We start from the raw sequence: 576,716 nt of genomic DNA, 5'->3' as shown, positions 1-576,716 counted from the left end.
AATGAGGAAGGCTGGTGGAAGAGGCCGTGGAATTGGGCTGGGGTTGGCAGCTGGTAATGATGGTGTTGGTGGTGGATCTGATGGTAGTGGCAAGAGCAAAATAGGACCGAATGCAGGAGGTGCTGACCCTGCGTCATCGTCAGGCTACATAAGGCCTCGAACGCTTAGTTTTCTAGGAGTTGGCAAACCGCTTTTAAAGGCAGAGCATCAGGAAAAAGTTTTGTCTTACATTGCTGACTTAGCCTCCAGCTCTATCGCCTCCTCTTCTTCAGTTGTAAAAAGTAAAAGCACTGAGTCGTCATTGGAGGCTCATGTTCATGAACCACACCTTTCCTTTTGTCCTTCACCCCAACCAAGATTGAAGGATGACGCAGGCCATACTACTGATTACTCCATGGAGCTGTTTTCACATACCATGCCTGGATTATCAGGTGAAATGGTGAATTACCCAGGCCAAGATGAATCTGACATGGAGTGCACTGATGCACAGCCGCTGATGGATGATTCTGCTGGTACATTCACTCAGAGCACTACATTGTCCTCGCAGTGTACAGAGCCAGATTTTGACCCTGATGAGACTCAGGTGCCCCTTCCCGCACACTATACCACCATACACGGTGACACAGAGAAAGGTGCACATGACATAGAAGAGGAGGTGATGGATGACCCAGTTGTTGACCCAGATTGGCATCCATTGGGGGAAGAGGGTGCTGCTTCCAATAGCTCAGATGAGGAGCATCCACAGCAGACATCGACATCGCAACAGCTGTTATCTGGCAGGCCCGGAGCACTCCAAAGACAGGTTCCAAACATCAAAAAAGTTGCTGGACAGCTTGTCCAGAGGGTCAAAAGATCACAGCGTGCTAGGCCGCAAAATGTCTGCCAATGTAGGAAGAGTGCAGTGTGGCACTTTTTTGAACAAAATCCTCATGATCAGGCCAAGGTTATCTGTAGGAAGTGCGCAAAGACCTTTAGCCAAGGGAAAAATCTGAAAAATTTGAATACCAGTTGCATGCTTAGACATTTAACCAGCATGCACTTGCAAGCGTGGACACAACACCAAACCTCAAGTGCCACATGTGCAACTGATCACAACGAAGGTAGTCAGCAACGCTACATTGTTTCCCCCACTGTAAGCCCACCGGTTAGCACAGCAGCAAATGTTGAGGTGTCGTTGCAAGACCACAGCAGTCAGGGAATCCCACTGTTATATCAACGAAAAACTGATTCTAGGCCATCAGAAAGAACACCAACTCCATCACCATCATCAACCCTCTCTCAGTCCGCCCTGTCCACCGCTACTTCCACCATATGCAGCTCTCAAGTCCAGCTCACCCTCCCAGACACTATGAGTAGGTCAAGAAAGTACTCAGTCTCTCATCCGCGTACACTGGGTTTGAACGCCCACATTGCCAAACTAATCTCGTTTGAGATGATGCCCTTTCGGTTGGTGGAAAGCACAGCTTTCCGCGAACTCATGGCCTATGCAGTACCACGCTATGACCTACCCAGTCGCCACTTCTTCTCTCGCAAAGCCATCCCAGCCCTCCACCATCATGTGAAAGACCGCATTGTCCATGCACTCAAGCAGTCAGTGAGCGGAAAGGTGCACCTCACAACTGATGCATGGTCCAGTCGGCATGGCCAGGGCCGTTACGTGTCCATCACTGCGCACTGGGTTAATGTGGTGGATGCAGGGTTCACAGGGGACAGCGGTGGTGGGACAGTGCTGCCTAGCCCACGGTATAGGAAACAGTTGGCTGTAGGCGTTCGACCCTCCTCCTCCTCCTCCTCCTCCTCCAGAAGCGAAAGCTCGTCCACAGAGCGCAGTCGTACGAGCACTCCATCTGCAGCTGCCACTGTTGCACACGATGTGTCCCCCTATCGAGCAGCTAGTGGAAAGCGTCAGCAGGCTGTGTTGCAGATGATGTGTTTGGGCGACAGACACACCGCCGAGGTGCTGGCCGAGTACTTGAAGCGACAAACTGAGTCATGGCTGGGCAGTGTACATCTTGAGGCAGGCAAGGTAGTTAGTGATAACGTCCGTAATTTTGTGGCAGCCATAGCCCTTTCAAAACTCAGCCACATACCTTGCTTGGCTCACACCTTGAACCTGGTGGTGCAGTGCTTCCTCAAAAATTATCCGGAGTTAACAGCCCTGCTCCAGAAGGTGCGAAGACTGTGCGCGCACATCCGCCGGTCGCCTGTACACTCCGTTCGTATGCAGAAGCTGCAGCGATTGCTCCACCTTCCCAACCACCGCCTCATTATCGACATTGCAACAAGGTGGAACTCCACCCTGCACATGGTGGAGCGGCTGTGCGAGCAGAGGCAGGCCATAATGCATTTGTGGGAGGATACACGGCCAGGCACTTTGAGAGCAGACATGGAGTTGACAGGCGTGCAGTGGTCAAAGCTGAAAGACCTTTGTAAAGTCCTTCAGTGTTTTGAGGAATGCACACGGCTGGTAAGCGCAGACGACGCCATCCTAAGCATGAGCATCCCACTTATGCGTCTGCTCATGCAAACTTTGACGCACCTTAAGGAGCAGGCGTCTGCAGCCAATGTTGATGAGGAGGAAGAGGAGGAGGGAATCCTTGATGACATTCAGCCATTGTCTGCTCAGGGACCTGTCCTGGACGAGGTGGAGGAAGAAGAGGAGGAGGAGGAGGATGATGGGGATGATTACTTAGGGGAGGAGGATGCATCTCGTGGGGCAAGTGAAAATGTTGGCGTGGCAAGGTCTGGTACAGGGTTTGTGCGTGACTGGAGGGATGTGGATTTGCCAGAAAGTGCTCCTCCACCCAGCACTCGCAGTGCATCATTGACACCGGGAACATTGGCCCACATGTCAGATTATGCCTTGCGGATCCTAAAAAGGGACCCCCGCATTGCCAAAATGATGAACGATGACGACTACTGGTTGGCCAGCATCCTGGATCCACGTTATAAAGGCAAATTACAAAACATCATGCCACAGGAGAACCTTGACCTAATATTGGCCAATAAACAAGCAACTCTGGTAAATCGGTTGCTTGAGGCATTCCCAGCACACAGCAGCGGTGATGGTTCTCACACGAGCCGTACGGGCCGGGGGCAGCTTTGCAGAGGTGTTCGTGGTGCACACAGCAGAAGTGACGTTGGAGACAGGGGTTTCATGACAATGTTGTGGACTGATTTTTCAAATACCGCTCACACAACTGGTAATACTGCATCGATGGAAAGTGACAGGAGACAGCAGTTGTCAACTATGGTTACAAACTACTTTTCCTCCCATATCGATGTTCTCCCACACAGGTCATTCCCCTTTGACTATTGGGCCGCTAAACTGGACACCTGGCCTGAATTGGCCCAATATGCCTTACAGGAGCTCGCTTGCCCAGCTGCAAGTGTGCTATCGGAAAGAGTCTTCAGTGCAGCTGGATCAATCCTGACAGAAAAAAGCACCCGTCTGTCAACCCAAAATGTGGATGATCTAACCTTCATTAAAATGAACCACGCATGGGTTTCCAAGGATTTTGTCCCACCTTCCCCTGATGACACATAGGGTGACAGAAAAATGGCTTGCTTTGGTCCACCTCTTCCTGGTACTTCACCTATTTCGCCTTTTGCATCAGCTGAATGTCCAACATCAACATATGCCACTTTCTAAAACTCCCTAACTGTGCTGCCTCCCCCCCATGGCCGGGGTCACCACCTAGCGCATGACACCGTGCGAGTGCCGTTGCCCTGGACAGGTGGGTAGGCCGACTCTTGGGCGCGGGCACTGGCACAGGGTCCCTCATAGTGCAATCAAGTGTCTCTGACGGTGGTGGTGCACACCCGCCGTCAGACACACCGCTGTACTATGAGGGGCCCAGTGCCAGTACCGACGCCCACGAGTGGGCCCCCCTTGCTTGGGCAGGGCCCCAGCATTTGCAATCGTTACCTCTCCCTGCTCCTCCGCTGTGTAATCAGGGCCGTCAAATCCATACTGTGCCTGACACCGTCTGAGCCTGCCTCCTGAGACATATATTTTGAATGTGTACGCTATCCATACATGTTATCCAGGGATACGGTACCCTTTCTAGCCTTTGTGCAATCACGTGCAATCCATACTGGGCCTAACACCGTCTGAGCCTGCCTCCTGAGACATATATTTTGAATGTGTACGCTATCCATACATGTTATCCGGGGATACGGTACCCTTTCTAACCTTTGTGCAATCACGTGCAATCTATACTGGGCCTAACACCGTCTGAGCCTGCCTCCTGAGACATATATTTTGAATGTGTACGCTATCCATACATGTTATCCGGGGATACGGTACCCTTTCTAACCTTTGTGCAATCATGTGCAATCTATACTGTGCCTGACACCGTCTGAGCCTGCCTCCTGAGACATATATTTTGAATGTGTACGCTATCCATACATGTTATCCAGGGATACGGTACCCTTTCTAACCTTTGTGCAATCACGTGCAATCCATACTGGGCCTAACACCGTCTGAGCCTGCCTCCTGAGACATATATTTTGAATGTGTACGCTATCCATACATGTTATCCGGGGATACGGTACCCTTTCTAACCTTTGTGCAATCACGTGCAATCCATACTGGGCCTAACACTGTCTAAGCCTGCCTCCTGAGACATATATTTTGAATGTGTACGCTATCCATACATGTTATCCGGGGATACGGTACCCTTTCTAACCTTTGTGCAATCACGTGCAATCCATACTGTGCCTGACACCGTCTGAGCCTGCCTCCTGAGACATATATTTTGAATGTGTACGCTATCCATACATGTTATCCAGGGATACGGTACCCTTTCTAACCTTTGTGCAATCACGTGCAATCCATACTGGGCCTGACACCGTCTGAGCCTGCCTCCTGAGACATATATTTTGAATGTGTACGCTATCCATACATGTTATCCAGGGATACGGTACCCTTTCTAACCTTTGTGCAATCACGTGCAATCCATACTGGGCGTGAGAACGGCTGGCGAGCTGTTAAGCAAGCTACAGCACCTGTCCAGACAAGTACAGGGATTCCCTAGCGAGGAGACTTATTTGATTGTTTTCAATGTTGGGACAGCAATTTTTGGGGAGCACTATACTCTGGAGAATGATAGATGGGGCCCACCATACACTGGAACATTCCAAAGGTGGACATCAGACACTGGAGCAGCATTTACAGGGCCCATTATACACTAGAGCATTAGAAATGGGGCCCATTATGTCTGGAGCATTATTTGGGCCCATAAGACAGTGGAGCTTCATCCATGGGGACCAACATATACTGTAGCATTATGTGGAGCTCATCATATACTGTTTCAAACATTATATGGGACCAATGATTCTGTATGGAGAAATAGATGGGCCTCGTCATGAGATGTAAAAAGTGAGGTATTTTTCATTGTACTATACCGCTATTTATCTGCCGTATCGGAGCATGATGAGTTGTGGTATGTGTTAAAGGGGAGCTCTTTCGCCCAGGGCACATGAAAACCTGCAGCCAGCCCTCCCCCCCCACAACTTTAGCCAAATAACCCCCATTTTTCAGTGCGTAACTTGTATTATGAAGTTAATTAAGGTTGACAAGCTTAAGTAAGAAGAATTGATGCTTTTGGCATTCAAATGGGCACTGTAGGTGTGTTTCCTGTCCTCCTCTCACTGCCGACTTTTATTCCCCATTGACTTACATTGGGTTTCGTGTTTCGGGACGACCCCGACTTTTCCCTATAATCGGACGATCTTGCTCGACCCGACTTTTGGAAAAGTCGGGTTTCACGAAACGAAACGCGACCCTAAAAAACCAAAAGTCGCTCAACTCTAATTGGCACAATGCACCCCGGGATATTTTAGAGATTCAATCAATATCCTCAACCAGTTTTCTGTTATGAAACGGCATTCCAACTTTACCTGGCTCAATTGCGATGTAATTTTGCTTTATACTTCTATCCCACAATCAGTTGCTCTACAAGCTCTAGAATTTAATTTATCCAAATATAGCCAGTATAATGCAGATTGTAACACGCTGCCAGTGCCCCTGCATGGTATCTCCTTCCCCCTCCGTGCAGAATTCCGGCTTACACACTGCCCCAGCCCTGCGGCATTGTCTCCCAGCATGTCCCTCCTGCTACTTCCGTTTTTTGTGTGTACATGACCATCCTTCCCTGTTCTTAAAGGGGCAGCGTGTGCATTATGCTAAATGCTGCTGAGATGCATTTAGCATAAGTAGTACACCTGAATCATTAGTTAGTAAGATGTACTGCTAGTGAGTTGTGAGGTCCCCTGGTCCCAGTGCGGCCAGAGCCTGAACGTTATCCACTGGTGCCAATGTGGCCAGTCCTGTGTCCGTAGTCCCCTGGTCACGGGGTGGACAGTCCTGAATCCTTGTCCCCTGGTCTCAGAGTGGCCAGTACCTGAACCTCGTCCCCAGGTCCTGGAGCGGCCAGTACTTGATCCTCGTCTCTTGGCCCTGGAGCAGCCCGTGACTGAACCTCATACCCTGGTCTCGGAGCGGCCAGTGTCTGAAACTCGTTTCCTGGTCCAGGAGTGGCTAGTGCCTGAACCTTTTCCCCTGGTCCTGGAGGGGCCAGTGCCTAAAGCTCATCCCAAAGCAGCCAGGGCCTGAACCCCATCCCCCTATCCCCGAGCAGCCAGTGACTGAACCTTGTCCCTTGATTCTGGAGCAGCCAGTGCCTAAACCCTGTCCGCTGGTCCCAGAGCTGCCAGTTCCTGAACATTGTCCCCTTTTCCCAGTGCGGCCAGTGCTCAAACACTATTCCCCAGTTTATGAGTGGCCTAACCCTGATACTGAATCCTAGACCTGCGTGTCTGAACTAAGCCCTAAAGTAGTGTCAGCATAACTGATCCCTGGGGTCAGCAGCTGCAGTACTGGGTTCTGCCCAGGAGTTGTACCTGGCAGCTACCTGATGCACAAGCCTGACCTCACCACTAGAGGGTCCAGTGAACACCAAGGTAACCGCTTAGTTACACCTCTTCCTGGGTAGGCCCAATCCTGTGGCACAGTGATTTCACAAATTTGTGAGTGCCATGGCTGGGCATAAAAGCCTGCACAGCCCAGTCATGACTGCAACAGCTTGCTTGGCCTTGGGCTCCGCTGATACCCAGGACTCTCTACGTTCAGAGTTGTGTCAGCAGTGAGAGAGTCAGGAAAAAATTTAGTTTGATTTGATGACATTTGATGTCCAACTGGAAGCCCTGACATCTGGACAATCTGAAACTTGCACTCCCTTAATGGAACCCATCCTATCTGATCTGCCTCGGTACTATGGGGATCCGAAGCAGTGCCGTGGATTCCTAGAGCAGTGCATGATGCACTTTGAAGGTTTCAGCCAGCAATTTTCCTCAGATTGGGCCAAAATGGGAATCCTAATGTCCTACCACAGGAGATGCCCTGGAATGCTAATTTCCCTATGGGAGAAAGGGGCTCCTATCAACTCAGACCTGCAGACCTTTCTGTTGGTCTTCAGAACGGTCTTTGATAAGCCGAACCCAGAATCTCCTAAAAAAACTTCCCTTCCCAGTTTCCAGGAGCAAGCCAGATGAGTGACGCATGTGAGGAAGCCATCATGCCTGGCCCTGTCCTTTCAAAGACTTTCCATTCACCTGCCTTGAGGCAGCTACCCATGCAGAATCCGTGAAAGTCAACCATGTTTGGCAGGCTAAGCAGAAGCTGGAACTCAGTCATGAGATGGGATTGCGATATCGCTACGGTTTTATTATTATTTATTTATTTATATAGCACCATTAATTCCATGGTGCTGTACATGACAAAGGGGTTACATACAAAGTTATAGATATCGTTAACAGTAAACAAATTTACAATGACAGACTGGTACAGAGGGGAGTGGACCCTGTCCTTGCAGACTTACATTCTATGGGATAGTTGGGAAGAGACAGAAGGTCGGTGGTGCAGCAGTTCTGGTGGTTTTGAGGCGGCAGCTCGGGCGGTGGTGAGGCAGCAGAATGGTTATTGCAGGCTGTAAGCTTTCCTGAAAAAATGGGTTTTCAGGTTCTGTTTGAAGGATCCGAGGGTGGTGGATAATCGGACGTGTTGAGGCATGGAATTCCAGAGGATAGGGGATATTCGGGAGAAATCTTGGAGGCGGTTGTGTGAGAAACGAATAAGTGTGGAGGAGAGTGGGAGGTCTTGGGAGGATCGAAGATTATTTGAGGGAAAATATTGGGAGATTAGTTCAGATATATAGGGAGGGGATAGGTTGTGGATGGCTTTGTAGGTCAGTGTTAGTAGTTTGAACAGGATTCATTGGTGAATTGGGAGCCAGTGGAGGGATTTGCAGAGGGGAGAGACAGGGGAGTAGTGAGGAGAGAGGTGGATTAGTCGGGCAGCAGAGTTGAGGACAGACTGGAGTTGTGCAAGAGATTTGGCAGGGAGGCCACAGAGGAGAGTGTTGCAGTAGTCAAGACGGGAGATGATGAGGGCATTTACAAGAGTTTTAGTAGATTGAGGGCTGACAAAGGAATGGATTCCACAAATATTTTTGAGTTGGAGGCGACAGGAGGTGGCAAGAGTTTGGACGTGTGGTTTGAAGGACAGGGCACAGTTGAGAGTTACTCCGAGGCAGCAGATTTCAGGTGCGGGAGAGAGCGTGAAGCCGTTTACCATAATAGATAGATCGGGTAGGGAAGATACGTGAGATGGAGGAAAGATGAGTTCAGTTTTATCTACATTGAGATTTAGGAAGTGAGAGGTGAAAAAGGAGGATATGGCTAATAGACACTCCGGGATTCTGGACAGCAGAGGTGACATCTGGGCCAGAGAGGTAGATCTGAGTGACGTCCACATACAGGTGGTACTGGAAGCCATGGGACTTTATGAGTTGTCCTAGGCCAAGAGTTTAGATGGAAAAAAGTAGGGGCTCCAGAACAGAGCAATGGGAGACTCCAACAGAGAGAGGGCTGGATGAGGAAGTAGTGTGGGTTGTGGGAAATGCGGAATGCAGTTGTGAGAAATATCCTGACGGTCTTTGTCCAGTGAAGTTTAAACTCCAAAACCTTGGACCAGTGGGAGAGGCTCGCCTTGGCGGGAGTATTACCTCTCCACAGTGCCTGAAGATCATCCCCTGCTCCCAGAGTAGCCAGTGCCTGAACATTGTCCCCTGGTCCCAGAGTGGCCAGTCCTGTTCCCGAAGTCCCCTGGTTCCAGTGCGGCCAATGCATGAACACTATTCCCCAGTCCGTGAGTGGCCTAACCCTGATCCTGAATCGAGTGAACATCAAGGTAGCCGCTTAGTTATACCCCTTCCTGGCTATGGCCACAACACAGATCTACAATGTTTTATTTTGCAAATTACCCAATTTCTTATAGAACATCATTTTTTTGTTTTTGATCATAAATATTACCGCCAACACAGAGAAGTTTCTATTGGTGCTAAGTTTCAACCTTATTGCCTGATGTGGTCATGTCTTTTTGAGAGGAACAGTTTTTATATACTTCACAGAATCCATTTATTGCATATGTCCAATGATATGGTAGATATATTGACGATCTACTATTTATCTGGAGTGGTGAAGTTTCTGATATTCCTTCTTTTGTTGAATACATGAATACTAATAACTAAAATTACAGTTATTTTAGCTTTACCAAATCCAATACAACGTCGCTTAATTATAAAGATTTTTACAGATGTGGTGCAGGACACTGCAAATGTGCAGATATGCGTGCCCCAACAACACATTTGTAAATCATAACAATACCCAAACTTATTATATAGAGTGTAAGGGGGCACTACCAATAAGAAATATTCACGGAGAAATATTCATCATAAAAGAGGAGGTGCTACAAAGGTAGCAACAGCAAAGTAGTAAAGACAAGGAGTAAAGGACTGCCTAATGTGCACACTCCAAAATTGAGAATTAACACTTTATTAATGTGCACACTCCAAAATTGAGAATTAACACTTTATTAATTATATCGACACCACACACAATTAGATTAAAAACAATTTAAAGCAATGACAAAAACAGTTGGGTCCAAAGCCAAATAACCAATCAACATACTGAAGTATTGGTATATTACAAGCAAACAGTATCTAACATAATGTACAACAATCCTATAATCTTATAATACAACCTTGTACTCTACAATCCGATATGGTGAACAGGGTGTCAGTGTATTGCTTGTGAGGTATGAAGATCAAGGCTGTATGATTTAAAAGAAGCAGGTCTGAGCTAAATGACCAAATGTCCCAAAAACAGCACAAAGGATGAAGCAATAATCACCCACAAAGAACTAGGCAGCAGGTAGGGGGAGATAAATAAACTCCTATAGCTGAATGGAGAAATTATAGCGTAAATGTAGAGCTGCCAACCGGAAAAGAAACATGCAAATGCATGAATGTTGTGACTAGCTGGACTAGCTAGAGTCACAATGAGCGGTATACCTGACAAGAAGCGTGCATCTTGGAAAAGATGCGCCTGAAGTGCGGAGTGCAGTCCTGGGACAGTGAACAGCCAGAGGATCAGTCAAGGGACCCACCCCACGCGTATCGCCGTGTGGCTCGCGGCTTCATTAGGGAAATGAGGGAGAGGTATCAGTGTCGGATATAAGTAGGCATATTAATTAAAATGATGTCTTACCGGTGTTACCCAGCGGTAGGAGCCGGAAGCACGGCGGATGTGACGTGTCTGAGCAGTGTTGGCAGACATCTCTGTCAGTACAAACTAAGGGCTCACACCCTTATGTGAGAAAAAAAAACGGTCCAATTTCGAGACCGAAAAAATGGACGAGTGTCATGCGTATGTAATGCGATTTCCGTGCAAATTTTCCACGGAACATCCGTATGACACGTGTGTGCAATCCATATGCAATGCGATTTTAACATGAGGTTTTACATACAGCAGTTCTCTGTATGTAAAAGCTCATGTTAAAATCATATTGTAAAATACACTGTATTCATCGTTTTAAAACCAAATAATCTTCAAAACATAGACAGACAGATAGATAGATAGATAGATAGATAGATAGATAGATAGATAGATAGATAGATAGATAGATTAAAAGCCGGCAGATGCCACGTACAGTATAGAATAGAATAGGTTAGAATAGATATATACACATAGAATATGTATATATATTGTGAGGTAGTGCTGTCATTTAAGTAGGGGATCACTCACTTGGCAGCCACAAAATCAGATCCGGCACAGGTTTTCCATAAACTCAGAACGGTCGATGCGGTTTATTATACATCATAAACCATGACCAGCAATATATAAATGGCATAGCGTCCATGACAGAGCTTCACTCTGTTAGTGTTAGAGCTGGCAGAACGCACCAAATTATAAAATAATAGTGGGTGCATTCGCAGCCCGGGGTCCACCATGCAGAGGTGGTACACTGCTGCTAGGTAATGGCGGGAGAATAAAGCGGTGTGAAAACAGTCACATGTGGGTTACGTCACCCAATGTGAACAGGAGCGAAATGTTAATTCACAGAGCTGCACAACCGCTGAACGTGGATGCCGGAGCCTGTTTAGCTCAGAGAGCCCGGCTAAAGAGCGCACAGCAAGCGGTCACAGAACTCTACCCCAAGGACACGGGGTTAGAGTCCCTCTAGGCCCACTGAGCGCGCGGCGTCGCTGCCACGAGTGCCGCTATAGACGCTGGCTAATGAGTATGGAGCACGTGCACTGAGGCATGCCGAGTCACCGATGATGACTACTGTCTGACTCAGACTCTGCCCGACCTACACCTAAGCCTGGGCGCTAGCAGGCTAGGCTGCGCAACACATGTGTACCAAGGGTAGGGGTTTCATAATGAGTCAGACACCAGAGACATTCATACGTGCATACACCACTCACTCCTTATAGTCTGAAAATACAGTCTATCCTAGTGCATGGCCGAGCAGCCATGCGAACCTTTTATAGCCGTGAGCGTCCGGGACCCTCCTGGCTTCTCGGATGGACCAATCCGAACAGGAGCAGGACCTTAGCATGTGACCTTCGATCTCCAATGGGAGATCACTTCACGGGCATGCTCAGTGGCCTGACATGAATCTCGCTGCTGAGCAGCCTGCATTGCCATGGCTGTGCCAGAGGTGACAGAAGCAAGCAAACCCACGGAGCTGGTCTGGGCAGAGCGCCGGGACTAACGAGTTTGCTGAGCAACCTCCTCTGCGGCTGGAGAGAAATGGGAGACCGCCGGAAGCAAGACTCGGGATTCCCGCTGTGCAGCGACAGGAACCCGACACCTAACATTGGCCCCCTCCTCTCTGAGCCTCGCTGCGCTCAAATTCCACAATGAGAAGAGGAGCTTGGATGTTCTACACCAGCTCCCAGGTCCGAGCCTCAGGACCATGACCCTTCCAATCCACCAAGTAAAACTTTTTGCCCTGCATCACCTTGCATCCCACGATGGCATTGACCTCAAACTCATATGACGACAGGTCCGATGTCCCGGCAGATGGCTCAGAAAACCGGGACATGTGAACCGGCTTAAAGAGAGACACATGAAACGTGTCGGAGATAGCCAAGTGTGGTGGAAGGGCCAGGCGGTAGACCACAGGGTTGATCTGCTCGAGGACCTTGAAAGGGCCAATATAGCTCAGTGCGAACTTAGCGGATTCAACCCGCAGCCTGATGTTTCGGGCAGAAAGCCACACTAAGTCGCCAGGGGCGAAGGTCAGAGCAGGACGCCTGTGTGCGTCAGCGGAGACGCTCATTCTCTCCTTGGAGGCCCGGATAGCATCCTGCGTGCGATCCTAAATGTCACGTGCCTCCACCGCCCAGTCTGCCACCCTAGAGTCGGTGGATGACACGGGCATGGTCAAGGGAATGCGTGGATGCTGGCCATAATTTAAGAGGAATGGGGTCTGACCGGTGGAATCGGCCACAGCGTTGTTCAAAGCGAACTCCGCCCACGGCAGCAAGGATGCCCAATCATCCTGCCTGGCCGAGACAAAATGTCACAGATATGTCACCAGGGTCTGGTTGGCTCTCTCAACCAACCCGTTCGTCTCGGGATGATAGGCCGAGGAGAGATTTAGCTCAATGCTGAGCAGAGAACAGAGCTCTCTCCAGAACCGAGACGCAAACTGAGGACCCCGGTCGCTGACAATCTTATCCAGCATGCCGTGCAGGCGGAAAACATGTTTAATAAACAACGCTGCAAGGCCCCGTGCAGAAGGTAGCCGTGAGAGTGGTACCAGATGCATCATCTTGGAGAAATGATCGGTGACCACCCAAATGACGGTGCTGCCACTGGACTTGGGCAGACCCACCACAAAGTCCATACCGACCATCTCCCAGGGCCTGTCCGCTACCGGCAGGAGATAGAGTAACCCAGCAGGCCGCTGCCGAGAGGACCGATTCTGGGCGCAAGAGACGCACGCCTGAATGTAGTCCCTGACGTCACGGGCCATATGCGGCCACCAGTACGTCCTCACAAGGAGATCAGAGGTCCATTTGATCCCAAAATGTCCCCCCACCCTGGACGAATGAGCCCAAGAGAGGACCTCAGGTCGCAGATGGGCAGGGACAAAAGTCTTGCCCGGAGGTACCGACTAAACTCTCCGATGGGACTATCAGCCGAGGCTCCTCCTCCGATGACACCATGGAGCGAGAAAGAGTGTCAGCCCGGACGTTCTTCTCCCCGGAGAGAAAATGCAGGGTGAAATGGAATCGGAAGAAGAACAAGAACCATCTGGCCTGGCGAGAATTCAGCCGCTGGGCAGTCTGTAGATAGACCAAATTTTTGTGGTCGGTGAACACCTGGAAAGGGTGGCGAGTCCCTTCCAGGAGGTGTCTCCACTCTGAGAAGGCCAGCTTCATTGCTAGCAACTCCCTGTCCCCGATGGAATAATTCCTCTCCGCCGGTGTGAAGGTCTTAGAGAAGAAGAAGCATGGGTGCTTCCGACGTTGCGAGTCCTTCTGGAACAGGACCACTCCAGCACCGACGGTCTCCGACCACAGTTTGGGGTTTGCACCCTTCTTGGTGAGGGCTACGAAGGGCGCTACCAAAGTTGAGAAATGGGGGATGAATTGGCGATAGCAATTTATGAACCCCATAAAGCGCTGCACCGCTTTGAGAGAATGGGGCTCCTGCCAATCCATCACTGCCTGTAGTTTGTCAGGATCCATGGCCAACCCCTGGGCCGAGATGATATAGCCCAGGAAAGGCAAGGACTCCTGCTCAAACACACATTTTTCCAACTTGGCTTAAAGGGAGTTTGCCCGCAGGAGATCAAAAACTTTGCGAACATCTCTCCGGTGGGAGTCAATATCTGGAGAGTAAATGAGAATATCGTCCAGATAGACTACTACCGAGGTTGTAAGCATCTCCCGGAAGATATCGTTCACAAAGTCTTGGAAGACGGCTGGAGCATTACATAGCCCTAAGGGCATCACCAGGTATTCATAGTGCCCATCTCTGGTGTTAATTGCCGTCTTTCATTCGTCCCCCTCGCGGATGCGAACCAGGTTATAGGCTCCTCGCAGATCAAGCTTAGTAAACACTCTCGCTCCCCGTAGCCTATCGAACAGTTCCAATATCAGGGGTAGAGCATACTTGTTCTTAACGGTTATGGCGTTAAGACCCCTGTAATCGATGCACGGACGCAATTCTCTATTCTTCTTTTGGACAAAAAAGAATCCCGCTCCTGCCGGAGACACTGACTTCTGTTGTGAGTTCATTTTCCCCTTCACTACTGAGGCCCGAGGAACTCCCTCTTCTGGTGAAGAAAGGTAGTGAGCCTGATTGTCAAACACCTGGGGCTGATGATGATGACTGGCTGAGTGGAGTTAATGACTGGATATAAGGCTGCCGACGCCCTTCTGGCCTGCGGGTGATTTCTCTGTGGACTTCTAGGAAACCAGTCTGATTCCTGCTCATCTAAAGCTAAGATTTCTGCTTTGCCTTTTTGCATTAGTGTTTTGTTTTCCTTGCTTTTCTGGATTCTGCCATTCCCTGCTGGGGTTAGCTGAATCTCCTTTTGCCTGTTGCTCTGTCTTCAGAATATTCCTGAGTACTGACATAGCTTTTTTGAAGCCTAGCGTCTTCAGGGCCTTTTTACTGTCAGTTTGTTGGCTCTTATTTTCATAGGGTTTTTCACGGATTGCAGACAGCAGCCTTCCTGTCCTTTCCTATCTAAGCTAGCGTGGGCCCCATCTTTGCTCAGTTTATCTTTCTGTCTGTGTTTTGTTCTTTCTTCTTGCTTCACCGTCATTATATGTGGGGGGCTGCCTTTTACTTTGGGGTCTGCTCTGGTGCAGTTTAGATTTCCCTTTCTGTCTTTAGGCTATGTAGTCCTCCGGCTGTGATCGAGGGGCCTAGGGCATTGTAGGAGCCCCCCACGGCTACTGCTAGTTGTGTTGATAGGTTCAGGGGTCTGCAATCCGATAGCTGCCAACTTCTCTGGTTTTCTGGACTTAGCTAGCATTACTATTTTTGCCTCCTACGGTGACTCAATCATAACAGAATCACCAGCCATACCGCAGATTCTAGGGTACTCAATAGCAGGAAAGAATTGTATAAAAAAAAAAAAAAAAGTGTGTATATTTTTTCCTCTATATCTCTGAGGCCGTAGGGGGAATTTCTTTTTTTCTCTCAATGGAGATAAAGCAATTGTCTGATCGTGTGGAGTAGCTCGCTGCAGAAGTGCGGGGAATTTCCGCCTACCTTGCTCATTCACATGCTGCTGAACCAAAGATTCCTACACCTGATGTATTTTTTGGGGATCGGTCTAAATTTTTGAATTTCAAAAATAATTGAAATTATTTTTTGCCTTGAAGCCTAACTCGTCAGGGAGCGCCGCGCAGCAGGTTAAAATTGTCATCTCTTTGCTGCGTGGCGATCCCCAGGATTGGGCGTTTTCTTTGAAACCAGATGATCCTATTCTGACTAATGTGAATGCATTTTTTCAGGCCTTGGGGTTGTTGTATGACGAACCTAATGCCATTGATCAGGCTGAAAAGACCCTGCTGGCATTGAACCAGGGTCGTGATTCTGCAGAGTTGTACTGTCAAAAGTTCCGAAAGTGGGCGGTACTTACTACCTGGAATGATAGTGCCTTGACTGCTCTCTTTCGGAAGGGGTTGTCAGAAGCCGTAAAAGATACTATGGTGGGATTTCCTGTTCCCTCTGGTCTTGACGATTCTATGTCTTTAGCCATTCAGGTTGATCGGCGTTTACGCGAACGCAGAGCTGCACGAGAGGTGTTGCCACCTGTTGAACAGATGTCTGAACCTATGCAATGTGATAGAGTTTTTTCCAGAGAGCAGCGTCAGGAGTTCAGAAGGCGTAATAAGTTGTGTTTTTTCTGTGGAGATGCCTCGCATATTATTTCTGTCTGTCCTAAACGCGAGAAACGCTTTGCACACACGTTTTCTGTTGGTGGTGTTCAACCTAAGTTTCTTCTGGCTATTACTCTGATCTGCTCCCTGTCCACATTTTCCGCCAAGGCTTTTGTGGATTCGGGAGCAGCTCTAAACCTAATGGACTTGGATTTTGCTAAACGTTGTGGATTTCCGATGACACCTCTGCAGACGCCTATCCCTTTGAGGGGGATTGATGCTATTCCTTTGGCTAAAAATAAACCTCAGTTTTGGACCCAGGTGGTAATGCGGGTCGCCCCAGACCATCAAGAAAATTGCAGGTTTTTGGTGTTACATAATCTGCATGATACTATTGTTCTGGGGTTTCCCTGGTTACAAATTCATAATCCAGTTTTGGATTGGAAATCTGTGTCTGTGGTGAGTTGGGGTTGTCGGTGTGCCTTTAGTGAGGCTCCGGTGTTTTCCACCTCTCCTCAGTCGCATGATGTTCCTGATTATTTGGCGGACTTTTATGATGTATTTAGTGAGAATGAGTCTGCGTCTCTGCCTCCTCATAGGAGTTATGACTGTGCTATTGAACTGAGCCCGGGGTGTAAATTTCCCAAGAGTCGGCTCTTCAATTTATCTGTACCCGAGCACGAGGCTATGCGATCCTATATTAAGGAGGCGTTGGAGAAGGGTCATATTAGACCATCCTCGTCACCCTTAGGTGCCGTTTTTTTTTTTGTAGCCAAAAAGGATGGATCATTAAGACCTTGTATTGATTATCATGCTCTCAACAAAATTACTGTTAAATATCAGTATCCGTTACCCCTGATTTCTGATCTATTCTCCAAAGTTAAAGGTGCTTGCTGGTTTACCAAGCTTGACCTCAGGGGGGCGTATAATCTTATTCGCATTAAGCATGGGGATGAATGGAAGATGGCGTTTAATACTCCGGAGGGACATTTTGAGTACCTGGTGATGCCTTTTGGGCTCACTAATGCCCCTTCTGTCTTCCAGTGCTTCATGAACGATATTTTCCGAGATTTTGTCGATAAATTTTTGATTATCTATCTGGATGATATTTTGATCTTCTCCAAGGATTGGGATTCTCATGTGGAACATATTCGGACTGTGTTCCGGATCTTGAGGGAGAATTCCCTGTATGTCAAAGGATCTAAATGCCTTTTTGGAGTACAGAGGATTTCTTTTATGGGATTTATTTTGTCCCCGTCAACTATTGAAATGGACCCGGCCAAGGTACAGGCCATTTACGATTGGGTTCAGCCCACTTCTTTGAAGGCCCTCCAGAAGTTTTTGGGTTTTGCTAATTTTTATCGGAAATTTATAGCAAAATTTTCTAGTATTGCCAAGCCATTGACTGATTTGACTAAGAAGGGTGCTGATGTGTTAAATTGGTCTCCGGAGGCTGTTTCTTCCTTTCAGGAGCTGAAGCGAAGATTCACCTCCGCCCCGGTTTTGCGGCAACCTGATGTCTCACTTCCGTTCCAGGTAGAGGTGGATGCTTCTGAGATTGGTGCAGGAGCTGTTTTGTCCCAAAAGGATCCTGTAACATCTAAAATGAATCCCTGTGCTTTCTTTTCCCGAAAGTTCTCTCCTTCTGAACGTAACTATGATGTGGGGAATCGGGAACTGTTAGCCATGAAATGGGCATTTGAGGAGTGGAGACATTGGTTGGAGGGAGCTAAGCATCAAGTCGTGGTCCTCACTGACCACAAGGATTATGATTTACCTAGAGTCGGCTAAGCGCTTGAACCCTATACAGGCTAGGTGGGCCTTGTTTTTTACACGTTTTGATTTTGTGGTTTCTTTTCTTCCTGGAACTAAGAATGTCAAGGCTGATGCCCTCTCTAGGAGCTTCTTTGCTGATTCTCCTGTGGTGACCAAGCCTGCTACCATCTTAGGCGAAGGGGTAGTTCTATCTGCCATCTCGCCCGATTTGAGACGTGCACTGGAAGAGTTCCAGGAGGACAAACCTGAGCGTTGTCCCAGTGGAAAGTTGTATGTTCCTGACCAGTGGAAGAAGAGAGTGATGTCTGAAGTTCATTGCCCTGCTTTGGCTGGTAATCCAGGTATTTTTGGTACTAGAGATCTGGTGAGTCGGTCTTTTTGGTGGCCCTCCTTGTCTCGTGATGTCAGGAATTTTGTGCAGTCCTGTGGGACGTGCTCCCGGTCTAAATCGTGTTCTCGCTCTAGTGGGTTGTTGATGCCTTTGCCTGTCCCCAAGAGCCCAAGAGGCCATGGACCCATATTTCAATGGATTTCATCTCTGATATGCCTGTCTCTCAAAGGATGACTGTTATTTGGGTGATTTGTGATAGGTTCTCTAAGATGGTTCATCTTGTACCACTCCCTAAGTTGCCATCTTCCTCTGAATTGGTGCCCCTGTTTTTACAACAGGTGGTTCGCTTGCACGGGATTCCTGAGAACATTGTATCTGACAGAGGAGTCCAGTTTGTGTCTAGATTTTGGAGAACTTTCTGTTCCAAGCTGGGAATTCAGTTGTCCTTCTCCTCTGCTTTTCACCCTCAGACCAATGGGCAGACAGAGAGAACAAACCAGACCTTGGAGTCATATTTGAGATGTTTTATTTCTGCTGATCAGGATGATTGGGTTTCATTTTTGCCCTTGGCCGAATTTGCTTTAAATAATAGAGCTAGTTCTGCCACTTTGATGTCTCCTTTTTTTTGTAACTTTGGGTTTCATCCTCGATTTTCTTCAGGGCAGGTGGAGCCCTCTGCCTGCCCAGGGGTTGACACTGTGGTGGAGAGAATGCACCAGATTTGGGACCAAGTGGTGGATAAGTTATCTCTCTCCCAGGAAAAGGCCCAGCGGTTTTCCAACCGACATAGGACCATTGGTCCCCAATTTAAGGTTGGTGATATGGTGTGGTTATCATCAAAAAATATTGCTATGAAGGTGGCTTCTCCTAAGTTTAAGCCTAGATTTATTGGACCTTACAAGATTTTGGAGATTATTAATCCGGTCTCTTTTCGTTTGGCTCTTCCTGTCACATTTAAAATCCATAATGTGTTCCATAAATCTTTGTTGAAAAGGTTTGTTGAACCTGTTGTTCCGGGGGTTGCACCTCCAGACCCTGTATTGGTTGAAGGTAACATGGAATATGAGTTAGAGAAAGTACTGGATTCCCGTCTGGCTAGACAGAGACTCCAGTATTTGGTTACGTGGAAGGGTTATGGTCAGGAGGATAATTCCTGGGTCTCTGCCTCTGATATTCATGCCAAAAGATTGGTGCGTGCCTTTCATCGGGCTCACCCTGATCGCCGTGGTGGCGTGGTTGAGGGTTCGGTGACCCCTCCTCAAGGGGGAGGTACTGTTGTGAGTTCATTTTCCCCTTCACTACTGAGGCCCGAGGAACTCCCTCTTCTGGTGAAGAAAGGTAGTGAGCCTGATTGTCAAACACCTGGGGCTGATGATGATGACTGGCTGAGTGGAGTTAATGACTGGATATAAGGCTGCCGACGCCCTTCTGGCCTGCGGGTGATTTCTCTGTGGACTTTTAGGAAACCAGTCTGATTCCTGCTCATCTAAAGCTAAGATTTCTGCTTTGCCTTTTTGCATTAGTGTTTTGTTTTCCTTGCTTTTCTGGATTCTGCCATTCCCTGCTGGGGTTAGCTGAATCTCCTTTTGCCTGTTGCTCTGTCTTCAGAATATTCCTGAGTACTGACATAGCTTTTTTGAAGCCTAGCGTCTTCAGGGCCTTTTTACTGTCAGTTTGTTGGCTCTTATTTTCATAGGGTTTTTCACGGATTGCAGACAGCAGCCTTCCTGTCCTTTCCTATCTAAGCTAGCGTGGGCCCCATCTTTGCTCAGTCTATCTTTCTGTCTGTGTTTTGTTCTTTCTTCTTGCTTCACCATCATTATATGTGGGGGGCTGCCTTTTACTTTGGGGTCTGCTCCGGGGCAGTTTAGATTTCCCTTTCTGTCTTTAGGCTATGTAGTCCTCCGGCTGTGATCGAGGGGCCTAGGGCATCGTAGGAACCCCCCACGGCTACTGCTAGTTGTGTTGATAGGTTCAGGGGTCTGCAATCCGATAGCTGCCAACTTCTCTGGTTTTCTGGACTTAGCTAGCATTACTATTTTTGCCTCCTACGGTGACTCAATCATAACAGACTTCCTAATGAATCCTCTTGCCAGATTCTCCCTGATATACTGAGACATGGTTTCTGTCTCTGGGAGAGATAGGGGGTAGACTCGGCCCTGAGGAGGCTCAGCACTGGGCAAGAGGTCAATAGGACAGTCGTAAGGGCGGTGCGGCGGAAGGGCCTCCGCCGCCTTCTTGGAGAAAACGTCTGCATACTGCTGGTACGGCTTGGGAAGCGAGGAGAGATCTGCGGGAACCTCAGAGGTAGCGACCTGTATGCAGTCCCTCAGACACCTACCCTCGCAGGACTTGCTCCAACCGAGGATTTTTCCCGAGGACCACTCTATGTGAGGAGAGTGGGCTCGTAACCAGGGAACCCCTAGGAGGACCTGGTCGATACTTTCAGGCATGACAAGAAGAGACAGCATCTCCTGATGGGAAGGAGACAGTGAGAGTCTCAGTGGAGCCATCTGGTGGGTGATTTGGGACTGGAGTGTCGCACCATTCACCACTCTGATAGTGACTGGTTGAGGTAGCAGGACTAGGGGAATTGTGTGTTGTAGGGCGAAGGCAGATGACATGAAATTGCCCTCCGCTCCAGAGTCCACACAAACCTCCACAACCAGAGTGGAAGAATTAAATTCTAATGCCCCTTTAAACAGGAGCTTGGAGGAGAAAGTCGCTGTGTCTAGTAGGCCCCCTCCAATAACCAGTAGACGGGAGCATTTCCCGGCCACTGTGGGCACTGGTTAGCAAGGTGCTTAGTCTGCCGACAACGGAAACAGACTGAAGGTACCCGTGCGGACCGGGCCCTGGACCCCGTGCGGGACACCTCCATGGCCTCTGGAGGCTCAGGCGGCTGACCGAGAGGTTCCAGCGGTCTAGCAAAGTTTGGAGCCAACCTATATTGTTGGCGGGACTTGGAGCGCTCCAGCCCTCGCTCAGTGAAGCGAATGTTAATTCGGGTGGAGACCGTAATAAGCTCCTCCAAAGTGGGAGGCACCTCCCTGGTGGCCAGGGCATCTTTCACATGATCAGCCAGGCCTCTCCAGAATATAGGTATGAGAACCTTATTTGGCCACTCAAGCTCTGAGGCCAGAGTTCTGAAGAGGATGGCATACTGACTGACCAGAGACGAACCCTGGGTTAGGGCCAGCAACTGAAGTGCGGTGTCGTGCGTGACCCGAGGCCCCAGGAACACCTGCTTCAAAGTGACCAGAAAATGGGTGGCACTCTGTACCAGGGGATCCCCACGCTCCCACAGCGGGGTGGCCCACTCCAAGGACCTGCCCGACAGAAGGGAGATAATAAATCCCACCTTGGCCCGCTCAGAGGGAAATCGCGTGGCAGCAACTCCAGGTGAATGGAGCACTGACTCACGAAACCCCTGCATGAAGCACTATCACCCGAGAACTTTTTGGGCAGGGGAGGCGAGACAAGGTCGGGGAAGGGCTGGCCGTGGAGACATGGGCGACAGCCTCTGTAGCTGCTTGAACAGCGACCGAGGTAACATCCGCAGCTGAGGTCGAATGCTCCAGCGCTGCCAACCTACCCTCCAGCTGCTGGATGTATCTATGCAGTCGTTGTTCGTCCGCCATTATTAGCCAGACCCTGGCGCTAGGATAATGTTAGGGCTGGGGGAACGCACCAAATTATAAAATAATAATGGGTGCTTTCGCAGCCCGGGGTCCACCGTGCAGAGGTGGTACACTGCTGCTAGGTAATGGCGGGAGAATAAAGCGGTGTGAAAACAGTCACACTTGGGTTATGTAACCCAATGTGAACAGGAGCGAACTCTGTTAATTCACAGAGCCGCACAACCGCTGAACGTGGATGCCGGAGCCTGTTTAGCTCAAAGAGCCCAGATAAAGAGCGCACAGCAAGCGGCCACAGAACTCTACCCCAAGGACACGGGGTTAGAGTCCCTCTAGGCCCACTAAGCGCACGGCGTCGCTGCCACGAGCGCCGCTATAGACGCTGGCTAAGGAGTATGGAGCACGTGCACTGAGGCATGCCGAGTCACCGATGATGAATACTGTCTGACTCAGACTCTGCCCTACCTACACCTAAGCTTGGGAGCTAGAAGGCTAGGCTTCACAACACATGCGTACCAAGGGTAGGGGTTTCATAATGAGTCAGTCACCAGAGACATTCATACGTGCATATGTGGCGTCCCTGAGGTTCAGTCGCCACAGAGGTACTGCACCTTCTCCTAAGGTGTAGTGCCCCACCATCCTGGAAAGTTGGGAGCTCCTTTCCGGACTCCAACACCTGCATCCCACACACAGGATAGTTCAGCACTGATCACATTGCGGCTCATGCTTAGAGGGTAGCAGAGCACCTCTGGTGATTCCTTGCTTCGTAACACGAGATGTGCTGGGAGGTGGGTGGAGTTGAGATTCATATAAAAGAGTGGGAAAGTTTAGAATTCAGGGCAGTCTGACAGAAGGTCGGCGGAGTAGGAAGCCACTCAGTGAGGAGTGGGGGATCCCTGGAAGAAGGGATGTAGGAAGGAGTGCTGCAGCTGCCTCAGTGACATGAGCCAGCTGGCAAGGAAAAGTAAGAAAGGTGGAGAGACGTAGGACTGCAACCTAAGCTTCCATAAGAGAGAGAAGGAACAGCGCAGAACGAAGGAGTAGGAGAACAGAGAGGAGTGGGTTGGATAGGAACCCTGCCTATAGGTTCTCAGCGCAAGGCCGGGGCCCGGTCCCCGAGGTTGTATGTACACTTATGGTTCTGCAGCAGACACCGGTGGAGTAGTTGGCTGTAAATGCACTCCTCCCAACCAAGACTTGGGACACAACAGCAACACGGATAGAGAGCCGGGATCCAGGAGAAGGGAGTCCCCGAAGCAGGCTACAGCTGTCTGTCATACAAGTAGAGTTGTTAGGAACATCTGACAGGAGGAACTTCAGGGAACCACGGTACTGGAGTTATTCACACTAAAAGGCGCAATAGAGGAGTCGTTCAGGAAAGGCACATGTTGGCGGAGTGTTGGAGAGGAGAGCCCTGACTTGCCCAGGAGGTGATTGAGTCTCTACCCTGGAGGACACGGCACGGAGGCAGGCACCAGTGTGCACCACGAACTGTGAGTAAAGCTTTGAAACTGCAAGCTCTGGTGTCCTCCATTCATTCGTCACTAACACCGTCGGCACCGCTACATCTGGGTACCAGCATCCACACCGTCCCTCACCTATCCTCATCCATAGCGCCTACACTGCCCTGGGACTACAGCTCCACCTGTGGGGAGCTACACCATCTTTGCTGCATCACACCATCAGTCCCAGTGGATCTGCAAGCAGCGTTGGCTTAACATCTTACTTGCCAAACACCACGGGTGGCGTCACGAACTTTCCATATAAACTACATTACAAACATCACCGCCATTGATATTGGGCGCCAAGTGCCATGGACCGGGTCACCGCTGCTGTGACACATCTCCCCCTGACACCGGCCCTGTATCGAGTACCCCACAGCCCTGGGTGAAGCCTGGGAGGGCGACCCACATACACCACTCACTCCTTATAGTCTGAAAATACAGTCTTTCCTAGCGCATGGCCGAGCGGCCATGCGAACCTTTTATAGTCGCGAGTGTCCGGGACCCTCCTGGCTTCTCGGATGGACCAATCCGAACAGGAGCAGGACCTGAGCACGTGACCTTCGATCTCCAATGGGAAATCACTTCACGGGCATGCTCAGTGGCCCGACATGAGGACTTAGTCTCTGGAGAATCTCGCTGCTGAGCAGCCTGCATTGCCATAGCTGTGCCAGATGTTACAGAAGCAAGCAAACCCACGGAGCTGGTCTGGGCAGAGCGCTGGGACCGACGAGTTTGCTGAGCAACCTCCTCTGCAGCTGGAGAGAAATGGGAGACCGCCGGAAGCAAGGCTCGGTATTCCCGCTGTGCAGCGACAGAAACCCGACGCCTAACAGTTAGCAATGTCCAATACGCAGGCTTTTCAGCCTCACAGTTATATCTCACCCCGTCAGGGTTCTCTCATGGCTGCTTCTCCATACTGCAGACATTCATTCCCTCCAGGGAACTCTCAGGCACTTGCAGCCATTAAACACAGCATCCACACGTGCTGTCAGGCAGGAAGCCCCATCTCAGCGGGACCTTCCACACTGGACCAACCAGGTCCCAGCATTCACCCCCATGTGACCTACCCTGGCCACATTATATGGTCCATAGCCACGCCCACCGGGTCACATGACTCTGACCTCATCACAGGTCCTTCAAGCCTTTACACACTCTTTACAATAGTGCTTTAAACACACCCGCTGGGTGGGTTTGTAGGTAACCAGGTCCGCCCATCTCTCTAGTTACCTGGTTACACATTGAAGCAACACCTCAGCAGTATCACTGCTGATCAACAGATAAGTCTCCATCCCAAAGCCACCCACTTTGATATACATAACGGCCATTCAGTATTCTGCCATTCATCCTTTCTCCTGGGACATCCACACAGCTCCCCCTAGCGGACTCAGTGGTTACTACACTACAATATATATATATATATATATCATTGACACAAATATATATATCTTTATATTTCATTGAGCGCTAGATAGCAGAATAGCCGATAATTCATTTGTCAGCTTCTGTAAAATCATTGCAGAACCTGACATACAGTAAACCCATGCAGAACAGTTAGATTTATATATGTCAAATACTATTAGTAGTATGTGCGTGTAAAATTTGGGACATGTATGTATTTTCTAAAAGAATGTATTCACTGAATAAACTAGCGTGGGCTCCCCTGCAATTTTCTGCACCAAAGAGGGAAAGCCAGAGACTGAGAGCAGATATTAATAGCCTAGAAAGGGACCATGATTATTGGCCCCCTCGGCTAAAAAAATTTTAAAAAATCTGCCCCCAGCCACCCCAGAAAGGGCACATCCGTAAGATGCACCAATTCCGGCACTTAGCCTCTCTCCTCCCACTGCCCTGTACTGGTGGCATATGGTGTAATAAGGGGTTAATGTCACCTTTGTATTGTAAGGGGACATTAATCCTGGCTTAGTAATGGAGAGGTGTCAATAAGACACCTATCCATTGCTGATCCTAAAGTTTGTAAAGGGTTAAGTAAACACACACAAGAAGAATAATGTATTTTAATGAAATGACAGAACACACAGTTTTGCCATCTTTATTCTTCTGCTGATCCAAACGATGCCCTCGATCTCCTGTAAAAAATAAAAAAATTAAAAAAAACAATATACCATACCTGTCCAGCGAACAGTCCCATGGCGTAGTCCATATCTGGGGGTTAAATAGTTACTGCCTGCAAACCACTGAGGAATGAATGAGAAGCTGCCAGCAGCAGCATCAGTGATGTCACTGATGCTGCGCAGCCTCCCAGCCTGACCTGCGATCAACTTGGCAGCATGGGAAAATGAACTGTCACTTACCCATGCTCAAGAGTTCACATCAGGTCTGGCTGGGAGGCTGCGCTGACGTCACTGATGCTGACGCCGGCAGCTTCTCATTCATTTAAGTGGTTTACAGCTGGGGCGGTAGCATTAGCACCGCTCCCAGTTGTAAACTATTTAACACCCAGAAATGGATTACGCCGTGGGACTGTTCGCCGGACAGGTATGGTATATTGTTGTTTTTTTATTTTTTATTTATTACAGGAGACTGAGGGCATCGCTTCGATTAGCAGAAAAATAAAGATGGCAAAATTGTGTGTTCTCTCATTTCATTAAAATACTTCATTCTGCACGTGTGTGTTTATCTAACCCTTTACAAACTTTAAGATTAGTAATGGAGAGGTGTCTTATTGACACCTCTCCATTACTAAGCCAGGATTAATGTCACCTTATAATACAAAGGTGACATTAACCCCTTATTACCCCATATGCCACCACTACAGGGCAGTGGGAAGAGAGAGGCTAAGTGCCGGAATTGGCGCATCTTACAGATGCGCCTTTTCTGGGATGACTGGGGGGCAGATTTTTTTAGCCGGGGGCAATAACCATGGTCCCTTTCTAGGCTATTAATATTTGCCCTCAGTCACTGGCTTTCCCTCTCTGGTGCAGAAAACTGTGTGGGAGCCCACGCCAGTGTTTTAAGTGACTACATTCTTTTAGTAAATACATACAGGTCCCAAATTTTACACACACATACTACTAACAGTATTAAACACTGACATATATAAATCTAACTGTTCTGCATGGGTTTACTGTATGTAAACCATGTCTCCTATCCTGTAAGGTTCTGCAATGAGTTTACAGAAGCCGACAAATGAATTATCGGCTATACTGCTATCTATCTCTCTATATTGTGAGGTAGCGCTGTCATTCACATAGGAGATTCTCGCTTAGCCACCACAAAACCAGATCCGGCACGGGTTTTCCATAAACCATTATAGTCCATGCGGTTTATTATGCAGCATAAACCAAAGCAAGCAACAAAAATTCGTATCAGCATAGCGTCCTTGACAGAGCTTCTCTCTGTCCTCCCTGTGGTCACACAGGTTGGCATACACAGGCTCTTCAGCCTCATAGTGGCTGTTTCTCCATGCTGCAGACATACATTCCCTCCAGGAATCATCAGGCACGTGCAGCCATTACACACAGCCACTCCACATGCTGTTAGCCAGGAGACACATCTCCCAGCAGGACCTTTCACCATGGACCAACCAGGTCCCTGCATTCACCACATGTGACCTACCCTGGCCACCTTGTATGGTCCGTAGCCACGCCCACCAGGTCACATGGCTATGACCTCATCACAGGTCCTTGAACCATTCACACACACTTTGCACTAGCGTTCTTAAACACACCCCCTGGGTGGGTTTGTAGGTAACTGGGTTTGTAGGTAAATGGGCCTGCCCATCTCCCCAGTTACCTGGAGACTTCTCCCTGACACATTGACACAATATGTCAGCATTATCACTATGACCTCAGCACAGGTCCTTGAACCATTCACACACACTTTGCACTAGCATTCTTAAACACACCCCCTGTGTGAGTTTGTATGTAACTGGGCCTGCCCATCTCCCCAGTTACCTGGAGACTTCTCCCTGACACATTGACACAACACGTCAGCAGTATCATTGCTGATCAACACACACATCAGTCTCCATCTCAAGGCCACCCACCTTGAGATACATAATGGTCATTCATGACTCTGCCATTCATCCTCTCTCCTGGGACATCCACACAGCGCCCCCTAGCGGACACGGTGGTCATTACACCACATACCTCCCCCCCTCTGTTCAAACCTGTGGGGTTGAACACACACCATAACCTCAGGATCTTGAGACCGGGCACTCACTACATCTTGCCCCACAAGTCGAGAGAACCGTCTCCATCTGTCATCCGGCCTCATCTCTACGTTAGGCCTCCCCCGCCCCCAGCGGTCAGAATATCGGCTCTGATCTTTGGCCCTCCAGTTACAGTCTGTCTGCGTCATCAGACACTGTTTAGTCATCACATTCCTTTCTCTGTCTGTTCCGTTCCCCGACCAGCTCCCTCGGTTGGTGCAGTCATAAGTCTTAGTTAAGCCTACTGTCTGGCCTGAGTCTGACTCATTCAGCGTTTCACAGGAACTACGGTCTCTCAACATCATCCTGCCAGTTGAACTACCACTTGCTGACATTCTTCGGCCATCTGCCATGTCACTTCTTGAAGGATCCGTTCGGGTCCTTATATCTTGGGTTGAAGGCGGCCGACACCTGGTATTCCGTACCTCTTAATTGATTCGCCGACGGTCCTGTCTCAACTGCTCAATCTCTTGCAGGTACCCGACTCGATACTCCACGAGCATCCGAAAGTCTCTCAGGCTCTCAACGGAGCCAACCACCATGATGGGAATCCTACCCACTTCACTGGATACCTGGTCTTCATCATCAGGAGGAATCCTCACCCTCATCACAGCGGAGATATTGACAAGGTCTTGCATTACCTTCCCGAGTCTTCCAACGATTCTCCCAATCAGAGCTTTGGGTACCGGAACCACATCTTTCCGCAAGCCCAGCCAATCCATAGCCTCCTTCGCTAACTCTAGGCGTCGAGCAGCTTTCATATTACTCTGCCTGACCAGCTGTTTGGCTTGGAGACATTGTAAATGCATCTCTTTCAGGACAACTACCAGGTTTGCTGTATCTTCCCTGGCTGATATTATCACCAACTGCCGAGTCTCAGGTGCCCAGTGCACCTTACACACCTTGACCGCCTCTTTGAAAGCCTCATGCACACCTTCCTCAGCACTGGCTTCTTGCATGTCTTCGGGTACCTCGATTACAGATTTGAAGGTCGTGGTCTTGCTCTCTTCCAGGACAGAAGACTCTGGCTTTACCACGGACACTTCCCTCACTACAGTTGACCTGACCGGGTGACTGTCTTCTTCAGTCCTTAGTTCACAAACTTCACCAGAGTTTACCTCTTCATGACCCTTTGCCACGATTGGTACTAGCAGTTCTGTCTTGTTGTCACTCACGCTCACCCGCGGTAAGTCTTCGTCCAACTTCCTCTCCTGCCGAAGATCTCTTACAGTTTCTTTGAGTTCTTCCATTTCTTCCCTAAGGGTCTTGTTCACACTTTGCCAGGTGGCCAGGTGACCTATGAGTGCAAAAAGTCTTCTTTCTCGAGCTCCTCGACCCTGTGCTCGGCCGTTTGTCTCAAGACTCTTTCTCGTTTAACATGTTCTTCTACCTCTTCTCTGAGGGCCTTATTCAGTCCTTGCCACGTTACCATGTGACCTTTGAGCTCAGAGACTTCTTTTCTAGCTCCTCTTGTCTGTGCTCCCTGTCTCTCTCAGAGCCACAGTCACCCCCAGAGTCTGAGTCACCCCGACCTGCCAAGCAATCTCTCCAGTTACCCATTAACTGTGCGAATACTCCAGCCGTCTTATCGACCAGGTCAACGTCAGTCCTGTCACGAGATGTCAGGTCCATCCGTTGGGCCGACATACCCCTTTTCCCGGTCACTTCTACCTCTGACCTCTCCACGTCAGGAGCCATCACCGTCTTAGTATCAGTTCGCCCAACTGTAGGAATGTCTCCACCCTCCAGGGATATGTCATCAAACCTGACAAAGTCCCGGCCCCACTCCAAGGCATACACTAAGTCTGGTGGTACTCCTGGTGGTACACCTTGGCACTCACTGCCTCCGAGCCCCTCAAACATTACTCTGTCTACCGCATAGTTCACCATGACCCCATGTTTACAGCAAACCTTGACCATTTTCTCGGTCAGACAGAAAGTGAGAGGAGTTCCTACCAGAGTCACCTGACTCTTTGAGTCCAACCGTCCCGAGATTCCTTCCCGATGCAGCATCACAGTACACTTGCGGCCAGTCATCATCCGGAAAGAATATCCCGCTTTCTGGAAACAACATACAGGAACACTGCGATTGCTCTTTTGCCACACCGGTTCCTTTCTGGACCACCACCCCAAATTGGGTCACCGCCCACCTCTGGGACTCCACCTCTTTTTGAGCTACCACCCCGATTTGGGACTCCACCCCCTTTTGGGCTACCATCCCGATTTGGGACTCCACCCCCTTTTGGGCTACCACCCCGATTTGGGCCACTGCCCCCTTTCGGGATTTCCCCATGTCCATTATGCCGGCCTTCTTAGACCACAGTTCACACAATACAGTTTATGTCTCTTACGATACCACACAAGTCCTTGTTGGCACCACCACAGCTCCTGCTGTCACCGAACACTGACACCGCCGGCTGCTGTTCACACACCGTTGCTGGAGTCGTCTTCGTAACCCCGCCGAGTTACCGGAAGCTACTTGTCCTCTTCGTAACTCCGCTGAGTTACTGGAAGCCGCTTGTCCCCTTCGTAACCCCGCCGAGTTACAGGAAGCCGCTTGTCACCTTCTTGACTCCCACTGAGCCACTGCAGGCTGAGTGGAGAAAAGAAAAAAAAACACACCACACAAAACTCACGTGTCCTGTCTGTGTGCTATTCAGGACGTTCTGTCTCCGCCTGAGACCGTCCTCCCAGGGTCTCCCCACACACCGGCCTCACCAGGTCCAGGGGCTCGGCGGGTGCTCTTCAGGACATCCGTCTCCGCCTGAGACTGCCCAACACTCACACCTCACCAGGTCCAAGGTCATACCACGTGCTCCCGGGATCTGATTCTTTCTCCTAGAATCTCCCAACACTGACCCTCCAGGACCTTTCCTCACTGAACCCTCCAGGTACACAGTCTTACTCACTGACCCAGGTCAGTACCACACGAACACCTGTCCGTTACCTGTGTCAGCCACACAGGTCCTAATGTACCTCTTCTCCACAGAGGCACCCTAGCAATCACCAGTCTCTTTCTCCTGGGGAAGCGGCCGCACTGGGCTTACCGATCCGGACAGTGCCTTACTCACTAGGCCGTCCCACGGTTCCAGAACCACAGCCGGACAGTGGCTTCCCCAAATGCAGGACGTCATAGGCTCTGCTCGCACACATGGCCGGTCAGAATATTACACGGCTTTCTCGACCGTAAGCCCTCCTGGCTCAGCGTTGCCCTTAGCCACCGAATTTTGCAGTCCTCTTCCTTTGCTCCCAGCTACAATATTGCCCTTTGCAATCTCCACCAATTGTGAGGTAGCGCTGTCATTCACATAGGCATTCTCGCTTAGCCATCACAAAACCAGATCCGGCACGGGTTTTCCATAAAACCATTATAGTCCATGCGGTTTATTATGCAGCATAAACCAAAGCAAGCAACATAAAGTTCATATCAGCATAGCGTCGCTGACAGAGCTTCTCTCTGTCCTCCCTGTGGTCACACAGGTTGGCATACACAGGCTCTTCAGCCTCATAGTTATCTCACCCACATCAGGTTTTTCTCATGGCTGTTTCTCCATGCTGCAGACATCCATTCCATTCCAGGCACGTGCAGCCATTACACACAGCCACTCCATATGCTGTTAGCAAGGAGACACATCTCCCAGCGGGACCTTTCACCATAGACCAACCAGGTCCCTGCATTCACCACATGTGACCTACCCTGGCCACCTTATATGGTCTGTAGCCACGCCTACTGGGTCACATGGCTATGACCTCATCACAGGTCCTTGAACCATTCACACACACTTTGCACTAGCGTTCTTAAACACACCCCCTGGGTGGGTTTGTAGGTAACTGGGTTTGTAGGTAACTGGGTTTGTAGGTAACTGGGTCCGCCCATCTCCCCAGTTACCTGGAGACTTCTCCCTGACACATTGACACAATATGTCAGCATTATCACTATGACCTCAGCACAGGTCCTTGAACCATTCACACACACTTTGCACTAGCATTCTTAAACACACCCCCTGGGTGAGTTTGTATGTAACTGGGCCTGCCCGTCTCCCCAGTTACCTGGAGACTTCTCCCTGACACATTGACACAATACGTCAGCAGTATCACTGCTGATCAACACACACATCAGCCTCCATCTCAAGGCCACCCACCTTGAGATACATAATGGTCATTCATGACACTGCCATTCATCCTCTCTCCTGGGACATCCACATAGCGCGCCCTAGTGGACACAGTGGTCATTACACCACAATATATATATGTGTGTGTCACTGACATCTATTCTATTACTTCTAAACACGGTTTTTCGGTGATTACTTTGTACCTCCGTTCATGCTCCATCCACACACACAAATGATACACCATTTGAAAGGTGCCCCCTTCAGCAAGAAAATAGCCAAACAAACCACACATCCATGATTTGATCACAGAATATAGTTTAAACATTAATTTTCATAAACCTTCAGTAAGGAAAAATGACCTGCAGGTGGCACCACAGTACCCCAAAGCAACCTACAACAAAGTTGCTTACAGACATCACAAACAAATCCAAACATTTGCCCTGGGAGCTTTCCAGCTTGCCAAACTGCTTGCCCAGCCTATTTTAGCCAAATTGGAGGATTGCACACTTCACTGCAGGTGAGGCACATATACAAACACATTTGTAAACATGCACTGCCTCTTGAATTGCACACTTGCTCAATTCATACTACACCCACACAAACAAATGATACACCATTTGAAAGGTCAAATTACCTGCAGGTGGCAGCACACTACCCCAGAGCAAACTACCACAAAGCTGCTTACAGACATCACAAACAAATCCAAACATTTGCCTTGGGGTCTTTCCAGCTTACTCAAGTGCTTGCTCAGGTACATTGGAGGATTGCACACTTCACTGCAGGTGAGCCGCATATGAAAACACATTTGTATACATGCACTGCTTTTTCACTGATTACTTTGCCCCACCACACAAATGATACACCATTTGAAAGGTAAACTTACTCCCTTCAGCAAGAAAAGAGCCAAACAAACCACACATTCACTATTTGATCACTAAATACAGTTTAAACATTAATTTTCATAAACCTGCAGAAAGACACAATGACCTGCAGGTGGCACCTCAACCGGATGACATTTTTTGGCCTCTACTTATCAAACCAATTTATTGTATTACCAATCTACATATATAGATAGCTGTCTGTGTTCATCATCTCATGAAATACATTTACATTTGACCAGCTTGCTTTTTCTGAAATTGCCTGTGCCCCCGACGACCAATGTGCAAAAATTTCTCACGTGCCAACTAGTATATATATATATATATATATGTATTCTATGTTTATATATCTATACTATCTTTTCTATTCTTAACATGTCAGTGTGATTTTACTGTATGCCGGACATGATTTGCCGGCTTTTCAAAGGACACTGGTGAGTAAAAACCGGACAGCACTCTCATGGTGCGACTGCTGTTCAATTTTTTTCTTGCACCCATTGACTTGCATTGGCGAGTCTCATCCAAGATACGCAGGACATCGCAGCATGCTGATTTTTTTCTCAGTCCGATTTCGGCTGAGAAAAAAATCACAAATGAGATGTTACCCATTGAATAACATTGGTCAGAGAGCAATCCGATTTTTTATTGGATTGCACTAGTCCATATTTCTCGCAAGTGAGTATGAGTCCTTACTGCTCATGCACAATAAAATCCGATACTACGTGGCTTAATGATAAAGGTTTTTACTGATGTGGAGCAGGACGCTGCAAAATGTGCACATATGCGTGCCCCAACAACACATTTGTAAATTATAACAATACCCAAACTTAACAAATTAAAAAATTAAACAATATATTAATTGTAACTCTAAAAACATAGTTTATTGTATTTGGTGAACTATTTGCCAGCTATGATACTTTATATTGGGTGTACAACTTGCAAAATGAAGGTTTGTATTAAAGAGCATTTGAATGATGTTTCCAACATTAATAATTTTACCAACAGAAATATATATCCTCTATGGCTAGACATTTCACCTGTCATCAGAGACAATTACCGTATCTTTTTTCCAGGTTTTCGGTATTCAAAGCAACCACCCCGTTTAGGGGGTAGACCCCTTTAAGTTTTATACCTTGTGATATTATGCGTCACTATTAGGGTTTTCCACTTTAATTTTGTTTAGTTTTTTTAACTGATTATTGTCCTATAGGATTAGTCTGTGCCTGTTTTTTAGGATTTGTGGAAAAAAATTCACATCATGGCCTGAGAAAGAATGCCGCTTGCATTCTAAACACATTGCCTTGTGTTTCCCTGTGTTTGCGTTTGTTCAACATACAATTTTTACATTTGAATAAATTTGGATAACGTTTTACAATTTAATTAGAAGCTGCAGTCTTCTTTTTTCCTACCAGCATTGCATATTATATCTGTCAGTGTTGCACTGACAGAAGCCTCTTTTAGACCATGCTCCTGGCATTGACTAAGTAGGCCACTGTCTCTGGTAGACCCAGAGGTTGTTGTGACAACCTCGGGTTGCCATGACAGCGATTGGACCCTCTTGATTACGTCATGGGGTCTCTGATTGGGAAGGGAGAGGGAGCCCTCTACATCTCCTAGCGTCCTAAATTCTATGGTCTATATTGATCGTGGTATTCAGAGGGCTAAACAGCCAGGGGTAGTGTGGGCTCCTCTCCTAGCAGTGACAGCTGGGGTTTGGCTATCACATAAACCCCTACCAGACCATGACGTATGCAGCAACAGATGAGAACGTTTGGGAAGGGGTGGGTGTTTATCTTACTGATGATTTCCTTTAAAAACCAATTACCTGCCAAAGGTCTTATTCACTAGATAGATGATATATGTTTGATAAAAGAGAACCCAATTAATAGGGCCCTTACCACTGATAAAGCGGAATCCCGGTTACCCCCAGGAAAATGGCATAAGAAGAGGAGCTTGTATAAAGTAATAGTCGAGAAAGGCCTCGTCCTGCCTCTATGGGAGTTACAGAAACAAGTTCTCGTTAGTCAGTCGAGTTCTGCTCATTTCTTGAGTTCCTGACAGATCTACAAGAACTAATGTTTCTCACTCATTCAGTTAAGCTTACAGAAAATAGTTAATGGTTATTTACTCCAAACTACATTTATTAATTTTGTATTCCTCTTTTTACAGTAAATAGATAAGGAAAATTATCTTGATGCTTTTCAGATTTTTTTTTCAGATTGTACTCAACCTCTATGTGCTACAGCTCTATTAATTTATCATTGTCTTTTACTCCAGGAGTCACACTTTATTCATTCGCTGCATCTCCCCTAACTCAAAAAAGGTAACCGTTTATCCAGTCATTAATTTATCACCGGATCACACTTTTGTCTTGCGTTGATACAAAGATGTTGATAAAGTAACTTTAGTGATATGGGAAAAGGAAAATGGCTGTTTTATTAAACGTTTCACCAGGATTCCCAAACACTAAAAATATTTTTCATAGCACAAATTAGAGACCATAGAAGCATTATTGTTTTTATTTTTAATTTCATCTGTACTAACAAATCAGAAAGCTTTATGTGAATTTATAGCATTATATTCTTCTGGAACTACACTGTTTAATACTCTGGGCTTCATTGCAAAATACACTGCTCAAAAAAATAAATGGAACACTAAATATCACATCCTAGATATTATTGAATGAAATATTCCAGTTGCAAATCTTTATTCATTACAAGGCAAGGAAATGATGCTTAGTAGTGTGTGTGGACTCCATGTGACTGTATGACCGCCCTACAATGCCGTCTGGGCATGCTCCTGATGAGAAGGCGGATGTTTTTGAGGGACCTCCTCCCAGACCTGGATTAAAGCATCAGTTAATTCCTAGATAGTCTGCTGTGCAATGTGGCTTTAGTGGATGGAATAAGACATGATGTCCCAGATGTGCTCGATTCGATTCATGTCTGGGGAATCGGCATGCCAGTCCATAGCATCAAAGCCTTCATCATGCATAGTATCAAAGTCTTCCCACTTCAGCCACATTAGGCCTAGCATAGTCATGCATCAAAAGGAACTCAGTACCCACTGCACCTGCATATCCTCTCATAATGGGTATAAGGATCTCATCCCAGTACCTAATGGCAGTCAGGGTACCCCTGGCTAGCACATAGAGGGCTGTACACCCCTCCAAAAAATGCATCCCCACACCATTACCAACCCTCTGCCAAACTGGTCATACTGAAAAATGTTGCAGGCAGCAGAATGTTATCCATGGAGTCTCCAGACTCTGTCATGTTTGTCACATGTGCTTAGTGTGAGCCTGCTATCATCCATGAAGAATACAGTGTGCTAATGTCGAATCTGCCAATCTTGGTGTTCTCTCGCAAATGTTAATCGCCCTGCATGATGTTGGGCTGTAAACACAGCACCTACTTGTGAATGTCAGGCTCTCATACCACTCTCATGGAGTCTGTTTCTGACAGTTTGAGAAGACACATGGATGTTAGTGGCCTGTTGGAGGTCATTTTGCAGGGCTCTGACAGTACTCCTCCTGTTCCTCCTTGCACAAAAGAGGAAGCAGTTCTGCTGCTGGGTTGTTGCCCTCCTATGGCCCCCTCCATGTCCTCTGGGTACTGGCCTGTCTCCTGGTGTCTGCTCCATGCTCTGGACACTGTGCTGACAGACACAGCTACCCTTCTTGCCACAGCTCGCATTGATGTGCCATCCTGGATAAGCTCTACTGCCTGTGCAACGTCTGTGGGTTGTAGACACCATCTCATGCTACTGTACAGTACCCCTAGGGATGAGAGCCATGACAAAATGCAAAAGTGACCAAAACAGCCAAAAAGGATGAGAACAGAGAAATGGTCTGTGATAACCCCCTGCAGAACTACTCCATTATTGGAGTTGTCTTGCTAATTGCAAATTACTTCTACCTGTTGTCTGTTCTATTTGCACAACAGCAGGAGAAATTCATTCACAATCTGTTTTGTTTCATAAATGGACAGGTTGATTTCACAGAAGTGTGATTGACTTGGAGTTACATTGTGTTCTTTAAGTGTTCCCTTTATTTTCTTGAGAAGTGTATATGGAAAACCTGAGTGAAAATGTAATCCATGAAAAAATCTTTTTAAAGGAACCATAAAAATTAAACAAAAACATAAAAAGCACATTTTATCACTACTTACCAGAATTTAGTATTTTTTCTTGATTCTATACATTTATTTATTTTCCCATTCAGGTAAGAAGATGGAACTTCAGCTATTTTGGTTGAGACTTGGAAGGCAGCTTTCTGGACCTGAGCAAGGAGGGAACCATAGAATCATAGAATCGTAGAGTTGGAAGGGACCTCCTGGGCCATCTGGTCCAACCCCCTGCTCATAGCAGGATTCAATAAATCATCCCAGACAGATGTCTGTCCAGTCTCTGTTTGAAGACTTCTATTGGAGGAGAACTCACCACCTCTCGTGGCAGTCTGTTCCACTCATTGATCACTCTAACTGTCAAAAAGTTTTTTCTAATATCTAATCTGTGTCTCCTCCCATTCAGTTTCATCCTATTGCTTCTAGTCTTTCTTTGTGCAAATGAGAATAAAGATGATCCTTCTACAATGTGACAGCCCTTGAGATATTTGTAGACAGCTATTAAGTCTCCTCTCAGTCTTCTCTTTTGCAAGCTAAACATTCCCAAATACGGCAACCTTTCCTCATAAGACAGGATTTGCAGACCGGTCACCATTCTGGTCGCTCCAAAGAGGAGTAGAGGGCAATAATGACTTCACGTGATCTAGACTGTATGCTTCTGTTAGTACATCCTAGAATTGCATTTGCTTTTTTTGCTACTGCATCACACTGACTCATATTCCGTCTGTGATTTATTAGTATACCCATGTCTTTTTCACATATACTGTTGCTTAGCCCTATTCCTCCCATTCTGTATATGCTTTTTTCATTTTTATTGCCCAGATGTAGTATTTTGCATTTTTCCCTGTTAAAAACCATTCTGTTAGTTGCCGCCCACTGCTCCAGTTTATTTATATCTTTTTGAATCCTCTCTCTCTCTTCTCTAGTATTAGCTATCCCTCCTAGCTTTGTGTCATCAGCAAATTTAATCAGTTTACCCTCAATTCCTTCATCTAAATCGTTGATAAAGATGTTGAACAATACAGGGCCCCGGACAGAGCCCTGTGGTACCCCACTTGAGACATTCTTCCAACTGGATGTGCAGCCATTTACAGCCACTCTTTGGGTCACTAAGCCAGTTATGAATCCACCTAACAGTTGCCTTGTCCATTCCATACTTAGTCATTTTTTCAATAAGAATTGTGTGAGATACTTTGTCAAATGCTTTGCTGAAGTCAATATAGGAAGAAGAGAAGTCTGGCTTTCAGGATCGCGCTGTTCCAGTCCAAAGTTCACAAGGAGTTAATCCAAGGACCAAGCAGTGATTATAACTTTCTTTTTATTCCAAAAACTCTACGCTTTTCGTGTACACACTGTACACTTCCTCAGGAGCAAAGTTACCAGGTACAGCGCGATCCTGAAAGCCGGACTTCTCTCCTTCCTATATATGCAATTCTAGTGACCGGCTGATTGCTGCAGTTCATCGGATCCTACCCATTTGTGCTTATGGTTGTTGTGTTCCACACAACTGAACCAGGTGAGTGGATACATATCTGTTGAAACGTTTATATCATTGGATAAGACCCTATTGTGCGCTTCTGTCTCCCCCTTTTTTGCTGAAGTCAAGATATACTATATCTACAGCATTTCCCTGATCCACCCAATCAGTGATTCTGTCATAGAAGGTTAGTCTGACATGACCTATTAGCTACAAACCCATGCTGACTCTGTTTAATCACTTCATTCTTATCTAGGTACTTACATACATGTTGTTTAATAACTTGTTCAAAGATCTTTCCTGGTATAGAAGTCAGACTTCACCGGCCTATAGTTGCCTGGGTCCACCTTCTTCCCCTTTTGGAAGATAGGAACAACATTTGCTCTTCTCCAGTCTTCTGGGACTTCTCCTGCTCTCCAAGAATTTTCAAAGATTATGGAGAGGGGTTCAAAAATTTCTTCTGCTATCTCCTTCAGTACTCTGGGGTGTAATTCATCTGGACCTGGAGACTTGAATTAATTTAGGTTAGCTAAGTGTTTCCTCACTATCTTTCTGTTTATAGATATCCTGGATTCTTCTATTCCCTTAATAGGACAGTGAAGAACAGTTGATGTTACATTTCCTTTCTGAGAGAAAACAGATGCAAAATAGGAATTTAATAGTTTGGCCCTCTCAACATCCTGGCTTACTATTTCATCATTTTCATCCTTTAAAAATCCTATAGTATCTTTGACTTTTCTTTTACTTTTGACATATCCCCAAAATCCTTTATTATTGCTTTTGATGTCTCTTGCAAGCCTCAATTCATTGTCAGCTTTAGTTAATCTGATTTGTGCCCTGCAGGTTCTGCAGACAGCATTATATTCTTCTTTAGATATGCCTCCCTCTTTCCATTTTATAAATCTTTCTTTCTTCCTTTTTAGCATGTGCTTAAGTTCTGTGTTCATCCATCCTGGTTTCCTTAAATGCTTCCTATTCTTCCCTCTTTTGGGAATTGTTAACAATTATGCTTTGAGAATTTCATTTTTCAAGATGTCCCATCTTTCCTGTACATTTTTGTGTTTAAGGATATCCAGCCATTGGATCCCTCCAGTTCTCTTTCTGAGTCCCTTAAAATCTGCCTTTCTGAAATCTAACCTTGACGTCTGAGTCTTCACAGGTCTTTCTCCTCTAGTTATCCAAAATTCTAAAATAGCATGGTCGCTACCTCCTAGGGTCCCATCCACTTTTACCTCCTCATCCATTTCCTCCCTGTTTATAAGGATTAGATCCAAGGTAGCAGTTCCCCTTGTTTTCTCCCCTACCTTTTGGAAGATAAATTTGTCAGCAAGAGAGGATAAGAATTTCCTTGACCTGTTAGTTTTGCCTGAGAGAGATTCCCAACAAATGTCTGGATAGTTGAAATCTCCCATGACAACTATGTCATATTTTTTGGAGAACTTGGCCATTTGATGCATAAAGAGTTCATCCATATCTTCAGCTTGCACAGGCGGCCTGTAGTAAATGCCTACAATGGTGTCCTTTCCATTGTTCTGTCCTTGTATTCTTACCCGAACAGTTTCCACAGAACTCCCAGTCTCTGAAGCTTCAATCTCTGTGCAGATATACGTGTTTCTAACATACAATGCGACACCTCCTCCTCGTTTATCAAATCTGTTTCTAGAAAATAAGTTGTATCTTTCTAGCCTTGTATTCCAATCATGTGTATTGTCCCACCAAGTTTCAGTGATTCCAATGACATGATATTTCTTTTCCTGCGTTAGTAGTTCCAGTTCTCCTTGTTTGTTGCCCATGCTTTGTGCATTAGTATAGAAACAGTTTAGTTTGTGATTGGTTTCTCTTTCTCCAATATTTTTATTATTTAGATTCTTTTGTCTTTGTTCTTTCCTCCCACTTCTAATAGCAGGATCGTCAATAGCATTTGTCAGGTGTATGGCTTTTTCTGGCCTTTTGCTTCCCTTCCCACATTGTTCTAGTTTAAAGCTCTCCTGATGAGTATAGCAAGGCGACTTCCAAATACATAGTTTCCAGTCTTCGTAAGGTGCACCCCATCTCTAGCAAGTAGCCCATCATATAGGTAATTCACTCTGTGATCCAGAAGTCCAAATCCTTGCTGACGGCACCATCGACGTAGCCAGTAACCAGACGTGAAATCATCCTCTTTATCAGATTTCTGCAAGATTGCTTCATATATAACAATAGGCACAGATTCACACACAGGTTAAAGAGCCATATGTATCAACTTAGCATTATGGCTTACTTTTATTATTGATCTGAGACTGCTATCATGTTTCTCATAGATCAAAGTAGACTTTGATTGAGCCATCAGGTGATCAAATGTTTTTGCCTGGTAGAATAGGCCTACAAACCACAATCTCCAAAGCAAGTGTGAACTAAGCCTGAGAGTTTAATATTTACTGTTATTATTTATTAATCTTTTGAATGTTTTACTTGTTACATTTCTATTTACTAACTGCTGCAGAAATTATGTATTATCGAATGACATTTCAGGGCCCCAAAAACCCTTTCTTATCATATTTTTATTTGACAGCTTCCGGGAATATTTGATGTAGAGTTTGTTAGCTCTCAACTGAGAAATTCTGGTATCCTAGAAGCTGTGCAACTGATGAAAGATGGATATCCTATTCGCATCCCACTTAGACAGTTTGTTAACAGGTGAGAACTTTTTATTATTATTATTATTATGCATTTATTTAATTTAGCGCCATTTATTCCATGGAGCTTTACATATGAAAAGGGGAAATATAGACAAGTATAATAAACATGTGTAAGACAAGGGACACATAAGTACATAAGGAGAGGGAACCCTGCCTGCGAGGGCTCACAGTCTACAGGGATGGGTGAGAATACAGTAGGAGAGGGTAGAGCAGGTCTTGCTGTGGTTCAGTAGACCGAGGATCATTGCAGGTTGTAGGCTTGTCGGAACAGGTGGGTCTTCAGGTTCTTCTTGAAGGTTTCTGTTGATGGTGAGAGTCTGATGTGTTGCGGCAGGGAGTTCCAGAGTATGGGGGAAGCACGGGAGAAGTCTTGTATGCGGTTGTGGGAAGAAGAGATAAGGGGGGAGTAGAGAAGGAGATCTTGAGATGATCGAAGGTTGCGTGCGGATAGGTACCTAGAGACCAGGTCACAGATGTATGGAGGAGACAGGTTGTGGATGGCTTTGTATGTCATGGTTAGGGTTTTGATTTGGAGTCTCTGGGCAATAGGAAGCCAATGAAGGGCCTGGCATAGGGGGGAGGCAGGGGAATAGCGGGGAGACAGGTGGATTAGTCGGGCAGCAGAGTGTAGGATGGACTGGAGCAGAGCCAGAGTGCTAGAGGGGAGGCCAGAGAGTAGGAGGTTGCAGTAGTCGAGGCAGGAGATGATAAGAGCATGCACTAGTGTTTTTGTGGTTTCGTGGTTGAGGAATGAGCGGATGCGGGAAATATTTTTGAGTTTGAGGCGGCAGGAGGAGGCGAGGGTTTGGATATGTGATTTGAAAGAGAGCGCAAAGTCGAGGATCACCCCAAGGCACCGAGCGTGCGGGACTGGGGAAAGAGAGCAGCCGTTGACATTGATGAATATGTCTGGTGGAGGGGTAGAGTGAGATGGGGGAAAGATGATGAATTCTGTTTTGTTCATGTTTAGTTTGAGAAAGCGAGCAGAGAAGGCTGAGATAGCAGACAGACATTGTGGGATTTCAGTCAGTAAGGAGGCGAGGTCGGGTCCAGATAGGTAGATCTGCGTGTCATCGGCATAGAGGTGATACTGCAAACCATGGGATTCTATGAGCTGTCCCAGGCCGAAGGTATAGATGGAGAATAGTAGGGGTCCTAGGACAGAGCCTTGGGGAACACCGACAGACAGGGGGCGAGGTGAGGAGGTGGTGTGTGAGAGGGAGACACTAAATGTTCGGTCTGTTAGGTATGATGAGATTCAGGATAGGGCCAGGTCTGTGATGCCAAGAGATGACAGAGTCTGTAGCAGGAGGGAATGGTCTACGGTGTCGAAGGCAGAGGACAGGTCCAGGAGAAGGAGGACAGAGTAGTGTCGCTTGCTCTTGGCGGTTAGTAAGTTGTTAGTGACTTTAGTTAGGGCAGTTTCAGTTGAGTGATGCGGTCGGAAGCCAGATTGTAACCGGTCAAAGAGGGAACAGGAGGAGAGGTGGGAGGTCAGTTCAAGATATACATGCTGTTCCAGTAGTTTTGAGGCGTAAGGGAGAAGAGATATTGGGCGATAGTTAGACACAGAGGATTGGTCAAGGGAGGGCTATTTGAGGATGGGTGTGATTGAGGCATGTTTGAAGGATGAGGGAAAGACACCATTTGTAAGTGAAAGGTTGAAAAGGTGTGTTAGAGATGGGATGAGGACTGTGGCCAAGTTAGGGATGAGGTGAGAAGGGAGCGGGTCGAGGGCACAAGTGGTGAGGTGTGATCTTGACAGAAGGGTGGAGAGCTGATCTTCTGTCATGGTGGAAAAGCTGGCTTTTGCAGAACAGGGCTGAGCGGCTAAGAGGGGCATTGGGGGCTGCGGGCCAAAGTTTTGTGTGATCGTGTCGATCTTCTGCTTAAAGAAGGAGGCAAAGTCTTCAGCAGAAATGAGAGGAGGGGGAGGAGGTGTTGTGGGACGGAGTAGAGAATTGAAAGTGTTGAAGAGCTGTTTAGGGTTGTGAGACAGGGAGGATATGAGAGATGCGAAGTAAGTTTGTTTTGCGGCAGAGAGCGTGGACTTAAAGCTGACAAGGGACTGCTTGTATGCGTTGAAGTGCTCAGTAGAATGGGTTCTCTTCAATCTCCGCTCAGTAGCCCTGGAAACCCGTCTCAGTTCTTTGGTCAGGCTGGTCAGCCAGGGATGCCTGTTGATTGTTCGAGTTTTGCTCTACGTGGGGGGGCAGCCGAATCAAGTGTTGCTGTTATTGTGGTGTTATAAAAAGTGGCAGCAGCATCTGTGTCATGAAGGGAAGCTATGTCTGTAATAGGGAGAAGGGACTCAGAGAGTGATTGTAAATTGAGGTGTTTGAGATTCCTGCAAGGGTGAGCGAGTTTATGGAGTGGGGGTTGCGCAGTAGGAGAGGAGAGGGAAGAGAATGTCAGTAGGTTGTGGTCAGACAGGGGGAGGGGTGAGTTATTGAGATTAGTGAGGGAACAGAGACGAGTGCAGATAAGGTCCAGTGTGTGACCATCTTTGTGAGTGGCCGCAGAGAACCATTGAGTGAGCCGAGGGAAGCCATGAGCGATAGAAGTTTAGATGCAGTCGGGGTGGAAGTGTCAATGGGGATGTTGAAGTCGCCCATGATGATGGTGGGGATGTCAGCAGAAAGGAAATGGAGTAGCCAAGTGGTGAAGTGGTCGAGAAAGGTGGAGATGGCTAGTTCTGGGGGGCAGTAGATGACAGCCAGTTGGAGGTTGGAGGGGGAATAGATGTGGACGGAGTGCACCTCAAACGAGGGAAGAGAAGCAGAGGGTGGCAGAGGAATTGGGGTAAAAGCAGGTATCAGACAGGAGCAAGCCAACTCCTCCACCACGTTTGTTGCTGGGGCGAGGGGTGTGAGAGAGATGGAATCCACCATAGGAAAGCGCAGCTGAAGAGGCTGTGTCAGAGGGAGTGAGCCAGGTTTCAGTGATGGCGAGGAAGGGGAGTTTGTTGGTGATAAAGAGGTCATGGATAAATGATAGCTTGTTGCAGACAGAGCGTGCGTTCCATAGGGCTCCAGGTAAGGGGGTTGAGGGAGTGGGGGCTGGATGAATGGGTATGAGGTTATCATGGTTGCGAGGACATGTAGAGGATCGTGGCAGGGTGGTAGAAGTGAGTGTAGGGATGTGTTGAGGAGGGCCAGGATTTGGGGATACGTCGCCAGCAATAAAGAGTAGTAGACAGAGCATTAGAAGGTGGGAGCAGGATAGGACATGATGTGGCCGTGTGTGTCTGGAGAAAAAGGATTGTATGTGGAGGAACAGTTGTGAGGAGGTTAGGTGGCTGGGAAGAATGGAGGGGCAGATGAATAGTTCATTACTAGGAGGGGGGATTGCAGGAGATAGGGAGAAATAGAGTAGTATGGTGGTGATAGTAAAAAGAAGGCGAAACATTGTTGTGGTGTTATAGGCTGTTACCTTGCAGTCAAATTCCAGTCCAATTCTAGTCTAATTCAGAGTACTCAGAAATCAGTACTTTGAAATAAGGATTTTGAAATTGATGGAGCCGACTACGTCTGGAGCAGACCCATGGTGCTGAATATATGTGCAGCTAAAGACAATCAGGTGTGAGTGAAAGTGGGGTGTGACTGCCCAGGCCAAAAGCACAGAGTTAAGCAGATGTCATAAAAGAGGGAAGGGGTTATACAGACCACTTAGATGTGTGGCAAAAATAACAAGATGGAGTACAATTATGGATACAAGAAGATGGGTAAGCCATGCATACCATATAAAATACAATGCAGCTCACATGGGGCATATAGGAGCATGGGAAAGTGGTGGATATTCAGCAATGCACTTCAACCTATACTCATGGTTTGTTACGGTGAATTTCACTGTATACCAATTATGTTGCCGTTTTTGCTTTTTTTTCCAGATATGGTCAACTTGCAGGAAAGGGAAATATATTATCAGAAGACAGAGAGTATTGTTCTGCAGTACTAACCAAGATATTTGGAGATTCTTCAGCATTATATCAGATTGGGATCTCAAAGGTATGAAGTGCTTCATGTTATCATATATTAGGTACTAGAAACAGTTTAGAGCAAAGGAGGATTACAGAATGAGGTTGGCTTCAATTCCCAGTATATACTGTAAAAATGAGTAGGAAAGACTTTTTAAAGGAAATGTGTAGGGCGGTTTAGATAATCTACAAACCCAAATAGTGCTTCAGTTCTACCCCTTTATATAGAATGTCTGGTATATAAGCAGCATTCAAAAAACTAGTGCAACTCCAATGAGAAAATCAAATTAGTTCCCAAGGTGCTGGGTCATATCCATCCTGTAGTTTTTGTTCCCTCAACTCCTCCCTACCCTTTTCCATGATTTTTGCGCCATTTCACCAGCCTCTTATTAACAATGCAGTTTCTCAGGAGACAGAAGTCCTCCATAGGCTACTAATAGCAAAAAAATATATTGGACGACTATTACTTTACCCTTTTTTCCAAGGGACTCCAGATCACTGAGGGGAGTGAATTGATTTGACCCATGCTTTCCTCCCTCAAAAAACGCATGGGTACGCTTGTATAAAAATCACCACTTAGTTTAGGCATGCCATGTGTTGACTTTGCAGTTAACCTCATAATGTCAGAAGGTGGCGTTTAGCTGCATCTGTCAAAGTATTTATTTTTAGCTCCTCAAGTGAAAGAAGAATGTGAAGTTGAGAGATCTGATGAAGAGAGGGAGGAGGTCTTTGTTATTTCAATGTCATGGGTTTACTGTGACACAGAGGAGCCAGTAGACTGCACTGAGTGATTTTTTGTACTCCTGCACAGATTAGAAGCACTTCACCTTCATATTAAACAGTTCCGGTTTCTGCTAGCTCTGCAAGGGTTAATCTACACGTATTCTGCTGTGAGCTCCTGAGGCTTTTCTGCTTTGATGCTCCCAGCTGTTCAGTGTTTCCCACTCCCCACCACTATATATAGTCTCTGGCAATCAGTCATTGCCAGAGTTAGTTCTATACTGTCTGGTTGGAGCTGGAGGTTTTGGTTGTTTGTGGAGGCGTTTTTGAGTTTTTCTTCAGGAGACTGTTGTGTGGTGATTTGTCTGTGTGCATACCCTCATTTTCTCCTATTTGTTTTTTCCTCCCTTTACTTCCCAGTGTTTCACTCTGTTGTTTGTGAGTGCATGTTTGAATGATTGGTATTTTCATTTACCCCTGTGTGTCTTCCCTTGTTAGACTGGTTTTGTTCATTCATGAACACTACAACTCCCTACTTCCCTTGGTGGATGAGAGGACAGATAAGGGCTGATTAACCCCTTTCCGATGTTGGGCTTAATAGTACACCCACATTGAAATCCCTCCCATTGATGTGGGCTCCGACACTGAGCCCACATCTCTCCCAGCATATGTCAGCTGTTTTGAACAGCTGACATGTGCCTTTAACAGCCATGGGTGGAATCGCGATCCAGCCGTGACTGTTAACCTGTTAATTGCTGCTGTCAATCTCTGGCAGCTGCATTTAACTCGCGCTTCCGGTACATGCCAGAAATCTCACCCATCGGTGACCCCGTCACATGATCGCGGGTCACCAATGGGTTGGCATGACAACCAGAGGTCTTCAGCAGACCTCTATGATTGTCATAGCCAGATTGCTGTGAGCGTCGCCCGGTGGTCGGTATTCATAGCAAGTGAGCATTTCTGCTACATACAGGCGATCTAATCATCTAAGTGGTGAAAAAAAATTCCAAACTTTAAAGAAAAAAAAAGCTGACATATGCCGGGAAAGATGTGGGCTCACCACCGGAGCCCACATCAAAGGGAGGGAGTCCGACATTGGCGTACTATTATGCCTGATGTCGGAAAGGGGTTCTCCAAGCATGAACTAGAATGGAGTCCCTGAAATAATTCAAACTGCACCCTGTCCTAGTCTTTTGTAAGTACAGGCTGCAGACTTGAGACTTACAGCTCCCAAGACCTGTGTCACACGTATGTCAGTTGGTGTCCAGGAGCATGGCTTGAATATGTGATGAAATATGTTTTAACCCACGATGTGTGATGTGTTTTCTGGTGCAACACAATTGGCTTTTTACTCTAATTATCTTTAAAGCGGTTGTTTCATAAATAACATTTATGACCTAATTACAGGATGGGTATTAAATGTATGATGATTGGGTTGTGACTGCTGTGACGCCACTGATCACAAGAATTGTTCTAGCACTGCTTATAGAAGTGAAGGTCACACATGCTCACTGCCATTCTTGTGATCATACATTTATCTATCTATCAATCTATCCTGTGGAAACGTGATAAATGTGTGTGGGACAATAATATTAAATATGAATTAATATTAAACATTAATATTAATGAAATATGACAGTAATTATTATTCTTAAAATATATGTTAATTTGATGATGATGAACCATTATTGTAATTCTCTGTCAGATCTTTCTAAAAGAGCGTGCCCGAGAGATACTACAGAAAAAATGGGAAGATATTCAGAGTTTGGCTGCTCTGACGCTACAGAAAAACCTTAGAGGGTTCCTCAACCGTAAGAATTTCCAAGTCTACCGCCGCAAGATCACTGTTGTTCAGGCTCATGTAAGAGGAAGACAAGCTAGGCAAGTGTTCTAGGTTCTGTTTATGATCAACCATGCCTTGTGCTTCATGAATTTACTGGGTAAAATTATAATTTAACCGCTTCACGACATATGACATATACTTAAGTCATGTGTCGTGTTCCCGACTTTGATGCAGGCATCGGCGCTGAGCCCGCATATGACAGCTGATTTAATCAGCTGTCATGTGCCTTTAAGAGGGTTGTTCAGAGCCCCACCTGCAGCTGTTAACCAGTTAAATCCTGCTGTAAATCTCTGACAGCGGAATTTAACATGCGCCGGCCAGAAGCACGGCATAAATCCTTCCCACCGACGCCCCTGTCACGTGACTGTCTGGGTGCCGTTGGGTCATGACAGTGAAGGGTTTGCTTAAAACCCCCATGCCTGTCATTGTGAATCTCTTGTGAATTTTGGCTTGTGGCCACCGTACAAAAGACAACAATTAATCTGATTGGTAAATGCCGTAGCGAGAAAAATAATCGAAACTCCAGAATTACCTTTTCTTTGTCGGAACATTGCAATAAAATGCAATAAGAGGCGATCAAAACATTGTATCTACCCCAAAATGGTATCAATAAAAACATCAGCTTAGTGCACAAAAAATAAACCCTCGCCCAGCCCCAGATCCAAAAAAAAATGAAAACGCTATGGGTCTTGGAAAATGGTGACAAACACAAAACTTTTTTCATGCAAATTTCGAAAAAACATTTCACCACTAAAATAAAATAAACTCTACATGTTTGGTATCGGTGTACTCACACTGACCAGGGGAATCATATTTCCAGGTCAGTTTTACTATATGGTGAACGTGGTAATAAAAAACTCAAAAAACAGTTGTGAAATTGCCCTTTTTCTGCAATTTTACCGCACTTGAAATTTTTTTTTTCATTTTCCAATGCACTATATGGTATAATCAATGGTGTCATTCAAAAGTACAACTCATCCTGCAAAAAAAGAAAAAAAAAGCCCTCATATCGCTATTTTGACGGAAAAATAAGTTATCTTTGCTCATGCAAGAAAGGGAGGAAAAAACTAAAATCAAAAATGGCCTTGTCATGAAAGGGTTAAACTGCACCTTATACAGAGGCATTTATCAAGTGAGAGCTATTTCTGTACCCTATACATAATTTGAGACTAAAACTACGCCCTAAATTTGTAATCATTGATAAACAAAAATAATTTTTGTACATTTCAAGTGTGAAGATAAATTGTCATCATATAGCTGTTTGTAACATGATGAATGAGCTATAGAGGCTGGATAAAATAGATTCAAAACGATAGAAATGCTGCACAGCAAGTTTAAATGATACGTGTATTTCCATGCATCGGCTAGAGCTAGCCCCACAGACTTTATGAGATAGGTCAAAATGGTTTGATCTATGGCTAGGTTTAAAAATATTAACATAGACAGTCAACAATCTACAGATATGTGCTGAATATTGTTTGGCCAACTGAAAGCAGCTTTCCAGAACATTAAAACTGATGGTATAGCCTTATACATTGCTTACCATTCTAATTATCTTCAAACCAGGCACCAAGACACTGTTCAACACTTTCGGAGCAATGTCAGAGTTATCCAATATGTTATTGAGAACACAATAGGGTCTTCTGGACAGACCGCCAGTATAAGAGCAGAACAGAATTGACCTTGTGAGAGTCCTCTTGTGCCATTAGGTGTAGTGAAATCCATTTCTTAATGGTATGTAATGGGACAGTCATCATTTCTTCCCAATCTGTTTGTTTAATGTCATGAACCCAACTGTCTGTGTGATGCATCCGGATGGGTTGCAAGAGTCTACAATGTCTTGTTCTTTTTGAGTCCTTTGTGCTTGGCAAGCTTAAAGAGCACCTGTCATCTACTCAAAAAATTTAGTTAAATACTTTATACCCTGCTCAAAAAAATAAAGGGAACACTTAAACAACAGAATATAAGTCCAAGTAAATCAAACTTCTGTGAAATCAAACTGCCAACTTAGGAAGCAACACTGACAATCAATTTCACATGCTGTTGTGCAAATGGAATAGACAACAGATGGAAATTATTGGCAATTATCACCCTCAATAAAGAAGTGGTTCTGCAGGTGGGGACCACAGACCACATCTCAGTACCAATGCTTTCTGGCTGATGTTTTGATCACTTTTGAATGTTGGTTGTGCTTTCACACTCGTGGTAGCATGAGACGGACTCTACAACCCACACAAGTGGCTCAGGTAATGCAAGAAGGTTTGCTGTGTCTGTCTGTGTAGTGTCCAGAGGCTGGAGGCGCTACCAGGAGACAGGCCTGTACACCTGGAGACTTGGAGGGGGCCGTAGGAGGGCAACAACCTAGGAGCAGGACCGCTACCTCCGCCTTTGTGCAGGGAGGAACAGGAGGAACACTGCCAGAGACCTGCAAAATGACCTCCAGCAGGCCACAAATGTGCATGTGTCTGCACAAATGGTTAGAAACTGACTCCATGAGGATGATCTGAGGCTCCAACGTCCACAGATGGGGGTTGTGCTCACAGCCCAACATCGTGCAAGACGCTTGGCATTTGGCACAAAACACCAAGATTGGTCAAATTCTCCACTGGCGCCCTGTGCTCTTCACAGATGAAAGCAGGTTCACACTGAGCACATGTGACAAACGTGACAGAGTCTGGAGATGCTGTGGAGAGTGATCTGCTGCCTGCAACATCCTTCAGCATGACTGGTTTGGCAGTGGGTCACTAATGGTGTGGGGTGACATTTCTTTGGAGGGCCACACAGCCCTCCATGTGCTCGCCAGAGGTAGCCTGACTGCCATTAGGTACCGAGACGAGATCCTCAGACCCCTTATGAGACCATATGCCGGTGCGGTTGGCCCTGGGTTCTTCCTAATGCAGGACAATGCCAGACCTCATGTGGCTGGAGTGTGTCAGCAGTTCCTGCAAGATGAAGGCATTGAAGCTATGGACCGGCCCACCCGTTCCCCAGACCTGAATCCGATTAAGCACATCTGGGACATCATGTCTCGCTCCATCCACCAATGTCTCATTGCACCACAGACTGTGCAGGAGTTGGCAGATGCTTTAGTCCAGGTCTGGGAGGAGATCCCTAAGGAGACCATCCACCGCCTCATCAGGAGCATGTCCAGGTGTTGTACAGTAGGGAGGTCATATAGGCACATGGAGGCCACACACAATACTGAGAATCTTTTCCTCGTCATGAGACATTTCCACTGAAGTTGGATCAGCCTGTAATTTGATTTTCCACTTTGATTTGGAGTATCATTCCAAATCCAGACCTCCATGGGATATTAATTTTAATTTACATTGATCATTTTTATGTTTTATTGTTCTCAACGAATTCCACTATGTAATAAATAAAGATTTGCAACTGGAATATTTAATTCAGTGATATCTAGGATGTAGTATTTAGTGTTCCCTTTATTTTTTGAGCAGTGTAAAATCCCTAAGCTCACGTGATTCTGCTGCTCCTTTCTATTTGCATCACTTCATTGCAGAGATATTCATATTTATTGGTTTTGGAACACAATCCGTAAAATTTATAGTCCAACTGGGCGTTTCTTCACAGTCTTATTTCTTCAGTGCACTTTCACTCCTCCCTCCCAGGCCCTGCCAATCACAGCACTAGCAGTCTAGTACTATTGGATGCTGCCGATCTGTGATTGGCAGTGTCTGGGAAGGAAGGGTAGGAGGGCACGCCCCAGAGAAGACTCTGAAGAAACGCCCAATTGAACTGCAAGCAATGATTTTCCATACTGTGCTCCAAAAACAACAACTATATATAGGCAATGGAGTGACGCAGCACAACTAAGAAAAGAATTGCAGATTCAGGAAAGCTCAAGGATTTTTTATAAGGTATTTAACTTCATTTTTTTTTGTGACATGTCCTTTTATGGTGAGCATTGGAAGGCCCTTTAAATGGTCAATATTGACTTTTAGGATTGCTTCTTCCAACAGGTGGCACTAAAGTTTCTGACCTCTTCCTCACTTTTGAGACTACTGAAATATCTGGAGAGCACAGGAAGAATTAGTCCAATATTAGGCTTAGTGGCCAGAGAGAAAATTTCAAGATTTCTAAAAAAAAAAATTTTATATAGTGAAATGGAAAATTTAAAACATCCTTAAAAATGTAAAAAAATACATTTAGCATAAAAACCTGATTTAAACAATAGGTCACTTTACGATGATACATTACTGTTAAATAGACTTTAAACATAACTATAAACATTATTATAATAAAGTTACCAAGGATTGAGATTCTGATTTGGCTTTTATCCTAAGTCATATTACAAGAATCATTAAAGGGTTGATTGTGACTTGTAGGATCGCTACTACCAACAGGTGGCGCTATAGAGTTCAAGTCCTCTTTCTCTCTGAAGAGGCAAATTGCATACAAGGATTGTAAAAACACGTTTCTGCTTTGTTTCGTGACAGCTCCAATCTTTTCCATGGACTGTGTCTTAGGCCGGAGTCACACTTGCCATATGAAAAATCAGTCTCGACCGAGAATCGCAGGAGTGTTCTCCATATGGTGATCCTTGGGCCTCTTTCACACTTCCGTTTTTGACAATCAGTCAAGATCCGCCAATTTTGAAAAAAAACGGATCCGCCATTTTTCTTTGCGGATCCGTTTTTTTCCCCATTGACTTTCATTATTGGCGGATCCTGACTGATTGCCGTCCGTTGCATCCGTTTTTTTGAGGATCCGTCACAATGTTAGTGTCCGTCTCTCTCTCTCTCTCTCGTATGCAATGCGATTCTAACATGAGCTTGTACATACAGCAGTTCTCTGTCATTGCCACATCGTTTTAAAATGAAATATTCTTCAAAACATGTATATACTGTATATATACAGTTGTGGCCAAAAGTATTGACACCCCTGCAATTCTGTCAGATAATACTCAGTTTCTTCCTGAAAATGATTGCAAACACAAATTCTTTGGTATTATTATCTTCATTTAACCCCTTTCACCCCCAAGGGTGGTTTGCACGTTCATGACCGGGCCAATTTTTACAATTCTGACCACTGTCCCTTTATGAGGTCATAACTCTGGAACGCTTCCATGGATCCTGGTGATTCTGACGTGGTTTTCTCGTGACATATTGTACTTCATGATAGTGGTAAAATTTCATTCAAATAACTTGCGTTTATTTGTGAAAAAAATGGAAATTTGGCGAAAATTTTGAAAATTTCACAATTTTCCAACTTTGAATTTTTATGCCCTTAAATCACAGAGATACGGCACACAAAAAACTTGATAACTAACATTTCCCACATGTTTACTTTACATCAGCACAATTTTGGAACCAAAATTTTTTTTTGTTAGGAAGTTATAAGGGTTAAAAATTGACCAGCGATTTCTCATTTTTGCAACACCATTTTATTTTTACGGACCACATCACATTTGAAGCCACTTTTGAGGGGTCTATATGATAGAAAATACCCAAAAGTGACACCATTCAAAAAACTGCACCCCTTAAGGTGCTCAAAACCACATTCAAGAAGTTTATTAACCCTTTAGGTGAGTCACAGGAATTTTTTTGAATATTTAAAAAAAAATGAACATCTAACTTTTTTTCACAAAAAAATACTTCAGGTTCAATTTTTTTTATTTTACCAAGGGTAACAGGAGAAATTGGACTGCAAAAGTTATTGTGCAATTTGTCCTGAGTACGCTGATACCTGATATGTGGGGGGGAACGACTGTTTCGGCGCATGGCAGAGCTCAGAAGGGAAGGAGCGCCGTTTGACTTTTTCAATGCAAAATTGGCTGGAATTCAGATCGGATGCCATGTCGTGATTGGAAAACCCCTGATGTACCAAAACAGTGGAAACCCCCCACAAATGACACCATTTTGGAAACTAGACCCCCAAAGGAACTTATCTAGATGTGTGGTGAGAACTTTGAACCCCCCAGTGCTTCACAGACGTTTATAACGCCGGGCGTGAAAATGAAAAATTCGTATTTTTTCCACAAACATGATCTTTTAGTCACCAATTTTTTTTATTTTCCCAAGGGTACCAGGAGAAATTGGACCCCAAAAGTTGTTGTCCACTTCGTCCTGAGTATGCTGATACCCCATATGTGGGAGAAAACTACTGTATGGGCACATGTCGGGGCTCGGAAGGGAAGTAGTGACGTTTTGGAATGCAGACTTTGATGGAATGGTCTGCGGGTGTCATGTTGCTTTTGGAGAGCCCCTGATGTACCTAAACAGTGGAAACCCCCCACAAATGACCCCATTTTGGAAACTAGACCCCCTAAGGAACTTATCTAGATGTGAGGTGAGCACTTTGAACCCCCAATGGCTTCACAGAAGTTTATAATGCCCGGGCATGAAAATAAAAAAATCGTATTTTTTCCACAAACATGATCAATTAGTCCCCAATTTTTTTATTTTCCCAAGGGTAACAGGAGAAATTGAACCCCAAAAGTTGTTGTCCAATTTGTCCTGAGTACGCTGACACACCATATGTGGGAGAAAACTACTATATGGACACACGTCGGGGCTCGGAAGGGAAGTAGTGACGTTTTGGAATGCAGACTTTGATGGAATGGTCTGCGGGTGTCATGTTGCCTTTGGAGAGCCCCTAATGTACCTAAACAGTGGAAACCCCCCACAAGTGACCCCATTTTGGAAACTAGATGCCCCAAGGAACTTATCTAGATATGTGGTGAGAACTTTGAACCCACAAGGGCTTCACAGAAGTTTATAACGTACAGCGGTACAATTAAAAAATCATATTTTTTCCACAAAAATGATCTTTTCACCCCCAATTTTTATTTCCCCAAGGGTAACAGGACCCTAAAAGTTATTGTGCAATTTGTCCTGAGTACGCTGATACCCCACATGTGGGGGTAAACCGCTATTTGGGCGCATGGCAGAGCTCGGAAGGGAAGCAGCGCCATTTGATGTTTTTGACTGGAATTGAGATCGGACACCATGTCGTGATTGGAAAACCCCTGATGTACCAAAACAGTGGAAACCCCCCACAAATGACACCATTTTGGAAACTAGACCCCCCAAGGAACTTATCTAGGTGTGTGGTGAGCACTTTGAACCCTCCAGTGCTTCACAGAAGTTTATAACGCCCGGGCGTGAAAATAAAAAATTTGTATTTTTTCCACAAACATGATCAATTAGTCCCCAATTTTTTTATTTTCCCAAGGGTAACAGGAGAAATTGAACCCCAAAAGTTGTCCAATTTGTCCTGAGTATGCTGATACCCCATATGTGGGAGAAAACTACTGTATGGACACACGTTGGGGCTCGGAAGGGAAGTAGTGACGTTTTGGAATGCAGACTTTGATGGAATGGTCTGCGGGTGTCATGTTGCCTTTGGAGAGCCCCTAATGTACCTAAACAGTGGAAACCCCCACAAATGACCCCATTTTGGAAAATAGACCCCCTAAGGAACTTATCTAGATGTGTGGTGAGCACTTTGAACCCCCAAGGGCTTCACAGAAGTTTATAATGCCAGGGCATGAAAATAAAAAAAATAGTATTTTTTTCCACAAACATGATCAATTAGTCCCCAATTTTTTTATTTTCCCAAGGGTAACAGGATAAATTGAACCCCAAAAGTTGTTGTCCAATTTGTCCTGAGTACGCTGACACCCCATATGTGGGAGAAAACTACTATATGGGCACACGTCGGGGCTCAGAAGGAAAGTAGTGACGTTTTGGAATGCAGACTTTGATTGAATGATCTGCGGGTGTCTTGTTGCCTTTGGAGAGCCCCTAATGTACCTAAACAGTGGAAACCCCCCACAAATGACCCCATTTTGGAAACTAGACCCCCTAGGGAACTTATCTAGATGTTTGGTGAGCACTTTGGACCCCCAAGGGCTTCACAGAAGTTTATAATGCCCGGGCATGAAAATAAAAAAAATTGTATTTTTTCCACAAACATGATCAATTATTCCCCAATTTTTTTATTTTCCTAAAGGTAACAGGAGAAATTGAACCCCAAAAGTTGTTGTCCAATTTGTCCTGAGTACGCTGACACCCCATATGTGGGAGAAAACTACTGTATGGACACACGTCGGGGCTCGGAAGGGAAGTAGTGACGTTTTGGAATGCAGACTTTGAGGGAATGTTCTGCGGGTGTCATGTTGCCTTTGGAGAGCCCCTAATGTACCTAAACAGTGGAAACCCCCCACAAATGACCCCATTTTGGAAACTAGACCCCCTAAGGAACAAATCTAGATGTGTGGTGAGCACTTTGAACCCCCAAGGGCTTCACAGAAGTTTATAATGCCCGGGCATGAAAATAAAAAAATCGTATTTTTACCACAAACATGATCAATTAGTCCCCAATTTTTTCATTTTCCCAAGGGTAAAAGGAGAAATTGGACCCCAAAAGTTGTTGTCCAATTTGTCATGAGTACGCTGACACCCCATATGTGGGAGAAAACTACTGTATGGACACACGTCGGGGCTCGGAAGGGAAGCAGTGACATTTTGGAATGCAGACTTTGATGGAATGGTCTGCGGTTGTCATGTGCGTTTGGAGAGCCCCTGATGTACCTAAACTATTGAAACTCCCCACAAGTGACCCCATTTTGGACACTAGACCCCCCACGGAACTTATCTAGATGTGTGGTGAGCACTTTGAACCCCCAAGTGCTTCACAGAAGTTTATAACGCTGGGGCATGAAAATAAAAAAATCGTTTTATTCCACAAAAATGATATTTTTGCCCCCAATTTTTTATTTTCCTAAGGGTAACAGGTGAAATTGGACCCCAAAAGTTGTTTTGCAATTTGTCCTGAGTAGGCTGATACCCTACATGTGGGGGTAAAACACTGTTTGGGCGCATGGCAGAGCTTGGAAGGGAAGGAGCACCATTTGACTTTTTCAACTCAGAATTGGCTGGAATTGAGATCAGATGCCATGTTGCATTTGGAGAGCACCTGATGTGCCCAAACAGTGGAAACCCCCAATTCTAACTCCAACCCGAACCCCAACACACCCCTAACCCTAATCTCAGCCCTAACCCTAGCCCTAACCCTAGCCCTAACCCTAGCCCAAGCCCTAGCCTTAACCCTAACCCTAGCCCTGGCCCTAACCCTAGCCCTAACCCTAACCCTAATGGGAAAATGGAAATAAATACATTTTCTTTTAATTTTATTATTTTTCCCTAACTAAGGGGGTGATAACAGGGGGTTTGATTTACTATTTATGGCAGTTTTTATTTTTGGCAGCTGTCATACGCTAAAAGATGCTTTTTATTGTAAAAATAGTTTTTGCATCACCACATATTGAGAGCTATAATTTTTACATATTTTGACCCACCGAGTCATGTGAGGCCTTATTTTTTGCGGGACGAGTTGACGTTTTTATTGGTATCATTTTCGGGCATGTGACATTTTTTGATCGCTTTTTATTCCGATTTTTGGGACGCAGAATGAACAAAAACCAGCGTTTCATGAATTTCTTTTGAGGGGGTGCGTTTACACCGTTCTGCGCGCGGTAAAATTGATAAAGTGGTTTTATTCTTTGGGTCAGTACGGTTACAGCGATACATCATTTAGGTAATTTTTTTATGTTTTGGCGGTTTTATGCAATGAAAACTATTTTATACTAAAAATAATTATTTTTGCATCGCTTTATTCTGCGAGCTATAACTTTTTTATTTTTTCGCTGATAATGCTGTGTGGCAGCTCGTTTTTTGCGGGACAAGATCACGTATTCAGTGGTACCATGGATATTTATATGCATCTTTTTGATCGCGCGTTATTGCACTTTTTGTTTGGCGGTATGATAATAAATCATTATTTTTTGCTTAGTTTTTTATTTTTATTTTTTAAGGGCTTCACTAAAGGGGTTAATTAATGGGACAGTTTTATAGGGTAGGTTGTTACGGACGCGGCAATACCAAATATGTGTACTTTTATTGTTTGTTTTTTTTATTTCCAAAAAATGGATTTATTGGGGGAATATTTTTTTTTTTTTTTCTAATTTATTTGGCGATTTTTTTTTAAACTATTTTAACACTTTTTTTTTTTACTTTATTACATAGTCCCAGGTGGGACATCACTGTCCTGTGACAGATCGCTGATCTGTCACATCACAGATCACTGTGACAGATCAGCGATCTGTCACAGGCACTGCTGCAGACTTCCTCATGCCTGCGCTTTGCAGGCACTGAGGAAGTCAGCTCCCTGCAGGCCCCCGTCGCCTTCTTGGATTCGGGGGCCTGCAGGGAAAGAGCCCCCCGCAGCAGCGCTGCACATTGCGCTGCTGTGGGGGGCTCAGGGAAGCACGGAGGGAGCCCCCTCCCTGCCGATGCTTCCCTTTAACCCCCGGTACACCGCGATCATGTTTGATCACAGTGTGCAACGGGTTAACGTGTCGGGGGCGGTCCGTGACCGCCCCTAACACATTGTGCCGGGTGTCAGCTGTGATAATCAGCTGACACCCGGCCGCGATCAGCGGCGCTCACCACGTGGGCCCCGCTGATCGCAATAGACGTACTATCCCGACCATGGGCATAGGGGCCCGGGTCCCATGGACGGGATAGTACGTCTGATGTCAGAAAAGGGTTAATTTGTCTTAAATGAAAAAACACAAAAGAGAATGAAGCAAAAAGCAAAACATTGATCATTTCACACAAAACTCCAAAAATGGGCCAGAGAAAAGTATTGGCACCCTCAGCCTAATACTTGGTTGCACAACCTTTAGCCAAAATAACTGCGACCAACCGCTTCCGGTAACCATCAATGAGTTTCTTACAATGCTCTGCTGGAAATTTAGACCATTCTTCTTTGGCAAACTGCTCCAGGTCCCTGATATTTGAAGGGTGCCTTCTCCAAACTGCCATTTTTAGATCTCTCCACAGGTGTTCTACGGGATTCAGGTCTGGACTCATTGCTGGCCACCTTAGAAGTCTCCAGTGCTTTCTCTCAAACCATTTTCTAGTGCTTTTTGAAGTGTGTTTTGGGTCATTGTCCTGCTGGAAGACCCATGACCTCTGAGGGAGACCCACCTTTCTCACACTGGGCCCTACATTTTGCTGCAAAATTTGTTGGTAGTCTTCAGACTTCATAATGCCATGCACACGGTCAAGCAGTCCAGTGCCAGAGGCAGCAAAGCAACCCCAAAACATCAGGGAACCTCCGCCATGTTTGACTGTAGAGACCGTGTTTTTTTCTTTGAATGCCTCTTTTTTTTCTCCTGTAAACTCTATGTTGATGCCTTTGCCCAAAAAGCTCTACTTTTGTCTCATCTGACCAGAGAACATTCTTCCAAAACGTTTTAGGCTTTTTCAGATAAGTTTTGGCAAACTCCAGCCTGGCTTTTTTATGTCTCGGGGTAAGAAGTGGGGTCTTCCTGGGTCTCCTACCATACAGTCCCTTTTCATTCAGACGCCGACGGATAGTACGGGTTGACACTGTTGTACCCTCGGACTGCAGGGCTGCTTGAACTTGTTTGGATGTTGAAATCTCTTGTCAATTTTTCTTTTCCGTCCACATCTAGGGAGGTTAGCCACAGTGCCATGGGATTTAAACTTCTTGATGACACTGTGCACGGTAGACACAGGAACATTCAGGTCTTTGGAGATGGACTTGTAGCCTTGAGATTGCTCATGCTTCCTCACAATTTGGTTTCTCAAGTCCTCAGACAGTTCTTTGGTCTTCTTTCTTTTCTCCATGCTCAATGTGGTACACACAAGGACACAGGACAGAGGTTGAGTCAACTTTAATCCATGTCAACTGGCTGCAAGTGTGATTTAGTTATTGCCAACACCTGTTAGGTGCCACAGGTAAGTTACAGGTGCTGTTAATTACACAAATTAGAGAAGCATCACATGATTTTTCGAACAGTGCCAATACTTTTGTCCACCCTCTTTTTTATGTTTGGTGTGGAATTATATCCAATTTGGCTTTAGGATAATTCTTTTTGTGTTTTTTCATTTAAGACAAATTAAATGAAGATAATACCAATGAATTTGTGTTTGCAATCATTTTCAGGAAGAAACTGAGTATTATCTGACAGAATTGCAGGGGTGTCAATATTTTGGCCACAACTGTATATATATATTCTATGTGTATATATCTATTCTTTTCTAACCTGTCAGTGTGATTTTACAGTATAGCGCACTGAATTGTCAGCTTTTCAAAGGACACCGGTGCGTATTTCTCGCAAGTCACATGGATGATCCGCGTGCGATTTTTTTTTCTCGCCCCCATAGACTTACATTGGCGAGTCTCAGCCTATATACGCAGCAAATCACAGCATGCTGCGATTTCACTCGCACGTACAATACGGCCGAGAAAAAAAAATGGTGATGGGAGCTGCCCCACAGATTAACAGTGGTCCGAGTGCTATACGATGTTTTATAGGTCAATAAATGATATATACATATAACACTCATCCGTATTCCCCGCTAGGGTGACTCCGGCCTTATACTGCAAAGCGGCTGATACACTTGAATAGCAGGGAGCTGCAATATCTGACATAGTCCATGGACAAGATTGCTAAAAGTAAAAAAACAAACCCTTCATTTCTACTCCCAGACAACCCTTTTATTGTGTGCTTATCACTTTGTTGTTCTATATCCTATATATAGGCAACGTTACAGGAAACTGAAAAACACACGAGTGCAGTTTGGAGCCGTCCTCCGGATTTCAAGGATTCCTTCCATACACAGGCGGATTTGCCAGGTGAGCGATATATGTATCATGTTCTATATCTCTTTTAGCTTCTCAGACACCTACAATGTGTCTGCGTCCTTGTGAGGCCTAATCCCTCTCTAGGCAGTGTGTTCTCTTGCACCATGACTTATTCATATACACCTAGTTTTATAATCAGTTTATTCTTTTTACTGTTCCCTGAGATCTGTAATGTGCCAAAGTCCATAAGACACTCGAACAATCACAGCCTCCTTAAAGCTCTCTGCGTATCATCTACCTTTCTCCCTCTCTCTCGGTTCTTTCCTTATTGGACTTTGTCCTTCCCTGCCCTCCAGGTGTGTCTCACTGTCACTTGTCTGTCACACTGCGCTGCAGGCTCTGTATGACACCCGCTCTGGAGGGGCTCCTTTTCTATTAACCCGGGGTATGGATATTAATATGAAGAGATAGAGTTTGTACATTGACATTGTGATTGGTGTGACATAGACAGAAGGACCAGCGCCTGTTATTCTTGGCTAAATGAAAGAGACTCTGTGGGATGGTTTTATGTTTTTTCTTCAACAGATCCTGCGTGATTGTGTTATATATATATATATATATATATATATATATATATATATACTGCTCAAAAAATAAAGGGAACACTAAACAATACAGTGTATTGTTTAGTGTTCCCTTTATTTTTTTGAGCAGTATATATATATATATATATATAATTTATTGACCTATGTTCTTATTAAATCAGCCATGCTAAATGTTAATCATGTTTCTCTGTGACTTCTGTTTAGTCTGCGGTCTTTCCTGTTTGCTATGTAACCATCTGTGTAATGTGATAATCTACCTCTTTACCTCTTTGCATATCAGTCGGTATATTAACAAGAACCTTCCTCTCTACAGCTGAAGGCCACAGGTGAGGAGTCCCTTCCCAGCATGGTAAGAAAGCCTTTATTTTGTGTCTAGCTTTGTGTCCATACACATTCAGAATCTTAGGCTCAATTTCCATAACGAGTATTTGGTGCGATTTTTTTTTTTCCGCTGCGCATTTTTGTGCAGAAAAAATGCCTTTTACAGTTCCAACCCAGTGAATGGAATTTATAGAAATCTTATACCCACTGTGCTTTTTTTCTTATTTGCAAATTGAGCTGTGGTGCGATTTTGGAATCCACCATATGTTAATTTCTCTTGCAGTAAAAATGCATTTTATTTTCAGATCGTACTCTTGAATGAGATGAGGAATATCAGTACGTAAAAGACACATATACAGTGTGGGAGCCGGTGTGAGGGGCATTACACAGCTTGGGGGCTAATGTGGGGGTCATTTTACATCTTGGGGGTTAATGTGGGGGCCATTGTACAGCTTGGGGGCTAACGTGGGGGCCATTATACAGCTTGGGGGCTAATTCGGGAGCCATTAGACAGTCGGAGGGCTACTGTGGTATTGTGGAAACCCTAGAGAATCCTTTACATCATATGAGGCGTGCGCTGTAAGGGTACAGAAGTCTGTAGTCACAAAGATTGTAAGACTGCAGAGACCCGTTTTTTGGTGTAGGCGGTGCATTCCCCCCTCCCGCTAGACCCCCCCCAAATAAAACGAAAACAGGCCAGGGATGGGTTGAACATGTCGGTCACAGTTCATTAATTAAATTACACCATGCGGGGAGGGGCAAATTACACTCTGCAACTGGCTCAGTCACCACAGGCCCCGTCTGTAATAGACATGCGAGCCAGCCAATGAGGGTTATGAACCCTTGCCCCTCCCAGCATTTCCTCCTGACCTACACAGGACTCCAAGGCGTGCACTGTAAGGATGCAGAAGTCTGCAGTCACAAAGATTATAATACTGTAGACTTTCATCAGAAGCCTGGACGACCCTTTTAAGTTGCATTTACACAAGATTTATTGCCCAAAAAATCATGATCAAAGTTATTACAAGTCACTCATTGAGTGTTTAAAGGACCTTTTACACCTCCCCCCCGATAAAAACAGCAAGGGATCTTATTGAAGATTAAAGTAGTTGTCCTTTATATTGATGGCTTCATCTTAGGACCCACACCACTCAGTCAACTGTATAGTGGGGTATTGCAAACTCACACTCTTGCAAATAAGAGAGTCGGTTGAAATGGCTGTGGAGTCAACATTTGGTCAACAGCCATCTAATGTGCATGGCAAGCTTTAGGGTATGTGCACACGTTGCATTTTTTAATCATTTTTGTCGCTTTTTTTCCGCAGCGGAAATGCTTAAAAAGCGCATCCCATGCAATCCTATGGGATTCCGCAGTTGCTGTGCCCATGTTGCGGATTTTACCGCTGCAGAATCGCACAGCGGTAAAATCCGCAGCATGTTCATTTATTCCTGCGGAATCGCGGCGATTCCTCCTCCATAGGATTGCATTGAAACGGTCACTTTACGCATGTGGCTATGCCCACCATGCGTAAAGTGAGCGCTTCATGTGCGGATGGTACCCAGGGTCTGGAGGAGAGGAGACTCTCCTCCAGACCCTGGGTACCATATCCCTGTAGAACAGGGGTGGGGAACCCTTTTTCTGCTGAGGGCCATTTGGAATTTTATAACAGCGTTCGGGGGCCGTATAAAATTATTAATAATGATAAGCGAGTATAATCATTGCTCGGGTTTTCCCGAGCATGCTCGGGTGTCCTCCGAGTATTTTGGCGTGCTCAGAGATATAGTTTATGTTGATGCATTTGCATGATTTGCAGCCATCTCCCCAGTGCAGCCGTCTCCCCAGTGCAGCCGTCTCCCCAGTGGAGCCGTCTCCCCAGTGCAGCCGTCTCCCCAGTGCAGCCGTCTCCCCATTGCAGCCATCTCCACAGTGCAGCCATCTCCCCAGTGCACCCGTTTCCCCAGTGCACCCATCTCCTCAGTGTAGCCATCTCCCCAGTGCACCCATCTCCCCAGTGCACCCGTCTCCCCAGTGCACCCATCTCCCCAGTGCACCCATCTCCCCAGTGCAGCCATCTCCCCAGTGCAGCCATCTCCCCAGTGCACCCGTTTCCCCAGTGCAGCCATCTCCCCATTGCAGCCATCTCCTCAGTGCACCCGTTTCCCCAGTGCACCCATCTCCTCAGTGCAGCCGTCTCCCCAGTGCACCCGTCTCCCCAGTGCACCCGTCTCCCCAGTGCAGCCATCTCCCCAGTGCAGCCATTTCCCCAGTGCAGCCATTTCCCCAGTGCAGCCATCTCCCCAGTGCAGCCATCTCTTCAGTGCACCCATTTCCCCAGTGCACCCGTTTCCCCAGTGCACCCGTTTCCCAAGTGCACCCGTTTCCCAAGTGCACCCGTCTCCCCAGTGCACCCGTCTCCCCAGTGCACCCGTCTCCCCAGTGCACCCGTCTCCCCAGTGCAGCCATCTCCCCAGTGCAGCCATTTCCCCAGTGCAGTCATCTCCACAGTGCAGCCGTTTCCCCAGTGCAGCCGTTTCCCCAGTGCAGCCATCTCCCCAGTGCAGCCGTCTCTTCAGTGCAGCCGTCTCCCCAGTGCAGCCATCTCCCCAGTGCAGCCATCTCCCCAGTGCAGCCATCTCCCCAGTGCAGCCATCTCCGCAGTGCACCATTTCCCCTGTGCATCCATCTCCTCAGTGCAGCCATCTCCCCAGTGCAGCCATCTCCTCAGTGCAGCCGTCTTCTCAGTGCAGCCATCTCCCCAGTGCAGCCGTCTCCCCAGTGCAGCCATCTCCCCAGTGCAGCCATCTCCCCAGTGCAGCCATCTCCCCAGTGCAGCCATCTCCGCAGTGCACCATTTCCCCTGTGCATCCATCTCCTCAGTGCAGCCATCTCCCCAGTGCAGCCATCTCCTCAGTGCAGCCGTCTTCTCAGTGCAGCCATCTCCCCAGTGCAGCCATCTCCCCAGTGCAGCCATCTCCCCAGTGCAGGCTCTGCTCATTACCCCCAGCGCAGGTTTCGCTCGCCCCCCCAGCGCTCATTACTCCCAGGCTCATTCTGCCCCCCCCCGCCGCGTCGCCTCCGCCGCCATCGCTCATTCACCATATGGCTCACCTGTGCCGTGGCTTGGTCCATTCCCTGCTGCTGCGGGTATCACTATTTCCTGTTTGTGTGTGTGTGTGTGTGTGTGAGCGCGTGATCACCGGTCATGTTGTACCGTTCATTAAGTCCAACATATAAATCCAGCTCACCAGGCATAGCATTCCAACATCGGAGCACGAGACCGCTGTGTCCAAGCGTCCAATCCAAAGTAATAAAGATAAATGTCCAGCTCCACGATATAGTGAAAATGCAATTCTTTATTCACTTAATCCATACACGTGAGGTTAAAAGCCAGCATGAGGTTGCAAGGCTAGCGTTCACCATACGGCTCACCTGTGCCGTGGCTTGGTCCGTTCCCTGCTGCTGCGGGTATTACTACTTCCTGTTTGTGTGTGAGCGCGTGATCACCGGTCACGTGGTACCGTTCATTAAGGTCATGAATATGGGAGCCACACCTATGAGAGTGGAGTGGCGTCCATATTCATGATCTTAATGAGCGGTACCACATGTGACCGCGCACTCACACAGGACCATCAGAGCTGCAGCTCAGGCACCACTGGAGGAGGTTTGTATGGGGGGGGGCAAATGGCAAATACGGCCCTGCTGAGCACTGATGGGAAAAGCGCGGCACAATACCGCCCGCACCTCTTAAAGGGCCCACAGCCAAAAAATGGGGAAAGTGGCTGCTGGCCGCATAAGATGATATGGCGGGCCGGACGTTTCCCACCCCTGCTGTAGAAAATAGAATAAAAATAAAAAATAGTGATATACTCACATTCTGATGGCCCTCAGAGTCCTTCCCGCCTCTCAACCACGCTGCCAGCATCTTCCGGTCCCAGGGATGCATTGCGCGAATCACCTGAGATGACATTGCGGTCATCTCAGGTGATTCTCGCAATGCATCCCTGGGACCGAAACGTACCGGGAGCGTCGTTGAGGAGATCAGGGGCCGTCAGAAGGTAAGAATAACCATATTTTTTATTTTTTTAATTATTTTTAATGCCGCATAGACAGCATCAATAGCAAAAAGGTGGTCACACTTGTCAAGCCCTATGCTTGACAAATGTGACCAACCTGTCAATCACCTTTCCAAGCGATGCTTCAAATCGCTTGGAAAGCGCAAGCATTTTGCAAGCTAAAAACGCTTGCAAAACGCTTGTGTTTTGCGGGAAAATGCATGCAAATTCCTCATGCGTTTTACCCGCGGCTGGGAGTTGCGGATATGCTGCGGACATTTCCGCAGCATTTTTGCTACGTGGGCACATAGCCTTGGGATATGTATACACAGCGTCTTTTAGCCCACAGCATACCCACATCATGTTTGAAGCAGAAGACGTTTCAGGAAAATGCTGGTGGTGTTCTTCCTGAATTGGCTTTGTTGATGTATTTTTGGATGTCATTCCCAACCAATTTTTTACAGATATGACACAGTGGAGACGTCCAAGCCAGAAGACATCAGAAGAATGGTCAGGTCACTTCTTTTAGCTTCTTTATGGCTTTTGAAGCCTAATGTGGTTAAAAGAAGTTACAAACGATGGACCATGTGCACAGCAAATCATTTTGACATTGTTGTGCAAATGTTCATTCTCTTTGGTGTTATTTTAGCACTTTCTCAGGCAAGTTCCAGGTGAAATCTGCCTAAAAAAGATGTATGCATGAACCCTTATAGGCCTTACAATGCTCCCCAGGCAAAATAAATATGGAAATATGAAGAGGCTGTTTGCAAACATAGCCTTAGAATCCTAGTGAGATATTTACATAATGATTTAACAACAGCCAAAAGCCATAAATGCCAAACTAAAATCATAGCATGCTGATCATTTCAAGAATGTAACTCCAAAAGACTAAGGGCCCTGATTTATTTTTTGCAACTTATTAAATACATTTTTCTTTTTTTGCCTTGTGGTATTCGCTGACATTTTGTGCATCAACTTCTTCAAAATGGGGCAAGTAGTTTGTGTATTCTATCCAAAATCAAAAATGGTCTTTATTTTAGTATTTAATTGTTTTTTACGACTTTCAAGCACCAAAAGCTGAAAACCGTTTGAAAATTCTAAAACATGCAGCAAACTGAAAGCTCATTCAGAAACTTTACTCCGAACAGGGACTGGAGCAAGATGCGCTAAAAAATAAGAGATTTATTAAGAGTCGCATTTTATGAAAATGTCTAAATCATCTGGCTATGCATAGTTGTAAAAAAATAAAAAAGACCGAAACGCGTCGTTCGGATTGACCCTGAGCACCACCCGTTCAGCACGGCGGCTGGTCATGTGACGTCACGCCCCCGGCTCTCTGTGCTTTGCAATGTGTTGTCGGCGGTGCTTCGGCCGGAGCCCACTGTCAGCCTCTGCCCTCTTCAAGCTTTCTGCCTGCACCTTTCACGTGCTTTAACCTCTAGCAACGCATTGGGAGCTTTCTTCCTCAGACCATATGGCATCCTGACTTACCATCTAGCCTTAGTGCCTCACCACCTAACAAGTAAGTGTCTCATATCACCACTACCCACTGACATTGGCAGGCTGTAATTCTTTGTAACATTTCTGTGACGTTTAATTGATCATCCAGCAGCATTTAACCACTATATTTTACAGCCGCACCAGTGGGGGTTACATTTCAACACTCTCTGCTGCAGGAAGTGAGAGGTTAATCTACATAGCGCTTACTTGGCACAGCTATTATCTGCTATTTTAACTCATTGCTATCTGGCAGAGGCAGTGAACAGTCTATCTGGAGGATTTTTTTAGGTACACGTGTTTTTTCTTAGTATGTAATCTTGCTAATTTTCAGTGAGGAAGCGCAGTGAATTTTATTTCTAAAAAATAAAAAAGACTTAAAATAGAAAAATACCTTAAAAAGTGGCCCAAAATGTATAGATGATAAAGCACAAACACAAAAGTCACTAAGAAGGAGAAAATTACTCTAGAAAAGTTGAGAAACACCAATGATAAATCAGAGCATAAGCTCCCGCTATCACGATTTGTTGAGTTTTTGACGCTGTGTATTTTTGTGCATTTCACTGATTTTATAATTCATCCAAGGACTTAATAAAATAGATAGGAGAATCAATGTTAAAGGGATATTCCCATCTTATGCATTTATGGCATAATCATGGGATTTGCCATTAATGTATGGTAGATTCAGGTACCACCAATGGCTTGCAAAAGTATTCACCCTCTTGGCTTTTTACCTATTTTTACCTATTTTAATCTTTGATGATCCCCCAGAGCATCATCAAATCCATTATCAAAATGGAAAGAACATGTTACCAGACTCTCAGCCTGGTCCAGGAGGGCATTAATCTAAGAAGCAGCACAGAGACCAAATGTAACCCTGAAGGGGCTGCAGAGTTCCCAAGCAGAGACTGGAGTATTTGACCATACGACCACAATAAGCCATACACTCCATAGAGGTGGCGTTTAGGGACGAATGGGCAGAAAAAATCCTTTGCTTACACACAAAAATTGTATGAATCATTTTGAGTTTGCCAAATGACATGCGGGAGACACCCCAAATGTATGGAGGAAGGTGCTGTGATCAGATGAGGCCAAAATTGAACTTTTTGGCACCAAGGTAAACGCTATGTTTGGTGCCAAACCAACACAGCTCATCACCGCAAGAACACCATCTCCACAGTGAAGCATGGTGGTGGCATCATCATGCTGTGAAAATGTTTTTTGGCAGCCGGGATAGGGAAAATGGTCCAAGTTGAGGAGAAGATAGATGGTGTGAAATACAGGGATATTCTTGAGCAAAACCTGTTTCAGTCTATCAGTGATTTGAAACGGGACCAAGGTTCACATTACAACAAGACAATGACCCAAAGCATACTGCTAAAACAACACTCAAGTGGTTTAAGGGGAAATATGTAAATGTTTTGGAGTGGCCTAGTCAAAGCCCAGACCTTAATCCAGTTGAGAATCTGTGGTCAGACTTGAAGATTGCTGCTCTTCACCAGAGGAAACCATCTAACGTGAAGAAGCTGGAGCCGTTTTGCCTTGAGAAAGGACCAAAAGTCCCAGTGGCAAGATGTGTAAAGCTCATAGAGACTTATTCAAGTACAGACTTTGGGGGGTGTATAGTTATGCACACTGAAATAATTCAATTATTTTGTTCTATTTCTTGTTTGCTTCACAATACAATGAAAACCAAATGTTCACAGTTGTAGGTATGTTCTTTACATGAACTGATGCATCCCCTCAATAAAAAACAGGGAAATTCCAGGTTGTGAGGTAGCAAAACACAAAAAAATGCCAAGGGGAAGAATACTTTCAGAATCCACTGCATCTACTCTCACTGCTGTCAGTTCATATGTTTAACAACAACTTTGAAACTTCTTAACAGGATGCAGGGTAAATGCCATTAAGTAGCATTTACAATGCACGATTATCATGAACGTTTCCTAGAAACGTTCATTAACAATAGTTGCGCAGTCTAAATAGGCTACCAATCACCTCACAAACATGCAAAACACTCGTTCATTGGGTATGTTGGGAAATAATCTTTTGGTTTGCTCGAAAGATCATCATTTTTGGCAGCAGATTGTCCTGTGTAATTAAGACCTGCATTGCCAAGAACAGTAGCAGCCAATGTGTATTGCATGATCCATTACATTTAAAGCATGGTCTGTCTGGGTAAACAGACAATTAAAGAACCGCTAACCAGAAAACATGTTGCTGGTTGTCAGTCGTTTAACACTTCTCATCGCATGGTGTAAATACACCCTAAGGCTATGTGCACACGCTGTGGATTCACCTGTGGGGTTTTCCGCGCGGATCCGCAGGTAAAACCGCAGGTAAAGTGACCTGCGGTTTTCCTGCAGATTAGCCTGCGGTTTCACACCTCTACTATGTTAAAGGTGTGAAACCGCTGCGGAATCCGCACAAACAATTGACATGCTGCGGTTTGTAAACCGCAGCAAAACCGGGTGGAAAAAAACGCACCATCAGCACAGCGGATTTGATTTGCCATAGGCTAACATGGTACTGTACCATGTCTGCGGAACTGCTGCGTTTCCGCAGGGCCAAAAACGCTGTGGAAACGCAGCAGAATCCGCAACGTGTGCACATAGCCTTAGAAAGCTAAACTAATTTGATTTTGAAACATTTTTTGCATACAGTAAGGGGAAAGTTCCAGATCCCCATTGCAAACTCTACAGCAGAACCCATACATGGCAGTCATACAACTAGTGTCTTCAGTTGTGACTGAGACTTTTTTCTCTCTCATTACCATTTCAGCAAATCGTCCTTTCAGTATATAAAAATCTAGAATATCTAAATATAGAAATCTGCTCCCAACCACCAAGTGCTGTGACTCCCATCCCTTCCTGCATCTCCCCTGGCTCACTCTCCACATTTGATCCCATCACAGAAGACGAAGTCTCCAGACTCCTCTTTTCTTCTCGTCCGACTACATGCACTACCGACCCCATGCCCTCACATCTCCTCCAGTCTCTCTCTCCAGTCGTCACAACCCACCTAACTACAATCTTTAATCTCTCCCTCTCCTCGGGAATTTTCCCATCCTCCTTCAAACACGCCATTGTTACTCCATTACTAAAGAAACCTGCTCTCGACCCATCCTGCACAAACAACTACAGACCAGTCTCCAATCTCCCCTTCATTTACTCCCACCTTACCCGTTACCTCTCCACTCACTCCCTTCTAGACCCTTCACAGTCTGGCTTCCGCCCCTTACATTCGACTGAAACTGCACTCATCAAAGTGACCAATGACCTTCTGACAGCAAAACGTAACGGTGACCACTCTCTGCTCATTCTTCTTGACCTATCTGCAGCTTTCGATACTGTTGACCACCATCTCCTACTCTCTAGGCTCCAGTCACTAGGCATTAAGGACACTGCTCTCTCCTGGTTCTCTTCCTATCTCTCTGACCGCTCCTTCAGTGTTTTGTTTTCTGGCTCCATGTCATCTCCTCTTCCTCTTGCTGTTGGGGTACCTCAGGGCTCAGTCCTTGGTCCCCTTCTTTTCTCTCTCTACACGGCCCCAATTGGACAGACCATCAGCAGATTTGGCTTTCAGTACCATCTTTATGCTGATGACACACAACTATACACATCTTCCCCCGACCTCACCCCCGCTGTACTACAGAACGCCAGTGACTGTCTGTCCGCAGTCTCCAATATCATGTCCACTCTCTATCTGAAACTCAACCTCTCTAAAACTGAACTTCTTCTGCTCCCGCCGTCTACTAACCTCCCTAAATCTGACATTTCCCTCTCCGTGGATGGTACCACAATAACACCCCGGCAGCAGGCACGCTGTCTGGGTGTTTTGAATGACACCAATCTCTCCTTCACATCCCATATACAATCTCTTGCCCGCTCTTGCCGCTTACACCTAAAGAACATCTCTAGAATCCGCCCTTTTCTCACTATGGAAACAACAAAAACCCTCACTGTTGCATTGATCCACTCCCGCCTGGATTACTGCAATGCTCTATTAATTGGCCTCCACGTCACTCGACTATCCCCCCTCCAGTCCATACTTAATGCAGCGGCCAGGATCGTCCATCTGGCTAATCGGTACTTGGACGCATCCGCTCTTCGCCAGTCCTTACATTGGCTGCCCATTCATTATAGGATCCAATTCAAAGTACTTGTTCTCACCCACAAAGCTCTCCACAGTGCGGCACCCCCTTACATTTCTTCCCTCATTTCTGTCTATCGGCCTAGCCGATCACTGCGCTCTGCAAACGACTTTCGACTAACCTCTGCACTAATCCGAACCTCCCACTCCCGACTCCAAGACTTCTCCCGTGCTGCTCCTATCCTCTGGAATGCTCTACCCCAAGAAATCAGGACTATCCACAATTTGCATAGTTTTAGGCGCTCCCTCAAAACACACTTGTTCAGAGCGGCCTATCACGTTCACTGATCAAAGTAATTCTCTGTGTAAGTTTGCTTGTGTAGCCCATTCACTATCTCTATCCATCCTTCACTCCCTCAAGATGGCTGGACCTTCATTGTAAATACACCATTGTAAATACACACCTGTACTTTGTATCTCCCCCACCTCATTGTAGATTGTAAGCTCTCACGAGCAGGGTCGTCTCATTTCGTCTTATTTTGCTTCAATTATTGTATTGTTAACGTTGTTACTTATGACTTGTGTTTTGAAACTGTTAAACTGTAAAGTGCTGCAGAATATTTTGGTGCTATATAAATAAAGATTATTATTATTATTATTATTATTATTAACAATGCAGCAGATTCCAAGAGGTTGGTCAGCCTTCTATAATACAGAGCATAATGATACTGCACAGGCTCAGCACTTACCTTAGAATTCCCTGTGCTCTCATGAGTCACCATTTACTGTATATTATTTTCAATAGGATGTTTGCTGGTTAAAACTTTAGGGATGTCTCTCCTGAGTTTCCTTGTCCTCCTATTTAGATAAAAGGAAAACACTAAATGGCCCACAATAGTGATAGTGAAGTAATATAATAACCAGGTTATCAAACATATAAAGTTTTTAATGTACTTACAAAAGATCCATAAAAAATTGCTTTAAATAGATGCACATGTGGCTCTCTGACTGGAGTTTCGCCAGAAGTAGCTTTGTCTGGGACACTGTACAAAGCCATTTCCAGAGAAACATGAGACAGACAGACATCTACATGTATATCTATTCAATGCATTTTTTTATTGATCTTTTGTAAGTGGAACAAATACTTTGTGTGTGATAGCTTCTATTACTTCATTAGTGTAGGCTGCTTGGAGTTTTTCCTTGATCTGAAATGAAGGAAGTGAAAACTCAGGAAAGAAAACCAGGAACAATTAAATAACTTGGCACTCAACTTCCACCTTATCTTTAGCAGTCGGGTAGGTCATTCCTCTTTTATTATTTTTCACTCTGCTTTCCCATCTGGTTCTTCACATGAATTGCAATATTTTGTCTCGTTTTATGATTATACATGTCACTGTATATACAGTTTGTACAATGTAAATTTTTCGTTATTTGTCAAAGTGAGGACTTATTATTCTTTTTTTCATTGTATTAAATTTCTTATCGCAGACTGATGAAGGCCCATAACAGGCCGAAACGTTTACAGACTGCATAAATAAAAACTTCATCTGTTTAAGGACCCTATAAGTTGAGTGCCAATTTATTTTATTATTTCACTTTGGTCTGGGTAACCTACTTGTGCACCCTACATTAGCGCTACGCTATATTTCACAGAAAACCAGGAACTGCCAGAAGAAAAGTATAATAGAAACACGTCACCACTTCTGGATTTATCACCCACTCCTGGTTTTGGCTTGCAAATACTGAAGGGTAAAACTCACTAAAAATTCTACATGTGCACATGGACTAACAAGTAGAGTTGAACGAATTTGTTTGTATTTGGTTGCCGAATCTGAATTTCCATATTCGTGCCAAATGTATGTTTGATGATCGGTTCCAAACATATTCGGTAATTTCTACTCCCATTCATTCTAGTGACGTTCGGCTGTGTTCAACGAATATTAAAAAAACAATATTCGTTGCCAATCGTATTCGGAACGGAATCCGAACAAATTTGCTCAACTCAACTAATAAGCCATCTACAGCTTCACATTTTATGAATGTGGAATATTATAGCATTGTGGTAACTTTGGTCACTTCTGCAGTGGCGTCTTTTATATGTATGAACTATGGTCATATGCTGCTTTGTAATAATCTGGAATGTGACAGGTTGCTCAGATATGTGAACTAAGCCAAAAACTGTGACCAATCCTACTTTTATGACAGCCACAAATGTCGAGTGTAGGATTAATGTGCCGGAACATGCTTCTTTCATGCATATATGAGAACCAGGAAACTGTAATGCATGACTATGATGCTGTGTCATGTTGTTTGCTTTTACCATTTTGTTTATTATTTATTTAGCGCCATTAATTTTCACAGCATTTTACAGACATTATAATTTTACCAAAGCAATTATATATTAAAATTTCTAAACATTTTTACTTTAGCAAAATGTAATCTACAGACAGGGAAATTGCAATAGTTTGTAGTAAGAATGTTTTTTTAATCCAAAGTTTGTCCAGTAACTACTATATAAAGTAAGAGTTCAATACATAAACATAAATAGAAATTGTGGAGCATTTAATACTCTAATAAGTGCTTTACTTGTTACAATTTTGTAAAATGACTTAAACAGTTAAACAGTACGTGAAAGGCCGGGGTCACACTTGTGAGTGTGATGCAAGAAACTTGCGCGAGTCTCTTGCATCAATACTCGGCACTGCCGCTGGCACACGGGACCGGAGTGTGCGGCTGCACAGAAATACATGCAGCCGCACACTCCGGTCCCAAGTGTCGGTGGCAGTGCCGAGTATTGATGCAAGAGACTCGCCCAAGTTTCTTGCATCACACTCACAAGTGTGACCCCGGCCAAAATAAAATTGGCATAGGCTTTGTCGGGGTGCGTCAAGCACTGTGAGTGAATCTGTTGTTTAGCTCTTATGTACTATTACACCTCATGCACTTTATGGTTTGTCTGATTGTTACTTCTCAGAGGTTGTTTACTACTTTACTGAATAGGAATTTCCCATCTTTTTTCTGCTCTACTTATTATCACTTGCATCGTTATATGACTTGAGTATTTATATTTTGAGGAAGTCTATTGCTTTCATTTTTCATTTACTGGATCATTAAGTCCTGAGTCTGGTTATGCCAATTTTGTATCAAGTACTGTTTTGCTTATTTTAGAAAAGAAAATCGTAACAAAAATCACTTTTTAGAGTATTATAAGCTTCTCATTTGTTATTTATAGGTTTATGTAGTAACTAGCTGTTTCCAGCTAGCTAATGCTCGGCACGCTCATTGCTATCTAATTAACGCTGCTGGTGATTAAACTAAAGTAAATAATGACAACATTCAATAGCGCTTATGCAGGTGCTAACTTAAATTAAAAGGAAGTTAATAACAATAATAATCATCAAAAATCTGAATAATAGTAATGATACATTTTATTCACAGTGTAAAATCGAAAATAACTGGATTCAGTAAGATGTGCGTTTTGGGGGGCGGGATTATGAGCGGTAATGTGGTGGGGGGCGGGATTATGTGCGGTAATGTGGTGGGGGGCGGGATTATGTGTGGTAATGTGTTGGGGGGCAGGATTATGTGTGGTAATGTGGCAGGGGGCCGGGATTATGTGTGGTAATGTGGTGGGGAGGCAGGATTATGTGTGGTGATGTGGTGTGGGGGCGGGATTATGTGTGGTAATGTGGTGGGGGGCGGGATTATGTGCAGTAATGTGGTGGGGGGATTATGTGCGGTAATGTGGTGGGGGGCAGGAATATGCGCACTAATGTGGTTGGGGGCGGGATTATGTGCGGTAATGTGGTGGGGGGGCGGGATTATGTCTGGTAATGTCGTGGGGGGCGGGATTATGTGTGGTAATGTGGTTGGGGGCGGGATTATGTGTGATAATGTGGTGGGGGGCGGGATTATGTGTGGTGATGTGGTGGGGGGTGGGATTATGTGTGGTGATGTGGTGGGGGACGGGATTATGTGTGGTGATGTGGTGGGGGGTGGAATTATGTGTGGTGATGTGGTGGGGGGGCGGGATTGTGGGTGGTGATGTGGTGGGGGGGCGGGATGGTGTGTGGTAATGTGGTGGGGGGCGGGATTATGTGCGGTAATGTGGTGGTGGGGCGGAATTGTGGGTGGTGATGTGGTGGGGGGCGGGATTGTGTGGTGATGTGGTGGGGGGCGGGATTGTGTGTGGTGATGTGGTGGGGGGCGGGATTGTGAGTGGTAATGTAGTGGGGGGCGGGATTGTGTGTGGTAATGTGGTGGGGGGCGGGATTGTGTGTGGTAATGTGGTGGGGGGGCCGGATTGTGTGTGGTAATGTGGTGGGGGGCGGGAATGTGTGTGGTGATGTGGTGGGGGGCGGGATTGTGTGTGGTAATGTGGTGGGGGGGCGGGATTGTGTGTGGTAATGTGGTGGGGGCGGGATGGTGTGTGGTAATGTGGAGGGGGCGGAGCTACTGTGCAGGGGGTGGGATTAGCGAGTAATCACAATGCCTCTTATATATAGATATATATTTCTCCTCATTCAGACGTGTATATATATATTTCTCCTCATACAGACGTGTGTATATATATATATATATATATATATATATTTCTCCTCATACAGACGTGTATATATATATATAGATTTCTCCTCATAAAGACGTGGTAATGTGGTGGGGGGCGGGATTGTGTGTGGTAATGTGGTAGGGGCGGGATTGTGTGTGGTATTGTGGTGGAGACGCAGCTACTGTGCAGGGGGCGGGATTAGCGAGTAATCACGATGCCTCTTATATATATAGATTCTTCTCATACAGACGTGTGTATATATATATATATATATATATTTCTCCTCATACAGACGTGTATATATATATTTCTCCTCATACAGACGTGTGTATATATATATAGATTTCTCCTCATACAGACGTGGTAATGTGGTGGGGGGCGGGATTGTGTGTGGTAATGTGGTGGGGGCGGGATTGTGTGTGGTATTGTGGTGGGGGGAGCTACTGTGCAGGGGGCGGGATTAGCGAGTAATCACGATGCCTCATATATATAGATAATGTTCATGTATACATATCATAGCTTTTAGAACCCTAGAAACTTGGCACTCGAAAATCATGAAATTTGCATTTTATTTATCCACAAATAAAATGCAAATTTCAAGATTTTTGAGTGCCAAGTTTCTTTGCTACATGTTATGGGACGAGTTCCAACTTTTACACTGACCTAAAAATACAAGGAGTACCATATCTATTTTTTATAGATTTTAGAACCCTGTGAAAAATATAGCAGGTATAACTTGTGTGAACCACAAATGCTATTCTTGACTTTATCAAGGGGACACACTTCATAGTAAGGATTTTTTAATCAAACTACTTACCGTAAAGGGAATCTGTCACTCCCTGGGACGCTTTTTAGCTATTACTATGGACATACAGGTGATAGAATGTAGACTGTACAGGTGATAATTCTTCCAAGCTTCGGCGAGTGCAATGTCATGAAGAAAACTCTGCCTCTGGTGTTAATTTGCATACCATCCCCCTCCCATGCACATCGCTGGAATCCCGCACCTGCGCCCTGCATTTGCATGATTATGCGTACCTTTTCCGACTCTCTATGGGCAGTGTCTTCGCCATTCTTTAGCGCAGGTGGTCACTACTACAGTGATTTGCCAGCACCTGCACAGAAGAAAAATGGAGCCAATGCCCACTGCAGGGTGGAAAAGGTAGGTATAATCATGCAAGTGCAGGGCGCAGGCGCGGGATTCCAAAGCCACAACTGCATGTCATGTGGCACTGAAGCATTAAAAGTCTATTTCTCAGCAACAAGACAGCAGCTATGAGGCATACAGGTAGGACTATTTTAGCAATTCTGTAAAATGTATCCCCACAGTAATAGCTTAAAAGCATCCCAAGGGGGTGACAGATTCCCTTTAAATATAGCACAAAAATGATTATATTATGGGGAGAATTGTTTACGCAAAACCTTTGGGTATATTGAAACTGCACTATTATTACTGCTTATTATGTATGGTATGTCCCAATCATGACATCAGAACTGGAAACTACACCCATCATATATTGTTTATCTTCCTTGGATAGTCATATGTTTAGTTTGTGGATGACTCATTGAACATTAAATGCAGCTATAAAATGTTAAGGATAACTATTTAAAGCTTTTCTTCTGTAACTAAAATTCAATGGACAAGGATATGGACATTCATAGCATGGAGTCAGTCTTCTCATGGTGCTCTGAATCTGTACTTTGCCCTAAGTGATAGAATGCTTTTTTTTAATAAATATTTCCCAATGTTTATTATAAAAAAATAATCATTTTACTATCCAGCAACACAGTCACTGTATGTTAATTTGCTTATTTTTTTAAGGACCTGTCAGCATTGGATGTGCCTGCTGAGCTAGCTTCTGTTTTGAACTCTGCCCAGGGTAAGCACAGCATTTTGCTTTACAGCCTCAGATACCTGGCTTCTGGTAGAAGAGAAGGAGAGTGAGCTGCTACATACACAATCTGGATGTTTTTGTTTTATTTTCTTACCTTCAAACTTTTCAGAGATATTCAATTGTTTATTTTATTTCTACCTATACAAAAAAAATTAGAGGGAACCTGTCACATTGCTGTTCATGCAGTCCAATCTCTGGACAGCATGATATAGAGAAAGAGAAGCGGAGCAGAATTATATATAGATTTGTTGCAAAAGATTCAATATTAGTGGTATTTTACTCATTGAAATCACTGGTGACTGCATCCATATGAGTCCACTGGGCAGTCTTACTAAGTGATTGTCAGCTGCCAGGGGTGTACAATAATTTATCTACCTGAAGTAAACTAAATTTTTTGAGAAAATTGAGCTTACTACTTTTCAATGTAATCCCCCTTGACTTAAGCACACTGTAAGATGGCCACCGGACGGGTCCTTGAGAGGAGATATGTGTCATCGCGGTTGGTAGCTTCGGTGATGTGAGCTTGGAAAGCATGCTCCAGCGCATATAGTGCTGAGAGAGTTTTTAGGCCATTGCAGAGCCGGGTATTACGAGCAGTCAAAAGATATGGGTGGGAATAACTGCTCACATATCCCATCACCAGGGGTGTGGTTTGGCAAATAAAATGGAGACTGAATGTCTCATTCAGTGTCTGTGACTGAAGGTGTGGAGGCCTCCAGTGGTTTGTTACAGACACTGACCTGAGCTGGCGGACCCGCAGTGCTATATGATTTGTTTATTTTCTGTTTGTTATCACTTTGTGTCGGAGAAAGCTATCTTTTATTTGCTTGTACTTAAGCAGGTTTAATAAACCTGACTGGACATTTTTTATAAAAACCACTTCCTATGCCTACTTCAAACCACAGCTGAGTGAGTAAAATCTTACAATTGGTGCTAGAAGCATGGGCGCTAATCCCAAGGGGCAGTGTGACTGCCACAGAGATGCCGCATGTCCTGGGTTAAAGCAACTGCAGGAGCGAAAGCTGACAATATGGCAGAGTTGATAAAGCAACATGTGCAGCCTAATCTCCAGCAGCAATAGATATGGCAGCAGCAGCATCAACAGCACCAGTAGCAACAGCAGCAGATGCAGCAGCAGAACAGGCAGCAGATGGAACTCCTAGCCGAGGCAATCCGTGGCAGGGCAACTGCCCCAGTCTCAAATCCAGGTGCTGACTCTCACGTGAGGAAAACAATAAGAAGAGCATTGCAAAAGCTGACCCCGGGTGATAACATTGAGGTGTTCCTGACGGTTTTTGAGAGGTTGGCGGAACGGGAAAATTGCCTTCGGAGCAGTGGGCGGAGGTTCTAGCGCCATATTTAACAGGGGAACCACAGAAGGCCTATTTTGACCTGGCCTTACAGGTTGCAAGAGAGTATGCCAATTTGAAAACTGAGATCTTGGCGTGCTTAGGATTGACTATGACTGTCAGGGCTCAACGGGTGCACCACTGGGCTTATTGCAGTGACAAACCTCCTGGTTCCAAATGTTTGACCTCCTACACCTGGTCCAAAAATGGTTGCTAACTGAATCTTTTTCTCCAGCACAGATGGTGGAGAGGGTCATCATGGAGAGGTTAATATACTTCTTACCAAGGCCCGAGCAATCCTGGGTTGCCCATGGAGATCCCTGTAATGGCGATGACCTAGTGAGCTTGGTGACAAGGTACCAGGCGGTCAAGAGTTCCTTGAGGAAGCAAGGGGTTGTAGCATCTCCATACTGGGGTTCCCAAAGGGGGGCTGATACCCAAAAGAGGGGCGCTAGAGCCACTTTTGGGGAGCGTCCAAGAGCCCAGGAAGCATCTGAATTATTGTCAAAGGCCCCATCCAGTAGTGTAATTTGTTAAAGATGTCATACCCCAGGTCACATAACCACCTGTTGCCACATGACCACTGAGCCAATGGACTGCAGCAAAGGACGGCGCTGTTCATATTTTACATATCCTGTCTGCAGTGCGGTCCCTCAAATGAGAGAGGGCCAGCGGGCATGACCCATGTCAGTGAGTGGAGTCAATTGACTAGCCTGCTGGACTCAGGTAGTTTGATAACCCTAATGAAGGCCTCATTGGCTAATTCCTGGGAAGAAGGTGAGCGTTCGCTGTATCCGTGGCGACCCTAAGAGCTGCACTGTGGCCCGAGTGGTCATAAACACAAACTGTGGCACGGAGTCCCATGAGGTGGGGGTAGTCAAGGAACTATTGCACCCTATTAAAATAGGGTGGGACATTTCATTATTTTAGGACTTGTGGAGAAAGGGAGGACATCTACTTGCCCAGACACCAGCCAAGTCCCTCCTAAAGAAATCTTGTCGCAGGCCGCAGCTGACAGGTTTTCATTTTGTGTGCTTGTTGGCAATGAGGATGAGGCAGCTTCCCCAGAGGCCAACATTCCTGAGTTGGAGATGGAACTGCTTAACTCAGAGATTTAACTATAAAAGGGGCGTTTGATAATGTGACAGTGCTTAATGGTGTTTTCATTCAAGAGCCGGAGGCTGACACTTGATACCCAAATTTTGCTGTGAATGGGGAGTTAATATATTGGGTCACCAAGTTGAGAGGGGAGTTGATAGAGCAGTTACTAGCACCAGGGCCGTACAGACGCACGGTGTTAGATATGGCCCATACCCATGTGCTAGGTGGTCATCTAGCGGTAGAAAAAACTCAGGAACAGATCCTCCAGAGGTTCTACTGGCCCAGTTATCACTATAATATTGTGAATTTCTGTAGATCCTGTCACACCTGCTAGCTGACCTCCACAGTGGTTCACTTCCATAGCCCTTTAGTGCCATTGCCCATCATTGAGGTTCCATTTGATCGCATAACCATGGATCTAGTGGGAACCCTGCTCAAGTTTGCCAGAGGGCACCAGTATATCTTGGTGGTACTGGACTATGCTACATGGTATCCAGAGGCCTTATCACTATGTAACTCCTCCGCCAAGTGTATATCCCAGGAGTTGGGACATATCTTTTCTGGAGCGGGGTTGTCTAAATAGATCCAAAGGACCCCGATTATGTCAAAGGTGATGAAGGAGTTGTGCAAATCCTGCAAATCACACAATTCTGGACCTCAGTCTACTATCCACAGACAGATGGCTTTGTGGAAAGGTTCAATTAAACCTTAAAAACCATGTTGAAGAAGGTTGCAGAGAAGGACAGCCGGGTCTGGGTCTACACTTCTATTCTCCATCAGAGACATCCCACAGTCCTCTACTGGGTTCTCCCCTTTTGAACTTTTGTATGGCCAACACCCCCATGGGCTCTTCGACATAGCAACGGAGACATGGGCAGAGTCTACACCCTACCGGAGTGTATTCGAGCTTGTGGCCCAGATGCAAGAGAAGATTGCCAAGATGATGCCCATCATGAGAGAACACCTCCTCAAAGCACAAGAGTCCCAGTCGAGAATGTACAATAGGTCGGCAAGGGTGAGATATTTCAACCCTGGGGATCGAGTACTGGTGCTGGTACCTATGGTGGAGATCAAATTCCTGGCCAAGTGGCAGGGCCCCTACGAAATAGTTGAAAAGGTTGAAGATGTCAAATATAAAGTCCACCAACCAGGGAGAAGGAAGCCCTGCCAGGTATACCACGTCAACCTGATTAAGCCATGGTGAGATAGAGAGCACATGGAAGCGCCGTGTTTGGTGGCTAAGCCTGAAGCTGGCATGGAAGTTAAGGTGGCAGAGATGCTGTCATGTGCTAAAAGGAAAACACTTACAACAGTTGCTACATCGGAACAGAGACCTGTTCTCAGAACTGCCAGGTTGTATAAAGGTCATAGAGCATGAGGTTCTGACGGAGCCTCATGTCCTAGTCAACTTGTAGCCATATAGGATTGCCATTTGCGTGTGCTTAAGCAGGTTTATGGAGCTAATAAACATGACTGGACTTTTCTTATGAAAGCCGCCTCCTGTGCCTACCTCAAACCACAGAGTGAGTAAAATCCTACAACACTTATTACACTTCGCCTCCAGTGATACCTTCAGAATAAAAAGATACTTCTTGCTGCTGCAGGAACCTTGTCGCTGCCTCTATGACTGCATTATCATCAAGAAATCATTGCCCAAGCAGAAAGTAACAACACACCTGGTAACAACTTCCCATGGTATTTCTCTTTGCCTCACGTAATGCCTTTATTGCTGAAGCATAGTTATCTCCAGTAATTGTTGTCTTGTGTGAAATGAATTCTAGTAATAAAACACTTCTATATCCCCAAAACTGTTGCCATGATCTTTCCATTTGACTACTGGACACAAAATTTCTTTGGAGTTGGTGACTCCTTGTGCTTCCATTGCATTAACTCTTATTTGGTCTCAAGACATAATGATTCGAGAAGTCTGATGGATCTTCTCTAAGCATGTCTAAATTCTCTTGACAAAATTTCTGGTGACTTTTTTTGCTCAGGCTTCAACATTCATGGCACCCAACAAGAAAGGACCTTAGATGTCATAAAAACATTATGAATGATACTGGAAACCGTGCCAACTGAAAAGCCTTATTCATGAACTATAACACTGACTTTGATCTGACAATATTCCAAAATTGTGGGCTCCAATTACAGTTCCTCAGAAGATTTGACATCTTCAATTTATTCCCTATTCCATCTAAACTGCTTGGTCCAAAACTTTACTCATTAGTAGGAAGGCTCATCATTACTATATACATCAATCATTCTTTCATGGATTTCATTAGGTTTCTTTTGTTCCTTTGTAATGAATTTAAACAAGGAACTAATGGAACTAAGCTCCAAATTCCTTACTGTCTTTGTAGAGCCACACCGTACTGCACTTGCCATCCTATCACTTCCAGTGCTTTCATCAGACTGAGCTTTTACTGTGTGTGTTGCATGTCCAGACATACCTCAACAGGCACAGAAAAGCTCAGCTCTCTGACACTGACAGAACATCGTGGGTTAGATAACTTATTGAACATCCCTTGTATCTCTATGTGCACAGCTATACAGGAAAGACTATCAATCAGTAGGACTGCCCACTGTACTTATATTCAGTGGGTGAAAGATTTATTGAACACATCACCAATTTTCTAAGTAAATATGTTTCTAAAGGTGCTCTTGACATGAAATTCTCACTAGATGTCGGTAACTACCCATCCAATCCACACAAAGAAATCAAACCATAAATTTCTGTATATTAAATTATATGTAATAATGTGAAATGACACAGGGAAAAAGGATTGAAAACATGAAGAAAGAGAGGTGCAAAAAGCCATGAAAAATCGACACCAGCTGAAATCTATCAGTAATTAGAAAGTAATCCTGCCATTTAGTGAAAAATAATATCAGCTGGTTCAACTGATGGCCTATAATAAGGTATCCCATTACCAAGGTGCCACACAAGAAACATCTCATGATGGTTAAAACCAGTGAGCTGTATCAAAATCTTCACAACCTTTTTGTTGTAAAATATAGTGATGAAATTTGTTACAGAAGAATTTGTAAACTGATGGCTCCAGTGAGCACTCTTGGGGCCATAATCTGGAAGTGAAAAGAACAGCATTTCCAAATATTTCCATTTTACCAAACTCTATGCAGGCTTTCATATGTCTGGCACTAAGAGGCTTTCATCGGGCCACTCTGCCATTAAGGCCCGACTGGGGGAGAGCTGAAGTGATAGTTGCCGATGTGGAACTTTCTCCCATCTCCCTACTGCATCTGTGGAGCTCAACCACAGTGATCTTGGGGTTCTTCTTTGCTTCTCTCACCAAGGCTCTTCTTCCACAATTGCTCAGTTTGGCTGGATGGCCAGGTCTAGGAAGACTTCAGGTGGTCCCAAACTTCTATTTAAGGATTATGGAGGCCACTGTACTCTTAGGAACCTTGAGTACTGCAGAAAATCTTGTGTAACCATCTGTGCCTTGCCACAGTTCTGTCTCTAAGCTCCTTGGCCAGTACCGTTGACCTCATGATTTTCATTTGGTCTGACATGCACTGTGAGCTGTGAGGTCTTATATAGACAGGTGTGTGCCTTTACAAATCAAGTCCTATCAGTTTAATTAAACACAGCTGGACTCCAATTAAGGAGTGGAAACATTTCCAGGAGGATTACAAGGAAATGGACAGCATGTGACTTAAATATGAGTGTCTGAGCAAAGGGTCTGAAAAGAATACCATGTGATATTTCAATTTTTCTTTTTTATTAAATTTGCAAAAATTTCTACATTTCTGTTTTTGTCAGTCAAGATGGGGTGCAGAGTGTACATTAATGAGAAAAAATGAACTTTTTTAATTTACCAAATGGCTGCAATTAAACAAAGAGTAGAAAATTTTAAGAGGTCTGAATACTTTCCGTACCCACTTGTAATATCCACACGTTATGAAGAATTCAAGGTATTAAACTTTAGATATGTTTTATTCTTCGTCCTCCAGCACACAGCATAACACTTGCATTCCCATGCTACCAGAAGTGAAACTGAAACTTCCCTTCTCATCCCTCTTGTCTCCACCTCCCAAGTCCCATAAGTCTGGCTTGCTTAAAGAGACAGATCTAATTATTATACATTACATCATCCCCTCTTTTTTTTTTTTTTTTTATAAATAATCTATATTACTGATAAATGCAACAACATGAAAACGTCCAAAGAAATCATATGTCCGTTTTGTCTTATTTGTTCAATTCTAAAACCAGAGAAACAAACAACAACAAAAAAAAAAAAAACAAAACTGTAGTTACACTTCTTCAATAAGCCTCGATGGAGCTCTTCTCTCTCGTGTAGGATAACGTCTGGGCTCATTGAGAGAGTTCATTGTTGATGGACCAGCTACCTCTTGTTGGTCCTCTCCACCATCAGATACCAAATCTTCCACCAAAGAGAGTTCATTGTCATCATTCTGCGGTATGACTTTAAAATATGAAGAATTTCGCGTTATGGAGTGTCCATCTCGTTCAGCTGTGATCATGCTGCCTTTCCTTTTGGTAACATAATATTTTGCAGGACCATATACAGGTGAGGTCTTGTTGGTTGGTCTTTGACGTACCACCACGACATCCCCTCTTTCGATGGCACTTGACTGTGTCCTTCGCCTTCTGTCTGCATAACGTTTCATGGCTTGTTTGTTGGAGAAATCTGTGGATCTCACTGAGGAGTCACTCGGTCGGGGATGGCTGGTCACATCAGGGAGACGTATACGCAGGGTTCTGCTGAACATTAAATGAGCTGGAGCAGCATTAGTAGTGGAGTGTGGCGTATTGCGGTAATTACGCATGAATTTGTATAATGACTGTTTCAGTGGGATGTGCTCCAGACTCGCTGCCTTGATACGTTTCCCCAGAGTGCGCATAAAACGTTCCACAATTCCATTGGCTTGCGGCCAGCAAGATGTGATTTTCCTGTGATTTGAATCCCAAGTATTCAGAAAATTGTGTAAACACATGTCCATTGAATGGAGGTCCATTGTCTGTTTTGACCACTTTTGGAATACCATATGCCGAGAAAATGTCGTCCAGCTCTGGTATGACATTATTAGCAGATGTTGAAGAGATAAATGAAATGACAGGGTATCGAGAATATTCATCAATTGTTACGAGAATGTATTGACCATTTGGCAATGGTCCATATATATCGACTGCCACTTCCTCCCAGACAGCAGTGGGTAACGGAGACATTTGTAATGGCTCTAAGTTTGATGATGGAGTGATTAATTGACAAGTAGAACAGCGTCTAATCTTTTCTTCCACCAAGTGATCCATATTTGGGAACCACACTTTTTCTCTGAGTAACTTCTTTGTGCCAACAATTCCTAAATGACCTTCATGTGCTATCTGTATGACTAAGTTACGCAAAGTCTTAGGTACAACTAGTTTGGTACCTCGAAGAATGAGGTGTTCTTCAGTGACTGATAATTCCTCACGTACGTTTGAGAATAGTTTTAACTCTTTCAGGTTAATCTCAGAATCAGGAAATTTTTCTTTTTGAATTTCATGCCACCTTCGATTTTGGATGATTTGTATTAGGGCACAGAGTGTCTTGTCTTTTGTTGTTTCATTTATAAATTGATCAAGAGAAAGTGCTTTTGGCACGGCATGATCTGTAACAAAACGTAGGTATTCTTCAATGGAGGAATGCACAGGTATATCATCATTAGTAGGATGTCTTGAAAGATAATCAGCCGGATTGCTGTATTTTTCAGGTTTGTGAACAATTTTATAGTTGTAGTCCTGTAGACGTAGGCCCCATCGTTCAATTCGTGCAGGCATTTTAGCTCTGGGATTTCCAAAAATTGTAAGAAGTGCTTGATGATCTGTGACAATGGTGAAGGGAGCTCCATAGAGAAATAAGTGAAAGTGTTCACATCCCCAGACAACTGCCAAGCTTTCTTTTTCAGGTTGAGAATATTTTCTTTCAGTGTTTGTTAAGCTCTTACTTGCATAAGAAATGATGTGAGGATTTTGATTGTTATCCTTGTATTGCGCTAGAATAGCACCCAGTCCCACGGGACTGGCGTCCACAATCAGTTCAGTTCGAAGAGCTGGATCAAAATAAGCCATAGTGGTTGTCGAGCAGAGTTCATTTTTAATTGTTTCAAAAGAGGCCTGACAGCCTTGAGACCATTGAAAAATACAACTTTGTTTTGTAAGTTCCCGTAGTGGATTGCTGATTGTTGAAAAATTCGGAATATATCTAGCACAGTAACTTGCCATTCCAAGGAAGGAACGCACTTCACTAGCATCCTGTGGAATTGAGGCTGTTCTGATAGCTTCCACTTTCTTGGGGTCGGGTTGTACTCCTTTTGCCGAGAAGATGTGACCATAGAATTCTAATGAACCCTTGTCAAACTCGCACTTCTCTTTGTTTAAAGTGAGTCCAGCAGAAAGCAGGCATTCGAAGATAGCATATAGAGCACGATTATGCTCAGCTTGAGTTTTACCAAAAACCAATATGTCATCACTGTAATTAAAGGCATTTGGGATGTGTTGAATGACACTCCTTATTGCATCCTGAAAAATTTCTGCTGCTGAGCAGACTCCAAAAGTCAAACTTTTGTATCTTCTGAGGCCCACATGGGTGGAAAATGTGGTCAAATATCGGGATTCTGGACTCAGTTCTAATTGATGATATCCCTTATTGAGGTCGAGCTTTGAAAAGACGGTGGCTCCATTTAATAAATGAATAATGTCATCAATCGTAGGTGAGATATGTCTTTCCCTCTGGATAGCGGTGTTGGGCAGGCGCATGTCAACACACAGTCTCACTTGATCAGGAGTCTTTGGTTTTGGAACTACCACAAGTGGAGAGACCCACGGAGTGGGACCAGTAACAGTTTCAATAACGTCCTCATCCATGAGCAATTGGAGTTCCTTTTCTACCTTCTGTCTCAGGTGAAATGGAATACGCCTGTGAGGCTGGGCTACTGGACGAACATTGTCATCCACATGAAGGTGTACTTGAGAGTCCTTTCGTTTTCCCAAACCACTAAATAGGGAGGGAAAGCTGTTCACCATAGTTTGTACATCCATATCCGCAGGGTCAGTTATGGTATGAATAATCTGGATGAGCCCTAGCTCCAAGGCAGTGTGATAGCTGAGAAGACATCCTCCCAATCCTTGTAATGTGTGGAAAGTGGTTTTCTGCCTATTTTCTTTATATCTAATTTCAGCATCAAATTGTCCCATTATAGCTAGAGGTGTTTTAGATCCATAAGGAAAGATTTTAGTCTCCACTTGTTGTAAGACTGTCCTTGTTTTCAATTGTTCATATGTAGTGCCATCTATGATATCCACTGAAGCTCCTGTATCTATTGTAAAGGTAATGTCAGTGTTGCAGATTGAGAGTGTAACACAGGGAGACTGTACTGAACCAGTGACAGAGGTAGTGAACACATAGTTCTCAGTCGCAGACATTTCTTCTGTGTCCTGATTTATCACTTTTACATCTGCAGATTTTGTCATAGGCAGCAGAGGCTTGTAGTGCGCTGATTTGCAAACAGCTGCAAAATGATTCCCTTTTCCACATTTACTGCAGGTTTGTCCCATAGCTGGACATTTGTTCTGGTGGTGAGGGAAATCCTGTCCACATCTATAACATTTCTTCTGTTTCTGGGCTTGTTTGTCTGGTAAATTTTTCTGTTTGAGATTATGCACATGTAATTTATCCCCATTCTCCATTACGGTAGCCTGATGATCTGCTATTTCTATAGCACGGGCCATTTTGAGCAAATCATGTAGAGAGATATCCTGCTGCAGAGCCTTACGCCTTAGGTTATTAGACGAGCAGGTGACAATTATTTGAGTTAGGATTTCATCATCTACATCTGTAAAGGCACATCCATGTGCTAACTCTTTCAGCCGTGTGACATAAGTGTCTATGGACTCTTCTGGAAGCTGCTTGGCAATCCTGAATTTATATCTTTCATATCTGATGTTCTGTTTGGGGTTGAAATAGCCAGTGAGAGCTTTAGTGCAGTTGCTGTATGTGTCTGTTTCTGCTGCAGGTAACGTACTGTATATGTCATAGACTCCTGTGCCTGCACAATGCAGGAGCAAAGCTCTCTTTCTTTTCTCCTCCTTTATGTCCATGGCTTCTAGGAAATTCTCAAATCTGTTTAGCCATTTTCTCCAGTTATGGGAGAGATTAATGACATCAGTCATATCAAACTGTGGGAATGTGTGCAAGTAGTCAGCCATGATAGAGTCTCTCAGTGGTGCTGGCGTGTGAAGCGGTAAAATAGAGTCCGTACTCACAGCAGTAGGTGATTATATCCCATCCTCGTCGCCAGTTGTAATATCCACACGTTATGAAGAATTCAAGGTATTAAACTTTAGATATGTTTTATTCTTCGTCCTCCAGCACACAGCATAACACTTGCATTCCCATGCTACCAGAAGTGAAACTGAAACTTCCCTTCTCATCCCTCTTGTCTCCACCCTCCAAGTCCCATAAGTCTGGCTTGCTTAAAGAGACAGATCTAATTATTATACATTACACCACTGTATACCCACATATGTGGCTCAGGTCATCATCCACCGGTCAAGGGGAAGGTGGGATGAGTTTAACTCTCATTATTTTAGTATTTAATCAATCTGCATAGTTCGTCCTTTTCAGTTTTGCAGGTCAACAAATTAGCTAGCCTGGTATAATGTGTATTCAACATGTTAACCAACATCTATTGTTCCATGACCCTGTGTCCTTGTTCTCCAGAAAGAACAGACAATAAGTTAAAACAAACATCAACTCAAGTGTCAACATTCAGACAATACAATATGTCAATAGTCCATGATTCTTGACCAAGCAAAGAAAGAAACACTAGTCAACATTCAGACAACAGCCTATGTCTCTTGGCCTACTGAATTTACATCTGGTATAATTGAGAAGAAATGCTGTGTCCTCACAGTATTAAATAAATTTCTGTAAGCGTTTTCAATACTTTTTCCCTGTGTCATTTCTCTTTATTACATATAACTTAACTTATGGACATCTATAGTTTGATTTATTTGCCTGTGTGGATTGGGAGAGTTGTTACTGACATCTGGTGCAAATTCCAAGTCAATAGCACATTTGTAAAAATTTTTTGCTTAGAAAATTGGTGACGTGTTCAGTACTTATTTCACCTGCTGTACATACACCAGAGATTTTAATTAATAAAATACAAGTTACACTGCTCTATGTCAACCTGCCTGCAGATCAGTTACCATTTTCAACATGATAGATTCCCTTTAAGCATAGAGTTGTCTGAAATTGAATTAAAAAAATCAAGATTTGAAACTTGAAATTATGTATAGTAACATAGTAAGATTGAAAAAAGTGTTCTATTTCAGCCAATTTTCCTGCAATGTTTATCCAAAGGATCAGTATAATTAATTAATTTGATCTATGTCACCAACAGTATAGGCAAAATCATATTAATACATTATAATTATGGTGTCTTTAGACAGTAGTACATATGTCTTTGTAGAGTTACATGTGTATTTAAATACAATTTCTTTTTGCATTATCTGTTTCTAAAGTTAGTATCTTATAATATTTTATTATCTCGCAGCAAGGTCCCAGGCAGAAGGGGAAGGGATCACAGAGGTACCTCCACCTCAAGTCAAGACCCAATGTGTCTTGTCACTTCCTCCTGATATAAACAATTATCCATTCTCCATCTTCATTCGCTCCTATTTCAAGGTATGTGCTCTCTTCTTTAAAAACCACTTTCATCAGCTCTTCTTTTCCACTTACCAATGTTTCAATTCCTTGAAAATACAGGATTATAACCTACCACCTCTGGGGCAACCCCTCCAGAATCCTCTTACTCGTTTATCACAAAATGATAATGGAGTTGCACTGGAGCTATATAAACTGGTAAGTGACAAAATAATTTGTATGTGATGTGAAATTGATATAATTCAGCTACTCCACCAGCTAACATTTGTGCACTCTTATCAGGTCTTGCGTTTTGTGGGAAACACCACAATGAACCCTTGGCAGCAGAGGATCATTGGTAATTACATTGTGGAACGCTGCTTGCGCCAGCCTTCACTTACCGATGAGGTGCTCTGTCAAGCAGCAATTCTTACGGTGCAGAACAACAATGAGGAGCAAATTCATAGGGTATGGTTACTTCTATCAAGTCTACTGAGTTGTCTTATTCCTTCACCAACACTAGAGAAACCTCTGCTTAAGTGAGTAGTTCTAATCTTAAACTTGATCATTCGTAATGTCTACCATTTAACTTACTGTAAGATACCTGGAATTCTCACTCTTCCTCAGGTATGTCTCAGATCAAGGTTCTGAAGGCTACAAGGCCATATGCCAGAGCAAGATGCTTAGAGCCAAACAAAAAGATTTAAGTACAGTGCGTTCACATGCACTGACTCTGTTGGAATGGACTGCCAATGAAAGGAAGGGGAAGATGGTAGTGGATATCTATACATATAATGGTGAGTACCACATGATATTCATATACTACATGCTCACATTGGAATAAGTTTGTTTTGAAGTATATATAATGCCAACTGGGAATGTGCAATAATCAAAAACTGTATCTATACAACATCCCAATGCTACCAGTAAGGTATTTATGTTCACTTCATAACTCGCACCGAGATTATTGCAGTTTGTGCATAGTTGCACTCTTGGACTTTGTTAATAAACCCATTAAGCCTATGTCTTATCTACATGTGGCTTCTCACTCATGTAGACAGTATGATAGCTGGGTATTTCTTAACACCTTCATGACTGGAGGTATTTTCGTTTTTGAGTTTTCGTTTATTGCTCCCCTTCTTCCCAGAGCCATAACTTTTTCATTTTTGTGTCAAAATGGCCACGTGAAGGCTTGCTTTTTGTGGGACAAGTTGTACTTTTCAGCGACACCATTGGTTTTAACATATCATGTACTGGAAAATGGGGAAAAAAATTCCAAGTGCGGTTAAATTGCAAAAAAAAGTGCAATTCCACAATGGTTTTTTGACTTGCTTTTTTACTATGTTCACTAAATGCTAAAACTGACCTGCCATTATGATTCTCCAGGTCATTAGGAGTTCATAGACATTAAACATGTCTAGGTTCTTTTTTTATCTAAGTGGTGAAAAAAATTCCAAAGTTTGCTAAAAAAAAAAAAATAACTAGTGCCATTTTGCGATGCCCATAGGGTCACCATTTTTCGTGATCTCGAGTTGGGTGAGGGCTAATTTTTTTGTGCGCCAAGCTGACGTTTTTAATGATATCATTTTGGTGCAGATATATTCTGCTGATTGCCAGTTATTGCATTTTAATGCAATGTTGCGGTGGCCAAAAAAACGTAATTCTGGCGTTTTTACTTTTTTTTTCTAGTTCCGCCATTTAGCGATCAGGTTAATTTTTTATATCGATTGGGCAATTCTGAACGTGGCGGTACCAAATATGTGTATGTTTGATTGTTTTTTATCGTTTTATTTTGAATGGGGTGAAAGGGGGTGATTTGAACTTTTCAATTTTTTTATTTTTTTAATATTTTTAAAAACTTTGTTTTATTTTTGGCATGCTTCAATAGGCTCTATGTGAGACTAGAAGCTGCCATAACCCGATCGCCTCTGCTACATACAGGTGATGATCAGATCGACTGTATGTAGCAGAATTGCTGACTTGCTATGAGCATCGACCACAGGGTGGCGCTCATAGCAGTCCGACAGTGACAACCATAGAGGTCTGCTGGAGACCTCTGGTTGTCATGCCAACCCATCAGTGACCCGCGATCATGTGACGGGGTCACTAATGGGCGGGATTTCCGGCGCGCTTGCCGGAAGTGCGTGTTAAATGATGCTGTCAGATTTGACAGCGGCATTTAAGTAGTTAACAGCTGCGGGTGGATCGCAATTCCACCCGCAGCTGTTAGAGTAATATGTCAGCTGTTCAAAACAGCTGACATGTGCTTGGAAAAATGTGGTCTCACCGTCGGAGCCCACATCAAAGGCAGGGTGTCCGACATCGGCGTACTATTACGCCTATGTTACTTTTCCATTTTAAATAGAAAGTGAAATATTTTAAACTCAAACACATCAAAAGTTAAAAAGTTTGTATTATCATGTGTGAATATGTATTGAACTGCTTAATGAGTAACATAGCCAAAAATAGAAATCTAAATTATGTACTATAGATCTAGCTTATATACTATATATCAACTATGTTTTCTCATAAGTACAGGATGCATTTTTAATTCATTTTTTATGTCATTATTGCTGTCATTATTAATATGAATAAAATTATTAATACTATCATTATCATTACTGGTGTTGTTATTTTTTACATCTTAATCTTTTTTTATTAATTCGGTAAATCTACACAATCCCACTATCCATTGTTGATTTGAACTTAGTCTTAGGATCAAAAAGGGATATGCTGTTTGATGCAACAGAGTTTAATGGTTATATCTCTCAAAGTAATCTCTGCTTTATGGTTTTTGTTAACAATTAGCGAGAACAGAGGCAAAGTCAAAAACAAGAATATGTGGTCAAAGACGGAACCAAAAGCTAAAAGTAATTGGAAACATTTAGCCTGAGTTAGTACCATAGACAATAGACACACCACATAAAAAAAAATATGCCACAACACCACAGTGCAAAGCAAATAGGTTATTAGTTTCTAAAGAAGATTATTGGAGAATCAGATGGAATTGGAAGATTTTCTTAAAACTGCTTAAAGAAGCACTCCTCCTCCCAACATTATTTCTATCTTCTTAATATATTGCCGTTATCATATTATATGGCACTGTGTACTTATAATTGCTCTTTTTGCCCATCTACCCAGTTAATTCTTCTCTTTCCCGCTAGGTCTGTGACATCAGCTGATTAAAAACTGATTAGTTGAATACTTCCAAGCTCTATGTGGAAAGTCTATTTTCCCTGCATGAGTCGCCACTGCAAAAGTCCCTGGCAGGGGGAAGGAGGGAGTAGCTGGGTCAGGAGTTGAAGAGGAAGATGACTCATGCAGAGAAAAGAGACTTCCTGTACATACATAGAGAAGAATTAGCTGAGTAGAAGGGCAAAATGAGCAATTGTAAGGGTGCAGTGATATATAATATGATGATTGCAATACATTAAGAGGATAAAAACTTTGTTGGAAGTGCTTCTTTAAGGCTCGCAAGAAGCACTGACCATCAGATGCAGAACAAAGGACACCTAGAAATAAAGTTCAGTCTACATGTATTACCTGGACGATTGCTCTTATCATGACATCATGAGAATAAATCTAGACAATGCACAACATTATGATTTGGCCGCCACTTATCTAATGTGTATGGTGTCCTTTATGTAACTTGATAATTGACTTTAAATAGGGTTTATCATGATAGTAAAAGTATTTATGTAAAAGATCTGAGAAACACAATAAGCTTTTGAAATACAAATCATTTTTAAAATTGCATTATTTTCCTGATACCATTTGCTAATGATAAATATGTGTTTGTTGAATATAGACATTCCCATTACTGCGATAGGAGATGACCATTGTTGGCAGGTTTAGTACTGTAGTAGAAAACAATTTCCCAAAGCAGCCATGATCATGTTTCATTTTGTATATTGCTTCAGAGGAAAAATATACCGCCGAAGTGGATTCTTGGACAACTGCAGAACAATTGTCTGGCTGGTTGCTACAGTCCAGGTCAGTACACACATCACTAACTGTCCATGAAATATGAATATTCTTCATGTCAAATCAATATAAATGCATTTAATCTGAACTGTGTGTATTTTTTTATATTGTTTTCTAATAAAGAGGTGCTGGTGACAACTCCCGTGGTTGGTCTATATCCGTTCTGGATGGGAATCAGTGGCTTGATCTTTGTGGCAATGATTTAATACTGGATGTGATTGCTGAGGTAGAAGATGGAGTTCCAAGTCAGCCCTTTTCAGCATCTGATTATCCTTTTGGAGATAATGGCACTATCCCAGAACCTCCTCCTAACTTTGCACCACAACTCCCTCCTGGACATCCAGCTTTCAGTGCACCTGGATTTCCTTCATCACCACCACCTCCGCCTCCACCGCCACCAGTTCCTCCACCATTTGATGTGTAAGGATTTTTCTTAAGAGTTATAGAGATAACAGATAATAGGTCAGTCATACAGATCATTGGCAATGGTTTGATGTCAAAATTTATATTAGAGGTCATGATGGTAGTGCAAAAATAATGATGAAAAGTAAAAGCTCGATAATTGAGGCAAAGTTTGTTAATAGCAAAGATCGTCAGTCAACCTTATGGCTTGTGTAAAAAGTTTTTAATATCACACTTGTGGCATTTTTTAATACATATACAGTACTTTCAACATGGTACTGTCATGATCCCAGTGCAGGTTTTTGAGCTGCACGTCAGGGGTTAATGTCTGGAGCTCAGTGCAGGTTTTGACCTGCACACCTGGGGTTAATGATTGTGGCCGCTTTCTGGTTCTGGGAGAGCTTCTTAAACCCCTGGGAAGCTTCAATCCCTGCCAGTTATACTTTTGCCTTTGGCCTAGTGTGCTGACCCCTGTGTGCCTGTTTGTTGTTATAGCTTGTTTATATGGTTCTGACCCGGTTCTGTTTCCCATTGTGAGTTTGCCTGTTGATTTTGTACTGCGTTATTATCTGACTCACTGCCTGTGACCTGACTACTCTCTGCTCGCCCCTCTTGTACCTTTGCAGCTATCTCTGTGTGTGACTCACTGGCTACGTCTTGACTATCCTCCCTGTCTATGCCCCTTGGTAACTTTGTCTCGCAGTTACCCTGCTAGGAGTTATCTTGCAGCTCCTAGCTCTGTTGAGTTTAGGCCATGCCCCTAGCAGTCACGTGCTTCAGGTCCTGCGGCTTTGAAGTACGCATCTACTCGGCTGCTGCCCGCTCCACGGGTATCTTTGAGCACTGTTCGCTTTACTCAGGACACGCGCACTGGTTCAGTGAGCAAGTTCAGTGCGGTGTTCCTGACATTATAACTGGCCTACAATTTTTTTTTCTCTCCTCACTTCTGCAGCATGGACCCAATGTGTGCTTTATCTGAGTAGGTGAAATGCTTGACTCAGTCACTGCAGAAGCTTAGTTTGGAACACCAAGCTCTGGCCCAGTCCCAACGGCAGGTGGAGGACTCAGTTCAGGGGGTGCTTTCCGCAGGCTTCCAGCAGGTGGGGAATAGAGATGTCATTTTAGTCCAACCCGAATCCCCGGTTAAATTGCCAGATACATTTTTTGGTAACAAGGATGATTTCAGGGCATTTAAGGAGGGCTGTAAGCTCTTTTTCTCTTTGAGACCCCGCTTCTCTGGGGATGAGAAACAGAGGGTGGGGGTGGTGATGTCCCTGCTTAGGGGGTCCCCACAAGCCTGGGCATTTTCGCTTTCCTCTTCTGCCCCTGAGAGAATGTCTGTGGATGCGTTTTTTGAAGCCTTAGGGCTTATTTGTGATGAACCTGATAGAGTGCGTTTGGCTGAGGACAAGGTGATGAGTGTCTGTCAGGGGGAGCACTCGGCCGAATGGTTCTGTACTGAATTCAGACGTTGGGCAGCCGAGATTTCCTGGAGTGATGCTGCCCTTCGGGGGCTGTTCCACAGAGGCCTGTGTGAACGTCTGAAGGATGCTTTGGCACTTCATCCTCCGCCTGACTCCCTGAAGGATGCTATGATCCAAGCGGTTCGCATGGATCGCAGGCTGCGGGCTAGAGGCATTATGCAATGGGAAACACCTTTATTCTTCAGTGGAAATGAGACCCGGACTCTTCCTATGGCTATGGAGGTGAGTACTGTCACCTGTGAGGGAAAGGAAAGAAGACGCCGCCGGGAAAAGCAGTTGTGCTTCTATTGTGGGAAATCTGGACATTGGAAGAAGGACTGCCCCTCCTGTCCGTCATCCTCCAAGATGGCGGGAAACGACTAGGTCTGGGTAGTAGTCGAGGAGGCTACCCAGACCTTCAGGTACAATTTTCCTCATGTGCAAAAATGGTGCTGCAGGTGGAACTGGAACTTGGTTATGGTCCTGTTCAGACTACTGCTTTTATTGACTGCGGTTCTGCTGTGAACCTGATTGATACCAAGGTTATGACTCTTAATTAGATAGGGACAGTCAGGCTTCACGATCCTGTTAAACTTGTGGCAATTGACTCGTCTCCTCTTACCCAAGACGGTATCTGTTGCAGGTCTGAACTTTTTTCTCTAAAAGTGGGTTCCACTCATGTGGAAAAACTAAGTTGTCTTGTGCTAGATAACTTGCCTGCAGGACTGGTACTGGGGATGCCTTGGCTTCAACGCCATAATCCTACCATTGATTGGGTTACAGGGGAAATCACTCAATGGGGATGCAATAATAAATGTGGTAACCTGGGACATCTTGATAACGCTGTTAAATCCGTGTCTGTGTTGTCTGTCGGTCTGGAAGGTATTCCGGAGTACCTGAAGGATTTCAAAGACGTTTTTTCTGAAAGTGAGGCTGAGGCGCTGCCACCACATAGACCCTACAATTGTGCCATTGATTTAGTACCCGGAGCCAAGTTACCTAAGGCTCGATTGTTCAATTTGTCTGGGCCTGAGCGCCAAGCCATGAAGGAGTACATAGATGAGAGCCTCCGCAAAGGGCATATCAGGCCTTCTGTGTCACCTGTGGCAGCAGGGTTCTTCTTTGTGAAGATAAAAGATGGTGGTTTGCGGCCGTGCCTCGACTTTCGGGAACTTAACAAGATAACGGTTAGGAATTCTTACCCGCTTCCCCTCATCCCAGACTTATGTAACCAGTTAACTGGGGCCCAATGGTTCTCCAAGTTAGATCTGCGGGGGGCCTACAATCTGATAAGGGTTCGGGAAGGGGACGAGTGGAAAACGGTATTCCTCACATCAGAAGGACTCTTTGAGAACCTGGTAATGCCGTTTGGGTTAACTAATGCAATCGCTATTTTCCAAAATTTCATCAATGTTGTGCTTTCTGATCTGATAGGCCGTTTTGTTATTATTTATTTGGATGATATTTTGGTGTATTCCCCGGACAGTCAATCTCACTTGCAACATCTAAAGACAGTTCTTCAGAGACTCAGGGAGAACCAATTGTTCGCTAAATTGGAAAAATGTTTGTTTTTTGTACAGGAGCTGTCTTTTTTGGGGTTGATTGTGTCCTGTGAGGGGTTTCATATGGATCCTAAGAAGGTGCTGGCGATCGCTGACTGGGTTCAGCCTCGAGATCTCAAGGGGCTCCAGAGCTTCTTAGGATTTGCGAACTATTACCGGAGATTCATTAAAAGTTTCTCACAAGTGGTTAAACCACTCATGGATCTTACCCAGAAGGGCACTGATGTAAAAAATTGGTCTGTACTCGCTAAGGAATCCTTCTCAGCGATTAAGAAATGTTTCTTGTCTGCCCAAGTGTTGGTACAACCTGACCCGTCCAAACCATTCATTGTGGAGGTGGATGCTTCTGAAGTGGGGGTGGGGGCTGTGCTGTCCCAGGGTCCGGCCACCCTTTCCAATCTCAAACCCTGTGCCTTCTTCTCCAAGAAGTTCTCTTCAGCTGAGAAAAACTATGATGTAGGCAATAGGGAACTTCTTGCGGTCAAGCTGGCGTTTGAGGAATGGAGGCACTTTTTGGAAGGGGCGGCTCACCATATCACGGTTGGCACGGATCACAGAAATTTGGCATACCTTGAATCTGCTAAGAGGCTTACTACTAGACAAGCCCGTTGGTCACTTTTTTTTTCACGATTTCAGTTCTCCATTACTTTTCGACCGGGGTCCAAAAATGTTAAAGCGGATGACCTGTCCAGAAGTTTTGATCCAGTGTCTCCCCCTGAGCCGCCGTCCTCCATTCTTCCCCAGGGGTGGTAGTAGCGGGAATCTCAACTGAGTTGGAACAAGAAATTCTATGGGCTCAGGCCCTAGCTCCGGCAACCAGGCCAGGGGATAAACTGTTTGTTCCAGATTCATTGCGGCCTAGACTTCTGCAGGAGTTTCATGAGTCTAGGCTGAGTGCTCATCCAGGTATCACGGCCACTAGAGAGGCAGTAGCCAGGGGTTTTTGGTGGTCTCATTAAGGTCCGATGTCAAGGAAATTGCTTCTGCTTGTGGCATGTGTGCCCGTTCCAAAAGCTCGCATAACCGACCGGCTGGGGAACTCATACCTTTACCGTTTCCTGATAGGCCATGAACTCATCTTTCCATGGATTTTATTACCGGCCTTCCACCTTCCAGGGGCAATACCGTGATCTGGGTGGTGGTGGATAGGTTTTCTAAACAGGCCCATTTCATTCCCTTGACAGCATTACCTTCAGCAGAAACATTGTCAAGGTTGTTTGTGCAGCATGTGGTCCGATTGCATGGGGTACCCCTGAATGTTTGTCTGACAGAGGTGTGCAGTTTGTGGCCAAATTTTGGAGGGCGTTCTGTATGAAATTGGGCATCTCACTCTCCTTCTCGTCGGCATATCACCCGGAGAGTAATGGTCAGACAGAACGCACCAATCAATCCCTGGAACAAATTCTCAGGTGTCTGACCTCCACCAGACAGGAGGATTGGTGTGATGCGTTACCGTTGGCTGAATTTGCTTTTAACAACCGGGTGAGTCAGTCCACCAACATGTCCCTATTCCTGATTAACTATGGGTTTAATCCGCATTTTGGGGAGTTTTCTCGGGTGGATTCCGGTTGTCCAGGGGCAGAGGGGTCCGTTCAACGGTTAAAAAACCTCTGGGCTGAAGTCCAGCGTAATATCTCTCAGGCCCAGGGGAGATACAAATATTTTGCGGACAAAAAGAGAGCCTCGGGAGACATGTTTCAGGTGGGAGAGAAGGTTTGGCTCTCCACACGTAACATCAACTTAAAGGTACCATCAGCTAAGTTGGGACCAAAGTTCATTGGTCCGTACGAGATTATGGAGATAGTCAACCCAGTGGCATATAGGTTGCGTCTCCCCGCCTCCTTAAAATATCTAATGTGTTCCATAAACCTCTTTTGAAACCCGCAGAATCTGTCAAAGAGAACTCTGAGTCTGTTGTTCCTTCAGTGCTGGTGGAGGGTCAATTGGAGTATGAGGTCGGACATATTGTGGACTCTCGGCGGGTGCGCCGCTCTTTGCAGTACCTGGTCCACTGGAAGGGATATGGACCAGAGGAGCGCTCATGGGTCCCTGCTTGCTCGGTACCATGCAGATCGCCTGGTTCGGGCTTTCCATGCCAAGTATCTGGGGAAGCCTGGGGGTCCAGATGCCCCCCGTTGAGAGGGGGGTACTGTCATGATCCCAGTGCAGGTTTTTGAGCTGCACGTCAGGGGTTAATGTCTGGAGCTCAGTGCAGGTTTTGACCTGCACACCTGGGGTTAATGATTGTGGCCTCTTTCTGGTTCTGGGAGAGCTTCTTAAACCCCTGGGAAGCTTCAATCCCTGCCAGTTATACTTTTGCCTTTGGCCTAGTGTGCTGACCCCTGTGTGCCTGTTTGTTGTTATAGCTTGTTTATATGGTTCTGACCCGGTTCTGTTTCCCATTGTGAGTTTGCCTGTTGATTTTGTACTGCGTTATTATCTCTGTGTATGACTCATTGCCTGTGACCTGACTACTCTCTGCTCGCCCCTCTTGTACCTTTGCAGCTATCTCTGTGTGTGACTCACTGGCTACGTCTTGACTATCCTCCCTGTCTATGCCCCTTGGCAACTTTGTCTCGCAGTTACCCTGCTAGGAGTTATCTTGCAGCTCCTAGCTCTGTGGAGTTTAGGCCACGCCCCTAGCAGTCATGTGCTTCAGGTCCTGCGGCTCTGAAGTACGCATCTATTCGGCTGCTGCCCGCTCCACAGGTATCTTTGAGCACTGTTCGCTTCATCCAGGACACGCGCACTGGCTCAGTGAGCAAGTTCAGTGCGGTGTTCCTGACAGGTACTAGGCTAAGTCTCTGTATCATTTATGATTATTCATGGGCATCAGGAAAAGTATTAACAATTACATCCATGTAGATGCGTAAATTCTCATTCCATGTGGCATTCGCAATTTAAATTTTATTATTGTTTTTAAAAACATAAAGCAAGAAGATTCCCCTCCAACAGCAAATTTTGTTAAATATGATTTTGGTAAGCTCAATAATGTTTCTGTTACTTCTGTTGTGGTCTTGTTCTATCAATCTACTTCTTTTTTTTTTAAACTTTTACACCATTATTTTATAATTCAGGTACATTTTGTTATTTTACAGCCTCAATATACCTAAAATGACTCCATATCCTGACAATTGTTGAAATGTATTCTGTGTACTTACATGTTTGGTTTAGAAATACACTTTTCTGCATCATCCTTATCTTCTGGATCCCCTCCAGTAAAGAACTTAGGCCAGGGGTCCCCAACCTGTGGCTCCGGAGACACATGAGTCTCACAGGCTCATGATGTGTGACTTGCTTCTGTCTGCCAGATTTGTGCATTAGCACCAGGTCTAGCAAACAGCTTTGAAGAGCAGGTCTCCAGATGGTGGCCTTTGTGAGTAGAACTGCATAGAAGAACAAATCTGACAGCACATATGCATGGCATTGAGTAATGTATATTGGTGCGTATGACTTTATGCCCTTTAAAGGGAATCTGTCACCTATTTTTTCGACTATCAGCTGCCGACACCGCCGTCAGGGGCTTATCTACAGCATTCTGTAATGCTGTAGATAAGCCCCCGATGTAACCTGAAAGAGAAGAAGTTAGATTACACTCACCCAGGGGCGGTCTAGGTCCAGTTTTGGTCCGATGGGTGTCGTGGTCCGGTCCGGTGCCTCCCATCTTCTAACAGTGACGTCCTCTTCTTTGCTTCCCGTCGCGGTTCCTGCGCAGGCGCACTGCTCTGCCCTGTTGAGGCCATTACAGGATGCTGTACATAAGCCCCTGATGGCAGTGCTGGCAGCTAATAGTCGAAAAAATAGGTGACAGATTCCCTTGAAATATTGGAGTTCTTTATACACTTACCCCTCATACCATATTTGAGTATTTTACTTTTTTTTTTTTAATAAACATCAATTTGCTTACGTGCACCTGTAAGGTTCGACCAGGACCGTAGTCATGGCCGAGGACACCTGGGCATTAGTGTCCTGGCCTCCCCTCACAGGAAAATAACATTCTCTAGTCATCATACCTGTGTCTTCAGGTTCGACTCCTTCAGGATCTTCCCTACGCGCAGGGGACCCTCTCCAGGCGAATTTGCATTAACTGAGACACAGTCCATTTCAAATTTAACAAGAACATTTCTACTGGGTTCTCTACAGAGCACATCCATAGTCTTCATAGCATTAATCACAGATTTCACACTACATTCAGTAGGACACGGTAATACAACATTGTATAAGAGCCGTAATACACTAAATCGTGTAGCAGTACCTTCATAGATTACAAAAATACATACACTAATAACATACGGCACCGGGACAAAAGAGAAGAGCAGAGGCATAAGCAAATGTAATATATTATAACTCCTACACAACATGACATTGCAAAGTCCTCTGTTAAAATCACATCTAATAGTAGTGAAAGTGGTTGCTTTGAAATCTGATATGTTTGGATTACTGATTATTGTCGTTATGTGGTCCCGGCAACTTGCCGGTTGACCACATTAACTATTGGTTGTGATGTAGTAGCTTGAAATTGTGATTTTGTGTCATGTGGCCTCAAATCATCATGTAATGCTAGCCTTATGAGAACATCCAAACTAATGTAACCTTCATCTAGTTAATAAAACTCTCATTCCAACTCATTTATTCCTGTACAGTCTATCAAGATGAATACATTCTTATCCTGAGTTAGAAATACCCATGAATTATTGAAGCTAGGAAAACAAATTTAATTTCTTAAAAATAACGAAGAGAATCATAAAGAAGTTAAGTAGGATGATATGTTAGAGTATATTCGCTCAAGACAAAGTATTCGGATGCGATGTCCATTGTGTAAAATTTTGTTTAGATTTTTAAAATGACTAGATAACTGTTTTTATGTCATTCATGAGAACGTCTATTAAATTCTGGTTACAGAGATGATATGGGAATCCCACCAGCCCCACTTATGCAAGCACCTTCTCTGCCACCTGCCACACGAGACTCTTCGCACATGAATGGAGGTAATCATAAATTGTTGCTAATGGGGATTGAGATCATTTAGTAATAAGATGAGGGCGTGTAGTGTTAGAATATTGACCAGGACCATCACCTTAGTGGGCTGTGCTACATTGAGCACAACACCTCTGTTGAATTGCTAAATGAAGAATGATGTCTGCTCTACATTGCTGTACGTCAATCCAATCAATACAGAAGAGAACATTAGGAATGGGAGAATTATCTGGGCATCACTGGTGATCATTTTCTTTGCATAAACTTTTAGCCCTGCTCTAAAGTTGATGATAAAGACGTTGAGAACCTCCAAATGAATGCCTCACCCAGGAAACCATAGCAGGAGTGCACAACCTGTGACTAGGGACCACATGCGGTGCGCAATGCCATTCTGCGGCTAATTACTTGTGGTTTTCCATTGCGCTTTTTAGTATGTTTTTATATGCGGTTTTATTGCGTTTTGGACCCTGTAGTTTGTGTCTCTTTTAGTTATGCAATGTTTTAAATCTGCTTTGTTTTTTAAAATTTCCAAGTATTTGGCCTTGACAAAAATTTATTGATACAGTTTTGCGAATTTCGTGTGTTTATTACCTATGGATTTGCCGAATCTAATGCAAGTTTACGGGGAAAATCCGCACATAAACTCCATGTACCTGCGAGAGAAATTGACATGTTGCGTATGTCAAACAGGGACCGCAGGTCCGTTTATGCTGAGTAATAAAACATGCAAAGTGGGGGTGAGATTTCTGTAAATTCCCATCCAACTGTGCTGGATCTGTAAGATGATGCAGCGAAAATACGCAGTGTCAAAAGCTCACTAAAAATTCACTGTGGGCACACAGTCTTAGGCCACGTGCACACGTTGAGTATTTGGTGAGTTTTTTACCTCAGTATTTGTAACCAAAACCAGGAGTGGGTGATAAATCCAGAAGTGGTGACGTGTTTCTATTATACTTTTCCCCTGATTGTTCCAGTCTGGTTTGGGCTTACAAATACTTACCGTAGGTAAAAAACTCATCCAATCTTCAACGTGTCCAAGTGGCCTTGGAATTTCCATTCTATTTTAATCTCACTTTTTCTATCAAACTTTGTTGTAGGCATGAGTGGTCCTCCTCAGAGATTTGACAACTATGTGGATCAGCTTTTCTCACCTCTGTTTTCACCAACAGTTAGTAACATTTCTGTTATTATTCTTTGGTTTAACCATATACTGTACACTCACTGGCCACTTTATTAGGTACACCATGCTAGTAAGGGGTTGGACCCCCTTTTGCCTTCAGAACTGCCTCAATTCTTCGTGGCAGAGATTCAACAAGGTGCTGGAAGCATTCCTCAGAGATTTTGGACCATATTGACATGATGGCATCACACAGTTGGCGCAGATTTGTCGGCTGCACATCCCTGATGCGAATCTCCCGTTCCACCACATCCCAAAGATGCTCTATTGGATTGAGATCTGGTGACTGAGGAGGCCATTTGAGTACAGTAAACTCATTGTCATGTTCAAGAAACCAATCTGAGATGATTCGAGCTTTATGACATGGCGCATTATCCTGCTGAAAGTAGCCATCAGATGTTGGGTACATTGTGGTCATAAAGGGATGGACATGGTCAGCAACAATACTCAGGTAGGCTGTGGCGTTGCAACGATGCTCAATTGGTACCAAGGGGCCCAAAGAGTGCCCAGAAAAAATTCCCCACACCATGGCACCACCACCACCAGCCTGAACCGTTGATACAAGGCAGGATGGATCCATGCTTTCATGTTGTTTACGCCAAATTCTGACCCTACCATCCGAATGTCGCAGCAGAAATCGAGACTCATCAGACCAGGCAACGTTTTTCCAATCTTCTACTGTCCAATTTCGATGAGCTTGTGCAAATTGTAGCCTCAGTTTCCTGTTCTTAGCTGAGAGGAGTGGTACCCAGTGTGGTCTTCTGCTGCTGTAGCCCATCTGCCTCAAAGTTCGACGCACTGTGCGTTCAGAGATGCTCTTCTGCCTACCTTGGTTGTAACGGGTGGCAATTTGAGTCACTGTTGCCTTTCTATCAGCTCGAACCAGTCTGCCCATTCTCCTCTGACCTCTGGCATCAACATGGCATTTCCGGCCACAGAACTGCCGCTCACTGGATTTTTTTTCTTTTTCGGACCATTCTCTGTAAACCCTAGAGATGGTTGTGCGTGAAAATCCCAGTAGATCAGCAGTTTCTGAAATTCTCAGACCAGCCCTTCTGGCACCAACAATCATGCCACGTTCAAAGGCACTCAAATCACCTTTCTTCCCCATACTGATGCTCGGTTTGAACTGCAGGAGATTGTCTTGACCATGTCTACATGCCTAAATGCACTGAGTTGCCGCCATGTGATTGGCTGATTAGAAATTAAGTCTTAACACACAGTTGGACAGGTGTACCTAATAAAGTGGCCAGTGAGTGTATATATTTCTATTTAGTCTTGATACTTTCTCTTTATCTCTTTTTTTTGTTTCTTCCAGGAAATGGAGAAATCTGAAAACCTTAGCAGGCGTATGAAAGGTGGTGGAGGCATTGGGCCTACAAGACAAAATGCATTCGGGTCCCCTGGTGAGTGTAGGCATCAAATAGCAACCAAGCAACGTAAAAGCTTAGGTGTGAATGTAAAGTGGCTCAGGGCGGTAGCTGAGGGCAAAGTACTTGTCTTCCACACTCCGGCTTGCTACAGGAAAATGGGTTTTCTGGGTGTGTGTGGTGATGTGGTTGCGACCACCTTCAGGGCACATTCAGACATCTGGTTTTCACGTACGAGTACTATCCATGTTTTTGACAGATAGCACTCATACCTATGATAGTCTATGGGTCCACTCACACATCTGTGATTTTCAAAAATCGCAGAGACATGTCAAATTTTGATCCGTGGGTAGGATCAAAACCGGCAATGTAAGTCAATGGGTTTGTGAAAAAATTGGACCACACACCGATGACATCAGAGTGTGGTCCGAGTTTCACAGACTGTCAGAATGGAAAGTGTGGAGACACTTTTTGTTTTCTATTTCTCCCCATACAAGAGAAATGGATGCCACTCAGATCAAACTCTGATCAAACTCTAGTTAAATTCTAATCAAAGTCTGATCAGAATAATCACACCATTTTCCATACATGGAAAAGTCGGAATTGTAAATGGGCCCTTAGTCCTGCTGCTGAGATTCCAAATGATCACCTGCAGTCTGGGGAAGCACACAGAAGGTGCTCAGTTCTCATTCTGGGATGCTAATGGGGAAACAAAACTACACAGTTCCCATAAAAGTCAAGGACTGTCCATGTAATGGTAGTGATAAGTCCTCCAGCGTAATATTGTTTGCACAGCCATGAGAAGAGAGTCCTGATTGAGGAACCACGACTGACAAGCAATTCACAAAAAAATCACACTCGACTGGATTTTTTACAACTTGATTGTCATAGGCGTGGTAATAAAGCTGTCACAATGTGACCCCAGTCACTTCTTCAGTGCCGTGATGTAGTAGCGGCACTGAGCAAACTTCACTAGTGCAACAACTGTCGTGGCCAAAGATGCCATGAAGCCCTAACCTAATAGTTTAATTGACAACTGTTTTTCTTAAGTCAGACCCCCTAAAATATGTATTGCACAATAAACACAAAACATATACCGAAAATATAATAATATATGGTACTTACCAATGCAAATGTGTTGAAACTGGTCTATAAAAATACATATTGGAAACTCTTACGACTGGTCTGATACCCTTAATTGTCCTTAGCCTATATAGGAATGAATTCAATGCCTCAATATTCTATGCCAATGATGAATGGAATGATGCCTGCCATGGGAAACATGCAAATGATGCCCAGTATGCCAGGTAAGTAAATTATAGACACATAGACTTGGAAATCCCATTTATAATAAGTAGTCTGACTTGGTACATTTTGCACATAGCTACCATTGGTACCACACACATCAGTGTTTTATCACTTCAGAGATAATTATTTGAACATTAAGGGGTAATATCTAGTGATGAGCGAACGCGCTGGGATAAGGTGTTATCCACCATGCTCGGATGCTAACAGAGTGTCTTTGGTATACTCAAATAATGTGTTTTGAGTCCTCGAGGCTGCATGTCTCGCAGCTGTTTGACAGCCACAGCACATTCAGGGATTGCCTAACAAATAGGCAATTTATGCATGTGTTGCGTGTTGTGAACTCATTTTCTGGTCTACCAGTTGTGAGTTCTACTTCCGGGCTCCCTCTGGTGGTAACAGGAGGTAGTGAGGTTGATTTAATTAGTAGAGATCTGCCACCTGATGATGAGGATAACGATTGGATCTCTGGAATCTCAGACTGGATTTAAGACTGCCGACGCCCTATTCTGGTGCTGGTGATTCCTTCTGGCTTTTCAGGTCTTGGTTTTCAGCTTTGTTCCAGTCATCTCAAGCTAAGTGTTTCTGCTAATGTTCACACTTGATTTTGTTGGTCTATTCAGTTTTTTGTGTGGTCAGCCAGCCCCGGCTGGGGCTGTGCTGAATTTCCACTCTTATTTATCTGTATTTGCCAATTTGCTTTTTGTCCCTTATTAGATGGGCCTTGTTTTTCACGCGTTTTAATTTTGTGGTCTCTTTTCTTCTGGGCACAAAGAATGTTAAGGCAGACACCCTTTCTAGGAGTTTCTTTGCTGATTCTCTTAATGTGACCGAGCCTACTACCATCCTAGGTGAGGGGGTAGTTCTTTCTGCCATTTCGCCCGATTTGAGACACGCCCTGGAGGAATTTCAGGATGATAAACCTGAGCGTTGCCCTATGGGAAAATTGTATGTTCCTGACCAGTGGAGAAAGAGAGTGATGTCTGAAGTTCATTGCTCCGCATTGGCTGGTCATCCAGGTATTTTTGGTACCAGAGATTTGGTGAGTCGGTCTTTTTGGTGGCCTGCCTTATCTCATGATGTCAGGAATTTTGTACAATCCTGTGGGATTTGTTCTCGGTCTAAACTCTGTTCTCGTTCTAGTGGGTTACTGATGCCCCTGCCGGTGCCCAAGAGGCCATGGACCCATATCTCAATGGATTTTATTTCTGATCTTCCTGTCTCTCAGAGAATGACTGTTATCTGGGTGATTTGTGATAGATTTTCGAAGTTGGTCCATCTTGTACCACTCCCAAAGTTGCCATCTTCCGCTGAGTTTTTACCCTTGTTTTTACAACAGGTGGTTCGGTTACATGGGATTCCTTAGAACATTGTGTCGGACAGAGTAGTACAATTTGTTTCCAGATTCTGGAAAGCCTTTTGCTCCGATCTGGGAATTCAGTTATCCTTCTCCTCTGCATTTCATCCCCAGACCAATGGGCAGACTGAGAGAACAAACCAGACCTTGGAGTCTTATTCAAGATGTTTTATATCTGCTGATCAGGATGATTGGGTCTCGTTTTTTCCCTTGGCCGAATTCGCACTGAACAATAGAGCTAGTTCTGCCACTTTGATGTCACCCTTTTTCTGTAATTTTGGGTTTCATCCTCGATTCTCTTCAGGGCAAGTGGAATCTTCGTCCTGCCCAGGTGTGGATACTGTGGTTGAGAGAATGCAGCAGATATGGGACCAAGTGGTGAATAAGTTGTCACTCTCTCAGGAAAAGGCCCAGCGATTTTCCAACCGGCATATGACCATTGGTCCCCGGTTTAAAGTGGGTGATATGGTTTGGTTGTCATCTAAGAATATTCCTATGAAGATTGCATCTCCAAAATTTAAGCCAAGATTTATTGGACCTTATAAGATTTTGGAGATTCTTAATCCTGTTTCTTTTCGATTGGCTCTTCCAGTTACGTTCAAGATCCATAACGTATTTCACAAATCACTGTTGAAGAGGTTTGTTGAGCCAGTAGTTCCTATGGCAACACCTCCTGACCATGTATTGGTTAAAGGCAATGTGGAATATGAGGTAGAGAAAATATTGGATTATCGTTTGGTTAGACGGAGACTCCAGTATTTGGTCAAATGGAAGGGTTATGGCCAGGATGATAATTCTTGGGTCTCTGCCTCTGATATTCATGCCAATAGATTGGATCTTGCTTTTCACCGGGCTCATCCTGATCGGCCTGGTGGCGTGGATGAGGGTTCGGTGACCCCTCCTCAAGGGGGGGTACTGTTGTGAACTCATTTTCTGGTCTACCAGTTGTGAGTTCTCCTTCCAGGCTCCCTCTGGTGGTAACATGAGGTAGTGAGGTTGATTTAATTAGTAGAGATCTGCCACCTGATGATGAGGATAACGATTGGATCTCTGGAATCTCAGACTGGATTTAAGACAGCCGACGCCCTATTCTGGTGCTGGTGATTCCTTCTGGCTTTTCAGGTCTTGGTTTTCAGCTCTGTTCCAGTCATCTCAAGCTAAGTGTTTCTGCTAATGTTCACACGTGATTTTGTTGGTCTATTCAGTTTTTTGTGCGGTCAGCCAGCCCCGGCTGGGGCTGTGCTTAATTTCCACTCTTATTTATCTGTATTTGCCAATTTGCTTTTTGTCCCTTATTAGATTGGCCTCTTTTTTGCTCTGTCTCAGAATATTAGTGCTGATATAGAGGGAGAAGTCTAGTGACTTCAGGGTTAATTTTGCTATCAGAAGTGTTGGACATTATTGTTGTAGGGTTTTTTGGGCAGATTGCAGACAGTGTCTTTCCTTTCCTGTCCTTTCTAGTTAGTTTGGGCCCCATCGTTTGTTCAGCCTATTTTCCTGCCTGTGTTTGTGTTTTCATCTTGTTTCACCGTCAATACATGTGTGGGGGCTGTCTATTCTTTTGAGGTCTGCTCTGGGTCAATTAGTTTCCCCTTTTCTTGCTTTAGGCTTATTTAGTCCTCCGGCTGTGATGAGGCGTCTAGATTCATCGAAGGAACGCTCCACGGCTGCTGCTAGTTGTGTGGTTAGGATCAGGGGTCTGCAATCTGCATAGTTACCAACCTCTCTGGTTTTCTGTGACTTAGCTTGTTTAGTTTTCCTCCTCGGTGACCCATTCATAACAGTTGCGGCTGTCGAACAGCCATAAGACATGCAGCCTCGAGGACTCAAAACATATTTTTTTGAACACGCCGAAGACACTCGATTAGCATCCGAAAGTGTTTTCAATTGTATAAAAGAGAAGACATCTGGTACCATTTGATTGGGGGCATCACCAAATTACATGATCAAAATCTACTGCCTCAAGGCAGTCAAAACTATTTCTCAACCCACACCTTTGTCAGACTGTCAAAGAATAATTGGGCATGCGTAAACAAAATAATTGGTGGTGTATGGGAACTTCAGCTCGGCTACATTGCAGTGAATGGTGCTCAGGTGCAATATCTCCCACAACCACTGGTCAGTTGTGGCGCTGTTTTTAAAAGAAAGTGGTCATGTTTTTCCAATCCTATACATCTTTTTTAACTGCTGCATCCGTATTGTATGCATCTTATAAACCCTGTTATATAAACTACTTCAATGTAACTCAGTAGAAGGTCTACATCAGCGATACGTGTCTAATGGTATAATAAACATATCGTGATTCCTACTATACAAAGTTCCTATCAGTACCATTTGTGCAATTAGTTTATAAACAAATATATAGATAATGTAAAATAATATTTGTTATTATAGCCATGATGCCCCAGGCAATGATGCCACAAATGATGCCTCAGGCTATGCCAATGGCCCAACCAATGATGCCTTCAGTGGACCCTGCACAATTGGCTGCACAGCAACAAGCGTTTATTCAGCAACAGGCTCTGCTTTTGGTGAGTACCTTATTCTCTGGTCATTCTGCTGTTTTATATTGGTGGGGCATTTATCATCTTCTTTACATTAGAAAATTGGTGTTAAAAATCACAACTTTTGTTGTTAGTGGTATTTGTGCAAAATGTTACCCTTTTTGTCCTTTTGTGCTGGCCCTGGGCACTTTTGAAAAATGTGTGGGGCTTCGTAAAAGAGAATACGGCCTACCTCGGCAAGGTAAATTTAACTATAATATGCATAAAAATTGGAGTATATTGTGGCTGAAATCTAAGGTAACTTAAAGGGAATCTGTCACCCCATTTTTGCTGTATGAGCTGCGGCCACCGCCATCAGGGGCTTATCTACAGCATTCTGCAATGCTATAGATAAACCCCCGATGTAACCTGAAAGATAAGAAAAACGAGTTAGATTTATTCACCTGGGTGTCCGGTCCAGTCCGATGGGTGTCGCGGTCCGGTCCAGCACCTCCCATCTTCATACAATGACGTCCACCTTCTTACTTCTCCCGCGGCTCCTGCACAGGCGTACTTTATCTTCCCTGTTGAGGGCAGAGTAAAGTACTGCAGTGCGCAGGCGCTGGACCACTCTGACCTTTCCCTGCACTGCAGTACTTTACTCTGCCCTCAACAGAGCAGATAAAGTACGCCTGCGCAGGAGCCGAGGCAGAAGTAAGAAGGAGGACGTCATCGTATGAAGATGGGAGGCGCCTGACCGGACCGTGACACCCATCAGATCGGACCGCGCCCCCCGGTGAGTATAATCTAACTTGTTTTTCTTATCTTTCAGGTTACATCAGGGGCTTATCTAAAGCATTACAGAATGCTGTAGATAAGCCCCTGATGGCGGTGGCCGCAGCTCATACAGCAAAAATGGGGTGACAGATTTCCTTTAAGACTGGCATAGATTTTATTTTCTGGAGCACATACAGCCTATCAATTAACCAAATTTAGTGGGCTTAGGCCTCTTACTAAATTTGGCCCATCTTACTCCAGCGTCTCAAATACCAGTTTTAAAGGGAACCTGTCATGTAAAAAAATTCTATTAACTTTCAGATATAGGGTTAATCTACATACATAGTAACATAGTTTTGAAGGCTGAAGGAAGACCTTATGTCCATCTAGTTCAGCCTATTTTTAGTGCAGCTGTTCTGCAGGTTAATATTGTTCTAAAGCCAATGCGGCTGCTACACTGTAAGCCTAGCTGACGGGAGGAAATGATATTTAATTATCCAGTTAGCCTCGGGCTTTCAGTCCTAGAGGCGTGGCCAGTGCTGCTTCAGTCACCCCTCAGTACATAGTGAGCGGCAGCTGTAACCACGGCAAGCACTGACTGACAGCTGGCTCACTAGTGCATTAGTGCTCAGCTAGCTGTCAGTCAGTGGAGGGCGTAGATACAGCTGCCGCTCACTGTGTACTGAGCAGTGGCTGTGGTTGTATGACTGAAAGCCTGAGGCTGCTGGGAGGAATAAAGTTAATTTCCTCACAGCAGTCAGGTTTTCGGTGCGGCAGCCACACAACTTTAGAACACTGTTAACTTTCACATTAACCCCCAACCACCAAACCTATGGTATAATAGCATTTTGGGACTTAACAGGCTGCTTTTAATAAATTGCCCTTTTGTGCCTGCGGTTAGCTATTCCGGTTAAACAGTTCTGTTCTTTTCTAGGCTCAACAGATGACACTTCAGGCAACAGTGCTGTCTCAGCAGCAACAGCAGCAACAGGATCCATCTCTTAATAACAGACCACGTTCTCCCCCTCCTAAAACAGTTTTTAAGTCCGCACCAAAACCGGTAGTGGCACCAAAACCATCTGCTGCCCCTGTCCCACCTGCTGCCCCACCTGCTGCCCCTGCCCCACCTGCTGCCCCTGCCCCATCTCCAGTCCCTGTCCCACCTCCAGCTCCAAAATCTGCTCCTAACCCACCTCCAGTTCCTTCTCCAAAATCTATACCATCTCCTCAAGAATCCAAGCCACAACCTCAGAAGCCACAAACACCAATCGAGGTAAAACATAATGATAATATAATAGACAGTATGCATAATTATATAAATACATAATAATACATAATTGCTGAAGTCATTGTCCGACATGAAGTGTGATCACATCTAAAAAAGCAAGTTCATGGGTACAATATGTTCATGGGTACAATATGTTCATGGATACAATATGTCCATGGGTACAATACGTGTGAACTCAGCTAACAACTGGACTTGGGTTATATACCAAATTAGCAAGAAAAAGCTTACACAGCAACATATCAGATATTCTTCATTTTGCTAAAAACATATTTTATTAAAGTAAACAACCCCTTATAGCTTCCTGCAGTTAACATAGTAACCAGTTTTTGCTCCAAAATCATCAGTTCTGACAGGTCACTTTTCAGCCTATCACACTAAGAACCTCTCTTTTATTCAGTTGTGCTCAAAAGTTTACATACCCCGGCACAATTTTTGCTTTCTTGGCCTTTTTTCAGAGAATAAGAATGATAACACCAAAACTTTTTCTCCACTCATGGTTAGTGTTTGGGTGAAGTCATTTATTGTCAAACTACTGTGTTTTCTCTTTCTAAATCATAATGACAACCCAAAACATTCAAATGACCCTGATCAAAATTTCACATGGTGATTTTGGCCTGACAACATGCACAGAAGTTGAGACAAATGGGTTTTTAATGGCTACTAAAGGTAACATCCTCACCTGTGACCTGTTTGCTTGTAATCAGTGTGTGCATAAAAGCTGACTGAGTTTCTCGGATCCACACGGACTCTTGCATCTTTCATCCAGCCACTGACGTTACTGGATTGTGAGTTATGGGGAAAGCAAAAGAATTGTCAATGGATCTACGGGAAAAGGTAGTTGAACTGTATAAAACAGGAAAGGGATACAAAAAGATATCCAAGTAATTGATAATGCCAGTCAGCAGCGTTCAAACTGTGATTAACAAATGGAAAATCAGAGGCTTTGTAAAAAACAAAACCGCAGCCAGGTAGACCAACAAAAATTTTGTCCACCACTGACAAGAAAATTGTTCAGGATGCAAAGAAAAACCCACAAATAACATTAGCTGAAATACTGGACTCTCTGAAAACTAGCGGTTTGGCTGTTTCAAGATGAACAATAAGGAGGCACTTGAAGAAAATTGGGCCGCATGATCGAGTCGCCAGAGGAAAGCCATTGCTGCACAAATGTCACAAAATATCTCACCTACAATACGCAAAACAGCACAAAGACAAGCCTCAAAACTTCTGGGACAATGTAATTTTGAGTGATTATTACCAAAATTGAACTATTTGGCCCCAACCATAAACGTTACATTTGGAGAGAGGTCAATAAAGCCTATGATGAAAGGGACATCATTTGTACTGTAAAGCACGGAGGTGGATCGCTGATGTTTTGGAGATGTGTGAGCTACAAATGCATAGGAATTTTGGTCAGAATTGAAGGAAAGATGAATGCAGCATGTTATCAGCAAATACTGGAGGCAAGTTTGCAATCATCAGCCCGGAAGCTGCGCATGGGACGTACTTGGACGTTCCAACAAGACAACAATCCAAAACACAAAGCCAAGTCGACTTGTCATTGGCTACAGCAGAACAAAGTGAGGGTTCTGGAGTGGCCATCTCAGTCTCCTGAACTCAGTATCATTGAGCCACTCTGGGGAGATCTCAAGTGTGCAGTTCAAGCTAGACAGCCCAAGAATTTACAGGAACTCAGTTGCGTAGCGCAACCAGGGGGCAGAGGGTGTGATCACCCCGGGCCCCATTCTCTGAGGGGGCCCACCCGAAGCTATGCTACTGTAACTGTATTGGCCTGCACAGCACACCCATACAGTTACATTCTGTGGCAGAGCAGGTTGAATCAACCTCCTTGCTCTGCTACTCGGCCGCTATGGTGCCCCTGAGCAGGCGGGGGGGCCTGTACCAGCAGTGGGCCCCCCGCCTGTCATCGCAGGTTCAGCTGTATCGAATAGATGCCGATACAGCTGACCGCATTGATGAGAGAAGGAGCATTACACTCCCTCTCCCATCATCCACCTGTCAGCGTCTGCAGACACTGACAGTGGGCGCAATGATTTCACTACCCGGCGCGCTGTCAGGAGATGAGTGGGAGCTAAGAGCAGTGCAGGAACCAGGAGGAAGAGATGTGAGTATTAGATTTATTTTTTTATGGCGGTGCATCATACTATAGAGGCCTGAGGGGGTGCATTATATTGCAGTCTGCCTGGTGGTGCATTATATTACAGTCTGCCTGGGGGTGCATTATATTACTGTCTGTCTAATGGGGGGCTGCCTTATATTGGAGTCTGCCTGGGGGTTCAATATATTACAGTCTGCATATGAGGTGCTGCCTTATATTGGAGTCTGCCTGGGGGTGCATTATATTACAGTCTGCCTATGGGGGGGCTGCCTTATATTGAAGTCTGCCTGGGGGTGCAATATATTAGAGTCCGCCTAGGGGGGGGCTGCCTTATATTACAGCCTGCCTATGGGGGGGCTGCATTATACTATAGAGTCTGCCTATGGGCGGCTGCATTACATTATAGAGTCTGCTTATGAAGGGCTGCATTACACTATAGAGCCTGCCTATGGGGGGGCTGCATTATACTATAGAGTCTGCTTCTGGGGAGCTGCATTATACTATAGAGTCTGCTTATGGAGGGTTGCATTATACAGTACTATTGAGTCAGCCTATGGGGGGCTGTATTAAACTGTAGAGTCCGCCTATGAGGTGGCTGCATTATACTATATAGTCTGCCTATGGAGGGTGCATTTTACTATCTAAGGACTATCTGATGTATTATACTATATAGAGGCAGTGTGGAGATTAGAGTGAGGGGACCATCATACAGTGTTTGTTGGAGTCATCAAACAGTTTGGGGGCTACTAAGGGGTCAGAATATTTACAGTGAGGGGGCATTATACTGTGTATAGGGAGGAGACTCGGGACATTATTAAATGTAAAGTGGGCACTTATTGTTAAAGGGGAACTCAGGTTACCGTGACTGTCAATGGGGCACACATGGCAATATTATTTTCTAGGGGACAAAATGTGGGCACTGTTTTCTATGGCACTTGCACCCAGCATTACTATATTCTAGGGTTAATAATAATAATAAATTTTATTTCTATAGTGCCGACATATTCCACAGCACTTTACATTTCGGAGGGGATTTGTACAGACAATTGACATTACAGCATAACAATAATCACATAGATTATAACAAATACCAAGAGGAATGAGGGCCCTGCTCGCGAGCTTACAGTCTATGAGGAAAGAGGTAGACACAAAAGGTGGGTGGTAACAGTTGCCCTGATTGTATGGACCAGCCATAATGTTAAATGTGTAACAGTACAGACACAGAGGGCTAATGGATGCATAAAGCATGTGGGAACATGATGCGGGGAACCTGGTTATGGTAAAACTTTTGGCTGTGCCACACAGGGATAGATTAGGTTAATATGTTGAGGCGATAGGCCAGTCTGAATAAATGCGCTTTCAGGGCACGCTTAAAATTGTGGGCTAATCGTATTGACCTGGGAAGTGCATTCCAAAGAATTGGCGCAGCACGTGTAAAGTCTTGGAGACGGGAGTGGGAGGTTCTGATTATTGAGGATGCTAACCTCAGGTCATCAGCAGAACGGAGGGAGCGGGTAGGGTGGTATACTGAAACAAGGGAGGAGATGTAGGGTGGTGCTGAGCCATGGAGGGCTTTGTGGGTGAGGGTAATAAGTTTATACTGAATTCTGGAGTGGATGGGTAGCCAGTGAAATGACTGGCACAAGGTAGAGGCATCGGTGTAACGATTGGTGAGGAATATGATCCTGGCTGCAGCATTCAAGACAGATTGGAGAGGAGAGAGTTTGGTAAGAGGGAGACCGATTAGAAGAGAGTTACAATAGTCGAGACGAGAATGAATAAGAAAAACAGTAAGAGTTTTTGCAGAGTCAAAAGTAAGAAAAGGTCGAATTCTAGAATTGTTTTTGAGGTGCAGATGACAAGAGCGAGCCAGTGATCGAATGTGGGGGGCAAATGAAGCTCAGAATCAAGTATGACCCCAAGACTGCGGGCATGTTGCTGGGAAGTAATAGTGGAGCCACACACAGAAATGGCAATGTCGGGTATAGGTACATTAGTAGAGGGAGGAAACACAAGGAGTTCAGTCTTTGACAGGTTCAGTTTCAGATACAGTGAGGACATGATGTTAGACACAGCGCTTAGACAATCGCCGGTGTTTTCTAGAAAGGCTGACGTGATGTCAGGAGAAGAAGCGTATAATTGGGTGTCATCAGCAAAGATATGGTACTGGAAACCAAATCTACTGATTGTTTGACCAATAGGGGCAGTGTACAAGGAGAAGAGGAGGGGGCCTAGAACCGATCCTTGAGGAACCCCAACAGTAAGGGGAAGGTGAGAGGAGGAGGAACCGGCAAAAGATACAGTAAAGGTCAGAGAGATAGGAGGAGAAGCAGGAGAGAACGGTGTCCTTGAGGCCAATGGAACGAAGCATAGTGAGGAGGAGCTGATGATCCACAGTGTTGAATGCTGCAGAGAGATCCAAGAGAATTAGCATGGAGTAATGACCATTTGATTTAGCTGTTAGTAGATCATTAGAGACTTTAGTGAGGGCAGTTTCAGTAGAGTGTAAGGAGCGGAAACCGGATTGGAGAGGGTCGAGAAGAGAGTTATCAGAGAGATAGCGGATAAGACGGGAGTGGACCAGGCGTTCCAGGAGTTTAGAGATGAAGGGAAGATTAGAGACAGGTCTATAGTTAGCGGCACAGTTTTGGTCGAGGGATGGTTTTTTAAGTAGTGGATGTATGATGGCATGCTTAAATGAGGAGGGAAAGATACCAGAAGAGAGAGAGAGGTTAAATATTTTAGTTAGGTGAGGGGTGACAGCAGGGGAAAGGGACTGGAGGAGATGTGACGGAAATGGGTCACTGATGCAAGTGGTTGGGCGAGAAGATGCAAGGAGCCTGCTTACTTCTTCTGTGACTGGTTAAAAATCAGAGAGTGAGCTAGATGCAGTGGGGGAGGGAGGACAGTGCATGGTATGAGGTGATTGGGAGATAATTTCCTGTCGAATCTGATCAATTTTTTCTTTGAAGTAATTGGCCAGATCGTCAGCTCGGAGCTCTGTGGTTGGGGCCTGTACTCTTGGGTTGAGTAGAGAATGAAAAGTGTAAAAGTGATGTTTCGGGTTATTGGACAGTGAGGTGATGAGGGTTGCTTTAGAATTTAGAGGGCACACAGTACCACACAGTAGGTGCAGTAATAGGGACACAGGCGGCAGAGGCTCAGTGTTGGGGTATCAGCAGGATAAGTAGGTTGTGCAGGTTGGGAATTGATGGTGATGGCTGGAATATGAGAAGTGAAATGTGTCTTTGTTGTAATCTCTGCAGCCGAGTCCTGGCTGGAGAAGTTATCATGTCGGTCTGGGACAGATGGAAAAGATGGGAAAAGTGAACGATTCCATCAGAAAGAACATCAGCGGTAAGTCACCATCTCTAACTGTGCAGTAATCTCTTATATGTTTTGTAGGACTGGTATTTACTACTGACCATATAGCAGTAATATCCATGTTCGTCTTTATATAGGGATTATTTTCAGTAACAGCGTGGTTATCTCCTACATCCACTATTAGGCCGGAGTCACACCTGCGAGTGCAATGCGAGGGAGTCTCTCGCCTCAATACCCGGCACTGCCGCCGACACTCAAGACCGGAGTGTGCGGCTGCATGTATTTCTATGCAGCTGAACGCTCCAGTTCCCGAGTCCCGGCGGCAGTGCCGGGTATTGATGCGAAAGACTTGCATGAGTTTCTCACATTTCACTTGCAAGTGTGGCCCCGGCCTTAGGGTGAGTCACGAAGTTGTAATCAAGGTTACAAGGTTAAGGGCCCACTCAGAAGTTTCGCCCACCCCAAACCAAAACCCTATCTATGCTTCTGCATGAACTGGAGGCTTTTTGCCAAGAACAGTGGGCAGCTTTACCATATGAGAAAATAAAGAACCTCATCCACAAGTACCACAAAAGACTTCAAGCTGTCATTAATGTTAGAGGGGGCAATACACGGTACTCAGAAATGTGGTATGTGAACTTTTGATCAGGGTCATTTGGATGTTTTGGGTTGTCAATATGATTTAAAAAGAGAAAACACAGTAGTTTGACCATAAATGGCTTCACTCAACCACTAACAATGAGCAGAGAAAAAGGTTTGGTGTTATCATTCATATTCTCTGAAAAAAGGCCAAGAAAGCAAAAATTATGCCGGGGTATGTAAACTTTTGAGCACAACTGTAAATGTCATATGTAAATTGCTTCTTCAGAGATGGAGCAGACTTGAACTCTAATGCCACCTTTTGCAATCCTAAAAATCAACCTTTTATCTAGCCTTGCCTTATGACTTAGGGCCCCGTCACACATAGTGACTCACCAGCGATCCCGACAACGATATGAACTTGTTGCTAAACAGGCAGCTTCACCAGCGATCAGCACCAGCAATGACAAGCGCGCGTGTCGCTGTGTAGCTTAGATACCAGCACACTGGTGCAGGAAGCTGGTAACCAAGGTAAACAGCGGGTTTCTAAGCGTCGCGCGGTGATTAGAAACCCGCTGTTTACCTTGGTTACCAGCTCCAGCTCGCTGATCGCTGGTCTCCCGCTGGGCAGCACTCATCGCTGCGTGGTGCAGGCGGGAGACCAGCGATCAACGATCAAAAAAATGTCCAGGGCTCTCCACAATGATCAGCGATACCCGGCGGGGGGCTGGTCGCTGCTAGGTGTCACACACAGCGATCTCGCTGGTGAGATCGCTGTTGTGTCACAAAACTTGTGACTCAGCAGCGATCTCGCTAGCGAGATCGCTGTGTGTAACGGGGGCTCTAGAATAAAAGCCAAACCAGAATCTCAATTTGCAGATACTTATTTCGGGGTGTTTCTGCCACACCTCAGTGCAAAGCCTTTGACTGGATTCTAAGAGATAATGTTTCTCCTTGTGAAGAATGGCATTCCTGATATGCCAGTGTAAGGACACTTAATTTCCCAAAGGATAATTGCATGGCCCATAAGTCTTCATACACTGTCACACTTCACAAGAAGAGACTTTACCCCTTATAAAAGTCATGACATTCTGCAGGCATCTTGTAAGGGCAAAACATCAGTAAAGCAAAGTTGAATGTTCATATTTTAGAAGAATTTTTCATCTAGGTATACTGGGATGAAGAAGAGGAATCTGAGTATATTTCCCAAAAGAAAACATTCCAACAGAAGAGGGAATTCTTCCAAAAAATGGGTGTGTAGTACAGTTTAGATGAAGACCAAATGCATTTGGAACATTTCATTCTCACAATTAACATGTTTTAATTGTAAACTTTGATTGTGTAGTACGTGATGGCACTCGAGTGAAGTCACTCAAGCCTCCCTCGAAGATCCTACTTCCAGCTCAAATAATAGAGTCTGAGAGTGAAAGTGATGAGGAACCACCAGAACCTCCAGAACCTGAACCTCAACCAGGTGATTATATTCATTTATTGACAGTGCAAAAATTTACCAATTTGATTAATTTGTCTAACAAAATGCAGTCTTTATGAAAAAAAACAGGATATGTAATATTACAATAGTGCCTAATAAAATAGGCAGATGCATGATTTAACTAAATTGGTTAAGACAGGCTTAATCAATCTTATTTTAATTTGCTAAACATAAAATCACTGTAATTACTTGGAGCCTTTAAGTCTCTGGCAACATAGAAATATAAAATAATATATATAAATATATAAATAATTATATTTTTTACATTTTTTTTTCTTAAAGAAATACCAACACCAAAACCACCACCAATAGTGCCACCTCCTGTAAGTAAAACTACAGAGGCTCCTGAAAAAGAGACTAAGAAACCAGGTGGTGTGATTAAACAGGCTTCAAGACCAAAACCCAGTCAAGAGATAAAAGAAATAATCAAGATGTATCAAAGCCGTCCTCAGGAAGAGCCTAAACCCTATGAACCAGTTAGGTGAGATCCCAATAGAACACTATATGGTCTTCAGGACATGCATTAGTGTTAATTAAATGTCCGTTTTCACATAAGTGTTCTATCTGTGGTTTTAAAAGATATATCACATACCTACAGTGGGTACGGAAAGTATTCAGACCCCTTTAAATTTTCCACTCTTTGTCTCATTGCAGCCATTTGGTAAATTCAAAAGTTCATTTTTTTCTCATTAATGTACAATCTGCACCCCATCTTGACTGAAAAAAACAGAAATGTAGAAATTTTTGAAAATATTTTAAAAATGAAAAACTGAAATATCACATGGTCATAAGTATTCAGTCCCTTGGCTCAGTATTGAGGAGAAGCACGCTTTTGAGCTAGTACAGCCATGAGTCTTCTTGGGAATGATGCAACAAGTTTTTCACACCTGGATTTGGGGATTCTCTGCCATTCTTCCTTGCAGATCCTCTCCAGTTCCGTCAGGTTGGATGGTGAACGTTGGTGGGCAGCCATTTTCAGGTCTCTCCAGAGATGCTCAATAGGGTTTAGGTTAGGGCTCTGACTGGGCCAGTCAAGAATGGTCACAGAGTTTTTCTGAAGCCACTCTTTTGTTATTTTAGCTGTATGCTTAGGGTCTTGTTGGAAGGTGAACTTTCAGCCAAGTCTGAGGTCCAGAGCACTCTGGAAGAGGTTTTCATCCAGGATATCTCTGTAATTGGCCACATTCATGTTTCCTTCAATTGCAACCAGTCGTCCTGTCCCTGTAGCTGAAAAACACCCCAATAGCATAATGATGCCACCACCATGTTTCACTGCTCGGATTGTATTGGACAGGTGATAAGCAGTACCTGGTTTTCTCCACACATACCATTTAGAATTATCACCAAAAAGTTCTATATTCGTCTCATCAGACCAGATAATCTTATTTCTCATATATAAGCCCAAAAGAATATTCATAACAAGACAATGACCCTAAGCACACAGCTAAAATAACAAAAGAGTGGCTTCAGAACAACTCTGTGACCATTCTTGACTGGCCCAGCCAGAACCCTGACCTTAACCCAATTGAGCATCTCTGGAGAGACCTGAAAATGGCTGTCCACCAATGTTCACCATCGAACCTGACGGAACTGGAGAGGATCTGCAAGGAAGAATGGCAGAGAATCCCCAAATCCAGGTGTGAAAAACTTGTTGCATCATTCCCAAGAAGACTCATGGCTGTACTAGCTCAAAAGGGTGCTTCTACTCAATACTGAGCTAAGGGTCTGAATACTTATGACCATGTGATATTTCAGTTTTTCATTTTTAATAAATTTGCAAAAATTTCTACATTTCTGTTTTTTTCAGTCAAGATGGGGTGCAGAGTGTACTTTAATGAGAAGAAAATGAACTTTTTTGAATTTACCAAATGGCTTCAATGAAACAAAGAGTGAAAAATTTAAAGGGGTCTGAATACTTTACGTACCAACTGCATTATAATCTATAGGGTTGTATTTTTTTGCGATCTGCATGTCCGCAAAAACAGCAAGGTGACATGTCTGTTTTTGATCAGAGTCACGGATCAAAATTACCCCTACAAGTCTATGGGTCCATAAAAATTACTGGCAGCACCCAGATGTCAGTAATGTATAGTAGAAGCTGTGCAATTTTTCTACTTTTTCATCATTGAAAATCATTGATGAAATGCTGATAGTAAGAATTGACACTAAACAAACACTGATGAAACTAGGATCCAAAACACTGCTGAAGATCGTTCTGTGTTTTTTCGTACAAGCAAAATTACGGACGTCTGAATGAGGCCTTATAACAAGGATCCTAATGAGTATGAGATCAACCTAATGGACAGGAGCAATGGTGATGTAGATTATGATATACAGATTTTTACCTTTGTTCTCCTGATTTCTTTATTTATCAAATGTCAAATGTTACATTTTTCAGGAGGACAACACAGAACTTCTTAAAGAAAAAAGATCCCAAACAAGAAGCTTTAGAGAGACTTAGAAATGCTGGGCCTCCAAAAGTAAGACTGTGCCTTTTGGTGTAGTGACTCTAAATTGGAAAAATTATAATTTGTTAATGTATATATATATATATATATATATATATATATACACACTCACTGGCCACTTTATTAGGTACACCTGTCCAACTGTGTGTTAAGACTTAATTTCTAATCTGCCAATCACATGGCGGCAACTCAGTGCATTTAGGCATGTAGACATGGTCAAGACAATCTCCTGCAGTTCAAACCGAGCATCAGTATGGGGAAGAAAGGTGATTTGAGTGCCTTTAAACGTGGCATGATTGTTGGTGCCAGAAGGGCTGGTCTGAGTATTTCAGAAACTGCTGATCTACTGGGATTTTCACGCACAACCATCTCTAGGGTTTACAGAGAATGGTCCGAAAAAGAAAAAAAATCCAGTGAGCGGCAGTTCTGTGGCCGGAAATGCCTTGTTGATGCCAGAGGTCAGAGGAGAATGGGCAGACTGGTTCGAGCTGATAGAAAGGCAACAGTGACTCAAATTGCCACCCGTTACAACCAAGGTAGGCAGAAGAGCATCTCTGAACGCACAGTGCGTCGAACTTTGAGGCAGATGGGCTACAGCAGCAGAAGACCACACCGGGTACCACTCCTCTCAGCTAAGAACAGGAAACTGAGGCTACAATTTGCACAAGCTCATCGAAATTGGACAGTAGAAGATTTGAAAAACGTTGCCTGGTCTGATGAGTCTCGATTTCTGCTGCGACATTCGGATGGTAGGGTCAGAATTTGGCGTAAACAACATGAAAGCATGGATCCATCCTGCCTTGTATCAACGGTTCAGGCTGGTGGTGGTGGTGTCATGGTGTGGGGAATTTTTTCTTGGCACTCTTTGGGCCCCTTGGTACCAATTGAGCATCGTTGCAACGCCACAGCCTACCTGAGTATTGTTGCTGACCATGTCCATCCCTTTATGACCACAATGTACCCAACATCTGATGGCTACTTTCAGCAGGATAATGCGCCATGTCATAAAGCTCGAATCATCTCAGATTGGTTTCTTGAACATGACAATGAGTTCACTGTACTCAAATGGCCTCCTCAGTCACCAGATCTCAATCCAATAGAGCATCTTTGGGATGTGGTGGAACGGGAGATTCGCATCAGGGATGTGCAGCCGACAAATCTGCGCCAACTGTGTGATGCCATCATGTCAATATGGTCCAAAATCTCTGAGGAATGCTTCCAGCACCTTGTTGAATCTCTGCCACGAAGAATTGAGGCAGTTCTGAAGGCAAAAGGGGGTCCAACCCGTTACTAGCATGGTGTACCTAATAAAGTGGCCAGTGAGTGTATATATATATTAGTTTTTCCTTTATGTCTCATATTTACTTACGAAATGGCTTTATTATTTCCATGTTTCTGCTTCATTGGAGGAATAGACATGCAAAAGTAACATTAGTAGCAGAACCCGCAAATGACATAGTGATGCTACCCACATGACCCACTGAGTATAATGGGGTCTGAAAGTATTTCTTCACTGTGGCAGTCATATTACAGGACAAAGTTACACTATTTTGTCTACAATTTTTATTGGAATCTACAATGAAGACTCTTCTTGCTGTATAGCCAAATGTGAATGTAGCCAAGATTTAACTTTGCAAAAGCAAATTTGTTTTTTATATATTTATTACCCACAATTGCAGGCTGCTTCCAGAATGACAGCAGAACGGCATTTGTGAAGATGCGCTTTCAGAGTGCCCCAATGAAGAGTCCTAGGAGCCATTCCTTTATAACGAATTACTATACAGTGCACCCAAATATTACTTTTGTTAAACTGTCCACCTTATAGGTGTATTCTCTAGATTGGATCTTATGCCCTATCTATGGTAGGGAATAGATGATAACTTCCCGATCCCTTGGGGTCCGACCACTGGGACCTCCACCATTCCCGAGAACCGGGGCTTTGACGAGCCCCATGTGAATGGAAGTCAATCAGCAGACTGCCACTTCATTCATTCATTCTTATGAAAGTACAGCACTTGCAAGGTTGACAACTTGACTTTTTTTTTTATACTTTGTTTTTATTGAATTCAAAAAATTTTGTCATACATACACACAACACTGTAGATGTTATTCAAAGCACACATATCAAAATCTCTATATTGGAGATTGCATTGGTATACATGACAATAAGACAAAACAAACACAAAACCGGGGAGAGGGAAAAGAGGAAGGGGAAAGGGGGGGAAAAGGTAGCACGGCAGAAACAGGTACAGTTTTTACCCATTAGACACCTAGTATATGTGCCCAATCTTAAGCTCAGGACCCTCCCACACCAAAGTACATCAACACCACCTGGCAGTGTCTCTCCGTAGCGAATCACCCAAGGACATCATTGTACAGATATCTCCCCTAGTAGTAGCTGCTCCTGATACCAGACCGTGGGTCGAAAACAAGTATCAGTGTGATGCAGCAGCAAAAAAGGCAAATGCAATTCTAGGATGTATTAACAGAAGCATACAGTCCAGATCACGTGAAGTCATTATTTCCCTCTACTCCTCTTTGGTCAGACCTCATCTGGAATATTGTGTCCAGTTTTGGGCACCACATTTTAAAAAAGACATCAACAAACTGGAGCAAGTTCAGAAAAGAGCGACCAGAATGGTGACCGGTCTGCAAACCCTGTCTTATGAGGAAAGGTTGCAGGATTTGGGAATGTTTAGTTTGCAAAAGAGAAGACTGAGAGGAGACTTAATAGCTGTCTACAAATATCTAAAGGGCTGTCACATTGTAGAAGGATCAACTTTATTCTCATTTGCACAAGGAAAGACTAGAAGCAATGGGATGAAACTGAATGGGAGGAGACACAGATTAGATATTAGAAAAAACTTTTTGACAGTTAGAGTGATCAATGAGTGGAACAGGCTGCCACGAGAAGTGGTGAGTTCTCCTTCAATGGAAGTCTTCAAACAGAGGCTGGACAGACATCTGACTGGGATGATTTAGCGAATCCTGCTTTGAGCAGGGGGTTGGACCAGATGGCCCAGGAGGTCCCTTCCAACTCTACGATTCTATGATTCTATGATCAATGTCACTCCGGATGTGTTGTGGGAGCATAAAGATAAAGCTTTCCTAAGTTTCAAAAATGGCCTGTACCCTTCCCTCCTTATGCAAATGCAGCACCCGCTAAGGTTGTGGGGCACTCGGTCCGGGCCGGTCAGTTCTTCAGGGGATGTCACGGCAGCGGTGACCCGGTCCGTGGCCCTTGGCATGCAATAAAAATGCTGAGGGAAAGTTTATAGTGGATTTAATGTGACACCACCTGTGGTGTTCGGCAATGGATGGCCGACACTGCTTAAGGAGACCACTGGGGCCGATGGTGACGCAGCTGGGATGGTTCTGCTTCCCACAGGTGGAGCTGGGCCCCAGGGCTACCAGTAAAGTTCTTACAAGGGATCGTAGACCTTGGGGTTCAGGACTGAGGGAGTGGGGAATGACTGAAGACACCAGGGTTGTAGTTTATTTTACCATTACTTGATGATTTGAAATGCAGACTGGGGCACGGATAACAGTTGGTATGGAGATCCGGGCCGCCTGGAAGCAATTTAGGTTCCCCTAAGCCAGATGGGTTTGGAAGCCTTCCTATTGCACTGCCTTCTGAGGTCCTGGCTGCCTATAGCTATGCTTGGGCCTCTGTTCCTCCTTGTCCTTAAGTCCTTGCCCTCATGGCTGGCAGCTTGAGCCTACTACAGGTGTTGCTTCTTCGTGGCGGCTCTGGGCTCTAGAGTGCTGCTATGCCGATGGGTGATTGACGGGACCAGGAGACCTGTAGTCCCCTGCCCTCCAGATTTAGCTGCTGGGCCTTCTGTACCCACGCAGCCACGGACTTCAGCGTCTGGTTTCTAGCACTCAGCTCTGGAGTGAGCTTGGTCACAGCTCCACTCCCCAGGTTCTCTTTCACTTCCCTCCTTCCTCCCTCACTCTCTCTCACAGACTGACTAACCCCACCTCCAGGCCCGAGCTTATAGGGACGCTCTCCTGAAACCAGGTGTTAGAGCTCCCCCTTCTTGTCTGAAGTCAGGAAAAGTGTTGGATGCTGGTGTTACCTGGCAAGGGGAAATCACCCCCTGTGAGGGAGGCAATGCCACTGTGGCAATCGGACTCCTGGGGTGCCACCCAAAGAGACCTCGACTCAGTCCATCTGAAGCAGAAACAACAGCTTTTCTAGAAATATTTTGAAGGGAGGGGCATGGTCATGGATCCATGCCTGCAAAATGGCCTTAGTACCAGCCGCCACCACCAAGCGCAATAGATTCTGGGCCCCTGGAGAGCAGGTGTATGTATTTGGTTTTAAGTATCCAAATATGCCCCATAAGGGTTCATCAGGAGCGAAGTTTGTCAGATGTGTAGCAGTAAATTGCTGTATTCTTTCCCAAAATGGTCTAATGACTGGGCATGCCCACAGGCAGTGAAGCAGGTTGGCTTCTGGGGAGTGACATTTATAACATTTGGAAGTTGTGTAGAGCCCCATTCTATGACCCCTTTGTGGGGTTAGATAGTATCCATGGCAGATTTTCAGTCTCATTTCTAGGAAACGAGCTCAAGGGAGAAATTTATAGGCTTGATCCAGAGCTTTTAAGATGGTGTTGCAGGTTAGGTTGGAGTCTTCAATCTGCCATTTTGGTAATGGAAATTAGGATTGTTCATAATCCAAGGCTACGTGAATGAATTTATAGTTAGTGGCTATTTGGCCAGACTTAAAATTGGGTTTAGTAAACCATCTGAACAGAGATGGTCTCCACTCGTGCTTATATATAACTTTTACCTTGCAAGTATTGGAATGGAGGGAATATGGCTTTGGGATATTTACATTGCAGCTCCTCCATTGAGTACATCCGCCGCTCCTCAAAATGGACTAAATATTTAATAGATGTTATACCCTGAGAGTGCCATTGGTAGAAGACAGGGTGAGAGTGTCCATCATTGAAGTGGGGGTTACTAATCAGTGGGAGGAGGAGAGACATCTGAGGAGAGGGCCGGAACTGTCGGCATAACTTTTGCCATGCCCTCCATGTAGACATTAACAGTGGGTTTGCTCTTACCTCAACCGGCAGTTCAGTATGAGGGAGATGTAGGAGGGCAGGGAGAGCCAGCCCCGTGGCAAGACAGAACTCCAAATTATGTTGGGTATAATAAGACGTCCCCCCCAGCCAATAATCAACCACCACCCGAAACAAGGATGCTAGGTTATAGTGTCTAATATCAAGAAAGTTTATCTCCCCATTCCCGTTCAGTTGCTGGAGCAGTTTAAAAGCTAAGCAAGATTTTTTTACCATCCCAGATAAATGAGCGATATAGATAATTGATCCACTTCTCCTCTTTAGGAGCTAAATAAATTGGGAGAGTATGGAAGAGGTAGAGGAGACGTGGAAACTCTGCCATTTTAATTAAGTTGGCTTTGCCCAGGTATGACAAGTTAAAATCTTTCCATTTGGCTAAAGTAGATTCTAAGTTTTTGAGGTATAATTTAATATTGATTTTGTATAGTTTAGCTGGGTGTGGTTTGTTACCAGTACTCCCAAGTATTTCAATGAGCCATTAGTAAATTGACACGGGAACCCTGATGCCCTTAAAATTTTGAGGGGTCGCGTAACATCATCACCTCTGTTTTATCCCAGTTGATATCGCCTCCCACATCCCCCAACTCCTGTATAAGAGAGTGTAAGACCCATTTTGGGTCAGTTACTACAAGCAGAATATCATCTGCAAACGCCGCGACCCTCAGCTTTCTAGAACCCGCCGTGAGCCCCCAAAAATAGGGATCTGCAAGAGATGACGCAGTAAAGGGTCTATAGAGAGGTTAAATAAGAGGGGTGACAGAGGGTATCCTTGCTTAACTCCCAAAAAAAGGTCAATTGGTGGCGCATTTTTTTTTTCGTATATGTACCTACCTACTGTCAATGTAATGCCTTTATGCATCTGTATCTGTACTTGTTCCTGCCTTGCTGCTGTAATGCTCTGAATTTCCCCATGGTGGGATGATTAAAGGATTATCTTATCGTATCCGTTAACCGACACCCGGTTATTTGCGTTTGTGTGAAGGTATTGGACATATTGCAGAAACTCTCTCTTCTCCCTACCCAAGACCTCGTACAGGAAAGGCCATGCCACTTTGTCAAAGGCCTTTTCAGCATCGAGACTCATCAGCACTGCATGTGGTCCCGATGCATCTCGAGCCAGGACTGTAACCGCCACCACCATACGTATATTTGCCACGCTACTACGATCTTGAGTAAATCTTGTCTTGTCTGAGCCTCACATAGGAGGTCAGGCAGCAACATCTTCAGATGGTTCGCCAAGATCTTCGCTAGGAGTTTATAGTCATGGTTGAGGAGTGAGATTGGGCGGTAAGCTTGTGGCAGTAATGGATCTCTATTAGATTTGGGGGGATGACTATTGTGCGTGAGTTTGTAAGACAACTTGACTTTTTATTTTTTCTGGACAGCTTATCAAAAAATCATGGACATACAATATTGTTTATTGACACAATGGAAAACCATAATAAATCATAATGATCTTAAGTGATACATGTCTGATACAAAGATATCAGCTGAACTCTAAAATAATGATAATTACAGTCAAAATAATCTGTATAAGTTTCTTTAAAAAAATCATGGATGCTTTACATTTTTTTTATGGACAGGGCAAAAAGGTGACCAATTTTTGAAGACTGTATTGGAACATATAGATGGTTGGAAACCCTGACCACTTGGCTATCTGCGGTGGTCCCATTCAAAATGCATGGTGCAGTAGTGTGCATTGCTTCATTCACACAGGGCTCTTCAGATCCTCGGGATTGGTGAGGGACCGATTGGAAAGTTATCCCCTACCCAATTAATATGGGATAATTTCCAAACCTGGAAACATCCTTTAAGTGCTCGCTCACATTTGCGTTGAAATCGGATGAGTACAATCCGATAAAAAAAATCGAATTGCACTCGATCCAATGTTAAATTATAGGGCAGCTCCCTCCTGTGATTATTTTCTCATGCCAAATTGGCATGTGAAAACAATAGCAGCATGCTGAGATTGCATCCGAGAATTGGATGGCATGCAGCCTTACAAGTATATGTGTGCGCCTGAAAGATCGCACAGCACTCAGATATTATCAGAGTGCAGTGCACTTCCCGTGGACGCTGGCAATGGAGGAGATGGAGAAATTACTTTCTCTGTCTCCTCCACACCTGTGCTCCAGTTCTTGCATGTGAGAGGATCAGAGCACAGAATACTGACACACGGCTCCTGCTCGAAGCCGTATGGTAGCCGAGTGTTATTAGCATATCGCATCTGATGCTCTCGCATCGGATGCCATACTCTATTGTGACTTCGGCCTCAGAGTAATAGGTTGAGTGTATATTTTCTTATTAATTTCTGTGCCTCTTTTTATTATCTTGCACAACCCCTTTAATCTTCACATAGTCCTACCTATATAACTACTGTAAAGTGGAGTTAATTCCTTAGGTATGTATCTAACTTCTGTCTACACAATCTAAAAGGTTCCTGGACAGCTTGGGAGAATTAACTGCCTTAACTGCCACCATAATAGATATATTTGCATTTGGCGTTGACATGGTAGTGTCAGGATCTCTGTGCTTGGCCTCACTTTTATGTAGGTGATAAAAACAGAACCAGGTATTATTAGAAAGTCTCATTATTTTTTATTACAAATTAATTGAGCACTGAATTGTTTTTTTCCCAAGGACACTCCAGATTCCCCAACAGCTCCTCCTCCACCACCTCCTCCTCCTCCTGCTGAGAAATCAAGTGGGGAGTCTAGTTCTATTCGAGAAAAGCAAAAGCCACTTTTAGGACTATTCCAATCTGGTTTATTTCCTCCGGCAGTGCAGACTCCCAAGTCCCCAGGTACAGAAATATGTGGCTGCTTTTATTTTTTGCAATCATCCCTGAAATATCTCGTTCTTACACCCATTATGCTTTTTTTTAGTCTTAGTAAGAACTCTTGAAGGTGATCACTCCACTAAATCATCAATCAGCAAACACACTGCTAGTGTGTTCTTCTCATACATCGATGTCAACTGGAAACTTTATGTGCGGAAGGAGGTAAGGTTCGTCAGACCTTTTATCAGTGTGACTGCGGGAAGTATGTCGACCATTAACTGTGTGAAATATAATCTACCAGAAGGCAATGCAGTATAACATTATATGTAATAGGATTAATATTGTATTTATTGTATTATGTAATAATTATTTTTCTCATAGATCTTCTATCCAAAGGAAAAATTTACTCATCCCTACTACTTGAACCTTCTGTGTGAGCAGGTAAAAGAAAAACAAAATCACAAGTTTTAATTTCTACAATGTTTCTAGTAGTTTTAAGATTAAATGTGTTGTCCAATCAAAACAATACAGTTAGCATGGCTGGGCTAATACAACATATGAAATATCTGTCCATATGCCATATTAGCTTTGACCATCGAGAGTCGGAGCACTCTCACAGCTGGGCCATCCATGTATTACCTCAAAAGCCATTCATTAGCCGTGGCTCCCATGTATAAGGAGTGGTGTTTGCTGAGACAACTCACCTTAAATAACTAATAGTGATTATATACATCAGATAGCTGTTGGTCAGATGCTTGATGAACAGCTAAACCTCCCGACTTTCTGTTGTACATGAATGCCCAGCTCAGGTGAGCATTCATGTGTTTTCATCAGGCTAAGAGGAGAGAGCGTTTGTCTGACAGCTTATCTCTCATGAAAACAAATGGATTGGGTCCTGAAATTTAAAGTTGCCATGATGTAGTTCAAAAGAAGATGTCAGTGGACAATTGTAAGAAGAACCCAATACACATCCAATGGTGAGCCATTACCTCCGAAGACAGCATGTATGACTTACCGTCATCTAATGTCTATGGGGCCTTAAATCTTACACATATCTATTTCTCTACCATTATTCTTTTTGGCTTTGTGAAATTTTTCCTAATAATAACTAATATTAATTTTATTTCTATAGCGCCAACATATTCCGCAGCACTTTACATTATAGAGGGGACTTGTACAGACAGTAAAAGAAATTACAGCATAACAATAATCACATAAATCAGCAGATACCATGAGGAATGAGGGCCCTGCTCACAAGTTTACAATCTATGAGGAAATAGGGGAGACACGAAAGGTGGATGGTAACAATTGCTTTCATTGTTCTGACCAGCCATAATGTAATAAATAGGGTGTTCATGTAATGCTGCATGAACTGGTAGCCAACCAGTACGTGTAAAAGTACAGACACAGAGGGCTATTAAATGCATAAAGCATGTGAGAACAGATGATACAAGGGCCCTTGTTATGAAAATTTTTTGAATGGGCAACACAGGGATAGTTAAATAAATGTGTTGAGGCAAGTCTGAAGAAATGCATTTTTGGGCACGCTTAAAACTGTGGGTATTGGGCATTAATCGAATTATCCTGGGTAGTGCATTCCAAAGAATTGGCACAGCACGTGAAAAGTCTTGGAGATGGGAGTGGGAGGTTCTGATTATTGAGGATGTTAATCTTAGGTCCTTAGCAGAACAGAGGGCACAGGTAGGGTGGTAGACTGAGAAGAAGGGGAGGAGATGTAGGGTGGTGCTGAACGATGGAGCACTTTGTGGGTGAGAGTGATAAGTTTAAATTGAACTCTGGAGTAGATGGGTAACCAGTGTAAGGACTGGCACAAGGTAGAGCCATAGATGTAATGGTTGGTGAGGAATATGATCCTGGCTGCAGCATTCAAGACAGATTGGAGAGGGGAGAGTTTGGCAAGAGGGAGACCGATTAATAGAGAGTTATAATAGTCCAGACGAGAATGAATAAGAGAAACAGTAAGAGTTTTTGCAGAGTCAAAAGTAAGAAAAGGTTGAAGTCTAGAAATGTTTTTGAGGTGCAGATAACAAAAGCGAACCAGTGATCGGATGTGGGGGGGTGAATGAAAGCTCAGAATCAAGTATGACCCCAAAACAGCTGGCATGTTGCTGGAGAGTAATGGTGGAACCACACACGGAAATGGCAATTTCAAGTTAAAATTATCTGCAATATACTTTCCAAATGGGGTATAACATCTCTATAAAACTGTCTCTGCCTTTTGTCATCCTAGATAATTAGGGACACTTATTCAGACACTTGTTTTAAAGTAACTCGAGAGGAAAGGAGGAAGATGAGAGATTTCTTAAGTAAGTATGGGAACAGGATCTCGATTTTATTACTTTTGAGGAGAAAAGTTCTAATACAGCTCTATGAGAGAAGCAAAAATAGGATAAGTTTCTTTTTTACTAAAGAATTCTCTGATTACACATGATAGAATCAAATCCAATTTTGGTTCCTTGACAGTCCATAACTTCATTTGTAATATATGCAAGTACAAAGTATGAGTCACAAACCAAAAATATTTTCATATCAGATGAGTTCCAGGTCGGAAGTGATGCCAGTTCAATATTGGACGATTCCATCAAGAAACGTGTTGTCATAGCTGCCCGGGATAACTGGGAGAATTACTTTTCCCGCCTCTTCAGTGTGACTGTGAGTAAATTTCACATAAGGCATTGTATTCCTCCAGTAATAATGCGATTTCATTTGTGTTATTCCTCTACTACCTTCTGGACATCTGTCAAGTCAGCAGTCTTGCCCATGATTGTGGAGCCTACTGAAACAGACTAAGGGACTTTTTTAAATGCTTAGGAAGCCTTTGCAGGTGGTTTTTGTTAATTATTCTAGTTTACTAAGATGATGACTTTTGGGTTTTTAATTCACTGTATAAATAAACTCTTGAAATAGATCACTCTGTTTGTAATGACTCTATATAATATATGAGATTCGCTTTTTGTATTGAAGAACTGAAATAAATTAACTTTTTGATTATATTCTAATTTAGTGAGAGGCGCCTGTAGTTCATCTGCAAGGCTGTGTCATATAGGGGAAACAGAAAAAAAAAAGAAAATGTTCTGATAACCCTTGATGATGAGCCATGCCAAGATTAATAGTGTCTTCTGCTATTTGTAGTTGGATGATGATAGAGACCAGCTTATCATTGGAGTTTCCCACAGAGGTTTTAGGCTTCTGAAGGAAGTGAATGCAACCGGAATCCAACAACGACATCTGAAGACTTTGTGCAGCTACAGGTCAGCTAAAGAATGAGGATACAGAGCAGTTCAGAGATATGACTAGCATAGAATACATTAGCATAAATACTTTCTTGTGTTTAGTTTTGCAGATATTCTTGCAATCGAAAAGTTAGATTTTCGTACTCTGCGCTTTAGTTTGCGAAATGAGGATCTGCAGGTGCACTCTGACAATGCTCAGGCTCTTAAGGCTTTGCTAGAGATCTTCTTGCAAGAGTTGATGAAGGTGAGAAAAGTACAGTGGTAAACCTACCTTATAAAAAATGTACTAATTTTGTTTTGTTTAATTAGGATTCAAACCATGTAGTTGCACTGCGGAGTCATATAACTGATGACAAGAGTCTTCTTCAATTCAAAAAGGGTGACATCATTAAAGTTCTGCCATTGGATGGACAGGAACCAGGTACTTTTGGAGTCCCATCAAATGAGTATGAACCTATTACAATAGCTTGTTTGTAAATATTCTTCATTCTTCTCTATTGTGTAAGCTACATAACATCTACAATTACTGAGAACAAGTATGGTGCTAAATAATAAAAGGAAATGAATATGCATGAGAAGACGCTAACCTCTTGCCCCACTTGTCTTACACAGGTTGGCTGTTCGGTTCTCTTGGGGGTCGTACTGGTCTTTTTCCTTTTCGATATGTACAAGCAGCTGCTGCCCCAGACTACTCCAGTGTGGAGAAGAGAGACAACTGGGAAAATAAAAGTCAGCATCGAGGGCTCCAGAGGACAGTAAGCAAGGAGGTGAGATCAGGAGAGTAACACAAAAAGCTATCTTAGGGCTTGTTCACAGATTGCATTTTTTGCTGTGAAAAAATGTAGTCTTTTACTGTATCATAAAATCTCATGCACATGCTGCTTATATTTTTCCTTGCGGGTTTGTAGCAGTTTTATATCTGAAGCATGTCAATTCTTTCAGCACTTTTGGAGTATTTTCCAGCCCATTAAATGAATGGGGGGAAAAAAACACATCAAAATGCAACAAACTAAGCATTTTTCTAGCCAAAAAATATGGTTTTAGTGCAGATATTTCTGTTCCAAGTAGCGTAATTAATGTGTGCATATACCTTTAAATGTGTTTTTCTCTTTTTGAAGAGTGGATTCCAAATGCTCTAAAATACCTAAAATATCAAAACAGACAAAGCACTCACTTTCCCCAGGTCCTGGGCTGTATAGCCCCTCCTGCTTGGGTCTCGGTGTTTGGGCTGCAATGGTGATGTAACATCTACAGAGCACATCACCATTGTAGTCAGTGAGTTCAGTGACTTGTTCCATCTAACTCAACACAGCCGCTGAGCTCATTGATTATCTACATTGGTTGATTGGGAACCCTATGATTGGCTGGGTGAGTACCTGTTCTATTTGATATTTTAGGTATTTTCACCCCTTAACCCCCAGGCCATTTTCCATTTTAAGTTTTTGTTTTTTGCTCTCCTTCTTCCCAGAGCCATAACTTATTTCTTTTTCTGTCTAAATGGCCATGTGAGGGCTTATTTTTTACAGGACAAGTTGTACTTTTGAACAACATAATTGGTTTTAACATATTGTGTACTGGAAAACGGGAAAAAAATTTCAAGTGCGATGAAATTGCAAAAAAAGTGCAATCCCACAGTTGTTTGGGTTTTTTTGTTTTTTTTTTACCATGTTCACTAAATGCTAAAATAAGGGGAAGAAAAGGAAGAAAAGCCAAAAACAGAGAATTTACCGGTTAAAGGGGTTAAATAAACCATCCCACCTGCAAAGAGGGGGTGTAGATTGAGGGAAAGCAAGCAGGTGGGCAAGTGAATGTAAATGATTGGCTCCGCCATGAAGCACTGAGCTCTTATATTTGATTTGAACAGTCATCCTGTGCTGACGGATTCCCTTAAAACTTTCATTTTTAACTCCCTTTCATGGTATTAAGAAATGGGGTATGTGAACTTTTGATCAGGGTCATTTGGCTTTCTTCTAGCAACTCGACCATGCAGCCCATTTTTCTTCAAGTGCCTCCTTATTGTGCATCTTGAAACAGCCGCACCGCTAGATTTCAGAGAGTCCAGTATTTCAGCTGTTATGTTATTTGTGGATATTTCTTTGCATCCCGAACAATTTTTCTGGCATTTGTCACAGGTCACAGGTGAGGATGTTACATTTAGTAGCCATTCTAAACGCATTTGTGTCATCTTCTGTGCATGTTATCAGGCCAAAATCACCAGGGCATGTAAACTTTTGATCAGGGTCATTTGGATGTTTTGGGTTGTCACTATGATTTAAAAAGAGAAAACACAATAAATGGCTTCACCCAACCACTAACCAAGAGTGGAGAAAAAGTTTTGGTGTTATCATTCACATTTTCATAAAAAAGGCCAAGAAAGCAAAAAGTCTGCCGGGGTATGTAAATTTTTGAGCATAACTGTATATATTGGTTTATGTCACCATTTTGGGGGACCTGTAACTTTTTATTTTTCCATCAATGGACCAGCATGAAGGCTTGTTTTAAAGCGTATCCATTGGTTTAATTTTTATTTCAGAAATCAATAGTACACATGAATATAAGTAGCTGTGTAATATATCTCATCAGAGAAAGCTGCTTCTTTCTCTACAAGAACTGATCAGTTATTATCAAAATTCTCACTTCTGAGGTAAAATCTGTATTCAGTGAAGACAGACTTTCCCATGACTGTTCTCTGCCATGGAGGTGCTGCAGCAGCAGCTGAATTTGCCTTGATACCTCGGTTGTGGATTTCACAACCTCAGAAGTTTTCTGTTTCTTCACCTTATACATCTACCAGATAAGACCCACTTGCGCTTTTTGTCTCCCAGTTTTTGCCCATAATGAGTATTTAGTGTCTTTTTGATACTGAATATTTTTGCGCCTTACAGTTTTTGCAAAGTGAATGGGATTTATTGAGATCTCCACGGTGCTTTTTTACGCTGTGGAAACTAACCTGCACTACGAATAATAAAAAAAAATAATAACTTTTATTTCTATAGCACCAACATATTCCTCAGCAGAGAGGATTTGTACAGACAAAGACATTACAGAGTAGCACATAATTTGACAGATACCAAGAGTAGTGAGGGCCCTGCTTTCAAGCTTCCAATCTATGAGAAAACAGGGGAGACACGAAAGGTAAAGGGTAAAACATGCTTATATCATATGGTCCAACCATCTATATAATAAATAAGGTATTTACATAATATTGCATGAACTGGTCACCAACCAGTATGTATACAAGTACAGATACAAGGGTTATTAAGTGCAAGGAGGGTGTGAACAGATGCTATGAAGGTCCTGATTTGGAAGAAAATTTTGTAAGCGTAAAACAGGAATACAGTAGTTAAAAAGGTGAGATGAGGCAAAAGGCCAGTCTAAAGAAATACTTTATTAGGCCATGTTTAAGACTGTTGGTATTGGGAAATAACAGAATTGTCCAGGGCAGTCCATTCCAGAGAATGGACACAGCACGAGAGAAATCTTGGAGACAGGAGTGGGAGATTCAGATTATTGAGGATGTTAGCCTTAGGTCATTAGTAGAACAGATTTGAAGTCAGTGACCGGTGTCACAGGTAGAGGTCGCTGTTTGTGCTCCCCAGGATGCGCACTGAGGCGTATTGACATCATGAGGGGCATTGCAGTCGCAGGTGTAGCTGTGATTGCAATTGTGAGGCAGTGACCGATGTCACAGGTAGGGGAAAAGCCCCCGTCACACACAGCGAGATCGCTAGTGAGATCGCTGCTGAATCACAAGTTTTGTGACGCAACAGCGATCTCACCAGCGATATTGCTGTGTGTGACAGGTATCAGCCACCACCCCCCCTCGCCGGGTATCGCTGATCGTTCTGAAAAGCCCTGGACACTTTTTTGATCTTTGGTCTCCCGCTGGCCAGCACGCATTGCGTGTGGCAGGCAGGAGACCAGCGATCAGTGAGCTGGAGCTGGTAACCAAGGTAAACAGCGGGTTTCTAAGCTCAGCGCGACACTTAAAAACCCGCATTGTACCTTAGATACCAGCGCGCTGGTGCAGGGAGCTTAGAAACCCGCTGTTTACCTTGGTTACTAGCTCCCTGCACCAGCGCGCTGGTATCTAAGATGCACTGCGGGTAACTAAGCGACGCCCTCGCTTGTTACCCGCGTCGTCGCTGGTCCTCATCGCTGGTGAGATCTGCCTGTTTGGCAGCTCACCAGCAATCATGTAGTGACACACCAGCGATCCTGATAAGGTCATATCATTGTCGGGATCGCTGGTGCGTCGCTATTTGCGATGTGGGCCTCACTGTATGTTCTCCTCAAGTTGTGCACGGAGGCGTATGAGGGCCATAGGAGTGCATGGCAGTCACGGGCGTAGTGGTGGCTGCAATGCAGACTAGAAATAATAAAAATAAGTGTAGTCTTGGACATGCTAGTGTCCAAGGCAGATGTAGGGAAAATGTGCTCTGGGATGTTGTGTTGTAAAACAGACTGCAGGATGGTAGTCGTGCAGTCCGTTTCATTCCAGGACTGGGTTTTACATGTGGCTGAAGGCCACAGGTTTCTTTGTTAAAAGCCCTGCAGTGAAGGGTTTGGGTGTGTCAGGGACAGTCAGTGTCAGTCTGGTGTTTGTAGGAGGACAGAGCAGTCAGCTCTGCAGCGCTCCACCCGTGGGAGGCAACACAGGCCAGCGGAGCCAAACAGCCAGGGGAGCTGAGACGCCTGACACCCACAGCTTGGACAGCAGATACAGTCACCCACGGCAACTGGTCAGAGGAGGACTAGCATGTTTAGTGACTGTAAACTGGAGGATATTGTGGACTGTGTAATGCTGTGAGTAGAACATTGATATGGCAGTGCAATTGCCCACGGCAACTGGTCAAAGGAGGACTAGCGTGTTTAGTGACTGTAAACTGAAGGATGTTGTGTCCTGTGAAAAGCTGGGAGTAGCACAGTAACACGGTGGTGCAGTCGCCCACTGCAACACGCCACAGAAGGACTAGCATGTTTAGTGACTGTAAACTGAAGGATATCGTGTACTGTGAAATGGTGTGAGTAAAGAGACATTAACACAGCGGTGCAGTTGGGTCGCCCTCACAGGGCTGTGGGGTACTCGGTACCGGGCTGGTGTCAGTGGGATGTGTCACAGCAGCAGTGACCCGGTCCGTGGCCCTGGGCGCCCAAATCAATGGTGAATTGTAGTTAATGAATTGGAATAGTTCGTGACACCACCTGTGGTGTTTGGCAAGCAAGATGTTAAGCCATCACTGCGTGCAGATCCTCTGGTGCTGATGGTGCGTTGCAGCATAGATGGTGTAGCTCCCCACAGGTGAAGCTGTAACCCCAGGGCAGTGTATAGGCGCAGGCGGTGTGAGGAATGTTGGTACCCAGATGTAGCAGTGCTGACGGTGTTGGCGCACAAAGGAATGGAGGACACCAGGGCTCGTAGTTCCAAAGCTTTACTCACAGTTCGTGGTACACACTGGTGCCTGCCTCCGTGCTGTGTCCTCCGGGGTAGAGACTCAAGCAACCTCCCGGGCAAGTCAGGATTCTCCTCTCCAACACCCCGCCAACATGTACCTTTATGAACGACGCCTCTATTGCGCCTTGTAGTGTGAAGAGCTCCAGTACCGTGGTACTCTGAAGTTCCTCCTGTCAGATGTTCCTAACAACTCTACTTGTATGACAGACAGCTGTAGTCTCTCTTGGGGACTCCTTTCTCCAGAGTCCTGGCTCTCTATTCAGTTACTGTTGTGCCCCAAGTCTTAGATGGGAGTAGTGCATTTACAGCCAACTACTCCACCGGTGTCTGCTGCAGAACCATAAGTGTCCATACAACCTTGGCGACCTGGTCCCGGCCTCGCACTGAGAACCTATAGGCAGGGTTCCTCTTCCAACCCACAACTCCTCTCTGTTCTCCTACTCCTTCGTTCCGCGCTGTTCCTTCTCTCTCTTATGGAAGCTTAGGTTGCAGTTCTATGTCTTTCTCCTTCTGTTCCTTTCCCATGCCAGCTGGCTCAGCTCACTGAGGCAGCTGCAGCACTCCTTCCTCTCTCTCTCTCAGACCCGTCCTCAGTCTCTCCTGACTGACTGTCCTTCTCCCGCCTGACCTCCCGTCAGACTGACCTGTCATTCTCAACCTTCCCAACCTTTTATATATCTCAACTCCACCCACCTCCCAGCACATCTTGTGTTACGAAGCAAGGACCCACGAAAGGTGCTCTGCTATCCTCTAAGCATGGAGCCGCAATCTGGTCCATTGCTGAACTATCCTGTGTGTGGGTGCAGGTGTTGGAGTGTGGAAAGGAGTTCCCAACTTACCTAGGTGGTGGGGCACTACACCTTAGGAGAAGGAGCAGTACCTCTGTGGCGACTGAGCCTCAGGGGCGCCACACAGTCATCCACGGCAACTGATCAGGGGAGGACTAGCGTGTTTAATGACTGTAATCAAGAGGATATGTGCCTGGCTGCGATCTGGAGGATATCGTGTGCTGTGTTTGTGAATTGGATATTAATGATCTGCATTTATATGAGTTGGAAATTAATATTGTGTGAAGTAAACACATTAAAGAGACTTTTGCTTTGAACTTTGTGGGTCATTGCCTCATCCACTGCATAAGTGTGCTACCGCTGCACTACACTGCACACGACTTCATCAATACATTTTATCACTGCTAAGTAACAGGAAGTATCCTAAACAAAGCTGCTTTATTTAAAACATGACATACCAAAAACAGATAAAATCCATTGCTGAAAAAATGCAATAAAAACACATGTAACATAGTTTTGAAGGCTGAAGGAAGACCTTATGTCCATCTAGTTCAGCCTAGTTTTAGTGCAGCTGTTCTGCATTGTTGATCCTGGGGAAGGCAAAAAACCCACAGAGTAGAAGCCAATTTTCTCCATAGGGAAAAAAATTCCTTCCCCTAAGCTGGGTCAACCATCTACCTATAATATTCTGTTATTCGCAACCTTCTATACTGTTACTCACAAGAAAAGCATCCATTCCTTTCTTAAATTCATTCAGTGAGTTGGCCATCACCACTTCCTCAGGAAGAGAATTCCAGAGCCTCACTGCTCTTACCGTGAAGAACCCTCTTCTAAAAAAGTACTCAAAAATAGACAAAACACAAGTAACCTAATTTAGCTAATAGGTGTAGAAATGTTGCAGAAAATCTTACCATTATTATCTATAAATTTGAGTCATATTTTATTTTTACAGAGCAACCCTGTGATTGAAGCATATGTATCAACAGCAAGCTCTTCACCTTTACCAATTGAGGACAGTCATTACACTATGGTTGAGTTCGCTTTAAAATATTTTCGGGAAGCACAGAGCATGTAAGTAATTTGGAGTCCAGTTGTCCTTCTGTATATTAGGACTGCAATAAATGCAAATACTGCATATAATAATAGTATATAACACATAATCCAGATTCAAGAAAATTTGGAAAAAGGAGTTATACTTTAAAAATCACAATAGTTTATTAAAAAATTATCAAAACATGAAAAATGATTAAAAACATGTTCCTCATGACAACAAGAGTCGCAGTGGTAGTTGCTGTTGCGCTTTAGGTATGCATTTGCATTAATGTTTTCTACACAGCTGAGAGACCTATATACAGTATGTATGCAATGAAGCACTTAACTAGGTCATTTACTCCAAAATGCACTGAGCCTAATTGTCTTGCATATTTACGGTCAGCTCCTCCTTTTACTGCTCTGTATTTAAGACCTTTTTCCCACTTGAGAAATGACTATCATGTGTTTCTTTATCCTAGGTTTTCCATTACAAAGAAATTATTTTATTGATTAAAAATCACTACCGCTGCATCTCTTGTTGTCATGAGGCACCTGTTTTTAAATCATTTTTACATCTGTTTTGATAATTTTTTAATAAAATATTGTGATTTTTCAAGCATAACTACTTTTTCCAAATTTTCTTGAATCTGAATTATGTGTTATATATGTTGATATGGAGTTTTGACCGTGTGGTCAAACTGTTATGGACTAATATGTATGTCATATAAGAATAGTAGTAAGAAGAATACTAAACACCTAAGGCCGTGCGCACACAATAGTTTTGTTGCAGAATTTTAGCGCAATTCATTGCAATTGAGTTTTCTGAAAACGTGTTCACATGCTACAGAAAGTTTGCTTAAATGCTGACCTATTTTTAAAGTCTCTAATATTTTATTTTTCTATCTATATTACATACAGCTCTGGCAAAAATTAAGAGACCACTGCACATTCTATTCCTGTGTCAGTTGAATTCCAACCAGAGTACACCTCATTCTACTTAATGTGCTACTGATTAGGTGATCACCTGAACCAAATCTTATTTAATGAAGGAAAGTATAAAAAAAAATCCTGCTGTGGTGTTCACAATCCTCTTGCAATAGGACAAGCTGGATGGCAAAACAAGTGCTAATAATATCCCAAAAGTAATAGGAATGAAAAAATAACTTTTAGCCATGCCAAAGGAGTTGAAAAGTCTGGAGTGAGGAAAAGAAGGGCTCAATTCTAGCTTTACTAGCAGAGGGATACAGTAAGTGTCATGTTTCCTCCATCCTAAAAATTTCTAAGATGGCAGTCCATTACAACGAGGTCAAGCAGCAGACATTGGGGACAACAATGCTACAGACCGGCAGAGGGCAGAAGCAACTCTCCACTGACCGGGATGACCGTTATCTTATTCCAGTGTCACTCAGTAACCGCAGGATGACATCAAGTGACCTACAAAAGGAATGGCAAATGGCAGCTTGGGTGAAGTGCACGGCAAGAACAGTTTGTAACTGGCTCCTAGAGGCAGGACTCAAGTCATGTAAAGCTAGAAAAAAGCCTTTAATCAATGAGAAGCAAAGGAGAGCCAGGCTGAAGTTTGCCAAAGACCATAAGGATTGAACCATAGAGGACTGGAGTAAGGTAATCTTCTCTGATGAGTCTAATTTTCAGCTTTGCCCAACACCTGGTCATCTAATGGTTAGACGGAGACATGGAGAGGCATACAAGCCACAGTGTCTTGCACCCACTGTGAAATTTGGAGGAGGATCGGTGATGATCTGGGGATGCTTCAGCAAGGCTGGAATAGGGCAGGTTAATCTTTGCGAAGGACGTATGAGTTAAGCCGCATACAAGGTTATCCTGCAAAAACAGTTGATTCCTTCTGCTCAGGCAAAGTTTCCCAACTCTGAGGACTGTTTTTTCCAGCAGGACAATGCACCATGCCACACAGATAGGTCAACCAATGTGTGGATGAAAAACCACCACATCAAATCCCTGTCATGGCCAGCCCAATCTCCAAACCTGAACCCCATTGAAAACCTCTGGAATGTAATCAAGAGGAAGATGGATAGTCACAAGCCATCAAACAAAGAAGAACTGCTTAATTGTTTGTACCGGGAGTGGCATAAGGTCACCCGAAAGCAGTGTGAAAGACTGGTGGAAAGCATTCCAAGACGCATGAAAGGTGTGATTAAAAATCATGGTTATTCCACAAAATATTGATTTCTGAACTCTTCCTGAGATAAAACATTAGTATTGTTGTTTCTAAATGATTATGAACTTGTTTTCTTCGCCTTATGTGAGGTCTGCGAGCACTGCATTTTTTTGTTATTTTGAACATTTCTCATTTGCTGAAAATAAATAAAAAATTTAGTGCTTGGAAATTGGAAGACATGTTGTCAGTTGTTTATAGAATAAAAGAGAAATTTTCATTTTATTCAAAAATATACCTATAAATAGAAAAATCAGACAAACTGAAAATTTTGCAGTGGTCTCTTAATTTTTACCAGCGCTGTATAACATGTAAGGTGAAGGCCCTGTTCCCATCACATTTCAAGCTCTTGCCATATTCACTACACATATTCACAGGACTCCATTGTCAGACATAACCTTGAGGGTATGTTCACACAATGTGTTCATGCTGCTTTTTGTGCAAGGGATTTTCCCAAAAATTGCTCTGGAAATATAAACAGTGTGATTGCATCAAGGTAACATATACCAAATATTCCTTTGGTCCCTGTCTAGCCAGTACATGTCCGTATAGCACAAAAGAGTTTCTGGAATAATTTAGTAAATTATATGTAAGCCTATGGGTGAGAAATGCCATGTAGTACAGTGATGTAGACAGGACCATCTACACGACCTTGATGTTTAGAAGATTTGCCATTATTCTCATCATTTAAACACTGCTACCTATCTGTTGCTGCTGCAGGCTTGGCTGGAAAGGAATGGCTGCAGAAGGGAGGAAAGCGGTTGAGTTGGTGCAACACACAAAGGTAGGACATTAGGTTCCAGTATCTGGTGTAACTTTAAGATCATGGGCTCCAATGCAAATTCTCATGGCTCCCAACGAAAACAGATCTTTAATAGAATCAGTCTTCTCATATGGGACAAAGGGAGCTTTTGGACCCCCTAAGTTCCAAGGCCCGGGTACAACTGCATCCCCTGCACCCACTATACCCCACTATACGTATGCTCCTGTACCAGTGTCAGTAATCTTTCAGCGGAGTTGAAATACGACTGTGTTTTCATTACATTTTCCATTCTGCTCAACATACCGTACTTTTCCTCAATATACTAATAACCATCTAATTTTTCTAATGTTTTTCCTTCCAACACAAATGTTGATTCTCTGTGTTTTACCTTCACCATATTTCACCACAGATACCTACTGTAATTCAAAGCTTCCTACACAACCTTGCTTGCTGACATTACCGTTAACCTCTACTTACTAAACCACTTCAGTTCCCCTCCAACACACCCTAGCATCTTACTCCATAGCGCCTCCCCTAACAACCAGTCCTTGACCCCAAAGTGTTTCCATTACTAACTACCACCTTCCCAGCATGTCATTTGTAGCTCACAAAGTTATCTCCACACGGTCAGTATTTGGTGACTTTTTTACCTCAGTATGTGTAAGCCAAAACCAGGGGTGGAACAATTAGAGGAAAAGAATAATAGAAACACGTCACCACTTCTGGATTTATCACCCACTCCTGGTTATGGCTTAGGCTGAGTTCACATTGCGTTAGGGCAATGCCTTGACGGATCCGTTACATAGCGGCACTAATGCTATGTAACGAGTCCGTTAATGCCACCATTGCCCGCAATGAATGTAACACATCCTAATGCATGCCAAAATCGGCATGCGTTAGCAAGTATGCGTTAATTCATGACGCACCCTCGAACGCTGCATGCATCGTTTTTGGGTGCGTTGGCAGTAACGCACAGCGAACTGACCCGTTCGCTGTGCATAGAACTGTATGGGCTAACGCATGGTAGCGCATGGTACCTTAGCGCTACCATGCGTTAATGCATACCGTTAGCACTAGGTCACTAAATATGTCAAAAATGACATCAGCGTTAGCACATCCATTTAACGGATCCATTAAATGGATGCCCTAACGCAATGTGAACCTAGCCTTACAAATACTGAGGTAAAAAACTCACCAAATACACAACGTGTGCACGTGGCGTTACTCCATCATCACATATCTCCAACACCTATCATCTCCCCTTCCAAATTATACCTTGAAAAACCCAAAACCTGAAAGAATTGAACTCTGCTGTTCAGAAAAATGCCTCTGTGGCCATGTTCACATTACAGAAAATTTTCATGGCAGATTTGGTCACAAATCTACAATGAATCTGCAGATATAATCTGCATGTACTACTTGCAAATTTCATTACGCACTTGGCTTCAGATGTCCACATATTCTATTACTAAGCATTGATTATATATATAAACGCCTTATCATGTCTGTCTGTAACCGAAATCCCGCTGCGCTGATTGGTCGCGGCCGCCAGGCCGCAACCAATCAGCAACAGGCGCAGTCCTCAATTAGCAGGACGCACGCCACCGCTACCGTGCCATCAGGAGATCAGCAGCGCTAGCCGATGTTCGCCCGACGGTTGCCACGGGTCATCTCCGGGCGCACGGGCGTCCGCGGCGATGCAGCCGGAGATGCCCGGCCCTAGCCGGTACCCAGGGTCCGGAGGAGAAGAGACTCCTTCGGACCCTCGGTACCATAAACGCGCAAAAAATAGAATTAAAATAAAAAATAGTGATCTACTCACCTTCCGACGGCCCCCGGGATCTGTCCCTCCTCTCCACGCTGCCGGCATCTTCCGTTCCCAGTACTACTTTGCGCGAAATACCACTGATGACGCTGCGCTCTCGCGAGAGGATGTCAGCAGCGGTCTTTGGCACTAAGCAGTACTGGGAATGGAAGATGCTAGCAGCATGGAGAGGAGAGACAGATTCCGGGGACCATCGGATGGTAAGGCCTGTTTCACACATCAGTTTTTGCTGTCAGTTGCAATCCGCTAAAATGGCAGAAAACGGATCCGTCGGTGGATTGACAGCAAAGTGTGGCACCGGACCGTTGCTTTGACGGATCCGGCGAAGGCTGATTTTTAAAGGAATCCGAGGAGAGAGAGAAAAAAAAAACATTTTTCACGATCCAGGAATGGCATTCAGGGTTAAAAATCTTCCCAGAGAAAAGATTTGGCGGACCATCAACAAAAGAAAACGTTGCAGAGTCCGTCTCATCCGCCCGGGAGACGCTAAAATATTGGCGGATCCGTCAAAAAACGGGTGTGACTGAAGACTGTCAGTCAAGATCCGCCACTAATGTAAGTCTATGGGGGGAAAAAACGGATCCGCCCTTTTTTGGCGGATTTTGTCTGACGGGAAAAAACTGATGTGTGAAACAGGCCTAAGTATATCACATTTTTTATTTTAATCTGCCGCTGGCCATATTCTAGAGTACCCGATGCTTTAGAATCGGGCCAGCAGCTAGTCCTAGAATAAGCATGCTGCTTATTTCATTTTCATGGCTATTTTTTTCTGCAATGTGGGATTTTGAAAAATTCATTTATTTGTATTGTATTGTAAATTGCTGTGGATTTGCTATGTGGAATCCACATCGCAAATCCACACTGTGTGAACTTGCTCTTATACTATCCCGGTCCTTCCTCTAACTACATCTGATGTTCTGTTTTCCATATACAGTCATGGCTGAAAGTGTTGGTAGTCTTGAAATTGTTCCAAAAAATTAAGTAGTTCTATCAGAAAATTATTGCAATAACACGTTTTGAGATACGCATGCTTATTTCCTTTGTGTTTATTGGAACAACACAAAAAAAGCCGAGCAAAAAGACAAATTGGACATAATTTCACACAAATCCCCCAAAATGGTTCAGAAAAAATAATTGACACCCTCAACTTAATATCATGAAGTACAATATGTCACAATAAAACAATGAAAGAATCACTGGGATCTATGGAAGCATTCCAGATTTATTAGCTCATAAAGTGACAGTGATCGGAATTGTAAAAATTGGCCTGGTCATTAACATGCAAACCACCCTTGGGGATATAGGGGTTAAGGGTGCCTTCTCTCAACAGCAATTTTACAATCTCTACACAGATGTTCAATGAGATATAGATCCAAAGTCATTGCGGGCCTCTTCAGAACTCTCCAGCGCTTTGTTTCCATCCATTTCTGAGTGCTTCTTGAAGTATACTTGGGGTCACTGTCCTGCTGGAATACCCATTACCTAGAACACAAACCCACATTTCTGACACTGGACACTACATTACTACCCAAAATCCTTGGGTAATCATAAGATTTCATAATGCCTTGCACACAGTCAAAGCACCCAGTGCCAGAGGCAAAAAATAACTCCAAAACATTTTTGAACGTCCACTGTTGTGAGTTCATTTTCCCCTCCGTCACTGAGGCCTGGTGAACTCCCTATTCTAGTGAAGGAAGGTAGTGAGCCTGATTATCAGACACCTGGGACTAATGAAGACGATTGGCTGAGTGGAGTCACTGACTGGATTTAAGGCAGCCTATGCCCTTTCTGCCCTGCGGGTGATTTCTCTGTGGACTCTTGGACACCAGTCTGATTCCTGCTCTCCTAAAGCTAAGTTTTCTGTTTTGCCTTTTTGCATCTAAGATTTGTTTTTGTTTTTCTTGCTTTTTGGATTCTGCCACTCCCTGCTGGAGTGTGCAGTGTTCCGTGAGCTCTTTCTTCTGAAGGTACCTGAGTGCTGATTTAGTTTTGAAGCTTAGTTGCTTCAGGGCCATTTTTATATCAGCTTGTTGGCTTTTGTCTCTGATAGGGTTTTGGCAGATTGCAGACAGCAGCCTTCCTATCCGTTCCTATCTAGGTAGTTTTGGGCCCCGTCTTTGCTCAGCCTGTCTTTCTGTCTGTGTAAGTGTTTTCATCTTGCTTCACCGTCATTATATGTGGGGGGCTGCCTATTGCTTTGGGGTCTGCTCTGGGGCAGTTAGATTTCCCCTTTCCTTCTTTAGGCCTATGTATCTCTCCGGCTGTGATCGAGGGGTCTAGGTCATCGTAGGAACCCCCCACGGCTACTGCTAGTTGTGTTGATAGGTTCAGGGGTCTGCAATCTGATAGTTGCCAACTTCTCTGATTTTCAGGACTTAGCTAGCATTTCTGTTTTTGCCTCCTACGATGACTCAATCATAACAGTCCACCATATTTGCCTGTAGGTACTGTGTTATTTCCTTTGTAGGCCTCATTCCATTTTTGGTAAACAGCAGAATGATGTACTTTACCAAAAAGATCTCTCTTTTGTCCGCAAGATGCTTTCCCAGAAGGATTTTGACTTACATTGTGGCAAACTGCAGTCTCGCTTTTTTATGCCTGTTTCATTAGTGGGGTTCTCTTGGGTCTCCTGCCATAGCGTTTCATTCATTCAAATGTTCACAGATAGTTTGAGCTGACACTGATGCACCCTGAGCCTGTGCGCACCGTGGACAAAAGAACATCAAGATCTCTGGAGATGGACTTGTAACCTTGAAATTGTTGATATTTTTTAACAATTTTGGTTCTCAAGTCCTCAGACAGTTGTCTGGAGATCTTTTGTTCTCCATGCTTAGTGTGACAGCACACAGTCACACAACGCAAAGGTTGAGTCAATTGTTCCCCTTTTTTAACTGGTTTCAGGTGTGATTTTCATATTGCCCACACCTGTTACTTGACACAGGTGAGTTTCAATGAGCATCATATGCTTGAAACAAAGGTGTTTAACCACAATTTTGGAAAGGTGCCAACAATTTTGTCTTGCTTATTTTGGGAGTTTTGTGTGAAAGTATGACCAATTTGCCTCTTCTCTCTTTTTTTTGTGTTGTTCCAATACACGCAAAGAAAATGTATGTGTGTATAACAAAACATATATAATTGCACTAATTTTCTGGGAGAAATAGTTCATTTTCTGGAACAATTTCAAGGGTGCCAATATACTTTTGGTCTTGACTTCCCAACACACACACACACACACCCACACACACACTATCTTTGTGCTTGCTGCTCCATATGTCATCTGACAATGTCTGACTGCACACTTTATCACTTACTTAACATTACAATCTTTTAATGTCCCAATTTTAATCTGTTTAACAATTTATATATTTTTAGGTTCCAATTCAGGAGTCTTTGATTTTGCTCGCTGATAAAGATCTGAGTGAGCTTGCAACTAATAACTTCATGAGTATGTATCTCAACGCGTGCCAATATCCAGTCTCTATATATAAAAATGAATGTTTGTGTGTGTGTGTGTGTATCATCAACCAATCACGAAGCATCTTTCATTTCACCAGAGCTGATTAAAAGAAGCTGAGCTGTGATTGGTTGCTATGAGCAACAGTTATCCCACTTGACAACACCTCAGCAGACACTGACATGGTGGGAGAAATATAGCATCTTCGGGAACATAAGCTCCCAGCCATTGTCTGCCCCCCTGAAAGGAGCACAGAGCACATGACAGAAATGAATCCCCCTCTTCTGTGCCCATATACCATCACACATCCTCCATCCTATAGGCACATCTTCCTTCTTAAAGGGATCATTGGTATGAAAGTCAGAGCAAATCCATCCAGTGCTTTGGTTTTGACCTCAGGCCTCTCTTAAAGGGATCCCCGGTATGGAAGTTAGGACCGTTCCACTCAGCTCTATGGTTCTGACCCCAGGGTCTCTTAAAGGGATCATTGGTATGGAATTTAGGGCAAATCCACTCTGCGTTTTGGTACTGACCCCAGGCCCTTCTTAAAGGGATCTCCGGTATGGAAGTCAGGGCAAATCCATCCAGCTCTTTAATTCTGACCCCAGGCCTCTCTTAAAGGGATCTCCTGCATGGAAGTTAGGGCAAATCCCTCGGCGCTCTGATTCTGACCCCACGGTTCTATTAAAGGGATCATTGGTATGCAAGTCAGGGCAAATCCACTCAGCGCTCTGGTTCTGATCCCAGGCTCTCTTAAAGGGATCCCCGGTATTGAAGTTAGGGCAAATCCACTCAGCGCTCTGGTTCTGACCCAAGTCCCCTCTTAAAGGGATCCTCGGTACGGAAGTGAGGGAAAATCCACTCTGCGCTTTGGTACTGACCCCAGGCCTCTCTTAAAGGGATCTCCGGTATGGAAGTTAGGGTAAATCCCTCAGCACTCTGATTCTCACCCCAGGCTTCTATTAAAGGGATCATTGGTATGGAAGTCAGGGCAAATCCACTCAGCGCTCTGGTTCTGATGCCAGGCTTTTCTTAAAGGGATCCCCACTATGGAAGTTAGGACCGTTCCACTCAGCGCTCTGGTTTTGACTCCAGGCTGAGGGGATGATGTGGGATATTAGTGTTAGTTGCCCGGTGGCTCTGGCTGATGGGATGATGTGGGATATTAGGAGTAGTAGTCCAGTGGCTCTGGCTGACGGGATGATGTGGTGTATTATGGGTAGTAGTCCGGTAGCTCTGGCTGACAGGATGATGTGGGATATTAGTGGTAGTAGTCCGGTGGCTCTGGCTGATGGGACGATGTGGGATATTGAGTAGTAGTCCGGTAGCTCTGGCTGACGGGATGATGTGGGATATTAGTGGTAGTAGTCCGGTGGCTCTGGCTGACGGGACGATGTGGGATATTATGGGTAGTAGTCCGGTAGCTCTGGCTGACGGGATGATGTGGGATATTATAGTGAATGTGGCTATGCGGAATGGGCGGGGCTCTACGCTCAGCTTTATATATATATATATATATATATATATATATATATAATCATTAGAATTTGTTATAACTAACCGTAGCTAGTTACTATGCCCAGGCAGCGCCGGGCTCTTCAGCTAGTGTATAATAAATGCACACGTCTGGGTCATGCAAAATAAATGTATTATATTGTCGTGCCTGTTTTATATCTTACCCAGCTCTGATGAGATTGATGAGGGACCAGCAGTACAGGGAGCCGGATGATGTGAAGTGTATTTATGAGATTCTGGTGGTAAGAAATGGATAATATAGATGGTTTGGGAGACTGAAAAATGTAGATGTAATAGTAATCATTAATTTTCCTATAGCTCTGCAGAGAAAAACCTCTTCTGAAAGATGAAATTTACTGCCAAATTCTGAAGCAGATTACTGAAAACCCTAAAAGGTGAGTATCCCCTTGCTTACTAATATTATCACAAATGAAAGGTATAAGATTGTTCCTTGCGTGTTAGTAAAATTGTGTCAACTTGTACTTGGAGGATAACAGTGACTGGGAGGATAATATCATATAAATGCATTTAGATGTCATTAATATTCTGGATTGTGTGTTTTCTTACATACAATTATAGTTGTAGTAAAATTATCTTATTATAGAATATTTAATAACCCAGCACCTATGATAATCAGTTCCCTCTGATCTGGATTATTGGACCATCATTGACCATGGTATGTAAAGTGACCTAAGCAAGTAGGCAAACTTCAGGAAGAAAGTCAAACATAAAACGTTAAAACCAGTTATTCTATTATTTCTTAAGTAGATGAGTTTTGCTCTTCTAAAATCAGTTTTACAAGTCTGACATTCATGATTCAAGTACAGACCAATATGTGGGGATCGGTCTCCTGACTCGAATTTAAAATCCTAAGGCTAGGGTCATTCCACTGTACTTTCTCTCATCCGAGAATTCAATCCGATTTTGCTAATTTCACTGATCAGCTCTGATCATAGTGTGATCTGATTTTCTCGGATGTGATCAAGATGGGAAAAAAATGTCTCCATCTTCTCTATTCTGTTAGTCCATGAAAATCGGACCACACTCAGATGTCATCTGTGTGAGGTCCAATTTTTTTGACAGACCCATTGACTTACATGGCCGAGTGTAATCCGATTTACAGACGCAAATGGGATTTTTTTTTTTTTCCTCAGATTCAGTCTGAGGAAAAAAATCGGACATGTGCACAGCCCCATAGGATAACATTGGTCTGAGTACAATCTGATCCAGGCATATATTAGGTTGTTGAGTTCAGGTCAAAAGACCCACATCTGGACAAGATATCACAATCTTAATCAAACTAACAACCAACTAATAAATGGTATAAACTTAGGCTAGACAGTCTATAGATGCACCCAAATTTAGCAGGAAGCATGAGACACTTTCATAAATTTTAAGACTGTCTTATAATTCTGGATCTAAAAGTTATACAGTTTTAGTAAGCTGTAATGTGTGAAAAACTAAAATATTAAGAATTCTGTGCCATAGTTCACCAAACTCTAGGTTATTTTTACTACTGCTCGTTCTCTATACCCATGTAGTGAGAGCTGTAACCGAGGGTGGACACTCTTGAGCCTTATTACTGGATATTTCATGCCTTCGCCAACTTTGCTGCCTTGTGTTACCAAGTATTTGCAAGATACCAACAACGTTTATCAAGGTAATAATGCCACTCTGTTTATCTGAGAACATGTTAATATTCCTTGGTTATGTCTATGTCACTAATAAGGCATAGAATGTAACAACTGTGCACAAGAGTTTTGTTTTTTCATCTGCAGTTTTTTGTACTTTGAATTTTTTTGCTGATGTACAGCTTGGGTTCTTTTCAGATCACATTAGTGATCTACATTAGTGATGAATGAGCATGCTCGCCACTACTCGGTACTCGCCCGAGCATCTCACTGCTCGAGACGCTCGGAGCTCGCCGAGTATTTCCGGGGGTTGCTTGCCGGGAGCTCGGGTCACCGCCCTGCATGTTGGACACTCTTTGAAGAGCTAATGAACATGCAGGAATTGTCTGCGACAAACTGTAATGCCACAGCCATCTTGTTTGTGGCAATACAGTAATTGGCTGGCATCATCAGGCCTTTATCAGACCTGGCACCGCCATGCTCTTCACAGTCTACTCCTGAATCAGGCAGTATAGGGAGAGTTGCTGCTAAGCTAGGGAGAAAATGTGCTTGTGTCTTAGTTAGTGTAGGTATACCACAACATATTAGACACATATCCATCTCAACTAACAGTCCTTCTGAGGACTAATCCAGCTGCATATATATCAGTGCTAGGCAGGCAATCAGTGTATGTGGCAGACTGCAGTGCATATAGCAAGCGGGTCCATTCCAATTCTGTCTGCTGCTGTTTTTACAGATACTGTATTTCTAGACATAGCCCCAGGTATCAGGGGCCAGGAATAATTTTTTGGGGATCTTAATCCTGATTATTTGCTTAAAAAGCAATCCAGAGAACTCAGTTTTTCTGCTCCATTTGCTTGTTGGCACTGCAGAATACAGCCAGATCCTTTCCACATAACAGCGCTAAAAATCCATCTATTTAAAACTGGTTTGTCCGTCACACAGATCACATCTAAAAAGTGTACTCAAAATTCTGCCATTTCCAGCCTCCATTTAAATTTTGTTGCAGTGTGTTAGCGAAGTTATTGACACCAGTTTGCTGGTAAAAATAGTTACCTACAGGCCAGCTATTTAAAACTGTGGTTTGTCCGTCACACCGATAACATATTAGTTCGCTCAAAACTCAGCTATTTGTAGTTAGCGTTTAAAATATTGTCCTCCATTTAAAATGGGCAAGGCACGTGGCAAGGGACAGGGAACTGGACGTGATGGTGCATGCAGAGGTGATGCCAAGTTCATGGGCAAGCTGAAATTGTACCACAACAAACACCCACATCTTCTCGCCTGATCTTCCTGTCCCAATTACTAGGGGACCGCAGCACACCACTATTGAACCCAAATCAGTGTCAAAAGGTAGTTGGTTGGATAGTGGATAATGCTTCCAGTCACTGTGCCACCACGACCCTGTCATCCACATAGTCAAGTCTCAGTAGCCATGAGTCTGGACCGCATATTCCTCACCCTGATCCTCCTTCCTCCCACCATGCTGAGTGCCCGGAGACAACTAATCTCACACTTGGACACTCGGAAGAGCTGTTCACTTTTCCATTTATATTTATTTATCTGGCCTCTCACCTGGTCCACTTGAAGCGGGGCAAGTGAAGATCGCATGTAGTAATGCCCAAATATTTGAGCAGCCAAGGTCACACGAAGGCGATGGTGGGAAAGTATCACAAGAGGTGGACGATGATGAGACACAATTGCCAGAAAGTCAGAAGGAGGACCAAGGTGCAGAAGTGGAAGCTGAGGTGGTGGATGATATAGTAACTGACCCAACCTGGCAGGAGGACATGCAGAGACAGGACAGCAGCACACAGGGGGAGGGAGGTGTAGCACCCCAACAGGCAGGAAGAAGCCGTGTGGTGGCCACAGACAGAAGGCGGGAAACCGTTCCCTGTAACACCAATACGACAGGAGTTGCCATTCCAAATGTCAGGTCTTCCCGAGTCTGGTTGTTTTTTAAAGACTCTGTCGATAATCCTAAAAAGGCCATTTGCACACCTTCCAGGCCAGCATCAGCAGGGGTAGCAAAACTACCAGACTGACCACCACCAGGGTCCAGGAACAGTGTCTGCAGGTCACACCACTGCTTCTTCCGTGTGCAAGCCAATCGCCTGTCCATGGTGCATGCGAAGATGCCTCCTGACCTGCACTTGTCGTTGCACACACTCAACTAGCACCATCATCAAGCACATCCATGTCCTTGTCCCAGCGCAGCGTTCAGTTGTCCATACCCCAGTCCATGGAACGCAAGCACAAATACGCAGTCAACAGCCCACAGGCCACACCACTAAATTGCTCCTGACGAAGGAGCACTTCCGAAAAGCACGTTGGGGCGCATACCGCACCTTAGTTGTTTCTTCGCCCCACCACTAAGGTAATAATTGTTTGGTTGATCTTCTTATTGATTCTTTCTCTGTCCCTGGTGTGTTACCCATGGTAGCGTTACAGCCATGTCAGTGACCTGGGTAATGTAGCACATGACCCTTAGGTGGGCACTTTATATTCAGATTCTGTGCTCTCTATTCAGTATTTCTTTCCAGTAGCATATAGACACTATATATAATCATTATTTTGAGTGATTATTCCTCATTAATGCCATCCGGGAGCATACTGCACTTTAGCACTTTACATATTTGGCACTGTGGTCATTGTGTTTCACTAGTTGTTCACTTTTATGAAGTTTATATATGATAAAAATAGAAATTTGTTATTTTGCACTTGTATACATATGAGTCAGCACTAAGCACTTTATACACTGTGGTCTCATATTATTGTTATATATACTACTAGCTGAAGAGCCCAGAGCTGCCCGGGCATAGTAACTAACTGTGGTTAGTTATAGCAAATTATAATTATCCTCCATCCCATAGTCCCGTGCCCATATACCCATCATACATATCCACGATCCCATAGACCCGTGCCCATATACCCATCATACATATCCTCCATCCCATAGTCGAGTGCCCATATACCCGTCATACATATCCTCCATCCCATAGTCCCATGCCAATATACCTGTCATACATATCCTCCATCCCATAGTCCAGTGCCCATATACCCATCACACATCCTCCATCCCATAGTCAACCATTATGACATCATAATGAGCGGTGGGGCTTGCAACCTATGATGACATCAGCGTCACCATGGCAACCATTCTGACATCATAATGAGGGGCGGGGCTTGATGCACACACACTTTTTCCCCATTACGTAGATAGGGGCAAAATTGTTTGGTGAATTGGAACGCGTGGGGTTAAAATTTCGCCTCTCAACATAGCCTAGGACACTCTCGGGGTCCAGACGTGTGACTCTGCCAAATTTTCTGGCTATAGCTGCGACGGTTCAGATGCCAATCCCGGACATACACACATACATACATACACACACTTGAGCTTTATACAGTTGTGGCCAAAAGTATTGACACCCCTGCAATTTTGTCAGATAATACTCAGTTTCTTCCTGAAAATGATTGCAATCACAAATTCTTTGGTATTATTATCTTCATTTAATTTGTCTTAAATGAAAAAAACACAAAAGAGAATGAGGCAAAAAGCAAAACATTGATCATTTCACACAAAACTCCAAAAATGGGCCAGACAAAAGTATTCGCACCCTCAGCCTAATATTTGGTTGCACAACCTATAGCCAAAATAACTGCGACCAACCACTTCCGGTAACCATCAATGAGTTTCTTACAATGCTGTGCTGGAATTTTAGACAATTCTTCTTTGGCAAACTGCTCCAGGTCCCTGATATTAGAAGGGTGCCTTCTCCAAACTGCCATTTTTAGATCTCTCCACAGGTGTTCTATGAGATTCAGGTCTGGACTCATTGCTGGGCACCTTAGAAGTCTCCAGTGCTTTCTCTCAAACCATTTTCTAGTGCTTTTTGAAGTGTGTTTGGGTCATTGTCCTGCTGGAAGACCCATGACCTCTGAGGGAGATCCAGCTTTCTCACACTGGGCCCTACATTATGCTGCAAAATTTGTTGGTAGTCTTCAGACTTCATAATGCCATGCACACGGTCAAGCAGTCCTGTGCCAGAGGCAGCAAAACAACCCAAAAACATCAAGGAACCTCTGTCATGTTTGACTGTAGTGACCGTGTTTTTTTCTTTGAATGCCTCTTTTTTCTCCTGTAAACTCTATGTTGATGCCTTTGCCCAAAAAGCTCTACTTTTGTCTCATCTGACCAGAGAACATTCTTCCAAAACGTTTTAGGCTTTTTCAGGTAAGTTTTGGCAAACTCCAGCCTGGCTTTTTTATGTCTCGGGGTAAGAAGTGGGGTCTTCCTGGGTCTCCTACCATACAGTCCCTTTTCATTCAGACGCCGACGGATAGTACGGGTTGACACGGTTGTACCCAAGGACTGCAGGGCAGCTTGAACTTGTTTGAATGTTAGTCGAGGTTCTTTATCCAACATCCGCACAATCTTGCGTTGAAATCTCTAGTCAATTTTTCTTTTCCGTCCACATCTAGGGAGGTTAGCCACAGTGCCATGGGCTTTAAACTTCTTGATGACACTGTGCACGGTAGACACAGGAACATTCAGGTCTTTGAAGATGGACTTGTAGCCTTGAGATTGCTCATGCTTCCTCACAATTTGGTTTCTCAAGTCCTCAGACAGTTCTTTGGTCTTATTTCTTTTCTCCATGCTCAATGTGGTACACACAAGGACACAGGTTGAGTCAACTTTAATCCATGTCAACTGGCTGCAAGTGTGATTTAGTTATTGCCAACACCTGTTAGGTGCCACAGGTAAGTTACAGGTGCTGTTAATGACACAAATTAGAGAAGCATCACATGATTTTTTGAATAGTGCCAATACTTTTGTCCACCCTCTTTTTTATGTTTGGTGTGGAATTATATCCAATTTGGCTTTAGGACAATTCTTTTTGTGTTTTTTAATTCAAGACAAATTAAATGAAGATAATAATAACAAAGAATTTGTGTTTGCAATAATTTTCAGGAAGAAACTGAGTATTATCTGACAAAATTTCAGGGGTGTCAATACTTTTGGCCACAACTGTATATTAGATGTGCATTTTAATTATATTTTTTTACTTTAATTTCTGGTTGTAATGTGCTCTCTGTTGACTTTGGTGTTATTTTATTATACTGTGTACTACACACTGTTTGGGATATAGATATGAGACATATAAGAGACTAGCTGTAGAGCCCGGCGCTGCCCGGGCATAGTAACTAACTGTGGTTAGTTATAGCAAATTATAATTATCCTCCATCCCATAGTCCCGTGCCCATATATCATACATATCCACGATCCCATAGGCCCATGCCCATATACCCATCACACAAATCCTCCATCCCATAGTCGAGTGCCCATATAATCTTTATTTTTATATAGCGCTAACATATTCCGCAGCGCTTTACAGTTTGCACACATTATCATCACTGTCCCCGATGGGGCTCACAATCTAAATTCCCTATCAGTATGTCTTTGGAATGTGGGAGGAAACCGGAGTACCCGGAGGAAACCCACGCAAACACGGAGAGAACATACAAACTCCTTGCAGATTTGTCCTTGGTGGGATACCCATCACACATCCTCCATCCCATAGTCCCATGCCCATATACCCATCACACATCCCATATACCCATCATACATATTTGCCATCCCATAGTCGAGTGCCCATATACCCGTCATACAAACACATGAAAAGAAGAAAGTATATGCACACAAATAGGGATCACCACAAAGATATGAAAAAAGTATCAATTTTATTAATGGACACAACAAACAGACACTTTGTGGTTAAAAACAATTAAAAAGTCTGAACAACCAGACATTAATAACAAAACAAAGACAATGGGTCATTTTGATAAATAGTTAAATGCTATGGGTCCCAAGACCAACCATACAGTATAATGCCAGGTATCTGCTAGTTACCATAACCTAGGGTCTATCAAATCAATTGCTATGGCAATCATGACCTTAAATCAAAAAATACCATATTATCAATAACTACTATGGTTACATAGAAATTCTACATATACCATGGACAGAAAATTGAATGCTTATCATGTTGCCAACACAAATAAACATACATTAATAAGTCCCTTTCCCTAGCATGATATCACCTGGTTTCTGAGGATGAACAAGCTACCAGGTAGGTTACATGGGACCCCCAAACCCACGCATATCAACACAGTGATGTGTTTTTCTCAAGGTCAGTGTGATGTTTTGTTGAAGTCCTTTATATACCTATCCAATTAGTAATCCCTCTTACCAGCTGAGTTTCAGAGTGGGGGAGAAAGGTAGATCGGATCTGAGTTTAATGAAACAGCGTCCTGCTCCCATCAGTGTGCAGGAGCTTATATTAAGATCATATATCACATCAATACATTCAAGCACAGGCACCAAAACATAAGGTGACGCATAGTGTGAACAAGGCCACAATTTGATGTGTCAAAAAACAATCTGGACACTGGCACAACATAACAGTAATAATAGACTTTATCTGTGCACTCAATATAATGCGCTAAAAGCGCTACCATAAGGTGACGCATAGTGTGAACAAGGCCACAATTTGATGTGTCAAAAAAATATATAGTCTGGACACTGGCACAACATAACAGTAATAATGAACTTTATCTGTGCACTCAATATAATGCGCTGGAAGCGCTACCATAAGATGACGCATAGTGTGAATAAGGCCACAATTTGATGTGTCAAAAAGTGGTCTAGACACTGGCACAACATGACAGTAAAAATATATCTGTTCACACAACATAACACCCAGACCCAGTAGCCCTTGCTAGAAGCTCCATAGGAATATAGGGAAAATCATATAAAGTCACCAGGTTATTCAAATCAGATATAATTGTGAAGTCTACGTGTTTATATGTTCATAATTTATCTTGATGAAATCAAGCACCCTCCTATATTTTAAATCACTCAGAAACCAGGCTCTGATATCACCCCATATAGATATAGAATAATTTCTCAAGAATATACTTAACAGGGTTACTTAGCTAATCCTGAAGAAGCTACTCGAAATTCTCCTGTAGATGTTGATGACCAACATATTAAGACACAGAGCATTTGAGTCAGACATGAACATGAGTTATTTTAGTATCAAAGGTCCATCCATATGAAGTTCCAATATAATACAAGGACTAGACCACAACTTGTGTACCATCAATAAGAAACATAATCATCACAAGACTAATTATCTTGTGATGATTATGTTTCTTATTGATGGTACACAAGTTGTGGTCTAGTCCTTGTATTATATTGGAACTTCATATGGATGGACCTTTGATACTAAAATAACTCATGTTCATGTCTGACTCAAATGCTCTGTGTCTTAATATGTTGGTCATCAACATCTACAGGAGAATTTCGTGTAGCTTCTTCAGGATTAGCTAAGTAACCCTGTTAAGTATATTCTTGAGAAATTATTCTATATCTATATGGGGTGATATCAGAGCCTGGTTTCTGAGTGATTTAAAATATAGGAGGGTGCTTGATTTCATCAAGATAAATTATGAACATATAAACACGTAGACTTCACAATTATATCTGATATGAATAACCTGGTGACTTTATATGATTTTCCCTATATTCCTATGGAGCTTCTAGCAAGGGCTACTGGGTCTGGGTGTTATGTTGTGTGAACAGATATATTTTTACTGTCATGTTGTGCGAGTGTCTAGACCACTTTTTGACACATTACATTGTGGTTGTATTCACACTATGCATCATCTTATGGTAGCGCTTTTAGCGCATTAAGCTTTGGTGCCCGTGCTTGAATGTACTGATGTGATACATGATTTTTGCTATATCCCCATGATGCTTCCAGCAAGGATTTAATCTGGGCGCCGTGATATTGAGTGAACAGATAAAAGCTTATTATTACTGTCATGTTGTGCCAGCGTCTAGACCTTTTTTTTTTTTTTTTTTTTTTTTTTTGGGGCTTTATTCACACTATGCGTCATCTTATGGTAGCGCTTCCAGCGCATTATATTGAGTGCACAGATAAAGTTCATTATTACTGTTATGTTGTGCCAGTGTCTAGACTATATATTTTTTTGACACATCAAATTGTGGCCTTATTCACACTATGCGTCATCTTATGGTAGCGCTTTTAGCGCATTATATTGAGTGCATAGATAAAGTTTATTATTACTGTTATGTTGTGCCAGTGTCCAGATTGTTTTTTGACACATCAAATTGTGGCCTTGTTCACACTATGCGTCACCTTATGTTTTGGTGCCTGTGCTTGAATGTATTGATGTGATATATGATCTTAATATAAGCTCCTGCACACTGATGGGAGCAGGACGCTGTTTCATTAAACTCAGATCCGATCTACCTTTCTCCCCCACTCTGAAACTCAGCTGGTAAGAGGGATTACTAATTGGATAGGTATATAAAGGACTTCAACAAAACATCACACTGACCTTGAGAAAAACACATCACTGTGTTGATATGCGTGGGTTTGGGGGTCCCATGTAACCTACCTGGTAGCTTGTTCATCCTCAGAAGCCAGGTGATATCATGCTAGGGAAAGGGACTTATTAATGTATGTTTATTTGTGTTGGCAACATGATAAGCATTCAATTTTCTGTCCATGGTATATGTAGAATTTCTATGTAACCATAGTAGTTATTGATAATATGGTATTTTTTGATTTAAGGTCATGATTGTCATAACAATTGATTTGATAGACCCTAGGTTATGGTAACTAGCAGATACCTGGCATTACACTGTATGGTTGGTCTTGGGACCCATAGCATTTAACTATTTATCAAAATGACCCATTGTCTTTGTTTTGTTATTAATGTCTGGTTGTTCAGACTTTTTAATTGTTTTTAACCACAAAGTGTCTGTTTGTGTCCATTAATAAAATTGATACTTTTTTCATATCTTTGTTGTGATCCCTATTTGTGTGCATGTACTTTCTTCTTTTCATGTGTTTTCATGTCAATCCATTTATATGCACTAGGTGATCCCACCTAAATTGATATTGTAGTTTGTGCCCGTTTATTCTATATCTTACCATATACCCATCATACATATCCTCCATCCCATAGTCCCGTGCCCATATACCCATCACACATCCTTCATCTCACAGTCCCGTGCCCATATACCCGTCATACATATCCTCCATCCCATAGTCCCGTTCCCATATACCCATCATATATATCCTCCATCCCATAGTCCAGTGCCCATATACCCATCACACATCCTCCATCCCATAGTCAACCATTATGACATCATAATGAGCGGCGGGGCTTGCAACCTATGATGACATCAGAGTCGCCATGGCAACCATTATGACATCATAAGGAGGGGCGGGGCTTGATACACACACTATTATGTAGGTAGGGGCAAAATTGGTGAATTGGAACGCGCGGGGTTAAAATTTCGCCTCACAACATAGCTTAGGACGCTCTCGGGGTACAGACGTGACTGTGCCAAATTTTGTGGCTGTAGCTGCGCTGGTGCGGATGCCAATCCCGGACATACACACATACGTACACATAGGTCCCAACCCTCCCGATTCCCGCTGGACAGACCCGCTTTCAGGTCCTTATCCCACAGTCCCAGCTGGGAAGCTTTCTATCCCACGATCGCATGACTGCAAAATACAGCAGAGGCCAGCCAGCACAGTGCGGGGATCGCCGCGTCACATCCACAGGGAGCACAGAGCTCACCTCCAGCCCAGCCCCAGGAAGCAAGAACCCGGAACTACAGCTACTGTATATCACCAAGGAGACGCGCCCCCCGTCCTGCAGCAAGTGCCCAGAGAGCGTGTGGTGCTGTGAGGACACGGTCAGGCGCTCAGATACACGGAACACGCGGAGTCTGGGGGGGGGGGGACAGTGGAGTCTCGGGGACAGAGAGGTCTGGAGGGGACAGAGAGGAGTCCGGAGGGGACAGAGAGGTCTGGAGGGGACAGTGGAGTCTGAGGGAGATAGGAGGCCGGAGGGGACAGTGGAGTCTGGGGGAGAGAGAGAAGTCCGGAGGGGACAGAGGACTAGAGGGGTCACATGAGTACAGAGGGGACTGAGGGAGAGAAAGAAGTCCAGAGAGAACTAGAGGGGACAGAGGAGTCTGGGGTGGACAGAGGAGTACAGAGGGGACACAGGAGTCTGGGGTGGACAGAAGAGTACAGAGGGGACACAGAAGTCTGGGGTGAACAGAGGAGTCTGGGGTAGACACAGGAGTTTGGGGTGGACAGAGGAGTACAGAGGGGACACAAGAGTCTGGGGTGGACAGAGGAGTACAGAGAGGACACAGAAGTCTGGGGTGGACAGAGGAGAACAGAGGAGTCTGGGGTAGACACAGGAGTTTGGGGTGGACAGAGGAGTGCAAAGGGGACAGAGGAGTCTGGGGTGGACAGAGGAGTACAGAGGGGACACAGGAGTCTGGGTGGACAGAGGAGTACAGAGGGGACACAGAAGTCTGGGGTGGACAGAGGAGAACAGAGGAGTCTGGGGTAGACACAGGAGTTTGGCGTGGACAGAGGAGCAGAGAGGGGACACAGAAGTCTGGGGTGGACAGAGGAGTACAGAGGGGACACAGGAGTCTGGGGTGGACAGAGGAGTACAAAGGGGACACAGGAGTCTGGGGTGGACAGAGGAGTACAGAGGGGACACAGAAGTCTGGGGTGGACAGAGGAGAACAGAGGAGTCTGGGGTAGACACAGGAGTTTGGCGTGGACAGAGGAGCAGAGAGGGGACACAGAAGTCTGGGGTGGACAGAGGAGTACAGAGGGGACACAGGAGTTTGGGGTGGACAGAGGAGTACAAAGGGGACACAGGAGTCTTGGGTGGACAGAGGAGTACAAAGGGGACACAGGAGTCTTGGGTGGACAGAGGAGTACAGAAAGGACACAGGAGTCTGGGGTGGACAGAGAAGTACAGAGGGGACACAGAAATCTGGGGTGGACAGAGGAGAACAGAGGAGTCTGGGGTAGACACAGGAGTTTGGGGTGGACAGAGGAGTACAAAGGGGGCAGAGGAGTCTGGGGTGGACAGAGGAGTACAGAGGGGACTGTTATGAGCTCATTTTCTCCTTCACCTTTGATGTCCGATGAACTCCCTCTGCTGGTGAAAGGAGGTAGTGAAATTGATTTGGATGGGAAAAACCTGTCATCTGAACAGGTGGAGTGTGATTGGACATCTGGAATCTTTGAGTGGATATAGGGCCGCCGACGCCCTGCTGGGTTGCTGGTGATCCTCTCTGCTCTGAGCTCTGGCCTCCAGTTTAGTCCTGTCTACTAAAGCTAAGTTTTTGCTCTGCTATTGTTCCATGAGATTTTGTCTGGTTTACTTAGTGTTTGTGTTCAGCCAGCCCTGGTTGGGACTGGCTGAACTCCATTTTTGTCTCTGATCAGTTGATCTCTTTGCTCTGCTTTCAGAATATACCTGAGTGCTGATATAGTGATTTTGAAGTCTAGTGACTTCAGGGCCTTTTCTATCAGACGTGTTGGATATTATTTTTGGCAGGGTTTTTGCGTGATTGCAGACAGTTGCTTTTCTTTCCTGTCCTATCTAGTTAGTGAGGGCCCCATCATTTGCTCAGCCTGTCTGTCTGTGTTTGTGTTTTCATCTGTTTTCACCGTCAATACATGTTGGGGGCTGTCTGTTGCTTTGTGGTCTGCTCTGGGGCAGTTTAGATTTCCCCTTTCTTTAGGTTTATTTAGTTCTCCGGCCATGAACGAGGTGTCTAGGACCACCGTAGGAACACCCCACGGCTACTGATAGTTGTTGTGAATAGGATCAGGGGTCTGCAATCCGCTAGCTACCAACCTCTCAGGTTTTCTGGACTTAGCTTGTATTTTTGTTTTTTCCTCCTCCGGTGACTCATTCATAACAGAATCACCAGCCATACCGCAGATTCTAGGGTACTCAATAGCAGGAAAGAATTGTAAAAAAAAAGTGTCAGAATTTTTTTTTTTTATGTATATTTTTTCCTCTTTTTCTCTGGGGCCGTAGGAGGAATTTTCTTAATGGAGATTAAACAATTGTCTGATCGTGTGGAGCAGCTGGCTGCTGAAATGCGGAGAATTTCCGCCTATCTTGCTCATTCACATGCTGCTGAACCAGATTCCTACTCCTGATGTGTTTTTTGGGGATCGGTCTAAATTTTTGAATTTTAAGAATAATTGTAAATTATTTCTTGCCTTGAAGCCTAACTCACCGGGGAGCTCTGCGCAGCAGGTTAAAATTGTCATCTCTTTGCTGCGCGGCGATCCCTAGGATTGGGCGTTTTCTTTGACACCTGATGATCCTATTCTAACTTATGTGGACGCATTTTTTCAAGCCTTGGGGTTGTTGTATGATGAACCTAATGCTATTGATCATGCTGAGAAAGCCCTGTTGGCATTGAGCCAGGGTCACGATTCTGCAGAGTTATACTGTCAAAAATTCCGAAAGTGGGCGGCCCTTACTACCTGGAATGATGGTGCCTTGGCAGATCTCTTTCGGAAGGGTTTGTCAGAAACCGTAAAAGATACTATGGTGGGATTTCCTGTTCCCTCTGGTCTTGACGATTCTATGTCATTAGCCATTCAGGTTGATCGGCGTTTACGTGAACATAAAAGTACACGAGAAATGTTGCCACCTGTTGAACAAATGTCTGAACCTATGCAATGTGATAGAGTTTTGTCTAGGGCGCAACGTCAGGAGTTCAGAAGGCGTAATAAGCTGTGTTTTTTCTGTGGAGATGTGTTATGATTGAGTCACCGTAGGAGGCAAAAACAGAAATGCTAGCTTAGTCCTGAAAACCAGAGAAGTTGGCAACTATCAGATTGCAGACCCCTGAACCTATCAACACAACTAGCAGTAGCCGTGGGGGGTTCCTACGATGACCTAGACCCCTCGATCACAGCCGGAGAGATACATAGGCCTAAAGAAGGAAAGGGGAAATCTAACTGCCCCAGAGCAGACCCCAAAGCAATAGGCAGCCCCCCACATATAATGACGGTGAAGCAAGATGAAAACACTTACACAGACAGAAAGACAGGCTGAGCAAAGACGGGGCCCAAAAACTACCTAGATAGGAATGGATAGGAAGGCTGCTGTCTGCAATCTGCCAAAACCCTATCAGAGACAAAAGCCAACTAGCTGATATAAAAATGGCCCTGAAGCAACTAAGCTTCAAAAACTAAATCAGCACTCAGGTACTTTCAGAAGACAGAGCTCACGGAAAACTGCACACTCCAGCAGGGAGTGGCAGAATCCGAAAAGCAAGAAAAACAAAAACAAGTCTTAGATGCAAAAAGGCAAAACAGAAAACTTAGCTTTAGGAGAGCAGGAATCAGACTGGTGTCCACAGAGAAATCACCCGCAGGGCAGAAAGGGCGTAGGCTGCCTTAAATCCAGTCAGTGACTCCACTCAGCCAATCGTCTTCATTAGTCCCAGGTGCCTGATAATCAGGCTCACTACCTTCCTTCACTAGAATAGGGAGTTCACCAGGCCTCAGTGACGGAGGGGAAAATGAACTCACAACAGAGATGCCTCGCATATGATTTCTGTCTGCCCTAAACGAGAGAAACGTTTTGCACACACATTTGCTGTGGGTGGTGTTCAACCTAAGTTTCTTCTGGCAATTACTCTGATCTGCTCCCTGTCCACATTTTCTGCTAAGGCTTTTGTGGATTCGGGAGCGGCTCTGAACCTGATGGACTTGGATTTTGCTAAACGTTGTGGGTTTCCTATGACACCTCTGCGGACGCCTATCCCTTTGAGGGGTATTGATGCTACTCCTTTGGCGAAGAATAAACCTCAGTTTTGGGCCCAGGTGGTAATGCGGGTCGCCCCAGACCATCAAGAAAATTGCAGATTTTTGGTGTTGCATAATTTGCATGATACCATTGTTCTGGGATTTCCCTGGTTGCAAATCCATAATCCAGTTTTGGATTGGAAATCTGTGTCTGTGGTGAGTTGGGGTTGTCGGTGTGCTCTTGGTGACACTCCTGTTTTCTCCACCTCTCCCCAGTCGCATGATGTTCCTGACTATTTGGCTGATTTTTATGATGTATTTAGTGAGAATAAGTCTGCGTCTTTGCCTCCTCATAGGAGTTATGACTGTGCAATTGAGTTGAGCCCTGGGTGTAAATTTCCCAAGGGTCGACTTTTCAATTTATCTGTACCCGAGCACGAGGCTATGCGATCTTATATTAAGGAGTCGTTGGAGAAGGGTCATATTAGACCATCCTCTTCATCCTTGGGTGCTGTTTTTTTATTCTTGGCCAAGAAAGATGGTTCATTAAGGCCTTGTATTGACTATCGTTCCCTCAACAAAATTACTGTTAAATATCAGTATCCGTTACCCCTGATTTCTGATCTATTCTCCAGAGTTAAAGGTGCTTGCTGGTTTACCAAGCTTGACCTCAGGGGGGGGCGTATAATCTTATTCGCATTAAGCATGGGGATGAATGGAAGACGGCGTTTAATACTCCGGAGGGACATTTTGAGTACCTGGTGATGCCTTTTGGGCTCACTAATGCCCCTTCTGTCTTCCAGTGCTTCATGAATGATATTTTCCGGGACTTTGTGGATACATTTTTGATCATCTATATGGATGATATTTTGATCTTTTCCAGGGATTGGAACTCTCATGTGGAACATGTTCGGACTGTGTTCCAGATTTTGAGGGAGAATTCCCTGTATGTTAAGGGATCGAAATGCCTTTTTGGTGTACAGAGGATTTCATTTTTGGGATCTATTTTGTCTCCGTCAACTATTGAAATGGACCCGGCCAAGATACAGGCCATTTATAATTGGGTTCAGCCCACTTCTTTGAAGGCCCTCCAGAAGTTTTTGGGTTTTGCTAATTTTTATCGTAAATTTATAGCTAATTTTTCTGGTATTGCCAAACCATTGACTGATTTGACTAAGAAGGGTGCTGATGTGCTGAATTGGTCTCCGGAGGCTGTTTCTTCCTTTCAGGAGCTGAAGCGGAGGTTCACTTCTGCTCTGGTTTTGCGGCAACCTGATGTCTCACTCCCGTTTCAGGTAGAGGTGGACGCTTCTGAGATTGGTGCAGGAGCTGTTTTGTCCCAAAAAGATCCGGTAACATCTAAAATGAATCCCTGTGCTTTCTTTTCCCGAAAGTTCTCCCCATCCGAACGCAACAATGATGTGGGGAATCGGGAACTGTTAGCCATGAAATGGGCATTTGAGGAGTGGAGACATTGGTTGGAGGGAGCTAAACATCAAGTCGTGGTCCTTACTCACCACAAGAATTTGATTTACCTTGAGTCGGCCAAACGCTTGAATCCTAGACAGGCTAGGTGGGCCTTGTTTTTCACACGTTTTGATTTTGTGGTCTCTTTTCTTCCGGGCACTAAGAATGTCAAGGCAGACGCCCTCTCTAGGAGTTTCTTTGCTGATTCTCCTATTGTGACCAAGCCTGCTACCATCTTAGGTGAGGGGGTAGTTCTTTCTGCCATCTCGCCCGATTTGAGACGTGCTCTGGAAGAGTTTCAGGAGGACAAACTTGAGCGTTGTCCCATTGGAAAATTATATGCTCCTGACCAGTGGAGGAAGAGAGTTATGTCTGAAGTTCATTGCTCCGCATTGGCTGGTCATCCAGGTATTTTTGGTACTAGAGATTTGGTGAGTCAGTCTTTTTGGTGGCCCGCCTTGTCTCGTGATGTCAGGCATTTTATGCAGTCCTGTGGGACTTGCTCCCGGTCTAAACCTTGTTCTCGCTCTAGTGGGTTGTTGATGCCTTTGCCGGTGCCCAGGAGGCCATGGACCCATATTTCATTGGATTTTATTTCTGATATGCCTGTCTCTCAGAGAATGACTGTTATTTGGGTGATTTGTGATATATTCTCTAAGATGGTCCATCTTGTACCACTCCCTAAGTTGCCATCTTCCTCAGAGTTGGTGCCCTTGTTTTTGCAACAGGTGGTTCGCTTGCATGGGATTCCTGAGAATATTGTGTCTGACAGAGGAGTTCAGTTTGTTTCTTGATTTTGGAGGACTTTTTGTTCCAAGCTGGGAATTCAGTTGTCCTTCTCCTCTGCGTTTCACCCTCAGACCAATGGGCAGACGGTGAGAACAAACCAGACTTTGGAGTCATATTTGAGATGTTTTATTTCTGCTGATCAGGATGATTGGGTTTCATTTTTGCCCTTGGCCGAATTTGCTTTAAATAATAGAGCTAGTTCTGCCACTTTGATGTCACCTTTTTTTTGTAACTTTGGGTTTCATCCTCGATTCACTTCAGGGCAGGTGGAGTCTTCTGCCTGCCCTGGTGTTCACACTGTGGTGGAGAGAATGCACCAGATCTGGGACCAAGTGGTGGATAAGTTGTCTCTCTCCCAGGAAAAGGCCCAGCGGTTTTCCAACCGACATAGGACCATTGGTCCCCGGTTTAAGGTGGGTGATATGGTTTGGTTGTCATCAACGAATATCTCTATGAAGGTGGCTTCTCCAAAGTTTAAACCTAGATTTATTGGACCTTACAAGATTTTGGAGATTCTTAATCCTGTCTCTTTTCGATTGGCTCTTCCTGTTACATTCAAGATCCATAACGTGTTTCATAAGTCTCTGTTAAAGAGGTTTGTTGAGCCAGTAGTTCCTGTGGTGGCACCTCCTGACCCTGTATTGGTTGAAGGTAATGTGGAATATGAGGTTGAGAAGATACTGGATTCTTGTCTGGCTAGACGGAGACTCCAGTATTTGGTTAAGTGGTAGGGTTATGGCCAGGATGATTCTTGGGTCTCTGCATCCGATATTCATGCCGAAAGATTGGTTCGTGCTTTTCATCGGGCCCATCCTGATCGCCCTGGAGGCGTGGATGAGGGTTCGGTGACCCCTCCTCAAGGGGGAGGTACTGTTATGAGCTCATTTTCTCCTTCACCTTTGATGTCCGATGAACTCCCTCTGCTGGTGAAAGGAGGTAGTGAAATTGATTTGGATGGGAAAAACCTGTCATCTGAACAGGTGGAGTGTGATTGGACATCCGGAATCTCTGAGTGGATATAAGGCCGCCGACGCCCTGCTGGGTTGCTGGTGATCCTCTCTGCTCTGAGCTCTGGCCTCCAGTTTAGTCCTGTCTACTAAAGCTAAGTTTTTGCTCTGCTATTGTTCCATGAGATTTTGTCTGGTTTACTTAGTGTTTGTGTTCAGCCAGCCCTGGTTGGGACTGGCTGAACTCCATTTTTGTCTCTGATCAGTTGATCTCTTTGCTCTGTTTTCAGAATATACCTGAGTGCTGATATAGTGATTTTGAAGTCTAGTGACTTCAGTGCCTTTTCTATCAGACGTGTTGGACATTATTTTTGGCAGGGTTTTTGCGTGATTGCAGACAGTTGCTTTTCTTTCCTGTCCTATCTAGTTAGTGAGGGCCCCATCGTTTGCTCAGCCTGTCTGTCTGTCTCTGTTTGTGTTTTCATCTGTTTTCACCGTCAATACATGTTGGGGGCTGTCTATTGCTTTGGGGTCTGCTGTGGGGCAGTTTAGATTTCCCCTTTCTTTCTTTAGGTTTATTTAGTTCTCCGGCTGTGAACGAGGTGTCTAGGACCACCGTAGGAACACCCCACGGCTACTGTTAGTTATTGTGAATAGGATCAGGGGTCTGCAATCTGCTAGCTACCAACCTCTCCGGTTTTCTGGACTTAGCTTGTATTTTTGTTTTTTCCTCCTCCGGTGACTCATTCATAACAGGGGACACAGGAGTAAATGGGTGTGGCTTAAAAATGGGTGTGGCTAGGGGTGTGGCCTAAAATTTGCCACCGCCTTTATCCCTCTTTACCTTCTTCAAAAGTTGGGAGGTATGTGTATGTATGTGGGTGTGTATGTCCAGGATTGGTATCCGCACCATCGCAGCTACAGCCACAAAATTTGGCACAGTCACACGTCTGGACCCCGAGAGTGTCCTAAGCTATGTTGTGAGGTGAAATTTTAACCCCGCGCGTTCCAATTCACCAAACAATTTTGCCCCTATCTACATAATGGGGAAAAAGTGTGTGTGTATCAAGCCCCGTCCCTCATTATGATGTCATAATGGTTGCCATGGCGACTCTGATGTTATCATAGGTTGCAAGCCCCGCCGCTCATTATGATGTCATAATGGTTGACTATGGGATGGAGGATGTGTGGTGGGGTATATGGGCACTGGACTATGGGATGGAGGATATGTATGATGGGTATATGGGCACGGGACTATGGTATGGAGGATATGTATGATGGGTATATGGGCACGGGACTATGGGATGGAGGATGTGTGATGGGTATATGCGCACTGGACTATGGGATGGAGGATATGTATGACAGGTATATGGGCATGGGACTATGGGATGGAGGATATGTATGATGGGTATATGGGCATGGGACTATGAGATGAAGGATGTGTGATGGGTATATGGGCACTCGACTATGGGATGGCAAATATGTATGATGGGTATATGGGCACTCGACTATGGGATGGAGGATATGTATGATGGGTATATGGGCACGGGCCTATGGGATCGTGGATATGTATGATGGGTATATGGGCACGGGACTATGGGATGGAGGATAATTATAACTTGCTATAACTAACCACAGTTAGTTACTATGCCTGGGCAGCGCCGGGCTCTTCAGCTAGTTAATAATAAAGTTTTTTATCAGTATTAGTTTCCACGTCCCACGGTGTATTTCTATCCTTGCGGATTTAGCACTCTTCTTTAAGCTGTAACCAGTGCATATATTCTGCCAATCAGATTCTGCGGACAGATAGTATTTCGGTGGGATTTAATGACTTACTGAATAATCTAAGCATCTTAGGAAAAAAAGATATGCTTCAGTATATTGCAACCTACTTGATGGTTGTCAATAAATGATTGCTAAGTCTAGATGGACGTTGTTATTGTATCGGTGGAAAATTGACCCTGAGCATCAATGTCGGTAGTGGGCACTATATTCCCTAGTCTGACACTGGTGGTAGGCTACGCTTTTCCTTAAAACAGTATGCAGTAACTACATACACCGCTTGGTATACGTTATACAGCAATGAGATCTTATGATTGTCATATCCCATTGTATCCCAATAGAGTAGGATAAGTTGCAGTTCTCTGTCAGAGGTTTACAATGGACTCTGTTAAATTATCCCTACTATAAATGCGAGTCTGCTAGCAGAAATCTGTGACAGACAAGGTCTAATGTGTCAGTCATTCTCTGGCCTAAGCATGATAAAATTGTGTGCAGAGTGTCTGTGTCTATGTATATGTGAGAATCTCTATCTGTATGTATACAGAGATCTCTCGGAGCTGTCAGGAACACCTACGTCACACACTGTTGTACCATGGACGCAAGCACCTTCCACCACGAAAGGAACTGGAGGCGCTCATGGTAACTACTGTTTCTTGGATGTTGATAACATTACAGTTATGTCTTCTTGAAGAGAACAGTGCTCTAGTTCTATCTTGTTATGCTCCTTACAGAATGACCGAATATCCCGCCGAATTCTGATCGTTTTACCAGGGGGGATTGAATATACAACAAAAATCAAGACTTTTACAGTGAGTATTAGCGGACACCGTGATTTATCTTTGGTGCTGGGTCTATCTATACTACTTTGTAGGTAATTCCCTTAGACGAATACATTTTAGCACACAGAAGATGCTATAACTTATTTACAACCCTATGTTTTTATTAAAAGAAGGCAGCTGCAAAAGGAGAAATAACAGCTTTCCTAGAGGTTTGCATGTCACATTTACTAATAAATATGTATCATCATATAAATAGGAATATTTTCTGGTTAGATACCTATGGACAAGGACAACATTATGTTTATTTCAGGGACAGAAATATTTAACAAATAATTGTCTTTTGGGGGAGGGGTTGATTTGGGAAAAGCTCTTAGGCTATGTGCACATGATTTGTTTTTGATGCGCTTTCATTTTCCTCATGCAAATGGTCCAAAAATCCAATGACATCCTCATGCAAGGTAATTCACGAAGTGTTGTGCACATGATTAGTAAATTTCCGTCCATATTTGTAGTGCATTTTTTTCTGGAGCATGTCGATTCTTTTTGCGTTTCAGCAGTATTTTTCACCCATTGACTTGAATAGAGTCAGTCAAATCCGCAGCAAAAACACAGGTATAAAAATGTTTGTCGATTTGTTGAGTTTTTGCTTGCATTTTACTGGCTTCCTATGGTGTTTCCCACGCTGTCATCTGTGTGACAGCGTGGGAAATACCAACGCGATAGTTCTTATCAGCGGTAACGCTACCGCCGGTAAGACCGTCGGTCAGAGCGATGTCAGATCATGCTGGCAGATGTCAGCGTGACCCCGCAACTGTGACTGCTTCCCACGGTAATGCTACCATAGACTGTCGGTCAAAGCGCTGCAGGATCATGCTGTCTGATGTCAGCGTGATCCCGCAGCTGTGACTGCGACTCGCGGTATGTTACCTCCAGTACTGTCAGTCAGTAAGAGCACAGTGGGATCATGCAGACAGATGTCAGCGGGATCCTGCAGCTGTGACAGTTACCCGCAGTCGTGGGCTAATGATACTACTGCGCATGTTTCTACATCTTTTGGCAGGAAAAACGCTGCAGAAAACATGCATTTTTGTACAGCAATGAATGCTTTTTTGAGCTAAAGTTATTTTAAAAAAAGTTTTGTGATGTAATTTCTTGGTTCAGCACCACTTTTCTCATGCTGATGCAGTGGCATCAGAATAATTGGATTAGAGCTTGGTGTCAGCAGCTGTCATTGACGCCTAGCTCTTAGGCTTTGTAATGAAAAGGTGTCAGCCCGACACCATCATTACTAAGACGATAAGTAAGCACAAACACACACAGAAACCTAAACACACATTGTCACCAGCCTAAGTAGGAGCGTTAACAGAATGAACGTACATAGGCTGTAACCAGACAGCAACTGTTAATTTAAAAAATAAAAAAATAAAAAAAATTGCATGGGCTCCCGTGTAATTTTAATATCCAGCAGAGAAAGTTGACAGCTGAGAGCTGTTGTTAATATTCTGGGAAGGAGTCAATAACCATAAAGGTTCAAATATTGGATATTGGCCCCTCCCAAAATAAAAACATCAGCTTTCAGCCACCCCAGAAAAAGCGCATCTATCTATAAGATGTGCCAAATCTGGTGCTTAGCCTCACTCTTCCCACTTGCCCTGTGGCAGTGGCAAGAGGGGTTCATATTTGTGGGGTTGATGTCACCTTTGTATTGTCAGGTGACATCAAGACCACAGGTTAGTAATGGAGAGGTGTCTATAAGTCACCTATCCATTAGTAACCCCATAGTGATATTGTATAAAAACACAAACACCCAGAATAAAGTCCTTTATTTGAAATAATGACACAGACTCCTTTAATAATCTTAATTAAACCATACTCACCGAACATCTAATCCACCAAAGCCAACGTCTCCTCCAACAAAAATAAAATAATAAACCACAATATTCCTCACTTGTCCACCGAGAAGATAATCCATAATGTCCAACGACGATCCTGATCACTTTGAGAGCAGTCCCATCAGTTATGCGACTGCTCTCAAAGAGAGACGGCGATACACTTACAGGAGGTAATCGCTCCTGCAGTATATCACTGAGTTACCGTGAGAGAGGTCATAGGAGTTCATCAGCTGATCAGCTCCGGTCATCTCCCTTACGGCATCACTGCTGCATGGGAAAGTTCTCACGCAGTGGTGCCGTAAGTGAGAGCACCGGAGCAGATCAGCTGATTAACTCCGGTAAACTCTCATGGCAGCTGAGTGATACACTCCCGCAGTGTATCGCCAGCCGGGTAGAGCGGTCACATCTCCAGATGTGACTGTTCTACACATGAGATCACTGTGGGACACTCGGGATTACGTGGACTACGGCGGAAAGGTGAGTAAAACAAAAAAACAGAAAATATTTTCTACAAACTGCACTTCCTTATAACAACAAATCTATAAAATGCGGTACAACAAACATAGCAAATTGTACAGCACCTACCTAAGCAAGTAACAGTCCAGGGTTGTAGTCTTATTTTATTTATTTATTTTACTCATTTATATAGCGCCATTAATTCCACAACGGTTTACAGACATTATTGGTACTGTCCCCTCATTTATATAGCGCCATTAATTACACAGCGCTTTACAGACACTATTGGAACTGGGCTCACAATCTAAATTCCCTATCAGTATGTCTTTGGAAAGTGGGAGAAAACCGGAGTACCGAGAGGAAATGCACGCAAACATGGGGGAGAACATACAAATTCTTTGCAGATGTTGTCTTTGGTGAGATTTAAACCCAGGACTCCAGCACTGCAAGGCTGCAGTGCTAACCACTGTGCCACCATGCCACCCATATAATACAATAATTATCCACTCTTGCGGTAAACCAAGGTTGCCATTATTCCACAGCTGCCTCCCCCATCTGTGTGTGAATGACAAATAGAAAGCACTGGCTAGTCCAAATAAATACTTTAGAACCAGCGGGACTTAAAGAAGCACCCTCGCTATCTTTTTATATAGTAAATGTGTGCGTGTATGCATGTAATGTAACATAGTAACATAGTAACATAGTTTTGAAGGCTGAAGGAAGACCTTATGCCCATCTAGTTCAGCCTCTTTTTAGTGCAGCTCTTCTGCATTGTTGATCCTGGGGAAGGCAAAAAACCCACAGAGTAGAAGCCAATTTTCTCCATAGGGAAAAAAAATTCCTTTCCCTAAGCTGGGTCAACCATCTACCTATAATATTATGTTATTCATAACCTTCTATACTGTTACTCACAAGAAAAGCAACCATTCCTTTCTTAAATTCATTCAGTGAGTTGGCCATCACCACTTCCTCAGGAAGAGAATTCCAGAGCCTCACTGCTCTTACCGTGAAGAACCCTCTTCTATGCTGGTGCAGAAATTGGCTTTCCTCCAAACGAAGAGAATGCCCCCTTGTTCTTGTCACAGTCATTGGTACAAACAGTTCATTGGAGCGATCTCTGTATTGCCCCCTGATATACTTGTACATATATATTAGGTCTCCCCTAAGTCTCTCTTTTCTAGAGTAAATAGACCTAATTTTGATAATCTTTCTGGTTATTGTAGCGAACCAACTCCATTTATCATTTTAGTAGCCCGCCTTTGAACCATTTCAAGTTCAGTAATGTCTTTCTTGAGCACCGGCGTCCAAAATTGCACACAATACTCCAAGTGTGGTCTGACGAGTGATTTGTACAGAGGGAGAATTATGTTTTCATCTCGTGTCCCTAGACCTCTTCTAATGCATCCCATGACCCTATTTGCTTTGGTGGCAGCTGCCTGACACTGGGCACTCCAATTTAGCTTCTTATTGACTAAGATGCCTAAGTCTTTTTCCATGTCTGATTTCCCCAGCAGTTTCCCATTTAGTAAGTAATTGTAGCATCTGTTTCTCCTTCCCATGTGCATAACCTTACACTTATCTGTGTTAAACCTCATTTGCCATTTTTCAGCCTAATTCTCCAATTTACTCAAATCTGTCTGTAGTTGCAAACTGTCCTCCTTTGTGTTAACTACCTTACATAGTTTTGTATCATCTGCAAATACTGATATTTTACTGTGTAAGCCATCCACTAGATCATTAATAAATATATTAAATAGTAGGGGGCCCAATACAGAACCCTGTGGTACCCCACTAGTAACCCTGGCCCAATCTGAGTATGCCCCATTAATAACCACTCTTTGTTTTCTATCACTAAGCCAGCTACCTACCCATCTACACACGTTTTCCCCTAGCCCAAGCTTTCTCATCTTACTTACCAATCTTTTATGTGGGACAGTGTAAAATGCTTTAGAGAAGTCGAGATAAATGACATCCAATGATTCTCCTTGGTCCATTTGAGAGCTTACATCCTCATAGAAGCTGATCAGGTTAGTTTGACAGGAGCGATCCTTCATAAATCCATGTTGATATGGAGTTAAACATTTATTAACATTGAGATATTCCATAATGGTATCCCTTAGAAACCTACCAAAAATTTTACCCACAACAGATGTTAAGCTTACCGGCCTATAGTTTCCAGGTTCCCTTTTACACCCCTTTTTGAATATTGGTACCACATTTGATTGCCGCCAATCAAAAGGAACAGACCCTGTTTCTATAGAGTCTTTAAATATAAGGAATAGAGGTCTGTCTATCACATTACTTAACTCCCTTAATACCCGAGGGTGAATGCCATCAGGGCCTGGTGATTTGTCAATTTTAATCTTACTAAGACGGTTCTGCACTTCTTCCTTGGTTAGGCAGGTAATACTTAATGGGGAGTTTACATTATCAATCTGCATTTCCCCTGGCAAATCCTTTTCCTGTGTGAACACTGTTGAGAAAAAAGTATTTAAAACATTTGCTTTTCCCACATCGCTCGCTAGGATTTCACCCTCATTGTTCTTTAAAGGGCCGACACCATCAATTTTAATCTTTTTACTGTTTATATAATTAAAGAATAGTTTGGAGTTTGTTTTACTTTCCTTAGCAATGAGTCTCTCAGTTTCCACTTTTTTACACATTTTATTTTTTTCTCTAGAACTTTTTAATGCTTCTTCATTGCCTTCTTGTTTTAGCTTCCTAAATGCCTTGTTCTTGTTATTTATTGCCCTTTTTACATCCTTATTTAGCCACATTGGTGTTCTCCTGTTCCTAGTGTGAGTATATTATGACATGTGACATCTCCGCTGTGCTGACTGTCCAGGTCACGCTCAGCTCTGTGTGACCCCTAAGTCTCTTTTACAATGAAAGCCTATGGAGTGTCAGGACGAGGCTCCATAGGTTTTCACTGTAAAATAGACGTCTGGCTCATGTATAGCGCATACAATGAGCCCATTAGCCATAATTGTGGTGAAGTCACTCAGAAGCAGGGAAGAATTGCACTGGACACGAGAGAGCAGCAGTATGGGAGTATACTAATACACTCTCAATGCATGTAAGGGTCGGCCAGGACTGTAGTCGTGGCCAGAGACACTAAAGCATAAAGTGTCCAGACCTTCCCTCAGAAAAATACAATTCACTGTACGGTGTATCTGCTTCTCCAGGTTCGGTTCTCCCTGGGCACTTCCCAAGCGGCGATGGCCCCTCTCCGAGGCAACTCCCAGTAATTGAGACACGGTCCATGGTAGCTTGAGCGGTTTCTTTACTGACAACTTCACACAATATATCCACAGTTGGCACATCATAGATTACGTATTCGTCTTTACTTGCTTCCTCAGCTTTCCCTACTGTGCTGACGCTTCTATACGGCACGTGCCTGGACCGGACCATCTTAGACTGCTTCCCAGCTTCTTCCCGGCCTAACCTCACCATGATGACAATTCCTTCTGCCTGTTTCACCCCAGACTTGAAATCATCTGCCACCTGGTTTAGTTGCCTGTGGAAAAGCATCCGACTCGTCTGTGCTGCTCCCTGTGAAGCTACATCATCCTTCTGTTCCTCACTCCGTCCAACTCCCGCCCTAAGGGCGTCCGCCCAGGCTACGAGTCACCATATCATCTTCTCTACTGCTTTAGCCCACTATACTGATGTCCAATATTCGTGGATTACTTGGACTGTCGCTGCTTAGCATTGCGTGGCTGTCGAGCCGTCCTGGATCTATAGACCATGTGGACACTTCGGGCACCCTGGCCCCGTCTGAACAAACTTCCTTCTCATCTCACCTTACCCCCCAGCAGCCCCTCCTACACTTAACCCTATCCTGCTACGAATGCTAAATACTAAAGTGCCCCCCTCAAGTGTCTGAAGGGTGCACTACGCTTTCCCTATTCTATAAATGGCAAACCTTGCAATACACTAAATATTATCACAACTATGTGCAAATAAAAGCAACAGTGAAAATAGAACATAAATACAAACAATGGTAATACCCAGAAAGGTGTAGCAGTACCATTCCATATGTGTGGTAATACATGTGAATATGTAACAGTACCATTTAGCAATGAGTAATAAAATACAACGATGAACATCTTACTTAACCCTTTTTCACTCATTACATGCATACACACACATTATTGAATAAAAAAGTTAAGGCGCCTGTATGATAACCTTACCAACCTTAGGATTCACACGCAGACTGACTAGGGAACCTTAATTTACCGCAAAAGTGGACACTAATTGTATTATTTGGACTACATTGTTTAGGGAGGCGATGTACAGTAACCTATACAATTTTTTATGTATGATTGTTTGTACTGCATGTTAGACATTTATTGTGACATGGAAGCGCGCTATGTAAAAATGATTTTTGTGATAATTATCTATAAATAGGAATGTGATAAGCAGATACTGTAGCTCTATGTATACAGTGAGGTGGGAGTGCTGGTGTATTTATTTAGTATATAATAAAAAAAGAACACTACTGTACATTTACCTATTACACAACTTACAGGTCAAGATTAGAATATTTCTGTTCCCTCGAACTAGGTTGCAGCTGACCTTGTACCGGAAATCTGTGAGCAGCTGTTAGTCTCAGAACCAAGTGAAATGGAAGAATTTGCTATATTTGCCAATAAAAACAAAGGTATTTCTAGTTGTTTTAGAGATGTATAAAAATGAATAATTAAAAGGAATCTGTCAGCACTAAATGACTGTTCAAGCCAAGCTCAGGAACTCAGCGCACCCTTGGCGTGGTCAAACTGTGCATCAGGTCTTATATCTAACTACACCCTCCTTATACCTTGATTAACACCTGTTGCTTTACCGTAGCTGGAGGAGGCCAGAGATAGATGAAAAAATTAGATAGTAAAATTGCACTGAACTGCTCGGTCTTCCAACGGTCCACTAAGCGCTGGGCTTAGTTTGAACAGTTATTTTGTTCTGACAGACTTCTTTGAAAGAGGCCCAGTTGACTCTCCTCGTAGGTCTGTTTTGCATTTTTTTCTCTGCATTGCTGTTTCTCTGTTATAGGCCGGGGTCACACTTGCGAGAAACTCGCACGAGTCTTGTGTCTCAATACCTGACACTGCCGCCGGCACTCGGGACTGGAGTGTGCGGCTGCATGTATTTCTGTGCAGCTGAGTGCTCCGGTCCGAGTGCCGGGAGCAGTGCCGGGTATTAAGACATGAGACTCATGAGTTTCTCACAAGTGTGACCCCGGCCATAACAGGGATCTTTCAACACAGAAAAAAAACTGAATGCCCACTTAGAAGGGCCAATAATAAGGGAAAAAGGGTTCCAAAGAAAGCTAGTTACCAATTATCGGCCCATGCTTGCAAACACCTGACAAATGAGCAAAATGCTGTTTCGTCAGGCACAATGATTTTTCAGTTAGCTTAGAAATCATTTGCCAGATAATAGAAAATATCAAAAAGGAGCAATCAGCTCATCTGCCAGGTGCATGGCAAAATACTCCAGTAATAGCAATAGTCCAAAAAATGGTTGAAAACAGAACAAATATTAAAAAGGCAGAAAATAAATATCCACTGCGCTCCTAGGCAACATGTTTCTGACCTGCATGGTCCTTTGACAAGCCAAGCTGGGAGAGCAGTGAATATTTCTTTTCTGCCTTTTCAATTTTTGTGCTGTTGTGTATAACCATTTTTGTGCCTTTTATACTACTGAATCAATAAAGCAATTATTTTAAGAAGATGTGAGTGCTGGCTATCGTTTGGACTGTTGCTTAGAAATCATTTTTTTCAGGAGCACATCATCCTGTGAAAACAGGTCGAAGTGCTGCCGATAATAGGATATTCTGTGTGCACAAAAAGGTGGGATTAATGATCATTCTGTGCTCATAATGGTCACGATCAGGCCATGTAATTTTAGCATTAAAGGGAACCTGTCAGCAGGATTGTGCCCAGTAAACTACAGACAGTGTCAGGTCAACGCCGTTATACTGATTAAAATGATACCTTGGTTGATGAAATCCGTCTTGTGGTTGTTTCTTAATCTTTATTTTCAGTTTTGAGTTAATGATATGCTCGTGCCCCAGGGTGGCCTGTGGGGGGTCTTCATGTGGTGTTCTGCTTAGGTATTCATAATGCAGACTGCTGACAGTGACCTGGCCCCTAGTTTACATAATTAATATCTGCACATACTGAAGAAAAAAAATTCCTTCTGCGGCCAGGTGCCAGCCGTGGTACCTGCGCTGCAGCATAATCACATGTTTAGTTTTGTCGATGTCTGAGAGCTGCCACAGCACAGGCCTTGGCGGCGCCATATTGAAGAAGGAAATTTTTTTTTTCTCCAGCTAGATGGCACTGCCAGCGCCTGCAAACTAGCAGCTATCGGATCTCTGTATACACCAATAGCTGCTACTGCACAAGTGCGGCGGGCGCCATTTTCAAATTGATTTTTTTTCTGTACTTGCTCAATAACATCAAGAACAGTGATTACTAAGATACTAAACATGCGATTCTGCTGCAGCGCCAAACAGAAGGGTTTTTTCCTCTTCAGTATGTACAGGTATTCATTATGCAAACTAGGGGGCATATCAGTGAGGGATCAGCGACCTGTGAGAAGCCATACACAATACCTAATCAAAACACCACATGAAGACCCCCCCACACAGGCCCACCCTGGAGCACGAGCATATCATTAACTCAAAACTGAAAATGAGGGTTAAACAACAACCACAAGACGGATTTCATCAACCAAGGTATCATTTTAATTAGTATAACGGCGCCAACCTGACACTGTCTGTAGGTTACTGTGCACAATCCTGCTGACAGGATCCCTTTAAAGAAGATGACTCCTAATTATATATGTAATGTAGTGTAAATGTATTAAAATACATATCGATGGCTATCTTTTCTAGTTTCCAGCATTGTTCTAGTCCTTTTCTGGTGAACGTGATTTAAAATCAGACTACACATCTTACAGGGGTTTATAGGTGGACCGGAAGTTGCTTTCTCATTGTAAGTCTTGAAATCGTATTCTGAGTCTAATAAAAATACATTGGGAAAGCAACTGCCAGTCTACATTGTAGATAATGTGTGCCCTGGAAAAGCTGCAAAGTGGTCACTTAGGCCAGAAGAGGACCCGAGCAACGCTGACAACTGGGCAAGACTGCAATCGCTAAACATTACATACATAAAAGAGGGATTAGGGAAAAAACAAGTTTTGCTCTGACAGCTGAATGATTTACTAAAACAGACATGTTAAGACTAAGAGCTGTCTGATCTTCTTTAAAGGGAATATGTCACTCCGTGGATGAATTTAGACTATTACTATAGACATTCAGGTAATAGAATGGTTAAATTAGTCTTAACTGTATGCCTAATAGCTGCGGTGTAGAAAAGTAGTTTTAATGTTATATGTTAATGAGTTCTTCCAGGCTCCGGGACGTGCATGACCTGGAAGAAATCACTGCCTCCTCTCCATTATAATGGCACCCCCCCCCTCCCATGCACGTCACACTGATCTGTGTCGTGCAGTTGTGGTGCTGTAATCCTGTGCATGTGCTGTCCACTTTCGCGGTTATGTAAATCTTATCCGCCCTTCTATGGGCAGGGTTTTCATCGATCTTCTGTTGAGTCACAGCGCAGTAGCAGAGACTTAGCGGCATCTGCGCAGAAGATTGATGAAGTCTCTTCCAACAGAAAGGCGGATAAGGTTTACGTAACTGCGAAAGTGGACGCCACATGTACCGGATTACAGTGCCACAACTGCACGTCACCAGTCAGTGTGACGTGTATGGGAGAGGGGTGCCATTATAATGAGGAGGAGGCAGGGATTTCTTCCAGGCACCGCATGCCTCAGAGCCTTGAAGAAATCATTAACATAAAACTGCTTTTCTCAACATCTAAACCGTAGATGTGGCATACAGCTAAGACTGGTTAAATCGTTCTATTACCTGTATGCCCATAGTAATAGCTTAAATTCGTCTAGGGGGTTACAGATTCCCCTTAAGCTAAAGAAATGAAAGATAAATGGTGGAACATATATGACTAATTTTGCTCATTACAGGAGAAGTGGTGCGGCCTCTGCGTGCTGGAGACTATATCCATGATTTTCTCCTTGAGGACAACTCTGTGACACTGGAGTTTAGAAGAGTTACATGGAAAGCCACTTTGAAGGGGCGCACTGAATTATATGTGCAAGTACATTTCAGCCAGGTACTATAACACACATTCACTCATTCATGATTCCATGTAATAAACACAATGCCAATGGTTTACAGAACTCTAATACTGGGTTATGCATGCATAAGTTATACATATTAATAATGATCTATTATAACATCTATGTTGTAAACGTATCACCTTTTAGGTGCGTCATGACTACCAGCAAGGAAAAGCCTTGTTACTGAGCCCACAAGATGAGCTTGAGATATACACAGGGAAAGTGGCTGCTATTCTGCATCGGATAAAAGGAATGAGCACTCCACCAGACAAGTGAGTAACCCCATACTATCTATTTAGTATAATTACGATAATGTTCTAGTGTCCAAGGGAGATGATTATGCCGTAGCATGGTAATGTCATGCAACCTCTCAAACCATGCATTTGTATGACTCTATAAGTGGTTTGTGAATGCTATGGGATACGCCTGTTACTGCAGAGACAATAATACATTCTCAATGACATTATGATGCTGTGATTTATGAGGCAGATGTCATTAAGCCTACTCCAATGGAATACTAATCATCCAAGTCAGCTAAAAAGAGGCATTTCCAAAAGGCAGTACCTTAGGGTCTGTAGGAATTGTTCAACTGAACAACTTTTTGATGTCCAAGTGAGGGAACTGAGGAATAGGGTCCTTGAAAGAGGGTGCCCACATTCTAAAAAGGCCTACAAAGAAGCAAAAGGTGGAAACAGATGGGAGTTACTAAATCCCAATCCCAACACACTGATACAGGTGTAGCCAGATTTATAACCACCTACAACAGTGAGGCATCGAAAATGCTGTGAGAAATTCTTAACAAACATTGGCCCATCCTACTCACGGACTCAGATATCGGTACCAAATTGGCTAAACGTCCACAAATTACCTATAAGAAGGGAAGATTATTGAATGACAGGCTGATGCATAGCCACTTTAAAAAGCCCATCACCACCCCTTGGTTATCCAATGGCCTAAAGGGTTGCTTCAAATATGGCCATTGTGTGGCATGTTCCCATATTCAAGTAGGAAACACCTTTACCAGTAATTTAATGGGGAGGAGATACTGAGTGAAGGAATTCATCAATTGTAGTACAAAGGGAGTAATATATAAGGCTACTTGTGATTGTGGCATGGAATATATTGGTAAAATGATCGGAGAATTCAAACAAAGGATAGGTGAATATGTAGGTGATGTCAAACACAAAAGGGACACACCAATGTCACGATATATTAATGGAGGAGATATCAGAACCCTAAGATTTATGGGAATTGAGAAGTTACAGAGACCAATGAGGTGGGGAGGGGGGAATTAGGATAAAATCATACTGCAAAAATGAACAAAGTGGATTTTCAGTTCCAATAATTTTTATTTGGAGAATTTTTACAATAAACGGGAATGGCAAAGTAGGAAGCAATACTCAACAAATAGCTGAGAAGGATTATATTATAACCAAAAATATTAATCAATAAGCACTATCAGTTTAACACTGTAGAAAATAACCAATCTCTAAATAAGAAGAGAATAAGCTATAAGAAGAGTAAAGAGCAAAAAAAAGTGAAAAAAGGAAATTGGGTAAGGATTAAGTTTAGATAAGGAAGGAAAAGGGGAAATTAGGGTACATGGGAAAGGAGAGAAGGTAATGGGAAATAGAAAAGGGATAAAATAATGAAAAGGGAAATAGGGAGCGAAAAGGATAGGATCGGGTAGAGATAACAGGGAAAAGTAAAAAGGGAAAAGGGAAAAGGGGAAGGATAAGAATAGTCCTCTGAGAAGGTATATGTCACTGACAATAAATGACTAAGTTACAAAAAATGGATAAACAACATATAATTGTAATTTACTGGCTAGATAAACTATAACATACTAAAAAGGAATATGGATACTCTGCCTAGAATCATAGAATGTAAGGGGCCTCCAGGGTCATCGTGTCCAACTCCCTGCTCAATGTAGGATTCACTAAACCATCTCAAACATATGTCTGTTCAGCCTCTATTTGAAGATTTCCATTGGAGGAGAACTCACCACCTCTCTTGGCAGCCTGTTCCACTCATTGATCACCCTCACTTTCAAAAAGCCTAGGATTAAATTAAAGTGTTCCAGGTTGATGACTTGGCTTCTTATTTTGGAAACAAGTTATTTCTAAGGGCCAGAGCAGTTTCAAATGACTTATGAATTAAATTTTTTTCTGTTATTTCGTTAATACTAGAAATATTAGCAGTTTTCCATTTGGTCCCTACAAGCAGTTTAGTCACTTCAAAAATATTAAGGGAAATTAATTTGGTATCTTTTGGAAGAGAATCAGTGTCTAGGGAAAGTATGAATAATTGACGAGACATGATTATTTTTTGTTTGCCTATTTTAAATATGAGATCATATATCTCTTTCCAAAGTGGAATTAGTTTTTGGACAAGTCCAAAAGATGTGCACAATATTGCCATTTTTACCACAAGCCCTCCAGAAAAAGTCTCAGTAATCCTGTAAGGCTTTCTTGAGTCTAACGGGAGTCAACTGCCATCTAGAAGTTTATTTTTTTTTTAAATTTTTGTGAATATTGGCATTAGTACTATGTTTGTATGTTAATTTAAAGGCATAGTGCCAATTTTTAGTAGAGAAGTCTTTATTTAAATCTGATTCCCATTATAGAATTGAATTTGATTTAACAAATTCAATATCTGAGTTGAAGAAGGTATAAATACTCTTCAAATTCCAAACTGAATCTAATTGGGTGTTAAGTAGATTGCTAATTAATCTTTGTAAGGTTAGAGAAAGGTTTAACTTGTTTCTAATAAATTTCTTAAATCTAATAAATTACTCCTTCTCTGGTAAATCATATTGGTAAACCATATAAGGATTTTAATGTTTGAAAATGTATTATAGTATCGTTATTTGGACCAGAAATTAAGCAAGAACATTTACAAATTCCCAAATCTGACTATTTTTCACATGGAAAATTTGGGAAACAAAGTGTATTTTCTATATGAGAATGTTCATGCCGAAAGGTCTTAACGAGCAGATCAATCATGGGTGTTTTATTTAAGATATCTACTTTTGCTCTCTGTCTACTATTGAAGTGATTCAACAGGTGCATGTGGAACAAAAAGGTTCCAAAATTGCCGATGAAACCCTTTAATTAATATACAATTTACACGTTGCCACATAATAACTGAGCCCAAAGTGAGGTGATCCCTCTAATGAATAATTAACTCTACAGTCTGTGCATACTATATACCCTGATCTCCATCTGAGGAATCCTACTATTCATATGGCTAAAATATTCCCCTGCTCCCTTGTCTCCCTTCCCCAAAGTATTCTCCCTTGATTAGTTTTGGATATTATAATTATACATATTTGTGAAAGAATTCTGGGGGATTTAAATTAGTCCACTAAAATAGAAGTATAAGTGCCCCCGATTCTTTTAAATTACTCCACTGTGTCATATGGCTGGATACATGATGAATCCCCACTGAGATTGGTAAGACCTATAATTGTGGGGTGGTTTTGATGAATTGAGAGATAGACAAATGACGAGGGATGTTGTAGATCGCCGAGAGAAAGAGAATGTGTCGGTGTTTGTGTTCCAAATCGCGGAAAATAAATTATTGTGTGCACCACACAACCACAAATGACGTTACGGGAGAGCAGGGGTTCTGCGTTCCAAGAAACCGAAAGTGACTTTGGCATGTGTCTCAATGGCTGCAATTGGCGGCTGTTTGCAGAGACATGCGCCGATCACAAATTGAATATGACAGAGTTATTCTACAGTGGTATCTCACACTATGGGCTCGACATTAAGGGATAGGTCCCTAATTACATCCTGTTTGTTAATTGTCCACTGCTTACATACAAGCCCTTGCTTAGTACTCATTTTCTGCAGAATATGACAGAGAGCGGATGGACCTATATTTTATTATGCACTTAGCACTTTAGAAACCTTATGCCTGAATACAAGTCAGTCCACTGAAGAATTTACTTGGATGAAACAAGTTGGGACGTGCAATATGGGAGAGTTAGGGCCTCCATTACAGGGCTAGTTGTGGACTATCCTTGTCAGGGTGGGAGTATTTGGGGGCAGATCTGGCTTGAGCCACTATAGGGTCTTCTTATAGGGCTAGTCCATACTCCATTTCTTTTCCCTGGAGGACAAAACCAGGGAAAGATACATCCCTACCTGGAAGATAAATACAGAATGGGTGAGAGGATTCATTTTTATTTCGATCCATTTTATGCCTTGACGCATACCATGCATTAGCTTTATACTGACTGTATGACATGGTCTGATATTTGCATCTCTTCCTTGATAAGTTGGCTCTGACCTGACCACTGTCTATACATGACCTAACACGATAGTAAAAGTATTTCAGCTAACAAGGGAATGGGATTCATAATCTATTGTCCTATGAACTAATGTGCAATAAGATATTTTGTTTCTCGGAGGTATGTGGCCCATTAGGCAGCAGATAACTAACTGTCGGCTAGTGTCCAACCTACCCCACAATACAAATCCTTCATTTTGATCTTGATCTCTGTACTGCAGGGTAGATCAGGTGATGGATTTCTGAACTTTATTTAAATAAGGAAGAGAGACCTTTAGACTGTTGAAAAGGAGAATTGTTTCTAAGATGAAGTGTCTTTTCTTTTATATAGGTGGCTATCGTGTTTTAGGGTTTGAATTCTAAAGTTATGTTTTGTACATTACTCTCACAATTGCTATACATACTGTCAATGAGGGTCAAACCTTAAATGGGTATTACCATCTGAGACAATCATTGTATATGAAAAGTATGTTTCACGCATATGTGATGGTGGGAGTCCTGGAAATTCAACAAGAACCTATCAAGAAAATGGGGGTCCCCCTCTCCCTGTAAAATTTATTGTGACTTCCTAAAATGGCCAAGTGTTTCACTACTTCTTATATATTCCCAGATAGTCATGTGCATGCATGGACAACTCTTTACATCATTTACAGTTTTTTTAGGCTGCTTCAAAGGGGTCATTCTGCAAATATAATAGTGGCGCCATTAGCACTTACTTGTTCTTCCTCCCATCTATTCACCCACATCCCACATCTCTTTGAAATGGTAAATATGTATATGAGAACCACCCCATACAGACAACCTTTTTAATGACCAAATAGTTGAAGGTGCTTGTATACCTGTGACCTAAAGACTTCGGAGATACTTTATAAGCAAAAAGTTTAGTGTATCATACCAATTGTCAGCCATTGATATCAATGAATGGACTTCATGCTAACGCTTATCTCCCCATTGCACATCAGAAGAGGTAATGGGATAAATAACACTCCATATACTTTGCTAAAGTTTTGTATTAGACACAGCAATTTCTGTGAAATCATAATGGCTGTCTTTAGGCATGTTAGGATACTTGTGGATTTGTTTACTACATGGATTTTTCTGAAGACATTTATACAAAATACTATTAAGTGTACTAAGTAGGTACAAGTATCTTGTGTAGTACTGAATAAAGTAAAATGAAATAAAATATGGTGCTGTCTGGAAACAAAGTGATATATAGAGAGAATGAACTTTATTCATATTTTCTCTTTAATAGACAAGAGTTGCTGGCATACATTCCTTCTTCTGTGCAGAATCGTCTGAATCTGCAGTCTGTACAGCAAGTCCTCATACAGGAGCTAAGATCTTTGGGAAATATGAATGTCCAACAGGCCAAGCTTCTCTTTTTGGGTAAGTAATCTTCACAGAATCGGGCACGCTAAGTACGTGTTGAAAGCAGAAACAAACAAAAAAGAGCTTCCATAGTGTATATAAACCCTTAAAGGATAACTGTCATTATACAATATATATGTGTATATCACTGCAAATAGCTGTCTTTCAGTGAAGGACAAGGTCCTGCGACCCCATCCCAGGGCCAGGGTTGAGGGCAATGTGGGTCAAACAGAGCCACTGGTGTTTACAGGTGGAATATGTACTAATAATACCAGTCTTGCAGCATAAGTGCAGATTTCGATGTTAAAAGTAGAGCAGGACCCTTGGAAACATCATGGAGCAGGACCTTTGGAAACATCACAGTCATGTGACCAAAGGTTCTGTACCCTGCAGGAGTGTAGAATAACTAAACAAGAAGAAACAGGTTGGCAAGTCCTCTATATTGTGTATATTTATACACTTACAGTATGAGTGTGTATGTGCTCTGTGCACATCTATATGTTTATGTGCTGTGTGTGTGTGTGTGTGTGTGTGTGTGTGTATATATATATGTCCTCTGTGTATGCATGTGTGAGTGCTCTGTGTATAAATATGTGTATTTGCTTTGTGTATAAATATGTGTGTGCTCTGTCTATACTTATATGTGTCCTCTTTGTATACTTATGCATGTGCGTGTACTTTGGGTATATTTGCTCTGTACATATGTGTGTGAATGTGCTCTGTGTATACTTGTGTGTGTGCTCTGTGTATACTTATTTGTGTATGTGCTCTATGTTACTTGTGTGTGCTCTGTGTGCGAGGAAGAATGGCAGATTATCCCCAAATCCAGGTGTGAAATACTTGTTGCATCATTCCCAAGAAGACTCATGGCTGTACTAGCTCAAAAGGGTGCTTCTACTCAATACTGAGCAAAGGGTCTGAATACTTATGACCATGTGATATTTCAGTTTTTCTTTTTTAATAAATTTGCAAAAATTTCTACATTTGTTTTTTTTCATCAAGATGGGGTGCAGAGTGTACATTATTAATGAGAAAAATTAACTTTTTTGAATTAACCAAATGACTGCAATGAAACAAGTGAAAAATTTAAAGGGGTCTGAATACTTTCCATACCCACTGTACGTATGTATTTCTGTGTGTGCATATGCTCTTTGTGTAAACAGGAGATGAGATGCTCATAGAATGATAGTGTATGGGAACAGAATGATCGATGTCAACCTGTGTAAAGAAGCAGATAAACAAGTGCCAAGAAACTTTAAAATAATAATATCCTTTGTGGGGAAAAATGCGGCTTATTGTCAAAACCTGCACTAAAGCTCAAGCTTTGCAGATTTTGCTGCAGACTACGTATGGTTCTGCAGTCTAAAATAAAAAAAACAACTCAAGTAGAAAAGTATAAAAAAAATAAACAAACAATGATACTCAAGCTGACTTATCAGCTCCTAGCAGTGTTCTTATGCCAGTCACAGTGCATCTTGCCATTTCACCTTGTGACTGGTACAGTAAATTAGAGGTAATCTATTTTCCATTGGAATAAATGATATTTCTGGAGTCCAGATGCACCATACCTGGTATAGTAACAATGCTAGTAGTGGTAGAAGAAATGAGTATTTTATATGTGAAGCCTGCAGAGAAATTGACATTGGGATCTGCCCATTTGGTGTACATCTGCCGCTGCTGGCTTTCCTACAGATATTTCTGGATTTCCTCTGGGTAGATTCACTGCAAATCCAATACACGTGAACATACCCTAAATATTTGCAGTAGTAAAAATAAAAAAACAATCCAAACTTCTGCAAGTACATGCTAATTAACTAATGATTTTTTCTCATCTCTCTAGAAACGGTATCTGCACTTCCACTCTTTGATCACAGTGTCTTCGTTGTAAAAAGGATCAGTGAGCCGGGCATTCTCACCCCTTGCTATGTGGCTGTCAACCATCAACACCTGATCATACTACAAAATAACAGCCAGGTATGTGCATGTGGTGTGTCTAATATACACTATGTAAGTGAATAAATGGGTTATCCCCCTTCAGTTAAACATCATCCACGGGGCAGTTTGATATAAAAAAAAACAAACGTGTTGTAATCAACATCCCCGGGTCCACCAACGAGTCTCTGCCACTTCTCCTGGTGTGTGATGTCATGCCTACAGTGCAACAGCCAATCTGAGAGCTTGGAGGCTCTGCCAATGTAGATGGAATGCTACACGTAGAGCCGATTAGCTCACTGATTGGCTGCCATTCTGTTGATGTGATGTCAGTACCGCAGCCCAGGCACTGGAAGCAGCAGATGAGACCTAGCACTGTACCCAGGAATGATGAATACAACACATTTTGTTTTTTTTTTATGTGTGGAGTCAAACCTGAAAAACGACGGCCTTGTTGATGCTGGTATTCAACAACTGCCCGCTTCTGCTCACAAATCCTTTCCAACGTCTGCAGTGTAGAGTTCCAACGCGTGGGGATATCACACACCAGTCGGTGAGCCGGAATCTGCAATCGCTGCTGAAGCATGGCAAGGGCAGCTGAAGCTGTAGCTGACTTTCTAAAATGGGCACATAGGCGGCGTATTTTCACCAGCAGATCCGGCAGCTCCAGGTAGCTTTTTATAAAACGTTGAACAACGAGGTTAAACACATGGGCCAGGCATGTTACCTTTGTCAGTTAGCCTCGCCTCAGAGCCGCCACCAGGTTCCTGCCATTGTCACACACAACCTTGCCTGGCTGGAGATTCAGCGGTGTCAGCCACACATCTGCCTGCTCTTTCAGAGCTGTCGACAACTCTTCAGCATTGTGTGGTTTGTCACCTAAGCAAATTGGCTTCAGCACAGCCTGTTGCCGCTTGGCTTTGGCAGTGCTGCAGTGCCTCCAGCTTGTGACTGATATGCACATTTCAGACATGGAGGCTGAAGAGCAGGAGGTGGTGCAGGAGCTGTACACAGTGGGGGCAAACCTGATTGACGTTGGGCCCGCAATCCTTGACGTCGGGAGGACGTGTTCCATCCCAAGGTCTGACTGAGTTTCGGCTTCCACTGTTAACCCAGTGTGCCATGAGCGAGATGTACTGTCCCTGGCCACAAGCACTTGTCCACGTGTCTGTGGTTAGGTGTACTTTCCCAGTAACTGGATTGTTGAGGGCATGGGTAATGTTGTGGGACACGTGCTTGTGTAATGCCGGGATGGCACAGCGGGAGAAATAGTGGTGGCTGTGGACCGAGTACCTTGGTCCAGCTGCCGCCATCAGGTTGCGGAAAGCTTCTGTCTCCACGAGCCTAAAAGGCAACGTTTCGAGCGCAAGCAGATGAGCAATATGAGAATTAAGTACTGTGGCTTGTGGGGCGTTGGCTGCGTATTTCCGTATTTCGGTTTACGTTCCAATGACTGGGGTATGGACAACTGAAGGCTGTGCTGGGACAAGAACGTGGATGTGTTTTATGATGGTGCTATTTGACTGTGGGCAACGGCAGGTGCAGGGCAGGAGGCATCTTCCCATGCACCATGGACAGGGGACTGGCTTGCACGCACAACAATGGAAGAAGCTGTGGTGTCACCAGCAGACAGTGTTCCTGCAGCTTGGGGTTGGGCCTACAAAGTCGGGTGCTTTGCTGCCATGTGCCTGATCATGCTGGTGGTGGTAAGGCTGGTAGTTTTGCTACCTCTGCTGATGCTGGCATGACAGGTGTTGCAAATGGCCTGTTTGGGGTTATCGGCAGAGTCTTTAATAAATAACCAGACTCAGGAAGACCTAACAGTTGGACTGGCAACTTCCGTCATTTTGGTGTTACGGGGAATGGTTGCACACCTTCTGTTTGCAGCCACCACACTGCTTCTTCCTGCCTGAAGTGGTGCAACGCCTACCTCCCCGTTTGCTGCTGTTCTCGCTCGGCATGTCCTCCTGCCAGGTTGGGTCTGTTGCTATATCATCCACCACCTCATCTTCCACTTCCACACCCTGGTCCTCCTCCTGACATTCCGGAAATTGTCTCATCATCGTCCACCTCTTGTGACCGTGGCTGCTCAAATATTTGGCATCGCTACATGGAATATCATCTTGCCCTGTTTCAAGTGAACCGGGCGAGAAGCACGAATCTCCAAATGGAAAACTGAACAGCTCTTCATAATGTCCGAGTGTGGGATCAGTTGTCTCCGGGCACTCAACATGGTGGGAGAAAGGAGGATCAGGGTAAGGAATATGCGGTCCAAATTCACGGCTACTGTGACTTGACCGTGTGGAAGACAGGGTGCTGATGGTGGTGGATAAGTAACTGGCAGTATTATCCGTTATCCAACCAACCTTTTCACACCCTGCTCGGGCTTCAATATTGCTGTTTTGCCACGGTCCCCTAGGACTTCGGACACTAAGGTCCAGCGAGAAGATGTGGGTGTTTTTGCTGGCCCAATTTCAGCTTGCCCACGGCCTCGGCCTGCACCATCAAGTCAACTTCCCCGTCCCTTGCCACGCTCCTTGCCCATTGTAAATGGACTAGAATATTATACACGTTCACTACAAATGGCTGATTTGGGAGGCAACCGTATGCGATACGTGTGCTGGAAAACCACACTTTTACCTATCTGGACTGTAGGTAAAAATGTGTTTTGCCTTATCGGATTTGTGTGTCAGTAAGTACGTTAACAGACTGCAAAAAAAATACAATATGTAGGCCTAAAATGGCCAAATTTTTGGCACTGATAAATGAGGTCTGTTAGGGAGATACCACACCGACAAACGTGTGGCCTGTATTTTTTTATTTTTCGGCTAAATAGTGCTGTATATAAGTACAGTGACAGACAGCAAAAAAAAATTTTTATTTAGGGCTAAAAAGACCAAAATATTTAGCAGACAGATGGATGAGGCGTGTCACAGGTATACCGCAATGTAAAGTATGTGGCCTTTTGGGGGGAGGGGTATTCAGCAAAATAGTGTCAAGAAATTGTGTAAGACACTCAAAAAAAATCTAAACCGTACCACATAAAAAGTAAAGATTTCTCTGCGCACTCAAAAGTGATTTTTGGGACCCCTTTAAAATTGCAGGATTTTCACGCTGTGCTAGGAAAAGGTTCTGGCTGTATTGTGCACTGTCAAAAAGCAAATGGATAAAAAAAAGGGCTCTGGATTGCTTTGCCATAGTAAAAATCTCTATTAACCCTGGCCAAAAATTTTTTTCCAAGCAAATTACACCTGGGGCTAGGTATATACGGTCAATATATCCTACAGGTAGCAGCAGCACCAGAACACAGGAAGGGAATGGACCCTCTTGATGTATGCAATTATATGTATATACACACATACAGTGCCTGCAGGCCTTGCACTGATATGTATAGAGCGACATACACTACCCTGCCTACCTAATACTGGAACCTATATACTCCGGAATTAGTCCTTAAAAGGACTGTTGGTTTAGCTGGATTTGAGTAGTTTAGGATGGTAGAACCCACACTGACTAATAAATCCCCAAATCTGACCCTATCTTGGCAGCAGCTCTCCCTACACTATCTAAATCCGGAGCTGTATGCGCCAAGCAGGGCGGCGTCCTGTCTCTTATACCCCTGATGATGCTGTGCGGCCAGCCAATCACTGCACAACCACAACAAAGATGGCTGCAGCATTTCATTGCCTGGCAGACAATCCCTGCATCTTGATTGGGTCTCTAAAGTCCACCAAAAAAGCTTGGTGGAGACCCAAGTTCCCGCCGAGTAATCCTGGAAATGCTCGGTGCTCGCTGAATACACCGAGTACCGTGATACTCGGGCAAGTAACGAGTAGTGGCGAGCACGTTCGCTCATCACTAGACATGATTTCCTGATATCTCACCTCATAATCTCCATCCACATCATTTAAAAAACAAGCTGATGCCAATGTAAAGGTTTAAAAAAACACACAATTGCTTTGAAATGCATCTGTTTGTATCAGTCTTTACAATAGATCAGTTTTTTGCTTACAATATAAAAACATGTGGCTACAAAAGGGGGATCTGTCAGCAGGATTTCACTCTTCAAAATATGCATATGTGCATGTACGTAGCCCATTCAAAGACAAGTCCGGCAATGCCTTCATATGGCCAGTCCATTCCTCTGTTACTGAGAAAGCTGACAGATTCCTTTTAACCCTTTCCTGACCTGGCAATATTCCCTATTTGCACTTTTGTTTCTACCTCCCCTTTTCGTTGTTTAGTTTTCCGTAGATATAGCTATATGAGTGCTTGTTTCTTGCGGGACGAGTTGTAGTTTCCAATGCGTCATCCATTTTACCTTGTACTGGAGAATGGAAAAAAAAAAAATCACAAATCTGCAATTTTTTTTTTCAGGGGAGATTTTGTTTTTACGCTGCTCGTTATGTGGTAAAAATCAGCTGTCACTATGAGTCTCCAGGTTGTAAAAGGGTGACATCAACCAAACATGCTTTTTTTAAGTGGTAAAAAAAAAAATCTGAAATTTGTTGTGGCAGCCAAATAAACGTAATTCTGGTGTTTCAATATTTTTCTCTTTATGACGTTTACTGATTGTGTTAATTCATTTAATATTTTGATAGATCAGATTTTTACCGACGTGGAGAAACCACTTGTTTGTTTGATTATTACTTTTTTTATTTTGAAAAAGGGAAGTTATTAGTATTTTTATAGTTTATTTTTTTAATGTTTAAAAAAATATATATATTTTTTAATTTTCTCTGTATTTGCTAGATCTTTTAGGTGACTTGAACCATTTGATCAGCCACAAAAATCATGGTCTGTTTTTCAGTAGACCCCCGGCGATCATGGTAACCAATTGGCACCCTGTGATCACATCATGGGGGGTGATGGGCACTTAGAATGGTGCATCCCTCGGGCATCAATTGCTCCAATCACAGCTGTTAGAGACAGATGATGGCTAAATAACGCAGCCATCATCTGCCAGAAAAGATGCAGGCTCAGCTCCAGAGCCTGCATCAAAGATAGGGAGCTGACATTGGAAGTACGAGTAAGGGGTTAAAGGTTACAAACACATGGTGGAAAACAGGCATAATTCGTATTTGAAAAAGATATTGCCAATTATAGATCCTCAAATCAAACAATAGAATAGTGCATGCAGCTGACACTAGAGGGAGTTTATGACATTCCTGCATACATTGTCCTCAATAATAGCACAGCATACGGAGCCCCTAACCTCCATATGTTGGCCACAGTAATAGCAAAGCATGCAGCGCTCCTAACCTCCATACGTTGGGCTCAGTAATAGCAAAGCATGCAGAGCTCCTAAGCTCCATACGTTGGGCTCAGTAATAGCACAGCATGCAGAGCACCTAACCTCCATACGTTGGGCTCAGTAATAGCAAAGCATGCAGAGCTCCTAAGCTCCATACGTTGGGCTCAGTAATAGCACAGCATGCAGAGCACCTAACCTCCATACGTTGGGTTCAGTAATAGCACAGCATGCAGAGCACCTAACCTCCATACGTTGGGCTCAGTAATAGCAAAGCATGCAGAGCTCCTAAGCTCCATACGTTGGGCTCAGTAATAGCACAGCATGCAGAGCACCTAACCTCCATACGTTGGGTTCAGTAATAGCAAAGCATGCAGAGCTCCTAACCTCCATACGTTGGGCTCAGTAATAGCACAGCATGCAGAGCTCCTAACCTCCATACGTTGGGCTCAGTAATAACACAGCATGCAGAGCACCTAACTTCCATACGTTGGGCTCAGTAATAGCAAAGCATGCAGAGCTCCTAACCGCCATACGTTGGGCTCAGTAATAGCAAAGCATGCAGAGCTCCTAACCTCCATACGTTGGGCTCAGCAATCGCAAAGCATGCAGAGCTCCTAACCGCCATACGTTGGGCTCAGTAATAGCACAGCATGCAGAGATCCTAACCTCCATACGTTGGGCTCAGTAATAACACAGCATGCAGAGCACCTAACCTCCATACGTTGGGCTCAGTAATAGCAAAGCATGCAGAGCTCCTAACCGCCATACGTTGGGCTCAGTAATAGCAAAGCATGCAGAGCTCCTAACCTCCATACGTTGGGCTCAGCAATCGCAAAGCATGCAGAGCTCCTAACCGCCATACGTTGGGCTCAGTAATAGCAAAGCATGCAGAGCTCCTAACCTCCATACGTTGGGCTCAGTAATAGCACAGCATGCAGAGCCCCCAACCTCCATACATTGGGCTTAGTAATAGCAAAGCATGCAGAGCACCTAACCTCCATACGTTGGGCTCAGTAATAGCACAGCATGCAGAGCCCCCAACCTCCATACGTTGGGCTTAGTAATAGCAAAGCATGCAGAGCACCTAACCTCCATATGTTGGGCTCAGTAATAGCAAAGCTTGCAGAGCTCCTAACCTCCATACATTGGGCTCAGTAATAGCAAAGAATGTAGAGCTCCTAACCGCCATACGTTGGGCTCAGTAATAGCAAAGCATGCAGAGCTCCTAACCTGTTGTGAGCTCATTTTCTCGTTCACCTTTGATGTCCGATGAATTCCCTCTGCTGGTGAAAAGAGGTGGTGAAACGGATTTGGATGGGAGAAACCTGTCACCTGAACAGGTGGATTGCGATTGGACATCCGGAATCTCTGAGTGGATATATGGCAGCCGACGCCCTGTAGGGTTGCTGGTGATTTCTCTGCTCTGAGCTCTGGCCTCCAGTTCAGTTCCTGTCTTCTAAAGCTAAGTTTTGCTCTGTTATTGTTCTATGAGATTTTGTCTGATTTGCTTAGTTTTATGTTTTGCCAGCCCAGGCTGGGGTTCTGCTGAATTTCCATTTTTGTCCCTGATCGGTTAAATCACTTGTGCTCTGTCTTCAGAATATATCGGAGTGCTGATATAGGGATTTTGAAGTCTAGTGACTTCAGGGCCATTTTTCCTATCAGACGTGTTGGGACATTTTTGGTAGGGTTTTTGCGGATTGCAGCCAGCATCTTTTCTGTCCTTTCCTATCTAGTTAATTGGGCCCCATCGTTTGCTCTGCCTGTCTTTCTGTCTGTGTTTGTGTTTTCATCTGTTTTCACCGACAATACATGTTTGGGGCCGTCTATTGCTTTGGGGTCTGCTCTGGGGCAGTTTAGATTTCCCCTTTCTTTCTTTAGGCTTATTTAGTTCTCCGGCTGTGAAGAGGCGTCTAGGACCACCGTAGGAACGCTCCACGGCTACTGTTAGTTCTTGTGAATAGGATCAAGGGTCTGCAATCCGCTAGCTACCAACCGCTCCGGTTTTCTGGACTTAGCTTGCATTTTTGTTTTTTCCTCCTCCGGTGACTCATTCATAACACTAACCTCCATACGTTGGGCTCAGTAATAGCACAGCATGCAGACAGCTTCTTCCACAACTGGATTACACCCTATATATGTTCTTCATTCCCTTTACTTATCTAATGTAAATTAGTAATGTATGTAATGTATATTATGTACACAGAAACCAAGTTTGACAATTAATCTACAAGACGTACAGAGTATGCGCACCATGCGTCCACTGGATAGCAACACACTTCCGGGAGTGGAGGTGCACTATGGCACAGCTGCTAAACCTCACACATTGTGGATAGAACTCCAGGAGGTGAGTAGATGAACAGCCTTGGAAAATAATTATCATGTAACATAAATTGAGTATGAAAGGAAATGAAAATACCCTACATCCCAGAAATTAATATATTCTGTAAAAAGTGTACAGCCTGTCTACAAGTGAATCAGACACCAGGTTTCTGCCACCTTATCTGAGAGCAGCATAATGTAGAGTCAGAGACATTTGTTCCAGAGATGTGATCTCCTGCTGTTTAAACAGTGATTTTTATCACTAGACCTCCGCCATATTCATGAGCTCCGACACAAAATGGAGGAAAAGTGATTTTCACATTTTGTACTGCTGTGGTTCTGCACACTATTTCCACAGATAACCTTTAAACACCGATGGGCACCAAGACAGATATCTTTGATAAAGGCCAAAAGGGCCGAAACTTTGGCATATACGGTAATTTGTCTCCCATTGGTCAGTCTATTAAAAACAAAATTTGAAAATCACTTTCCCTCCATTTTGTGGGGAAGGTTTTTTTCAGATGTGATTTATACTATTTTCTTTCTGAGCACTTAATTTTGGCAGTGTGGGCCCTTTTTGCTCTATACATATTCATGAGCTCTGTATAACCCCACTCCCACCACTAATTGACAACTTTCTGTGTTCACAGTGCATGGGTAGAAAGCTGCCAGTAAGTGGTGTGAGTGGGGTTATACAGAGTTTAGGATTCATAAAACTGGTATATCTCCAGTCTTTGATTAGCATGCAAACCTTAAGGCTGTGTGCCCACGTAGCGATTTTTAAGCGTTTTTGCCGCGATTTTTGGCGCGAAAACACTGCGAAAATGTTTAAAAATCGTGTACAGAACGCCCCCCATGCATTCCTATGGCATTCCGCACATGCTGTGCTAATGCTGCGCTATTTTCCGCGGTGGAATCGCATCGCGGAAAAAATCGCAGCATGCTCATTCTTTTGTGCGGAATCGCAAAGAATTGCCGCGATTCCGCACCCATAGGAATGCATGAGAATCGCTTACTTCCTGCATGTGGCTATGCCCACCATGCGGGAAGTTAAGCGTCTTATGTGCGGTTGGTACCCACGGTGTGGAGGAGAGGAGACTGTCCTCCAGGCCCTGGGTTCCATACCCCTGTAAAAAAAAGAATAAAAAATAAAAAATTGGGGTATATTTATCTTCCGGTGTCCCGCGCTGCATTCCTGGCCTAAGCGTTCCCAGTAATGCCTTGCGGCAAGGCCCTGTAATGACGTGGTCTCGCGAGATCGCTATAGCAACGCGAGACTACGTCATCACAGGTCTCGCAAGGCATTACTGGGAACGCTGTGGCCCGGGAATGCAGCGCGGGACGCCGGAAGGTAAATATACCGATTTTTTTTATTTTTTTTAGCATTTTAACATCCTATCTTTTACTATTGAGGCCGCATAGGCGGCCTCAATAGTAAAAACCTGGTCACACTTGTCAAACACTATGTTTGACGAGTGTGACCAACCTGTCAATCACTTTCCAAGAGATGCTTCAAATCGCTTGGAAAGTGCTTGAATATGGCATGAGAAAAACGCGGTAAAATCGCGATGAAATCACTCGGGAAAAAAACGCGCAATTTCTGGGAAGGAGTCCGGTTTTTAGTGAGCGTTTTAAAACGCTACGTGGGCACATAGCCTAAAGGGTCTTCCATGCTCAAAAGCATTGCAAAACCTGTAAAAAATAAAGAATCTTCACAATTTCTTGTATTTAAAATTTTGCTCTATTCCTGTGCTGTCACTTGTGGCAATGTTGGAAGGAAAAGACAATTCACGGTTTTGCGCTGTGCTAACCGAAATGAAGATTCTTGATCCAATAATATAAAAAAGCGTTTTGTTTTGTTTTTAACTCCACAATGCGTTTCCATGTTGGACTGGCGTCTTTCTCAAGTGTAAAAACCTACTGTCACAATTGGTTTTTACACTTGAGAAAGGCACCAGTCTGGCGTGGAAACTAGTTGTGGAATAAATATTGCTTTGTTATATATTGGATCAAGGATCTTCATTTCAGTTAGCGCAGCCCAAAACCGTGAATTGTCTTTCCCTTCAAGCAGCCTGGTTGAGGTCATCCACCAGCCAGGGGTCAGTAGCAATCGTTATTGAACTTTCACAGGAGTTGTGCCTACACAACACACTCAGGTGAGCAGATTACATGAATCTAATATATCAATTTTTAAAGGTATCACACTATGGTTCGTTATCTTCATGTAGTAATGTCACCTCCAGATCCTTTCTTGCTGCTAGTCCATTCAAAGCACAGACTAAAGATATTTTTGGTCTGTGCTTGGAACAGATTAGCCAGCAGCTATGCTCTGAGCTCTGAATGGTGATGTCATGGAGGCACAGCCTCTGATTATTAGCAAGTTTTGAGTAACTGAGGATGTGCACAAGAAGGGAGTGAAGACATGGAGAGCACATTGCAGACTCCGCATAGAACAAGAAATCTTATCAGTTTGTGACGTTGGTCAGAAAGGATGGTGCTGGGCATTCCAGAATGTTAGAAGACATTATGATACATTAATACATTGTGTGACGCAATGCTCTCCTTGAGTACACTCAGCCTGTGCATTGCCAGTGTCAGAACATTAAGATTACTTGACCACAGGAGAATTTCCAGATAGCACATACTGGGTGAATTGGGAGGAATAATAGGAAGGAGAAACCGTGTGCATCCATTTATCCATCTTGAGACTATTTAGGAGTCTCAAGATAATCCCTTGTATGTGGAGTTGGTGGTCATTGAGGGTGGGTCTGTGAACTGTGGAACAGACACAGTTCTGCTCCTTGAGAAATGTAGTCTACTGGCACAGAGGGAAAGCCGGCAGAAAGTTCAGGATGTAAACAACAAAAAACTTCACAAGGATGGCTCTAAGGGGCGCTTCAAAATTAAGGTAACAGAGGGATTTGGAGACTCTCTTTTTGTACCTAGAACACCACTTTAACTGGGGGAAATCTGCCAGCATTAAAGATTCTAACCTTTCGATTTTTCTTTCCTCTGCAGGCTAAAGAGCTGTACCATACACTGGCCTTAATCATAGAGACCCATGACACCGCTGCTCACTGAGCACAAAGCCTTTTAATATACAAACCTAAGTTATTTTCTGGCTAATTATTTACCTGATCTGAATGACTGCCTGTAAAGATTACACTAACATAAATGTGCATAAATCTGGGAATGCCCTTGGTGTGCTTCTGTTCGCAGTGGGTCACTGGGCTAGGATCAGTAATGCTACCCTTCAAATTTTACTCTTCAAATCTGACCAAAGGCAATTGCACTGTAATCACCAGATCTATAGCTTTCTGCACAATTTATTTAAAAAAACTTTGATGGCTATAGACAAATAATTCTTATTGCTAATTATATTATCTAATGTTCAGATGTAACGTTTTCCAATTATAAAGCTACAGACCTAAAGACTAGTAATTTACCCCACCAAGAATGAATGGCTGGTGAGGACGACCAGTGCCCAACATATATTTGTGCCGAAAATGGAAGAATCTGCTGTTTGTTTGCAGATAAAAGCCCATCAGAAGAACACTGGTGGAGTGTTTTTTCCCTTGCAGTAATCGCTTTTACTTTTATTACAAATTGAATACATTTTTAATATGTTTCATTAGTAAAAATCCCATTGCTAAATTGCGGTAAATGGTGAATAAAAACGATGCAGTTTTATCCGCAACTTAACTACTACACATGAATAAATCCTAAGGAAAGAAATGGTTTGGCCATTGTAAATGGTCAGCATCCTATATAAATAAATGATAGTCCAGGATCCAATCTGAGGCGCTTACTGAAAAGAATTCTGTAAAGTTGTTAAAGTAAAACATTTCTAATGTCATACACAGCCTGGCGTGCAGCTACCCCCTATTAGATACCGTCAGAATAAAAACAAAATCAACATTGCTGACATTTTGGTTTTATTTATGTGTTTTTTTGCAGCAAAGACTAATGCTGGTATCAATGTATGTTTCTGCAAAGCTCTTCAAAGATATTCTGTAAATTATTAAAGCAATGAAACCGTAGAATTGACTATGGAGCATCATTATAAAAGCCTGAGGAGTATATGATAATAGCAAGCAAAATATATTTCTTAAGATGTTCAGTAGCAATGAGAAGAACAGACACACATTATATTTGCAAGATTTTTCATACAGTGTGGCCTGTATGATCCTATGGATAAATGCAACATAGCAGAGATTCCTATACTTTCACTGAATTTCTAGTGCTATAGGGATAGAAGATCCAAGTTCGAAAACAATTGAATTCAACTGGATAGAAGCTGAGCGGCGTTCCTTGACAATGGCAACTAAACAGTGCACTAAACCGCCCTGTTCCACTCCCTAGTGTGCACCCAAATGCTAGAAAAGCCAATAACAGCTGATCAGCGGAGCAGCCAGTTGTTGAGTTCCCACACATTAAAACACTAAGTGCTCTGAACGCGATAAAACACAAGTCTCTGCTCAGACGTTGTTTCTTTGCCCAGCACCAGACTCTTTAAGCTCACTGTATGATTTCCTTGCCTGACGTTTCACAAGCAAAGAAGCTGGTGCTAGGGGGGAAGACAGGGGCTTGGGAAGTTCTGTCACACCCAGAGCACTTAACACTTAATTTACATGTGAATTATAACTGATTTCTTGCAAGTGCAGCAACAGACAGAAGATATAAAAGTGTAGATGGATTTAGTAGCTTTCAAAAACCTGCATGCCCATAATGGGTCATGATGGGTGTGGTGTGGGAGATTGATTTTAATGACAAATTCCCTTAAATATACATTATTTAAAAATGTTTTAGTACAGATCATAGGTTTCTATAGCCTTTAAAAATTGTACGTAAAATGTATTTTTATATCCATTAGTTATGCAAATTGTCTCTTTAGAGGAGCAGCAACCCCCGACCCCCACCCGAAATACCATGTATGCAAATCGAGATTCTGGTTTCACTTTTATCCTAAGTCATATGGCGAGACTCATTAAAGGGTCAATATTCACTTTTAGGATTGCTACTTACAGTAGGCGGCACTAGAGTTAAAGTCTTCTTCCTCTCAGAAAATGCAATTTACAGGTTATATCCATTAATGCAACTTTTTTAACGACCTTTACAGCCTGCTCTTATATTCAAACTTTTCTCTTGTGGGTTTGTTCTTACCTTTTATTCCTATTGGATGCAACTGAGTACATTGAGTGCTGCTGTCCTCACAAGCTGTCATGTATTATTATTTTATTATTATTTATTTATATAGCACCATTGATTCCATGGTGCTGTACATGAGAAGGGGATACATACAAAGTACAGATATCAAAGTAAAACAATGACAGACTGATACAGAGGGGAGAAGACCCTGCCCATTCGGGCTTACATGCTACAGGATGGTGGGGAAGGAGACAGTAGGTTGATGGGTTGCAGCAGTTCCCGTGTTGGTTGAGGTGATATCTCCGGTAGTGGTGAGAGAGAAGGAGGTCATTGCAGGCTGTAGGCTTTCTTGAAGAGGTTGGTTTTCAGGTTCCATCTGAAGGCTCCAAATGTGGTTGATAGTCGGACATGTTGGGGCAAAGAATTCCAGAGGATGGGGGCAATTCGGGAGAAGTCTTGGAGGCGGTTGGGTGAGCAGCAAAGAAGTGTGGAGGAGAGGTTTTGGGAGGACCGGAGATTACCAGAGGGAAGGTATCGGGAGATTAGTTCAGAGACAAATGGAGGACACAGGTTATAGATGGCCTTGTAGGTCAGTATTAGTAACTTGAACTGGATACGCTGAGGAAATGGGAGCCAGTGAAGAGATTTGCAGAGGGGAGAAGCGGAGGAGTAGCGAGGAGAGAGATGAATTAGTCGAGCAGCAGAGTTAAGGAGGGACTGGAGAGGTGCGAGGGTGTTAGCAAGGAGACCACAGAAAAGGATGTTGCAGTAGTCGAGGCGGGAGATGATGAGGGCATGCACAAGCATTTTAGTAGATTGAGAGTTGAGGACGGATTCTGGAAATATTTTTGAGCTGAAGGCGACAGGAGGTAGAAAGCGCTTGGATGTGCGGTTTGAAGGACAGGGCAGAGTCAAAGGTTACTCCGAGGCAGCGGACTTTCGGTACTGAGGAAAGCATGATGTCATTAATTGTGATAGGTTAGGTAAGGAAGATCTGTGAGATGGAGGAAAGATGATGAGTTCAGATTTGTCCACAATGAGCTTGAGGAAGTGAGAGCAGAAGGAGGATATGGCTGATAAACACTCTGGGATTCTGGACAGCAGAGAGGTGACGTCTGGGCCAGAGAGGTAGATCTGAGTGTCATCAGCATAAAGGTGGTACTGGAATCCGTGGGACTTTGAGTTGACCCAGACCAAGCGTATAGATTAAGAGTAAGGGTCCTAAAACAGAGCCTTGGGGGGCTCCGATAGAGAGAGGGTGGGATTAGGAGGTAGTGTGGGAGTGGGAGACGCTGACTGGAAAGGTATGAGGAGATCCAGGATAGGGCGAGGTCTTTGATGCCAAAGGAGGAGAGGATCTGTAGTAGGAGGCAGTGGTCAACTGTGTTGAATGCAGAGGACAGGTCTAGAAGCAGGAGTATAGAGTATTGTCCGTTTGACTTGGCTGTAAGTAGGTCATTAGTAATTTTGGTCAGGGCTGTCTCAGTGGAGTGATGGGGGCGCAAACCAGATTGTAGATTGTCAAAGAGCAAGTTAGATGATAGGTGGGAGGAAAGTTCAGCGTGGACGTGCTGCTTCAGGAGTTTGGAAGCGAATGGGAGCAGCGATATTGGGCGATAGCTGGACATAGCAGTTGGGTCGAGGGTTGGCTTTTTAAGGATAGGCGTGATTGTGGCATGTTTGAAAGCAGAAGGGAAGGTACCGGACGTTAGTGATAGGTTGAAGAGGTGGGTTAGGGATGGGATAAGTGTGGTGGTGAGGAGGTGGGATGGGATTGAGTGCACAGGTTGTGAGGTGCGATTTGGAGAAGAGACAATTAAGCTCCCCTTCAGTGATGTTGAAGAGGGAGGTTATGGGGTTTGGGCATTGGTCTGGTATACAAAGGGGTTGTGGTGGTTGAATGATGAAGACTTGCCTGTATCAGCAAAGCATTATTCCTGGATAATATCCCCTTTAGGTGCATCCCTTCTAATTCATAGCACAAACTTTCTTTCCCACCTTTTGATAAAGCTCTAAAAAATGTAAAAAAAATTAACATGCACCAGAACGTGTAAAAAAACAAACAAACAAAAAACAACTTGCTGTGCACGTGTTCTATCTTTTGTCAATTCCAAAGAAGTGACTGGTCCACTCTTCTGGTGGATTCTGTTTGAAAAATGCCACTGAGTTATACAAGAAATGAAATTTAAAAAAAAAAAAGACACCTGAAACAAAAACGATGTGAGTAATCTGGCTTCTAATAGACCCTTAAAGCGTAACTAAACTTTCTGCATGTTTGTTCATCTTTAACAGCCACTTTAATTGCCTGCAGGTCGGTGGGGTCTGGGTCCGGAGACCACCCACCTATAACTCAACAGACACCTGAGAAATGTTCAGGACATTGGAGAACACAGCTTCTGCCGGAGCAACTATACAATAGAAAGCACAGGCTTCCATCTGCAGGCAATTAACCCCTTTGAGACTGAACCATTTTTCGTTTTTGCGTTTGTTTTTTTGCTCCCCTCCTTCCCAGCGCCATAACTTTTTTATTTTTCTTTCAATACGGCAATGTGAGGGCTTCATTTTTGCGGGAAAAGTTGTACTTTTGAACCACACCATTGTTTTACCAAATCTTGTACTACAAAACGGGAAAAATATTCCAACTGCGGTGAAATTGCAAAAAAAAGTGCAGCTCCACAATAGTTTTTTGTATTTTTTTATACCATGTTTACCAAATGCTAAAACTGACCTACCATTATGATTCTCCAGGTCTTTACAATTTCATCTGTGAAAAATGAGGATGAATGAACTCATGGAGATCAACATCCAACATTGCGGAGACACCATTACGTTTCTCAACACTGTGATTCTAGAGCAATGCCCCCATCCCTTATGGGAAATATGTAAAAACATGCAAAACACAAGCCGCGGAGACACCATCACATGTTTCTCAACGCAAGCAATGACTAGCCAGGTCTTTCCCTGGGAAGGAACAACCACGGGAAGGGCAGTCTCCAATGAAGGAAGCCACCTATGCCAAAACATGGTATCCATCCAAAGACAGCTGTTTCGGGGTATTGCCCCTCATCAGTGTGGAGTAGGAAACTGGCCAGTAGGAGCAATGCCTAGTAGAAGACTGTGAAAAATGAGGATGAATGAACTCATGGAGATCAACATCCAACACTGCGGAGACACCATCATATGCTTCTCAACGCAGTGATTCTAGAGCAATGCCCCCATCCCTTATGGGAAATATGTAAAAACATGCAAAACACAAGCCGCGGAGATACCATCACTTTTCTCAACGCAAGCAATGACTAGCCGAAACAGCTGTCTGTGGATGGATACCATGTTTTGGCATAGGTGGTTTCCTTCATTGGAGACTGCCCTTACCGTGGTTGTTCCTTCCCGGGGAAAGACCAGGCTAGTCATTGCTTGCGTTGAGAAACATGTGATGGTGTCTCCGCGGCTTGTGTTTTGCATGTTTTTACATATTTCCCATAAGGGATGGGGGCATTGCTCTGGAATCACTGCGTTGAGAAACATGTGATGGTGTCTCCGCAGTGTTGGATGTTGATCTCCATGAGTTCATTCATCCACATTTTTCACAGTCTTCTACTAGGCATTGCTCCTACTGGCCAGTTTCCTACTCCACACTGATGAGGGGCAATACCCCGAAACAGCTGTCTGTGGATGGATACCATGTTTTGGCATAGGTGGTTTCCTTTTTTTACAATTTAATAGACACAAAACATGTCTAGGTTCTTTTTTTATTTACCATATATACTCGTGTATAAGCCGACCCCCCCCCCAATTTTGCCACAAAAAAACGGGAAAACTTATTGACTCATGTATAAGCCGAGGGTGGCGCTGCACAAGGGTTAATGGTGGTCCAAAAAGATGCTCCATAGATAAATACCCCCATAAAATGCTGCACAAGGGTTAATGGTGGTCCAAGAAGATTCTCCAAGGATAAATACCCCCCATATATTGCTGCACAAGGGTTAATGGTGGCCCAAGTAGATGCTCCATACATAAATACGCCCCATATATTGCTGCACAAGGGGTAATGGAGGCCCAAATAGATGCTCCATACATAAATACCTCCCATAATATGCTGCACAAGGGTTAATGGTGACCCAAATAGAAGCGCCATACATAAAATACTCCCCATATGCTGCTGCTATAAAAAAAATGAAGAAAAAAAAAAAAAGACATACTCACCTCTCCGTCGCTGGGGGCCAGGCGCCGGTGTCGCCGCTGGCTCAGGCCCCCTGCACTGGCTATATTTACCGGTCCGCTCAATGTCACAGCCAGAGGACCCAGGAGACAGCGATGGAACGGGGACTGGTAAATATTGCTCTGCTCCCAGTCCTCCCCCATCATACTCACCCCCTTCCTGGCTCACGGTCTCTTCAGCCCGATTCCCGCATGATATAGGCGTCCCAGCTGTTCCTGCATTCAGCGGTCAAGTGGTACCGCTCATTAAATATGCGCATATTCATGAGTTTAATGAGCGGTACCACGTAAACGCTGAATGCAGAAACAGCTGGGATGCCGAGACCATGGGTGAAGCAGGGGCTGGAGACCATGCCAGGAGGGGGTGAGTATGGTCTCTGACACCCCCGCTCCCCCTCACCCGCCGACCCCCGTATATGACTCGCGTATAAGCTGAGGGGGACTTTCAGCCCAAAAAAATTGCTTATTTTTTGCGAGCTGAGCTGACGTTTTTAATGATTCTATTTTGGTGTAGACACAATCTTTTGATCACCTGTTATTGCATTTTATTGCAATGTTGTGGTGACCAAAAAAACGTAATTCTGGCGTTTTGAATTGTTTTCTCTTTACGCAGTTTACTGATCAGGTTAATTCTTTTTATATTGATAGATCAGGCGATTCTGAACGCAGCGATATCAAATATGTGTACGTTTCCTTTTTTGTTATTTTATTTTGAATGGGGCTGAAGGGGGGTGATTTAAACTTTTATTTTTTTTAAAAAAAATTTAACTATTTTTAAAAACTTTTTTTTACTTTTGGTATGTTTCAATCGTCTCCATGGGAGACTAGAATCTGCCATAACTCGATCAGCCCGCATGTAGCAGAATTGCAGGAGATCGGTGGTCGGTGCTCATAGCACTCCGGCATTGACAACCATAGAGGTCTCCAGGAGACCTCTGGTTGTCATGCTAACCAATCGGTGACCCACGATCACGTGACGGGGGTCACCAATGGGCAGCTTTCCAGCGCAATTGCTGGAATCGCATGTTAAATGCCGCTGTTGACAGCGGCATTTAATGGGTTAATAGCCGTGGGTGGATCGTGATTCCACCCACAGCTGTTCCGGGCACGTGTCAGCTGTTCAAAACAGCTGACATGTGCTGGGAGAGATGTGGGCTCACTGCCGGAGCCCACATCAAATGGGGCGCAAATGGGTTAAAATGTCTGCTAAATATAACAAAACATGCAGAAAGTTTAGGCACTATTGATTGTCTAAATTGCTATACGTTATCATCCATACAAAATATAGGTGACGAATCTTAAATTCAAATTATATACACTCAAATTCGTCAGGGGATATTTGATTAATATTGAATTAATTCAATGTGAATCGAATGAGCCCCAATTATCATAAAAAAGCCATTTATTATGCTCTGAAGTCTCCCAACCCATCAGCATCATGAATGGATGGGCCAGGAAGGGGGTGTAAGAAAGCAGGAGGTAAGATCCTGGATCACAGGTATGTGTTACTGAGATGGTTTTTATGTTGACTGGATTTTGGGTCCAGGATTTAGAAGCAAGGAAAAAAGCATGGGTAGGAAAGGTTGTTCCATACTCCTGTCCAGGTCTTACAGGCCTCATAACAGGCAGCTGGGAATAGCTCAGCAGAGTGCATTGTGTTGAATCTGGAGAAAAAACGTTCATGGTGGATAGTCTATGCTAGAAACTGAGAAGTGTCTGAAATACCAAGTTGGTGAGACTGTTTGATTTACTTTGCCTTATGTAGAGAAAGTACTGTTTTCTAAGGCTAGGTTCACATTAGCGCTTGAGTCCGCAGCATGGTGCTGCAGACCTCTTTCCGTAAGCTCCGCCTACTTCCGCATGCGTCCTGCGTTTCAATCTTTAACATTGGGTGCACAGGGACATGAGCACGAGATCTCCATTTGAGCCGCCCCTGGCAGCCATTTCCCGAAGTCCACAGCATAGGAAACCATGGAACTGCGGAGGCTCTGGCCTTTCAAAAAATGTTGGCAGAGACCCCGCAGCACTGGAGACACCCGCAGCGTCGCGCCGCACATCCGAACACCCACTCAGCCCAGCCTGTGGCAACGCTCCACTCTTGACTCCATCAGTTTCCTATTTTTCTCAAAATTTGGGGTGCGTCATAATCCGTTGGGGCTAAAATACCTTATTTTGCAGATTGTAAATTTATTAGCATTTTGCAGTGAGAAATAAGTATTCGATCCCTCTGGCAAACAAGACTTAATACTTGGTGGTAAAACCCTTGGTTGGCAAGCACAGCAGTCAGACTTTTTTTTATAGTTAATGATGAGGTTTGCGCACATGTCAGGAGGAATTTTGGTACACTCGAGTCTCTTTGCAGATCATCTCTAAATCATTAAGATTTTGAGGCAGTCGCTTGGCAACTCGGAGCTTCAACTCCTTCCATAAGTTTTCTATGGGATTAAAATCTGGAGACTGGCTAGGCCACTTCATGACCTTAATGTGCTTCTTTTTGAGCCACTCCTTTGTTGCCTTGGCTGTATGTTTTCGGTCACTGTCTTGCTGGAATAACCAGCCATGACCTATTTTTAATGTCCTGGCGGAGGGAAGGAGGTTGTCACTCAGGATTTTACGGTACATGGCTCCATCCATTCTCCCATTGATGCGGTGAAGTCGTGTGCTCTTAGCAGAGAAACAACCCCAAAACATAATGTTTCTACCTCCATGCTTGAAAGTAGGGACGGTGTTCTTTGGGTCATAGGCAGCATTTCTCTTCCTCCAAACACGGCGAGTTGAGTTAATTCCAAATACCTCAATTTTTGTCTGATGTGACCACAGCACCTACTCCCAATCACTCACAGAATCATCCAGGTGTTCATTGGCAAACATCAGGTGGGCCTGCACATGTGCCTTCTTGAGCAGGGGAACCCTGCGGGCACTGCAGGATTTTAAACCTTTACGGCGTAATGTGTTACCAATGTTTTTCTTAGTGACTGTGGTCCCAGCTGTCTTCAGTTCATTAGCAAGTTCCCCTTTGTGTAGTTTTAGGCTGATCTCTTAACGTCCTCATGATCAAGGATACCTCACAATGTGAGATTTTGCATGGTGCCCCAGATCGATGTCGATTGACAGTCATTTTGTACCATTCCAGCTTTGTGCAGGTCTATGATCTTGTCCCTGACATTCTTGTAAAGCTCTATGGTCTCGCCAATGTTGTAGAGGTTAAAGTCTGGCTGATTAATTGAGCCTGTGGACAGGAGTCTTTTATAAAGGGGACTATGTAAGACAGTTGTCTTTAATCCAGGTAAGGAGTTGATTAGGAGCATCTAACTGGTCTGTAGGAGCCAGAACTCAATGGTTGGTAGGGGATCAAGTACTTATTTCTCACTGCAAAATGCAAGCAAATTTCTATAAATTTATACAATGTGATTTTCTGGATTTTATTTTTAATATTCTATCTCTCAAATGTTAATATTAACCTACCCTTAAAATTATAGACTGTTCATGTGTTTGTCAGTGGGCAAACATACAAAATCAGCAAGGGATAAAATACTTATTTCCCCCACTATATTACCTCAAAGTGACAGGGGTCAGAATTGTAAAAACTGGCATGGTCATTAACATGCAAACCACCTTCAGGGGTAAAGGCGTTAAGTAGAATCTCTTCAATTTCTGGTATATTATTCTGATTAAATGTTTTCACTATGTATTGAGCCTCACTCGCTACCTACTGATTTCTAACATTCACTACATGAAATTCTGAAGAAATAAAGTACTATTCTGTTCCGGCGAACGCTTGTCACATGACCACCAACTTCACAGTGCAAAGAAAGGAAATAATTAAGTCAAATTGGGCGATCTGAGATTGCATGCAGGAAATGAACACCTGCGGTCGTAGATAGCCATTTTCCAGTTCTGTTTATTATACATTGTTGCTTTTGTACAGAGACGTATGCAGAGGCAAAACACCTTGAAATTGTATACAACAATTTCGATAGATAAATTAAAAAAAAAAAAATCATATTTTATTTTAATATTAAATTATAATCTATTTTCTCCATTAATACACAAGGTATTCTCAGCAGAAGGCAACAGGCATTAAATAAAATATTCAAAAAACGATATAATCATAGGATTCTTTCTATGTTTTAGAAGGATAAATCTGTTCAATCAAAGGGTTAAAGTGTAGTTGCTAAAGCATTAGGCAATGGAAAATAGCAGCAGGAACAGATCTCAGGCAGCAGGACTATAGGGTGCCATCAACCCCACTAGTTTGCGCCACTGTATCTGTTACAGTCAGCAGCACATACAGAGAAGTCCACTTAGGAGTTCAGATAACTTCTGTAACTTTGGTTTTTAAAAATTTGAAGCACTTGGGTTAGACTGTGGAGACAAAAGAAAGTGATGCCTCCTTAACACCGGTGATTTGTTATGGAGACATGTCAGGAAGCCTAGAGTTATTGTCTGCAAAGGCATTGATGTCTTACACAATGTAACATGTTTGGGTATGGCTCAGAAAACTGAAAAATAAATTATTTTAAGACAGAGTTCAGACAGCCGTACTAAAACTCGAGCCAGTCAGGCCTGCAAGTTGAAGACTTTGATGGCTTCCTGCCCTCGTCCGCATAGTAGAGAAGAGCAGGAGCTGCCTGCTATTTTACATGCACTAGTCGGGTCCATAAAACGGAACAGAATAGTGCATGTTGAGATTTTCCCCACGCAGACCATGGCCCATAAGGAAAACCGGCCCTGTTCACTGGCGCACTATGTATAATAGGATCAAAATACAAAAAGACAGTACATGTACGTATCTGAATGGGTCCTAAAGGAAAAGATAGAGTACTAAATTGTAATGAGTGGTCAGAGCAGCATGTGTGGCTGTATAATAGGTCTTTAGCCGCGAGGTAGCCTGTAAGTGCATAGATGTCAGCAGGATTGTCATATTCAGGCTTCAGGTGGCAGCTTGCAGCAATTCCTGCCAGTCAGTGTCGCTCTGACAAGTTGCTCGATTCTTAAAAAATGTCTTGATCAGTCGCTGAGCATCTTCTTTTACTAAGGAAAGACAAGAAACAAAATGAGCAATATACTGTATTAGAAAACAATTACAATAATAGCTTTTGACATCCTGAATGCAATCTTATTAGGTGTCATACTCTATAATATAGTTTTCAGGCTGGTGACTTCACAAATCAACTGGAACAGCAAGGGGAGGAACTGAACCCGTGATTGGCATCCGATACATCTAGTCACCCAGGAGATACCACAGTGAAGATGCTCGGAAGTAACATTTTTGTGGGTACTCACCGTAAAATCCTTTTCTCTGAGCCAATCATTGGGGGACACAGACAATGGGTGTTAAGCTACTTGCCACTAGGAGGACACTAAGTGAACACAGAAAAAAGTTAACTCCTCCTCTGCAGTATACACCCTCTCACTGGTTGAGATTTCCTCAGTTCAGTGAAAAAACAGTAGGAGCATTAAACAAATAACAATAACAATGTCAAAACCTAAGAATGCTACAATAAGCTAAACAGGGTGGGTGCTGTGTCCCCCCCCCATGATTGGCTCGGAGAAAAGGATTTTACGGTGAGTACACACAAAAATCCCTATTTCTCCTACGCCTCATTGGGGGACACAGACCGTGGGACGTCCTAAAGCAGTCTCTGGGCGGGGAGCATACAACTGCTAATACCCCATGTACCACTGACTTAACACTGTGGTACTGCCAATTGTAGGATGCGTCTGCCAAGAGCTGCATCCGCAGAGGCCTGAGAATAAATTTGGTAATGTTTTGTAAAGGTATGCAGACTGGACCAAGTCCCAGCCTTGTAGACATGTTCTGCCGTCGCCTGGTGCCGAATGGCCCAAGAAGTGCCCACTGAACGGGTAGAATGCGCCTTAATCCCTGCTGGGACAGGTGTGTTCCTGACACGGTAGGATTCCTGAATAGCCAAACGAATCCACCTGGCTAGCGTGGCTTTTGAAGCGGCTAGACCCTTCCTATGTCCCTCTGGAAGAACGAACAGGGCATCTGACTTGCGGAAGGGAGCCGTCCGCTAGATGTATCGTCTCAGAGCCCTAACCACATCCAGGGTGTGGAGGGCCTTCTCAATGCGATGGACTGGTGCTGGACAGAAGGAAGGCAAAACAATTTCCTCACTGAGATGAAAGGAAGATACGACTTTGGGCAGGAAAGACAGGGATGTCCTGAGAACTGCCTTGTCCTGATGAAAATTCAGGAAAGGAGGACGGCAGGACAGGGCCGCCAATTCTGATACTCGTCTGATTGAACTAATTGCCACTAAAAAGACCACCTTCCAAGAGAGAACAGTTAGTGGTACGTCCTACAGCTTCTTGTAAAGCCCCGAGAACCAAGTTAAGGAGGTCCCATGATTCCAATGTCCTTTTATAGGGAGGCGCCACATGGGAAACTCCCTGAATGAACGACTTCAACTGCAATTTGGTGGCAATTTTGCGTTGGAATAGAACTGACAAAGCTGAAAGCTGGCCCTTGAGCCAACTAAGCGCGAGGCCCGACTTTAATCCGGATTGTAGGAATTCCAATATGGAAGGAATGAAAAACACCAGGGGGGATCGACCATGGTCCTTGCACCACGAGAAGGTGGTTTTCCAGGTGCAGTGATAAATGCGCATGGACACGGGCTTCCTAGCACTAATCATTGTGGAGATCATGTCGTGAGAAAAAACAGCCTGTGCTAAAATCCAGGATTCAACGGCTACACCGTCAAAGACAGGGCACCGGAGATCTGGTGGTAAATCGGGCCCTGTGAGAGTAGATCCATGCGATCTGGAAATCGCCAAGGAACGTCGGCGACTAGTTGTACTAGTTCTGCGTACCATGCCCGGCGCGGCCAATCTGGTGCGACCAGGCTCACTGGTACTCCTTCTGCTGATTTTCTTGATGACCCTTGGGAGCAAGGGAAGAGGGGGGAAAATGTACGGGAGCCGGAAACCGGTGCCACGGCAGAACAAGGGCGTCCGCTCTGATGGCGCATGGATTGCGCGATCGAATCGAGGAACCTTGTTGTTTAAAGTACTGTCACAATTAGCGATGCACCAGCGATCCCGACCAGCGATATGACGCGGTAAGGATCGCTGGTGCATCGCTAAGTGGTCGCTAGTGAGCTGCCACACAGGCAGATCTCACCAGCGAAACAGCAGCGGTCGGGGATCGTTACCTATCAGACGAGGCGATCCTGACGTCCTCCCGCCTGCGTTCACGCGTCGCTCGTCGGCGCAACATGAAGCCCAGCACAAAGCTGACGACGAGAAACGGTCCAGGACGTTCTCGCGTTATCAGCGATAATCAGCAGGGGAGCCGGTCGGAGGTAAGTATCAGACATAGCGATATCGCGAGCAATATCGCTGCTACGTCACAAAAAACAGTGACGTTATAGCGATATTGCTAGCGATATCGCTTAGTGTGACAGGCCCTTTAGTCTTGAGGCCATGAGATCCACATCCGGAGTTCCCCAGTTATGGCAAATCTGCTGAAAGACTTCCGGAGGAAGAGACCACTCTCCTGAGGCAAGGCCTTGGCGACTGAGAAAATCCGCCGCCCAATTGTCTAGCTCTGGGATGTGGATTGCCGACATGGGCGAATGGTTGGTCTCGGCCCAATGGAGGATGTGACTCACTTCGTGCATGGCCATCCTGCTCCGAGTACCCCCCTGATGGCTGATATACACCACAGCCATGGCGTTGTCGGATTGGATACTGATGGGGTGACCTGTGAGGAGATGGTGGAAACTCAGTAGGGCTAATCTGATCGCTCATATCTCCAAGATGTTGATGGGGAGACGTGACTCTTGAATTGCCCAATGACCCTGTGCCGTGTGGTGATGAAAAACCGCACCACAGCCCAGAAGACATGTGTCGGTGGTGACTCTCATGCTGAAACGTATGGAGTGAGAAACTGGTCGAGAAAGAGTCCGCGCTCCCTGTTGTAAGGCTCGTGCCTTTTCTGGAGGGAGAATGACCAACCCGCGGGAAGTGTCCAAGATTATTTCCAAAAAGGAAATCTGCTGGGCCGGTGTTGGGGAAGACTTTTCGAAGTTTATCTTCCAACCCAGGCGAGAAAGCGTACTTACTGTGATATCCACGGATTCCTTGCAGGCTGGAAGGGACGGACCCCTGATTAGCAGGTCGTCCAGATACGAAAATACCACCAGTCCCCGAGCGTGAAGAATGGCCATGACAGCCGCAATGACCTTGGTAAAGACCCTGGGGGCGGTGGCGAGTCCAAAGGGCAAGGCAACGAAATGGGAGTGATCCTCGCGAATTGCAAAACGCAAGAACTGCTGGTGGGACGGGCAAATCGGGATGTGAAGGTAAGCATCTTTGATATCGATGGATGTTAGGAACTCTCCTTTTTCCATGGAGGCGACAACTGATCGGAGGAATTCCATTCGGAATTGCCGTACCTTGACAAACTGATTTAACAGCTTGACGTCCAGTATGGGCCGCATCATTCCGTCCTTCTTTGGAACCACAAAAGGGTTTGAGTAAAAACCCCTGAAACCTTTCATCTTGAAGGACCGGAATGATGACTCCGTCCCTTTGCAGTGCATGAACGGCCCGAAGGAAAGCTGTTGTCTTTGTCCTGGGAGGAGAGGACCAGAAAAAACGTGTCGGAGGAGGGGAAGAAAATTCTATTTTGAATCCGGTGGACACCAGCTCCCTGACCCATTCGTCGTGGACGACCTCGTGCCAGGTGTGACTGAGTGAAAGTAGACAACCGCCTACTTTGTCGGTGTCCGCCGGATACCGCAACAAGTCATTCTGTAGAGGATCTATGGGATCTGGCTCCCCTAGATCTAGATGCCCTTGGCCTGGGCTTCCAAGAGCGGTTAGGACTGTATAAGACCTGGGGACCTCTGTCTACACGCGGGGACCAACCTGATCCGGAAGAGAAGATTGTGGAGGAACAACTGGAATTGTTGCGAAAAGGCCGAAAACGAGTTGGCTGTTGATTCCGAAACAGCCTTTTGTTGGGGAAGGAATTTACTTTTCCCCCCGGTAGTGTCAGAAATGAGCTGGTCCAGTTTCTCTCCAAATAGGCAACCAGTTTGAAAGGGCAGAGAAATCAACGATCTTTTGGAGGTGGAATCCACCCATGAGTCGCGGAGCCATAGGGCTCTTCTAATGGAGACTCTACTAGCGGCAGCCTGAGCAGTGCAATTGGCGGCATCTAAAGAAGCATCCACTACAAAGTCCCTTGCGTGAATTATCTGCCTGGTGACACTGGTTGCCTCCGGAGGAAGATTGCCACCTTGTAAGGCAGTAATTAAGACTTCTGCCCAAGCAACCATTGCCTTAGCCACCAAAGTCACCGCGAAAGATGCTTCAAAAACGAGGTGAACGAGGTAGTAAATTTGACGATTGGAGGAGTTTCTGACTGAAGAGCCCTCAGAAACGGATAGGAGCATTTTAGAAGCAAGACATGTTACAGGAGGGTCCACCGAAGGGGACTGTAACCAATCCTTCATTAGATCTGGAGCAAAGGGGTATTTAGCCTCGGTAGGCTTTTGCCCTGTGAACCGTTTATGTGGCCGGTCCCTATGTTTTTGGACAATGTCCTTAAACTCCGGATGGCTGGCAAATAACCTGCACACACGTTTAGTCTTCTTAAATGAGATAGCGTGTTCCGGAGCGGGAATATTTTCCTCATCCAACTTTAGAATCCTGTTGACTGATTCTATAAGAGAATCAAGCGATTCTTGGTCATTTGGGGGATTCTGAGGGACTGACGTGTCAGACTTGAATTCAGAGTCATATTTACTGCGAATATTAGGAGAGGGAGAGTGAGAGACAGAAGTCGCCGACGCTGAAGTGCGAGCGTGACTAGGAGACACGTCATGGGTCCGCTTTCTAGAGACCTGACTATTCCTTGAACGAGTACGGCCCCTGCTGGTGGACGGACCCCTGGCCGTCGCCAGAGCCCTCCTCGGGCGGTAAAGACGCGTTCTGACTTAAAGAGGATTCCCGGAGGGAGTCTTTAACCTTGGTCAGTGACTCCACAGACCGTGACAGGGACGCAGCCCACTCAGGGGGACTTAACGCAGGGAGCACCGTCGCAGTGGCGGCGGATGGCATTTGAGCACAAGCCTGGTCGCAATCCGTGCATAACGGATTAGTCTGGGCACTGGGCAAGGCGGTCTTGCAGGTGGTACAAGCGGTAAAGAAGGCAGTGTGATTCTTAGTAGAAAACAAAATTCCCAATACATGTTAAACAGCTGGAGAGGTGACGTAAGGTCACATCGCGAACCCAGAAAAAAAGCACCAGCTCAAAAGCATAAATGAAAAGCAGGAGAAAGAAAGAGCCAAAAGGCGTCCTGATAGTTATGAATAAAAAACAATTTTTATTAATGTATAGCTAATAGCAGCAACATGCGTATAAATACAAATACACCAGTGATGAATGCAGAGAAAAAAAACAATGATATGAATCATGACACATGAATGTCAAGATCATGGCAAGCCGAAGAGTGAATGAATAAGCAATGAATATAGTAACAGCCATAGTGGCACAGATTCCACACAGAGCCTTAATGTTAAGCCATAAGAGTAGAAGAAAGGCTCAATGGGGTATATAAAAAGTATCCAGGCTTACCAGGAGGAGGAGGCAGGGACAAACTGAGGATGTGGAGCACCCCGACACGCGTTTCGCGGCAGCGCAGAGCCGCTTTCTCAAGGGGATGTGCTTCTTAGTAGCCCTTTTAGCTTCCTTAGATTGAGACATAGCACCCCTGAAAGGGTTACAGGCAGAGCCTGGGCTGTAGCTGCAGGGAATGTGCAGAAAAGGGGTTAAGCTTTGCTCTGAGCGCAGATGCAACTTACCCACGGTCCTGATGCTGTGTCCCCGGGAGGAATATTGGTGGCTGTGTAGCGTCACCAGGTGCTGTCAGTCAGTGTGTACACCCCCCGCCGCCGTCACAGAGCCTGAGGTGAAAAGGACATGGCCCCCGAGACTAGCAGGGCGCTTCTCCTACAGAGTGAGAATCGCCAAAGATGTGGGCAGCGGCGCTAGCGGTGGGTGGCGCTATGTAAATTGCGGCCTAGTATGCCGAAAAGCCAGGGACTAAATTTCTGGGCCTACCCGCGGTGAGCGCCGGGAGCGGTGTACCGCTGCTGACACTAAATCAGCGCTTCTCCCAGGGACCAGGACCCGACCCCATACCTCCAATCCGGTGCTTGCACAGGCCGCGCTGTCCGGGACATTGCAGCTGCAGATCTCATCCTCCCGGCGATGTAGCAGAGCCGGAGGAGTTCTTAAAGGGGTATACCTCAATCTATCCTCCCATGGGGCTGATTCAGGGCATCCGAAAGCGCTCTTAAAATCTTCACCGTGCACTTCATGCGCTTGCCCTCGTATCCGTGTGGGGAGATCGGGACCGTAAAGGAACCATCGCCCAGAAGAATAAGGTATGCCCCAGTCGTCGCAGGAAAGGGTACGGGGAGGTATACTCCGCATTCTCACCTGTTGTTGGTTCGGGGGAGAGCGGGCTGTTGAAAGGAACCGTCGCCCCCTTCACTCCGTTAATTAAAAAATAAAAATTTACAGAAAATTCAAAAATCGAAAATAAAAACGGTGGGATCTGAAGCAAGACCCAAGTGCCTCCTACAGACACTAAGCAAGAACTGGGGAATTCCCAGCCAGTGAGAGGGTGTATACTGCAGGGGAGGAGTTAACTTTTTTCTGTGTTTACTTAGTGTTCTCCTAGTGTTAAGCAGCATAACACCCACGGTCTGAGTCCCCCAATGAGGCGTAGGAGAAAGAAGGATTTTTGATTCTCACCGTAAAATCTCTTTCTTGGAGCCTTCATTGGGGGACACAGGTTACCATGGGTGTATGCTGCTGTCGCTAGGAGGCTGACACAAGGCAAAAAAAGAAATAGATCCTCCCCAGTAGTATACACCCACTGACAGCAACCAAGTACCTCAGTTAGTGTTAAAGCAGGAGAAGCAACCAAAAACTCGACATATGTACCAACTCAGCAACAAAAGGCACGTAGGCCCAAAAACGATACAAACAGTTAGGAAGGGTGCTGTGTCCCCAATGATGGCTCCAAGAAAGAGATTTTACGGTGAGTACCAAAAATCCTTCTTTCTTTATCGCTTCATTGGTGGACACAGGTTACCATGGGACGTCCCAAAGCAGTCCCCAAGGGTGGGAAACAGAAAACAATGCAAAGAAAAAAAACCTAGGATGGCCAGTGCATAACCGCCGCCTGTAACACCTTCCTTCCCAGGTCTGCATCAGTCGAGACATGGGTATGAAACTTATAAAACGCCGCAAAGTGTACAATGAAGACCAGGTCGCAGCTAACAATCTGTTAAGCCGAAGCCTGGTGACATACTGCCCAGGCAGTTCCCACTGCCCGGGTGGAGTGGGCCTTTAACCTCGGAGGAAGTTGTTAGTCCTGAACGAGGTATGCTTCCAATATTGCCAAAGGAAACAAAACTGGCAATAATGGACCTGGAGGCTGGGAATCCCTTACGACGACCTTCAGAGGGCATTTTGAGGCGAAAGGGAGCAGTCCTTGAGAGATATACTCGGAAAGCTCTGACCAGATCTAACTTGTGAAGAGACTTCTCCAGGGGATGAACCGGAGAGGGACATAGAGAAGGAAGGACATTTTCTTAATTAATGTGAATGGAAGAGATCACCCTATGTAAGAAGGAACGGGCCCGAGAGCTACCGTGTCCTGATGGAGAATCAGGAACGAGGAAAGGCAAGACAAAGCCGCTAAATTAGGCACTCTCCTGATGGACGTAATGGCAACTAAGGCCACTTTTATGACAGGAGAGAAGATGGAAAAAACTTGAATGGGCTGAAAGGGAGTGCACTGGAGAGCACGCAAGGACAAGATTAGGATCCTATGGATCCATCGGTGGACGACAAGGGAGGTGCTAGGTGGGCGACTCCTGGAAGAATGGTCGTTACCTGGGGACGAGAAGCTAAATCTCGTTGAGAAATGATTGAAGAGCAGAAACCTGACCCTTAAGGGTAGTGACCAAATTTTCTCCACACTCCATTGAAAGAAGACCTTCCAGTATCTGTGATAGATAAGTGAGGATGCTGGTTTCCTTGTTCTAATTATGGACTGAATAACCTGATGGAAAAGTTCGGTCACCTTTAAGACTGGGGCCTCAACGGTCATGCCGTTGAAATCAGAGACTGAAAACTCTGGAGGAAGAGGGGGCCCTGTGAAGGAAACATGGATTTTTGTGAGTACTCACCGTAAAATCCTTTTCTCCGAGACGCTCATTGGGGGACACAGAGACTGTGGGGTGTGTGCTACTGCCGTCTGGAGGCTGACACTAGGCATACAAAAAACAAGTTAGCTCCTCCTCCACCGCATACACCCTCGCCCCTATAGCGGGCGGAAACCAGTTTAGTGCAAAAGCAGTAGGAGGACATACAAAAATTAGCCTTAATGCAATAAATCATATGTCTGAAAAAAGGATCACCCTGTCTTAAACAAGAAAATATGTTAAATAATAAGTATGAGCCAACCGGCTATCAGGGTGGGTGCTGTGTCCCCCAATGAGCGTCTCGGAGAAAAGGATTTTACGGTGAGTACTCACAAAAATCCATGTTTCTCCTTCGTCTCATTGGGGGACACAGAGACTGTGGGACGTCCTAAAGCAGTCCCTGGGTGGGATAACACTCACCGATCCAAGCCGCATGCTTTCCTGTTTAAAGGTGTGCCACTGCTGCTTGGAGAATTTTTCTGCCCAGGCTCGCATCTGACGAAGCCTGAGTATGCACACTGTAATGTTTACAAAAAGTGTGCAGGCTGGCCCAGGTTGCTGCCTTGCATACCTGTTCTGCCAAAGCCTGGTGCCGAAGCGCCCACGAGGCGCCCACTGCCCGAGTAGAATGCGCCCTTACTCCAGCTGGAACTGGCGGGCCTCTAATACGGTAAGCCTCCTGAATGGTTAGGCGAATCCATCTGGCTATGGTTGACCGTGAGGCTGCGAGGCCCTTCCTGCGCCCTTCGGGGATCACAAACAACGAATCCGTCTGGCGGAAAGGTGCTGTCCTCGACACGTATCTCCTGAGAGCTCTTACCAGATCCAATGTGTGGAGCGCCTTTTCCACCCTGTGAACTGGCGCTGGACAGAAAGAAGGCAGCACAATGTCCTCATTAATATGGAACGAGGACACCACCTTTGGTAAAAAAGGTGGCGGAGGCCTAAGGACTACCTTGTCCTTAAAAAAGGTCAGGAAAGGGGCTCTACAAGATAACGCTCCCAACTCCGATACTCGCCTAATGGATGTTATGGCTACCAGGAACACAACCTTTCTGGATAGATATGCCAATGAAACATCCTGTAGTGGCTCAAACGGAGCCTCCTGTAGTACCGACAGGACCAGATTAAGATCCCAGGCCTCCAATGGTGCTCTGAAGGGAGGTACTAAATGAACGACCCCCTGCAGGAACGTTCTGACCTGCAAATTGGTAGCGATCTTTCGCTGAAACAGGACCGACAGGGCCGATATCTGTCTTCTAAGGGAACTTGGCGCCAAACCTGCGTCTAGGCCAGACTGAAGGAAAGCCAGTATGTTGGGCACAGAGAAGGACAATGGCGGAACCCCGTGTTCCCGACACCACTGGAAGAAAACCTTCCAAGTGTTATAATAGATCCTTGCCGAGGCTGGCTTTCGGGCCCTTACCATTGTCGCGACTACCTCGCGCCCAAACCCCGCCTGGGTCAGCACCCAAGATTCAATGGCCACGCCGTCAAACGCAGGGCCCCTAAGTTCGGGTGGCAGATCGGTCCCTGGGACAGTAAATCTGGTCGTTCCGGTAGCCGCCATGGTACGTCTGCGATGAGCTGTACCAGATCCGCGTACCATGCCCGTCGGGGCCAATCCAGGGCCAGCAGAATTGCCGGAACCCCCTCTGTCTTGATCTTCCTGATAACCCTGGGGAGAAGTGGCAGCGGCGGGAACAAGTATGTAAGCCGAAATTGGTTCCAGGGTATCACCAATGCGTCCGCTGCGATTGCTTGCGGATCCTGAGACCGGGCGACAAACACGCCCACTTTGGCGTTCTTCCTGGAGGCCATCAAGTCCACGTCTGGTGTTCCCCAGCGCTGGCAAATCTGCTGGAACACCTCGGGATGTAGTGACCACTCCCCGGCCGTGATGTCCTGGCGGCTTAGGAAATCCGCTGCCAATTCTCGACGCCTGGAATGTGAACCGCTGAGATCATCGAGTGGGTCCTCTCGACCCAGCGGAGCACATGTCCCACCTCGCGCATGGTTGCCCTGCTGCGTGTGCCCCCCTGGTGATTCACGTACGCCACTGCCGTGGCGTTGTCCGACTGAATCCGAATCGGGTATCCTGCTAGTACGTGTTGGAACTGCTGCAAAGCCAACCGTATTGCTCGAATCTCCAACAGATTGATAGGGAGACGAGCTTCCTGAGGCGACCACTGCCCCTGTGCCGTGTGGTGGCGGAAGATTGCTCCCCAACCGGAGAGACTCGCATCGGTCGTGATCACTAACCAATGATCCGGAGGAAAGGGCTTTCCCTGCAGAAGCGACCGATCGCGTGTCCACCATCGAAGGGTCCGTCGGACCTGAGAGGACAACCTGCACGGGTGATCGTGTGAGAACGGGCTCCTGTCCCAAACCGCTAACAGGGCATGCTGCAGGGGGCGGAGATGAAACTGAGCAAACGGGATTGCTTCCATCGCTGCCACCATCCTGCCCAGGACCCCCATCCCGAATCGGATAGTATGGAGGCCTGGCTGTTGAAGTCTTCAAGCTCCCTGTCGGAGTGCCCGAGCCTTGTCCTGAGGGAGAGTTACCAATCCCTGGGAGGTATCGAATATCATCCCTAGGAAAACAATCCTCTGGGCCAGCGTGAGGAATGATTTCTTCCTGTTGATCATCCATCCTAGACGAGACAAGGTATCCAGTGTGATGGTGACACTCTCCTCGCACGCTGGACGGGACGGGCCTTTTACCAGAAGGTCGTCCAGGTATGGCAACACCACAATGCCCCGGGAGTGAAGAGTGACCATGGCGACCGCCATCACCTTCGTGAATATTCTGGGGGCCGTGGCCAAACCGAAAGGCAGCGCCACAAACTGGAAGTGCCGTCCCTCGACCGCAAACCGTAGGAATCTCTGATGCGGGGGAAAAATAGGGATGTGTAAATATGCATCCTGAACATCGATTGAGGCCAGGTATTCTCCCTTCTCCATGGAGGATATAACCGACCGGAGGGACTCCATGCGAAAATGCCTGACCCTGATGAACCTGTTTAGTAGCTTTAGGTCCAGAACCGGCCTTACCGCTCCATCCTTTTTGGGCACTGCGAACAGGTTGGAATAAAACCCTTGGGTTCTTTCGCTCCTTGGCACCGGAACGATGACCCCTTTGTGCTGCAGCACTTCGATGGCCCCCCGTAATGCCTCTGCCCGAGACCTTGACTTGGGAAGCTGGGAGGGAAAAAATCGTGTTGGCGGACTTTTTATAAACTCTATCTTGTACCCGGAAGATATCAGCTCCGTCACCCATGCGTCGCGTGCCACCGCAGCCCATATGTGACAGAACCGTTGCAGACGACCGCCAATCCTGCTGTCCTCGGGTACCGCACTTCTCGAGTCATTTTGTAGAGGGCCTCTGGGACCTGGCCCCCCTTGATCTGGGCGGACGCCCTCGCATCCTACCCAGCGGGTTGGTCCTGTAGGTGACCTGACGCTCTTTGTCATGGTTATAGCGCGCAGGAGCGGGGGTACTGGCCGTTGCCGTCCATGCGGGTGCGCGAAATGCCCGAAAACGCGCCTGAGGCTGACGAAATGGCGTCCTTGTCTTCTGTTGTGGGAGAAAACTACTTTTACCCCCTGTTGCGTCCGAAATGAGTCTATCCAATTCTTCCCCAAATAGTCGGTTACCCTGAAAGGGCAGGGAAGTCAAGGATTTTTTAGACACCGAATCAGCCCGCCACAGCCTTAACCACAAGGCTCTCCTAATGGCGATTGCGTTTGCTGCTGCAAGTGCTGCGCTATTAGCTGCATCCAAGGATGCATTAATTAGATAGTCACCCGCCATTGCGATCTGACTTGTTATCTCAGCCACCTCTGCCGGGAACTCCCTATCCTGCAGGATCTCATTTAAAGAGTCCGACCAGGACATCATGGCTTTGGCTACCCATGTTGCTGCAAAGGAAGGGAAGAGTGCTGATCCTGATGCTTCGTATAGAGCGCGCTAATCCCTCTATGAGCCGATCCGTGGGGTCCTTGATGGCCGAACCACTAGGCACTGATAACAGGGATCTCGAGGCCAGGCGGGATACCGGGGGATCCACCGCCGGAGACTCTGCCCATTTTTTACAGAGCTCTGGCGCAAATGGATATCTTGATCCTAGCGTCTTCTGTCCTGAAAAACGCTTGTCTGGCCGTTCCCGGTGCCGCTGCACTATATCCTCGAACTCAGGATGAGTGCTGAACACTCTCCGCGGCTTCCGGGCCTTTTTAAAAGACACCTTATACCCTGCGGTTAGGGTGACCTCATCATCAATACCCAGAGTCTGGTTGACAGCCTCAATGAGACTGTCCACCGTCTCCCGGCACCCTGGGGTGTCCAGGTCCAAGGATTCTTCCACATCCTCTACTGAGCTCTGCTCGCTCCCTGAAAGGGGTGACGGCGAGCGTGATGCCACACTCACAGATGCTGAAGCACCGGAGGGGCCTGGCGACACAGTATGGGTTCCTATGTGCCTGCCTAGAGAGAGTGCGGCCCCTGCAGGCCGGCGGCTCATGTGAGGAGGCAGAACCCTCCCAACCAGGCGAGCCGTCATCTCTACCCCTATCCGGGGCCTGAAGGGTCTCAATTGCCTTTGTTAATGATACCATAGACCGAGAGAGGGATACCGCCCACTCTGGGGGTTCCGGACCCCTGGGCTCTGCTGCGGGGGAGGGCTCTTGGGCGCGTTCGGTGTCACAGGTTTCACATAATTTACTGGTCTGCGCTCGTGGGAATCTAACCCCACAGGAAACGCATGCGGCATAGAAGGATGCGTGCGCTTTACCTTTTCCAGACACACTGCTGGAAAAAGGCCAGAAAAATAAATAGATAAATAGATTCTCATATATATATATATATATATATATTTTTTTTTTTTTTTCCTTTTTCAAGGAGGGCGAATGCGGAGGAGAGGGGAGCCCTATATGCCCTAGCGTGGCCTTCAGGCCGGGGTCACACTTACCCCTCTGTAGTCCTTTTCCCGGCTCCTGCCGTGGGAGGCCCCTCCAGCTGCGTTGGTGGCGGTCTCCGGGGACTGCCGCGCTTTGCGGTAAACTGCGCTTCCTGCGGCCTACCCCGGACTGCCGTCGGGGACTCCATTTTATCCGGCGCCCGCCCTGGCAGGAAATTACGATACCCCCCGCCCCGGATCCTGTAACACCGATACCGGGGACGGGGGGGCGCCGAAGCGACGCCGCCTAAGACGCGGCCGGAGCGCTGCCGCCCACTTCCGCCCGCGGCCTAGGCCGAAGCCGCGGGCTAAATTAATGGCGCTACCCACCTGGGGTCCAAACGCCGGGCCCCAGCGACGTCCTCTCCTCCACCTCCTGTGCAGCCACTGCCCGCTCTGCCCCAGGTATTGGGTGGGGTTTGGGGGGGGTGGTCCACCTGACTCTGCGCCCAGGGCCCTCCGCACCTGCTAGTCTCCTTCTTGGACGGTGCAGGCACCCTAACTCCGTCTGCCCTGTAGGGGCGAGGAGAGGGACCGTCCGCCGCCGTGCAGCACCGCCGTCAAGCGTTGGTGGAGCAGTGGGGGCGCACAGACTAGTCTTGTGCCCGTGTGCAAGCCCATGGTTTCCATACCTAGGGGTGGACAGGGCTAAGTCTGGCATAGTGTCCCACGTCGCGGGAGAGGAGACGTGGAGGGACTCTCGCACGTAGTCGCCCGTTGCTGGTTTGGGGAAATCGGATCCTTTCTATAGGATGCGTTGCCCCTTCTCGTCTTCAAAAAATAACAAACACGAAAAATAGATGTCTGGGGAAAAGTCCCAGAGGTGTCCCTCGGTGCGGGAAAGGATACGCGGAGCGATGCTCAACGCGTGCTCACCCGTTGATGGTTTGGGGAGATCGGACCCTTTCTATAGGATCCGTCGCCCCTATCTCCTCTTCATAGTGAGAACCGAAAAAGAAACCTAGTCTGGAGAAACCAGACTGCGTGTGCCTCCAAAGACACTAAGCAAAAAACGGTGGAGGAGGAGCTAACTTGTTTTTTGTATGCCTAGTGTCAGCCTCCAGACGGCAGTAGCACACACCCCACAGTCTCTGTGTCCCCCAATGAGACGAAGGAGAAAATCTGGATGGTCTAGAAACCTCCAGAGGGCATTGATGAGCATATTCACCAGCTTTGTATACCAGGCCCTTCTTGGGCCATGTGGAACTTCCAGGATTACGGAAGTTCCTTCCGCCTATATCCTTTTTGCGACTCTCGGAATAATGGGGAAAGGCGGAAAAAGATAAGTCAACTGAAAATGTGATCACGGGGTCACTAGTGCATCAAATCCTATGAAAAGCAGATCCCAGGACCTGGCTATGAACGAAGGAAACTTGTGGTTCATCCGAGACGCCAGGATGATAACGTCCGATGAGTCCCATCTCTGGCACATTTGCTTGAAAATGGCGGAAATGAAAGACCACTCGCCCGGTGCGAAACCCTGAAGACTCAGAAAATAGACTGCCTGTGTTTCCACCTCAGTAGTGTGTACGGCTGACATGACGGGAATGAGACACTCCGCCCGTCGCAGAATCCTTGTTACCTCTGCCAACATCTGTTTGTTGCGAATCCCTCCTTGATGTTTTAAGCCACGGCAGTGACGTCGTCCGAGTATATACGGACCTGCTGGCCTGCTAGGAAGGACTGTCAGCGACGAAGAGCAAGAAGAAAAAATTGCTCTAATCTCCAGGAGAATGAAGGGGAGAGCGGATACATAGGAATTCCAGCGACCCTGCGCTGAATGATAAAAAAAAGCGCTCACCAACCGAGGAGACTGGCGTCAGTAGTGAATACCTGAAACAAGAGAGGGTGGAAGGACCTCCCTCGAAGGACTGACGCTAATACCTCCGCCGGATCAGGGACTGCTTCCCTTTAAGAGGCAGTAGAATGGGCCGGTCCAGGGAAGCGGTCCTCTTGTCCCAAGCCGACACGGGGCCAGCTGAAGAGAACGGGTCTGAAACTGGGCAAAGGGAGATGTTTCCATGGCAGTAATTATCTTCCCCAGAACTCTCATACTGTATTGTAGGGAGAGAGAAGCTGGTTGCTTAGAGTGCAGATCCCTTGGCAGAGGAATAAGAACTTCACCTTTGGAAAGAAGACAAGGCTTGTGCCATGTCAAACCTCATTCCCAGAAACACCAGATGCTGGGCTGGAGTGAGGGATAACTTCTCTCTGTTGATGATCTAGCCGAGACAGGCCAGAGTGTCTAAGGTGAACTGAAGACTCTGGTCGCAGCCTCGGCGGGACACCATCTTGAAATGATCCAAACATGAGGATTCGATAGCGTGAAATCTGTAATCAGATGGAAAGATCCGACTTTCTCGGGGAATACGAAAGTATTAGAGGAGAACCCTGAAAAGCAATTGTTCGGGGAAACATGTACGATTAGTCCTGAGTGTAGCAGGGAAGAGACGGCCTGAAGAACCTCTGGCACCTGCTACGGATGTCTTATCAAACGAGACTGAAAGAAACGTCCTTCTGTGAGGGAAGAAAAAAGTTGATTCTTGATTTTGTTTTTTTTGTTTTTTTGAGGATGGATCTGTAATCCACACCTTCAACCAGAGGACGCGGCATACAGAAATGATGTTGCTGTTCTCAACAGTGGAGCAACAGGCTGCATCCAAAGAGGCAGTCAAAGGATATTTGCCAGCAATCTTTTCTGCCAAATCCGCCATCTCATTCAGAGAAGCTGCCGCAAGGATGCCCTGGCGAAGCATTGTTGCCCAGGCGGACATGAACTTTACCACCAGGCGGAGGTAAAGATGAGACAAAGACTCAAATTCCCTCATAGTAGAAAACTTGGGAGGGACATTTTACCCAATTGAGGAAAACTGAGTGCTCCTGAGCAGGTGGCTCGTTCTACATGAGATTCGGGGTTCTGATTAACTGCCATGATACGGCTATTGACCATTCCCTGTGTCTTTGAGACCTGGTCCGAATTGGACTCAGACTGAGAATCCGCATCCGACCCAAAGGCCACCTCCAAGGAGAGGGCCTGGGGAGAGGAGGGCATCCTAAAGGGGAACTGGAAAGAGCCCGCTTCCTGTGCTGTGTACTCAATCTGTCCCTGTGAAGATCATGGTCAGGTGCATACGAATCACCGTGAGAGGCGTTCAGAGCACTGGTGGTGGTAGACAGATGTAAAGGACGATCCAGGACCAGGGACACACACTGTCAGGTCAGAGCCCGACTGTGACGTGGTCACAGCCCACTCCGGAGGGAAGGGTGTGCTCTCATCCCAGGTGTAAGGTCATAGGTGCATAAGAATCACCGTGCAAGGCATTCAGAACACTGGTGGTGGTAGACAGATGTAAAAGACGATCCAGGACAAGGGACTGTGATACACTCTGTCAGGTTATAGAGACCGACTGGGACATGGCAACAGCCCACTCCGGAGGGAGGGGTGTGCTCTCATTCCAGGTGTAATGTCATGGTCAGGTGCATAAGAATCACCGTGAGAGGCGTTCAGAGCACTGGTGGTGGTAGACAGATGTGAAGGATGATCCGGGACCAGGGACTGTGATACAATTTGTCAGGTCAGAGATCGACTGTGACATGGCAACAGCCCACTCCGGATGGAGGGGTGTGCTCTAGTGCCGGGCATTAGAGGGCTTCTGTCAGGCAATTACGGTGGTCGGGGCTGCAGGGCAGGCAGAAAAAAAAACTAAGACTGGCCTGAAGACCATTTCTTTTTTACAGATGGCACAGGCGACTAGGGCTACTGTTGGGGAGAGCCTAGATCATGAGAAGAGACAAAATAACCAGTCTGGGCTGGTCCTACCTGATGACAGAGACGGCGCTGTCACTGCTCAGGATGCAGTGTGCCCCCCAGATCCAGTGCAGAATAGTGATGGTTGTCCGATGTGCCCTTTGGAGCTGGAATTAGATGGTGACAGAAAGTGCACGATTCTTCACAGGCTTTGCAGAGACGCACCATGCGGGGGGCGTGTCCCAGGAGACCGTGAGAGAGGGAAAGAGAAACACACTCTCTCATAAGGCAAAACAAACGCTCTCATTGGAAGGGGGCGTGGCTACACGCAAGGCGCACACTGATTGGCCAAGAGCCTGACAAGTGGGCATGGCTAAGCACAAGGCGAGCACTGATTGGCCGAGGGATCGGTAAGGGGTGTGGCTAAGCACAGGGCGCACACTGATTGGCCAGGGGGCGGTAAGAGGGCGTGGCTACACGGAAGTCCAGAGAAGGCCCAAAGCCGGGGGGCTAAACTAACAGAAGAATCTGGAGATAGCCAACACGTCTCGGCGCAAGCAGTCACAGGACCGCTAACGAAGGCCCTAGTCTGGGTATAAAAAAAAAAAAATTTGGCTGCGCTGACGCGTGCCAGCCAGTATCAGGGAAAATGGGCCCCTGCTATTTGCTGTGGGGGAGTGTACCGGGCAGAGAGCATGAACAGCCGGGGAGGAGAAAAAAACGCGCCAAAGGAACGTGCGCTGCGGGGTGTGGTCAGAATCAAATGAAGAGGAGAAAGATGCCTCCCGTTGGACTAAAAGAGTGCACAAATTAAAACGGGGGCCGATGATTGGCTATGGGAGGACAGGGAAGGGGTGCGGCCAGCAAAAAGAGAGGGAGAGGGAGGGCATAGGAAAAATGGCCGTGGCTGCAGGGAGATCCCTACCACTAACACCGCCCTGCTCCTGAAGGGAAAGTGAACTCCAGGATGACACCTGCCGCTGCGGAGGGAGACATACCTGTGGTGAGTCCCGGTGGGAGACATACCTGTGGAGCGTCCCGGTCCCTCTTCAGCGATGAGGATCACATCAGGAGCCCTTGTGTGGAAGAGGGTTACTGGAATCCGGGATCCTCCTTCCCGCACCGTCCAGACGGTGCAGAAGACGGCATCAACCCTTTACAAGAAGGGGGGAGGCCACCGCTGGTGACCACCATCTTCCTCTAAGCCCTCTCCGAAGAGAGGGGTGCGGAGGGGAAATGGCAAGGACCAACTACCGGAAATACCCTGGTGAACACGTGAGGGTGACAGGGGACAAGATCCTGCCCGCGGGCCTGAGAGTTGCAATGTAGGTGACACCACACTGTTCGCTCAGCTGCATAAATATGGGAAAGCAGGGTGAGAAGTTACACCCTGTTACCCTGAATTTGTGCCTGAAAAACAAAGGGAAAAAATTAATAACACACAACATGACCTGAAAGGAAAAAGGATTAGCTGCGGATCTGGGATCAGATCCAGGTCCGCCTCCTACAGACACTAAGCACAAACTGAGGTACTTGGTTCCTGTCAGTGGGTGTATACTACTGTGGAGGAGCTATTTCCTTTTTTTGCCTAGTGTCAGCCTCCTAGCGACAGCAGCATACACCCATGGTAACCTGTGTCCCCCAATGAAGCAATAAAGAAATTTATCCTAAACTATGATAATGGTTGGAATTATAGGTTGTGCTTCACCACATCCAGCCATACCCTGTATAATATTGGTCGTATAGCCATCCTTTTTTTTTTTATCTACAATTAGATGCACTTCACCTTTTATTAACTCTGTGGACAAAATATAAACTGTTCCATTAATTTACTAATAATACACTTAATAGTAACGAATAAAAATAACAAATGGTCAGCATTTTAAAGAATTATTTGCAGTCAGTGAACGGAAACTTTCTACAGCCAATGGCTGAAAATCAGCCAGTGTCATTTATTTGCTTATATAGGGCTTTTAACAATATTCATGTAAATTTGACTCTTAATGGGAATATGTCAGCAGGTTTTTACTACCTAATCTGTGAGCAGCATGGTGTAGGCAAAGAGACCCTGAATCCAATGATATATCACTTAGATTACTGGGTGTATCCGTTCTAACACAGAGTACTTAGATTTAGCAGTGAAGCAGAGCGGAGAAGGCTAGCCCACAACAGGCTCTGTAAATACATTATCTATGACAGTGTGCTGATCACAGCAGGGGGGCAGAGTTAGACTACCAGGCACTGCTGCTGTAGTCCAGCAATGATAAGTTCCCGTTGCTAAAACAACCATTGCAACAGCACATAGCTTGATAAAAGAGGCATTACTGAAATCTGTGTTTTAACCTCCACTGCACACTATCTAAGATTACATAGCAAAAAACAGCTGACAGATTCCCTTTAAACACAATATCAGCTTTATTTATAACTGACTTAAGGGGGAAGATGATGATTTCCTCACTCCCAATAGCAACTATCACAACTTTTTCAGGGCTACAATTTCAGAATGAACCAATCCCAAGATTAATAAAAGTAAGAATTAAAAGGGGTTCTTCAATTTAGTCATTTATGGCATATACTTAGTAATATTTACAGGTGCTTCTCACAAAATTAGATGATCAAAAAGTTAATTTCAGTTCTTCATTCAAAAAGCAAAACTCTTATATTATATAGAGTCATTACAGAGTGATCTATTTCAAGTGTTTATTTCTGTTAATGTTGATGATTATGGCTTACAGCCAATGAAACATGGATTTTTGTGAGAACTCACCGTAAAATCCTTTTCTCCGAGACGCTCATTGGGGGACACAGAGACTGTGGGTGTATGCTTCTGCTGCTAGGAGAATGACACTAAGTGAAAAAAAGAGGTTAGCTCCTCCTCCGCAGTATACACCCTCGCCCCTATTGCGGGCGGAAATCAGTTTGGTGCCAAAGCAGTAGGAGGACAACAAAATCAGCTTTAATACAGGTACATCATGTCTAACGAAAAACACCACCCCTATATCAAATATGTAAACATATATTAATTTAAACAAAACAAGAGCCAACTGGCTAATAGGGTGGGTGCTGTGTCCCCCAATGAGCGTTTCGGAGATAAGGATTTTACGGTGAGTTCTCACAAAAATCCATGTTTCTCCTTCGCCTCATTGGGGGACACAGAGACTGTGTCACGTCCGCCATGTCTGCCATGTCTGTTTGTCTCAAGAACTCCTGGAGCGATGTGCATGCGCATGTTTTGTCTGCTGTCCTGCATGTTCGCTAGAGCTGTGTGCACACTCACCTCATGTCTGAGCTGCAGGATGCCTGCGTTTCTGCTCTGCCTTCTGTGATCTTCTTGTCTTGTCTAGAGTCCCTGATCATGTGTCCCTGCCTGGATCCTGCACTGTCTGGTTCTGCAATCATCTCGTCATGTCTGGAACGCTGATCATGTGACGTTTTCCTAAAGATCCTGCACTGTCTGGTTCGGTAATCATCTCGTCATGTCTGGAACTCTGATCATGTGACCTGTCTAGGTTTCAGCACTGGATCTGCCGTCGTCTCATCATGTCTGGAACTCTGATCATGTGACTGTGCTCTGTTATCCTGTGGATCTGAACCCGGAAGTGTTTCCCTGGTCCTGACCTGGAAGAGGAGGTGCTATGCCCTATATCAGGCCGCCCCTTCCTTTGCTCAGGGCCTGATTATTGTGTTGCTTCCCTGCAAGGCTCTGGGTCTGTGGGGTTGCTCCCTCTATTCTGTGCCCTTGCACTTTGCTCTGTAGTGCGTCTCTGCACACGCTCCGTGCTCGTATTCCGCCTCTTGTCTTGTGCCATGTCTTGTGTTGTCTCTCGTGCCATGTTTGTCTTTGCCTTGCTTTGCCTTGTAGTCCTTCTGCTGTTCTTTGTCTTAGTCTGTTTTGCTATGTCTCGCCTTAGCTTTGCTTTGACTTGTAGTCCTTCCTGTGTTCTCTGCCTCGCCTGTTTTGCCATGTCTTGCTTTTGCTATGCTTTGACTTGTAGTCCTCCCTGTGTTCTCTGCCTTGCTATTCCTTGCTTTGTGTTCCTCCCTATGGTCTCAGTCTTTGCTTGCTCTGCCTCGCTCTCTCCTATGGTGCTCTGTAGTGCTCCCTGGCACACGCACCATTTCTCCTCTCCTTAGTGCTCGTTTCTTTGTCTAGTCCCAAGGTCTTCCCTTGGCCCGGCTCTGGGCTTCTGCCTACGCTCCGCTGCTAGACTCTGTCCTCGCTCTGACCTGGCTCTGTTTCTGCTTGTTTTCCTTGCCTTGTTCCCTGCCTTGTACTTGCATTGAACCCCGGCGTGGGTTCCCCTTGGCCGTCTCCTGTGCCGTGGTAAGTGCCACGTGTTTGTGTACAGCCGTGTGCACTGGCCAGTGTGGCGTGCCCCCTGCGTGGCTCCTAGCACGCACCCTGCCTTGAACCCTGGCGTCGCTCCTAGCACGCACCCTGCCTTGAACCTGGCGTGGCTCCTAGCACGAAGGTTCCTTTGCCCCCTCCTGTGCCTTAGTCGTGCCTCGTGCTGGCGTTACAGCCGTGTGCATTGGGCAGTGAGGTGTGCGTCCCTGCGTAGCTCCTAGCACGCAGCCCTGCTCTGAACCCTGGCGCGTCTCTACACGCACCCTGTCTTGTGCCTTGGCGTGTCTCAACACGCACTCTGTCTTGTACCTTGGCGTGTCTCTACACGCACTCTGTCTTGTACCTTGGCATGTCTCTACACGCACTCTGTCTTGTACCTTGTACCTTGGCGTGTCTCTACACGCACTCTGCTTTATCCTATGCTTTGGCGTGGCTCTACACACGCACCCTGTCTTGTTTGTGAACCTTGGCATGTCCCCTACACACGCACCTCGCTTTGAACCCTGGCGTGTCCCCTACACATGCACCTAGCCTTGAACCCTGGCGTGTCCCCTACACACGCACCTAGCCTTGGACCCTGGCGTGTCCCCTACACACGCACCTAGCCTTGGACCTTGGCGTGTTCCCTAAACACGCACCCTGCTTGGATATCTGTCGTGCCTCCTTGCCTGAACCCTGGTTTGCCTGCCGGATGCCCGGAACCTGCCGACCGTTGCCAGAGGTCCGGAACCAGATGACTGCGGCCTGATGTCCGGAGCTGACGTCCGCAGCCTGATCCCTGGACCCTGTCGGTTTGCCAGCAGTCCGGAGTCCGATGCCATCATGCCATTACCTGTGCCTAGGCGTGCCATCTGGCACGTACCATGTTATGGACCTTGGCGTGCCCACGCGCGCACCTTGCATGTTTTGCTTGTTTTCTCTGTATGTGATCTTGTGTTATTCTAATGAAGATACCTTGCACCTACGTCTAGTCTCGTCTTGCTTCCTGCTCGTCCTTGTCGTCAGACACTCGTCTAGTGTCCCCTGAGCCGGCCGTCTGGTCCCAGCAGTCGTGGTGGCTCACCCCCTTGGTCTTGCCCCTGACACTCCCTGTATAGGGGGTGGATTCTCACAAGGTCAGCTCGCCCTCGGTGGGTGGGTGCCACGACCCAGAGGGTCCACTCAAAAAATGGGCTCAGCAGGAGCTGAGTCCGTCACAGTCTGTGGGACGTCGACTCACCGATCCAAGCTACAAGCACCTCTTGTTTAAAGGTGCGCCACCGCTGCATGGAGAATCCTTCTATCCAGGCTCGCATCCGCTGAGGCCTGAGTATGGAAATTGTAATGTTTGGCAAATGTGTGCAGGCTGGACAAGGTAGCTGCCTTGCAAACCTGTTCCGTCGAAGCTTAATGCCGAAGCGCCCAAGAGGCGCCTACAGCCCGAGTAGAATGCGCTCCGATTCCTGCTGGAATCGGCGTGCCTCTAATGTGGTAGGACTCCGGAATAGTCAAACGAATCCATCTGGCTGTGGTCGATTTTGAGGCAGCGAGTCCCTTCCTGCACCCTTCGGGGAGCATGAACAGCGTGTCCGTCTGACGAAAGGGCGCCGTCCTCGATACGTACCTCCAGAGGGCTCTTACCAGGTCTAACGTGTGAAGAGCCTTTTCCACACGGTGCACCGATGCTGGACAAAAAGAAGGCAAGACAACATCCTCATTAATGTGAAATGAGGATACGACCTTCGGGAGAAAAGGAGGAGCACCACCTTATCCTTATGGAAAGTGAGGAACTGAGCTCGGCAGGATAGGGCCGCCAGCTCTGAGACCTGCCTGATAGAAGTGATGGCCACCAGGAACACCACTTTCCAGGAAAGGTACCTCAAGGACACATCTTGCAGTGGTTCAAATGGAGCTTCCTGCAGAACACTTAGTACCAGGTTAAGGTCCCAGGCGTCCATAGGGGCCCTATAGGGAGGTACCAAATGGGAGACTCCCTGGATAAAAGTCTTCACCTGCAAATTGGTAGCAATTCTGCGCTGGAACAAAACGGATAAGGCCGATATTTGTCTCCTGAGGGAACTCGGGGCCAAGCCCGAGTCTAGGCCCGACTGGAGAAAAGCCAAGATGTTGGGGATGGAGAATCTCAGCGGAGAAACACTACGGCCTCGACACCAAGCGAAGAACACCTTCCAGGTGTGGTGGTAAACTCGTGCTGAAGCAGGCTTCCGGGCGCTAATCATTGTAGTGACCACCTTGCTCCCGAACCCTGCCTGGGTTAGAATCCAAGATTTAACGGCCACGCTGTCAAACACAGGGCCCCTGAGTTCGGGTGGCAAACCGGCCCTTGAGAAAGTAGATCCGGGCGCTCTGGTAGACGCCAAGGGATGTCGGCGAGTAGCAGCATTAGATCTGCGTACCACGCTCGACGGGGCCAATCTGGGACCAGCAGGATTGCCGGCACCCCTTCCGTCTTGATCTTCTTGACGACTCTCGGAAGTAGTGGCAGCAGGGGAAAGAGATACGGGAGGTGAAACTGGTTCCATGGCAGAACCAACGCATCCACGGCGATTGCCTGCGGGTCCCCGGCCCGAGCGACATATGTGGGCACCTTGGCGTTCACTCTGGACGCCCCTGTCACATCTTCATGGGAAAAAGACGAAGAAAAGGTCTGGAGAAAAACCAGACGTGCCTCCATGGACACTAAGCAAAAAACTGATTTCCGCCCGCAATAGGGGCAAGGGTGTATACTGTGGAGGAGGAGCTAACCTTTTTTTTCACTTAGTGGCAGCCTCCTAGCTGCAGAAGCATACACCCACAGTCTCTGTGTCCCCCAATGAGGCGAAGGAGAAAACCCAAAAGTCATTATCTCAGTAAATTAGAATATTTTATAACACCAGCTTCAAAAATGATTTTAAAATCTGAAATGTTGGCCTACTAAATTGTATGTTCAGAAACTGCACTCAATACTTGGTCGGGGACCTTCTGCATCAATTACTGCATCAATGTGGCATGGCATAGAGGCGATCAGCCTGTGACACTGCTGAGGTGTTATGGAAGCTCAGGTGGCTTTGATAGCAGCCTTCAGCTCATCTGCATTGTTGGATCTGGTGTCTCTCATCTTCCTCTTGACAATATCTATGGGGTTAAGGTCAGCCGAGTTTTGTGGCCAATCAAGCACAGTGATACTGTTGTTTTTAAATCAGATATTGGTACTTTTGTCAGTGTGGACAGGTGCCAAGTCCTGCTGGAGTATGAAATTTCCATCTCCAAAAAGCTTGTCGGCAGAGGGAAGCATGGAGTGCTCTAAAATTTCCTGGTAGACAGCTGCACTGACTTTGGTCTTGATAAAACACAGTGGACCTACACCAGCATATGACATGGCTCCTCAAACCATCACTGATTGTGGAAACTTCACACTAGACCTCAAGCAGCTTGGATTGTGGCCACTCTTTCTCCAGACTCTGGGACCTTGATTTCCAAATGAAATGCAAAATATACTTTCATCTGAAAACAACACCTTGGATCACTAAGCAACAGTCCAGTTCTTTTTCTCCTTGGTCCAGGTAAGGCTACTTTCACACATCAGGTTTTTTCGGAGAGGCAGTATCCGGCCATTTGTTAAAAAACCGGATCTGGCTAAAGCTGCTGCCGGATCCGGTTTTCTCTCATTGAATTGTATTAGCGCTGTATTGTTCCGCATGGCCTTCCGTTGCTTCTGGTTTTTGCCGGATCCCACTAAATGTTTCATTCCGGTATCTGGAAAAAACTTCTCTAGTAATGTTTTTTGTCTGCGGCGAAAAACCGGACAGCTTCGTATCCGGTGCTTCCGGTTTTTTGCTATAATGGAAGCCTATGGCCAGCCCTCAGGAAACAGATATAAACCTGCTAGACAGATCCAGGGGAAAGACAGATCCGTTTCTTCAGTTCTCCAAAATTTACGCCGGATCCGTTTTTTTAACAAATAGCCGGATCCTGCCTATCGGAAAAAGCCTGATGTGTGAAAGTAGCCTAAGACGCTTATGGCGTTGTCTATTGGTCATGAGTAGCTTGACACAAGGAATGCGACACTTGTAGCCCATGTCCTGGATACGTCTGTGTGTGGTAGCTCGTGAAGCAATGACTACAGTAGCAGTCCATTCCTTGTGAATCTCCCTAAATTTTTGAATGGCCTTTTCTTAAGAATCCTTTTAAGGCTGCGGTTATCCCAGTTGCTTGTGCACCTTTTTCTACCACACTTTTTCCTGCCACTCAACTTTCCATTAATATGCTTGGATACATCACTCTGTGAACATCCAGCTTTTTTAGCAATGACCTTTTGTGGCTTACCCTTCTTGTGGAGTGTGTCATTGACTGTCAGCAGTCTTCCCCATGATTGTGGAGCCTACTGAAACAGAATAAGCGACCTTTTTAAAAGTTTTTTTTTGTTAATTATTCTAATTTACTGAGATAATGATTTTGGGTTTTCATTGGCTGTAAGCCATAATCATCATTAACACAAATAAACACTTGAAATAGATCACCCTGTCTGTAATGACTCAATATAATATGAGTTTCATTTTTTGTATTGAAGAACTGACATAAATTAACTTTTTGATGATATTCTAATTTTGTAAGCACCTATATGTCTATTTTACACATCACATCCCTTTCCCAGATTTCAACTTATCAGAATAGAGGTCCCCTTCTGTAATGTTCACAATTCAGAAAGGAAGAAAACATGCTTATGCAAGTTTCAGAAACAGCTGAATGTTTCACTACTCCCATAAAATTACAATGAATGTAGCCGCAGACATACATGTCCGCCTCATCTCCTTACAGAAATGGAGGATTACTATCAGGAGATCCCCTGTTCTGTTGAGATATGCAGGGCCCAGAGATGGCCACACAGTGCACCGTTTGTACTTACTGATCTCTGTTTACACCTGTGCACTACTACTTTTCTTCCTAACATGTAAGGAACCACTGGACACAGAAAAGCATGTCTGTCACTACATGATTGGGGCTAAACAGGATCAGGACTTCATGGGCCACATAATTAAGTAATATCAGATCTCATAAATCAGAGGTCCCCAACATTTCTGACATTGAGAGCCATATTCACACGGACGTAGCATACCAAGATCCAGAGGTTCCCACAATACCTCAATTCAGTATTGTCCCATGAAGCATTCCCAACACACTGTCACATCCAGCTCCAAGCACCTCCTGACTAAGGTAGTATCATCCAGTCTTCAGATTACTATACTTAACTTATCTCCAAACCCCAAACGCCAGAAAATGCATTCAGATTTGCTATTTTGTGCAGGGTTACTCACAAAATTCACCATCTGCAGACCTGTTCTTCATAACTGTTTGCTAGACCTGGGGCTAATGCATCAAGCTGGCAGGCTGCTGTTTGCCACACATCATGGGCTGCGAGCCACAGGGAGGATAGGATAATGGTGTTATTCCATATCTAACCACTCACCCATGGCACATAGGTAGGAGTGGTGTTCTGAATTTTTTTTCTGAGCCTAATAATCCAGGATGCCAGAGATGCTATGAATGGATTAGGCTCATGTGATGTATGCGAGTACAGATATGGTTGAGAATAAAGGTACCAGAATCAAGTTAATAATTTTTCTTCTCTCAGGAACGTGTCCTGTTAATGTGCCATACAGGTAGAAACAAGCGCTACCTGGATCATTTCCCACAATACCTAGCAAACAGATGGAGTTAATCATTTCTAAAGCCTTAGGGTGCTTACTAGTGATGGATGAATGTGCTCGGATAAGGTGTTATCCGAGTATGCTTGGACGCTGATAGAAAAAAATATATATTTTTGAGTACCCCCGCGCCAGTATGTATCGCGGCTGTTCGAAAACTGCGACACATGCTGGGAATGCCTGTTTGTTATGCAATTCCTGCATGTGTTGCAGCTGTCAAGCAGGTGTGAGACATGCTGCCACGGGGACATGAATATAGTATTTGGGCACACAGAAGACACTCGGTTAGCACCTGAGCATACTCAGATATCATCTTATCCGAGCACATTCACCCATCACTAGTGCTTACACACCGTGTTCTGTTTTCCTCTAGGAGCATACATTAAAAAAAACCCCTCTAAACGGGGTCCAGACGCATGCTACGACGGAGCCAATACACTATAATGGTGACGGGCAGAGCGAACGTGAGCTCTACCGTCCACTGTGTATGCCTATTGGAGGCGGACACTCAGACATAGTAGACTGCATCGGTGTCCACCTCCAGTAGTTGTATACTCCTGAGAAAAAGAGCATGGCAGAGCTCACGTTCACTCTGCCGTCACCATTACAGTAGATTGGCCCCATCGGCGCATGTGTCTGGACATCATTTTGTGGAGGATTTTGAACGTAGGCCCAGATGGGGACACAAAACACAATTTGAAAGCTCCCATACTTGACAATACAGTTGTCACCTTTACATATGAATTGAAAGAGTTTTCCTGTTAAATAATAAAAATGAATACACTTCTTTATGATGATGATAAATTACATCTGGATATAGAAGTTTTTAAATTGCTCAGTCTCAGCTTGTTATCTTGTATGCTGAAGTGTCACATGAGCGGCCATCGATGTCCTGACCAACGTGCTGTCAATGCAGCGAGCCAGGATTGGCGAGCCCACTCATAGGACGTATTATGTTACAAAGAATAGAGTTGAGCGAAACGGGTCGAAAAATTTCAAAAGTCGCCGACTTTTGGCAAAGTCGGGTTTCATGAAACGAAACCCGACCCTAGGATGAGGTCGGCCACGAGGTCGGCGACTTACGCGCCAAAGTCGCGTTTCAAAAGTTTGTTTTGCGCTCTTTTTCAGCCAATCAGGATCCACGGACACTGTGGGCAACGTGATGACATAGGCACGGGTCACCACCATCTTTCAGAAGGGCATGCAAGTGATTGGCTTGCTTTGGTGGGCGTCACAGGGGGTATAAAAGGGCGTGCACGCCGACCGCCATCTTACTTCTGCCGATCTCAGTATAGGGAGAGGTTGCTGCTGATTCTGTAGGGAGAGCGTTAGGCAGGGAAGAAGACAAAAAAACTGCTTCTGCTGCTAGCGATTTGGCCTGCACAACACACCAGTCACTGTGTGTGCAGTGCAAGGGGAGGCTATATTGTGGTGTGTCAGTGGTGTTGGTTGTTGGGCTGCCTTCTAAGGCTTCCTGACAGGCTGGCATTGCTGTTTACCCACTGCTCTGCAAACTGCTTTTTTAAAAGCAATCCCAATTTGTTTTTTTTTGTCCTGCTGAGGTACTGAGCGTGCATTTTTTCACACCATACAGCGGTGCACACTCCTCACACAGTACCGTGTAACGGCTGTTATCACAGCCACAGTGAAGCTATCTGTGTCACTCTGTGAGAAGACACGTGTCTGCAGAAATTCAAAATCTCACTTATCCTCTAGTCACTTTGGTCACAGCTGTGCCATCGAGCCTGTCACATAGCGCTCAGATATTCATTGGGCCTCACACAATCCAAAAGTGTCCAGTGTCCACAAGTGTCTGCTGAAATTCAAAATCTCACTTATCCTCTAGTCACTTTGGTCACAGCTGTGCCATCGAGCCTGTCACATAGCGCTCAGATATTCATTGGGCCTCACACAATCCAAAAGTGTCCAGTGTCCACAAGTGTCTGCTGAAATTCAAAATCTCACTTATCCTCTAGTCACTTTGGTCACAGCTGTGCCATCGAGCCTGTCACATAGCGCTCAGATATTCATTGGGCCTCACACAATCCAAAAGTGTCCAGTGTCCACTAGTGTGAGAAGAAATTCAAAATCTCACTTATCCTCTAGTCACTTTGGTCACAGCTGTGCCATCGAGCCTGTCACATAGCGCTCAGATATTCATTGGGCCTCACACAATCCAAAAGTGTCCACTAGTGTGAGAAGAAATTCAAAATCTCACTTATCCTCTAGTCACTTTGGTCACAGCAGTGCCATCGAGCCTGTCACATAGCGCTCAGATATTCATTGGGCCTCACACAATCCAAAAGTGTCCAGTGTCCACTAGTGTGAGAAGAAATTCAAAATCTCACTTATCCTCTAGTCACTTTGGTCACAGCAGTGCCATCGAGCCTGTCACATAGTGCTCAGATATTCATTGGGCCTCACACAATCCAAAAGTGTCCAGTGTCCACTAGTGTGAGAAGAAATTCAAAATCTCACTTATCCTCTAGTCACTTTGGTCACAGCAGTGCCATCGAGCCTGTCACATAGTGCTCAGATATTCATTGGGCCTCACACAATCCAAAAGTGTCCAGTGTCCACAAGTGTCTGCAGAAATTCAAAATCTCACTTATCCTCTAGTCACTTTGGTCACAGCAGTGCCATCGAGCCTGTCACATAGCGCTCAGATATTCATTGGGCCTCACACAATCCAAAAGTGTCCAGTGTCCACAAGTGTCTGCTGAAATTCAAAATCTCACTTATCCTCTAGTCACTTTGGTCACAGCAGTGCCATCGAGGCTGTCACATAGCGCTCAGATATTCATTGGGCCTCACACAATCCAAAAGTGTCCAGTGTCCACTTGTGTGAGAAGAAATTCAAAATCTCACTTATCCTCTAGTCACTTTGGTCACAGCTGTGCCATCGAGCCTGTCACATAGCGCTCAGATATTCATTGGGCCTCACACAATCCAAAAGTGTCCAGTGTCCACTAGTGTGAGAAGAAATTCAAAATATCACTTATCCTCTAGTCACTTTGGTCACAGCTGTGCCATCGAGCCTGTCACATAGCGCTCAGATATTCATTGGGCCTCACACAATCCAAAAGTGTCCAGTGTCCACAAGTGTCTGCAGAAATTCAAAATCTCACTTATCCTCTAGTCACTTTGGTCACAGCAGTGCCATCGAGCCTGTCACATAGCGCTCAGATATTCATTGGGCCTCACACAATCCAAAAGTGTCCAGTGTCCACTAGTGTGAGAAGAAATTCAAAATCTCCCCTGTCCTATAGACAGCTTGTACCTTGTTTTACATTACTATATAGTTTGTTGGATTTTGTCTACATTTTTACCAAAAATGAGGAAGGCTGGTGGAAGAGGCCGTGGAATTGGGCGGGGGTTGCCAGCTGGTAATGATGGTGTTGGTGGTGGATCTGATGGTAGTGGCAAGAGCAAAATAGGACCGAATGCAGGAGGTGTTGAGCCTGCGTCATCGTCTGGCTCCATAAGGCTTCGAAGGCTTAGTTTTCTAGGAGTTGGCAAACCGCTTTTAAAGCCAGAGCATCAGGAAAAAGTTTTGTCTTACATTGCTGACTCAGCCTCCAGCTCTATCGCCTCCTCTTCTTCAGTTGTAAAAAGTAAAAGCACTGAGTCGTCATTGGAGGCTCATGTTCATGAACCACACCTTTCCTTGTGTCCTTCACCCCAACCAAGATTGAAGGATGACGCAGGCCATACTACTGATTACTCCATGGAGCTGTTTTCACATACCATGCCTGGATTATCAAGTGAAATGGTGAATTACCCAGGCCAAGATGAATCTGACATGGAGTGCACTGATGCACAGCCGCTGATGGATGATTCTGCTGGTACATTCACTCAGAGCACTACATTGTCCTCGCAGTGTACAGAGCCAGATTCTGACCCTGATGAGACTCAGGTGCCCCTTCCCGCACACTATACCACCATACACGGTGACACAGAGGAAGGTGGACATGACATAGAAGAGGAGGTGATGGATGACCCAGTTGTTGACCCAGATTGGCATCCATTGGGGGAAGAGGGTGCTGCTTCCAATAGCTCAGATGAGGAGCATCCACAGCAGACATCGACATCGCAACAGCTGTTATCCGGCAGGCCCGGAGCACTCCAAAGACAGGTTCCAAAAATCAAAAGAGTTGCTGGACAGCTTGTCCAGAGGGTCAAAACATCACAGCGTGCTAGGCCGCAAAATGTCTGCCAAAGTAGGAAGAGTGCAGTGTGGCACTTTTTTGAACAAAATCCTCATGATCAGGCCAAGGTTATCTGTAAGAAGTGCGCAAAGACCTTTAGCCGAGGGAAAAATCTGAAAAATCTGAATACCAGTTGCATGCTTAGACATTTAACCAGCATGCACTTGCAAGCGTGGACACAACACCAAACCTCAAGTGCCACATGTGCAACTGATCACAACGAAGGTAGTCAGCAACGCTACATTGTTTCCCCCACTGTAAGCCCACCGGTTAGCACAGCAGCAAATGTTGAGGTGTCGTTGCAAGGCCACAGCAGTCAGGGAATCCCACTGTTATATCAACGAAAGACTGATTCTAGGCCATCAGAAAGAACACCAACTCCATCACCATCATCAACCCTCTCTCAGTCCGCCCTGTCCACCGCTACTTCCACCATATGCAGCTCTCAAGTCCAGCTCACCCTCCCAGACACTATGAGTAGGTCAAGAAAGTACTCAGTCTCTCATCCGCGTACACTGGGTTTGAACGCCCACATTGCCAAACTAATCTCGTCTGAGATGATACCCTTTCGGTTGGTGGAAAGCGCAGCTTTCCGCGAACTCATGGCCTATGCAGTACCACGCTATGACCTACCCAGTCACCACTTCTTCTCTCGCAAAGCCATCCCAGCCCTCCACCATCATGTGAAAGACCGCATTGTCCATGCACTCAAGCAGTCAGTGAGCGGAAAGGTGCACCTCACAACTGATGCATGGTCCAGTCGCCATGGCCAGGGCCGTTACGTGTCCATCACTGCGCACTGGGTTAATGTGGTGGATGCAGGGTCCACAGGGGACAGCGGTGGTGGGACAGTGCTGCCTAGCCCACGGTATAGGAAACAGTTGGCTGTAGGCGTTCGACCCTCCTCCTCCTCCTCAGAAGCGAAAGCTCGTCCACAGAGCGCAGTCGTACGAGCACTCCATCTGCAGCTGCCACTGTTGCACATGAGGTGTCCCCCTATCGAGCAGCTAGTGGAAAGCGTCAGCAGGCTGTGTTGCAGATGATGTGTTTGGGCGACAGACACACCGCCGAGGTGCTGGCCGAGTACTTTCAGCGACAAACTGAGTCATGGCTGGGCAGTGTACATCTTGAGGCAGGCAAGGTAGTTAGTGATAACGGCCGTAATTTTGTGGCAGCCATAGCCCTTTCAAAACTCAGACACATACCTTGCTTGGCTCACACCTTGAACCTGGTGGTGCAGTGCTTCCTCAAAAATTATCCGGAGTTAACAGCCCTGCTCCAGAAGGTGCGAAGACTGTGCGCGCACATCCGCCGGTCGCCTGTACACTCCGTTCGTATGCAGAAGCTGCAGCGATTGCTCCACCTTCCCAACCACCGCCTCATTATCGACATTGCAACAAGGTGGAACTCCACCCTGCACATGGTGGAGCGGCTGTGCGAGCAGAGGCAGGCCATAATGCATTTGTGGGAGGATACACGGCCAGGCACTTTGAGAGCAGACATGGAGTTGACCGGTGTGCAGTGGTCGAAGCTGAAAGACCTCTGTAAAGTCCTTCAGTGTTTTGAGGAATGCACACGGCTGGTAAGTGCAGACGACGCCATCCTAAGCATGAGCATCCCACTTATGCGTCTGCTCATGCAAACTTTGACGCACCTTAAGGAGCAGGCTTCTGCAGCCAATGTTGATGAGGAGGAAGAGGAGGAGGGAATCCTTGATGACATTCAGCCATTGTCTGCTCAGGGACCTCTCCTGGACGAGGTGGAGGAAGAAGAGGAGGAGGAGGATGATGGGGATGATTACTTAGGGGAGGAGGATGCATCTCGTGGGGCAAGTGAAAATGTTGGCGTGGCAAGGTCTGGTACAGGGTTTGTGCGTGACTTGAGGGATGTGGATTTGCCAGAAAGTGCTCCTCCAACCAGCACTCGCAGTGCATCATTGACATCGGGAACATTGGCCCACATGTCAGATTATGCCTTGCAGATCCTAAAAAGGGACCCCCGCATTGCCAAAATGATGAACGATGACGACTACTGGTTGGCCAGCATCCTGGATCCACGCTATAAAGGCAAATTACAAAACCTCATGCCACAGGAGAACCTTGACCTAATATTGGCTAATTAACAAGCAACTCTGGTAAATCGGTTGCTTGAGGCATTCCCAGCACACAGCAGCGGTGATGGTTCTCACACGAGCCGTACGGGCCGGGGTCAGCTTGGCAGAGGTGTTCGTGGTGCACACAGCAGAAGTGGCGTTGGAGACAGGGGTTTCATGACAATGTTGTGGACTGATTTTTCAAGTACAGCTCACACAGCTGGTAATACTGCATCGATGGAAAGTGACAGGAGACAGCAGTTGTCAACTATGGTTACAAACTACTTTTCCTCCCATATCGATGTTCTCCCACACAGGTCATTCCCCTTTGACTATTGGGCCGCTAAACTGGACACCTGGCCTGAATTGGCACAATATGCCTTACAGGAGCTCGCTTGCCCAGCTGCAAGTGTGCTATCGGAAAGAGTCTTCAGTGCAGCTGGATCAATCCTGACAGAAAAAAGGACCCGTCTGTCAACCCAAAATGTGGATGATCTAACCTTCATTAAAATGAACCACGCATGGGTTTCCAAGGATTTTGTCCCACCTTCCCCTGATGACACATAGGGTGACAGAAAAATGGCTTACTTTGGTCCACCTCTTCCTGGGACTTGACCTATTTCACCTTTTGCATCAGCTGAATGTCCAACATCAACATATGCCACTTTCTAAAACTCCCTAACTGTGCTGCCTCCCCCCCCCCATGGCCGGGGTCACCACCTAACGCACGACACCGTGCGAGTGCCGTTGCCCTTGACAGGTGGGTAGGCCGACTCTTGGGCGCGGGCACTGGCACAGGGTCCCTCATAGTGCAATCAAGTGTCTCTGACGTTGGTGGTGCATACCCGCAGTCAGACACACCGCCGTACTATGAGGGGCCCAGTGCCAGTACCGACGCCCACGAGTGGGCCCCCCTTGCTTGGGCAGGGCCCCAGCATTTGCAATCTTTACCTCTCCCTTACTGGGCCTAACACCGTCTGAGCCTGCCTCCTGATGTATAGACATATATTTTGAATGTGTACGCTATCCATACATGTTATCTGGGGATACGGAACCCTTTCTCACCTTTGTGCAATCACGTGCAATCCATACTGGGCCTGACACCGTCTGAGCCTGCCTCCTGATGTATAGACATATATTTTGAATGTGTACGCTATCCATACATGTTATCTGGGGATACGGTACCCTTTCTCACCTTTGTGCAATCACGTGCAATCCATACTGGGCCTAACACCGTCTGAGCCTGCCTCCTGATGTATAGACATATATTTTGAATGTGTACGCTATCCATACATGTTATCTGGGGATACGGTACCCTTTCTCACCTTTGTGCAATCACGTGCAATCCATACTGGGCCTGACACCGTCTGAGCCTGCCCCCTGATGTATAGACATATATTTTGAATGTGGACGCTATCCATACATGTTATCTGGGGATACGGAACCCTTTCTCACCTTTGTGCAATCACGTGCAATCCATACTGGGCCTGACACCGTCTGAGCCTGCCTCCTGATGTATAGACATATATTTTGAATGTGTACGCTATCCATACATGTTATCTGGGGATACGGAACCCTTTCTCACCTTTGTGCAATCACGTGCAATCCATACTGGGCCTGACACCGTCTGAGCCTGCCTCCTGATGTATAGACATATATTTTGAATGTGGACGCTATCCATACATGTTATCTGGGGATACGGTACCCTTTCTCACCTTTGTGCAATCACGTGCAATCCATACTGGGCCTAACACCGTCTGAGCCTGCCTCCTGATGTATAGACATATATTTTGAATGTGTACGCTATCCATACATGTTATCTGGGGATACGGTACCCTTTCTCACCTTTGTGCAATCACGTGCAATCCATACTGGGCCTAACACCGTCTGAGCCTGCCTCCTGATGTATAGACATATATTTTGAATGTGTACAGTATGCTATCCATACATGTTATCCGGGGATACGGTACCCTTTCTCACCTTTGCGCAATCACGTGTAATCCATACTGGGCCTGAGAACGGCTGGCGAGCTGTTAAGCAAGCTACAGCACCTGTGGTTTGCACACGTAAGTTTTTCATTTTTTCAGGAATGACGGTTAGGCCTAATTCCGGAACTGCGGTTGACCTGCACTTACTGGGAAATCATCGTTCGCGGGTAATAATTGTAATCACAGATCCCCATCACTAACGTTGTTCAGCGGGTTATCTGCACCTGTAAGCGACAAACGCTGGCCTTTTCAGTGTAGTGCACATGCAGCCACGGACATGTAAGGGCATGACACACCAGTTATTGGCCAATCTCATGTGCCAGAGCCTCACGTGTCCCTCTAGTAAGCCGGACTCGGACCGCGGGGCATGACGGAGTCTCGTTCGTTAACGGAATTAAGCTTGCAATGTGTGCATCTGTTCTGTAGCTGACATGGTTGAGGTTTCCCAGGTGGAGTCGAATTAAACCGTTGGCTCCACTCCTGGTGGTGCCCTTCTGGACATTCCTTTAAGGTTCAGCTTTGCAACCATACTGCCCACGTAAAACAAACACTTTGCCTTCATGAACGCTGTTTGGAGGGTCATGACTCATGGGAATAACGCCGCCCAATCAGTTAACCTGCTAGAGAGATCCTTCGTTGCTCCCAAGCATGACATTACACTCCCTAGGAGGAAGGTAATGCCACTGTGGCGACCGTACTCCTGGGGGCGACACAAGTGCACTGATGCCCAGCCACTGCTCGATGAATCTGCTGGTACATTGACCCAGACCACTACATTCCCCTCGCACGCTACACGGCCTGAATCTGACCCTGATGAAACTCAGGTTACCCTTCCCATATACAGTTCCATCTTACACGGTGACAAAGAGGAAGCTGCAGATGAAAGTGCAGGTTCGGCCCACCCGCCATCAGACACACCACCGTACTATCAGGGGCCCTGTGCCAGTGCCGTCGCCAACGAGTGGGCCCCCCCTGCTTGCTCAGGATCACAGCACTTGCAAGGTTGAAATACTGTGCAGTGAGATGGAAGATGGGAACGACGAGGAGTCCAGACTAGTACAGGGATTCCCTAGCGAGGAGACTTATTTGTTTTCAATGTTGGGACAGCAATTTTTGGGGAGCACTATACTCTGGAGAATGATAGGTGGGGCCCACCATACACTGGAACATTCCAAAGGTGAACATCAGACACTGGAGCAGCATTTACAGGGCCCATTATACACTAGAGCATTAGAAATGGGGCCCATTATGTTTGGAGCATTATTTGGGCCCATAAGACAGTGGAGCTTCATCCATGGGGACCAACATATACTGTAGCATTATGTGGAGCTCATCATATACTGTTTCAAACATTATATGGGACCAATGATTCTGTATGGAGAAATAGATGGGCCTTGTCAAGAGCTGTAAAAAGTGAAGTATTTTTCATTGTACTATACCGCTATTTCTCTGCCGTATCGGAGCATGATGAGTTGTGGTATGTGTTAAAGGGGCGCTCTTTCGCCCAGGGCACATGAAAACCTGGAGCCAGCCCTCCCCCCCCACAACTGTAGCCAAATAACCCCCATTTTTCAGTGCGTAACTTGTATTATGAAGTTAATTAAGGTTGACAAGCTTAAGTAAGAAGAATTGATGCTTTTGGCATTCAAATGGGCACTGTTGATGTGTTTCCTGTCCTCTCACTGCCGACTTTTATTCCCCATTGACTTACATTGGGTTTCGTGTTTCGGGACGACCCCGACTTTTCCCTATAATCGGACGATCTTGCTCGACCCGACTTTTGGAAAAGTCGGGTTTCACGAAACGAAACGCGACCCTAAAAAACCAAAAGTCGCTCAACTCTAACAAAGAAGACATTGTTGTAGGGGGGACCCAAACAGTCTGAAGAATTTTTAAAGGCGACCTTGTGTGGCGCTGGCATTATTTTGACAGCTTATGTGATCAGTTGTATCCATTTATACAAACCCGGTTTCCAACAAGAGATGCTTTTTTTTTCTTTTTTAACATAAAGTCAGAGTTTAGTCATCTAATGTGGGCACATGACAATGTAGTATCATACCTTCACCACACCACTGAATCTAAACACTCCTGGTTACATATAGGGCATATGGCAGTCTGTTATATAATAAATGGTATCATTACATCCATCAACTGTATTCTGTTAGAAAACTGAGACTTTACCAGTTCTTCGAAGTGGTGCCTTGTTATCCCCAGCTAAGTGGTGGGACAGCTGCCTTGCAAATGCTTTAAATAAGTCCTGCAATAAAAAAGTATATAGACTGGATTAAAAAAATTAATTAGTTGTACAGACATTCCAAGATTTACTGGTACATTAGTGGCATAGACCAACATTTTCTATACACCATGACCCCAGAGCAGCTCAGTATAGTCCGTTTGCATGCTTCTGCCTTCAAAGCTGTCCCATACACATATTGGTCACCTCACAGTGAAGGAGTAATCTGAGACCCTTTCCCCTTCTATCGGATTGGTGAGCATTACTCATAGCGTGTATTGGCAGACAAGCATTCACTGGGAATTTTCATTTGCCTTAAGGGCCTTTCACACATAGCGAGATCGCTAGCGATATCGCTAAAGCGTCACCGATTTTGTGACGCAACAGCGATACCGCTAGCGATCTTGCTTTGTGTGACACGTACCTGCGACCGGCCCCCCTGCTGGATACTGCTGATCGTGCTCGAATGGCCTAGGCCATTTTCTAATCGTTGGCGTCCCGCTGGCCTGCGCGCATCGCTGTGTTCGGCGCAGACGAGCGACGTCGTTGGCGACGCATGGACGCAGGCTGAAGTCGTCATCATCGCTGTGGTGTGACGGGTAACAGCGACCGCCGACGGATCGCTGTATCGCTGCTGCGTCGCTGGTGAGATCTGCCTGTTTGGCAGCTCACTAACGATCATTTAGCGATGCACCAGCGATCCTGACCAGGTCGTATCCTTGTTGGGATCGCTGGTGCATCACTAAATGTAACGGGACCTTAAGAGTAGGGAATGTTGTAAAATCTAGAAATAACCTTTAAACTCTGAATCCCCCATAGCTTCAGCAGCACTGCTGAGGTGCTCTTCCAGTTCTGCAATGAAGGTGTCCCAACCATGGGCCTCAGCGGTGACACTTGCATGTACGGCTCATGGTCGTTAAGGCCAGTGATTGACTGCAGAAGTCACAAGACTGGATGTCATGATTGTCAAACCGTCAGGGATATTAACACATAAGTAACTGTTACCTCTATCTTTCAGAACCATCCCTACTCTGGGAAAGTTATGTAAATTCTAACAAAAAAAACTTGAACTTTAACAATAGAGAGATACTCAAAGGTTAAAGGTCTGTTATTCAGCTTTGGAAGGTACAATCTAAATTTATCGGAAATCAAATTTTAAAACCACGCTTACTTTAGATGCAAACTTTCCATCTCGGAAGAAAGGGGTTAAGTATTTCACCACTATGTCAGCTGTCTCTTTCAGGGTCACCACTTTATTCCCAGGTGGCTTCAGGATTTTGGCCGTGCCTTCTTTATCTTTTTCGCAAAGGTTTGGGTCAAAGGTCACCTTCTTTTTCCCTTGCCCACCACACCCTTTTTCGGCATTGAACAAGATGGAGGATGACTTTTCTTCTATTTTTTGTCTCTTGCATGCTGATTCCATGGATTTCTGCCAGAACAGAATATAAAGAGATAGTAAAACATTTTAAAGGTTTAGATTAGTCCCAATGCTACATGGGATTTCGAGGCAATTTTCAAACATATAAAATTGAGAAACATAATAAAAAAAATCATAATAAATGCCCATATCAATATATTTCCTGAAAGTACATCTCGGAACCATTGTGAAAATGCCACTCTGCATTCATGCCTCTAGGCATCCTAGTTCTGCCTGCTTCTTCCTCCTTCCCTTCATAGGATCAGAAAGTTATATTTTTAATTCTGCAACCTAACTTCAATGAGTGTTGCTCATATTTACAATTTGTGGTTGGTGTCATTTAAAAGTTTTTGGCTTTAAAGATTACACCCTTGCATTCTAATGGAAGCAATCATTTGAAGTTGTGCCGTATTACATAAATCCTTGACGGAAGGCTTAATTCTACATACCTCACAACTTTTGAAGAACCGAAAGAGACAAATTATGCAGCATGCCTAGCGAGTATTGGCAGATTCTGACCACACCCCTAGCCACACCCCAAGTCACGCCCATTTACCTTTCTTTCTCCCCCGACTGCAGGAGTTGTCAGAGGGGAGGTGGCTGAGGCTGCAGGGCGTAGACCCAAATCTGGGACTGTCCCACTATATCTGGGATGACTGGGACTAGAGAGGATCAATTCATGGGATCCTGGTCCAGGTCAATGGTACCGGTCCAGTGAATCGCTTACCATCCGGCGTCCCTGGTGCGGCTTTTGATTAACCAGGGTTGGAGCAGCATCATCTGTATGACAATGCTCCTCTCTAGTTGGAACCTATGAATTTTTTTTTTTGTTTATTCATTCACAGTTGTAGCAGCCAGAACCTTCACATCTTGAAGTAGCTTCAGTATATAATAGCTGGCCTCTTTGTGTCTGTACGGCCATGTAAACTTGTTGCATAAATCCTATCTTTTTTTGTTTTCTGCACTAAACAGTTTTTTCTGATCATAACTATTACACGTTTGCTGCATTTTTTATGCCTTTTCCCCCTTATTTGATGCGTTTTTGATGCAGATATGAAGCAGCAATTTTAAGTGTCTTTTTTTACAGGACAGAAAATATTTGATTCTGCACTTAATGAAGTAACGGCAGTTTTTTACATGCTTTTTTTAGGCTCCACATAGATGACTCTAGAGAGGCTCCACATACAGTGGGGAAAAAAGTACCGTATATGGTCAGGCACCAATTGTGCAAGTTCTCCCACTTAAAAAGATGAGAGAGGCCTGTAATTGACCTCATAGGTAGACCACAACTATGAGAGTCAAAATGAGAAATCAAATCCAGAAAATCATCTTGTCTGATTTGGCAAGATTTATTGGGAGAAAAAAAGCACCAAAACTGCACAGCACAGCAGCTTCTTTAACACATTGTGGGAGCAGTTTTCATGAAATCACATCCACTTTGCTTGGACAGTAAAACACAACAGATTTTCTATGCAAAAAATCCATCTGAAAATTGCAGCAAATCCTCTACATATGAGCAAGGTCTAAATGTACAAGCAAAACTCCACTCCCTGAGCGTCTAAAGATGCTGCTGAAGTGTGTGGTTTTTGGTTCTTTTTTCCTCTATAGGCTTCTATATGGAACTTGACAAAAATGCATATTAAAAAAACCCACACTGTTACATTTATAAGTGCAGACTCAAAGCTTTTCTGTATTATAAAAAGCAGCTTCATGTCTACACCAAAAATGCATCAAATAAGGGTGAACTGATAAAAGGAACGCAAGTAACATGGAATAATCAGAAGAGCTTGTGGTGCGGACACCTGAAAAAAATGCAGAAAAAAAGCAGTAGAAAAAAGGCAGCACTTGCGCTACGTGAGAACACGGCCTCAGCAGTACATTTTTATTACATGGGTTTAATCGACAAAAAAAAATCAATTATGACACTTTTTGCGCCATTTATTGATCCCCGTACAAAATCTGATCACTGTGTTATGCAAGTCGTTACAATTACAGGGCCACAAATATATCCATGTCATTTGCGGATTTGTGATGTTATTTTTTTAAAAAGCACAGTAAAAATGACATTAGGGTAGTTGTTTTTTATTTTATTTTTTTTTATAGGAAGAAAAAATCTCTTTTATTCTAGAATACAGGAACATAGAAATACAGTTCTATGTATAGCTGTGTCTCTATGTACCAAGATTACCTCCTATCTTCATCACTGTGTGCTATAGCTCATAGCTAGAGATGCTGCCTGTGATCATGGAGGGTTTGATTCTCTGGGAGACCAGAGAATAGAATTATTTAATTTATGTGAGCAAAGAGATGCTGGCCCTGCCCCAGGGTAGGAGTTACGGGACCAGGGAAGAGAGGAAGTCGGGACAAAGCCTCGACGTACTAGGACAGCAGATCTGAGCCATCAAATCGAGACAGTCCCGCTGAATCCGGGACGGTTGGGAGCAATGATACTATCACAATACCATTATGGATATTTGATATACATAGTAACTTGCTAATGTGGTAGTGTATTCAGTCAAATTTTTACAATTTCATTAAATCCCCCAACAATCATCATACACCGCTAACCTGTTGCTCGGATTCATTCTTCTCAGGTTCTGAAGTCCTGGATATGCAATGAAGAAAACAGATTGAGCATTAACATTTTCCAAATATCTTCGTATTCATTTGTTTCTTGTACAACTACAACCATGCTTACCTACTATGCTTTGCAGGAAAGTCTGAGACCAACTCAGAAAAACTCTGTGATGGCACCTGGGACTCCTCAGAAGGTTCCTTTCTTTGAAGTGGTGGTAGTATGAAGGCACCCATAGCACACGTTTCTGATGGTTGCAGATCTTCAGCTTTCATGTCTATAGTCGCAGTTGTGTGGGCCCATGTGTCAGCGAGCTTTTTAGTGTTTGAAGACTGTTCTGTAGATATGTCCACAAAAAGATGACTTTTCTCTGATGGTGAGACAATATCCCTTTTTCTGCTAGGATCCAGCTCATCTTCATCAGTTCCAATACTGCTATTGAGTAGACTATCTACAGGGTCAGAGGAGAAGGTTTCATGGATTTCAAAATTGTCACTAAAACAGGTAATGTCAGTCGCTGGACTGTCATTTTTTGCTAAACTATTGTCACTAGTGGTGGATTCAGATTTCTTCTGGAATGAGAAAAACTTGGAAATGTCCTGTGAGTCTTTAGCAGCAGCAGAGGCTAGCTCTTGCTTCTTCTTGCTTTGATATGTCTTCTTATTTGGGCTGTAAACCTTTTTACTGGGACTTTCAATCATTTCAGAAGGTGTACTAGCGCTAGTAGGTTCGTTTAGCTTGGTAGAACCAGGAATGGGCTGTTTGTTCTGTGCATCAACATTGGTTGTGGTAGTCTGCAGTAGACTTGAAGCTGTTTGGAAAAGTGATGGTGCCCCAACTCTCTTACGCTTGAACTGAACACAAATGAATAAGAAATGTAGATTTGTCATTATTGCTATGTATAATGTACAAACAGAGGTGTCATTTAGGTTTTCGGCTGAATGCTCCTACACACCGTGTGCAACTGAGTGGCAGGGACAAATCCATCTTCATATGCGTCCACTTTGGTCTCAATTTTCTCGGTAGAGTTAGAAGATCCAAGTGCCACATATGGCTCTCCTTCCTTGGAAGCCTTATTTATCTCAGCAACCTGAAATGAAAGCGACACAGAATTAACAAGACTTACTCATCCCTCCTATTGATTCTAGATTACCAATATTATAGACATAAACTGAGCTTATAGCTTCACATGGTCTCTAGAGGTGTTTAGGGCGGGAAGGCAATGATAAAGTAGTATTATTACATCCTAAAATGGTGGTACAAAGAGTCTGTGAATGGACAAAAGTGGGGCTCAATTTATTAGGCAATTTATTATGTCCCCACTTGAGGTGATAAATTCTGCTATGATAGCTTGGAGTCTATACAGGATTAAGACCAGAAATTAATATAGGCAATATATCCATATAATCAATGCCACTGCTTGGATTGTATGGTTCCGTATACTATTACTGCTCTTTAGGGCCTTAAAGGGCATAGTGCAATGATATCAGGGAAATTTCTGTACCATAAGGGCATTAGTGCAGTAACATCAGGATAATATCTGTACCAATAACATCAAGTGCAAGAAAGAACAGCACAATATTGGTGACACTATAAGCACAATAACATGCTGATATGAGAAGTTTAGATACACTATGAGAGTGGCAGTGAATATATATGCAACACTATAGAATTTGGGGTGGCATTATATTTACAACCTGATAGCGGTGCATTATCATAAATTGCCACTATTAATGGGAGAGCAGCCTAGATATGAGGGATTGAATTTTAATATAAAAGATTCCCTAATTACTGCATAATCATAAAGCACAAATTATTATATTTATTGATAGATTTAAAAACAGAATAAATCACATAGGTGTGCCTACTTTGAATCTATATCCATAATACGATCCTAGAATTCCACATTAAGGTTATAGTGGGTAGACAATGCATAGCATGTCCCTGACGAAGGACTAGTTCCAAAACGTGCGTCGGGCGGACACGCTGACCCTGACGACCCGGTATAGGACCCTTTCCGCAGGTACTATTAGTGTCCTTTCTTTAGCTCATGATATTTAACTATTTATTAGGTGTCTATCATGGCAGCACTTCTTGAGATACTATGGCCAATAGATATGGGTGCTATACTTTATAACTACTGCTATTGTACGTTTCTGTCAGCTTCTGACTTTTGATATGGGTATATTTCTCATCAGCATGGGGTCAGACGTCCATGCGTTTTATGCCTAGTGTTTGTGCTCACCTTCACCATTCTCTGTGCATACTTGTTAATAAAGATTTATTCATATATTTTAACACATATGGACTTTGGTCGTGTTTGTGGTCCTCACAGACCACTTCCCCCCTCTGTTTGCACATTTATCAGCAACTAGTCCTCATTTAGTCCCTGATTGGCAGTAACTATTTTCTTTCTATTATGAATTTTGCTTCTTTTGCTATTTGGCCAGCATTGCTGCCTTTTATCATCGGCTTGTGGTTTCAATGCATAGCACAGTGGATTGGAAATTTATAGTTTTATTGTAAGAAATAATAAAGATTATATTTTATCATATTAGTCCTCCTTAGTCACTGAATCTACTTAAAATAGTGAACTCCTTGAGTTTTCTAGGTCCTCGTTCTGTGATCAATCTTGGCACAAGATGCCAAACAGATTTTAAGCTTCTTTTGGTAAAGAGCATGTAGAACCTGTGTACCTGTAGTACTGAGGGAAATCATCTGAGTAGCTAATGACATGTATTTGAGAAAATTCTTTTAATTTCATCCACTGTCATTTCTTATACTAGTCTCAGAACCAATGTGTCTTCTGTAATAATGTAAACAATTTGAATAAAAACAACAGAGCCCCTTTAACCCTCACCTTTTTTAATACTCCTGCTTTATACAGGTTAGACATTTTGCTGCTTCGGAAAACCTCATATTCTAGGTCCACGGCAAAAGAAGAGATGTCAACTCTGGGTTGAATATAGATGTGAAAGTGAGAGAGAGCATATAGGCGTCAACTGAATAGTAGAGCATTTTATATAGTGATATACTGTAGCCATGTTGTATTATATTCAAGAGAACAAGTAGAAAAGTTCTAGGTTTAATTACATCATTAAAGGGGTATTCTCATCTCCAAGATCCTATCCCAATGTGTAGTAGGTGTAATAATAATAATAAAAGCAAATACCTCCAATTAGAAATGTAGTGGAGATTTTCTGATTTGCGGTGTCGCTTTCCTCATGTGCAGTCATTGCAGGATCTTAGGTATCCATGGTTACGTCCACTGATGTTCGTAACCAAGGATACCTAAGGTCCTGCAATGACTGCACATGAGGAAATCGACACAGCAAATCAGAAAAACTACACTACATTTCTAATTGGAGGTATGTGCTTATATTATTATTACACCTACTACACATTGGGATAGGATCTTGGAGATGAGAATACCCCTTTAAGTTTACCATACAATGTACTGAAAAATTCCAAAATGAAATTGCAATTGCGCCGTTGTGTTTTGATTTTACTGCCTGCTGCAAACTGGAAAAATGACCTGGAAAAACAATCCTCCAGATCTACCTGAAAAATGACCTGCAAAAACAATCCTCCAGATCTACCGTATATATATACAGTGGGGCAAAAAAGTATTTAGTCAGTCAGCAATAGTGCAAGTTCCACCACTTAAAAAGATTAGAGGCGTCTGTAGTTTACATCATAGGTAGACCTCAACTATGGGAGACAAACTGAGAAAAAAAATCCAGAAAATCACATTGTCTGTTTTTTTTTCATTTTATTTGCATATTATGGTGGAAAATAAGTATTTGGTCAGAAACAAAATTTCATCTCAATACTTTGTGATATATCCTTTGTTGGCAATGACAGAGGTCAAACGTTTTCTGTAAGTCTTCACAAGGTTGCCACACACTGTTGTTGGTATGTTGGCCCATTCCTCCATGCAGATCTCCTCTAGAGCAGTGATGTTTTTGGCTTTTCGCTTGGCAACACGGACTTTCAACTCCCTCCAAAGGTTTTCTATAGGGTTGAGATCTGGAGACTGGCTAGGCCACTCCAGGACCTTGAAATGCTTCTTACGAAGCCACTCCTTCGTTACCCTGGCGGTGTGCTTTGGATCATTGTCATGTTGAAAGACCCAGCCACGTTTCATCTTCAATGCCCTTGCTGATGGAAGGAGGTTTGCACTCAAAATCTCACGATACATGGCCCCATTCATTCTTTCATGTACCCGGATCAGTCGTCCTGGCCCCTTTGCAGAGAAACAGCCCCAAAGCATGATGTTTCCACCACCATGCTTTACAGTAGGTATGGTGTTTGATGGATGCAACTCAGTATTCTTTTTCCTCCAAACACGACAAGTTGTGTTTCTACCAAACAGTTCCAGTTTGGTTTCATCAGACCATAGGACATTCTCCCAAAACTCCTCTGGATCATCCAAATGCTCTCTAGCAAACTTCAGACGGGCCCGGACATGTACAGGCTTAAGCAGTGGGACACGTCTGGCACTGCAGGATCTGAGTCCATGGTGGCGTAGTGTGTTACTTATGGTAGGCCTTGTTACATTGGTCCCAGCTCTCTGCAGTTCATTCACTAGGCCCCCCCGCGTGGTTCTGGGATTTTTGCTCACCGTTCTTGTGATCATTCTGACCCCACGGGGTGGGATTTTGCGTGGAGCACCAGATCGAGGGAGATTATCAGTGGTCTTGTATGTCTTCCATTTTCTAATTATTGCTCCCACTGTTGATTTCTTCACTCCAAGCGGGTTGGTTATTGCAGATTCAGTCTTCCCAGCCTGGTGCAGGGCTACAATTTTGTTTCTGGTGTCCTTTGACAGCTCTTTGGTCTTCACCATAGTGGAGTTTGGAGTCAGACTGTTTGAGGGTGTGCACAGGTGTCTTTTTATACTGATAACAAGTTTAAACAGGTGCCATTACTACAGGTAATGAGTGGAGGAAAGAGGAGACTCTTAAAGAAGAAGTTACAGGTCTGTGAGAGCCAGAAATCTTGATTGCTTGTTTCTGACCAAATACTTATTTTCCACCATAATATGCAAATAAAATGAAAAAAAAACAGACAATGTGATTTTCTGGATTTTTTTTTCTGTTTGTCTCCCATAGTTGAGGTCTACCTATGATGTAAATTACAGACGCCTCTCATCTTTTTAAGTGGTGGAACTTGCACTATTGCTGACTGACTAAATACTTTTTTGCCCCACTGTATATTTATTTTAGTGGTTAAAAAAGCAGCACTTTGTTTAAAAAGATTGGCTTGTGTTGCCATTTTCTGAGTCTCATAACTTTTCTTTTTCTGTCGGTAGAGCAGTATGAAGGTGTGTTTTTTTTTTCTTGGCAAGCTGACATTTAGGTACCATTTTGGGGTATTGATCGCTGCTTATTGCATTCTTTTGAAGGAGTCACGGCAACTTAATTAAAGGGAATCTGTCACCCCATTTTTCGAGTATTAGCTGCCGGCACTGCCATCAGGGGCTTATCTACAGTACTCTGTAATGCTGTAGATAAATCCCCGATGTAACCTGAATGATAAGAAAAAAGCGTTAGATTATACTTACCCAGGGACGGTCCGGGTCCAGTTTTGGTCCAATGGGTGTCACGGTCTGGTGCCTCCCATTTTCTAACGGTGACGTCCTCTTCTTTGCTGCCTGTCGTGGCTCCTGCGCAGGCGCACTGCTCTGCCCTGTTGAGGGCAGAGCAGAGTCCTGCAGTGCGCAGGCGCTGGGAGCGGTCCGGCGCCTGGGCACTGCAGGATTCTGCTCTGCCCTCAACAAGGCAGAGCAGTGCACCTGCACAGGAGCCACGACAGGCAGCAAAGAAGAAGACGTCACCATAAGAAGATGGGAGGCGCCGGACCACAATACCCATCGGACCAAGACCGGACCGCACTCCCCCCCCCACGGGGAGTATAATATAACTCATTTTTCTTATCTTTCAGGTTACATCGGGGGCTTATCTATAGCATTACAGAATGCTGTAGATAAGCCCCTGATGGCGGTGCCGGCAGCTGATACTCGAAAAATGGGGTGAAAGATTCCGTTTAAATGTCAGAATAGCCGTGGGTTTTTTTTGTATGTCATTTATCATACTGAATAAATTATTTTATATTTTGATAGATTTAACTTTTGCAAATGTGGCAATACCAACAATGTATTTATTTCTTTATTTTTATACTGGAAAAACCGGGCGTGATTAGAAACTTTTACGCTTAGGGGTTTTTACTATTATTATAGTTGACTTTGTTTGTGTAATACTTATATATATTTTTGGGTCACCCTAAGGGACTTGTTCCTGCAATCATTTAATCACTTGTACTATATGTGCTGCAGTATGTCAGGGGAACGATCAACACAGGCTTGGCTAAAAAGAAGTACAAAGATGACAACGATGGAGGCCTTCAATGATTTCAGGCTGCCATAGCAACCCATGTGCATGCCAAGTTTTTTTTTTACTACTTACCGTTACCGATAAACATTTTAAACATAAACAATAATTTTATTTTATTAGTTGCTATATTTTTGGACCCATATATTTTTATCTTTCTGTAAATACAACTGTTTTAGGCTAGTTTCACACTAGTGTATTTTACATGCAGCACACGGCGCCGCTAAGCCTCGCCCCCTGCCCGCCCCGTCCGGTCATCTCCTCCTACTATCGCACACGGCCACAAGTGATCTGCGCACCCTATCTTTAGCATAGGGTGCGCAGACCGTGTGCTAGTAGGATTTTTGAGTGCGCTGCGCACTTTTGAAGGTGCGCCGAGCGCGCCAAAATGCAACATGCTGCGTTCGGCGCACACCGGCGCACCTTCAAAAGTGCGCAGCGCACGCACAAATCCTACTAGCGCACGGTCTGTGCACCCTATGCTAAAGATAGGGTGCGCAGATCGCATGTGGCCGTGTGCGATAGTAGGAGATGACCGGGCGGGGCGGGGCTTAGCGGCGCCGTGCGCTGCATGTAAAATACGCTAGTGTGAAACTAGCCTTAGGGTTTATTTTTTGAGGGACAAACGGAAGTTTAACTGTTATCATTGCCTACAACTTGTTGATCACCATTTATTCCATCTTTTAGTACGAAGGATGAATAAAAAAGAATAAATCTGAAATAGTTTTGTATAGATTTATTTTTACAGCATTCACCATGCAGTATAATTAACATGTCTTTAGTTAGATATAATTACAATGATGTCCTAAGTAAATATATTTTCTGGCTTTTGCAGCAGAAAGTTCCTTTTTACAAAAAAAAAATCCTTTTTTTAGGGTGGAGTCATCATATTCTCAGAGCGATAACACTTTTAGTTTTTCCTTCAAGAGGTTGTCCACTACTTTAACATTGACTGCATATCCTAAGAATTGGCCATCAGTGTTCTCTTTAACAGAGCTGTATGAGGACTTGCTTTTTTTTTCCTAACAATGTAATTTTTATTGCTACCATTCTGGGGTGCATACAACTTTTTGATCACTTTTTATTTAAAACATTTTTGTGAGGTGTGATAAACAAAAGGCAATTTAGTCATCCACCAATTGTGCAAGTTCTCCCACTTAAAAAGATGAGAGAGGCCTGTAATTGACATCACAAGTAGACCACAACTATGAGAGTCAAAATGAGAAAACAAATCCAAAAAAATCACCTTGTCTGATTTGGCAAGATTTATTTTTCAAATTATGGTGGACAAGAGGGATTTTTGGTACTCACCGTAAAATCTCTTGGAGCCTTAATTGAGGGACACAAGTAACCATGGGTGTATGCTGCTGTCACTAGGAGGCAGACATTAAGCAAAAAAAGGAAAAAATAGCTCCTCCCACAGCAGTATACACCCACCTACAGGCACCAAATACCTCAGTTGGTGTAAAAGCAGTAGGAGAAGCAACAAGAACTCAACATATGTACCAACCCAACAACAAGGCACGTAGGCTCAAAAAAAAACGTACGAACAATTAGGGTGGGTGCTGTGTCCCCCAATGAAGGCTCCAAGAAAGAGATTTTACAGTGAGCAGCAAAAATCCCTCTTTCTTTATTGCTTCATTGGGGGACACAGGTAACCATGGGACGTCCAAAAGCAGTCCCAAGGGTGGGAACAGAAAGAACGCCAAGAAAATGGACTTAGGTCGGATGGTGAGCAACCGCCGTATGCAGCACCTTCCTACCAAAGTCTGCATCAGACGAGGCATGGGTATGAACCCTGTAAAACCTTGCAAAGGTGTGCAAGGATGACCAGGTCGCGGCCTTGCAAATTTGTAAAGCCGAAGCCTGGTGACGAACAGCCCAGGAAGCCCCCACGGCCCGGGTGGAGTGAGCCCTCACTCCCAAAGGAGGCTGTTTGTCATGAACGTGGTAAGCCTCCAGTATCGCCGAACAAATCCAACGGGAAATAGTGGATTTAGAAGCTGGGAGCCCCTTTTGATGACAAACAGGGAATCGGATTGAAGAAAGGAAGCAGTCCTAGAAAGATAGACTCGAATGGCTCCGTCCAAATCCAATTTGTGGAGGGACTTCTCCAGAGAATGAACCGGTGAAGGACATAAAGAAGGAAGGACAATGTCCTCATTGATGTGAAAAGAAGAGACCACCTTGGGAACAAAAGGAAGGAACGAATCTGAGAACTACCTTCTCCTGATGTAGAATCAGGAACGGGGAACGACCAGATAATGCTGTTAACTCGGAAATCCTCCTAGTAGACGTAATGGCAATTTGGAAGGCCACCTTCCATGACAAAGAAAAATGAAATATCCTGAATCCATGGATCTATCGGAGGATGGTAAGGTGGTGCCAGATGGGTGACACCCTGAAGAAAGGTCTTCACTTCTTCACTTGAGACAGGGAAGCCAGGTCCCTCTGGAAAAGGACAGAGCGAAGCCTGACCTTTAAGGGTACTGAGGGATAGACCTGAGTCGAGACCCGCTTGAAGAAAGCCCAGGATAGAAGGAAAGGAAAAAGTCATTGGAAACAAGTTGTTCTCCTCGCACCACCGGAAGAAGGCCTTCCAATACCTGTGGTAAATGCACGAGGATGCAGGTTTTCTTGCCCTAATCATGGTCTGAATGACCTGGTGAGAAAAATCAGCCTCCTTCAGAACTGCAGCCTCAACGGCCATACCGTTAAACTCAGAGACTGAGAACTGTGGTGGAAGAGGGGGCCTTGCGAGAGAAGATCTGGACAGTATGGAAGCCTCCATGGAACATCCGAAAGCATGTTTACCAGCTCCGCATACCAAGGTCATCTCGGCCAGTCTGGAGCTATCAGGATCATGGGAATCCCTTCTGCTTTTATTTTTTTTATGATCCTCGGAATCAAGGGGAGAGGCAGAAAAAGATGAGGCAGCTGTCACGATATGTGACAGGCCCTGCATGACGCAAACCAACGATCGGTCGGTCAGCAAAACAACTGGACAAACAAGGGAACACCAGGGACACAATTACGGCGGTGGGCTCTGCGATAGGGAATGGGGGAATGGACACCTCATGCGGCTGAGTCCTGGACTAACCTGACGTCCCTATACAGGGTCTTTCAACCTGTCGCCGAGCAGGATACCTTGTCCCTCACTTACCCTGCACCTATCCCTCACTAGGGAACTGGTAAGTGCGGACACTGGTCCCACCGCTGCACTAATACAACACCAAGGAAAGAAAACAGACAAGGAAAGACTAAAAACACTTAGCTTTTCTGCAGCCAATGCTCCGAGCAGCAGAGTAAGGCTCCAGATCAGCATTCAGCTGAAGCACCACAGCACACAGCCAGCTCCTGTCTTCTCAACGGTTGGTATCCAAAAGGAAGTGTGTCACCAACACCAGCTGAGGCCTCAGGAGACCTTATATAGGAAGGAGGGAGTGGTCACCACCAGCTAACTAAACATGTAGTAACACCAGCGGCCACCGGGGGGAAAAACTGACATTAACCCCCAATGGCCAGGAAGGAAAAAAGTTTAAATGTAAGCAGCTCAAACTGACACAGATCCAAAAATGGATCGTGACAGCAGCTGAAACTGGGACCACGGGATCACTAGGGTGTCGCAATCAATGGCCAGCGGATCCCGGGACTTGGCTAAGAAAAGATGAACCTTGTGGTTCCATCCAAGACGCCATGAGGTTGATGTCCGGAGTGCCGCATCTTTGACATATTTGGTTGAAGGGAAAAAGATAAATAAAACACAACAGGTGACCTGCAAAAGAAAATGAAGATCTGGTGTTAGATACAGGTCCGCCTCCTACAGACACTAAGCTTAAACTGAGGTACTTGGTGCCTGTAGGTGGGTGCATTCTGCTGGGGAGGAGCGACAGCAGCATACACCCATGGTTACCTGTGTCCCCCAATGAAGCGATAAAGAAATAAGTATTTGGTCATTAACAAAAGCTCATCTCAATATTTTGTTATACTGTATATCCTTTGTTGGCAATGACAGAGGTCAAACGATTTCTGTAAGTCTTCACAAGGTTGGCCCATTCTTCCATGCAGATCTCCTCTAGAGCAGTGATGTTTTGGGTCTGTCGCTGGGCAACACGGATTTTCAAATCCCTCCAAAGGTTTTCTGTGGGGTTGAGATCTGGAGACTGGCTAGGCCATTCCACGACCTTCATATGCTTCTTATGAAGCCACTCCTTCGCTGCCCTGGTGGTGTGCTTCGGATCATTATCATGTTGTAAGACCCATCCACGTTTCATCTTCAATGTCTTGCTGATGGAAGGAGGTTTGCACTCAAAATCTCACGAAACATGGCCCCATTCATTCTTTCATGTACCCGGATCAGTTGTCCTGGTCCCTTTGCAGAGAAACATCCCCAAAGCATGATGTTGCCACCCCCATGCTTCACAGTATGTATAGTGTTCTTTGGATGCAACTCGCATTCTGTCTCCTCCAAACACGACGAGTTTTGTTTCTACCAAACAGTTCTACTTTGTTTTCATCAGACCATATGACATTCTCCCAATACTCTTCTGGATAATCCAAATGCTCTCTAGCAAAGATCAGATGGGCCCGGACATGTACTGTCTTAAGCAGGGGGACACGTCTGGCACTGCAGGATCTGAGTCCCTGGTGGCGTAGTGTGTTACTGATGGTAGCCTTTGTTACGGTTGTCCCAGCTCTATGCAGGTCATTTACTAGGTCCCCCTGTATGGTTCTGGGATTTTTGCCCCAGATTCAGGGAGATTATCAGTGGTCTTATATGTCTTACATTTTCTTATTATTGCTCCCACAGTTGATTTCATCACACCAAGCTGCTGGCCTATTGCAGATTCAGTCTTCCAAGCCTGGTGCAGGGCTACAATTTTGTTTCTGGTGTCCTTCGACAGCTCTTTGGTCTTCACCGTAGTGGAGTTTGGAGTGTGACTGTTTGAGGTTGTGGACAAGTGTCTTTTATACTGATAACAAGCACAAACTGGTGCCATTACCACAGGTAATGAGTGGAGGAGGACAGAGGAGCCTCTTGAAGAAGCTACAGGTCTGTGAGAGCCAGAAATCTTGCATATTTTCAGGTGACCAAATACTTATTTTCCACCATAATTTACAAAATAAATGTTGCCATATCAGACAAGGTGATTTTCTGGATTTGTTTTCAAATTTTGACTCTCATAGTTGTCGTCTACCTATGATGTCAATTACAGGCGTCTCTCATCTTTTAAGTGGGAGAACTTGCACAATTGGTGGCTGACTAAATGCTTTTTTTCCCAACTGTATTTAACATGTCTGCACACCAGCGTCCTGCAATAACGAGGGAGCACTTTCCCTCGGTATCCCTCTTTACATCAGTGGTTAACAGCAATCACGGAATACAAGGAGGTAAATGGGCAGGATTGCACACACATTCAATCAAGGCTGTTGCAGTGAGAGACCAGCTGGTTTTAACAGACAACTCCCCCCTGCGTATGAATCTATGATGCAATGTACAGTTTCTGTGCCTGCTGCTGTTAGAGTCAGTTACTGAGCCCGTTCCACGCATGCAAAGCGGATGGCGGATGTAGAGCCCAAACATACTGAAATACCACTAAAAGCTGTTTCAAAGTAATTTACAGTTATTCTAGCCTAAACAAAACACCTTCCTACTTACATTCACACAAGTGGAATTACAGCCCTTCCACGGACAGTAAATGTGGCTGCTACACCATCGTGTAAATCTAGATTTAATATTTTTTTATTTCAAAGTCTCCCCCTTTGTGCAGATGCTAATCTGTGTATTGGGTTAGCTTTTGCACTGAAAAAGTCTCCTTTCCTCTCTAACAGCTAACAATATAGCCTCTTCTATGTTCCCCGGTTATAGACTTCCCAGCCATACTGTCATAAAGACACTGCTCCTTCCTTAGGAAGTAGGGAAGAAAGATATTTCTATTATAAATCAATATAATTATCAATAAATATATTTAGCTAATACTAAGGTGACCCCTTAATAACTTCCAATACACCTTTAAATGACCTGAGGAATAAGAGAATAGCACCTCCTGATGGGTGGAAATGGTGCCGATGCCAGCTGTATACCACAGATCCCACACTTCTGCATTGGCCAAGATTAGTTTTAGCACTGATCATGGTCGCTTTACCCCTTAAATGCTGCTATCAACAGCAATAACAGCATCTAGATGGTAAACATAGGGAAGGTGCTCCATTTTTAACCACATCGGCATGTAGTTCAGAATATTTCCATGGTCTCGAGATTTGTAAGCTATGGTGAACTTCTAAGAATTTTTTAGTGAAAAAAAACTAGTTTTTCATTCTACTTTCCACGAAGGGTGAACAAACAATCTTTTGACTAGTTTGAGGAGTACCATTTTTAAAATGGAGTCACTTTGAGGGGGGGGGGTTCAATATTTAGGCCCTTTAAAGGTCACAAAACTGAACAGGTCTAAGATCATAAAAAAATAAAAGGATTGTTGAATTATGATGCTGATATAAAGTAGACACATGGGAAATGTTGATGCTTAAAGGAGTGGTCCAAAACCTATAAAGCCCTTTACCACCTGCCTTTATGCCCTAACCTGCTATTTCCTCTATATGCACTTTTTTTTTTTTTTTACTTTACAGGAATCTACAATGGGACATCAAAGGAGGCTGGATTTGCACGCACGTCTCTAACATTTATCAACCCTCCTGAAACAAGATGTCATTGGGGGCAGTGCTGCTGTCACCAAATCTATTCTCACCCCTGCTCCTATCACTGCTCTCAGACAAATCGCTATTAGGGGGCAGCACTGCTGTAACTCACAGTGCTTCTATCACCGCCCTCCTGATGATGATTCATTTCAGGGAAAAAGACTGTGGTGTTAGAAGCAGCGACTGTGACAATGGCGAACCAGTATCTCATCAGGGGATGGCATTGACAGAAGCTGTGGTAAGTGACCGCAGCACTGCCCCCTATTGGTGGCCTGTTTTAAAAGGGGTGATAGACGCTGCAGCAAGGTGAGTACAGCCCCAACTTTCTGTGACATCCCATTCGAGACTCCTCTCAATTGACCTGTCACAGGAAGTAAAGTAAAAAAAAAACCCACACATGAAATAGAAGGATAGGGAGAAGTATACTGAATTTAATAATAAAGATAATTACAAAACTGGCTAAGGCGTAAAGACAAGTATTTATAAAGGGCTTTGTGTGTGGCAAGTATATCTGGGTTAAGGGTGTAAACATTCAAAATATGAAAATTCCTAATTTTTCTACATTTTCATCAAAGTTCCAATATTCTTATGAATAAACAAAACATATCAACCTAAATTTGTGACTAACGTAGTACAATGTGTGACAAAACAGTCTCAGAATCACCTGGATATGTAGAAGTATTCTATAGCTAAAAAAGTGACACGTCAGATTTGAAAAATTGGGATTGGTCACTATAGAGCTAAGGCAGATGAAAGAATTGAAAATCTTCTTACCTATCTGCAGTATTGGTCTCCTGTACGTTTTTACTGATGGCTTCCCTAAGCATCTTCAAACAGTGCTCTCGAGCCTATAAGAGACATGTGTACAGATGCATCACTCATAATCATGGCACAAGGGCTGACAGCTACATAAACGGCTGGATAATGGACACGATAAATAATAAACTAAAGCATATACTCTCCACTACTTTCTGCAGCTTGTGAGATAATTATCAGTCAGGCACATAATACAAAAATATAATGCAAGGGTCAATCTTACTATACTTGAAGTATTGGCAGTGCTACGAAAAGAAGTAGCTGGACTAGAGAATAGGATTCTTAAAGTCTTCATACACATTAGACTTATGTCACCCGAACGCATCAATATTGGTGCGATAGGCTGAGAGCATCCCATTGCTTCCCTAACAGATGATGTTGTTTTAGAGAGGATCAGGCAAATTCGATTTCAGATGGCTGATTCTTTTGTTCTCTTCTCTGGAAGATAAGCCACCGCCAGAGAAATCTGGCTGCAGCTCACTTAGGGTACGTGCACATGCTGCGGATTAGTCTGCAAATTCATCTGCCCCGATTTTGCAAAATCCGCAGATAAATCTGCAGGTGAAAAGATCTGCAGGGTTTATCTGCGGATTATTCTGCGGTTTGGCCCTGCGATTTCACCATCTCCACAATGGAGGAGATAGGAAACCGCTGCGGAATCCGCAGAAAGAATTGACATGTCAATTCTTTCTGCGGTTTAGAAACCGCAGATAATCCGCGTGGAAAATTCTGCAGCGTCTGCACTGCGGTTTCCATTTCCCATAGGGAATAATGGTACTGTACACCACAGCAAAAACTGCTGCGGATCCGCAGCGGCCAAATCCGCTGCGGATCCGCAGCGTGTGCACACATCCTTATAGAGAACACAACAGATCTAAGGGTATGTGCACACGCTGCGGATTCTGCTGCGGATTTGGCCTCTGCGGATCTGTAGCAGTTCCGCATAGTACAGTACCATGTTAGTCAATGGTATTTCAAATCCGCAGTGCACATGCTGCGGATTTTTCCCTGTGGAAAAGCTGCAATTTTAAATCCGCAGCATGTCAATTCTTTCTGCGGATTCCGCTGCGGTTTGACACCTATTCCATTGTCCAGGTGTCAAACCGCAAGGGAAAACCGCTTGCCAATCCACAGGAAAACCGCGGTTTTACCTGCGGATCCGCACTGAAAAATCCGCAGGTGAATCCGCAGCGTATGCCCATAGCCTTAGCCGAGTATTCTTGTGTATGGTGGACACAGGAGAAAAAGCAGTTGGCCGATTAATTACTGAACAGCTTTCTATTATGTATGGGGGGTTTAGATCAATGGAGAAACAACTAGAATCTGTCTTTAAAAAAAAAAAAAAACCCAGTGCATTGTTGCACTGATCAGTAATATTGCACTGAGGTCTTAAGTTTAAGTCCCATCAATGACAATATCCGCAAGTAGTTTGTATGTTTTTTCCGTGTTTGTGTGGGTTTCCAATAGATACTCTGCTGGCCTGCCCACTCCAAGAAATGCTAATAAGAAATTTAGATTGAGAGCCCCAATGGGGACAGAGATGGTAATGTATGTAAAGAGTTATGGAATATGATGGCACTATATAAGCTTAATATATAAAGAAGAAGAGGAATATTAAGCACAGCACCTGAGTGGTTGTATGGCTAGTGGATAAGCACAAGGACAAAACTGGAGCCAGTGTCCAAAATTAAATAAAATCCAAAATGTATTTCTTAAAGTTAAAAACATGTAACCAGTAACATTCACATACAGGAGATGTGAATATCGCTTTTGGGTTTCTGGCACAACTGGCCCTTAATCATAACATAGAAACATACATACAAACTGTGATTTAAAAACTTTCCAAAATGAAGTCACATGGTACACATTGATTAATTGCACCTGATAGGTGAATAGTTGGATATTGGAACAAATTTATCAAAAAAGGATAAGAGAAAAAACTGTCATACCTTTACGTGAAAGCTTAATATTGTACGTGTTCATGTCGTGTGTTCAGACCAATTGGAGTGCTTGTTTTTGCATGTAAATCCAGAAAGACTATATTTAACAGTTTACTATAATCATTACCACTTCTAGGTGGTTTATCTACCTTTTCTATTGCTTGAGCTGTAAAGTGTGAATGGTTACTTCTATGAATACTGTGTCCAGTTCTGGGCACCACATATTAAAAAAAAGACATCGAAAAACTGGAGCAAGTTCATAGAAGAGCGACCAGGATGGTGAGCAGACTGTAAAATATGTCCTACGAGGAACGGTGAAAGGATCTGGGTATGTTTAGCTTGCAAAAAAAGAAGGGAAGAGGAGACTTAATAGCTGTCTACAAATATCTGAAGGGCTGTCACAGTGTAGCGGGATCATCCTTATTCTCATTTGTACATGGAAACATGAGAAGCAATGGAATGAAACTGAAAGGGAGAAGATACAGATTAGATATTAGAAAAAAAACTTTTTGACAGTGAAGATGATCAATGAGTGGAACAGGCTGCCACAAGAAGTGGCGAGTTCTCCTTCAATGGAAGTCTTCAAACAGAGGCTGGACAGACATCTGTCTGGGATGATTTAGTGAACCCTGTATTGAGTAGGGGGGATGGACACGATGACCCTGGTGGTCTCTTCCAACTCTAACTTTCTATGATTCCAAGTATATTTTTAAAATGAGATGAAACTGCCTATGCAGCCACCCCTGTTTTGCCAACGTCTGAAAGGTGTTTCCTGTTCCTCGTTTTTAAAACTGGAGGTACATTCATCATAGTGAATCTGACAGCTGCTGCATGTACCTAAATTAACCAAGTATTTTGAGCTGCAGTCTACACTTTTTTTTATACTTTGTGAATAACTTGGGTGAAAGTAGTTGGCCTATTGTGGGTGCCTTTCTTGATACAAATTTAACCCCTGGTGTCATTACCAGATTTGAAAACCGGATCATTAAAAAGAACTGGTAGATCTTTCTTGATAACAGTACATATTTGAGAAATTCATGAATTTGAAAATGTGAAATCTGGATCATTAAAAAGAAGTGGTAGATAGGTTTTTGATAATAATGCAAATTTGAGAAATTCATGACTGTAAAAAATAGGAATCTTTTTCCTCTTCCTTTCGCGGTAAAATTTCTCACAATATACAATTACCTACCTATCAGAGACGCAAATAATGAATTAACCAATGTGTACAATCTGACCTCCTTTTGCAAGATCTTTATATTACTGTCAGTATACCTAGTTGTGCCCATAAGCGATATTTACATCTCCTGTATGTGAAATCTTACTGATGTTTTTACCTTGAGGATAAATTCCATGTTTTATTTAGTTTTGGACACTGGCTCCGATTTCTTCCTTTTGCTTAATAATGAGGAAGATATAGCATATTGTAATGCGTAATTTTAAATTCCTACCTTAACAGTAAGTTTGGGTATTTTGTCATTAGCACCATCTTTAAGTGGACAGTCTTCGCCTATTCCCAGAAAAGAAAAATACAGAACAGTGCATAACTCTACTGCCTGAAACAGCCCACATATACTTTATGTTCTAGAGCTAAAAAACAAAAGAAAACACTATCCTTAAACCACAGATGATCAGAGAAAAAACTTCTTTTTTTTTTTTTTTTTAAATGAAGCCAAAGCATTCACGACTTCATCAAGAGAAATGTAGCATCAACTGCTGGATATTCATAAAAATGATTATTCATGTAGTACAAAAACGTTCCAGGTGCTCCAGAGAAGATCTCCATTCTGGTACACAGAAGGGAGTATTTCAGTAATGAAAACATACTTGGTAGAATAAATTCCTCCAATTCTTTGCTCTGTGAAAAAAAAGAACAGTCCATGAAAAAGTTACCGCTTGTTACTGTCCTGGTACTGGAGAGCCTAGACTTTCAGCTCACCTTTCTCAAATTCATCTGCTTCTGGTAAAAGCTGTTCCATTCATGTTTGCGATTTTCAGAAGAGACTTCATTCCCTTCATCATCAGAATCCTCATCACACCTGCAAATACCCAGGATAGGTTATCTATAATAGTATCAAAGGGATATTCTCATTGTGCAATGTGATTACATAATGCTAGCATATTCCTTTACTTTATAATTGGAAGGTGCCCGACCTTTGGGACCTCCAGTGATTCTGAAAATGCAGGGGCCAAGGCGCCCGTGTTTTCCCCGCAGAGCAGAGCTCTTGGTTACACAGTAAGGCCACATGCACACATTCAGTATTTGGTGAGTTTTTCACCCCAGTATTTGTAAGTCAAAATCAGGAGTGGAACAATCAGAGGAAAAGTAGAATAGAAACCAAATCACCACTTCTGGATTTATCACCCACCCCTGGTTTCGGCTTACAGATACTGGGGTAAAAAACTCACCAAATACTGAATGTATACATGTGGCCTAAAGGCTATATTCACATGTTGAGTTTTTTCTACGTTTTATAAAAAAATTGAAAGCTGCATCTTACAGTACCAGCAAAAGCTATGGGATTTCAGAAATCTCATGCGCACACATTGGTTTTTTTTCCTGACTGAATTGGAAAACTGATGCGTTTTTGCAACCTGCAGCATGTCACTTCTTTCAGTATTTTTGCAGCTTTTTTCACCCATAGAAAGCAAAAAGTACAAAAAACCCCAGCAAAAACATGGATTTTTGTGAGTACTCACCGTAAAATCCTTTACTCCGAGACGCTCACTGGGGGACACAGGTACTGTGGGTGTATGCTACTGCCGCCTGGAGGCTGACACTAAGTGAACAAAAAAAGGTTAGCTCCTCCTCCGCCGCATACACCCTCGCCCCGATTGCGGGTGGAACTCAGTTTAGTGCAACAGCAGTAGGAGAACACAAAACAAATCAGCCTTAATGCAGAATACAATCTGTCTGGAAAAGGCCCACCCTAATCTCAACAAAAATATATTAATTAAATAAACAAGAACCCACTTGGCTAACAGGGTGGGTGCTGTCCCCCCCAATGAGCGTCTCGGAGAAAAGGATTTTACGGTGAGTACTCACAAAAATCCATGTTTCTCCTTCGTCTCATTAGGGGACACAGGTACTGTGGGATGTCTTAGGCTTCTTTCACACATCAGGTTTTCGCCGTCAGGCGCGATCCGGCGCTTTTGACAAAAACCGGATCCGGTTTCCGCGATCCGGTTTCTCCCCCATTGACTTGCATTAGAGCCGGATCGAGCCGGATGGCCATGCGTTTCATCCGGTTTTCGCCGGATCCGGCAATGTGTCGCGATCCGGCGTCTGGAAAAAACGGCTACTGTAACGTTTTTTTGTCTCCGGCGAAAAAGCCGGACACGCCGGATCCGGCGTGTCCGGCTTTTTCACACAATGAAAGCCTATGAGCGCCGCAATGCGCCTCATCCGGCGACAGCCGGATCCAGTGGCCAGATCCGGTTTTTTTGGTCTGAGCATGCTCAGTAGCTCTGCCCACAAGACACATATATAAAAGCAAGACAGTGGGACCCTCAGCCACACCCAACATGCCACCCAAGACAAGAACCAGGTGCAGGAGAAGGCAGGAGACATCTGCAGCAGCACCATCAGCACCACCACCATCCCAAATGGAGCAGCATGCTGAACAACGGGAGGGGAGTCCAGCAGCAGATGAGAGACGGTAATTATCAAATCCCCCATTCCTCCAAACTAGGGCCATGGAATATCAAGATATTCATTGCCCCTTTGTTTCTCTTTATTCAACAGCCGCCCAAGAGATGCAGCAGCAGCAGCAATGGCAGCACTGGCAGCAGCAACACCACCCACAGCCATGGAGTCTGGCCAGCAGGAAGACAGCACATCTTCTTCTGGGAGCCCTCCCTCGCATCGTCAGCGTTTGACGGTAAGTTTTTATTTCCAAAATCCATCATCTCTGTAATATATGTCTATTCATTGCCTTTTATTTCAAAACAGGAATCACAAGATGAAGAGGAGCTCCCAGAAGAAGAAGGAAGGGGTGGACAGACACCTGGAGTGGGCTCACAATTGGTAAGATTTTTGCATCAAACGCAGAAACACAACATCACACTACACACAACACATAGAAAACAATGTTCTGCAGACCACACACAGCAAACAAATGCCTACATCCAAAGACATAACATTTTTTGTTTTCTTCTCTAGTCTTCCCAATCTGGTGCTCGGCCAAGAGGTCCTCGCAGTGCCTCCCAGGGTCGTCGGCGACAGCAACGCGGCGGTCACCAGCGTGTAAGTATAAATATTTTTGCTTTGTTTTTTTGCACTTTTTATTTCATTTCTTTTGTGGAGGCTAATTATGTTATTTTTGTCTTTTTCTTTAACAGCCTTCACAGCGTGCTCCCGACTCTGACGGTGAGGATGGAGGAATCGATGTGGACCACCTCATCGATCTCGTCAGAGAAAGGGAGCCGCTCTGGAATATGGCTGACCGCCGCCATGCTGACCTTATCGTTACCCGACGACTCTGGGAGGAAATCTGTTCGCTCCTTGTGGACCGCTGGGAGGACCTCGATGCTCGGGCCCAGATTAAAGAGCGTAAGTATATACAGTACCGGTTGCTTGATTTAAACCAGTGTTTCCCGAACTCCAGTCCTCGTGGTCCCCACGGATCATGTGTTCAGGATTTCTATTTACTTTGGAATTCCTGAAAACATGACCCCTGGGGACCATGAGGACTGGAGTTTGGGAAACACTGATGTTGTATACTAACCACTTTGTCCTTTCTCGTTTCAGGGGAGAGAATTGTAAAGCGGTGGCGGTCTGTGAGGGATCGTTTCAAGAAGGAGTTCAATAAAGAGATGCGGGCCCCGAGTGGATCTGGAGGACGCAGGAGCAAGTACAAGTACGCACGAGCCCTGTCGTTCCTCCGGGATACAATGGTCACCAGAAGGTAAATATTACACACCACATGTGACAAAAAAATGTTTATATGTAACTTTTTTTTTTCAGCCAGGGCCATACCATGTCACTATTTTAATTGTTTTTTTTTCTCTTTATTCCACAGCACGGTGAGCAGCACTCGGGAGCCTGCACGATTGGACCCTTCTGAGGCGATCCCTGAGGAGACCGGCACCGAGGGACACTTCGACCGCCCCGGTACATCTGCACCTTCCCAGCCTTCCCACACATTCGACCCATCTGTCCCATCCACCAGCACAGGAGCATCGTGGCCGCCTACATTACATGAAGCTGCTGGTGAGGAGATCGCTTTCCCTTTACCCCACCCTTCTGCCCCTGCCACCTCTAGTACACCTGCGGGTACTGGGCGGCAGCGGCAGAGGGGTCAGGAAAAGACTTATGCGCCAGAGTTCTTGCATCTGAATGCATCTTTCCAGAACTGTCTAAAAGTCTTGTCAGAGCAAATCTCCGCAGGCTTTCAGCAGATCAACTCCAGCATTCTGGAGGTGAAGACACTTCTGCAAACCATGCATTCAGAAGCAAGATCTTCGCCAAACCACACCTTTTTCAGGTCTGTTGTGGAGCGCATGGAAACGCTCTCTCCTACCCAGCAGATGCATGTAATGCATTCATGCCACAGTGCTCTCCAGCACGTTACCTCCCAACCTCCTCCTCCCACCACAGTAGTTCCTCCACCTGCACCCCCTCCAGCCACTTTCCATCCTCCCCCTCCTATTACATACCATCCACCTCCCCAGCACCAGCCACCTCCCCAGTACCAGCAACCTCCCCAGTACCAGCAACCTCCCCAGTACCAGACATCTCCCCACTTCCAGCAACCTGCCCCGTACCAAACTCCTTCCCCGTACCAAACTCCTTCCCCATACAACTTGCCATCAACATCATCTGCTCCTACAGTCCCTGCCCAACCCTCCACTCCACCGCCCACCACCTCTTCTGCCTCCCACATGTCCACCCATTCTGTAGCTTTTTCCACACCTTCACCTCTAACTGTTCCTTCCCCACCACGATCCCAGTCCTCTCTCCACACTCCCAGTGTCGAAGTGTCCCGCAGCCCCTCCAGCAGTATTTCCACCCCACACTACACCGAGTTGTAATGTTTTTTTTTTAATAAAAATGCCCATTTGCTTGTTTTCAAACATTTATTCAAAAAGTTTTTTTAACTAACTTTAAAAACATTTTACAAAAAAAAAAAAAATTTTAAATAAAAGTTAAATTACTTTTACAATGGTTGTCTGTCATTTCTTTCTGCGGCGAAATATGTTTACAAAAAAAGGTTAAATAATTTCAAAGGTCAAAAGGTATTCAAAACCTGGTATATAACTGTGGGTAAATTTTACCTTTTTGCCACAGTTGTGTTGGAAGCAAAGTATTTCACCTAAAAAGTTGTGTTTATTGTTGGTGATTTCCTATCAATGTACACAACTTTTGTTAAAAGGTGAAATACTTTGCATAAAACACAACCAGGTACACACCTGTGGCCTAAAGGTAAAAATAGTAAGACCATGACAAGATAGCCAACTTTGGTTGGCAAAGGTATATACTGTTGGTACACAAGTTTGGTTAAGGGCACAAAGCTTTCACACTCTGTCATCCTGCCAGTGTACTCTGCCTTGAGGTGACAAAGTATAGTGCAAAATTGTCCCTCATTACTGAAACCGTCACAGAACTTCTAGTGGTAATGTCATGGTAATCTTGCAAGGTGGTTTTTTCAGAGGTATCCTCAATGGAAATGGGTTCCTTGCAGATAACAAAATTGTGGAGTACCACGCAAGCTTTGATCACCTCGTCCACAGTTTCTGTCTTGAGGTTGATCGCAGTCAATAGGACCCGCCATTTGGCTGTCAGAATACCAAAGGTACATTCAACCATTCTTCTTGCTCTTGTGAGGCGGTAATTAAAAATGCGTTTTGTTCTTGACAATCCTCTGCTAGAGAACGGTTTCAAAAGGTGTTCTGACAGCTGGAAGGCTTCATCCCCTACACAGACAAATGGCATAGGTGGACCAGATGTTTGCGGCAGCAGTCTAGGGGGTGGGAACTGGAAGGTGTTTCCATACAGTTTACGCCCCATGGCAGACAGTTTGAAAACTTGAGAGTCATTGGAGCGGCCATAGGCCCCAATATCAACAGCAATAAATTTGTATTCCGCGTCAGCGATGGCCATGAGGACAATGGAAAAATATTTCTTGTAATTGAAATATTCCGATCCCGATCCGGCTGGCTTTACAATGCGGATATGTTTCCCGTCCACAGCGCCCAAGCAGTTGGGAAACTGACATATCTGTTGAAACTTTTCTGAAATTTCAATCCACCTCTCTGTTGTGGGCTCTGGTAAAAACTCTTCAGCTAAGGAGTCCCACAGTGCACGGCATGTGTACTTCACTATTCCAGATATGGTGGAAATCCCGAGTCTGTACTGGAAATGCAGTGACGAAAGGGATTCTCCAGTTGCAAGAAATCTGTGGGGAATTAAAAAACAATCAATTAGTTTAAAATCACAGCATTACATACCAAAACTCAGCTATAACACTTGGAGCTGCAACCTACCACCAACAAGATTGCAGTGAAAGTGTGCTCTGATGCGAGCACATCCAATAAATGTGGCTTACCTTAAAGTCACCATCAGACGCTCTGCGGGTGAAACGGAGAAGCGGCAATAAGTGTCCGCTTTTCTTATGAGGTGTGCAATGCGCTCCACCAAGTAATCAAAATTCTCCATTTTCATCCTAACATATCCAAAAAATTTATCCGGGTTTCGTCTAAGGTCCATGCAGAGTGTAGAATAGACCCCACGCGTCATTCTCTTGGCTGTGATGGGGTGGATCCACAAACGTCGTCTACGATGCCTGATGCGCTGCTGTCTCGCTCTCTCCTTCTCCAGAACAATCACCCTCAAACGATTCGCCTCCGCTGTAAAATCCGCCAAATTCTTCAAAATATTTCCAATCACAACATCCATCTTCGCCAGTAACTTGCTCTTCTCTCCAACCTGCACTTTCTCCTCTCCAACCTGTCAAAGAAGGGCTGTAGGAACATGCTATATATAGTTTTTCAGTAGCCAATCCCGTTCGGAAGGCCACAAGGGGCGATTTTAAAAACCGGATCCGGTGTAATCCGTCGAAAAACGGAACAAAAACCGGATGAACCGGATCCGGTTTTGTCTGTGAAGAGCAAGACGGATCCGGCAGAAAAACGGATCCGTCACATCCTGTTTTACAAAATATTTGCCGGATCCGGCGCTCCGGCACGACGCCGGATCGCGCCTGACGCCGAAAACCTGATGTGTGAAAGTAGCCTTAAAGCAGTCCCTGGGTGGGAGATTGACTCACCGATCCAAGCCACATGCACCTCTTGTCTAAAGGTGCGCCACTGCTGCTTGGAGAACTCTTCTACCCAGGCTTGCATCTGCCGAGACCAGAGTATGCACATTGTAATGTTTAGAAAATGTGTGCAGGCTGGACCAGGTCGCTGCCTTGCATACCTGCTCCGCCGAAGCCTGGTGCCTTAGTGCCCAAGAGGCGCCCACTGCCCGAGTAGAATGCGCCCCGATCCCTGCAGGAATCGGAGTGCCTCTAATATGGTAGGCCTCCTGAATAGTTAGACGGATCCATGTGGCTATGGTCGACTTTGAGGCTGCGAGTCCCTTCCTGAGCCCTTCGGGGAGCACGAACAGTGTATCCGTCTGGCAAAAGGGTGCCGTCAGCGACACGTACCTTCTGAGTGCTCTCACTAGGTCTAATGTGTGAAGCGCCTTTTCCACATGATGTACTGGCGCTGGACAAAATGAAGGCAAGACGATATCCTCATTAATGTGAAATGAGGACACGACCTTCGGCAGAAAGGGGGGAGCTGGCCTTAGAACCACTTTATCCTTGAAAAAAATGAGAAACGGAGCTCGGCATGACATGGCCGCAAACGCCGAGACCCGCCTAATGGAAGTTATGGCTACCAAGAATACCACCTTCCTGGAAAGGTACGACAACGAAATTTCTGGTAATGGCTCAAACGGAGCTTCCTGCAGGACACTCAGGACCAGGTTAAGGTCCCAGGAGTCTAGGGGCGCTCTATAGGGGGGTACCAAATGTGAGACCCCCTGGATAAAGGTCTTCACCTGCATATTGGTAGCGATCTTTCGCTGGAAGAAGACAGACAAGGCCGATATCTGTCTCCTAAGGGAGCGCGGGGCCAACCCTGAGTCTAGGCCTGACTGAAGAAAAGCCAAGATGTTGGGAATAGAAAAAATTAGTGGAGCAACCCCGTGATTTCGACACCAGCTAAAGAAGACCTTCCAAGTGTGATGGTAAATCTTTGCCGAGGTAGGCTTCCGGGCGCTAACCATTGTAGCGACCACTTCTCGCCCAAACCCCACCTGGGTCAGAATCCAAGATTCAACGGCCATGCCGTCAAACACAGGGCCCCTGAGTTCGGGTGGCAGATCGGCCCCTGCGACAGCAAGTCTGGTCGTTCTGGCAGACGCCATGGAACGTCTGCAAGGAGCTGCACTAGATCCACGTACCATGCCTGACGGGGCCAGTCTGGGGCCAGCAGAATTGCTGGAACCCCCTCTGTTTTGATTTTCTTGATGACCCTCGGAAGTAGTGGTAGCGGGGGAAACAAGTATGGAAGGCGAAACTGGTTCCATGGTAGAACCAACACATCCACTGCGATCGCTCGTGGGTCCCGAGACCGAGCCACGAACACGGGCACTTTGGCGTTCACCCCGGAGGCCATCAAATCCACATCCGGTGTTCCCCACCGTTGGCAAATCTGCTGGAAGACCTCGGGGTGCAGCGCCCATTCCCCGGACACGACACCCTGCCGGCTGAGGATGTCCGCCGCCCAATTTTCCACGCCCGGTATGTGGACTGCTGAAATTACCGAGTGGTTCTTCTCGGCCCAGCGAGGTACGTGTTCTACTTCGCGCATGGTTGCCCTGCTGCGGGTGCCCCCTTGATGATTTACGTAAGCCACCGCCGTGGCGTTGTCCGATTGAATCCAGACAGGACGTCCTGCTAGAAAGTGCTGGAAATGTTGCAGCGCCAGCCGCACTGCACGTATCTCCAACAAGTTGATCTGGAGGCGTGCTTCCTGTTGTGACCATTGCCCCTGAAGTGTGTGGTGACAAAAAACCGCTCCCCAGTCGAGGAGGCTCGCGTCGGTTGTGACCACCAACCATTGATCTGGGGGGAAAGGCTTCCCCTGAAGAAGGGAGGAACTGCTCGTCCACCGCTGTAGTGACTGTCTGACCTGAGAGGACAACGGCACCGAGCGTGAATGGGCTCTTGTCCCAGACTGTCAAGAGAGCATGCTGCAGGGGGCGAAGATGAAATTGGGCAAAAGGAATTGCTTCCATTGCCGCCACCATCTTCCCTAGCACCCTCATCCTGAACCGAATGGTGTGAGGGACTGGCTGCTGCAGTTTCCGGACTCCCTGCCGGAGCGCTAGAGCCTTGTCCTGAGGGAAAATTACCAACCCTCGGGAGGTGTCGAAAATCATCCCTAAGAAAGAAATCTTCTGGGCTGGGACAAGGGATGACTTCTTCCCGTTGACCAGCCATCCTAGGTGGGATAGGGTATCCAGCGCAATGCTGACATTCTCTTCGCATGCCCGAAATGAAGGGCCTTTCACCAAGAGGTCGTCTAAGTACGGCAAGACAACTATGCCCCGAGAGTGTAGAATGGCCATGACGACTGCCATTACCTTTGTGAACACCCTGGAGGCGATAGCCAGCCCGAAGGGCAGTGCTACAAACTGGAAGTGCCGGCCATCGATGGCAAAACGTAGGAACTTCTGATGTGGAGGAAAAATAGGGACGTGCAGATAGGCATCCTGGACGTCTATCGAGACCAAATATTCCCCTTGCTCCATGGCCGCTATAACCGAACGGAGAGATTCCATTTGAAAATGTTTGATCCTGATTAACCTGTTCAGGAGCTTTAGGTCAAGTACCGCCTGACTGTACTGTCCTTTTTAGGGACCGCGAACAGATTGGAGTAAAAACCCAGAGTCCTCTCGCACTCTGGTAAGGGAATAATGACTCCGTTGCTCTGGAATACCTTGATGGCTCCCAGCAAAGCCTCTGCCCGGGCCTCCACCTTGGGAAGCCGGGAAAGAAAAAATTGTTTTGGGGGATACTTGACAAATTCTATCTTGTACCCGGACGACACCAATTCCGCCACCCATGCGTCGCGTGCCACCGTGACCCAGACGTGGCAGAACTGGAGTAGACTGCCGCCCACCCTGTCGTTTTCGGGTAACGGCTGCCCCGAGTCATTTAGCTGATGGTCTTTGGGATCTGACTCCCCTCGACCTGGGCTGGCGAGCCCGCATCCTGCCCAGCGGGTTGGCTCTATATGTGACCTGTCGATCCTTGTCTTGGTTGTAGCGAACTGGAGCGGCGGAATTGGCCGATGCCATCCACCCGGGGTTACGAAATGCCCGAAACCGCGCCTGAGGCTGACGAAACGGCGGCTTGATTTTCTGCTGTGGAAGAAAACTGCTTTTCCCCCCTGTAGCATCAGAGATGAGTTGGTCTAATTTTTCCCCAAATAGGCGGCTACCCTGATAAGGTAGGGAAGTCAAGGATTTTTTGGAAACCGAATCGGCCCGCCCCATCCTTAACCATAGAGCCCTCCTAACGGCGATCGCATTAGCCGCCGCCAGTGCCGCGCAATTAGCAGCGTCTAAGGATGCATTGATTAGGTAATCACCTGCCATCGCGATCTGACTCGCTATCTCTGATACCTCCGTCGGCAGGTCCCTATCCCGCAAGACTTTATTTAAAGATTCTGACTATGACATCATGGCCTTGGCTACCCATGTTGCTGGGAATGAGGGAGAGAGCGCTGAACCTGATGCCTCATACACAGAGCGGGCCAAACTCTCTATGAGCCGATCCGTGGGGTCTTTAATAGAAGAAACACTAGGTACCGATAACAAAGATTTTGAAGCCAAGCGTGACACTGGCGGATCCACCACCGGGGATTCCGCCCATTTATTACAGAGCTCTGGTGCAAACGGATACCTTGCTTCCAGCGTTTTCTGGCCCGAGAAGCGCCTGTCCGGTCGCTCCCTGTGACGCTGTACTATATCCTCTAACTGGGTGAGTGCCAAATACTCTATGCGGTCGCTTGGCCCTCTTAAAGGACACCTTATGACCTGAGGCCAGAGAGACGTCATCTTCGATACCAAAAGTCTGAATGACAGCTTCTATGAGACTGTCAACCGTCACCCGACACCCTGGAGTGTCTAGGTCCAGGGGCTCATCTGCGTCATAATCTGAACTCTGCTCGCTCCCGGATAGTGGTGACTGTGAACGAGACGCCGCACTCACGGATGCCGAAGCACCGGATGGGCCCGGAGACGCTGTGTGGGTTCTTTTCCTATGCGCCTGTCTAGAATGACTGTGGCCCCTGCAGGCCGGAGGCTCTTGTGAGGCGGATGATCCCTCCCAGACAGGCGAGCCGCCATCTCTGCCCCTATCTGGAGCCTGAAGGGTCTCGATCGCCCTTGTCAGAGAAGCCAATAGACTGGGAAAGGGATAAGGCCCATTCCGGGGGACCCGGACCCCTGGGCTCTGTCGCAGGGGAGGGCTCCTGGGCGCATTCGGAGTCACAGGCTTCACATATTTTTTGGCTCTGAGCTCGTGGAAACCTAACCGCACAAGAAATGCATGCGGCATAAAGGAACATGTGCGATTTACCTTTTCCGGACATATTGCTACCAGACCTAATTCATATGAGGGTTGAGAGGAAGGGAGTAGGAAAAAACCACCCTTAATCGCCCGTAGCGCGCCTCCAGGATCGCCCTACACTTCCTAAGACGCCTGGAGCTTCAGTGGACCGGAACGCTGCCGCAGGACCCTCCCCAGCTCTCCATACCTGACTCCGGATCCAGCACCCAGGTAGAGGGAATGGGGTTAATTTCTGGACGGTGCAGGCACCCTAACTCCGTCTAACCCCTTCAGGGGGTGAGGAGAGGGACCGTCTGCCGCCTTGCAGCACCGCCGTCTAGCGTTGGTGGAGCAGTGCGGGCCGCACAGACTAGTCTTGTGCCTCTGTGCAAGCCCATGGTTTCAATACTTAGGGGTGGACAGGGCTAAGTCCAGCATCGTGTCCCACGTCGCAGAAGAGGATACGTGGAGGGACACTCGCACGTGCTCGCCCATTGTTGGTTTGGGGAAACCGGACCCTTTCAATAGGATCCGTTGCCCCTATCTTATCTTCATAAAAATAAAAAACAAAAATAAAGTCTGGGGAAAAAAACACAGATATGTCCCTCGGTGCGGGAAAGGATACGTGGAGATGATACTCAACACGTGCTCGCCCGTTGATGGTTTGGGGAGATCAGACCCTTTCAATAGGATCCGTCGCCCCTGTCTTATCTTCATGGAAAAAAGAAGTCTGGAGAAAAACCAGACACGTGTTCCTCCAGAGACATTAAGCAAAAAACTGAGTTCCGCCCGCAATCGGGGCGAGGGTGTATGCGCAGAGGAGGAGCTAACCTTTTTTGTTCACTTAGTGTCAGCCTCCAGGTGGCAGTAGCATACACCCACAGTACCTGTGTCCCCCAATGAGACGAAGGAGAAACGTAGGTATCAGGTTTCGCAGCATTTCTGGTGCAGAAAACTTAGGAATAACAAATAACAAGCACTAAACTGTAGCTGCATGAAAAATGCAGCATAAAACGCAGCAAAGCCAGCTTTTTATAAGCAGCTTCTTTACTGACAAGTGAGTAGTTTTTGCCTGCAGAAAAAAAAAAAAAAAAACAGCAAAAATGCAGTGTGTGAACAAAGGCTAAAGGGGATACAGCGCTAAAAGCAGGACTTCATCTGTGGATGTCCCAGCAGTTGGACCCCCATCAATCATAAAATGATGCCATTTTCAATCATATCTTTCTTGACTTCTCTTATAAGTGAGCCATTCTTCATACAGTTAGGTCCATATATATTTGGACAGAGACAACATTATTCTATTTTTGGTACTAGACATTACCACAATGAATTTTAAACAAAACCATTCATATGCAGTTGAAGTTCAGACTTTCAGCTTTCATTTGAGGGTATCCACTTTAAAATTGGATGAAGGGTTTAGGAGTTTCAGCTCCTTAACATGTGCCACCCTGTTTTTAAAGGGACCAAAAGTAATTGGACAGATTAAATACTTGTAACTAAAATGAGAGTCCTCAGTGGTTGATACCTTTTAATGGCTAACTGAAAAGATGGTAACACATTGCAAGCTTTCGAGACTACTCAGGTCTCTTCATCTGGCATAGACTAATACAAAATCTGAAGAGTCACATATTTATGCACAATACAGCACAGAAAAAAATGCAATAGATGAGACAAGTGACGTGAAGCAGAATTCACATCAGGACTACAAGATCCCAGATACTTTCAGCTGCATTACATCTAATGTGGTGTACTTAATTATTTATACTAAATGTCCAACTGGGGGTCTGTATGTGGGGGAGACAGGGCAAAAGCTTAGAACAAGGATGAATTCTCATCGTCACACAATAAGAGAAAAAAGAATGGATCTACCTGTGGCAAAACATTTTTGTATGCCTGATCACAGCACCAGGGATATGAAATTACTGGTATTGAAAGGTAACTTCACATCTCAGAGAGAGAGAGAAGAGTCTGTGAGTATAAATTTATGACGACCTTTGACACTCTCAATGCTGGAATGAATGTGTCGCATGGATTTATGTCTTTTTGCATCAGTTAAGGAATTTGCTCCGAAGACCTTGTGGGGGCATCACAACACACTAGGAGACCCCAATCAGAGGACAATAAAACATCTGGACTCCTTATCTATGAACTGGTCCAATATTTATGTTTCTCCCTCCCTCATAATCATAATTCTGCTTCACGTCACTTGTCTCATCTATTGAATTTTTTCTGTGCTGTATTGTGCATAAATATGTGACTCTTCAGATTTTGTATTAGTCTATGCCTGATGAAGAGACCTAAGTAGTCTCGAAAGCTTGCAATGTGTTACCATCTTTTCAGTTAGCCATTAAAAGGTATCAACCACTGAGGACTCTCAATTCTGAATATTTTTCTATCTACTGGCTAACACGGTACAAAGATATACATCTTTCCTGTAACTAAAATGTTCATTTCTAGTACTTGGCTGAAAACCCTTTGTTGGCAATGACTCCCTGAAGTCTTGAACTCATGGACATCACCAGCAGACGCTGAGTTTCCTCCTTTTTGATGCTCTGCCAGGCCTTCACTGCGGTGGTTTTCAGTTGCTGTTTGTTTGTGGGCCTTTCTGTCTGAAGTTTAGCCTTTAACAAGTGGAATGCATGCTCAATTGGGTTGAGATCAGGTGACTGACTTGGCCATTCAAGAATATTCCACTTCTTTGCTTTAATAAACTCCTGGGTTGCTTTGGCTTTATGTTTTGGGTCATTGTCCATCTTTAGCATGAAACGAGGACCAGTCAGTTTGGCTGCATTTGGCTGGATCTGAGGACACAGTATGGCTCTGAATACCTCAGAATTCATTCGGCTGCTTCTGTCCTGTGTCACATCATCAATAAACACTAGTGACCCAGTGCCACTGGCAGCCATGCATGCCCAAGCCATCACACTGCCTCCGCCATGTTTTACAGATGATGTGGTATGCTTTGGATCATGAGCTGTACCACGCCTTCGCCATACTTTTCTCTTTCCATCATTCTGGTAGAGGTGGATCTTGGTTTTATCTGTCCAAAGAATGTTCTTCCAGAACTGTGCTGGCTTTTTTAGATGTTTTTTAGCAAAGTCCAGTCTAGCCTTTTGATTCTTGATGCTTATGAGTGGCTTGCACCGTGCAGTGAACCCTCTGTATTTACTTTCATGCAGTCTTCTATTTATGGTAGATTTGGATATTGATACGCATACCTCCTGGAGAGTGTTGTTCACTTGGTTGGCTGTTGTGAAGGGGTTTCTCTTCACCATGGAGATTATTCTGCGATCATCCACCACTGTCGTCTTCTGCGGGCGCCCAGGTCTTTTTGCATTGATGAGTTCTCACCAGTGCATTCTTTCTTTCTCAGGATGTACCAAACTGTAGATTTTGCCACTCCTAATGTTGTAGCAATTTCTTCGATGGGTTTTTTCTGTTTTTTGCAACTTAAGGATGGCTTGTTTCACCTGCATGGAGAGCTCCTTTGACCGAATGTTTCCTTCACAGCAAAACCTTCCAAATGCAAGCACCACACCTCAAATCAACTCCAGGCCTTTTATCTGCTTAATTGAGAATGACATAACGAAGGGATTGCCCACATCTGTCCATGAAATAGCCTTGGAGTCAATAGTCCAATTACTTTTGGTCCCTTTAACCCCTTCCCGACATGTGGCACAGCGTATGGGTCATGAAAGTCGGTGCCAATCTGACCCATGACGCATACTCTGTGTCATGAGTTTAAAGCCCCCCTGCGGGTCGGGTGACCGCGGTCACGGAAAGGTCACCCGACCCGCAGTGACAGGACCCTTTGTGCTTCACCACAGGGGGGGTGGCTTAGCCCCCCCGTGGCTACGATCGCTCTGATTGGCTGTTTCACTTTCAACAGACAATCAGAGTGATAGTAATAGTTCATCAATGAAATTTGATTAACTATTACAATGGCTGGAGACACTAAGTTAACCCCCCCGCCGACTGATCGGCCGCCGCTGTCGCAATCTGCCCCCCTCCCCCTTCCCTCCGCTCCCCCCCACCTTCCGATCCCCCTCCACGATACTCACTAACCCCCCCTGGCCGTCCCGGTCCATGGGCGCCGCCATCTTGGAAAATGGCGGGCGCATGCGCAGTGCACCCGCCGGCATTTCCCGGCGGCAGATTCATTGTTTTTTATTTTGATCACTGTGATAAACTCTCACAGGGATCAAAATAAAAAAAAAAGTAAATCACCGCCCCCCTTATCACCCCCCATAGGGACAAATAATAAAATATTTTTATTTTTCAATTAGGGTTAGAAATAGGGTTAGGGTTAGAAATAGGGCTAGGGTTAAGATTAGGGTTAGGGGTGGGTTGGGGTTGGGATTAGGGTTAGGTTTGTGATTAGGGTTAAGGTGTGTTGGGGTTGATTAGGGTTGGGATTAGGGTTAGGGGTGTGTTGGGGATAGGGTTATGATTAGGGTTGAGATTAGGGTTAGGGGTGTGTTGGGGTTAGGATTGGAGTTAGAATTGAGGGGTTTCCACTGTTTACGCATATCAGGGGGTCTCCAAACACGACATGGCGCCACCATTTATTCCAGCCAATTTTGTGTTCAAAAAGTCGAACAGTGCTGCCTCCATTCCGAGCCCCGACGTGTGCCCAAACAGTGGTTTACCCCCACATATGGGGTATCAGAGTACTCAGGAAAAATTGCACAACAACTTTGGGGGTCTAATTTCTCCTGTTACCCTTGGGAAAATTAAAAATTGGGGGCTAAAAAAATAATTTTTGTGGAGAAAATTTTTTTTATTTCCACGGTTCGGCGTTATAAACTTCTGTGAAGCACTTGGGGGTTCAGAGTGCTCACCACACATCTAGATAAGCTCCGTAGGGGATCTAGTTTCCAAAATGGGGTCATTTGTGGGGGGTTTCCACTGTTTAGGTACATCAGGGGCTCTGCAAACGTAACATGACACCCGCAGACCATTCCATGAAGTCGACATTTCAATACGTCACTACTTCCCTTCCGAGCCCCAAAGTGTGCCCAAACAGTGGTGGCCCCCCCACATATGGGCTAAAAATCATTTTTTGAGGGAGAAAAAAAATATTTTTTATTTTCACGGTCCTGCGTTATAAACTTCTGTGAAGCACTTGGGGTTTCAGAGTGCTCACCACACATCTATATAAGCTCCTTAGGGGGTCTAGTTTCCAAAATGGGGTCACTTGTGTGGGAGCTCCAATGTTTAGGTACACAGGGTCTCTCCAAACACGACATGGTGTCCGCTAACGATTGGAGCTAATTTTCCATTCAAAAAGTCAAATGGCGCTCCTTCCCTTCCGGGCCCTGCCGTGCGCCCAAACAGTGGTTTATGACCACATATGAGGTATCAGTGTACTCAGGAGAAATTGCCCAACAAATTTTAGGATCCATTTTATCCTGTTGCCCATGTGAAAATGAAAAGACTGAGGCTAAAAGAACATTTTTGTGAAAAGAAAGTACTTTTTACGAATCAATTTGTGAAGCACCTGGGGGTTCAAATTGCTCATTACGCATCTAGATAAGTTCCTTGGAGGGTCTAGTATCCAAAATGGGGTCATTTGTGGGGGAGCTCCAAAGTTTAGGCACACAGGGGCTCTCCAAAAACGACATGGCAACCGCTAAATATTCCAGCATATTTTCCATTCAGAAAGTCAAATGGCGCTCCTTCCCTTCTGAGCCCTGCCGTGCGCCCAAACAGTGGTTTATAACCACATATGAGGTATCGATGTACTCAGGAGAAATTGCGAAACAAATTTTATGATCCATTTCATCCTGTTACCCACGTGAAAATGAAAAAATTTTGTTGGAAAAATTAAAATGACCATTTTTTCCTTCCACGTTGCTTTCGTTCCTGTGAAGCACCTGAAGGGTTAATAATCTTCTTGAATGTAGTTTTGAGTAGCTTGAGGGGTGCAGTTTTTAGAATGGTGTCACTGTTGGGTATTTTATTTGCCATATAGACCCCTCAAAGTGACTTCAAATGTGAGGTGGTCCCTAAAATATGGTTTTGTAAATTTTGTTGTAAAAATGAGAAATCGCTGGTCAACTTTTAACCCTTATAACTTCCTAACAAAAAAATATTTTGTTTCCAAAATTGTGCTGATGCAAAGTAGACATGTGGGAAATGTTATTTAGTAACTATTTTGTGTCATATACTTCTCTTGTTTAACAGAATAAAAATTCAAATTTTGAAAATTGTGAAATTTTCAAAATTTTCACCAAATTTCCGTTTTTTTCACAAAGAAACGCAAAAATTATCGACCTAAATTTACCACTAACATGATGCCCAATATGTCACGAAAAAACAATCTTAGAATCGCTAGGATGCGTTGAAGCGTTCCTGAGTTATTACCTCATAAAGGGACACTGGTCAGAATTGCAAAAAATGGTCATTAAGGTCAAAATAGGTTGGGTCATGAAGGGGTTAAAAACAGGGTGGCACATGTTAAGGAGCTGAAACTCCTAAACCCTTCATCCAATTTTAATGTGGATACCCTCAAATAAAAGCTGCAAGTCTGAACTTCAACTGCATATGAATGGTTTTGTTTAAAATTCATTGTGAAAACCATCCCTCGACCAAAACTGTGCCGCTAACTATAGACCTGTCTCTAATCTTCCCTTCATCTCTAAACTCCTGGAACGCCTGGTCCACTCCCGTCTTATCCGCTATCTCTCAGAAAACTCTCTTCTCGACCCTCTCCAATCCAGTTTCCGCTCTTTACACTCCACTGAAACTGCCCTCACTAAAGTCTCTAATGATCTGCTAACAGCTAAATCAAATGGTCACTACTCCATGCTAATTCTCTTGGATCTCTCTGCAGCATTCGACACTGTGGATCATCAGCTCCTCCTCACTATGCTCCGTTCCATTGGCCTCAAGGATACCGTTCTCTCCTGGTTCTCCTCCTATCTCTCCGACCGCTCCTTTACTGTATCTTTTGCCAGTTCCTCCTCCTCTCATCTTCCCCTTACTGTTGGGGTCCCCCAAGGATCGGTTCTAGGTCCCCTCCTCTTCTCCTTGTACACTGCCCCTATTGGTCAAACAATCAGTAGATTTGGTTTCCAGTACCATCTCTATGCTGATGACACCCAATTATACGCTTCTTCTCCTGACATCACGCCAGCCTTTCTAGAAAACACCGGCGATTGTCTAAACGCTGTGTCTAATATCATGTCCTCACTATATCTGAAACTGAACCTGTCAAAGACTGAACTCCTGGTGTTTCCTCCCTCTACTAATGTACCTATACCCGACATTGCCATTTCTGTGTGTGGTTCCACTATTACTCCCCAGCAAAAGGCCCGCTGTCTTGGGGTCATACTTGATTCCGAGCTTTCCTTTGCCCCCCACATTCGATCACTGGCTCGCTCTTGTCATCTGCACCTCAAAAACATTTCTAGAATTCGACCTTTTCTTACCTTTGACTCTGCAAAAACTCTTACTGTTTCTCTTATTCATTCTCGTCTCGACTATTGTAACTCTCTTCTAATCGGTCTCCCTCTTACCAAACTCTCCCCCCTCCAATCTGTCTTGAATGCTGCAGCCAGGATCATATTCCTCACCAATCGTTACACCGATGCCTCTACCTTGTGCCAGTCATTACACTGGCTACCCATCCACTCCAGAATTCAGTATAAACTTATTACCCTCACTCACAAAGCCCTCCATGGCTCAGCACCACCCTACATCTCCTCCCTTGTTTCAGTATACCACCCTACCCGCGCCCTCCGTTCTGCTGATGACCCGAGATTAGCATCCTCAATAGTCAGAACCTCCCACTCCCGTCTCCAAGACTTTACACGTGCCGCGCCAATTCTTTGGAATGCACTTCCCAGGTCAATACGATTAGTCCCCAATCCCCACAATTTTAAGCGTGTCCTGAAAACGCATTTATTCAGACTGGCCTACCACCCCAACACATTAACCTAATCTATCCCTGTGTGGCAGAGCCAAAAGTTTTACCATAACCAGGTTCCCCGCATCATGTTCCCACATGCTTTATGCCTCCATTAGCCCTCTGTGTCTGTACTGTTACACACTTAACATTATGACTGGTCCATACAATCAGGGTAACTGTTACCACCCACCTTTCGTGTCTCCCTCTTTCCTCATAGACTGTAAGCTTGCGAGCAGGGCCCTCTTTCCTCTTGGTATTTGTTATAATCTACTGTATGTGATTATTGTTATGCTGTAATGTCTATTGTCTGTACAAATCCCCTCTGAAATGTAAAGTGCTGCGGAATATGTCGGCGCTATAAAAATAAAATTTATTATTATTATTATTATTGTGGTAATGTCTAGAACCAAAATTATTTGAAAAATGTTGTCCAAATATACATGGACCTAACTGTATAGCCAAGTGTCAATGATACTATGCTGGTCACAGTGCTAAGAGGCAATAATGCTATAACAGGTGTCATAGATAAAGAGTGGTAGGATATGTCCAGTTTCACCAGTTGTCAAACACTTGTTAAATGACAGCTGATTTGGCAAACGGGAGAAACAGGGATGCCGATTTGAATGCCCCCCTTTAATAAGAATACTTTAGGAAAACAGCACTCTGCTTGGTAACGAAGCGTTTATTGGCAAGATATCAAATAATATTCATGTATTTAATGCTTATTATGACACATTGTTTCAAGAGAGGTAGAGCTGACACTGAAGCGAACATTAGCGGCCTTTGCATGAGAAAAAGGCCACACCTGATTTCGGAGGGAACGAGGCAGAGGAGCATTCATCTGCACACAGCTCTCCTCCCTCCTGTCTCCATGAAGACTCTTCCATGGGGTGGAGAAGTCTGGTAAGAGGAAGGTAAGCAATTTTACTGTGTGGGGACATTGTTACCATGTGGAGGCACAGAGGGATTACTATTAGGCCGGGATCACACTACCGTGTGTGATGCGAGAAACTTGCACGACTCTCTCGCATCAACGACCGGCACTGCCGCCGGCACTCAGGACTGGAGCTGCGGCTGCATGTATTTCTAGGCAGCTTCAGCTCCGGTTCTGAGTGCCGGCGGCAGTGCCTGTTGTTGATGTGAGAGAGTCGTGCAAGTTTCTTACATCACACACAGTAGTTTGATCCTGGCCTTACTGTGCGGGATGGGCAGGCGAAGAGAAGGCACTACTATTGTGGGAAGGCATAGAGTGGGGACATCTATTATGTGGAGGCACAAAAGGGACACAATTACTGTGTGACGGTATAAAGGGATGGAACTATTATCATACGTAGGCACAGAATGGGCATTATTATATTACTGTTAGAGTCTCAGAAGGAGGGTACTTTTTATGTAGGTCACTGGTTGGGCATTATTATCATTATTATTGCCTGGGCATTTTGGGTGGTTATCACACTATAGTTTGTTTAGGAGTGGGAAAAAATAGGGTAGAGTCCTGGAGAAGTGGTGAGCCAAAGATATCTGTGTGTTACATTCAGGAGACATGGATGGAACATGTTATTAAGGAGGTCTGGGCCAAATATACAAGAAACTAAAGTAAATGACAAGGCTCACAAAGATCATCACCTGTGACTCACTGGTTTTATTTGTACATTATACATATCAGGTCAAAAGCACACATGTGAACAACTGGCATCTAACACTATAGATTCACTGTGTGGGAGGAGTATTAGTGTCACATAGGACTGTAGGTAACATCTACTACATTATCTGTACTCAACGTTATCAGTGTTATCTGTGATATTACATGGGACTGCAGTTGACATCTACATAGTTTGTACTCAAAGATTCATCACTGGTATCTGTGGTATTACATAGGACTGCAGGTAATATCTACTACATTATCTCTACTCAATGTTATCCGTGGTGTTAAATAGGACTGCAAGTGACATCTACTACATCTGTAGAAATGGAAACGTGCCTTTACTTTTGATTACCTTTAATTCTATGGGTGAGCATGATTCACCCACAAGTGTGGTCAGCAGAAAGGGGCATGATTGTGCAGGAAACCTTCTGACCTAATAATATCTGCATCTTTCAAGAGCAAGGGGAAGCCATGTGCAGCTGTATATGCGATCTTGGTTGGGGAAAACAGGTCTAATAAGTGCCAGATAGAATCATAGAATCGTAGAGTTGGAAGGGACCTCCTGGGCCATCTGGTCCAACCCCCTGCTCAAAGCAGGATTCACTAAATCATCCCAGACAGATGTCTGTCCAGCCTCTGTTTAAAACTCAGCACCATCCAATACAGCTCTGTCATAGTATTAAACAGTGTTACAGCTTACCTTTCACCATAGCACTCACCTGGCAAATCCATACCCTTTCCTTCCCCCTTCATAAAGCTCTCGGTCATATCCAAATGGTCCAGATGGAGCGCCAGGATGTTGGATGCAGGTTCTACTTCTTCCATTCAGCTGCAATCCTTCCAAATGTTCGACCTGCTGTTTGACTGCACGTGGATTCTTACAGAAGTCACAGGATTTGTTACACAGCGGATTCTCGTCACCAAAATATGACGCAATGGCAGCATGGCGACACCTGGGGAGATGGCACAACAGCTTAGCTTTTGATGTGTGGCATACTTTATAATATATAATGATGTCATGGTTTATAACATTCAGATTCTTTGAATAATGGGTGAACCATAAGAGCACATGCATATAACTATAGGGCTGCTTAGCCACTTGTATATCTCGGTAGATCACCTCGCTGGAGAGAATGTAGAGTTTCCATTACGGTGCTGGAGCCGCCTGGTTGGTCTCTAGGACGGGCCTGCCATCTACTACATGACAAAGATTTCTTTCACTGAGCTGAAGGAGTGGCACTGTGTCTCAGCTTGCAGAGTGAAGAAAAGCATCTTTCAGAGCGTAATATCTAACCCCAGACAAGAGACATCTGTCCCCGAGCAGCAGGCATGGGTGCAACCTGCCGCCCAGAGAAAAGGAGCCCGTCTGTGCATCACAGTGTGTGACGTGCAGTATATGTCCGCCCAGGTCCACTACATTACATGTACACCAGCACTAACTACATTGTAACGTGTGCTTTAGTTTGGCCATCAGATCGGGGGCGACATACCCAATTCAGGGTGGTGTCAGCAATCACTGAGAAAATGCATCTGTAGTGTCGCAGGATGAACGCATTCAAAAGTGTAGAGAAATGGAGTACATTGCTCCAAACGTATATGTGGGAAACACTTTTTACACCATCTCCTAGCTGGTGGACATTTAAATCGATATTTGGCACCAAAATTGGCACATATCTACATGGTACAACCATTCATAGCCATGTCACTTCCTATCACCAGTTAGAAAAATATTCAGAATTGAGAGTCCTCATTAGTTGATACCTTTTAATGGCTAACTGAAAAGATGGTAACACATCTTTTCAGTTAGCCATTAAAAGGTATCAACTACTGAGGACTCTCAATCCTGAATATTTTTCTATCCACTGGCTAACAAGGTACAAAGGTATCCATCTTTCCTGTATCACCAGTTATACACTGTAAAGATACTGTAGGTGTAGAAAGTAGACGGGGCACACAGATTGGGTGCACAATATCCCCTACTGTGAAAAGATTTCCTGGCTGGGATGAAACTTGTCACAGTGACTGAAGCCCTCAGACCGTCCCAGCTGTTTTCCTGGAGCTCCACACTTGCACACACAGGGTAAGCCTCCTACCCTCCCCTTTTTGGAGAGCTGTAATTCTAAACCTCCCATCTCTAAGGCAACAGGGCAGCCAGGCAGTGCGAAGGGCACAGGCAGCTGTCAGGGAGCACCAGGCAGCTATGGGCCACAGGAGGTGACGGAGCAGTGCTGGACTGAGAGCAGGGGTAAGACATACATGCTGTGTGCGCTCTCATACTTTTCTGACTTCTGCACTTTCCACACTCTCGGATTATGAACATGTTCATCAGGATTGGGAGCGACTGGTTACAATGACACAACACCAGCTCAGTAGCATGGAGCGAGCGAGATTCCCACAGAAGCTTCACAAAGCTTCTTGCAGTTCAGATGAAGCAGAGCTAAACCTGTCCAAACTTTTATTTATTTATCCAAGAATCCTTGGAAAAACAGAGCTAGCACCTGGTGACATCATGATGGGCTCTGTTCAACACTCACTACCCAAGTGATGCGATCTACAGACAGGGCGAGATCTCCGGGGTTATGACTTCTAGGTAACACTGGATTGTAGCACCGAGGAGACCTAACTAAGGCTCTGTAATCATTAGGACAGATCCAGCAGCAATCCGGTAACAAAAAAGAGTGGTGGACACAAAACCTTTGTTTGGCTACAAAAACACAGATTTCAACTGAATCCTTTTTGTAACACTCAAGTCTATGGAAACTGATGTGTATGCTGGTTTCACATTAGCGTCTGTGTGCGCAGCGTTTGATCCGCATGCGTCCATATATTTAACATGGTGTACGCAGGGACATGCGTTCCCATGAGTCATTTTCCTGTGCGCAGCGGGGAGCAGCAAACGCAACCTGTTGCATTTTTTGAGGCGTCAAAAATCCATCAAATATGGGAAAGCATGCACATGCGGATGAGTGCGTAATAAAAAACGCATTACTGTCTATGGGATCGCATTGGTAAGCAAGGACATGCGTTATTCAAAACACATATAAAAATCTCATGAGATACGCCCATTTTTGTCTGGTGTCATATCAAACGCATGCGCATAAACAACGCAAACGCACACACACGCAGCATTTTTTCCGTCATGTGTAAGATGATGCGTATAAAAAATGTGTAAACATGCGTTTTGCATGCGAATGATACGCTGCGGACCCAAACGCTAATGTGAACCTAGCCTTAAATAGCCATCAGTTTTTGTTTTTTTTTTCATTTAAAAAGTATCAGTTTTTAGCTCACTGGATCCATTTCAAATGTAACAAAACTGATGGTTATTTAAAGGACCCTTTTCTATGGACTTCAATATTAAAAAAAAACAAAAAACTGATCCAGTTGAATTTTTTTTTTTTTTAGCTGGACAAAATAAAGTTGTGTCTGCACGACCTTTTTCTTATGAGATTGCTGCTGGATCGGTTCTCACTGATGATTACTGGACATGTGAACATATAAGTTGATGTGTGTCCAGAGAGAACACAGGGGCAGATTTAGTCCTAATGCAATGTAAAATGTGTCATCACTTCTGTCATACTGATCATATGGTTCCCCGGCTCATGATCACTGTCGTACCCTGCAGAGCACTCAGGACAGGCATATTCCCTGCACGGGTCTAATACAGTTAGGCTAAGTGCACACGTAGCATCAAATTTCTGCTGGAAAACCTGACTCCCTTCCCAGAAACCGCGCTTTTTTTCTGCGCGTTTTTACAGCAATTTTTGCGTGGTTTTTATGCGTTTTTTCCTGCGCGTTTTCTAAACACATGGAAATAATCAGAAACGCAGAAAAATCCGCGAAATTAATGAGCCTGCTGCTTTTTTTTTACCGCAATGCGGTTTTTTCACGGTAAAAAACGCATCAATGTGCACAAAAAGTGGAAAATGTATAGAAATGAATGGGAAGCTTATTTTTCGCGTTTTTCCCACTGATTTTTTGGCAAATCCGAAAAAACGCTGTGTGTGAACACAGCCTTACTCCTCTCACCACCATCTTGCATTGTGGCTGTCTGACGTTGGAGGCGCCTACAAACATCTGATTCCATACAGAGGCAAATAGGGGTTCTGTCAGATTCCATAGAAATCATACCAGGTGTTATTTATCTATTGCATTGTGGGGTAGCATGCAGCTTCATCGGCAGGAGAACTGTGGGAAAAGGAATCCCTCTGCAGACTACAGACTAGGTGCCCGGCAGTCAGCATTCTGAGAGTCTCACGATGAAGTCTGTTCATACCTGGCTCTGCAGTTTTGGTTTGGTCCACGGCCATCATTTTACTACTACGCACATTAGAGCAGGGAAACGTAAAATATTCTCACAAGGATGTGTCTATAGTATAATCTCTATAGAAATAACAATAGGGCTGAGCCAAGAACCATCTCAGAACTTAATTTTTCGGATGACTCAGTGATCACAATACACAGGTCTGACTCAGGCTAGCCTATTGTGACGCACCCCCATACAAATAGCAGCCCAGTGCGGGGCATTGAGGGAGCAGCTGGGCTGGTCACTAGTAACAGGTGCTGCTATTCATCCGCACTAACCATCTGGCTGCATTAATGACGGCTACACTAACCAAGATGCATTCCCATAGGTTACATACACCACCCATTAATAACGTCAGCTACAAGATGCGAGGACTCATTCATTAAATGTGAACAGCTTGGGTGTTACTTTCCCCCTGCCCTGCCTCTGGGGCAATGCAAGAAATGGCTGGAGATGATCAAAGGCCACATAAGAGACTGGTGCCGAGGAGAAGGGAGAGAAACATAGTGATCACAAACAGATAAAGATGGCGCATGATCCTAATGGTTTTTTGTTTGATCAGAAGCAGTAAAACCATTGAAAAAATAACAAATAAAATGATAGATTTAATAGAAGGAACTAATTCAGCCAAAGAACTGTCAGACAAATGTACTTTAAGAAAGATGTTGTCCGAGCCATATAAAAATCCAACAGAAGAGTCTATCTAACAAGCGGAATCCTAACAGTGTGTAATATACTCACTGTTAGGATTTCACTCTGATTCACAGTCCCATAGGGTGTCACTTGACTGCTGCTATGTGATTTGCCCTCTTGTGACTGACCGCCAACCACTTTCTCTTGTGTTCCCGTCAATGATCCCAGTAAGCAACTCACAAATGAGTTATGTTACAACCTCCAGGACTGTGAAACAGAGCAAAATCCCAAAGCGTGAGTATATTACACACTGTTAAGACTCCGCAGATTAGACTCATTCGTTAGCTTTTTACATGCTCAGACAAAACCTTTAAGTATTGTTCACAAAGTGCAGTTTTGGCCACATTGTAAATGTCTCTGTTTAAAGGCTTGAGGGCAAAGTCTGCAGTAATTCTATGTAATTGCAGACTCATAATTGTGACAGCGTGCGGCGCTTACGCTGTTTTGATTCCTAGGAGCAAGTGAGTGGTCACTTTGCTACATATGTGACTTATGTATATGTGGTCGCTTACAGACTAGATGCGTTTTGCTTCTCTTAGTTCACTTTCATTGAGACTACTCGGCACATGAGTGCATGTATGCACATCATATACATGCACTCATGTTTCATTACTAGGGAATCGTGACAGTGTGCTTTGTGCATGCTTTTATGATTCAGAAGTCTGCTGTCACAATTAGTGATCCAAATGGTACAAAGCAGATGGAACCGTGATGGCATCTGTGTGCTGCTCTCTGTTCACATTGCTGACCTGATCATTGAAATGTTTGGACCACAAATTGCAGCAAACGGAAATATACCTCCATTGGTCCACAAAAAAAAAAGACATGCGAAAAGAGCCATGCACTATAATCTATGGCTGTGTGCTGTCTGTTAAAAACAGCATAGCACACGTATGATAAAAATGGACATCTGCATGAGGCCTAAGGAAGATGCCCTTTCAAAAGGGCTGTATTCAAAAATACCTCTTGTAATCAGTAGCATTCTTCATAGGCTGGGTTGGTAAGAATTGCTTAAAATTTCAGGACGACAATTATTATTATTTATTTTTATAATGCCCATGATTCCATACAATTCTGAACTCCATAAGTTTTTTTTAAGGGAACTATAATACAGGCCTATCTTAGCATCCATATTACAGCTGTAGGAATACCAACCCAAAGATTATGTGCAAACGTATTTCAAATGCCAGCGTACCCATTACATTTTTTCAAGCAGAAGACACTTTAGAAAACTGCTGGTGATGTTCTTCATCAATTGTCTTTTATAGCATTTTTTTTTTTATTATTTTTTAATATTATGTATACAATAATGAGCGGCTTCCAAACAAACGATGACTGAAGACTGGTCACATCACATTTTTTTTAACCGCTTTGCGGCTTTCAAAGCCTAAGGTAGTTAAGAGAAGCTCAATAAGATTGAACGCGTGCACAACAAGCCATTTTGACATTGAAGTGCATATGTTGATTCTTTTTAGCATTTCTTAAGTGTTTTTTCGGGAGGGCTTAGAAGCAGACCCGCCTGAAAAAGACGTCAAGTGCACATATGCTTAGAGACACTGGGAGTTTGAGTCATAAAAGCTGCGATTAGACCATGACTTACAATTGTAATATGGATGTCAAAATGTGGCTGCATTGTGGCCATAGCCATAAAGGTCACCATGTGAACCTTAATCACTACCTACATTATTATTAACACCTATACTCCCCAGTCAATGTCCAAGAAACACTGTAGTAGTCTGAACAAAGTTGCAGAGGGTAGTCTTAGGGGTGGGAAAACTAAACACACACACTGTTTTTACTACTCAAGTGTGAAGTCTTCTTCATAACTTTTTTTTTTTTACACTAACTTTCTATAATCTTTTCAAGTCTTATTGAGACACCTCTGGTAAAAAGTCAAATGCCATACTCAGTTTGCCATGGTTTGAGAAAAATGCCACAAACACCAGAAAAGCAAAAAAAACAATGTTGTGCACATAGACTTTTTAATATATAGACTTCAAAAGCAGGGGCGCACAACCTTTTTTTTTGACCCAAGGGCCACATTGTCATACTCAACCAACCACAAGTGCCGCAATGAAAATTAAAGGCGGTATTACTATCTGTGATATTTACGGTATATTGAAAGTATATGCCATCAGTGTTGGATAGGCAGAAATCATACCTACAGGAGTCCTAGCTCCACCAATCAGCAATGATTTAGAGAGACAATTTCTGCACCGACATTCACACAAGAAAAAGCTTTAAAGGGGTGTTCCCACCCCCAAGATCCGATCCCAATATGTAGTAGCTGTAGTAATAATAATAATAGCAAATACCGCCAATTAGAAACGTAGTATAGTTTTTCTGATTAGCTATGTTTCTTTCCTCATGTGCAGGCATTGCAGGACCTTAGGTATCCTTGGTTACGACCACTATAAACTAGTTAATTAACTGTCACTATATCAGTGGTTGTAACCATGGATACCTTAGGTCCTGCAATGCCTGCACATGAGGAAAGAGACATAGCGAATAACAAAAAACATACTACATTTCTGATTGGAGATATTTACTAATACTATTATTACACCTACTATGTATTGGGATAGCACTTTGGGGATGAAAATGCCCCTCTAAAAATACTCTTTGAATAAGATTCGGATTTATTTTAATTGGAAACAGTTTGTGTGGTGCACAGTGCTGTTTTTTTCATGTCATTTTGAGCATTTACCATTAAAATCAACAGGAAGCTCTATAGGAAGCAATTTTTTGCATATATTTTGCAGGAAAATGCAATACTAAATCCTTGTAAAAAATGTTGTGAATATAACCCAATGAGTAAAGAGTCATGAATACTTATGGCTTTTGTTAGGGTTTTTTGCTTAGTGCCTACTGATTCAGAACTCCCACAAGCTACAGTGGAGTCAGCCACAGACATAGAAGGGCACCCATCTTTGTCACATAACCTGTTTGGCACTCTAGAAAGGAGTAACCCCATTCTCCTGAGGTATGAGGCATCCAGAGAGGTCTACAAGGTGCACCATTACTACTTGCCAGTCCCTGCTCATCAGCTGCTGCCACCACTGCTCTTCTGTGTGTGGCTGCTCACATATAGCTAACCTGTCTGACTAGCATTTTTTGTGTCCATTTGGTATGGGGCCACACAAATTGGCATCGCAGGCCCAATGTTGCCTCTCCCAGGGTCGCAGTTTGTGTACCCCTGTTCTAAAGTAATATCTTGCACACATCTATGATGACAGAAAATAAAGAAAACTGCAAAAAAAAAAGAAAAGAAAGCATGCTTACGTCAGCCTTTACTTTCCAGCAGTCACACTAGATTCAAAACACATGGAGAACATAAGGAGTGAATTTTAATGGGTGCAAAAAGGGATACACATAAAGATAATGAAAACGAGAAGCAAATATGAGACACAGATATAACAAGCACAAGAGGTATTTCTAACCTAAACTAACTACACTACCCTCATTACTCATGCGGACCCCAGCAACAGTGATAGTACCTGCGGCAGATCACATCACAATAGAGCCATCTGGCCTGACCTTTAAGGCCCCGTCTCACATAGCGAGATCGTTAGCGAGATCACTGAAACGTCACAGATTTTGAGACGCAACAGCGACCTCGCCAGCGGTCTCACTACATGTGACACACAGCGGCGACCGCCCCCCGCTGGATATCGCTGATCGTGCTCTAATGTCCTAGGCCATTTTTTGATTGTTGGCGTCCCGCTGGCCAGCACACATCGCTGTGTTTGACGCCGATGAGCGACCTCGTTAGCGACAGAACTCATGGACACAGGCGTGAGTCGTCAGAATAGCTGCTGCGTGACAAGGTACCAACGACCGCCGAGGTTGTTATACGGATCGCCGAATCGTTGCTGCGTCGCTGAAGAGATCTGCCTGTTTGGCAGCTTACTAGCGACCATGTAGCGACGCACCAGCGATCCTTACCAGGTTGTATCATTGTCTGAATCACTGGAGCGTCACTTAGTGTAAGGGCACCCTTACTCATCAATAACTCGCACACTCTCTTGACCATAATGGTGCTGTGTGGGAGCCTAGGACTATATTCGCACTGGGAGCTCTCCAAGAGCATGATCACATAGCAGAATATGCTCAGAGCCATAAGCAAACAAGGCTTTTGACTCTAAACTTCCTCCGGGCCCTATGGTGCTGTGCTTCAGTTGGCATCAATGCACCTAGCAACGCTAAAATGATGACCACCAACAGCTCCTATTACCATTAACACAGCCCAGGAAATACCAAATCGGCATGCTATGTGTGGACGCGTTCATGCAAACAATGATCTGTCATTCAATCATCTGATGTAATAACCAGGAAATCCATAATAATAGCTTTGTTATAGAGGCCAATCTTTACAAGCTAGCAGGTAGTATTGGCCAGGAAGCCTAGAACCAGCTTTAGAAAGTTAATCTACTTGTCAATACGTTTTGGGAGTATGTGAGAGTCCAAATAACAGAAGGAATCCCAGGTAAACACAGGCACAAGTTGCAATCGTGTTGATGTTGCGATCAACACATATTCACAAGCAGTTGCTAATGTATTGCAAGATAATCTGCAGACACACAACTTACAATTCTCTTCAACTAAGAAATATGTGAGACTGCAAGATATCAGTGCTGATCCTGAGTCTTACATGTCTTAGTCAGGTACGACACAAGTTCTTGTGTCAGTCAATGACCAGTGATGTGTATCAAGGGGGCCAACTCACTGACTCATTTTAATAGCTAAGCCAGCCCCCTTCTCCATCTGATTACTAGACGTGACAAGACTAGTTTAGCTACTAAAAAGAGCTAGCAACTAAATCCCTTCACACTCATGAGCTCTGACCCATAACCAGCTCCTGATATCTTGAAATCAGAGAATCTTTCTTAATTCAAAAATATTAGCATGTTGTACATCTTTCCATTTTAAACACACATTTTTTTTATCTGGATATCTCAATTAAATAAAAGAAAACATAACCCAATGAGAACCTTAAAGTTGCACCTTCCCCTTGTATAGAATGATTATTTTATTATCAGAGAAGAAGCAATCAGTGCCATCAGTGATCATACTGAATACTATGGCCGGTCCAGTTACTGCAAGAACATGCTGGATGCTCAAGAGCAACAGATGAAGTTGCGAATATATCAAAGTCCAAAATGATGGACTCCCCCAATATAATAACTTAGAATTCCATAATAAAAGGTTAGAAAAGGGTTTTTTTCTTTTAACGAAACCAACTTTAACTGCAATTAAGTTATGAACATTAATCCCAACTCACAACAACATTCCACAAGCCAAACAGGACAGAAAATATCGGAGATAACAGCAATGGAGGGATTGTTTTTCCTGCATAGAAGAGACATTCTTTCCATTAGGTGCTGTGAGCCTCTAGCACAGGGATAGCCGAGAAATGCTCTGTGGCCATTCTGCGATATCACAACACTGTGAAATACTTGGAAGATCTGCTATCTCATGGGAATTTTCCTTTTCACATTTTTTTTTCTAAAGACTTTTAATATAATGGCTTTATTACATTTTGGTCAAACTACAGGGGTAAAATTACACATGTACTCCCCCTCAGCGTCTTACTATTATTGTATGACTGCCCCTGCCCTCTTATAGGTGTCTCTTATGGCTTCACTGGTGGCATTATTAGTCACAATCACGTTCTCTCTTCAATGCTGAAGCCAGTTTGTCAAGATAACAAATGATGGGTCATTTCAAGGTTAAAGGACATGGTGCTTGCTGTACTTCATAGGTAGGGTCGTTTTATTTTCCACTTGAATGAATTTGCTCTTCTTTTGCATATGACAGGCGTACTTTATAGAAGAGCATATGTGATGTATAAAAAGAGTTCATTTACTTAAGTGGCTTGGATGATACTAGAAAGGTTCTGCTTTGTCATTCCAGAAACAGCGCCACTCTACTGCAGCTCAGACTAACCTGAGTAAATAAACCCAGTTTTATACAGTTGTGTGAAAAAAGTGTTTGCCCCTTCCCGATTTCTTATTCTTTTGCATGTTTGTCACACTTAAGAGAAACAAAGTTAAGACTTTGAAGTGGCCTAGTCAAAGTCCTGGCCTTAATCCAATTGAGATGCTGTGGCATGACCTTAAAAAGGCGGTTCATGCTCAGAAACCCTCCAATGTGGCTGAATTACAACAATGCTGCAAACATGAGCAGGCCAAAATTCTTCCAGAGAGTTGTAAGAGACTCATTGCCAGTTATCGCAAATGCTTGATTGCAGTTATTGCTGCTAAGTGTGGCCCTAACAGTTATTAGGGTTAGGGAACAATCACTTTTCCACACAGGGCCCTGTAGGTTTGGATTTCTTTTCCCCTTAATAGTAAAGACCTTAATTTAAAAACTGCATTTTGTCTGATCTTTGTCAAATATTTAGATTTGTTTGGTGATCTGAAACATTTAAGTGTGCCAAACATGCAAAAGAATAGAAAAAAAGGATGGGGGCAAACACTTTTTCACACAACTGTATATGACAGCATGGACTGTTCTTGGATTATGATACAAGATGTCTAAGGCTGACACAAGCTAAGTCAAGGACAAAAATGCACTGTTTATGCAGGGAAAAAATTGATATGCAGACGTAGACTGGGGGCATTTACAGCACCACGCCAGTGTTTTGTTTGTTTTTCCAGAAATAGAGTGGCGCTTTAAATGTCAGCCCCTTGCCCCCATTCTTATACTCACCTTCCAGCAGCTTCACCTTTTACTGATGACACTCCAGTCCCACGGCGCCATAACTTCTGACTGGATGGGAGTCACAAGTTACATCACAAGATCGTTCTCAGCTCTACAAGCATTGCTACATTTAAAAACTCTGATTATGTTAGAACTGATGTATCGAGAAAAAAGTGATACATCAATGGATTAAGGGTCTTTTTGCCTACATCATGCTGCTCTGAAATGAGATAGCAAAAAAACTGCTGACAGATTCCCTTTAATAATCCTATAACTTCACAATTTTTATAAATAAAAATAAAATCTACTCAATGCGATTACGGTATGTTTTTTTACGCATTCATTTTGACAAAAGTAATGGACATAATGTAATAAAACATGTTCAAATATCCCCTAAAAAAGTATGAAAGGAATTAAAACATTTTAACATCTATCACAAGTGGAAAAAACATCAGAAGATCCAGGAATACATTGATAGTCACGGAGTATCCCATGCTACAAGGAGGTTTTAGTAGGCTGTGCATTATGTTCCAGGGTGCTTCCTGCAGAGGCAGGTTGCCATCTCTGTACTGGAGCCAAAGTCTCAGGACTTTCTGAGTAGGCACCAACCTAACCGTTTTTGCTCACCAGAACACAGTAAAGCTTCTTGTGATGCTGCACTAGAAATGCTTTAGGGTAAAGATGTTCTCAATTTTAAATTAGGCAATGATCTAACACTACGAGGCATATATGCTCATTCCTAATATATCAGTGCAGATCACAGGAGCTGTAGACACAAAATATTGGGTGAGTTAGACTCAATCAATTAGGCCATACTCATTTCTCATAGTAGTCTCATTTGAGCGCAAATGTAACTGCAGGAAATGAATGTATACAGTGTGCGCAGCACCAGGTAGGATAGGAAGGGTATATGGAAATAGCATCTATGAAACATTTATTGCAGATGCTTGGAGGTATGTCCAAGATGAGATATGTCTAAGATCAGAATACCCCTTTTAAGTCGGTGATCACCTGAATGTGCCCCAAGTAATATAAAACAATCCCTCTTGTTGCTGCTGTGTGGCACTCATATTTTTAATCAAAAAAATAAACTTAATTTATTATGAATACTATAAGTGCTTGCTCCTACGTGGATCTACCTAGATCACTACAGAGGACATTTTGCCGTGCACCAGACATGTGAGCTGATTGACCAAAAATTTTTATGTTACCATTAACATATAAAAAAAAAGCTTAATAGGTACTTATAGAGCCTTAAACGGAACATGTCAAGTGAAAGTACGCTATTAAACTGCAGATATAGGTTAATCTGCAGGCTAATAACGTTCTGAACCTGCCAGGCATCAGCACTTAGACTGCAGATGCTGGGAAGAAATTAACTTTATTCCTTCGAGTTTATCCCTCCGGGTTACAGTCACAGGGGCGGTGCCAGCGCAGGTTCAGTCACTGCTCAGTGTATAGTGAGCGGTGGCTGTAATCGCAACCCTGGCATTGACTGACAGCTCGCTCAGCATTAGATCCAGCTGTCAGTCAGAGCCGGCAGTGCAGTTTCAGCCACCACTCACTATACACTGAGCGGTGACTGAACCAGTCTCGGCACCGACAAAGTAACTGAAACCTGCTACCAGGAGGAATAAAGTTCATTTCTTTCCAGCAGTGGGGGTCTAAGTGTTGGCGCCAAGCAGGTTCAGAACACTATTAACCTGCAGATTAACCCCGTGTCTGCAGCTTTATAGCATTTTTTCATGTGACAGGTTCCCTTTAATTTTTGGTAAATCTTACTAAACCTGCTCTACTGTAACTTTTAACCCTCAGAGATAGTTTGAAACACTGTACTATATCTCAGAAATTATATTAAGATGGAGTTTACTGAATGTGTATTTTAAAAAATGCTATACATGTTTGGCCATTAATGTGTTCCGTTTACAATGTCCTTAGGTCATCTTGGTGTTGGCATCATCAATTTCTACATAAGACTACCAATGTAAATGGTTCAGGTATCCTTCAGTGATAACGAACCATTAAAAGTAGTCTATAGACAGTAGTCACAATACAACAGAAACCCATTGTCCCCATGCTCATGCAGGGAAGTAGCAGTCTCCTGCTTGCATTGTCACATCCTCCGCTCACAGGGAGACAGCATAGCCACAGTGTTGTCAGCAGCCTCTATAAACACCTGGGACTAAAAGGCAAACTAATTACAGTCTACAATAAGGTCAGGCAGTGAACAATAGGGGAAGACACTATTTCATGCTAGGATTTTACCCCCAGCGGACTAAGAACGCAGAAGGAAATTAAAGTGGTATTCTTTACTCTTGTTCATTAGGGTGGTCTCCATCATGCTTAGTTATGCAGCAGGTTAGAGGGTTAAAGAGGACCTGTCACTTATCAAAAGTGACCACTTTTGGCCGTTACTTTATTCTAGCTGCTCAGCTGCTCCACGGAGTATTTTTTTCTTATTTTTTTTTTAATCCACCAGTCCAGAAGATATGGGCCTTTTTATTTTATGTGAATTTTGTCAAGAAGGTGTGGTTATCAGGATTCTATGGGAGGGGGGTGTCTTTAGACTGCTCTGCATTATTACCACCTTTGGTAAAGACCATAAAATTAGCACTGAACACAAAGGTCCAGACTCCGGAACTGTATGGCGGATTTCTATAAATCTGAATACTCAGGGTAGCAGTGGGAATTAATGAAGAGCAAAAACTGCCAACTTTTAACCTGGTGACAGTCCCTCTTTAAATCAGTGTATGCAGAAACAATATACAGTATGTTTTCATATGAAAGTTTTCATAGTGAATATCACCCATTCACATCAAACCGGAATCGTAAAAGCAAGGGATGCAATTACACAAATGGAAAACAAAAGGCAACAAAAGTATGGCTTTTTTATGGTATTTGATATATATGGTTGAAGCAGTAATGTGACAATACTGACCCCAGCCTTTAGTCCCACCGATGCACTGCACCATATAGCATGTAGAGATGTGCAGTATACACTCATATCGGGCCCATGGATGAAAACTAATGCAGACGAGTGTCCATTTATGGCATATAGTAAGTTTTGTTTTCATTTTTTACTACTGATTACAAGCTGGAGGAAGTTTGTCCACTTGTGCTGTACTATCTAATGTCAGGACGTGGTTTACAGGCTGAGTTCTCTCTGCATTGCTAGTGAACCATACTTTACATCTGGACATATGGCCCAAGTTAAGGTTTGCTTTGCATCAGTTTTTCAGACTGGTAGTCAACTGAAAACATTTCATAGCTTGCCAATAATTTACAAAGTCCTCTACAGCATGGCCACCCAATACTTCTCTTCAGAAACGTCTACGGTTCTAACCAAAGCATTACTTTTGCATTGCTTGAGGCCTTCCATTCAAAGGATGCATCTACAGAGCTTCTGCCCTACTCTGGCAAGTCATCTATCACACCTTCCAAACCAAAGATCCTGGCACCTTTTGACAGCCAACTAATGACAGTCACTCCTCAGTATTTCATTCGGTGTAAGACATTTAAAAATTGCATTTAAAGTATTTCTGTGATGTACATAAATTCGCCATCATTGGAAAGTCTTTCAACCTCTTTTCAGCCTCCAGCTTTTTGACTGATCTTCTCGTATGTCACTTCTGGTCAGTTGCTTCTAAAATCTCCCAAAACTAGCATAGCAGCAGTTCTGCTGAAGCCAGGTCTGTGACCATGATGGTTGCAATAAGCAGGTGCCGGAAACCTGTGATCACAGCACATGAGCGCAACTCCTCCTTAACTCATGAATACACCGGACTCTTCATTAGGATAGAAAGCCCAGTAGACTCCTATCATCTAATCTATGAGCCTAGTGTCCGTTATTGTCTGCAGCAATTATGTCACCTTGTCTGCAGGTAATACATCAGCTCAGCGGCTCATGCTGTCTACTTGGGCAGAGCAGCTGAGCTCACTGATTGGCTGCAACACTGCAGATATACAGTGCCTTGTGAAAGTAATCGGCCCCCTGGAACTTTTCAACCTTTTCCCACATATCATGCTTCAAACATAAAGATACCAAATGTAAATTTTTGGTGAAGAATCAACAACAAGTGGGACACAATTGTGAAGTTGAACAAAATTTATTGGTTATTTTAAATTTTTGTGGAAATACAAAAACTGAAAAGTGGGGCGTGCAATATTATTCAGCCCCTTTACCTTCAGTGCAGCAAACTCACTCCAGAAGTTCATTGTGGATCTCTGAATGATCCAATGTTGTCCTAAACGACTAATGATGATAAATATAATCGACCTGTGTGTAATCAAGTCTCTGTATAAATGCACCTGCTCTGTGATAGTCTCAGGGCTGGACTTGGGGAAGGTGAGTAAAGCAAAGGGTTTTTTTTGCTTTTAAACAAAAAAACACAAAAACCAAGCTGAGCCTGGAGATAGGGGTTTTTCGAAAACCCCTTTAAAGATGTCTACTATACATTTTCTCTACATGTCAATATGAGGTGACAAGTTCCCATTAAAATGCCGTTTTAAAGCATGTATTGCTGTATAAATTACTTGTACTGTAAAACAGGCAGCCGATAACAAGAGGTACAGACTTGGTGGTTAAGTTGCAGAGGCAACAAGCAAGATGCCAAAGCTCCTGACGCAACGGGAGGACTCAACAGTTCAGAAAGGAACACAAATTTATCCTAGACCATCTCCCCTGAAGACCAAGTCAATCGCCAGTCTACATGAAGCACTTGTTAAATCTACAAATAAAAATCAGCGATCCAAAACATGTCAGATGATGTACCGTGCTTAGTGGAAAATAAGCCCTAGGATAATTTTACAGGATTACAGGATTTTTGGAGTAGGTTTTAAATATAAGCCCAACTCCAAAAATAAGATTAGTTACAGAGTCAGGGCTGGTGTTAAGGGAAAGGAGCTAATTGGGCAATTACCCATGGCCAGCACTATGGGTCCCAAAGCATTGCTATACTGAGAATAAGACTGCTTAAAGACCTTTTGTGACGTCACAATCATGTAATAATGATGTAAAAAAATCCGTTAACTGTGGGACTCCAGAAGAACTGAAGGAGAGACAGGCTGGTATGCAAGGGGAAACACGGTACCTTTTTGGATATATAATAGAGCCTATCAGGATTTTACAACTGTTGGTGCTGGAACCTTTCTTTGCAACTTTGATAAATCAATTTTAAGACTGTCTAGTCTAAGCGTGCATTTACATTAGCTGGTTACAGTGAACATAAGAAAGTGCAGATTGCCTGACAAACTAGCAAAATGTTGAGTGAAATGATTTGTAAGGCTGATTAAAATGATTGTTCTTAACAGGGTATCATCCTGGTGATATGCTGCTGAGAATAGTGGCAGCATACTCACACTGAATAATCTACTGCTGATCGTTGTGTGCACATGGAAGCACGGTTGGCCTTTGTTACCAGGCTATTAAATGATGGCCGCTCACTACTGCAGGTTACTAGGTTGAACATGATAAATTTATGGTTTTTTTTCCAAACTATGTTATTTTACTGATGCTGAAATGTGTGAACACCAAGAGAAGCCCTTTAACATTTACTAACCCTGCCCTCAATTCCAGGCACAGACTGCAGTCATTCCAGTTGTCACAATGAGTAACCAGAGTGTAAAAGAAGAAATGCAGAATATAGCAGACAGACTTCTTATAAAATTAAAGCAGTTACCTGAGGCGGACACTGTGGAGATAATTTCCTTCACCATTATCCTGGTCTTTATTGGTGAGCATGTGCACACTTTCTACTCTGCCCTTTATCAATGCATTCGGTCTATAAATCGCTATACCATGAAGCCACTGTTCCAATTAGAACCTCTGTTTCTCCCCCAGGCATGGTACTACTGATGATCATTATCATCTGTTCCTTCTGCTGTTGTGACAAGAAGAGCCGTTCTCGCCGAGTAGATCCAAAGCCTAAGGTCTAATAGCCAACAAGGATGATCTATGAGCCTTACCTTCCCATCTGGACATATGATACATGTGCATTGCCAAAGAAAATCACTGGACTGTGTTTATTTATAAGCTATAAGGACTGGTTGTAAGGAAGGACCGTACTACGCACAGAATAAATTCTACCTGAAGGAAAGTGACAAACTGCTCGACAGATGACTCCATCGGGTGCATGATGATTTCATGATTCTTTCTACTCTATCGCAAGGGCCGCAATAAAATTCAATCTGAGACGTTTATGGCATATCAAAAGTATACGCCATAAATGACTGACAGGTGCCAGTCCCACTTCAGGACTATGGGGAGGATAGGGGATTTATTCTTCCCTCTTGCATTCCAGAAAGGAAGAGACAATGCATTCATATGGCTTCTTCCTTAGTAGCATATGTAAGGTGCTGAATCGCCAAATGTTTTACTACTTCCATACAAATATGGCCACCAGTTAACCTCATTTATTCTTACTGGAGGCCAACAGCTACTATCATGCTTATATATAGGGTGTCTCAGTGATTGGCTACATACTACATCATTAGTATTCGGTGCCACTTCTCCTTGACATGGAAAATACATGTAAGCAGACACCAAATACAAAGAATCACGCCTATGACAAGGTGGTTGGGGGCAGCACACAATGGCCTTAGATTTAAAATCTTACAAAGTGGTATAGTAAGAAAGGTATAAGTATTGAAGCAATATGATTATTAGATCAGTAATTCACACACGTGAATTCACTGCCTAAACCGCACTTCAGGCAATAACGTCAAGACACTGATTGAAAGCCATAGAAAACCAAGGTCGTAGGGCTATTTAATCACTAAGGAAGTTCTGTTTTATAATGCAGCTCATTTCCAATCTTCCATGACAATTACATCATTAAAAGATGTCATGGGACTGATCACAAAACTGAAAATGGTTATCCGGGACTTTTGCATATATTTCTTATGGTGCTAAGAACTTACAGTCAGATAGTTGCTAACTACCTGCAGTTAGGCAATGGGAGACGGCTGTCAATCAGCATGACATTACCAGAAACACCCAGTCAACAGAGCAGAGCAAAAAAAAAAAAAATCTCTTCTATTGAAGCAATGTCAACGGGAACTGGCAGTCAATCAACATGACATCTCCAGGGACGCCCTGTCAAGAGATCAGAGCAAAAAAGAAGACACTGCTCTATTGACCTGAAATCAACGGGAGCCGGCTGTCAATCTACATGACATCAGCAGTGACACTCCCGTCGACAGTATAAGCCGGAAGTGCAAGAGCTGCTCTGTTGACGTGTGGTTAAATAAAGCAGCAGAATCATGGTGCCTGACCTCTCCTTGGCGGCAGAGATTGGCACAGCGCAGAAAAGGCAGTAGTTAGCAACACCCTGCCTGTAAGTTCTTAGCCTCACAAGAAAAAAAAATATGAATGCACTTATGTACAAATTGCAAATGGTATCAAATTGCAAATTAAATTGCCGTATATAAAAAATACAATGTACAGGCGAAAGGCGCAGAGAATAGTATACTCCAGCTCTTATTTTTTTTCTAATTTAAGCTGCTGAAAAGAAAACAACTATTTTTATTAGCTTTCCCAATAAGGTCTACTGTGCCATAGTTCGGGTTAAATGCAATGTAAGTTTTGAAAATAATTCTGAACTACCATATGCATTATTGTTTAACATTGTAAAATGTAATAAAAAAAAGTTTGCATGTGGTTTCTATAAAATAACTATAAAAAATGTTAAAAAAACAAACAAATAAAAGCTTGCCTTATTGTAATACATCGGATTTATTTTACTTTCCTAGTCATATTTCACTTTTAATTGTACTTGTGTATTGCCCTCTATGGTTAGCTATAAGATCATCACAATAGTCTCAGCATCAGTAGTCAGGGATCAGCACAAGCTTTCTTGGCTGCCCTTCACAGACTGTCCACTTAACTGACTGCAGGCTGCAGTGACTGAGAAGAACCATCACGAGAGAGTGATTAAGCAATGAGAAATCGCAGAGCGGGGAGCAATGGGCGCCTGTTGCCTGAAATGCTGCTGTGAGAGACTGATAACGTCAGTATAGAGGTTAACAGCAGTGACATCTTACTTTTTCAGCCATTATGATGCAGATCTGCTGCGGAGCTTGTTATCTGTTCAGTTGTATGACCCAGTTTCAGATAAGTTTTAGGTTAGACGACTTACAAATAACTCTGAAATACTTAGGTACACGGAGTAATTTATGGTCATCACAATGCCTGTAAGGTGCCCAGGTGACTGCAAGTAATGCACAAATGATGACCCTTCCACCACGGTGCTTGACAGTCGGCATGAGTTTTTGTGCTGATACGTTTTGCTGGGCTTTCACCAAAAAAAGGTGCAGGGCTTTATGGCTAAACTTTTCCACTTTAGTCTCATCTTCTCACTGCGATTTTACATGTGTTTGAGAGGTTTTTCATTTAGCGTGAAGGTTAATAAAGAACAGTTTTTAACAGAAGAAACACAGAACTGGCATAATCTCTGCTCTATTCCCAAAACATGGAATCACTCTACAGTGAGAAGAGCAGACTGTTATTACATATCTCACACAGGAGAAAGCCTGCTCTAACCTCTTGTGGGGGCATGTTCTTTCTTCCATTGTATGTTGTTGCCAGCTTATGATTGGGCAGCATCATACAGGGAAAAAAAATACACGAGGTGGATGAAAGAGCCATGCATACCAGGATAGGGATGGGGGCCATGCATACCAGGATAGGAATGAGGGGACCATGTATATCAGGATAGGGATGAGGGGGCCATGCATACCAGGATGGAGATGAGGGGGCCATGCATACCAGGATGGGGATGAGGGGGCCATGTATATCAGGATAGGGATGAGGGGGCCATGCATATCAGGATGGGGATGAGGGGACCATGTATATCAGGATAGGGATGAGGTGTCCGTGCATACCAGGATAGGGATGAGGAGGCCAGGCATACCAGGATAGGGATGACAAGGCCATGCATACCAGGACAGGAATGAGGAGGTCATGCATATCAGGATGGGGACGAGGGGGTCAAGCATACCAGGATAGGGATGAGGAGGTCATGCATATCAGGATGGGGATGAGGGAACCATGCATTCCAGGATAGGAATGAGGAGGCCATGCATACCAGTCTAGGGATGATAGGGCCATGCACACAAGAGTAGGGATGAAAGGGTCATGCAAAACAGGTTAGCGATGAAGGGGTCATGCATACCAGGATGGGGATGAGGGGACCATATATACTAGGAGAGGGGATGTTAGTACAGAATTGACCACATTTTTTGCTTCAATTTCTTTTTCCAATTTCCTCCTCTAAAACCTAGGTGCATCTTAAAGTCCAAAAAATACAGTATTTCACAAGCTAATATCTCTGCCGCAAAAAAATTAAAAAATTAACTACATTTTAAATCAGCTCTGTGGCCACTATTCTTTGATGTTGCCAGTTTAACCAGTTTAATTCCGCGCAGGTCACCCCCACTTTCCACACTTTTAGAGACATACAGGCCTTTAACACCCAGAAATTTATGAAGAACTTGCAATCAGTGGCTCTATCTCCTCCCTCTCATATCGTGATTCTGCACTGAAGCATTACAATGAAACAATTCAAAGTGCCCTGGATGAAACTGCACCTCCTATACATAGAACAACTAGGCACAGACAGCGACAACCCTGGCACACGCTGCAAACACGCTTCCTACAGCGGTGCTCCAGGTGGTGCCGAATGTCTGTGGAGAAAATCAAATTTACTCGAAGATTTCATCCATTATAAGTTTATGCTTAAAATATACAACACTGCTCTTCACCTCTCAAAACAAACCTATTTCAACATGCTCATCACCTCACTATCCAATAACCCGAAATGTCTATTTGACACTTTTCCTTACCTACTCAACCCAAGAGTGCAACCCAACCATGGATCTCCACGCTGACGATCTGGCCAATTATTTCAAAGAAAAAATTGACCATGTCCGAAAGAAAATTATCTCCCAATCACCTCATACCATGCACTGTCCTAACCTCCCCCAATGCATTTAGCTCATTCTCTGATTTTGAGCCAGTAACAGAAGAAGTAATCAGGTTCCTTGCATCTTCTCGCCCTACTTGCACTAGTGACCCCATTCCATCACATCTCCTCCAGTCCCTTTCCCCTGCTGTCAGTCACCACTCACCTAACTCTCTTCTGGTATATTTCCTTCCTCATTTAAGTATGCCATCATACAGCCATTACTTAAAAACCATCCCTCGACCAAAACTGTGCCGCTAACTATAGACCTGTCTCTAATCTTCCCTTCATCTCTAAACTCCTAGAACACCTGGTCCACGCCCAATTTATCCGCTATCTCTCAGATAACTCTCTTCTCAACCCTCTACAATCTGGCTTCCGCTCTCTACACTCTACTGAAACTGCCTTCACTAAAGTCTCTAATGATCTTCTATCAGCTAAATCTAATGGTCACTACTCCATGCTAATTCTCTTCGAACTCTCCGCAGCATTCGACACTGTGGATCATCAGCTCCTCCTCACTATGCTCTGCTCCATCGGCCTCAAGGACACTGTTCTCTCCTGGTTCTCCTCCAATCTCTTTCACTCTATCTTTTGCTGGCTCCTCCTCCTCTCATCTTCCCCTTACTGTTGGGGTTCCTCAAGGATTGGTTCTAGGCCCTCTTCTCTTTGTATACTGCCCCTATTGGTAAAGCAATCAGTAAATTTGGGTTCCAGTAGAATCTCTATGCTGACGACACCCAATTCTACACTTCTTCTGATATCACGCCTGCCTTTTTGGAAAACACCACTGTTTCTAACATCATCTCCTCCCTCTATCTGAAACTGAACCTGTCTAAAACTGAACTCCTCGTGTTTCCTCCCTCTACTAACCTACCTATGCCCGACATTGCCATTTCCACGTGTGGTTCCACCATTACTCCACAGCAACATGCCCGCTGTCTTGGGGTCATACTTGATTCCGAGCTTTCATTCACCCCCCACATCCGATCACTAGCTCGCTCTTATCTGCACCTCAAAAACATTTCTAGAATTTGACTTTTTCTTACTTTTAACTCCGCAAAAACTCTTACTGTTTCTCTTATTCATTCTCATTTGCAACTATCCTAATTATGCAAATTGTCTCTTCAGAGAGGAACTATCGTATCGTTTGAACTATCGTAACTCTCTACTAATCGGTCTCCCTCTTACCAAACTCTCCCCTCCTCAATCTGTCCTGAATGATGCAGCCAGGATCATATTCCTCACCAATCGTCATACCGATGCCTCTACCTTGTACCAGTCCTTACACTGGTTACCCATTCACTCCAGAATTCAGTATAAACCTATTACCCTCACCCACAAAGCACTCCATGGCTCAGCACCACCCTACATCTCCCTCGTTTCAGTCTACCACCCTACCCGTGCCCTCCGTCCTGCTAATGACCTGAGGTTAACATCCTCAATAATCAGAACCTCCCACTCCTGTCTCCAAGACTTTTCACGTGCTGCACCAATTCTTTGGAATGCAATACCAAGGTTAATACAATTAATCCCCAATCCCCACAGTTTTAAGCGTGCCCTAAAAACGCATTTGTTTGCACTGGCCTACCGCCTCATTAACCTAAATATCCCTGTGTGGATAACCAGGTTCCTCGCATCATGTTCTCGCATGCTTTATGCATTTAATAGCCCTCTGTGTCTGTACTTATACATATTTAGACTTAACTGGTTCATGCAGCATCACAGAAACACCTGATTCTTTCACCATGGCTGGTCCGAACAATAAAAGCATTTGTTACCATCCACCTTTTGTGTCTCCCCTTTTTCCTTATAGATTGTAAGCTTGCGAGCAGGGCCCTCATTCTTCTTGGTATCTGTTTTGATCTATGTGTTTATTGGTATGCTGTAATGTCTATTGTCTGTACAAGTCACCTCTATAATGTAAAGTGCTGCGGAATATGTTGGCACTATAGAAATAAAATTATTATTATTACCATTACCCTCTACACAGTATAATTTGTCATGTCTTCTTATTCAGGTTGTATTTAAACTAACTTTAAGATATTTTTACTATTTTCTCATGTACTGTATATGCTGAGAAATCCTGAGATAGAAGGCAAAAAAAGTAAAAAAAAACACTCAGGAAAGGAGAAGTATTGTAATTAAAAATGATTATAATGATATTAGATTAAGAAAAACTACCCAATCGCTTTTAGTTAGGAAAGATGCTCTTTTATCCGCCATAAGGCGACAATGTTTAGAACTAGAGTGACATTTCTCTAAAACTTAAGTATGTTACATAATGATAGAATTAATAACAGCAATATGAAGTCATACTACGCCCAAATAAATCACCCTGCATTGAGTTAATCACCAGTGCTTAAGTATTACAAATATACAATTGCAATGGTGTGGAGGGAAGAAAAACAACCTATGATGATATGTCTATGGTTGCACATACATCATCACGCAAACACAGCTCTCATGCTGAGACAGCAGCACTTCATAACAGAATGGCAGGATTTGCAAGCAAAGCACCAGACACCTGGCATCACCCAATAGCAACTGCCGAAACTGATTTTATATTGCAAAGCAAAAGTCCATCTCTGCAGGTGATTGGTTGTTCCTGACTGATCAACAGACCTTTTCCTAATACAGCTTTCTATGAAGGCAGAACAGACACAGCAGTAAAATATTAACTAGAGCTGGGAGGAGGAGGAAGAGAAAAAAAAACTGTCCAAGGAGGAAAAGCAGGGCCATTAAAGAGGCTTACGTCTGCAGAACAAAAGCGAGAAGACTCATGTCAAGTGCTTGACATCACAGGGGCGACTCAGCAGAGAACAAGGTAATACCATTGTGTGCAAAGTATGCCAATGTGATCATATTGTGAACCTTGCCCCTGTAACAAGGGTACCGTGACCCTTAAATAGCCATTGCAATATCTACAGATCTATCCTTCCACTTTAAGAACCAGACAAGATATTTGCACATAGAGATATGTAGGTTAGCAAATCACTAAAACAGGTCTGCAGGAAGGCAGCACTGTTCACACATACTTTATATATGGCTGCAAATATGGCACAACTGGCGTCTCTTCTCTTTTCCCTTACTGTTGGGGTCCTTCATGCTCTTTCTACACATCCCATATTAGACAAAGCATCAGCAGATTTGGCTTTCAGTACTCTATGCTGATGATACCCAATTATATACTTCTGCTAACATCAGTGAACAATATTACAAAACACCAGGCTATCATGATCTCTTTTAAAAATTGAATTTCTTGTGTTTCCACCCTCTATTCATCCGCCTTAGGGTATGTGCACACGTTGCGGATTTGGCAGCGCATTTTTCCCACGTGGTAAAATGACCTGCGTTTTACCTGCGGATTTAGTGCTGATTTTCTGCAGATTTTGTGCGGATTTCACCTGCATTTTTACACCTGCGGATTCCTATAATGGAAGAGGTGTAAAAACGCTGAGGATTCCGCACAAAGAATTGACATGCTGCGGATTTCACCTGCATTTTTACACCTGTGGATTCCTATAATGGAGCAGGTGTAAAAACGCTGCGGATTCCGCACAAAGAATTGACATGCTGCGGAAAATAAACCGCTGCCTTTCCGCGCAGAATTTTCCGCAGCATGTGGATTTTGTTTTCCATAGGTTTACATGGTACTGTACATCCATTGCCAAATCCGCAACGTGTGCACATACCCTAAACTTGATATGTCAATTTCCGTGTGTTATACTATCATAATTACTAGACAGCATGCCCTTCACTACTACATCCAATCATTTACTTGGTCATGTCACTAAAAACACAGAAAAATCTCCAGAATTTGACCTTTTCTGACAGGAGATAATTTCTCTTAATTGTTGATTAGTGTAACTCTCAAATTTCTCTTCGCCTCACTAAACTCTCACCTCCCCAATTCAACCAGAATCCAGCAGCCAGACTTCTATTTCTGTCCAGCCACAACACTGAGGATTCTACCCTGTGCCAGCAATTGCACTGGTTGCCCATAGGCTATTGAATACAAAATTACCTTACTGCTTTTATCCACAAAAGTTCTCCAAAATGCTCCACAAACAGACATGATATTCCTGAAATCGGTCTACCATTCCCATCTCCAAGAAAATCTGTTAAGCTGCACCAACTGTCTGGAATGCACACTCCCATACAAATCAGGTTAATTCACAGCGACCACATTTTTAAGAGTGCCCAAAAACACACCATTTTAGACAGGCCGACCACTTCACTTTCCTAACTTTTCTCAGTTTTCCCATTTTACATTTTTCTTCACATTCTGTTCCCCTCTTTCACTAGATTCCCATACACTACATGACATTTCATATCTGTACATACACAGATACTGGCTGCTGATGGCCCTTGTTTACCTATTTGTTAACATCACAGCTTGTGCTTAAATAATTTTGTAATCCAATTTGTGTGTGATGCATCAGTACTTAATAGTCTAAGTTGGTAAAGTGAAGCGAGAAAAATATAGGCAAAAATTAAATTTATGGGATAAAATAAATTATAAAAAAATTTCATATGAATATGTATTCACCCTTTTGCTATGAAGCCCCTAAAAAATTATGGTGCAAGCAGCTACAATACCTTCATAAGTCACATGCTTAGTGAAAGAAAGTCCACCTGTGTGCAATCTAAGTGTCACATGGTCTGTCAGTATATACACACCATTTCTGAAAGGCCCACAGAGGCTGCAACACCAGTAAGCAAGAGGCACCACTAACCTAACAACATGAAGACCAAGGAGATCTCCAAACAAGTCAGGGACAAAGTTGTTGAGAAACACAAGTCCGGATTGGGTTATAAAAAAAATCCCAGTCTCTGATGATCCCCTGGCGCACCATAAAATTCATTATCGTTAAATGGAAAGAACATGGTACCACAACAAACCTGCCAAGAGAGGGCTGCCCACCAAAGGTCTCAGCCTGGCCAAGGAGGGCATTAATCAGAGAAACAGCAGAGAGGCCAAAGGTAACCCTGAAGGAGCTGCAGAGCTCCCAATCAGAGATTGGAGTATCTGCCCATACTACCACAATAAGTCTTACAATCCATAGTGGTGGTCTTTATGGAGGAGTGAAAAATCATCACAGAAAAAAAATACAGCCTTACCAACACCAGGTCAGATTATCAATGTACTTAGCAGGATGCAGCAGACCCCCATGACAAAGGCAGGGGCAGCACAGGTGCAAAATACTGATGCAGACAGCCACTCATGAACCTACCAATTCAAAGAGGGGGTGGCTGTGTAGTGTTAATCATTCAACCAGATAAATATTGCATAGGATGTCAGTCACAAAGATAAATGTGATGCACAGTGTTTGGCTTACAGCCAATTGATGACACCCATGCTATTAGATCAGGCGGGCTTTCCAAAACTATATAAGTGCATCCCACAAGGGCAGACACCCGTTAATGGAAAAGTGGCCAGAAAAAAAAGCTTTTACTTACACAAAAAATTTTAAGGCTCATTTTGAGTTTGCCAAAAGACATGTGGGAGACTCCCCAAAGGTATGTTAGAAGGTGCTGTGGTCAGATGAGACCAAAATTGAACTTTTTGGTTACCAAGGTAAAGGCTATGTCTATTGCCAAACCAACACAGCTCATCACCCCAAGGACACCATCCCCACAGTGAAACGTGGTGGCAGCATCATGCTATTGGGATGTTTTTCAGCAGCAGGGACAGGAAAAATGGTACGAGTAAAGGGGAAGATGGATGGTGCGAAATATAGGGATATTCTTGAGCAAAACCTGTTTTATACGGTCAGTGATTTGACACTGGGACGGAGATTCACCTTCCAACAATACAATGCCCTAAAGCATACTGCTAAAGCAACATTAAAGTGATTTAAGGGGTAATGTGTAAATGTTTTGGAGTGGCCTAGTCAAAGCCCAGACCTTAATACAGTTGAGAATCTGCGGTCAGACGATTGCTGTTCACAAGAGGAAATCATCTAAGGGTATGTTTCCACGTTGAATACTTTCTCAAGCCACTGTACACAGCAATCTTATTATAAAAGATGTCAGGATCTTACACTACAAGCACTTATTTATTTATGCCTCACCCCTATTCCTTCTTAGGCAGTTTTCACACATTAGTGTCTCCGCTAAGTGTGGTAACAGTTTTCACACATACCGGAGACACGGACACACGTAGACCCATTCATCTGTGCACATATCTGTGTTTTTCACAGACCTTGTGTACATGTGCCCCACACGTAGACATGTCCATTTTGTGCAGCTGCACGGATCACACAGACCCATACAAGTCAATGAGACCGTGTAAACACGTACTGCACACGGATGCCGTCCATGTGCGTTTTTAATGTCATAGGGTTAAAACTGAAACAAATTATATCAATACTAGGCTCTGGTACGTATCCACACGGACAGCACAAGGATCACACACGGATGGTACACACTGACACACAGATAGCACATGGATGTGACAAATGGACACACGGACATCTCCGGTACCGGAAATATCAGGAAGTGTGCCTTAGACAGCAAGCTCCTGCAAGCAGGGTTCTCACTCCTCTTGTTTGAACTATATGTTACATATGACTTGGTTTCTTATACTATTCATTATTAATTATTAATGTGCATTTGAGTACTGAGACCGAAATACCCTAGTGTCCTATGGACTAATAATCTGCTTAGTAGTATTCAAATAGTGACTGATTATTATGGACTTGCTCACTAGTGAGGTATTACACATTAATTTGCAGATATCTACAACATTTTTAAAATTAACAATCTCTATATTTTCCTTTTACAGGATGGGACAAGACACAGCTCAGGTCTTACACCCTTCAGCTCCCATTTTGGAAAATATAAAGAATCGAATACTAAGGGATGACTGGGCGTTAGGAGGTCTTGTGGTGATCGGATCCTTTTGTTTGCTGTTCCTGATATTCCTATTGTTTGCCTCTGTGTTCAGCTGCTGTCACTGCCAGAAACGCAAATCAGCATATCGATAAGATTAAACACCAAGAATTACTTGTATACACCTTTGTAAAACATGAGAAAATAGAGCAGTGAGCAATTAGAATCATAATGGGTATTCGGGATGGGCAATGGCTAATAAAAAGGAAATGCAACAAATACTGGATTAAGTAAAAAAAGGAAAAATGGTGAGGTATGGAGAAAATCAGCCCTCTCTGAGGAAAGCACCTTAATAATAAAAACACTCTCAAGACTGGTTTTGGGTATGGACCTGCTGTAATAAATCAAAAATGAAACGATAGGTGAGACAGTCGGACATGATTCTGTGTTGTTTGTATTTGCATAAGGCCACGTTCACATGTTCAGTATTTGTAAGCCAAAACCAGGATTGGGACAATCAGAGGAAAAGTATAATAGAAACACGTCACCACTTCTGGATTTATCACCCACTCCTGGGTTTGGCTTACAGATAAACAGTAAACTATTGACCAAATAGTGGACATTACCTAAAATGAACTAAATTGAGAAATAACATGTCTGTTAATAGCTACAACGTATTTAATGAATCTGTATGAAAGGACGGGTTGGACATGGTTCTGACGTAAAGGACCAGGAAGACAATCCCATTTGAAGAGGATTTGCAAATTATCACGTGGTACTTTGGATTGTTCAATTTGGTATTATTCACTTTGTAAATTTAGGATGTCCTTAAAGAGTTATTTTCACTCAAACCTTTTGTGATGGAGCTGGGAATATCGCCATCCAGACTTAGACCACCAGAGGTGGAGCTACAGGAAGAGAAGTTGAGCTTCACCATTTACATAACTCCCGAAAAATTGACTGCGACTAAGGGAATCCGTATAGCACAGCAAGATACACTGTGCTCGTGACGTCCGGAACTTGCCATTTTCTATAACCCATGTATCGTTCGATAGCAGTAGTGCAAACACGGTGGCTCAGCAGTTCTCCGTTGTTTCCGTAGCTTCTCCACCAGTGGTCGGAGGCAGGATGGTGGTAATTCCATCACAGTCTGGATGCGCACATGTTCTGTATAGACTGATGCTAGATACTCAGAATCTTTCAGTCTGTCTCAACCCCACCAAGTGCTAGAATGTTTCAGGAATGTATGTATACAAAACACATTATGCAAATGGCAACATTTTTATGTTCTACATTTTAGGTGTATCTAAAACTTTATAATTTAGTATACAAAAATTAATAATAAATAAAAGTATAAAACTATTAATCTTTGCATGTTTGTCACTATGGTCTGTGTTGTGTTTTTTTTCCCTACTAGTGAAAGACTTGAGATTAAAGGGTTTTTTTGTTGTTGTTTCATTAATGTTATGAACAGGACTCTACCATGGTGAAAAAAAAAAGAATGCAAACATGCTTACCACCGCAGGAAACTACTCCCAGCTCCAGTGCTACCACTTTGGCGGGCTCTGCCGGACTGGAAGTGTTGCTGTCACAACCACCAGTGACTACCTGTCACCTGCAGCTTGTTATCGGGTGCAGGGTCCGGTAACTGGTGGTCAGGATGTCAGTCTGGTAGAAGCCATCACAGAGGTAGCGCTGGAGCGGAGGGCAGATTCCAGTGATAACTATGCTTTCTTTTTTCCTTTAACTATTTGTATCAAACAAAAGAGGAATAGCCACCAAAAGCAAGCCGTGTGATTAATGTTTAAAAGATTCCTAATATTCTTCCAAAACCCAGGCAGTGAGCCCTTCCCGCAACAAAAATGATGGCAAGGAGAATTTTTAATCCATAAAAAGTACACACAACTGTATATGCAAACTGCCTCTTCAGAGAAAAAGAGGACTTGAACTCTATAGCGCCACCTGTTGGTAGTAGCGATCCTACAAGTCACAATCAACCCTTTAAAGAGTCTTGTAATATGACAGGATAAAAGCCAAATCAGAATCTCAATTTGCAGACACGGTGTTTCAGGCTATTGGCTCTCGTCAGTGCAAAGCATGAGAACTGATCTGGCTAGGTGAGAGGCTCTGGACTGAGGTCTAAAGGGTAAGGTTTCTCCTTGTGGAGAGTGATATATGACATATGTCACTCTCCACAAGGAGAAAACTTACCCCTCACACAACTGTAATCATTCATAGCAATTCACCATTGATTTAATTGAATTCATATTTGCTACCAGATTTCACAATACAAACTGCATACATAACTAAGCAGATCTCAGACCTGATTAGACTGATGCACTTACTTTGAAAATCAATGACAAAAAATCCATGGGTGTATAACCCTAATTGAACGTTCTCCCACTGGATACGAAAATAAGCATTTTAAAGGGGATTATTCTCTACTGGACAGCTCCTTCTTAAATACTGAAGTCACCCAGAAAAACATAAAAAATATATACCGTATTCATTTAACTATTCCACCTATATCAGTACTGTATCTAACAGCAGGGAAGTGGAATTATGTCCCTGACATCGCTGGAATGGGGCTGTTTGAATAGTGGACGTCCCCTTTAAGTTTACAGCTACAAAAGAACAATAAAATTTTCAATAGAATATCAAGATTATAAAGCTATACTGTCATAGATTTCCTAAGTAAATTTGCCAGCCTCATCAGGTCTCAAGAGATCTATTTAGCACTGTATGCAGTTTATATTGGGTAGACTGGTGACAGACACACTTTCAAACAAAGCAAAAAGTCACTTATATTGAGAGAAGCAGAGAGCGTCTAGATGGCACATGACCGTAAGTATGCAAACTATGTACACCGTACACTGTCACGATCCAGCAGTCTGCAGTCATAGTCCAAAAAAGAGACAACTGCAGTAAAGAATCGGGTCCAAACACTCTCTTGCTAGGTCATGAGTGCAAGATCTGGTTCCCAGACTCAATCAGCCTGATATATAGTACACACTTAATAATGCAGCCAAACCAGCTTCAATGAATGAGAGCTGGAAGGGAGTCTCCCCTTATAATTCCCCATCCTAGGTGTGGATACAGAAAGCATTATTAGAGCTGGACACGTACAGTCCGCGCTATGTTTGTCGGGCAGGTATATACTTGCTCAGAGCTTTCCCAATGTAAAGTGAAATAATAGTGTCCATTGAAATGACTATTGTATGAGATACACTCAATGACCTACTAAATATAGGTCACACAATACAGAACATAGGACAGAGATCATTCCGGCTCTTAGGTGGATTAGCATCCATTATCCCTCTGTGTACCACACACAATAATGCGAAGATTAAAGGCTAGTTGAGCCTGAAACACGCAAGCAATAGTTCTCCATTTTGTGGAATCTCACTGGATACATGTTTGTAACTTAAAAAGAGTAACAATTGATTTAATTTTAATCTAATAAATCATTGTTCCATGTGAAAATAAGCTACTTTAGAATATATCTGACAGGAGAAATCCGCTTCTTTCTCTGCCAGAATTAATCAGTCATTATCAAAATTCTCAATTCTATACTCACTGGATTGTGCCAACCATAGGCCTGTAGTCCTTCTTAATACGGATTTAACCCCTTTACCCCAGAGAGTGGTTTGCACGTTCATGACCGGGCCAATTTTTACAATTCTGACCACTATCCCTTTATGAGGTAATAACTCCAGAACGTTTCAATGGATCCCGGTGATTCTGACATTGTTTTCTTGTGACATATTGTACTTCATGATAGTGGTAACATTTCTTTGAAACGACTTGAGTTTATTTGTGCAAAAAGTGGAAATTTGGTGAAAATTTTGCAACTTTCCTATTTTTTTTTTCACGCCCTTAAATAACAGAGATATGTCACAGAAAATACTTAACAAGTAACATTTCCCACGTTTACTTTACATCAGCCCAATTTTGGAACCAAAATTTTTTTTATTTTTTTTTAGGAAGTTATAAGGGTTAAAAGTTGACCAGCGAGTTCTCATTTTTACAACACCATTTTTTATTTTTTTTTTTTATGGACCACATCGCATTTGAAGTCACTTTGAGGGGTCTATATGATAGAAAATACCCAAAAGTGACACCATTCTAAAAACTGCACCCCTGAGGGTGCTCAAAACCACATTCAAGAACTTTATTAACCCTTCAGGTGCTTCACAGGAATCTTTTGAAGGTTTAAAAAAAAATGAACATTAACTTTTTTTCACAAAAAAATTACTTCAGGCTCAATTTTTTTATTTTACCAAGGGTAACAGGAGAAATTGGACTGCAAAATTTATAGTGCAATCGGTCCTGAGTACGCTGATACCTGATATGTGGGGGGGAACCACTGTTGCGGGGCATGGCAGAGCTTGGAAGGGAAGCAGCACCATTTGACTTTTTTGGCTGGAATTGAGGTCGGATGCCATGTTGCGTTTGGAAAGCCCCTGATGTGCTTAAACAGTGGAAACCCCCCACAACTGACACCATTTTGGAAACTACACCCCCCAAGGAACTTATCTAGATGTGTGGTGAGAACTTTCAACCCCCAAGGGCTTCACAAAAGTTTATAACGTACAGCCGTACAAATAAAAAATCATTTTTTCCATGGCATGGCATGGCATGGCAGAAGGGAAGGAGCACCGTTTGACTTTTTCAACGCAGAATTGGCTGGAATTGAGTTCAGACGCCATGTTGCGTTTGGAGAGCCCCTGATGTGCCCAAACAGTGGAAACCCCCCAATTATAACTCCAACCCTAACCCCAACACACCCCTAACCCTAATCTCAGCCCTATACCTAGCCCTAAAGGGAAAATGGAAATACATTTTCTTTAAATTTTATTATTTTTCCCTAACTAAGGGGGTGATAAAGAGGGGTTTACGATTTACTATTTATGGCGGGTTTTTATGTTTGGCAGCTTTTATACACTAAAATATGCTTTTTATTGTAAAAATATTTTTTGCATCACCACATTTTGAGAGCTATAATTTTTCCAAATTTTGACCCACCAAGTCATGTGAGGTCTTATTTTTTGCGGGACGAGTTGATGTTTTTATTGGTACCATTTTCGAACAAAAACCAGCATTTCATGAATTTCTTTTGGGGGGTGCGTTTACACCGTTCCGCGTGCGGTAAAATTGATAAAGCGGTTTTATTCTTCGGGTCAGTACGGTTACAGCGATACCTCATTTATGTTGTTTTTTTAATGTTTGGCACTTTTATGCAATGAAAACAGTTTTATATAAAAAATATAAAAAACAAAAGGAAAAAACAATGCTTTATTATCATACCTCCGAACAAAAAGTGTAATAACACGCGATCAAAAAGGCGTATATAAATAAACATCGCACCTCTGAAAACGTCATCTTGTCCCGACAAAAACGAGCCGCCATACATCGTCATCAGCGAAAAAATAAAAGAAGTTATAGCTCGCAGAATAAAGCGATGCAAAAATAATTTTTTATTTTTTAAGGGGTTCACTAAGGGGGGTTAACTAGTGGGACAGTTTTATAGGCCGGGTTGTTACGGATGCGGCGATACTAAATATGTGTACTTTTATTGTTTTGTTATTTTTATTTCTAAAAAATGAATTTATTAGGGAATTTTTTTTAAATTTATTTAGGGATTTTTTATAAATTATTTTTACACGTGTTTTTTCTTTTACTTTATTTTATTGTCCCGGGGGGGGACATCACTGTCTAGTGACAGATCGCTGATCTGACACTAATTTACATAGCGCTGCGTCAGATCAGCGATCTGACAGGCGCTGCTGCAGGCTTTTTCAGAACCTGCTCTCAGTAGGCACCGAGGAAGCCACCTCCCTGCAGGCCCCCGCGGCCATCTTGGATCCGGGGGCTTGCAGGGAAGGAGACCCTCTGAGAAGCGCAGCACATCCTCCCTGCGCGATGCTTCCCTATGCCCCCGGTACACTGCGATCATGTTTGTTCGCAGTGTGCCAGGGGTTAATGTGCCGGGGGCGATCCATGACTGCCCCTGACACATAGTGCCGGGTGTTAGCTGTGATAATCAGCTGACACTCGACAGCGATTAGCGGCGCTCCCCCCCGGGGGCGCCACTGATCGCGCTGATGTACTATCCCGTCCCCGGTCTTTTGGGCCCGGGTACCGTGGACAGGATAGTACGTCTGATGTCAGAAAGGGGTTAAAGGGAGATTTACGGTGAAGGAAAAAAGTACTCCTATCTGAACAGTGTACGGGAGGCTATGGTTTGTGCTTTCCAAAAAGTTGATCGTCAACAGATTGAGAAGCTGTGAGACTCCATGTGTGGAAGACTTATGACTGTTACTGAAAAGAACAGTGTTATATTGGTTACTGATATATACTTCTTTAAATAAATGTTGGAATTTTTACATGGTGAGTTGTTTGGTTATTATTCTCACTTTAACAGATGAAAATAAACAATTGAGATGGGAAAACTTATGTTTTTCATTTAGATAAGCATAATTCTGCACACTAAAATACTTGCCAAATAATTATGCACACATACAGTATATCACAAAGGTGCTTAAGCACACCCATCACATTTGTCAATATTGTATTACAGTGCCTTGCGAAAGTATTCAGCCCCCTGGAACTTTTCAACCTTTTCCCACATATCATGCTTCAAACATGAAGATACTAAATGAAAATTTTTGGTGAAGAATCAAGAACAAGTGGGACACAATTGTGAAGTTGAATGAAATTTATTGGTAATTTTAAATTTTTGTGGAAATTCAAAAACTGAAAAGTGGGGTGTGCAATATTTTTCGGCACTTTTAACTTAATACTTTGTTGCGCCACCTTTTGCGGCGATTACAGCTGAAAGTCGCTTGGTGTATGTCTCTATCAGTTTTGTACATCGAGAGACTGAAATTCTTGCCCATTCTTCCTTGGCAAACAGCTCGAGCTCAGTGAGGTTTGATGGAGATTGTTTGTGAACAGCAGTTTTCAGCTCTTTCCACAGATTCTCGATTGGATTCAGGTCTGGACTTTGACTTGGCCATTCTAACACCTGGATACATTTATTTGTGAACCATTCCACTGTAGATTTTGCTTTATGTTTGAGATCATTGTCTTGTTGGAAGTCAAATCTCCGTCCCAGTCTCAGGTCTTTTGCAGACTCCAACAGGTTTTCTTCAAGAATGGTCATGTATTTGGCTCCATCCATCTTCCCATCAATTTTAACCATCTTCCCTGTCCTTGCTGAAAAGCAGGCCCAAACCATGATGCTGCCACCACGTTTGACAGTGGGGATATGGTGGGTTCAGGGTGATGAGCTGTCTTGCCTTTACGCCAAACGTATCGTTTCGCATTGTTGCCAAAAAGTTCCATTTTGGCTTCATCTGATTAGAGCACCTTCTTCCACATGTTTGGTTTGTCTCCCAGGTGACTTGTTGCAAACTTTATACAGCACTTTTAATGGATATTTTTGAGAAATGGCTTTCTTCTTGCCACTCTTCCATAAAGGCCAGATTTGTGCAGTGTACGACTGATTATTGTCCTATGGACAGACTGTCCCACCTCAGCTGTAGATCTCTGCAGTTCACCCAGAGTGATCATGGGCCTCTTGGCTGCATCTCTGATCAGTCTTTTCCTTGTTTGAGATGAAAGTTTAGAGGGACGGCCGGGTCTTGGTAGATTTGCAGTGGTATGATACTCCTTCCATTTCAATATGATTGCTTGCACAGTGCTCCTTGGGATGTTTCAATTTTTGAAAATCATTTTGTATCCAAATCCGGGTTTAAATTTCTCCACAACAGTATCACGGACCTGCCTGTTGCGTTCCTTGGTCTTCATGATGCTCACTGTGCTTCAAACAAAACCCTGAAACTATCACAGAGCAGGTGCATTTATACGGAGACTTGATTACACACAGGTAGATTATATTTATCATCATTAGTCATTTAGGACAACATTGGATCATTCAGAGATCTACTGTACAATGAACTTCTGGAGTTAGTTTGCTACACTGAAAGTAAAGGGGCCGAATAATATTGCACGCCCCACTTTTCAGTTTTTGAATTTCCACAAAAATTTAAAATAACCAACAAATTTCGTTCAACTTCACAATTGTGGTCCACTTGTTGTTGATTCTTCACCAAAAATTTACATTTGGTATCTTTATGTTTGAAGCATGATATGTGGGAAAAGGTTGAAAAGTTCCAGGGGGCCGAATACTTTCACAAGGCACTGTATATGTTCATGTGACAACACTGAAGATATGACACTTTGATACAATGTACAGTCGTCAGTGTACATTTTGCATAACAGTGTAAATCTGGTGTGTCCTCTAAATAATTCAAACAGCAATTAATGTCTAAACTGCTGGCAACAAAAGTGAGTACACCCCTACGTGAAAATGGCCAAATTGTGCACAATAATCCATTTTACTTCCCCTGTGTGTGTCATGTGACTCAGTTTTACAAGGTCTCAGGTATGAATAAGGAGCAGATGTGTTAAATTTGATGTTATCGCTCTCACACTCTCTCATACTGGTCACTAGAAGTTCAACATGGCCCCTCATGGCAAACAATTCTGAGGATCTTAAAAAATTAATTTCTGTTGTAGATAAAGATGGCCTAGGCTATAAGAAGATTGTGAACCCCCTGAAACTGAGCTTTCGCACGGTGGCAAAGACCTTATAGCGGTTTAACAAGACAGTTTCCACTCAGAATAGGCATCGCCATGGTCGACCAAAGAAGTTGATAGCACGTACTCAGCATCATATCCAGAGGTTGTCTTTTCACAGTAGACATATGAGTGCTGCCAGCATTGTTTAAAGAGATGGGGGGGGGTCAGTTTGTCAGTGCTGAAACCATACGCTGAACATTGCATCAAATTGGTTTGCATGGCTGGCATCCCAGAAGGAAGCCTCTTCTAAAGATGATTCACAAGAAAGCCTGCAAACACTTTGCTGAAGATAAGCAGACTCAGGATATGGATTACTGGAACAATGTTTGATGGTCTGATGATACCAAGATCAACTTATTTGGTTCAGATGGTGTCAAGTATGTGTGGCAGCAACCAGATGAGGAGTACAAAGACAAGTGTGTCTTGCCTACAGTCAAGCATGGTGGCGGAAGTGTCATGGTTTGGGGAGGAATGAGACATACTGAACCAGAGCATGATCCCCTCCCTTAGGAAACTCGGCCGCAGGGCAGTATTCCGAAAAGACGAAATGCTAACAACCACAAAACACATCTCCAAGACGACCACTGCCTTGCTAAAGGTGGGGAGGGTAAAGGTGCTGGACTGGCCAAGTATGTTACCAAACCTAAACCATACTGAGCATCTGTGGGGCATCTTCAAACAGAAGGTGGAGGAGAGGAACATCTCCAACATCCACCAGCTCCATGATTTCGTCATGCAGGCATGAAAAAGGATTCTAATGGCAACCTGTGAAGCGCTAGTGAACTCCATGCCCAAGAGCATGAAATCAATGCTTGAAAATAATGGTGGCCACACAAAATATTGACACATTGGGCAAAATTTGGTCATTTTCACTTAGGGGTGTGCTCATTTTTGTTGCCAGCGGTTTAGACATTATTGCCTGTGTGTTGAGTTATTTAGAGGGAACACCAAATTTACACTGTTATACAAACTGTACACTACATTGTATCAAAGTGTCATATCTTCTGTGATGTTCCATGAAAAGATATAATAAAATATTTACAAAAATGTGAGGGGTGTACTCACTTTTGTGATATACTGTAGATATTATCCTAAGGGTATGGGTTGCGGATTCCATTGCCGATTTTTCGGCGCGGATTCTGCAGAATCCGCAGGTAAAATGACCTGCGGGTTTTCTGCAGATTTTGTGCAGTTTTTTGCGTATTTCACCTGCGGATTCCTATAATGGAATAGGTGTAAAGGCATATTTTGTAATAACAATGATGTGCATCTAATAATAAGCAGGATATAATGACAGATGTACCCTCAAATGACCCTGATCACGCACAAACACTGTTATAATTACATGTATCACATGGACAGATATTTACCTGAATGGCAGTCATGAATTATAGAAATAAGCCCTCTTCTTTTGAGAAACCAATCTTCGACCGGTGATTAGCCTCTATTGTTAATATATTAGAGGTAGGAGGTGTTTCCTTCGGCAAGCTACCTGCTGGACATCTACTTTCAGTATGCCAAATAATAACAAATCGGTCTTTTGATTAGGATCTTCCTTAAATTCATCTGGTGATAAGAGGTGTTCATTAGAACTTGGGAGCCACATTGAACTCTAAAGAGCCCATTAACACATAGCGATATCGCTGAAGCGTCACCGATTTTGTGACGCAGCAGCGATATCGGTAGCGATATCGCTACATGTTATACTTACCTCCGACCGGCTCCCAGCTGGCTATCGCTGATCGCGCGAGATCGGCCTGGTCCATTTCTCGTCGTCGGCTTCCTGCTGGCGCCGAAGAGCAAGCTATGGACGCAGGCGGAAGACGGTCACCCTCGCCGCGTCTGAAAGGTAAGAGCGACTGCTGCTGCATCGCTAGTGAGATCTGTCTGTTTGGCAGCTCACTAGCGACCATTTAGCGATGCACTAGCTATCCTGACCGGGTCATGTCGTGGTCGGGATCGCTGGTGCATCGCTAAATGTAAAGGAGCCTTTAGGTAAGTTCACACAGGACTTTCTTGCTGCTGTTTTTTCTGCATCTTCTTGGCAGGAAAGAAGCTGCAGCAAAAACGCGGGTTTAGGTGCATTTTTTTAAGCATTTTTGGTGCGTTTTTTTTGTCTCTATGTCTTTGCTAATGTCCATGACTTTTCTGCAGCAAAAAAGCTGCAAATAATGACACCTGCGTTTTTGGTGCGTTTTTGCAGCGTTTTTTCAACACCCATTCAAGTCAATGGGTAAAAAACGCTGAAAAAACGCAGCAAAAACACTGAAAGAAGTGACATGCTCTATGTCCAAAAACGCAGCAAAGCACAAAATCCTGACAAAAAAACAATGTGTGAGCACGAGATTTCTGAAATCTCATAGGCTTTGCTGGTAATGGAAAAAGCAGCTGGAAATTAGCATAAAAAAACAATGAAAAAAAACACAGCAAAAAAGTCCTGTGCAAACTTACCCTAAGAGATAGTGGCCATATTTTATGAAGAAATCTTAGAAGCACCTATGTAACCCTTCAAGGGTTATAATTCTAAGAGGGCCATCTTATAAAGTAGTAATGCTTCAAATGCCCCCTTTAAAAGTAATAACTTTATACCGTATATACTCGTGTATAAGCTGACCCGAGTATAAGCTGACCCCCCTAATTTTGCCACAAAAAACTGGGAAAACTTATTGACGCACGTATAAGCCGAAGGTGGAAAATGCAGCAGCTACTGGTAAATTTCAAAAATAAAAATAGATACCAATAAAAATAAAATTAATTGAGACATCAGTAGGTTAAATGTTTTTGAATATCCATATTGAATCAGGAGCCCCATACAGCTCATGATGGGCCCCATAAGATGCTCCATACAAAATACACCCATATAATGCTGCACAAAGGTTAATAATGCCCCCATAAGACGCTCTATAGAATAATATGCCCCATATAATGCTTCACAAAGGTTATGGACCCATAAGATGCTCCATAGAATATGCCCCATAAGATGCTCCATAGAATATTCCACTATAAAATGCTCCATAGATTATGCCCCCTTAAGATGCTTCATAGATTATGCCCCAATAAGATGCTCCATAGATTATACCCCATAAAATGCTCCATAGATTATGCTCCATATGATGCTCCATAGATTATGCCCCCATATGCTGCCCCATACATTATGCCCCCATATGTTGCCCCATAGAATACGCCACCATATGCTGCTCCATAGACTATGCCCTCATATGCTGCCCCATAGAATATGCCCCCATATGCTGCTCCATAGACTATGCCCCCATATGCTGCCCCATAGAATATGCCCCCATATGCTGCTCCATAGACTATGCCCCCATTTGCTGCCCCATAGAATATGCCCCCATATGCTGCTCCATAGAATATGCCCCCACATGCTGCTCCATAGAATATGCCCCCATATGCTGCTCCATAGAATATGCCCCCATACAATATGCCCCCATATGCTGCCCTCTTATGCTGCTCCATAGACTATGCCCCCATATGCTGCTGTTGCAAAAAAAAATGCCATACTCACTTCTCCTGCTCAGGACCCGGCACCTGAGATATTCACCTGTCAGGGGTCCATCGCTGCTCACTGCTGTCTGCCGCTTCCTGTATCAGTGACTGTTCATCCAGCAGAGGGTGCGGCGCGGACTAACCACGTCACCGCTCCCCCTGCTGCCTAAACGTCACAGACACAGGACGCAGCAGACAGCGGTGAGCAATGATGGACCCGGGACAGGTGAATATTGGATAGCCTTACCCCCTCCTGGCGCGGTCTCTGCAGCCCCGCTTCGCCGACTCCCACGGTCTCCGGCAGCTCTTCCTTCCTTCAGCGGTCACGTGGTACCACTCATTAAACTCATGAATATGCGCATATTCATTAGTTTAATGAGCGGTACCACGTGACCGCTAAAGGCAGGAAGGGAGACCGTGGGTGAAGCAGGGGGGCTGCAGAGACCCCGCCAGGGGGGTCGGTATGATCTCTGACACCCCCGCTCCCCCTCCCCCGCCGACCCCCAGGTATATGACTCATGTATAAGCCGAGAGGGGGACTTTCAGCCCAAAAAATGGGCAGAAAATCTTGGCTTATACATGAGTGTATACGGTAAGTTATAATGGCCCACGTAACTCCTCATATAGTAATAATGCTATAAGTGCCCCCTTGTAAATGAATATGGTAATTGCCCGAGTGCGCATTTACAGTATAATGTAATTATGCCCCAAGTGCCCATTTAACAACTGTAATGCCCTTAGTGCCCCATGAAAATATAGTGATGCCCCGTTTCACCACTTACTTTTTAGTAATAGTGCACGACAGCGCCCTTATAAAGTAATAATGGCCTCAGACCTTTTATGAAGCATCGCTGTCTCGAGTGCCAGTTGTAAAGTTGCAAAGCCCCTTTGACAAGTAATAATGCTAGGAAAGCCCCTAATGAGCTCATAGTTTCCTGTGCCAATTAAGAAGTAGTAATGCCCAATAACTACCGTAGTAATAATGACCCCCTGTGTAGGCAGATATAGTTGAGAGTGACACTCGTCTGAGCAGACAGTCTAGAGCCGCATGTCAGAGCCTCTGATTGAGGACCCCTGTTTTAGAGGCGTCATTTAGAAGAGTTTGTACTAAATCTTTAACCCTTTCCCTGTTATGCATCATTACTTGTGGAGGTTAAATGGTAGAGATTATATAGACACCTCCTGTGATACATTTGCAACCATTTTTATACACTATTGTTTAGATTACAATATAGTATACATCAGGATAAAAAAAATTAGGATGTCAAAAAGTACAATACTTGCTTTTAATCCTAAAATTCTGTTAACAAGTTATGATCTTGAAATAGATATTTCACAAAACAAACCAGACTTTTGTAGGCAATCACAAGCTATAGGCCTTCCTTCACACTCAAATGCCATGCCTTTTCATGAGCTTCACTTCTTGTTGCGCTTTTAATGCGTTTTTACTTTTACAAATTGCAAAGTTATTAAGAATTCCAATATACTAGAACTAATAATCCAATAGCTTTGATAAAAAGTCTACACAGCATGGGCAAAAACAATCACAGATGTTTACACGTGAAAACGCATAAGTCAGCCTGTGTATATTGAAAAGCACAAAACAAACTCTAGCCACAAACTACACTTAAAAAACACACAAAAAAAATAAAGGTTCTATTGATAAAAAAAGAAGCAAATAGAGTAGTGAAGTGTTTTGCTGTAGAAATGTAAATCATTAATGATATTATCTCAACAAAATGCAGAAAGTGACTATATAGTTTAAATGCCGATTACTCACAAATGAAGAGAAAAGCATACATCTCTAGTAAGATATCTAACACAGTTTGTTATATTCTGTACTAATGATTTATGAAAAGCTTGTTGAAACAAGAGTCACCTTTTAAGGAAAAGTTGCTAGTAATTTTCATTCATCTAAATCTGGCATTCAAACTAAAATTACTAACTATTTATGTATTACGGTATATTGATATAATATCACAGAAATATACACTGAATGCAATGCTGGCATATGTAAATTACTGCATCTTGCCAGTGGTGGTTCCTACCATGAAAATGGGCAAACCACAGCAACATTCTCTAGCAACAAAAGGTTAAAAGGTATAAAAATAGTCATCATAACTTTAAAAAGAACCTCACATGAGATTCATGTTGCCCCAACTATGGGCAGCATGAATCAGACGCAGGCTGTGTTATTGCAATCGAGTATATTATACTCTAAATTGCTGCAGTGTGTCAGAGAAATCATACTTTGAAAGTCTGGCAGGATGACTAGTCTGAGGCCGGTCCCTGCAGGTTCTACCGCCCCACTCACCTAGACTGGGGTCTCTCACTATATTCACATTACATACACATAGGGAGAGACCTGCCAATCTAGTTGATCAAGACGGAGAGAAAGTGTGAGGGACCTGCCTCCTGGAGAAGTCGTCTCTCCAGTCAGCTTTTCAAAGTACTATTTTTGCTACAGCATTTCAGAGTAAATCATACACAACTGCATTAACACAGCCAGGGTATTATTCATGCTGCCAATAGTTCGGACAGCATGGATCCCTCATTACATTCTTTTAGCTTCACAACTTATTTTTCTACATAGTGGTCAACTCCTTTAATAGAAAAGAGAAAGACAATGACACTCACCCCAATTCCTCACAGAAGTTCACCATAGCCTCGAACCCAGCCATTGATGCTTTATCTGATGCTTTCACACCTCCTCGTTTTGCCTGAAACAGACAAATATTTTCTTTTAATTTCAATTCAAATTTAAAATTATTAGAGAGAATAAGTCTGTGATTTGAAGATTGGTACCTCCAAAGTAAAGACAACTACAGAAATATAAGCTGCTCCACAAGTAAGATTCGGATACAGGATGTAAAAAAAATAGGGATTTTTGTGTGTACTCACCATAAAATGCTTTTCTCCGAGTCAATCATTGGGGACACAGACTGTGGGTGTTATGCTGCTTGCCACTAGGAGGACACTAAGTGAACACAGAAAAAGTTAACTCATCCCCTGCAGTATACACCCTCTCGCTGGCTGAGATTTCCCCAGTTCAGTGAAATAGCAGTAGGAGCATTAAACAAATAACAATAACTATGTCAAAACCTAAGAATGCTAAAGTAAGCCAAAAGGCTAAACAGGGTGGGTGCTGTGTCCCCCAATGATTGGCTCGGAGAAAAGGATTTTACGGTGAGTACACACAAAAATCCTTATTTCTCCTAACCCTCATTGTGGGACACAGACCGTGGGACGTCCTAAAGCAGGCCCTGGGTGGGGAGCATACAATTGCTAATACCCCATGTACCACTTGGCTTAACGCTGAGGTATTGCCGATTGCAGGATGCGCCTACCAAGAGCTGCATCCGCAGAGGCCTGAGAATGAATTTGGTAATGTTTTGTAAAGGTATGCAGACTGGACCAAGTCCCAGCCTTGCAGACCTGTTCTGTCGTCTCCTGGTGCCGAATGGCCCAAGAGGCGCCCACTGATCGGGTAGAATGTGCCTTAATCCCTGCTAGGACAGGCATGTCCCTGACACGGTAGGATTCCTGAATAGCCAAGCGAATCCACCTGGCTAGCGTGGCTTTTGAAGCGGCTAGACCCTTCCTATGCCCCTCTGGAAGTATTAACAGGGCATCTGCCTTGCGGAATGGAGCCGTCCGCAAGATGTACCGTCTAAGAGCCCTAACCACATCCAGGGTGTGGAGAGCCTTCTCAATGCGATGGGACTGGTGCCGGACAGAAGGAAGGCAAAACAATTTCCTCATTGAGATGAAAGGAAGACACGACTTTGGGCAGGAAAGACTGAGACGTCCTGAGAACTGCCTTGTCCTGATGAAAATTTAGGAGGACGGCAGGACAGGGCTAACAATTCCAAAACTCGTCTGAGTGATGTAATTGCCACTAGAAAGACCACCTTCCAAGAGAGAACAGATAGTGGTACGTCCTGCAGTGGTTCGAAAGGAGCCTCCTGTAAGGCTCTGAGAACCAAGTTAAGGTCCCATGATTTCAAAGGCCTTTTATAGGGAGGTACCACATGGGAGACTCCCTGAATGAACATCTTCACCTGCTGTTTGGCAGCAATTTTGCATTGGAATAGAACTGACAAGGCTGAAATTTGGCCCTTGAGTGAGCTAAGCGCGAGGCCTGACTTTAATACGGATTGTAGGAATTCCAATATGGAAGGAATGGAAAACAAGGGGATCAACCATGGTCCTTGCACCACGAGAAGGTGGTTTTCCAGGTGCGGTGATAAATGCGCATGGACACGGGCTTCCTAGAACTAATCATGGTGGAGATCACGTCGTGGGAAAAACCAGACTGTGCTAAAATCCAGGATTCAACGGCCACGCCGTCAAAGACAGGGCCTCGGAGTTCTGGTGGTAAATCGGGCCCTGTGAGAGTAGATCCATGCAATCTGGAAGTCGCCAGGGGACGTCGGCGACCAGTTGTACTATTTCTGCGTGCTATGCCAGGCGCGGCCAATCTGGCGCAACTGGGATCATTGGTACTCCCTCTGCTCTGATTTTCTTGATGACCCTCGGGAGCAAGGGAAGAGGGGGAAAAATGTACAGTAGCCGGAACTGGTACCACGGCAGAACTAAGGCGTCCACTCCGATGGCGCATGGATCGCGCTATCGGGCAATGAATCGAGGAACCTTGTTGTTTAGTCTTGAGGCCATGAGATCCACATCCGGAGTCCCCCAATGATGGCAAATCTGCTGAAAGACTTCCGGATGAAGAGACTACTCTCCTGAGGCAAGACCTTGACGACTGAGAAATTCCGAAGTCCAATTGTCTACCACCGGGATGTGTATTCCTGAGATGGGCGAATGGTTGGTCTCGGCCCATTTGAGGATGTGACTCACTTCGTGCATGGCCATCCTGCTCCGAGTACCCCCCTGACAGTTGATAAACGCCACAGCCGTGGCATTGTCGGATTGGATCCTGATGGGGTGACCTGTGATGAGATGGTGGAAACTTAAAGGGCTAATCTGATAGCTCGTATCTCCAGGATGTTGACGGGGAAACGTGACTCTCGAATTGACCAACGACCCTGTGCTGTGTGGTGACGAAAAACCGCACCCCAGCCCAGAAGACTTGCGTCGGTGGTCACCACCGACCATCGTACTGGGAGAAAGGACTTTCCTTGATTCAGGGAGGATTTCAGTGTCCACCAATTGAGGGCTTGTCTGACCCGCAGGATCCAGGGAGAACAAGTTCTTGTCCCACGTCAACAGCAACGCATGTTGTAAAGGGCGGAGATGGAACTGTGCGAATGGGACTGCTTCTATCGCTGACACCATTTTTCCGAGAACTCTCATGCTGAAACGTATGGAGTGAGAAAATGGTCAGGAAAGAGACCGCGCTCCCTGTTGTAAGGCTGGGGCCTTCTGGAGGGAGAATGACCAACCCGCGGGAAGTGTCCAAGTTCATTCCCAAAATGGAAATTTGCTGGGCCGGTGTTGGAGAAGACTTTTTGAAGTTTATCTTCCAACCCAGGCGTGATATCCACGGATTCCTCACAGGCTGGAAAGAATGGACCCTTGATCAGCAGGTCATCCAGATACGGCAGTACCACCACTCCCTGAGCGTTAAGAATGGCATGACAGCCGCCATGACCTTGATAAAGACCCTGGGGGCGGTGGCAAGTCCGAAGGGCAAGGCAACGAACTGGAAGTGTTCTTCGCAAAATATAAAGTGGAGGAACTGCTGGTGGGACGGACAAATTGGGATGTGAAGGTAAGCATCTTTGATATCGATGGATGCTAGGAACACTCCCTTTTCCATGGAGGCGTCAACTGACAGTAGAGATTCCATTTGGAATCGCCGTACCTTGACAAACTGATTTAACAGCTTGAGGTCCAGTATGGGCCGCATCGTTCCGTCACTTTTTGGAACCACAAAAAGGTTTGAATAAAAACCCTTGAACCTTTCGTCTTGAGGGACCGGAATGATGACTCCGTCCCTTTGCAGCGCATGAACTGCCCGAAGGAAGGCTGTTATATTTGTTTTGGGAGGTGAGGACCGGAAAAAAACGTGTCGGAGGGGGGAAGAAAATTCTATTCTATATCCGGTGGATACCAGCTCCCTGACCCACTCGTCGTGGACGACTGCGAGCCAGGAGTGACTGAATGAAAGCAGACGACCGCCTACTTCGTCGGTGTCCGCCGGATACCGCAACAAGTTGTTGTGTAAAGGATCTAGGGAGCGCGCTCCCCTAGATCCAGATGCTCTTTGCCTGAGTTTCCAAGATCGGTTAGGTCTGTAAGAGACCTGGGAACCTCTGTCTCCACGCGGGGACCGACTTGATCCGGAAGAGAAGGTTGTGGAGGATCAACTGGAGTTGTTGCGAGAAGGTCGAAAACGAGTCGGCTGTTTATTCCGAAACAGCTGGACAGCCCTTTGTTGGGGAAGGAACTTACTCTTCCCCCCGGTAGCGTCAGAAATGAGCTGGTCCAGTTTTTCTCCAAATAGGCGACCAGTTTGATAGGGCAGAGAAGTCAACAATCTTTTGGAGGTGGAATCTGCCCACCAGTCGAGTAGCCAAAGGACTCTTCTAATGGAGACTGCATTAGCGGCTGCCTGAGCAGCGCAATTAGCGGCATCTAAAGAGGTGTCCACTACAAAGTTTCCTGCGTAAATTATCTGCCTAGCGACACTGGTTGCCTCCGGAGGAAGATTGCTACCTTGGAAGGCAGTAATTAAGACATCTGCCCAAGCGGCCATTGCCTTAGCCACCCAAGTCGCCGTAAAAGATGGAAAAAGGGCCGGCCCTGAAGCTTCAAAAACTGAGCGAGGTAGTCAATTTGACGATCAGGGGGGTTTCTGACTGAAGGGCCCTCAGAAATGGATAGAAGCGTTTTAGAAACAAGAAGCGATACAAGAGGGTCCACCGAAGGGGACTGTAACCAATCCTTCATTAGATCTGGAGCAAAGGGGTATTTAGCCTCAATAGGCTTTTGCTCTGTGAACCGTTTATGTGGCCGGTCCCTATGTTTCTGGACAATGTCCTTAAACTCCGGATGGCTGGCAAATGCCCTGTGCACACGTTTAGTCTTCTTAAAGGAGATAACATGTTCCGGAGCGGGAATATTTTCCTCGTCCAACATCAGAATCTTGTTGACTGATTCTATAAGGGAATCAAGCGACTCTTGGTCATTTGGGGAATTCTGAGGGACTGACGTGTCAGACTCGAATTCAGAGTCATGTTCGCTGTTAATATTAGGCGAGAGGGAGAGCGAGAGACAGAACTCGCCAATGCTGAAGCGCGAGCGTGACTAGGGGACGCGTCATGGGTCCCCTTTCTAGAGACCTGAGGATCCCTGGAACGAGTACGCCCCCTGCTGGTGGATGGTTCCCGGCCGTCGCCAGAGCCCTCCTCAGGCGGTAAAGACGAGTTCTGACTTAAAGAGGATTCCCGGAGGGAGTCTATAGCCTTGGTCAGTGACTTCACAGACCGTGACAGGGACGCAGCCCACTCAGGGGGACTAAACGCAGGGAGCACTGTCGCAGCGACGGCGGATGGCGTTGGAGCACAAGCCGGGTCGCAATCCGTGCAAAACGGATTAGTATGGGTACTGGGCAAGGCAGTCTTGCAAGTGGTACAAGCGGTAAAGAATGCAGTGTGCTTCTTAGTAGCCTGTTATGAATGGGTCACTCAGGAGGATAGCAGGCCCAGGCTAAGTCACAGAAAACCAGAGAGGTTGGTAGGCAGAAATTCCCCGCACTTCAGCAGCGAGCTGCTCAACACGATCAGACAATTGCTTAGTCTACATTTAGACAAAAAATATCCTCCTACAGCCCCAGAAAAAAAAAAAAAGAGGAAAAAATATATAAAAAAAATTGACACTTTTTTTTTTTTTAAATTCTTTCCTTCTTTAGAGTACCCTAGAGTCTACAGTTAGGCTGGTGATTCTGTTATGAATGGGTCACCGAGGAGGATAGCAGGCCCTGGCTAAGCCACAGAAAACCAGAGAGTTTGGTAACTAAGCGGATGCAGACCCCTGATCCTGTCCACACAACTAGCAGTAGCCGTGGAGTGTACCTACAATGATCCTAGATGCCTCGGCACAGCCGGAGAGCTAACTAAGCCTAAAGCAAGAAAGGGGAAATCTAAACTTCCCCGGAGCAGACCCCAAAGGAATAGATAGCCCCCAAACATATATTGACGGTGAGACAAGATGAAAACACAAACGCAGGCAGAAAAATAGACTGAGCAAACGATGGGGCCCACACTGACTAGACAGGACAGGAAAGGAAAGACACTGTATGCAATCACGCAAAAAACCCTGCAAAAAGTCCAACACGTCTGATGCACAAAAACACTGAAGTCGCACGACTTCGCCCCCCCCACTATATCAGCACTCTGGTATATTCTGTAAGCAAAGCAAAAAGAGAACAATATAAATGGGGACAAAAACTGGTACATGCAGTAACATATGGGCGGTGATTCAGCACAGCCCCAGCCGGAGCTAACTGACCCACACAAAGCAGAGATAAACAAAACCAGATCAAATGCAAACAGAATAACAAATGAGCCACTTTGCTGAACATGCAGGGAAAGAGCAGGAGACATAAGACCTCAGGAGGCACAGGAAGAAAATCACCAGCAGGGATAGAGGGAGTCAGCTGTCTTAAATCCCAATCAGAAACCCCAGATCTACAATCGCCTTCCTCATTATCAGGTGGCAAGCCTCTGTCAATCAGATCAGCTCCACTACCTCCAGTAACCACCAGAGGGAACCCAGAAAGACAACTCTCCATCTGACCAGCTCCACTATCTTCAGTAATCACCAGAGGGAAGCGAGAGCGAGAATTCACAAAAGTAGCCCTTTTAGCTTCCTTAGATTGAGACATAGCACCCCTGAAAGGGTTACAGGCAGAGCCTGGGCTGCAGCTGCAGGGAATGTGCAGAGAAGGGGTTAAGCTTTGCTCTGAGGGCAGATGCAGCTTACCCACGGTCCTGATGCTGTGTCCCCAGGAGGAATAGCGGTGGCCCCGTAGCGTCACCAGGTGCTGTCTGTCAGAGCGCGCACCCCCGCAGCCGTCACAGAGCCTGAGATGAAAAGGACATGGCCCCCGAAACTAGCAGGGGGGCTTCTTGTACAGAGCGAGAAGCGCCAAAGACTATGTAATTTGTGCCCTAGTAGGCCGAAAAGCCGGGAACTAAATTTCTGGGCCTACCCGCGGTAAGCTCCGGGTGAAGGAAAGAACGGGGGGGGCCACGACGAGGCGCCGGTGTACCATCGCCGAGACTAGGTCAGCGCTTCTCCCAGGGACCAGGACCCGACCCCATACCTCCAATCCGGTGCTCGTGCAGGCCGCGCTGTCCAGGACCCAGCCTGCAGATCACATCCTCCCGAGCGATGTAGCAGAGCCGGAGGAGTTGTTAAAGGGGTATACCTCAATCGATCCTCCCTATGGGCAGGGGGATGGAGAGGCCATGGGTCTGATTCAGGGCATCCAAAACGCTCTTAAAGTCTTCTCCATGCACTTTGTGTGCTCCATGCGCTTGCCCTTGTATCCATGTGGGGAGACCGGGACCATAAAGGAACCGTCGCCCAGAAGAATCAGGTATGCCCCTGTCGTCGCAGCAGAGGGTACGGGGAGGTATACTCCGTGTTCTCGCCTGTTGCTGGTCCAGGGGAGAGCGGACCCTTGAAATGATCCGTCGCTCCCTTCACTCCGTTAATTAAAAAATAATAATTTACAGAAAAAAATTAAAAATCGAAAATAAAAATGTTGGGGTCTGAAGCCAGACCCAAGTGCCTCCTACAGACACTAAGCAAGAACTGGGGAAATCTCAGCCAGCAAGAGGGTGTATACTGCAGAGGAGGAGGTAACTTTTCTGTGTTCACTTAGTGTCCTCCTAGTGGCAAGCAGCATAACATCCACGGTCTGTGTCCCCCAATGAGGCGTAGGAGAAAAACACATCACTTTCTTTCCAAGGATAAGCATTATTATAAGTAATTAGGGGTGGCACGGTGGCTCAGTGGTGTTGTCCACCAAGGACAACATCTGCAAGGAGTTTGTATGTTCTCCCCGTGTTTGCGTGGGTTTCCTCCCACATTCTAAAGACATACTGATAGGGAATTTAGATTGTGAGCCCCATCGGGGATAGTGATGATAATATGTGCAAATTGTAAAGCGCTGCGGAATATGTTAGCGCTATATAAAAATAAAGATTATTATTATTATTATTTGGGCGGCACGGTGGCTCAGTGGTTAGCACTGCAACCTTGCAGCGCTGGGGTCCTGGGTTCTAATCACACCAAGGACAACATCTGCAAGGAGTTTGTATGTTCTCCCCGTGTTTGCGTGGGTTTCCTCCGGGCACTCCGGTTTCCTCCCACATTCTAAAGACATACTAATAGGGAATTTAGATTGTGAGCCCCATCGGGGACAGTGATGATGATGTGTGCAAACTGTAAAGCGCTGCGGAATATGTTAGCGCTATATAAAAATAAAGATTATTATTTATTATTATTATTATTATTATAAAAAACAACAACAAAAAAACAACACGCAGACACACCCGAAAAGGGTCTCTACCTGTTAAAAGATTTAGTTACTTGTAAAGCTCTACTTACCTGAGACTGTGTAATTTCCTTTTTGATCAAAAAGCTGACTTGGTCTCGATCAGTTCTGGAGTAGTACAAACGACAAAAAGACTGCTTGCCATCACGTCCTGCTCTACCTGACTCCTGATAGTAAGCTGCCATTGACTTAGCAATATTCCAGTGTGCAACGAACCTATACCGTAATAAAAAAATAAAATATATATTGGAAAAAAGGTGTTTTATTTTGCACCAACATAAATATTTTGGGTTTTTTTTGTAAACAGGTGCCACTTTTGTTCTCTGCAGACTTCGGATCTAATTTATGTCTAAATGTTTCAGATATGAAGAATTCCATTTTATGGGGAATATATGAGCCACTATTGCACTTCATGTAAGATAGATATGAGCCAGGGGACTGGTTTTTGTAAAGCCTAAATCAGTCAGTACCAGTGGACCAACAAAATCCAGGAAAAACACGGATTTTTGTGAGTACTCACCGTAAAATCCTTTTCTCTGAGACGCTCATTGGGGGACACAGAGACTGTGGGTGTATGCTACTGCCGTCTGGAAGCCGACACTAAGTATACAAAAAACAAGTTAGCTCCTCCTCCGCCGCATACACACTCGCCCTGATAGCGGGCGGAAACCAGTTTAGTGCAAAAGCAGTAGGAGAACATAACAATAAATTAGCCTTAACGCAGAAAATCATATGTCTGAAAAAGGACCACCCTACATTAAACAAGGAATTATACTAATCAAATAAACAAGAGCCAACTGGCTATCAGGGTGGGTGCTGTGTCCCCCAATGAGCGTCTCGGAGAAAAGGATTTTACGGTGAGTACTCACAAAAATCCATGTTTCTCCTTCGTCTCATTGGGGGACACAAAGACTGTGGGACGTCCTAAAGCAGTCCCTGGGTGGGAGCAACTCACCAGTCCAGACCGCATGCCCTCCTGTCTAAAGGTGTGCCACTGCTGCCTGGAGAATTTTCCTACCCAGGCTCGTATCTGACGAAGCATGAGTATGCACATTGTAATGCTTAGAAAACGTGTGCAGGCTTGACCAGGTTGCCGCCTTGCATACCTGCTCTGCCGAAGCCTGGTGCCGTAGCGCCCAAGAGGCGCCCACTGCCCGAGTAGAGTGCGCCCCTATTCCAGGTGGAATCGGCGTGCCTCTGATACGGTAAGCCTCCTGAATAGTTAGATGAATCCATCTGGCTATGGTCGACCGTGAGGCTGCGAGCCCCTTCCTGCGCCCTTCGGGAATCACAAACAACGAGTCTGTCTGGCGAAAAGGTGCTGTCCTCGACACGTACCTCCTGAGAGCTCTTACCAGGTCTAAAGTGTGGCGCGCCCTTTCCACTCTGTGTACTGGCGCTGGACAAAACGAAGGCAGAACAATGTCCTCATTAATATGGAAAGAGGACACGACCTTCGGCAGAAAGGGCAGTGGTGGCCTAAGGACTACCTTATCCTTAAAAAAAGTCAGAAACGGAGCTCTACAAGATAGGGCTGCCAACTCCGAGACCCGCCTAATGGAAGTTATGGCTACCAAGAATACAACCTTCCTGGAAAGGTATGACAATGAGATTTCTTGTAACGGCTCAAAAGGAGTTTCCTGCAGGACACCCAGAACCAGGTTAAGGTCCCAGGCGTCCATGGGCGCTCTAAAGGAGGGCACCAAATGAGAGACCCCCTGAATGAACATTTTGACCTGCATATTGGTAGCGATCCTTCGCTGGAAAAGGACTGACAAGGCCGATATCTGTCTCCTCAGGGAACTCGGGGCCAAACCTGCGTCTAGACCCGACTGCAGAAAAGCCAGAATGTTGGGAACCGAGAAGGACAATGGCGCAACCCCGTGCTCTCGACACCAGTGAAAGAAAACCTTCCAAGTGTTATGATAAACCCTCGCCGAGGCTGGCTTCCGGGCGCTAACCATCGTAGCAACCACCTCACGCCCAAACCCCGCCTGGGTCAGAATCCAAGATTCAACGGCCATGCCGTCAAACACAGGGCCCCTAAGTTCGGGTGGTAGATCGACCCCTGGGACAGTAAGTCCGGTCGTTCCGGCAGACGCCAAGGCACGTCTGCGAGAAGCTGCACTAGATCCGCGTACCATACTCGACGGGGCCAATCTGGGGCCAGCAGAATTGCCGGGACCCCCTCTGTCTTGATCTTTCTGATGACCCTCGGGAGAAGTGGCAGTGGGGGAAACAGGTATGGGAGCCGAAACTGCTTCCATGGTAGGACCAACGCATCCACTGCGATTGCTCGCGGGTCCTGAGACCGAGCGACAAACGTGCCCACTTTGGCGTTCTCCCTGGAGGCAATCAGATCCACGTCCGGAGTCCCCCACCGTTGGCAAATTTGCTGGAAGACCTCGGGGTGCAGGGACCATTCCCCTGCCGCGACACCTTGCCGGCTTAGGAAATTTGCTGCCCAATTTTCCACGCCTGGTATGTGAACTGCCGAGATTATCGAGTGGTTCCTCTTGGCCCAACGGGGTACATGCTCTATCTCGCGCATGGTTGCCCTGCTGCGTGTGCCTCCCTGGTGATTCACGTACGCCACTGCCGTGGCATTGTCTGATTGAATCCGGACCTGGCGTCCTGCTAGCAAATGCTGAAAATGCTGCAGTGCCAACCGCACCGCTCGAATCTCCAACAAGTTGATAGGGAGATGTGCCTCCTGAGGCGACCATTGCCCCTGGGCCGTGTGATGGCGGAAGATCGCCCCCCAACCGAAAAGACTCGCATCGGTAGTGATCACCAACCATTGATCTGGGGGAAAGGGCTTCCCCTGACGAAGAGAGGAGTCGCACGTCCACCACTGAAGTGCCCGTCGGACTTGAGAGGACAACCTGCACTGATGATCGAGCGAGAAAGGACTCCTGTCCCAAGACGCTAAGAGAGCATGCTGCAGGGGACGAAGATGAAATTGAGCAAATGGAATTGCTTCCATCGCCGCCACCATCCTCCCTAGAACCCTCATCCCGAACCGGATAGTGTGAGGGCCTGGTTGTTGAAGACATCGAACTCCCTGCCGGAGAGCCCGAACCTTGTCCTGAGGGAGAATCACCAACCCTCGGGAAGTGTCGAAAATCATCCCTAGGAATAGAATCCTCTGAGGTGGGGTAAGGGATGACTTCTTCCCGTTGAACAACCATCCTAGGCGAGATAGGGTATCCAGTGTGATACTGACATTCTCCTCGCATGCCCGAAAGGACGGACCCTTCACTAAGAGGTCGTCTAAGTACGGCAAAACCACTATGCCCCGAGAATGTAGAATGGCCATGACGACAGCCATCACTTTCGTGAATATCCTGGGGGCCGTGGCCAACCCGAAAGGTAGGGCCACAAATTGGAAATGCCGCCCATCGATTGTAAACCGCAGGAACTTTTGATGCGGGGGAAAAATAGGGATGTTCAGGTAGGCATCCTGGACATCGATCGAGGCCAAATATTCTCCCTGCTCCATGGACGATATGACCGACCGGAGAGATTCCATTCAAAAATGCCTGACTCTGATGAACCTGTTCATGAGCTTTAGGTCCAGAACCGGCCTTACTGTTCCATCTTTCTAGGGGACCGCGAACAGGTTGGAATAAAATCCTTGAGTTCTTTCACACTCTGGTACAGGGACAATGACCCCGTTGCGCTGAAGAACCCTGATGGCCCCTAGTAATGCCTCTGCCCGGGATTCCGATTTGGGAAGACGGGGATGAAAAAATCGTCTTGGAGGATCCCCGACAAATTCTATTTTGTACCCTGATGACATTAATTCCGCCACCCATGCGTCATGTGCCACTTCGACCCAGACGTGGCGGAACCTGAGCAGACGTCCGCCTACTCTGCTGTCTTCGGGTACCTGATGCCCCGAGTCATTTTGCTGAGGGCCTCTGGGACCTGGCCCCCCTTGACCTGGGCGGTCGGCCCCGCATCCTACCCAGAGGGTTGGTTCTATACGTGACCTGACGCTCCTTGTCCTGGTTGTAGCGAATTGGGGCAGAAGAACTGGCCGCTGTTGCCCATCCGGGGGTGCGAAATGCTCGAAAGCGCGCCTGAGGCTGACGAAAAGGCAGTCTAATCTTCTGCTGTGGGAGAAAGCTGCTCTTTCCCCCTGTGGCATCCGAAATGAGTTTGTCTAATTTCTCACCAAATAGCCGATTACCCTGATACGGCAGGGAAGTTAACGATTTCTTAGAAATCGAATCAGCCCACCATAGCCTTAGCCACAAGGCTCTCCTAATGGCGATAGCCTTTGCCGCCGCTAGTGCCGCGCAATTAGCCGCATCCAAGGACGCATTAATTAAATAGTCACCCGCCATCGCGATCTGATTTGCTATCTCAGACACCTCCGTCGGCAAGTCTCTATCTTGTAGGACTTTATTCAAAGAATCTGACCATGACATCATGGCTTTGGCTACTCATGTTGCCGCAAATGAAGGAGAGAGCGCTGCTCCTGATGCCTCATACACCGAGCAGGCTAAACCTTCTAAGAGCCGATCCGTGGGGTCCTTAATGGAAGAACCACTAGGTACTGACAACAGGGATCTTGAGGCCAGGCGTGACACTGGGGGATCCACCACCGGAGATTCCTCCCATCTCTTACAGAGCTCTGGTGCAAACGGGTATCTCGTTTCTAGCGTCTTTTGTCCTGAAAAGCGCTTGTCTGGACGTTCCCTGTGCCGCTGCACTATGTCCTCGAACTCTGGATGAGTGCTAAAACACTCTATGTGGTCGCCTGGCCTTTTTGAAGGATATCTTATGCCCTGCGGTTAGGGACACATCCTCCTCAATACCAAGAGTCTGATTGACAGCTTCAATGAGACTGTCTACCGTCTCCCGACACCCCGGGGTATCCAGGTCCAAGGATTCCTCCACGTCATCACCTGAACTCTGCTCGCTCCCAGAAAATGGTGACGGTGAGCGAGACGCCGCACTCACGGATGCCAAAGCACCGGAGGGGCCCGGAGACGCCATATGGGTTTTCTCCCTATGCATCTGCTTAGAGAGTGTGCGGCCCCTGCAGACTGGAGGCTCTTGTGAGGTGGATGAACCCTCCCAACCAGGCGAGCCGTCGTCTCTACCCCTATCCGGGGCCTGAAGGGTTTCAATCGCCTTCGTAAGTGAAACCATGGACCGAGAAAGCGATAACGCCCATTCCGGGGGATCCAGACCCCTGGGCTCCGTTGCGGGGGAGGGCTCCTGGGCGCGTTCGGAACTACAGGCTTCACATAACTTAACAGTCTGTGCTCGTGGGAACATAACCCCACAGGAAACGCATGCGGTATAAAGGAACGTGTTCTTTTTTCCTTTCCCATACATACTGCAGAAATAGGCCAATTTTCTCTCCTTTTTTTTTTTCCTTATGAAGGGGCAATGAGGAGGAGGGTAACCCTTAGTGTGGCTCCAGGACGGCGTCGCACTTACCCGGCTCCTGCGTGTCTCTCCCGCGCTCCTGCGTCTGTCTGCTCCTTCCTCTGGGTAGGCTGCGAGTGCTCACCTGCTCGCGGCCTACCCTGCTCTGAAGCCGGGGCCTCAATTTTATCCAGCGTCCCCCCGGTCATGGGGGTGGCGCCGGATATGATGTCCCGCCGGGGGGCGGGACTTCCACCCGAGGTCTGGGCCGAAGCCGCGGGCTAAATTTAGTCACTGCCCGCCTGCCCGGTCATGGGGGGCGGCGCCGGATATGCTGTAACGCCGGGGGGGCGGGACTTCCACCCACGGTCTGGGCCGAAGCCGCGGGCTAAATTTAGTCACTGCCCGCCCGTGCACTGGCGGCCCCGCTATCCCGGTGATCCCGCTGGCACTCTCCTTACCCCGCTGGGGGGTCCGCAGCCCTCCACGTGCAGGTATCGGAGGGAGGAGGAGGGAGGAAGGGAGAGGAATGGAGCCTGCTGGATCACCTCCATCCAGGGGTGCGAGCCCTAGCCCCCGAACCTGCCACCTACAGCCATACCACTAACCTGGAGCCTCTCGCTGCCCCGGAGCCCTCCCCAGTCATCCATACCTGCCCTCAGCCGAGGCCATGAGGTAATCCCTTTTTGGACGGTGCAGGCACCCTAGCTCTGTCTGCCCTGTAGGGGCGAGGAGAGGGACCGTCCGCCGCCATGCAGCACCGCCCTCGTGCGTTGGTGGAGCAGTGGGGGCCGCACAGACTAGTCTTGTGCCTCTGTGCAAGCCCATGGTTTCAATACCTAGGGGTGGACAGGGCTAAGTCTGGCATAGTGTCCCACGTCGCGAGAAAGGAAACGTGGAGGGACACTCGCACGTGGTCGCCCGTTGTTGGTTTGGGGAAATCGGATCCTTTCAATAGGATGCGTTGCCCCTGTCTCATCTACTCAAAAATAAAAAATAAAAATAGATGTCTGGGGAAAAGTCCCAGAGATGTCCCTCGGTGCGGGACAGGATACACGGAGGCGATAATCGCGCGTGCTCGCCCGTTGATGGTTTGGGGAGATCGGACCCTTTCAATAGGATCCGTCGCCCCTGTCTCCTCTTCATAGCGAGAAAAAACAAAAAATAGTCTGGAGAAATCCAGACTGCGTGTGCCTCCATCAGACATTAAGCAAAAACTGATTTCCGCCCGCTATCAGGGCGAGGGTGTATGCGGCGGAGGAGGAGCTAACTTGTTTTTTGTATACTTAGTGTCGGCCTCCAGACGGCAGTAGCATACACCCACAGTCTCTGTGTCCCCCAATGAGACGAAGGAGAAAGATGCTTTCAAATATTATTCATATAACATTTCTATAGTTGCGATATATCGTACTAAAGCAGTGTCACTGGTTTACCTCCACAGAGCAGAGCCAGAAGACTGCAGCATCTCATATCTCCTACTCCTGCACTGTTTAGAAGAACTTCACCTTCATATTAAATGGTGCAAGTTTCTTTTAGCAGTTCATAAGCTTAGTTGAGAGCTCCTGGAAGCTTTCCTGCATTAACGCTCTCAGCTGGGCACTTTTAGCCACTCCAACCTCCTATATAATCTGGTCCCTGGCTAGCACTCATTGTCAGAGGATAGCTTTTGCAGCATGGCTGGTGGTTGTTATTGGAGAAGGCGTTTGGTGGATTTACCTGTGACTGTTGCTAGTTATTGTGCGATAATTCCCTTGCTTCTCCTACTTTGGTTTAACCCCATCCTCCACTCCCTGGGGTTTACCTCTTTTGTTTATGTGTGTATATTTATATGATTGATATTTTCCTTTATCTCTGTTCATATTACCTTGTTGGTCTGGTTGGTGTAGTACGGTACACTACTACTCCCTGGGTAGAGGAAGGGTACAGACTGAGGGCGGATTCAGGAGCTACGGCAAGGTATATGGCCCCAGTGTCATCACCATCAGAAGTAATACGGGGAACAGGGCGAGCTATGGCGACCCTAGTGTTAGGGACAGGGAAGGTGCCCCTGGTCCTGGAACACCCGACAACAAAGTCATGAAAAGTAGCTGCTTTAATATATTACAGCATTTGCTAACCAATATCAAAAAACAAATGTCAGATCTTTACACTTCTCCTTACACCAAATAAAGTACGGTGAGAAGCCAGGGCTGTTTAAAAGACTGAAAGAAGCCTTTATCTTCCCATCAGAGTTTTTTTTTTTAATTTAATATAAGAAAATCTAATTAAGTGACTGGGATATTATTGGATAAAACGCACTTCCATGTTTCTAAGATAATAATACAATATAAATATCAGTAGGTTACACACACCTTACATTGGCTTTATCCACCCCCATTCCGAAACTGACGGTGGCCACAATGACAGGAACAGCTTCCTCCATCCATTCATTCTGGATGGATACTCGATCTGCTGCTTTAAGACCTAAATGATAAACAAGAATCTTATTACCTTTCTAAAGCTAAAGAAAACACAAGACAGAATGCACAAAAAGAAACAAGCTGTTAAGTTGCATTTACACAGAAAGATTACTGTGACCGAGTGCTCACGATAATGTTTCAGTGTAAACAGGCTGCCGATGACCAAATAAATGACAAAAGGCCCGTTCGTTCAGTTAAATTAGATTTTGTGCAGTTTAAAAAAATTCAGGGTTTTTTAGCAGCGCCCTTGTCTTGTGTAAACAGGACTAAAGCGGCTGAGAACTATGGCAGACAATGCATACTGAAGGATCAGATTATGGCGGTTTGCTTGTGTTAAGATTGCAGATCGGTAAATATTTACTGATCAGTGGTCGTGGGCCATGTAAACTGTCCTTTGCTCACCTGCATGGTAGGCCTTGGAGGCAACACCTCTTTTGGACATCTGAATTGCTACTTCTTCACAAGCCTCCCTAGTCCTACAGTATATGATTCCACAACCTGGAAAACCCTATGAACATAGTGGTATGAGATCACATAGATTGAACCAAATACACAGGTTAAAAATAACACAATTAACAGTTGTACTGTATAGAAATTTAGTAATTAACTGGACTATCCAAATATTTGGCAATCGATGCAGTGTAGATCTTGTGACTCAGGAGTCTGCCTTCAGATTTCAAGAAAAACAGCTTATATGGTACAGATAGTGACTTGTGCCATATTCTAGATGTCCACTTTTCCATAAGAGCAAAGTAGAACTGTTAAAAAGTGATATTTTTTATGCTACATTACAACCACTTATCGCATTACCCCAAAAGCTTTCTTTTCCCCCAGAGCTTTCAAGCAGAAGTCCTTCAGATTCCCAAATGGATCTCCCAATAGCTCTTTTATCTGTATGTCGTAGAACAGGTTGACACGGAAACAGGGAGTTTTAAACAATGCAATAGGCTGGCGCAGCTTCAATGAAGCTATGATATCATCCTGCACTTGTTTGGTGGCAGTGGCAGTCAGGGCAACACATGGTGTCTGTGGCAGACGTGAACGCAAAGCTCCCAAACGCTGGTAATCCGGTCGGAAGTCATGGCCCCACTCGGAAACACAGTGCGCTTCATCTATGATGAGGTAGGAGAGGAGACCTTTGGATAGCAGCATGTTAAGGGTTGGCTGGAAGGAAGCAGCTGCAGCCATTTCAGGGGTTATGTACAAGAGTTTGATCTTAGGGCTCTCGCTCTCCAGGTCTTGAAGGATTTTCCTACGATCTGCTACAGGCAACTTGGAATTCAGAGAACAAGCTTTAATCTTCAGGGAAATAAGGTGGTCTACCTGATCCTAAAAGGTGAAAAAGGGAGGAAAAGAAGAGAGAAGTCAGTGCAAAAAGAAACCATAAAGGGCACTTGTCACACTGAGACTATGCGCACACAACATCTTTTTCAGCAGGCAAACCTGACAAGGTTTTTAATGGAAACTGCTTTAGGATATGTCAGCAATTTTCTTTCTCAAGCATCTTTTAGCATATTTTTTTTGTCATTCCCTGAGGGCATTTTCAATATTCTGGACCGCCAGCGGATTTTTTGAGCGTTCTTCCAAAATTTTTGGAGAGTCTTTGTTTTACTGATGTTATCTACGTGGTTTTTTAACTCCATCGTGTAGAAACCGCTAATGGTTTTTCAAGAAAAGATGCTGACCAAACACTCAAAAAGAGGTCGGGGTATCTCTTAAGCCTGCCTATCCTTTCATATTGTAAGTAAGGAGCATTGTCCAACTGTAAAGCGACTCAAAAATGGTCATGTCACTTCTTTTAAGTGCTTGGAATTTTTGAAAATCTGAAGAAGTAAAAAGACGCTGAAAAGTCAGAACAATTGAACCGCAAAGGTTTTTTTTTGTTTTTTTAGCATATAACTGAATATTTTATTCTGTTGAGCATATCGTGGGCGCGTTTTCAGGTGGTTTTCAGAGTCCAATTAGCAGGCAGCATTTTATAGAGTATGAGGAGCTGAGTATATGTGTGGGAGAAGGTTCAGTGTAAGTAGTGCTTTCTATATTTGTAACTTTCTTCATTCTCAGCTTTTCAATCAAGTGCGCGGTCCTATCAGTGATTGACATCCTTCCTTGTACAGGTGTGCCTACAGAGATGGCAATCAATCACTGATAGGACCGCCCACTTGGCTGAATTACCCAGGGTAAGCGCAGATGTAAATGAAAAAAAACACAAGTTATGCTGAATCTTTTCTTCGCAATCTGCTCAGCTCCTCCTACTCTATATCATGGTACATACAGAATGTAATGCATTTTCAATGTGACAGGTTCCCTTTAAATAATCAATTAGACAAATACTCCAGATGAGGGTTTGTTTGGATCCAGAGTATAGTACCGCTGCTGACTCATGTCCCATGACTCTCCAAGCTACTAGGTCAGGGGTATAAATTCTTAGATAAGTACAATTTATGCCAAGCAGTGATAAATCTGAGTACTCCTCATCACATGAACAAAAGCATGGTCACTTGCTTGGCTACATGATCATTTAAATTTGTTTAACGTGGCATAACATCCAAGCGTATTAAAAGGGTTCTCAAAAGAAAAAAAAAAAAAGAAGAAAAACTTCTTGTTCAGCATATGTACAAAACAAATACACTTTAATCAATAAAACTGCAAAAATTATGGATTTTGGCCCCACTCCAGCATGCACCATTTCAGCTGTCATTCTCACACTGGCAGGGGTTGATTGTCTGGCTGAGGGCATTAGTTAAGCCAGGCCCCTTCTCTGATTGTGAATTAGAAGTGGGGCTGTCAAGAAATCAGCAGTGAAATTCAGCGCTCTACAAAGTTCTTATAAACAAAACATATTAAGGTTCTTTATTTTACAGTGACCAACAATATATAGCTTTTTACTTCATCAGGCAAAACCTTTACTGACTTGTTTATATAAAGGAGATAAAATAATGAACACTGATCAGATATCTGATGACTGAAATGTACACCTATGATCTTTTAATGTTACATAGATCATTTACAATGTCATTTTTTTACATACACATTTTTGCTTTTCCTGACGCTGCAATGTAACCATATTCGATAACATGGTTTAAAAAATTTTGTCAGCACAAATTCTGGGTATTATGGAAAGCTTTAAATATCAGTGTTGACTACATTACCTGAATGAGGGCTATCAAAGGGGAGATGACAATGGTGATTCCTGAAGCGAGGACAGCTGGGAGCTGAAAGCAGAGAGACTTACCAGCTCCAGTAGGCATACACACAAACACATCTTTGTCACCTAAGGGAAAAAAAAAGTCCTATAAATGAATCAGGTGCTACACAGAATTAATTTATGAACAGTAGAGACTGGAGGTCATTTCTGATTAAAGGGAATCTGTCACTTCATTTTTCCGATATGAGGTGCGGCCACCGCCATCAGGGGCTTAGCTACAGAATTCTGTAATGCTGTAGATAAGCCCCAGATGTAACCTGAAAGATAAGAAAAACAAGTTAGATTATACTCACCCCGGAGTCCGGTCCGAAAGGTGTCGCGGTTCGGCGCCTCCCATCTTCTAGCGATGACATCCTCCTCCTTACTTCTGCCGCGGCTCCTGCGCAGGCGTACTTACTCTGCCCTTTTCCCAGGCACTGGGAAAGGTCAGAGAGGTCCGGCGCCTGCGCACTGCAGTACTTTTCTCTGCCCTCAACAGGGCAGAGTAAGTACGCCTGCGCAGGAGCCGCAACAGAAGCAAAGAAGAGGACGTCATAGTTAGAAAATAGAAGGCCGGACCGCCAGGGCTGTGGAGTCGGTAAGCCAAACCTGCGACTCCAACTCCTCAATTTCCCTTACACTGACTCCAACTCCACGACTCCGACTCCCACATATATTGCTTATATTTAAGTGAAAAATGTATTGTAGTACAATGTGAACATCAGATATTTAAACATTTTTATGATACAATAATCAAGATATTTAGATAGAACATACTATATATTTATTGGAATACAACTGTAGAACACAAAACACAAAAAACTGTAACAAATTGTAAATATGTAATACACTATGTAATATTGATTACATATATATATATATGTATATATATATATAACACTATGTAATAAACTATGTAAGTGGCAAAAAAAAAAAAGTTTTCAACAAAAACATACTAAATAACATTTGTGCAGTCTATGAATTTGTTCTAAGAAATAGAATTGCCTCCATCAGATCCTCCTTCATAGATGACCTCAAATCTGACCTAATAATTTTAAGGCTAAAGAACAACCTCTCTACACTAACTTGGGTTGGAGGCAAAGCCGTAACCACATGGGCAACATCTCTAACAATTTCCGGGTATAAAGGAATTGCCTCATGCACAGTCAGTTTTGATGAACGGTTGAATTTTTCTATTTCTTTGAGAGCAAGTGAAACATTTTGCTGAAATATGGTCAGTCTTCTTGCTATAGGAGACGGAGTGAAATCTTTTTCCTTGCAGCAACGCTTTGCCTTCTCCATGTCATCCAAATACTTGTCAAAGTCAAACTCCTCATCTGATGAGGATGAAGAAACGGCAGCAGCAGCACTGTCAGGACCCAAGTCCTCTTGCGCCTGGCAGTCCTCCTGTAGGCCACTCATCCTAACTGCTACCTCAGGCAGAGCTTCTTTTCCTTTAGTAAGCTGTTGATCATCAAGCAGTATATGATGACTTGGGTCCACAAAAACAGCTGCCAGAAAAATTTTATTTTCCAGTAGTAGTGTTCTCCATTTCATTGAAGCAGAAATGTCATCTGCGATTAAACCTCCTCTTTGGGACAGGCAAAATAGCAAGTTCTTCCACTCCCTTATGAAAATGCCAGGAGTTAAATCCTCAGCTTGCAATTTTTTAGTCACGTTAAATGGGTGATTAAGCAATTACTTCAATTCAGCCACCTGTGTCCATTGACCTTCATTTAGGGTTACCTGAGGTTCGCCATATCTATAAGAAACGGTTTTAGTTCAAGCTCAATCATTAAATAAGTGCTGCCCCACCGAGTGGCTTGATCGACAATTGCCCCTTTCCCAGCATGTCTCTTCAAGATGGAATCAATGTTAGGGGTTCTGGCGGCAATAACCAATTTCCTCACTTTTCCAGTCAGAGTTACAGCATGTCCCTCTTGCAGACTATCTCTTATTGCCAGCTGCAGCGTGTGCACAACACAGCGCATGTGATGAATATGAAAGTGTTCTGAAGCAGCTTCAACAAGATCATCTATTTCTACAGTATAATTTTGCTGTTCTTCTGTTGTAATATCTGTTTGTTCCTCAGTTACATGAACAGCACTGTGGCCTTCCATCTCAAACATACTGAATCCTAAATTTTCTTCTAGCTGTTGTTCATTACTCTCATTCATCAGTTTAATTGTACTTATGTTAGAAGCATTGTCCGTTACAATAACAAGAACCTGTTCTTGTGTGAATGTAGCCTTAGATCAGGAATAGAACAGCCATTTATAGGACATTTCATAACTTTCCCAAATTCCTATGAAAAAATATTCTGCACATTCTGCATTGAACTACTGTACCCAATTTATTCATGTTTGAAGCACTGTCCGTTACAATAGCAAGAACCTGTTCTTTTTTGAGTTTGTAATCTTGCAGAACTTTTTCCACTAAGGTCTGGAGAAAGTGACTGCTGTGATGAGCTTTAGTATCTTTTACTGCCAGTATCTTTGTAACAATTTCTATGTTGTCACAAACATATCGAACATTGATGGCAAAATAGTTCACTGTGACGTGTGCAGGCATCCATTTTAAGAACATGAAGCGTTTGAGAGTCTTTTTAAGATCTTCCTTCTACAGAGAGCACATAATAATTACCTACAATATTAGCATTAGTTACCTTCCTGTGACAGAGATGAGCAGTAGTACTTTCAATTTCTTACTTTCACCAGCTCGGGGCCCAGGAATCGGATCCTGTGCAGGGCAGGCACCCATCCCCCTCCTCTCTCTGGTGAAGACGGCAGCAGACAGGACAGAGGAGGGGAGATTGCCCCCTGCAGTCTGGAGCCGATGCAGGACGGGAGCACTGCAGCATACAAGTGAGTTTTGATAGGTGCGTGACCCTGCTTCTAGGGGGGGGGGAGCTGCCCCCCCTGCCCCTCGCTGGCTACGGCTATGATTCACACACAGCGTTTTTGCTGTAAAATGCAGTGACTCTGGGCATCCCAGCAGAGTCATTGGGTTTCAAGATATGACATTCAGACACATCGTTTTGTGAGGATCCGTTTTTGGACTCAAAAACGGATCCTCACAAAGAATGAGCATGTCAGTTTGTGTGGCGTTTTTCTAATCTGCTTTTGCTATTGAAAACATTATCTATGAGCTCAAAAACCTTTCAGGTGATGCGGTTTTTTAAAAAGCTGATCTGCTTTTGCAGCTGAAAAACGTATCATCAAAAAACGCAGCAAAAACGCTGAGTGTGAATGCAGCCTTAGATCAGGAATAGAACAGCCATTTATAGGATATTTCATAACTTTTACAAATTCTTATGAAAAAATATTCAGCACATTCTGCATTGAATTACTGTACCCAATTTATTATATATTTTAGGAGTCGGTCCATTTTATACCGACTCCACCTCCACGACTCAGACTCCACAGCCCTGCGGACCGCGACACCCATTGGACCGGACCCCGAGGTGAGTATAATCTAACTCGTTTTTCTTATCTTTCAGGTTACATCGGGGGCTTATCTACAGCATTACAGAATGCTGTAGATAAGCCCCTGATGGCAGTGGCAGCACCTCATAGGCCAAAAATGAGGTGACAAGATTCCCTTTAAGAGATGGACTCGTATTGGTTGATATACCACTTATACCACAATATAAAAGTAGCAATCTAGGAAATCTAATCCTGGATGGAAGTATGCAAATCGCACACCTGTGGTCACGTGACCACTGACAACATAGAAGCCTGATAGTGTGCGGTGCACACGCTGTGATGATTAAAAAGTCTGCAGACTTTCAACTCCAACGTGGCCACCCCTTTAAGCCTCTAATATGGTAAATATACAGAGAGGATATTTAGTACGGATTTTCAATGCGGATAATCTTCAACGTATACAGTAACTGCTATGTTAATGAGATTTTAAAAACCTCAGTTACATGTTGCTCCTATTTTCATTTTCACTTTAAAATCCACAGCATGTCAATTATTTGATCCAAATTCATTGGGGTATTCACCCTTTGCTATGACTGGGTAAAATGTTTAAAATCTTCATGCAATATATGCAAATGTTGAAGTGGAGACTTCAGATACTCTGCAGAAAATCCACATTAAATCCATGTGCAGACACCATGAACATCAATATAGCAAGAACGAGCGAAAAAGAAAACTCTAGCCATTTGGGTGGAGACAGGAGGGTTCTATTTATTTTGAGGTATAATTGAAGGTGGTTTTTCTTGGGTCTAGTATGATGTATATATTTATTTCATGGAGCATTTATTTATTTGGTTTAGACTTGGCTAGGTACTTTTTTCTGGGTTATTTATTAAGGGGTCTTTAGATATGGTATTTATACTGTCTGTATTTATTATTGTGTTCATTTATTCATCGATCAGCATCTTTACATGAGTCTGGCCTGAAGTATGTATTTATTCCTGGGTTTACACATATGTTAGGGATGTGGTCTAGGATCTGTATCAAATCCCCTTGAGTTGGTCTGAGTCTGGGCTGCATGGTTGAGTCTGCAGAAGAAAGCCATTACTGTGCAAATGCCACAAAGAATCTCGCCTACAATAGGCAAAACAGCACAGAGCCAAGCCTCAAAACTTCTGGAACAAGGTAATTTTTTTTAGTGATGAGACCAAAATTGAACTTTTTGGCCACAACGATAAATGTTACTGTCACGGGGTCCTTCTCTGGTATCACACAATCAACAGAGCAAGCGAAGAGTGAACAATTCCAAGACCTTTATTCAGGCAAAAACACGAAAAGGTCCATATTCAGTTCACCACACAAAGGATAAGATAGTCCAGAATAAGAATGCAGTCCAATAACAGGAAAAATGTCCAGGGAAACTAGATTCCAAAACTCTAGCACCAGAGGATAAAAATGGGTCCTTCTCTCTGAAATGCAGTCTTTACACGATCCTGTCCACACCGGAACTGACTTGCCCAGCTCCTGTTCTCTCCTCCACACCCTTCCTTGTCCAGGGGTAGTCAAACAAGTTGGGGGCGGTTTCCAGGCCTCCCAGAGGAGAACAAAGGGCCTTAGGGATTAATGCACAACAGGGGGTCATCAAGAGACAGATACAGTGAGGCTGTAGACTTACAATGTAATAAGAAAAACACTATGAAAATTATTGAAATAGAAAAATAGGAATATACAAAAAAATGACATCCACATAGCATATCACACCATCACAACCTCTCCCCCCCATAATAAGTGAGTACGCCATGAGGTCTACACAGACCTCTGGCCTGCTCACTTTAGTCCACATTGCTCAGTTATTTATAGTTCCTTGTACAGTGGCAGGGGTAGGTCGGCCTGGGGAGCCTATGGTTCTTCTTGTTGAGACAGTCCATCGGCGTTCTGGTGTTGGCTTCCCCGCTTGTATTGGATGGAGAAGCTGTAGGGTTGTAAGGACAAGCTCCACCGCAGCAATCTTCCATTGTTCCCTGATACGCGATTCAGCCATGTGAGGGGGTTGTGGTCTGTAACAATTGTAAAATCTCTGCCATACAAGTATGGCTGCAATTTTTTTAGCGCCCATATGATGGCAAGGCACTCCTTTTCAATAGAGGCATAGGCAACTTCCCGATCCAGTAGTTTCTGACTGGCAAAAGCAACAGGATGTTCTTCTCCGGCGGCGTTCACTTGGCTAAGCACTGCCCCAATCCCAAAGGTGGATGCATCTGTCTGCACGAGGAACTTGCATTTATAATCCGGGGCAGCCAAGACTGGAGCAGTGACGAGGACAGTCTTTAACGCTGAAAAGGCATCCTCGCATGCCGTCGTCCACGTCACATTCCTAGGCATGTTCTTGCGGGTCAGGTCGGTTAGGGGCTTGGCCAAGGTGCTGAAGTTAAGAACAAATTTGCGATAGTAACCAGCAGCTCCTAAAAATGCAAGTACCTGCTTTTTAGTCTGGGGTCTACACCAGTTGCTAATGGCTTCCACCTTGGCAGGCTCAGGCCTTAGTGTCCCACCCCCTACTCTATGCCTGAGGTACTGCACCTCAGCCATCCCTATTTGGCACTTATCAGGGCGAATGGTCAGTCCAGCAGTAAGGATACAGTCCAGCACTATGCCCAAGTGTTTAAGATGTTCCTCCCAGGTTGTGCTAAAATGGCAATGTCGTCTAAGTAAGCACAGGCAAAGTCCTGACATTGTTGTAACAGTCGATCCACCAGTCTCTGGAAAGTAGCGGGGGCAGTTTTCATCCCAAAGGGCATTCCCAGGAACTCATAAATAACTGAGCAATGTGGACTAAAGTGAGCAGGCCAGAGGTCTGTGTAGGTTGTGACGGTGTGATATGCTATGTGGATGTCATTTTTTTTTTTTTTAGCAATTCCAAGACCTTTATTCAGGCAAAAACACGAAAAGGTCCATATTCAGTTCACCACACAAAGGATAAGATAGTCCAGGATAAGAATGCAGTCCAATAACAGGAAAAATGTCCAGGGAAACGAGATTCCAAAACTCTAGCACCAGAGTATAAAAATGGGTCCTTCTCTCTGAAATGCAGTCTTTACACGATCCTGTCCACACCGGAACTGACTTGCCCAGCTCCTGTTCTCTCCTCCACACCCTTCCTTGTCCAGGGGTAGTCAAACAAGTTGGGGGCGGTTTCCAGGCCTCCCAGAGGAGAACAAAGTGCCTTAGGGATTAATGCACCACAGGGGGTCATCAAGAGACAGATACAGTGAGGCTGTAGACTTACAATGTAATAAGAAAAACACTATGAAAATAACTGAAATAGAAAAATAGGAATATACAAAAAAATGACATCCACATAGCTTATCACACCATCACAGTTACATTTGGAGAGAGGTTAACAAGGCCTATGATGAAAGGAACACAATTCCTACTGTAAGACTCGGAGGTGGATCACTGATGTTTTGGGGATGTGTGAGCTACAAAGACACAGTAAACTTGGTCAAAGTTGAAGGAAAGATGAATGCAGCACGTTATCAACAACTACTGGAGGCAAATTTGCAATCATCAGCCCTGAAGCTGCACATGGGACGTACTTGGAGGTTCCAATATGACAACGATCCAAAACACAAGGCCAAGTCGACCTGTCATTGGCTACAGCAAAACAAAGTGAAGGTTCTGGAGTGGCCATTTCAGTCTCCTGACCTCAATATCATTGAGCCACTCTGGCAAGATCTCAAGCGTGCAGTTCATGCTAGACAGCCCAGTAATTTACAGGAACTGGAGGCTTTTTGCCAAGAAGAGTGGGCAGCTTTACCCTCTGAGAAAATAAAGAACCTCATCCACAACTACCACAAAAGACTTCAAGCTGCCATTGATGTTAGAGGGGGCAATATATGGTATTAAGAAATGGGGTATGTGAACTTTTTTTTTTTTTAAATTCGTTTATTGAACCTCAGGACACAAAAAATGTACAACATACATATTGGCTTATGATGACAAGCATTATACAGAGCATACATGTTTCTGTCCATTGTGAAATATAAAGCAAGGAAATTGCACACTCTTATTGATAAACAAGGTAATATGTACATATCCTTCCAAGCATATGCAAAGGATAATTGGCTATACACTTTTCAGCATGTATATCAATCCAATTTCACAAGCCCTGTCATATCACTCGAATAATAAAGTCTAACTAAAATTCCAAAACTACAACTACCACTACATCAACTAGTATCTACTATTTTCGCAGCTTGGTTTCCTATATCATATTATGTCGCATGTGATGTCTCAACCTTGCAGAGTAAGATGAGAGGAATTCCACCTCTCCCAAATCTTTTCAAATTTACCCGGGTATCCCCTATTTTGGTATAACGTGCGCTCATATGGAACAATCGAATTTACCAAATCAATCCAACTTCTAAGGGAAGGACATGAGCCTCCCATCCACCGCAGTGCCAGCACCTTCCGTGCCATAAACAGTGTTTTGCGCAGGACGACCCCAGTATAGCGATCCCAAATCTCCTCCTCCCATACCCCAAACAAGCAGACCAATGGCTCTAGAGGGACAGGGGTTTGTACCAGGGATGTCAGTAGTGAAGTCACGTATTTCCAGTAATGTAGGATAGTGGGACACTGCCATACCATATGAATAAAATCCGCATCTGGCAAGTGACATCGCAAACATTCTGATGATTGAAGTCGGCCCATCCTAAAAAGTCGCATCGGAGTCAAGAATGATTGATTAATTATATATAATTGTATCATTCTGTTATTGATAGATGGTGATACTCTGGTCGGATATTCCAGAATCTCCTCCCACTCCTTTCCTTGCGTATTAGGGATGAGTCGATCCCACTTCCTCTTAATAGAGCTTATGGCGGATTCTGCCTCTATTGAGAGCATGTATGTATATAACGAGGATATGAGACCTTGGGGACCCTGCGAATTAAGGATTCCTATCAGAGGTAAAGACGAAATAGTACGGCCCACACCCCTACCCTTCATATGTGATTGAAGAGCCGATCTCAGCTCTAAATAGCGAAAAAATTGAGCTCTCGGAATATCATGTGTGACCTGTAATTGTTCAAAAGACTTTAAGATCCCTAGGTCATACAAGTCTCCCATTAAAGAGACGCCATACTGAATCCAAAAAACGGTGGATGGGTGATTTAGTAATTCCGGAAAATAGTTATTGTTCCACAGGGGCATTTCAGCTATAAAATCTTTAAACCCAATTACGTTCTTGATTTGTCTCCATATTAATCATGTCAGCCGGAGCAGGGGTAGCAGACGTGGGACATTAGCTTTCTCTAGCTCAAGGAAACCTAATGGGCAATCCGCTTGTGCAGCGTGAAGCACGTGATTTTCAGAATTAGGGAGGCAATTACCCGGCATCCATTTACTTAAAGCTTTAGCCTGCCCAGCCAAGTAGTATAGGAAAAAATCTGGCACCGCCGCCCCACCTCTTCTTTGGTCTTTGTAAAGTGGACAATTTAAGTTTGGGCCTAGTTTTCCCCCATATAAAGGACGTGACCAGGGAATTGAGATTTACAAAAAAGGACCTAAGCACCGCTACTGCACTGTGCTGAAGGGAGTAACTAAACTTAGGGAGTAATATCATTTTAATCAGGTTAATGCGTCCAGCCACAGACAATGGGAGGCTACTCCAGGATGCAAATTTAACTTTAACTAGTTCGGTATGTGAACTTTTGATCAGGGTCATTTGGCTTTCTTCTGGCGACTCGACCATGCAGCCCATTTTTCTTCAAATCCCTCCTTATTGTGCATCTTGAAGCAGCCACAACGCAAGTTTTCAGAGAGTCCAGTATTTCAGCTGATGTTATTTGTGGGTTTTTCTTTGCATTCCAATTTTCCTGGCATTTATCTCAGGTGAGGTTACCTTTAGTAGCCATTCATACACATTTGTGTCATCTTCTGTGCATGTTATCAGGCTAAAATCACCAAGGTATGTAAACGTTTGATCAGGGTCATTTGGATGTTTTGGGTTGTCATTATGATCTCAAAAGAGAAAACACAGTAATTTGACAATAAATGGATTCACCCAACCACTAACTATGAGTGGAGAAAAAGTTTTGGTGTTATCTTTCATATTCTCTGAAAAAAGGCCAAGAAGGCAAAAATTCTGCAGGGGTATGTAAATTCTCGAGCACAACTGTATAAATAAATTGCAGGGGTTGTACTCACTTGGATGCAACAGGAGGAAAACAGGAGGTATGTTCTTTTAAAAGTTCATGTGGATTTATTGCTTCATAAACCCAAAAGCACAAACAAAAGGTAAACAGCCTTTAGAACAGGCAAACAGAAATAATAAATGTCTATAGCAGGCTCTGCTCCACCAGGCCTGTGAGCACACAGGCTGGTGTTGTGAGTTCATTCTCTGGTCCACCAGTTGTGAGTTCTCCTTCCAGACTCCTTCTGGTGGTAACAGGAGGTAATGAGGCTGATTTAATCAGTAGAGATCTGCCACCTGATAATGAGGATGACGATTGGACCTCAGGAATCTCAGACTGGATTTAAGACAGCCGACGCCCTATTCTGGTGCTGGTGATTCCTTCTGGCTTGTCAGGTCTTGGTTTTAAGCTCTGTTCCAGTCATCTAAAGCTAAGTCTTTCTGCTAATGTTCGCACTTGATTTTGTTGGTCTATTCAGTTTATTGTGTTGTCATCCAGCCCCGGCTGGGGCTGCGCTGAATTTCCACTCTTATTTATCTGTATTTGCCAATTTGCTTTTTGTCCCTTACTAGATTGGCCTCTTTTTGCTCTGCCTCAGAATATTTCAGAGTGCTGATATAGTGCGAGAAGTCTAGTGACTTCAGGGTTAATTTTGCTATCAGAAGTGTTGGACATTATTTTTGTAGGGTTTTTTGCAGATTGCAGACAGTGTCTTTCCTTTCTTTTCCTTTCTAGTTAGTTTGGGCTCCATCGTTTGCTCAGCCTATTTTCCTGCCTGTGTTTGTGCTTTCATCTTGTTTCACCGTCAATACATGTGTGGGGGCTGTCTTTCCTTTGGGGTCTGCTCTGGGGCAGTTAGTTTTCCCCTTTTCATGCTTCAGGCTTATTTAGTCCTCTGGCTGTGACGAAGCGTCTAGGAACATCGTAGGTACGCTCCACGGCTGCTGCTAGTTGTGTGGTTAGGATCAGGGATCTGCAATCTGCATAGTTACCAACCTCTCTGGTTTTCTGTGACTTAGCTTGTTTTGCTTTTTTCTCTTCGGTGACCCATTCATAACAGAATCACCAGCCATACCGCAGATTCTAGGGTACTCATAAGCAGGAAAAAGTTGTTAAAAAAGAAAAAAAAAGTCAGAATTTTTTTCCTCTTTTTCTCTGGGGCCGTAGGAGGATTTTTTTTTCTTTTTCCCAATGGAGATTATGCAATTGTCTGATCGTGTGGAGCAGCTTGCTGCTGAAGCGCAGGGAATTTCCACCTACCTCATTCAGTCACATGCTGCTGAACCTAAGATCCCTACTCCTGATGTGTTTTCTGGGGATCGATCTAAATTTCTGAATTTTAAGAATAATTGTAAATTATTTCTGGCCTTGAAGCCTAACTCATCGGGGAGCTCTGTACAGCAGGTTAAAATTGTCATCTCCTTGCTGCGCGGCGATCCCCAAGATTGGGCTTTTTCTCTGACACCTGAAAATCCTATTCTGACTAATGTGGATGCATTTTTTCAAGCCTTGGGGTTGTTGTATGATGAACCTAATGCTGTCGATCAAGCTGAGGGAACCCTGTTGGCATTAAACCAGGGTCAGGATTCTGCAGAGTTATACTGTCAAAAATTGCGTCCTTACTACATGGAATGATAGTGCATTGGCAGCTCTCCTTCGGAAGTGTTTATCAGAGACCGTAAAAGATGTTATGGTTGGATTTCCTGTTCCCTCTGGTCTGGATGATTCTATGTCATTAGCCATTCAAGCTGATCGGCATTTACATGAACGTAAAACTACACGGGAGGCGCTGCCACCTTTTGAACAAACGTCTGAACCTATGCAATGTGATAGGGTTTTGTCTAGGGCGCAACATCAGGAGCTTAGAAGGCGTAATAAGCTGTGTTATTTCTGTGGAGACGTCTCTCATACTATTTGTCTGCCCTAAACGAGAGAAACGTTTTGCACACACATTTGCTGTGGGCAGTGTACAACCTAAGTTTCTTTTGGCAATTACTCTGATCTGCTCCTTATCCACGTTTTCCACGAAGGCTTTTGTGGATTCAGGAGCAGCGTTGAATCTGATGGATTTGGACTTTGCTAAACGTTGTGGTTTTTCCATGACGCCTCTGCGGATGCCTATTCCTTTGAGGGGTATTGATGCTACTCCTTTGGCGGAGAATAAACCTCAGTTTTGGACCCAGGTGACAATGCGAGTTGCCCCAGACCACCAAGAAAATTGAAAATTTTTGGTGCTGCATAATTTGCATGATACTATTGTTCTGGGTTTTCCCTGGTTGCAAACTCATAATCCAGTTTTGGATTGGAAATCTGGGTCTGTGGTGAGTTGGGGCTGTCAGTGTGTTCTTAGGGACGCTCCTGTTTTCTCCACCTCTCCTCAGTCTCATGATATTCCTGATTATCTAGCCGATTTTTCTGATGTATTTAGTAAGAGCAAGTCTGCGTCTTTGCCTCCTCATAGGAGTTATGACTGTGCAATTGAGTTGATGCCTGGGTGTAAATTTCCCAAGGGTCGGCTTTTCAACTTATCAGTACCCGAACATGATGCTATGCGATCCTATATTAAGGAGTTGTTGGAGAAGGGTCATATTAGACCATCCTTGTCACCTTTAGGTGCTGGGTTTTTTTTGTGGCCAAGAAAGATGGTTCATTAAGACCGTGTATTGATTATCGTTCCCTTAACAAGATTACTGTTAGATATCAGAACCCGTTACCTCTGATGTCTGATTTATTCTCCAGAGTTAAGAGTGCCTGCTGGTTTACTAAGCTTGACCTCAGGGGGGCGTATAATCTTATTCGCATCAAGCACGGGGATGAATGGAAGACGGCGTTTAATACTCCGGAGGGACATTTTGAGTACCTGGTGATGCCTTTTGGGCTTACTAATGCCCCTTCTGTCTGCCAGTCCTTTATGAATGATATTTTCCGTGACTGTGGATAAGTTTTTGATCATCTATCTGGATGATATTTTGATCTTTTCTAGTGATTGGGATTCTCATGTGGAACACGTCCGGACTGTGTTCCGGATTTTGAGGGAGAATTCCCTGTTTGTTAAGGGATCGAAATGCCTCTTTGGTGTACAGAGGATTTCATTTTTGGGATTTATCTTATCTCCATCAACTACTGAAATGGACCTGGCCAAGGTACAGGCCATTTATGATTGGGTTCAGCCTACTTCTTTGAAGGCCCTCCAGAAGATTTTGGGTTTTGCTAATTTCTATCGTAAATTTATAGGTAATTTTTCTGGTATTGTCAAACCACTGACTGATCTGACCAAGAAGGGCGCTGATGTGCTGAATTGGTCTCCTGAGGCTTTCTCAGCATTTCAGAAGCTTAAGCAGAGATTTACTTCAGCTCCAGTTTTACAGCAACCTGATGTCTCACTTCCATTTCAGGTGGAGGTAGATGCTTCTGAGATTAGTGCAGGAGCTGTTTTGTCCCAAAAAGACCCTGTGACTTCTAAGATGAATCCCTGTGCCTTCTTTTCTCGAAAGTTCAATTGAGGAGTGGAGACATTGGTTGGAGGGAGCTAGACATCAAGTTGTGGTCCTCACCAATCACAAGAATTTGATTTATCTGGAGTCCGCCAAACGCTTGAATCCTAGACAGGCTAGATGGGCCTTGTTTTTCACGCGTTTTAATTTTGTGGTCTCTTTTCTTCTGGGCACTAAGAATGTTAAGGCAGACACCCTTTCTAGGAGTTTCTTTGCCGATTCTCTTAATGTGACCGAGCCTACTTCCATCCCAGGTGAGGGGGTAGTTCTTTCTGCCATTTCGCCCGATTTGAGACGCGCCCTGGAGGAATTTCAGGAGGATAAACCTGAGCGTTGCTTTATGGGAAAATTGTATGTTCCTGACCAGTGGAGAAAGACAGTGATGTCTGAAATTCATTGCTCCGCATTGGCTGGTCATCCAGGTATTTTTGGTACCAGAGATTTGGTGAGTCGGTCTTTTTGGTGGCCTGCCTTTGCCTTATCTAGTGACGTCAGGAATTTTGTACAGTCCTGTGGGACTTGTTCTCGGTCTAAACCCTGTTCTCGTTCTAGTGGGTTGCTGATGTCATTGCCGGTGCCCAAGAGGCCTTGGACCCATATCTCAATGGATTTTATTTCTGATCTTCCTGTCTCTCAGAGAATGACTTATCTGGGTGATTTGTGATAGATTTTCGAAGATGGTCCATCTTGTACCACTCCCAAAGTTGCCATCTTCCGCTGAGTTGGTGCCCTTGTTTTTACAACAGGTGGTTCGGTTACATGGGATTCCTGAGAACATTGTGTCCGACAGAGGAGTCCAGTTTGTTTCCAGATTCTGGAAAGCCTTTTGTTCCAATCTGGGAATTCAGTTATCCTTCTCCTCCGCGTTTCATCCCCAGACCAATGGACAGACTGAGAGAACAAACCAGGCCTTGGAGTCTTATTTGAGATGTTTTATATCTGCTGATCAGGATGATTGGGTCTCATTTTTGCCCTTGGCCGAATTCGCACTGAACAATAGAGCTAGTTCTGCCACTTTGATGTCACCCTTTTTCTGTAATTTTGGGTTTCATCCTCGATTCTCTTCAGGGCAAGTGGAATCTTCGTCCTGCCCAGGTGTGGACACTGTGGTTAAGAGAATGCAGCAGATATGGGACCAAGTGGTGGATAAGTTGTCACTCTCTCAGGAAAAGGCCCAGCGATTTCTCAACCGGCATAGGACCATTGGTCCCCGGTTTGAAGTGGGTGATATGGTTTGGTTGTCGTCTAAGAATATTCCTATAAAGGTTGCATCTCCTAAATTTAAGCCAAGATTTATTGGACCTTATAAGATTTTGGAGATTCTTAATCCTGTTTCGTTTCGATTGGCTCTTCCAGTTACGTTCAAGATCCATAACGTATTTCACAAATCTCTGTTGAAGAGGTTTGTTGATCCAGTGGTTCCTATGGCAGCACCTCCTGACCCTGTGTTGGTTGAAGGCAATGTAGAATATGAGGTAGAGAAAATATTGGATTCTCGTTTGGTTAGACGAAGACTCCAGTATTTGGTCAAATGGAAGGGTTATGGTCAGGAGGATAATTCTTGGGTCTCTGCCTCTGATATTCATGCCAATAGATTGGTTCGTGCTTTTCACCGGGCCCATCCTGATCGGCCTGGTGGCGTGGATGAGGGTTCGGTGACCCCTCCTCGAGGAGGGGGGGGTACTGTTGTGAGTTCATTCTCTGGTCCACCAGTTGTGAGTTCTCCTTCCAGACTCCCTCTGGTGGTAACAGGGGGTAGTGAGGCTGATTTAATCAGCAGAGATCTGCCACCTGATAATGAGGATGACGATTGGACCTCAGGAATCTCAGACTGGATTTAAGACAGCCGACGCCCTATTCTGGTGCTGGTGATTCCTTCTGGCTTGTCAGGTCTTGGTTTTCAGCTCTGTTCCAGTCATCTAAAGCTAAGTTTTTCAACTAATGTTCACACTTGATTTTGTTGGTCTATTTAGTTTTTTTGTGTTGTCAGCCAGCCCCGGCTGGGGCTGCGCTGAATTTCCACTCTTATTTATCTGTATTTGCCAATTTGCTTTTTGTCCCTTACTAGATTGGCCTCTTTTTGCTCTGCCTCAGAATATTTCAGAGTGCTGATATAGTGGGAGAAGTCTAGTGACTTCAGGGTTAATTTTACTATCAGAAGTGTTGGACATTATTTTTGCAGGGTTTTTTGCAGATTGCAGACAGTGTCTTTCCTTTCTAGTTAGTTTTGGGCCCCATCGCTTGCTCAGCTTATTTTCATGCCTGTGTTTGTGCTTTCATCTTGTTTCACCGTCAATACATTGTGTGGGGGCTGTCTTTCCTTTGGGGTCTGCTCTGGGGCAGTTAGTTTTCCCCTTTTCATGCTTCAGGCTTATTTAGTCCTCCGGCTGTGACGAAGCGTCTAGGAACATCATAGGTACGCTCCACAGCTGCTGCTAGTTGTGTGGTTAGGATCAGTGATCTGCAATCTGCATAGTTACCAACCTCTCTGGTTTTCTGTGACTTAGCTTGTTTTGCTTTTTTCTCCTCGGTGACCCAATCATAACAGGCTGGGGCAATGTCCAGCACTCACGCTCGGTCTGAAGCCACACACACAGGAGGCCTGATTGGAGTTTAGATTTTGGGGTGTGTAATTATTTTGAAGGTCTGTTTATATTTAAACTTCATGGCCCTTACTAATTTGAAGGAGTGATGGAGGATATACGGTTTTCATGTGAATGGAAAGCATCAAGTTAATGCTGTTTGGGAACATGGCCTATATAAAAGGATCTTGCTGACACATCTAGTTGTACACCAGTGATTTTGGCACCAGACAGAACCTGAAGAGGAGAATGAACAATTGGACACCAGGTACTTGACTTAGAAATGCAACCATTACCTATTCATCTTCATGACACAACTGATCTTTCCAATAAACTCTACCAATAAACCAATTACTATCATTCTTATCTCAGTCCTTAAACACAGACAATTTTATGAGACATTTGGGCTAATAGAGAAGTAGACCTTTCTGAGTATTATGCTGCCATACTCACTGTCTTCTCTTACAGTCTTTTCCTCCCCAAGTCATGCATACATCTGGCCATACATAAGATGAAAAATATGGTTATTAATCACCCCTATTTAAATAAGGGTAATGAGTTTTCTTTTTTTTTTTTTTTTTTTTTGCATCTTGTATATGACCAGATGTGTGTGCATGACTTACTTGGGAAAAAGAGGAGAGTAAGTTACGCTGTGGAAAGATGGTAATCCAATAGAAGTATTATGATGCCATGGGCAATGCTGTCACATAAATCACCAACCTAAACATTGTTGCAAAAAGAGTACAAAGAGAGGAAACAGATCTCACCATTGACCACAGTGCGTGTTGCATTTTCCTGCAGATCTGAGCGAAAAGTGTTAAATTCAAAAACTTTTTTGAGGGTAGAGAGAATTCGGCATTTGGAGCTTGTTGATGATGAGGATGATGAAGGGGAGGAAGACTGGGTGCTCATTTCGAGATAATGCCCTGTAACAAACAAATTTTCAGATAGTATTAATTGGAATATTTCTGCCTATAGATGGAAAACAAAACTGGAAAGAAAATGTAAAACAGAAAACGGTGACGAACAGAAGCAAAATCTAGATTAATTTACAGAACATAATGAAAATATTCCTAATACTCCCTGCCGTCACATGTGAGAATAGGTGAACCTCTAATGCAGTGTTCAGATCTGGCAGATTTTTGTACAATAAATGCAAACAGTTTCACAAACCTTATCTGCCTGTTGCGCTATGAAGCTTTTTTTTGTTTTTACGGTCTTACACCTATTTTGGAAAGATGTTGCTTTAAAAGTGCAGGTGTGATCAACCTCTTCTGGCACCCATTCAAGTGGACATAAACTTTTCTGGAAGAGATGATGTTCCACCCAGGGTCTGCAATGCAAGTGACTCTGTGAATGGGAAGTCATCAATGAAGTTGTGCCCAGAGGAGTAAGGCTGGTTTCACACTTGCGCTTTTTTGCGCAAAAAAACGCATGCGTTTTTTTCCCTATACATTACATGGGTGCGTGTACACAAGCGTTTGTACGCGCATGCGTTTTTTTGTAGTGTGCGCTCAAGCGCACAAAATGCATCCTGTTGCATTTTTTTTGCGGCCGACTTGCCCCAAAAAAACACATGCGCACGCAATGCGTTTTTTTTTCACCCAAACACCCATTATAGTCTATGGGTGTTTGGGTGAAAAAACACAAAAAAACGCACACAAACGCAAGTGTGAAAGTAGCCTAAGGGGGCAGACGCTAAAACCACTGAGGTTCGTGACTGCCTGCATTGGTAACATGGATGTTCAATATGTGACAGCTCATAATCTACAAAAAAAACACTTCAATATAAAAAAAAAATGCTGAGGACATGCCAGAAACAAGGAACGATCCCTGAAGCGTCTTTCACGTGTCAAAAATGTCCATTTTTTACAACAGTAAAACAAAAAAAAAACATAGCGTGGACATACCCTAAGGATATGCTCTGGTCGATTTTAAAGTTGTCTCAAGTTCTTATACGTATGGTTAAAATTGGAAAGTGCTTACAAAAACAAGCAACTTTGCTACATACTTCTCATTGGAGGGATATTTGATTTTTTAACACTTGTTACCTAGGTTACCGGCCACCATGCAGTCTCAGAGTGGTCAGTTTACTAGGTAAGTAGCACTAGCAGGCTCTATACTTGCACTGCTGTAAAGCTGGCCGGATCTCTGGAGCTTCCCCCATGCTGCAGAAGCAAAGCTACCTTTGTTAGCAAAATGGGAGAGAGCTCGGGTCACACCAGTGGGGATACAATACTGCTGGTTACAAATGTCAGGGGGTAAGATGTGAGTGAACCCCAGATAAAAAGAGGTTGCCTGCATACCTGCACAACTCCACGTTGACTTCCATGAGTCAGTGGGCTGTACGGGAGCACTGTGCATGGGATTTGTCTCTGGCCGGTTTTTATACACAGCATCTCTAGAGGGAAAAAAAAGACTGCAATCTTTGTAAGGCCTCTTTCACACTTCCGTTTTTTACAATCAGTCACAATCCGCCAGGTTTTGAAAAAAACGGATCCTCAAATTTTTTTTGAGGATCCGTTTTTTTTCCCCATTGACTTGCATTAATGACGGATTGTGACGGATTGCTGTCCGTTTTTTTTGAGGATCCGCCAAAAATTGCTGTCCGTCACCATCCTCAAAGATTTCAAAACGGAGCTTGTAACGTTTTATTCTCTCGTTTTTTCTCTCTCTCTCTCTCTCCTCTTCCCGGCCAGCATTTCCTTTAAATTTCCGCATTTTCAGGATCCGTCTAAAACCGGATCCTGTGCCATCCGTTCACATCAGTTAACAACGGATCCGCTTGTATGACTTTTTGGCGGATTTGTACTGATGCAAAAAACTGAAGTGTGAAAGAGGCCTAAGAAGACTGCAGCTTTGTAAGATTTTAGCACAAAGGTCCCACATGACAGGTGGGGGTCCCAGCGATCAGAACCCCTGACGACATGTAATATGGGAAACCCCCATTGCTGCACTACAGATATTGGTCATAGAATCATAGAATCGTAGAGTTGGAAGGGACCTCCTGGGCCATCTGGTCCAACCCCCTGCTCAAAGCAGGATTCGCTAAATCATCCCAGTCAGATGTCTGTCCAGCCTCTGTTTGAAGACTTCCATTGAAGGAGAACTCACCACTTCTCGTGGCAGCCTGTTCCACTCATTGATCACTCTAACTGTCAAAAAGTTTTTTCTAATATCTAATCTGTGTCTCTTCCCATTCAGTTTCATCCCATTGCTTCTAGTCTTTCCTTGTGCAAATGAGAATAAAGTTGATACTTCTACAATGTGACAGCCCTTTAGATATTTGTAGACAGCTATTAAGTCTCCTCTCAGTCTTCTCTTTTGCAAACTAAACATTCCCAAATCCTGCAACCTTTCCTCATAAGACAGGGTTTGCAGACCGGTCACCATTCTGGTCGCTCTTTTCTGAACTTGCTCCAGTTTGTTGATGTCTTTTTTAAAATGTGGTGCCCAAAACTGGACACAATATTCCAGATGAGGTCTGACCAAAGAGGAGTAGAGGGAAATAATGACTTCACGTGATCTAGACTGTATGCTTCTGTTAATACATCCTAGAATTGCATTTGCCTTTTTTGCTGCTGCATCACACTGTTGACTCATATTCAGTCTGTGATCTATTAGTATACCCAAGTCTTTTTCACATGTGCTGTCACTTAGCCCTATTCCTCCCATTCTATATATGCTTTTTTCATTTTTATTGCCCAGATGTAGTACTTTGCATTTCTCCCTGTTAAAAACCATTCTGTTAGTTGCTGCCCACTTCTCCAGTTTATTTAAATCTTTTTGAATCCTCTCTCTCTCTTCTCTAGTATTAGCTATCCCTCCTAGCTTTGTGTCATCAGCAAATTTAATCAGTTTACCCTCAATTCCTTCATCTAAATCGTTGATAAAGATGTTGAACAATACAGGGCCCAGGACAGAGCCCTGTGGTACCCCACTTGAGACATTCTTCCAACTGGATGTGCAGCCATTTACGACCACTCTTTGGGTCCGATCACTAAGCCAGTTATGAATCCACCTAACAGTTGCCTTGTCCATTCCATACATAGTCATTTTCCTACCTGAGAATATGGGGATATGACATAAACTAAACCAAATCTCGAAGGTGAATTTTGCCCCCAAGATTACAGCCCCTGCTGACCAGCAAGTATATTGTAGGAACAGAAAACCGTGACTATAAAAACACTGAGGTAAAGGGGTATCCAGACAACAAACAAAAATGGGAAAGCCACACTAGCACTACACAAATAAGAGTAACCTAAAGATCTCCCGAGGAGGAATCTGCTGACACCATAGGGGTAATGGTTGTTAGAAGGGTCTTCACCAGGAATAACTGTCACCTGGCAGCCATAAGAGGCTTATGACTGAGGCAAGGTGCTGGCTCCCATCATGTTAAGCCTCAGGAAAGGAGCAACAAATCAGATGCCAGCTTTCATTTTGTCACTGCTGGTGTGAAGATGAAAGCTGCAGCCTGATTTGTTGTTAGCTGGTTCTCACACACAACACCCCGCTGCCGCAGCATGGCCCCGTGTACAGTACGCAATGCTGCGGGCCCCCAGCTCCACACATAGAGCCACCTCAGTACAAACACTAACTGTTCAGCCGAGTATCATCTCCCCGCAAACTTCCTCTGAACTTCCGCCAGTCCCGGCGCACAGTAGTGTCGTCACCAGACCTAGTTACCGTGGCGACTACGTCTCGCCTTCCTTCCGGTTCTCAGAGGACGTCACAGCGACGACGGCAAAGATGGCGGCGAATCGGAAGAATGTGCTGTCTTCTCTGGCCGTCTATGCCGGGGACTCGGAGCCGGAGCTGGACAGTGATGGGGAAGTGGAAGGTGAGAAATAATGGCGGAGGGTGATTGGTATCTCAGGAAGGAGAGATCAGAATGAGTGCCATGGGTGTACCTACCTGAGGAGAAAACCATCCTTACAGGGCTCTGCCAGTAGAAGAAATGGCGCTGATTCTCAGGTACCTTTAAGGGTATGTGCACACGATCAGTAATGGCTCAGGACTTGACACAGGTGAAATCTGCACCAAATCTGCATCTGAGGTCACTGGCAGGTCGCCTGCGTTTTTGACCTGTTTTTCTGCATGTGTTTTTGAGCCGTTTTTTCATTGCATGCTTTTTTTTGTCACTTGACATAAAGCTAATTGAAAGTTGGTTTCTGGGAAGGCAAAAAGTGATTTCATGTTTGCAGATATATTGCGGTATGTTCCCACGGTCAGTAAACGCTGCGGGTTGGATGCTGTGTACATCCGCGATGTCCAACCTGCAGTGTCCAGCTGTTACAGCATAGTGGATGGGATTTCAAGAAATCTCATGCCCACCATGTGCGCACCGATGCCTGCGGCTCACCCGCAGAGACGGACATGTGGCGTGTCTTTCCAGACCGCAGCATGGCAATTTATATAGCTGCTTAAATTACCCTTTCACTATCATTAGATGCGGTAGTCACATGCAGCTTACTACGCATTTGTACTAATTTACATAATGGTGAATCTTGTGACACAGCCGGAAGTACACGACACAGGAAGTGGAGGAAAGCACAGAGAGGTCACCTCCTTTTTAATAAATAATTAAAAAAAAAAGTAGTGGGGTCCCCCTGTATTTGTTATCGAGCCAGAGTAAAGCAGACTACTGGGACTGGTATTTCAGGCTGGTAAGGATCCAATATCCATGAACCTTACCAGCCTGATAACACCAGGCCGTAGCAGTCTGCTTGCCTTAGATGGTTAGCAAAAATAGTGGGATCCCCTCCAAAAAAAAAAAATGTCATGGGGTCCCTCTCTCTTTGTTAACCAGCCAAGAAAAAGCAGACAGCTGCGGCCTGGTATTCTCAGGCTGATGAGGCCCATGGATTTTGGCCCTCACCAGCCTAAAAGTAGCTTCCATCAGCCGCCCCACAATTGGCACATCCAAAGGTGTGCCAATTGTGGCACTTTACCCAGGTCTTCCCACTTGCCCTGTAGCGGTGGCAAGTGGGGTAATATTTGTGGGGTTGATGTCACCTTTGTATTGTCCGGTGACATCAAGCCCACAGCTTAGTAATGGAGAAGCGTCTATAAGACACCTATCCATTACTAATCCTACAGTTACGTGGGAAATAAAGACACAGCCAGAATAAAGTCCTTTAATTGAAATAATGATACTGACTCCTTTAATAGATCTTAATTAAACCATACTTACTGCATCGCCTATTCCACTGACGCCTTCGTTCTCCTGGAAGAGAATTAAAATAAAAAAGAAACAATATTCTTACCTGTCCGCCCCAAAGATATACATACTGTCCCACGACGAGTCCAGCTCTGCTACATCTGGATGCCTTTGGCTCAACAGTGGCATTATGCCACCACTCAACCTAACATCCAGATGCAGCGTAGCTTAAAGATGATGACCGCGGATGACTGGAGATGTTTCCGGCAGTCGCGTGCACTCCAGTTTTCATGATCAGCTGGTCGTGAGAACTTGGTTAGAGACCGGAGATAACCCCGTCCCCAGCGGTCACATGCACGCCAGTTCTCACGGTTAGCTCAGCTCATCACGAGAACTGCAGTGTACGTGTACTTCCGTATGAAACAAGGTACGCCACTATTTAAATTAGTACACATGCGTAGTAAGCTGCGTTCCCACACTTAATACGCACGTGACTAAGAAGATAATGTGGTTTTACCGCATCTAATGATAGTGAATTGGTAATTTACGCAGCGGAGACTGAGGGTCTCCACTACATAAATTGACATGCTGCAGTCTGGAAAGACGTGCCGCATGTGCACCTCCGCATTGAAGCTGGATGCGTCTCAGGACGCATAGTGGAGATGGTGTTTCATGAAATCCCATCCACTATGCTGTAACATCTGGCCACGCTATGCTGCAACATCTGGCCACTGCGGGTTTGACGCTGCGGGGGTACAAAGCGTCCAACCCGCAGTGTTTACTGACCATGGGAACATACAGTCATATGTAAAAGTTTGTGCACCCCTATTAATGTTAACCTTTTTTCTTTATAACAATTTTGGTTTTTGCAACAGCTATTTCAGTTTCATATATCTAATAACTGATGGACTCAGTTATATTTCTGGATTCAAATGAGGTTTATTGTACTAACAGAAAATGTGCAATCTGCATTTAAACAAAATTTGACCGGTGCAAAAGTGTGGGCACCCTTATCATTTTCTTGATTTGAACACTCCTAACTACTTTTTACTGACTTCCTGAAGCACTAAATTGGTTTTGTAACCTCATTGAGCTTTGAACTTCATAGCCAGGTGTATCAAATCATGAGAAAAGGTATTTAAGGTGGCCACTTGCAAGTAGTTCTCCTATTTGATTCTCCTATGAAGAGTGGCATCATGGGCTCCTCAAAACAACTCTCAAATGATCTGGAAACAAAGATTATTCAACATAGCTTTTCAGGGGAAGGATACAAAAAGTTGTCTCAGAGATTTAACCTGTCAGTTTCCACTGTGAGGAACATAGTAAGGAAATGGAAGAACACAGGTACAGTTCTTGTTAAGCCCAGAAGTGGCAGGCCAAGAAAAATATCAGAAAGGCAGAGAAGAAGAATGGTGAGAAAAGTCAAGGACAATCCACAGACCACCTCCAAAGACCGGCAGCATCATCTTGCTGCAGATGGTGTCACTGTGCATCGGTCAACAATACAGCGCACTTTGCACAAGGAGAAGCTGTATGGGAGAGTGATGCGAAAGAAGCCGTTTCTGCAAGCACGCCACAAACAGAGTCGCCTGAGGTATGCAAAAGCACATTGGGACAAGCCAGTTACATTTTGGAAGAAGGTCCTGTGGACTGATGAAACAAAGATTGAGTTGTTTGGTCATACAAAAAGGCGTTATGCATGCGCTGTATTGTTGACCGATGCACAGTGACACCATCTGCAGCAAGATGATGCTGCAGGTCTTTGGAGGTGGTCTGTGGATTGTCCTTGACTGTTCTCACCATTCTTCTTCTCTGCCTTTCTGATATTTTTCTTGGCCTGCCACTTCTGGGCTTAACAAGAACTGTACCTGTGTTCTTCCATTTCCTTACTATGTTCCTCACAGTGGAAACTGACAGGATAAATCTCTGAGACAACTTTTTGTATCCTTCCCCTGAAAAGCTATGTTGAATAATCTTTGTTTCCAGATCATTTGAGAGTTGTTTTGAGGAGCCCATGATGCCACTCTTCATAGGAGAATCAAATAGGAGAACTACTTGCAAGTGGCCCCCTTAAATACCTTTTCTCATGATTTGATACACCTGGCTATGAAGTTCAAAGCTCAATGAGGTTACAAAACCAATTTAGTGCTTCAGGAAGTCAGTAAAAAGTAGTTAGGAGTGTTCAAATCAAGAAAATGATAAGGGTGCCCATACTTTTGCACCGGTCAAATTTTGTTTAAATGCAGATTGCACATTTTCTGTTAGTATAATAAACCTCATTTGAATCCAGAAATATAACTGAGTCCATCAGTTATTAGATATATGAAACTGAAATAGCTGTTGCAAAAACCAAAATTGTTACAAAGAAAAAAGGTTAACATTAATAGGGGTGCCCAAACTTTTACATATGACTGTACCCTAATTCTTTAAAAATGTCGCCTGTTTTTGGTTTTCTGCATTTTTCCTTCCAAGAGCCATAGTTTTAATTTGTTTCCATCAAGTTAGGCTTTATGGGGGTTTTTTGCAGGGCAAGTTGTAGTTTTGATTGACTCCATTCATCATACCATATAACATAGTGATAAATGTAATGATGAAGCCATGTTAAGTGTGAAACCCGCGATTCCACCTTCGTGGGTTTTTGGCTGGATTTGTTTTTATGGTGTTCATTGTGCGCTGATAATCGCCCAGGTCATATGATTTCTTCAGGTCAGTACCATTGTGGGGATGCCACACTTGAATTTTGGTTTGTGTCATTTTGGGAGACCAATAACTTTGCTTACTTCAGTGGATCTGAATGAGATCTTGTACTTTCACGGCTGTGTTGTTTTTAATGACACCATTTTGTGGTGCATGCAATGCTTTAATCGGTTTTTAATGTATTGGTGCAGGTGTGGCATCCAATAAAAGACAGCAGTTGTGCCATTTTTTTTCCCCAGACAGTTGCAAACCCAGGTAGGGGTGAGATGTCCAAAAAGGCACTAAGAACCATAGCAATACCAAAAAAAAAATGCCAGTACAATGGAGTCAAAATAGATTAGAAATTAATCTATTTTATTAATTACTAATCTATAAAAAGCATAGGATAAAGTTCCAAAATGCAGACACACAGAGTAGATGATGGGTGAACCTCAGTTATATACTGTGTCACAATTATGGGATGATATATAAAATCAGTTTACGTAAGAGTAAATAAACACCCGAAGCGCGTTTCACAATTGCTTTGTCAGGGGTGACGCTGACAAAGCAACTGTGAAACGTGTGTCAGGTGTTTGTTGGGAAAGTATGTTCATCAGTGTGTATACTACATATTGATACATCTTTGTTATGTGTACCTGTAGGTTATATTGCATTCAACTATCTTATAATCACTGTTTATGGTCATATTATATACTCTTACCTAAACTAAAAATAAATATATATATGTGTGTATGTGTGTGTATATATATATATATATATATATATATATATATATATAATGTGTGTGTATCTATAGTATAACACTAGGAGCGTCTCTCTGTCCGAAGCCTTTACAGACTGTGCAAGCGCGACGCGCCTGCGCAATCTGTACCCCACAGAGTAATGCATCCGGGTATGAGGAGTGTGGCCGAGGAGATCGCGGTATGCGTAAGCACTGAACGCATACCGCGATCTCCGCCACAACAACTTACAGATTCGGTTTTGCCGCGGGGTCTCGTCGTGATGTCAGGAGAGTGCAGGTTATGGCGCCGGAATCGGCAGCACAATCCCACACTTTCCTGACATCAGGGCATTTCCGCCCACCAACAAAATGGCACCGGACAGCGCAGTCTGCGCAGGCGCTAATTCCGGAACTACAGTGTCCCCTCTGTCACGCCGTTCTGACATACTCACCCGGCCATCGCCCCCACGCCGCAGCCCCTCGCCGCCCGACAGCCACCTCTGACAGGCGCGCGGCCGACGGCGTCTTTGCATTCAATGCGCATGCGCCATAGGCCGCGGCCGCGCCTCCCTTCTACTTGTGCTCCGGCTATGCCCTGACCCAGAAGCGCCCCCTGACCAATCGTTCTTGTGTGCTCTCTGCAGAAGCCTCGCAGTCCTGCTATCTGTGTGCCCTGCTGTACTCCACAGTCTTAATCCAGTCCTTCCGTCCTACTCCAGTCCTGCCTCCGGTGTTCCTGTTCCATCCGGCTCCAGTCCTTCCGTCCTACTCCAGTCCTGCCTCCGGTGTTCCTGTTCCAACCGGCTCCAGTCCTTCCGTCCTACTCCAGTCCTGCCTCCGGTGTTCCTGTTCCATCCGGCTCCAGTCCTTCCGTCCTACTCCAGTCCTGCCTCTGGTGTTCCTGTTCCATCCGGCTCCAGTCCTTCCGTCCTATTCCAGTCCTGCCTCCAGTGTTCCTGTTCCATCCTGCTCCAGTCCTTCCGTCCTACTCCAGTCCTGCCTCCGGTGTTCCTGTTCCATCCTGCTCCAGTCCTTCCGTCCTAATCCAGTCCTGCCTCCGGTGTTCCTGTCCCATCCGGCTCCAGTCCTTCCGTCCTAATCCAGTCCTGCCTCCGGTATTCCTGTCCCATCCGGCTCCAGTCCTTCCGTCCTACTCCAGTCCTGCCTCCGGTGTTCCTGTTCCAACCGGCTCCAGTCCTTCCGTCCTACTCCAGCCCTGCCTCCGGTGTTCCTGTTCCATCCTGCTCCAGTCCTTCCATCCTACTCCAGTCCTGCCTCCGGTGTTCCTGTTCCACTCCTGTCTCCTGTGTTCCAGCTCTGTCCTGTCATCTACACTTCAGTCCCACACTCCTACTCCAGTCCATCCTGAGCCGCCCCTCTCGGTACCGGCTACTGTGGTACTCGAACCCCTGGGCCTGCTCCTAACGGTCCCTGTATAGGGGTCGGTTCCACCTGGCAGCTCGCCCGGGGCCCCTCAGTGCCACGGCCCAGAGGGTCCACTCCTGGAGATTTCAGCTCCAGACCAGCCACGCTAACACCCTCTGCTCACGTCACTGATTAGTTTAACTATGTAACTGACGTCCACACTTCGCCTCGATTTTAAAACCCCTGCCCCCTCTACTGACATCACTGGTTTATTTAAATATGTAACTGACGTCCACAATTCGCCCCCATTTTAAAGGATGGGAGCAGCACATGACAGAATAGGGGCGCAGAATGGGAGCAGCACATGACAGAATGGGGGTGCAGTAAGGGAGCAGCACATGACAGAAATGGGGGGCGCAGGATGGGAGCAGCACATGACAGAATGGGGGCGCAGGATGGGATCAGCACATGACAGAATAGGGGCGCAGGATGGGAGCAGCACATGACAGGATGGGGGCAGCAAATGACAGAATGGGGGCGCAGGATGGGAGCAGCACATGACAGAATGGGGGCGCAGGAAGGGAGCAGCACATGACAGGATGGGGGCGCAGGAAGGGAGCAGCACATGACAGGATGGGGGCGCAGGATGGGGGCGCAGGATGGAAGCAGCACATGACAGGATGGGGGGCGCAGGATGGAAGCAGCACATAACAGGATGGGGGCGCAGGATGGGAGCAGCACATGACAGGATGGGGGCGCAGGATGGGAGCAGCACATGACAATGAAGCGCCAGATGGGGGCAGCACATGACAGAATGGGGGCGCAGGATGGTAGCAGCACATGACAGTATGGGGCCGCAGGATGGTAGCAGCACATGACAGAATGGGGCCGCAGGATGGGAGCAGCTCATGACAGAATGGAGGCGCAGGATGGGAGCAGCACATGACAGAATGGGGGCGCAGGATGGAAGCAGCACATGACAGAATGGGGGCGCAGGATGGCAGCAGCACATGACAGGATGGGAGCAGCACATGACAGAATGGGGGCGCAGGATGGGAGCAGCACATGACAGAATGGGGGCGCAGGATGGCAGCAGCACATGACAGGATGGGAGCAGCACATGACAGAATGGGGGCGCAGGATGGCAGCAGCACATGACAGGATGGGAGCGCAGGATGGGAGCAGCACATGACAGGATGGGGGTGCAGGAGGGGAGCAGCACATGACAGGAGGGGAGCAGCACATGACAGAATGGGGGCGCAGGATGGGAGCAGCACATGACAGAATGGGGGCGCAGGATGGGAGCAGCACATGACAGAATGGGGCCGCAGGATGGGAGCAGCACATGACAGGATGGGGGCGCAGGATGGGAGCAGCACATGACAGGATGGGGGCGCAGGATGGGAGCAGCACATGACAGGATGGGGGCGCAGGATGGGAGCAGCACATGACAGGATGGGGGCGCAGGATGGGAGCAGCACATGACAGGATGGGGCAGCAGGATGGGAGCAGCACATGACAGGATGGGGGCGCAGGATGGGAGCAGCATATGAAGAATAGGGGCGCAGGATGGGATCAGCACATGACAATGAAGCGCCAGATGGGAGCAGCACATGACAGGATTGGGGCGCAGGATGGGAGCAGCACATGACAGGATGGGGGCGCAGGATGGTAGCAGCACATGACAGAATGGAGGCGCAGGATGGGAGCAGCACATGACAGGATGGGGGCGCAGGATGGGAGCAGCACATGACAGAATGGGGGCGCAGGATGGCAGCAGCACATGACAGGATGGGAGCAGCACATGACAGAATGGGGGCGCAGGATAGCAGCAGCACATGACAGGATGGGAGCAGCACATGACAGGATGGGGGTGCAGGAGGGGAGCAGCACATGACAGGAGGGGAGCAGCACATGACAGGAGGGGAGCAGCACATGACAGGATGGGAGCAGCACATGACAGAATGGGGGTGCAGGATGGGAGCAGCACATGACAGAATGGGGCCGCAGGATGGGAGCAGCACATGACAGAATGGTGCCCAGGATGGGAGCAGCACATGACAGAATGGGGCCGCAGGATGGGAGCAGCTCATGACAGAATTGGGCCGCAGGATGGGAGCAGCTCATGACAGAATGGAGGCGCAGGATGGGAGCAGCACATGACAGAATGGGGGCGCAGGATGGGAGCAGTACATGACAGAATGGGGGCACAGGATGGCAGCAGCACATGACAGGATGGGAGCAGCACATGACAGAATGGGGGCGCAGGATGGCAGCAGCACATGACAGGATGGGAGCGCAGGATGGGAGCAGCACATGACAGGATGGGGGTGCAGGAGGGGAGCAGCACATGACAGGAGGGGAGCAGCACATGACAGAATGGGGGCGCCGGATGGGAGCAGCACATGACAGAATGGGGCCGCAGGATGGGAGCAGCTCATGACTGAATGGGGCCGCAGGATGGGAGCAGCTCATGACAGAATGGGGCCGCAGGATGGGAGCAGCTCATGACAGAATGGGGCCGCAGGATGGGGACAGCAAATGACAGAATGGGGGCGCAGGATGGGAGCAGCACATGACAGAATGGTGCCCAGGATGGGAGCAGCACATGACAGAATGGGGCCGCAGGATGGGAGCAGCTCATGACAGAATTGGGCCGCAGGATGGGAGCAGCTCATGACAGAATGGAGGCGCAGGATGGGAGCAGCACATGACAGAATGGGGGCGCAGGATGGGAGCAGCACATGACAGAATGGGGGCGCAGGATGGGAGCAGCACATGACAGAATGGGGGCGCAGGATGGCAGCAGCACATGACAGGATGGGGGCGCAGGATGGGAGCAGCACATGACAGGATGGGGGCGCAGGATGGGAGCAGCACATGACAGGAGGGGAGCAGCACATGACAGAATGGGGGCGCAGGATGGGAGCAGCACATGACAGAATGAGGATGGGATCAGCACGTGACAGGATGTCAGCACCACATGACAGGATGACAAGATGGAGGCGCACAAAACAGGATGAGGGCAGAGGATAGGGGCTGCACATGACAGGAAGGGGGCACGGGATGGAAGCAGCGCATACCAGGATGGAGACCATATACCGATATAAATGCTCGCCACCTGGGCGTAGAACCAGTTCAATAGCTAGAGTGTGTGTGTGTGTGTATACACATACATACAATGTATACACATTAAACTTGGATTCGTCTGTCCATAACACTTTTTTCCAATCTTCCTCTGTCCGAAGTCTGTGTTCTTTTGCCCATATTAATCTTTTTCCTTTTATTAGCCTGTCTCAGATATGTCTTTTTCTTTGCCACTCTGCCCTGTACTATTTAATGAAGCTGCCAGCTGAGGACCTGTAAGGCGTTGATTTCTCAAACTACAGACTCTAATGTACTTGTCTTGTTGCTCAGTTGTGCAGCGGGGCCTCCCACTTCTCTTTCTACTCTGGTTAGAGCCTGTTTGTGCTCTCCTTTAAAGGGAGTAGTACACACCATTGTAGGAAATCTTCAGTTTCTTCGCAATTTCTCGCATGGAATAGCCTTGATTTCTAAGAACAGGAATAGATTGTCGAGTTTCACATGAAAGTTCTTTTTTTCTGGCCATTTTGAGAGTTTAATGGAACCAACAAATGTAATGCTCCAGATTCTCAACTAGCTCAAAGGAATGTCAGGTTTATAGCTTTTCTAATTAGCCAAACTGTTTTCAGCTGTGCTAACATACTTGCACAAGGGTTTTCAAGGGTATTCTAACCATCCATTAGCCTTCTTACCATCCATTAGCCTTCTTACACAGTTAGCAAACACAAAGTGTAAGAACACTGGAGTGATGGTTGTTGTAAATGGGCCTCTATACACCTATGATGGGTGCTTTTCTTTCAAAAATAAGGACATTTCTAAGTGACCCTAAACTTTTGAATGGTTGCGCGTGTGTGTGTGTGTGTATATATATATATATATATATATATATATATATATATACACACACACACATACTAGATGGAGGCCCTATGCTATCGCATCGGGAGGGCGGTAATGTCACGATTGGGGCAGGCTTTGCAGCGTTGAGAATCTCTTCCACCCCCCCATGTGCTCACCCACCTATCCACTCTCCCTTTCCCCATGTGCTGACGTCTCCCATCTGTGCTTTCTTCTTTGACCTGTCTATCCCATGTGCTATCCCCCTTGTCTGCTGTCTCTCTCCTTCCTGTGCTGTGTTCTCTCCTCATGTGCTGTCCCGTTTGAGCTGTCTCCCCACGTTGCTCTGTCTCTCTCACCGCTGTGTCTGACCGTGTACAGAACATACCACAGTTCCTGGGCAGGGGAGGAAGCAAAAGACAATACTGGTGGTACCGCGCAATAGGTTGGTACCAGCAGCAGTTTCCATGTTGAGACACCCATCACTTGGGTGTCCCAATATGACGGTCTGTGAACTTCCTCCGCTTGGAATTCTGGGATACGGTGACATCTGGACAGAACATGAAATTAAGGGTGTGTGCACATGTTGCGGATTCTGCTGCAGAATTTTTTGGGCAGATTTTGCAAAATCCGCAGGTCAAAAGACCTGTGGTTTATCTGCAGATTAGCCTGCGGTTTTCCCCTGCGGTTTAACACCTGTACAATGGAGCAGGTGTAAAACCGCTGCGGATTCCGCACAAAGAAGTGACATGCTGCAGATTTAAAACCGCTGCAAATCCGCGTGGAAAAATCCGCAGCATGTACACTGCGGTTTTCATTTTCCATTGAATACAATGGTACTGTGTAACGCAGCAGAATCCGCAACGTGTACACACACCCTCAAACATTACAAGGCAATTATATAAATAGATCCTATAGCTATGACACAGTATATAACTGAGCTTTTTTTATATATACATATATAGAGAGAGAGAGAATATCTGTGGAAAGAGCTGAAGATTGCTGTTCACAAACGATCTCCAAACGAGCTGTTTGCCAAGGAAGAATGGATGGGATACACCCCCGAGTACTGCAGGAATTAAGCACAGTTATAGATAGACCATTATTTTTAATCTTTAAAGATTCCATTATAACAGGGTCTGTACCACAGGACTGGCATATAGCAAATGTGGTGCCAATATTCAAAAAGGGGACAAAAACTGAACTTGGAAATTATAGGCCAGTAAGTTTAACCTCAACTGTGGGTAAAATCCTGGAGGGTTTTCTAAGAGATACTATACTGGAGTATCTGAAGAAGAATAACCTCATGACCCAATATCAACATGGGTTTACAAGGGACCGTTCCTGTCAGACTAATCTGATAAGCTTTTATGAAGAGGTAAGTTCAGGACTAGACCAAGGGAATGCAGTGGACGTGGTGTACATGGACTTTTCAAAAGCTTTTGATACGGTGTCACACAAAAGGTTGATACATAAAATGAGAACAATGGGGATAGGGGAAAATATGTGTAGGTGGGTTAAGAGCTGGCTCTGTGATAGGAAACAAAGGGTGGTTATTAATGGAGCACACTCAGACTGGTAGTGGGGTACCACAGGGGTCAGTTTTTGGCCCGCTTCTTTATAACCTATTTATTAATGACCTTGTAGGGGGCATAGAGAGTAGAATTTCAATATTTGCAGATGACACTAAACTCTGCAGGGTAATCAATACAGAGGAGGACAATTTTATATTACAGGAGGATTTATGTAAACTAAAAGCTTGGGATGATAAATGGAAAATGAGCTTTAATGGGGATAAATGTAAGGTCATGCACTTGGGTAGAACGAACAAGATGTATAATTATGTGCTTAATTGTAAAACACTGGGCAAAACTGTCACTGAAAAAGACCTGGGTGTATGGGTGGACGACAAACTCACATTTAGTGGCCAGTGTCAGGCAGCTGCTGCAAAGGCAAATAAAATAATGGGATGCATTAAAAGAGGCATAGATACTCATGAGGAGAACATAATTATACCTCTATATAAGTCACTAGTGCGAACAACTTAGAATACTGTGTACAGTTCTGGTCTCCGGTGTATAAGAAAGACATAGCTGAACTGGAGCGGGTGCAGAGAAGAGCGACCAAGGTTATTAGGGAACTAGGGGGTCTGCAATACCAAGACAGGTTATTACACTTGGGGTTATTTAGTTTGGAGAATCGAAGGCTAAGGTGTTATGAATGAGTCACCGAAGGAGGAAAAAACAAAAATACAAGCTAAGTCCAGAAAACCGGAGAGGTTGGTAGCTATCGGATTGCAGACCCCTGATCCTATCCACCACAACTAACAGTAGCCGTGGGGGGTTCCTACGATGCCCTAGACCCCTCGATCACAGCCGGAGAACTAAATAGGTCTAAAGAAAGAAAGGGGAAATCTAAACTACCCCAGAGCAGACCCCAAAGCAATAAGCAGCCCCCAACATATAATGACGGTGAAGCAAGATGAAAACACTAACACAGATAGAAAGATAGGTTGAGCAAACGATGGGGCCCAAGCTAACTAAAAAGGACAGGATAGAAAAGCTGCTGTCTGCAATCCGTAAATAACCCTACCAAAAAATGTCCCAACCGTCTGATAGGAAAAACAAGCCCTGAAGTCGCTAGGACTTCAAAAAGACTATATCAGCACTCAGGTAAATTCTGAAGACAGAGCAAAGAGACAAACTGATCAGAGACAAAAATGGCTGAACACAAAAAAAACAAGGAAAACAAAACTAATAAGTTCAATAGCAGAGCAAAAACTTATCTTTGGGAAGCAGGAATCAGACTGGTCTTCAAGAATCCAGCAGAGAAATCACCAGCGACTCGGAAGGGCGTCGGCTGCCTTCTATCCAGTCAGAATTTCCTGTTACCCAGTCAACTACCAGATCAGGTGTTTGGTAATCAGCCTCAATACCTTCCTTCACCAGAAGAGGGAGTTCATCAGACATCGACGATGAAGGGGAAAATGAACTCACAACACTTAGGGGGTGATCTTATTACAATGTGTAAATATATGCGGGGACAATACAAAGACCTGTCTAATGATCTTTTTACTCTTAGACCTGTGACGGGGACAAGGGGGCATCCTCTACGTCTGGAGGAAAGAAGGTTTAAGCATACTCACAGACGTGGATTCTTTACTGTAAGAGCAGTGAGACTATGGAACTCTCTGCCATATGATGTTGTAATGAGTGATTCCCTACTAAAATTTAAGAAGGGACTGGATGCCTTTCTTGAAGTATAATATTACAGGGTATACACACTAGTTTCCTTAATATTGCGTTGATCCAGGGAGCTTGTCTGATTGCCGTATGTGCAGTTGGGAAGGAATTTTTTTCCCCAATGTGAAGCTTACTGTTTGCCACAAGGATAGGATATGGGTTGAACTAGATGGACTTAAAGTCTTCCTTCAACCTTAATAACTATGTTACTATGAATGGGCAAGAATTTCAGTCTCTCGATCTACAAAACTGATAGAGACATACCCCAAGTGCCTAGCAGCTGTAAACACAGCAAAAGGTGGCGCAACAAAGTATTAAGTTAAAGGGGCCGAATAATGTTGCATGCTCCACTTTTCAGTTTTTGAATTTCCACAAAAATGTAAAATAACCAATAAATTTCGTTCAACTTCACAATTGTGTTCCACTTGTTGTTGATTCTTCACCAAAAATTTACATTTGTGTTTGAAGCATGATATGTGGGAAAAGGTTGACAAGTTCCAGGGGGCCGAATACTTTCGCAAGGCACTGTGCGTGTATGTGTGTGTGTATGTACAGTATATATATAATGTGATAAAACACTCAGGGATCGGCTTTGCTGGGGTCAAAGATCACGTGCGTTCCGCATGAAACTCAGGCGCAGAGCTGGGATTCGGGTGTAACTGACCCTGGGTCAGGTTTATTAATGGTGAAAGCAATGCAAAAGGAAATAAAACATAAAACAAATCCTTGCCTGTCTGGCACTAACTAAACAATGGACAACCTAACTACCAACTGGTGGGCTTCTCCCGTCCAGCCAAACCACAGTAGCAGTGGGCACTGCTTTCACTCACGTGTGTGTCTCTCACACAGACAGGCTCTCTGTGTTCCCAGGCTGAGACACTCGCACAACCACCTTGCATCCTTTTATATCCACCTCCCATTATTCATTAGCAAGCAGGTGCGATACTGACCAGACTAGGCCACATAGGAAAGGAATCTGGGCGAGATATACCTGCCCTCATCCACTATTCCCACATGATTCTCACTATATATATATATATATATATATATATATATAAAATATGGATATGGGTTGGACAAAGTAATGGAAACACCTGGAGACATCAACAAAAGTTGGTTTAATATGGTGTAGGTCCGCCTTTTGCGGCGATTACAGCCTCAAATATCCGAGGTATGGATTCTTACAAGGTGTGAATTGTTTCCAAAGGAATTATAGCCCATTCTTCAGTTAAAACACCCTCCAGTTCTTTGAGCGACGATGGCGGCGGAAATCGACGTCTAACTTGAATCTCTAAAATCGGCCATAAATGCTCAATAATGTTGAGGTCTGGGGATTGTGGGGGCCAGATGAGATGCTCAACTTCATTACAATGTTCCTCGTGCCATGCTTTTACGATTCTAGCTGTATGAATTGGTGCATTATCATCCTGAAAGATGGCGTTCCCCTCCGGGAACAGTGCTTGAACCATAGGATGCACTTGGTCGCCCAAAATGCCTAAATAATCGCGGCTGATAATTCTTCCATGAAGGCATATCATTGGCCCGGCGGATCTCCACGAAATAGCACCCCAGATCGTCACAGAACCTCCACCATGTTTTACGGTTGGGAGAAGGCAGTCTGGATGGAATGCTTCTTTCGTCTGTCTCCAAACGTACACTCGGCCGGAGGTCGGAAATAGGGTAAACGATGATTTGTCTGAGTATCACATGTATCCACTGCTCGAGGGACCAATTCTGGAGGGTTCTACACCACGCTAAACGCTTGGAAACATTTGTCATTGAGAGCAGCGGTTTTCGAATTGCAGCTCTTCCGTGGAATCCAGATTTGTGCAGCTCCCGACGAACAGTTTTCGTGGTAACTGGGTTCTGTAGGTGTTCATTGAGCTCAGCAGTGATTTTCGGAGCCGTGGTCTTGCGATCTTCTCTCTCAATTCGCTTTAGAGTCCGACGGTCTCTCCCAGTCAACTTCGACTTTCGGCCGGACCTGTGCTTTGCTGCGGACGTTTTTCCTTCAGTTTCAAACGCAGTCATTACTTTGGAGACAGTACCTCTTGACGTGCCAAGCATTCGGGCACTTTCTGTTACACTAGTGCCTGACATACGAGCACCAACAATTTGGCCTCTTTGAAAATCCGAGAGGTCTGCCATCGGTATCAGGTTTTCATCAATGTTCTTAAGCCCCCGTTACACATAGCGATCTCGTTAGCGAGATCGCTGCTGAGTCACAAGTTTTGTGACACAACAGCAATCTCACCAGCGAGATCGCTGTGTGTGACACTTACCAGCGACCGGCCCCCCTGCCGGTTATCGCTGATTTTTTTGATCGCTGGTCTCCCGCTGGCCAGCACGCATCGCTGCGTGTGACAGGCGGGAGATCAGCGAGCAGGAGCTGGTAACTAAGGTAAACAGAGGGTTTCTCTAATCCCGTCCACGACAGCACATACGAGGTTGCCTCCCCATCCTGATTAGGGACAGGAAACAAGAGGTTAAATAGCCCTTCCCTTCCTCTAATCCCCAGTGTTTTCCTGTCCCTAACAGGATTGAAGAGGTTCTATGTGCTCCATGGATGGGGCTAGTGAGATCCCGGAATTTCTTCCTCTTACCGTGAGCCGAGGAGCCGGGGTCGATCGTCCCGCACCATCCTCCGGCACTTCGGCAACGCTGGATGGTGAGTGGGGCTGGGGGCCTCCCGTAGCTCCCCAGCCTGGGATTCGCTCCCCCCGCGCGCAACAGGTGGCACCAGGAACTTAGGGGGAGCGATCTCATCCGATTGGTTGAGGTAAAGGAAGCTGGATCTCGGTTCCTATTTAAGGACCCTGATGGAAGGCGCCATAAGGTAGGACTAACGTCTGCATGATGGATGCGTCTTCCCTGAAAGCTGCTTCTGCAGAGCCCAGCTCAAACCCTGGCCCAGTGAGTACACTCGGAAAAGGGTATATACCTTTTTGGTTTAGGACCCATCCTTAGGGGCCCCCCTCCTTTTGTCTCTTTCAGGGAGACAAGGATCCTGCACCAAAAACGGAAGAAAAACCTACAAGCCGAAAATGCGCCATCTGTAGAAAAAACTCTCCTCTGATTATAAAAAGACATTGTGCACGGCAAAAATTGTACAGGAGGAACAACCATCCCTGATAGAGGAATTAAGAGGGATGATCCGACAGGAAATCCAGTCTTCCCTGACTACCTTCTCCCAGCCATCCGGGGGGGGGGGGGGGGGAGAGGAAATACGCCCCTGAGGACATCTCAGATTCAGAACCCGAATCATCGGTTTCAGCGGACTGAGGGAAGAGGGTGAACTAACCCCAGCCCAGTCAGAGGATGATAAGAAGTGGTTCTTTTCCTCAGAGGATATGGAGGAACTACTCTCAGCAGTCAGGAACACAATGGGAGTAGAAGAAGATAGGTCATCCTGCACTGAGCGGGGTTGTCTATTTGGCGGCCTGAAATCCAGAAAGAAAATGGTTTTCCCTATCCATGATAATATCCAGAGTCTAATCCTGGAAGAATGGGAACTCCCGGAAAAGAAGCTAAGTATCCCGGGCGAAATGAGGGATCGATTTCCCCTGGACGAAGAAGCCGCGAAACCTTGGACTGAGATTCCAAAAGTGTATATCCAGGTAGCCAGAGTAGCTAAAAAGACTACGCTACCCTTCGAGGACTCCTCGCAGCTGAAAGACCGCCTGGACCGGAAGATGGATAGCCTATTGAGGAAGTCCTGGGAAGCCTCAGCGACTTCCTTAAAAACAAATGTGGCATCGGCCTGTGTAACCAGGACCCTATACCTCTGGCTTCAGCAGCTAGGAGACCATATAAAAAGGGGAACTTCGAAGGAAGATCTCCTAGCTTCTCTACTACTTCTACAGAAGGCAGCCGCCTTTTTAGCAGACTCCTCGGCGGAGTCGGTCCGTATTGCGGCAAGAACGTCTGTGCTTTCCCACACCACTCGAAGGGCCCTATGGTTGAAAATGTGGAGTGGAGATATCCTATCAAAATCAAAATTATGCTCTATCCCATTCAAGGGCGAATATGTATTTGGCCCGGCATCGGACGAACTATTAGAGAAGGTGACCGACAAGAAGAAAAACCTTCCCGAGCCGAAACCACCAAAGAAAAAAATCCTATCATCCACCCCAGGCTCAAACCCCGAAATACAGGGGTAAAGGGAAAATGGGACGTTGGAGCTACCCAAAAGGCGGAAGGGGCAGGAATATTTTTCACGACTCCCGTTCAGACAGAGATAAAAAATGACGCCAAGCAAGTATGGGGCAGAATCGCAGATTACTTCCCGAGCTGGCAGGAGATAACAACAAATCAAAGAATCTTGGACTCGGTCAGATGGGGAGAAAAAATAGAATTCTCCTCCAGCCCCCCGCAAAACTTGGAAGTTACATATCTTCTGTCAGAAAGACTTCAAAAAGTTCTACACTGCGAGCTCCAAAAAATGCTATCATCAGAGGTATTCTCTACAGTCCCAGAACTGGAACAGGGTCAGGGCCACTACTCCCGGCTGTTCTTAGTAAACAAGCCAAGTGGGAAATACCGGGTCATCATCAACCTGAAGAACCTAAACCAACATAGAATCATAGAATCATAGAATCATAGAACCGTAGAGTTGGAAGGGACCTCCTGGGCCATCTGGTCCAACCCCCTGCTCAAAGCAGGATTCGCTAAATCATCCCAGTCAGATGTCTGTCCAGCCTCTGTTTGAAGACTTCCATTGAAGGAGAACTCACCACTTCTCGTGGCAGCTTGTTCCACTCATTGATCACTCTAACTGTCAAAAAGTTTTTTCTAATATCTAATCTGTGTCTCCTCCCATTCAGTTTCATCCCATTGCTTCTAGTCTTTCCTTGTGCAAATGAGAATAAAGTTGATCCTTCTACAATGTGACAGCCCTTTAGATATTTGTAGACAGCTATTAAGTCTCCTCTCAGTCTTCTCTTTTGCAAACTAAACATTCCCAATTCCTGCAACCTTTCCTCATAAGACAGGGTTTGCAGACCGGTCACCATTCTGGTCGCTCTTTTCTGAACTTGCTCCAGTTTGTTGATGTCTTTTTTAAAATGTGGTGCCCAAAACTGGACACAATATTCCAGATGAGGTCTGACCAAAGAGGAGTAGAGGGAAATAATGACTTCACGTGATCTAGACTGTATGCTTCTGTTAATACATCCTAGAATTGCATTTGCCTTTTTTGCTGCTGCATCACACTGTTGACTCATATTCAGTCTGTGATCTATTAGTATACCCAAGTCTTTTTCACATGTGCTGTCACTTAGCCCTATTCCTCCCATTCTATATATGCTTTTTTCGTTTTTATTGCCCAGATGTAGTACTTTGCATTTCTCCCTGTTAAAAACCATTCTGTTAGTTGCTGCCCACTTCTCCAGTTTATTTAAATCTTTTTGAATCCTTTCTCTCTCTTCTCTAGTATTAGCTATCCCTCCTAGCTTTGTGTCATCAGCAAATTTAATCAGTTTACCCTCAATTCCTTCATCTAAATCGTTGATAAAGATGTTGAACAATACAGGGCCCAGGACAGAGCCCTGTGGTACCCCACTTGAGACATTCTTCCAACTGGATGTGCAGCCATTTACGACCACTCTTTGGGTCCGATCACTAAGCCAGTTATGAATCCACCTAACAGTTGCCTTGTCCATTCCATACTTAGTCATTTTTTCAATAAGGATTGTATGAGAGACTTTGTCAAATGCTTTGCTGAAGTCAAGATATACTATATCTACAGCATTTCCTTGATCCACCCAATCAGTGATACCGTCATAGAAGGAAATTAAGTTTGTCTGACATGACTTATTAGTTACAAACCCATGCTGACTCTGTTTAGTCACTTCATTCTTATCCAGGTATTGACATACATGTTGTTTAATAATTTGTTCAAAGATCTTTCCTGGTATAGAAGTCAGACTCACCGGCCTATAGTTGCCTGGGTCCACCTTCTTCCCCTTTTTGAAGATAGGAACAACATTTGCTCTTCTCCAGTCTTCTGGCACTTCTCCTGTTATCCAAGAATTTTCAAAGATTATGGAGAGGGGTTCAAAAATTTCTTCTGCTATCTCCTTCAGTACTCTGGGGTGTAATTCATCTGGACCTGGAGACTTGAATTCATTTAGGTTAACTAAGTGTTTCCTCACTATCTTTCTGTTTATAGATATCCTGGATTCTTCTATTCCCTTAATAGGACAGTGAATAACAGTTGATGTTACATTTCCTTTCTGAGAGAAAACAGATGCAAAATAGGAATTTAAAAGTTCAGCCTTCTCAACATCCTGTCTTACCATTTCATCATTTTCATCCTGTAAAAATCCTATAGCATCTTTGACTTTTCTTTTACTTTTGACATATCCCCAAAATCCTTTATTATTGCTTTTGACATCTCTTGCAAGCCTCAATTCATTTTCAGCTTTAGCTAATCTGATTTGTGCCCTGCAGGTTCTGCAGACAGCATTATATTCTTCTTTAGATATGCCTCCCTCTTTCCATTTTATAACATTTTTTTCTTCCTTTTTAGCATGTGCTTAAGTTCTGTGTTCATCCATCCTGGTTTCCTTAAATGCTTCCTATTCTTCCCTCTTTTCGGAATTGTTAACAACTGTGCTTTGAGAATTTCATTTTTCAAGATTTCCCATCCTTCCTGGACATTTTTGTCTTTAAGGATATCCAGCCATTGGATCCCTCCAATTCTCTTTCTGAATCCCTTAAAGTCTGCCTTTCTGAAATCTAACCTTGATGTCTGAGTCTTCACAGATCTTCCGCCTCTAGTTATCCAAAATTCTAAAATAGCATGGTCGCTACCTCCTAGGGTCCCAGCCACTTTTACCTCCTCAACCATTTCCTCCCTGTTTATAAGGATTAGATCCAAGGTAGCAGTTCCCCTTGTTTTCTCCCTTACCTTTTGGAAGATAAAGTTGCGGTACATGTGCGGTACCCACGCTTCAAGATTGAATCGATAAAGACTACGATACCACTGATTGGACGAAACTTCGCCATGGCCACCATAGATCTCCAAGAGGCCTATTACCACGTTCCCATCCATCCCATTGGCAATATCTAAGGTTCGCAGTCACTCTAGACACGAAAGTACACCACTTCCAATTCAGAGTTCTACCCTTCGGCATCTCTTCGGCACCCCGAACATTTACAAAGATAATGTCAGAAGTGGTAGCATTCCTCAGAGGGAAGGATATATGTGTCGTCCCTTACTTAGACGACCTCCTGGTCTTGGCTCCCTCCAACACTATTCTAAGACAACACCTACAAACAGTCCTGCAGACCCTGGCGTCCCTGGGCTGGATGGTAAACATGGAAAAATCAGACCTGAATCCCTCAACCAGGAAGGTCTTTCTAGGGATCCTCCTAGATTCCCACAACCAAATATCCTTTCTTCCGTCCACGAAGCAGGTAGGCGTGAGATCAAAAGTTCGGACTCTAAAAAGGTTTGCCATGTCAACATTGGGGTCAATGACTTCTTGCATCCAAGCGGTCCCCTGGGCCCAGGCCCACTCAAGGATACTCCAGAGATATATCCTATCCCGCTGGAACAAAGATCCAGAGACCCTCAGTACGAGAATCTCCCTACCCCAGCACGTAAAGCTGTCTCTCAACTGGTGGCTCAACCAGGGAAATCTAGCAAAAGGGACACCCTGGATACAATACCCCATGACGTCGATCACAACAGACGCCAACAAACGTGGCTGGGGAGCAGTATCGTCTCAGGGAGTCTTCCATGGACTCTGGCCCAGAGACATGGAAAAACAATCTTGCAACTACAGAGAACTGAGAGCGGTAGAAGAAGCCCTAAAGGCAGCAGAAACATCAGTCCAGGGAACCCATGTCCGGATTTACTCCGACAATATGACCACCGTGGCCCATCTACATCATCAGGGCAGCACAAAATACGGAAGTCTGCAAAACGTTTCAGCACGGATATTCAGCTGGGCAGAACACAATCTCCAGTCCCTTTAAGCTCTCTACCTAAAAGGATCTGACAACACCAAGGCAGACTTCCTAAGCAGGACAGACTTAGATCCAGGGGGATGGAGCCTCAACGTCAGAGTATTCCATACCTTAACCAAAAAATGGGGTCTCCCAGAGGTAGACCAATTTGCGAGCCGGGAGAATGCCAAAACAAAGCATTACTTCTCCATAGGTCCAAACGAGAAACACTCAAGGGTGGACGTCTTCACTCACCCGTGGAACTTCGGACTGGCATACGCCTTTCCACCGATTCCCCTAATACCAAAAACTCTGCAAAAGGTCAGGACAGACGGGGTCAACACTATCCTGATCGCCCCTCTCTGGCTAAAAAGGAGCTGGTTTGGAGCCCTAAAACTGATGAACTCGGAGGGTCCCCTGATCCTGCCCGAGGACCGTGAACTTCTACATCAAGGTCCCATCCTTCACCCGGCTCCCCACAGCTTAAGCTTGGCAGCCTGGTTTCTGAAACCACAATCCTGAAAGCCAGAGGCCTCTCAGATGCAGTGATAGCTACCCTACAAAAAAGTAGGAAACCAATCTCACATGCCATATATTCCAAAATATGGAAGACCTTTTCAGCATGGTACGAATCCACTCCCATAGATCCCTTCCACCCCAACGTGACAAAGATCCTAGACTTCCTACAGGACAGTCTAGCCAAGGGTCTGAAACCAAGCACCTTGAGGGTCCAAATATCAGCCCTAAGTTCTTTCTTCGATCAAAACCTAGCAGAGCATCGATGGATCAAGAGGTTTATGTCAGCAGCTTCCAGAATCCATCCAAATAAATCCAACATGGTCCCAGCATGGTACCTGAATATAGTACTAAAGGGTCTAACGAACCCTCCATTTGAAACTATCGACCAGGCCCAGATAGATAAACTATCCTGGAAAACAGCACTACTCGTAGCCCTTACAACGGCAAGAAGAGTGGGAGAAATTCAGGCTCTGTTCATCAGAGAACCCTATCTAAAAATTCTGGACGATAGACTAATTTTCCAGCTGATAGACTAATTTTCCGGCTAGACCCTTCCTTTGTGCCAAAAGTGTCTTTGAATTTCCACAGATCACAGGAAATACTGCCCTCCTTCTGTGATAGCCCGAGGGATGAGAGAGAATGGGATTCCATTCACTGGACATCCGGCGAGCAGTTCTGACCTATTTGGAAGAGACAAAGCTCTGGAGGAAAGATCAGAACCTCTTTGTTCAGTATGGCGGACCAAACAAGGGGAAGAAAGCGTCCAAAAGCTCCCTAGCTAACTGTATCAAAAAAGCAATCACGGCCGCTTATAAAAACCAGGATTTACCTCTTCCGGTATCCCTGAAAGCCCACTCCACTAGAGCTGTCTCCGTCTCCTGGGCAGAAAAAACTGATGCATCCATTGAGCAGATCTGCAAGGCTGCGACCTGGTCTTCAGTCCATACCTTCACTAGGCATTGTAGATTAGATCTTATGTCAGTACGAGATCTAGCCTTTGGCAGGAAAGTCCTGCAAGCCGTGGTCCCTCCCTAAACCATTATCCTTTGGTATACCTCCTATGTGCTGTCGTGGAGGGGATGAGAGAAACTAGAACTACACTTAGCAGTAGTTGGGTTTCTAAGACCCTACACGACAGCACGGGTAAATTCCCCCCCTAACAAAAATTTGTCCATGTGACTTATGTGAATAAATAATATTTCAAGCATTCACTCTATGTGGTCCTTGGAAAACACTGGGGATTAGAGGAAGGGGTGGGCTATTTAACCTCTTGTTTCCTGTCCCTAATCAGGATGGGAAGGCAACCAATGTGCTATCGTGGTGGGTCTTAGAAACCCAACTACCGGTAAGTGTAGTTCTATTTTCTAAGCGGCGCACAGCGCTTAGAAACCCGATGTATACCTTAGTTACCAGCGTGCTGGTACAGGGAGCTGGTAACCAAGGTACACATCGGGTTTCTAAGTGCCGCGCGCCACTTAGAAACCTAATGTGTACCTTGGTTACCAGCGCGCTGGTAACTAAGCAACGTGCGTCGCTTGTTACCCCCGTGTCGCTGGTGCTGATCGCTGGTGAAGCTGCCTGTTTGGCAGCTCACCAGCGATCATGTAGCGACACACCAGCGATCCTGACAAGGCCATATCGTTGTCGGGATCGCTGGTGCGTCGCTATGTGTGACGGGGCCCTTACAATTCTGCAAAACAAACAGTTAATTTACATACACATATCACATAACACAAATAATCAACTACAAAACATTACCATATGTCATGGTTTGCATGTTTATAACATGTTCAAAGATTATGATGCCAAAACGTTAGGTGTTTCCATTATTTTGTCCAACCCGTGTGTGTGTGTGTGTGTGTGTGTATATGTATATCCTATAGCTATGACACAGTATATAACTGAGTTTCCCGTATACTTTCATTGATCAGCCTTTAGTGGACGTTGGAAAATACACACATTTTTATTTTTATTTATTTTTGCTGCATTTTATTTAAAAGTCCCAAAAGGGACTTGAGCCTTGATCGCTCTTTCTATAAACTTGCATTACTTCAAATATGCAGCATCAGGGTCAAGTTAGAGGCTTCACAGCAATATTATACTTTGCTTATATTGCGCTATCATATGGCGCAGCGCTTTACAGATGTTATCTTTTTCCCCATTGTGGCTCACAATCTAAAGGGGGTTTTACACATAGCGATATCGCTAGCACGTCATTGATTTTGTGACGTTATAGCGATATTGCTAGCGATATCGCTATGTGTGATACTTACCTCCGACCGGCTCCCCCGCTGTCCATCGCTGATCTCGCAGCTCCATTTCTCGTCTGCTTCCTGCTGGGCTTCCTGCTGTGTGAGACGAGCGACGCGTGGAGGCGGGCGGGAGGACGTCTGGATCACTGTGTGTGAAAGATGAGTATCGTGCGCTGCGTCGCTGCTGCACCGCTGTGAGATCTTTCTGTGTGAAAGCTCACTAGCGATCATTTAGCGATGCACCAGCGATCCTGACTGAGTCGGATCGCTCGTCGGATCGCTGGTGCATCGCTAAATGTAAAAGGGCCTTTAATTCTCTATCAGTATGTCTTTGAAGTGTGGGAGGAAACCCACCCAAACATGGGGAGAACATACAAACATCTTGTGGATGTCGTCCTTGGTGTGATTTGAACCCAGGACCCCAGAGCTGCAAGACTGCAGTGCTAACCACTGAGCCACTGTGCTGCCCATAAATACCAGATGGCAGCAATAGGGGACTTTAGTAGGCTCCTGGCATCCCATCAGCACCTTGCAATCCTCACCTGAACACGATATAGAACAGCTGGCACCTGCCTTGTTTGAAGGAACCTGTTTCTTTTGTGTTTTTGTCCGAATGCGTCCGCTAGTCAGTAATGCAACATCTTTCTTTTTATCCCAGTCAGCCCAACAGCCTCTTAATGGCAAGGTGTGTATGTAGCGAGTTAGATATGCAGTAGGATTGTTATTTTCTTTACTGTTCTGTTCTTTGATACCTCTATTTCTCTGTTGCAGATGAAAATGGAGGTTTAGTGTCCCGGTCATATGGACAAGATGAAATGTCTCGGGTGGAAGAGGATGGATCCAACAAAGAGGATGAAGAGTCAAGCCAGCATTCTGTAAGTAACTTAAATTGCATGGCAGGCCGCACCGCTTGACCTTATCAGCTATAATCTTTTATATCAATAATCTGATATATCTGAAAGTTGTCCTTCAGCTACAACTTTATTGAAAATGTAATAGTAGCAATATAGATGTATGGAAAATCATTGCGAAATTATGTGCTCACTAGTCTTCAACGTAACATCCTCGGTGTGGTGTGTCCAAAATGTAAACTAGAAAAAAAAACTGTTTTTGCAGTATATAGTCAGAAAGTGTGGCAGTTATGGAACGTGATACAATCACTTAATGACCGCTAATAAGCCTTTTTACTGACCTAAGAGATTAGAAAATAGCCCCTCCTGAAAATGCAACAGATGTCGGATGTATTCTACAGCAGCATCAGCCACGATCGGTGTTTGCATGGTTCATGGCCGTTTAACCCCCTTAGATGCTGTTTTTAAAAGTGGCATTTAGATGGTTAATTACAGGAGGGGGCTTCTTATTTAACCCCTTCATGACCCAGCCTATTCTGGCCTCATTGACCTGGACATTTTTTGCAATTCTGAACAGTGTCCCTGTATGAGGTAATAACTCAGGAACACTTGAACGGATCCTAGCGATTCTGAGATTGTTTTTTCGTGACATTGGGCATCATGTTAGTGGTAAATTTAGGTCAAGAATTTTTGCGTTTATTTGTGAAAAAGTCGGAAATTTGGCGAAAATTTTGAAAATTTAGCAATTTTCAAATCAAATTTTGAATTTTTATTCTGTTAAACCAGAGAGTTATGAGACATAAAATAGTTAATAAATAACATTTCCCACATGTCTACATCAGCCCAATTTTGGAAACAATTTTTTTTTTTTGTTAGGAAGTTATAAGGGTTAAAAGTTGACCAACGATTTCTTATTTTTACAACACAATTCACAAAACCATTTTTTAGGGACCATATCACATTTGACATCAATTTGAGGGGTCTATATGGCAGAAAATACGCAAAAGTGACACCATTCTAAAAACTGCACCCCTCAAGCTGATCAAAACCACATTCAAGAAATTTATTAAGTCTTCAGGTGTTTGACAGCAGCAGAAGCAACGTGGAAGGAAAAAATGAACATTTAACTTTTTAGTCACAAAAATGATCTTTTAGCAACAATTTTTTTTATTTTCCCGAGGGTAAAAGGAGAAAATGTACCTCAAAAGTTGTTGTCCAATTTGTCCTGAGTACGCTGAAACCTCATATGTAGGGGGAACCACTATTTGGGCGCACGGCAGGACTTGGAAGGGAAGGAGCGCCATTTGACTTTTTGAATGGAAAATTAGCTCCAATCGTTAGCGGACACCATGTCGAGTTTGGAGAGCCCCTGTGTGCCTAGACTTTGGAGCTCCCCCACAAGTGACCCCATTTTGGAAACTAGACCCCCCCCCCCCCCCCAGGAACTCATCTAGATATATAGTGAGCACTTTGAACCCCCAGGTGCTTCCCAAATTGATCCATAAAAATGAAAAAGTACTTTTTTTCCAATAATTTTCTTTTAGCCTCATTTTTTTCATTTTCACATGGGCAACAGGATAAAATGGATCATAAAATTTGTTGAGCAATTTCTCCTGAGTACACCAATACATCATATGTGGTCATAAACCACTGTTTGGGCGCACGGCAGGGCTCGGAAGGGAAGGAGCACCATTTGACTTTTTGAATGGAAAATTAGCTCCAATCATTAGCGGACACCATGTCGCGTATGGAGAGCCCCTGTGTGCCTAAACATTGGAGCTGCCCCACAAGTGACCCCATTTTGGAAACTAGACCCCCTAAGGAACTTATCTAGATGTATGGTGAGAACTTTGAAACCCAAGTGCTTCACAGACGTTTAAAACGCAGAGCAATGAAAATAAAAAATCATTTTTTTTTCCTCAGAAAATGATTTTTTTTAGCCCGCAATTTTTTTATTTTGACAAGGGTAAAAAGAAATTGGACCCCAAAAGCTGTTGTTCAGTTTGTCCTGAGTATTTTGAAATGCAGACTTTGATGGAATGGTCTGAGGGCGTCATGTTACGTTTGCAGCGCCCCTGATTTGCCTAAACAGTAGAAAGCCCCCACAAGTGACCCCATTTTGGAAACTAGACACCCCCCCCCCCCACAAGGAACTTATCTAGATGTGTGCTGAGCACTTTGAACCTCCAAGTGCTTTACAGAAGTTTATAACACAGAGCCGTGAAAATAAAAAATCATTTTTTTCCCACAAAAATAATGTTTTAGCCCCCAATTTATTTTCCCAAGGGTAACAGAAGAAATTAGTCCCCCAAGTTTGTTGTGCAATTTTTCCTGAGTACGCTGATACCCCATATGTGGGGGGTAAACCACTGTTTGGGCACACGGAGATTGGAAGGGAGGGAGCACCGTTTGACTTTTTGAACGCAAAATTGGCTGGAATCAATGGTGTGCATATATTCTGTGTGCACACAGCCCCCCGAGGAAGCCCTTTTGGCGAAACGCGTCGGGCCTTGCCAGCACCGCTCGACCTGTCCACATGGGTAAGAGACACTGTTCCTGTGCACTTTCACTAAGAATGTGAATTCTCTTTGGGCATGATGCAAATTACAGGTTGTATAGGGGTTTTTTAGCCTTGGTATTTGATAGGTGCCAGTAGCATAGTAAGGGATCATTGTCCCATTTGCTTCCATGCGGGTGTTTACTTGAATCTCTTTATGAGATATGAGCAGTTTTATGCACAGGCACTTTATCATAAGGCAGTCATTTATTTAAATCCTTTTGCTTTTACACCCTGTACCAGACGTTATTTACTGGTTGAGATTTTGTGCACATTGTGTCGAGTGGTTCGCTGTTTCCATCTTATATATACTCATTGGATTTGTGATGATATGAATTTTATATGGATAAAATTGATTGTATATTTTTGCACAAAAACAATGGTTTTGTGTGATTTCTCGTTAGAGTAAAACTGTTTTGGGCATTTTGAACTCAGAAGTTCTTTTGTAGGTGTTATTATAATAGGGAGTTGCCTGTTTATATTTCTTGTATCTATTGTAATGATCTGTTATAGGTATGAAACCTGGTGTTGAACAAGTTTGAAAATTGCAAAATTTTCAATATTTTTGCCAAATTTCTGTTTTTCTCATAAATAAACGCAAGTTATATCTAAGAAATGTTACCACTAACATGAAGTACAATATGTCATGAAAATAGTCTCAGAATCAGTGGTATATGTTGAAGCGTTCTAGAGCTATAACCTGATAAAGTGACAGAGGTCACAATTGTAAAAATTGGCCTGGTCATGGAGTACCAAATTGGCTTTGTCACTAAGGGATTAAAGAAAAAAATAAAAAAAAAATTATGTAGCTAAACTACAAAATGGCTAAATTCACGCCTTTTTTTCTCATTCACAAATGTTTTAACTGCTTTTGTTCACTTTTCTGAATGTTGTTGTTGTATGGTACCTGTTATATTGTCTTGGGGGATCATCAAGAATGTTTTTTGGCAAAACTGAGACGAGCTTTTATGTTCTCATTGTTCAGCAATCACCTTTTCACACAGGTCCCTGTAGGTTTGGATTTCTTTTTCCCTTAATAATAAAGACCTTAATTTAAAAATTGCATTTTGTGTTTACTTGCGTTATCTTTGTCTAATATACACTACCGTTCAAAAGTTTGGGGTCACCCAGACAATTTTGTGTTTTCCATGAAAACTCATACTTTTATTAATCAAATGAGTTGCCAAATGAATTTAAAATCTAGTCCAGACATTGACAAGGTCCGAAAAAAAGATTTTTATTTGAAATAATAATTTTCTCCTTCAAACTTTGCTTTCGTCGAAGAATGCTCCCATTGCAGACCTTTGGCATTCTAGCAGTTAATTTGCTGAGGTAATCTGGAGAAATTTCACCCCATGCTTCCAGAAGCCTCTCCCACAAGTTGGTTTGGCTTGATGGGCACTTTTTGCGTACCATATGGTCTAGCTGCTCCCACAACAGCTCAATGGGGTTGATATCTGGTGACTGCGCTGGCCACTCCATTACAGATAGATTACCAGCTGTCTGCTTCTTCCCTAAATAGTTCTTGCATAATTTGGAGGTGTGCTTTGGGTCATTGTCCTGTTGTAGGATGAAATTGGAGCCAATCAAGCGCTGTCCACAGGTTATGGCATGGCGTTGCAAAATGGAATGATATCCTTCCTTATGCAAAATCCCTTTTACCTTGTACAAATCTCCCACTTTACCATCACCAAAGCAATCCCAGACCATCACATTACCTCCACCATGCTTGACAGATGGCATCAGGCACTCTTCCAGCATCTTTTCAGTTGTTCTGCGTCTCACAAATGTTCTTCTGTGTGATCCAAACACCTCAAACTTGGAGTCGTCTGTCCATAATACTTTTTTCCAATCTTCAATTGTCTGTGCTCTTTAGCCCATATTAATCTTTTCCTTTTATTAGCCAGTCTCAGATATGGCTTTTTTTTTTTGCCACTCTGACCTCACCTCTTCACTGTAGATGTTGACACTGGCTATTTAAAGAAGCTGCCATTTGGGGACCTGTGAGGCGTCCATTTCTCTAACTACAGGTGTACTTGTCTTGTTGCTCAGTTGTGCTGCGAGGCCTCCCACTTCTTTCTACTCTGCTTAGAGCCTATTTGTGCTCTCCTCTGAAGGGAGTAGTACACACCGTTGTAGGAAATCTTCAGTTTCTTGGCAATTTCTCTCATGGAATAGCCTTCATTTCGAAGAACAAGAATAGACTGTCAAGTTTCACATGAAAGTTCTTTTTTTCTGGCCATTTTGAGAGTTTTATGGAACCAACAAATTTAATGCTGCAGATTCTCAACTAGCTCAAAGGAAGGTCAGGATTATACTTTCTCTAATCAGCCAAACTGTTTTCAGCTGTGCTAACATGCTTGCACTAGGGTTTTCAAGGGTATTCTAACCATCCATTAGCCTTCTTCCACAGTTAGCAAACACAAAGCACCATAAGAACACTGGAGTGATGGTTGTTGGAAATGGGCCTCTATACACCTATGAATATATTGCATTACAAACCAGACGTTTGCAGCTAGAATAGTCATTTACCACATTAACATTGTATAGTGTATTTCTGAATCATTTAATGTTGGCTTCTTTGGAAAAAAAAACTGTGCTTTTCTTTAAAAAATAAGGAAATTTCTAAGTGACCATAAACTTTTGAACGGTAGTGTATTTTTTGTTTTAGGTGCTCTGAAACATTTAATTATGACAAACATGCAAAAGAATAGGAAATTAGGAAGTGGGCAAACAATTTCACAAAACTGTACTATGGCTTGTTTGGCAAAAGTCAGAAATGGATAATAAAAACAAAACTGCATTGAGACCTATTGTAGTAGCATTGATTGATTCTATCTTTTGATTGACAACAGTAGTCAATCATTGGGTGCTATAAAAATGCTCAGTGTAGCCCCAGCTTTAAAATAAGAACTACACTTTTACTTTTTCATAACTCACCAGTACTTTTGAAGACAGGTATTGTATTAGCGAAAAATGCCTCCTTCCCCATTTATCACTTCTTCTCTTCTTGTACTCATCATTCACTGTCAAAACCTGTTCAAATCTGGTGACTACATATGTTTTCAATGGGGGTCAAATTATACCTGCTGCCTATAAAAGTCTGAGGAGCGGGAAGTAGAAAAGCAGAGATAGACGAAAACAGAAGTGCATAAGGAGGTAATACTGAGGCTTCTAATAAAAGGGAGGAAGATGATGGGAAATTTGTAAGGATGAACTCGTCATTTAATTCTTTCTGCCCAAACCGTGGCTTTCATGAATAGCAGCGTGACTGCACTATTGCAGCCAGGTATGTTTTGTCTCCAAATACATGGATGTAAGTGAGAAAAAAAATAAATCCATTAAGCAATGAATAAAACTTTGTTTTATATGGTGAAAATGCCTTCTATATGCTTACAAAATATTCAAAAAGACGACCTAGGTGCCATTGTAAAGTATCGAGCTGCCTCATAATGGAAATCTGAAGAATAGACTGGTCACACCTTTTAATTGCTTGATATTTTTAAAAACCTAAAGCTACGGTAATTAAAACCGCAAAGAAATTGAATGTTTGAAAAGCAAGCTCTTTCTCAATAGAAATGAATATTAGCATATTATAATAGGATTTTTTTTTAGTGGTCACTTTTCAAAGAACTGTGTGCGCATACCCTAAGTATACTGTATGCTTCACTTTAAAGTTTTATTCCCAAGTGAACAATTTATCTCCTATCCACACCTAATAGCTGACAGTAAGCAGCAAGTTTCTTACCTAAACTGTGAATAGGCGATAATGTGCCCAATTGAGAATAAAGGCCCCTTTACATTTAGCGATACACCAGCGATCCCGACAACGATATGACGCGGTCAGGATCGCTGGTGCATCGCTAAATGGTCGCTAGTGAGCTGCCACACAGGCAAACCTCACAGCGATGCAGCAGCGATCCCGACAACTATATGACCCGGTCAGGATCGCTGGTGCATCGCTAAATGGTCGCTAGTGAGCTGTCACACAGGCAGATCTCACCAGCGATGTAGCAGTGATACAGCGGACGATACTTAACTTTCAGACGCGGCGATCCTGACGTCCTCCCGCCCGCCTCCACACGTCGCTCGTCTGCGCCAGCAGGAAGCACCCAACGAGAAATGGAGCTGCGCGATCAGCGACAGACAGCGGGGGAGCCGGTCGGAGGTAAGTATCACACATAGCGATATCGCTGCTGCGTCACCAAATCGGTGATGCTTTAGCGATATTGCTAGCGATATCGCTATGTGTAAAACCCCCTTAAAGGGAATCTGTCACCCCTTTTTTGAGATATTATATAATGATATCATTCAATTCATTCAAGAAGAAAGGCGTAGAGCAAGACAGGGAGGGGGGGCAGGTGCATAAGCCCCGCCCAGCGGACCAGACAGCGGCAGTTTACATACATCTGAACCGATATAAAAAGGTATTTATGCATGAAAGGTGCGCAGTCAGGGGGAATCAAAAGTACTAAGAGAATCCTTATGTGACACACAATTGAATATCATTATATGATATCTCAAAAAAGGAGTGACAGATTCCCTTGAACCCTTCAGCATTTGATCTCCTTGAAATAAGTATCTCATCTTTGGGGATCCTGCCACTGAGAATCACAAAAACAAGGCATTCCCAGTTTAAATGGAATTCTAATCTCACTCTGTCCCCTTTACTTTAACCCCTTTGTGACCGGGCCAATTTTTTAAATTCTGACCAATGTCACTTTATGGGGTCATAACTCTGGAATGCTTCAACAAATCCCAGTGATTTTGAGACTGTTTTTTCGTGGCACATTATAATTTATGATAGTGGTAAATTTAGTTGATATATTTTGTGTTTATTTATAAAAAATATCAGAAACTTGACAAATGTAAAAAAAATTGCAATTTTCAAACTTTGAGTGATTATCCCTTTAATCCAGATAGTCATACTACAGAAAAACATTAATAAATAACATTTCCCACATGTCTGCTTTACATCAGCACCATTTTTAAAACGCTAATTTATTTTGTTAGCCTTTTAGGAGGTTTAAAAATGTAGCAATAATTTTTCATTTTTTTCAAAGAAATTTACAAAATTTATTTTTTTGAGGGACCTATCCAAGTTTGAAGTGACTTTAGGGGTGCTATATATTGGAAAACCCCAAACATGATACCATTTTAAAACTTGCACCCCCTGACATATTGAAAACTGCATCCAGGGAGTTTATTAACCCTTCAGGTGATTTTCAGGAATTAATGCAAAGTGGTATAGCCGGAATGAAAAAGTGTTTGTTTACCACCTAAATGTCACTAACTTCTGAACTGGCCGCTGTAGCTGGGAGACTCTAAAGGTACTGTCACACTTAGCGATGTACCAGCGATCCCGACCAGCGATATGACGCGGTCAGGATCGCTGGTACATCGCTAAGTGGTCGCTAGTGAGCTGCCACATAGGCAGATCTCACTAGCAACATCGTAGGGGACGGGGATCGCTACTTACCTGTCACACCAGGCGATCCTGCGTCCTCCCGCCCGGCTCCACGCGTCGCTCGTCCTCACAGCAGAAAGCGCCGCAGGAAGTGACCGACGAGAAACAGTCCTGAACGTTCTCGCGCGATCAGCGATAACCAGCGGGGGAGCCGGTCGTAGGTAAGTATCAGACACAGCGATATCGTTAGCAATATCGCTATAACGTCACTAGTTATAGCGATATTGCTAGCGATATCTCTTAGTGTGACATGCCCTTAAGGCCACTATTTGGCCATGAACAGCTATGGCAAACATCAGGACCACACAATCATGATCTCAGTGTGTCAATTAGATTAAAGTGCAAGCCCCCACAATCTATTAAACATTTATTTGATGTAGTCACTTTTGACAGCAGCAACTAAGGGGTTAAACAGATATGGATGGTGCCAACACCGATCATTTGTGATACAGCAAGTTGTCAGATATAGTGGACAGCTCACAGCTGCTGGATTGTCACCTGTATGGGGATGATATTCCCTTATATCTCAGGTCAGTAAATATAATTGGCTGTCACGAAGGAGTTAAATAACGCAGCACCAAACATGCACAACTTCCGCTTCATTTAACCTGTTCCCGTCTTCCCACTGTAGATAAATGCAGGGCTGTGGAGTCGGTAAGCTAAACCTGCGACTCCGACTCCTCAATTTCCCTTACACCGACTCCCACATATATTGCTTATATTTAAGTGAAAAATTTATTGTAGTACAATGTGAATATCAGACATTTAATCATTTTTATGATACAATAATCAAGATATTTAGATAGAACATAATATATATTTATTGGAATACAACTTTAGAACACAAAAAACTGTAATAAATTGTAAACATGTAATACACTATGTAATGTCAATTACACATATATTGTGTGTGTGTGTATATATATATATATATATATATATATATATATATATATATACGGTATATATATAGGGGGGGAATGGATATATGTGTATATATGTATAAAGCTCAGCTGGAATCTTTGCTTTGGCACAAGCGGGTGGCTATGGAGTCAACAGCAGTCTAGGGAGTTCCACACGGATATGGGCATGGCGTATTTTATTGTTCACATTGGTCATTCAATGTTACACATGCCAAACATGCAATAAAATGTCTAAGGCCGTCTGGCCACTAACTAACAATAGAAGGCTAACTACAAAATAAACCTATACAACAACAAAGAAGTCCCTGTACTCTTACTGTGTCAGCTCCCAGCCCAGCAGAGGAGAGAGAGAGATCAAGATCCCAGCTCCTCCAGATTATGTCAGCTGGACCCGTCAGGAATCAAAACCTGGATTGAACGTGTGGACGGGTAACCACCAGCCTTTTCCACGCTGATCACTAAAGAAACCAGGACCAGATTACAGTGAAATAAACCGGCTTCACTATCAGTACAGGGAGACATATGCAATGACACGGGGGGAAATATATCTGTTTTCTAGTACCTCTCCCCTTGGCACCTCACACACCCCCCTCCTCTGTTCGAGCCCGTGGGGTCGGACACAACGAGTCACCAAGCAGTGCGTTTTAGACAGCGCATCTGCATTTCTGTGCGCTGCGCCCACCCTGTGCTCAACGGAAAATTTAAACCCTTGTAATGCTAAGAACCAGCGTGTCACCCACGCATTGCCCTCTTTTGCCCGGTGCATCCACGTTAGGGGCGAATGGTCCGTCACTAGCCTAAATTGGCGACCTAGTAAATAATAGCGCAAGGTGTACAGGGCCCATTTCACAGCCAGGGCTTCCCGCTCAACTACAGTACACTGTAGTTCTTTTCTCGCCCTCGTAAGCTTTCTGCTTAGATAGGCCACTGGGTGTTCCTCGCCATTCACTTCTTGAGACAACAATGTGCCGAGGCCCACACCAGAGGCGTCCATTTGGACAATAAACTCCCTTTTAAAGTCTGGCGCAACCAACACTGGTTGGTCACAGAGGACCGTTTTCAATCGTTGAAAGGCCTCCTCTGCTTCTGCGTTCCACTTTGACAGATTTCGACCCCTTAGTAAGGTCTGTGAGAGGGGCTGCGATGATCGCAAAATGTTTGATGAACCGCCTGTAATAACCAACGATCTCTAAAAAAAGCTCCAACCTGTTTATTGGTTACCGGTTGTGGCCAATTCTGAATAGCATCCACTTTATTGGCCTGAGGATTTACAACTCCTCTCCCTATGCTATATCCCAGATAGCGAGCCTCTTCCAGTCCCAACGTACATTTCTTGGGATTGGCAGTCAACCCAGCTGTTTTTAGGGAGTCTAAGACGGCTTGTACTTTTGACAAATGCGTGTCCCAGTCATCACTAAAGATAATGATATCGACGAATTATGCAGACGCATACTGGACATGGGGTTTCAGAACAATATCCAGTAGATGTTGGAAGGTGGCTGGGGCACCATGCAACCCAAAGGGCATATATCTCGGTACTGAAACAATCCCTGGGGCGTAACAAAGGCAGTTTTCTCTTTGGCTGATTCCGTGAGGGGAATCTGCCAATAACTTTTTGTTAAGTCAGTAGTGAATATGTACCTGGCCGAACCCAGTCTCTCTATGAGTTCATCGACTCTTGGCATCGGGTAGGCATCGAATTTCGATGCTTCATTTAATTTCCGATAATCATTGCAAAACCGGATAGTCCCATCGGGTTTGGGTACCAGTACGATAGGGCTAGCCCAATCACTCCGGGACTCCTCAATGACTCGAGCTTTAACATTTTTTTAACTTCCTGGGCAATGGCTTGTCTCCGAGCCTCCGGAATTCGATATGGTTTCAGCCGTACCCGTGCCTGTGGATCAGTAACAATGTCATGTTTAATTAGGTGAGTACGGCCAGGAAGTTCTGAGAAAACATCTACGTTCCTCTGTATGAACTCCCTGGTCTCTTGTTTTTGGCTTTCGGATAGCGTGTCTGCAATACCCACTTCTGGCGGAGCTAGCTGGGGGTCATTTACCTTAGATGGTGGTGCCCCTCGGGGCCCATCCTCAAGGGCAGCTCCTGCCACCAGACTCTCCCTGTCCCGCCAGGCCTTAAGTAAGTTTATGTGGTATATTTGTTCGGGTTTTCTGTTGTCTGGTTGGTGTATCTTATAATTTACTTCACCTATTCTGTCCAGTATTTCTTATGGGCCCTGCCATTTCGCAAGAAATTTATTTTCTACGGTAGGTACCAATACTAACACCCTGTCTCTGGATTGAAAGACTCGTGTTTTAGCTGCTCGGTTGTATACCGTGCTTTGGGCATGCTGTGCGCGCTCTAAACATTCTTTAACTATTGGCATAACTACCTCAATTCTGTCCTGCATAAGTGTTGTGTTCAGTTACACTGCGATAAGGAGTCACCTCTTGTTCCCAAGTCTCCTTGGCAATATCTAACAGGCCTCTGGGACACCGCCCATAAACCAACTCAAAAGGCGAAAAGCCTGTGGAGGATTAGGGTACTTCACGTATAGCGAACAGGAGGTATGGTAGGAGGGCATCCCAATCTCTCCTGTCCTTATCCACCACCCTTTTCAACATTCCCCTTAGGGTTTTATTAAAGCGCTCCGCCAATCCGTCAGTCTGAGGGTGATATACTGAGGTACACAAATGGGAGATTTTTAGTAGTTTACATAAGTCCTTAAGTATACGAGACATAAAGGGGGTCCCTTGATCCGTAAGTATCTCTTTCGGAATGCTGGTGCGAGAAAACATATTAGCCAGCTCCTTTGAAATTGATTTCGCATTGGCATTCCGCAAGGGTACTGCTTCGGGATAGCGAGTGGCATAATCTAGTACTACCAAAATGTACTGATGACCCCTGGCAGATTTAACTAACGGACCTACTATATCCATTGCTATCCTCTCAAAGGGCACCTCTAATATAGGCAAGGGCACTAAGGGGTTTCTAAAATGTGACATAGGTGCGGTCAACTGACACGTAGGACAGGACCGACAGTACTGGGTCACGTCTCCCACTAGACCTGGCCAAAAGAAACGTTGCAGAATACGGTGTTTTGTTTTTTCTCCCGCCAGGTGTCCTCCCAAGGGATGTTTATGTGCCAAATCCAACTATCTGGCGAAAGGACTTAGGTACCACTAGTTGTTCTACCACCACTCCTCGCACCTTGTCTATGTGATACAGCATACCCTGTTGTACCACCACGTGTGGAAATTCGTTTTGAGCCCCCGGGTACAATGGTCTTCCCTCAGAGACCTTTACGTTTTCCCATGCCCTTGCTAGAGTAGGATCCTGGTGCTGAGCGGTCCCGAACTTACCCCGGGCCACCTCAAGACCTGGCATTTCTAAAACATCCTCTAGGTCCTCTGCCTCGCCTGCATACACAGCCAGAGGAGAGTCTACAGATTCTGGTGCTTCCTCTGAGATGGGTTCCCTGTCATCTTGCCGCACTGGCCCAGGGGCTAGCCCCAGAGTACCGTCCTCCCCTAGAGTGTTCAAGCCATTTTTAAAGCTCCACAAGTCCCAAAATAAGGGATAGTCTCTCCCCAGGACTACATTATGTCCCATAGACTTTACGACTGCCGCCTGATGTCTTTTGGTCCCTACTGGCGTGGCAAGGGTAACCCAGGCAGTGAGGTAGTTCTTAGTATCGCCATGGATGCAACTAATGCCCACGGTTAAGTTCGTTAGGGCCCTAGGGTCCACCAAACTGGCATGTACCGAAGTTACTTGACTGCCGGAATCCAAGACGGCATTCACACCATAGCCGTCGACCTCCACGCCACACACGTGTTGTTCATTTCCCGTTAGGGTCTCCGCCACAAAGACTGACTGTACATATAACGAAAGACGCCTCATAGCGTTACAGTCCATTGGCTCTGTAGTCATTGGGCAGTTAGCTGCTACGTGGCCAAGCCCGCGACATCGCCAACACTGTATAGGGATCCCAGAAGGGGTCTACTGGCTTGCTGTGAGACCGTACCGCCTCCATAGTCCTTTGTAGGTCTGCTACCCTTCATTGCGACGTTCTCTTCTTTTGAAGATGAAGTAGGTTTCGCAGGACTCTCCGACAATTTCTTGGGGACCCAGCGGGGTGATAACGTCCTCTGGAGTAGGCTTTCAGAAGCATTGTAACGTTCAACCATACTCACCAACTGGTCAGCGGTAGTTGGGTCACCCTGTCCAACCCACCTCTGGATCTTAGCGGGTAAGGACCGCAGGTACTTGTCTAGAACAACACGTTCCACCATCTGTGTGGACGTCAAAGTCTCTGGCTGCAACCATTTTTTTACTAGATGGATGAGATCATGCATTTGTGAGCGGGCTGGCTGATGTTCCACAAAAGTCCATAAATGCACCCTCTGTGCCCGTATAGATGTGTTTACTCCCAGCCTTGCCAGGATTTCGCCTTTGAGTTTGATATAGTCCATAGCATCCGCTCCACTTAGATCGTAATAGGCCTTTTGTGGATCTCCGCTCAGAAATGGAGCAACTACTTCAGCCCATCTGTCCAGCGGTAATCGCTCACGTTCTGCAATATGTTCGAACACGATGAGATATGCTTCCACATCATCGTTCGCAGTCATTTTAAGTAAAGTCTTCTACACGGCTTTCTGCGCACTAGCAACGCTTTGTGCACGGCCCCCCTCATCTCGGGGCTGCCGAACCAATGCCTGCTTTATTGCCTCTAACTGCTCTTGCTGAATCTGGTGCTGATGCTCCAGAGCCTTCTTGAAGTAAGTATTAGTCTGCTGTTGTTGAACATTTGCTTGCAATAACTGTTTCACTAGTTCCTCCATTTTACTGGACTCTTGGCACTTCAAAAAAGCACCAGAGCTTTCAACCAGGACATACACAGAGCGTTTTCTCCGCAGTCACAGTCCAACAGCCACAACTGCGCGCATTCGAAACACCATTTGTGGGGGAATGGATATATATATATATATATATATATATATATAGCTCAGCTGGGATCTTTACTTTGGCACAAGCGGGTGGCTATGGAGTCACAACAGCAGTCTAGAGAGTTCCACATGGATATGGGCACGGCGTATTTTATTGTGCCCATTGGTCATTCAATGTTACACATGCCAAGCATGAAATAAAATGTCTAAGGCCGTCTGGCCACTAACTAACAATAGAAGGCTAACTACAAAATAAATCTGTACAACAAAGAAGTCCATGTACTCTTACTGTGTCAGCTCCCAGCCCAGCAGACGAGAGAGAGAGAGCAAGATCCCAGCTCCTCCTGATTTATATCAGCTGGACCCTTCAGGAATCAAAACCTGGATTGAACGCGTGAACGGGGAACCACCAGCCTTTTCCACGCTGATCACTAAAGAAACCAGGACCAGATTACAGTGAAATAAACCGGCTTCACTATCAGTACAGGGAGACATATGCAATGAAACGGGGGGAAATATATCTGTTTTCTAGTACCTCTCCCCTTGGCACCTCACTATATATATATATAATCAATATCACTATGTGATAAACTATGTAAGTGGCAAAAACAGTTCATCCATCAGATCCTCCTTCATTGATGACCTCAAATCTGACCTAATAATTTTAAGGCTAGAAAACAACCTCTCTACACTAACTTGGGTTGGAGGCAAAGCTGTAACCACATGGGCAACATCTCTAACAATTTCCGGGTATAAAGGAATTGCCTCATGCACAGTCAGTTTTGATGAACGGTTGAATTTTTCTATTTCTTTGAGAGCAAGTGAAACATTTTGCTGAAATATGGTCATTCTGCTTGCTATAGGAGACGGAGTGAAATCTTTTTCCTTGCGGCAATGCTTTGCCTGCTCCATGTCATCCAAATACTTGTCAAAGTCAAACTCCTCATCTGATGAGGATGAAGATATGGCAGCAGTAGCACTGTCAGGACCCAAGTCCTCTTGCGCCTGGCAGTCCTCCTGTAGGCCACTCATCCTAACTGCTACCTCAGTCAGAGGTTCTTTTCCTTTAGTAAGCTGTTGATCATCAAGCAGTATATGATGACTTGGGTCCACATAAACAGCTGCCAGAAAAATTTTATTTTCCAATAGCTGTGTCTCTCTCCGTTTCATTGAAGCAGAAATGTCATCTGCGATCCAACCTCCTCTTTGGGACAGGCAAAATAGCAAGTTCTTCCTCTCCCTTATGAAAATGCCAGGAGTTAAATTCTCAGCTTGTAATTTTTTTAGTCACTGTAAATGGGTGATTAAGCAATTCCTTCAATTCAGCCACCTGTGTCCATTGACCTTTATTTAGGGTTACCTGAGGGTTTGCCATATCTATAAGAAACTGTTTTAGTTCAAGCAATTGCTCAATCCTTAAATATGTGCTGCCCCACCGAGTGGCTTGATCAACTATTGCCCCTTTCCCAGCACGTCTCTTCAAGATGGAATCAGTTTTAGGGGTTCTGGCGGCAATAACCAATTTCCTCACTTTTCCAATCAATTCCAGCATGTCCCTCTTGCAGACTATAGGCCCTGTCACACACAGCGATATCACCAGCGAGATCACTGATTTAGTGACACCACAGCTATCTCGCCAGCGACATCGCTGTGTGTGACATGGCTCAGCGACCACCCCTGGGTATCGCTGATCGCGCTCAAACTTCCTGGGCCGTTTTTTGATCGTTTGTCTCCCGCTGGCCAGCGCGCATCGCTGCGTGTGGCAGCGAGAGACCAGCGATCAGTGACACAGCGGGAACTAAGAGCCTCGCGGCTCTTAGATACCCGCTGTTTACATTGGAAACCAGCTTGCTTGCTGGTACCGATCGCGGGAGGGGCTGTCTATGTGACAGCTCACCAGAGATCAGCTAATGATGTCCCAGCGATCCCATCCACGTCGGATCGTTGGTGGGATCGCTGGGACATTGATACGTGTAACGAGGCCTTATCTCTTATTGCCAGCTGCAGCGTGTGCACAACACAGCGCATGTGATGAATATGAAAGTGTTTTGAAGCAGCTTCAACAAGATCATCTATTTCTATAGTATAATTTTGCTGTTCTTCTGTTGTAATATCTGTTTATTCCTCAGTTACATGAACAACACTGTGGCCTTCCATCTCAAACATACTGAATCCTAAATTTTCTTCTAGCTGTTGTTCATTACTCTCATTCATCAGTTTAATTGTACTTATCATGTTAGAAGCATTGTCCGTTACAATAGCAAGAACCTGTTCTTGTGTGATTGTAGCCTTAGATCAGGAATAGAACAGCCATTTATAGGACATTTCATAACTTTCCCAAACTCCTATGAGAAAATATCCTGCACATTCTGCATTGAACGACTGTACCCAATTTATTATATATTGTCGGAGTCGGTCCATTTTATATTACTCCGACTCCACTAAAATGAGCTCCGACTCCACAGCACTGGATAAATGTCGGCACTTGCTGAGTCTTGTGCAGCACAAACGTTTATCAACGGTCATCAGACTTGCAGCGCTCAGAACCCCCATGGTTCTGCAAGTGCTGCGATTCTGGTGCAGAGCAATAGCTCTAACAGGTGACATAATCAGGACCTCATTGAATCAGGTCCCAATGATGTTAACCCTTTGCTATTTTCCAGATGCCGCAATTTCTATTTAGAAGATGGTGAGAGGGAGAGCGCTCCTTCTCTTACCTCTCCAGCGCCTCCTGTGACGTGATCCTGTGGGACTTTCAGATCTGCCAGATTCGGTGGCTTGTTGGACTCAGCCAGCAGCTGAGTCTAACAGGCGATCTGCCAGTAAAGCTGACGGCTCTCATGCATTGCAATAGATGTGACTAGTAATCAGACATATAAAAATTGAAGTCCCATACAGGCACAACCTTTTGTTTTTTTTGTATGAAAAGTGTTTTTTTAGTCTGTGACAGCAGCCAAAAAGAAAAAAAAAATGTATATAAATCTGTTATCGCTGTAATTGCAACGACCCGAAAAGTAAAGCCGCCTAATCACTTATACAGCGTAAAAAAATTAATTCAATTCTTCACCTTCTGCTGATTTGTTAATTCTGCCTCCCTGAGATTCATCGCACATTTATCCTGCTCTCTATGATTACATCAGGGTTTCCGTGTAAATCTCTGATATACGAGATTCAGACGGAACCTCCAGCGGAAGATTCCCTATAATGAGGCAGTGGCATCTGTGTTTTTAGGATTGCATAAAAGTTCAGTCTGTCATGGTTTTGTGAATTTTTGAAAAGAACACCGCTGAACAGAGGCCCGATGGAGTCCAGAATAACTTTGCTGCCTCATTATAGTGAATGGATTCCTCGGAGATTTCATCTGAATCATGTCATAAGGAGATTTAGATGGAAACCCCAAAGTAAGTGCTCAGCATAGAACGCTGGATAATTGTGATCCCAAACGTTATGTAAAATGTTCCCAATAAAGCTTCAACTCAATCCACAAAAGAAGCAAGTCCTCACTCAGGTCTGTCATCTGTTAACGGAAATACAGGTGGATCCACGTTACTGGTAGTACAAAGGCTCTGGAAAAGCGCTATAACTCCTCAGTCCTGCATAAGAAATCCAGCTAATTCTGTTCTCCTAAATCCAAATGCCCCTCTCCCTTCTGAGCCCCGCAGTGTGCCTAAGGCACTTTTAGCATTCACAGGTTTGGTATTTGTAGCAATGAGAGCCTGGTGCGGGTCTCCAGAAGCACGGGCAGGGCATAATGCACTGGTCACTACAACAGCAGTTTGCAATTTTCACTCGGCAACAGCTACTGCTGCTTCTTTTCTGTAAAACACCCATGGAGTCAAAATCACTACACCTGTAGATAAATTCCTAGAGGAGTGTAATTTCCAAAATGTGGTCATTTGAGGGGGGATTCTGCTTTTCTGTCACTTAGGGGCTCTGTATATGGAGTCCGCAAACTATTGTTGATAATTTGTTCTCTAAGTCGAATAGCGCTCCTTCCCTCCTGAGTCTAGCCGTGTGGCTAAGCAGTACTGTACAGCCACATATGGGGTATTGCCACAGTCAGCAGAAATTTTGGGACAAATTTTGGTGCCATTTTTACACATTTCCCCTTGTGAAAATATAAAATCTGGGGCTAAAAACAATTTTTTGTGGTTAAAAATGTAGCTCTTTTTTTCTTCACTGCCCAGTGGTAAAAAATTCTGTGCCACACCTGTGTTGTCAATATGATCACTGCACCTCTAGAAGGAGAGTGAGCGTTCTGCTTTTCTGGTACCTCAGGGGCTCTGCCAATGTGACGTGGCACCCTCAAACCATAACAGCAAAATTTGCACTGTAACTGCAACATTTTAGTGGAAAAAAGTCCATAGACAGTGAGTTGCTTATCACAGGATGGGGCGGGTCAGACCAGGTGTCACTGGACCAGCTAGGCACAGCGTGATAAGCTACTGTAGCTAAAACAAACAGAACCTAGAGCTTGATAAGAGAGGCTGAAATGTGTTTTAACCCAGCCTGCTCTCTTCAGCTGACATAGCAAATACCTGCTGACAGATTCCCTTTAATAATTGCCACATAGTACTTTGTATTCCTGCAGTGCCCTCTGCGGAAACATGTATGACTGCTTGTATCTTCTCCCAAAAAACACTTGATTTACCCAAGCTCATGGAGTCACATGCTAAGCATATATTAGGAATTGCTGTAAGTTGGTTTCACTAGTATGGGTGTTCCCACCATTAAATATCTTAAATATTGCGCAGATAATAGAATATGAGGCAAAATATCCGTTTTATCAAAAAGGATCTTGAAGAGTTATAACATACATTACTGCTCCATCTTCTGTGCAAAGCATAGCAATTGTGCACGGCCACCTAATGAGCAGCATATCCTGAATGCTTGGTCATTTTCCTACAGCCGTTTATCTGTACAGTAAGCTTATTCACTACAGCACAGCATAAGAAATGACTTGGTCTGGCCTGCCTCTTGAGTAGCTTAGCAGTATTGCTGGCAAGTCTCCTATTGATGGGGAAAGTATACAGGGACTATTTTTGTCAGCTGTCAGAAGGTGAAAATGACTGATTATGCCCATAGCTACCCTAAGCAGCACAGATTAATGGCAGCACCTAGTCATTAGTTGTGTGGTTTAAGTGGTGTTTGATGATGCACTATTGTGATTAGTAAATGAGCCCCAAAATTTCAGAGTTACAAGTGAACTTTCCTTCCACTCCTCCAGCACCACATGTCTGCTGTTTGTGTCACAGGTGTTTCTTCCTCTCTTGCCTAATGATTGGACTACCATTTCCTAAACCCTGTAAATTCTTGTTTTTGTAGGAAGAGGACGATTCTGAGAATGACAATCAGGAGACTGATGAAACAAAGGTATTTTGGGAGAGGGTTAGATGGCATGGCTAACTCCTGTGTGTCCTCTGCCCTGCTAACACCCTTCCTGTCTCCTGCAGATCAAGTTCTCTTATCTTATGTATAGTATTTGGCTGTAAATAGTGTTCAAAGGTTTTTATGGTGTCGCTTACCTGTCTCTGCTGTATATGTATGGTTTGTAGTTCCCACCTTTTTGTTGTTTGTTTTTTTTTTTCATACTAATATTGTGGTTATTCGTTTTTCTGGATGATCTTCTCTTGACATTTTCAATAAGCAGTAAAATGCAAAGCTGCTTGTTTTTACAGACACTTTAACGTTTTACCCATTTTAAGAAGTTAAGGCAACACCTTTAACCCTTTACCGTCATATGACGTACAGTTACATCATATGAAGGCTCTCTGACTTTAATGCGGGCTCAGAAACTGAACCTGTGTTTTTGCCGGCAGATGATGGCTGTCTTATTCAGCCATTATCTGCCTCTAACAGCCGCACATGGAACAAAGTTCCACCGTTTGCTGTTAAGTTGAGTGTTGCTGTCAATCTGTGACTGCGGCATTTACAGCCTGTCACAGAGTGTACGCTGTTGTAACCACCCTTTAGCGCCCCGTAACGTAGCAACAGGGCCAAGATGAGTTGCCGAGACAGCTAAGGATCTGCTGAAGACCCTCCATGCGTGTCATGACTTTACTACTATGAAAGCTAGCCCAGAGTTCCCGTGGGTGTTCTGCACCGCTGCATCACAGTCTCTTTACTCACACAGCCGTACATCGCAGCCGGGCACCATATCCACCTGTTTTGCAATCGTTGCACACACCAGTCGTCTTTCGGACACAGGACATCCACCTCCGGGCACAGGACACTAACATGTCCAAGACTAACACTTTTATTATCAGTCTGCATTGCAGTCACAGCTACGCCCGTGACTGCCATGCACACCTATGGCCTTCATACGCCTCCGTGCTTAACCTGGGAAGACTACACAGCGACCCCTACCTGTGAACATCGGTCACTGCTTCACCATTGCAATCCCAGCTACTCCTGTGACCACAGTGCATTCCCAAAGCCTCAATACGCCTCCTGGGGAGAACACACAGCAGCCCCTAGCTGTAACAGGGGTCACTGCCTCACAACATGTTATCACTACGATCATAAAAGTCTGATCTATCAAAATATAAAATGAATTCACCCAATTGGTAAATGGCGTAATGAGAAAAAAAACGTCAAAGCAATAGAATTGTGGTTTTTCCTCTGCTACAACAGCGCAAAAAATTGCAGTAAGAGGCAATCAAAACATCGTATCCTCCCCAAAATGTTATCAGTAAAAACTTTTGCTTGGGGGGCGAAAACACGGCCTGACATAGCTGCATCACCCAAAAGTTGTCCTACCAAGGACAACATCTGCAAGGAGTTTGTGTGTTCTCCCTGTGTTTTCGTGGATTTTCTTCTATACATACAGATATACTGATGGGGAATTTAGATTGTGAGCCCCAATGGGGACAGTGACAATAAGGTTTGTAAAGCGCTGTGGAATTAATGGCGAAATATAAGTGAGTAAAATAAATATAAATCAAAGTTGTCGATACAAGTGAAATGATTATTATTTTATTTTTTTTTTTATAAATTTCTACATTTTTTTTATAGGAAAGATGGATACCTTTGTACCGTGTTAGCCAGTAGATAGAAAAATATTCAGAATTGAGAGTCCTCAGTGGTTGATACCTTTTAATGGCTAACTGAAAAGATGGTAACACATTGCAAACTTTCGAGACTACTCAGGTCTCTTCATCAGGCATTGACTAATACAAAATCTGAAGAATCACATATTTATGAATGACACAGCACAGAAAGAAATAATGCAATAGATAAGACAAGTGACGTGAAGCAGAACTATCATTATGGGAGAGGGATAAATATTGGACCAGTTCATAGATAATGAGTGAAAGTTTTATTGTCCTCTGATTGGGGTCTGGTAATGTGTTGTGATGCCCCCCACAAGGTCTTAGGAGCAAAAAATGTGATTCTTCAGATTTTGTATTAGTCAATGCCTTATGAAGAGACCTGAGTAGTCTCGAAAGCTTGCAATGTGTTACCATCTTTTCAGTTAGCCATTAAAAGGTATCAACCACTGAGGACTCTCAATTCTGAATATTTTTCTACATTTTTTTTTACCAATTAAACAAAAAAATTATGCATCATTAGTATAGTCAAATATGAAAAACATAGAGTTGAAGTCCAAAATTAATTATAAAACATATATCTTTATTAAACATTGAGGCACAGAAAAGATAAAAACATGTTATCGGTATTGGTCATGATTCTAGTGGGCAATGGGTAGAGCAGCGTGAGTCTCACGTATTAGATGTATAAAGGATGGGGAGAGCAAACACAAATAACATGCATCAATTCATGAAAAAGTTCTAGTACTTTAAAGTTTATAAATACAGAAGATTGTTGTCACATGCAGCACACTACCAATATTTGCCAGAAATTCCTGCAGCTCCTTTAGTGTTGTTATAGGCCTCTTTAGCAGCATTCCAGACCAATTTTCTTTTTATCTTTTCATCAATTTTTGAAGGGCGTCTAGTTCTAGGTAATGTCTTTAATTTGCTGAATTAAAACCTCTTCTTGTTGATAATCTTTGCATTGTTCCATTTAATATCTAATGTTTTAGGGATTTTTTTTTTTTTTTTGCACCCTTCTCATAACTGATAACTTTCGATACGTCCTTTGGCAGACAAATCTTCCCGTCATCAGTAGAAGTTGAGGAGTGAGAATCTCAATGCTTGAGTCAACTTAATCGAAAAGATTGAATCGAACCACCCTGTCAATGAGGCAAACAAAACTTTGGACTCCATTTGACCTTCCTTTTTGGCGGTGTGTATCTTTTCAATTGAGCACGCTTTTTAGAGAGATGCTGCTGGAAGCAAGTTTAGTCTGAGTTCGAAGTTTCATATTTGGCATTCCATTTGCCTCAATCAAGTGAATGGCTAATTTTTTTTCAGGGATTCAGAACATGGCATTGGACTAAGTTTTTAATTGGTTGCCAATTAAAGTATGAGTATACTCTAAATTTCTAGCGCATATGATAATGTGTTTATTACCCACCAGTTGCAAGAAGGGACATTGAGATCAAAATATCAAAAATCCAAAGAGAGGTGTGTTCACATCAGCTCACCAGATACAGACAAGGAATCCACAATGGGTGCTGTGAAATGTCTTTCAATGAGTAATTGCTGCTACCCATGTTATATGTAATGTGGGATCCACTCCTTGCGCACCAACGTGCTTTTTCAAAGGGATATGATCTAATGATACTTGTGGAGAGAAAATATCTAAGCTCTCTCAGAAAAAATATATATATTTTCTGAATGAAAACATTGTTTTATTGATCATGCTTTTTAGCATGAAGGGTTAAAAATCTGAAAAACATGGCATCCAAGTTTCGAGCTTGAACACTCTTAATTGTAGCGTAACGCATAGGCCAAGTGTTTAATATTTTAACCCTTTATTTTATAGAGCGTATCAATAAAAGAAATGTGATATACAGTGAGTACGGAAAGTATTCAGATCCCTTTAAATTTTTCACTCTTTGTTTCATTGCAGCCATTTGGTAAATTCAAAAAAGTTCATTTTTTTTCTCATTAATGTACACTCTGCACCCCAGCTTGACTGAAAAAAAAAACACAAATGTAGAAATTTTTGCAAATTTCTTAAAAAAGAAAAACTGAAATATCACATGGTCATAAGTATTCAGACCTTTTGCTTAGACACTCATATTTAAAGCGAACCTGTCAGCAGTTTTGACCGATATAAGATACGGCCACTGCCTTTCAGGGCTTATATATAGCATTCTATTATGCTGTAGATAAGCCCCCAGTCCGACTTGAATGACAAGAAAAATAAATTTTATTATACTCACCTCGGGGGGGGGGGCGGTCCTGTCCGATGCGTGACGCAGGTCCGGGTCTGGCGCCTCCCATCTTCTTGCGATGCCGCCCTCCTGCTTTCTTCACTCCCGGCATCACACTCCTGGGCAGGCGTACTTCTCTGCCCTGTTAAGGGCAGAGCAAAGTACTGGAGTGCACAGGCGCTGGGCTTCTCTGACCTTTCCTGGCGCCTGACAGTTCTGGGTTGTATCCTAGTCACAAACGGAGCGCAAGGAAGGGAGAGGGTGAATTAAAATCTTTTTATTAGTGCATAATCCACAACGCGTTTCAACAGAATCATCTGTCTTCCTCAGGTGGCAGTACACAGATCACGTGAGGGGGCAGGTATTTAAAGGGGTATTGACCAATGGGGGGAGAGACAGGTGATTAATAGATCATGACAATTAAAACATGTTGTAAAAATTAAAAAAAATTATAAATCAGATACAATAAACAATCAATATTACTGGAATCATTAAAAATAAAGATACAAATATACTAAAATAACATGGCAGATAAAATACACAATGACTATCAAATGGGTTTCTCAATCGTTAAATTTAACCCTTCTGGTGCTAGGGTACCTAATTTGAAGATCCAAAAACTTTCCCTCCTTATTAAGCTCTCATAGTGATAGGGTACGTCATCTCTGATATGCTCTATAACTGTGAGCTTTAGCGAACCTGGATTCTTATTGTGTGCAAGCAAAAAGTGTTTAGATAAGCTGTGAAGCAGATACCCGTTTTTAATATTTTGACTGAATAGTCCTGCCCACGTATTGCAGCCCACAGTCACATTCAATTAGGTTTAAAATGGATGTGCAGCAGAGGCACGGGGTGCAATATTTCCAATCTCGCACTACTGGTTCATCTTTTAAAATGAACTGTCACGTTACCTGTCAGTCAAATTATGTCATCTACCTAATTGAATGTGCCTGTGGGCTGCAATACGTGGGCAGGACTATTCAGTCTATGCAGAATGGACTGAATAAACACCGTCAAAATATTAAAAACGGGTATCTGCTTCACAGCTTATCTAAACACTTTTTGCTCACACACAATAAGAATCCAGGTTCGCTAAAGCTCACAGTTATAGAGCATATCAGAGCTGACGTACCCAATCGCTATGAGAGCTTAATAAGGAGGGAAAGTTTTTGGATCTTCAAATTAGGTACGCTAGCACCAGAAGGGTTAAACTTAACAATTGAGAAACCCTTTTGATAGTCATTGTGTATTTTATCTGCTATGTTATTTTAGTATATTTTTATCTCTATTTTTAATGATTCCAGCAATATTGGTTGTTTATTGTATCTGATATATAATTTTTTACCTTGTTTTTCTTGATACAACATGTTATAATTGTCATGACCTATTAATCACCTGTCTCTCCCCCCATTGGTCAATACCCCTTTAAATACCTGCCCCCTCATGTGATCTGTGTACTGCCACCTGAGGAAGACAGATGATTCTGTTGACACGCGTTGTGGATCATGCACTAATAAAAAGATGATTTTAATTCACCCTCTCCTTTCCTTGCGCTCCGTTTGTGACCAGGATACAACGCAGAACTGTCACCGCTTCCTCTCATGAGGTACCTGGCTGGAGCTGCATTTTTTAAATAACGCACGGCTAGCGCTCCTATTTCTTGACCGTCTCCACACTATCTGACATTCCTGGCGCCTTCGCACTGCAGTACTTTGTGCTGCCATCAACACGGCAGATAAGTATGCCTGTTCAGGAGTGCAATGCCGGGGAGCCATGACGCAAGCAGGAAGGTGGCATCGCAAGAAGATGGGAGTTGTCTTACCCAGACCTGCGACACCCATCGGACTGGACCCCGCCCCACGGGTGAGTATAATAAAACTTATTTTTCCTATCTTTCAGGTCGGATCGGGGGCTTATCTACAGCATTATAGAAGCATCCGGCTTCTCCTCTCTTCCTGTAATGCCTTCCTCCTTGCTTTGTGTGGATGAAGCCCCCCCCCCCCCCGGGCGGATAGTAAAAATCGAGGCCGCGGCTTCAGCCCCCTGTGTCCTGGGCGGGCGACACAGAGACCGTTTCTCGGGCCAGAAGGCACTCGAGGTGAAGTATCCTTTTGCCCCAATCTCCGTAAAAAGTGGACGGAATCCCCAACGGTGGATCCACCTGTGTCGCGCTTGGCTTCAAAAACTCTACTATCCATACCTAGTGGTTCTTCTATTAAGGATCCCATTGACCGTCTCATAGAGAACTTGGCCCGCTCAGTGTTTGAGGCATCGGGATCAGCACACTCTCCCTCGTTCGCAGCAACGTGCGTAGCCAAGGCCATGATTTCTTGGTAAGAATCATTGAATAGAGCCTTGCAAGACATAGTCCTACCATCTGAAGTATCAGAAATCACAAATCAGATAGCCATGACGGGGGACTACTTGATCGATGCATCTTTAGATGCGGTCAACTGCGCGGCACTTGCGGCCGCAAATGCAAATCTCCATTAGGAGAGCGCTATGGTTAAAGACATGGCGGGCCGATTCAGCCTCAAAGTCCTTGACAGCGCTACCATACCAGTGTGGTCGCCTGTTCGGAGAGAAGTTAGATCAGCTCATCTCCGACTCCACAGAAGGCAAGAGCGGTTTTCTTCCTCAACAAAAGGTCAAGCCACCATTTCGTCACCAGTTTCAGGCGCGTTTTCGGACCTTTCGCAACCCCGGGTGGACTACGGCTGCTAATTCCGCCGCGTCAGGGCGCCCCATCCAGAATAGGGACCGACAGGTCTCATATAGAGCCAACCCATTGGGGAAGATGCATACTAACCAGTCCAGGTCGAGGGGATCCAGGTCCCAAAGAACTTCAGCCAAATGATTCGGGGCATTTGTCAGGCGGCACCAGCAAGGTAGGCGACCGCCTACTCCGGTTTCACCACGCCTGGCTCAATGTCGCACACGACACATGGGTGAGAGAGCTGGTGTCCACAGGGTACAAGATAGAATTTTTCAGGTACCCCCCAAGATGATTTTTTTCTTTCCCGTCTTCCCAAAGTGGATACCCGGGCAAAGACTCTACTAGGAGCCATCGATTCACTCAGTCACAACTGAGTCATCATTCCAGTATCGGAAAACGAGAAGACTCAGGGCTTCTATTCCAATCTGTTTGCAGTCCCCAAAAAGGATGGGACTGTCTGGCCTGTTTTGGATCTAAAGCTCCTGAACAAATTTATCAGGATCAGACATTTCCGGATAGAGTCCCTCCGTTCAGTCATATCGGCAATGGGGCAGGGAGAGTACTTGGCCTCTATCGATATTAAGGACGCCTATCTACATATCCCCATTTTCCCTCCACATCAAAGGTCTCTACGCTTCGCCATCAACGGTCTACATTTTCAGTTTGCAGCGCTGCCCTTCAGGCTAGCCACTGCCCCCAGAGTGTTCACAAAGGTCATGGCAGTCCCCATGGCCATCCTGCACTCCCGGAGCATAGTCGTATTCCCTTACTTAGATGACCTCTTGGTCAAGGGCCCTTCAAGGCAGGCATGCGAGGAAAGTCAGCTTCACGCTAGATACTCTTGCCCGCTTAGGGTGGTTGGTCAGTGTAAAGAAGTAATCCCTTGTTCCAGCTCAGCTTTTTAGGGATGACCTTCGACACTTGCCAAGGGTTGGTAATTCTCCCTCGAGACAAGGCCCTAGCCCTCGGGCAGGGAGTGCGGGTACTGCGCCAACCAGTCCCTCACACCATCCGTTTCTGCATGAGGATTCTAGGAAAAATGGTGGCGGCGATGGAAGCGATCCCGTTCGCCCAGTTCCATCTTCGCCCCCTGCAGCACGCCCTCTTGTCATCCTGGGACAAGAACCCGTTCACGCTCGATCATCGGTGCCGGTTGTCCTCTCAGGTCAGACAGTCACTAGAGTGGTGGACAATCAGTTCCTCCCTTCTTCAGGGGTAACCATTTCCCCCAGATCAGTGGCTGGTGGTCACAACCGACGCCAGCCTCCTCGGCTGAGGAGCGTTTTTTGCCACCACACGACCCAGGGACGGTGGTCACCGCAGGAGTCACGTCTCCCGATCAACTTGTTGGAGATACGGGCGATCCGGCTGACTCTGCAACGGTTTCATCACCTAGCAGGCCGCCACGTCCGGATTCAGTCGGACAACGCCACGGCGGTGGCTTACATAAATCACCAAGGGGGCACCTGCAGCAGGGCAGCCATTCACGAGGTAGGGCACTTGCTTCGCTGGGCCGAGAGGAACTGCTCGGTGATATCGGCGGTCCACATCCCCGGGGGTAGAGAACTGGGCAGCAGACTTCTGGGGAATGGTCACTACACCCAGAGGTCTTTCAGCAGATTTGCCAATGGTGGGGAACACCGGATGTGGATCTGATGGCCTCCAGGGTGAATGCCAAGGTGTCCATATTTGTCGCTCGGTCCCGGGACCCGCAGGCAATTGCCGTGGATGCACTGGTTCTGCCATGGAATCAGTTTTGCCTCCCATACCTATTTCCCCCGCTGCCACTACTTCCGAGGGTCATCAAGAAGATCAAGGCAGAAGGGGTGCCAGTGATTCTGCTGGCCCCAGAATGGCCTCGTCGGGCGTGGTACGCAGATCTAGTGCAGCTGCTCGTCGACGTGCCATGGCAACTGCCAGAGCGCCCAGATCTACTTTCTCAGGGGCCGACCTGCCACCCGAACTCAGGGGCCCTGTGTTTGACGGCTTGGCCGTTGAATCTTGGATTCTGACGCAGGCGGGGGTTTGGGCGCAAAGTGGTTGCTATAATGGTTAGCGCCTGGAAGCCTGCCTCAGCACGAATTTACCACCACACCTGGAAGGTTTTCTTTGCATGGTGTCGAGGCAACGGTGGTTATCCACCGAGATTCTCCATCCCTAATATCTTGGCTTTTCTCCAGTCTGGCCTAGACTCGGGCTTGGCCCCCAGTTCTCTCAGGAGACAGATATCGGCTTTATCCGTCCTTTTTCAGCACAGGATTGCTACCAACTTGCAGGTAAAGACTTTCATCCAGGGTGTCTCCCACTTGGTACCTCCCTATAAGGTACCTATGGATGCCTGGGACCTTAACCTGGTCCTAAGTTTTCTGCAGGAAACTCCATTTGAGCCGCTACAGGATGTCTCTTTGTCATACCTTTCCTGGAAGGTGGTGTTCCTGGTAGCTATAATATCAATCAGGCGGGTCTCTGAGCTGGCAGCGTTATCTTGCCAAGCCCAGTTTCTGACCTTTCACAAAGACAAGGTGGTTCTTAGACCAGCTCCTCCTTTTTTGCCAAAAGTAGTTTCTTCATTTCACAAACCCCAAACTATTCTTTAATTATATAAACAGTATAATGATTAAAATTGATGGTGTCGGCCCTTTAAAGAACAATGAGGGTGAAATCATAGAGAGCGATGTGGGAAAAGCAAATGTTTTAAATACTTTTTTCTCAACAGTGTTCACACAGGAAAAGGATTTGCCAGGGGAAATGCAGAGTGATAATGTAAACTCCCCATTAAGTATTACCTTCCTAACCCAGGAAGAAGTGCAGAACCGCCTTAGTAAGATAAAAATTGACAAATCACCAGGCCCTGATGGAATTCACCCTCAGGTATTAATGGAGTTAAGTAATGTGATAGACAGGCCTCTATTCCTTATATTTAAAGACTCTATAGAAACAGGTTCTGTTCCTTTTGATTGGCGCCAAGCAAATGTGGTACCAATATTCAAAAAGGGGTGTAAAAGGGAACCTGGAAACTATAGGCCGGTAAGCTTAACATCTGTTGTGGGTAAAATTTTTGAAGGGGTTCTAAGGGATACCATTATGGAATATCTCAATGTTAATAAATGTTTAACTTCATATCAACATGGATTTATGAAGGATCGCTCCTGTCAAACTAACCTGATCAGCTTCTATGAGGATGTAAGCTCTCAAATGGACCAAGGAGAATCATTGGATGTCATTTATCTCGACTTCTCTAAAGCATTTGACACTGTCCCACATAAAAGATTGGTAAGTAAGATGAGAAATCTTGGGCTAGGGGAAAATGTGTGTAGATGTGTAGGTAGCTGGCTTAGTGATAGAAAACAACGAGTGGTTATTAATGGGGCATACTCAGATTGGGCCAGGGTTACTAGTGGGGTACCACAGGGTTCTGTATTGGGCCCCCTACTATTCAATATATTTATTAATGATCTAGTGGATGGCTTACACAGTAAAATATCAGTATTTGCAGATGATACAAAACCTATGTAAGGTAGTTAACACAAAGGAGGACAGTTTGCAACTACAGACAGATTTGAGAAAATTGGAGAATTGGGCTGAAAAATGGCAAATGAGGTTTAACACCGATAAGTGTGAGGTTATGCACATGGGAAGGAGAAACAGATGCTACAATTACTTACTAAATGGGAAACTGCTGGGGAAATCAGACATGGAAAAACACTTAGGCATCTTAGTCAATAAGAAGCTAAATTGGAGTGCCCAGTGTTAGGCAGCTGCCACCAAAGCAGATAGGGTCATGGGATGCATTAGAAGAGGTCTGGGGACACGAGATGAAAACATAATTCTCCCTCTGGACAAATCACTCGTCAGACCACACTTGGAGTATTGTGTGCAATTTTGGACGCCGGTGCTCAAGAAAGACGTTACTGAACTTGAAAGGGTTCAAAGGCGGGCTACTAAAATGATAAATGGAGTTGGTTCACTACAATACCCAGAAAGGTTATCAAAATTAGGTCTATTTACTCTAGAAAATAGAAGACTTAGGGGAGACCTAATATATATGTACAAGTATATCAGAGGGCAATACAGAGATCTCTCCAATGAACTGTTTGTACCAAGGACTGTGACAAGAACAAGGGGGCATTCTCTTCGTTTGGAGGAAAGACAATTTCTGTAAGAGCAGTGAGGCTCTGGAATTCTCTTCCTGAGGAAGTGGTGATGGCCAACTCACTGAATGAATTTAAGAAAGGAATGGATGCTTTTCTTGTGAGTAACAGTGTAGAAGGTTACGAATAACATAATATTATAGGTAGATGGTTGCCCCAGCTTAGGGGAAGGAATTTTTTTCCCTATGGAGAAAAATGACTTCTGCTCTGTGGGTTTTTTGCCTTCCCAAAGATCAACAATGCAGAACAGCTGCACTAAAAATAGGCTGAACTAGATGGACATAAGGTCTTCCTTCAGCCTTCAAAACTATGTTACATTAATAAGGATATTGTCTTGCCCTCTTTTTGTCCAGCATCGGTACACCGTGTGGAAAAGGCCCTGCATACGTTAGACCTGGTGAGAGCACTCAGGAGGTACGTGTCGCGGACGGCACCCTTTCGTCAGTCAGACGCGCGCTGTTCGTGCTCCCTGAAGGTCGCAGGAAGGGACTCACTGCCTCAAAATCGACCATAGCCAGATGGATTCGTTTGGCTATTCAGGAGTCCTACCGCATCAGAGGCGCGCCGATTGCAGCAGGGATCAGAGCACATTCTACTCGGGCAGTGGGCGCCTCTTGGGCGCTTCGGCACCAGGCTTCGACGGAACAGGTTTTCAAGGCAGCAACCTGGTCCAGCCTGCACACGTTTACTAAACATTACAATATCCATACTCAGGCTTCAGCGGATGCGAGCCTGGGTAGAAGGATTCTCCAAGCAGCGGTGGCGCACCTTTAGACAGGAGGTGCATGTAGCTTGGATCGGTGAATCAACTTCCCACCCAGGGACTGCATTAGGACGTCCCGCAGTACCTGTGTCCCCCAATGAGGCGAAGGAGAAACATGGATTTTCGTGATAACTCACCGTAAAATCCTTTTCTCCGAGACGCTCATTGGGGGACACAGCACGCACCCTGATAGCCAAGTTGGCTTCTGTTTAATTAATATGCTCTCTGTATGAGATTAGGGTGGTTATTTTCTAGACATGTTGTTACCTGCATTAAGGTTGATGTCTGATTTTTGTTTGATCTCCCACTGCTTTTGCACCAAACTTGTTTCCGCCCACAATCGGGGCGAGGGTGTATACGGCGGAGGAGGAGCTAACCTCTTTTTTTCACTTAGTGTCAGCCTCCAGGCGGCAGTAGCATACACCACAGTACCAGTGTCCCCGAATGAGAAAAGGATTTTACGGTGAGTTTATCACAAAAATCCGTGTTTTTACATGTATTTTAAAAAAAATTGCTTTTCTTTACAATGTTTATTAAAAATCAAAAATATTAACCCATTCCCGACATTTGAAGTATATATACATCATGGTTGGGAAAGACTTCCCGACCAATGAGGTATATATATGTCATGGCAATGGCCTGCGCACTGTGCTTGGTGTTCTGCTAACATCACATCTGATACACGGCTCTCGCTGCCAGGAGTGGTGCCTGCACTATTCCTGGCAGTTTAACCCCTGAAATTCTGCGATCGATAGCGATCACAGCATTTAAAAGATCGACGTCATCACAAGGGTCCGATTGTTGCCATAGTGACTACATTCAGTTCATCAGACTACAGCAAGCCCATTAGATCACGTGCAGAGCATAGTCTAAGGTGTTTGTGTCAGTGCAGAAAGGCCTGCTGAAGGTAAAAGTCCCATAGAGAGAGTACCATATATACTCGAGTATAAGTCAAGGCACCTACTTTTGCCACGGAAAACTGGGTAAGTTTATTGACTCAAGTATAAGCCGGGTATGCATTGTCCCCTCATCCCTGTCCTGGTATGCATGGCTTCCCCCATACCTGTCATTGTATGCATGCTTCCCCCTCCCTGTCATTGTATACATGCCTCCCCTGTCCCTATCATTGTATGCATGGCTCCTTATATCCTTTCCCTGTTTGCATGTTTCCAATTGAAAAAAAGCAAACAAACATCCTACTCGCCTACCTGCGCGACATGAGTGCTGGCACTACATCTTGTTTCAGCCGCCGGCGCCTGCAGCTCTTCCTGCCGAGCGATCACGTGGCCCCGCTCATTAAGGTAATGAATATGCCCTCAATACTTTAATGAGCGATACCACATAATCGCTCAAAACAGGAAGAAGATTCCAGTTCCGGGACCATCGGAGATGCAGGGACCGCGCCAGGAGGGTGAGTGTTGATGTGTTCAAGAAGTCGGCGGCTGTAGCTGCAGCTGTCACTGTGCCACAGCCGCCGGCTCCTGCCGCTGCTCCGCCGCTCCCCTTCCCCCACGGCTGTCTGGGGCCGTCACTCGTGTATAAGTCGAGGGGGCATCTTCAGCAGAAAAAAAAGGGACTGAAAATTTCGGCTTATACATGAGTATACAGTGCTGTGCAAATTTATTGGGACAAAGCATTTTTTTTAAGTAAAATTGTAAGTTGGTTACCAGTCAGTGATTAAAACCAGTTTTAACTGCTTTGAACAGGTGTGAGTGTACAACCTTGAGTAACAAAATGTGGTTTGACTGGTTTTAGTCAGAAAATAACAGCTAGCTGCCCCCTCAGCTTCAGTTGAGAGCTTGTTTCTGTTAAGAGTAGTTTAGTGTACTTTTTCACTCAGTGTGACTCGTGCTTGTAAAAAATGGATGTTACTCCACGGAAGAGGTCTAGAATTATTACTCTTAATGGACATACAAGTCTGACTGTAAGAGAAATCGCTTCCACCGTTCGTATTGGAAAATCTACCATTTCAAGAATAATTCGCAGACACAATGAAACTGGATCTTTTCTCCAAAACGAAAAGGGAAATGTGGACGAAAAAGGAAAACGACACCAAGAACTGATAAAACACTTATGAGAAATGGTAAAATTAATGCAAGAAAAACAAGTAAAGTCCTCCAAAGAGACTTGTACGCTGCAGGTATTGATATTAGCGATTCGACTGTACCGCGCAGGCTTCTGGAAGTTGGTCAGAGTGCAACAAAGCCAGTAAAGAAACAACTTCTGACATCTCTAATGAAGGCAAAACGACTCGCATGGGCAAAAAAATATAATTCTTGGACAACTAGCCCATGGAAAAAGGTAATTTTCAGTGGTGAAACCCATCTTTTTGTTCAAGGGTTACAGAGCAAGTGTTAGAAGCAAAAATGAACCATTGCGAGCTGATCATATTCAACAAACTGTAAAACACCCTCAAAAACAGATGTTTTGGGGCTTTTTTACAGCTGATGGTACAGGGAGCTTATTTCCTGTCGATGATATGATGAATTCATCCAAATACATAGTCGTTTTAAAATGTTTTATTGTGCCATTCATGCGTAAATTTGAAGGGACAAGATTTGGCTCCATGCCACAATTCCAAGTGTGTGAAGAAATTCCTGGAAGAAAATAAAGTAAAAGTGCTGGACTGGCCTGGCAATTCACCAGACTTAAATCCTATAGAAAATTTGAGGAGCATTGTGAAGAGATGTCTTGGTAAAATGGACTGTACAACCAAAGAACGCATGATAAACTGTTCCATACAAGTGTGGTTCCATGATGAAGAATTGAAGAATTTATGCAAAAACTTGGTAGAATCAATGCCAAAACGCATTGAAAATCTCATATCAGCTAAAGGAGGACATATTTCTTACTAAAATTAGTATGTAACAGTGCATTATAACATTTTATTATTAAATATTCAAAATGTGTTTGTTTTTTTTTGTTTTTTTTTTGCTTTGTCCCAATTAATTTGCACAAAACTGTATACGGTATGTGAATGTGATATCGCTGTAATCATAGTGACTCAAAAAATGAAGTTGCCGTTCCCCGGCATTTTTTTTATGCTGGGGAACGGCATTAAAAAAAAAAATCCCAAATTGCTGATGTTTGTTCATTCTACCTCACAAAAATCAGAATAGAAAACTATCAAAAAATGTTATGTGCCCGCAAATGGTACCAGTAAAAACGTCAACGCTTCCTGCAAAAGACAAGCCCTCACAAGCTGTCTGCAGAAATATGGAAAAAATTAGAACCCTCAAACATGGCGATGCAAAATCTTACTTTTGAAAAAAAAGTCTTTTAGTGTGTGACGTCAGCCAAACATGCAGCGTCATTATCATCCTCTTCCCTACGGAGCCCCAAAGCATGCAGCCCCACACAAGGAACATGAGCTGCTTTCCCATGAAAGCACCCTTAGTGAGCAGTATTTAATGTATGTAACGTGTGACCCTGCTCTTTCCACTTCTGTGTGAGTAGTAGTGTAATATGTGTGACCTTGTTCTGTCCACTTGTATTGCTATGTGACCCCCATTCCATCTACTTCTATGGGAGCAGTGGTGTAATGTGTAACCCTGTTCCATCTACTTCAGTGGTGTAATGTATGACCCTGCCCTTTCCACCTCTATGAGATCAGTGGTGTAATATGTGACCCTGCCCTTTCCACTTCTATGAAATCAGTGGTGTAATATGTGATCCTGCTCTTTCCACTTCAATGATATCAGTGGTGTAATATGTGATCCTGCTTTTTCCACTTCTATGCGAGCAGTGGTGTAATATGTGACCCTGCCCTTTCCACTTCTATGAGAGCAGTGGTGTAATATGTGACCCTGCCCTTTCCACCTCTATGAGATCAGTGGTGTAATATGTGACCCTGCCCTTTCCACTTCTATGAGAGCAGTGGTGTAATATGTGACCCTGCCCTTTCCACTTCTATGAGAGCAGTGGTGTAATATGTGACCCTGCCCTTTCCACTTCTATGAGATCAGTGGTGTAATATGTGATCCTGCTCTTTCCATTTCTATGCGAGCAGTGGTGTAATATGTGACCCTGCCCTTTCCATTTCTATGAGAGCGTGGTGTAATATGTGACCCTGCCCTTTCCACTTCTATGAGAGCAGTGGTGTAATGTATGACCCTGCCCTTTCCACCTCTGAGATCAGTGGTGTAATATGTGACCCTGCCCTTTCCACTTCTATGAGATCAGTGGTGTAATATGTGATCCTGCTCTTTCCACTTCTATGCGAGCAGTGGTGTAATATGTGACCCTGCCCTTTCCATTTCTATGAGAGCGTGGTGTAATATGTGACCCTGCCCTTTCCACTTCCATGAGAGCGTGGTGTAATATGTGACCCTGCCCTTTCCACTTCTATGAGAGCAGTGGTGTAATATGTAACCCTGCCCTTTCCATTTCTATGAGAGCATGGTGTAATTTGTGACCCTGCCCTTTCCACTTCTATGCGAGCAGTGGTGTAATATGTGACCTTGCCCTTTACAGTTCTATGCAAGCAGTGGTGTATTATGTGACCCTGCCCTTTCCACTTCTATGCGAGCAATGGTGTAATATGTGACCCTGCCCTTTCCACCTCTGAGATCAGTGGTGTAATATGTGACCCTGCCCTTTCCACTTCTATGAGATCAGTGGTGTAATATGTGATCCTGCCCTTTCCATTTCTATGAGAGCGTGGTGTAATATGTGACCCTGCCCTTTTCACTTCTATGCGAGGAGTGGTGTAATATGTGACCCTGCCCTTTACAGTTCTATGCGAGCAGTGGTATAATATGTGACCCTGCTCTTTGCACTTCTATGCGAGCAGTGGTGTAATATGTGACCCTGCCCTTTACAGTTCTGTGTGAGCAGTGGTGTAATATGTGACCCTGCTCTTTCCACTTCTATGCGAGCAGTGGTGTAATATGTGACCCTGCCCTTTACAGTTCTATGCGAGCAGTGATATAATATGTGACCCTGCCCTTTCCACTTCCATGAGAGCGTGGTGTAATATGTGACCCTGCCCTTTCCACTTCTATGAGAGCAGTGGTGTAATATGTGACCCTGCCCTTTCCATTTCTATGAGAGCATGGTGTAATTTGTGACCCTGCCCTTTCCACTTCTATGCGAGCAGTGGTGTAATATGTGACCTTGCCCTTTACAGTTCTATGCAAGCAGTGGTGTAATATGTGACCCTGCCCTTTCCACTTCTATGCGAGCAATGGTGTAATATGTGACCCTGCCCTTTCCACCTCTGAGATCAGTGGTGTAATATGTGACCCTGCCCTTTCCACTTCTATGAGATCAGTGGTGTAATATGTGATCCTGCCCTTTCCATTTCTATGAGAGCGTGGTGTAATATGTGACCCTGCCCTTTTCACTTCTATGCGAGCAGTGGTGTAATATGTGACCCTGCCCTTTACAGTTCTATGCGAGCAGTGGTGTAATATGTGACCCTGCTCTTTGCACTTCTATGCGAGCAGTGGTGTAATATGTGACCCTGCCCTTTACAGTTCTATGTGAGCAGTGGTGTAATATGTGACCCTGCTCCTTCCACTTCTATGCGAGCAGTGGTGTAATATGTGACCCTGCCCTTTACAGTTCTATGCGAGCAGTGATATATGTGACCCTGCCCTTTCCACTTCTATGGGAGCAGTAGTGTAATGTGGAACCCTGTTCCATCTACTTAAGTGGGAGCAGTAGTGTAATATGTGACCCTGCCCTTTCCACTTCTATGCGAGCAGGGGTGTAATATCTGACCTTGCCCTTTACAGTTCTATGCGAGCAGTGATGTAATATGTGACCCTGCCCTTTCCACTTCTATGCGAGCAATGGTGTAATATGTGACCCTGCCCTTTCCACCTCTATGAGATCAGTGGTGTAATATGTGACCCTGCCCTTTCCACCTCTATGAGATCAGTGGTGTAATATGTGACCCTGCCCTTTCCATTTCTATGAGATCAGTGGTGTAATATGTGATCCTGCCCTTTCCATTTCTATGAGAGCGTGGTGTAATATGTGACCCTGCCCTTTTCACTTCTATGCGAGCAGTGGTGTAATATGTGACCCTGTCCTTTACCGTTCTATGCGAGCAGTGGTGTAATATGTGACCCTGCTCTTTCCACTTCTAAGAGAGGAGTGGTGTAATATGTGACCCTGCTCTTTCCACTTCTATGCGAACAGTGATATAATATGTGACCCTGCCCTTTCCACTTCTATGGGAGCAGTAGTGTAATGTGGAACCCTGTTCCATCTACTTAAGTGGGAGCAGTAGTGTAATATGTGACCCTGCCCTTTCCACTTCTATGAGATCAGTGGTGTAATATGTGACCCTGCCCTTTCCACTTTTATGAGATCAGTGGTGTAATATGTGATCCTGCCCTTTCCATTTCTATGAGAGCGTGGTGTAATATGTGACCCTGTCCTTTCCACTTCTATGAGAGCAGTTATGTAATATGTGACCCTACCCTTTCCATTTCTATGAGAGCATGGTGTAATATGTGACCCTGTCCTTTACAGTTCTATGCGAGCAGTGGTGTAATATATGACCCTGCCCTTTCTATTTCTATGAAAGCGTGGTGTAATATGTGACCCTGCCCTTTCCATTTCTATGAGAGAGTGGTGTAATATGTGACCCTGCCCTTTACAGTGCTATGTGAGCAGTGGTGTAATGTGTGACCCTGCTCTTTCCACTTCTATACGAGCAGTGATGTAATATGTGACCCTGCTCTTTCCACTTCTATGCAAGCAGTGGTGTAATATGTGACCCTGCCCTTTCCACTTCTATGCGAGCAGTGATATCTGACCCTGCCCTTTCCACTTCTATGGGAGCAGTAGTGTAATGTGGAACCCTGTTCCATCTACTTAAGTGGGAGCAGTAGTGTAATATGTGACCCTGCCTTTTCCACTTCTATGAGATCAGTGGTGTAATATGTGACCCTGCCCTTTCCACTTCTATGCGAGCAGTGATATGTGACCCTGCCCTTTCCACTTCTATGGGAGCAGTAGTGTAATGTGGAACCCTGTTCCATCTACTTAAGTGGGAGCAGTAGTGTAATATGTGACCCTGCCTTTTCCACTTCTATGAGATCAGTGGTGTAATATGTGACCCTGCCCTTTCCACTTCTATGCGAGCAGTGATATGTGACCCTGCCCTTTCCACTTCTATGGGAGCAGTAGTGTAATGTGGAACCCTGTTCCATCTACTTAAGTGGGAGCAGTAGTGTAATATGTGACCCTGCCTTTTCCACTTCTATGAGATCAGTGGTGTAATATGTGACCCTGCCCTTTACAGTTCTATGCGAGCAGTGGTATAATTTGTGACCCTGCTCTTTCCACTTCTATGCGAGCAGTGATGTAATATGTGACCCTGCCCTTTACAGTTCTATGCGAGCAGTGGTGTATCATAGAATCATAGAATGGTAGAGTTGGAAGGGACCTCCTGGGCCATCTGGTCCAACCCCCTGCTCAAAGCAGGATTCGCTAAATCATCCCAGTTAGATGTCTGTCCAGCCTCTGTTTGAAGACTTCCATTGAAGGAGAACTCACCACTTCTCGTGGCAGCCTGTTCCACTCATTGATCACTCTAACTGTCAAAAAGTTTTTTCTAATATCTAATCTGTGTCTCCTCCCATTCAGCTTCATCCCATTGCTTCTAGTCTTTCCTTGTGCAAATGAGAATAAAGTTGATCCTTCTACAATGTGACAGCCCTTTAGATATTTGTAGACAGCTATTAAGTCTCCTCTCAGTCTTCTCTTTTGCAAACTAAACATTCCCAAATCCTGCAACCTTTCCTCATAAGACAGGGTTTGCAGACCGGTCACCATTCTGGTCGCTCTTTTCTGAACTTGCTCCAGTTTGTTGATGTCTTTTTTAAAATGTGGTGCCCAAAATTGGACACAATATTCCAGATGAGGTCTGACCAAAGAGGAGTAGAGGGAAATAATTACTTCACGTGATCTAGACTGTATGCTTCTGTTAATACATCCTAGAATTGCATTTGCCTTTTTTGCTGCTGCATCACACTGTTGACTCATATTCAGTCTGTGATCTATTAGTATACCCAAGTCTTTTTCACATGTGCTGTCACTTAGCCCTATTCCTCCCATTCTATATATGCTTTTTTCATTTTTATTGCCCAGATGTAGTACCTTGCATTTCTCCTTGTTAAAAACCATTCTGTTAGTTGCTGCCCACTTCTCCAGTTTATTTAAATCTTTATGAATCCTCTCTCTCTCTTCTCTAGTATTAGCTATCCCTCCTAGCTTTGTGTCATCAGCAAATTTAATCAGTTTACCCTCAATTCCTTCATCTAAATCGTTGATAAAGATGTTGAACAATACAGGGCCCAGGACAGAGCCCTGTGGTACCCCACTTGAGACATTCTTCCAACTGGATGTGCAGCCATTTACGACCACTCTTTGGGTCCGATCACTAAGCCAGTTATGAATCCACCTAACAGTTGCCTTGTCCATTCCATACTTAGTCATTTTTTCAATAAGGATTGTATGAGAGACTTTGTCAAATGCTTTGCTGAAGTCAAGATATACTATATGTACAGCATTTCCTTGATCCACCCAATCAGTAATACCGTCATAGAAGGAAATTAAATTAGTCTGACATGACTTATTAGTTACAAACCCATGCTGACTCTGTTTAATCACTTCATTCTTATCCAGGTATTGACATACATGTTGTTTAATAATTTGTTCAAAGATCTTTCCTGGTATAGAAGTCAGACTCACCGGCCTATAGTTGCCTGGGTCCACCTTCTTCCCCTTTTTGAAGATAGGAACAACATTTGCTCTTCTCCAGTCTTCTGGCACTTCTCCTGTTCTCCAAGAATTTTCAAAGATTATGGAGAGGGGTTCAAAAATTTCTTCTGCTATCTCCTTCAGTACTCTGGGGTGTAATTCATCTGGACCTGGAGACTTGAATTCATTTAGGTTAGCTAAGTGTTTCCTCACTATCTTTCTGTTTATAGATATCCTGGATTCTTCTATTCCCTTAATAGGACAGTGAATAACAGTTGATGTTACATTTCCTTTCTGAGAGAAAACAGATGCAAAATAGGAATTTAAAAGTTCAGCCTTCTCAACATCCTGTCTTACCATTTCATCATTTTCATCCTGTAAAAATCCTATAGCATCTTTGACTTTTCTTTTACTTTTGACATATCCCCAAAATCCTTTATTATTGCTTTTGACATCTCTTGCAAGCCTCAATTCATTTTCAGCTTTAGATAATCTGATTTGTGCCCTGCAGGTTCTGCAGACAGCATTATATTCTTCTTTAGATATGCCTCCCTCTTTCCATTTTATAAACATTTTTTTCTTCCTTTTTAGCATGTGCTTAAGTTCTGTGTTCATCCATCCTGGTTTCCTTAAATGCTTCCTATTCTTCCCTCTTTTCGGAATTGTTAACAACTGTGCTTTGAGAATTTCATTTTTCAAGATTTCCCATCCTTCCTGGACATTTTTGTCTTTAAGGATATCCAGCCATTGGATCCCTCCAATTCTCTTTCTGAATCCCTTAAAATCTGCCTTTCTGAAATCTAACCTTGACGTCTGAGTCTTCACAGGTCTTCCGCCTCTAGTTATCCAAAATTCTAAAATAGCATGGTCGCTACCTCCTAGGGTCCCAGCCACTTTTACCTCCTCAACCATTTCCTCCCTGTTTATAAGGATTAGATCCAAGGTAGCAGTTCCCCTTGTTTTCTCCTTTACCTTTTGGAAGATAAAGTTGTCAGCAAGAGAGGATAAGAATTTCCTTGACCTGTTAGTTTTGCCTGAGAGAGATTCCCAACAAATGTCTGGATAGTTGAAATCTCCCATGACAACTATGTCATATTTTTTGGAGAACTTGGCCATTTGATGCATAAAGAGTTCATCCATATCTTCAGCTTGCACAGGCGGCCTGTAGTAAATGCCTACAATGGTGTCCTTTCCATTGTTCTGTCCTTGTATTCTTACCCAAACAGTTTCCACAGAACTCCCAGTCTCTGAAGCTTCAATCTCTGTGCAGATATACGCATTTCTAACATACAATGCGACACCCCCTCCTCGTTTATCAAGTCTGTTTCTTGCAAATAAGTTGTATCCTTCTAGTCTTGTATTCCAATCATGTGTATTGTCCCACCAAGTTTCAGTGATTCCAATGACATCATATTTCTTTTCCTGTGTTAGTAGTTCCAATTCTCCTTGTTTGTTGCCCATGCTTTGTGCATTAGTATAGAAACATTTTAGTTTGTGATTGGTTTCTCTTTCTCCAATATTTTTATTAATTAGATTCTTTCGTCTTTGTTCTTCCTTTCCACTTCTAATAGCAGAGTTCTCAATAGCATTTGTCAGGTGTATGGCTTTTTCTGGTCTTTTGCTTCCCTTCCCATGTTGTTCTAGTTTAAAGCTCTCCTTACAAGTGTAGCAAGGCGACTTCCAAATACCTGCTTTCCAGTCTTCGTAAGGTGCACCCCATCTCTAGCAAGTAGTCCATCGTATAAGTAGTTCACTCCTTGATCCAGAAATCCAAATCGTTGCTGACGGCACCATCGACGTAGCCAGTTGTTCACCTGCAGAATCTTATTCCACCTCCTTGTTCCATGGCCATCCACTGGGAGGATGGAAGAGAAGACCACCTGCGCTCCCAGTTCTTTCACTTTCTTGCCTAAGTCTTCAAAGTCTCTGCAGATGGTTTCCAGGTCGTTTCTTGCGGTGTCATTTGTCCCCACATGTAGTAGCAGGAATGGGTAGTCATCTGTAGGTCTGAAGAGTCCTGATATCCTGTCAGACACATCTTTAATTTTTGCACCTGGAAGACAGCACATTTCTCTTGAAGTTATTTCCGGTCTGCAGATAGCGGCCTCTGTTCCTCTCAACAGGGAATCCCCCATGACCACCACTCTCCGTTTCTTCTTCACAACATTTTTCTTTCTCCATCCAGGAGGACTCTGAAGGCGTACAAGGTTGCTGTTTGTTGGCAAAGTCTTATCCTGATGTATTTCTTCATCGTTTTCCTGCGTGTAATATGTGACCCTGCTCTTTCCACTTCTATGCGAGCAGTGATGTAATATGTGACCCTGCCCTTTATAGTTCTATGCGAGCAGTGGTGTATTATGTGACCCTGCCCTTTACAGTTCTATGCGAGTAGTGGTGTAATATGTGACCCTGCTCTTTCCACTTTTATGCGAGCGGTGGTGTATTATGTGACCCTGCCCTTTCCACTTCTATGAGAGCAGTGGTGTAATAAGGCTCCTGCAGAGACATAGACTGATATAGCAGAGCTGAGTCAGTGATCAGCACACAGCAACGTGATGATTACTCTGCTGTGCTCTGAACACGGTGGTGGAGAGCGATGCTCAGCATCTTGGTGTTCTACTAACGTCAGGCTGTGAACACTGCTCACTGCCGCCAATACTTACCTCATCCCGGACCTCTACATCCCGGCACTTCCAGTCTTGGTTGCGTCTAGATTGGAATGGTTCCTGCCAGGCTCCTTCCAGCAGCTCCACTCCAGACGGCTCACTGGTGAGGTGACTAGAATGGAGCTGCTGTAGTGAGGATCTCACTGGAGCCACCAGTCTAAACTCTGTGCTGACAGGACTAGAGTGGAGCTGCTGGAGCGGGGTGCTCACAGGACTCCAATCTAGACGGCTCATCATTGACACGACCAGAATGGAGGTCATTCCAGGAGCTCCTCATACACACTCCATTCTTGTCACCTCATGATTGAGCTGGCTAGAATGATGTTACTGCAGTACAGAGTCCAGGTTATAAAGAGGCGCAATAAGTAATGAGGTTACAGGAGGTTTTTTTTCTTGAATAAAAATTAAGTCATATGTTAACCAGCTTTATAAATGTATTAATTTAGTAGCTTTTTAATTTTGGGGGGGTTATTGCGCAAATTTTTAATGAAATGAGCATAAAAAAAATTGTACATTAATTTTTTTATTTTTTGCATGACTTTTATGTATTTTTATATACAAATTCGGCAAAAATCATTTTTTTGTGATTAACAAAGATTGCATTTTTCTTAGCGCTTTTTGTAATATAAAAACATTACACTTAGCGCTGATTGCTCAGTTTGATAGAATTTGACTTTTCCCCTGTTGAGGAAGCCAATACGGCGAAACAGCGCTGTCGGGGTAGCTGAGGGGTATCCAGACCAGAAATAATACTTATGTAAGTAAAGGGATGTTTGAGGGTATGGGCAGTAGCAATATTTAACAAGGTACTTTCTAGCACTGGGCACTTTATATATACCGTACATTCTACCATGAGTATCATTATGAATTAGCTCCCATGATAATGATTTTTTGATTTTAGCACTAGGCATTTTTATTAAGCATTATCCATGAGCAATTTTTATATAACAGTGCTTTATGAATTTTACTATCCCATTCCCTATAGTTTCTGGTTCTTGTTTTACCCCCAGTGTTTTTGTAAAATACCCTTGTCTGATTTTAGGAAGTGTTAATGTTAAATAAATTATTGGTTTTAATGGCACATTGATTTGCCTATGCCTCTTTTTCCCTTGCATAATGCATGGTTGGATATGGTATATAATGATTATTAGGAGGTGGTAATTTCACTGTTGGACTTTTTGATATGTATATGGTTAATACCTAGTAGCACCCCCTTTTGAAAGTTTCAACGCTTCTTGAGGGATTTTCATCCATTCTTCCTTGAAAAATTCTTCCTGTTTTGTGCGATTCCTGGGTTGTTACATGTACTGCTATTTTGACGTCTAGCCACAGATTTTCAATGATGTTCAGATCAGGGGACTGTGAGTGCCATTGTAAAGCTTTACACTTGCGCCTTTTGAGGTAGTCTAGTGTGGATTTTGACTTGTGTTTCGGATCATTATCCATTTGTAGAATCCATCCTCTTTTCAACTTCAGCGTTTTTACAGATAGTGTTAATGTTTGCATCAAGAATGTGCTGAAATTTCTTTGAATCCATTCTACTCTGTTCTCCGTGCAACTTTCTGCAACACAACCCCAAAGCATGATTGATCCACCCTCATTCTTAATGGTTGGCAATATGTTCTTTTACTGAAATTCTGTGCACTTTTTTCCCTCAACACATACCTTTGATCATTGTGGCCAAAGAGTTCTATTTTTAGACTCATTGGTCCACAGGATTTGTTTCCAAAATGCATCAGGCTTGTGTAGATGTTCTTTTGCATACTTCTGACGCTGAATTTTATGTTGAGGACGCAAGAGAGGTTTTCTTCTGATGACGCTTCCATGAAGGCCATATTTGTGCATATGTGTATGAACAGTATAACAGTGTACCACAACTCCAGAGTCTGCAAAGTCTTCCTGAAGGTCTTTTGCAGCCAAGTTTAATTTGCCTCTCTAACAATCCTATGAGCAGCTCTCACTGAAATTTTGTTCGGTCTTCCAGACTTTATCTTGACCTCCACTGTTCCTGTTAACTCCCATTTCTTAATTACATTTCTAACTGTGGAAAGGGCAACTTGAAAACACTTTGACATCTTTTTATAGCTTTCTCCAGCTTTGTGGGCCTCCACTGTTTTCATTTTCAGAGTGCTAGGCAGCTGCTTAGAAGAACCCATCGCTGGTGATTTTTGGCACAAGGTTAGAGGAGGCTGGATTTTTATGAAGCTCGAAAATTTGCATCACCTGGCCATTAATAATGATGATGGTGAACAAGCCATAACCCTAACAGGCTAATGAAGGTCCGAAACCTTGGTCAGTTATCTGAGCACACAAGTCTCCAAGGGTGACCAAACTTTTGCATCAGCCCATTTTCCTTTTTATAATTTTTAAAATGTAAAAAAAGACTCATATATATATATATATATATATATATATATATATATATATATATATATATACATATTTTTTTTTTTTTTTTGTTTCACCTAAAGTACAGAAGAAATGTTTCATCTTTAACTTTAGCCCTTTTAGAGATCATTTCATCTTCAACTTGCCTAACTGTTCACATTAACAGTAATTTTGACCAAGGGTGCCCAAATTTGTACATACTACTCTATAACCTCTTACTGACCACCAATATATCTTATTACTGAAATGAGATATAAGAGAATAGCATTCCCATACAGGTGAAAATCCGGCAACTGTTGCCTGTACACTATAACAGACACCCTGCTGTATCAGCCACGATCAGTGTTGGCACCAAGGACCATGGCCATTTAACCTCTGTCAATAATCGCAACGGTATCTAAATGGTTAACAGGGGGGTGCTTTTTAACTCTTCTGGAATTCTGAGATTATGATTGTGAAGTCCTGTTGTTTTCACTGGCAATTCATGGCCAAATAATGGCCTTAAAGTCTGACGGCTATAGTGGCCTGTTGAGAAGTTGTCAGCATTTATGTGATAAAATTAACATTTTTCATTCTTGTCCTGCCACTTTGCATTTATTCTTGAAAAGCATCTGAAGGGTTCATAAACTACCTGACAGCAGTTTTCAATATGTTAACTGATGCTGTTTTTAAAATGGTTTCACTTTTGGGGGTTTCCAATATATAGGTCCCCAAAAGTCACGTCAAAACTGAATGTGTCTCTAAAAAATGAAAGTGTGTCAATTTCCTCGAAGAAAAATTACTGCAAAACTTTTAAACCTTTTAAAAGTTATTATTTTTTTTATGAATGGTGCTGATGTAAAAAACAAACATGAGGGAAATTTTATGTATTAATGTTTTGTATGGTATGATTATCTGAACTTAAGGAATAATTATTCAACGTTTGAAAATTGCTATTTTTTTTAAATTTGTCAAACTTCTGATATTTTTTTATAAATAAACAAAACGTATCGACCTAAATTTACCATTGTCATAAAATATAATGTGCCATGAAGAAACACTCAGAATCACTGGGATTTGGTGAAGCATTCTAGAGTTGTTACCACATAAAGTGACACTGGTCAGATTTTAAAAAATCGGCCTTCTCTTTTCAGGAAGAGTTTACTTTAGTTTCCTTATTACCAGAGACTGGAGAAGGCAGAGTTCGCATTGCGTTTGATCCCCCTCATCAATGTCTTAAGGGGGCTTTACATATAGCGAGATCGCTAGCTATATCACTAAAGCGTCACCGATTTTGTGAGGCAACAGCGATATCGCTAGCAATCTCGCTACATGTGACACCTCCGATCGGCCCCCCCGCTGGATATCTCTGATCGCGCGCGAACGTCCGGCGCCGACTAGCAACGCATGGACGCAGGCGGAAGTCGTCATCATCGCTGCCGTGTGACAGGTAAGAAACACCGCCGAGCATCGTTAGATTGATGCTGCGTCGCTGGTGAGATCTGCCTGTTTGGCAGCTCACTAGCGACCATTTAGCGATGCACCAACGATCATGACCGGGTCGTATAGTTGTCGGGATCACTGGTGCATCGCTAAATGTAACAGGACCACACATCTGGGCTTACATCTGAAAAACTGAATTTGCACATTAACTGGGACTGTAATTATGCAGAAGAAGATAGCGTGTGCTCTGTTGGACATAATTTTTTGTCTCATCAGCCAATTTGACGCAAGCACCCATAGGCAAGTGACCATATCTTGGTGCCCACCTCAAATTATTATTATTATTATTATTATTATGCGTTTATATAGCGCCATTTATTCCATGGCACTTTACATGTGAAAAGGGGGAATATAGACAAGTATAATAAACATGTGTAAGACAATGGACACACAAATACATAAGGAGAGGGGACCCTGCCCGTGAGGGCTTGCAGTCTACAGGGATGGGTGAGGATACAGTAGGAGAGGGTAGAGCAGGTCGTGTGGTGGTTCAGTAGACCGAGGATCATTACAGGCTGTAGGCTTGTCGGAACAGATGGGTCTTCAGGTTCTTCTTGAAGGTTTCCGTTGATGGTGAGAGTCTGATGTATTGCAGCAGAGAGTTCCAGAGTATGGGGGAAGCACGGGAGAAGTCTTGTATGCGGTTGTGGGAAGAAGAGATAAGGGGGGAGTAAAATAAAGGATGGAATCTCCAGCGCTGGACTTCAGTTAAAAATACATCATTTATTGTAAATTCTTAAAATAGAACAGAAAAAAGTATGGATAAGGACATACAGGCAGATGGGGTCTCTGGTGGTCTCCAACCAACGCGTTTCGACCTAGAGGGTCTTACTCATGGTTCACACTAGACCAATACTGACGACTACAAATAGTACAAAAACTAGTAAATCACAGGTGTTGGACAAAAGAATTAATGAAAATAGGGAGTATCCCTACCAGTTAACTCTTGCAAACACTCAGCCTAATGTGGAGCTGAAACAAAAACTTGTCGGAAAAACAGGAAAAAAAAAAAAAATCTAATAAAAAGATATCATAAGAATATAATAACAATCACAAAAATTATCAGAATAACCAGAATTGAATAGGACTAAGTAGAATGTAAATATACAGAAGAAAATATCAATCTAATTGCAATATTAAATCAAGTCGTTTGTTCAGACCTAATGGTACTCTTGTATTTAATTTAAAAATCCAAAAGGATTCACGATTTAATAATTTTCTCCTGAAATCACCTCCCCTAGTAGATCTATAGACTTTCTCTATTGCTATAATTTTGAGACTATCAGTTTTACCTCCATGAACAGTTTTACAATGATAAGAAACTGCTGAAATATTATAATTACTACTAGTAGCTTCTGACAAGTGTTTCCTAATTCTCTTTTTAAGAGGTCCTATTGTACAGCCTACATATTGTAGGTTACAAAAAACGCATTCAATAACATATATTACTCCTTCTGAATTACAATTTATGTGAGACTGAATAGGGTATGATATGCCAGTAACACTAGAAGTGAATCTGCTGGTTTTAACCACATAGTTGCAGACTTTACAGGGATGATGTCCACATTTGGAAAAGCCTTTATATGACAACCAAGTATTATTTTTAGTTCTCCTATTGCTGATAAAAAGACTGGGGGATAAGATATCGCTCAAAGCAGGAGCTTTCCTGGCTATGTATCCTATCTGGGTATTGTCCAGAATTTGACCAAGTTTATTATCATTGTGTAAAATAGGTAAATATTTTTTGACAATGTCCTTTATCTTATTGAATTGTGGACTGTACATGGTAGAAAAACTAACTATAGGACGGTCATAATTATTACAGGGGGCCCGTGTGCGATTCTTTTTCTTGTTAGCAGTAACTCCAGTGTGTACAAGGCTCAAAGGAGATTCATTCAGCAGGGTGTGTCTATCCATCCTGCTGACAATATTATCAGCTTTCCTTAGCATCCAATTAGCATATCCTCTGTCCTTAAGTCTAGAGAGGGTTTTGTTTGATTCTTCAGCAAATGTTATAGGTGAACTGCAATTTCTTTTTAACCTAATTAATTCTCCCACTGGAATGTTTTTAACCACGTGCTTGGGGTGACAAGAATAAGCTTGTAAAATTGAATTTGTATCTGTGGGTTTTCTGAAAGGAAAAACGCAGACCTTTTGGTTGTCAGGATTCACAGACAAAGTCACATCCAGATAACTGATAGAAAAATCCGACACTGTAAATGTAAATGAAAGATTAAAATCATTCATATTGATATAGCTAATGAAATCACTAATCCCTGAGATGTCTCCCTTCCAAATCAAAATCAGGTCATCTATAAAGCGGCCATATAGTTGTATATTTTGTGAAAAGGGATTATTGTTACATAAGATATATTTCTCTTCCCAAACAGCTACTGTAATATTAGCTAAAGCTGGGGAACATTTACCCCCCATACTTACTCCTTGTTTTTGTAAGAAAAAAATTCCATCAAATGAAAAATAATTATGTGAGAGAAGAAAGGAAACTGCATCCACAATGAAGGATTGAATTTCTATCACATATGTGCTATATTTGTCCAAAAAGAATGTGAGACTAGAAATAATCACATTGTGTGGTATGGACGGGTATAAACCCACCACATCACAAGTAATCCATGAATATTCTGGTGACCAATGATAATCATCCAAGGCAGAGATTAACATTTTGGTGTCTCTGATATATCCTGGAAGATCAATGACCAAAGGTTGTAGGTAATGATCAACCCACTCTGCCAATTTCTCTGAAAAAGACCCTATCCCCGAAATTATATTTCTGAAGGGGGGGGGGGGAACAAATCCTTGTGGATTTTAGGAAACGCATGATAAATGGGAATCACAGGGTTCTTGATATTAACATAATCATAAATTTTCTGTGTTATGGCCCCTGTCACTAAACCATCGTTTAATAATTTTGACAAATCACACTGAAATTTAGACGTGGGATCACTAGAAATCTTGGAATAGGTAGCAGAATCATTCAAAATGCGCAGATTTTCTGAATAATACAGACCAGCATTAAGCACGACTACTCCACCCCCTTTATCTGCCTGTCTCACCAGAATGTCAGCATTATCTTTTAACTCTTTCATAGCTGCTCTCTCTTGTGCTGTTAAATTGTCATATGTCATTTCTGTTATTTTATCAAGCTCCACTAAATCTTTCTCTATTAGTTCTTGGAATATATCTAGAATAGCAGGTCTGGACTGAACTGGATAAAACCCTGGATTGGGCATTTTAAAGAGATCATTTAAAGTCCAATTTTTTGGTAAGGAATGTGATTGTAAGTCTCTAAGAGTGGAATAGCCTATAAGATCTTTAAAAGAAAAATTTCCATAGGGAAAAATTAACTCAGGAATATTTGTAGATCCAGACAGTGACAAAGTCTCTGAAGAGGTGGACTGGTAGTCAAAATGACATTTCAAAGTTAAATTTCTGGCAAACTTATTCACATCTAGAAGAGTCTGATAAATATCAAATTTGTTGACTGGACTAAATCCCAAGCCTTTGCTCAAGAGAGTCATATGAGCTTCTGATAGGATATAGCTTGAAAGATTTATTACAGGGCATGTTGATATCTCCTCCTGTTTCTGAAGTGGTAGTTTCTTTTTATGTTTCCTCCCCGCTCTTCTCCGTCGTTTTTTGATCTCCTTACGATAATTCCATCACTACGGATATCCTCAGAATGATTAGTGTTGAAGGAAGCATCTAAGAACTCTTCTGACGTGTTCAGATTAGAACTGGAAGACACTGTTGAATCATGAGACCTGGTGAAGCTGACCCTGCGATCTCTATGGTGAAAGCCTGAAAAACCATGCTGATATCGTTTTTTACCTTCTTGAAAAGGACGGCTTTTCTTCCAGGAATAGACCTGGTTCAATTCAAAGTCGCGTTTGTCTCTTGTGAATTTACTGCGTTTTATATCTGCAATATATTCTTCCAGTTTGGAAAGATTTTTTTCCCATTCTTGAATTAAATTTGTCAAAGTCTTTCACATTATTGTGTTTGTTCAGAGAAGTCTGCATCTTAGTGATCTCTTCTTTAACACAAGTCATCTCCAGTTCCTCATATTTAATAATCAACTCCATTAATTTGAAAGAACTTTGTGTAAGAATCTGCTCCCACTCTAATCTGAAAGTGTCTGAGTAGATGAAGGTAGGTCTTTTATTCAGTCTCAATCCCCTAGGGATAAGTTTTTTCGTCAGATAAGATTTTAGAGAGGTCATGTCCCACCATAATCTGGTTTCCTTATTTTTCCGATTTTCCAGTTTATTAAAAAGGTTTTCTAAAGACTCTACCTGAGAGACCCCACTGCTCACATTAGTAACATCATCTGTAGAGTCAAAAATGGCTGCAAAGATATGCTGCCTATTTCTGTCCAAATCCATGTCCATAGAATTAGTGTTTACAAGCGTCCACAACAATTATAGAGTAAGGGAGCAGGACTAGATCATAAATATAATTATAGAAGGATAGGGAAAATGAAGTGAGGTCAGCTCACCAGTCTCGGTTGCGATCCATAATCCTCCTGCCCACGGACTCACCTTGATCAGGGGTGTTGACTGAAGCACAATAAAGGATGGAATCTCCAGCGCTGGACTTCAGTTAAAAATACATCATTTATTGTAAATTCTTAAAATAGAACAGAAAAAAGTATGGATAAGGACATACAGGCAGATGGGGTCTCTGGTGGTCTCCAACCAACGCGTTTCGACCTAGAGGGTCTTACTCATGGTTCACACTAGACCAATACTGACGACTACAAATAGTACAAAAACTAGTAAATCACAGGTGTTGGACAAAAGAATTAATGAAAATAGGGAGTATCCCTACCAGTTAACTCTTGCAAACACTCAGCCTAATGTGGAGCTGAAACAAAAACTTGTCGGAAAAACAAAAAAAAAAAAAAAAAATCTAATAAAAAGATTATAATAACAATCACAAAAATTATCAGAATAACCAGAATTGAATAGGACTAAGTAGAATGTAAATATACAGAAGAAAATATCAATCTAATTGCAATATTAAATCAAGTCGTTTGTTCAGACCTAATGGTACTCTTGTATTTAATTTAAAAATCCAAAAGGATTCACGATTTAATAATTTTCTCCTGAAATCACCTCCCCTAGTAGATCTATAGACTTTCTCTATTGCTATAATTTTGAGGCTATCAGTTTTACCTCCATGAACAGTTTTACAATGATAAGAAACTGCTGAAATATTATAATTACTACTAGTAGCTTCTGACAAGTGTTTCCTAATTCTCTTTTTAAGAGGTCCTATTGTACAGCCTACATATTGTAGGTTACAAAAAACGCATTCAATAACATACAGTGGGGCAAAAAAGTATTTAGTCAGTCAGCAATAGTGCAAGTTCCACCACTTAAAAAGATGAGAGGCGTCTGTAATTTACATCATAGGTAGACCTCAACTATGGGAGACAAACTGAGAAAAAAAAAATCCAGAAAATCACATTGTCTGTTTTTTTTTCATTTTATTTGCATATTATGGTGGAAAATAAGTATTTGGTCAGAAACAAAATTTCATCTCAATACTTTGTGATATATCCTTTGTTGGCAATGACAGAGGTCAAACGTTTTCTGTAAGTCTTCACAAGGTTGCCACACACTGTTGTTGGTATGTTGGCCCATTCCTCCATGCAGATCTCCTCTAGAGCAGTGATGTTTTTGGCTTTTCGCTTGGCAACACGGACTTTCAACTCCCTCCAAAGGTTTTCTATAGGGTTGAGATCTGGAGACTGGCTAGGCCACTCCAGGACCTTGAAATGCTTCTTACGAAGCCACTCCTTCGTTGCCCTGGCGGTGTGCTTTGGATCATTGTCATGTTGAAAGACCCAGCCACGTTTCATCTTCAATGCCCTTGCTGATGGAAGGAGGTTTGCACTCAAAATCTCACGATACATGGCCCCATTCATTCTTTCATGTACCCGGATCAGTCGTCCTGGCCCCTTTGCAGAGAAACAGCCCCAAAGCATGATGTTTCCACCACCATGCTTTACAGTAGGTATGGTGTTTGATGGATGCAACTCAGTATTCTTTTTCCTCCAAACACGACAAGTTGTGTTTCTACCAAACAGTTCCAGTTTGGTTTCATCAGACCATAGGACATTCTCCCAAAACTCCTCTGGATCATCCAAATGCTCTCTAGCAAACTTCAGACGGGCCCGGACATGTACAGGCTTAAGCAGTGGGACACGTCTGGCACTGCAGGATCTGAGTCCATGGTGGCGTAGTGTGTTACTTATGGTAGGCCTTGTTACATTGGTCCCAGCTCTCTGCAGTTCATTCACTAGGTCCCCCCGCGTGGTTCTGGGATTTTTGCTCACCATTCTTGTGATCATTCTGACCCCACGGGGTGGGATTTTGCGTGGAGCACCAGATCGAGGGAGATTATCAGTGGTCTTGTATGTCTTCCATTTTCTAATTATTGCTCCCACAGTTGATTTCTTCACTCCAAGCTGGTTGGCTATTGCAGATTCAGTCTTCCCAGCCTGGTGCAGGGCTACAATTTTGTTTCTGGTGTCCTTTGACAGCTCTTTGGTCTTCACCATAGTGGAGTTTGGAGTCAGACTGTCTGAGGGTGTGCACAGGTGTCTTTTTATACTGATAACAAGTTTAAACAGGTGCCATTACTACAGGTAATGAGTGGAGGAAAGAGGAGACTCTTAAAGAAGAAGTTACAGGTCTGTGAGAGCCAGAAATCTTGATTGCTTGTTTCTGACCAAATACTTATTTTCCACCATAATATGCAAATAAAATGAAAAAAAAACAGACAATGTGATTTTCTGGATTTTTTTTTCTCAGTTTGTCTCCCATAGTTGAGGTCTACCTATGATGTAAATTACAGACGCCTCTCATCTTTTTAAGTGGTGGAACTTGCACTATTGCTGACTGACTAAATACTTTTTTGCCCCACTGTATATTACTCCTTCTGAATTACAATTTATGTGAGACTGAATAGGGTATGATATGCCAGTAACACTAGAAGTGAATCTGCTGGTTTTAACCACATAGTTGCAGACTTTACAGGGATGATGTCCACATTTGGAAAAGCCTTTATATGACAACCAAGTATTATTTTTAGTTCTCCTATTGCTGATAAAAAGACTGGGGGATAAGATATCGCTCAAAGCAGGAGCTTTCCTGGTTATGTATCGTATCTGGGTATTGTCCAGAATTTGACCAAGTTTATTATCATTGTGTAAAATAGGTAAATATTTTTTGACAATGTCCTTTATCTTATTGAATTGTGGACTGTACATGGTAGAAAAACTAACTATAGGACGGTCATAATTATTACAGGGGGCCCGTGTGCGATTCTTTTTCTTGTTAGCAGTAACTCCAGTGTGTACAAGGCTCAAAGGAGATTCATTCAGCAGGGTGTGTCTATCCATCCTGCTGACAATATTATCAGCTTTCCTTAGCATCCAATTAGCATATCCTCTGTCCTTAAGTCTAGAGAGGGTTTTGTTTGATTCTTCAGCAAATGTTATAGGTGAACTGCAATTTCTTTTTAACCTAATTAATTCTCCCACTGGAATGTTTTTAACCACGTGCTTGGGGTGACAAGAATAAGCTTGTAAAATTGAATTTGTATCTGTGGGTTTTCTGAAAGGAAAAACGCAGACCTTTTGGTTGTCAGGATTCACAGACAAAGTCACATCCAGATAACTGATAGAAAAATCCGACACTGTAAATGTAAATGAAAGATTAAAATCATTCATATTGATATAGCTAATGAAATCACTAATCCCTGAGATCCTTGTAGTCGTCAGTATTGGTCTAGTGTGAACCATGAGTAAGACCCTCTAGGTCGAAACGCGTTGGTTGGAGACCACCAGAGACCCCATCTGCCTGTATGTCCTTATCCATACTTTTTTCTGTTCTATTTTAAGAATTTACAATAAATGATGTATTTTTAACTGAAGTCCAGCGCTGGAGATTCCATCCTTTATTTTGCTTCAGTCAACACCCCTGATCAAGGTGAGTCCGTGCGCAGGAGGATTATGGATCGCAACCGAGACTGGTGAGCTGACCTCACTTCATTTTCCCTATCCTTCTATAATTATATTTATGATCTAGTCCTGCTCCCTTACTCTATAATTGTTGTGGACGCTTGTAAACACTAATTCTATGGACATGGATTTGGACAGAAATAGGCAGCATATCTTTGCAGCCATTTTTGACTCTACAGATGATGTTACTAATGTGAGCAGTGGGGTCTCTCAGGTAGAGTCTTTAGAAAACCTTTTTAATAAACTGGAAAATCGGAAAAATAAGGAAACCAGATTATGGTGGGACATGACCTCTCTAAAATCTTATCTGACGAAAAAACTTATCCCTAGGGGATTGAGACTGAATAAAAGACCTACCTTCATCTACTCAGACACTTTCAGATTAGAGTGGGAGCAGATTCTTACACAAAGTTCTTTCAAATTAATGGAGTTGATTATTAAATATGAGGAACTGGAGATGACTTGTGTTAAAGAAGAGATCACTAAGATGCAGACTTCTCTGAACAAACACAATAATGTGAAAGACTTTGACAAATTTAATTCAAGAATGGGAAAAAAATCTTTCCAAACTGGAAGAATATATTGCAGATATAAAACGCAGTAAATTCACAAGAGACAAACGCGACTTTGAATTGAACCAGGTCTATTCCTGGAAGAAAAGCCGTCCTTTTCAAGAAGGTAAAAAACGATATCAGCATGGTTTTTCAGGCTTTCACCATAGAGATCGCAGGGTCAGCTTCACCAGGTCTCATGATTCAACAGTGTCTTCCAGTTCTAATCTGAACACGTCAGAAGAGTTCTTAGATGCTTCCTTCAACACTAATCATTCTGAGGATATCCGTAGTGATGGAATTATCGTAAGGAGATCAAAAAACGACGGAGAAGAGCGGGGAGGAAACATAAAAAGAAACTACCACTTCAGAAACAGGAGGAGATATCAACATGCCCTGTAATAAATCTTTCAAGCTATATCCTATCAGAAGCTCATATGACTCTCTTGAGCAAAGGCTTGGGATTTAGTCCAGTCAACAAATTTGATATTTATCAGACTCTTCTAGATGTGAATAAGTTTGCCAGAAATTTAACTTTGAAATGTCATTTTGACTACCAGTCCACCTCTTCAGAGACTTTGTCACTGTCTGGATCTACAAATATTCCTGAGTTAATTTTTCCCTATGGAAATTTTTCTTTTAAAGAGCTTATAGGCTATTCCACTCTTAGAGACTTACAATCACATTCCTTACCAAAAAATTGGACTTTAAATGATCTCTTTAAAATGCCCAATCCAGGGTTTTATCCAGTTCAGTCCAGACCTGCTATTCTAGATATATTCCAAGAACTAATAGAGAAAGATTTAGTGGAGCTTGATAAAATAACAGAAATGACATATGACAATTTAACAGCACAAGAGAGAGCAGCTATGAAAGAGTTAAAAGATAATGCTGACATTCTGGTGAGACAGGCAGATAAAGGGGGTGGAGTAGTCGTGCTTAATGCTGGTCTGTATTATTCAGAAAATCTGCGCATTTTGAATGATTCTGCTACCTATTCCAAGATTTCTAGTGATCCCACGTCTAAATTTCAGTGTGATTTGTCAAAATTATTAAACGATGGTTTAGTGACAGGGGCCATAACACAGAAAATTTATGATTATGTTAATATCAAGAACCCTGTGATTCCCATTTATCATGCGTTTCCTAAAATCCACAAGGATTTGTTCCCCCCCCCCCTTTAGAACTATAATTTCGGGGATAGGGTCTTTTTTCAGAGAAATTGGCAGAGTGGGTTGATCATTACCTACAACCTTTGGTCATTGATCTTCCAGGATATATCAGAGACACCAAAATGTTAATCTCTGCCTTGGATGATTATCATTGGTCACCAGAATATTCATGGATTACTTGTGATGTGGTGGGTTTATACCCGTCCATACCACACAATGTGATTATTTCTAGTCTCACATTCTTTTTGGACAAATATAGCACATATGTGATAGAAATTCAATCCTTCATTGTGGATGCAGTTTCCTTTCTTCTCTCACATAATTATTTTTCATTTGATGGAATTTTTTTCTTACAAAAACAAGGAGTAAGTATGGGGGGTAAATGTTCCCCAGCTTTAGCTAATATTACAGTAGCTGTTTGGGAAGAGAAATATATCTTATGTAACAATAATCCCTTTTCACAAAATATACAACTATATGGCCGCTTTATAGATGACCTGATTTTGATTTGGAAGGGAGACATCTCAGGGATTAGTGATTTCATTAGCTATATCAATATGAATGATTTTAATCTTTCATTTACATTTACAGTGTCGGATTTTTCTATCAGTTATCTGGATGTGACTTTGTCTGTGAATCCTGACAACCAAAAGGTCTGCGTTTTTCCTTTCAGAAAACCCACAGATACAAATTCAATTTTACAAGCTTATTCTTGTCACCCCAAGCACGTGGTTAAAAACATTCCAGTGGGAGAATTAATTAGGTTAAAAAGAAATTGCAGTTCACCTATAACATTTGCTGAAGAATCAAACAAAACCCTCTCTAGACTTAAGGACAGAGGATATGCTAATTGGATGCTAAGGAAAGCTGATAATATTGTCAGCAGGATGGATAGACACACCCTGCTGAATGAATCTCCTTTGAGCCTTGTACACACTGGAGTTACTGCTAACAAGAAAAAGAATCGCACACGGGCCCCCTGTAATAATTATGACCGTCCTATAGTTAGTTTTTCTACCATGTACAGTCCACAATTCAATAAGATAAAGGACATTGTCAAAAAATATTTACCTATTTTACACAATGATAATAAACTTGGTCAAATTCTGGACAATACCCAGATAGGATACATAGCCAGGAAAGCTCCTGCTTTGAGCGATATCTTATCCCCCAGTCTTTTTATCAGCAATAGGAGAACTAAAAATAATACTTGGTTGTCATATAAAGGCTTTTCCAAATGTGGACATCATCCCTGTAAAGTCTGCAACTATGTGGTTAAAACCAGCAGATTCACTTCTAGTGTTACTGGCATATCATACCCTATTCAGTCTCACATAAATTGTAATTCAGAAGGAGTAATATATGTTATTGAATGCGTTTTTTGTAACCTACAATATGTAGGCTGTACAATAGGACCTCTTAAAAAGAGAATTAGGAAACACTTGTCAGAAGCTACTAGTAGCAATTATAATATTTCAGCAGTTTCTTATCATTGTAAAACTGTTCATGGAGGTAAAACTGATAGTCTCAAAATTATAGCAATAGAGAAAGTCTATAGATCTACTAGGGGAGGTGATTTCAGGAGAAAATTATTAAATCGTGAATCCTTTTGGATTTTTAAATTAAATACAAGAGTACCATTAGGTCTGAACAAACGACTTGATTTAATATTGCAATTAGATTGATATTTTCTTCTGTATATTTACATTCTACTTAGTCCTATTCAATTCTGGTTATTCTGATAATTTTTGTGATTGTTATTATATTCTTATGATATCTTTTTATTAGATTTTTTTTTTTCCTGTTTTTCCGACAAGTTTTTGTTTCAGCTCCACATTAGGCTGAGTGTTTGCAAGAGTTAACTGGTAGGGATACTCCCTATTTTCATTAATTCTTTTGTCCAACACCTGTGATTTACTAGTTTTTGTACTATTTGTAGTCGTCAGTATTGGTCTAGTGTGAACCATGAGTAAGACCCTCTAGGTCGAAACGCGTTGGTTGGAGACCACCAGAGACCCCATCTGCCTGTATGTCCTTATCCATACTTTTTTCTGTTCTATTTTAAGAATTTACAATAAATGATGTATTTTTAACTGAAGTCCAGCGCTGGAGATTCCATCCTTTATTTTGCTTCAGTCAACACCCCTGATCAAGGTGACTCCGTGCGCAGGAGGATTATGGATCGCAACCGAGACTGGTGAGCTGACCTCACTTCATTTTCCCTATCCTTCTATAATTATAAGGGGGGAGTGGAGAAGGAGATCTTGATGATCGAAGGTTGCGTGCGGGTAGATACCTGGAGACCATGTCACAGATGTATGGAGGAGACAGGTTGTGGATGGCTTTGTATGTCATGGTTAGGGTTTTGAATTGGAGCCTCTGGGCAATAGGAAGCCAGTGAAGGGCCTGGCATAGAGGGGAGGCTGGGGAATAGCGGGGAGACAGGTGGATTAGTCGGGCGGCAGAGTGTAGGATGGACTGGAGTCCAAATCGGCAGATACGGCCCAAAAGTGTGTCTGATGGAGCCAGTGAAATGGGAATCGAACACAATATGGACACTGCCTTACAATGACAGGTAACACTTCTATACACAGCTTTAAACATAAGATCCACCTATTAGGGTACGTTTCCACGGTCAGTATCTGACAGTGCTTTGGATGCAGCACATGACCGCTCCGTCCAAAGCGCTGCCGGCTTTTGAACACCAGTGATTCCGCATGTGATCACTGAATCGCGCGGAATCACCGTATCCTATACATTGTATGGGTGACTTTATCTTGCGGAGACGGAGCGTCCCTTGTGTATATATTTTTGTAAGCTTGCAATCAGTGCCCTCACTCCTTCTGTAACTGTTAAAATGTGTGACATTGTATTGTTTTTATTGCCTGTACATGTCCCTGATTCATTGTAAAGTGCTGTGGAATATGTAAGTACTATATAAATAAAAATTATTATGTCTCATATCAGATGCCTTGTTGTTCAGAAATCCTCTTTTATCACTTTATATAATCAGCTCTTTCAGGCTCTGAGGAGGATGGTGCCTGGAAGATAACTCTGCCTCCAGAGCTTATTGTACATGAAGCAGAAGTTCCCACTGTGATGTGTAATGGCCGCTCTCTGCAGATCTGTGTGTGATTATACATGACACACCTGCACGTTCCTCTCAGCTTCTGCTTCCATCTCACTGGCAGACATGGTTACAATATTGTTATAATCAGGGCTGTGGAGTCGGTAAGGGTACATTCCCACATTCAGGAATTGCTGCGGTTTTGACGCTGCGTATTTATGCAGTGTCAAATCTGCAGCAGCCAGGTGTTATAGCATCCCATCCATGTCCACTATGCGACTGTGCACCTGCAGATCACCCGTGGAAACGGACATGCGGCTTGTCTTTCAGGTCTGCAGCATGTCAATTTTTCTTGCGTTGCTAGTCTGCGCAACAGAAATGTAATCAATAGAATGTTTTGAACGCGGTAAATTGGCATGGTTCAATAAATGCATGCAGAATTACCTGTGTTCAACAGAACTCTGCATTTTTGACACAGCGAAAATACACTGCGTCCAAAACGCTGCTAGTTCCGGGTCTTTGGCACATAGCCTAAGCCAAACCTCCGGCTCTTCATGTATACCCATATTAATACTTTAGATAGGTCAAATGTGGTGTCAGATCCCCTTTAAATGCTTCAATACCAGTTATGAGATTGAAGTCTGCTCATTGCAGCTAATGTACGTGTGGGTTACCTGAAACAGGAAGTTTACAGGCTAAAAAGCCCTAATACGAAAGTTGCCTTATTTATTTTATTTATTTATTTTCAATGATTGCGATATGGGAAAAAAAAACATTGCTCTGTTTTGAAATTTATCCCCTATATAAAGAGCTCTGTGTGAGTGGAGCAGAGGTCGATCATTCGCAATTCCAATCTAGTCACTGTTATGGGAGTGCCACAGAACAGCTAAGGTCAGTGCTCAAATATCTCCATCAGTCACATTACTTAAAGGGAATCTGTCACCCCTTTTTTTGGACTATGAGCTGCCGGCACCGCCATCAGGGGCTTATCTACACATTCTGTAATGCTGTAGATAAGCCCCCAATGTAACCTGAAAGATAAGAAAAAAGTTTTATATTATACTCACCCCGGCGTCCAGTCCAGCAGTGGTCCGGCGCCTGCGCACTGCAGTATCCTGGTCTGCCCTCAACAGGGCAGAGCAATGCGCCAGAGCCACGACAGGAAGGGAAGAAGAGGACGGCATCTTATGAAGATGGGAGGCGCCGGACCGAACCGCGACACCCATCGGTCCGGACCAGACGCCGGAGTGAGTATAATATAACTTTTTTCTTATCTTTCAGGTTACATCGGGGGCTTATCTACAGCATTACAGAATGCTGTAATTAAGTCCCTGATGACGGTGCCGGCAGCTCATATACCAAAAAAAGGGTGGCAGATTCCCTTTAATGGAGCGGCATTGAGCATGACCCATTCATGTGGGTTTCTTCGGAGACCCAGTCCTCTGGATCAATGGGGCACCAGTGGTGAACCCCCAGCGATTGGCAAGTTACCCCCTGTTCCTAGTATAGAAACCAACTTCCCAACATAGAGGTTGTCCACTACCTTACCACTGATGATTTATCCTTAGGATAGGTCATCAATGTCTGATCGGTCGGGGTCCAACACCCAGCACTCCCGCCTATCAGCTGTGTTGGAGGTAGCGACCGCTGGCCAGAAATGCTCAATTGCAGATCTGCTCCGTCTTCTGATGGGAATGGCAGGGTACTACACATCTGCCTCCTATGATTTGAATAGGATACGGATGTGAGGTACTCGGCTACTATCAGAAGACAGAGCAGTTCCGCAATTGAGTATTTCGTCCAGCAGCCACCAACACCGAGGACAGTTGATCGGCATGGGGTGTTGGATGTCCAAACCCAACCAGACATTGATGACCTATCGTAAGGATAAGTCATCAGTGACCTCTTTTAAAACTACCATTTTCTTTTAGTTCTGCACCCATAATTTCTCATGTGTACCACTAAGTGGCACTATAATACAACAATTCAGGGTTACATGTAGCATATATATGCATGTTGTTACATGCCCATGTACCTTTTTTCTTTAAAAGTAGTGAACTCAAAGAAAATTGTAGCATGAATAAGGAATGAGCAAAAGTAATAATTACTGTAGATGATTGTTTTATGATGAACAGTCATGCATGTCTCTGATTAAGACCTCATTTATACCTTAGTGATTTTTCTTGTACTCAAAAAAAAAATGGCCATTTTTTATCAGTAATTTGGATCAGTTTTTCTTCAGTGTTTGGTCAGTGTGCAAGATTTAATCATCAGGGTTTCATCTTTTTTTTTTTTTCTGTACAAAAAAAGTTTTCAGGCGTTTCCTAGCAAACAAACATGAATATAAGACAGCACTAAAACGGCATCCAAGTGCTGTCCGGGTTTTACTAGGAACAAAGATTAAGGCTGTGTTCACACACAGCGGTTTTTTTCGCGTTTTTCCCGCGGATTTACCAAAAAATCCGAGGGAAAAACGCAAAAAAGAAGCTTCCCATTCATTTTAATGCATTTTGCACTTTTTGTGCATATTGATGCGTTTTTTACCCCGAAAAAAACCGCTTTGCGGTAAAAAACGCAGCATGCTCATTAATTTCACGGTAAATTCCGCATCTCTGGCTATTTCCTATGTGTCTGGGGACGCAAGAAAAAAACGTGCGTTTTCTGGGAAGGAGTCCTGTTTTTATGCAGACATTTTCTGCATACGTGTGCACATAGCCTTAGACTAAGTGCCCACGTTGCAGAAATGCTGCGGAAATGTCCGCAGCATTTCCGCAACTCCCTGCCACGGGTAAAACACATGCGGAGTTCGCATGCGTTTTCCCACAAAACACAAGCGTTTTGCAAGCGTTTTTAGCTTGCAAAATGCTAGTGCTTTTCCAAGCGATTTGAAGCATCGCTTGGAAAAGTGATTGACAGGTTGATCACACTTGTCAAGCATAGTGCTTGACAAGTGTGACCAACTTTTTACTATTGATGCTGCCCATGCAACGTGTGCACATTCTCTGTTTGGGTTTTTTTGGCTCACATTTGGTCTGCAAATAAAACAAACCCTGGACATATACAGTTAGGTCCATATATATTTGGACAGATAAATTTTTTCTAATTTTGGTTCTAGACATTACCACAATGAATTTTAAACAAAACCATTCAGATGCAGTTGAAGTTCAGACTTTCAGCTTTCATTTGAGGGTATCCACATTAAAATTGGATGAAGGGTTTAGAAGTTTCAGCTCCTTAACATGTGCCACCCTGTTTTTAAAGGGACCAAAAGTAGTTGGACAGATTAAATAATTGTAAATAAATTGTTCATTTCTAGTACTTGGTTGAAAACCCTTTGTTGGCAATGACTGCCTGAAGTCTTCAACTCATGGACATCACCAGACGCTGTTTCCTCCTTTTTGATGCTCCGCCAGGCCTTCACTGCGGCGGTTTTCAGTTGCTGTTTGTTTGAATCATAGAATAGTAGAGTTGGAAGGGACCTCCTGGGCCATCTGGTCCAACCCCCTGCTCAAAGCAGGATTCGCTAAATCATCCCAGTCAAATGTCTGTCCAGCCTCTGTTTGAAGACTTTCATTGAAGGAGAACTCACCACTTCTCGTGGCAGCCTGTTCCACTCATTGATCACTCTGTCAAAAAGTTTTTTCTAATATCTAATCTGTGTCTCCCATTCAGTTTCATCCCATTGCTTCTAGTGACCCGCGATCATGTGACTGGGTCACCGATGGGCGGGATTAGCAACTCGCTTCCGGTAAGCACAAGTTAAATGCCGCTGTCAGAGATTGATAGATCAGCTATCATGTGTCCGGAAAGGTGCGGCTCCAAACGGGGAGTCCGATATCATCGTACTATTATGCCCAATGTCGGAAAGGGGTTAAGGGAATTTGTCAGTAGCCTCAACCTTCCTAAGGCTAATTTCACATTAGCGTTTTTTTTTCCGCATCGCATCGTGCGCAGTGGAAACGCATGCAAAAACGCATCATGCATTTTTGCATGCGTTTGCGTTTTTATGCCCATGCGGTTTAACCAGATTCTAGCCATGTTTACTCTTAAAACGCATACGTACGCAAACGAAGGCGTTCGCAAGTCCAAGCACACGCCTGTGTTCCCATAGACTGTAATGCGTTTTTTTGACGCGTTCCGTGTGCAAGCGAACACATGCTTTTTTTACGCCGTTGAACGGACCCAAAAATGCAACAGGTTGCGTCTGGCGCGTCTAGACGCACACCTGAAAAAACGCATGCGCACGATAGCACAGCCGAACGCATGCAAACGCAAGACCATGCTCATCCCATGTTAAACAGGTGTGCATGATGTGCTGCGCAAAAAAATGCTAATGTGAAACCAGCCTAAGCTGTATGTGCATGTAGATCATGGGAAACTGAATAAAATGATACCTTGATATCTGCGAGCCAATGTCTTATTGCAGAGAAATCCATGGTTTTCTGGTATGTTATTGAGCTGTTCAGGACTATGGGCCAGACACTGATCTGCATGAGAATCTGCCTCCAGAGTTTCCTATAAATGACAGAGAAGTGCACTTTGTCTTTGCTGCAGATCTACTGTATTTCAGCAATATTGCCACCATGTCTCCCTATGAGATTGAAGCTGAGAGGAACCTGCAGATGTGTCATGAGTAGCAGTAAGACTCTGCACTCAGTAGATTGCTATGAAAGGTTTGTGGATTTATTAACAGTTAAGGAGAGTCTGTAATAAACAGTTTGAATTGACGTTTCAGCCAACCATAGACCTTCATCAGAAATTTCTGGTATTGCTGGGATGTGTAGTCAGACTGCTAGCTGTGTGGTAGTAAGCTGTCAGTACAGCAGTATGGTGACAAGGTCGCTGTCAGAAAATGCACTCATTTGAGTGTGAACATATTGTTACTATAGCATGCGCAGTAATAAGGAAAGTCTATACATGACCCATGAGTGGCGCCACGCCATGACCCTGCCTCATATGCTTGGACTGTGTGCGCCAAGTAGGTTTTTTTTTTTTTCTTTAATTGCAGCCACAAAAAACATAGGTAAGTATACAATTATAATTGTATACTCCGACGTTATTAGGGTGTATACAAGCAGAAAATGTATTTGTTTTTTTCTGTGTAGAGAGTTCTGTATACATCACAAGTTGGCCTTTCTGTCCAGCGTTTCTGTTTACATGTTGTGACCAATTATTTGACACACAAATCCTGATTATTATTATAGCTCCATGTATTCCATGGCACTTTACATGTGAGTCAGTAGCATTCCGTCTGCAATGCATAAAGGATGGGGTTAGTTTGTCCCTCACAGGCTTTGGAAAAAAGTCCACACAGAGCAATGAACATTCTATAGATTCTAAAATTTGAGTTTGTCCAGTGATACTGAAAATCTCATTGCATTACATTACAGATCTACATGCTAATCAGCCATAGGGGTCCACAAGTTTCTGCTAAACCCACTAGTCAAGTGCAAATCCAGGACCTATGGGCACGCAATTATTGTTATTTTTGGGAAGGGTTTAGCCGTATTTTGTGGTCATGTTGTAATTTTTGCTCTTTTTCCCCCTGAAATCTCAGCAAAGTGCCTTAACATTTGAATAAACCATTAACTTAAGGGTTTTTCCAATGATGGTCAGTTAGATAGATACTTCTAGTTGCCCTCAGGATTACTGAAGCTCACACATGAATCTGGTGGTTTGGGTTAAAAGTATCAATTGCGAGAATCCCAAAAAGTAAAATACATCTCTGTTGCCACAGTGTATGAATATTCCTGGGGCTGGTGGGGTCTTTTTCCCTACATGCTGCAGTAGCTGCCATGGCTTGTGTGAAGTCATCATTAGAGAAGTTGGCGTTTTGTATGTTAAAGTGTCGCCTCAGTAACATGTCGCTGATCATAGTCAGGGGACAGATGTACGAATTTCAGAAGTGAAATGAAAACATCGCTGCTTTGTTGCCAGGAAGGGGCTGTTATTCCAAGGGTTCCTGGCTGCAGTTTATGTAGGAGACAGTCTCCTGAAACTTTCCTGCCAAAGGGAGGGCACAAAACTTTAATTTCCTCTTATTAATCGAGCTGATGTTGCTAGCCGGTGTCATAAACCTTTCCTCCCTTGAGATTCTGTGCTAGGAAGTGTATTATCAAAAATATACTGCCTGTAAGATAAGAGGGCTTTATTACAGTAATTGTAATGAAAAGCAGTAGCACTTTACCTACAATAACCACTGCCTTATTTTTCTGCTGTTGTACAGGATGATTACTACTTCATTGGCATCTGAGTAATTTTGTAAAATGACTGGATTACTTATTTTGTCCTACTTCTGGCTGAATTGCAGTAAATCCAGACATGCTGAGTTTGCAGTATGGATTCTACACTGCATATTACTGTTTAATTCATGTCTATTAACACCATGTTTTATGGAAAAATGAGCATCCTGTTGGCCTTCAGTATCCCAGGCAAGGCTGCGGGTGCAGATTTGAGGGACGTATTCTGCTTTGCAAATCCACAGGAATAGCAGTTCAGTAAAAGTGAATGATTGATGAGGTTTTTTAAAAAAAAATAATTTACAGTACATTAAAATCAATGTCCTGTGGTATTGAAATAGGCACAGTGGAGGCAATCAGCTAAATTAGATGCTTTTAGTGCTGCAGGTGGTGGGGAGTTTAATTTCAAGATAGTGTTTCGTGGATAAAAATGTGGAATTATATCAGCCAGAAAACATCTGTAGACAGCACGGTTTCCTAATGAGTTGGATCTCTTCAGTATCCCTCCTGCATTGTATCTAAGGCACCTAACCTATGCCCTTTGTATTGATGAGAGGCAAAAATCCTTGAACAGTGGTGACTATAGATGGATCTCTGGTTTTAAGCTATATTAACTATATGTTTTCTTTGAAACACTGCCTTGAAACTAAGTCTTCATACTGAGTTGGGTCTTTTTAAATGGAATCAGTCAGCAGTTTTTTTTTTCTCGCTTATCTGAGAGCATTGTGATGTAGGCAAAGAGACACTGAATCCAACAATGAATTGCTTAGTTTACTCTGTCCACTGGTTCTGACACAGATTTAGCAATGCAGCACAGCTGAGAGAGCTTCTCCCCGCCCCGTCCACCCCAGGCTCTAGTCTATATAGACAGTGGGCCGCTTGTCACAGGAGGAAGCAAAGGTGGACCAGGAGGCACCAAGCTGCTGTGTCCCAGCAATGATAAGCTAATGGTGCTAAAACAATTGTTGCAAAGTAAACAAAATCAGGAAGCTTGATGAGAGAGGCATCACTTAAGCTGGAGTCACACATAGCGACTCACCAGCGATCCCGACAACGATATCAACATGTCAGGATCACTGGTAAGTCGCTATGTGATCACTGGTGAGCTGTCAAACTGGCGTCGCTGTGTACCTTAGTTACCAGCACGCTGATGCAGCGAGCTGGTAACTAGGGTACACATCGGGTATCTAAGGGAGTGCGTCACTTAAATACCCGATGTGTACGTTAGTTACCAGCTCCCTGCATCAGCGCGCTGGTAACTAAGGTACACATCGGGTATCTAAGGGACGCGCGTCCCTTAGATACCCGATGTGTACCTTAGTTACCAGCTGATCGCTGGTCTCCCGCCTGTCACACACAGCAATGCGTGCTGGCCAGCGGGAGATCAGCGACCAAAAAAATGTCCAGGGCTTTCCTACAGCGATCAGTGATACCGGCGGGGGGCCGGTCGCTGATCGCTGTCACACACAGCGATCTCGCTGGTGAGATCGCTGTTGAGTCACAAAACTTGTGACTCAGCAGCGATCTCGCTAGCGAGATCGCTGTGTGTGACGGGGCCCTTAAATCTGTGTTTTAACTCCCTACAGCATGCTGTCTTCAGATACATAGCAAATACCTGGTGATAGTGTTCCCTTTAACGAGAGCTAATTTTCCTAGTGAGCAATGTATATGGTGAATCCATGGCAAAGTCTGTAACACACTCTGGACCAAAGTTGGATTCACACACACCGTATTGTTGCTGTAATGTGGTTGTTGAATCCACAAAAAAATACTATAATAAAGTTATGGACGATATTTGCAAATACGGTTTTGACAAGCTCCATTCACAGTGGCATATAATTCAATGAGGATTTTTAAGTACGCTGTAGATTTTCAAATCCATAGCATGCCCTAGCTGCAGAGAGTAAAACACGTGAATCAATTCTGCCCCAAAATCAACAATTAAATCTTCATGTACTGTCACACATGGGGATTTTAATGTAAGCTTTGTTGTAGATTTTTAGGATGGTTTTACATTGTCTTTTATATGCTGTGTGTTCTTAACGGGGTTGTCCACTACTAAGACAACCCCTCCTTGATCAAAATCTTTGGCCCCATAAAGTTTATATTCCCCTCTTGTGCTGGCGCTGTTACCATGGTGTTGGTAATGCTGGTCACGTCACCCCGATGCCTAATCAGCGCTGGCGTCTCTGTCTCCGCATTTGGACAAATCGAACATGAAGAGGAAGTTCAGGCTGCAGCTGATCTCGGACTTCCTCTTCCTACTGTTTCAAAAGGAGGCGGGGACAGTGACGGCAGCGCCGATTGGGCATTGGTGTCACAAAAGCAGCACGGGAGACCGAATGGCGCCAGCACAGGAGGCGAGTATAAACTTTATTTTTTATAGGGTCCAAGCGTGGGGTATGACAAGAAGTTGTCCTTGGACAACTTCTTTAACTTTACAGTTTAGAGCTTCCGTTACAATGCTTTTAACTTCTTAGTAGATGATAATTTTTGTTACAAGTAAAAATGTTTTTATGAATATAAAAAAATAAAAGTTAAAATCACCCTTCTTTTTGCCCCATTCAAAATAAAACAAAAAATACACATATTTGGTATTGCTGCGTTCAAAAATGCACAATCTATCAAAATATATAAACAAATTAAACGAGTCAGTAAGTAAGTAAAAATCAAAATGCCAGAACTATGTTTTTGTTTTTTTTTATTTGCCACAAGATTGCAATAAAATGCAATAACAGGCGATGAGCACATCATAAGTACCCAAAAAATGGTATCAATAAAAGTCAGCTCAGCAAGCAGAAAATAAGCCCTCACCCAGCCACAGAACCTGAAAAATGGAGACACTATGGGTTTCAGGAAATTGCGCCATTTTTTTTTTTTTTTACGTACTTTTGAAAACATTTTCACATACCGGTAAATGAAAAATAATTTGTATATGTTTGGTATCTGCAAACTCGTAATCACTGGAGAATCATAAAAGCAGGTGCATTTTACCATACAGTGAACATGTTAATAAAAAAAAAAAATGCAATTGTGGAATTGATGGCAATTTTTTTTGTAAAACGGAAAATCCCAAGTGGTGAAGGGGTTAATATGCAAGCTATACAGGAACAGGTTGGTTCCTCTGTTCATCTTGTACAGAATCCAAGTGCAGACCCATCTTATTATAGTGTTATTGTTATAGATTCCACTAGGCTGTGAGTAAGGCCTCTTTCACACTTCAGTTTTTTTTGCATCAGTTCAAATCCGCCAAAAAGGCAGAGAAGCGGATCCGTTGTGAACGGATGGCACAGGATCAGTTTTCAGACGGATCCTGAAAATTGAAAGGAAACGCTGGCCGGGGACGAGAGAGAGAGAGAAAAAAAAAAAAAATTAATTTCGGGTTAAATTAGTCTCTGGAGGATCCGCCAGAAAAAAACGTTGCAAGCTCCGTTTGGAAATCTTTGAGGATGGTGACGGACAGCAACTTTTGGCGGATCCTCAAAAAAAACGGACAGCCATCCGTCACAATCCGCCATTAATGCAAGTCAATGGGAAAAAAATTGAGGATCCGTTTTTTTTCAAAACCTGGCGGATTGTGACTGATTGCAAAAAACTGAAGTGTGAAAGGGGCCTAAGCCGTGCTCCTTATGAAGCTTCCACACCTTGGGTTTATTATGACCAAGATACAGAGTTATGGCCCAATAGACATATGGCATCCTACAGGCGTAACATTTCCATGCAACATTAATCTCAATTGGTGTACATCTTATTAGGGGTATATTCACACATGCAGTTCAAACCATCTGAGGTTTTGCTGAGGCTTTTCATGCGGCTGTGGTTTTGTAGGTGAAATACATATACCTTGATTTACCTGTTAAAAAAAAGCAGCCATTACATAACCGTGTGTTACTTTTTTAATTTTCTTTTAATACGCAGTTTTGATGTGTCTCGAGCTGTGACATCTGAATAAACCCTTACTAGGAGTTTGCCATCATTGATGGTATATCTACTGCCTGGACCAATTCTCACCATTTAGCTGTCACCAAACACAGAGACATCCTAGCGTAACGTTTTGGTCCATTTTCTTTGCTTCTGATATTCGTATGTATTTGGTAGTGACTAACAGATGTGTCAGATTGCGTCACTTATTCACAGTACACACATAGGAAACCGCATGGTCACATCTCACCTAGCTGTAAAGTTTTCTGCTGTATGTTGTACGTCTCTGGGAACCCAGCCCTTCCGCTATAGTCACCTCCTTGATTACTCAGTCAAAGAATTATTAACCCGCAGGCTCTGATTACATGTCTGATTAAATAAAAAATCTTAAGACGCCGCACCACACCCTGTGTTCTCTACCTCCGCACCTGCTACATGGAGGTGAACTTGTTTCTTGGCCATTGACTACTGTTACCTGCACACTCCAGCTATAACAGCCATGTATCAGATAAGCACAAGTGCCTGTACAGGAGCTGGAGCTTTACAATGGCTCTGAGATGAGGATTACTCTAGGAATTGGAGTAGGTGCACACGGTCATTGGACGCTGCGCACTTATGCAGCGCCCAACCAGCAGTGTTCAGATGTTACAACATAGTGGATGGGATTTCAAGAAATCCTATATCCACTATGCATCCACAGACGCCCGCAGATCACCCACGGAGACGGACATGCAGCGCATCTCTCCAGACCGCAGCATGTCTATTTATCTTGCAGAGGCGCCACTCTTCACAAGATAAATCTCACCCGTACAATGTATTGGACACGATGATTCCACACTTGTTCAGTGATCTCATGCGGATTTACCTACGTGCAATATCCGGCATCACTTGGGACGCAGCGGACAAGTGCTGCGCCCAAAGCGCAGCCAATTCCTGACCGTGTGCACATACCCTAAGTGTATTTGATAGAAAATTAGCCTAGATTATTCTATACTCTATTTATGCTAGCTATCTGTCCATTATGGCTTTCTTTACACCTCCTGACTTTCCTAGTCCTTAGAAGCAGTTAATACAACCATACAATCTTTGTCATTCAAGCACTTGAAAAGCTGGATTTATTGGTCCTCACCCAGTTCCACATTAATAGATATAACAAAGAAATTGCTTAATTGTTATTTTGTATCATATATGACACGAAGGGGTAGTTTACTTGATTTTTATACATTGTGTATAAATATCAGACACAGTACTTCCTATTTCTCCATTTCCGTGTCCTTCAAAAAAATGAAATATGGAGAAGCTTTGACAGCAGGCAATGAAAGAGTTGATAGGTGAGCCATAGCTGGCAGTGTATAGTTGGCCGGCAGGCATGTACATGCTGCTACATACCTTTCCTTCCCCACAGCGCTGAATACCTGCCATTGCTCATACAGGCGTGTCTCTGCCACTGCATGCTAACAGAGAGGAGCACAAGAAACTGCTCTGTCTTTTGTTCTGTACTTGCCTTTATAACCTTATCTACTTTAGCAACTTTACTCTATAATAGTACCAATGCTCCAAAAGTAGAATAAGCAATTTAACAAACAGTCGGAATTATTACTACTTATTGTACCATTAATTCCATGGTACTGTACCGCGAGAAGGGGTTATATACAAAATACAGATGTCACGTACAATAAACAAAATAACATACTACAGTATGATGGGGAAGGAGACAGACCTAGAATCATAGAATGGTAGAGTTGGATGGGATCTCCTGGGCCATCTGGTCCAACCCCCTGCTCAAAGCAGGATTCACTAAGTCATCCCAGACAGATGTCTTTCCAGACTATGAAGACTTCCACTGAAGGAGAACTCACCACCTTTCTTGGCAGCCTGTTCCACTCATTGATCACCCTCACTGTCAAAAATTTGTTCTAATATCTAACCTGTATCTTCCCATTCAGTTTCATCCCATTGCTTCTAGTCTTTCCTTGTGCAAATGAGAATAAAGATGATTCTTCTACAATGTGACAGCCCTTCAGATATTTGTAGACAGCTATTAAGTCTCCTCTCAGTCTTCTTTTTTGCAAGCTAAACATTCCCAGATCCTGTAACCGTTCCTCATAGGACATGACTTGCAGACCACTCACCATTCTGGTCGCTCTTCTCTGAACTTGCTCTAGTTTGTTGATGTCTTTTTTTTTTAAATGTGGTGCCCAAAACTGGACACAGTATTCCAGATGAGGTCTGACTAAAGAAGAGTAGGCAATAATGACTTCATGTGATCTAGACTGTGTGCTTCTGTTAATACATCCCAGAATTGCATTTGCCTTTTTGCTACTGCATCACACTGTTGACTCATGTTCAGTTTATGATCTATTATTATACCCAAGTATTTTTCGCATGTGCTGTTGCTTAGCCCTATTCCTCCCATTCTGTATATGCTTTTTTTCATTTTTATTGCCCAGATGTAGTACTTTGCATTTTACCCTGTTAAAAAACATTCTGTTAGTTGCTGCCCACTGCTCCAGTTTATTTATATCTTTTTGAATCCTCTCTCTCTTCTATAGTATTATCCCTCCTAGCTTTGTGTCATCAGCAAATTTAATCAGTGTACCCTCAATTCCTTCATCTAAATCATTGATAAAGATGTTGAACAATACAGGGCCCAGGACAGAGCCCTGTGGTACCCCACTTGAGACATTCTCCCAATGGATGTGCAGCCATTTACGATCACTCTTTGGGTCCTATCACTAAGCCAGTTATGAATCCACCTAACAGTTGCCTTGTCCATTCCGTACTTAGTCATTTTTTTTTTAATAAGGATTGTGTGAGATACTTTGTCAAATGCTTTGCTGAAGTCAAGATATACTATATCTACAGCATTTCCCTGATCCATCCAGTTAGTGATTCTGTCATAGAAGGAAATTAAGTTAAGGCCCCATTACACGCATCAATGTCCCAGCGATCCCACCAGCGATCTGACGTGGATGGGATCGCTGGGACATAGACAGACCCACCAGCAATCAGGACCAGCGAGCAAGCTGGTTTCCAAGGTAAACAGCGGGTAACTAAGAGCCGTGCGGCTCTTAGATACCCGCTGTTTGCATTGGAAACCATCATGCAGCGTCGCTGATCGTTGCTGTCTCGTTGCCACACGCAGCGATGCGCGCTTTCCAGCGGGAGACCAACGATCAAAAACCGGCCCAGGACATTAGATCAGCAATACCCAGCAGGGGGGCCAGTCGCTAATACATGTCACACACAGCGATGCCGCTGGCGAGATCGCTGTGGCGTCACAAAATCAGTGATCTCGCTGTGTGTGACGGGGCCTTTAGTGTGACATGATTTATTAGTTACAAACCCAAGCTGACTCTGGTTAATCACTTCACTCTTATCCAGGTACTTACATACATGTTGTTTAATAATTTGTTTAAAGATCTTTCCTGGTATAGAAGTCAGACTCACGGCCTATAGTTCCCTGGGTCCACCTTCTTCCCCTTTTTGAAGATAGGAACAACATTTGCTCTTCTCCAGTCTTGGGGGTTGCAGTATTTCCGGTGGTGTTGAGGTGGCAGCATGGTCATTGCAGGTTGTAAGCTTTCTTGAAGAGATGGGTTTTCAGGTTCTGTCTAAAGGTGGAAGTGGTGGATAATCAGAAGTGTTGGAGCCCAGAATTCCAGAGGGTGGGGGTATTCGGGAGAAGTCTTGGAGGTGATTGTATACAGGAGAGAAGGAGGTCTCGGGAGGACCAGAAATTACGTGAGGGAAGATATCTGGAGATTTGTCCAGAGATGTGTGAAGGAGACAGGTTATGGCTTTGTATGTCAGGGTTAGTAGTTTGAACTGGATACATTGGGAAATTGGGAGCCAATGAAGGGAGTTGTAAAGGGGAGCAGCAGAGGAGTACTAAGGAGAGAGCTGAGCTAGTCGGGCAGCAGAGTTAAGGACGGACTTGAGTGGTGCCAGAGTGTTAGCAGGTAGGACACAAAGGAGGATGTAGCAGTAGTCATGGTGGGAGATGATGGCATGCAAAGGCGTTTTAGTAGATTGAGAGTTGAGCAAGGGACGGATTCTGGAAATATTTTTGAGGTTGAGGCGACAGGAGGTGGCAACAGTTTTGATGTGCAGTTCGAAGGACAGGGCACAGTCAATGGTTACTCCGAGTCAGGGGATTTCCAGTACGGGGGAAAGTGTAATGTCATTTATTGTGCCGAGTCAGGGGATTTCCAGTACGGGGGAAAGTGTAATGTCATTTATTGTGCTGGATTGATCTGGTAGGGAAGATACGTGAGATTGAGGATTACCTACTGTTTTGTATTTCCAGCTGCTGTGTAGACCAATGTGTTTCCATGGTTACAGACTACAAACAAACCCTGAGTATTCTGATCCTCCAGTCTCTTCCGTCTGTCCCTTATGGCTTTCTAAAATACACTGTCCATTAGTAAGAGGTAGGGAAATGATGGAAGGGATGATGACCACACAGTTTGTCTGACCCCTTTATTTTTATTGTTTGAGGTGTTCATAGTCCTTAACATTTAGTAAAAAAGAAGAATCCTTTAAAAATCACTCAGCTCATCATTGGATTATTCTACATGCTTTTGAAGCCCCAATATACATTAGACTAACCTCAACTGAACCGGCCAATATAATCAGGCTCAGCCTACAGTCTAATGTTTTTTGGGGGCCTCGTAACTCTTCCCTGATTGCTGATGTTGGGGAATAAGGATCTACTATATCCAATTTCGGACAGCTGATCGTTTTGTTCTCTGTGAGAGAAGCTACTGGCCAAGGAGTCTGGCAGCAGCTCTCTCATAGGGAACAGAGGAGCACTTGACACAGTAGAGTTTTCCGGTGCTTGGGGAAGTTGGGATGGATAGCTGTCTGCCAAACTATTGGCTGAACCATCTTTCAGCCGATCACTCACTTTCAGGGCTTCAGGCTGTTGTCTGTATACCCTGCCAAATGTAAAATGGCCGGTCACCGACCATTGGTATTTGATGATTTTTATTCCTTAGCTGTCAATGGGACGCATGGTAAATACATTAAACTATCTGGATAAGGTGCAGTTTTCCTAAATATTCTATGTTTGCTCTCCCAGCTGGATTTAATCGGTTGTCCCTCCCATCCTTTGGTAAAATGTACCTTTTTTACTTTGTTATGCTACCAGCCTCTGCCCCTATGCTCTTGGCAGCTGGCCTTCACAGACAGGATATAGACAGGAAGCCTGCAGGTTGTAGATCACTCCATCCCATGGGAGGTGACTGTGTGAATATGAACTATCCCAGGCACATGCCTCACACAGGAGGGATACAAATCCGACCCTGCCTGTGTCTGCCCTGTTTACAATGGAAAGCGGCCTATTCCCCTAGACAGCCATAAATTAATGATATTGGTGTGTTTTGTTCTGAATGTTATTCTGTCAAAGGGAGAACTTTCAAAATGTTATCTCTTGGCAATTTTTTTTTTTTTTTTAAATAGAAACTGCTCTTTCTATAGAATATCCAGCAGGTGAAATAAGTAATGAACACGTCACCAATTTTTTAAGTAAATATATTTCTAAAGCTGCTATTGTCATGAAATTCTCACCAGATGTCGGAAACCACCCATCCAGTCCACACAGGCAAAGAGATTAAACCATAGATGATCATAAATTGTTGCGTAATATTGAGAAAATGCAGAATTCCATTTATTCTCTATAAAAAGTACAAGTTTATGGTAACATAGAAACTAAAGATCTTGTAAATTCATGCCAGAGGCCTGTAGACCTGAATATAACAGTAAATCTATAATGCAGTACCAATCTTTTCTTTTGTACTGGCCCTTTTCACATTCATGAGATTGATGTCAAAATGCTGGGAAATACCACAGAGCCATAGAGCAATTGGCACATTCTTGTGCTTCACCCTTCCTTGTCCACTCCATGGCGCTGTGATCCTCCTCCCCGCGGACGGGTTTCCAGGCAACACTGAAGTACATTGTGTGCTGTGAATAGGCACAGTGTCTGGGGAGGAATCTCACATCTCTGATTCCCCTCGTCTTATCTCACTTTTCCACATCGAAGTGCTGGAATTAAATCGTGCACCAGAGGTGAAGAGGAATCGGGACATTATAAGCTGCAAGGAGGAAAAAAAAGAGCAGCCAGAATCTAAACATCTTAATGTATAAAATGGCGGGAATAGGCTGCTGCTTAGCAGGATTTTTCAAAATATGTTCTGGCTGGCCTAACACAACATAAATCCAGTGCAGAAGTGTTTTAAGGTGTTGTAGAGAAATAGAATTCCATGTTTTTTTGTTGTTTTTTTTTTTGCCAAGAACATCGCCACCCCTGTCCTCAGGATATGTGTGGCATTGCAGCTAAGAAACCTTAACATCAATGCTGCTGAGCTGCAATAGCAAACATAACCCCAAAGACATAAGACACTGGTTTTGGAAGAAAATACTTTAGCAATGTTTCTCTAATTTTGTAGAAGCTCTTCATAGGATTATCTTCACTGTTCATTTTTAAGCAGCTCTGCAAAAGCTAAAACTGTCTGTTTTGCCCACACGGAAATTACCCATCCCTTAAGTTTATAATTAATTGACCCTCAATACTCTTTAAATTCTTTAAAGATGACCTGTCATTTTCTGAAAAAAAATTGATAAATATCTTGGGAAAATCTCTGAACTCCTCTGGTTCTGCTACTCTTTTCCGTTTTGAGCTCCATCGCTTCATTGCATTGTGTCATTCAAGCGCAGTATGTGAAATCTCTGCTGTGCATTGCCATGGGATTCCTCCCTTCCCTCGCTTCCAGAAACTGACAATCACAGATCAGCAGCTGATCTAGCAGTCCATCCTTCTCATACACTGCCGAGCAGCATCTGGTAGGGAGAAGTAAAAGCATGTGCCCCCAGAGAAAACTCAGAACAAACGCCCACTTGGACTACAAGCAGAAATTTCACATAGTGCACTTACTACTATTGACTAAAGACAGATTTCACCCGTGAATTGAAAATTTTAAGAATGCATGATCAGTCTAGAAAGAAAAAGAAGTGGATTTCTCTAATCTGATATATTTCAAATTTCTTATGTCAGGTGTACTATGGATTTATGAAGACAAAATTAAATGAGGGTTACTCAAGTAGTGATTGTCAATTCGGGGCTGTTGGAGTCAGTTAGCCAAACCTCCCACCAGGGCTGTGCAGTCGGAGTCGTGGAGTCGGAGTTAGTTTTGGTCGGAGTCGGTAGAAATGTACCGACTCCGACTCCAGCTTTAAAAAAAATGTATTAATATTTAATAATTGAACTTTCATATGAATTTTATAAATGTTACTCAAATATATATGTTCTATCAAACTATGAACAACAGTGATAAGCAGTTCTGCTGGAGATAGAGACATTTCTTACTTCTTGTGTGTCACTGTTCTCCACTGCCCTTATCTAATCTTATACTTGGTTAACCTCATGCTGCCCCAACCCCCCTACTTACAATGTATGAAACTGAAAGTGAAAATGTGTTGCAAATTCTTAGTAGTAAAGCTCCTCCTCTAGACTAGATCATACTAGGTGTGCGTCTTCCAAGCATCTCACAGCTGCCTGCTACTCAGAAGAGGAAGACTGTAAGAAGTATTATCCTTTCAACAAACTTTGCATCAGTTAACTGTGAGTACATGAGGAATAATAACAGTATTACTGACCACTATATCAGTTGTACGACCTGGCAATAATTTTGTACAATTGTTTTTAGGAAAAACAATTGTCATTTGGATTGTGAATGCAGAATTAAAAACCTGAGAATGTCAAAGAAGCGTCACATTAAATCAGCTGTATTTGAACATTTCACCATCACTCAAGATAGAAAACATTGTCTGTCAGTGTATGACAAATGATCCAGACGAAAACAAATGCTGTGAAGCCAAGATGAGTGCATATTCAGGCAAAGATAAAAATGCTCCTACCAGAGCTTCTAATCTAAAGAGACATTTACAGCGCTTTCATCCAAAAGTACTGAAAGCAGTGGATGAGAAAGACTGCATCCAAACCAATGAACCAGTGCCCAGCTCTTCCAGCCAAACAAAGGAGCAGAGAACTTTGCAGCCATCAGTTGCAAGATATTTTGTCAGTGACAAAGTTACTGTGACAATGACAGTAGATACATTTAAAAAACAGATCATAGAGCTTGTTGTAAAGGATAGTGTGCCTATTTCATTATTTTCACGACCAGCTTTTATGTGTCTGAATGGGGAAATGGCCCGCAAGCTTGGTGTTTCTCTGGAGAGAGAGAGTATTAGAAAATTAGTAATCGAAGAAGCTTTTAAACAAAAGGAAGAACTTAAAAAAACTCTCAAGGGACGCTTTCTGTTTCTTAAAATGGATGCCTGCACACGTCACAGAGTGAACTATTTTGCCATCAATGTCCGATTTGTTTGTGACAAAAATGAAATAGTTACCAAGACATTGGCAGTAAAAGACACCAAAGCTCATCACACCAGTGAGTTTCTCCAGGTCTTGGTGGAAAAGGTTCTGCAAGACTATGAACTTAAAAAAGAGCAAGTTCTTTCTGTCGTAACTGACAATGCTTCAAATATGATAAGTACTATTAAGCTAATGAATGAGAGTAATGATGGTGACCAGCAGCTAGAAGAACATTCTGGGTCCACAGACACAGAAATGTTTGAAATAGAGGAACACAGTATTGTAACTGAGGAGCAAACTGAAGTTGCTTCAGATGAACAGCAACATGATAGTTTAGATGATCTTGTTGAAACTGTGTCAATATGTTCTTTCATTCATCACATGCGCTGTGTTGTGCATACGCTACAGCTGGCTATAAGAGACAGTCTGCAAGAAGGACATGCTGCTGCACTGATTGGCAAGGTGAGAAAATTGGCTACTGTTGCCAGAACCCCTAAAGTTGACTCAATTTTGAAGAGACGTGCTGGAAAAGGGGCAATTATTGATCAAGCCACACGATGGGCTTAATGATTCAGCGCTTGGTTGAACTGAAAACCTTTCTTGTAGACATGGCTAACCCTCAACTGACGCTAAATGAAAGTCAGTGGAATCAGGTGACTGAGCTGGAAAAATTGCACCCATTTACAGTGACTAAAAAATTACAAGCAGAGGACTTAACTCCAGGTATTTTCTTAAAGGAGTGGAAGAACCTGATGTTTCGCCTGTCCCAAAGAGGAGGGTTAATTGCAAGTGGCATTGCTACATCAATGAAACGGAGAGAGGAGCTACTATTACAAAATAACATTCTTTTGGCAGCTGTTTATGTAGACCCAATGCATCGGATTCTTCTAGATGATCAACAGCTAAGTAAAGGAAAAGAAGCTCTGTTTGAAATAGCAGTAAGGATGAAAGGGTTGCAGAACAGTCAGGAGGAACAAGAAGAATTTGGTCGTCCTGCCACATCTTCACCCTCATCATCAACTGATGAAGAATTTAATTTCAAAAAATATTTGGATCACAAGGACCGTGCAAAGCGTTTCCGCATAGAAGAAGAGTCATCCCCATCAAGGAACACAGCCAGTACATTTCAGCAGAATTTTTCATGTGCACTAAAAGAAATTGAGAAATTTGACCGTTCATCAAAAATAACAGTGCAACAAGCGATTCCTCTGTATCCTGACATTGTCAGAGATGTTGCCCGAGTGGTTACTGCTTTGCCACCAACACAAGTTAGTGTAGAGAGGTTGTTCTCTGCTCTCAAAATAATTAGATCAGATTTGAGGGCATCCATGAAGGAGGATCTGACAGAGGCAATACTTTTTCTGAGGACAAATTTATAGATTTCTTCTTATTAACTGCATAAAATTGTTTATTGCATATTTACTTACAGTTTAGAAAAGTTTATAAAAGTTATTTGCTATATTCTAATTGTATTCTAATAAATGTAGTTTTTGCTCTAAGTGGTCTGATTACTTATATGATGGTGAGAAACTGAATAAGCACGATGTTTAATATTTTACAACAGTAAATTTGTTGTTATGAATGGCCATTTATGAAGGAGCCGGAGTCGGAGCCTGATAAAATCCAGGAGTCGGAGTCGCAACTGTGGCTTACCGACTCCACAGCCCTGCCTCCCACTCAGACTCCTCAGTTTCACTGAATCTGAGTCCCTCATACATGGCTCTTGTTTAATAGATATATTTACTGTAGTAAAATGTTAACATCAGGCTTTTCATCACCAATAGTAATAATTATAATACAATAATCAAGTTGTTTAGATAGAACAAAAAAAATATTTAATGGAATACAACAGTTCTTAGATGAGTGCGGGCAGTCCTCCCCAGTGCCTTTTTCCTCTGATCTGTAGAGGAGGAGCTTCATTTCACTGAGGGTGCAGCACAGATTAATCTCAAGTAAAAGCCCAGATCCTTAGATCAGAAATTGAACAAACATTTATGGGACATTTCATAATTTTCCCAAATTCTTAAGAAAAAATATTCAGCATATACTGCATTGTACTACTGTACCCAATTTATTATATATTTTAGGAGTCAATCCCTTTTATTCCGACTCCACAGCACTGGTTGCCATAAGCCGCACCAGGAACCTGGACAGGATCCTCCTGTATGAAGAATCCCTTCTAGCTCTGGAAAAGCAGGATTGGCTTAGTATAGCTTTGAAAGCAGGTACATTCCCTTTTAAGGGGGGCAGTGTAGACTGAGTTGGTGTCCGTTTTGATGGAGTCTGTCTGAGTAAGTGCTGTAGTTTTTTCATAAAAATTTCAGAAAGTTATGAAATGTCCTATAAATGTCTGTTCTGTTCCTGATCTAAGGATCTGGGCTTTTAGTGGAGATGAATCTGTGTTGCACTTTATGTACAGGCTCAGTAGTGAGGCAGTGCTGTGGGGTCTGTGTCGGGAGTGAGGAAAATTGAGAAGTCGGAGGTTTGGCTTTCTGACTCCACAACCCTACTTTAAAGGCAGGTACCTTCCCTTTAACCCCTTCCCGACCTTTGACGCCACATAGGTGTCATGAAAAGTCATGCCAATACGACCCATGACGCCTATGTGGCGTCATGAATTAATTGTCCTCCTGCGGGTCAGGTGACCGGGGTCACTGAAAGGTCACCCGACCTGCACACACATGACACTTGATAGTTAACCCCATGGGGCGTGGCTTAGCCCCCACATGCCTACGATCGCTCTGATTGGCTGCTAAAAGTGAAACTGCCAATCAGAGCGATGGTAATATTTCACCAATGAAATTTGTTGAAATATTACAATCCAGCCATGACCGATGCTGAAATAGCATCGGGCATGGCTGGAGACACTAAACTGACCCCCCCACCACCGACTGACAGTGCCAATTGGCCGCCGCCACCATCTGACGGCGCCGATTGGCAGCCGCTGTCAAAATCTGCTCCCCGCCTTCCCTCCGGTCCCCCCGCCCTCCGATCACCCCCTCTCACCCTGCACGGTGACTCTGAAGTCCCTCTGGCCGTCCCGGTGTCCTGCCGTCCCGGATCATGGACGCTGCCATCTTGGAAAATGGCTGGCGCATGCGTAGTGCGCCAACTCGGATCTGCAGCGACGCTGCAGATTAATTTATTTTGATCACTTTCACAGTGATCAAAATAAAAAAAAAAGTAAATCACCGCCCCCCTTATCACCCCCATTGGTAGGGACATATAATAAAATAAAGAAAATATTTTTATTTTTCCATTAGGGCTAGGGTTGGAATTAGGGTTAGGGCTAGGGTTAGAATTAGGGTTAGGGTTGAAATTAGGGTTAGAAATAGGGTTAGTGTTGGAATTAGGGTTAGGGTTGGAATTAGGGTTAGAAATAGGGTTAGGGTTGGAATTAGGGATAGGGTTGGAATTAGGGCTGGAATTAGGGTTAGGGTTGGAGTTAGGGTTAGGGTTGGGATTAGGGTTAGGGGTGTGTTGGGGTTAGGGTTGGAGATAGAATTGAGGGGTTTCCACTGTTTAGGCTCATCATGGGGTCTCCAAACGCGACTTGGCGCCACCATTTATTCCAGCCAATTTTGGGTTCAAAAAGTTACAGTGCTCCCTCCAATTCGAGCCCCGACGTGTGCCCAAACAGTGGTTTACCCCCACATATGGGGTATCAGCGTACTCAGGAAAAATTGCACAACAACTTTGGGGGTCTAATTTCTCCTTTTACCCTTGGGAAAATAAAAAATTGGGGGCTAAATTATTTTTGTGGAAAAAAAATTATTTTTTATTTTCACGGCTCTGCGTTATAAACTTCTATAAAGCACTTGGGGGTTCAAAGTGCTCACCACTCATCTAGATTAGTTCCTTGGGTGGTCTAGTTTCCAAAATGGGGTCACTTGTGGGGGGTTTCCACCGTTAAGGTACATCAAGGGCTTTGTAAACGTAACATGACTCCTGCAGACTATTCCATCAAGTCGGCATTTCAAAACGTCACTACTTCCCTTCCGAGCCCCAACATGTGCCCAAACAGTGGTCCCCCCACATAAGGGGTACCAGCGTACTCAGGACAAACTGGACAACAACTTTTGGGGTCCAAATTTATCCTGTTACCCTTGTGAAAATAAAAAAGTGGGCTAAAAATCATTTTTTGAGGGGAAAAAAAAAATTTTTATTTTCACGGCTCTGCGTTATAAACTTCTGTGAAGCACCTGGGGGTTCAAAGTGCTCCCTATGCATCTAGATAAGTTCCTTAGGGGGTCTAGTTTCCAAAATGGGGTCATTTGTGGGGGAGCTCCAAAGTTTAGGCACACGGGCTCTCCAAACGCGACATGGTGTCTGCTAACGGAGCTAATTTTCCAATCAAAAAGTCAAATGGCGCTCCTTCCCTTCTGGGCCCTGCCGTGCGCCCAAACAGTGGTTTATGACCACATATGAGGTATTGGTGTGCTCAGGAGAAATTTCCAAACAAATTTTAGGATCTATTTTATCCTGTTACCCATGTGAAAATGAAAAAATTGATGCTAAAAGAAAATTTATGTTGGAAAAATTAAAATGTCCATTTTTTCCGTCCACGTTGCTTTAGTTATTGTGAAGCACCTGAAGGGTTAATAATCTTGAATGTAGTTTTGAGTAGCTTGAGGGGTGCAGTTTTTAGAATGGTGTCACTTTTGGGTATTTTCTGCCATATAGACCCCTCAAAGTGACTTCAAATATGAGGTGGTCCCTACAAAAAATGGTTTTGTAAATTTTGTTGTAAAAATGAGAAATCGCTGGTCAACTTTTAACCCTTACAACTTCCTAACAAAAAAATGTTGTTTCCAAAATTGTGCTGTTGTAAAGTAGACATGTGGGAAATGTTATGTATTAACTATTTTGGGTCAGATAACGCTCATGGTTTAACAGAATAACAATTCAAAATTTGAAAATTGCGAAATTGTCAAAATTTTTGCCAAATTTCCGTTTTGTTTTTTTTTTCAGAAAGAAACGCAAAAATTATCGACCTAAATTTACCACTAACATGAAGCCCAATATGTCACGAAAAAAATAGTCTCGGAATCGCTAGGATGCGTTGAAGTGTTCCTGAGCTATTGCCTCATAAAGGGACACTGGTCAGAATTGCAAAAAATGGCCAGGTCATTAAGGTCAAAATAGGCTGGGTCATGAAGGGGTTAAAGGAGTTTTCCCATGAACGACGTACATTTTAATTAATAGATCTTGGAATAAAAATAAGTTTCACAATTGTATCCTGGGATGATATAAACTTATAAGGCTATGTGCACACGTACCGGAACTCTCGCGGAAGTTACCGCGAGAATTCCGGAATTCCATTCCGCAGGAAAATCGCATTTTAAATTCCCGCGATTTTCCCGCGGAAAAACTAGCATTTTGCAAGCGTATTTAGCTTGCAAAATGCTAGCGTTTTCCAAGCGATCTGTAGCATCGCTTGGAGAACTGATTGACAGGTTAGTCACACTCATCAAACACAGTGTTTGACGAGTGTGACCAACTTTTTACTACTGAGGCCGCCTATGCAGCATCAGTAGTAAAAGATAGAATGTAAAAAAAAAAATAAAAAACGGTGTTATTCTCACCTTCCGACGTCCCGCGCATCCGTTCCCGGTAATCCTTTGCGAAAATGCCCGCGATGGCGTCCGTTCTCGCGGGATCGCAATGTCTCGCGGTATTTCACGATGACGTCGCGCGAATGACCGCGAGACTTTGCGATCCCGCAAGAACGGACGCCATCGCGGGCATTTTCGCAAAGGATTACGGGGAACGAGAGCGTGGAGAGAGGCGGGAAGGCTGCGCGGGACATCGGAAGGTAAGAATAACAATATTTTTTATTTTAAATTCTATTTTTTACAGGGATATTGTACCCAAAGCCCGGAGGACAGTCTCCTCTCCTCCGGACCGTGGGTACCATCCGCAAATGTTCTGCTTACTTTCCGCATGGTGTGCACAGCCACATGCGGGAAGTAAGCGGAACAATGCATTCCTATGGGTGCGGGATCGCCGCGATTCCGCAAAATTAATGAGCATGCTGCGGTTTTTACCGCAAAGCGATTCCGCCACGGTAAAAACCGCAGCATTAGCACAGCATTGCGGAATCCCATAGGAATGCATGGGATGCTTAGTTTTCGCGGCAAAATCGCACGGTTAAAACCGCCGCGGAAATGCGAAAAAAACGCCACGTGTGAACTCAGCCTTAATGTGCCCCTTCTTTGGCTGTGTCTTACCATGTAGGAACATGGTTATATCATACGTCATCTCTTGGGCAGGGGAGGACACGAGTATACAGACAGGATGTAAAACAAGTTTGCTTCCTCCCCTACCCAGGAGCTGTGGTATGATCAGACCAGGTTCCTGCACGGTCAGACACAGCCATTACACAGTACACAGCAGGGGCACATTTATAAGATTATCTCAGCACAGGAAAAAAAATTTTATTACACAACCAAGTGTGTATTATTCCAAGACCTATTGAGTAAACTACTCTGTTCGTGGGAAAACCCCCTTCAAGGCAAATGCAACATTTTCAAGTGGAATATAATATTCAGATAGTGAGGGAAAAATTGATGGCATCCTAAAAAATCTTAAAATTTTTGTTCATTGTTTAGATTTGAATGGAGCGATTGCCACATGTTCGACTACCACGTACATTTCATTGCAGTTTGTACAGTAAAAAAAGGTCAAGGCCTTTGATAGCCATTCTAGTCATCAATCGGGCCCCCATCAATTACACTTAAAGGCGTTGTCCTGTCAAGATTAACAAGTCTGCAGTGACTCGGTGTGAATGCAGACTTATGAATGTCCCCAGCACATGCACTGTGGGCTGCAGGGAAACACCAGTTTCAGACACGGGACCAGAGGGTATGTATGCGTTATATATACTTCTGGACAGTGGGCGTGGCCTTGCTCTATACACTTGTATTGAGGCTGCGCGCTGTCTAGTGACCCGGCTAGCCAGTGGGCGTGTCCAACTAGAGGGCAAGTTAATGGAGTAAGGCCACGCTCTGTCCGGGAGTATGTATAGCTCATACATACCCTCCGGTCCCAGGTCTGAAACCGATGAATCCCCACAGTGCGTGCGTTGGAGGATTCATAAGTCTTCTGCTGTCACACAGAGTGATGGCAGACTTATTGATTTTTTAACTTCCGGTCATGCACAGTGCGCCTCTGAAGCCAGGAAAAGTACACCTGGTTACAGGGACGCAGTGACGCTGTTAAAATGAGCAGCGCGTATGCGCGAGATTTGCATGAGCTGGCGATGACGACAGCTTGTGCAAATTGCGTTATCCCACAGGGCCATATAACATGGAAAGAGGGCTGACTAGTCAAAGCACTAATTAGCATAGGAAAAGGGGACATTATTAATGCTTTTTTAACCCCTTAGTGACAGAGCCAAATTTTTGAAATGTGATCACTGTCACTTTATGTGGTAATAACTCTGGAATGATTCAACATAACTCTGTGATTTTCAGAGAGTTTTTTCATGGCACATTATAATGTATGCTACTGGTAAATTTAAATCAATTTGTTTTGTGTTTATTTATAAAAAATCAGAAATTTGACAAAAGCAAAAAATAAAATGTAATTTTCAAACTTTGAATGGTTATCCCTGTAATCCAGATATTCATACCACAGAAAAAAATTAATAAATAACATTTCCCTCATGTCTGCTTTACATCAGCACCATTTGTAAAATGTTAGTTTATTTTGTTATCATTTCATTCATTTTTTATTTTTTCAAGGAAATTTTACAAAATGTATTTTTTGAAGGACCTGTCCAGGTTTGAAGTGACTTTGGAAGTCCTATATATTGGAAAACCCCAAAAGTGATACCATTTTAAAAACAACGCCCCTCGACCTATTGAAAACTGCCGTTAGGTAGTTTATTTACCCTTCAGATGATTTTCAGGAATTAATGCAAAGTGACATGACAGAAACGGAAATGTTTATTTTTACCACCAAATGTCGGTAAAGGTACTGTCACACTTAGCGATGTACCAGCGATCCCGACCAGCGATATGACGCGGTCAGGATCGCTGGTACATCGCTAAGTGGTCGCTAGTGAGCTGCCACACAGGCAGATCTCACCAGCGACATCGCAGGGGTCAGGGGTCGTTACTTACCTGTCAGACGAGGCGATCCTGACGTCCTCCCGCCCGCGTCCACGTGTCGCTCGTCGTCACAGCAAGAAGCTGACGATGAGAAACGGTCCAGGACGTTCTCACGCGATCAGTGATAACCAGCGAGGGAGCGGTCGGAGGTAAGTATCAGACATAGCGATATCGCTAGCAATATCGCTATAATGTCACAAAAACCAGTGATGTTATAGCGATATTGCTAGCGATATCGCTTAGTGTGACAGGCCCTTAACTTCTGAACAGGCCACTGTAGCCGGCAGACTCTAAGGCCGCTATTTGGCCATGAATTGCCATGGCAGACATCAGGACCACACAATCATGATCTCTGGGTGGCGATTAGGTCAAATCTGAAGCCCTCATACATGTCAACCATTTATATGATTTAGTCACTATTGACAGCAGCATCTAAGGGGTTAAACAGATATGGACGGTGACAACACTGATTATGGCTGATGCAGCAAGTTGTCAGCTATAGCATACAGCCGACAGCTGCTGGATTGTCATCTGTATGGGGATGATATTCCCTTATATCTCAGGTCAGTAATAAGATGTATTGGTGGTCTTTAAGGGGCTAAATATTAATTAGACTGAGTAACATTATACAGGGCTGGTTTGGCAGGGAATTTACTCATACAAAGGTGAATTCTACTTGGCTGGAGAACTTGACAGGTTGGTGCTGTTTTCAGTTTGTAATTTATACACATTTTTATGGAGGACCTGTCATCAGGTCAGATGTGGCCAGTTTTTGCTGTTTCATTACGGCTACTCCCCCCAGGATGTTTTTGGGGTTTTTTTATTTGCTTTACGGTTCCAAAGATAAGGGCTTTTTTATTTAATGTTATCTTTTGTGGTCTTTACCAAGGAGGGTGTTGCTTACATTGTTATAATGCAGAACAGCCTAAAGACACGACCCCACAAAATCCTTGGGGGAAAAAAACTAAAAATTAGCCCTCAATAATATTCCGATATCTCTAGAACTGTATGGCAAACAGAAAAAAATCCTGTGAATACATTGAGCAGCAGAAATAAATTGAAGGCACAAACTGTCCACTTTTTCACCTGCTGACCGGTCCTCTTTAAGTTGACCACACAGTTTTGATAGTTGTCACACAAGTGTTGCACATCTCATAACTCACAATGAGCTAAATCTATATAGTATTTCAGTAGGGCAGGGGAGATTAATTTACTGCCACTTTTCAGGTGAAAACAATAGGATCAGACGGGTAGAATTCACAGTGTCCTAAGCACAGGTAGCAAAGGATATTACATTGTCAGCAGATACTGTGCACACTAATTATTAATGGCTGGTAAAGTTTTGTGGTTTTCATTAGTAATCTAAAACTAAGTTGTCATGTTTGGCAATTTCTAATTCTTGCTTTTTTTTTTCTTCTAGGAACAGTCAGAGTTGGAGAAAAAAGATCCGCAGGAGCTAGTGGGTAAGTGTCATAAATGGCTATAAATCCTGTAACACTTGACAGATCTCATAGGCTGTTAGCTGTGGAAAGACTCCATGAAACCACTGCCCATACATGATCTCCCAGGGCTCCAATGTGTGAAGCTGTCATCTTTCAGGTTTAGACTAGAGCTGGGCTTTATTAGTGTACATATTCGTGTAACAGTAGTTGTGTAACACTATGCTAGGTTATTGCTAGGAAATACAGATTTTGGCGTGGCTCTTGTAATTTCATGTTGGCGTCTGCCGTTATTCTAACTACACTCTTCGATGAGACACCACGGATATGACAGTACTAGGGCGTATTCTGACCCCGCCACACCCAGCAGATTCTCAGGAATGTCCAAGCCGCAGGGCATATTTATTGTATGTGTAGTGCACATGTATGAGCATTGTGTGCTCTATAGGGGGTGTTCCTATACAGACATTACTATTGTTCCAATCTAACCCTATTCATATTCAGAGGCTTCTCAACATTCATTGAAGAACTACATATACTGTATGTAAACTTACAGATAGGAATGCCAGCCAGTGAGATCACACGACCTGTGCCCTTCTTACTTTGTGAACCAGTATTTGCCATTTGTGTCCTGCTGAACATTAAGCAGCAACGGCCCAGTTAGTTTTGTTTTTTCCACTGCCGAATTCTTGGCTTTTACAGGAAGAGTGTGTGCCTTTGTTCTGTCGCTGGCAGCCTATCTGAGCAAGCCAGTCTGCTGCACACCCCATGCCCTTTAGGGTGCCCAACAATTTAAGGCTTTTCCTTGCCCTTTGCTTATGTTTTTATGCCCCCTCAGACACTGTTCTTTTGTGGCATGCGGGAAGGGAAGGGCTATGTTCTGGATGGAACCTGTTGAATTAGCTGTGCTAATTGGGCTTAGTGACGGTCCTTTTGCAAGACTGCCAGATAGGTTTTTAAGCTTTTGCACTGCTGACATGACGGCACTTAGTAAGTTCATTTTATAAGTATTGCGCTGATTGTGGAGCTGCAATACCTGCTGAATAACTTTCAAGACGTTATGTGCAACATAGAGGGCAATTGTTCTCTTGCATTGGAAAAGGGGGTGGTGGGTGCAAAAGCCATCGGAGCAGCCAGCGGCAGTAAGAATAAGTGGTGGCGTGTCTGCTTGCCCTCCCCCCACAACTTAACAGCGGAATTAATCCAACCATTTGGCAGCACTAAAATGTCATGTTTATTAGCCAGCGTGTGTTAACTCCTTTGTATCCATATCTCATAGTAAAAGAAAGGGTGTGGAATCAAGTGACTGTTTGACATTAGTTTGTATTTTTTCTGCTCAGCATCGTTCTCGGAGAGAGTACGAAACATGTCTCCAGATGATATCAGAATTCCTCCTGAACCTCCGGGCCGCTGTTCTAATAACCTGCAGGTAATATGCAGGGACAAAGTTGCAGCCCCTACATTAAGAACATGTACAAATTTACTGTAAATCCAGAACATTGTGAATATAATATTGTTGGTCTGTAGGAGCCTTGAATGTCTGTGAGGAATGCAGAATGTAGGTGTGAAAGGCTATGGAGGCCTTAGACTGCACAAACCCACAGAGCTGTTCAGGCATGTCCTCCATATCATCCATGCAAACCAGCAAGTGACTGCTTCCCAATGGTCTGAAGAGTTTTAGGCACTACATGCTTACCCTAAATTCTGTGTAAATACGACCATTGCTCATAAGCTTTTGGGACACTCAATAAACATTAGATGGTTAACCACTTCCGAAGGTAGTTGTTTGGCCGGTGTCTATCTAATGTGTATAGCAACCTGTATCACATCCTGCCAGTATTACCATAGATTTTGTTTTCTTCTCTTTGGTCCACATTCTCAACCAAACAATTTCCAGTGCTTTTCAGTTCTTAGCCTCTGCATAGTTATAGTAAATTATAATTAGATATCTATCTTTTTTGTCTACCGCTCTTAAAGAACACAGACATGTCTATTTCCATAGCAACAGACTACACACACTTTGTGTAGTCTGATCCTGCAGTTATTCCATAATCCATTTTTTTCTATTTCTTCTTAACCTTAAGTGTCTCTGGTCTTTGTAGCTTGTGGGATGTATAGACATGGCTTAACTTAAGACTATTAGCAAAATTGTTCATTTTATGCAATGTATCTTTTTAAAAGTTTGGTTGTGAAGGTGGACCTTAAATTTAATGTTTCTGTCTTCAAGATTTCACTATGTTTACGTCTTGTAAGGTTTTTCTCACTTGGCCGCGGGTTGAGGTAAGCACAGGAAGCGGTTTTCATAAAAATGTCCGTCAGGTTTAGTTGCTCAATAAACCTGCTTAGGTTCAAGTAAACAAAAGATGGCCTTTTGTGGTACAAATTGGAAACAAACAGAAAAACAGTTCATATAGCACGGCGGGTCCGTCCTCTCAGGTCAGTGTCTCAGCAGAACACACACTGAAAGCCTCCAGTCACAGACCATGTGACAAACAACAACCTCCATTAAATAGGCTGTAACCACACCCAGATGTGAGGTATGTGGATAGCCAGACCCACCCATCTCTCATAGCTACCCGCAACCCGGACCCTTGTGCAACAAACGAACCTCTTAGTGCTTTCATGCACTAGAGAAAAATACTCCGGGTAACATCACAGAGACAAGCCATCTCTGTGACACATACAGTACAGACCAAAAGTTTGGACACACCTTCTCATTCAAAGAGTTTTCTTTATTTTCATGACTATAAAAATTGTAGATTCACTCTGAAGGCATCAAAACTATGAATTAACACATGTGGAATTATATGATTAACAAAAAAGTGTGAAACAAATGAAAATATATCTTATATTCTAGGTTCTTCAAAGTAGCCACCTTTTGCTTTGATTACTGCTTTGCACACTCTTGGCATTCTCTTTGTGAGCTTCAAGAGGTAGTCACCAGAAATGGTCTTCCAACAGTTTTGAAGGAGTTCCAGAGATGCTTAGCACTTGTTGGCCCTTTTGCCTTCACTCTGCGGTCCAGCTCACCCCAAACCATCTCGATTGGGTTCAGGTCTGGTGACTGTGGAGGCCAGGTCATCTGGCGTAGCACCCCATCACTCTCCTTCTTGGTCAAATAGCCCTTACACATCCTGGAGGTGTGTTTAAGGTCATTGTCCTGTTGAAAAATAAATGATGGTTCAACTAAATGCAAACCGGATGGAATAGCATGCCGCTGCAAGATGCTGTGTTAGCCATTCTGGTTCAGTATGCCTTCAATTTTGAATAAATCCCCAACAGTGTCACCAGCCAAGCACCCCTACACTATCACAGCTCCTCCTCCATGCTTCACGGTGGGAACCAGGCATGTAGAGTCCATCCGTTCACCTTTTCTGCGTCGCACAAAGACACGGTGGTTGGAACCAAAGATCTCAAATTTGGACTCATCAGACCAAAGCACATATTTCCACTGGTCTAATGTCCATTCCTTGTGTTCTTTAGCCCAAACAAGTCTCTTCTGCTTGTTGCCTGTCCTTAGCAGTGGTTTCCTAGCAGCTATTTTACCATGAAGGCCTGCTGCACAAAGTCTCCTCTTAACAGTTGTTGTAGAGATGTGTCTGCTGCTAGAACTCTGTGTGGCATTGACCTGGTCTCTAATCTGAGCTGCTGTTAACCTGCGATTTCTGAGGCTGGTGACTCGGATTAACTTATCCTCCGCAGCAGAGGTGACTCTTGGTCTTCCTTTCCTGGGGCGGTCCTCATGCGAGCCAGTTTCTTTGTAGCGCTTGATGGTTTTTGCCACTGCACTTGGGGACACTTTCAAAGTTTTACCAATTTTTCGGACTGACTGACCTTCATTTCTTAAAGTAATGATGGCCACTCGTTTTTCTGTACTTAACTGCTTTTTTCATGCCGTAATACAAACTCTAACAGTCTATTTAGTAGGAATATCACCTGTGTATCCACCAGACTTCTGCACAACACAACTGATGGTCCCAACCCCATTTATAAGGCAAGAAATCCCACTTATTAAGCCTGACAGGGCACACCTGTGAAGTGAAAACCATTTCCGGTGACTACCTCTTGAAGCTCATCAAGAGAATGCCAAGAGTGTGCAAAGCAGTAATCAAAGCAAAAGGTGGCTACTTTGAAGAACCTAGAATATAAGACATATTTTCAGTTTTCACACTTTTTTGTTAATTATATAATTCCACATGTGTTAATTCATAGTTTTGATGCCTTCAGAGTGAATCTACAATTTTCATAGTCATGAAAATAAAGAAAACTCTTTGAATGAGGTGTGTCCAAACTTTTGGTCTGTACTGTACCTCCCATCGATTATGCAACCGTTATCCACGCTACAGTCTAAATAACATTTTTATTTGCAGACTATCTCTTTCTGTAACCAAAAAGCAAATTTCTAGCGTTGGTTCTTGGTTACACACATATTGGTTTAGTTTTAGCTCTTCATGTCCTTTTTGTCTGTGTGTCCATCTTTCTTGTTCCTTTGCAGTACAGTTTTCACCAGCATTATTATTGGCACACTCTTAATCCATATAGGAAACTATGAATCTATTAAAGAATACCTAGTTTGGGTTTCTCCAATTGATGTTTTGATGTCCTTAGTATTTAGAATACATTGCTTTCTAATCAAATACATTCTTATTTTTATAATAAAAATGTAATGGGGATCTGATACAGAAAGATGGGAAGTTAATCAAAAGGCTACATTAGAATTGTTACTTTTACAACATTAAAAAAAAAACATTATTTTGTATTCTTTATTAATACATTTCTTTCTAATCCACCCTTTTAATGCCTGTCATAATAATAGCACAGGTGAAAGTGGAAAGGCTATAGTACCTAACTTAAGATAAAGTTGAATCCAACCAATTACAACGTCTGCATGGAATTTGAATTTTCTCTGTGCTTGCTTTTGGGGTTTTCTCTCCAGGTGTTTTTGTTAATTGGTGTTCTATAAAGTTGGCCATAGTGTCTCTTTGCCATCAATCGATTACAAGCATTATGTAACTTGTATGGTTCATGACCTCTTTAGGGTATATTTATGCACATATTTTGGTCCATCTCATTTTAGGAGAAAATTCTTAAAATGTATGAAAGAAAGATGAAAGAAGGGACAGACATGAATCAAATGATTCAGAAGAAAAAGGAATTCAGAAACCCCAGGTGGGCACAACAGCAAGTAGTTCACACCACAGAAAGATTAATTTTGACCACTTATTACCATATATACTCATGTATAAGCCGAGATTTTCAGCACATTCTTTTGTGCTGAATACGCCTCCCCCCTCGGGTTATACAGGAGTCATTGTCCAGAAAGCTGGTGGGGGAGGGGCAGCGGCTGTAACATCATACTCGCACCATCGCTGAACGTCCCTGCATCTCCGTTATCCCGATGCAGCAGCTCTTCCTGTGCTGAGCGGTCACATGGTACCGCTCATTAAGGTAATGAATATGCACGCTTCTCCACTCCCATAGGCGTGGCACGCATATTCATTACCTTAATGAGTGGTACCACGTGACCGCTGAGCACAGGAAGAGCTGCCGCATCGGGATAACGGAGATGCAGGGACATGCAGTGAGGACGGGGGGAGCCAAGTGGAGCCATGCATACAAGAATGGGATGGGGGAGCTCAGCCCATGCATACAAGATGGGACGGTGGACCGGGAGAGCCATGCATACATCGAGGAGATTGGGGAAGCATGCATACAACAGGGGGAGCAACACAGCAGGACGGGACAGGGGAAGCCACACAGAGCAGGACAGGAATGAAGGGACAATGCATACCCCGCTTATACTTGAATCAATAAGCTTACCCAGTTTTCCGTGGCAAAATTAGGTGCCTCAGCTTATACTCGGGTCAGTTTATACTCGAGAATATACGGTATCACTATACACTAGGCTTCTGGTACAGACCAGCTATGGAGGTCTTTTATTTACGGGAAATTCTTATTTTATTTTCCAGTATTTATGAAAAGCTCATCCAGTTTTGTTCCATTGATGAACTTGGCACTAATTATCCTAAGGTAAGTGAGAGAGGCCTATTGATGTATGTTATTTTAAGGGACAGAACTTCTTAAAGGGAATCTGTCAAGAGGTTTGTACTATGTAATCTGAAGACAGCATAAGGTAGGGGCTGAGACACAGATTTCAGGGATGTGTCACTTATTAGACTGTGTGTTGTTGTTTCAATGCAATGAATGTATTATCACTTTCTGGATTATAGCCCTGGTCCAATCACTCCCCCTCCTGTGATAAGCATTTCACTGTCAATAGAAAATTTACATAGAGAGCATCTTGTGAGCACGAGAGAAGCTTTCTGAGCCCTGCTACATACTACATTTAAAAACTCTGATTGTGTCACAATTGCTTTACTCAGTAAAATAAATGATACATCCTTGGAATCAGGGTCTCTTTTCCTACAATATACTGCTCTCACATGAGGTAGCAAAACTTGGTGATAGATTCCCGATAATAAAATAAACGCTTTATAGAGAACCTTTCTTCAGATTCATGCTACCTGAGCCACTGGCAGAGTGAATCAGTGTCTATTGCAGTCATGTCTGTTTTACTTTGAGACATTGCAGCTTTTCAGAGCTGACATAGTTTGAAAAGCCAGCCGGGGACTATTGTGTCTTTCTCCCCGCCCCAATCCCCATGACTGACAGGTGTCTCCCCATAAACATACATTAGACGAAACCCATTACTCAAGGAGATCGGGGAAAAGAGAAATAACCATAGACCTACCTCGAACTATTCATCTGAGGAGCAATATTCCCTAGCCGGCTTTGAAAAGTATGTTTTCTCTGAAACACCACTGCTAGTGATGGGCGAACCCGAACAGTAAAGTCCTGGGACCATACCGAACACCTAGTGTTCATACACGGACCCCGAACACAGATTTCTCCAGAAAGTCCATGTCACTGTTCTGGTTCGTCATCTGTATGACAGCTCGATAAACACCGGCAACTCTGATCGGCCGTAAGTTAGTTACTGCCTGTTCCAGAGCTGCAGTTACCACGCTGTCAGATGACAGCATGTAAGCCAGCAGCTGTGACATGCGGTAAAAAGGTTACCGCCAATCACTCGCGTCAGCTTATGTGAGAGAGTACTACTATCATCGGCGTACACCTGCTGTCGCAGATAAAATGACATGGGGTCTCCATTCTTGATAACCAGTGCATCAAAACCGACAGCTGCAGGCTGCAACCCTCAGCTGTCAGCTTTATCATGGCTGATTTTCAAGAATAGAGGGGTCCCATGCCGTTTTTTGAAAAACGTATTAAAATAAATAATTTTAAAAACCAGCGTGGGGTCCCCCTCCGATTTTTGACAACCAGTCAAGCTAAAGCTGGGACCTGGTATTCTCAGACTGGTAAGGGGCCATAAATATTCCCCTCCCCACCCTAAAAATAGCAGCCTGCAGCCGCCTCAAAAAAGGCACTTCAATTAGATTCACCAATTCTGGTGCTTTGTCTGGCTCTTCCCACTTGCCCTGGTGCTGTGGTAAGTGGGATAACATTTGTGGGCTTTATGTTAGCCGTTTTATGGCTGCTGACATCAAGCCCCAGAGATTAGTAATAGAGAGGCGTCTATATTACTAACTCCATAGTTAGATTGTCAAAAGAAAACACAGCCAGAATCAAGTCCTTTATTTGAAATTAGATTAAAAAAGGTAAGTTACATTCACTTTTACGCCTTATCCACTGAAGCCATTGCCACTTGTAAAAGAAAATAATATACCACTGTATTCCTCACCTGTCTGACTTGAAAATAATCCTCCAATGCACATGTCACCTGTGAAAGAGTAAAAAAAAATAACTATATTCCTCACCTCTCCAGTGAGAACATAATCAATTTGTTTCTTGATGAGTCTAGCTATGCTACATCTAGTTGGAGGCTGAATGCTGGCATATGGCTGGGAATGTTTTTTTTTGTTTGTTTTTCTAATCTTTGAAAGTTGACATGGGCATTGGAGGATTATCTTTACATCAGGCAGGTGAGGGATATAGTAGGTTTATTATTTTAATTATTTTACAGGGGATATGGGTTTCAGTGGATTAGGAGTCAACGTGAGTATAACTTTGCTTTTTTACTTTGAAAAAAAAGGTGTCCGTGTTTATTTCAATTAAATGACTTCATTCAGGGTGTTTTTATTTGCAATATGACTATGGAGTTAACATTGTGGGCGTCTTATATACACCTCTCCATTACTAACCCCTGGGCTTGAAGTCAGCTGCCAATACAAATCTGACAATCCCAATGCTATTACCCCACTTGCCAACGCACCAGGGCAAGTGGGAAGAGTGAGGCTAAGTGCCGGATTTGGTGCATCTTATTGATGCTTCATGGCTGGGGGCTGATGTTGTTAGCCTGGGAGTGGGGCAATTTCCCAGGCCTCTTCCCTGGCTGTTAATATCAGTCCACAGCTGTCTGTTTAGCCTTTGCTGGTTTGAATTTATGGGGATACCCCACGTCATTTATTTTCTAGCATCCACCTGTAAAATTACCAGTAAAGGCTAAACAAACAGCTGGAAGCTGATATTAATGGCCTGGGAACCTTTCCTAGGTTATTAACACCAGCCCTCAGGTGTTTCTGAAAATTTACGGAGGTACCTGTGTCGTGTTTTTTTTTTTTTTTTATCATCCATTTTTTTATTGATCAACAAGTACAGTAAGATGCACACTCAAGGTAACATTAGTTCACAGCAGGTGTTCAAGCAGCTGGAAACTTCAGTAATATTAAAATGTTCCTCAAAGTTTCTCATGAGGTTTCAACGCCTCGCAGCTGCCAGTAGACCCAGTGGCTGTGAACTTTTGTAACCAAAAGGTTACCTGAGTTGAAGCCATCGGGTCTCACGGTAGCTCCAGTGCCGGACTGTTGAATGCCGAGTGCAGGACCTGCGGGCATTCATCAGTCCGACACTTGCAAAGCAAGCGAAACAGCTGCTATGACCTCAGGTGACCTTACTGTTCTTGTTAATAAATTTTAAAAAATAATTAAAAAAACGCATGTGGGTTCCTCGTAATTTTCATAATCATCGGTGGGAATGCCAATGGCTGGGGCTGATGTTAATTTTCTGGGAAGGAGGCAATATCTATAAAGGTTCCCAGGTTATTAATATCCGCTCACAGCTGTTTTTTTATCCTTTAGTGGTTATTATAGGGGATACCCCCAAAATGACATGGGGTCCCACCTATACTCAATAAACTGCAGACTTAACAGACAGCTGCAGGCTGATATTAATAGCCTAGGAAAGCCCCTCTCACAAACTTAAGACATCAGTCCTCAGCAACTCCAGAAGTGGCGCATACATAATATGCCCCAAATCTGGTACTTGGCCTCGCTCTTACCACCTGCCCTGTGGCAAATAATATCCATGGCCTCTTACCAGTCAGGAAACACCAACCCCCAGCCATCTGCTTTAGCTTGGCTGATTGTCAAAAATGAGGAGGAACCCATACTGTTTCTTAAAATTAATTATTTAAATAATTTTTTGTTAAAAAACGGCGTAGGACCCCTCTGTTCTTGATAATTAGGCATGATATAGCTGACAGCTGAGGGTTGAAGCCCGCAGCTGTTGGTTTTGCCTGTCCTGGTTATCAAAAATAGAAGAGACCCCACTTCATTTTTTTTTACTATTGTTTGTTTATAGAACTGGCGCAGGCTGATGAATACTCTAATAAGGCTTGCCTGCTGTCACTGTTATCAGTGACAACAGGTTTATGCTGATGAGAGTAGAATGTTAGGGTACCGTCACATTTAGCGATGCACCAGCGATCCCGACAACGATACGACCCGGTCAGGATCGCTGGTGCATCGCTAAATGGTCGCTAGTGAGCTGCCAAACAGGCAGATCTCACCAGCGAAGTGTCGGCGGTCGTTACTTACCTGTCAGACGCGGCGATGAAGACGTCTCCCGCCCGCGTCCACGCGTCGCTCGTCGGCGCCAGCAGGATGCGACCTACGAGAAACGGCCCAGGACATTCTCGCGCGATCAGCGATAGCCAGCGGGGGAGCCGGTCGGAGGTAAGTATCACACATAGCGATATCACTAGCAATATCGCTGCTGCGTCACACAATCGGTGACGCTTAAGTGATATCGCTAGTGATCTCGCTTAGTGTGATGGGGCCTTTAGCCTGTGTACCGCCGGTCACAGGTTCTGGCTCACTCTGTCATCTGTATGACAGCATGGTAACCGCAGCACTCTTACCGGTGGTAACAATCTTACCGCCAATCAGATCGTGTGTTTGCCACGCAGATGACAGCGTGGCAGACAACGAATGTTCGGGCCCCCCATTCATCTAGATGGGGTCCTGGTTCGATTTCAGGGACTGTTATGGTACCTGAACCAAACTATTTTTAAATATTCGCCAAACATCCTGGACCCAAACATCCACTGGTTCACCCATCACTAACCACAGCATCTCAGAATAAAGGTAACACTGCTGAAATAGTGCAGCTAGGCTCTGATTCATGATGCTCATGTGCCCATGGTTCAGGCAGCATAATTGTGATGACAGGTTACTTTTAACATAAAGGTTTGTAACCTAATGACAGCCTCTTTTTAAATAAAACAGATCCAGCTATCATGTGATCACCATTTCTGCATCCCTGGTGAGCCACTGTCATCACTGTGGAAATTTGCAGCCTGCCATGCATGTGATACAGTCGTTTGAACACAAGATGAACATTCAAATGACTTAACACACATGTAATACATGACCACTAGCCTAGGGTCTTGAGCACTTAGTAGCTTAGCAAAAGGGTTGTCCTACTGTGATGACCTCCTGTCATTTCAAGTGAATAAGCTGTTATTGGAAATGACATACTGAGATTCTCTTCTATAAATTGTCATCTCATTCATGAACATACAGAAGCACCTGTCAATATCCGATTTCTTATATGAAGTCCTGTAGTTGTCATTTTGTACCCAAGAATGAACATCACATTGTTCCTGGAATTTCATTACACTTCTTAATTTCATCAGTAATATCTGTGTAATCTACCTGACATATTGTTTCCAGCATTGTATCCCACAAAACTAAGGTAAAATAAAATCCAACTCACCATGATTGCATCTTGAGGGTGTTCCGAGTCTGGAAGCACCTTTAGGGTGCGCAGACACCTGAAACGCGTTGATGCAGGTCATGTGAACTTGTATTGCTGACTGTGTGTGTCCTCCAAATTGCTTATGTGAATAAAGAATCAGAGTTCGTGGAGCTGGAGTCTCTTCCTTTTGCATCCCAAGAAACTGCTTGTTCTCTTGTAAGCAACCTGACCGTTTTGGCTTTATTATCTATTACAGGATATGTTTGATCCTCATGGGTGGGCAGAAGATTCCTATTACGAGGCTCTAGGTACGTGTTCACCATATACTGTAGTAAAATACAAAATGCAATAAAAGTTGGACTTAGCTTGGTAGTCCACACCCCTCTGTTCTCATCACAATCGGTAGTGTTTGGCCAACATTTACTTAAAGGGGTTGTCCAGACTAAATACAGTCTTGCCCTCATCCATTTTACCATCTGGTGCACTGTAAAATGGGAAAAAATCCAAATGCAGTGGGTGGAAAAATCCACTTTTTTTAATTATTTTTTATAGTGGTTATTGTGCAGTAAAAATGACAAAAAAAAGGTCTATAATTTACCCCTCCAATCCCCCACATGTGCACAGAGGACTTGACCATTTCCGTTTTTTCCTCACTTGATGTCTTTGAAACTTTATTGCCAGTTTAATATCCAATAATGCTTGCTTAATAAGTGATACCTCATCCAGTGCTAGAATTGCATTGGAATATATATGCCTGAAGTAAAATCACTTACTCTTTCGCCTCATTGGGAGACACAGAACCATGGGTGTTATGCTGCTGTCCACTAGGAGGCGACACTATGCATAATCTGAAAAAGATTAACTTTGGCTCCTCCTCTACAGTATACACCCCTGGACGGCGTCAGCCTTCTCCAGTTTTTGCTTAGTGTCTTAGTGTTTTTCCGACGGATTACAGATGAAGAAAAGTCGGTCTCCAGCGAGACTCCCAGCATGGCTCCTTCCTTGGCCCCCTATTATGGGGTGCCCGGTTGAAGTTGAGATGGCTATTCCCCATGTCGCTCCTTCCCCAGTCCCTCGGGTACTGGTTCGAAGTCGAGACCCCCCCTCCTTCTGGGTTGAGGTCGAGGCGAGGATGAAGACCCCTGATGGTGACAGACGCACCCTCCCTAATCCCCCTCTGGGGGCATTAGGTTGAGACGCCTCAGGAAGGGTTTGTATAAGGCAGCATTCTGCAGCTTAAACAGCCAGGGACCCCAGCCCTGCTGCGGGCTCCTGTTGGGGCCGGGGGAGAGTGCAGGCAGACATGGCACATACAGAGACAGGGCTCCCTGCGCCCCTGTCTCTGCGGCAGCTTCAGCTCTATAGCCCCTCAGGGGGACCCCCCACATGGCCCCGTTACCGCTGTTAGCCCCACCGCTATCCTGCCTCGCAATCTCCGGAGGGGTCTGGTTCAAATCCGACCAAACACCCCCATCCCCCACCCCACCCCCCCGGACATCCGCGCCGGCCTGGAGCCCTTCCGGGCATCAGGCTTCTAATTTAGACCACGGCTTCGGCCTAGCTGAAGCCGCTGCCTCCCCACCCCCCGGATGACGAATATGACACTCTACAGTGTCATAGAAGGGGAGGATCGAGGCAGAAAGGGCGCGTTTTTACATAGCCCTGCGCGCTCTTTTCAGCTCTCCGCCCCTTCTTCTTCCTCCTCGTCTTCTCGGCGGCCATCTTCGCTGCAGCAGAAGCCGTCTGTGACATCAGCAGCAACGTCCGCAGTCTGCGGGAGTGGCACAGGACTGTAAATTGTTGGCGCTGGACCTAGGGGCACACTGGTGGGGTAAGATCACAGCTGGGTTCTCTTTACTCGGCTGTGAATCCATATTCCCTATAAGGCTCTCTTCCTCTGTGTAGCCACCCCTGTAAGGTCCTCTGCTAGCCAGCCTCTATGCACTATGCCGGGCTCAAGGAAGAGAACCAGGCAGGACTGCTTTTATGCTTTCTGCACAGCCTGCAAAACCACTCTCCCTAGTGGCAGCACGTACCCGCACTGCCGGGATTGTATCCAAAATACTGGGTCAGAGCCAGCCCCAAAGAAGCCCCTACCATTGCTTCAGCGCCTGCTACCATGCCGGAATGGGCTACTCAGATGTCGCAGTCTATGACACAGTCCATAGATAATCTAACCTCCACACTACTCCAGGCTCTGCAGGGTCAGGCCTCGGCTATGAACGTTACCCAGCAAAGGGACAGCTCGTCTCAAGGACATGCCATTTCCGACACTCACAGACGTAAGCGGACCCACAGGTCGCGTTCATCCTCGTCATCCCATAGCACACGGTCATCACCCTCCAGGGAGAGACACCGTGGTTCCAGGTCATCTAGACCGTCCCCTAACAGAGACAGACAACGTAGATCTCCACAGCGATCCCCGACCACAGAAGACCTCCGCCCCAGTTCGCCCACCAGGGAACGCCTTAGCGACACGCAGGAATCGGAAGGCATCTGTGACTCCGACTCAGACAACGAAACGGAGAGGTCTCTGGTCCCTAGCCCCCCGAGCAATAGTTGAGGACGTAATTTCTTCCATCCATCGGGTGCTGGACATTTCTGATCCACCCCCGGAAGCCCCAGAACACAAGATTTGCTTTGAAAGTGTTCTGAAACCACCTAAGGTCTTCTCTAATCACCCGGAATTTCAGGCGATACTTACTAAGCAGTTTTCGCAGCCTGAGAAGAAATTCGCCAATCACAAATATTTGGAAGCAAGGTACCCCTTCCCACAGAAGGAAACCAAGAAGTGGACTGATCCACCCAAAGTGGACCCCCCAGTCTCTAGGCTAGCAGCACAGACCCTCCTCTCACTGCCAGATAGCTCAACCCTCAGGGACGCAGCAGACCGGCAGGTAGAGCGCATGGCTCGTTAAATCTTCGAAGCGGCAGGGGCCTCTCTGGCTCCCGCGTTCGCTTCAGTCTGGGCGGCCAAGGCCTTTCTGGCTTGGGCCAAAAAATTGCAGGCTGGCCTCCAAGCCTCAAATCCTGAGCTGTCAGACCAGGCGGTTCAAATAGCGGTGGTAGCATGGGGGTAAGAGTACCTCTCTCCCTCAACTAAAACCTAAACGCACGTTCAAAAGGCGTAACCAAACTCGATTCCGATTCTTTCAGAATTCTTCAGGCTGGTCCGTATCGCGCCCAGCACAAAATCGTAACCGCTCTCCGCGCAGAGACAACCCACAGGCAGCGCAGAGGCCGGACAGGACCTGGCAGTCGAAAGCAGGCCAGGCAAAGCCCAAAGGAGGGAAACCTCAGACTTTCTCCTCATCATGACTCACGAATTCCGGAAGACACCTCACCCGTAGGCGGACGACTGCTACTCTTTCAGCAGGTTTGGCTGCCTATTACAGAAGACAGGTGGGTCAAGGAAATAGTGTCTTCCGGATACAAGATCGAGTTCACGAACCGGTTCTTCCTCTCTGTTCCCCCAAAACCGCCAGACAAGGCTCGTGCCTTCCATCAAGCCGTTTCCTCCCTCCTTCAGGCAGGAGTCATAGTACCGGTCCCTGCAGAAGAGCGCTTCCAAGGGTTCTACTCCAATCTGTTCGTAGTCCCCAAGAAGGGAGGCAGCGTCCGGCCCGTGCGAGACCTAAAACAACTCAACAAGTATGTTCAGGTTCGTCATTTTCGCATGGAATCCCTTCGGTCAATCATTGCGTCCATGGAGAGGAGAATATCTCGCCTCCATAGACATACAAGATGCATACCTACATATACCGATTGCTCCCGCCCATCAGAGATTTCTCAGATTCGCAATCAACCAGGACCACTACCAGTTCGTGGCTCTCCCGTTCGGACTCGCCATGGCTCCCAGAACCTTTACCAAGATCATGGCAGCCACCATGGACGTTCTACACTCCAGAGGCATAGTAGTCGTTCCATACCTGGAAGACCTTCTCATCAAGGCTTCCACCTTCAAGGATTGCGAGATCGGCGTCTCAATCACTATCGACACTCTGAGTCGACTGGGCTGGTTAGTCAACTTACAAAAGTCATCAACTACCCCGAGTCAGTCTCTGACCTTCCTGGGGATGTTATTCAACACCTCCAGAGGTCTGGTGCTCCTTCCCAGGGACAAGGCACTGGCTCTCCATCTAGGAGTCCGCATACTCCTCCGCAATTCCCCCCGATCTCTCCGGTTTGCCATGAGAGTACTCGGCAGGATGGCAGCAGCAATGGAGGTGCTACCTTTGGCCAGTTTCACCTCAGGCCTCTTCAACTAGCCATCCTCAAGTCCTGGGACAGGAATCCTTTCTCCCTCGACAGGAAGTTCCGGATAACATCGGCAACCAGGAGGTCCCTACACTGGTGGCTCAAGCCAACCTCACTTGCAACGGGAAAATCCTTTCTCTCAGGTCAATGGAAGGTCCTGACCACCGACGCGAGCCTGACAGGTTGGGGTGCGGTGCACCTACATCACAAGGCACAGGGCAAGTGGTCACCAGTGGAGGCGAACATGCCCATCAACATCCTGAAAATTTGGGCCATCTTCCTGGCATTGAGAGCTTTTCGTCAATTACTGGCAGCCTCTCATATCAGAGTACAGTTGGGCAATGCCACGGCAGTGGCATATGTGAATCACCAAGGTGGGACCCACAGTACCCAGGCAATGAGAGAAGTGGCACATATCCTCCACTGGGCGGAAGACACGAGGTCGGTACTCTCTGCGGTCCACATTCCGGGTGTGGACAACTGGGAAGCCGACTTCCTCCGCAGACAAGGAATGAACTCGGGTGGTCTCTCCATCCCGAAATTTTTCGCTAGATCTGCCATCGCTGGGGGACCTCGGACGTGGACCTAATGGCATCCCATCTCAATGCAAAGGTCCCCAATTTCATGGCCAAGACACACGATCCACGGTCGTTCGGATCAGATGCCCTGGTTCAGGACTGGACCCAGTTCCAGCTTCTGGGCATTTTTCCACCTCTCCCCGATATCCAGAGTCGTGAGGAAGATCAAACAAGAGGGAGTTCCAACCATCCTGATCGCGCCAGACTGGCCCAGACATACATGGTACGCCAACGTCATGCAACTTACAGCAGACGTCTCCTGGCATCTCCCCGACCGTCCCGATCTTCTGTCACAAGGCCCGTTCTTCCACCAGAACTCAGGGGCCCTCAGTTTGACGGCGTGGCCCTTGAGACCTGGGTTCTAACCCAGGCAGGGCTCTCACCGGATGTCATTAGAACCATGATCAGGGCACGGAAGCCAGCCTCCGCCAAGATCTATTACCGTACCTGAAGAGCTTTCTTTACCTGGTGCGAATCCCGCAGCCAGATCCCACTCCCTTATTCCCTCCCAAAAGTTCTTGGTTTTCTTCAATTGGGCCTGGACGCCAGGCTATCCCTGGGCTCGCTTAAGAGCCAGATGTCAGCGATCTCAGTGCTTTTTCAGAGACACATTAATAACTAGCCGCAAGTGAGGACTTTTCTCCAGGGGGTCTCCCGATTGGTTCCCCCCTACAGACGTCCACTGGAGACGTGGGACCTCAACCTGGTCCTGACAACATTGCAGGCACCACCTTTCGAACCACTTAAGGAAGTCCCACTCCGCCTTCTATCACAGAAGGTGGTCTTTCTGGTGGCAATCACCTCACTACGCAGGGTGTCTGAACTGTCGGCTATCTCCTGCAGACGGCCCTTCCTGGCCTTTCACCAGAACAAGGTGGTTCTCCGTACAGTTCCATCCCTCCTTCCGAAGGTTGTGTCCAACTTCCACCTCAATGAGGAAATTTCACTGCCATCCCTTTGCCCGGTTCCGGTTCATAGAGTGGAGAAGGCTCTGCATACGCTTGACCTCGTCAGTGCATTGCGTATATACGTGTCTAGGACTGCACCCTTCCGGAAGTCTGATTCCCTTTTCCTTCTTCCGGAAGGCGTTCGCAAGGGTCTGCCGGCTTCCAAAGCTACCCTTGCCAAGTGGATCAAGTCCACCATACAAGAGGCTTACCGCCTTAACAACTCTCCTCTTCCTGCCGGTATCACGGCACATTCTACGCGGGCGGTAGGGGCCTCCTGGGCCATTCGGCATCAGGCTTCGGCACAGCAAGTGTGTAAGGCGGCCACCTGGACTAGCCTACACACGTTTACGAAACACTACAAAGTTCATACCCAGTCCTCAGCGGACGCGAACCTGGGTAAACGGGTTCTGCAGGCGGCAGTGCCCCAAGTTTAGGGACCTGTCAGCACAATATTCGTCCATTGCTTCCCACCCAGGGACTGCTTTGGGACGTCCCATGGTTCTGTGTCCCCCAATGAGGCGACAGAGTAAAGGAGATTTTTGTGTACTCACCGTAAAATCTCTTTCTCTTAGCCTCTAATTGGGGGACACAGCTCCCACCCTGTTGCCCTTACGGGCCGTTGTTACGGTTGAGTTCTCAGATTGTTCTTTGAGCTCGTACATAGTGGCCTTCTTACAGGCATGGTTATATTATTTCTGTTATGTTCCTCCTAATGCTTTTGCACAAAACTGGAGAAGGCTGACGCCGTCCAGGGATGTATACTGCAGAGGAGGAGCCAAAGTTAATCTTTTTCAGATTATGCATAGTGTCGCCTCCTAGTGGACAGCAGCATAACACCCATGGTTCTGTGTCCCCCAATTAGAGGCTAAGAGAAAGAGATTTTACGGTGAGTACACAAAAATCTCCTTTTTATTTCCATGTCTTTCATTGTTTTTATTTTTCAATTGCAGCAAAAGCCCAAAAGATTGAAATGGACAAACTAGAAAAGGCAAAAAAAGAACGAACAAAGGTGAATCTGTCTAGATGGCTTGTGGGTGTAGTTTATAGAATTAAAGGCGCTGATTTGGTCTAGAGGGAATTCTGAGTTAATATTGTTCAGGGCTCCTATCTATTTTCTGTAGCATAGATGGATACAAAAGACCCATTTATCTAATTTTGGACATCTCCTTTAAGAGAATGCTTTAGGTCTATCTGCTTTTCTTTGAAACACTATACATGACAAATTTGTGCCACGTAAAACCTCTGAGCTTGGATAGATTTATAGTTCATCATTTTACTACTTCTAACTTTCAGATTGAGTTTGTGACTGGAACTAAAAAAGGTACGACTACCAGCGCACCAACCGGAACAACAAGTACCACAACAACAGCGACAGCAGGTGAGTCTCTATTAGATGTTTGTGATGAGCCCAGGTGCTCGTTTCTCGAGTTTGCCTAAGGTGCTCGGGTACGCCCCATGTATCGCGGCTTTCAAGTGACATGTTTGCGTCCCGTGCCTGCATGTTTTGTGACTATCTAACAGCCTCGAAACATGCGGGCACAGGGACTCGAACATGTCACTCAAGCACCCGCAATACTCAGTGCATACCCAAGCACCTTAGGCAAACTCGAGTAACGAGCACTTGCGCCCAACACTGGTTTCTACCTTTGCATGGAACCATAGAGGAAGGTATGCATGGCCATCTAATTATTATGCTATATCTACAGATGCGCAAAAGAGGAAGAGCAAGTGGGACTCCGCTATACCAATGACAACCATTACCCAGCCCACCATCCTCACTACCACTGCCACATTGCCCTCTGTTGTCACAGTAACCACTAGCGCCAGTGGCTCAAAGACTACCGTCATCTCCGCTGTAGGTACTATCGTCAAGAAGGCTAAGCAATGATCCCACTAACTGGGCTCCAGTAATAAACTCGTATTTTCCTGACTCCGAACTGCTCAATATTCACAAAACAAAGTTTATTGGATGTGAATCTTTGTTCCAGCAGCTCTAGAAGATTTGCTGCAATGTGGTAGGGGGACAATGAGTGGGAAGACTGTGTTCCCTTCTTCCATTAACACGTCAGAAGCTTGGATCCTCTGTTGGAAATCAATGTACAGTTTGTGAATTACTTGATCGTTCTCAGATATATAGAAGTCTGTTTCTGCTTTTTATTTCAATTAAGTATTAAATTCTTAAGTGTTTTTTATTACAACTCCAATGTTTGCAAATTCTTTTTTGTAGTTTTTACCTTTAAAGTGCTTCTATCCAGTAACATCCCACAGCAGGACATGTGAAACTATTTGGATGGTCACACTTTTCACCACCAAACTAAGAGGCAGGATCCTCAGTAACTGGCTGATTGCTCTGGAGTCTGCATTTTGAAAGAGGTTGTCTCTGATTGGTCTATCCATTTAGGGGAACTTTTTTTGTGATGTAGCAAGGTTCTTGGAAATGCATTCTCTATAGCTTTAGAATGGGACTTGCTTTTCGTGATCATTACTAATATTTGGGATTTACTACTGAAAAGGCATTTTGGTTTTCAACAGAATTTCTCTTCTCTGGAACTTATGGGTAGAAAATAGCCCCATGCGTTTAAGTATCTGTACAGATGGTACTACTTAACCAGTCTAAAAACCTTCTAGTATCACAAGATTGTCATCTCATTTTTCCCCTTACAATTGGCATTGCATAGCATTTTTTAACTTCTACAGCCATTTGGCCATGAAAACCAAACCATGAAATGCCCTTTGAACAACATCTCCTGAGAGCTTTCATAAAAAGTTTAGATCTCAATTGTAAGGCTGAGTTCACAAGTGGCGTTTTTTTCGCGTTTCTGCAGCGGTTTTAACCGCAAAAAATAAGCATCCCATGCATTCCTATGGGATTTCGCAATGCTGTGCTAATGCTGTGGTTTTTACCGCGGCGGAATTGCTTCGCTACAAATAAAAAAACGCAGCATGCTCATTAATTTCGCGGAATCGCGGCGATCCCGCACCCATAGGAATGCATTGTTCTGCTTACTTTCCGCATGTGGCTGTGCACACCATGCGAAAAGTAAGCAAAAACATTTGCGGATGGTACCCACGGTCCGGAGGAGAGGAGACGGTCCTCCGGGCTTTGGGTACCATATCCCTGTAAAAAATAGAATTTAAAATGAAAAATATTGTTATTCTCACCTTCCGACATCCCGCTCAGCCTTCCCGCCTCTCTCCACGCTCCCGGTCCCAGTAAGCCTTTGCGAGCGATGACGTTCGTTCTCGCGGGATCGCGAAGTCTCGCGGTCATTCGTGCGACGTCATCACGAATGACCGCGAGACGTCGCGATCCCGCGAGAATGGACGTCATCGCGGTAATTGTCGCAAAGGATTACTGGGACCGGGAGCGTGGAGAGAGGCGGGAAGGCTGCGCGGGACGTCGGAAGGTGAGAATAACAATATTTTTTTTTATTATTATTATTATTTTTTTACATCCTATCTTTTACTATTGATGCCGCATAGGCAGCCTCAATAGTAAAAAGTTGGTCACACTCGTCAAACACTATGTTTGACGAATGTGACCAACCTGTCAATCAGTTCTCCAAGCGATGCTACAGATCGCTTGGAAAACGCTAGCAATTCTGTAAGCTAATTACGCTTGCAAAATGCTAGTTTTTCCGCGGGAAAATCGCGGGAATTTAAAATGCGATTTTCCCGCGGAATGGAATTCCGGAATTCTCGCTGTAATTTCCGTGAGAGTTCCGCTACGTGTGAACCCAGCCTAAATGTCGCAACCAAAGAGAGACATCTGTGCCCTATACTAGAATCATAGAATCGTAGAGTTGGAAGGGACCTCCTGGGCCATCTGGTCCAACCCCCTGCTCAAAGCAGGATTCGCTAAATCTTCCCAGTCAGATGTCTGTCCAGCCTCTGTTTGAAGACTTCCATTGAAGGAGAACTCACCACTTCTCGTGGCAGCCTGTTCCACTCATTGATCACTCTAACTGTCAAAAAGTTTTTTCTAATATCTAATCTGTGTCTCCTCCCATTCAGTTTCATCCCATTGCTTCTAGTCTTTCCTTGTGCAAATGAGAATAAAGTTGATCCTTCTACAATGTGACAGCCCTTTAGATATTTGTAGACAGCTATTAAGTCTCCTCTCAGTCTTCTCTTTTTCAAACTAAACATTCCCAAATCCTGCAACCTTTCCTCATAAGACAGGGTTTGCAGACCGGTCACCATTCTGGTCGCTCTTTTCTGAACTTGCTCCAGTTTGTTGATGTCTTTTTTAAAATGTGGTGCCCAAAACTGGACACAATATTCCAGATGAGGTCTGACCAAAGAGGAGTAGAGGGCAATAATGACTTCACGTGATCTAGACTGTATGCTTCTGTTAATACATCCTAGAATTGCATTTGCCTTTTTTGCTGCTGCATCACACTGTTGACTCATATTCAGTCTGTGATCTATTAGTATACCCAAGTCTTTTTCACATGTGCTGTCACTTAGCCCTATTCCTCCTATTCTGTATATGCTTTTTTCATTTTTATTGCCCAGATGTAGTACTTTGCATTTCTCCCCGTTAAAAACCATTCTGTTAGTTGCTGCCCACTTCTCCAGTTTATTTATATCTTTTTGAATCCTCTCTCTCTCTTCTCTAGTATTAGCTATCCCTCCTAGCTTTGTGTCATCAGCAAATTTAATCAGTTTCATCTAAATCGTTGATAAAGATGTTGAACAATACAGGGCCCAGGACAGAGCCCTGTGGTACCCCACTTGAGACATTCTTCCAACTGGATGTGCAGCCATTTACGACCACTCTTTGGGTCCGATCACTGAGCCAGTTATGAATCCACCTAACAGTTGCCTTGTCCATTCCATACTTAGTCATTTTTTCAAAAAGGATTGTATGAGAGACTTTGTCAAATGCTTTGCTGAAGTCAAGATATACTATATCTACAGCATTTCCTTGATCCACCCAATCAGTGATTCCGTCATAGAAGGAAATTAAGTTAGTCTGACATGACTTATTAGCTACAAACCCATGCTGACTCTGTTTAATCACTTCATTCTTATCCAGGTACTGACATACATGTTGTTTAATAATTTGTTCAAAGATCTTTCCTGGTATAGAAGTCAGACTCACCGGCCTATAGTTGCCTGGGTCCACCTTCTTCCCCTTTTTGAAGATAGGAACAACATTTGCTCTTCTCCAGTCTTCTGGCACTTCTCCTGTTCTCCAAGAATTTTCAAAGATTATGGAGAGGGGTTCAAAAATTTCTTCTGCTATCTCCTTTAGCAATCTGGCATCAATACTGTGAGCATATTTAGCCTTTTCTGCCAAATGTTTTCACTTCACAATAATAGGGCAGAGATGTTAAAAAATAATCTTTAAAAGGAGTCTTTTAACCAGGGCTGTGGAGTCGGTAAGCCACAGTTGCGACTCCGACTCCGACTCCTGGATTTTATCAGGCTCCGACTCCGGCTCCGACTCCTTCATAAATGGCCAATTCATAACAACAAATTTACTGTTGTAAAATATTAAACATCGTGCTTATTCAGTTTCTCACCATCATATAAGTAATCAGACCACTTAGAGCAAAAACTACATTTATTAGAATACAATTAGAATATAGCAAATAACTTTTATAAACTTTTCTAAACTGTAAGTAAATATGCAATAAACACTTTTATGCAGTTAATAATAAGAAATCTATAAATGTGTCCTCAGAAAAAGTATTGCCTCTGTCAGATCCTCCTTCATGGATGCCCTCAAATCTGATCTAATTATTTTGAGAGCAGAGAACAACCTCTCTACACTAACTTGTGTTGGTGGCAAAGCAGTAACCACTCGGGCAACATCTCTGACAATGTCAGGATACAGAGGAATCGCTTGTTGCACTGTTATTTTTGATGAACGGTCAAATTTCTCAATTTCTTTTAGTGCACATGAAAAATTCTGCTGAAATGTACTGGCTGTGTTCCTTGATGGGGATGACTCTTCTTCTATGCGGGAACGCTTTGCACGGTCCTTGTGATCCAAATATTTTTCGAAATTAAATTCTTCATCAGTTGATGATGAGGGTAAAGATGTGGCAGGACGACCAAATTCTTCTTGTTCCTCCTGACTGTTCTGCAACCCTTTCATCCTTACTGCTATTTCAAACAGAGCTTCTTTTCCTTTACTTAGCTGTTGATCATCAAAAGAATCCGATGCATTGGGTCTACATAAACAGCTGCCAAAAGAATGTTATTTTATAATAGTAGCTCCTCTCTCCATTTCATTGATGTAGCAATGCCACTTGCAATTTACCCTCCTCTTTGGGACAGGCAAAACATCAGGTTCTTCCACTCCTTTAAGAAAATACATGGAGTTAAGTCCTCTGCTTGTAATTTTTTAGTCACTGTAAATGGGTGCTCTAGCAATTTTTCCAGCTCAGTCACCTGATTCCACTGACTTTCATTTAGCGTCAGTTGAGGGTTAGCCATGTCTACAAGAAAGGTTTTCAGTTCAACCAAGCGCTGAATCATTAAGTAAGTACTGCCCCATCGTGTGGCTTGATCAATAATTGCCCCTTTTCCAGCACGTCTCTTCAAAATTGAGTCAATTTTAGGGGTTCTGGCAACAGTAGCCAATTTTCTCACCTTGCCAATCAGTGCAGCAGCATGTCCTTCTTGCAGACTGTCTCTTATAGCCAGCTGTAGCGTATGCACAACACAGCGCATGTGATGAATGAAAGAACATATTGACACAGTTTCAACAAGATCATCTAAACTATCATGTTGCTGTTCATCTGAAGCAACTTCAGTTTGCTCCTCAGTTACAATACTGTGTTCCTCTATTTCAAACATTTCTGTGTCTGTGGACCCAGAATGTTCTTCTAGCTGCTGGTCACCATCATTACTCTCATTCATTAGCTTAATAGTACTTATCATATTTGAAGCATTGTCAGTTACGACAGAAAGAACTTGTTCTTTTTTAAGTTCATAGTCTTGCAGAACCTTTTCCACCAAGACCTGGAGAAACTCACTGGTGTGAGGAGCTTTGGTGTCTTTTACTGCCAATGTCTTGGTAACTATTTCATTTTTGTCACAAACAAATCGGACATTGATGGCAAAATAGTTCACTCTGTGACGTGTGCAGGCATCCATTTTAAGAAACAGAAAGCGTCCCTTGAGAGTTTTTTTAAGTTCTTCCTTTTGTTTAAAAGCTTCTTCGATTACTAATTTTCTAATACTCTCTCTCTCCAGAGAAACACCAAGCTTGCGGGCCATTTCCCCATTCAGACACATAAAAGCTGGTCGTGAAAATAATGAAATAGGCACACTATCCTTTACAACAAGCTCTATGATCTGTTTTTTAAATGTATCTACTGTCATTGTCACAGTAACTTTGTCACTGACAAAATATCTTGCAACTGATAGCTGCAAAGTTCTCTGCTCCTTTGTTTGGCTGGAAGAGCTGGGCACTGGTTCATTGGTTTGGATGCAGTCTTTCTCATCCACTGCTTTCAGTACTTCTGGATGAAAGCGCTGTAAATGTCTCTTTAGATTAGAAGCTCTGGTAGGAGCATTTTTATCTTTGCCTGAATATGCACTCATCTTGGCTTCACAGCCTTTGTTTTCGTCTGGATCATTTGTCATACACTGACAGACATAATGTTTTCTATCTTGAGTGATGGTGAAATGTTCAAATACAGCTGATTTAATGTTATGCTTCTTTGACATTCTCAGGTTTTTAATTCTGCATTCACAATCCAAATGACAATTGTTTTTCCTAAAAACAATTGTACAAAATTATTGCCAGGTCGTACAACTGATATAGTGGTCAGTAATACTGTTATTATTCCTCATGTACTCACAGTTAACTGATGCAAAGTTTGTTGAAAGGATAATACTTCTTACAGTCTTCCTCTTCTGAGTAGCAGGCAGCTGTGAGATGCTTGGAAGACGCACACCTAGTATGATCTAGTCTAGAGGAGGAGCTTTACTACTTAGAATTTGCAACACATTTTCACTTTCAGTTTCATACATTGTAAGTAGGGGGGTTGGGGCAGCATGAGGTTAACCAAGTATAAGATTAGATAAGGGCAGTGGAGAACAGTGACACACAAGAAGTAAGAAATGTCTCTATCTCCAGCAGAACTGCTTATGACTGTTGTTCATAGTTTGATAGAACATATATATTTGAGTAACATTTATAAAATTCATATGAAAGTTCAATTATGAAATATTAATACATTTTTTTTAAAGCTGGAGTCGGAGTCGGTACATTTCTACCGACTCCGGCTCCGACTCCAACCAAAACTAACTCCGACTCCACGACTCCCGACTCCACAACCCTGCTTTTAACCCCAAAACTAAAATTAAGCCATTTATACAGTCAAATAGGGAATTGATCCTATATAAAAATCATACTGGTAGTGTGGATTTTACTTATTTCTTTTGATGACATAAAAACTGTTTTATTGGTTATGTTAAAGGGAACCTGTCACCTGAAAAATAGCTATTAACCTGCAGATATGGGGTTAATCTGCAGGTTAATAGCTTTGTGAACCTGCCTGGTACCTGCACATAGACCTACATTGCTGAGAGGAAATTAACTTTATTCCTCCAGTAGTGTTCGAGTTCCAGTCATAGGGTTTGTCGCCGGCACAGGTTCAGTCATCGCTCAGTTTGTTAGAGCGGCAGCTGTATCGGTGCCCCCACTGACAGCAGCTCCACATTAGAACCAGGTGTCGGTCAGTGCTGGGGGCGCGGTTACAACTACCGCTTTCTACTCACAGGACAGTGACTGAACCGGTGCCTTCCCTATGACTGTAACCCCAACACTGCCAGGGGGAATTAAGTTAATTTTCTTCCAGCAGATACTGTGTAAGTGCTGGCACCAGGCAGGTTCACAACTTTTTTAACCTACAGAATAACCCCAAATCTGCAGGTTAATATCTTTCCATTGACCAGTTCCTATTAAATGAGGGGTCCTCAGTGCACCATTTCTCACCCTCAATTACAATTCTCTGCTTCTTCCATTATGTTGATTGACAGCACTCACTTTAGATCAATGGCTCAATTGAATCCTCAGTCCTGCACATTCTTACATTTCAAGTGCTGAGAGCACGCACAGTGCTTTGTTTGCAGGTGTGTTCTCATCTCCCTCTCCTGTCTTACACAGTAGCAGTACGCTGATGCTGGCAGAGAGAGATGAGAGCGCCTTATGGCACTGCAGGATCGAAGTGCACACCGTTCCAGAGCGCACGCTTGTCTCCTCTCTCTTGTCAGCATCGTCCGTCCGCTACCGTGTGGTCTTGTGTGCTGTTAGCGTTCACTGTACGCAGGAGAGGGGGATGAGAACTTGGGAGTATGTGCAGGACTGGGAATTCAGGCAGCATTTCAAAACGGTGCAGAAAATTGTAATTAATGGTGTGGAATGGAGGACTGAGGTCTCTGCCACTCCAAGGATGCACCGAGGGTACCTCATTTACTTATCTAATAAAATGGTTTTTATGGAAAACGAAGTTTATAAAATCTACACTACAGTTATGGGTTTTTTTTATAGGGGCAAAGTCCTTATGTATGAATGGTTTTATTTTAGTTTTGGGGTTGATCGAATCCCTTTAGAGAGAATCTGTCTGGTTTTTTTCATATTGCAGTTTTAGTTTTTACTTGAATTCTTTATTAGATGACCACATGCTAAAGTTACAAGTCTCATTGAGAAAACGAGAGTTATATTGTATTTGACTCTTTAAGTCAGAAAGGCTTCAATGAGACTCTTGACTTCAGTGAGTTTTTAGGTCATCTGGCTATCAGTTGGATATCTGAATGCTGTTTATCTGTATTAAGAGACAATTGCATCAAAGCTATTAGGCTTTGCGTGAATGAACTTCTTTTCAGATAGTGGGTGCAAAGAACTGCACATGGGCAGCACGTTGACCAATGTATTAGTGCACACAAGCAATTTTCCACATAGCGTCCACTTGGAAATAAAAAAAAGCATGTAGAGCTGCACACGGACCCAGTCTTGTCTGCAATTTGCAGTCCTAACCAGTCCAAAAATGGCATAGTTATTCTGAATGTAACCTAAGGGTTCAAGCAGACATTTGTGGACCTCTGCCTGATAATGGCCACTGGACTACCGACCCAAGCGTGACCACCTCATAGAAATATATGAAGCCGTGACCCAGTGTTGGTCGGGAGAGTGGTGGTCAAGTCTGTGCGTTGTGATCCAAGATCGGAACGATTTGTACTGACGTTTGCTGGAGCCCTTAGTATGTATGTCAATTTGGATAGAAAGTTAGGAATCCAGAGAGCACATTGAGGTATTACACATTTATCATATAAGCTTATTATTGAAATGACATGCTGCTAGAGGTTAATTAGTCAAGTAGTCTTGGTTACTGTGACACTGTGAGAAAGCAGTCCCCTGTAACATAGCACAGGTGTGCACTAGCACACACTCTCTGAAGCCTTATTCACAGATGCAACATGTACCCACTACAGTCTATGGGGCTGCTAATATATCAGTTTGTTGTTTTTTGCGGCCTGTGTGTCTACAAAAAAAGTAATAGAGATGTGTCCATTTTTTATCGGCATAACAGATTAAAATCACCCACAGAAGTGTTTGGGTCCATGAAAATCAATTACAGCACACAAATGGCACCAGTGTGTGATCTGTCTGCTCTTCACCATTAACATTGTAATGCAGTGACGCTCGCATACAAAGAAGGGCCCCTATGCAAAAATAGTATTTGGGCCCTTTGCATTCAAAGAGTTCTGACTATGACAGAAGCTGTTTGGAGCTGTTGGTGGACCCCTTACTTCTTGGGTCCCTGAGCGGTTGCACCAATGATCTGTCCACCCGTGTTGCAATGTATAGGAGAAGCTTTGTCATTTATTTTATTCATATATGAAAATCATAATGAAGATGGTAAATTTGAAACACTAATCAAACACTAATGAATCCTGAACCATTTTGTACGTAGACGAGAAATCGGGTACGTCTGAATGAGACCCAAGACAAAGTATTTGCATTATGCATTTATCAGTGAGGCTTACTCTGTGCTATGTGTTATTGATCAGCACCATGTTTTTTGTATGAGAGGAACAGAATGGTGGTTTGCATTTATATTGATTCTAAAACATGAAAGAGCATGATCATGTGAAATGTGAATATCTTGTTGCTTTGCGCTACATGTGAACCAATGTAAATCAATCATGCTCAACTAGATTTTTGCTTTCTTCAATCAATCTTTTGCAAGATTTACCCCAGATGTAAAAAATTCACAGGGCAGTGTGTGAAGCTCTTCAGTTTGCTGCATGAGTCATGGAAATGTATCCTGATCCAGATGAAGGCAAACATGCATTTAGGTGTGACAAAGAAGGGTTTACATGTGTACCGTACAATTTAAAAGAAAAATATTCTTCCTTGAGATGAAAAGAGGTAGCTTCAACTTGATGCCAGCACCATTTCTTCACATCTTTTCAGCTGCATACAGGAGGATCTATCACTCCATCCAGCAAAATCCATATTACTACCTAAGGCTATGTTCACACGTTGCATCTTTACTGCGTTTATTTATGCACATTAAAAGCTGTGTTTTACTGTACCAGCAACAGCTATGAGATTTCAGAAATCTCATGCATGCGCATTGGATTTTCTTTATCGCCTTATTGGGGGACACAGATGACCATGGGTGTATGCTGCTGCTGCTAGGAGGCTGACACTATGCAAAAGAAGAAACTTAGCTCCTCCCCGGCAGTATACACCCACCGACAGGCACCAAGCACCTCAGTTTGTGCTTAGTGTCTGTAGGAGGCGGACCGGGATCTCCCCAGATCCGCATTTAATCCTTTTCTTTTCAGGTTTTAGTTGTGTTTTTTAATGATTTCCCCTTTCTTTTCCAGATACAGCATCAGGAAACGGGATGTGAGTTCATCCTGCTTTTCCTATTAATGCGGCTGAGCGAGCAATGTGGTATTGCCCACATCGCAACTCTCAGGCCCGCAGGCAGGACCTTTCCCTATCACCTTCAGGTGCTAGGGTCCATGGATAGGTGTCCGGTCCTTGCCGATTCCCCTCCTCATCCCTCTCCCAGGACAGGGCTGAGAGGAAGACGGCTGTCGCCAGCGATGACTTTTCCCCTGACACGGGGATTGGAGCCGTCTTCTGCACCATACGGCTGGTGCGGGTACTGAGGATCGCCTCTCCCAGCGGCCTGCGCTCTATCGTGGGCCCCTGTGGTCAGCCTCTTCAGGGACATCAGGTAAGCTTGTCTGAATGTTCCCTGCAGGCCTGCGCTCACAGACCAATCAAGGACCACATTCAGCATCACGTATAGCAGAGTACCTCTCCTCCTGTTTGAATTCCCCGCTCTTTTGACCCAGCGCTCTGACAGGCGCGCGTCCCTCCTGTCGTGAGGGGGGGGGGGGGGCGCTTCCTCTGTCAGCGCTCCCGGTCCTCAGTATTCAGCCCACAGGAAGCCCGGGCGCGCCGTCGCTAGTGAAAGCTGAGGGAGCGCTTTCACTTTCATTTTCAAAAGCGGTCCTCCCTCTCCCTGCGCGCGCTTCTACAGCCGATCTCAGGGCTGCTTTCATTTCAGCCCTGTCAGTGTCTTAAACCGCCCCCCTCCCCACTGGGGTCTCAGCGAATCGCGCGGTGCGGTGGCTTAGCTCCGCCCACCGCCAGCGTTCCTTCCTGAATTGCCGAGCTTCTTCCTCCTCCTCTCCGGACCTTGCCTGGGGGACACATCGCTAGTTTCTTCTGAACCTCGGTAGGCTGGACGCTGACTATCCCTGACGCCTAACTTAGCTTCCCCCCGCAGTTTTCCTCAGGTAGTGTTTTCTACCACTGAGACTTATGCCCAACCCTGCAAGGGCCTTCTGCTCCAGACCCACCGCTACTCACTACGCCTGCGCGCGCTGTAAAAAGAAGTGGGCTTTGGGTCAGTCGTCTCCCCTCTGCCCGTCCTGCAGCCCTTCCACCATGTCTGCCCCTCAGGAGCACTCCGAACCCCGGGTGGAGACCACCCCACCCCCTGAGTGGGCCGTGGCGATGTCTCAGTCAGTTTCTGAGCTGACAAAGGTGTCTCAATCGCTGGTCCAGGTCTTAGAGCGGTTACCTCAGTTATCTGCAGTCACCTGTGCACCGACCGCCTCGCATAATGAGTCGACAGCACCGGACCGTGGCCCTCAGACGGACAGACCAGGTAGGGGCTCTAGGAAGCGGGTCCTGTCTGGCTCTTCTTCCGGGTTGGCAGGGTCCCTCCGCTTCTCTCAGGCTACGCTCCTCGTCTCCCTCATCGGCAGACGATCCTGGGTCAGACGAGGATTCACAATCTGGATCAGACTCAGAGGCGGACGACATAGCTAGAACACGGGAGATGGTAGATAGTCTCATATCGGCTATATACCAAACACTCAAGATAAAGGAGGATAAGGCCCCCCTCATGAATGCTCTATTTCCCTTAAGAAGGCGAGGCCTCCATCTCGAACCTTTCCTAATAAGGATTTTGACCCTTAGCCAATCACTGGCAACATCCTGAGAAACGTTTCTCAGGCCGCAAGTACTTAGATGTACTTTATCCCTTCGATGCGGATCTAGTCACGAAATGGACCAAAGCTCCCGAGGTAGATCCAACAGTTTCTCGTATTTCCTCTAAGACGGTTCTTTCCCTTCCGGACGGAGCTTCTCTTAAGGACCCATCAGACAGGCAAATAGAGTCGTTGGCTAAGTCTATCTTTGAGGCATCCGGTGCATCCCTCTGCCCTATCTTCGCATCCGCTTGGGTGGCGAAAGCCATTTCGGCTTGGGCGAAAATTCTGCGCAGGGGCATTTCAGCAGCAGCTCCTCAGGACGAGCTGGCAGATTTAGCAGACCAAATTAATCACGCAGGCAAGTACCTTCTGGCCGCCTCCTTGGACGCGGCAGGGTGCGTAGCTAGAGCTAACAGCAACATTGTTGCCGCACGCCGCATTCTTTGGTTGAAGTCTTGGAATGCGGATACCACCTCAAAGAAGTAGCTCACCAACCTGGCATTTCACGGCACTAGGCTCTTTGGCGCCAAGCTGGATCAGATAATCTCGGATGCCACTGGTGGAAAGAGCACTTCCCTTCCCCAGTCCCGCCCTAAGAGGTTCTTTAACAAGAAGGTTTCTCGGCCTTTTAGGTCCTTTCGCCCTTTCTCTCCCACAGACGGTTCATCCCAGCAGGACCGGAACACTGCTTCCAATGACCGGAGAAAGCCATCGTATAGGCCGGCCCCTCGCTGGAGATCCAGGGGTCAGCCTTCCAGGTCCTAAGGCTCTCGATCCGGAAGGTTTTCATCTAAGTGACGGGTCACCCCCACCTGGAAAACTTTCCAGGGTGGGAGTCAGACTTTCCTTTTTCAAGGACGCGTGGCTATTCGTTGTCGACGACGCTTGGGTCAGGGAAATCATCACATCCGGATACAAGATCGAGTTTTCTTCCCTCCCAAACAGTCGTTTCTGTCTGTCTCGAACCCCAAAACAGCAATCACAGGTTCCAGGGTTCTTTCAGGCCGTCTCCTCTCTCCTTTCCGCCGGGGTCATCGTTCCCGTTCCTACAAACGAGCGGTTTTTAGGGTTCTACTCGAATCTCTTTGTAGTCCCGAAAAAGGGCGGCTCTCTTCGCCCAATTTTGGACCTCAAGCTGCTCAATCGCCACGTGAAGATCCGCCACTTCAAGATGGAGTCTCTGCGTTCGGTAATAGCCTCGATGGAGCCCGGAGAGTTTCTCTGCTCGGTGGACATACAGGATGCCTACCTCCACATCCCCATTTCTCGGCGGCATCAGAGATACCTCCGCTTTGTGATTCAGAACAATCATTATCAGTTCGCGGCCCTTCCCTTCGGCCTAGCCTCCGCCCCTCGTGTCTTCACGAAGGTGATGGCAACAGTCATGGCCATCCTTCGATCCAGAGGGATTCTTATCCCTTACCTGGACGATCTCCTGATCAAGGGCTCGTCCCGCCAATACTGTCTTCACAGTCTTCACATAACCTTGGATGCCCTCAGACACCTGGGATGGATAGTCAACAAGGACAAGTCCACTCTGTGCCCTACCCAGCGTCTGACCTTTTTGGGCATGGAGTTCGATACGAATCTAGCCCGAGTGTTCCTACCGAGGGACAAGTTTTCAACCCTTCGCAAGGGGATCCTGTCCCTTCGGCGCTCGAGGATCATGTCCCTTCGGTCCTGCATCAGAGTCCTGGGGAAGATGATACCCTCTATGGAAGCAGTGCCATTTGCACAATTCCACTCTCGCCCTCTCCAACTGTTCCTCCTGTCAGTCTGGGACAAGACCTCGTTTTCTCTGGATCGCCCCATTCTTCTTCCGCTCAGAGTCAATCGCTGACTTGGTGGACGTTGTTGGCGTCAGTTCTCCGTGGAAGATCCTTTCTCCCGCCTCGGTGGCAGGTCATCACCACCGATGCCAGTCTCCTAGGATGGGGGGCGGTCTACTATCAGAGAACGGCCCAAGGGCGTTGGAACCCCCAGGAGACTCTTCTGCCCATCAACCTTCTGGAGATCAGGGCAATCTTCCTCGCTCTCCTTCGTTGGCAGCATCTTCTCGTAGGCAAACCGGTTCGCATTCAGTCGGACAACGCCACGGCCGTGGCGTACATAAACCACCAGGGCGGTACTCGCAGCAGGCAGGTGATGTCAGAAGTGGCAAGGATTCTCCGCTGGGCAGAGCGTCATGTGCCGGCAATTTCCGCCGTTTACATTCCAGGGGTGGAAAACTGGGCAGCCCACTTCTTCAGTCGCCAAGGGCTAGCGACAGGCGAATGGTCCCTTCATCCCACAGTCTTCAGTCAGATATGCCAGCGCTGGGGCAACCCGGACGTCGATCTCATGGCCTCTCTGATGAACAACAAGGTTCCTCACTTTGTAGCCAGGTCCAGGGATCCATTAGCCGTCGGTTACGACGCCCTAGTAATTCCGTGGTCCCAGTTCCACCTACCTTACCTGTTTCCTCCACTTGCCCTGATCCCAAGAGTGGTCAAAAAGATAGTCAGAGGGCATCCCGGTCATCTTAGTGGCTCCAGACTGGCCGAGATGCCCTTGGTACGCGGAGCTGGTGAACATGCTCACGGACGTCCCCTGGAGGCTTCCAGACCGTCCAGATCTTCTCTCGCAAGGCCCCCTTTACCACCAGAGTTCTCAGTCTCTGAGTTTAACGGCATGGCCGTTGAGGCCGCGATTCTGAAGGAATCAGGGTTTTCCAACCGGGTCATTCAGGCCTTGATTAAGGCTCGGAAGTCGGCTTCCTCCCGCATTTACCATAGGTACTGGAAAGCCTTTTTTCGTTGGTGTGATGAAAACAATGTTTTTCCACTATCATTCTCAATTCCTCCCATTCTTGGTTTCCTCCAATCCGGCTTGGATGCGGGCCTATCCCTCAGTACTCTCAAAGGCCAGGTATCTGCCCTAGCAATCCTCTTCCAGACGGATCTAGCTTCCTTACCGCAAGTGAAGACTTTTCTCCAAGGAGTCGCCCATGTGGCTCATCCTCATCGTTCTCCGATAGATCCATGGGATCTCAGTCTTGTTCTTGGCGCTCTCCAGAAGGCGCCGTTCAAGCCGATTCAGGATATCCCTCTGTCTTTTCTTTCATGGAAGGTGGCTTTTCTAATCGCCATTACAACCATCAGGAGAGTTTCTGAGCTGGCGGCCTTATCCTGTCGTTCTCCTTACCTTATCCTCCACCAAGATAAGGTTGTTCTCAGGCCAGTTCCTTCTTCCGAAAGTGGTATCCCCCTTTCACATTAACGAAGATATCGTCCTTCCATCGTTTTGTCCTGCGCCTGCTCATCCTCTGGAAAAGTCGCTCCACAACCTGGATGTAGTGAGAGCCTTGCGTGTTTACCTTGCCAGGACCGCTTCCTGTCGCCAATCTGATTCCTTGCTTGTCATTTCTGAGGGTCGCCGGAAAGGTCTTCCGGCTTCCAAATCCACAATTGCTCGTTGGATTCGGTCTACCATCCTGGAAGCCTACCGTCTTCAGGAGAAATGGCCCCCTCCGGGGGTGAAAGCCCACTCCACCCGGGCTGTAGGGGCTTCTTGGGTTGTGCGGCACCAGGCTTCGGCCTTACAACTCTGCAGGGCTGCGACCTGGTCTTCTTTGCACACCTTTGCGAGGTTCTACAGGGTTCATACCCAGGCCTCCTCTGATGCAGCTCTTGGTAGGAAGGTTCTGCAGGCGGCGGTGGCGCATCGACCGACCTAAGCCCTTCCTTATTTCTTTCCTTTATTGCTGTTCCTACCCTCGGGACTGCTTTGGAACGTCCCATGGTCATCTGTGTCCCCCAATAAGGCGATAAAGAAAGAGGGATTTTGGGTTCTTACCGTAAAATCTCTTTCTTGGAGCCTTCATTGGGGGACACAGCACCCTCCCTGTTTAAGTAGTACTGTGTTGGGTCTGAGAGTCCCTTGTTGAGTTGGTACATATGTTTATGTTTTTTGGTTGCTTCTCCTACTGCTTTTTTCACCAACTGAGGTGCTTGGTGCCTGTCGGTGGGTGTATACTGCCGGGGAGGAGCTAAATTTCTTGTTTTGCATAGTGTCAGCCTCCTAGCAGCAGCAGCATACACCCATGGTCATCTGTGTCCCCCAATGAAGGCTCCAAGAAAGAGATTTTACGGTAAGAACCCAAAATCCCTCCTTTTCATTACTGGATTGGAAAACTGCTGCTTTTTAAAACCGCAGCATGTCAATTCTTTCAGCGTTTTTGCAACGTTTTTTCACTCATAGAAAGCAATGAGTAAGTGAAAAAAAATGCAGGTATGAGGTTTTGGTGCAGAAAACACAGGGACAGCAGTATGTGACCTCACTGGAAAAGGAAATAGGCTGAGAGCTTTGGGTGAGCTGTAGTGAGGTATAGTGATCTACAGTGAGGTACAGTGATCTGTAGTGAGGTATAGTGATCGCTATTGAGATATAGTGATCTGCAGTGAGGTCCAGTGATCGGTAATGAGGTATAGTGATCTGCAGTGAGCTGTAGCGAGTTCCAGCTATCTGTAGCGAGGCACAGAGAGCTTGTAGTGAGGCACAGTGAGGTGTGCTGAGTTGCAGTGAGGTGTAGTGAATAGAGATGGGCGAACCTGAACAGTAAAGTTCAGCGTCCGTACCGAACACATACTGTTTGGGCATGGACACTGAACACTGACTTCACCAGGAAGTCCATGTTACTGTTTGGGTTTGGCCCCCCAAACATCGGGTGTTTGTCGCGCTGTCATGTGCATGACAGCAGGGCAGACACTGCTGATCGGTGGCAAAATCATTACCGCCAATCATACCGCCGCATTTCCCACACTTTCAAATTACGTGAGCACGCAGCTGTGATCGGAGATATAAAGTTTTCCTCCATTCACTGTTGTGGGATGATGGGACTACTGCTCCCATCAGCCCACATCTGCTGACACTAATAACAGTGAGAGCAGGCAGAGGCTGATGGGGGTATTTAATTGAAAGAATGACACAACACCTTTAATGATTCGTAAATTAAACCATACCCATATCATCCTGTAATAAAACAAAAGTAAAAAAAAATGCCACACCTATCCGTTGTTCTGTCCCACTCCGTAATCCATGTCTGGGGATAAACAGTTTTCAACATGGATGGTGCCAAGATGTGTCCATTCAGGCTGAGAACCACTGGGAGAATAATCTGCTGCGAGCACCGCATCAGTGAGCAGCGGTGACGTAATTGAGGTTTCCACTGGTCACTGAGGCTGTGTTCCCAGCCGGGCCCCTGAACTGCGGTGAGATCCCCCGGGATAAATTTCACACAGTAAACTTCAGTGACTTCTCTGTGCTTAGCACTACACCGTGAGACGTTCTCACACTTGGCAGGGATCTCACCGAGGTCACCGCAGTTCAGGGAATGCAGACTCAGTGAGGCTCAATGACGTCACCGCTAGTCACTCAGCAGCTCATTCATACTTCTCAGCCTGGACGGTCACATCTTGACATGTTCCAGGTTGAAAACTGTTTATTCCAAGACACTGATTATGGCATGGAACGGTTAGGTAAGGGATATGGTTGCTTTTTATTACAGGAGACGATTGCTTCAGTGGAATGGGTGATGAAGTGAGTATGGTTTATTCTAGAATCTTTAATGGAGTCTGTGTCATTCTTTCAAATAAAGGACTTTATTCTGGCTGTGTGTTATTTACAATATAACTATAGGATTAGTAATGGACAGGCGTTTTATAGACGCCTTTCCATTACTAAGCCGTGGGCTTGATGTCACCGTACGATACAAAGGTGACATCAACCCCACAAATATGAACCGCACTTGCAAACTCTACAGGGCAAGTGGGAAGAGCTGGGCAAAAGCGCCAGAATTGGCAAATCGAATAGATGTGCCTTTTCTGAGCAGTTCCAGGCTGCTATTTTTAGGCTGGGGGGGCCAGCATCAATGGCCCCTTTACCAGCCTGAGAACACCAGCCTTCATCTGTCTGCTTTAGCAAGGCTGGTTGTCAAAAATGGAGGGGGAAAGGTAAGAAAGCAAGAATATCTGCAGACTTACTTTATAAAAATAAAAAACATGGGGGCGCAGGACTGCCCAACATATACGCTTATTATCAGGCCTCACTTATTAAACAGAGCTGGCACTGGTTTATGGAAAACATGACACATCCGGCTTGGAATGGCTTGGAGAGAGATGCTAGTGATAGAGGTTCCACGCGAAAGCTTTTCTTTTACTTCCTTCTGCAAACGCACAGTGCAAACTCATCGCATCCTATATTTCGGTCGATAATCTCAGCCTGGAGGGAACTCATTAAGCCGACTAAAAATATCAAAAAAGCAGAGTAAATCTTAAAACTACCCCTATCTTCATTTGCACTGATGGATGATCTCCCGATGCCGGAGGTATGGGGGAAATCTGGAATCAAAAAGGTGGGGGATGTTTTTAGTGGAGTGAAGTTCTTGAAATTCAGTGAGATCAAGACTAAATATAATCTACCATCATCTGAGCTGGTCTTTTACACCATGTTGAAAGACAGAATTTTGAAAATCATAAAAGGGAAGACTTTAAATTATGAAATGCTAACTTCACTGTTGTGCAACCTTAAAAATAAAAACCTCTGGAGTCTGCGTAATTTGTATAGATCTGTCATCAAGGACCTAACAAGCCACAAAAACATATACATGAAGAGATGGGAGTCTGATTTAGGTGCTGATATCCGTCTCGAGAATTGGAACAATGCCATCAAATTCACGACAATTCCAACATATCAATGGGTCTTCACGAGGGTTATTTTAAACTGTTAACCTTGTCGGGGTATAGTACCACCTATTTATCACATTTTAACACAGAATTATCTTCCTTGTGCTGGAGAGGCTGTGGACATCAAGGGAACCTCTACCATATATTTTGGGGTTGTTCAAAGATCAAAAACCTCTGGTTCCAGGTCACACAGTACATTAACCTCATTGCTAAGGACTTCACAATTACGCCTGAAAGAGCACTTCTTTCATTAGACATGGAACAATTTGATGATGCGGTAAGACATATTATCATCCACATCCTCTTAGTGACTAAAGGTACTGTCACACTTAGCGATATCACTAACAATATCGCTATAACTTGTGACGTTATAGCGATATTGGTAACGATATCGCTGTGTCTGATACCTACAACCCGCTCCCCCGCTGGTTATCGCTGATCGCGCGAGAACGTCCTGGACTGTTTCTCGTCATCAGCTTCCTGCGGCGCTTCCTGCTGTGACGACGAGCGACGCGTGGAGCCGGGCGGGAGGACGCAGGATCGCCTAGTGTGACAGGTAAGTAGCGACCCACGTCCCCAGTGATGTCGCTGGTGAGATCTGCCTGTGTGGCAGCTCACTAGCGACCACTTAGCGATGTACCAGCGATCCTGACCGCGTCATATTGCTGGTCGGGATCGCTGGTACATCGCTAAGTGTGACAGTACCTTAAGACCATGTTAGCACAATGGTGGAAGAAAGTAGAGGTTCCTAAGTTTTCGGACATACTTGATAAAATAGGCCAACATAGTGATTTAGAACTCAGATTTGCGATTGACAACAATCACATCCACAAATATACAAAATAATGGAAGACTTGGAACAACAAATTCCATATCAAATACACCTATTAAGAGGTATTATATTTTGAGGCCTAAACATGGCCGTTGTAGTACCGGGATGTCGTATCTCCTTCCAAGAATGTTACCCCATAATAAGGATTGTCGATTTTCTTTTCCTTTTTTGTTATTTGCTATATGCTATTTAATGCCTATTTGTGGGTTCTCTAGTTTTAATTTTTTTCCGTACCTATACAAGGTTCTTTACTTCCTTCCTACCTTCCTTCCCTTACCCTGTTTAATGACTGAAAACCAATAAAATTATTTGAAAAGTCAAAAATGGAGGGGACCCCACATCTGTTTTTGTTATTATTTAAATAATTAAAAGAAACAGCATAGGGACCCCTCTATCCTTGATAACCAGCCACGTTGACAGCTGAGGGTTGCAGCCCCCAGCTGTAAATTTTGCCGGGCTGGTTATCAAAAATACAGGGGAACCCACACTATTTTTTTAATGATTTATTTAGAGACCAGGTACCAGCTGATAAATACACCCATCAGCCCCTCTTATTAGCGGCAGCAAATGTCCCATCAGCTGACGCAGTGACCAGAGGTAGACTTTATACCTCCGATCACAGCTGTGGGCTCATGCAGTCATTTGACAGCGTGAGAACCGCAGCTGTCTGACCGGCGGTAACAATTTTACTGCTGGTCAGAAGCACTGTTTGCTGCGTTGTCATGGCAAGCACTGGATGTTTGGGGCCCCCTTTTCAATTGAATGGGGTCTGGGTACTGTTCTGGTACCCAAACTTTTTTAATTGTTCGGCCTGACCTGAACATCCAGAGGTCCACCCATCTCTAATAGCGAGGAATAGTGATCTGTAGTGCGGTATAGTGAACTGTAGTAGGGTGTACTGAGCTGCAGTGAAGTATTGGTGAGTAGTGGGGTATGGTGAGGTACGGTGAGCTGTAGTTGAGATATGATGAGCTGTAGTGCGGTATGGTTAGGTATAGTGTTGTGTAGTGAGATATGATGATCTGTGGTAAGGTATAGAGAGCTGTAGTGAGGTGTAGTGAAGTATAGCGATCTGTAGTGGGTTATAGTGATCTGTAGTGAGGTATGGTGTGCTGTAGTGGGTTATAGTGAGCTGTAGTGTGGTATGGTGAGCTGAGCTGTAGTGCTCTGTATTGAGGTATAGTGAGCTGTAGTGTGGTATGTTTAGATATAGTGATCTGTAGTGATGTACAGTGATCCTGTAGTGCGGTATAGTGATCGTACTGAGGTTTGGTGAGCTGTAGTCAGGTATGGTGAGCTGTATTGAGGTATGGTGAGTTGTGGTGCAGTGAGGTTTAGTGATCCTGTAGTGAGGTATACTGATCTGTAGTGAGTTGTAGTGATGTGTAGTGAGGTATGGTGAGATGTAGTGCATTATAGTGATCTCTATTTGGGTGTAGTGAGGTATGGTGAGCTATAGTGAGGTATAGTTAGCTGTAGTGGGGTATAGTGATCGTAGTGAGATGTATATCTCACCCCACTGTAGTGGGGTGGGGTGTGGTGTGGTGTGGAGGTAAAGTGATCAGTAGTGAGATGTGATCTGTACTGAGTTGTAGTGAGCTATAGTGAGATGTATATAGTGTGAGGTATAGTGATCTGTAGTTAGGCAAAGTGATCCTGTAGTGAGGTATAGTGATCTGTAGTGAGGTAAAGTGAAATGTAGTGAGGTATAATGATCCTGTAGTTGGGTATAGTGATCTGTAGTGAGGTGTAGTGATCTCTAGTGAAGTATGTTGAGCAGTAGTGAGGTATGGTGATGTATAGTGATCTGCAGTGAGATGTGAGTTTTAGTGGGGTATAGTGAGCTGTAGGGAGGTATGGTGAGCTGTAGGGAGGTATGGTGAGCTCTAGTGAGGTATAGTGAGCTGTAGTGTGGTATGTTGAGATATAGTGATCTGTAGTGGGGTATAGTGATCACAGTGAGGTATAGTGATCTATAGTGGGGTGTTATGAACAGGTCACCAAGGAGGATGGTAGTAATAGGCTAGGCCACCAGGAAACCAGAAAGGTTGGCAACTTAGAGGATTGCAGACCCCTAATCCTAACAACACAACTAACAGTAGCCGTGGAGCGTACCCACGATGCCCTAGACGCCTCGACATAGCCGGAGAACTAACTAGTAGAGTTGAGCGACTTTTGGTTTTTTAGGGTCGAGTTTCGTTTCGTGAAACCCGACTTTTCCAGAAGTCGGGTTGAGCAAGATTGGCCGATTATAGGGAAAAGTCGGGGTCGTCCCGAAACTCGAAACCCAATGTAAGTCAATGGGGAATAAAAGTCGGCAGTGAGAGGAGGACAGGAAACACACCTACAGTGCCCATTTGAATGCCAAAAGCATCAATTCTTCTTACTTAAGCTTGTCAACCTTAATTAACTTCATAATACAAGTTACGCACTGAAAAATGGGGGTTATTTGGCTAAAGTTGTGGGGGGGTAGGGCTGGCTCCAGGTTTTCATGTGCCCTGGGCGAAAGAGCGCCCCTTTAACACATACCAAAACTCATCATGCTCCGATACGGCAGAGAAATAGCGGTATAGTACAATGAAAAATACTTCACTTTTTACATCTCATGACGAGGCCCATCTATTTCTCCATACAGAATCATTGGTCCCATATAATGTTTGAAACAGTATATGATGAGCTCCACATAATGCTACAGTATATGTTGGTCCCCATGGATGAAGCTCCACTGTCTTATGGGCCCAAATAATGCTCCAAACATAATGGGCCCCATTTCTAATGCTCTAGTGTATAATGGGCCCTGTAAATGCTGCTCCAGTGTCTGATGTCCACCTTTGGAATGTTCCAGTGTATGGTGGGCCCCATCTATCATTCTCCAGAGTATAGTGCTCCCCAAAAATTGCTGTCCCAACATTGAAAACAATCAAATAAGTCTCCTCGCTAGGGAATCCCTGTACTAGTCTGGACTCCTCGTCGTCCCCATCTTCCATCTCACTGCACAGTATTTCAACCTTGCAAGTGCTATGATCCTGAGCAAGCAGGGGGGGCCCACTCGTTGGCGACGGCACTGGCACAGGGCCCCTGATAGTACGGTGGTGTGTCTGATGGGTGGGCCGAACCTGCACTTTCATCTGCAGCTTCCTCTTTGTCACCATGTAAGATGGAGCTGTATATGGGAAGGGTAACCTGAGTTTCATCAGGGTCAGATTCAGGCCGTGTAGCGTGCGAGGGGAATGTAGTGGTCTGGGTCAATCTACCAGCAGATTCATCGAGCAGTGGCTGGGCATCAGTGCACTTGTGTCGCCCCCAGGAGTACGGTCGCCACAGTGGCATTACCTTCCTCCTAGGGAGTGTGATGTCATGCTTGGGAGCAACGAAGGATCTCTCTAGCAGGTTAACTGATTGGGCGGCGTTATTCCCACGAGTCATGACCCTCCAAACAGCGTTCATGAAGGCAAAGTGTTTGTTTTACATGGGCAGTATGGTTGCAAAGCTGAACCTTAAAGGAATGTCCAGAAGGGCACCACCAGGAGTGGAGCCTACGGTTAAATTCGACTCCACCTAGGAAACCTCAACCATGCCAGCTACAGAAAAGATGCACACATTGCAAGCTTAATTCCGTTAACGAACGAGACTCCTTCATGCCCCGCGGTCCGAGTCCGGCTTACTAGAGGGACACGTGAGGCTCTGGCACATGAGATTGGCCAATAACTGATGTGTCATGCCCTTACATGTCCGTGGCTGCATGTGCGCTACACTGAAAAGGCCAGCGTTTGTCGCTTACAGGTGCAGATAACCCGCTGAATGTTAGTTGATGGGGATCACTGATTACAATTATTACCCGTAAACGATGATTTCCCAGTAAGTGCAGGTCAACCGCAGTTTCAGAATTAGGCCTAACCGTCATTCCTGAAAAAATGAAAAACTTACGTGTGCAAACCACAGGTGCTGTAGCTTGCTTAACAGCTCGCCAGCCGTTCTCACGCCCAGTATGGATTACACGTGATTGCACAAAGGTGAGAAAGGGTACCGTATCCCCGGATAACATGTATGGATAGCGTACACATTCAAAATATATGTCTATACATCAGGAGGCAGGCTCAGACGGTGTTAGGCCCAGTAGGGCTTGCACGTGATTGCACAAAGGTGAGAAAGGGTACCATATCCCCGGATAACATGTATGGATAGCGTACACATTCAAAATATATGTCTATACATCAGGAGGCAGGCTCAGACGGTGTTAGGCCCAGTATGGCTTGCACGTGATTGCACAAAGGTGAGAAAGGGTACCGTATCCCCGGATAACATGTATGGATAGCGTACACATTCAAAATATATGTCTATACATCAGGAGGCAGGCTCAGACGGTGTCAGGCACAGTATGGATTTGACGGCCCAGACTACACAGCGGAGGAGCAGGGAGAGGTAAAGATTGCAAATGCTGGGGCCCTGCCCAAGCAAGGGGGGCCCACTCGTGGGCGTCGGTACTGGCACTGGGCCCCTCATAGTACGGCGGTGTGTCTGACGGCGGGTGTGCACCACCACCGTCAGAGACACTTGATTGCACTATGAGGGACCCTGTGCCAGTGCCCGCGCCCAAGAGTCGGCCTACCCACCTGTCCAGGGCAACGGCACTCGCACGGTGTCGTGCGCTAGGTGGTGATCCCGGCCATGGGGGGGAGGCAGCACAGTTAGGGAGTTTTAGAAAGTGGCATATGTTGATGTTGGACATTCAGCTGATGCAAAAGGCGAAATAGGTCAAGTCCCAGGAAGAGGTGGACCAAAGCAAGCCATTTTTCTGTCACCCTATGTGTCATCAGGGGAAGGTGGGACAAAATCCTTGGAAACCCATGCATGGTTCATTTTAATGAAGGTTAGATCATCCACATTTTGGGTTGAAGACGGGTCCTTTTTTCTGTCAGGATTGATCCAGCTGCACTGAAGACTCTTTCCGATAGCACACTTGCAGCTGGGCAAGCGAGCTCCTGTAAGGCATATTGTGCCAATTCAGGCCAGGTGTCCAGTTTAGCGGCCCAATAGTCAAAGGGGAATGACCTGTGTGGGAGAACATCGATATGGGAGGAAAAGTAGTTTGTAACCATAGTTGACAACTGCTGTCTCCTGTCACTTTCCATCGATGCAGTATTACCAGTTGTGTGAGCGGTACTTGAAAAATCAGTCCACAACATTGTCATGAAACCCATCTCCAACGCCACTTCTGCTGTGTGCACCATGAACACCTCTGCCAAGCTGCCCCCGGCTCGTACGGTTCGTGTGAGAACCATCACCGCTGCTGTGTGCTGGGAATGCCTCAAGCAACCGATTTACCAGAGTTGCTTGTTTATTAGCCAATATTAGGTCAAGGTTCTCCTGTGGCATGATGTTTTGTAATTTGCCTTTATAGCGTGGATCCAGGATGCTGGCCAACCAGTAGTCGTCATCGTTCATCATTTTGGCAATGCGGGGGTCCCTTTTTAGGATCTGCAAGGCATAATCTGACATGTGGGCCAATGTTCCCGGTGTCAATGATGCACTGCGAGTGCTGGCTGGAGGAGCACTTTCTGGCAAATCCACATCCCTCCAGTCACGCACAAACCCTGTACCAGACCTTGCCACGCCAACATTTTCACTTGCCCCACGAGATGCATCCTCCTCCCCTAAGTAATCATCCCCATCATCATCCTCCTCCTCCTCTTCTTCCTCCACCTCGTCCAGGAGAGGTCCCTGAGCAGACAATGGCTGAATGTCATCAAGGATTCCCTCTTCCTCCTCATCAACATTGGCTGCAGACGCCTGCTCCTTAAGGTGCGTCAAAGTTTGCATGAGCAGACGCATAAGTGGGATGCTCATGCTTAGGATGGCGTCGTCTGCGCTTACCAGCCGTGTGCATTCCTCAAAACACTGAAGGACTTTACAGAGGTCTTTCAGCTTCGACCACTGCACACCTGTCAACTCCATGTCTGCTCTCAAAGTGCCTGGCCGTGTATCCTCCCACAATTGCATTATGGCCTGCCTCTGCTCGCACAGCCGCTCCACCATGTGCAGGGTGGAGTTCCACCTTGTTGCAATGTCGATAATGAGGCGGTGGTTGGGAAGGTGGAGCAATCGCTGCAGCTTCTGCATACGAACGGAGTGTACAGGCGACCGGCGGATGTGCGCGCACAGTCTTCGCACCTTCTGGAGCAGGGCTGTTAACTCCGGATAATTTTTGAGGAAGCACTGCACCACCAGGTTCAAGGTGTGAGCCAAGCAAGGTATGTGGCTGAGTTTTGAAAGGGCTATGGCTGCCACAAAATTACGGCCATTATCACTAACTACCTTGCCTGCCTCAAGATGTACACTGCCCAGCCATGACTCAGTTTGTCGCTTCAAGTACTCGGCCAGCACCTCGGCGGTGTGTCTGTCGCCCAAACACATCATCTGCAACACAGCCTGCTGACGCTTTCCACTAGCTGCTCGATAGGGGGACACCTCGTGTGCAACAGTGGCAGCTGCAGATGGAGTGCTCGTACGACTGCGCTCTGTGGACGAGCTTTTGCTTCTGGAGGAGGAGGAGGAGGGTCGAACGCCTACAGCCAACTGTTTCCTATACCGTGGGCTAGGCAGCACTGTCCCACCACCGCTGTCCCCTGTGGACCCTGCATCCACCACATTAACCCAGTGCGCAGTGATGGACACGTGACGGCCCTGGCCATGCCGACTGGACCATGCATCAGTTGTGAGGTGCACCTTTCCACTCACTGACTGCTTGAGTGCATGAACAATGCGGTCTTTTACATGATGGTGGAGGGCTGGGATGGCTTTGCGAGAGAAGAAGTGGTGACTGGGTAGGTCATAGCGTGGTACTGCATAGGCCGTGAGTTCGCGGAAAGCTGCGCTTTCCACCAACCGATAGGGCATCATCTCAAACGAGATTAGTTTGGCAATGTGGGCGTTCAAACCCAGTGTACGCGGATGAGAGACTGAGTACTTTCTTGACCTACTCATAGTGTCTGGGAGGGTGAGCTGGACTTGAGACCTGCATATGGTGGAAGTAGCGGTGGACAGGGCGGACTGAGAGAGGGTTGATGATGGTGATGGAGTTGGTGTTCTTTCTGATGGCCTAGATTCAGTATTTCGTTGATATAACAGTGGGATTCCCTGACTGCTGTGGCCTTGCAACGACACCTCAACATTTGCTGCTGTGCTAACCGGTGGGCTTACAGTGGGGGAAACAATGTAGCGTTGCTGACTACCTTCTTTGTGATCAGTTGCACATGTGGCACTTGAGGTTTGGTGTTGTGTCCACGCTTGCAAGTGCATGCTGGTTAAATGTCTAAGCATGCAACTGGTATTCAAATTTTTCAGATTTTTCCCTCGGCTAAAGGTCTTTGCGCACTTCTTACAGATAACCTTGGCCTGATCATGAGGATTTTGTTCAAAAAAGTGCCACACTGCACTCTTCCTACTTTGGCAGACATTTTGCGGCCTTGCACGCTGTGATCTTTTGACCCTCTGGACAAGCTGTCCAGCAACTCTTTTGATTTTTGGAACCTGTCTTTGGAGTGCTCCGGGCCTGCCAGATAACAGCTGTTGCGATGTCGATGTCTGCTGTGGATGCTCCTCATCTGAGCTATTGGAAGCAGCACGCTCTTCCCCCAATGGATGCCAATCTGGGTCAACAACTGGGTCATCCATCACCTCCTCTTCAATGTCATGTGCACCTTCCTCTGTGTCACCGTGTATGGTGGTATAGTGTGCGGGAAGGGGCACCTGAGTCTCATCAGGGTCAGAATCTGGCTCTGTACACTGCGAGGACAATGTAGTGCTCTGAGTGAATGTACCAGCAGAATCATCTATCAGCGGCTGTGCATCAGTGCACTCCATGTCAGATTCATCTTGGCCTGGGTAATTCACCATTTCACTTGATAATCCAGGCATGGTATGTGAAAACAGCTCCATGGAGTAATCAGTAGTATGGCCTGCGTCATCCTTCAATCTTGGTTGGGGTGAAGGACACAAGGAAAGGTGTGGTTCATGAACATGAGCCTCCAATGATGACTCAGTGCTTTTATTTTTTACAACTTCAGAAGAGGAGGCGATAGAGCTGGAGGCTGAGTAAGCAATGTAAGACAAAACTTTTTCCTGAAGCTCTGGCTTTAAAAGCGGTTTGCCAACTCCTAGAAAACTAAGCCTTCGAGGCCTTGTGGAGCCAGACGATGACGCAGGCTCAACACCTCCTGCATTCGGTCCTATTTTGCTTTTGCCACTACCATCAGATCCACCACCAACACCATCATTACCAGCTGCCAACCCCCGCCCAATTCCACGGCCTCTTCCACCAGCCTTCCTCTTTTTTGGTAGAAATGTAGACAAAATCCAACAAACTATATAGTAATGTAAAACAAGGTACAAGGTGTCTATAGGACAGGGGAGATTTTGAATTACTGGACACTTATGGATTGTGTGAGGCCTACTGAATATCAGAGCGCTATGTCACAGGCTCGATGGCACAGGTGTGAAAAAAGTGACTACAGGATAAGGGAGATTTTGAATTTCTGCACACACTAGTGGACACTGGACACTTTTGGATTGTGTGAGGCCCACTGAATATCAGAGCGCTATGTCACAGGCTCGATGGCACAGGTGTGAAAAAAGTGACTACAGGATAAGGGAGATTTTGAATTTCTGCACACACTAGTGGACACTGGACACTTTTGGATTGTGTGAGGCCCACTGAATATCAGAGCGCTATGTCACAGGCTCGATGGCACAGGTGTGAAAAAAGTGACTACAGGATAAGGGAGATTTTGAATTTCTGCACACACTAGTGGACACTGGACACTTTTGGATTGTGTGAGGCCCACTGAATATCAGAGCACTATGTCACAGGCTCGATGGCACAGGTGTGAAAAAAGTGACTACAGGATAAGGGAGATTTTGAATTTCTGCACACACTAGTGGACACTGGACACTTTTGGATTGTGTGAGGCCCACTGAATATCAGAGCGCTATGTCACAGGCTCGATGGCACAGGTGTGAAAAAAGTGACTACAGGAAAAGGGAGATTTTGAATTTCTGCACACACTAGTGGACACTGGACACTTTTGGATTGTGTGAGGCCCACTGAATATCAGAGCGCTATGTCACAGGCTCGATGGCACAGGTGTGAAAAAAGTGACTACAGGATAAGGGAGATTTTGAATTTCTGTACACACTAGTGGACACTGGACACTTTTGGATTGTGTGAGGCCCACTGACGCTGTATGGTGTGAAAAAATGCATGCTCAGTACCTCAGCAGGACAAAAAAAAAATTGGGATTGCTTTTAAAAAAGCAGTTTGCAGAGCAGTGGGTAAACAGCAATGCAGCTGTCAGGAAGCCTTAGAAGGCAGCCTAACAACCAACACCGCTGATCCACCACAATATAGCCTCCCCTTGCACTGCACACACAGTGACTGGTGTGTTGTACAGGCAAAATCACTAGCAGCAGAAGCAGTTTTTTTTTCTTCTTCCCTGCCTAACGCTCTCCCTACAGAATCAGCAACCTCTCCCTATGCTAAGATCGGCAGAAGTAAGATGGCGGTCGGCCTTGCATGCCCTTTTATAACCCCTGTGACGCCCACCAAAGCAAGCCAATCACTTGCATGCCCTTCTGAAAGATGGTGGTGACCCCTGCCTATGTCATCACGTTGCCCACAGTGTCTGTGGATCCTGATTGGCTGAAAAAGAGCGCAAAACAAACTTTTGAAACGCGACTTTGGCGCATAAGTCGCCGACCTCGTGGCCGACCTCATCCTAGGGTCGGGTTTCGTTTCATGAAACCCGACTTTGCCAAAAGTCGGCGACTTTTGAAATTTTTCGACCCGTTTCGCTCAACTCTACTAACTAGGCCTAAAGCAAGAAAGGAGAAATCAAAACTGCCCCGGAGTAGAACCCCAAAGAACTAGATAGCCCCAAACATATATTGTCGGTGAGACAAGATGTAACACAAACGCAGGCAGAAAATAGACTGAGCAAATGATGGGGCCCGAACTGACTAGATAAGATAGGAAAGACACTGTCTGCAATCATGGAAAAACCCTAAAAAATCCAACACAACTGATGTACAAAAAAACACTGAGGTCTCACGACTTCGCCCCCCACGAAATCAGCCTTCTGGTATTAACTGGCTGCAAAGCAAAAGAGACTAATATAACAGGGGACTGAACAAACTGACACAAGCTGTAACATATGGTGCGGGGTCCAGCAGGGAGCACGCTGAACCCTCACAACAAGCAGAAAGAGGCAAAACCAGATCAGATGCAAAGGATTAGCAAATTAACAACTTAACTGAAAAATGCAGGATCAGGCAGGAGACATCAGACCTCAGAATGCACAGGAAGAACTAATCACCAGCAGGGATTGAAGGAAGCCTGCTGACTTAAATACTCTAATCAGTATCCCCAGATCTCCAATCATCATCATTAGGTGGCAGACCTCTGTCAATCCGGCCAGCTCCACTACCCACAGCAACCACCAGAGGGAACACCGACTTAGAAGTAAGAGAATTCACAACAGTGGGGTATGGTGATCGTAGTGAGGTATAGTCATCTGTAATGGGGTATAATGATCGTAGTGAGCTGTAGTGAGATATGTTGAGTTGTAGTGAGGTATAGTAATCTAGTGAGATGTAGTGAGGTATAGTGATCTGCAGTGAGGTATGGTGAGGTGTAGTATTCTGTAGTGAGGTATAGTGAACTGAAGTGAGGTATGAGATGTGAGTTTTAGTTGGATATAGTGGGCTGTAGTGAGATATTGTGAGCTCTAGTGCGCTGTAGTGTGGTATGTTGAGATATAACATAGTAAGGCCGAAAAAAGACATTAGTCCATCCAGTTTAGCCTATAAAAAACAGAATAAATCCCCAGATCTACGTCCTTCTAAAGAACCTAACAATAACTGTAAGATACAATATTGTTACGCTCCAGGAAGACATCCAGACCTCTTTTGAACCCTTCGACTGAATTCGCCATCACCACCTCAGGCAGGGAATTCCAGATTCTCACTGCCCTAACAGTAAAGAATCCTCTTCTATGTTGGTGGAAAAACCTTTTCTCCTCCAGACGCAGAGAATGCCCCCTTATGACCGTCACCTTCCTTGATATAAACAGATCCTCGAAGAGATATTTGTATTTTCCTCTTATATACTTATACATGGTTATTAGATTGCCCCTCAGTCATCTTTTTTCTAGACTAAATAATCCTAATTTTGCTAATCTCTCTGGGTATTGTAGTTCCCCCATCCCCTTTATTAATTTTGTTGCCCTCCTTTGTACCCGCTCTAGTTCCATTATATCCTTCCTGAGCACTGGTGCCCAAAACTGTACACAGTACTCCATGTGCAGTCTAACCAGAGATTTGTACAGAGACAGTATAATGCTTTCATCATGTGTATCCAGACCTCTTTTAATGCACCCCATGATCCTGTTTGCCTTGGCAGCCGCTGCCTGGCACTGGCTGCTCCAGGTAAGTTTATAATTAACTAGGATCCCCAAGTCCTTCTCCATGTCAGATTTACCCAGTGGTTTACCGTTCAGTGTGTAATGGTGATATTGATTCCTTCTTCCCATGTGTATAACCTTACATTTATCATTGTTAAACTGCATCTGCCACCTTTCGGCCCAAGTTCCCAACTTATCTAGATCCATCTGTAGCAGAATACTATCTTCTCTTGTATTGACTGCTTTACATAGTTTTGTATCATCTGCAAATAGTATGGTTCCATCTCCATCCTGGTCAGGTCAGAGTTAATTCTAGTTCGCCTTTCTTTGGTTCTGGGGTGACTATTTAATGTTGCCAGTTTCTGGATGTGGTGTCAGTGATATTTCCATATACTCTGTGTTTGCTGACCCAGGTTACTCGTCCATAAACGTTGTGCCTCTGTGCTTATGTGCTTTGCTGTGTATGACTCAGTTTGTCCCCTGACTTTTGCCCCTCTATCCTGCTTTGTACTTCCTGGTTATCTGACCCCTTGGCTTGTCTCTGTTTACTCTGTCTTATACCTAGGTACCACGCTCTCGTCTGTGTCTGTGTGACAGCTCACCAGCGATCACATAGCGACTTACCAGCGATCCTGACACGTTGATATCATTGTCGGGATCGCTAGTAAGTCGCTATCAGACATCTTAATGGTAATTTGGGGGTTAGACTTTAAACTGATTAAAGCTGCTTTTTCAGCAGATGTTAGATTAGATTTAGGCAATTTAAGGTACTGTCACACTAAGCGATATCGCTAGCAATATCGCTATAACTTGTGACGTTATAGCGATATTGCTAGCGATATCGCTGTGTGTGATACTTACCTACAACCCGCTCCCCCGCTGCTTATCGCTGATCGCGCGAGAACAGGCTGGACCGTTTCTGCGGCGCTTCCTGCTGTGACGACGAGCGACGCGTGGACGCGGGCGGGAGGACGCAGGATCGCCTGGTGTGACAGGTAAGTAGCGACCCCCGTCCCCAGCGATGTCGCTGGTGAGATCTGCCTGTGTGGCAGCTCACTAGCGACCACTTAGCGATGCACCAGCGATCCTGACCGGGTCATATCGCTGGTCGGGATCGCTGGTACATCGCTAAGTGTGACAGTACCTTTATTATTAGAATTACTTATCAACTGTTTAATGTCTCTCTCCACACACTCCTGGAAAATTTCCATCTCATTTGTCCTTGCTTGTACCGGGTAGAATAATGGATTTTTAGTTCTAAAAGGAAAGTAAGACGCTAAGGCCCCGTCACACATAGCGATCTCACTAGCGAGATCGCTGCTGAGTCACAAGTTTTGTGATGCAACAGCGATCTCACCAGCGAGATCGCTGTGTGTGACACTGACCAGCGACAGGCCCACCCTGCCTGGTATCACTGATCGTCCTGGAATGGTCAGGACATTTTTTTGATCGCTGGTCTCCCGCTGGCCAGCACGCATGTGGCAGGCGTGAGACCAGCGAGCAGGAGCTAGTAACTAAGGTAAACGTTGGGTTTCTAAGCGTCGCGCAGCTCTTAGAATCCCGATGTGTACCTTAGTTACCAGCGCGCTGGTGCAGGGAGCTGGTAACCAAGGTGCACATCGGGTTTCTAAGTGCCGCGCGCTGCTTAGAAACCCGATGTGTACCTTGGTTACCAGCTCCCTGCACCAGCGCGCAGGTAACTAAGGTACACAGTGGGTAACTAAGCAACATGCGTCGCTTGTTACCCTCCTGTCGCTGGTGCTGATCGTTGGTGAAGCTGCCTGTCTGATCATGTAGCGCCACACCAGCGATCCTGACAAGGTCATATCGTTGTCGGGATCGCTGGTGCGTCGCTATGTGTGACAGGGCCCTTAGAGTACAAGGTGTTTCAAAATTATTTAGGTCAAATAAGCTCAATAAACATGATTGTTCCAAAAAGTTCTTACCAAGAAAAACATTTTCATAAGGAATTTTACATATGTCATGTGATTCTTTATCAGAAAAAAAAATGTTTTTTTTTACAGTAAGGTCTCTGCCAAATTTATTAATGTCTTTGATAGTGGAGAAAACGTCCAAGCTAGGGTTAAAAGGTACACAATTTAGACCTTTAGATAATAATTTTAACTCTGCTGGGGATAAAGAAACTGAAGACAAATTAATGACATCTAATGATGGATCTTGCTGGAACTTCTCAAATGAGTTTTCAAGAAGATAGGCATGTCTTGAGTGTTTCCGTCCTGCCCTCCTTGTGCATTTTTTAAAAAAGACCTCCGCGTTTTTTTGTAGTAATTAGCTTGTGATCTATTCTTCTTGGTACGGTTAATTTCAGATGAGTCACATGGAGGATCAGTAGAAACATCTGATGACTTCAGATCCGAGGAGGAGAAAGTGACTTGATTTCTGTGAGAGGTATTCACAAGCAAGACAAGGTAGGATATATAATCTACCTTGATCGATCGGGCTGAGATAGAGTATACCTCTTGAACAGCATGGAAGAATCTGCAAGGACTGATATTCACCCTAAACAACCAATGATCGTTAGTGGGCTTAAGGGGCACGGTCTGTCTCTAACAGTAAAGACAGGAGTTATTTAAACTTTCCTGTGCTTTACATTAGGAGGATACGGGACCAGTAGCTATGGCACCGACACCAAAGAGAACCGGCAAGTCCTTGGAGGGGAAATCCAAGAAGTACGCCATCTGTTCGGTTAGGCTACCAGAGGCATGGGCTAAACAACTATACGAAAGATGCATCCTTAAAGTTAAGGGCGAACAGGCTTCCTTCTTGGCTGAGATGCGCACCATGGTTAGAGAGGAGGTTCAGGCCTCCATTTCAGGTCTCCTACCTGCCAAGTCACCCCAACAGGGACCCCGTCCAAAGAGACCGAGGGAAAGGGAAAGTGGGTCGTTGGGAAAACCCTAAAGGGGGAATAGTAGAGCCCCACTATCACGCCTCAGAGCGAGTTTAAGTAGCAGGAGGCAATGACGCCATACCTGCAGGGGGTCGCCTCAGAGAATTCTCGGAGACTCATCTCTCAGAAACAGTGGGTCTTGAACACCATATATCAGGGGTATACCCTTGAGTTTGCCAGTCTTCCCCCTGCAAGGTTTGTTGTCACAAATCCCCATTTCGAGACCTTCAACTCCCCTATATGGACAGATGTAAGGGATCTCTTAAGATTAAACGTGGTCGTCCCGGTTCCTCAACCAGAAGTGATTCAGGGTCATTATTCAACTCTTTTTCACAATAAAAAAGTCGCATCATTATAAACCTGAAACCTCTAAATCAGTGGATCAGTTACAAGAGGTTCAGAATGCAGTCTCTAAAGACCAGCATTCCCCTTATAGACCGAAATGCGGTAATATGCACAATAGACCTAAATGGCGCATTCTATCACGTTCCAATCCACCCTCACTCTCAAAAATTTCTACTGTTTGCGCTAACAATAAAAAACAAGTGCTACCACTTTCAGTTTTGTGTTCTTCCTTTCAGTCTTGCATCAGCACCTAGGGTTTTTACAAAACTAGTGGCTGATATCGTGGCCTATCTAAGTCAGAAAGATGTAGTCATTGTCCCATACTTAGACGATTTTCTCCTAATATCACGTTCAACTTCCGAGCTAAAACAACAACTCACCCTGGTGATTTCTACATTAGAAGATCTAGGTTGGATTCTAAACTGGGAAAAGTCGGACTTGCTACCAGGGACCAGAATGAAGTTTCTAGGTGTAAATTCGAGATTCCAGGCAAAGAATCTCTCTATTGCCAGAAGGAAAGAAAGGCAATGAGAGACAAGATCTATCAACTTCTTCAGAGTCGAGTCTCTATAAGAACAGCGATGAAGGTCTTGGGTACGTTAACAGCTTGCATATCGTGCATCAGATGGGGTCCATTCCACACGATGGGACTGCAATGAGCAATCCTTTCATCAGCATGGGACAGACAACAGACCTCTTTGGACAGATTTGTCTATCACCAGCACTAAAGTCATCTCTGAAACGGTGGACCAGTTACAATAACATCAGTCAGGGAGTTCCTTGGATTTTGTCGCCATGCTTGACTATCGTCACATGTGCAAGGAAGGATGGGGAGCTCATCTGGAAGGAAGATGCCTTCAGGGAGTTTGGTCATCAAACATCAGGTCCCAATCCTAAAACTACAGAGTTACGTGCGGTATAGTAACATAGTTTTGAAGGCTGAAGGAAGACCTTATGTCCATCTAGTTCAGCCTATTTTTAGTGCAGTTGTTCTGCATTGTTGATCCTGGGGAAGGCAAAAAAGTCAGAGTAGAAGCCAATTTTCTCCATATGGAAAAAAATTTCTTCCCCTAAACTGGGTCAACCATATTATGTTATTCGTAACCTTCTATACTGTTACTCACAAGAAAAGCATCCATTCCTTTCTTAAATTCATTCAGTGAGTTGGCCATCACCACCTCCTCAGGAAGAGAATTCCAGAGCCTCACTGCTCTTACCGCGAAGAACCCTCTTCTATGCTGGTGCAGAAATTGTCTTTCCTCCAAACGAAGAGAATGCCCCCTTGTTCTTGTCACAGTCCTTGGTACAAACAGTTCATTGGAGAGATCTCTGTATTGCCCTCTGATATACTTGTACATATATATTAGGTCTCCCCTAAGTCTTCTCTTTTCTAGAGTAAATAGACCTAATATTGATAACCTTTCTGGGTACTGTAGTGAACCAACTCCATTTACCATTTTAGTAGCCCGCCTTTGAACCCTTTCAAGTTCAGTAATGTCTTTCTTGAGCACCGGCGTCCAAAATTGCACACAGTACTCCAAGTGTGGTCTGACGAGTGATTTGTACAGAGGGAGAATTATGTTTTCATCTTGTGTCCCCAGACCTCTTCTAATGCATCCCATGACCCTATTTGCTTTGGTGGCAGCTGCCTGACACTGGGCACTCCAATTTAGCTTCTTATTGACTAAGATGCCTAAGTCTTTTTCCATGTCTGATTTCCCCAGCAGGAGACGCTGAAGAGAAGTCAGTCACGTTTACAAGGTCGGCACGTAAAGATCATATCAGACAACGTGACAGCAGTATCATTTCTTCGTCACCAGGGGGGCCCAAGGCATGGATCTCTTCAGGAGCTGGCCACACGGATCTTCACCTGGGCAGAGAAGAGCGTTTGTTCAATATCGGCGGTGCATCTAGAAGGGTCCAGGAACACAGTGGCCAATTTATTTGAGCAGACGAGAGATCCAAGCCACCGAGTGGGAACTGAAGAGTGTCATCAGTGGGGAACTCCTCAGCTGGATCTCTTTGCAACCAGAGAAAACGCCAAGGTGCAGAGATTCTACTCCCTCAATCCAGCAGACCACCCGGAGGAATCGATGCCCAGGTATGGGAATGGGGTCTTTTATACGCTTTCTCTCCGATTGCCATAATTCCAAGAGTCCTCAGGAAGATCCAGGAGGAAGGATCGTGGGTGGTACCGTTTTGGCAGAGACGAAGTTGGTTTCCCTTGCTAAGGAAGATGGCTCGGGAAGATCCACTCCGATTACCGGCGACAGAAGATCTGTTATCTCAGGGGCCAGTTCTGCATCCAAATCCAGAGAATCTGCATTTATCAGCGTGGATCCTGAAAGGGAGATCTTAAGAACTAAGGGTCTCTCCGACCAGATAATCTCTACGATCCAGGCCAGCCATAAACCCGTTACGTGCGCAATCTAAAATAAGGTTTGGAAGAGGTTATGCTTGGAATGTGGTAGCTCTTCTATAAATTCGTCCCAACCTAACATCCCTAGAATTCTTGATTTCTTCCAGACAGGATTTAACAAAGGATTGAGTCCATGCACGCTAAATGTTCAGATAGCGGACCTAAGTATCTTCGATTTCCCCTTGGCATCTCATCCGTAGGTAGCACGATTCTCTAAAGCCATCCAGAGGTTAAGATCCACAATAAGAAGATCGGATTGCCTGTGGGATTTAAATCTGGTTCTCAATGCTCTCTGCAAAGCCCCGTATGAACCAATAGGAGATATAAACATCACAAAACTCACGCTCAAAACAATCTTTTTAGTGGCCGTCACCTCAGCTAAAAGACTGGGTGAAATTCAGGCTCTGTCTGTACAGAACCCCTATATTCAGATCTTCAATGACCATATAATTCTGAAGCTTAACCCCGGTTTTCTACCTAAAGTGGTTTCTCCTCAAAATTTAAATCAGGAAATACTTCCATCATTTTGCCAGCACCCAAAAAAACGCAAAAGAGAAATTCTTCCAATCATTGGATGTTGGACAGACGGTTATTCACTACTTGGAGGCCACACGTGAGTGGAGGCCAGTCACAAATTTATTTGTCCAATATGGGTGGAAAAATGGTGCGGGGGGGCGTCCAAACATTCTCCTTGGCATACGAGGCCAAAATAATAACTGTACCTGAGGGTCTTAGAGCCCATTCCATTCCACCAGGGCGGTAGCAACCTCATGGGCCAAGAGGGTGTGTACCTCTGTAGAGCAGCTACTTGGTCTATGCTAAACACTTTATGTAAGCACTACAAGATGGGCACCTTGATAGGCAGCCAGATGGCCTTCAGCTGTAAGGTGCTGCAGGCAGCAGTCTCACCCTAGTGAGATCTTACTTTGGTATTCTCCATGGTGCTGTAAGGAGGGACGTCCTGGAAAATGGGGATTAGACCTACCGGTAATAGTTTCCAGGAGTCCATCCTGACAGCACTGGAAATTCCCTCCCTTAAATTTTGTATTTATGATAATAAACTTGTACAAAATTTCAATAAATAAGATTGCATTCATCCTGGTGTGGTACTTGGAAAAACCACTGGGGTGTGGGGGTGGGAAGGGTCCTTTTAACCTCTCGTGTGTTTCATGTCCCTATAAGGATGGAAGGACAACCTCCATGGTGCTGTCAGGATGGACTCCTGAAAATATTATCGATAGGTCTAAACCCTGTGTTTTTTTTTTTTTAATTTGTAGGTCGTGACGTGTGAAAATGGAAGAGATCAGTCAGAAACAGATTCCATACATTTGTTGCTTCCTAAAGTAAAAGTAGTTAATCTTTTAGCACAAAAAAGGTGCTTATTATAATGAATTGCTATTTACACTCACAAATATGGATCTACGTGCGTAAGTATTTATTCTCTCTCACCCATGACAGCACCACGGAGAGAAGGGGTCCGCCCATCAAGGACAGGAACCTACAGATAAAAAGGCGGCACCTCTCCTCCGCCCCCAGTTGGGTTCCTGTCCTTGACGGGTGACCCGTGGATCCTGCAGCAGGCGGCAGGCTTATCTGTGAAGAGGAGCCAGGGCCGTCCCGTTCGCTGTCCAGGCAGCGGGGAGACCCCTGCCGCGGCGGGGTCGGTGCCTGAAGCCGCCACCGCTGTTGCCGAGGGGCTGTACAGGGTGAGAGGGCGGGGGGGGACTGAGCCGCTGCTTCGGAAAGAAGATTGGGGCTGGGGGACGCCGGTACACGCAGGGGCAGCGCGCGGTACAGAGGTGTACCAATATGGCGCTGCCCCGGAAATGGAATGACGACTTCCGGGTCCCCGTGGTCGGCGCATGCGGTTTGCGCGCTCCCCGGGGCACAGCGGGGCAGGCTGGGAGAAGGTGACATCAGCGCCCGGAAGATTTAAAAGAAGAACGCGGAAGCTGCTCCTTGCTGGAAGCATCCTGTAAACATGGAGGACAGCGACCAGCATGAGGAGCAGCCAATGCAGCATCATAAGGAGCAGCAGCAGCACAGGCACCATCGCCGGCGAAAAGGACGGGCGAGAGGGCCGGTCCAGTAGCCACTCCATACAGCGGAGCAAGTCACCTTCTGTGGATCAGCCCGTGAGGGATCCGAATCCACCTCCCGAACCGGTACCTGCAACCGCGCATAACGGGGTCAGTGATCTACGTGAATGTCCCCCATTATAATAGACTTCTTTCCCTTATTAGGGAAAGAAGAAATAAAAGACAAAGAACAGGGAATGCCCCATCTGTAGCAGACCACTACCAGCAGCTTGGGATAAAAAAACTCTGTGACTCCTGCATACAGGAAGTTCTTTGTGATGAAACCCTGGATTACGCCTCGGATCTAAGAGCGGTAATCCAGTCGGAGTTTCAAAGTGCCCTTTCATCCCTAAAACACAGGGGAAGGAAAAGGGACACGGTAGCAGCCTCCCAGTCAGAGGCCTCGACGTCAGGGGAAGTTACATCACATACTTCAGACACCGACTAATCATCCTCAGATGAGGAAACAGAGGGTCGTCATTGCTTTCCCCTGGATGAGGTAGACATGTTATTAAAAGCAGTAAGGTCTACCATGGGGGTAGCAGACCCTCGGCCAGATAGATCCAGTCCAGGACATAATGTTCGGGGGACTAGGCCAAAAGAGACGCAGAGTATTTCCGCTAAATGAGAATGTACAGGGCCTGATAAAAAAAGAATGGGAGAGACCAGATAGGAAGAACTCCACGGTTCCCTCCCTTAAAAGAAAATACCCATTTGACGAGGAAGCGTCCACGTCCTGGGACAGAGCCCCGAAGTTAGACGTGGCGGTCGCCAAAGCCTTGAAAAAATTTGCACTCCCCTTTGAGGATATGGGTACTCTAAAGGATCCATTAGACAAGAAAGCCGATACTTTCCTCAAGGGCAACTGGGAATCAGCAGGAGGGAATCTTAGGCCAGCGATAGCGGCAACTTGTGCCTCCAGAGCCCTCATGGTGTGGGTGGACCAACTAGAGAAGCAGCTAAGGGAAGGTACACCCAGGGAGAAGATCCTGTAATCCATTCCCGTGATAAGGGGAGCGGCGGCCTTCTTAGCCGACTCTTCGGCTGATTCGGTAAGGTTGTCATCCAAAACGGCAGCCCTATCAAACGCAGCCCGAAGAACAATGTGGCTTAAATGTTGGCCCGGGGACTTACAGACTAAGGCTGGTTTCACATTTGCGCTTTTGTGCGCAGCGCATCGTGCGCACCCGTGCGCATGCGCACTGCGCACCTATGTTTAACATGACGTGCGCATGTTTTTGCGCACACTTGCGTTTTCGTGCGCATGCGTTTTTTTGTCTTTTGCGCCAGGTGCGCCAGACGCAACATGTTGGATTTTTTGGTGCGCCCTGTCTCGGCAAAAAAACGCATGCGCACGCTTGCGCACGGAATGCGCAAAAACAACACATTGATGTCTATGGTAACGCATGCGTGCGCATGGTCTTGCGCACGGTTGCGTTTTTTTACGCATGCGTTTTTGAGTGAAACAAGTCTAGAATGTTCTCTAGACAATGGAAAAAACGTCACACTTAAAAGCGCATGCACATAAAAAACGCCAACGCATGCAAAAAACGCATGTAAAACGCAAACAACACTGCGTTTTTTTTACACATCAGCGTGCGCATGACGTTAAAAAAACGCGCGTTTGTTTTGCGTTTTTCTTTGCGTTTTTTATGCGCCCGATGCGCTGCGCAAAAAAACGCTAATGTGAAACTAGCCTAAGATGAAACTATGTGCCATCCCTTGTGAAGGGAAATTCCTATTTGGAGAGACATTGGATGACATCCTCCAAAAGGCGGGGGATAAAAAGAAGGGATTCCCAAATTTAGGCCCGACAGGCCCTACAGGCTTTAAAAGGTCCTTTCAAAACAAAAATTTTTTTGAGAGGAGACCCCCGAGAGAACAGAGATGGGACGACAGAAGGAGGGACAGGGGGTTCTTCTTCGGTAACTCGTCCTGAGACAAAAAACCCTCCAAGTGACTGTTTGCCCAGGGTGGGAGGGAGGCTAAGCTTTTTTTCTCCCAGCCTGGCGGAAAATATCGAACAACCCTTGGCTATTAAATCTGATAGGATCAGGGTTAAGGATAGACTTTCTCTCTCACCCACCTCAAAAATATGTAGTGACCCCACTAAGATCATCAGTAAAAGAACAAGAAGCCCTCGAAAAAGAGGTCCTAAGCCTGTTAAACAAAAGAGTCCTCCAAGAGGTTCCCCCGCGGGAGAAAGGCAAAGGATTCTACTCGCCTCTCTTCCTAATAACCAAACCAGACGGTACCTTCCGGACAATTATAAATCTAAAGAGACTGAGCGATTATGTCAAAAACGAAAAATTCAAAATGGAGTCGATCAAGTCGACCATCAAAATTCTCTTTCCACATTGCTTCATGGTAGTATTAGACCTCAGCAATGCCTACTATCATGTCCCCATCCACAAAGACTCCTGAAAATACCTCAGACTTGCAGTCTCCATAGGAGGCGAAATAAGGGAGTTTCAGTACAGGGCTCTGCCGTTCGGGATCTCGGTAGCCCCGCAAATCTTCACGAAACTAGTGGCAGAGATGATGGCTCACTTAAGATAACAAGATGTTCTAATAGTCCCATATCTGGACGACTTTTTAATAGTGAGCAACTCGGCCCAAAGATGCAGGGAACAGAGGGACAGAGTGATGGGCACTCTAAAAAACCTCGGATGGCTCCTAAATCTGAAAAAATCAAGGCTGGAGCCCAGAAAAGTCCAGGAGTTCCTAGGCCTGAAACTGGACTCAAACACCCAGGAGTGTTACCTGCCAGAGCACAAAAAGGAGAGGATCGCTCAGATGGCAACAAGAGCGACGCAGAACCCTTCCATGACGCTAAGAAAAGCAATGTCTCTATTAGGGTCCCTCTCCGCTTGCCTGCCGGCGGTCCAGTGGGCGCAGCTACATACGAGAGATCTCTAATGGGATGTTTTAGCCAACCAGTCAGCATTAAGAGGTCACTTGGAAGGTTATGTTACACTAGACTCCAAAACTATTCGTTCCCTAGCTTGGTGGGGAAACAGAGACAACCTATCCAAAGGGATTCCCTGGGTGATAAAAGTCGCACACACAATCACCACGGATGCCAGTCCCAAGGGATGGGGAGCACACATGAGCAACAGGGTGGCTCAGGGGGAATGGGGAGGTCAGGAACTAGAATATTTTCGGACAATCGAGTGACGGTGGCCTACATAAATCATCAGGGAGAACCAGATCCCGAACACTAATGGACACATCCTCCAAAATATTCACGCTGGCCGAGAAAAACCTACTATCTCTATCTGCACTACACATACGGGGAGCAGAAAACCAGACAGCAGACTTTCTAAGTCGCACCCAGCTACATCAAGGAGAGAGGGTTCTAAAATAGTCCATTTTTCAGAAGATTGTAAAAATGTGGGGAACCCCGGACATGGATCTGTTTGCCGACCACAAAAACAAAAAGGTGGAAGCATTTTGTTCCCTAGACCCCAGGGGGAATCCCAGGACCCTGGATGCGTTTATGCTTCCATGGATGCAGGGCCTAATGTATGCCTTTCCACCGCCCATTCTCATCCCGGCAGTCATAAGGAAAGTCAGAGAAGACATGGCACGAATGATACTAATAGCCCCGTTTTGGCCAAAAGAACTTGGTTTTCCTGGCTGAGAATACTGTCAATAACTGACCCCTGGGTTCTACCAGATCTCCCCGACCTTCTGTCTCAAGGTCCCGTGTTACACCCTCGGGCAGTGAACCTCCATTTAACAGCATGGAATTTGAAAGGGCACTGCTGAGGGGGTTCTCAGAAAACCTGGTTTCCACACAACAAATGAGTAGGAAACCGATCACAACCAGGGCCTATGGTAGAACTTGGAGGAAACTTCTATCCAGCTCCGGGGTAAGGGTTCAAGATGGAGTCCAAATTGACAAAATTCTCGAATTCCTGTAAAAAGGGTTAGAGCAAGGGCTGGCAACTAGTACATTGAAGGTACAGATAGCGGCTCTAGGTGCCCTTTATAACCAGGATGTGGCAGGCAACCCTTGGGTGGCACGGTTTATGAGGGCCGCAGCCAGGTCTAGGCCAATAACCACCCAAAAAATACCGTCATGGGATCTAAAGCTAGTGTTGTCTGCACTAACAGGGCCCCCATTCGAGCCCATCCAGTCAGCACCCCTAAAAACCCTATCACTAAAGACTATACTTTTAGTGGCCCTAACATCCGCTCGCAGAGTGAGCGATATTCAAGCTCTGTCAGCAATACCCCCGTTCACTAAAATCCTGGATGATAGTCATATTAAAACCTGACCCAGCATAGGTCCCAAGAAGTGGTCCTTCCTTCCTTCTGCCCAAACCCTAGGAATAGGGGAGAAGAGAAATTTCACACCCTGGATGTGAATAGGTGTCTAGTTCAGAACCTAGAGGCCACCAAGGGATGTAGGAAGGAAGGGTCTCTCTTTGTGTGTTTCCAGGGACCTAGGAAGGGAGTCAAGGCATCAAAGAGTACCCGAGCAAGGTGGATAAGGGATGCGATTGCCCTGGCGTATTCATCAAGTGGGAATACCATCCCGGAGGGTCTAAAAGCTCACTCTACAAGGGCAATGGCGACCTCATGGGCAGAAAGATCAGAGGTATCAATAGAGCAGATCTGTAAGGCGGCCACCTGGTCAACACCTTCTACCTTTTTCAGGCACTATCGCTTAGATCTAGCCTCTACGTCTCACCTGACCTTCAGGAGAAGGGTCCTTCAGGCGGTGGTCCCTCCCTAAGCTACCAATCTCTGAAATTCTCTCTGTGGTGCTGTCATGGGTGAGAGAGAATAGCTTAGTTACTCACCGATAACAGTGTTTCTCGGAACCCATGACAGCACCCGCTTATCCCCCCCCTTTTTCACGTGTGCGGTGAGCACGAGTTAATGTGTGCAAAGTGTTTTGGTAGACACGGTACTTCTCCATAAGACGCAATATTATAATGTCATGTATATACTTTTGTTGTTAACTAACCTGGAGACCCTCTGATGCTCTGTAACCAACTGGGGGCGGAGGAGAGGTGCCGCCTTTTTATCTGTAGGTTCCTGTCCTTGATGGGCGGACCCCCTCTCTCCGTGGTGCTGTCATGGGTTCCGAGAAACACAGTTATCGGTGAGTAACTAAGCTAATCAAATTTTTGTATCATATTTAATGGGGTTATACAGGACTATTTTATTATGCCTAAAAACTAACAGGCATACCTGCCTATTCTACCCAGCACTGGCTCTGAATGGTCACGGACCGCTTCTTCCAGCGATTCTGCTGCTTCAACGTCAACAGAGTCGTTCTTAACTCTTCTGCGCTGCTCTATCGCTGGTTGGTACTGCTGACTTCATGCTGATTGACAGTCAGCTTACAGCGAAGAGCCAGTTGGCAATCAGCATGACATTGCCAGTCACGCTCCATCAACAGAGCAGAGCGGAAGAGAATCCGCTGCTCTGTTGACGTAACGTCAGCACAAACCGCAGGAGCTTGTGCAATGCACAATAGTAAGGTAAGTATCAACTAACCTGCCCTTTATTTCTTAGGCCCGTAGTAAAAAAAAAAAAGTATCTGATAATCCTTTTAACCATTATCTCAGATATGTACTAATTTATTCATTTATTTTTTAAAACGGAAGGCAACATCCCCGAAAGAGGGACTGGTGAACCAGAAACCGTGTCAGAATGTGAAAGCCCTGCTATCACAAATCCATCCACTGATGTCAAGCCAGATGTGGAAGTGACCAGCGCACTGTCAAACAGTGGCAAGTGATTATAGCTTCAGCTCAACATAAGCCTCACGGTCTGCCAGCAGCATACGGACCCAAAACACCAAGTCCGAAAATGTGGCCATTTCTATGGTGGCACTTTCGATGCCTACACGGTTTAAGGCAAAAGACGAATTTGATCATCTGGGTTTTACTTTGGCAAGTCACCTCAAGCAGTTGCCACGTGATAGATGTCTTTCAGAGCTGTAGTGTTTTCACTACTAGATCACTATGAATCTCCAACCCCTCTTCCCTACATTGCTCTAATTATTTTAGCGATGCATAACGTATTCCATTCAGAAGAGAACACTCATCCTAGGTTCAGGCTGTCTGTGGTTCCTGCAATTTGCAGCATAGCCAATGGCTGCAAATGGCCAACCCTAATTTACATCCTTTTGCCCACTTTCTATTATGAGCCTTCATTTATGGCACAATTACAATCAACATCTTTCAGTTCCAACCCTCCATCCAATACCCAAAGCTTCAACCCCAACCAAAGTGCCACCACATCCAATTCTGTGGTTGAATGTGAGTTTTCCCCTCAGCAATATCACATATTATATACAATTTAAGTTTCAAATATGTTTACTTGTTTATTTTACCTGCTTTTTTGTAAAGTTTCATGATAAATAAATATTTTTCTGTTTAATAATTGTTTTGTGGTTTTTATTTAATCCCCAAAAAAGAAGTGGGCCTAGAACATGTTGGTCACACACACATCCTTTTTAACAAACTACTTGGGAGAAGGTGGCAAAACCTTTTTTTATTTTTTTTTAATGTACCATAAAATTGGATCACCATTGGAGCACACTGTGGAAACTCAGATCAAAACAAATTTGTCCATTTTTTCGTACATAAAAAAAGGACGTGTAAATGAACTGTGAAGTCCAAAGTACATGTCCAGTTATGTTAACATTTGAAAACCATCAGGAGATAATGTCTGGAATTATTTGCACCTTTGCTGTGGATAAACTAGGCCGTGTTAAATTATCGTTTTTCCAGCGGAAACTGCAATAAGTGCAGTATTGTTTGACATGGTCATTTTCTGCTGATGGATTAAAGCTACAAACAATCCATCTGACATTTTCAAAACTATAAAGAAAATGTTACATTTTGCATAAAAAGATCACATTTTATTATTCAAAATTTGTTATTTACTTGTATTAATTTTACATAGGTAGATACCATCAAAGGTCTGAGACATCTTTATTAAAAGTTTAAAAAAAGTATATGGTAGTACACATCTTTATTCAAAGGGACAAGAAAAGATGTGATGCATTAGTGGGTGGAGGATGTCTGCTGTTGGGACTGAACCCCACGAAGTTCGCAACACCCAAGAATCTGCAGTACTGCCTATGGCAGCAAAATAGCAATGTGCATCAGCCATCGCAAAATACTTCTTGTAATTAAAGAAGCGTGATCCAGATTAAGGAAGTTGTTGCACCCATGTATGTTTACCATCGAGTGTACCCAGGCAGTTGGGGAAATTGACCACAGTCTGAAAGTCTGCTGCAACCTGAAACCAAGTCTGCTTGGGTGGGAAAAGCATCACGATGGGCTGCCATTTCTTCCAGATTACTTTACACATACACTAAACAATATTGGAAATTGTGGATTTTCCGACACTGATTCCGTTTCAGCGATGTTGGTGCTTGGTCTCCCAGGGCTTGCGTGACATTATTATGCCATGTGAGCCCCCATCACATCCTCATGATAGGAGGAAGCAAAGACCCCTGCAGCAGCAGCAGTGGGGGCCACTCGGGCAGCACACAAGTGGACCATCACAGTGTCAGGAAGGAGGAGTGGATAGTCTCCGGGGGGACCTTACTGACATCATCCAGCCTCCGGATCCGATACCCGTATAAAGCGTCCGAGTGGTGAGTGACCTTTGAGAAAGTACAGTACACTATTGTCTGTTTCTTTCTTTTTTGTCTTGCTGTCTCTCCTCCGCTCTGTCTTTTTCTATAATTGGCGGGATGTAGAGTAGGGGGTCCCTAGGAAGTGCAGGACTAAATTGCATAATAGGGAATGCCCTCTTTGTGGACAGTAGTTTAGATGGCCTGGACAAAGAGATTGTCAGGATTGCATAGAACGAACAATATCAGAAGAAGCCCCTATTTTTGTTGGCCAGTCTAAGGTCCTTAATCCGATCTGAAGTACGGAAGATGGTTTGCACACTGGAGCCTCCTGCAGATAGTGGCAGTATGGGGAAAGAGATGTCCAGTCCATCCCCTTCAACACCAGAGGAACCTACGAGGTCAGAGCTGGGAGACTCGGACCAGACGTCAAACAGCAGTTAAGAGGAAAGATACTGTTTTCTAGTTGAGAAAACAGATAAGTTGATGAAACCAGTACAGTCCACAATGGGCCTAGTGGACGAAAAGACTAAGATCAGCTCAGGAACTTATGTTTGGGGGATTGGAGAAAAAGAAACGCAGAACCTTTCCTGTGAATGAGCAATTGCAGGGCCTCATAAAGAGAAAAAGGCCAGACAGGCACAACGTCTCACTTCCCTTAAAAGGAAATATCCATTTGATGAGGAAGCATCCTCCTCATGGGATAAAGCCCCAAAGTTAGATGTGGCGGTGTCCAAGTTTTCCCTCCCATTTGAAGACTTGGGATTGTTAAAAGAACCACTTGACAGAAAGATGGACTGTTTCCTTAAGGCAGCTTGGGAGTCCTCGGCAGGAGCCCTTGAGACCAGCAGCAGCATTTCTGGCAGATGCCTTGGCAGACTCGGCAAAGTTGGCAGCCAGATCAACGGCACTAGCCAATGCAGGTCGTCAGGCGGTTTGGCTGAAGTGTTAGCCAGGGGACATGCAGGCCAGTCAAACTCTGTTCTCTCCCCTGAAAACCAAAATTCTTTTTCGGGCCAGCTCTCGATGAATCCTAGAGAAAGCAGGGGATAAGAAGGGGTTTCCTAAGGCTCCCTTTCCATCCTTTCGGCATTTCCTTTCGGAGGGGTCGCAGGTCCAACAGAAAGTCATACGGAGACTGGGACAAGCCAGAAGAGCAGTCCAGAGGGGGAAGAGGTTTCTACTTTGGAAAACCTGCCTGAGAGACCAAGAAATCCTCCCAATGACTTTCTTTCCCAGGTGGGAGGGAAGCTCACTTTCTTCCTCCCAGCCTCGGAAAGAATTTCTTCCAGTGCCTGGATCCTCCAGATTGTAGGATCAGGCCTAAAATGAAAATTTTACACTCCACCACCACAGAGATATGTAGAGACCCAGGTGCAACCATCTCAACACAAACAACTGGTCCTGGAGGAAGAGATCCTGTCCCTAAAAGAGAAACATGTACTGGAAGAAGTTCCCCTAGGGGAATGAAAAAAGGGATTCTATTCCCCCATATTTCCGAATAAAAAAAAAACAGATGAGTTATGGACAACCATCATAAACTTGAAGGCCCTAAACAAATTCTTGATAGTCCCTTCATTCAAGATGGCGCCAGTGAGTACGGCGGTGAAGGTTCTCTTCCTACACTGTTACATGGCGGTCCTGAACCTCAAGAATGCGTATTATCATGTTCCCATCCGTGAGCAAGATCGAAGATTCCTCAGAGTGGTGGTACAGATATGACCACAAGTAAGGCACGTTCAGTACAAGGCTCTCCTCTTTGGGTTAGCAATAGCCCCCGGTTATTTACAAAGCTGATCTCGGAAGTGACTGCTCATCTCCGGGAGAAGGACATTTTAGTAATACACTAACTGGACGATTTTCTGACTGTGGGGGATTCTCTTCTCCAGTGTCAGGAACAAGTAAGGATTGTCAGAGACACTTTAGAGACGAGACTCTGGGGTGGCATCTAAACCTACAAAAATCCAGATTAGATCCAGTGATAACACAGGTCTTTTTAGGCTTAGTAATAGACTCGGTGAAACAGGAATGTCGCCCTCTAGAGGAAAAAGAGGAGACCATCAAAAGTCTGGTCTTGTCATCAGTGGTGAATCCAAGAATGACCCTCAGAAGAGTGATGTCACTGTTGGGGTCTCTAACCGCCTGTTTACCAGCAGTAAAATGGGCTCAGTTCCACACACGAGATCTTCAGTGGTGTGTTCTGGAAAACTAACTGGCTTTGTAGGGTCGATTGGAAGGGAAGTTAATACTCCCAGAGACAGTTATCCGGTCTCTCAGATGGTGGTTAGAGATTGATGCGGGTCCCAGGGGAGTGCCTTGGGTAAATATGGTATCCAGAGTAGTTACAACAGATGCCAGTCCCTGGTGGTGGGCAGCCCACTTGGACGCCCACTGGCTGCAAGGGACCTGGTCAAGGAAAGAGAGAACGCTCTTGTCAAACAATTGGGAGCTCCTGGCTGTAGAAAAAGTGTTAAAAGGGCTATTACCTCATCTGCAGGGCCAACCATGTGAGAGTTCTCTCAAACAATCGGGCTACAGTAGCCTATATAAATCACCATGGGTGTACTTGTTCCTGCCCTCTAATGGCAGTGGCAGAACAGATATTTATACTGGCAATAAAACATTTCCTCTCGGCCCTGCATATCAGAGGAGCAGAAAACGTAAGAGCAGACTTCCAAAGCCGCAATCAGCTAAAGCAGGTAGAATGGTCCCTGAAGGAATCGGTATTCGATCAGAGTGTGGCCATGTGGGGTTTCCTCCAGATAGACCTCTTTGCCTTGAGAGACAATAAGAAAGTCCAGAAATTCTGTTCCTTGAATCCAGCAGACAGACCTTACATAGTAGATGCTTTCAGGATAGAATGGGCATCAGGGCTGCTCTATGCCTTAACACCGATATGCCTCATCCCATCATTTTAAGGAAGATCAGGGAAGACAGAGCAACAGTAATCCTGATAGCTGGCTAGTTTTGGCCAAAGAGGCCTTGGTTTTATTGGCTGAAAGCGATGTCAGTATCTGATTCGTGGGTCCTTCCAGAAGATCGGGATCTCCTATCCCAGGGTCTTTTCTCCATCCTCAGATGTCCGGGCTGCATTTAACAGCCTGGAATTTGAGAGGTCACTCTTAAGCCCCCGTCACTCATAGTGATCTCGCTAGCGAGATCGTTGCTGAGTCACAAGTTTTGTGACACAACAGTGATCTCACCGGCGAGATCGCTGTGTGTGACACTGACCAGCGACCGGCCCCCCTGCCGGTTATCGCTGATCGTCCTGGAATAGCCAGGACATTTTTTTGATCGCTGGTCTCCCGCTGGCCAGCACGCATCGCTGCGCGTGACAGGCGGGAGACCAGCAATCAGCGCGCTGGTAACTAAGGTAAACGCAGGGTTTCTAAGCACCGCCCGGTGTTTAGAAACCCGATGTTTGTGTACCTTAGTTACCAGCGCGCTGAGGCAGGGAGCTGGTAACCAAGGTACACATCGGGTTTCTAAGTGACGCACGCCCCTTAGAAACCCGATGTGTACGTTAGTTACCAGCTCCCTGCATCAGCACGCTGGTAACTAAAGTACACAGCGACGCCGCACACTCGGCGTCGCTGGTGCTGATCGCTGGTGAAGCTGTCTGTTTGACAGCTCACCAGCGATCCTGACAAGTTGATAACATTGTCGGGATCGCTGGTGAGTCGCTATGTGTGACGGGGCCCTTAGAGAAGAAGGCATTTTTATCTCAATTAATATCCACCTTGCTTAGTAGCAGAAAGCCAGTGACCACCAAAATCTATGGGAGGACCTAGAGAAAATTCCTATCCTTTGCGGGGGCAGTGCGGGAAGGGAAGGTCCCGTTAGTATCTATACTGGAGTTCTTCACCTTTTTTGGGCCTCCATTCCAGAATTGTGTAAAGTGCATTGCATGGTGCTTGCATCGATGTCTGTGATCTCACTATTATGAAGCATAAAAGCCACCTCCACTGCCATGTCTGTTGCGCCTGAACTGATAGACATTGGGATGAGCTGACTTGTTGACTACAATATTTTGCCTGGATACCACCTGTTTGGCTTCTGAATGGATGGACTTCATTTCATATTCTTCCAACTGTCATGGCACTCACATGATGCAGTTTGGCAATTTTCTTGGCCAAGAGACCGCTATCGATCGGCTGCATCATGATGTTTCTCTTTTCTTGGGAAATCATCTTCATGGCTGGTCCTTGATTCGAACCAATCACCTTTCACTTGTGAATCAACCTAATAATGCACTGAGCTATTAGGAATCTGAGAAAAGGTTGCAATTTGTAGTATTCAGAAAGAAAAATATTTTTTCACCATCAGGCGCAAAACCGTAACAATTCAGTGACATGACAAGAATCTGCATAACTAATCATATGCTAAATAGTTGCAAATCAAATGTATGTATGAGATAGCCAAGATCATCTAATATATAAAGCTCAAAGTGTGTATGTATTGTAGGGATGTGACTCGCTCAGGTGCAGCGGGAGACAATCATGAGGCAGGTTCTTCCCAAAGTTCATGAGGTTTATTTGCTCCATAAACCATAGACAGCATAACACTGAAATGTAACCTTCACTTCAGGCAAAGGAACAGAAATGTCCGTGGCTTCAGACTCGGACTGAGAGTCTCAGCACATGCTGGGATCTGTAGTCCTCCCCATATACACTCTCTGTAGTGTCCCACCTGGACACATGGAAGTCTGTCCACACTCAGACAGACTCACTCTCACACTCTCTCACATGTGCCAAACACCTCAATTACATAGCCCTGTAACCACACCCACAGGTGATCACATGACTATGACATCACTAAAGGTTGTATAGACACACACAGGCTTCCCTGACACAGTGTAACAGAAAGATCAGCAGTACCTCTGCTGATCAATACACCCTGGAGCCTGCATCCCAAGGCCACCCACCTTGAGACCCATAATGGTCATTTAGGACCCTGTTCCTGTTACCACACTGAATGTGCCTGTACACCCGTCCTGGGACACCCACACAGCGCCCCCTAGCTGACATAGTGGTAACTACACCACATACCTCCCCCTCTGTTCAAACTTGTGGGGTTGAACACATGACATCACCCAGGGATCTTGAGACCTGGCACCCATGTCACCTTGCCCTACAAGTCGAGAGGACCATCTCCGTCTGTTTCGGTAGTCAAACTGCCTCATATTCACGTTAGGCCTCCCCCGCCCCCAGCGGTCAGTATCTCGGCCTTGGGCTTTGGCCTTCCCGTCAACGTCCATCAGTGTGATCAGACACTCTTTAGTCTCCACCTGTTTGCAGTGCGCTCCGTCACCCGACCTTTCTCTCACTGGCCGGCTCTCCCAGTTCACACGGTCATGAGTCCCACGTCCAGCTGGGCCAACTGGCTGGTCTGAGTCTGACCCTCTGTCACTATGTCCACCACCGGGTCTCGTGCCTATGTTACTACGATTAGAACGGCCACTTGCGGACTCTCGACGTTCTTGCCTTCGACTACCTGTCCTTTCATTCCTTGGAGGATCCCTTCGGGTCCTTACACCTTGGGTTGGAGGGGGACGCCACCTGACATTCTGTATCTGCTTATTCACCTGCAGTCGATCCTGTCTTAGCTGCTCAATCTCCTTCAGGTACGCTACCCGATATTCCAGGAGCATGCGAAGCTTCCCAATGCTTTCCACCGAACCAACCACAATGACAGGAACCATGTCATCTTCAACAGCGACTTGGATTTCAGCAGCAGGTGGGATCCTCACTCTCTTCACACTGGATCGATTCACCATCTCCTGCATTACCTTTCCAAGTCTGCCAACAACTTTCCCCACCAGATTTTTGGGTACCGGAATTATGTCTTCCACAAAGTCCAGCCGACTTTGCGCTTCCCTTGCAAGCTCCAGACGTCGAGCGGCTTTCCTATTACGCTCCACGAGCATCTGTTTCGTGCGGAGACATTGTAGGCGCATCTCCTTCAGGACAGTCACCCTTCTCTCTGTGTCTTCTGTTTCTGCCAGTATCACCAACTGGTCTGTTTCTGGTGCCCAGCTCACACTATAGGCCTTTACTGCCTTTTTAAAGGTCTCATGCACACCTTCGCTGGCACACGCTTCTCGCACGTCTTCGGGTACCTCCATCACGCACTTGAAGGTCATGGACTTGCTCTCATCCTGGACAGATGGCTCTGCGTTCCCCACGGACACTTCCCTCAAGGTATCTGCCAAGACCGGGTGACTGTCTTGTGCAGCTCTTGGCTCACCATCTTCCTGAGATTTACAGTCTTCAGGACCCTTTTCCAAGATGGGCTTTGGCAGTTCTGCCTTGCTATCAGTCGGGCAAGGCCGCTGTACGTCTTCGCCCATCCACTTCTTCTCCTGTAGAAGACCTTTTACTACTCCACTGAGTTCTTGCAGAACTTTATCTCGCTCCTCTGCCAGGTAGCGACGCTGATCCTCTCTCCTGAGAATCTCCTGTTGATGCTTCTCTTGGGTGTCTCTGAGCACCTCCATATCTTCCAACAGGGTCTTGTTCATGGTTTTACACGCTGACAGGTGACCTCTGAGCTCAGAGACTTCCTTCTCCAGCTCATCCACTCTGTGCTCAGCTGCTTGCCTTAGGACTCTTTCCCGTTCGACATGTTCTGTTACAGTCTCCTTTATAAGCTGTATCTCACGATCTTGTTCTCTTTTGGCCAGCACGTGTCTCACCACTACCTCTTTAATTATATCATCAAAGGGTACCACTGGGTCAGTCACACCAGTCGAGTGAACCCTCCAGTTACCGTTCAGCACCAATGTGTCTAGTCCAGTAGTCTCATCTCCCAGCCCACCATCTGTCTTATCACGAGACGTCAGGTCCGTCAGTTGGGCAGATGTACTTCTTCCTCTGGTCAGTTCTACCTCTGACCTGTCCATGTCAGGAGCCGTCACTGTTTCAGTGTCTGCTTGCCCCACAGTCGAAGCATCTCCACCGTCCGACCAAACGTCATCAAACAAAAGAAAGTCCCGGCCCCTCTCCCAGGCATAGACTAAGTCCTGTGGTATCCCTCTACCTTGGCACTCACCACCTTTGGTCCCCTCAAACACTACTGTGTCTACTGCGTAGTTCACCGTGACCCCGTGTTTACAGCGAACCCTGACGTTTTTCTCGGTCAGAGAGAAAACGAGAGGCGTTCCTGTCAGAGTCACCTGACTCTCTGAGTCCAGCCGACCAAAGGCTCCTTCCCGGTGCAGCATCACTGTACTCATCTGTGGCCCGTCATTACTACCCGGAAAGGATATTCCACATTCTGAAAAAGACCTGCACATACACTGCGGTACTCCAGACATATCTACTGAGTCACCCAGTGTTGTCACTTCTTCACACTTGGCCCCTTTCTGGACCACCACCCCACTTTGGGTTGCCACCCCAATTTGGGTCACCGCCCCCTTTTGGAACTCCACCCCTTTTTGGGTCACCACTCCAACTTGGGTCACCGCCCCTTTTGGGACTCCACCCCTTTTTGGGTTACCACTCCAATTTGGGTCACCGCCCCCTTTTGGGTCACCGCCCCCTTTTGGGATTTCCCCATGTCCGTCCTGCAGAACCTCTTAGGCCACAGTTCACACAGTACAGTTTGTCTTTTAACGATACCACACAAGTCTTTGCTGGCACCACCACAGCTCCTGCTGTCACTGATCACCGGCACCTCCGGCTGCTGTTCACACACATACACAGCGGCTGGTGTCACTGCAGCTCCTGCTGCGCCATCTTCGTGGACCCGCCGATCCACCGGAAGCCGTTTGTCACCTTCGTAACCCCGCTGGGTTACTGGAAGCCGCTTGTCACCCTCAAAGATAAAAAAAGTCACAAAAGTGCACCCATAGGGCCTTACCAGTGCAGGTATAATGGGTTATGAAGCAATAATACAGGGTACTCACCCTTAATAGTTGTGTAAAGCCACAACTACTGTATCCGCTTAGTTACACTCCATAAAGCTGCAGCAGGATGGTGTAGCCAGACAGCGTCTGCTACCAATGCTCCCAGGGCAGATCCCTAAAAAAAACACCAGGTCCCTGTGCTGCAAGACCTTCGTGACCCCACTGAGCCACAGCAAGCACCTTCAGGTTTTGTAGAGAAAGAAAAGAGAAAAAAAAAAAACACATGCACAGTCTCTCACATGTCCTGTCCATGCGCTATTCAGGACGTACCGTCTTCGCCTGAGACCGTCCACCACACAGGGCGCACCGGGTGCTATTCAGGGAGCAGCCCTCCTCCCAGGGTCTCCCAACACACCGGCCTCACCAGGTCCAGGGGCTCAGCGGGTGCTCTTCAGGACATCCGTCTCCACCTGAGACTGCCCAACACACGCCTCACCAGGTCCAAGGTCATAGCACGTGCTTCAGGGCTCTTCCCAACACTGTCCCTCCAGGACCTTGCTCACTGAACCCTCCAGGAACACAGTCTCTTACTGACCCTGGTCAGTGCAACACAGACTCCTGTCTGTTACCTGTGTCGGCCACACAGGTTCCTGGATGCCTTTTCTCCTCAGAGGTATCCCACAAATATTAAGACAGTCACTTTCTCTGACCTCAGTCAGTATTACTCACGGTTGTTAGACCGTCTGCTCTCCTGGCTCAGAATCGCCAGCACTGCCACACGTGCTTCTGGGAATCGCTGCCCGCATTCTCCACCAATTGTAGGGATGTGACTCGCTCAGGTGCAGCGGGAGACAATCATGAGGCAGGTTCTTCCCAAAGTTCATGAGGTTTATTTGCTCCATAAACCATAGACAGCATAACACTGAAATGTAACCTTCACTTCAGGCAAAGGAACAGAAATGTCCGTGGCTTCAGACTCGGACTGAGAGTCTCAGCACATGCTGGGAGCTGTAGTCCTCCCCATATACACTCTCTGTAGTGTCCCACCTGGACACATGGAAGTCTGTCCACACTCAGACAGACTCACTCTCACACTCTCTCACATGTGCCAAACACCTCAATTACATAGCCCTGTAACCACACCCACAGGTGATCACATGACTATGACATCACTAAAGGTTGTATAGACACACACAGGCTTCCCTGACACAGTGTAACAGAAAGATCAGCAGTACCTCTGCTGATCAATACACCCTGGAGCCTGCATCCCAAGGCCACCCACCTTGAGACCCATAATGGTCATTTAGGACCCTGCTCCTGTTACCACACTGAATGTGCCTGTACACCCGTCCTGGGACACCCACACAGCGCCCCCTAGCTGACATAGTGGTAACTACACCACAGTATGTATGTCCGGGATAGGCATCCGCACCGTCGCAGCTACAGCCATAAAATTTGGCACAGTCACACGTCTGGACCCCGAGAGAGTCCTAAGCTATGTTTGTGAGGTGAAATTTTAACCCTGCGCGTTCCAATTCACCAAACAATTGTGCCCCTATCTACATACTGGGGAAAAAGTGTTTGCGTATCAAGCCCCGCCCCTCATTATGATGTCACAATGGTTGCCATGGCGACGCTGATGTCATCAAGCCCGCCACTCATTATGATGTCATAATGGTTGACTATGGGATGGAGGATGTGTGATGGGTATATGGGCACTGGACTATGGGATGGAGGATATGTATGACGGGTATATGGGCACGGGCCTATGGGATGGTGGATATGTATGACGGGTATATGGGCACGGGACTATGGGATGGAGGATGTGTGATGGGTATATGGGCACTGGACAATGGGATGGAGGATATGTATGACGGGTATATGGGCACGGGACTTTGGGATGGAGGATATGTATGACGGGTATATGGGCACGGGACTATGGGATGGCGGATATGTATGATGGATATATGGGCATGGGACTATGGGATGGAGGATATGTATGATGGGTATATGGGCATGGGACTATGAGATGAGGGATGTGTGATGGGTATATGGGCACTCGACTATGGGATGGTGAATATGTATGATGGGTATATGGGCACGGGCCTATGGGATGGAGAATATGTATGATGGGTATATGGGCACTGGACTATGGGATGGAGGATGTGTGATGGGTATATGGGCACTCGACTATGGGATGGAGGATATGTATGATGGGTATATGGGCACGGGCCTATGGGATGGAGGATGTGTGATGGGTATATGGGCACGGGACTATGGGATGGAGGATAATTATAATTTGCTATAACTAACCACAGTTAGTTACTATGCCCGGGCAGCGCCGGGCTCTTCAGCTAGTTGTCTATAAAATGATGGTAGTCTCACAAAGCAGAAGTGAAGATTGTGAGATATGGAGCCTGAAAGTCAAAAGTTCAAAACATTGTTATCCTTTTGCTCATCACTGTAAATAAAAGAAAAAAATGGCATGGTATCCCCTCTATTCTTTACTCTCTGTCTGTGTTTATATTAAATTTGACTATGGGGTAAGTAATGGGGATGTCTGATAGGCTCCTCTTCATTACTAACCCATGGGCTTGATGTCAGCTGACATTGCAAAGCTGACATCAATCCCAAAACTATTACTCCACTTGCCTCTGCACCATGGCAAGTGGGAAGAGCCGGGCAAAGCGCCAAAATTGGCTCATCATCCTTTTATGGGGCAACTGCGGGCTGCTATTTTTAGGCTGGGGCGGGCCAATATCCTTGTTCCCTTCCCAGTCTGAGAATACCAGCCCCCAGCTGTCTGATATAGCTTGACTGGTTATAAAAAATGAGTGATACCTCTTGCTGTTTGAATTATTTATTTAAACAATTTTAAAAAAACTGCGTGGGGACTCCTCTATTTTTGATAACCAGCCAAGATAAAGCCGACAGCTGAGGGCTGCAGCTCGCAGCTGTCAGCTTTGCCTGCAATGGTTATCAAAAATAGACGAGACCACAAGTGTTTTTTTACACCGCGTGCCAGCTAATCACAGCCATGCTAATACTTGACATGGCTGTGATTGAGCTGGAAGTGCCCAAGTAGGAAAGTTTGTTAATTGACTGAGCAGCAACCTTTCAATAAAATATGTTGAGGCTGATGAACCTGAACAGTAACACTAGGTGTCCTGTACGGACTCCGAACTTTACTAATCGGATTTGACCATCTCTTGTCAGAGTTCACCCTTTAGGATGTTTACGGGCAAGCAGGTTTTCAGCAGCTACAGAAAATAAAAAGCTGTTATATTAAGCAACCAAGGTAAAACCCTAGTATACTGCGCTCTGCAGTTTTGCAAAAGTCATAGTTTTTCTAAGTAAACTTGTTGCATTAGAGTGAATTGCGACAATTGCAACTTTGTTTATCTTCTTTGTATTTAATAAAAACACTTCATAAAGTTTGCATCTATTCTAAAATAAAAATAATTCTGGCTACAGTTCCCATACGGACTTATGTGTATCCATGGTTACTACAAAAAACCCTGTAGTCATGCTCATTTCCATTTAACCTCTACTTTTCCCTATAAGAGGATAGACATTACAGCTGCAGGAAAATGATCGAGGAAAATGTAAACAATTATAAATATGGCTATATGACTTGTAGAAGTCTGAGTTCTGGCGCAGGATCCCTCCAATAGACCAGATTATAATTTCAGTTATCTTATTATGCATGCCATCAGCTACCATTGCAGCTTACATTATGCAGTTTTCTTGTTTTATGAGCAGAAACCCTAGAGAAGATGAAGAAGGGAGGTCAGCAAGATGTCTGCTGAGATGGATATAGAAGAATTTTTTTTATTTCTTTTGACATGGTTTGACTTTTTGGGACAAATGGGATCAATGAAATATTAGGTTATATGCGTTGTGACGACTCCTGGAGTGGACCCTCTGGGTCGTGGCACCAACCCTCCCAGGGCGAGCTGACCTAGTGAGGACCACACCTATACAGGGAGTGTCAGGGGCAAGCCCAAAGGGGTATGGTACCACGACTGCTGGCACCAGGTGGCCGGCTCACAGGAGACACGAGTGAGTGTGTATGCAGGAACGTGCAAAGAGTGGACACAGGGACACGGAGGGTACAGGGCGTGTACATGGGAGTGCTAGATACAGGATAGTGCAAGGCCGATACACGAGAGCACGTATGGCGTGCACAGACTAGCACTCCCGGGAGCGAGCAAAGCAGGGCTCTTGCAAAGAAGCACGCCTGAGTACAGAGTTAGACAGGGCGCGTGCAGGGCTAGGCAGAAGGTGTGCCAGGAGGCACAACAGAGCATAGAGCAGAGCGTGTGCCTAGGGCCACGGCAGAACACAGTGCAGGAACAAAGTGTGGGCCAGGAGGCACAACAGAGAGCACAAGGCAGAGTACAGGGATAGAGCCTGTGCCAGGAGGCACAACAGAGCACAAGGCTGAGTACAGGGATAGAGCTTGCGCCAGGAGGCACGACAGAGCACAAGGCAGAGTACAGGGATAGAGCTTGTGCCAGGAGGCACAACAGAGCACAAGGCAGAGGACCCGAATACAGCGCAAGGACAAAGTATATCAAGCCAGGAAGCACAACAATAATCAGGCACCTCCCATAGGAAGACGTAGCCTGATATAGCACATGAGCACTAGGACTTCCGGGTCAGGTCCTTCAATACCATAGAGAGGACATGACCGGAGGCAGAGCAGAGAAGAGCGCGCGTGCGCACAAAGAACCTTGTGCAGACATGGAACTAAGTACGAGAAGTGCGCGTGCACACCTGATGGGATGGCCCGAGGTCCCGCCCCCAGGGGAGAGCGACGTGACAGGCGGCGTGACAGTACCCCCCCCTTTACGCCCCGTTTTTCTAAGGCTGGAGTGGAACTTAGACAAAATCTGTGGTGCGTGAATATTTTCCCTGGGTTCCCATGACCTTTCTTTAGGACTGAAACCCTTCCAATCAATTAAGAAGAGGGTTTTCCCTCTTACCTTCTTCATGGCCAAGATGTCGTTCACCTCAAACTCATCCCCCATGCCAACAGGCTGAGGAGTGTTGCCTGGAGAAGGATAAAACCGGTTAAGTACCACAGGTTTGAGGAGTGACACATGGAAGGAATTGGGAATACGGAGCAAAGAGGGTAACTTCAGTTTGTATGCAACATCATTAATATGCCTAAAGATCTCGAGAGGACCAATGTAACGGGACCCAGTTTGTAAGATGGTACCTTAACCCCTTACCTACAATTGACGTAATATTCCGTCCATGTGACCATGGACCTAATTACCATGGACGGAATATTACGTCATCGCGATCAGCGGCGCCCACGTGGTGAGCGCCGCTGATCGCGGCCGAGTGTCAGCTAATTATCATAGCTGACACCCGGCACAATGTGTCAGGGGCAGTCACGGACCGCCCCCGACACGTTAACCCCTTGCACACCGCGATCAAACGCGATCGCGGTGTACCGGGGGTTAAAGGGAAGCATCGGCAGGGAGGCGGCTCCCTCCGTGCTTCCCTGAGCCCCCCACGGCAGCGCAATGTGCAGCGCTGCTGCGGGGGGCTCCTTTCCTCCAGGCCCCCGAATCCAAGATGGCGACGGGGCCTTCGGGGGCCTGAGGAAGCTGGCTTCCTCAGTGCCTGGAAAGCGCAGGCATGAGGAAGCCTTCAGCAGTGCCTGTGTCAGATCGCTGATCTGTCACAGTGATCTGTGATGTGACAGATCAGCGATCTGTCACAGGACAGTGATGTCCCACCTGGGACAAGGTAATAAAGTAAAAAAAAAAAAAAAAGTGTTAAAAATAATTTTAAAAAAAATCGCTAAATAAATTAGTAAAAAAAAAAATAATAATATTCCCCAATAAAACCATTTTTTCAAAATAAAAAAAACCAAAAACAATAAAAGTACACATATTTGGTATCGCCGCGTCCGTAATGACCTGCCCTATAAAACTGTCCCATTAGTTAACCCCTTTAGCGAACCCCTTAAAAAATAAAAATAAAAAAACGAAGCAAAAAATAATGATTTATTATCATACCACCGAACAAAAAGTGCAATAACGCGCGATCAAAAAGACGCATATAAATATGCATGGTACCGCTGAAAACGTCATCTTGTCCCGCAAAAAACGAGCCGCCATACAGCATCATCCGCAAAAAAATAAAAAAGTTATAGCTCGCAGAATAAAGCGATACAAAAATAATTATTTTTTATATAAAATTGTTTTCATTGCAAAAAACCGACAAAACATAAAAAAAGACCTAAATGAGGTATCGCTGTAACCGTACTGACCCGAAGAATAAAAACGCGTTATCAATTTTACCACACGCGGAACGGTGTAAACGCACCCCCCCAAAAGAAATTCATGAAACGCTGGTTTTTGTTCATTCTGCGCCCCAAAAATCGGAATAAAAAGCGATCAAAACATGTCACGTGCCCGAAAATGGTACCAATAAAAACGTCAACTCGTCCCGCAAAAAATAAGACCTCACATGACTCGGTGGGTCAAAATACGGAAAAATTATAGCTCACAATATGTGGTGATGCAAAAACTATTTTTACAATAAAAAGCGTCTTTTAGCGTGCGACAGCCGCCAAACATAAAAACCGCCATAAATCGTAAATCAAACCCCCCGTTATCACCCCCTTAGTTAGGGAAAAATAATAAAACTAAAAGAAAATGTATTTATTTCCATTTTCCCGCTAGGGTTAGGGTTAGGGTTAGGGCTAGGGCTAGGGTTAGGGCTAGGGTTAGGGTTAGGGCTAGGGTTAGGGCTAGGGCTCAGATTAGGGCTAGGGGTGTGTTGAGGTTAGGGTTGGAGTTATAATTGGGGGTTTCCACTGTTTGGGCACATCAGGTGCTCTCCAAAGGCAACATGGCGTCTGATCTCAATTCCAGCCAATTCTGCGTTGAAAAAGTCAAATGGTGCTCCTTCCCTTCCAAGCTCTGCCATGTGCCCAAAGAGTGTTTTACCCCCACATGTAGGGTATCAGCCTACTCAGGACAAATTACAAAACAACTTTTGGGGTCCAATTTCTCCTGTTACCCTTAGGAAAATAAAAAATTGGGGGCAAAAATATAATTTTGCGGAAAAAAATGTTTTTTTTATTTTCACACCCAGGCGTTATAAACTTCTGTAAAGCACTTGGGGGTTCAAAGTGCTCTCCACACATCTAGATAAGCTCCGTGGGGGGTCTAGTTTCCAAAATGGGGTCACTTGTGGGGGGTTTCCACTGTTTAGGTACATCAGGGGCTCTCCAAACGCACATGACACCCGCAGACCAATCCATCAAAGTCTGCATTCCAAAACGTCACTACTTCCCTTCCGAGCCCCGACGTGTGCCCATACAGTAGTTTTCTCCCACATATGAGGTATCAGCGTACTCAGGACAAATTGGACAACAACTTTTGTGGTCCAATTTCTCCTGTTACCCTTGGGAAAATAAAAAAATGGGGACTAAAAGATCATGTTTGTGGAAAAAATACGATTTTTTTATTTTCACGCCCGGACGTTATAAACTTCAGTGAAGCACTGGGGGGTTCAAAGTGCTCACCACACATCTAGATAAGTTCCTTGGGGGGTCTAGTTTCCAAAATGGTGTCATTTGTGGGGGGTTTCTACTGTTTTGGTACATCAGGGGCTTTCCTAACGCGACATGGTGTCCGATCTCAATTCCAGCCAAAAACGTCAAATGGCGCTGCTTCCCTTCCGAGCTCTGCCATGCGCCCAAATAGTGGTTTACACCCACATGTGGGGTATCAGCGTACTCAGGATAAATTGCACAATATCTTTTAGGGTCCTGTTACTTTTGGAAAAATAAGAATTGAGGGTGAAAAGATCATTTTTGTGGAAAAAATATGATTTTTTAATTGTACTGCTGTACGTTATAAACTTCTGTGAAGCCCTTGGGGGTTCAAAGTTCTCACCACACATCTAGATAAGTTCCTTGGGGGTCTAGATTCCAAAATGGTGTCATTTGTGGGGGGTTTCCACTGTTTTGGTACATCAGGGGTTTTCCAATCGCGACATGGTGTCCGATCTCAATTCTAGCCAAAAACGTCAAATGGCGCTGCTTCCCTTCCGAGCTCTGCTATGCGCCCAAATAGTCATTTACACCCACATATGGGGTATCAGCGTACTCAGGACAAATTGCACAATAACTTTTAGGGTCCTGTTACCCTTGGGAAAATAAAAATTGGGGGTGAAAAGATCATTTTTGTGGAAAAAATATGATTTTTTAATTGTACCGCTGTACGTTATAAACTTCTGTGAAGCCCTTGTGGGTTCAAAGTTCTCACCACATATCTAGATAAGTTCCTTGGGGGGTCTAGTTTCCAAAATGGGGTCACTTGGGGGGTTTCCACTGTTTAGGTACATCAGGGGCTCTCCAAACGCGACATGGCGTCCGATCTGAATTCCAGCCAATTTTGCATTGAAAAAGTCAAACAGCGCTCCTTCCCTACTGAGGTCTGCCATGCGCCGAAACAGTGGTTCCCCCCCACATATCAGGTATCAGCGTACTCAGGACAAATTGCACAATAACTTTTGCAGTCCAATTTCTCCTGTTACCCTTGGTAAAATAAAGAAAATTGAACCTGAAGTATTTTTTTTGTGAAAAAAAGTTAAATGTTCATTTTTTTTTTAATATTCAAAAAATTCCTGTGACGCACCTAAAGGGTTAATAAACTTCTTGAATGTGGTTTTAAGCACCTTAAGGGGTGCAGTTTTTAGAATGGTGTCACTTTTGGGTATTTTCTATCATATAGACCCCTCAAAGTGGCTTCAAATGTGAAGTGGTCCCTAAAAATAAAATGGTGTTGCAAAAATGAGAAATCGCTGGTCAATTTTTAACCCTTATAACTTCCTAACAAAAAAAAATTTTGGTTCCAAAATTGTGCTGATGTAAAGTAAACATGTGGGAAATGTTATGTATTAAGTTTTTTGTGTGCCGTATCGCTGTGATTTAAGGGCATAAAAATTCAAAGTTGGAAAATTGCGAAATTTTCAAAATTTTCGCCAAATTTCCATTTTTTTCACAAATAAACGCAAGTTATTTGAATGCAATTTTACCACTACCATGAAGTACAATATGTCATGAGAAAACAATGTCAGAATCACCAGGATCCATGAAAGAGTTCCAGAGTTATGACCTCATAAAGGTACAGTGGTCAGAATTGTAAAAATTGGCCCGGGAGTTAACGTGCAAACCACCCTTGGTAGTGAAGGGGTTAAGGCGAATGTATCTGGAGGAAAGCCACACCTTGTCACCAAGGAGATACGGAGGAACGTTCAGGCGCCTCTTGTCAGCATGTAGTTTCATCCTGTCACATGCTTTCTCAAGAGCAGTTTTGGTCTCCTGCCATACTCTGGAGAATTCAATGGATAGAGAGTCAGCCGCAGGTACCCCCGAGACAGGAAGTACCGGTAGAGGCAAACTGGGATATTGTCCAGAGACGATGAAGAAGGGAGACTTGGTGGACGATTCACTGAAGTGGTTATTGTAGGCAAACTCAGCCCAAGCAAGTAGACTGACCCAGTCATTCCGATGAGCATTTGAAAAGTGCCAGCGATAGGATGTAAGGATCTGGTTGGTACGTTCCCCCTGCCCATTGGTTTGGGGGTGATAGACGGAAGAGAAAATCAATGACACTTTCAAGAGTCCTCATAGATCTCTCCAAAACCGGGAGGTGAATTGGACCCCTCTGTCTGACACGATATTCAGAGGGAAGCCATGAATTCTGAAGATGTGGGAAATGAAGATCTTCGCCAGTTCAGGGACAGAGGGTAGACCGGGAAGAGGAATGAAATGGGCCCTCTTTGAGAATCGGTCTACAACCACTAGGATCACAGTACAACTGGAGGAATGAGGCAAATCAGTAATGAAATCCATGGCTATGTGCTGCCATGGAGCCGACGGTACAGGAAGTGGGAGCAGAAGACCGGAGGGTGGCTGTCTGGGTACCTTATTCTGGGCACAGGAGCGGCAAGATGCAAAAAAGTCTTTAACATCAAGGAAAAGGGATGTCCACCAATAGTAGCGAGAAATTAGGGAAAAAGTGTTTTTTGACACCAACGTGGCCGTCAATCTTGGACGAATGTCCCCAGTTTAATACTCGTTTTTGGTTGTTCTCAGCCACAAAGGTTCTTCCCGGAGGTAATGTGGTTAACTTGATAGGAGCCACGGTAATTACCTTGAACAGGTCAATGATATGAGAAGGTTCTTCAGTATCAGATGACTGGAATGATCTTGATAACGTATCCACTCTAACGTTTTTATCGCCGGGCCGAAAATGTAGTTCAAAGTCAAAGCGGGCGAAGAACAAGGACCACCTGGCTTGCCGAGGGTTGAGCCTCTGTGCAGACTGGATGTATGCCAGGTTCTTATGGTCCGTGAAGATTTTGAACGGATGTATAGCACCTTCCAATAAGTATCTCCATTCCTCCAAGGCCAATTTAATGGCCAATAGCTCTTTGCGACCAATGGAGTAGTTCTGCTCAGTTGGGGAGAATACTTCGGAAAAGAAGCCACAGGTGACAAAGCGTCCAGAAGAAGTCTTCTGCAATAGGACTGCGCCGGCCCTGGTAGAGGATGCGTCCACCTTGAGAGTGAAAGGTTTACTAAACTCAGGACGATGAAGCGCTGGAGCAGAGGCGAAGGCTTGTTTCAAGGACTGGAAGGCGTCTTCAGCCTCAGGGGGACCAAGCATTTGGGTTAGCTCCTTTGCGGATGAGGGAAGAGAGAGGGCGAACCAACGAGGAAAAATGGGAGACGAACTGCCGGTAGTAGTTCGCAAAACCAAGGAAGCGTTGGATTGCCTTCACCCCATGGGGCCGTGGCCAGTCAAGAACAGCGGACACCTTGGCCGGATCCATGCGTGGACCAGAGTCCAAGAAAATGTACCCCAAGAATGGTAAGGACGTCTGCTCGAAGACACATTTCTTGAGCTTGGCCTAAAGGCGGTTCTCCCTCAGGCACTAGAGGACTTGGCGCACGTTCTTTCTGTGAGCAGAGAGATCTGGAGAAGAAACAAGGATGTCGTCTAAATAGACTACCACACAGGAGTACAGCATATCTCGGAAGACGTCATTCACGAACTCCTGGAATACCGCTGGGGCATTGCAGAGGCCGAAGGGCATGACCAAATATGTAGTGACCCTCTCGGGTGTTAAAGGCGGTCTTCCACTTGTCACTGGAACGAATATGGATCAAGTTGTAGGCTCCACGAAGATCCAGCTTGGTGAAAATTCGAGCTCCTCTAAGCCGGTCAAAGAGCTCCGGGATCAGTGGCAGTGGGTACTTGTTCTTGACCGTGATATCGTTCAGCCCTCGGTAGTCTATGCAGGGACAGAGGGAGCCGTTCTTTTTGACAAAGAAAAATCCCGCTCATGCGGGTGAGGAGGACTTATGGATGAAACCTCTGGCAAGGTTCTCCTGGATATACTCAGACATGGCTTGGGTTTCAGCAGATAGCGGATATATTCTACACCTGGGAGGAGTGGAACCAGGAGCGAGGTCAATCGGACAATCGTATGGCCGATGGAGAGGCCGAGTATCGGCCTCCTTTTTGTTGAAGACATCTGCAAAGGACCAGTAAGCCGACGGCAGACCTGTAGGTGCCGAGGACGGACAGGCAGGATTCATCAGATGGACGGGCAACAGGCACTTCGTATGGCACAATGCTCCCCAGCGGAGTATATCGCCCGACTGCCAGTCCAGGGTTGGCTCATGAGTCCATAGCCAAGGGAGACCAAGAAGAAGCGTGTGAGACATAGTCGACAAGACGTGGAAGGAGATCTTCTCTCGATGCAGGGCTCCAATCTGCATCTCGATCTCTTCGGTGACCTGGGTAACGGATTCCTGTAAGGGTTTACCGTTGACCAAAACTGTCAGCCGCAGAGTCTCCAGGGATCTGACAGGAATCCGGTATTTTTTAACCGCCTCGAGTCTGATAAAATTCCCAGCCGCGCCTGAATCTAAAAAGGCCTCCTCTGAATAACGGTTGGTACCAAGATTCGGTAAAACAGACACAACCGGGGGGGGAGAGGTGTCATGTATACATAGGGAGGCCTCTCCTACCAATCCTAGGCAGAGAAGTTTCCCGGCCTCTTGGGACAAGAGCGAAGGAAATTAGAGGGACTCCCACAGTAAAGACAGAGTCCTTGAGTAAGCCTCTCCTTGCAACGCTGTTCGGCCATCTTGAAACAGTCCACCTCCATAGGCTCTGATACGGGGCCCGCGGCTGGCACGGGGCGCGAGTGGAGAGGACTGCGTGTGGCCCAAGGGAGACGAGGAGGCCTTCTCTCTCTTGCTGATTCACAGGCACGCTCTTGAAACCGCAGATCTATGCGTGTTGCAAGAGAGATTAGATCCACCAAAGAGGTGGAGGTATCCCGACCTACCAGTTTATCTTTGATCCGACTGGACAGGCCACGCCAAAAGACCTCTACGAGGGTCTCGTTGTTCAAACCGAGTTCGGAGGACAAGGTACAAAAACGAATGGCATATTGTCCTACCGATAGAGTACCCTGATGGAGGTTAAAGAGGGACTCGGTGGTGGAAGCCAGGCGACCCGGTTTGTCGAGCACCTTGCGGAAGGTGTCTAAAAAGGTGGAGAGCTGAGAGACGAGTTGATGATTACGCTCCCAGAAGGGATTCATCCACGCTAACGCCTCCCCCTCTAAGGCTAATTTCATATTAGCGTTTTTTAGCACTGCGCTTCGTGCGCAATAGAAACGCATGCAAAAAACGCATCATGCTTTTTGTATGCATTTGCTTTTTTTTAGGCGCATGCGTTTTAACCAGTTTGTAACCATGTTAACTCTTAAAACACATGCGATTTTAAACGCAGGCGTGCGCATGTCCATGCGCACGCCTGCGTTCCCATAGACTGCAATGTGATTTTTTTGGCGCATTCCGTGTGCAAGCGTGCGCATGCGTTTTTTTTTTACACAGGTCGGACGGACCAAAAATGCAACAGTTTGAGTCCGGCGCACACACTACAAAAAAAGCATGCGCACAAAAACGCATACAAACACTAGACCATGCGCCCTCATGTTAAACATAGGGGCGCATGACGCATGCGCATGGACGCGCACAATGCGCTGCGCTAAAAAACGCTAATGTGAAACCAGCCTAAGTGGGAATCTATAAAGGCTATTTTAGCGCAATTGGTGGGATAGTGCTGCGGCAAGAGCTCAAAATGTAGCCGGAAATGGTTCAAAAATCCCCGACAAAACTTAGTCACCACTATATCGGGGTGGTTTGCATAAACGGGGCAACGGGTGCGGGGCCGAGGCTTGGGTAGAAGCGGCAGCAAAAGATTATAGGGAAAGAAGATGTTATATACCGACGCCATATAGTTAAGGATATGGGTCTGGGTGTCACGTTCTTGCTGGAGGCTGGCCAACTGGGAAGCATTCCCAGGATCAGAGGACTGTAAGGCCGATAAACGGGACTCCATGGACTTCAGAAATGACATAATCCTAGTCTGGTTTTCCCATAGGAACAGCAGCTCCTTTTGCGGGGGGGGGGAGAAAAGTGGTACCAGCGGGGACCATGGCCTGATTATATTGTGACGACTCCTGGAGTGGACCCTCTGGGTCGTGGCACCAACCCTCCCTGGGTGAGCTGACCTAGTGAGGGCCACCCCTATACAGGGAGTGACGGGGGCAAGTCCAAGGGGGTAAGGTACCACGACTGCTGGCACCAGGTGGCCGGCTCACAGGAGACACGAGTGAGTGTGTATGCAGGAACGTGCAAAGAGTGGACACAGGGACACGCAGGATACAGGACGGTACAGGGCGTTTACACGGGAGTGCGCTAGATACAGGATAGTGCAAGGCCGATACACGAGAGCACGCATTGCATGCACAGACTAGCACGCCCGGGAGCGAGCAAAGCAGGACGCTTGCAAAGAAGCACGCCTGAGTACAGAGTTAGACAGGGCGTGCGCAGGGAAGCATGCCAGGGTGCAGGGCTAGGCAGAAGGTGTGCCAGGAGGCACAACAGAGCAGAGCGTGTGCCTAGGGCCACGGCAGAACACAGTGCAGGAACAGAGTGTGGGCCAGGAGGCACAACAGAGCACAAGGCAGAGTACAGGGATAGAGCCTGTGCCAGGAGGCACAACAGAGCACAAGGCAGAGTACAGGGATAGAGCATGTGCCAGGAGGCACAACAGAGCACAAGGCAGAGGACCCGAATACAGCACACATCCAGGCAAGGACAAAGCAGGCCAAGCCAAGACGCACAACAATAATCAGGCACCTCCCATAGGAAGACGTAGCTGGATATAGCACATGTGCACTAGGACTTCCGGGTCAGGTCCTCCAATACCATAGAGAGGACATGACCGGAGGCAGAGCTGAGAAGAGTGCGCGTGCGCACAAAGAGCCTTGTGCAGATATGGAACTAAGTACGAGAAGTGCGTGTGCGTACCTGACGGGACCCCCAGTGCGACCGCAGCATCGGAAGAGGTGACGTCGGGCCCGAGGTCCAGCCCCCAGGTGAGCGACGTGACAGGCGTATTCTCATTTCCTACATTTATGGCATATTAACACCATTTCTTTATCATACAATATATTTGCATTGCTTTAACCTTACTGTCCTTTATCAATATATGTTTCAGTGCCTTTCTAGTCATTTTATCAAAAGAAGATCAACAAGATAACACATCACCGAACTGTCAGGATCATCCTTATTAGAATGAACTTGCATCTATTGACTTGTGCTTGAACATGGAGTTCCTATTAAAATTGCTGTGTTGAGACAATGCCACTATAGTGATATCAGGTATATAAATGAGGAAGACCTTGGCCCTTTTGCCAGAGAGCCCTAAGGTAGCACAATGTGGAATCATCCTGTACAATGAGACAGTCTTGACGCATGTCAGGCCTGCTCCTCCTACATTCCTCGGAATCTGTCACCTCTGGCTACTCAAGCCCAGACTCATCCAACATAACATACTGTACATCCCAAGAGCAGGAAGCGTCTGAGTAATACCCGCTGGACACCCTGTTCCAATAAATGAGACAAATATAAGGGTTGAAAAGCAATTATTCTATTTCTTGATCACATCTCAATAGAAGTAAAGCAAAGGACTTTGCAGGTTCCTAGCAATGCTATTATTTTCATCATCAGCATTTGCAGTGGGCCCATGTATCACTGATGTCATTTGTAAGACATTAGTTTTTGCAACAATGTTTTTGAAAACAGTGAGTCTGAACAACATAATTATCTAACAATAATTATTTAACAATCTCTTTGTTCTGTGCATGTTATTTGTTATTGACATATAGACTTACAATATGAAAGACAGACAACCTACATTAGGAAGGATAAAGAAGGCAGCAGCACTGCAGCCCCGTCGCTGTATTTCCCTGCACAGCAGCACTCCTATGCCCCCATTATGCTAGGAACTTTAATGCAGCACCATGTACAGTTAGGTCCAAAAATATTTAGACAGTGACACAAATTTTGGCATTTTAGCTGTTTACCAAAACCTATTCAAGACACAGTTATAAAATCAATTTGGGCCTAAAGTGTAGACCTCAACTTTAATTTGAGGGTATCCTTATCCTAATAGGAGCAAGGGCTTAGTAATTACAGATTTTTAATATTTAGCTGCCTCTTTTTAAAGGAACCAAAAGTAAATGCACAATTATCTCAAAAATATTTTATGGGATAGTAAAAAGAGAAAAGAAGTGTGTGCATGATGGCCAGGATCATGGTTATATATATATAACATATCTCAAAATATATTGTAGTATAATTATACAAGCAAGACAAGAAACATACATTTAAAAACAATTAAAAAGCCATTAAGACTAAAATAATTAACACCTGGTGGACCAAATAGTGACCAAACATACTCATCCACTGTGTGTACCTAAGGTAGGCAACAAATGTTACGCACCAATAAACAATCCTGAGAGAGGAGCTGTTCAAAAAGCCTAAGGCTATGTGCACACGTAGCGGAACTCTCGCGGAAGTTACCGCGAGAATACCGGAATTCCATTCCGCGGGAAAATCGCATTTTAAATTCCCACGATTTTCCCGCGGAAAAACTAGCGATTTGCAAGCGTAATTAGCTTGCAGAATGCTCGCGTTTTCCAAGCGATCTGTAGTATCGCTTGGAGAACTGATTGACAGGTTGGTCACACTCGTCAAACATAGTGTTTGACGAGTGTGACCAACTTTTTACTATTGAGGCTGCCTATGCGGCATCAATAGTAAAAGATAGGATGTTAAAAATAATTTAAAAAAATAAAAAATGGTGTTATATTCACCTTGACAGCTGGCCAACAGTGGATTCTGTGCCGCTGATGTCTGCACGGCACTCCCACCCACCCAGGTACTATTTGATTCAGGCTCCATGTCCAGCGCCTAGTGCATGACCAGGCACATTTAAAGTGACTATGGTGTCACTTCTACTATCACACTGAATCCGATTAACTACTATACTGCAGTCTGTTACTGATGAAGGCCAGTAAGGCCGAAACGTCTATTATTTTCTGGCTGCATTAAAAAATCCCCAAAAATATTCTAGAAGTTGAGTGCCAAGTTTTCTTTATTATTCATGTATGGTGTGGGGCCCTACTTGAGCACCTTCTGAAGTTGTGCATATGGTGTTTTTCCTATATTCACCTTCCGGCGTCCCACGCAGCCTTCCCGGGCCTCAGCGATGCTCCTGTTCCCAGTAATGCCTTGTGAGACCTTTGATGACGTCGCGGTCTCGCGATAATGTAGCAGTCTCGTGAGGAATAGGGACCGCTACATTATCGCGAGACCGCGATGTCATCAAAGGTCTTGCAAGGCATTACTGGGAACAGAAGCATCGCTGAGGCCCGGTAAGGTTGTGCGGGACGCCGGAAGGTGAATATAACACTATTTTTTATTCTATTTTTTACAGGGATATGTTACACACAGCCCGGATGACAGTCTCCTCTCCTCCGGACCGTGGGTACCATCCGCAAATGTTCTGCTTACTTTTCACATGGTGGGCACAGCCACATGCGGGAAGTAAGCGGAACAATGCAATCCTATGGATGCAGGATCGCCGCGATTCCGCAAAATAATGAGCATGCTGCGTATTTTTCCGCGATGTGATTCCGCCACGGGAAAATCCGCAGCATTAGCACAGCATTGCGGAATCCTATAGGATTGCATGGGATGCTGTTTTTTTGCGTCGTGTGAACGCAACCTAACAGTGAATCCAGCATATGGTGACAAACTGAATAGATAGATAAACTCGAACAGAAAAGATGTAGAAATATGATCCTTAATTTAATAAACCCCAAAGCAAAAAGTATATAAGTTCCAAGTAATAATACATGGAAAAGGGGATCAATCAAGCAGCATCCTGTGGATATAGGATATGGCACATAATAAGGAAACCCAAGAGAAAAGAAAGGCTGCGTAAGACCTGTGAGTGGATGCAATGTTAAAAAAAAAACGCCCGCCCACATGGTGTCTGGAGGGAGGAGCACCACGCGTATTGCCACTGAGCATGGCTTCCTCAGGGGAAATGTGAGAGGTAGAGGTTGAATATCAAGCTTGTACAGTATAATAAGGGTCCAATGACAAACAGGACCCACGCAAGTCGGGTATCACCGTATACCCAGCCCGTCAGTGCGACGGAGCAGCGCATGGGTGGCACGGCACGCAGGACCTGCACACTACCATCCTAACATGCGCAAAGCAAAGTGATGTCAGCAATACGAGCCGAACAAAAAGAGCCTGCACATCATGTGTCCACGGCTGCGTAAGGCAGAGACCAGTCCGCAGCCACAATCCAAGAGTGGACTCATAAAATGCACAGCACACATAAACAGTAGTTGCACGTCGGCTCATGCGCTTGCGCAAAACACAACATACATTAAAATACTATATTAATACGCAAACTGGTTGCACGGCGAATCATGCGCTTGTATGGAGAGCTACATATATAAACACTAGTTGCACGGCAAGTCATGCACTTACACATAAAGCCACATATGATATGGCACTAAATATTTAACTGATGAAAAAAATATACATTTTCACCACAGTGTGATCATATAAGCAATGAGAAACGAAACATCATGAAGAGAATGTGATTATTTAGATGAGGTAGTGAACAGATTGACCCATACCAAGTAGACACAGTAATGTTCAAATGTCCAGAAGTTGTAATATATCCACACTTTTGCATGGAGAAGGCACTAGGAAATGTATTCATGCCCTAGAATAATACCAAAGGGCATAAACTACATAAATAAATGCAACACGTGATTTTGGTGTGACAACGTCCTAACACATCACATGTTATGACTGAAGATTTTACCAGAACAGGTGGAATTTAGCGGAACAAGGTGGTCCAGGTAATTATAAGAGACCACAATTATATTGTAGGGGGGAGAAAAGTCCGGTCTTTTGTAAGTAAACGTACTAAATATTAACCACATTAATTTAAAAAGTTTAGAAAACATTTTATTAAATAAAGAAAGTAACAGACCGGGGGAGTTTGAAGAGTTCCACAGGCCAGATATGGACAAGAGCCGAGATTATTCCAATATTCGGCTGTAAAAAAAAATACACATAGCACACAATAAAAGACTTATAATCAAGTGAAAAATAGTGGTGAACCAACTAGGAAGGACCTAAAAGATGCACATATCAAACGTGAATATAGAAAAGTGTTAAAAGTTGATTAACATAGATTTGACATAACCTTGCATATGTAAAAAAAAGCAAGGAATGCTGTGTTATCATTCCATAGATCAAAAAAGATGTCTATGGATCTGTCTGACATATGCACACAGAAAGACATACGGTAAATTTACACTGCCAACACCGTAAGAAACCCAGTAAAAATGAGCCCATAAGCTTCATTCATATGTCGCTGAGACATGTATATGTTAAATTGATGTTTTTTCAAGGATGAAACATGTACCCATTATAGTCTATGATGCTATTCACATACTGTATCTGTGCATTTTTGCAGACTGCATGGTCTGCAAAGCAAGAGGAGACATGTTCATGTTTGAAGTAAATCATGGAACAAATTTACCCATACAAATCTATGGGTTCGAGATAGTCCCAGACCGCACGTATTGTCAGTGTGTAATCCGTATGCTGTCCATGGTAAACATTACAGTGGGTAAGAGAAGATTTGAGGGTCTTCTAGCCCGAACTCACAGCCTCATATGCATACTTTAGGGTATAAAGAGTATACTGGCCGTGGCTATGGAGACCTGTTGTTAGTCAAGACATTGAGGTTCATATTTATTTATTTATATTTAATCGCCTTCAACTCGATCTCGAGCCATGGCGACTTGATGGATGA

At 44.5% G+C, this 576,716-nt stretch overlaps 3 protein-coding genes and 2 long non-coding RNA genes across 10 annotated transcripts; 4 read left to right on the top strand and 1 right to left on the bottom strand.

Moving 5' to 3' along the window:
* The first annotated feature begins 60,460 nt into the window (after positions 1-60,460).
* Positions 60,461-200,410, top strand: MYO15B (myosin XVB). The gene is made up of 43 exons (XM_073587950.1): positions 60,461-60,575; positions 61,049-61,084; positions 77,069-77,126; positions 89,174-89,304; positions 89,386-89,481; positions 89,566-89,801; positions 89,890-90,059; positions 93,183-93,255; positions 93,370-93,666; positions 101,576-101,661; positions 102,748-102,818; positions 104,146-104,233; positions 105,406-105,504; positions 109,254-109,390; positions 111,054-111,392; positions 118,598-118,682; positions 118,775-118,903; positions 119,204-119,402; positions 121,320-121,401; positions 129,126-129,288; positions 129,371-129,486; positions 129,646-129,705; positions 131,516-131,591; positions 131,819-131,937; positions 132,418-132,536; positions 132,621-132,762; positions 132,828-132,939; positions 133,131-133,285; positions 139,714-139,832; positions 142,708-142,771; positions 147,948-148,020; positions 149,713-149,786; positions 149,863-149,939; positions 151,086-151,204; positions 170,405-170,499; positions 170,592-170,669; positions 177,554-177,650; positions 181,037-181,185; positions 181,340-181,464; positions 186,744-186,877; positions 188,700-188,833; positions 196,252-196,392; positions 199,386-200,410. Exons 2-43 carry the CDS (start codon positions 61,082-61,084, stop codon positions 199,446-199,448), a joined length of 4,983 nt encoding a protein of 1,660 aa, XP_073444051.1. The 5' UTR covers positions 60,461-60,575; positions 61,049-61,081; the 3' UTR covers positions 199,449-200,410.
* On the top strand, positions 175,994-177,100 carry LOC141100217 (uncharacterized). Its single transcript, XR_012234643.1, has 2 exons — positions 175,994-176,252; positions 176,347-177,100. It is a non-coding gene; the product is annotated as an uncharacterized lncRNA (long non-coding RNA).
* Positions 200,411-209,610: 9,200 nt separating the features above from the next.
* RECQL5 (RecQ like helicase 5) lies at positions 209,611-372,989 on the bottom strand. 5 transcript variants are annotated; one of them, XM_073587944.1, is made up of 20 exons: positions 372,852-372,989; positions 368,933-369,091; positions 352,436-352,557; positions 350,094-350,612; positions 349,686-349,791; positions 349,176-349,287; positions 341,493-341,655; positions 333,543-333,625; positions 290,978-291,211; positions 270,030-270,129; positions 269,918-269,948; positions 269,542-269,600; positions 266,109-266,182; positions 255,107-255,200; positions 253,202-253,336; positions 252,370-253,100; positions 252,240-252,276; positions 249,426-249,683; positions 248,203-248,278; positions 209,611-210,767 (listed from the first exon to the last, which is right to left on the bottom strand). In XM_073587944.1, the coding sequence occupies exons 2-20, from the start codon at positions 369,075-369,077 to the stop codon at positions 210,667-210,669; spliced, it is 3,180 nt and encodes a 1,059-aa protein (XP_073444045.1). In that variant the 5' UTR covers positions 369,078-369,091; positions 372,852-372,989; the 3' UTR covers positions 209,611-210,666. The 5 variants fall into 5 exon arrangements, with proteins under 5 accessions (XP_073444045.1, XP_073444044.1, XP_073444046.1 ...); XM_073587943.1 differs by having other exon boundaries at positions 372,764-372,867; XM_073587945.1 differs by lacking the exon at positions 372,852-372,989 and adding an exon at positions 372,427-372,716.
* On the top strand, positions 314,199-320,121 carry LOC141099873 (uncharacterized). Its single transcript, XR_012234557.1, has 2 exons — positions 314,199-314,745; positions 318,709-320,121. It is a non-coding gene; the product is annotated as an uncharacterized lncRNA (long non-coding RNA).
* Positions 372,874-503,883, top strand: SAP30BP (SAP30 binding protein). Of its 2 annotated transcripts, XM_073587948.1 has the most exons (11): positions 372,874-373,005; positions 397,767-397,870; positions 417,071-417,118; positions 484,824-484,866; positions 486,183-486,271; positions 489,920-490,011; positions 490,812-490,872; positions 496,157-496,208; positions 502,636-502,694; positions 502,979-503,063; positions 503,392-503,883. In XM_073587948.1, the coding sequence occupies exons 1-11, from the start codon at positions 372,915-372,917 to the stop codon at positions 503,571-503,573; spliced, it is 906 nt and encodes a 301-aa protein (XP_073444049.1). In that variant the 5' UTR covers positions 372,874-372,914; the 3' UTR covers positions 503,574-503,883. The 2 variants fall into 2 exon arrangements, with proteins under 2 accessions (XP_073444049.1, XP_073444050.1); XM_073587949.1 differs by lacking the exon at positions 417,071-417,118.
* The last annotated feature ends 72,833 nt before the right edge of the window (positions 503,884-576,716 follow it).

Source organism: Dendrobates tinctorius, unplaced genomic scaffold, assembly GCF_039654945.1.
Source record: "Dendrobates tinctorius isolate UK_male_01 unplaced genomic scaffold, ASM3965494v1 ptg000103l, whole genome shotgun sequence".
NCBI lineage: Eukaryota > Metazoa > Chordata > Amphibia > Anura > Dendrobatidae > Dendrobates > Dendrobates tinctorius.
The sequence above is the reverse complement of the archived record's forward strand: the minus strand, read 5'-3'. Positions and strand labels throughout refer to the sequence as shown.

Coding starts and splice junctions, on each gene's coding strand:
- MYO15B (XM_073587950.1), top strand. Junction 129,487..129,645: donor AACTTTATGTGCGGAAGGAG/GTAAGGTTCGTC, acceptor TTTTTCTCATAG/ATCTTCTATCCAAAGGAAAA. Junction 170,500..170,591: donor AGGAACTGGAGGCGCTCATG/GTAACTACTGTT, acceptor TGCTCCTTACAG/AATGACCGAATATCCCGCCG.
- RECQL5 (XM_073587942.1), bottom strand. CDS start 370,529: ATGCACAGTGCTCCCGTACAGCCCACTGACTCATGGAAGTCAACGTGG. Junction 350,613..352,435: donor CTTTGATAGCCCTCATTCAG/GTAATGTAGTCA, acceptor TTCACCTTTTAG/GATCAGGTAGACCACCTTAT. Junction 349,288..349,685: donor CTCCAAGGCCTACCATGCAG/GTGAGCAAAGGA, acceptor TTTATCATTTAG/GTCTTAAAGCAGCAGATCGA.
- SAP30BP (XM_073587948.1), top strand. CDS start 372,915: ATGGCGGCGAATCGGAAGAATGTGCTGTCTTCTCTGGCCGTCTATGCC. Junction 486,272..489,919: donor GCTGTTCTAATAACCTGCAG/GTAATATGCAGG, acceptor ATCTCATTTTAG/GAGAAAATTCTTAAAATGTA. Junction 502,695..502,978: donor CAAAAAAAGAACGAACAAAG/GTGAATCTGTCT, acceptor TCTAACTTTCAG/ATTGAGTTTGTGACTGGAAC.